Genomic DNA, 576716 nt, shown 5'->3' with positions numbered 1-576716 from the left:
TTGAGCTAAAAGAAGTGAAATTTTGGGGTGACAGTATGAATGTATTGTAGTGGATTCGAGGTCATGGTAGAGATTTTAAGCTGTTTATTGCTAATCGAATTGCTGAAAATCAAAGTCAAACAAACCCCTGTCAATGGAGATATATACCCACTCAATTAAACCCAGTGGATGTGGCGCCAAGAGGGTGTTACGTTAAAGAGTTGCAGCAGATTCTTGAGTGATTGTGAGATTGAATGCCCGGGGGGGTCACTTGTATATAAACCAAACGGGGAAGTGCAGCAGCCACTTCAAGACATGAGGCACTTGCGCTACCTGTTTTACTGAAAAATATACGGACTTGAACTACCATTTACCAAAATCCAGTGTTCTATAAAAAGACGGCAGAAACAAGGCCACGCCAGAGAGGGCGCAAAATTTGTACTGGTTCCCAGCATGATCTGCGCATGGCCAAAGAGACCGTTCATGGAAAAATCACGAACGTGTTTTGAAAGTTTATCGCGCATTGCGGGGTGTGCATGACGACGATCATCAAGAGTGGTCAATTGTCCTAGGCTGGATGTTTCGTGTTCTTCTGCTGATGCGAAACCTCTAGGTCTATTCAAAGGTATTTAGCGATAGGCCCCGCGATGGGCTTATAGCATCCAGTATGCTAAAATACCTGCAAAATTTGGCGATAATTCGTGACATTTTGACACGGGTGGGCAGGCTAGGGACTTAAACTACTAATTTCACCCTGTCATTTCCCACACTTGTGTTACCAACTCTTCATATTTTCCCACACTTGTGCTACCAGGCCCTCGAAAATATACCCGTAAATGCGGCACCTCCCCGTATGGAAATATTTAAGAGTGACCCCCCCGGGATTGAATGGCAAGAAAATAAGATTGAGAAGGTGTGATGGGTTTGTCACACAGAAGTGAGCCCTCTAGAGAGAAAGCCCAAGAGGTATTTTTCTGCATTGGCTGATGATCAATGTGAAGCTATGATGCAGTTAAAACTGCTGTTTTGTCAGCTTATGAGTTAGTTCCAGAGGCGTATTGTAAGAAAAACTTAGGTAACCATTCTGATCAAACTTTTATGGAATTTGCACGTAAGAAGCAGATTCTTTTTGATAGATGGTGTAGTTCGGAAGGAGTAAAGGGTGAATTTGGAAAGCTTTGCAAGCTTTTAGTTGAGTAGTTTAAGTCTTGTTCCCCTACCGAAGTTCGTACACATCTAGAGGAGCAGAAAGTTGATAATTTAATGAAAGCGGCTTCTGTTGCCGATAATTATGTGCTCACGCACAAGGTGGTGGATACTAAATCGATTTCAAAATCCGTTGATGATTCTAAGGTCCAAAGTCAGAAAACTGCAGTTAATAGTAGTAGTAAATTTGGAAGAACTTGTTCTTATTACAAGAAAAAGGGTCATAAAAAGGCAGATCTGGCTGTTTCAAAACAAAGCTAAAGGGGATAATAAGAAACCCCAATCACTTCCAAACACGTTGGTTAATACAGTTCCATTGAAAGTGACAAAGAGTCATGATGTTGATGAAAGTGAGAAGTTGATCCAATCTTCAGATCCGGAAAAAGTGCGAAAGCTATTTAAGCCTTTCCTCTCTACTGGTTCTGTAACATTGATCAATGATGTGAATCTGAGTAAAGTTAGAGTCTTAAGAGACACAGGGGCGTCAAAAACTTTATGTCTTAGAGCAGTTAGGTGTTACCCATATAAGTTCAAGTGCTTACCATCCACAGTCTCAAGGGGCACTTCATCAAACACTTATAAATATGCTTCAAACCTATTGTTTTGAATGTGAAAAGGAATGGGATGAGGGGGTTCCCTTATCCCATTATCCCAGAGTCCTTAGGGTTTAGCCCATTTGAGTTGGTGTATGGTCATTCGGTCCCAGGTACTCTTAAAATAGTCAAAGAAAGGCTGTTAGGTAATGCAGAAGAGTCTGTATCAATACTTCATTTTTTTAAATGAATTTTAGTGTTAGTTATGTTGCCTCTTCCCAGTCAACAATTATCTGCAAGATTTGCTGGTCCTTACAAAGTATTAGAAAGAGTAGGAGAAGTTGACTCCAGATAGACGTAAGAAGAAGCGCCTGTGTCATATAAACATGTTGAAACCATACACAGCGAGAAATAATAGAGTTTGGGCTGATACATGTGTTAAGTTCAGTAATTCAGATGTCCTTGCAAATATTGAAGAAAAAGTTGGTCATTCATCTCGTGATCGTAAGGTTAAAATTGTTAATTTGATATTTGGAAATCTGCAGTTGTTTTCGGATGTTCCAGGTCGAACGAACTTAGTGGAGCATAACGTTAAGACCAATAAAACAAAATTCATATAGAGCAAATCCGTTCAAGATGAAGTTATTAAAAAATGAGATTGATTACATGATTAAGAATGATATCATCGAGCCTAGTTGCAGTGCTTGGAGTTCTCCATGTATATATTATTAGTTCCGAAGTCAGATAAATCTTATTGTTTTTGTACTGATTATCGGAAGGTTAATGCCAAATCTACTACAGATTCATATCCCATACCGAGGATAGATGAATGTATTGATCGTGTGGGTAGTGCTAAATTTGTCAGTAAATTTGATCTTCTAAAGGGTTACTGGAAAATTCCTTTAACAGAGCATGCGAAAGAAGTGTCTTTCGTAACTCCCATGGGTCTTTATCAGTATAAGGTCATGTCTTCCACGTTCCAGAGATTGGTTAATGGTATAATTTCAGGGTTGGAGGGCTGTGAAGCTTATATAGACGATTTGGTTGTTTATAGTGATACATGGGATGTTCATGTGCAGAGAATTAAAGTCTTGTTATTTATTTATTTATCCTCAATGTTTAAATTTAATGACTCCCTCCACCCAAAATGCACCGGTAGCCAAAGTTGTAAAACATTAATAACACCAAATTGGAAAAATGCTCAAGGTAAAAGAACCTTCAAATACAGAGCAACAAAAGAATGTAATCTTTTACCAACTGAAACTAGAACAAAAGTAACTGGGGAAAATATTTATAAACTAAAAAATATAGCTCTAACTCTAATGTCATCTAAAGTGATCCTACATTTTATATTTTTTTATTTGTTTTTAAAGACCCCTTCCCTGCAATTTTGGACGTTTTTTGGAAAATTATACATATATATCACTTTAAAAACATTAAACCATGTCATTTCTTGTCTTAAATGTACGTTTTATGGTAAATTATGATAAAAAGTGAGAAACAATGCACTACCTAAGTAGCTCGCGGCGATCGACCTCTCGTGGACGGTCTTAGGCCTAGCCTAGCTAGGCTTAGTTTTGTAGGCCTAGCTGGTAAACATCGGTAACGTACGAACATCGTACGCGAGCTATATACCTAGCCTGACGTTGTATAGTTGCTGCATTAATTGTCTTTCTATTTTTGCCAGACTCTGTTGATACAAATTGGGGAAAACCCGGTATTTTCGCTGAAAAGTTAGGAGTCTTCCATTTGTTTTGGCCTCACGATCGATCGAAAAGTGGGCGAATTACAGGTGAAAAACAAAAATATCAATCCGCGCGCAATGCATTTTGGTATTTATAGCGGGCCGCTATAATTATTAGAATCGACTTATTTTTCACATTTTTAACCGTTTAAAGACGAAAAAAGTTATCGCAATAGGACCATATAGTATTATTTTTACATTAAATATAGTTTGTGATCTTAAATTAGATCTAAAAAACATAGGGAATGGGGCTTTAATTTAAATAGGCCTGCTATGTATTTATATATGTTATAATTTTTATTTACTTTGAAACTTGTAACTGGACCATTTTGGAAAGCACTACTGCTTTACTGAAAATGCAATCCAGTCAAAAGAAAGAATAAATAAATAAATACATTGTTTGACAGGTTGTCAGCTGCAAAAATTGTGCTCTAAGGTCATAAAGTTGGTTGCGGAAAAGTGAAACCATTAAGCTAAGATTAAGGCAGTCTGATTTCCCAGTTCCAAAGAGTAAGCTGGAGTTAATGTGTTTCCTGGGAATGGCTTGGATTTATCGATATTTTTGCAGAAGTTTCTCCATTAACGAATCTGTTGAAAAAGAAGCAGTTGAAGTAAAATCATATCAACGACCTGTTAAAATAACTATAAGAAAAGATTTAAGATGTTATACTAAACAGTTATAAGTTTAATCATATCAAACTTTCTTTAAGTTTCTGTGTGATGGGTTTGTCACACATAAGTGAGCCCTCTAGAGAGAAAGAGAGAAGATGAATAAAGATGGACGACAACTACAACATGTTTTGTTATATTATTATTGTTGTTTTCAGCCTAACGAACGAGCCCGTAACAAAAGCGATAGAAGAGACAGAGGTTAAGTAAAGAACGAAAACGTTATTGGGTAAAGTGGTACAAAGGGTAAACAATGATAATTTGAGATAAATCCAATAAGGTACTCTAGTAGGGCCGTGCACTTGGAAATAGCATACGGTTTCGACACAGATACGTTTCTAACTGCTTTTCATAGATTTTTCAATAGGAAGGGTAAGCCCAAGGTAATGATGTCGGATAAATTTTGTAGGGGCTGATAGAGAATTAAGGGGAGTATTAAAATTGTTTGATAAAGAAAAAATTCAAAGTGCGATAGTGGTCCCAGGGATAAAGTGTCCACCCATGACTCCACATTTTGGTGAATGTCTGGAAATTACTATATATGGGGTATTAAGTAAAGCCGATATCAGAGTTACATTCTGCATTTGTAGGAGCAGGGTATATTAAATTCACATCCATCAACATACTGTAATGATTTTGGGGGAGAAAAGATAGAGGGCGGCAGATGAGCAGGGAGTTGAAAAGGAGGAGAAGCAGAGAGCAGACGTGTAGTAAATAAAAGTAGAGACATTAGAGACATTGAAAAACAAAGTGTTAAAGAGCCGGAGGTTACGCTTATTGGTTGTGTTACTGTTTGGGATACAGTAGAGCCAGAGGTTACGCCGGGTGTCACAAAACCTAAGACCACGAAAGCTAAGACCCCCTAAGACCTAAGATCACGAAAGCTAAGACACAAGACCTAAGATTACAAATTCTAAGATATACTACAGCTTAAAAACAATACTTGTTTATCCATACATAATTTTAAACATAGTAGGTTTCATTTATTACCATAAATATAATTAAATACTACCTCAAAACATAGATAAACTCACATTATTTTCGCCCGTTGAGTAAATGTATATTTTTTCTTTACAACAAACAAACTTGATGGGTTGTGTGTTGGTATATATTTACTCCATTGTGTTGGTTGGTTTTGACTACAAATTTGTTAACTAACTTTATCCTGAATACCACAATTTAAAATTAGGACTTATAAGTACTTTAAGAAGGAGAAACACATAAAAACAAATAAATAAATCCTTTAAATTGATTATTTTACAGACGTGTTTCTTTGTATACTGTAACTCCTCCCCATGCTCAATATTTTTGTTTTTATGGAGTGCCAAAAGAGCAACAAGTACAAGTATAAAAACAGAAAGAAAACGAAACAAAAAACTTATTATCATGATTTTTGAATTAAAATTTATTTTCGAGTATTTATTCATCATCATTATCTATATATAAATTTACGTAAGGGCAAAATTCGATAAATCGCGGTTTATTTCTAGAATTTTTACTCGATGGTATATAAAGTTGGTTCATACTTTCGGTACGGATTTTAACCATCTGATGTAACCCTGTTAAGGTTCAACGATTTGCCCCAAATAGGGGTGTTTTCCAATCGTGGTATACACTACCTAATGAATGTCCATGGAAAAATACCCGCACACAATAATACGAGTATGCTTCCTATTTTCCTATCTCCTCCTACGATAATTGTTTTTAATAGCTGAAAACTGGTTGAACAGCTTGAGTACAGCATCATAATGTTGAAGACAAGGCCGATTTTCTTTAAAAAATACTATTTTGATAGATTTAATATACATTTATACAACTGTTTTGATCTGTGATAAATGGAACATTCCAATCTCTGTTCCACAAGTGTCTATTCCTTCAGGCGTCGTAAAGACAAGTACTGTACAGTCATAACAGAAATTCGATACATTTTATCCAATCTGTGCTGCAGAGGTTGGATATAGGTATTTTTTTTAACGGATAATGAGCTAGCCTTTCCAGTCGCCGTCTATTAAATAATCATCTTTATTATTGCAGTTAAACCGCCACCCACACCACTACTGGCATGAGTAGCGTTGTAAAGCCATTAGAGGACAGGCTTACAGTACAAAGGATAACATGCCCTAAACGCAGAACAACTTTGGTGGTTAGGAAGCAACTTAAGTATGAATTGGCTCCTTAGGTTTCGTGACACCCATTGGTTGTGTTACTGTTTGAGATAAAGTAGAGCCGGAGGTTACGCCTACTGGTTGTGTTACGCTGCTGTTGGTGGTTACGCCGTTGTTGGTGGTTACGCCATTACTGGTGGTTACGCTGCTGTTGGTGGTTACACCGCGCCGTTACTGGTGGAATTACGCTGCTGTTTTTTTAAGTCCGGCGTAAGATCAACACTAATCCGAATTAATTATTTGGTTGTTACTTATAATTTGGAATCATAGAAAGAATAAAGGAGGCCACTCCTGAAGTTGTAATTCATTTATCTCTTTTGTTTGAGTGTATAACAGTAACCGCACACTTCCCCACAGGGGACGAACACAGGACGCAATTCCAATTCGCTTCAGTAAAAGATGGTCTAATTACCGAAAACAACCGAAACAACCATAAACAACTGAAAACAAAATAAAGAAATCTAAATGCCAACAAATTATTTTAATGTCACCCTCTACTGATGGGTGATTCTAGAACATGACAGAGAGAAGACTACGTCCGCACAAGCCAAGGAAGACCCTACGAAATGGTAGTGTGCCCAAAATACAACAAAACATTTTACAAACTCAATGATAACACCATACATTTACTTACAGAATCTATAAACATATTTTGATTTTAGTCTTTCGATTTTTGATCCAGAAACCAATGCATGTTCTTCTCACATTAATTGTGAATAAGTTAATCATGATAAATTTAATTATAGATTTTCAAAAGATAATAATACAGCAAGAAATATTTCTTACAAAAAAACGCTGGTTGAAATATTTTTTATTTCAAATTAAAACTGCGAGAGCATATGGATAAGCATACGTGTTCTTTATATCTAAATACCGAAAAAAAAAATTGTATAATATTGTTTTTAATGTTGCCCTCTATTGATGGGTGTTTCTAAAGCTAAGACCATGCAGAGAGAAAACCACGCACACATGCAAATACCAAGGACCCTACGAAATGGTAGTGTGCACAAAATACAACTAAAAATTATACAAATTCAATGATATACACCGTAGGTTACACTTACTTACAAAATATATAAACACATTTCGTTTTTAGTCTTTAAATTTTCAAAAACAAAGCATAAGTTTACATTTACATTTATTATATATAATAGGAGATACTGTATGTGTGAGGATCTTCTAGTAAGAGTTAGAATGCGTGCAGCAGTGTTCTGGAGACGTTGAAGTCGATTCATAACACAAACAATAACAAATAATAACAACACAATTTCATCAAATTCATCAAACAACGGACGGATGTTTATTTTTACATTAAATATAGTTTGTGATCTTAAAATAGATCTAAAAAACGTAGGGAAGGTGTCTTTAATTATTGGGATAATGATTCTGCTTATAATTGTTTTCAAGAAGTTGTCAGTGTTACAAAGGCATTCAATTCCAAAATTCAGTTGTATATTGAGGGCCAAGAAATAAGTTTTTTGATTGATACTGGTGCCAACATTTCTTTGATTTCCAATCAGTTTTGTAAAAGTCATAAGTTTTTAAAATCAAGATGATTAGATAACGTAATAACACAGGCTAAGGCTGTTGATGGCAGCCCTCTTGATATTCTAGGTCATGTCAGTATTAATTTAAAGATTGGAGAAGTAACAGTACCTCTTGATTTTCATGTAACAAATAGTATTGAAAGACCAATGATACTAGGTTAGGATTTCCTTGTTGTTCATGGGGCACACATTGATTTACGAAATGGAGTTATTGAGATTGATAATGCTGTGATACCATTTAGAAGTGTTAGGCAGGCTGCATTGCAAATATTCAGGTATAATTATTCATAAAAAAGAAATCAATAATACAACGGCAGCCAAAAGGCTGAAAAATAGTATTTTACAATATTTGATAAAAAGAATATATAATTATAATGCATAATTGTAATGTTGTTGTATCTCATTCATTTGTTGTTCCTGCAGGTGTAGAAATTAATCTAGATGCTAAGGTATTATCTCCAGGTTATGCTCCCATTACCTCATGAATATGATGGTGTTTTTGAACCAGATAAAAGTATTTCTATTGTGTGTGGTAGAACAGTGGCAACTGTAGAATTTTGATAATCAATCCCACTCATGAAGATAGGTCAGTTTTACTCTACATGTGACAGAAATGAGGATGAGCTTAGTATTTGTACTTCACTTGAACAACGAGAGCAGCTAATTCAGGAACAGAATAGCGATCCAGAATTGAGTGATTTCAAATTATGCGTTCAACAGGGCATGAAACAATACATGACGGGAAAATCACGAACTTTCACGACAATTTCATAGATATAAGGTAATTAATGATGTTTTGGTGTGTACTATCCATGAGAGATAGAAAGATGAAAGTAACCAATCCGTTATTCCCAGTTCACTTCAAAACAAGGTGATGATGTCATGTCACAGCTCTGCATCAGGACATTTTAATGCAGATAAGACTTTAACCCTTATTTCACAAAACTGTTACTGGCCATGATACATGTCACGTGATGTGAGACAATTCTGTTTGAAGTGCGAGGCATGTCAATATTGTCGCCAGCCGGTGCCACGATTACATGCTCCTATGGGTACAGTATCTGCACTGCAAATTATCTATTTGAGAGAATTTCCGCCGATATTACAGAGTTACCAATTTCAAATCGAGGCAACCAATACATCTTAGTAATTGGTCATTATTTCACTAAATATGTGTCATTATATGCCATTCTCAACCAAACTGCAACCACTGTTGCTAAATGTTCATGTGATGATTTTATTAAACGGCATGGTGTACCAGTTTCTATTCACACAGACCAAGGTGCTCAATTTGAGTCAAATTTAATGAAAGAAATTTGCAAGTACTTGGGTATCACAAAAACAAAAACCACACCATACCATCCCTAGTCTGATGGCATGATCAAAAGATTTGACAGAACCATGAAGGATCAATAGGCAAAACAGTTATATAAAGAAGGTCATGATTGGGATAATACTCAGCCAGATCATGGAGTAAACAATACTCCATGGATCAAATTGCAGTACAATGCAATTGTTCACGAAACGATAGGATATAAATACGTTGAATAATTAAGGCCTCATATCGAGAACAAAAACGGGTTTTTGGCACTTATAATAAATATATCTTAAAGAAGGCACATGGCATGTGGAACTATATATTCTTAGCATAGTAAGACATACAAATCCCAGGTCATGAGAGGCGCAACTCCAAAAACAAGGTTGAATAGGGTAAGGTCACTGGACCGTTCAAAGACTTTTTGAGTAAACAATCTAACAGTGAGTACCCGGCTAGATGATAGGTCACTGCAAGTTTAAATATGTTGATATTAGAGGACTCCTTAATTTACATGGTATAGTTCAACAATCCACAGTTATGTTTATAAGACATATATTCAGTTTTCAGAGCACTATTACAGTAGATTTCTTATGTAATTTGTTATCATATGCCATTCCTATTTTACTGTTAGATTTAGTACTGTACGCCTCTGTAGGCTGTTCTTGGATGATTGCCCTACATTCTTTTGTGTTATGTACTGTACGCCATTCGTACACTACATTGTTTTGTGTTATGTACTGTATGCCATTCGTACACTACATTGTTTTGTGTTATGTACTGTATGCCATTCGTACACTACATTGTTTTGTGTTATGTACTGTATGCCATTCGTACACTACATTGTTTTATGTTATGTACTGTACGCCATTCATACACTACATTATTTTATGTTATGTACTGTACGCCATTCGTACACTACATTGTTTTATGTTATGTACTGTACGCCATTCGTACACTACATTGTTTTGTGTTATGTACTGTACGCCATTCGTACACTACATTGTTTTATGTTATGTACTGTACGCCATTCGTACACTACATTGTTTTGTGTTATGTACTGTACGCCATTCGTACACTACATTGTTTTGTGTTATGTACTGTACGCCATTCGTACACTACATTGTTTTGTGTTATGTACTGTACGCCATTCGTACACTACATTGTTTTATGTTAGGTACTGTACGCCATTCGTACACTACATTGTTTTGTGTTAGGTACTGTACGCCATTCGTACACTACATTGTTTTATGTTATGTACTGTATGCCATTCGTACACTACATTGTTTTGTGTTATGTACTGTATGCCATTCGTAACCTACATTGTTTTGTGTTATGTACTGTACGCCATTCGTACACTACGTTGTTTTATGTTATGTACTGTACGCCATTCGTACACTACATTGTTTTATGTTATGTACTGTATGCCATTCGTGCACTACATTGTTTTGTGTTATGTACTGTACGCCATTCGTACACTACATTGTTTTATGTTATGTACTGTACGCCATTCGTACACTACATTGTTTTATGTTATGTACTGTATGCCATTCGTGCACTACATTGTTTTGTGTTATGTACTGTACGCCATTCGTACACTACATTGTTTTATGTTATGTACTGTACGCCATTCGTACACTACATTGTTTTATGTTATGTACTGTACGCCATTCGTACACTACATTGTTTTGTGTTATGTACTGTATGCCATTCGTACACTACATTGTTTTATGTTATGTACTGTATGCCATTCGTGCACTACATTGTTTTATGTTATGTACTGTACGCCATTCGTACACTACATTGTTTTATGTTATGTACTGTACGCCATTCGTACACTACATTGTTTTGTGTTATGTACTGTATGCCATTCGTACACTACATTGTTTTATGTTATGTACTGTACGCCATTCGTACACTACATTGTTTTATGTTATGTACTGTACGCCATTCATACACTACATTGTTTTATGTTAGGTACTGTATGCCATTCATACACTACATTGTTTTATGTTAGGTACTGTACGCCATTCATACACTACATTCTTTTATGTTAGGTACTGTACGCCATTCGTACACTACATTGTTTTGTGTTATGTACTGTATGCCATTCGTACACTACATTGTTTTATGTTATGTACTGTATGCCATTCGTGCACTACATTGTTTTATGTTAGGTACTGTACGCCATTCGTACACTACATTCTTTTATGTTATGTACTGTATGCCATTCGTAACCTACATTGTTTTGTGTTATGTACTGTATGCCATTCGTGCACTACATTGTTTTGTGTTATGTACTGTATGCCATTCGTACACTACATTGTTTTGTGTTATGTACTGTATGCCATTCGTGCACTACATTGTTTTGTGTTATGTACTGTATGCCATTCGTACACTACATTGTTTTATGTTATGTACTGTATGCCATTCGTGCACTACATTGTTTTGTGTTATGTACTGTATGCCATTCGTACACTACATTGTTTTATGTTATGTACTGTATGCCATTCGTACACTACATTGTTTTATGTTATGTACTGTACGCCATTCGTACACTACATTGTTTTATGTTATGTACTGTACGCCATTCGTACACTACATTGTTTTATGTTATGTACTGTACGCCATTCGTACACTACATTGTTTTATGTTATGTACTGTATGCCATTCGTGCACTACATTGTTTTGTGTTATGTACTGTACGCCATTCGTACACTACATTGTTTTATGTTATGTACTGTACGCCATTCGTACACTACATTGTTTTATGTTATGTACTGTATGCCATTCGTGCACTACATTGTTTTGTGTTATGTACTGTACGCCATTCGTACACTACATTGTTTTATGTTATGTACTGTACGCCATTCGTACACTACATTGTTTTATGTTATGTACTGTACGCCATTCGTACACTACATTGTTTTGTGTTATGTACTGTATGCCATTCGTACACTACATTGTTTTATGTTATGTACTGTATGCCATTCGTGCACTACATTGTTTTATGTTATGTACTGTACGCCATTCGTACACTACATTGTTTTATGTTATGTACTGTACGCCATTCGTACACTACATTGTTTTGTGTTATGTACTGTACGCCATTCGTACACTACATTGTTTTATGTTATGTACTGTACGCCATTCGTACACTACATTGTTTTATGTTATGTACTGTACGCCATTCGTACACTACATTGTTTTATGTTATGTACTGTACGCCATTCGTACACTACATTGTTTTATGTTATGTACTGTACGCCATTCGTACACTACATTGTTTTATGTTATGTACTGTACGCCATTCGTACACTACATTGTTTTATGTTATGTACTGTACGCCATTCGTACACTACATTGTTTTATGTTATGTACTGTACGCCATTCGTACACTACATTGTTTTATGTTATGTACTGTACGCCATTCGTACACTACATTGTTTTATGTTATGTACTGTACGCCATTCGTACACTACATTGTTTTATGTTATGTACTGTATGCCATTCGTACACTACATTGTTTTATGTTATGTACTGTACGCCATTCGTACACTACATTGTTTTATGTTATGTACTGTACGCCATTCGTGCACTACATTGTTTTATGTTATGTACTGTACGCCATTCGTACACTACATTGTTTTATGTTATGTACTGTACGCCATTCGTGCACTACATTGTTTTATGTTATGTACTGTACGCCATTCGTACACTACATTGTTTTATGTTATGTACTGTATGCCATTCGTACACTACATTGTTTTATGTTATGTACTGTACGCCATTCGTACACTACATTGTTTTATGTTATGTACTGTATGCCATTCGTACACTACATTGTTTTGTGTTATGTACTGTACGCCATTCGTGCACTACATTGTTTTATGTTATGTACTGTACGCCATTCGTACACTACATTGTTTTATGTTATGTACTGTATGCCATTCGTAACCTACATTGTTTTGTGTTATGTACTGTATGCCATTCGTGCACTACATTGTTTTGTGTTATGTACTGTACGCCATTCGTACACTACATTGTTTTGTGTTAGGTACTGTACGCCATTCGTACACTACATTGTTTTGTGTTAGGTACTGTACGCCATTCGTACACTACATTGTTTTATGTTATGTACTGTACGCCATTCGTACACTACATTGTTTTATGTTATGTACTGTACGCCATTCGTACACTACATTGTTTTATGTTATGTACTGTACGCCATTCGTGCATTACATTGTTTATATGTAATGTATGTCATTTATGCGCTACATGTTTGTTTTGTCTTTTTTTGTAGAGTGATCATAATTTACAGATTTAAATCAGAATAGCCATTCCAATTAGTGATATCATTTCTCAGATTTGTTTAATATAGAACAAATATTAATATTATTGCTATCATTAACTAAAGATGAATATATTTAAAATATTATTACAAAAGAAGCATTGCATATGTATAAATGCGTTTCACAAAAGTACTTTAAATAGAGGTCGTTCAGAGTGAGACCCTGTGTGTTCAGGATGAAAGAGACTTATGTTTTCAGACTGATGTTATGTTGGAACAACCCAATAAATATTGCACTTATATAGCTGGATTTCAAGACTCTGTGTGATTGATTCTACCACTATACGATCATAGTTTACACTAACTATAACTGTACATGAAACAATCTCATGATATTGAGAATTCTGTAACATACAAATTGAAATAGTCCAAAGATACAGTAATTATTTTCAATATCATATTGCTTTGTGTCTTATCTCTAGAGAACAATATAACAAAAATGTATTAATGGAAAGGTTTTGAGTATGAAAACCAACCGATTCAGTTACATGCAATCCAATTAAATCATGCACTTATTTAATTACAAACAGTTATATTCAACTGAAATTATATTGGGATTCTTTCATCTTTTCTTCTAGTAAAATACTCATCACTTAATGCCTGTTTTCCAGTCAATGTTGAGTTGCCGCGAGTTGCGTTGAATAACCGGGTTCAACAATTTTACAGGAGAAGGAAGAAAAAATCAACGCTAAAAATAAAATGGTTCAACACTCTAAAGAATTAAGAAAACCTTTGTTTTTAACTGTAACGATTATAAATTGTTTTCAATTTGATCTCAATTTGTGATAAATTTTCCCTAAAAATGAAAACTTTCCATCAGGTAATTTATGGCTTGACAATTTCTCCAACTCTCCAACTCACACAACAAATGAATAAAGAATATAGATATATAAATTAGAATGCAATTACATTTATTGAAAGCGAAACAGAGAGTGAAACTCAATGGCGGTTTTTCAAGCTGGCAAGGAATAACTTGCGGAGTTTCTTTTTCAAGTAATTGTTAACAAATAGCTTAGAGACTTCCCAAATCGGTGGAAGTATGTGGATGATTTGTCAATATGTGAAGTTCACAACAAGAAAACCCGCCTAATGTTCAAGAACAATTAAATGAACTATCACTAAGGACCAAAGACAATAATATGATAATTAATATTGAAAAAAACTAACTTTATGAACATTTCTTTTGCCAAACTGAATCCGGTATGGCACTCTGCTTTAACCATAGCACAATCCATGGAGCTTGAATCTTTACAGAAACGCGCATGTAGAATAAAATTTGCATCTTATGATCAAGCAATTAATCTACTTAATCTTAAATTTTTAGATCAAAGAAGAGAAGATATTCTTCTTGATTTTGCTAAAAATCGTCCCTAACGCACTTCCTAAAATGAGGCGAAACGTGTTACAGGATACTTAGGAATGCTAAGAAGCAAAGTGAAATATATGGCAATACTAAAAGGTTCAACAACTCATGTTTTCCAGCCCTGTGTAGACTGATTAATAAACCAAAATAAACACATTTCAGTAACGACAATAATTACAATAGTTCTGTCAAAACGTGTATAATAATATTTTGTATAAAGTACTTTCATCAGTTTTTTCCATGTGTAATATCTCCTTTTTAAAATAATTATTTAACTTTCAAATGTTGTGAACTTTGATGTTTGGAAGCTTGTACCATTTTATATGTAAATCTCTTGCAATTCAGTTTTATTTTATATATACTACAAAGAGAAATATTGAATAAAAGCAGAATGAATAAATTTAATTAACATTTATAAATAATTCTTTGAGTTGTTATATCAATATAATTATTATAATATTACTGATTTAAGTTAAATGACAAATTAGACCAAAATGATAACAGAGATTTGTTCAGTTTGATTCATTATGAAATGCATGCCTTAATCTTTAATTAATATGCAAGACATAAATAATTGTAGACAATTCTTTTGGTTCTACAGTTCAGTGTGTGATTGTGGAATATCAGAACATTCGGAGGTTAGAAACTAAGGGACCAATGAGGATATTAGATGGCTTATATGTCTGTTTTTCAGCTAATGAAAGTGATCAAGAGAGTTGTTAATCCTGGTCAATTCTTGGAACACCTGTAGGTTAGGATGAAATTGTTATTGAACCTATAAATGGTATTCTGGGAGTGACCAAGGGATAGGAGTTTGGACCTCAAGTTGAACCCATGAAAGATCCAAGTGCAGTAAACAGAGATGAGTGTGAGAGAGAAGGTTCCAAGTTGATTTGATTTGATTTGATTTATTTCGGCATCAGAACATAAAAAATCACAGACAAACAATTAAAAATAGCAAATATAAAAAACCATGAATAAAACAAGAAAGGATGCCAAGGATAACTCATAAAAGTCCTCTACGGACTTGTTTTAGTGATTGATGGCCTCAAGTTGTTGTTACTGGTGAGACTATTGTGATAACTGCTGCATTACCCTGTGCCAAACTATCGGTAGGTAGGCCTTGTGTCTTTTTTTTTATCAATGTAACTTATTTAATTTTAATATCACATATTATAATCTTGAAATATTTACTATAAGTAGTAAAAATATGGAAATTTATAATATATTATTTTGTAATTATTATACCGAATCTCAATTTTTAACATTGTGACATTATAATACAACGTTATTATTTGATTATTTGTGGTTCCCAACTAAACAGTTGTTGTGATACTGTATGTTAAGACAAGATTGCTAAGCACCCTCCGACTGTCAACCACTTGATAAATTATGCTTTTATTCTTGGTGTAGCACCATTTGTGAATGTTTTAGTGATTGATGGCCTCAATCGACGTTTTCCTTACCTTTAAAGACGTTTTATGTAACAGTTTTCTTATTTAAAAAAATGTAATTCTTATTTTCTATACATTATTAACTGACATGAGACGTACATAATTAATTAATTAATCTACTGTACATGCATTTCATATTTAGGCCTATACATTTTGAATTTAATATGTTGAAACATGCATAACTCACAGTCAAATGCATTGGTGCCACCTGGGCTTTTTCCAGAGGCGTTGCATGTTTCTGAGAACTGTTCAGGTACACCCACTAGAAAGTGCACAAGCGAAACAAGAGAACTCTCTAGTATCATTTAAATATTCATTGTTTATCACATGTGCAATAAAAGTGGGATTTCCCCACACAAAAAAAAATGTATAATGTAAAAACATTGTGCTTTTTAATAAAAGAAAGGTTAAGTGAATTCAGTTCAAGCACAAAGTTATATAAGATATCACCAAACAGACTCAATGACAACAATGCAGGCTAAAGTATACATGTAAAAATATTTATCCACAATAATATGACAAAACACAAATCAGTATTTAAAAACATTATTTAGAGCAATCTCCATGTTCTGAAAATCACTTATAAAAACAGTTGTTAAAAGCAAGACATAAGAAAACAACACTAATTAGGTGAAAATATAGAGAAATTACATTGAGCAGAACAACAACAAAGGAGATACGGCTAGGCTTTATAAATGTTTTTAGATAAAATAATGGGTTTGTAATTATAGATCTGAAAAAGACGTGAAACGAGCAAAGCAAAGCATCTCTCTTTTCTTGTTGCTTGATTGCTTATAACAGGCGGCAAAACGTAAGATTGATTGTGAAAATTATCGGAAGAAGTTATCCTATTTAGAATCTCTAAACTTATGACGGAGACCTTAATGAAAGCCTGATAATGGATTTAAATGACCAACTTTTCCTTTGATTAAGTTTGGCCACATTGAAAATTGTATGTGTTACTCTGCAGTACCTCATGAGTATATCAATATTTCCTTCCATTTTAGTACAATATTAAGTATAAAATGTATCTTTTGCATTCAAATTTTACTCTTCTAGCCATCATCAATACTCAAGGATTCTGTGACAGATGTAATATTCTCTATTCACAGACTACCATGTATCCATATTTACATGTCTTTGCTTGCTATACATTAACACCTTTTTATTCTAAATTAAGAATCACCCTTCAAATCATTACTAATAATACATGGCCTAAATGACATAGGCCATATCCTATTACAGTATCAATTATATAATACAACCAGACATATTTTTTAAATAATATTTTTTAAGTAATTGTAGATTTTTCAGATAATGAAGAAATTGAGAGTGAGGTGGAGAAAAAGATGACATTATTTTTCACCCAAACCATACTTACATACATACCCCTTCTTTAATCATAATCGTAATATCATGTTAGATGTCATCTTGTTTTTCTGTCTGTATTATTAATTATATTTTTTATCTAAAATAGTTTTTATTAAGATTTTAATCAGCCTGTTATTATTATTGTTATTATTATTCGCTGTTGGCATGGAGTGAAAAAAATCAAATGAATTACAATACAAATGTTTTATGTTGAATACTCTGTAAATTATGTTATAATTGTCATGTGGTAGACCTTAAAAATTGAATATTTATTATTATTATATTGTACACGTACTGTATTTAAAAAAAAATGAATAAAACATTTGTGATTCAAATTAATTACTTGTTTGTTCATCAATAAAAAAAAATTGCAAGCAAGTGTATTACACCAGTTTCAGGTCATATTATTAATATTATTAGCTAGGCCCAACGCGCTCGATCACAATGTAACTAGGGGACTTTGCGTGCCTCGTATACAAGTTGTTATAATATTTATGATGAATATTCCTCAACTAAAATGTATATATCATAGAAAACAAATGATATTATACGTTGTAATGGAATATATTTTTTTATATTACATAGTCTATGTAAATACATGAACATGATTGGTTGAAACTGCATCACATGATTACCACTATGAGGATCTTAAATCGTGAATATAATATTTCCCTCAGCTTGTGCTTCGGTAAATATATATATAGATGATGTAAAATCTTATATTTCACCTCTAAGCAGGCAATATCTGTATAATATGAATATTTTATAAAAATACAATATAAACATCACGTATATCTTTCACTATAAATAAATTCATACACACGATGATGATTTGTTTACAAAATGGCGGTTTCAATAGATAGTTTCGATGGAACAAAATATTGGTACCTTTGGTTTGAATAGTCGGAGCTGCATCACACCAAATTTTGTATCTTAATACTTTTGTACTTTATTCAAAATTCAGGACTGTAAATATTTTATTTTTACGATTTTCTAGAGTACAATATCGTAAAAAAACATTGGTTGATTTTTCCATTAAATTACAGATTAATTTTACATGAAAATATATTAAAACCATTTATAAACATATTTCACTAATAATGTTTTTCCGATAATCAGCTAAATTTACAAAAAATGTATTTTTCTAACACCCCCTACAATTTGTCGACTAGCTTTCTCAATGTCAATTAAACAATAATGTAGATTGAGCAAGAGTTGAAATGTAAACAAGAACTATACAACTATAAATTGTTCCAAAATTTCATAATTAATTTAATGTGGGAGAATTATTGATTGGTAAAAATATTTTCATGAACCACACCTACTCTTTTAAATCAAACTTTAAGAAAACTTTTATTAAATTCATTAATTTACTGCTTCAAATTGTATGCTCAATTTTTAACTTTATATTTTCAGTCAACATTAATTTAGTTTTTGATAAACATTAACAGTTAACTTGTATGTAGGAATATTTAATATGAAGAAAATAAATGAGAAGAAGTATCTCGGTAGTAACTTAGATAGAGAAAAGGAAAAAATCACTAGCTGCTATGGCATATAATAATAAATTAAAATCATCACGAAACAATGTAAAGACAGTCAAATGCCGATAGCATTTTTTTATATAATAGTCAAAACTCAACAAAAGGTAGCATTATGAAAAATATTTGTAAGAAGAGTTACTCTATGTGGATGTTTAATGAAATTATGTCAATAATGTTTACATACTAGGCATATTAATAGTAATGTTTGTAATAATTTTGAGTTAATAAGGAATAAGGAAGAAAAGCAAAGAGACTATGGAGCGGTAATTCCTGAATATACAATACTAAGTATCGTAGTTTTAAATTATAAATTTTAGGCGATCTTGTCAAAGGTCAAGCGCCTATAGCCTGCCACGTTTCGATATTCAATATTGAACTTGACCTGATGTGGTTCCACGGTATCTTTATATGAAAATGGCAGAGTGCATGGAAATTAATTAAATAAAACTTTACCTTAAAATGGTTTGAACTGAACTGGTGGATGTCTTGTCGTTGTATGGTTTTAGTTTAAAAAACTGTATGTTTGAAATTAGTAAGTGTGCATAATAGAATGATTTAATGCTTGCCTACCATGTTTGTAATGTAGAGTTTTGTACTGTGTAATAGTGTATTCTTTTAGTGTATCGTACATAGTAGTAGAAGACCGAAAATATAACATAACAACACCATTTCTCTGTTAAGTACTATAATATCTGTATTATGAAACTAAAAAGAAAGTTAAAAGATCACCAAAAGATAACTAAATAAATCAAATAACAAAAAAAAATTAATTAAAAAAGGAAAAAAGCACAATAACAGACAAATATGGAAACAAATCATATAAGTGTAATGTCTGAATTACGAAAAACGTTTTAAGAGAGAGATAATACAAATGCATTTATAGTGAATATAATTATGAGTAAATATAATTTAATCCTAAATTACTTGTATGTGGCTACATAAGGTATACTATTACAGTCAGAAACCTTTAGTTGTTAACTAGGTGCCTTAAGGCTAGAGTGGGAGACAATATCCCAATAAAAGATAGTCAATAAGCTTTCACCATTGAGTTATAATAATAATATGGTCTTTCGGATATACAATAACAATTTTGTTTGAATCTATTTGCCATGTCAATCATTTCATTGCTAATATAGCGGCCAGTTTACACACAATGTGTCAATACAATACAAATTATAGTAGGGATTTCAGGTGAAAAATTGATTGACACCCTATGAACTTGGAAATGATACCATATGAAGCAGAATTGAAAGACAATGACAATGCTTTTTAAATTTTTTAAATCGGACAAGGCGTTCAAAAGTTACATTAAAAAACAATACGAAAAAATAGATAGGAAGTCGAAGACATTGGTTTCTATGTTTTCTATTATTTTATTAAAAGCTAAAAGTGGTCCAAAACAGTCAACAAAATCATTGATATTTTGTACATAATTGGGTATATCTTTTTAACCATAAAGTGTACCGGCCTAATTTTTTCAACAGTTATTGATGTAATGTAAATACATAATGTTCAATAAAAATGTTGCCAAAAAAATCATAAATTATTGTTTTATTATTAATACATAATGAAACTATGTAATATTTGAATGTAATAAAATACATAAAATCTAACATAGCTCTTTAATTATTACTCACATTATGCCTATTTTTTTACCAGTTAATTGTATAATATAATTACACAATTTTTAATAAAAATTCTATTAAAAATATGTTTTTGTTGCCATGGAAACGTGTAATAAAATAAACATATGACATTTAATCGCAAAAATACATAAAATCTAACATAGCTCTTTAATTATTACTCACATTATGCCTATTTTTTTACCAGTTAATTGTATAATATAAATACACAATTTGTAATAAAAATTCTATTAAAAATGTTTTTGTTACCATGGAAACGTGTAATAAAATGAAAATATGATGTTTAATCGCAAAAATACATAAAATCAAAGATAGCCATTCGTAATTGTAATGTTGATAAGTTTATCAGCAAGCAGTAAGTTTATGTTGTAGATCTAAAGCTGAAATACCAACAGCTTTAAGAAAATCACCAGGAATATCTTCTTCCATGACTGTAGTAGAGATTAAATGCCTGTTGATAAATATTAATTACAATAAGTTCACTTTTATTTTTATATGAAAATAATCGGTATTATTTAAAAAAAATAAATATTAACTGGAAAAAACACATAGATTTTTATAGCAGTTTTTAAATTAATCAATTAAAACTAAAAACCTACAAAATATGATGTATTCCTTTCATTTTTTATAAAAAAACATAATCCTCAATTAATTTAACCAAATAATACCCCTTGAAAATAAGTGGACCTGTCCATAATGTATTTAACTTTCATTGTACGGACGATTCCATTTACATTAATAGGGATGTTAAGCATTTCAAACTAATATGTTTTAAAACACTTAAAAATAATAAAGTACCTATTATTATTTCTTCGGAACGTTAGGAATAGGAAATATATTAATCATAATTATAATCAATGTTGGTTAAACTATAATTTATATAAGACTTAACCTCCGTTTAGTAAAAATTCTACTGGCAGTCCTGTGCAGGCAGGCACAGGCTAGCCTCAGCCTAAGACAATGGAACAAGTGGACTGTGGCTTGAGAAAGGAAAAACATGTGCCTACTCTTTTCTTTTTCCGTTCATCAATTCTCAACCAATTACTCTAAGATTTTAACAATAGCTACTTTAAACATTATATTTTCATATTATATGTGTCTTTGATTTAAAATATTCCATCAACCTACCGAAAAAACGAAGATTATTTTTGAAAGTCCACCAATTCTGTTCTAGACATCGTATAAACCTGGGACATGCTTTGTTTACAAGCTAAAGCCCATGCCTTTCACTTAGGAAACCAATTTAATTGTCAATCACCTCAGGTTGTCACGGAAACTCCAATCAAAAAGCATCATATTTTTAGATCTCCAAAAATGGGCGGTCATAAACTGCAAGCAGGAATTTCCCTCATCATGTTCATGAGGTGACCAGCTGGATAGGGTGTTAGTAATCTTGTTGTATTTCATTGAATAATTGATATTTCCGCGAATTGTCTGCAGCACTTGAAAGTAGACATGTGTACCTTTCCAAAAATGTATTATTTGCCCAAAAAATATTAATCTAATAATTAAAAAATGGCACTTCAAAATGGTCAATTTTTTACTTTAATGTGCTGTCTGTGTGTGTGTGACCTCAAGGTGTAGCCATGCAACTGAATACCCTAATTATAGGTGCTTGAAACAAAATTCATTTAAAAGTTATTTTGAATCACTATTATAATGTACTATAATATTAAAAAACTCACATTATGTCTATGTACCGTACCTCTTTTTTCTCTTTGAATATTGATGTATGTATTGCTATTGTGTCGAATTATAAAAAATAAATAAATAAATATTATTAAAGATAAAACATATTGCTTTGATGGTGTTTCTTTAATTCTATTAGCTAAGAATGAAAATACAATCATGTTATTGTTAAATGTTCATCCTCCGTACTTGTGCTATAATATTATGATATGAGTAGGAAGACGGACAATTTAAAATATATTGCGTCATCAATTTTATTTAAAATCGGTGGTGGTGCCAGTGGGGGGGGGGGGGGCCTTGTCGGGGGACTTATCGTCAAAAAACATAATACAGTAAAAATCGTTCAGTGCCTAGAAAACTGCAACGTTCCATTTACCGTGAGTACGTCAGAGGGCTATTATACACTTTATTTGCATTCACTAACTACTAAACAATAGGTACGCACTTGTCTGGCGATTTCTCTTTGTACAAATTGTTTGGGTCTAGACGCGTATATCATGTTCCATCCAGGGACCAAAATGAAGTTACTTTCCAGGCGAAGTTTACCGACGTGTTACTCTACAGCAAAAACGATTTATGTTAATTGTTCGTATGTTTACCAATTTTTTAATTTACGAGTAACCCTCTGTACCGTGGGCCACCTAAAATAGACATTTTATTGTAGACCTACATTACTAAACAAACAACATGCCATCTTTGCTTAGTCAGCATCTTATAGTTAAGTTATTAAATTTTCGATGTCCTGTATGTCATGTCATGAACTTCTCACCAGACTCAGATGTCCAGATGGTAGGTACGCATACACTAGGAGGTAACTGATTTCCCCGACAGAAAAATGCTTGTGGATTTTCAAAATTCAAACATGTAGGTATGATATTTTTTAAAGATACATTCAAATATGTGCCTAGAATTTGGTTTTGAGATGAAAATGTTTCTAGCTGAGGTACTGTGTTAGGCTACTTTGTTTATTTATGGATTATCTTTCACTGCCCTACTGTCAGGCCTACTTTAGGCCCTGTTCAGACCCATGGCGTTAGACCGTTTTAGCGTACAACGTTACTATCAAGGTCACGTTACAAACCGCAGAGAAAAAAACGAGGTGTTCAGACCCATAGCGTACGATTATCGTTACAACGGAAGTACGTCATCCAGGTTGTTTCTAGTTGCATATTCATGTGCTCTTACCCACGTGTTTTCATCATTATTTCCACTGTATATAGGCCTAGATCTCAGCCCTACAATTATGACAAAATTTGTCGTAAATAAAACATACCTCAGCATTTATTTAAGAAAAAAATATAGTAAAGCCAAATTTCTGTTTCTATTGTTTTTATTTTGTAGTAAAAAACATTTTCCCCAGGCTCTTGTGTTACGAAAATAAAGCAGGCCTCGTAATGATGAAGAAAACAATGATTGTGATTAGTCTATCCAGTCCAGTCAAAATTCTTTAGTTCAGTCGGTTGAAAATAACCCTTAACTTGCTAATAAAAGGGACACAGCTCCCCTTGTTTGTTTACTGATTTTTTTAGGAGTTAGTGGGTTTTCAGCATTAAACTTGTCCAGTCTAGTCTGCCTTGATGAATGAGTGACTTGATGTCCCACGCTAGTTTTTAGCTTGAATGAAATGCGTGAATGGCTCTAGGCCTAGCTAGGCCTAAAAGCGGATGGGATCGTAGTCCCTATGTTTAAATACAAGGTGCATGTATTTATGTCATTTGTTAGAAAATATAATGGTAATCAGTTGATAATAGTTTGTAGCCTTTGTAACAGTTGTATTTGTAGTGTAGTTAGGCCTTATTTATTCTGGCCTTTTTGTTATTGAAATCCATCTCACACATTGACGATACAAGATGTCAGCCTAGGTCAAACCTTGTTTCGCGTCATAACAGGAAACGTTCTGATTGGATACAACGTTGACTTACAGTAGCGTCGTACGCTAAAACGGTACTATCAACCGTTTTCCACTACAACGCTACAACCGTTGTACGACGCGTTGTACGCTAATCCCCAACTGTTCAGACACACATTCTTTTAGCGTCGTACGCTAAAACGGTCTAACGCCATGGGTCTGAACAGGGCCTTAGTTGTGACATCCTTGGAAAACTCCTGTAAATCTCATCAATTCCTTTTAAATGAGTAGTTTTGACAGTTAAGCATCAATGCAAAGGGAGGTTCAAAACCCATTTGGGCAAGACTGTAAAGGAGATGGTAACAGCATGTCTGCGATTAACAATATACCTCTTTGTTAGGACATCTGCATATATGTGGTCTAATGGTTAGGACATCTGCATATCAAGCAGGCGGTCCGAGTTCGAGTCTCAGTTGGGGGGACTTTTTCTCATTCTCTCAGATTTCCTCATCTTTATCGTTTCAAATTAATTAATTAAATTTCAGTATATCCCCGGGCGGTTTCGAATTAATGTTCATTGCCTAATGTGTTTATATATATAAAAGTATCTCTTCAGAGATCCCGTCTCGTGAATAAAAATACTGAAAGATGAGGGCGTATCAATTTGATCTCTGGTGCGCGTGCGTACAACTGAGGACTAGTGCTGTTCCGCCGTACCACGCCGAGAGTATTAAAGAGTCGCTATCCAATCGAGTTTGAACAATACCATGAAAGCCCCAGTGGTCTAATGGTTAGGACATCTGCATATCAAGCAGGCGGTCCGAGTTCGAGTCTCGGTTGGGGCGACTTTTTCTCATTCTCAGATTTTCTCATCTTTATCGTTTCAAATTAATTAATTAAATTTCAGTATGTCACCGGGCGGTTTAGAATTAATGTTCTTAGCCTGATGAGTTTATATATATATAAAGCAGGCAGCACTTGCCAGCTTTATACTATGACGTTATCCAAATTCCTTCACTTGCACTGATGAAGGGCTAGTGTTGCCCGAAAGCTCTGCTAACTTTCTGGCTGTTTTACTTCTCGTTTTGATTTAGCTTTTCGCTTTTATTTTGTATCTCCATTGAGATCCAGCCACTGATACCCACAGCATTGTCATTTTTTCAGTAATTTGCCTTTGGATTTATATATATATATATAAACAAATCAGGCAAAGAACATTAATTATTATCGAGTTTGGATAATACCATGAAAGCCCCAGTGGTCTAATGGTTAGGACATCTGCATATCAAGCAGACGGTCCGAGTTCGAGTCTCGGTTGGGGCAACTCTTTCTCATTCTCACAGATTTCCTCATCTTTATCATCTTTAGATTTTAGTATTTCACCGGGTGGTTTAGAATTAATGTTCTTTGCCTGATTTGTTTATACACATTGTACAGTACATTTTTGTAGTACATCACTTTATATTTTCTGACTTTCTCATTGTGTTCTTAAATATGTTTACATACAAATGTTGGCAATATGCCAGGCAAGCGGGCTGGCGGCCGGCCAGTCATTGCGCTGTTTTCTGGATTTTAGTAAATGCATGTTTGGTCTGCCGTGTCGCGACTCACAGCCAGACTCTAATTTGAGTTGGTTTGAACTTTGGCATGCAAAACAGTATGCATAAAGAAATAACATTTATTTTTAATTAATAACTGTAGCCTAGTAATCACCGATATTATTATGTGTATCTAATGAACATTATAAACGTTTTGTGTGTATCATCACACATTCTTTTAAATGATCATTTTTGTATGCCCTTGGAAAACATCAGATAATTAATTGGCCAAAATCGAGAGAAAACCATGTGCTTGCTGCATGACGTCAAATCTTCCAAATTTTCCTTGATTCTCTGCATGATGACGGGATGCATGATGCACAGTACTCATGGTACTCATCAAAGCTAGCACTCGGCAGACACATATAATACAGTGTTTCATGCGAGAGAATGACAAAGGTCCAATAATCTGTACTGCTGTTTTAATTACCGACTAAGAATTAACAAAATGGCATATAACATACAACATATGGCATATAACATACAACATATGGCATATAACATACAACATATTGCATATAACTAAATGGACAGTAATTTAAAAATTAATTTAAAAAATTAAAGCATTTCGGGTCATTTGCAAACATGCATAATTTTTAAATACACTGCATGGATTTTCAGTACTTATTTTGAAAAGAATTTTAACTTAAAATCAATCACCACATATATCACATATAATTTTAACTCACAAATTAATATCTAAGCATAAATTAAGGTCTATGATCTAAGTTATACCTGGTTTTCACTTAATGTGTTTGGTGAATTAGTAGGTTTATGAGAATACACTTTGACTAATAAACTGAAATTATCACCTGCCTAGACCTTAATTAGCCAGCATTGCACGATACATTTGCAAGATAAGCTGAAAAGAATGAGAAACATTGGTTTTGAGCGATATGGCCATAATGGATTACAGTGCTTGAGTCAATTGAGTCATTAGACAAAGTGAATTGGATTACTTTCTGATTGTAGAGAAGATGGAGCCCTGCTAATGTGTCCGCTCATTCTCCAAGAACAATTGGCTACTAACTTATTATTGTGCAAATGCCGCTCAGATTAATCTACAGCTCTGTCAGTGATACTAGTCAAGCTTGAATAGTATTGCAATAGAATAGCATATAGCGCATGTGGTATGTTCAGAAGGCTGTTTATTTCAAAATATATTTCCTGTGTGGAAAAAACCAACATTCCAGTCTGTCAGTATTACTGACAATAACATTTAAAACTAATTATTGCCTACAGATACCAATTGCACTTGTGTTTGCTGAACACTTTCATTTTGCTTGATTGCATGCAAGTATTTTACAATTGCCAGTAATTACTGATGTGAAGGATAACGCATTTTTGGATAATTACTTTTCATTTAATGTCGCTGTAACCGTGTCAGTTTATATATGATACACATTCAAAAGCTGGATTAAACTTGCAAATTTATCATATATTCAAAATAGCCATTACTTAAAGACAAAATCTCATGAAATTAGTACCTGCATCAATGCTTACAACATCTTAATTGGCGGATGTCATATAAACGAACAATCGCAACTCAAATAATTCTCAATTGCTGTTATTGCGAGGAATTAATATTATAGCAAAAAGGAATCTTTACGAGTGAAGTGAGCTAAATTAAAGATACAACAACAATTTTAAATCAAAGTCTATATTATTTTCAGGAATCTGCATTTCATTCAAGGTATGTATAAACAGTTAATTTGAAAATTTATTTTGATTGAAATTTCATGAACACATTTCAAGAAGTGTTTTCTGAAATTTTAAATCAATTTAAATGCTCAAATTTATTTAGACACTATAATTAATCAATAAAAAATTTGATTTCCTACCGAATATCTGACAGCCAGACATAAAATTCAATTCACATTACAAACATATTTTTGGGCCAACAAACAGCTAAACTTGCTGAAAATCGCTGTGTGTTTTTGGCATTCTTCCCTTTGTATGGTCAAAACTATTGGTCGGTTTACTTTCAGGCACATGTTAAACTCTTTGTAATTTCATTTCATTTCTTTAATTTAGTCATAGTTTGAGATCATAATACTTGGATGTTTCAGACACATGCTGTAAAGATGAAACCAATGTTTTTTTACTCAATTAATAAATTGTGTTTTAATCATTGTTTGCTAATATAACTAAGTTAGTATATTATAGAGAAGACAGTTACTATACTTTTTAGTGTAATTTGACCATATCCTTACAGTTTGGCAGTTTACATTACTAATTACTAATTTTCGAACATGATATTGTTGAACAATACCATACTCATTATCTTTTATTTATAAATGGGTTGTGCCCACATATGGTTCTCGAATACACAGTAATTTCAGCATTAAAAAACTGACGATTTCAAATGTACGTAAATAATACATCGTCATTTATAGCAATGAATAAATAGACACGATGATTTATGTAGTCAACTAAAATTATCACCCTGGGAATTACTTCAGGAAGAGAAACTTGTCACAAAATGAGTTCAAATTTTTTATTTGGACTCATTTAACCAAACCCAATTTGTGTTTTGTATGTAACATTATGGTTGAGGGATGCGGAAGAGGATTTTTAAATATATTCTTTGTCCACTCAGTAACAAAATATTTGTTGTAATTATTAATTAACAAACATTGAGAAGCAACTGTCAGTAACAAATTTATTTATTATATGTTTATATATCTAACAATAGGGCCTACCCACACTCACAGTAATACAGTTTATTAGTATATGTGTTCAAATATCTAACTTTACCCACATTCAAAATTTACTGATTCAAATGGCGACCAAAAATGGTTAAAACGTATTTACAGTATTGTCAAAGTATTGCAATGCTATATTGTTTTAAGTTTATCCCCTAAGGGCCCATAAATTTACCTACTTGTGTAAAACAAAATAATTATACTGAAGACTGAGAAATTGGAATGTTCCATTCGTCGCAAATCAATACATTTGTATAAACATATATTAAATTTATCAAAATTTAGAAAATTGGCCTGTCTTCAACATTATAATGCTGTACTCGAGCTGTTCAAACGGTTTTCAGCTATTAAAAACAATTATCGTAGAAGAAGATAGGTAAATGCGAAGCATCCTTGTATTATTGTGTGCAGGTATTTTAAAGATGGACATCCATACAGTGTACAGTCGGCAAATTGGGGCAAATTATTGAACGTAAATTTAAAAATTTAATTAATAGTAAACAGGGTTATTAAAATCAGTACCAAAAGTATATGAACCAACTTTATATACCATCAAGTAAACATTCTAGTTTTTATCGTTCTAAATCTAATTTATCAAATTTTGCCCTTGTGAAAATTTATATATATATGCGTTATTTATGAAATAATTAAACAGTGTTAATAAAAGGAAACTTTGTTATATTATTGTTTAAAATGCCCCTGTACAATGATCTAATAGTCTTCACGCTTCGATGAACACGCGGCTGAATAGCGGACTCTGTAAATACTGTAGTGGGCTATGCCAACAAGGTATTTTTATTGGCAGCAGAACAGGGTACACATATTACGGTATAAATTTATTTTATTTATTTTATTTGGTGGTTTAAGAAGGTTCATAGTGTCAAAAGTGAGATAATAACAATAACATCTTTGGCATTTTTATTCTTTAACATGTAAGTTAGCTACGTATGGTACAGTATTTTAATGAACTATTAAATAAGTTGATTTAAAATTGTTAGTTTAGGTGAAAAGTTTGTTAATTATTCATTATTTTCTCTGAAAGTAACATTTGAATAAAATAACATACCTCCTGAACACACATAAATGTTTGATATTATTATCAAGAAACAATTCCTTTCATAAGCTTTAGAGTATCAAGAATACATATGTATTTATTCTTCATCTGGCACAGAAATGAATTTTTCATGGAGAAGCGCGTGCTTTTGCATCAGTATATTTAAAAAGTCACCTAGCTTGCATATTTACAACACCAATGTTTGAATATATACATATATTTAAACATAACATTCATAATCAATTTCAGGGCAAATATTGAAAAACAATATTTAGAATATATTATATCTTGTGTGTAAAAACCATGACCACCCATATTCAATCAGTTTTTTTATTTAATACTGGGAGATACCATTTATTAAAAAGGGGTGTTTTCTGCGTTTTGCGCCGCGGTTTTAGCCAGCTATATCCTCATTCAGCAGTTATATCAAGCGGAAAGCTTATTATCTACGGCTGACATTTTTGGTATTTTGTAAACTCAACTAATTTATAGGTCCAAGCTGCTGGAAAATAGAAAAATAGAGTCTATGAGGGCTCACGGTTGAACGATTTTGGATTCTCGCCTTTTGATTGGTTAACTTGACACTATTAACTTTTAACATCGTTATCCCTAGCTAGGTAGTAGGCCTATCATATGTGGGCCGGGTCAAATTAAGGAGTAATGCTCCTACCATGGACCTATAAATTAGATAGGTCCATGCTCTTACCCTGGAATATGTAGACCTATACTGTAGTTTAGTTTATGATTAGTTATCCGTACCTTGGCGGATAGCTCCTTGTGATTGTATAAGATCATCATTAACTTTTTTTTGGTTATCCGCAACTTTTGTTGCGTATAACCCTTGTGATTGCAATATCTTTTTTTTCCATATTTAATCTTCTTTCAAGGATTTTTGTGCGCGCAGCATATCCCCTATTGCTTGTGAACCTAATTTTGTATAACTTGGTCAAAAGATTAGCTTTGAAGTGTAGATGTACAGGAAACTTTATTATATGATGTTAGAGTCGTCCAGCATAAGTTATGACATGATAAAAAGAGCATGCTACGCAAAAAATTATGTGATTAAGCGTATTTGAAATTTCAAATTGCGCAAAATTAATTTCTAATTACTTTCGCGTACATTTTAGGTCATTTTTTTTTTGTGTTTTGCGCCGTTCGTACAAAGTGTCGAAAAATGGTTTTTGCAATTGATTTTGGTTTTTCATACCTTCTGTAGTAGATTTCATTCATTTTGAAGAAATTTAATTTGTATGAGGTCATCATCTCAAAATTTTGCCAATTTGATGTTGTGACATCATCATATGGCCAGTATGACATCTTTTGCGTTATAGTTCATCACATTTAAAAGAGCGCACATCTACATTAATATTTGTATTTGAGTCTCTTCAACATGTTCATATGTTGTTGATCAGACTTCTTCTGAAATTGCTATCATCGTGTTTCAATTTGATAACGTCATCATCATACTAAACATTGGAATAAAAGGAGGGTCCCGTAATTTCATCTATTCTACACTGTATAGTGTAGTGTGTATACACTATATACTGTGTATACTGGATAACTAACTCATCAAAGTGACGAGTTCATATCTAGTTCTTCTTTCTTTCTTCCTTTTTTGTGAAACGCTTTTATCTAAAACGTGTAAACATAACATTTCATAACTTTGACAACATGTGGACGTGAAGTTGTACACCTCCTATTTTTGAAAGATCTTGGAGTTGCGCAATATGACTTGCGCGCAATTTTATGAATTTCAATGATTGATCATAGATTAAAGTCATTTTGTATTGACACTTGGTGAAAATTTAAGTCATATCAAGGGCAAACTTTCTATGAATTAAAAATTGCATGTTTCACAAGAAGTTACGTGCGCATGCACATTTAAAATTTGAAAATGCGCAAAATTAATTTCTAATCAACTTTTTACACGCTTGAAATTTTGCGCATATAAAAATTCCCATGCGCGCGAAATTATTAACGCGTAAGGTGCGCCTTTCCTAGTAATTTTTAAAACAAATTATACCTTTTCCACTTTTAATAACACCATACGAACACGTTGAATTAGACAATTCACCTATGCTACACTGCATGTATAGTATGTATACAGTGTATACGGTATATAGACACAAAAAACAGGGGGCACACTAACAACATTTTATTTTCTTTAGGCATATTTTTTTGTTTTTTTGCGCATAAAGAAAGAATAAAGAATAAATAAATAAATAAATAAGAGTTTACCAGCTAGGACTACAAAACAAAGCCTAGATAGGATAGGCCTAAAGACCTGTTTTCAATTTTTTTCAATTCTAAATTTTACACTCCATCCAACTTATATTGTTTTTCAGTAAAATGATCTTTTTGATTTTGCATCACTAAATCATTCAAAAAGTCTTTTAATACTTCGTATTAATTTCTAAAGTAATGTTCACTGTATTTAATATGAAAAACGCAAATTGAGTATCCATCTGAATGTAATAAAACATGTCCATGAGTATGGAATTGCAACACTTAATATTCAAGAGTAAATGGAACAATCTGGTAACAAAATAATATCTAAACATCAATTTTTCTTGAAACATTCTGGTAACATTATTATAACAATAATATGGACAATAATAAACTCTCTGATGTGGAAACGCGCCTTGATGAAGGTGACATATTCACCGAAAAATGTAAAATATTTAATGATAAAGGTTTAAACATAGCAGGTCTAAACATTGCAACTCTCCCTGGTAAGTTCGATGAATTGAAATTTTTTTTAGAAAACAACAAAATTTATATTTTTTTACTAAATGAAACACGACTTAATAATCAAATTAATAATTATGACATTGCAATCAATGGGTATGATATCTTTAGGAAGGACCGTAATCGTGAAGGTGGTGGTGTTGCATTATATGTTAATAAAAATGGTGGCTTCACATATAAACTTAAAGAAAATTTAATGAAATCTGAACTAGAATTATTTGCTATTGAAATTACACAACCAAAAATAAAGCCAATAATCTTGTTAGCCTGGTATCGCCCGCCTAATTCAAGTATAAATTTATTTGAAACATTTGAAAATGTTCTTAATGATATAGAAAGTACATACACAAACAAAGAACTAATTGTAATTGGTGATTTGAATTGTGATAGTAACGCAAGCAATCTATGTTACACAAATAGATTAAATGAGATAACTACAAATCACCATTTAAAAATGATAATTACTGAACCTACACGAATTACAAGCAGTACATCCACTTTGATAGATCACATATATGTCTCTAATACAGAAAAAGTAAGCAATGCTGGTGTATTGCATAGTGGTATAAGTGACCATTCTATTATTTATGCTGTAATTGGTAAACAAAAAAAAAGTGTTAATAACCACAGGTATAAAACAAATAGAAATTACAAAAACATTGACGAAACTAATTTCAAACTAGATCTGCTAAATGTAAATTGGATGGAAATCTCAAAACATGATAACATTGATAAGGCCCTTGAAGATTTTTAAAATAAGTTTATAAAAGTGGCTAATAAACATGCACCCCTAAGAAAAAGAAGAGTCAGGCATAATCAAAGCCCTTGGTTAACAAAGGATTTGCTAAAAAGTATGCAAGAAAGAGACGCATTAAAACGGAAAGCCATAAAGAAGAACAATGCACCCTTATGGGATGAATATCGAGCAAAAAGAAATGAAGTTAATTCAAAAATTAAACAATGCAAACAGGATTACTTCTCAGATCAACTTAATACTAAAAACCCCAAAAAGATCTGGGAAAACATAAGTAAGACTCATTGTTCCTGGCAAAAGTAAAAATACTGATATAACAAATCTCAAAAGTGAGAGTGGTACACAGTCTAATTCTAGTGATATAGCTAATGCTTAAATAAGTATTTTTCAAATGTGGGTCCAAACCTTGCTAAAACAATTGCTAATGTAAATAATGATGATTTTGTACAAAACACAAATGTTGAAAATCCAGAAAAATTAAACTTTGAAAATATTGACTGTGAATATGTATATAAACTATTAACTTCTATCTCAATTAAAAAGGCGACTGGAAATGATATGCTTCCAGCCTACCTTATAAATGTAGCAAAAGATTCTATTGTGTATCCACTACTTAATAAATTTATCCCTCTCAACATCAACATTCCCTGCCAAATGGAAAAGTGCTAAAATCTGTCCCATATATAAAGGTAGTGATAAAACTGAAAGAAGCAACTACAGACCTATTTCGGTTCTGCCTGTTCTCTCTAAAATTCTTGAAAGAGTAGTCTTTGACCAAATGTATTCCTATCTACATTCCTAATGATATATGATATATGAACATCAGGCAGGTCTTAGACCAGGATACTCAACCACTTTTGCTCTCCTTAATTTAACTGAAGAGTGGCTTGAATCCATTGATAAAGGAAAGTATATAGGCATTGCAATGATTGATTTAAAAAAAAGCATTTGACACTGTAAACCATGAGCTCCTACTTAAAAAACTAAAATCATTAAATCTCCAAGATAATGTAATAAACTGGAAAAAACACTACCTGCTAGATAGAAATCATATTACAAGTGTAAATGGTGTCTCGTCAAGCACATGTAAAAGTACCTGTGGGATTCCACAGGGGTCTATTCTAGGCCCATTACTATTCCTACTTTATATTAATGATCTGCCTCAAAATATACAAAATAGTAACGTTTCCATGTATGCAGATGATACAGCTATTCATTACTCATCTGACGATATTTAAATGAAGTAATTGAAGCTCTAAATGTTGACTTCAATAGTATTAAAAACTGGCTCATTAAAAATAAACTTAGTTTAAATGTACAGAAAACTGAATATATGATTATAAGTACTTCACAAAAAACTTAAAAAATTAATGATTTAAATGTAAATATTGATGGTCAAAAGCTAAATCGTGTCAAACATTGTAAACACCTTGGTGTGATTGATGATAATCTTTCTTGGAATAAACATACTGACTATGTAAAAGGTAAGGCACTGCAAGGACTTTACTACCTCAAAAAGCAAATTCTATTTTACCAAAAATACTCAATGTACAATGTACAAATCGTTAATTGCTCCCTATTTTGAATACTGCCATGTTGTCTGGGGACACTCAAACCAACTACAAAGTCACAAACTTCCAAGTTATGCAAAACAGAGCTGCCAAAATAATAACTAAGAAGAGCAGAAGTGATTCTAGTAGTGAAGCCTTGCACAGCCTTAACTTTGATAATCTTGAGAAACGTTTGTATATAAATGAAGCCATCACTATGAGGGAAAAATCGACGACACGTTTCAGCAACAAAGCAATTGATTGACTAAATGGTTGAAATTCTTGAAGAGAAAATACAAAAGAACTACTAGCTACTAATTTTCTTTTTAAAAATGTATTTTATATACAGTATTAATGTGATGTATTGCTATAATGTAGGCATCCCTTTTACACCACACTGACTCATCATCTTATAGTGACCACAAGTACCACAATGTCAATTATGAACATTTTTACCCATATTATATTACATATTTGTATAGGTATTGGCTTAACCCTTCATATTAAACCATTACTCATTTTGTATGGCTACTATGGTCAAAAATGTTAAAGTTAAGGTTACATATTTTTTAAGTGATCTGTTGCTTTTGCTAGTCGAGGGTATTTACAACAGTGTAAACTTAGACTTGTGTATTTGTTTTATAACATGGGTGTATGAATTAGACCCTAGAAGCTAGGCCTACTGCAGCAAGCACCACACTGCTCAGTGACCACATCACCGACAAACTTAAGCCCAGCTAAACAGTCATGTACCAGAAATGACAAAATGTACAAGTATTGTGTGTTTGTTTTGTTTTGTTTTTTTCAATGGGGCCACAGTGCAGACAACTCATAAATCGTGCAGCGTCAAACGTGATCGGTAATCTGCCATACGATTTACACAATGCTGATTTTTTGCTGTGCACTTTTTGCACTCCAGTGCATGATAGTGACTCATTTCAGCCCGTCTTATTGGCTACATCCATGAACCCATGTTATACAATAAATGCTTAGAATGCATGTAAACATGACTCTTTTTTTTAAAATTTTATATATTAGTAGCTTGTATCTTCATTATAATTACAAAACGTCAACAATTGTGGGGAATATAGCTTAAGCATATTATTTTAAAATAAAGAAACAGAGATGACCGCGTTAAAGGATAAAAAAGAAATGTATTAGGCATGTTAGAGAGCTCACATCACAAATTTATTTCTAATCTAAAAATTTAAAGTTTTATTTTGATACACCAAATCACCAATTACATTTTATTGTTTAAGTTTATATTGTGTTTAGAGACTTAAATGACTAGCTATTTTCTAGTTCCTATTATCCATTTAATTTACTTTATTTTCATATAAATATGTAGTTTTAATTTGATTTAAAATGAATGAGGTAATAAAAATGAATACTGCATTAAACCATATATGTTCAATATTTTCATTGATTTTATACTATTGATTTTATACTATTGATTTATTTATTTAAAATGATATATTGTAGTTGTGCATATAGTTGGCATATTGTACAGTGACATTCATCCATTATAAATATTTAGGCTATTAACTTATAATTTGTGGTAGGACAAACAGAAATAACATCAAATATATCAATCCAGTTGATCAACTTGAAAAAATATTGAATGATATCATTAATTACTTTCAATTTCCGTTTAGTTGAGTTTGATCAAGTAAATCGCATTAGATTTAATGCACGGAAATCTCTTGATAAGCAGGGCCCAACATAACAGCTTTAAAAGCCTTTAGCAAAATATTCATCATATAATTTATATTCAAGTATAATTATATGACCATGATGTTTGATATATTCAAGTCTAAGGGCGGTGTACAACTTCATAGGTTTGAACCAGGAAAAGATTAATGGAAGCCACCTCTCTGATCTTTCATTAGTTACAACAGCTCAAGGTACAAGATTATTAGTCCTGCATACCTACCTGATGTTCGCCCAAATTGGTGACACTACAGTTTCTAACGAAAGCGTTAGTTAAGCAAGTTACTTTGCTGTTACGCCAATTATAATGACATTGCTTGCAATGCAAAGTTACAACTCCCTAGATCTGAACATACCCTAAAACATATTTTTAAAAGAATCTTACAATTTACATAATTTAAAACTGCATGACATTTCCACTCTCATAAAGTAGGAAAAAAAACTATAATACCCATATTTCAACCAAAAATGATATTACTGTAATCAAATGTGGTTTTATTTTAAAAGTATAAACAACTAGAAAAATGGCACTCCGCGAGTGCCATTAATGTAGAAAAATCCACAGCTAATGTAGTAAAACCTCCAGCTAATGTAGAAACACCAACAGCTTATGTAGTAAATAAAAATCAACACCAGATAATGTAGAAACGGTCACACATCGCTTGTGTCGAGTTTTTACACATCGCACGCGTGTCGAATATTTACACATCGCACACGTCGAGTGACAATATATAAACAACATTGTTAGCCGAAAACGGTTTCGGCTAACAACTAAATAGAACTTTAACATATATTAATAGCAACACAAATAAACCTAGAATATTGGAAAGTGTTAACACTAACCATTGCATCATATTATAATGATTTTGAGGTTTTGGGAATCAAAAAGATAGTATTGTGATATAGTACAATGCAGTATACACAAATCTATAAATGGATGACAGTACCCAGATTGGGACATATACAGCATTTATATTAGAAAATAACTTTTATAGGCATACTGTATTCTTATTTATATTTCTATTGTGTCTATTAGTGTCTATTTTGTTTTCATTGAAAATTTGCAGTCATCGCAAATAATATTAGTGCTCACTGTAAAATTAATGTTTGAAATATGCAGTCACAAATGAAAAAAAAACAGAATCTCAGAAATATATCAACTTTTAATATACATCTGTATCTTTATTCTTGTTTTGCAAATATATTAAAATAATAGATGTTATTGATTAATATTATTTTTATAATAATATAATAATTTGTTATTTTCCGTCCTCATGTTTGGGTATAATACTGCATTTCATAGTCGTCGGGTAAATTTTCATATTTTGTGAAAGCTTCCAAAGTATCTTAATATTAATTCCGACTGGAGAACAGTGACTTAGTTGTATATTCTTGCAGTCTCCTGTTGTTCAGGTGAATGTCTTGATTTGTGGTAGTAAGAATGTTTGGTGGTTTGTCTGAAGAACAACAATTTCTGTTTTCTGATGGTGTATAGAAAAAAATATATTTATATTTATTTCATATGGTGCAAGTATCAAATAAAAAATCAAACTTTCTAACTTTCACTTATGGAACTTCTTCTTACAGTATTAGAGTATAATTGAGCAAAACATTTTTGCCTTTTGCATTTTTAAATTTGCTCAAAATTGCCTAAGCTATGTGTATTTAATGATATATATATAATACTTTTAAATAGTCCTTCTGAACAAACAGGTAAGTACTTTATCAATACTCATAATGCTGATAATGATGTAATTAAGAGGCAAGTGCTTTTTCATTGATTTATGTATACTTAAAGCATATCCATAATACAAGCGGAAATCTGATGAGTAAAGATTCAATATGCACTTATGCATAAACCAGTTTATTACAGTACAGTATGTAAATTATCTATACAAAAGAAGTGAATAATACAATTGAATAACAACTAAACTACGGTGCAGTTGAACACAATGTAAAATTTTTTTTTTTACATAAAATACTAAATATATTTTTGTATTAATAAAGTAATATGTTGAATAGTCATCTAATCCAGTGGGGGAGCCGGGAGGCCGGGCCCCCCTGATTTGGAGTCTGTCGGCACATCACGGTCCATCGGCAAAACAAGGGTGCCAGAAAAAAAAATAAGTTAGGTAAATAAGAATAAACTGCAGAAAAATTGTTGATAGCCATCATGAAATTAAAATTTAAATAAAATTACACCTAAACACAACTTTCAAACCATTTTGCCACGGTCTGTAAAATTGATTATTGTACTAAACATAACCAAACGTACCATATGAATCAAGAGAAAGAAATTTATCGAATGTAAGGTAGCAAATTCGTCCGTTCGAATTAGCAGCTAGAAATCACCCAAAAGGTTCAACCTCAACTGCGCCATCGGCAGCTAGTGCGAATGCTTCGCCCCCTAACCCCCGCCAACTGGCCGAGCCAGCAATACTTCCAGGAGTCATTACAACAGTAGATACATGCAGCTACAGAAGGTAAAATAAAATTAACCAACTGGTTTTGGAAGAATTTCATCTGGTTGTGGAATAAGTATTAAATAAAATTATATTATTTTTTGGTTGTTAACAACTGGTTTTGCGACCAAATATTACTGTTATTAGCGTAGTTGTTGTTATACTATAAAATTAAGTGCTTGTCGGGGTAATGTTCACATTTGTGTTTAAATAAATTAAATTAGGTCTATATGAAATAGGAAGTAGGCATTTGAATTACTACTAACACAATAGAATTTATAATCATCCTATGCAAAGTACATGTATATATAAGTATTTGTACAATTCATTTATTTTATAATAAGTTTTAAAAACCTAAATAAATTATATATCTTAAAGCTTATGAAACTACTATTTCAGAAATACCCTTAAACTTAAAGTTAGAACATTATAATTCTCAGCACATGATTTATTGTGTATAGTCTACAATAAATCTACGTAATTTTATGGTACATATTTGTCAAGTTAATATATATTTGCAATTAAATTCATACAATAAAGATAACCAAGTTGAAGTTTATCATTATTTAACATAATTATTGAAAAGATACCGCTTCCTTGTTATCAGTTTTTGTTTTATGTTGCAGAAGTTAGAACTTCGCAATATTCTGTGAATGTTGAACATGAGCTCGGCAGTGAGAGTACACAAGAAAGCATGCAGCTTTCATCATCTTCTGAATCTGACACAATTGAAACTGAAGACATGTCTATTGATATGTCTAAGCTAGCTGAATCCCAGTCTTCACAGCCTGATGTACAAGTAGCAGAAAGTGTACAAAGTTCAATAAATTGGACAGAAATTCAACCTAATGATCCTGCACATTGGACCAATTTAGGGTATGAAACAGAAACATCAAAGCTGCAAATGTGTTACATGGGTCCGCATCAATATAAGCTTCCTACTTATCAAACGAAAAAACAACATAATAGAATGCGTTCCTTCCAGAATACATGGCGTCAACTACCATTAGGAAAGGTCATCAGAGATTGGCTAGAATACTCTCCAGCAAAGGATGCTATGTTTTGTTTTGCATGATCTGTGTTTGGAGGAACCAAATTGAGTAGTGCAGAAAATAATTGGACAACAGATGGTGTGTCCAACTGGAAGAAGGGAATAGAAAAAATTGCAAAGCACGAACACTCAAAGCCTCATCTTGCAGCTGCCATTGCTTGGAAGGTATTTGTAGCAAAAGGAAATATTTCTGAACAACTAGATGAACAAGCCAAGTTGCAGAAACAAAAGGAAATTCAGCAAAACCGTGCAATTCTCACTAGATTGCTAGATATTGTTTTTTTTCTGGCAAAGCAAAATCTGCCTTCCGCGGACATGACAAAAGCGAAGAATCATTAAACAGAGGGAAATTTCTTGAATTAGTTGAATTACTAGCGAAATATGACCCTGTACTGCAAAATCACGTCAAGGAAGCGAAAAGAAATGAGCAATACTTTTCTCCTATAATACAGAACGACTTCATTGCAGCACTGTCAACTACTGTACGGAAGCACATATATAATATAATATATCTTATAATTAAGGTCGACTGTTACAGCATAATCATGAATGAAACTTCCGACTGTGCACGTGTTGAGCAAGTCTCGTTTGTTCTTAGGTATGCCCTTGAAGGAGAAACATACAAATCGTTTCTCAAGTTCCAAAATGTCAAATCTATGACTGCTTAAGCGTTATTAAAATGTCTATGTGAGACGTTTAAGAAACTAAGAGGTCAGGGGTATGATGGAGCTAGTAACATGTCAGGCAGGTATAATGGCTTGAAAACCAAAGTCTTGAATGGAAATCCTAAAGCTTTGTATGTACATACTCTGATAAGAAAAGCAAAGAATATTAAGACATTAATGAGCGACGCAAAGAAACTTGCATCAAAGTGCGAAATTCCAACATAGTTCAAACAACATTGTCAAAGACGACGAAAGCAACAAAGCATTGAACTTGCAGGAGATGACAATGAAACAGCCACCAAGGAGCTGGAAGACCTCTCCAAAGTATCCAGCAGTAAGATCCGAGTATGATGCATGGAAACAACATATTGTGAATGCACCTACAACCGAAATACCACAAAAAAATGTATCGGCACAAGATATGTTTAAATACAGTCGAATCTACAGATTGTAATGCCCAATTTGTACAGGCTATATGCAATATTTTGTACCTTACCCGCTACTTCGGTAGAGACAGAACGGAGCTTTTCAAAGCTAAAGCTCATCAAACATTACAGGCGATCTACTATGGGACAGGACCGGCTTTCTGGACTAGCTATTCTATCAATAGAGAGAAAAATCGCAAAATCTATCAGCTTTGACCACGCTATACAAACTTATGCAGAGATGCGACCACGCAAGATTAAATTAAACTAAAGAGTGGTTCAATATGTCACATAAAGCATATAGGTTTTTGTTACTGTATTTTATTTGTGCTGTATACAAAATCCGAGTTTTATTTTAAAAAGTTAACCATTATTATTGTACTCGGCAGCAGTTGATTTTTTTCCAAATTGTTTAATACAACCTGTGGGTACAATTTTGAAGTGAAGTGTAAATAAAGGTAGTAGGTATAATCATGTCTATATTATGTCTACTAAATATATTACTAAATTTTCAAACTAGTGAATTCCACTACTAAGTAGGAAAACATGAACTATACAACCTATAACATATATTGATCACCAGCATGAATTTTGTCGGCAAATTGGCAATTCAATTATACTGTTCAATAAACACCCCTTCCCCTAAACACCCCTCTGAACAATAAATGCTTGGGCGTTTATTCGGATAAATACGGTAAGTAACTTTTAGCATTCTGAAAAGAACTGTTGAGTTCTATTTTCTAGCATCACTATAAGCAAAAATACAATTACAAACAGTAAAGGATTTGTTGTAAATTCTTATAATGAAACTAGCTGCTAGAGTTATCAGATATTCTATATAATATTCTAAAAAAATTGAACAGAAAGTATTAAATGTGAGATTCGTTCTATTCAGTTTAGGCAGGGAGATCTCCCTGGTTTAGGTTGGGAATTAGAAGAAGTTTTGATTGATTGTTTGATTTACTACACAATAACAAACAATTAAAAAAATCAGATTCAGTTAACAGACTCTGTTAAAAGGATATCCCATTGGGGTCCAGAACTCAGAGAAACAAATTGCACAGAATCCTTACACTAATAAAAGAAGAAATTAAAAATGTAAAAAAGATTCAAAATGTTTAAAATTTGTATAAAAATGGCTTAACAAAATTTTAAAATACAATGATTTTGCTGAGTCTGCTTAAAAGTGGTTATGTTGGACGATTTCTTGATATGAAGAGAAATATTGTTCCAGGCTTTCATAGTGTTAAAATAAAACGTTTTGCTAGCACATCCTTTAATTATAGGGATACAGAAATTACACATAGTGCTACTTCTAAGTAATGATTAGATTTTGATCAGGAATAATTTCAGTTATCTGATAAGCTATTTCAACTGTGTATCATAAAGTATTCTTGCCGTTCTGAGTTTAAACTACATTCTGCTGATTTTCGGATCCTTTTTTGCCATCTCTTGCAATTTCTTTTCACAAAGTGGCCCAAATGGTTCATCATTTCAAGAACCTTCCGGCAGCCAACAAATAGTTGTTTGGTCTTTTTAAGTATCAATTTATTCACCAGTTCAAAATTCATAATAAAGAGTTATTTTAGTGTGGATGACCATAAGACAAAGCTAGGTGTTGCTGGAAAAACAGTATAATTGCAAATATGTTTAATTCTCCGTTGCCTGCTTCCATGGTTTCATCTCATTTGATCTGTCTTGAAATAAGATGTTTGAAAATGTACCTGTATAGGCCTATATCTTGTAGTGTTAGGTTTAGTAGAGTATTAAAAATTGATTGAAGTATAACTAAACTAACTCTTATTGTATTTCTTTTAAATCATAGGTACAGTCTCAATGAGATGTGTAACAAGTGAATAATACACACAAATGTGTAAATTAAGTTTGAGAAAGAATTGTATTATATATATCATTTAGTGTGTTCCATGCTATGGTCAGAAATATTTTACAATGTTTGTCGAAAATATTACTTGCTAATTCGTATTCATCATGGGTCAATTGAGTTGGTGTAATTTTAAATTCAATATGGATTTCAAGGTCATTAAAGAATAAGTGGTATTATAGTTAGTACAGTAGTAAACAATTCCCAGAACATGGATAGATTATTGTTGTTTAGTTCATCTTTGGTTGTCTTACATACTCAAGTTGTTTGCATTCAAATACGAAATGATATATACTGTAGTTTCCTTTTCATTACAATTACACAATAAACATATACCTACATTTTGAGGTGATCATGCTTCTTTTCTACCTTCAAGCGGTAGTGAATTAGAGCGAATTTTAAATTTTTCGTTTGAAGCATGGTAGTTACACTTTATTAAGTATTTTTCTAGTTTTGGTTCATTTTTATACCTTATATAATTGCTTGCATTCTCAAGCCATTTCATCTTTTCTCTTATAGTGTTTTTTTCTTTGAAACCTTTAAGCCAATTATTAGAATATTCTAAGTTAAAATATTTTTGTATATCACAGTTGGTTAAAATAGATTTTATATTATTTAGCCAATTCCAATTTAAAGTGTTTTCAAGTGCAAAGAGCGCTCTTAGCAGAACTTTTGGTAAACGACCTTCGTCCATGTTTTTCAATCTCTTAAAGTAAGATATTCCTCTATCCGATAGTATGGATTCAATTGATTGCCATTCAAGTTCACCATAAAGAGCACATGAAAGATATTTAGCCATTTGATATTGCATATTTTCAATTTTGTGGATAGATGTTTTGCTTTCACAAAACCAAATACTGCATGCATAGGTTATACTTGGTATTCCAATGCCTTTCCAAAGTATATTACCATACATAATTATGTTGAAATCATTTCGTTCATTTATGATTGATTTTATATATGCAATAATTCTGTTCCCTTTTTTAATCGTTTCATCTATATGGCATGTATCTTTTAAATGTCTTGCTATGTGCATTCTATTTATACGTCTTCGTCTATAAATTTATTACCGATTGGCCATTTTCTATGTTTGTTAATGCGTTGGTTGGTTACAATTACATATGATTTTTCAAAATTAAATACCCTTTTAAAATTTGTTGCAAAATCGTTTGCTGCTTTCAATAATGATTCTAGATCATTTTCACTATCTCCAATTAGTATTATATCGTCGGCCCAGAATAAGTTACAAATCTTTTTATCAAATAACATTTCCCTGTTTGGTTTTATCAACTTCAATACTACACTACTGTGGGACTACACTACTGTATAGTAGTTTTAGCTAGAGTTTCATGTACAGACTCAATATTTTCTAAAATATTCTCTCCTGGTATTGTTACTGCTTTTTCACATTGTTTGTCATCTTGCTGTAAAAAATCTGGTTGATGGTTGACTCTTGAGTCTGACTTTGACTGTCTTGTGCAGAGAAAGGGCACACATGAGGACTGGATATTTCAGTTTTAGTTTGTCAGATTAAACATTTTAATTTTGAGTTTAGTTTTGGTTTAGGACTACAACAAAATATTGATAATAATTTGTTCAAACAAACAAAAGTTCATTGAAGACACCATAGATGATACTTTTTTTTATCTTTCGTGGTTAACCACCACCTTTATTCATCATTAAATCTGTCATAAATGTATTAAAATTGTTGTATATACTCTCACTTCATATAATATATATTACATTTCCGTTTTCTCAGTAGTTTTACAATTTATTTTTCTATTAAAACATTTTATTTTCCATAAATCCATCCAACTTAACATCTAATATTCTATTAACAATGTTTGTTTTTTCCATCTGATATCACTGGATATGAATGCATTCCTAGATAAAATAGAACTCAAACTGTTTTCTTACTAGGTGATTTTAACATTGATATTTTAAAATACGAATCAAGTAATCATTCTTTCAATTTTATAAATACCATGTTTAGCAACTTTTATCTTCCCCTTATTCACCACCCCACTAGAATTACTGCTCCTACTGCCTCATTGTTGGACAATATAATTACTAATCAAACTGAATTTCCCAACCACAATGGAATAATTTTTTTAGGCTTCAAACTGGTGGAGTACAGCCTACTTGGTCTGAATGGTTCACTGTTGGTAAGCCCTCTTGGCCCTCTCAACCTAATTTTACTTGTTTACTTACTTGTATCCGGAGCTCAGCAGTGCTGGGTCCAGGGTCGAGGCTAGGCTATGCCTATAAGCCCCTCTTGATAATTACATCAACTCTTGAATATGGCGCAAATTTTAGAGGGTGGCAATGGACCATGCCCATTCAAGACCTGACTTAAATTGATTGGTTGATCTTGCAGATACTACCTCCAATAACAAATTCCATAGTATAATAGCTTTTCGACTAAACGAGTCCCTCATCCAATTTGTGCGTGAGAACTTAAATTTTAAATTAAAAGAATGACCACGTGTTCTGACATCTTCATCAAGCTGAAATACTATTCACTCCATGTAAAAAAAAAAATCTGTATCAAATGAGCTCTTTGCCTTCTGTATGCGAGAGTAGGTAGGTTGAGAATTTTCAGCCTTTCTGAAGGTAAATGACGAATGGAAAAAATAAGCTTGGTGGCACGTTCTTGGACTTTTTTCAGTAGGTCTTCCTCCTTACAATGAAGTGAGTTAAAAACAACGTTGCAGTATTCCAGGTTCGGACGAATAATAGCTTTATATAAACGAAGAAAACCATTCATATTTAAAAACTTGAAAGCTCGATATACCATGGCCAATTTCCGATTTGCTCTCATTGCTGCATCTGCCACATGTACATTAATAACAAGTTTAGAGTCAATAGTAACACCGAGGTCTTTTTCATGATCAACTTCATTCAGTAAGAAACCACGCATGGCATACAAATGCTTGTTGTTTTTCTTCCCAAAGTGCATTACTTTGCACTTACCCTTGTTAAAAGGTAATTGCCATTTGTCAGACCAGTCACATGCTCTCTCTAAATCTTCTTGTAAAACTTGAGCATCATTCACAGTGTTAACTACTCTATACAATATCATCTGCAAACATGCGTACAGAAGAAGAAATAACAGAAGGTAAATCATTGATAAACATAATGAAAAGAACAGGTCCAACAACTCTTCCTTGCGGGATACCACTACGAACATCAGCCCAATCTGAAACACATCCGTTGACACTAACCCGTTGTTGTCTATCGTTAAGAAATTGTTGAAACCAGTTTAGAAGTTGACCTCTAATACCCAATGCACTCATTTTCAGAAGGAGTCTATGATGTGGTACACTATCCTTAAAAAAATCCTCTGAAAAGTCATCAACAGCCGGTACATTAGAAAAACTTTCATCAACAAATACACTACTAAAAAACGTGTTTAGCAAATCAGCCTTATCTTTGTCATCAGACACATGCCTTCCATTGCTATCGGTTAAGTTGGGTATACCAGACTTTATGTTGATCTGAGAACTGAGATACCTCCAAAAAGACTTTTCATTAGATTTGATCTCATTTGCTATTTTATTTTCGAAGTCAGATTTATTACATCAAATCAGATCTACTGTTTGATTTCTTACTTGGACAAACTTCGACAATTTTGCTGAAACACATACTTTTTGTTTTCTCTTGGCCTTTACATACTGTTTCCAACATTTATTTTTTTTTGCAATCTGTTTTTAAATTTTTTTTTTCATCCAAAGGGGTTTTCTTTCATGACAAACCTTCCTCATTGGGATACACTCATCAATATTCTTCACAAGTATATGCTCGAACTCGTCCCATGATTGAATACCTGATTTATCATTGAAAACCACATCCCAATCTACCAAACCAATTTTTTCACGCAACAAATCATAATTACCATGCCTGTAACTTCGAATATTTGGTTCAATTCTGTCATCCCTTACAAGATCCAATGAAAATTGTAACATCATATGGTCGCTTTTAGCCAGTGGTGGAGACCGCATAACGCCATTTATAGTATTCTCTTTGTCAGTAAAAACCAGATCTAAAACATTGGGTGTTTCGCCTTCTCTGTATCTAGTAGGTTCCATAACGTGTTGAATTAAATATAGATGGTTGATGGTGTCAAGGAAACTTCTGCTGGAACATTAGGTCTAGCCCTGTGCTATGCTGGCCTAGCTAGCCCCATTAGTTCCTTTGGTGTCTGTCTGTCTCTCTATACTGGGCCTAGCCCTGTATCTACCTTTGACTTGCATGTGTATAGTAGGGGTACGCTACTACACCTTTGGAACTGTCGTAGACAATGGATTTCTCCCTCTACATATCAGGTCTTGAATGAATGCAGTATTCTCAGATCATACCGTGGTTGTAGGGCTGGTAAAAGAGTTACTATTCGGAAACCTATACCTGTTCTTTCCACCCAGCAATCTTTACCTAAAGTAGGTCGTGGTGTCAACTTTACCAACTTACCCTACTACCTACACAAGACAACATATACACAAGATGCTCTACATAAACAAAGTCTTATTACAAGTCTTTGGGAGTGGAGTAATTTGGTCCTTAGAAAAAATCCTGACATGTGACGGGACTTGAACCCAGGACCCTTGGAGTGGTAGCCAAGCATCAAAACCACCAAGCCACAACTCCACTAAGATTAACTTAACCACTTGGAATGCCAGATCTATTGGGGCCAAGAACAAATCAACTGCGTTCTGTGATTTTATCATTGATAATCATCTTGATATACTGGCTGTTGTAGAGACATGGCTGACGGTAGAGATGATCATACCATTGCTGATAAAAACAACACTGCCTAACTATAATGTTGTTATACCCCTCGGACTCATGGCTGGGGTGGTGGCATTGCAGTCATTGTGATGGTATTCAGATACATTGTTGCGAAATCTATGGAATGTTCAAAGATTACTTTGGCTTCTTTTTCTTCCTCTTTTCAGCTTGTGGTTGTCTATAGGGTTCCTCCAAATGCCCAAAACAAATTAACCTCATCTATGTTCATTAATGAATTTTCTTCTTTACTAGAATCATTATTAGTGTGAACTCCTCCAAGTTAGTTATTTTAGGCGATTTTAACTTTCATATTGATAATTCTAACAACAGGGATGCTGCATTGTTTCTCAACACTCTTGAGACATTTGATTATATCAGCACATCCATGACCCAACTCACATTGCCAACCATACATTAGATTTACTTATCTCCCGCAAAGAATCTGACCTGCTTAGCAAAATATCCATCCAACATGTATGCCTTTTGGACCACCATGCCATTAAGTGTCAGGTTGACGTAAATCGTCCTGGGCCCAGAAGAACACAAGTAGTTTCACGAAATGTCAAAAACATAGACATCGTCAAATTCCGTGATTCTCTCTCCCAATGTTCCCTGGCTTCTGACATCGATTCTATGGTGAAGGGATATAATGTGTCGAAAAATATTGGATTCTCATTCTCCACCTGTGCATCGCCCTCATGCCATGCACCCTGGTATACAGGTGAACATCATTCAATGAAGCAGGAGCGTCGACGTCTGGCGCGCAAGTGGCTGATATCTTGTCTTATGGTAGGCAAACAACTGTACTATAATCAGTGCACTAACTACAATGAACATTTTTTCAAGGCCAAGACGGAGTATCACAAAGATGAGGTATTAGGATGTGATCAACGCAAGTTATTCCGGATTGTTGACAAGTTAACATCTACTGCCGTCCTCTTCCCGCTCATGATGATGCTAAAACTCTTCCAAATCTATTCTCTGACTTTTAAGAACAAGATTGAGAAATATTGCATCAATATTTCATCAACCTCCCCTCATTCATGTAAAAGTAATTTCAATACCTTTGACCCCGTCTCTGCTGATGATTTACTTAATGTCATTAGGCCAGCCTCCATTACTTCTTGCTCCCTGGATCCGCTTCCTCTTAAATTATTTAAGACTTGTCTTCCTTACTCTTCTTCCCTTCTTTACCAAAGTTGTCAACACCTCACTGAGCTCAGGTATCTTTCCATCTTCACTCAAACATGCCAGCATAACACCATTGTTAAAGAAGCCATCTCTGGATACTGAGGAATTTGCAAGTTACAGACCCATTTCCAATCTTCCATGTCTTGGAAAAATTATTGAAAGGGTTGTGTCCAGTCAGCTGCAATCATATCTGAATAGAAATGGCTTATTTGCCACTAGACAATCCGCCTATTGTCCAAACCATAGTGCAGAATCTGCACTTCTTCTTATGCATAATGGTATTAGCATTGCACTTGACAACCATAATGAGGTTCTTATGGTCCTTTTGGACGTCAGTACTGCTTTTGACACCATCAACCATAAGCAGTTATTAAATCGTATATCATCACGTTACGGTATCTCTGGAATCGGTCATAATTGGTTTGCATCATGTCTAAATGATAGGTCCCAGTCAATTGTCATCAAGGATGTTTTGCCGAACCCGACTCTGCTTACAGTTGGTGTTCCACAAGGGTCTGTGGTTGGTCCTCTTCTGTTTATTTTATTTACCACCCCACTACTTGACCTCATTGAATCTCACAATGTGAAGTGATTGGCGTATGCTGATGACACTCAGCTTTATGTCACTTTTAACCCTAATCAGCGTGATTCTGCTGTCAGTAAACTTGAATCCTGTATTGCCAAAGTCTGAGCATGGTGTCAATCTAAAAACCTGGTCATGAATGATGCTAAAACAGAACTTTATATTCATTTTTCTTCTCGTTTTAAGCCTGCCTATTGGACTGTATCTGTTTGGTAATTCTTTCATTCAACCTTTGTCATCCTGTAGAAACCTTGGAGTTGTTATGGATTCAACGCTTAGTATGTCCAATCAGGTACATAACATCTGCAAAGCTGGGCTTCACGCTATTCGTAAAATTGGAAGCATTCGGAAGTACCTGGATTCAAGATCAACTGAGATTCACGCCTTTGTTACCTCGAGTAAAAAGGAAAAGCTATATGTGTATTGGATAGCCATACTATGATTAAGAATGATCAAAAGGATGAAAGTAGGGTTAAAATTGAAAGCCTTCAGCTTATCTATGAGGAAATGCATTTGAATACAATTAAATGCCAAACTAAAATTGAAAAAAACATAGTTCAAACTTACCTATTTTCTTTATTGGTTTTATCCAAATTTGATTGTACAAAATGGAACATTCTAATCTCCTTCCAAGTGTCAATTACTTCAGGTGGCATAATAACATAACCGGTACTCATGACAAAAATTGTTTTAGTTCATTAACTTTAGTCTATTAGTTTTTATGGACATTTCATTCAGCAAAATAAGAGGTAGACTGTAGGTAATTAAAAATACAAACTTTATTACTGCATTTCCATCACAACCCCCAACAATTCCTAACATTCAATTTTAAATTCTTCTTAATTACTTGAGAGTCCAGATCAATTATTGTTTATTTTGGTCTACAATATTCATTTTTTAAGTTAATGTCCACTCCTATCTATGGGCATATTAAAGGCGTAGTCTAAATAAGTAACTTTATATGAATTTACCAATTATACGTATGATAAAGTGTACAAATGCTTTTTCTTTAAAAAAGGAGCAATTCATAGTATTTAAACATTGTGTGATAGCACTATGGTCAATAATATAATTAAAATTCTTTTTTTTGCAAAAAATAACTTGAATAATAAACATTCATAAATAACTAATAAAATTCAGAGAATGTAAACAAAATCTGTACAAATTATTGTTTCTTATCTTTATGTGATAAATATTAAATGTTGAAACTTATGCTTTCTTTTTTTTCTCTTTACAGCTGCATTTTTTACAATAATCTGCCCAAGGCAAGGAACACAATCAGCTGAATTTGATTTTGAAAATCATAAAAACTATTCATATTCTTAAACACGTAAAATGTGCAAGTTATAGCCTGACCTGTCAACAAGTCAATCTCAAAAAAGGGATCAGTGAATTGATTGTGATTAATTCATGGGTAAAATAACAAAAAACATTAGTAGTGGTTTATAAGTACACTACTTACATTTTAAAAAAAGGTACTTCATATTCAAACTTATATTTGAGCAACAATAACAAAAAATATAAAGATGATAAAAAATATAAATATTCTTCAAACATTAATATTATTTGAAATGATAACCTTTTGTAGTTCTGTGGAAATTGATGTAAGACCTCAGGACACCACATGTCTCAAAGGTTCAAGAGCACAATTCATGTGTGTTGTTAAGGGTCTAACAGACAATCAAAAGGTAAAATGGTTCCGTAACGATAGAATCATTACTGAAGGAACCAATGTTGTCCAAGGATTGCCATCATCAATTAAAATTGATATAGATGATGAACTTGGTCATTATAACCTTGTTATAGAAGCTGTCAAAAAGGGGGATAATGGTACAAAGTACCATTGTTCTGTTTATGATGGAAATGTTCAAAGAGCAACTTCAGATGCAGCACTTCTACTGGTAACTGAAATACCCAGTCCTGAATATAATCCAAGTTGCAAACAGAGTGAAAAGGAATTTGAAGAAAACACCAAGGCTCATTTGATGTGTACTTCAGAAAAGGGTTATCCAACTGTGAAATTAAAATGGTACTATAACGGGCAAGCTCTTAAAACACGCAATGAACAAAACAATGACATAGTGAAGGCAGAAACAATAGTAACAATAAATAAGCAACACAAGGAAGCATTTTTTGTTTGTTCTCTAACAACAGATGCTAATGTGGAAATAAATGAAAATTGTACTGTTGGACCAATTCATGTTCTTTACCAACCATCAATTGACATTCAAGGCCAGGAAGTTATATATGAAGGAAGCGATGGTGTTTATGTATGCTACTCAGATGCAAGTCCTGAGGTGAAAGACTATACTTGGATCTTACCAGATACCCTGCCACCTGAAAAATATGGTTATGAAAATAATATGCAAGTCCTAAGATTAATCAAACTTACAAAAAATGATAACGGTACAAATATTGAATGTCATGCAAAAAATTCACAAGGGACAGGAATTGGAAAATTTATGGTACAAGTAAGTGGACACGAATTGATTACTAATAATCTGAATCAGCCAACTGGATCAAACAGTTTTAATCTTGACAAAAAAACTAGCAATTCCACAGCAGCGATGCTTTCAGTTGTTGGTGGCTGTTTGCTTTTTCTAGCATCAATAATGGCATTTTTATTGTGTAGTATCATATTGTACACAAGGCGACAGGCTAGCCTTTACACTAGTAATCAAATACCACAGCCTGATGTGTATTATGTGCCTAAAGATAGTATTGATACAACTTCTGGTAGTACGTATCAAACAGGAAAATGGAAACGATCTATTGCTACACAGGTGCCCAATGATTTGGAACTAGAATCGATAACATATGCTGAAATTGAAGAGGGCAAGAAGTTAATCAACAGCTATCGCACTCTCAAAAGTACTAATTTAAAAGAGGATTCCAAGTAGATTACTAAAATATAGCATACATCATAACATAATTAAATCTGTTTTAGACTGGGTTATTTGAATTTGAAATAAGATTTAATATGGGTAGAAGTATTTCTTCTATATAACTCATAAACTAAGTTGGATATAACTAGATTTAAATCATTGAATAACTGTTAGACACACCCTATAAAGTAATAATCACATTTGCATGTTAGAAATTGTCAAATCAATAGCAAAGACAAATTAGAAACTATTATAGTTTTGAATTTGAATACAAAAAGAAAAAAGAATTACACAATTTTATAAATTATTTGTGTTTACGTTCACGGATGAATTAATTTTGATAAGAAATTATATTGAATTATTCATGGCATTACAAAATACAACAAAAATGAATAGAAATCAATTAATAAATGTTTAATTTATAAGAAAATTCATCATCATCATGGAATTATTCTCAGTTTAGAAATTCAAATGTTAAAAACTAATGTATTATTAATGTCAAAATTATATCATCAGTATGCACTGAAGTCTTTTTATTCAAATGTATATATACAGGCGCTTTCATTTCATTAATCATGTTGTCTTAGGTTATGTAGACAAATACTGATGATTGTTTCTAGTAAAAAGTAGAACATGTTTTTCATCAGGAAGTTACATTGATAAATCGTATGTTTTGGGCAACAAAGGTTTTTAGTCAATCTAGCAAAAAAAACAGCCCAAAGTGAAACAAATTGCAAACAGAGATTTTTCTTTTTTAAATGGTCATATATGATGAGGAGATCAAAATTTGAGCATCACACCTCTGTCACTCATCCCGATGATATGCAAATTAGCTTAAATATGCAAATTAGGGTGAAATTACAGGGTTACCATATCTCAAAAACTACTAGTCCGAGAGAGTTGATTTTTTTCACTGATCTATTCAAAATGTATATATTTATATTTACTCTAATGAAACATTTTACGAAAAAATGACAGGAAGTACAACATTTGACCCTCGACCCCATTTCTCAATATTGCATATATAAATGAAACTAAAATGTCTGTAGAGACTTTGTTTTGCCCTCAAATGACTCCGATACAGGTTTCTAATAGCCAACATAGGACTGTTTAGTAGATCTCAAAATCACACCTGTATCACTCACCTCCAAAGTATGCAAATTATTAGTACAAGTTACATGAAATATGCAAATTAGAGGGTGAAATTAATGGTTCCTATATATCGAAAACCACTAAGGTTAGAGAGTTGATTTTTTCAATAACTTGTTCAGAATGTACATATTCATATTTATTCTAATGAAACATTTTATGAAAAAATGACCGGAAATACAACAATTGACCCTCGATCCCATTTATCAATGTTTGCATACATAATGCGACTAAAATTTCTGTAGAGACTTTGTTTTGGACTCAAATAACTCATATACATGTTTCCTATAGTCAGCATAGGACCGCTTTGTAATTCCCAAAATCACACCTTCGTTTTGGCATGGTTGGAATTCCCTTTTTTCGTATTAGTTTATGTACAGCGCTTAGAGGTTTCACAACATTAGGCGCTATATAAATCCAGGATATTATTATTATTATTTCTCAATATTTGCATATAATGCAACTAAAATGTATGTACAGACTTTGTTTTGGCCTCAAATGACTCGGATACAGGTTTTATATAGCCAGTATAAGTCAAGCACCTTGAAAGTATGCAAATTAGTAGTACAAGCTATATGAAATATGAAAATTACAGTGAATTGCCTTATGTATCTCGAAAACGCTAATGACCGAGAGAGAGATATGGCAACTTTCTTGTACTACTGATTTGCATACTTTCAAGCGAAGTAACAGAGGTGTGATTTTGAGAATTACTAAACAGTTCTATACTGGCTATAGAAAACCTGTATCTGGGTCATTATAAAAAAAAAAATTATCAAAAGTATGACATTTGACCCTCGAACCTATTTCTCAATATTTGCATATAATGCAACTAAAATGTATGTACAGACTTTGTTTTGGCCTCAAATGACTTGGATACAGGTTTTATATAGCCAGTATAGGATCGTTTAGTAATTCCAAAAGTCAAGCAACTCGAAAGTATGCAAATTATTAGTACAAGTTATATGAAATATGCAAATTACAGCCTTATGTATCTCGAAAAACGCTAATGACCGATAGAGATATGGCAACTTTCACCTCTTGTACCGTACTATTAATTTGCATATTTTCTAGGGAAGTAACAAAGGTGTGATTTTGAGAATTACTAACAGTTCTATGCTGGCTATAGAAAACCTGTATCTGAGTCATTTGAGGCCAAAACAGTCTGTACAGATATTTTAGTTGAATTATATGAAAATATTGAGAAATAGGGTCAAGGGTCAAATGTCATAATTCAATCAAGACAATTTTTGCGTAAAATGTTTCATTAAAGCGAATATAAATAAGTACATTCTGAATCAACTCTGAATTCAAATCAACTCTCTAGCATTAATGGTTTTCGAGATATGGGAAGACTGTAATTTCACCCCTAATTTGCATATTTCATGTAACTTGTACTAATAATTTGCATACCGGTACTTTCAAGGTATGTGACAAAGATGTGATTTTGGGAATTACAAAGAGGTCATATGCTGACGATAGGAAAACTGTATCCGAGTCATTTGAGTCCAAAAAAATTATCTACAGACATTTTAGTCGCATTATGTATGCAAACATTGATAAATAGGGTCAAGGGTCAATTGTTGTATTTCCGGTCCTTTTTTCGTAAAATGTTTCATTAGAGCAAATATAAATATGTACATTCTGAACAAGTTTTTGAAAAAATCAACTCTCTACCTTAGCGGTTTTCGATACATATAGGAACCTGTAATTTCACCCACTAATTTGCATATTTCATGTACTAATAATTTGCATACTTTGAAGGTGAGTGATACAGGTGTGATTTTGAGATTTACTAAACATTCCTATGTTGGCTATTGGAAACCTGTATCCGAGTCATTTGAGGGCAAAACAAAGTCTCTACAGACATTTTGGTTTTCATTATATATGCAATATTGAGAAATGGGGTTGAGGGTCAAATGTCATAGTTCCGGGCATTTTTTTGTAAAATGTCTCATTACAGCAAATATAAATATATACATTTTAAATATTTTAGTGAAAAAATCAACACTCTAGCATTAGCGGTTTTCGAGATATGGCAATGCTGTAATTTCACTCCCTAATTTGCATATTTAATATTACTTGTACTACTAATTTGCATACTTTCGAGGTGCGTGACGAAGTTGTGATTTTAGGAATTATAATACAGTTCTATGGTAGGTATTGAAAAGCAATATCCAAGTCATTGAGTCCAAAATAAAGTCTCTACAGACATTTTAATCACATATTTATGTAAATATTGAGAAATGGGGTCAAGGGTCAAAATTTGGTACTTCCGGACATTTTTATGTAAAATGTCTCATTAGAGCAAATATAAATATATATATTCTGAACCAGACTGTGCAAAAATGAACTCTCTACGATTAGTAGTTTTTAAGATATGGTAACTCTGTAATTTCACCCTAATTTGCATATTTAAGCTAATTTGCATACCTTCGGGATGAGTGTCAGAGGTGTGATGCTAAAAAAATAATCACCTTATCATATGTAACCATTTAACAAAAAAAAATCTCTGTTTGCAATTTGTTTCACTCAAAATGCTAGATTTACTCGATTTCTGCACTCTAATACATGTTTACAGGGGCTGGTGGGTGGTGTTTTTTTTTTCTGATTTTTATTTCTTCCAAATTTTTATAAAAGCATGTATAACATAATCCAATGCTAAATGTTAAAAGTCCACATAGGTTAAAATACATGTACAGATAAAATCCAGACAGAAAATTTAATGAAACAATTTTTAGGGTTATGATTTATTTCGGAAGTTGTATAATTTTTGTGAAAAATGTTGAATTTGATTCTTCATTAAAGAGATGAATGGATTTGTGAATTTATTATTTCTATTACTTCCACTAATAATATTTGCATTGTAAATTTTCAGTATTGAAATGATTCCTTTAAACTGGTAATTTCAAATTTTGTCACAAAAGTGATCGATAATCATGACCATTTGATGCTACTGATGGCATATGCTTGAATGTTGAAAGTTTCTTTTTTTCCCCCAAAAATTAGCATTCAGCTATGGGCTCATGGGATTTATGCTAATAAATGTATAAATTAGAGAATGGTATAGTTTTACATGTTTTTGTCTGTTTGTATATTAGACAATGCTTTGGGCACTTGCATGACAAGATGATAGATTAATACTTGAAGGAAGGCCAGGTTTCTCATCAGCATTTCCCAGCAAAATATCAAATTTCACACAAACAAGTATAAATAAATTACAAGCAAGGGATGTCATTGCATTCATGTAAACTATAGGGTAGCAAAAAAGAATTTAAAACTGTTTATATATTTTCTATTATTTATTAATATTCATAATTTGCTATATCTGTGAATATATTTTTTAATGACAATCGCAAAACCCCACACGAATGAAAGAATAATTCGTCTTTAACTAAATGAAATTATTTATCAAATAAAGCAAGATATGAGGAGCCGATAGTTTCAAAAGATTAATAGGATGGCAGTTTGAGTTAATGCCAGTTAAAATTCTAGGCTCCATTCTCTGGTCTGAAGCTGATCAAGAATTAACTCATTTGTAACAGCATGAAAAGAAAAAGAGGATGTAGGTGAGTCAAACTGAGAACAAGGGTTAAAACTAATAGAATCAAGTGCATGTCTAATTTCAAAAGGGCCTACAGACCTACAGAGTTATGCTTTCGTATCGTACGCGGCATACAACTCTATAGGTCTGAACCAGGAAAAGATTAGTGGAAGCCACCTTGTACGAAACTGATATTTTGTACGCTACGAAAGCTCAAGGTATGAGTTTAGTGGACGTCGCTTACAATACGAAAGTCACACATCGTTGAATATGACCTAGGTTAGATATCTAGCCAATCAAATTACAATATTCGCTATGTCACATTGTGACATTTGCTCCTCATCGTATAGCCAAGCTGATCCATTTGTTGTGATCAGTGAAAGCGCGAAAAAATCAAACCTTTTATTGTTATATACAGTATTATTATTATATTAATTAAAAATGTCATCGAAGTGTGCGCATTGGCAAGAAACCAAGGTAAAAGACCTTATTTCATTGTGGGGATGCTAAAAACTTGCGTACAAGCACCGGCAACAAGATGGATGTGTTCAACGAGATGGCGGACAAGTTAACAGAGATGAGCCATCCTCATAAAGAAGGATTTCATATCCAAACAAAATTGAAGGGGTTGCGGTCGTCGTATAAAGCGGGAAAAGACCAAGTAAATAAATCTGGAGCCAGTGAAAGTACAGGATTCGAACATTTTTCTGCCATAAATGATATTTTAGGTCATAGACCAAATATAAACCCAAACCCCAAAATGATCGGCGATTCATTCACGGTCAGTGCTGGTTGGCATGCCCGGCAACCAATCGGTAATGCCGAGCCCAAGTGTTCGGTCTAGGCCTGTAACTCCTAAACCAACCACACTGTTAATAACAACAAAGGTAGGTCTATGTTTTATTTATACATTTTTCGGGGTATATATTTCTCATACGCTACTACTAGTCCTACTATTAATAATAAACACTATATTATTACAACTTTATATATATATATATAACTTATTTAACCTTGCCAAAAACATTTATGTATTTTTACTGTTTTTACGTACCGGTATATATTTTTTAGATTTTAGAAGTGTTTTGTTTATAAACTACATGCATGTTGATTGTTTTAATCCGAGTTACAATAACACATTTTTTTTTAACATACGAGCATCGTGTACGCTTTCTGGCAAGCCAAAAAAAAGTGTTCATAAATTTGCCATCTGCATCAAATAGTCCCTGCAACAGCACTGAATATGACCATTTATGATTAAAGTAGTCTTGGGCATTTTCAGTTGGTGCAGTTATTTTGATGTGTGTGCCATCAATAGCCACAGCGACCTGCAGAATCCTTGCTTCATCCTGAATTTTTCAACCATGTCCTGTAATAAAACATAATTAATTTATTTTATACTGTATAATCCAAAATTGTAACATCATCACCAATTACTTTATATACTTACCAGTAACTCTTGTCCTTCCTGAACACGTACAAACTTTGGCATCAACACCCTTTCAATTTGCCGACATACTTCATGAAAAATCTCACACGAAGTGGACCTCGCGACACCAACTGATTAAAAACGCACCCAAAAGAAACCTCCAGGTTGGGCTAACCGAATTTCTACAGAGCCTTGTTCATTCTGAAAAAAAAATTAATATTAATATGCCTAAAGTATTAGTATTACTGTAGTCGGTACTGTATTAGTATTACTTACTTATTTAGTACTGCATTATTTAAAATAACCTGCATCAATTATATAGGCTTATACTACAGTATAGACAATATTACATAATAATAATAATAAAGCATAATAAATAGTAACAGTAACTATGCCTGTCTGTATGTATTTTCAGGATTCTCTGCTTTTTTAGCGTTCAGATAGGATAGAGCTGGCGGTAGGCCTACTACTGCTATCTAGATAGATAGGGCCTCCTGCTAGGGCCTAATCCTAGATAGGTCAATAATACGACAATATATTTACAGTTTTACAAGGTCATTATATGATTTTCCCACCAGAACATACTTCTATGCCTGGCTTTACCCACCATCTACGATAAATCGGTTCATTTTCCACTTGAAAATGAGATGAAAAGATGGACTCTAAACCGGCTTGTTCATCTAGCATTATCCAGAGAAGCCTTCTCCTCAATTCTTCGCAACAAAGCTGACGTCGTCGTTTTGCTCGAATAAAGTTTATCAAAAACATACACACATATTACACATTCTTTGTCCATATCAGCTGTAAATTGGTTATTACTATCATCATCAATTAATTGAAGTAAAATAGCAAATAAATTTAATGGCAACATTGTTGAAAAAATTACAGCGTGTAGCGGAAAAAGCATGCAATAACAAAAAGGTCACACATAGCGACCGCGCGCATGCGTTAGTTTGGTTAATCGCCATTGAGTGACATTATATCCGTTTGTAACGCAACTTTATTGAAATGAATCTGAACACTTTGCTCTTACGACACATATAAAAATATGACCTTGGTTGTGATACGAAAGCATAACTCCGTAGGTCTGAACATACCCTAAAAGCATTGCTTATTTCCTGTTAGTTAATATGCTATCCTTGACTTTGATTGATGAAGGTAAAACCTTTGTATTTAAGAGATCTTTAAGACCACGTAACATTAGTTTACGATCATTGGTTAGTTCTTTAGTAATCTTTTTTTGCTTTGTTGCAAAGTTTAGTAACAATATGTTTTTACACTGTCATGTTTCAAGCAACAGTTCATCATAACCTGTTGTAGGTTTGTGCACTATGGATTCATGGATCATTTTTGTATTTAAAGCCCCCTTCCCTACGTTTTTTAGATCTAATTTAAGATCACAAACTATATTTAATGTAAAAATAATATTATATGGTCCTATTGCGATAACTTTTTTCGTCTTTAAACGGTTAAAAATGTGAAAAATAAGTCGATTCTAATAATTATAGCGGCCCGCTATAAATCCCAAAATGCATTGCGCGCGGATTGATATTTTTGTTTTTCACCTGTAATTCGCCCACTTTTCGATCGATCGTGAGGCCAAAACAAATGGAAAACTCCTAACTTTTCAGCGAAAATACCGGGTTTTCCCCAATTTGTATCAACAGAGTCTGGCAAAAATAGAAAGACAATTAATGCAGCAACTATACAACGTCAGGCTAGGTATATAGCTAGCGTACGATGTTCGTACGTTACCGATGTTTACCAGCTAGGCCTACAAAACTAAGCCTAGCTAGGCTAGGCCTAAGACCGTCCACAAGAGGTCGATGGCCGCAAGCTACTTAGGTAGTGCATTGTTTCTCACTTTTTATCATAATTTACCATAAAACGTATATTTAAGACAAGGAATGACATGGTTTAATGTTTTTAAAGTGATATATATGTTTTATTTTCCAAAAAACGTCCAAATTTGCAGGGAAGGGGTCTTTAATATATATGTACTTCGGGCTGCTGGCCTATGTACTGTGTATATAAATGCCCTAGACCAGGTGGTTAGGGAAGAAGTAATCAAGGTAGTTTGTTTTAGAAGCTGTGATTAATTCGGAATAATTAAATGCATCACTACTGCATATAATCCATCTGGTAATAATGGACAGAATGAAAGAAATACTACAGTGGCCTGATACGATCAAAGGAGCGACGAAAATAGAATTATTAAAGCCGATATCTCCACATACTATCTATTTCTGAAATATCATAGGAATATTTGGTAATACAGTATCACATGCGGTGCCTGTAAGGTTAAGTTAAGGGTTAGGTTACTCTAGATACATGTGAAACACATGTGATGTTGTATACCAAATATTTCTATGTTGGAAATAGATACAGTACTGAGAATTGACTCCTCATAACAGGGGTGATTACGTATATATTGATCATTTGTTTCACCAATTATGTGACAGTTTGAACATACGCAATATGATATACAGTATATCTTATTTTTATTATTTTTTTAAATACTCATTTTGTGTAATCGGTAATTATCACTTTTACACATGTTTATTTTGCTTTGTGCTTATTACCATATTTATTTAAATGGATTTAAAAAACTTTGTGTAACCCACATTTTTGGTGTAAGAGGTTTCGTAGTGTAGTGGTTTATCATGTCTGCTTAACACGCAGAAGGTCCCCGGTTCGAGCCCTGGCGAAACCTATTTTTCTTAAACTTTATTAAATATACTGTATACGTAATATGATTAGAGTATATCTCGTTTTATTACTCGGGGTAAAAAAAATAAAAGAACAGTCAATTTTCAGCTAAAATACCAGGTCTTCCCTAATTTCTATTAACAGATTCTGCCAAAAAAAGGAAAGACAATTAATTTAGCAAAGCGACAACGACAGGCTAGACCTAGAGCTAACGTACAATGTTTGTATGTTACCGCTCTTTACCAGCTAGGCCTAAACTAAGCCTAACTAAGCTAGGCCTAGAAACGTCTACGGGATAACTTTTTATGCGAGCTACTCATTTTATCATAATTAACCGTAGAACGCACATTTAAGACAAATAATGACCTAGTTTAATGTTTTTAAAGTTAAATTTATTATATGCATTCTTTTTACAGAATAACAAATATTGCAAGTCTGGACTGTCTTTATAAATTAGCTATTTTTGTCAGAAAAACCCCATGGGATTAACCTAGACAATATTAAAAACTGTGGGAAAATGGTATACGAATAAGCTAGATGCATTCTATTAAATTCGATGAGCTCATTAGATTTCAAAATAAGTTGACAAAATGGTGGGTCAATGGTCTTCCTGAAGCGCTATAGTAGATTTAAAATAGGCAGATTTTTTCATAAATTTGCATTGAATTTGCAATTTTTAAGCACACAGTTTTCAACGTTTATCGTGCACATGCATCAGTAGTATGCAATTAAAATTGCAAATAAAAATTAATGAAATCTATCACAGAAGGTATGAAGAACAAAAATCTATTGCAAATACAATGCTATGTACGAGATGTGCGCATGGCAAATTTTGAAATGCTAAAAATGTCCTGAAATATATAGAAAATTGATTAGAAATTAATTTTGTGTACGTAACTTTGTGGGAAACATGCCATTTTTAATCCATAGAAAGTTGACTCTTGATATAAACATTTTGTTTTTAATCTATGATCAATCATTAAAATTCATAAAATCGCGCGCAAGTCATGATGCGCAACTCTGACGTCATTCAAAAATAGGAGGCGCACAACTTCACGTGAATGTCGAATGTTGACAAAATTTTCTTATATTAAATGTGGATAAGACCAAAGAATTAATTTTTGATTTCAGAAAGAAGAAAAGTGTTATTGATAATGTTCTAAAAGATAGAAACTAAAAAAGAACATAAATATTTAGGAACAACGGTAGATTGTGAATTAAACTGGAATTCAAATACTGTAAATATTGTTAAAAAATCTAATCAACGGCTGTACCTTCTCAGAAAGCTGAAAATAAATAATGACATACTTTTTTTGTTTCACCAGATTGTTATTCTTAGTGTTGTAACTTTCAACTGTGTTGTTTGGTACAATAGTCTGAGTGCTAATGATAAAAAGTAGTAGTAAAATAATAGGAAGGAATGTCAATGTTATTGACGCAGTTTACAGGCACGATCCCAACAGGGATCAGACAATCGCATGTTTATTCACACAACACGGAATTGATACAAGGCGTCTGGTTCATGAAGACCTTTCGAGTTGTTAGAACTGTTCATCAAGTTGAGGGAGGATGTCAATAAACAACGATAAACACGCTGTTTCTGTTGTGAAGGACAACGAAGAACGCTGCATCGTCGGCCATTTGCCACAAGAGCAATCCAAGATTTTTAATTTTTTTTTTAAACATAAAGGCGAATAAAAGTAAAAATTACAGCTGAACGCAGGGTTTGGAGGTACCCTGTGAACTTATTTGTTGCACACCCAAAAAAACATTGATTGACCGTCTGAAGCAACTTGTTTAGGGTAGGCCTAGGCAGGCCTCATATAGGCCTAGGCTCTATTTATGATTTTTACATTTCACCCCTAACAAACGCCCCCCCCCCCCCCACTTTTTAAAAAATGCAACGCCCCAGGGGCGTTTATTAGGAACAATATGGTAAATAATGGAAGATAACTCACACCAATTGAATGATACATATGTTGTTAAACCGTCCTTTAATGTGCAATACCACTCGATGTAGGAAATCATTTTTTGTCCACAACTCTATTCCAACTCAACATTTCAAAGATAGTTTGTTTTTTTATTCCTTCTGTAAATATAACTTGTTTACTAATACAGTTTTAATGTATTGTATTGATATTTTGTAATGTTTTATATATTGTATGTGTTTTTAAAGACCCCTTCCCTGCAATTTTGGACGTTTTTTGGAAAATAATACATATATATCACTTTAAAAACATTAAACCATGTCATTCCTTGTCTTAAATGTACGTTTTATGGTAAATTATGATAAAAAGTGAGAAACAATGCACTACCTAAGTAGCTCGCGGCGATCGACCTCTCGTGGACGGTCTTAGGCCTAGCCTAGCTAGGCTTAGTTTTGTAGGCCTAGCTGGTAAACATCGATAACGTACGAACATCGTACGCTAGCTATATACCTAGCCTGACGTTGTATAGTTGCTGCATTAATTGTCTTTCTATTTTTGCCAGACTCCGTTGATACAAATTGGGGAAAACCCGGTATTTTCGCTGAAAAGTTAGGAGTCTTCCATTTGTTTTGGCTTCACGATCGATCGAAAAGTGGGCGAATTACAGGTCAAAAACAAAACTATCAATCCGCGCGCAATGCATTTTGGGATTTATAGCGGGCCGCTATAATTATTTAAATCGATTTATTTTTCACATTTTTAACCATTTAAAGACGGAAAAAGTTATCGCAATAGGACCATATAGTATTATTTTTACATTAAATATAGTTTGTGATCTTAAATTAGATCTAAAAAACGTAGGGAATGGGGCTTTAAGCATCAAGGAAAACCAATTTCATGTTCGCCTTGTTGTATTCATGACAATAAAGATTTATCTTATCTTATCTTACATTAATGAAAATTTGAAGAAATTTGGGCACGTAAAAGTGAGATGCGTTCTTTTAAACGTGATGACCTTTTACGAAAGAGATGAAAATCTGACTTTTTTAAGTCAACTGGCCAAATGATAACATCATGACATCAGATAGACAAAATTTGTATATGAATTCATATCTACAATTCAGCAACTTCCATAATAAGTTTTAATCATGTGGGTCACTTTTCATTCCAATGAGCTATAACAAAAATATAAAATATACTGTAAGGATGAAATTAAGTAACTCACTTTATTCTAATATTTTTATATGATGACGTAACAAAAATTAAATCTTTGTAATTCATGTGAAAGAGAATTGATTGAGAAAAAACGTATTAAAATCTAGGAGAAAATGCGCTCTATTAAGTTGTATTAACTAGTACAAAAGTGAAAAAAATTCTATTCTAAAAATTTAAGTGGCCATGATGACGTCAAAACAACCGGTAGGTACAAATTTTACATGAATTGATATCTACAACTCATCAGCTTCCATAATAAATTTTTCAAAATGGGGTAACCAGCCATCCTGATAAGCTATAACTGAATAAAAATAGGTATATTTTTTTACAAATTTGCATTATATTACCTATTCTTTAACACACAATTTCTAAAGTTTAATGTGCACGTGCATCGTTAATTTGAAATAAATGATCATCAAAGTGAATGAAATCTACTACAGAACGTATGAAAAACAAAAGTCAATTGCAAAAAATATTTTTCTACGCTTTGTATGAGGTATGCAAGCCATTTTTATCATGTCAAAATTTGCTCTATATTATGAAATACATTTTAGTAGGAGGCCATTATGTAGGCATTTTAACCGACCAATCACAACAAGGTTGACATATCTTTTCTTGAACTTTGAACTTTGATTGGTAGCATTTCAGAGCATCCCAATGCTTCCGAAGACGTTGCTTCTGAAATAATGCCGAAGATGACGTTCTTTATGATGTCACAGGTCTTTTAAATAAAATCATAAAATTCACTTTTTGGCTCAGATATATACTGTTTCGTATCTTTTTCAGCGTTTCCAACCCTCTTGAAACCATTCTAAGGTATTCCATGCAATACAATGTCAAAATGTTGGCTACAACATACATATCTGGGTTTACCTGATTTTCCACTACGAAAGTAATGAAGTGTGTTCCGTAAAAGCTTTAGTTGTGTACAACGCCACCTACCGGTGGTTCCGGAAACATTGCGTCTAGGTATCACATTACATACTACATTACTGTGGGAACATGGAGCAAAAAAATCCATGTTGTGCTTAAACATCCAGTATGGCATTGCAAACTACATACAAACAGTTGATGTTAGTTGGCCACCAACAATGCAGTGTTTAAACAATGCAATAATTTGGAACATTTGGAATAAACTTTTAATTGATTTTACCCCAAATTTTAATCAAACCATTTAGTTAGTATATTAGACCTGAAATTTTAAAAGTTGTATACTTGTCTTTTTAGGTAAGGTTATACACGCCAAGTGATTTACATAAAGATTTGGGTCGTGTACATCCTGTGTGATGTTTTTTTATATTTTTTTTAGGTAAGGTTATTTACGTCAGGCAGTTGACATCTCAAGTTTTTTTAAGTTTACAGGTCAGGCGATTTACATTAAGGTGGTTAGTTATATTTTATTGCTGTTACGCAATAAATTTGGTAGTAGTTGCTGTTTCTAAAACGCAGTAGACAAACAACAATTCAACAGTACAAACATCGGTATATTCCTTTTATTTTAGCTGTCTTAACACAATACCACTGCTTACCGGCGAGCTGGCTTAACAACACCACTGCTTGTACCGGTTATAACCTTCTATCTATCTACGTTAACACTGTTTTTATACACTGTAACACTTGTAAACAGTAACTTACTAACATAGATTCTGTATCTTCGTTTCCTTTTATAAGCGGACACATTTGTTATGCAAATTAACAACTTTACGGCTGACTAAGCCAAAAACACTGCATGGTGTTTAACAATACAGTACTAACTTGACTGTAGCAACAATATCTTAGTGGTTTACATCTGGAGTAATGTTTTTTTTTAAGCCTATACACGTCAGGCATTTTACATGAGGGTGGTTATGTTTTTTTAAAGTCATACATATCTCCTCTCTATTTACAACTAGATGGCACGCTCGCTTCGCTCGCGTACCATCTAGGGGTGCTCACAGATGGTTCTCGAATACAGTAGAATCCACGGACGGGGACTTTTTTGGGACACTAAACAAAAACGGAAGTGTCCCCCTAATTGGGGTATTCAGAAATAGAGACAACAAAACCAATACTGGATTCCATAAAGGACAATTAATTTATGTGGATTAAAGAAATTAGGGAGAAATGGAAATGTATGTACGGGAATTGGGCGGCGGCACGTGGTGGTGGTGATGGAACCGCAGTAATAAAGTTGATTGTATTTATATATTATAAGAACCAAACTAAATAAATAGACCTAGACATTCTGCGAAATGGAAATCGGAAATTCAAGCTCCTATTCAGTGAAAAATTAAACTGTAGTCTACCTAAATATTTAGGGCAAATCATCGGTTGTGGTGTTGAACTTCCTGTAAACATTTGTGTGAACCAAACTGGGTCGAATTTCTGTCATGAGTACTGATTTGTTGGCCTGTGATTTATGACGCCTAGGGATCTATCTAGACTTATTTTTTAGAATAATGTACGTACCTGTCAGATACAATTGTCTTGTGTCGTATAATAAATAAGTACTGTAATAGTTACTGAAGTTACTATTACAATCTCGTCAATGAAAACACGAAAATGTATATGCACTTACTTATGAAAACGTATACAGTATTATACTCAGTTATTGAAACAGTAGGTTTAAAAAACTTTCGTTTGTCTGTAAAATGATGTAATCAAGCTGTTTACATGAGTCTTAATTTATAAGCACATCAATAATAAAATAGTTTATCTATCCTGTAATTGGCGAGATTATGGTCGCTGTTGAATGAAATAAAGCCAATCGGTATCATATTTGTACAGAAACGTTTTCGCGGCCGAAGGGTGTAACCTAAATTCGTTGTATTATCGTCAAGAACTAACTGTAACTAAACTTACATAGAAAGTAGGGTATCATAAATTTGGCCTTAGCACTCGGGGGAGTGGCTAAAAGATGAAGTCCGTGGGACTACTAAATATAAATTGTAATGAACCTCGAGGGACATAAATAGGAATATTTCATGTTTCATTATCAATGTATAATAAATGGAAACTGTTTACCGATTCAAATAATAGAAATTGGTTTTTAACATTTTCCGAACCTATTGCAAGTTTATTCTCAAAGGGCCCATATATTTACCTACCGTTTGTGTTAAACCAAGGGCTCATAAATTTACCTACAGTACTTGTGTTAAACCAAACTGGATGTTCCATTCATCGCAAATCAATACATTTGTATAATCGTATATTAAATCTATCAAAATAGTATTTTTTAAAGAAAATCGGCCTGTCTTCAACATTATGATGGTGTACTCTAGCTGTTCAACCGGTTTTCAGCTATTAAAAACAATTATCGTAGGAGGAGATAGGAAAATGCGAAGCCTCCTCGCTATGTAACATTAGGGTTGAGGGATGGGAAAGCGGATAGGTACAAAGAGGAACAATTTTTAAATATATTCTTTATCCACTGAGTAACGAAATATTTTGTTCATGTTTTATAGGCCTATAAATAATATACCTCTAAATACAGTAGGCCTAAAACATTTGCGATTTAATACTTTGTTAAAACTGTCACTGTCATAATCGATTGAAATATTAAAGTACATGTCACGATACACCACTATGACGTTTATATTTTTGGTAATTATTAATTAATACAAACGTTGAGAAGGAACTGTCAGTATAAAGTTTATTTGTATATCTAACAGTAGAGCCTATCCACAGTCTCAGTAATAAAGTTTATTTGTATATATTTTTATATTAAATCTAACAGTACGAACATTCACAGTAAGAAATGTTCGATTCAAATGAAAAATAGTTAATAGGTATTTACAGTATTGTCAAAGTATTGCAAGTTTATTCTCAAAGGGCCCATATATTTACCTACTGTATGTGTTAAACCAAGGGCTCATAAATTTACCTACAGTACTTGTGTTAAACCAAACTCTGGCAGACTGAGAGATTGGGATGTTCCATTCATCGCAAATCAATACATTTGTATAATCGTATATTAAATCTATCAAAATAGTATTTTTTAAAGAAAATCGGCCTGTCTTCAACATTATGATGGTGTACTCTAGCTGTTCAACCGGTTTTCAGCTATTAAAAACAATTATCGTAGGAGGAGATAGAAAAATGCGAAGCCTCCTCGCATTTTTTTGGCGGGTATTTTTCAAGATGGACATCCATTAGACAGTGTATACCACGATCGGAAAACACCCCTATTTGGGGCAAATCTTTGAACCTAAATTCGTTTTAATCGTCAATAACTAATTATCTAACTCAATTTAATTAGTAAACAGGGTTACATCAGGCGGTTAAAATCAGTACCGAAAGTACGAATCAACTTTACATACCATCGAGTGAAAATTCTAGAAGTAAGGCGCGATTTACCGAATTTTGCCCTTACGTAAATTTATATATAGATGAAATACTATCTCTTCTATAAAAAAATAGGTATAGGTGTAATTGTGAACAAGTGTATAAGTCTACTGCATGTAATGAATGTTACAAGTACAATTAGAATGTACTGTTACTGAGAGGACTCGGTTACAGGAAGGTGACTAGAATGAAGTATAGTACAATATGTATAGTACTGTGTAGTAGCCTCGTCTGTATCTCTAACATTACACATACATTTCAATCGATATGAGTAAATTTAGTTACAATTATAGAAATTGGTATTTCAAACTTTACAACATATCAAAACAACTTGAATCAATCAAATCTACAATGATGGATAGAGAGTTTGCTAACATCCCAGAGGGCGCTATTTAGAAAAGTAGCATAAACTACTGCAATTACAGGCAAGACATGTGCAGTGAGGCAATGGTGATTGTGGATCATTGATAAAAGATACTATTTAGTGTTTATTTTTTCAAAAGTTCTGTTTCCTCTTTTTACAATTAATTACAATGAAAATTTAATACTATTTCTTCTAGAAAAATAATAAACACATAGGTGTAATTGTGGACAAGGGTATACTATTACACGCATATTCAACACGCCTACGAGAAGTGTGTTGTATAACATCGAAGAGATTTCGTGTAATGAGATTTTAATTGCAAAAAAGGCTACTTGGCTGAATCCTAAAATTTTTTGGATTCCCGGTTGCTGTTGGCATGTTGGAAGTGTCCTCAGGGTATTGCTTTGACCTCTCGTTAAATAAAAATATAAAATGTTGACCAAATCTAGTAGATAATTGTGCTTTTTTTGCATATTTTAATCGATTTAGCACTTAACATTAACGCTAATCAAATGTTGGCATAATTTGGCAAAATGTAGCATAGTTTTATTCTAATTCTAAAACATTTTTTTTTCTAATTTCAAAAGCAGATTTAAAAAATCAATAATTGAATAAACTAAATTTTAAACGAAATCATCCTTTATTAAAATCCTTAATATAAACTCATATTAATTCATAATGCATGCAAGTATATATACAACTTAGGATTATGAACTACGGTAAACACGGTATTACGATTTCATGTATAACTGACCTCGGCCCGTGCAACACGCTAAAAATTAAAGACGTGTTCAAATTTAGGGTGTTGTATAAACACAGCCTAAGTCTACTACAAGTAATGGATGTTACAAGTACAATTAAAATGTACCGTTACCTGTGGGAATAATGTAGAGGACTCAGGTTACAGATTGAAGGTGAATAGAATAGTACAGTAGAGTATAATGTATAGTACTGTAGTAGCCTCTCTAACAATCTAAATAATGCAATTTACCAATAAAAACACATACACAGTGGCGTATCCAGTGGGGGGCCGGGGGGGGGGGGCCAGGCCCTGCCTGATTTGGTGTCCGTCGGCAAACAAAGGTGCCGGAAAAAAAAATAAAGTAAGGCAAATAAGAATAAACTATTATTCTGACAATAATTGAACTGTAAACTTAATTCTTTTGAGTGTTTGTTTATTTACATATCATATCATTCCCTTCAGATCAACTATTTGTTATTTTCATTACATCTAATACACGTAAAAAATGTGGTTAAAATATCTTATCATCTAGCACGTACGGCCGTACACGCTAGATTGTTTACTCATAAGTCTTTGAACAGTCCGGTGATCAACCTTGTTTTTGCAGTTGAGCCTCTCATGACCTGGGATTTGTATGTCTTCCTATGCTAAGATTTAAATATAGTTCCACATGCCATGTGCTTTTTTCCACTAAGGAGCAAGATTGGTCATAGCAATAAATAGCAAACAAAAAGGTGTGTAAATGCTATACTTGATACAGCAGTAATAGCAATTAATAGCAAACAAATACCTGTGTAATTGCTATACCTGATACAGCAGTAATAGCAATTAATAGCAAACAAATAGCTGTGTAATTGCTATACCTGATACAGCAGTAATAGCAATTAATAGCAAACAAATACCTGTGTAATTGCTATACCTGATACAGCAGTAATAGCAATTAATAGCAAACAAATACCTGTGTAATTGCTATACCTGATACAGCAGTAATAGCAATTAATAGCAAACAAATAGCTGTGTAATTGCTATACCTGATACAGCAGTAATAGCAATTAATAGCAAACAAATAGCTGTGTAATTGCTATACCTGATACAGCAGTAATAGCAATTAATAGCAAACAAATAGCTGTGTAATTGCTATACCTGATACAGCAGTAATAGCAATTAATAGCAAACAAATACCTGTGTAATTGCTATACCTGATACAGCAGTAATAGCAATTAATAGCAAACAAATACCTGTGTAATTGCTATACCTGATACAGCAGTAATAGCAATTAATAGCAAACAAATAGCTGTGTAATTGCTATACCTGATACAGCAGTAATAGCAATTAATAGCAAACAAATAGCTGTGTAATTGCTATACCTGATACAGCAGTAATAGCAATTAATAGCAAACAAATAGCTGTGTAATTGCTATACCTGATACAGCAGTAATAGCAATTAATAGCAAACAAATAGCTGTGTAATTGCTATACCTGATACAGCAGTAATAGCAATTAATAGCAAACAAATAGCTGTGTAATTGCTATACCTGATACAGCAGTAATAGCAATTAATAGCAAACAAATAGCTGTGTAATTGCTATACCTGATACAGCAGTAATAGCAATTAATAGCAAACAAATACCTGTGTAATTGCTATACTTGATACAGCAGTAATAGCAATTAATAGCAAACAAATAGCTGTGTAATTGCTATACCTGATACAGCAATAATAGCAATTAATAGCAAACAAATAGCTGTGTAATTGCTATACTTGATACAGCAATAATAGCAAATAATAGTAAACAAATAGCACCTGTATGCTACAACACAAGTATAAGCTCTGAAAACTCCAAAATGACCAATCCTGCGCTTTACTCCTTTTTTCTCTAAGATATATTTATTATAAGTGCCAAAAACTCGGTTTTTTCCCCTCGATATGAGGCCTTTATTATTAAAATTTTTTAAAGAAAAAGCACACATTTTTGGAACAGAATATTCTGTGAGGCTCAACTACAAAACCACCATTTTGTGATATGATGTCATCGTAAGCCAATTAAAGCTGAGCTTTCTCGTGATTGGCATTGCTCACGGTTGAATGATTTTGGATTCTGGCTGATTTGATTGGTGGATGCGAATCACTCGCAGCGGAATGTTTTCTCTCGCGCGTGTACCATGAAGTCATATGGTCTCTATGGTCGTTACTACACAAAGTTAGAGCAATGAATTTGTCCGAATTTCGTAAGTAAACAACAAGCATTTAATAACATGTTTTATTGATATTTCCAATGGTGGTATATAAAACAAATTACTAAAAAATGTAATATGTAATTATTTTAACCAAAAATGGCGTAGTTAAAGCCGCAATTTGTTTTACTTCTTTCGTGGCTAAAAATGATCATTTTCGTCGATGTTTTTGACCCTATATTTCGAAAACTACAATACAGATTTTCGTAAATCTTTCTATATTGTAATATTAATACAACATACTAACAGATAATGTTTAATTTGGTTTTAATTTTGCATCGTTATCCCATATAAGACAATATGACTATGCAATCCTAGAACATATATTGATCAGATGTACAGGTAGGCCTAATGACACTAATTTTGTCGGCAAACTTCAAAATCCTGGATATGCCACTGCACATACACAAGGTCATTAGTGATCTGTTAATATTGATCGTAATTCATAAAAACATTAGAAAGGGTAGCCGGTAATCTGAACAAAAATTTACAGAAAAAACAACAAAAACCTACAATTTTGTCCCAGTTCACCATATTTTTAAGCTAGATTCAGTACATTAGACGCAGAAGCCCCGGTTACCGTTACGAAGTCGTTAACCAACTAATGTTTTTTTCCAAAGACAATTTATGAATAACTAAACTTTGTCACCACCCATAAGTGTGTCTGTTCAATTCCCATTGACCAATAAACACCAATGTAACTGGACCCGAGTTTCTTCGACCTTGGTCAGCTAACAATTTTATGCTAAAAAAACATACTGGTTTGGTTTTGAATAAATGTTTTCAAAACGTGAATTTGTGGAGTTTTGCGAACATTGAAATAACATATTTTTGTAACGTTTTAAAAATGTTTTTTGAAAGGATTTATAAAATAATATTTCTAGATAAAATAATCAACATTAAAAATCGTTAAAATCTTCAATTTTTTTAAAAAGTTGAACCAAGTTCAACTTCAACGTTACACGATCGGTAAAACTGACCAATCAAATAGTTAAAAAATGTAATGTTTGTCTTTAGTGTAAAGACTAGATTAAGATATCCGCGAAAACATGTCCTAGGCCGGCTGGGTTGAAGCATCAACCCGTAACTTTTTCAATTTTCACACGGGCCCGGCTGCTGCGCGTGACCGGCCTTGGCTTTGCAAAACTTCAATTCCATGTGTCCCAGCAACGTCGAAAGAACCAAGAAACCATAAACGATCGCGTAAAAAATGTGTAAAAATTCGTGACGGGAAAACAGGCTCTAGGCGCAAAAAAACCAGTTCTGTATATTTTAATATATTTAAAAATATGGTCTATAAAACCCACTATATTCAGATAATTATATGACAAGAATCGACTGGTCAAAACGCCTCAGATGCTATCTCCGGGCATCTAGACCCCCTAGATGATTATTTTTCCCATATCGGCCCCCTCTTTATCAAAATCCTAGATCCGCCCCTGGCTGTTGATCATTAATCTGGGGAAACAATAAAATGAGAACACCTCAAAATAAGTTCCTTGTATTTGTTTATTTTGGTGAGAGTGAGGATTGGTACAAGCAGCAGACTTCCCTGCAGGGGACCAACCCAGAAGAACGCAATTTCGTTACAGTATATATAATGAAATAATGATATTTAAATGAAGTTAAAGTAATGTTTTTTGACGTATTGTTTTGGTTTTAAAAACGCCATTTTTTGTATTAAAAACGTTATACAAGCGTTTTATTGCAACTTTCAAACGCAGATTTTACACGTAAATATAACCTAAAATGTCAGTTTTAAAAACATATTTTGCTTTTTGTGGAGTTTTGTTTTGACGTATTGTTTTGGTTTTAAAAACGCTATTTTTGTATTAAAAACGTTATTTCTGGAGTTTTAAAAACGCTATTTTTGTATTAAAAACGTTATTTCTGGAGTTTTAAAAATGTTATATAAGCAGTTTTAGAAGACTAGATATACAGTGTAATGTTGTCACCTATATCTCCTACATGAACTTGAACAGGTTTCTGACAAATATGAACGAGTAATTAACAGAGTAATGGGAAAGTCATCATCCAGATCAAGTTCGGAACAAACGTAATCACAACATTTAATGAATGTACATCATTTGTCTCAAGGGTCAATTCTATTGATGTGTGGCTCAGGTCATGATTTTGTTCCACTGTAATTTGAATAAACAATAATATTATTCAAATAATTAGTGTAACCAATAACGTGTTTAATTTGTACTACCCAGGCATTTTTAGAATTACCGTGATAATGATGTAGTCTAAACTTGCTTTTTATACTCGAAATATAGGCGGTTTTCTCTTTATTAAGAGCGACCAGATGGCGAGTTCCTCGCCTCAACTAAACAAAACTAAAAGAAAAATACAATTTAACAAAAATAGTCATGATCTATAAAACAAAAACAAAAACAAACAAGATATTTGATTTTAAATACACATATTATCTTTGATACAAATAAAATGTAGAGCCTACTAAACCATGGTTTCTTGTCTTGACCTTGTCAGATATAGTTGAATGCAATACAGTACAGTATGAAAAGATATAACTTACCTCTCCTTTGCAAATGTTAAAATACATAAGTGATCTCAGTATAACAAATGTTGTAGAGCATGGTATATTTGACAGTCTCTGATGATTTTTAGTTAACGAACACTTTTAAAAATGTTGACGTCATCAAAACGTCATCGTCACATGGGCACTGCATTCACATTATAACGTTAAAAAATTATTTTTGATACGTTTCATATTAATATTATCATTATCATATTATTTGATTTCGCTTTATGCATACCTTGTGTTTAGTTTTGTACATACATTTTTATAACGTTTTTGTTACGTTTTGCTGCAAATAAAAATGCAATGTTAATAAAGTCATTTTAAAAACGCTTACATTTTATCTAAAGATTAGTAAAAATTTAGTTTTCAAATAATGTTTTTTCAAGGTTTTGATTTCGCTTTATCAATACCCTTGTGTTTAGTTTTTTTACATACGTTTCTATAACATTTTTTCTATGTCTTTGTGTAACGTAATTTCCTATAAACTGCAATGTTAAAACGTTTAAAATTGTTTTTAAAACTTTTCGAAAAGACGATCACAATTGTTCTGAAAATTGGTAATTATTTCATTATATTATAACGTTCTGTAAACGTTTTGATTTCATTTTTCTGTTTGACAGACTTTTTTAGTGTTTTGCATTAGTTATTATAAAGTTTTTTCTATGTCTTCGTGTAACGTAATTTCCCATAAACTGCAATGTTAAAAAAACAATGTTTTAAAATCGTTTTTAAAATGTTTTGATTTCGTTCTTCTGTTTGACAGACCTTTTTTAGTCTTTTGCATTCGTTATTACAATGTTCTTATATTAACGTTTTGATGCAAACATTGTTCGATTATAAAATTTATTTCTACACAGAAACGTTGAAAAAACGTGTTTAATACGTTTTAGAAAAACCAAACCTTAAAAAAACAAAATTACAAACATTCTGTATTTGCTGGGTTGGTGAAAATTAAACAATTCATTGATGTTAAGGTCACTGGTTACTCTTTTCTGTATAGAACACTGGATTGACTTAATTAAGAAAACCCTACAATAATTTCTAATCCTTTCTACTACTACTACTTGATATGGTATTATACATTAAACAAGAAATAATTAAAATAATTGAATGTGTGAAGAATGAAAAAATTTAACTTTATACGTAAAACATCACACATTACTTAAGATATCATTTTCTAAACATTGTTTCATTAGTTATATTATTAAATATAATATATATTATTAAATTTTAAAATGACTAATTCAATAAGCCTATTTCAAACCATTGGTGACCTTGGAGTCACTCGGACAGGTTGAACGCATTTTTGGTTGCGCTAGCAACCACGCAACGCCATCTACCGACGTGACGTCAGCACCGTGATACTCTATAGTGTGTACTGTATAATCATATACTTAGAAACAAAATAGAGAGCAGACTAACAACATTTTATTTTCTTCAGGTCATAAATTGCATAATCTTTTTATTATTGCATAATAAAAATTCTATTGGCAGCCGTAAACGATGATGTTTACTGTTGGGCCTACAAAAATGAAACAAATCCTCAGTTGAACAAGTTTCGGGGGTTAAGCGACAATGCAAACAGCCTGCCAGAATCGTCTTGATTTCTGCCCCTACACTTTGTGCAGTGAAAGGAATTTCTAATTAGTTCAATCACGTCCCTAAGATATGAGGTACCCGGTCTTCCCAATGGCCAACCATCCCACATCTTTCCAATATATCTCTGTATTGCCAAGTAACAAACATGAAAAGAACAAACCAAAAACAGTTACGCCTATTTCGGAAACAAAAGAAGAGTGAAATGAAGTCCAATGATAATGTGAACTCTAGAAATTATCGGATGTTAAATAATTGGACCATGTCGCTTGGGGTTCCAATGCATGTGCATGAATCTACTAGAATATCTAAGGATTGTAGATCTACTATCGACTTCATTTTTTCCAAAAAAACAGATCGATTATGTGATATTCGGGTTTCTGAGCCATTTTCAACCTCTGACCACTGCAAAAAACCTAGAGTTGCAGCGTTACCTCCTAAAGTTTATACCATAAATAAATATCAATGGAATCTATTTTTCAGGTACCGTTAATGACACGTGGAATAAGTTTTTAACAACGTTCATGACGTGTATTAATGATTGTATACCGCATAAAACAAAACGCAAGTGGTCAAAACCGTGGATATCCATTGAGGATAAGAAACTCATTCACATTAAACGCAGATTGTTTAAGCGGTTCAAACAATCAGGCAACGTTGATGATTGGAATAAATTTAAGAAAGTTAGAAACCATGTGAAATATTCAATTCAACGCTCGTATAGTTGTGTTTTGAACAATCTGATCAGCGAACATGACAACGTCCCATATTAAATCAAAGAAAAAAACAGTAGATACTGGCTGTTTTAATGTAAATATATCACTGTGCAACGACCCATCTAAAATTGCTCAATCATTTAATAATCTATTCTCATCATATTTCACTGCTGATACAGATGACCTTTTTGCAAGGTTCCAAAATTGACCAACATGTATATTCATCCTGATCGGATCCTGAAAATAATTATGAAAACGACTCAAAAGGCCGCAGGTCCCGACGGTGTAACATGTATGATGCTGCGACTGTGTGCGTATACGATCTGTCCTGTACTTGCTGATTTTTATAATTATAGTCTGGCGAGCTTCCAATAGCATGGAAGCAGACCAACATTGTTCCTATTTATAAAAAGGACGATAAGTCGCAATTGAAAAATTACAGACCGGTCACATTGACGTCACTGTTTTGTAAAACCCTTGAAAATCTTGTGATGAGGATCTAACTGAACACCTTAATGAATTCGGCCTTATGTACTACTGGCAACACAGGTTTACATAAAGGAAATCTTGCGATACGCTACTTGACGAATCAACTACTTCGTGGACCCTTGGTCTTGATAGAGATGCTGTGCGTATCAATGTGGTCTCTTTTGATTATTCCCGTGCATTTGATTCGATATCCCATAACATCCTTACAACCAAGCTGGAGCGAACGTATAGTATCGGTGGCAAGCTTCTCAGTTGGTTGGAATCTTTTGTTTGTGGTAGGCAACAACGTGTTGTCTATCAAGGTAACTGCTCTTCTTGGACTAATGTTTTATCTTACTTACTTACATCTAAATTGACAACAAGGCCATTTCAATATGCAGATGACACCTTTATTTCAAGATGCATCGACTTTGAAAATGATATACAAATTTTACAAGACTACTACTGTATCCAGAGATGGTCAGAACTAAACTTATTGTCACTTAATAAATGTCAGGTTTTGTCAATTACTCAACAACATAAACCAAAGGTCCCTTAATATGTATTGAATGGTCAACATCTTAATAATGTCAAACATATGAATATCCTTGGTGTCATGATTTCCCACAACTTGTCATGGAGCAATCACGTCGAGAAAGTGACCTCTAAATCATATAAAATGATTGGGTTTATTCATTCTGTAGCTAATAACTGTTCATCTAAAGTTCTTTTAAAATTGTATTCATCTCTTATTTTGCCACATATTCAATATTTCTGTAACATCTGGCATCCATACCGTAAAGAAAATATAAAACAAATTGAATTAATCCAACGTCGTGCCACCCATTTCCTTTTAAATCAGAAAAGGCAAGAAGACTCGTATGAGAACAGGCTCATCGTCCTTAAAATGTGTACTACTGCTGCAAAGCGGGATTATTTTACTACTTTATATGTTTGTCGTTTATTATTTTCCATGTGTTCCAATAGTTCAATTATACTTGACAATATTCAACAGAGCTCTCGCCGTGTTGAAAAAATGTTCTTTATTTCTTTAAGAACAAGTACGGATTCGGGTAAATTTAGCATTACTGCTAGATTTGTGAGGATCTGGAATTCCTTGCCTTTTGATGTCAAAGATACATTTGTCTGTATCTCTTGGACCTATTTTAAGAGAAAGCTTAGTAATCACCTTAATCAAATTCATGATTGTAGTAACTTAATCTAAAGTGATTTGATTAATTAATAGTGGGTAATTTTAAATGCTGTATATTATAATCTTAATCCTGTATTCATCTTTATACATATATATATATATATTATTTTTTTTTTTATAGTGCAATTTTATATAATACAATAATTAGTTTTTAGTGCATATCTGTATGAATGTTGGAGTTGGAGAGGCACGCCCTTTAGCGATAGTAGTCTTTGACAGCTTTTGTCTCTCCTCACTGCTCCACTTTCACGTTTTATGTTATGTTTGTGCAATAAAATGAAAAAAAATAAATGTACTATAATCCATTTTAAACACTGTAGGCCTACTTGGGGTACCTGAGTCTAGGACTCTCTCATCTTTTCCTCTTCTTCTTCCATCCGGACACTACTGAGTAAAAAGTGCGACTTATAAAGTACTACTCCTCCCTTATTCGTTGTAGTATTGAGCTGGGATTTGGCATGAATATACTACAGGGGCATTTCCTCAAATCTATAGATTTTTTAATTTCAAACCGGATGCAGCCATATCACGGCTCGAAGATGGTATTTGGTAGCGAGGTTATTGATGTGTATGTGTGTCTTACGACGTTATTACAGCTTCTTTTGCTGTACCCCGAGTATTGCACATTCGTGGTTGTTTCATAAACTTGTTACTATGTCACTTTATGTTATGTTTCAGGCTTGCCCAACACAAGTTCTTCTTCATTGGGATCAAGCCTTCTTTCAATGTTACTTTGTCATTTTATGTACCGTATTTTCCGGAGTATAGGTCGAGACTTTGTGGGAAAATTTTAATTGCAAAATCGGGGGGTCGACTTATACTCCGACCATGCGATTTTTGAAAAAAATCAAGCCGAAAAAATTCGTTCAAAAGCCGTCAGCTGTCAAGGCCTAGCAAGGTCAGTGGCCTATCATCAATCACTCACAGGAGTTTTCAATTTAATAATACCTACATTGTACAAAATAATACAACTCCAACAAGTACTGGTACAAGTAACAATGATTAATTTTGATGTTTATATTACGCTTTTATTAAAATAATTAAGAATAAATAGTTTTCGTTTGTGTTTCATATGCTTCGTATTCACTCGCGAAAACATCGGAACACACACCACAAACGAACTACACGATGTTGGAATGTCCATGCAGCATGTTTGTTATTGCGCGATATTTTCTTCTATACACATGCGCAGTTTGTTTGTTTGTTCGTAATTACAATTACTGCGCATGTCTATTCATAAAATAAATTCTCCTCAGTCCGGCGCGTGTACATTTACAGATAACGCGATTTACAACTACTCGCCTGTACAATTTAATAAGCCTCCTAACGAAAAACTCGTTTTAATTTATTTGAGTGACGCGAAAAAACATCGCTGATGGCAAGTACTGTAACGCTACATCGCTGTCATTTATTATAGGCTGGCGAAGACGGCGGCGAAGCCGTTGTGATTACGTCCGTCCGATATTGATTAGGCCTACACTTTAATAATTGTATAAACAAACAACAACATTTCATACGTTTCTAGCCTTCTTTGAACTTTAAAGTTGTGTTATTAGCCGATTTTGGGGGGTCGACTTATATTCAGGTCATACCAAAATCAACGATATTCTAGGTCAAAGTTGGGGGTCGACTTATACTTGGGGTCGACCTATACTCCGGAAAATACGGTATCACCTTTTATTTTGTTACCATGACATTGAAAGTAAATAAATGTTTAAATGCAAAAAAAAAAACAACATGAAAACACAAAATATTCATTCATAACTTTTAAATATTTCCATGGCATAATAAAAAAATAAATTCCAGGCTCGGACTTTCAATGAAGAACAAGAATGGCCTTAAAAAAAGTTACCAATACGTATGAAACTGGCAATATGTGCACATGGGTGTCCTGTTGTCGCTGCTGTAAATGTCGACCAACTTAGTTTTATCTTAAATTATACAAATTTATAAATTACTATTTACTATATTTAAATATTTATTATAATGTTATTAACTTTTTCATTTATCACTGTGCAATTTGGGATTGGACCGTTCTAGAGGTGTTACCACCTGTTGGTCCCATCCTTCACTCAATGTACTTGTGATTGGACCGTTCTAGAGGTGTTTACCACCTGTTGGTCCCATCCTTCACTCAATGTACTTGTGATTGGACCGTCCTAGAGGTGTTTACCACCTGTTGGTCCCATCCTTCACTCAATGTACTTGGGATTGGACCGTTCTAGAGGTGTTACCACCTGTTGGTCCCATCCTTCACTCAATGTACTTGGGATTGGACCGTTCTAGAGGTGTTACCACCTGTTGGTCCCATCCTTCACTCAATGTACTTGGGATTGGACCGTCCTAGAGGTGTTTACCACCTGTTGGTCCCATCCTTCACTCAATGTACTTGGGATTGGACCGTTCTAGAGGTGTTACCACCTGTTGGTCCCATCCTTCACTCAATGTACTTGGGATTGGACCGTTCTAGAGGTGTTACCACCTGTTGGTCCCATCCTTCACTCAATGTACTTGGGATTGGACCGTTCTAGAGTTGTTTACCACCTGTTGGTCCCATCCTTCACTCAATGTACTTGGGGATTGGACCGTCCTAGAGGTGTTTACCACCTGTTGGTCCCATCCTTCACTCAATGTACTTGGGATTGGACCGTTCTAGAGGTGTTACCACCTGTTGGTCCCATCCTTCACTCAATGTACTTGGGATTGGACCGTTCTAGAGGTGTTACCACCTGTTGGTCCCATCCTTCACTCAATGTACTTGTGATTGGACCGTTCTAGAGGTGTTACCACCTGTTGGTCCCATCTTTCACTCAATGTACTTGGGATTGGACCGTTCTAGAGTTGTTTACCACCTGTTGGTCCCATCCTTCACTCAATGTACTTGTGATTGGACCGTTCTAGAGGTGTTACCACCTGTTGGTCCCATCCTTCACTCAATGTACTTGGGATTGGACCGTTCTAGAGGTGTTTACCACCTGTTGGTCCCATCCTTCACTCAATGTACTTGGGATTGGACCGTCCTAGAGGTGTTTACCACCTGTTGGTCCCATCCTTCACTCAATGTACTTGGGATTGGACCGTTCTAGAGGTGTTACCACCTGTTGGTCCCATCCTTCACTCAATGTACTTGTGATTGGACCGTTCTAGAGGTGTTACCACCTGTTGGTCCCATCCTTCACTCAATGTACTTGGGATTGGACCGTTCTAGAGGTGTTACCACCTGTTGGTCCCATCCTTCACTCAATGTACTCTGTTCTTTTTATATGTTATGTCTCTTTCTTGCTTTGTATGTACATTTTTGTGAGAATTTGAATAAATAAAAAAAAATAAATAAATAAAAACAGACCATTTATTTTTACTGTAGACCCTTTTTTTCTATTTGTAAATACCAAGGCACTTTTCAATTAAAAATTCTGGCCTAGTCTTCTTGCAAGGTAGTCACAGCTCCAGTTACAAAGTGTTAATCAATTTGCCAGTGAATGGTAGGATAGTCCTTGAAACCGTCCATAAAACACAATAATCACACTCATCAGTCATTCCACTAATAGTTGAAAACCTCACTCACGCATAATGAGCCACTTATTGTGTTTGGATATGTTTCAGCATCGATAACCATTAGACAGTGAAAACTTCCCTTTTTGGGCCATGCAAACTTAAATTTAGTTACAATTATACAAAATGTTATTTCAAACTTTATAACATCTCAAAACAACTTGAATCGATCAAATCTACTATGCTGGATAGCTCAAGAGTTTGCTAATTACAGAAAATACATAAAGACGTGTATAGTGAGGCAATGGTGGTTGTATATCATTGATAATAAAAGATACTATTTAGTTCAGTTTAAATCCTGTTTAAACAAATAATTATGCTTGTTTAGAGCAGTTAAAAGCAAATTATTTAGATGTGCTTGTTTATACATGAACATGTTTAAAAATTACTTGATAAATTAGAGTTTGACAGCATTTTAAAGACACCTTCCCTACGTTTTTTAGATCTAACTTAAGATCACAAACTATATTTACCGTAATGTAAAAATTAATACTATATGGTCCTTTTGCGATAAATTTGTTCGTCTTTAAATGGTTAAAAATGTGAAATATAAGTTGATTCTAATATTTAAAGCAGCCCGCTATAAATCCCAAAATGCATTGCGCGCGGATTGATATTTTTTGTTTTTCTTCTGTAATTCACCCACTTTTCGATCGATCGTGAGGAAGACTCCTAACTTTTCAGCGAAAATACCGGGTTTTCCCCAATTTGTATCAACGGAGTCTGGAAAAAATAGAAAGACAATTAATGCAGCAACTATACAACGTCAGGCTAGGTATATAGCTAGCGTACGATGTTCGTACGTTATCGATGTTTACCAGCTAGGCCTACAAAACTAAGCCTAGCTAGGCTAGGCCTTAAGACTGTCTACGAGAGGTCATTCGCTGCGACCTACTTAGGTAGTGCATTGTTTCTCACTTTTTATCATAATTTACCATAAAACGTACATTTAAGACAAGGAATGACCTGGTTTAATGTTTTTAAAGTAATATATTATTTTTACAAAACGTCACAAATTGTAGGGAAGGTATCTTTAAATAAAAATCTCTTGATGTTTATAATTGACAATACTGCCCTCTCTTGGTAGCCTATGCAAAAGCAATTTAATTCAAACACAGGTAGCTGATAATTATTATTTAGATTGCTTTGCAAAAACTTATCTTGACTGTAGTTAAGCCCAGCCATTCTCTAGAGAGCACTCAACTTTCAGCCTCCTTTACAAAATATCTTAATTTTGAATCACAGTCTCATGGGTTTAAATGAAAATTGGTTATCCTATATTTAATATTCGCAAATTATTCAAGTCTCAAAGGTGCTAATTTCTTCAAAAGCTATACATTAATAACTCAAATTTTATTTAAATGCTATTTTCATGCGATCACAAAATTAGTGGGGTCTGTACTGACATACAGAACATTTTGAAACATTTATTGCCCGAAATTAAATATGAACACTGTTATATACCCCCAGTACCATCCGTATGCGCCATATTTTTAAAATCTGAACGACATTCGATAAACAATAATTGTTATAGCGACACCCATCAAATGGCGGCCATGTTTATTGGCATTTCGAGCATGTTCACTTTACAATTAATTTAACATGTCTCTCGAACATAGCAGAGTGAAAATAATATTTTGGCACACCCTGCGCTTGGATCTGGTAGAACCGAGAGATGGAAAATCCCTCTTTACTATTTAGCAGGTAGCGGAATGATTCGGCCTTGTGGCGATTCCCCTCCTATAGCATGTGGTTTCAGCAGCAACGCTGTTTTTGACATTCCATTCTCTAGGAAATCAACATGTGTACCTCTCTCGCAAATAAAGTGAACAGCGATGACCAGGACAAGTTCAATAACTGGCGGTGAATAAAAGGTAACTGATATGCCATTCAAATAACATGCCGCAAAGAAAAAAAATTGCGAGAGAAGCACATGTGAAAAAGACTTGCTTCCGAAAATCGTAATACTTGGCCTAAAATTTAACTTTAGCTAATACAGTAGAGCCTGTGTTTTACGTACCCTGATTTTACGTTCCCTCGATTTTACGTACGCTTAAAATAATCTATGACGTCATCATTTTCTTACATTGAGGGCGCAATTTAACAACAACAAAGCACACAAAGCCACAATCATGGCTGTGTGATGAGGAATTCTGCTGTGGGTGGACAAGCTACGCACGTGCATTCTCCCTAAAGCAGCGACTGTTTTTATTGATAGAAAACAATTATATTTTACACTTTATTTAAACATCGCACAGCCTGTATATACTGTACTTTTCTAGTTAGGCCTCACATCTTGCTAGGCCTGCTAGCCTAGCCTGAATAGTCTAGGCCTAGCTAGTGACCACCTCAGCCTGCATACTGTACAGGAGTAGGCAAATACGGCTAGCTACGATCTCTACGTATTTGGGGTCAATTTAAGGTCAACCTTGATTTTACGAATCCCTTGTTTTATGTACGCCTTTCGGTCCCGTACCGTACGTAAAATGAAGGTTCTACTGTAATATGCTTAGCCCTAACCTAGAGGCCTATGTAGAAAATAATTTAATAAATTTTGATATAATAATAATTGGTGTAATATTAATAATGATACACTATTCCTGTTTTAGTAGGCTAGGTATTAAGAACGATTTTTATTTATTGTATTTTGACTCCAAATTTGATAATTAACTTTATTGTGTGAATACCACACCTTAGAAGTATACCTCATAAGTACTTTAATGAAGAAGAATCCCATAAAAAGTAACAAATAAATCCTTAAATTAATGATTTTACAAGCGTGTTTCTCACACACTGTTCGCGAATTTCGCTTATTCAATGTTCAATATTTTTTGTTCTATGAAGCGCCTAAGGAGTAACGGTAATAGAGGACTAAAACTCAGTGGAATGCGTCAATTTCTCATGCATTTATTGGTGAAAAACACGTTCAATTTAAACATATTTATTAATTTGTTTGTTTAATAAAAATGCTGTAATATATGTTACTGCTGATACTGTTCTATTTTCAAAGAATAATAATCGATTCTAAATCAACATCACTACCAAGCTTAGTAGACCTAGGACATCCTACTAAGGATATTATGATTAATTTTTCTATTTTAGTCTTTAAAAGGTTAACTAAACCGTATATAGTATCAACAGTAACATTTTTCCTTACTGACAAGTAAATCTATTGAAATTGTACATGATTTTCACCAAATAATGTGTTAAATATATGGATTCCACAGAGTTTTTAGCCCTCTAATTAATTTTGCTCTTTTGGCGTTCCATAGAAACCAAAATATTGAACATTGAGTGTGCGAAATTGTATGCGAGGAAAACGTCTGTAAAATCACAAATTTAACAGATTTATTGTTACTTTTGTGTGAATTTTGTTCATTAAAGTAGGCCTACCAATTCTAAGGTGTGGTATTCAGGATAAAGTTGGTTAACAAATTTCAAGTTAAAATACAAGGCAGGTGCAAAAAGGAACTAGTGGGCCTAGGGTGTCACGAAACCTAAGACCATGAAAGCTAAGACCCCCTAAGACCTAAGATCACGAAAGGTAAGACCCAAGACCTAAGATTACAAATATTTATCTTTCGCACCTGCCTTGTATTTTAACTCCCAACATTTATTCTGAATACCACACCTTAGAATTGACACTTTCATGAAAAAGAATCACATTAAAAGTAACAAATACATTTTTAAATTGATGATTTTACAGACGTTTTTCTCGCACACAAAATGACTAGCCTACAGTACACTAGTAGCAGTATACTGTAATGTAACTCCTCGAGCTCCCCATGCTCAATGTTTTTGTTTCTATGGAACGTCAAAAGAGCAAAAATTATATAGAGGGCTGAAAACTCTGTTGGAGTCCATCTACAGTGTGGATGGAACAATGTAAAATTAAAATTGTAATGATAATAGTATAATCATGCAAGTACGAAGAAATAAATACTGGCAAATAAATTTTAACTTAAAAATCATGATAAGTTTTTTTGTTTCGTTTTCTTTCTGTTTTTATACTTTAGTTAGTCAACAAATTTGGAGTCAAAATACAAGAAAGGCAGGTGCGTAAGAAAAACATCCTCTGAACCAACACATTGGAGTAAATATATACCAACAAACAACCCGTCAAGTTTGTTTGTTGTAAAGAAAAAATATACATTTACTCAACGGGCGAAAATAATGTGAGTTTATCTATGTTTTGCGGTAGTTTAAATTATATTTATGGTAATAAATGAAACCTACTGTGTTTAAAATTATGTATGGATAAACAAGTATTGTTTTTAAGCTGTAGTATATCTTAGAATTTGTAATCTTAGGTCTTAGGGGGTCTTAGCTTTCGTGGTCTTAGGTCTTAGGGGGTCTTAGCTTTCGTGGTCTTAGGTTTCGTGACACCCAGTGGGCCTAGGCTACTTTAATTTCCTTTGATTTCCTGCCTCACAATTTTAGGAAAATAATAATAAAACGATGCCTTGCATAAATGTCTGACTTGCCTCGTGTGCCTCGCACCATCTTTCTGTTTCTGTGTGATTAGATTTGTTAGGTATTTAGCATTCCAGATTTGTCCATCTGGTCGAGAAAATGTAGATGTAATATCATTGGTAAAAGAAACTTCTGGCCATTTACTGAAATAGTCAACGAGCACAATAGCATTACTACACTTTCTAGGTCCCTTTTCAAATGGGCCTAATTGTATCGATAACAAGTTTTTGCCATGCATGTTCTGGTAACGCAATCATGGTTGTAATGGCGCATTATAAGTTTTAGCTGTCTTATCACTATTTTGGCATGGTTCATAATGGTTTTTTCATTCCAAATATAGTTTACGCCACACTTGCACGTCCTCGTGTGTTGTTGTTGCAGTGCATTGGTTCTAGTAGGCCTAGGCCTAGTGTCGATTGATAGTACTTTCGTTTATTTATTAAAAGCATATCTTCGTGAAGTTGATTAGTCTATATTGCCGTGGTGGCAGCGCATTACCCACTACTGCGAAATCGCTTCAATAAACAGAAGATAGAGACTTTTCATACTTTACAAATCACTGAACATTTTTTCTAGGCTACCGGACTCGATCCTGAAGTCTAGCTCGCATAGATAAATCGAACGCCCTCTCAGCCGACATGTGAGTAAAGGCTAGCCTTGTTATGTTACCGTCAGCATCTACTGCTTACAACATGGCTACTGCGAGAGCCCCAAAACAATGGCAACTTACCGAAAATGAAACAGTTAACTCCTTTGAAAACTGGCGACAGAATTTATTGGTTATCCGCACTTGGCGGATAACCCCTTGTTATTGTCACAATCTTTTTTTTTTTCTTCTATATTCTTCTTTCTTTCCCAGAATTTTGTGTCACGTGTATCTCAAATTCTCATCAACATTACATCGTAAAACTTTGTCAGAAGATTGACCTCTATATGTAGAAGTGCAGGAAACTTCGTTTTATGATTTTAGAGTCGCGCAGCGTAAGTTACGCGCAATTTTATGAATTTCAATGATGGATCATAGATTAAAAACCAAAAGTCATTATATATTGACACTTGGTGAAAATTTAAGTCATATCAAGGGCAAACTTTCTATGGATTAAAAATGGCATGTTTCACAGAAAGTTACGCGCGCACGCGCATTTAAAAGTTCACTTTGCGAAAAGTCAATTTCTGTGGATTTGGGAAGGGGTTAGAGCAACTGTTTCCATCACATTTAATAACAAATGTTACATAATGTAAATTTAAATAAATCTTTTTCGACAAACTAATAATAAACTTTGATCGAAAAAAAATGAACATTTGGTAATGTGGTACTACATTTGGTGGTCTGTTTACCTTAGATATATATATCCTACAGCCGGGTGAATAACTCAATGTAATTTAGTATACATTGATTGCAGTAATCGCCATGTCTATAACACAAATCAATAAAACGCCAAATACGCCACACACTTTTTTTCGGCCGTGTTCATAAAAGACATTTCATGTTTCTTGTTTATTTTTAATGTTTATACTGCATACCATTATTATTTAAAAAACCTTCATATGCGAGAAAAAAATTACGATATTACATTCAAGGGTGTAAATGTACCACGCTAATGCTTGCACACATGGACCAGGGTGGTAATTAACTGAAATGGAAAATGGTGTATTACACGAGGAGCGAGCTAGACAATGTGATGCTGGTAGTAGGAGTGTGTGTGTTTTGAAAATAACTCAATTGTGGGTATTTTCCGAAGATTTTTAATCTGTAATACTGTAGTCATTAAACTCCTAGCTCTTTCACTATGTAGGCCTATTTACACAACTATACTGCTAGCTCTGGCCCACTCTTCTTAATTAAAAGAATCAGGTCCATGTTAAGTAATTTCCCGTAGTTTCTGTGTTATTATTTCTGCGCCACCTGTTGTCTTGCCTCTGTTTTCTTTGTAAACACCAGCAGCACATTTTTGTGTACGATTTGGAGAGATATATGTACTAATTTCATTCAAAAAGGCATTTAAATTAACTTTAGATCGTTATTAGGATTTTGATTAATTAATGGAACATTTCTACAAGACGTGGAATCGTTGGAAAAAATATAATTAGTCTAGATGAGTTTTAGTTGCCTGTCAAAGTTTGGTATTGCTGTCTTTCAGCCTAGTGTTGGTCGTTTGTTGACATAATTAACACTGACAGGTGCATTTATAAAATCCATATAAATAATAATATCTAATATAATTATTAAAAACCAAATGTTAATTACTGTTTTACTCAATGTGAATCATAATCAAATAGAGCCTACCTTTTATTTGATTCAAATGCGAGGAATCTATTTAGATGTTATATAAAACCATGGAGTAAAGCTTACTCCATGATAAAACAAATAATGAATAAGTTAAACTTGCCAAATTTTAAACTGGCACTGACAAATTTGACTCGCCAACTGTCTATACTGTAGGCCACATGCCTAAAATGCTGTGTTCTGGGCCTTCAAATGCCTGGTCATACTGTTGACAATATTGGAGCCATGCATTTTAAAGGACATTTATAATCCCTCTATTGTACATTGACTTCTCCCTGCTGCAGTTCCACTGCTGATATTTCTTGGCAACATCTGCATTCTCGGTTGCTTGCTAGAATTTGGCAGTGATGGCCACATTTACACCTAAAAAAGTTGACAGTTAATTAAATAAGTATATAATAAATAAATAATATACTTCTTGTAGTGGGTAAAATCTGAAAATGGCTAGGCCTAGGCTAGAGATGGCTGGTAGGTACAGCAGTTGTGGTAGTCTTATCTTTTATTCAATTGATTCAAGTCATAATAACTCATATAAAGATTGCAAAATTCTATGATGTTTATTTTAGGCATTAATTACGAACATTGATACTTCAATAAAAATACACGTTGGCTGAAAAAGTCAATAGGCTTAGCCTTATGAATGTATGTGTATAACTGACGGAACTAACCATTCTAAAATTTGGGTCCGTAATTGAAAATTTTGACCTAGGAGGACTATGTTGGCCTGGTCAATTTCTTCTTCGCCTTTGCATTGGCCGTCCTCACCTTCAGAATCGATGCAATCTGGGTCATACATATACGGTTGAATTGTAACACTTTCTTGCGTATCCATAACATCTCCTCCTTCATCTTCAACAATTCGAAATTCACAATAGATTGTTTCCTCTTTGACATCTTGCCGATAGTATGTACTGTATTTTATTAACAGCGCTTGTGTCGTGATCAAGTGTGTTCATCTTATGACGTCACGATTTATCGCCCTTGGATTTTTGGCTTCCAAATTTCGACTTCAGAGAAAAATTCAGTTGCATGAAAGTCATCAGAAAAATCATAATATACGCTTTATAGAATTTATTTTACCAAAACGTACTAATAAAATCAACATATTAAGACCCAATTTAGCCAAAAAACGTTATACATCGATACCATTTTCTTATATCTTTAATGAGATTTTAGCATTAATAGTGTCTTGATTAAAAATTACCTTTTATAATGTAATAAAATATATTAAAGAACAGTGTTTGTCCTTGTTTTTAACAAGACTCCTCTAAACTCATACTGAAAAAACATTGAAACACTGCTTGAATAATGTCAGAAAATTGAACAAAGACTTGGTCTTTAAAATGCTGTTAGGAATATTAGATAGATTACTCTGAAATAATTAGCTCTAAGACGCTGCAAATGAGATGTACAGTACAGCCACTGGGGAACCGTATACATTACTGTTTCCATGGTTCAATGATAAAAGAGCTGGTCTAGCAGAAATGCTTATTTAAATAACTACAATTGATCAAACAGATCTCAATAGGATAATCAAAACTGAATTATATTAGGAGGGTTACAAATATAATGTTCACAAACTAGTTGTTGATATAATATTATTTTGATATTAGAATGATTCTAAAAAGAAATTGAAAAAAAAACACCTTAAAAACAAAAAGTTTTGTAAAAAACTGTTTTAATACAATAGTATACAGTGGAATTACCAATATGGTGAAATGTTTGTTTGGGCATTAGGAGGTGTATATCCTAATAGCCATCACTAGGTAATTGAGAAATAATAGTGCAAAGTTTTATTTAATGTCACTTTATTATACCACCAAAGAATTTACATTAAAATGCGTGCTCAAATAATCAATATTTATAATTTATACCACTACTGTTACTGATGGAACATTATATTACGACAGTGCACTTTTGAAATAATTGCGAACATTGATGGTATGTGTGTAGTAATCAGACTTTGTAACCATGAATATATATTTATTATTATCAACGCATCTTCTTAGGTTAAAATGAATTATCACTCTGTTTTGCTAGAGTAATATAATGACAACAAAATTAAAAATGTTACTTGTATGAAATTGTTTCAAGAATAACATTTTATCTAAACAGATTCATGAACATTAACCATTTCACTGGGGAGTGTTAGTCCCACCTCTGTACGTAACATTTATTTATGAAAAATGGGTGGTTTTTTAATATATTGCAAAAAAAAAACTAAATGAGATAATGTTGTTATTATTATTATTTTTGTGGTGTGTGGTGGGTAAAAGGTTGGGAGTAAAAAAAATAATAATTTGCATATAATGACGTCATTAAAGTTATTTTGATTACCTATCAATGATAACAACTATTTTTTTCTGTAAGAAATTCTTGTAGAATAAAGTTTTTCCACTTGATATGGATGAAGATATGTATAACAAATAATATCAACAAATTTGAATTATTATCGTTTTATAAAAAATTAAAGGGCAAAATCGTAGAATAATTTTTCCAAAAAATTATTTTGCATGTTGGGATAAACACGATGTTGCCCTAAGGCGGTGGGTAAAATTTGGTAATTAGCATATTATGTGACAGCATGGGAGGCATATTGAATCTCATTTTATACCAAATCAAGGATAAAAACTGCTTTTATGAAAGAAATTCATTACAGAATGATTTTTCACCACTGTATAATGATGCAGTACGTTTAATAAATGAAAATATCATCAGTTTATAAAAAAGTACACACAAATCAAGTTTTTTAGGCAAAATCATACAAATAACAGCATTTTACTTTGAGAAAACTATATAGAGGGCACAAATTGAAATCAAAATTTCCTTACGGAATGATTTTTTACCACTGTATAATGATGATAAAATAAATAAAATATCAACGGTTTAAAAAAGTACACACAAATCAAGTTTTTTAAGCAAAATCGTAGAAATAACAACATTTTATTGTGATAGATAACTTACTATAAAGGATGCAAATTGAAATCAAAATTTCAAGATGAAATTGAAAACTATAGAGGGCGCATGTTGTTATTGAAACTATTTTTAATGCACTGCAAATATATTCAAGTTTATCGTAAACATATTGTTTACTGTATGTAAATACTGTGCTGTATATTATAGGAAAATATGATTAAATAACTCGGTTTTACCGTGTATTTGCGGTTCAATGACATTTGATTGTACTCGGTATTACCACAGTGAAAGGGTTAGCTTGGATTTCAATAAATATTTTTAAATCAATTATCCTTTAAATCATTACCAAATTTTCACAAATTTAAATCAAACCTTAAAAAAATCTGTGGTTTCAGTATACAGCAGGTAAGGTATTAGGTATCTCGCTCCTTTTATTTAAGAAAAAATTTTGCTCAATTCAAACCTCACATGATAAACAAAAAAGAGAAACCCAACGATCGCGTTCAAATGTGTAAAGATTAGCGGTCCTGCTCGATCATCGTTATCATTATTCATTTTCAACAGTGTAATGATTTGAAAATTCAACGCAACTTGTCGTAACGTTATGTCGACAGGAACACAGGCTTTAATCATTTATCTTTCAAAGAATATGTAGATGAAAAAGAAGAGTTTGAATGAATGATTATTAGTATTTCTAAATATTGATTTTATGATTTCTCTTAAGAATCCTTAATTAAAATTACCATAGCATTAAAGAAGACAATTTTGAATAGTCAAACAAATTATGTATGCATTAAACTTTAATAAATGCACAAAGCACAAGTATTCACATTAAGTAATTACATCTACAATAAACCTGGGCTCTAGAAAAACAACCTAAATGATATTTTGTGATAGTTCTTTATTTGTGCTTCAATAATTACATTTCCTCTCTTAAATCATAATTGAATTGTTTTCTTTAATAAGAGATCTGAAATAAAAAATGAAAATGAGCTCTAAAAATGAGTACACACATATAATAATATTTAAATTACATACACATTAACTCATATCATTTTTTGCAAACACTTACTTAAAAGTGTAATTGAATATAGGGTAAACAAATATACAAAAGGATACTAGTGGCACTCTGCATATAAAAAGTAGAATAAATAAAATTATAACTATATCTATCCAATGACATCAATTTTGTAACTTCAAATTATTCATATATATTGTATCTGTCTATTTGAAATGGCAATAAATTGAAAACCAGTAAAATTTGATTTCATATATAATTTTCTGCACACATTTTTTAGACAAAAACTATTTTTAAAATTCTAAAATCTTTCTCCACTGCACACATCAAAAACCATACAAAAAGAATTTTCTGCTAAGAATGTGAAAAAAATGTTATAAGCTGTTGCATACAGTATTATACTGAAAACATATATCAAAGCATGCATTTATTTGCAGTCAATTAGCATGCATGACAAAATAGCAATCAGTAAGATGCATATGTAATTTTCTTTCTAATAGTTCTCTCATAATTGTCTTTAGCTGTTGCAATTAAAGTTGGCACTACAATTTTTAATCAATAATGGACATGAAAAGAAATTATTATGAGAATGCAGTTTTTACATTTGTATTAAAACACATATGATATTGAACCCTATATTCATCTACCCAGCCTGGGTTTATGCAAAACGCATTGGGATCAGATTATGTATGTTTAATTCTAGTGGATTAAACTATATTTTGTTGCTCTATGGTTGGATGATAAAACACAAATACACTGTACAATGATATTTATTTTTAAAGTAAACAAATTAGTTATGGTAATTGAAAAATAATTAAACACATGCTCCTGTTAATTGTTACAACTCGGGTGACAGGAGCACATGGTTTGTTGCCTGTGTAGCATACATTGTATTCAATGTCTGTACATTGTTCACTTTAGCGAGTCAAATTGCCCAGCGGTTAAGGCATACCAAAAGTGACAACAATATCATCATGGGTCTGGTGGTAGAAACAAGTCTTCTTGGCTATAGTAGACAGTTTTCCTATTGTGCAGTTCATCATTCAAGACAAGTAGGGGGTCACTCTGGTAAACTGGTTCACAAAATAGTCCCTGTGTCAGGGGATTACCACCTATCTCATTCGACAGCGATTGTTATCCAGTCATTTGATAGTAAGCAATATTACATAGTCTATGTAAATACGTGAACATGATAGGTTGAAACTGCATCACATGACTACCGCTGCGAGGGGATGATGATATTGACTGGAGTAATTTTCGTGTGGCAACACTCGCGTTTGGCGATAAATAAACAAAAGTCATCTACTGGGACCTGAACTCGCGATAAATTGTCACACCATTACAAGACCGTTTGTGATTGGTTAATACTCACAGTAGTAACCTGTTACGTGCGATGCGGCGAACATCCGGTGATTCGACTCCTCAAAGAAGAACAACTATTCGGCCTACCCGATTATAATTATTATTATTAATGTAGGCTTATTGATGGAAATTCTTCTGTTAATTTAAACGACCTAGACCTAAGTGAATATTTTATTGCCAAGGAATCATTAATTAGTATTAATTATCTGTATATTATTCTTTGCAAGGTAAGGTGAATGCAACGACTAACTAGGCAGACTTATTACAAAAGAGGCCTAGCTACACCCGACCCAGCAGTAGATATTCAACTTGTTGTTGGCTATGTAATATAACAGATATCGCCTTTTATATCAGTAAAATATAAGATTTGACAACCCCTTGGGAATGATACATTGTTCGATGGAAATATATTCCCTCAAACAAAATATCATTCCCTCGGGGATGTCAAATCTTATATTTAACCTCTGGGCAGTCAATATCTGTTTTGTGTTATTTAGCAGACAAGTATGATTGGGTGATAGAACCAGATAGGGGGTGCTTTATTTGCCAAGTCATGCATAACATATCGCTGGAGGGGCTTTATAAGCGGAGGTGCATGTGGTTTAATCCTTCCCTTTGTTTTAATTAAGACTAAACCTACGTCCTACGTCAAACTCAATGTCCCGTTTTGATTTGGTATGACACCAGACTCATATCTTATCTACAGCCAATTTCATAGTTTATTGTATTTTAATTATAACTCAAGTAGATTTATAGATGTATAGATTTGATGCTTAAGTCAAATTTGTTAACTTAATATTAAGTATGTTTAGTAATTAGAGTTTAATACTTTGATTTATACTTTGTTTAAATATTCTGATTACTAATATCCATGCAGTATTTTATTTATGGTTTCAGATGACATAACGTATAGGGCGTAACCCATTTTTTATTATGTAATATAATTAAGTTTTATAAGTGATTTGTGTTAATATATGTCATTTATGTTTTACCAATATACACGTTTAAATATTCATCATTATAATAAATGACATTTCCATCCAATGATCTGTGTTTGTTTGTTGTCCTGTCCGGTCTCAGAAGCACAGATTCAAACAGTAGTATTGGTAGGTAAGTATTGAATTTCAAATAATTCATTTCGATAAATATAGTAGCAACTACCCGTTGAATGTTGTAGACGGTCTTAGTAGCTTAGCTATGCTTAGTTTTGTAGGCCTAGCTGGCGAAGAGCAGTAACGTACGGACATCGTAGGCTGGCTATGGCCTAGCCTGTAAATAAAAATGCTGTTATCAGGATTGGTTTACTTACAGTACTCTAGTATTTTCACTACCATTTTAACATTAAAAGAATTGACTATTTTTCTTCTTTATTTTACATTGACAAAGAAATGGCTTTCAATTGGTGAGTATACAAAGCATTTTATTTGCACGCCTAACATCCAACTAAATTATAAATGTTACAGCAAAATTTTGAATAATTGTCTTTATAAAATGAATCAATGCCAAAAAGTGTATTGAAAAACATATAAAAAGGTAATTAATGACTACTTTCTTATCAACTTGCTCTAGGTGCCATGTATAGAGTATTAAGAAGCAGTGACTTAGCGGCCCCTTTTAATTTGTGTGTAATGTACTAAATGTAATTGATTACTAAAGCCACTACGTGCTACAGTCACACAGTTTACATCATTTTGAACATCACCCTAGGCTTCATCTGCTCTAAGGCATGTTTTACAATTGCAATTTATCTTGTGAAAATTAGCACATGTGAGTCGGAGATTCAATGTATTTCAGTGCTGTTAACAGTCTATTGATCTACACGATTTGTTGCTCAAGTTTGCTAATAGATTTGGCCTATTCAAAATAAAATCATGGTACTAACAAAAATATAAAGTGCACACAATCACAGAAAATTTCATATATATATATATATAAACAAATCAGGCAAAGAACAGTAATTCTAAACCGCCCGGTGATATACTGAAATTTAATTAATTAATTTGAAACGATAAAGATGAGGAAATCTGTGAGAATGAGAAAAAGTCGCCCCAACCGAGACTCGAACTCGGACCGTCTGCTTGATATGCAGTTGTCCTAACCATTAGACCACTGGGGCTTTCATGGTATTGTTCAAACTCGATTGGATATATATATCAATTACCAAATTTTTTTCTATAATAAAGGTAGCTCTATACATATAGTTTCTATATTATAAATATATGAGTGTTATCTAAACAAGTTGAATCCTATAAAAAAATATAAATAGGTATGAATTAAAAAAAAGTAAATACATTGATTGAAAAGTTAATGACAGACCATCAGCCACCAAATGAGAATCATTGCAAATGCAATGTCTCCTCAAGAAGATTAGCGTCATAGATGATAATTATAAACAATAATTGAACTCTAGTTTTAGACAGAATTCTTTGCTTTATTATATACGGTATGTGAAAAGATGAGAGAATTGAGACTTAAGTTGTGAAACTTTTGCTTTTTGCATACAATATCCATTAGAGAATGTAACTGTATTATATAAAAATATTTTAATATATCATTTTTAATATTCAATATGCTTTGCACCACATGGTATTTTATTCTGGTGAATTAAGACAATAGTACATTTTTCAAATTTTAGGTCAAATATAGATGACATAAAAGTACTATTACTGTAGTGATTATTTCTTTAACTGTTAAACTATACTTTTGACATTTAATGTAAATAATAAATGTAATTAGTATTTTTTCTCTTTACATTCAATGTTGATTAGACAATAAATGAACAAAATACAAAATGCTGATAAGAAATAATTATATTTTATATGAGAAACACAGTTTTGAATGTGTATAGTCACATGTCTAAGCAGACAGAAGTGCTCTCTATGCTCAATATGCTTTTATAAAATAACTTCTCTGTTCATTAAAAAGCTATTATAAAGTATCACACATCAGTGATCGAGGCACAAATTATGAATAGACGTGAAGGTGTACACTGCCTTAGAGTTGTGAATCTTGCTAAGGTAGCAAGACAGCATACACAATTGACAAAAGAAAATATGCATATAGTTGTTGCTTAAAAATTCAACTTTATTTTGAAACAAGTTAAAATAAATAAACAAGTGGAAATCAATATAAACTTCAGTTTTCTTTCATATTGATTTAGATTAATAAGGTACAGGAAATTATCACCAAGAGCTGTGGAAATGATCATAATCAACTATAAGGAGTTTTGAAGCTACTGAAGGAAATTATATTTTAATGATTAAAACCAATGAATCTGAGGAGAGTTTTCAATAAATCATCAGTGTTTTATTGACAAAGGAACATACAGGTACTGATATTAATTTTTATTTTTTGTAATTGTATACCGTTACTAAGCCTGAACATGGATGCACTCCAGACTTTGTTCATGTGTGTAATGTTTTGTTTTAAAATTAAACATAGTCTAGAAGTAACTTTCCAAACAAAACCACCTTCAGTAGTGGCTGGTGAAGAAGGTTCATCAACAATTCTTGTTTGTATTGTGTCTGATGTAGCGAACAATCAAAATGTTACTTGGAAAGTTAATGGCATTCTTATCACCAATGGATCGCATGTTATAAAAGAGGATAACAAAAATAAATATGATGTAACAGCCACGAGTGATGACCGCCATCAAACAAGAAACCTTATTGTTAAAAATATTCAAAGAAGAGATGGTTCAAATAATTACGAATGTGCTGTGACTAGAAATGACCAGAAGGAAATTATAATATCAGAACGTGTTACAATTAAAGTTTCTGAGGTACCAGCAGAACATTACCCAAGATGTATCTATTTAAAATCCAAGAAAAAGTTCAAAGAAGGAGATAACCTGAATATAGCATGCAAAAGTGAAAGATCACAACCAAATCCACGTCTTACTTGGTATCGAGAAAATACACTCCTGACAACATTAACTGGCAAACCAACTGATGAGATAACAATTATCTTTAGTAAGAACCTGACAAAAAATGACAATGGTGCCATTTATTGGTGTCAACTGAAGATACCAGACAATTTAAATTTCCAAAGAAACTGTTCACTTGGTCCAATTCAAGTTGATTACAAGCCTATTGTCAATCTTAGCTCTCCCAAATACAAAATTAATGAGGAGGTAGTCTTTGTTTGTTTTAGTGTGGCTAGTCCTGCCACTGTTTCATACAACTGGACTATAATTCCACCAATTACAAAATATGAAATTGAAAACAAGGGTCAAGTTCTAAGATTGCTAAATGTGTACAGGGACTATGGAGGAATGATTATCCAGTGTAATGTTTATAATGAAATTGGGTTTGGAAGTGACAAAACAATCATTACATTTGAGGGTGAAGATGTAATTGTGCCAAACCTTTTTCCTGACCCACCACCAGATCGTGAAAGCATAAACACAGAGTACACAGAGCTTCCGGCTGCAACAATTCTATCAGTTGCTGGTGCAAGTTTACTTCTTCTATCACTAATAATGGCAATTTTACTTTGCTACTTTCAAGTTTACACACGCAGTCATGCTATAGATTACACAGGGCAACGTATTCCACAGCCAGATGTTTACTTTGAACCAAAAGACAGTCTTCATTCTCCTTATGCAGGTGAAACTACACCATGGAAGCGCTCAGTAGGTGTACAAGTATCTGGTGACAGCTCCGAATCATCATATACATATGCAGAGATTGAAGAACGTATGAAACAAAGACTCTCAGCTTAATGGTATGTGTATATATTTTCAGATGGAAAGAATCAGAACATCACAATTTGGAATTTTTGTCCATAATTTATAATTTTCTCAAATCTACATGAGCTTAGAATTTGCATTTCTCTTTTCTATACATACTGTATTAATTTTTTGTTTAAAGGGGACCTAAAGTGAAAATAAACCTAATCTGAATATTTACTTATCATGTTGGACAGATTGACTACCGTTACATGACAACATTTTTATTTTATTTTTACTAGTTAACAAAGAAATTGACTGATAGAGGCTACAACTACCTAGCTACAACATGTGACATAATCAAAGGTCGTGTTTATACAACACCCTAAATTTGAACACGGCTTTAATTTTTAGCGTGTGGTTCGGACCGAGGTCAACCCACCTTAACGTTTGCTGTTATACTAGAAATCACGATACCGTGTTGTACCGGAAGTTTCATCAACACGCAGTGCATGCTAGGATAAAAGGTCAAATTGTTGATCGCTTGAATTGGCTGGGTTGTCAACAATCATCGTCGCCTCCTCGCTGTCCGATGTATTCGCGCGGTTTTTACCATTTTTATTATTGTATTCGTTCACGTTTGCATTGTTGTTTATTTTGTTCTCGGTTCATTTAAATTAATAAAAGTTATTTTAAGGGTTTCATTGTTTCATCTATACACTATGGAAGAAGATGCCATTTTTGCGATGTTATTTTTTATTCTGTTTGGAGTGGGAAACGATAGAGGCCTACTACCACTACGAGTTGGCCCCACTAGGCTAGGCGTAAGCTTGGTTCCCACTAGAACGTAAAGCAAGGACGTAAACGCAACGCAAGCGTTTTAACCAATGACGAGCGAAGTTATATAGCCAGTTAGCAATCACAAGCGAATAAGCCATCGATTGTGATTGGTCAATTCACTTGCGTTGCGTTACGTCCTTGTGTTGCGTCGCTAGTGGGAACCACGCTTAAGATGTGGTAGGAGGATGATTGCTGGCAGCGAAGCAGCAATAAATGGGCCCAATCTTGTTAGCAACGTCGCATGACATGATTGATATTACGACCTGTTTTAACGAGAGGTCAAAATATACCCTGAGGACACTTCCAACACGGTAACGGCGACCGGGAGTCCACCTAATTTTAGGATTCAGCCAAGTAGCCTTTTTTGCAATTAAAATCTCATTACACGGAATCTCTTTGTTGTTATACAACACACTTCTCGTAGGCGTGTAGAATATGCGTGTAATAGCGTGTTGTATAAACGCGCCCAAAGGTCCACAGCAAGGTTTACATGCTGAAGGTTGCAATGATGACTGCAGACCTGCCATAATTAGGGTTCTTATTTGAACCTTAACAAACATTTCTAAGTGATTAAGAGGATAAAATTGACGATGATAGTAGCCTAATTGATAATGTTTGATTTTGGAAGATAAAGACAGGAGATAGTGAATGGTGTAAATGCGGAAACTGCTCCTATACTAATGCCAAACAACATCAAGTGTGCATGCTGCATTGAAAATTTCACGGTGTGTTGGAAGTTGGGACGTTTTACTGCTAATTAATAGTATTAGTAATAACAATTACAATTTTTTTAATTAATTTACAATTTAATGAATATATATAATAAAAAATAATATAATTATTAACAATATCACATCACAACAAACAGTAGGCCTACTTCAACAACAACATTTATTTAGAAAACAGTTCATGAAATAGATCTATAAATTATATGAGTGGTTTATTTTTTTCTTTTAACAAAAATAAAAAATCTAATTACGGCACATTATTTGTATTTGGAAACAAATGATTTTTCATTGGTTTTGGTAAATATTTTAAGGTTTTTACAGCAAGTCATTTTAATAGTAGTAGTAAGTGTTTATAAATCAACAAGTAAATCAGCTGGCGAACAGTCATAACCAGCCAAGCGTAAAAAAACAAAAATAATATAGCGTTTTCAAGGGATTTCAGGACACCATGTTAATTTTAAAATCGTCCTGAATGGAGGGTCGTATGAGAAAAAACATTACTCTGTAAAACGTTCTTAAAAGATTGGCCTACATCACTGTATGATTGATTGATTTTTTCACCGCTTAAAATTGAAAAAAAAAACCACCACAGTGTATAGGGATGGGCGCCAGAAAAAACAATGATAACAAACGCCAATGCTGTACTGTTACGTCTGGTCACAATAATAGCAAGATGGATTCTGTAGCACGATAATCGTTATTCTGGATAATAGACCTAATAATATTTGAAAACACGAAGACAGATAGGGGACTAGGCTTTAAAGTGTAGCATTTTTCTCTCTAGCCTTTATAATTGTAATACGCCATCGCTGACACTCCATGTCGTCGGATACTCTGTCAGGGTAGGTCTAGCATTTATTGTTGCTTTTTTATAGCTTAAAAATCAAACAATATAGGGACAGCATCATCTTTTAAAATGCAGCAGGGTGTTATTTTTAAAAGCTATGCTTTCAAGTCTTTCATAGAAATTCCTTATTTTGTAGTGGCAAAGAATAAAAATGTAACCTTTTTTTTCTTTGTATACGGTAACCTTTATTTGTGCTCCCTGGTGTCATACAGCATTATTAATGTGTATTAAAGCAATTTACTAAAGATAGACAATTCTATTTCTCGATTACATGCCAGGATACTGCGTGTGTATTGTCACGATTAAGATTGTGTGAACCTTTTGTGGCGTCATAAAGTCTTTGTGCAATCAGATGTCAGCTAATTACCTGATAACTGTTTAATTAAATTAATGAAAGCTCATATTGTAACGAAAACAAGTTGTAATCTTTAATTGTATACAGTATGTAACATTTATCAATTTAGGTCCCCTTTAAAACCACAAATTCAAGTATAATTTTTTAGAATGTACAGGAATCTCTGTAATTGTACAGTATTAAGTATGGTATAAATTAAAAAAATATAAATTAAATATAATGAGTTTATTAATTAAATTCAATTATAAATTTTCACATTTTTTCATTTATATTAGATGTTTGTTAGATGTTTTTCATTATTTGTAATGTAACGTAGATAATACCTAATTCTTTAAAAAGTAATGTAACTTCATTCATGTATATTCATAGTCTCTAAATAAAAATGCTACAAATATAAGTGAAATGTATCTATATAATACAAGACCTACATAACTTTAACTAGCAATAGTATATGTTGTAAAAGCCCTGGTGGCCATAACATGAATCATTTACCTGTTTCAAATTGTCATAGTTACCATTATAAATTCCAGAATTACTTCTACTCATGCACATCACATATGCATTACAGAAATATCATGACAACTATCTTTCAGCAAGTCAATTTAATTGAAAACTAGTTGTAATTTATTATTTTCAAGGTACCACTTAAATATCACCTAGAACACAATTTATGCATTTCAAGTACAAAATAAATATGATTTTATTTATATGTTTCCATGTTTTCCATTTGTACTCTACAAAAGAAAAATTCATTAAGTTGGTAAAATATTATCACTATTAAGTATTAGTTCAATAATTCAAATACTGCTTCCAGGGGTGGATCTAGGATGCTGTAAATGTAGCTTTCTAGAGTATTTTGGGTAATTTCAATCAGTTAACTGGCACATAAATATGGTCAATCATTTTAAATAAGAATTGCATAGGTGACTGAAAAAGAGAGAGATTGTGTGTTTCAATTGTTCAATTGACAACTAAAACTAAAAGTTTGGAAAAATAATAATGTGATAGAGAAATCCTTAAAAATTCAAACCAAACTTAAACCATTTTGTTCTCCAATTTACGGAGTAGAAAAATGTTACCATACACAGGGCCGTAGCCAGGATCTCTCAAGGGACAATAAGTATTTGGGTCACTGCCCCCCTCCCCCTAATTTAGTTAAATGACACCCTAGACACACTAGATGGCTGGAAATGGTACTTTCACACATAAAATTTATGATAAATGGCACTTAATTGGCCGGAAAAGACACTTTCATGCAGCATGCTACCAATGAGCGATCATACTTTTTTCCTCCTCCTCAAACAGATGGACTATTTGAAGGACGATAACATTTTTACAATTCATTAGCAACTCTTAGAAATTTACAGACACATATCGCTTGACGCTCATACAGGGTAGAAGGTATGAGTTATTCACAAACGAGTTTACAAATTTGTCAATTTATGAATAACCTTTTGTACCATGTGCCACGTAGTTGGAGTATTTTCAGAGACGAGGGTGAGGTATTGGACATGTCATGTGGGGGGGGGGGGGGGTTGTTAGAGGGTTCGCTGTAAAATGGGAGGGGGGCTCGTCTGAACAATAAAAAAACCTGATTACGGGCCTGACACTACAGGTCTAGGCCTAGCAATTGATTTATTGATTGATGATATTAAATATTAATAAAAATGCTTATCATTTACAGTTCGTTGTAGAGCTTTTCTCTAGAAACCTTGATTTAAATAATTATTGTTACAATATAACAAAATAATACGATATTGCATAAAAAGTAAATCTAAATATGGCCCTATACAAACGACAATCAGCCAAAACCACTTATCAAAGTATATACATTGAATATAAATCCAATAAGGTACGATCTACAAATAATTTCAAATGGCAGAAACGTGAAAAAACAAACAGCATAGAATGACCTTCCAAATGAAAATTTAACTCAATATTCGTCCTTAATATACAAGATATTGATATTGATCACGATCATGACAACCAGCCTTAGTGGCGATGGTTTGCTGTTGGTCTGGAATGAAATAGAAAAAAAAGGGTATGTGAAAATTGATTTACACTAGGCTACTCTAATTCTGTACTAATTTGCATACAGTCTAATTTGCATATTGCTAATATTACATAGAGAGAAACTCAACAGAGAAACTCAACAGTTCTTTTCAGAACTAATACATGAAATAAATGTCTTTTGAAGATGAAAAAAAAAGTAGACGTGGTATACTGCAAACTTTATATCATCATTTGATTTCACCATGCAAACCTTTAAACAAAATATTACATAACCTGTAATGTAAATATGTGAACAGGATTGGTTAAAACTGTATCACAACCGCTGAGGGTCATAATTTGTATTGATGATATTGGCTGAGTAATTTTCGCGTGATTATCATTTCCCTGTCATTAAAGACACTATTATGGACATTCTGAGATATTTTTTTTCATCTTAAGGATTAAAAATGTGAAAAATAAGTCAATTCAAATAATTTTAGTGGCCCACTATAAATCCCAACATGCATTGCGTGCAGATTGATATCTTCATATTGTAATATAATGCCCTGTGCACCCAATTGCGTGAAAGGGTAAACAAATAAAAGAACTGTAACCAGGTCTACCCACTTGGACCAATTGCGTGAAAGGGTAAACAAATAAAAGAACTGTAACCAGGTCTACCCACTTGGACCAATTGCGTGAAAGGGTAAACAAATAAAAGAACTGTAACCAGGTCTACCCACTTGGACCAATTGCGTGAAAGGGTAAACAAATAAAAGAACTGTAACCAGGTCTACCCACTTGGACCAATTGCGTGAAAGGGTAAACAAATAAAAGAACTGTAACCAGGTCTACCCACTTGGACCAATTGCGTGAAAGGGTAAACAAATAAAAGAACTGTAACCAGGTCTTAGACCGCAATTTATATTTACAGATTCTGCCAAAAAAGGAAAGAAAATTAATTCAGCAACGAGACAACGTCAGGCTAGGAAATAGAAAGTAAGACTTCTATCGACATATCATATCTAATTTCAGAAAATACAGTATCTAAGAATAGATTTTGCGTGAATATAACCGCATCAGGACCAGTGCCTAAAAAGTGCGTCACCCAAAATAATTGTATTCTTCTGGACATAATTTTTATTTGCTCAGAAATCGATTGAAACAACCTATAAATTATTCAAAGAGTCCGAGAGCTCTTTGCGGCCCCAGCCTAAGGTTGCTTGCTTCCCTCTTAAAGTATTTTTTTTACGTTCATTTATTACGTCCCCCCCCCCTCCCACTATTTAAAACTGATCTGCACCGTTGGGTTTTGTTGTTTAGAGTTCGCACGCTATTATTGTATTCATTAGAAGTGTGAGGCGTGCAGTGAGAAGTGTACAGACTAAGGTTTAAATAGAGAGCTACCTTAAAACATGTTTATCTTTATATCTTTATAGGTCAATTAATAGCCTAATAATAGTTATATTATAAAATGATGTTTACTTGTATTTTTCTAACCGCAAGTCAAATATTTCAATTAAAATACCTGAGCTAGTGTTTTAGGCCAAGTACAGTATTCGGTGTATTCGCTCAAATAACTTTCGTGACTGTTAATGGGTTTTCCGCCCCGGTGTAGAAATTGTGATTGACCATTCAGACAGGCATAAAAAGTCTTAAAAATGTTTGTTTTTTTAGTTGACATCATTATACATATGTCTGTGGGATATTTGAGAAGGTAAAAAGTCAGTTCTACTTAACTATGTTACAATAAAATATTATTTTTTCACACAAATAAGAACACACATACAGATGTAGGCTGTGGAAATAATGCATATGATTCAGTTACAGTAACTTAAGGTGAATCAAGTATGTATGTATGTAATACCGTGAAACCTTCAAAATGGGCTTCTTTTTTTAGTACTCTTGGGTGCTTCTTTTCAAGATGGCTTTCTTTTTGAGATTACTTTTGCGAATTAAAAGGGGGCTTCTTCAAAAAGAAAATGCTGTAATTATTAATAACTGCCAATTTTACTTATTTGTGATCAAAATACCATTTTAAACTACAAAATAAATGTATGATAAAAGTTTCTCGATCATTCATTATATCTGAATCACAAGTTTATCTGAAAATAAATCTTGTTTCTTTGATATCCATACTATTTTGAAAACTCTATTGGAGTGGAACTGTAGCTTGGTGGTTAACGTGCTTGCCTTCTAATCCAAATTCATTCTGACCTAGTGCCAGCGTTGTAACTCATGACTCTTTCAACAATTCGGCAAGTGACTCGCTGTTGGATGTATAAAGTACATGTGACCAACAGCTTTAAATCACATTCAAAGGACGAGGGAATGAGAATAAAGCATCTTGCCTAAGGATGCAATTAGTATGGTACAGATAAGCACGAACTCATGCATATCACATGCTAATCCGATATTATCATTACACCATCACTCTCGGTATATACAGCAGCAACCACCATTTCCCGACGGTCTCCCATCCAGAACGCAGCCGGGCCCAATGCAGTATGGCCGAAATAAAAACAAATAAATAAAAAAGAAGCCCAGTGGCCTTGATTTCAAGATGGGCTTCTTTTCAAGATTACTTTTCCAGAGGCCTTCTTTTTGAGGGATGCCTTCTTTTCAAGGTTTTACGGTATACATAGTATTGTACTATGTTTATTTATTTCATTACTAAATCCAACAGCGAATCATCGTCACTAACACGGAGTCTGTATCTCTAACTCACTCCTTTAAATTTCAGTCAATATGATGTAATTTTCAAATGAAATCACACACACAAGGTCATTAGTGATCTGTTAATATTGTTCGTGGTTCATAAAAACAATAGAAAGGGTAGCCATTTATATAGAAAGAAAATTTCCCAAAAAAGGTGATTTTTTATACAAAAATCACTCAAGCATGATTAAAATTGCATTATATACATATAGTATTTGACCACTGAAAATGCTTTCAATGGGCCTGTTTCTGCTGAGCAGAAATAATCAATTATTAACCGTTTATTTTTTTAATCGATTATTTTTGGGCAGCAGAAACGGCGCAAAATAAAATAACCAATTAAAAATAACCGATTAAAAACACTCAATCCATTGAGTGTTTTAATCGATTATTTCTTGTTTTAACCGATTCTTGCGGAGCAGTTTTGAGCTGCAACACCAATAGCGATTACTGACCACACTTTGACCTCTGGAGTATGGCAACCCTCATTCACAAAGCATGCTGTTTATTTGCGTGATCGACGACGACGATCCGCGATGTGGACCGAATAACAACAACAAATGTTTATTTTGTGGGGGAGAATTATATCAAGAGACTCCAAGATTCTGCGTTACAAGTACACCGTTACATCCCACCAGTCCAGGCTAACGATGTTTTGCATGTCCTTTTTTAGACCTGTTGTTTCGGTAGAAATATAGCCGAAATATATAGCCTAGCTAGGCCCTAGAGTAAAGTAAAACCAACGCCGAACGGCTAAACAAACTTTTCTCGCCCTTATTAATATAACATTATTCTGTTGTATGTGGTACGGTTTTAGGCAGCGATAGGATGTAAACAAACCAACTCGGCCTTCCATAACTTGAACTGCTCTGTGCGTATGGATGATGTGATTTTTAAAAAGCAATTACCAGATAACCGATTAACGTCAGAGAATATTTTCAGTTGCAACGCGATCATTTCTGTGGTTTGTGGTACTTAGAAAAAATTGATTTTTATTTTTTCAGCAGAAACAGACCCAATGTGTTATGAAAACATAGGGTTTGCCACAAAAATTATTAGTTTAGGAGTGAAAATATAGGTTTTATAGCTAATTTGCATATTTAGGCGGTGAATGAGGGTTGATTTGTTATACGTGATCAGGACAACATATACATTCATTCAAAACTGAAAAACCTTTGCTACAATTTTGTCCCGCTAATATGCTAGATTGAGTAGACTATAAACAGATTTTTTAATATTGGCGGTTCTGATAAATGGGTTACAAATTTAGCCTCCAAGGGTGACTATAATATAAATTTCATGAAAATCCAGATTTAACAGCTTGTTTGTCTTTTAGTTATAGATGTCAAGTATGTCATCTAAGTGATTATCTCCCTCCATATCTGATAATAGAGAATCTATTGAGCACAAACTCAACCAGATAAAATACAATAAGGTCCCTGGGCTGACCATGATTCCTCTATGGATTCCTCTATACTGAAAGAAAATGCTGGTGTAATTGCAGAGTGTCAACTGTTGATGCCCTTAATAAACTTAAAAGTGTACGATTTGATAGACCATGGCATCATTATTGAGAAAATACAAAAACTTTGGGTTGATTCCTACCTTCTTTCGTGCATGCGTAAATATTATGCCTTTTCCCCATGGAAGCAAGTTAGTGGTTGTCTCGAAAACCTGAAATATACAATAATTCAGAGCTAATAAAGATTAGGGTGCTGTAAAAAAACCAGCAATTATCTATACAAAAAGCATGATTGAAGTTCCATTCTTGTGTACTCCAAGATGTAGTATATGGCAGGTCATATTGTATGGCTACAGAGAGCGTTTTGGCTAGTGTGGGCATGTTGTTATTGACGGTATTGTACTACGATGGCCAAATCGGCCAGGGTCTTGCAAGATGCTGTAGTGGTTACGGGATGAAGCATTTGTCAGGGGCAGATCTAGGATTTTGTAAAAGGGAAGGGGGGGGGGGCGCCTTACTGTATAGTCCACACCAACTCAGCTCGACATTGCTTGGGCCGAGTTGAGGCGATTTTGAAATATAACACCTCTATAGATAGTCGGGAATGGCACTCTCATGTTAAATGTATTAAAAATTGATATTTTATATATATATAAAAACTGAGGTACTAGCCTATTAAATGGTGACATTTTCCCCATAGGCCCATTTTGAGTAAAAGTGTCACAACAGGGCGCTTCCCGCAGGTCAGCGTTTGCACATGGCGGAAAAAGGTGCTGGTCCAGGGCCATTGACAGGACCTGTGGTAAATCGAATTTTGCTAAATGACGCCCCAGATGGTCGGAAATGGTACTCTCGCACATAAAATTCATGATAAATGGCACCTCTAATTTGCAGGAAAAGACACTCTTATATGTAGCATGCTACCAATGAAAAAAACGATCATCATTTTTCCACCCAATAAACACGCGTGACTAATTGAAGGACGATATAACATTTTGTTGCCGATTTCACTCAGTATTTAGTTTTGATTTATTGCGTTGCGTTCAAGTTCCATGCGAACGTACATCTAGGGGAAGTCCTGAAAAAAGCGCAAAATGTAATGCTTTTTTTTTTTTTACATCTATCAATTTGTTGAGGAAAGTAAATATATAAATATAAATGGTATTGATACATTTGGGTGGGTGGCCAAAAAAAAAAAAACTATATACTACAGTACACAGTTACCACAGTGTATTATATTATTATTAACATATCTTCTACTATGATGATGATACACTATTAAAGGGGGATTCTGGGTTTAAAATTGCTTTTAAATATCGTTTATTTATTAAATAACAAATATTATAACAATATAGACATTCAATTTGTCTTGGTGCAGGCAACCATGCAATATCCCAAAATCTCTTCTCTTCCTCTTCTCCATTGCATCATACTCCATTTTCATCTGGAATTGTTGTAGGATGGACAGGTTGAACAGCAGGTACATATACCATCTTTTCTCAATTCTGAATTTTGAATGAGCAGACCCTCTGGATCGCTAAGGTTTATATAGAAACATGTACAATCAATAACGGGGCTTGGCCATAACTCTGTCTTCCCCATCGTATATTGGGGTTATTACCCCGGTGTACTAGTATGCACACATCCACTGTAACTCATCAAGAGGGCCACTTGATTGTCAGCATACGCTGTTTAGGGTCACCCTCTATAAATAAGGTGTAATATAATAAAAATAAATTCTGGGCTCTGTCTTCTTTAGCAGGACTCTATCGTTTTAGATCGGCTTGGAAATGCAGTACTATTGCCGTACACACGTAACACAAGTGCTTCTCTATCGGCTGTAGCTCAGTACCCGAAGTAGAGTGCTTCCAGGGGTCTAAAAATAGAAATTGAAGCCAATTCTGAATGATTTGCAGATCGGGATGGATCGCCATGATCTCCCCAGATCGGATTCTAGTGAGATGGGGGTTTAGTTGTTAGATAACAGTGGCTTTCTCCATTGAGAGTATACTCCACTCCTTTAGCCATTAAGATAATTATAATGCACTAGCAGTAACCTTGCTTTAAAATCTGGTTATGTACTAATTTGCATGGGATACAGTAAGTAAGTATAATAAAAACACACTCTTTCCAGATAAACATATTCTTCGACAAATTATTTAAAAAAAAAAACAAATCGTCAAGAATAAAAATCGGAGATATTTATGGCCATTGATTTTGTTATACATGAAGTATTCCTTTAATTTGAAAAATCTGTAGCTAAAAAATGAAAGCAATACCAGACTGGGACTTTACGAAAATAAGGACACTAAAGAAAATCGTGCTGTGTGAATATTAATTTAGGGCGCGCATCAGAAAGTGACAACGTGCATGATAAGGACATGCACGTTGTCAATCAGTCGGCAGTTTAAAATATTTCAATGATAAAATATGAATTGGGAGAATTAAGATAATAACAATAACGGACTTGAAAACACAAAAAAAGTGCACATGGTTTGTAAGCTGAAATTAGATGATGCGCACGAACACTAACGATAACTATATATTTTGGTTGTTTTTCGACATGTACGTTGAACTCTGTCAATCAGTCGACAGTTTAAAATATTTCAATGATAAAATATGGCGGACACTAACGATAACTAAATATTTTTGGTGTTTTTCGTGGTGTATTATTTGATATTTTGTTTATTTTTTGTGTGAGACCTTTGTTTTTAATTTTGCTCAGAAATAGTGATGTGTATGCAATTTAGTCACATTTACCTATAGATAGAATAAAAAAGGGGACATAAATTGACGAAAAATACATTGCTGCAGAAACACGATCTATAGACACAATTAATGTTAATTGTGTCTAGGTCGTGTTTCTGCACCAATGCAGTTTTCTACATAGTGGCTACGTAGTGGCTGATTTCCGCGAAAGAAAAAAATTATTTTATAATACGGCGTTATAACGCCCTAATTTAGGAAGTTATAACGCCGTAATTAGGCCGTTATAACGCCCTAATTTAGGGTGTTATAACACCGTAATTTAGGGCGTTATAACACCGTAATACGGCGTTATAACGCCGTATTAGGGCGTTACAACGCCGTATTAGGGCGTTACAACGCCGTATTAGGGCGTTACAACGCTGTATTAGGGCGCCCTAAATACGGTGTTATAACGCCCTAAATATACAATCTGTTCACACGTACATGCGCATGCGTAGTACATCAACAAACCTCTCGAAGCATTCACAGATTTTAAAAAGTCACGTAGTACATTACTGGCCATCTTTGTGTCCAACTATGCCTATGTAGTGTATGGAGTAGAGTCATGTGCTTAAAAAATGTATACCATTCACAGGATTTTAAATATCTAATTTAATAATCTGTTTAAAGGTTTTTGCTAAGATAACACAATCATAAAGTTACTGCGAAGATGATTTTAAACAACAAAATGCAAAAACAATGCATTACTATAGAGAATCGCTGTAAAAAATAAAGGGATTAAAGTTTTTTTTTTTGTCATAATCATCAAAATAATGTTATTATTATTTTTAAAAAAACCTTTAAATAAATTGATTCAATCCATTCAAAGTCGCAACTCTTTATGGCTCTGAGTTTGTTGATGTACTATGCATGCGCATGTACGTGTGAACGGATTGTATAATTAGGCCGTTATAACACCGTATTTAGGTCATTGTATTTAGGCCGTAATTATGGCGTTATAACGCCATATTATTATAAAATAAATTTTTTCTTTGGCGGAAATCAGCCCCCGTAGTTTTCATATATCATCAAAGCATTTGGATTTGTTTTGTTACATTTTTTTATTTCATTAGTTTTTGATATTTTGCAATTTATTTTGGGAGCTTTTTTCCTACTTTTGTAATAAAATTTTTATTTTTTGCTTTAAAGGTGCATTGTCCCCCAAAAACACTTTGAATATTATTTTAGTTTTATTTTGTAGTTTTAATAAAGTTTATCACTTCCGTAGAAAAAAAAAACGAAAACAAATAATGTTTTCACTTATAAAATAACGTAATAAATGGTTAAATTCATTTTGTTTGGATCCAATTTTTGGTCAAAGTGGATAAACTAATATGCAACATTAAAATGGCATATTCCAGTTTTACTCACTGTTCCAAGGATAGGTGTAAATAATTAAAACTTAAAACGACGCGATCAGTCAATGCGGTTGGCCAAGACTAAACACTGTTTTAATTTGGTGACTTGGCATGGCATTTGTAGATCCGGCCATTGCGGTACACTACAGAGGAGGTTGCATAGTTGATAACTCGCGAAACATGGCCACGAGACATCAAATTACTGTCATTTTTTGCCCTTTTTTTGCCAAGCATGACATTTTAGTCTCTTCTAATGCCCAAACTACATGATTCATTTATTTTCAAATCTTAATCTCATCAAACTTAATGATATCAATTTAATTCAACAAACCATTTTTGTCTACTCTGCCTTAAACAACATCCTTCCTCACCATCTTTGTTATCTTTTTTTTTTTTTTTTTTTTTTTTTTTTTTTAAACGTTGTTTTATATTATCTTTGTATATAATGTCTAAAGATGTATATAAATGGTATGAATTAAAAGGGTATGAAACAATACGGTATGTATATTGTCTGTGTACAATGTGAATAAATATAACAAACCATGAAAGCAGGAGGATAATATTGGAAACAATATGTGAAAAACTAAAATTTACAAAAATTACTGATATTTTTTTTTGAGCAGAAAAATATAAAGAAAAATGTAGAATATTAACGGAAAACAATATAATTAAAGAAAGAACATATGAAGACAGATATTACTGATTTATTTGTAATGTATTTAATTATGATATGAAAGAATAAAGGTGGTGGTTCACGCCACAAAAGAGAAAAAAAAAAATCTTTGTTATCTTTTTACTTCCAATTCCTTCTATCATTCCCATCACACACGTACTAAAAATAAATTATCTATACCCTCCCATAGAACAAATTCTTTCCAACATAACATTCAATACTCTGGACCCACCCTTTGGAACAACCTACCACCCTCCATTTTAAAATCTGCTTCCCCTAAGATACTTCTCTCAAAATTAAAAAAATACACCTTTTCTACTTATTAAATATTTATTAATCGGTCATGTCTCGATCTGCAGTACCAACATATTTTTTTTTTCTGTTATTCATATTTTAGATTATGAAATTTATTATGATTTTCTTCAATGCATTTCTTTTCTTTTTTATTTGTGTTAAGGCTCGCTCAACACAAGATGTTACAAACATCTTTCAGGGCTTTTGCCTTCATTTTCTGATATACTTTATAATTCTGTACAATCCTGTTTCTTGTTTTCCTACTGTATGTATTCAGATTTTGTAAATAAATGTCTATTGAGTTGAGTTGAGTATTGAGTTGATGCATCCCTCAAGGAACTAAATAAGGCCCCATACTTTTCCTTCATCCTGATTAATGATGCTTGTTTAGAAAGCCGGTGAAAATACAAGAGATAATGTACCATCACTTCAATTGCTAATTTGACGTGTATTAGGCTTAAATTTGGGCCAAAATGTTTAGTCTGGTAGTTTGAAGAAAAACTTCATTATCCAGATAGGCAAAAGAAACAAGAAAAAATTCAACATTTATATTTTGTTATGTTTACTAGAGATGGTCGCACTTTGCCAGACCTGTCTATTGACCAGAAAGAGTAGCTAGACACATAGCTGGAATCATTCAACCATATCGCACTAAACATTTTTTAATATGTTTCGATGATTTTCGGTGAATAAAGAAGATGGGAGTTTATAGTAGTAATCCCCCAGCCTAACCCTTGTACTCAAAGACGATGGTGAGTAAATTATAAAAGTTCATGAATTTAGGCGTTCAAAATGGCGACCTAGGCCTAGGAGGCATATGAGCCCTAGTAGGCATATCAATAGGCTGCAGAATCACCACCACACACCGACACGATTGAATGATTCCATCGTGTCATCACATACGTCATACTTTTAGCTACCTCGTGGGTCATAGACAAGTATCGCAAAGCGCGAACATTTCTACAAACAAAATATAAATGTTGAATTTGCCTATCTAGATATAGAAATGTTTCTCCAAAATACCAGACTAAACATTTTGGCAAATTAGCAATTAAAAATGATGGTACAAAACAATTTTCTAACACTTTCCTGTTGAAATGAACATGATATTCAAAGTCATACATCAAAAAGAAGTTTAATTAGCATAAATTCAGAATAGCCGCTATATAAATGTGGTATTAAACTTTTCAATTAGTATTTAAATTGCCATATAACGTATCTATGACGTCATAAGATATTTATATAAGTATGATGTCAAAATAATTCGCAATTGGCATATTCTAAGAGAAAATATAGAAACCGCAGGAAAAGATGTTTTAAATCTCATGAAAATGGTAAAACATTTAACACATCCAGGTGCCTATAGCCCAAGCGGGTAGCAATATCGAGACAGGATGCAGCACATGTGTGATCAGCGTAGTACTGTCATTCGACGATACACCATTTCAATTGAATCTCAAGGGTGATAAGTACAATACTAAAATACTGTATTCTTGCTCATGTTTCTAACTCATGCATGCCGCTTCTGCTAAACATTAGATTGAGCACCATTTTTCCAAACACCAAATGCAATGGTAACTCTTTGCTAGGTTATTTTTCTTACTAATTGCTATTCCTAAGATGCTATAATAATAGGCAATAATTGATGAATGCGGGACGATTCGGCCCAGGTGTGACGGGACGATTTGGCCCACTCATAGGCCGATATAATGTCTAAGAAGAGAGATTAGCTCTCGGAAGGGTTTTCAGATATGAAATATTGTGAAGTACATTATTATGATAAAATTATGTTTTGTAATTTTTTGGGGATTTTTAATTGTTCGTTTTATGTACTGAAAATTATTTTCAAAGGGTGTAGCCTACAAGGAGGGAGGTACAAACAAGGAGGATAAAGTTGCTGTCTTATTTACTACTTGTAGTAGAACTTTTTTTCCTGCATACTGTTCGCGAATTTAGCATACTCAATGTTCAACATTAATAGAGGGCTAAAAACTATGTGGAATCCATATAGTGAATGCCTTTTTTTGGTGAAAATCATGTTCAATTTCAATATATTTTGTAACTGTCAATAAAAATAAAATGATACTGTTGAAAATAAAATTGAAAAATTCATAATAATATCCTCAGTAGGATGCCCTTAAGCCTAGGCTTAGGCTAGATAGTGATGCTGATTTAAATCGATTATTATCCTTGAAAACAGAACAGTATCTGCAGTAACTTATCTTAAAATTAAATGTGTATTTTACCAATAAATGCATTAGAAGTTGACGCATTCCACTACGTTTTAGTCCTCTATTATTGTTGCTCTTTTGATGCTCTATAGAAATAAAAATATTGAACATTGAATAGTGCGAGAAACAAGTCTGTAAAATCATCAATATAATGATTTATTTGTTACTTTGTATGTGATTCTTCTTCTTAAAAGTACTTTTGATGCATAATTCTAAGGTGTGGTATTCACGCGATAAAGTTAGTAATTTGGAGTAAAAATACAAGCGAAAGGGAACTAGCGCCGCTAGAGCCCAATAACTAGTAGGCCTACTGTACGCACGTACTGTACGTGGACAACAATGAAATTCGTTCGTAATACCTAGCTTAGTAAAACAGGAATATTGTATGATTATTACACTAATTATTACATTAAAATTGATTAAATTATTTTCTACATAGGCCCTGTAGGTTAAGGTTAAGAATATTAGGTTAATTAATTTTAAGTCTATAGTATTGTCGGACGATCAGTAAATCTTTTTCACACGCACTCTAGAATTCTCTCGCAATTTTATTGATCGGCATCAGTTACCTTTTATTCACTGACAGTCATTGAACTTTCCCTGTCATCGAGAGGTACAAAGAGAGGTACACATGTTGATTTTCTAGAGAATGGAATGTAAAAAATGTCTCAGCGGTGGCGCCAGGACCTTCCCGACGCGGGGGCTACATTTCCCGACAAGGGGCTATGCGAGCGTAGCAAGCATCGCTAGGCTGAGGGCCAGGGCCGCCAAGGAAGCAACGCCTTCTAGCGTCATTTGAGGTTGTTTTAGAGATCAGATTTAGGGTAGCCACTTTTTCCGCTTTTTATAATGCATAAATAAAATACTGCGTGGAAAAATACGATGCGCAATGACTGTTTCAATCCATATTTTTCATTTAAAAAAATAAAATTTCAAAATATGCCTATATTTATTGGGTAAATTGTAGCATAGAAAAATTAATATACGCGAACGTAAAACTTACCCACAGGCGAAGAGGTAGGCCTATATTGTTTATCGCAGAGGCGTAGGCTGGTTGCTGTCTGGGGATGCCAAAATTGTAAATGCGTGCCTTGGGCTGATCTGTAAGAAATTTTTGAAAAATAGAGCTGTTAGGTCCGAGGAAAATGCACTTATTGTAAGTGCCCCACGGTACAGAAGGTTACTTGAAAATTAAAAAATTGGTAAACATACGAACAATTAACATAATTCGTTTTTGCTGTAGTGTAGCGTAGCGTCGACACACAGTACACGACGTAACCGTCGGTAAACTTCGCCTGGAAAGTAACTACAGTACACATTTTGGTCCCTGGATGGAACATGATATAACGCGTCTAGACACAACGTTGAACGATTCGTACAAAGGGATACCGCAAAACAAGTGCGTACTTAGCTATTGTTTATAAAGTAGTTAGATCGCTGGCAATAATGAATGCATTTAAATATATATAGGTAGATTTTCGAATGTACTCATTAAAGGAAGGGACACCATGTTCAATAAACATTGCACTGGCACTACTACTTCTAGAGAATCTACATAAATAACTACGTAAACACTACAATTAAGTATACAGCGCAGAGCATTATTGTAGCATACATTACGAGATCCAATAGTCTTCATACGATAGTTACACCAGGGCTGCACAATACATACTAATACAGTAACATTTAACATTGGTAGAGCATTTCATAAATTTGCGATTGAGTGAGTTGCTTCTAATACACAAAGATCTGTACTGACTTTGAATGTCGGCCTAATCACTGCAATCACACATAAGAATATGACCGAGAGGTACCAGCTATCTCAACATAAGCAAGTTCTTTACAAAAAAGTTTAGTAATAGAATTATTCAAGTTTGCAAGTACGAGGACAGAAATTTATTTTTTAACTAGGCTACAAACTATTAACTAATACCATTATTGTTTTTAACAAATAAAATAAACATGCACCTTGTATTTATTAGATCAGATACTAGAGATACTTTATTTATCACCTCTTACCAAAGTAATTTTACCTTTGAAATATATAGTGCGGTTCAGAATTAATAAGTTGAGTCAATACTGAATTCCAGTAATCTATGACCATTTGTGTTAAATGTAGGGTCACCATTATGTATTGCATTGCCTATGCTAGTGTTAAAGTCTCCCAATAACAAAATTAATGGATTTTCTTTTGTTAAACATATTTTCAATTTGATAACAAATGATTATACAATTCATCTCTTGTTTCAATGTCAACATCCTCGACCGGAATATACATAGGTTTACCTCCATTAACTTGTACCTTAGCCCACATTTTTTCACAATTTACAATTGAACATTGTTATTTTGAATCATTATCCAACATCTAGTAAAATAATACTCATTTTACCAGCTGATAAAGGGAAAGCTACAGTCATTATGGATAAAGAGGAATACGACACACACACTTTAACATCTATGCTTACGGATGAGTGAATAAACATATGAAGTTTTGAAATAAAATCCTATCCGTCGCTACAAAAGTGAGTTAGTATCCATTCTTAGTGATTTAAAGAAACAACAAAGAATTACTAGAAGTCAATATGACTTACTCTTCCCTACTGTAGAAAACATTCCACATATTTATGCTTGCTACTCCAAAAATGCATAAAGAAGGCAGAAAACTTAGTCCCATAGTAGAATACATAGGATCCATTGCACATGAAACATATAAGGATGTTGCTGACATCCTTTCCCCATTAGTAGGAAGCACACAACACCACATTAAAAATTCTAAACATTTAGCCCAACAATTAGCAGAAAACATAATAGAAGAAGATGAAATCTTCAACTCACATGACCAACATCCCATCCTCACTATCTGTCATAACATCTAGACTTACCGTAAAGATGTATTGTCCCCCAAAAAACATGAAAAATGAAAATTAATTAAAGCAGACTTTATATGTTATTTTGCAGTTTTAATAAAGTTAATCACTTCCAATGAAATAAAAACGACAAAAAATTTTGTTTTCACTTATAAAATGACAACATAAATGGTTAAATTCAACCAAAAATCCATTGGCTGGCAGCCAATTTGACCACTTTTTTCAGGTAAATACATTTTTTTTTCGATCCAATTTTTGGTCAAAGTGGATAACTATTTTGTTACATTTATCTGGAATATTAAAAAAAAAATTTGAAGAATTATCCTTTCAGGGGGACAATACAACTTTAAAGAAGATAGTGATTTAAAAAATAGAACAATATTGAACATCGATGACATCATACGGTTATTAAAGTTCATCTTAACTACCACTTATTCCACATTCAAAGATATTATCTACAAACAAAAATTCGGAGAAGCCATGGGAAGCCCAGTCTCCCCGATTGTAGCGAACCTATTGTAATGTAATGATATAGAATTATAATTATAATTGAAGAATCGACCTTTATAAAACAAAATTTACCAGATGTCTTCTAATGACCATCATTGTAATAACTCAGATACAATCAATCAATCCCTCAGCATCATTATTTGATGGCAGTGAATTTTATAATTTTACTAATTATTATTGTGTATAAATAATTTCATAGTTATGCAATTTTATTTAATACACAGTAGGCCTATGCTGAAGTTCAAAGGTTAATAACCATACTATCGGCCATTTTTGTACAAAATGTGCCATTAGACTGGATAGAAACACACATGTTTTAAACAATTTAAAAAGAAAAAAAATGTCATAAGACCAACATTTTCAGAGTTAAATTATTATATTTTACTAATAGTTCAAAGGTCAATAGTTGTAGAATCAGCCGTTTTAGAGCCCTATTTTGTGTCTCTCCGATTATTGGTTATTGAGATACGATAAATCAAGGTCAAAGGTCAAAATGTCAGAAATAAGACTTGCATCCATTTTTTGACAAAATGTGTTAAGTTAATATAAAAGCATATATTTAAAACACTTTGACACCAAAATTAATTATCTGTGACTAGTAGTTCTCGAGATATAGAGAAATTATAAAAAATGGCCGCCATTTTTAATTATGCAAATTAAGGGCTTAGATCAAAGAACTTATTACACAAGAATCTCCTGTTCGTCCGAAGCGCGTAACAATTTCGAAAGGCATTGTGGGATAGAATAGAGCTAATGGGTGGCGCCATTGTGAGCCATGGAGTAGGGCGCCCGCATCAAATTAGAAAGTCAAAATCATAGAGGGGATCTGCTAATACTCTTGGGGGGATAGAGTAATTGACTGAGGAGTAGGGCGCCCGCATCAAATTAGAAAGTCAAAATCATAGAGGGAATCTGCTAATACTCTAGGGGGATAGAGTAATTGACTTCCTAGTTTGGAGGGGGCGCTGCTCCATGCTGTGAAATGGCGTCACCCAGTTTGACCTTTTAACCCTGTACTTCCGATACTGTGTTTTGAATGCAAATTGAAGAACAGGAGATTCTTGTGTTATAAGTTCTTTGGCTTAGATGGCCAAATTTCGCTTGGGATCCGCCATATTTGTAATCAGCGAGGTCGAAATATCCTAAATCAAGTGGATCCCAGCTTCTACCCAAAAATGCTTCTTGCACCATATTTCAGGGGAAAGCTGGTCATATTTAGAATAAAATGATCACCTATTGTTATTGTACAAAATCTTTATTATTGGTTATCCGCAACTTGTAAAGTTATTGTAAAAATCTTTTTTTTCATCTTTATTCTTCTTTCTTTCCCCGATTTTTGTGTGTCGCATATCTCTCATCCTTGTCAACATAAGATCATATAACTTTGTCATTATATGGAAATTTACCTGAAGTTGTGCACCTCTATATTTAGCATGACGTCAGAGTTGCACAACGTGACTGACGTGCGATTTTATGAATTTCAATGATTGATCATAGATTATAAACCAAAAGTCATTTTCTATTGACACTTGGTGAAAATTCAAGTCATATCATGGGTCAACTTTCTATGGATTGAAAATGGCATGTTTTACAAGAAGTTACGCGCGCACACGCGCATAAAACAGAATAGGCCCTCTAGAGGTCAGTCTGTTTGATGATAGATCGCCATTATTTCTGAAGAAGCTGTCCGATCAGGACAGCGAAACTGTCAAGGTTAGTTTTTACTAATTATTGGTTTGGAAAAAAGAATATTTTCAAGATACATATAACAGTGTATTCTGTAATATGCTGTATGCTACAAAATAGGTACAATTCAGCACTGTAAACATGTTTAATTCATGTCATAGGATGGCATAATATTTGTCGAAGTTCATATAGTTTAAAGTATGTGCATGTTGCCTTTGCGCGGATAACCCGAACTCGTCAAAGTGACGAGTTCAAATCTAGTTTTTCATCTTTATTCTTCTTTCTTTTCCGGATTTTTGTGCGCAGCATATGCCCTATTGCTTGTAACTATATCATATATATAACTTTGTCATCATATGGACATTTACCTGAAGTTGTGCACCTCCATATTTTGAATGACGTCAGAGTTGCGCAACGTGACTTACGCGCGATTTTATGAATTTCAATGATTGGTCATAGATTATAAACCAAAATTCCAATTTATCTCTGTATATTTTAGCTTATGGTTTGTTGGTCAAATAACTGAATGAACAAGGCCATTACATGGCTGCAATCATGTGCTCAAGTTAGTGTTTATTGACCTACTGACCAACCGACCAACATAGTGAGCTGTAGAGTCGCACGCGACTAAAAATGAAATGAAATAAGTATCTACTTCTTTTAAAAGCATAACTTAGAATCTTTATTTTTATGGGTTGTTAATGCTAAAATAGTATATATCATAAGTTCATAGCTGTAGTTATGCTCATTAATTTGCTAATTAGCAGCTTCCTTGAGTAAAATAAGTTGACAGAAGTTGCTTCTTTGTTAGACACTGAAAATAAACATTTCTGACTAATTTCTTTTGTTTTATTTAAGAAAGTGCAGGCTTATCTATTTATCGTTGATCATTATTGTCCTAGTGTAAATGGGCATGTAGAGGACAATATCATTGTAACAATAAGGCTTACGCTCTGTATCTGATTTTTTTCTTTGCTGTTTATAATTTGACTTTTTTTATTAACGTTGTACACAACGCCATGGGTCTGGATATACTAAGCCTTAATTTCCATCAAAAATCACAAATTAAGATGGTAGATGTACAACACCTTTACAAACACATACACAATAAAAAAAAATTTGCTTCCATTCTGTATATGCAAAGCCAAGGTAAACAAATAGATATATCAAGTTTAACCTACCCTTAAGTAAATACTTTAATATAATCTGATTTTCTTGATAAATTGTTCTCATTGGGTATCTTAGGAAATCCTATGTATTACTTCCTGAATTGCCACTTTATAAGGATGATAGAATTTGTTAACCATGAAGGATGTGTAATTCAAACACATTGTTTTCATGTACCCTAGAAACACATTGTAAGTATTGCTGTGAATGCCAACAACAGTATATAAAGTTTGTCATGAGAAAACATGATTTTAAAAATGCAGATGAACATACTATAAGATATTGTTACATGTCTACAGTGGTTATACATTTATTCTAAAATGATCAATATCAAATTTTATTTTTTATTTTTTGATACTTTCATTTCATAAAATGTAAACAATGTTGCCAGGGATAGGTGAGGTGTTTATTGGTAGTTTGTTTTTGCGTTGTCAAATTAAGTAGTTTGTTGCAAGTGTTTATCAAATAAAATTTTACTCATTTAAATAAAATAAATTCAAGAAATGACGTTGAATAATATTAGTAACATACGAAGGAACAATACAAGGTAAATATATAACATTAATATTAGCATTGAAGTGTTCTGGCTCTGAGAGTGTTTCCTGTCCCCCAATTGAAGCTTCCCCTGTAGACATTTGTATTGAATGCAACGTAACACAAATAAAAACAAAATAGTGAATTGGCAGTTACACCGAACAAGCACATTTAACATATACAGAAAATTGTATCATCCTATAGTTAGCCATGATTGCTATCGTGTTACATGGTAGTTTCGGTCAACTATGGTGATGGTGACATCTGGATATTTTACTTGGATTCCTGAAAACACCAAGCCCGAAAGAAGATTGCGTACATTCAACAAGTACAGTGTACCTAGATGTGGGACTAACTGTTATGCGAATTCAACTCTACCTAGTCCAATAAGACTTGAATAAATAAATTAAACCAAAATAATTGTACTTTAATTGGAATTATTGTTGCTTTATTATAATAATCTATTTTAAACCTATATATATATATCGTTTCAAATGAATTAATTAAATTTCAGTATATCACCGGGCGGTTTAGAATTAATGTTCTTTGCCTACTGTGTTTATATATATAAAAGTATCTCTTCGGATATCCCGCCTCGTGAATAAAAATACTGTAAAATGAGGGCGTATCAATTTGATCTCTGTTGCGCGTGTGTACAACTGAGGACTAGTGCTGTTCCGCCGTACCACGCCGAGAATGTTAAAGAGTCGCTATCCAATCGAGTTTGAACAATACCATGAAAGCCCCAGTGGTCTAATGGTTAGGGCAACTGCATATCAAGCAGACGGTCCGAGTTCGAGTCTCGGTTGGGGCGACTTTTTCTCATTCTCACAGATTTCCTCATCTTTATCGTTTCAAATTAATTAATTAAATTTCAGTATATCACCGGACGGTTTAGAATTAATGTTCTTTGCCTACTGTGTTTATATATATAAAAGTATCTCTTCGGAGATCCCGCCTCGTGAATAAAAATACTGTAAGATGAGGGCGTATCAATTTGATCTCTGTTGTGCGTGTGTACAACTGAGGACTAGTGCTGTTCCGCCGTATCACGCCGAGAATGTTAAAGAGTCGCTATCCAATCGAGTTTGAACAATACCATGAAAGCCCCAGTGGTCTAATGGTTAGGGCAACTGCATATCAAGCAGACGGTCCGAGTTCGAGTCTCGGTTGAGGCGACTTTTTCTCATTCTCACAGATTTCCTCATCTTTATCGTTTCAAATTAATTAATTAAATTTCAGTATATCACCGGGCGGTTTAGAATTAATGTTCTTTGCCTACTGTGTTTATGTATCTCTTCGGAGATCCCGCCTCGTGAATAAAAATACTGTAAGATGAGGGCGTATCAATTTGATCTCTGTTGTACGTGTGTACAACTGAGGACTAGTGCTGTTCCGCCGTATCACGCCGAGAATGTTAAAGAGTCGCTATCCAATCGAGTTTGAACAATACCATGAAAGCCCCAGTGGTCTAATGGTTAGGGCAACTGCATATCAAGCAGACGGTCCGAGTTCGAGTCTCGGTTGGGGCGACTTTTTCTCATTCTGACAGATTTCCTCATCTTTATCGTTTCAAATTAATTAATTAAATTTCAGTATATCACCGGGCGGTTTAGAATTAATGTTCTTTGCCTACTGTGTTTATATATATATATATATATTATATTATTATATTTTAAGATTAAATAATAATGACTAACGTTAACACTGTATAAATTTATCATATATATATATATATTTAAATAATGAATATTTCTGATTTAAGATTTATTTTACTATAATGATTGATTATAACTTTGTGCAATTTTTATATAGATGATGGTTCTTTTTAGTTTTTTCGTACAACACTGGTACTGGTTCAAATAACCGTCTCACAGAGACATCTGGTAGCCATTGACTTAAAGTTGGCATTTGGATGTGTTACTTTTAAATGTACAGTATTAGTGACTACTACCAAATTGCACAGTCACAAAACAACTTATAAAACAGTTCATATATACAGTTCAAACATTGCTGGGAATTATAAATTTAAAAAAAGTTCCTATTCCTAGATGCTATACAGGGGCGGATCCAGGATTTAGAAATAGGGGGGGCGTAGCTTTGTGAGCGAAGGCAACTGGAAATTTTGGCGTTCTAGCGCATTGTAAGTCGTTTAAAACGATTTACAAACAATTCATAATGTCATTTACCAAACACTCTAAAGCTCGCAAATTACGACATGTGGAACATGCAGCTGATACTTACCTAGGGTACCAAAGCAAGATAACAACTTGCCTGTACTTTACATCTAAATTTTTACAACGCGACGATGTTTTTCAGCTTTTATATAAGCATAAACTTGTCCTAGCCTAGGCCGGTATTATTTTCTTACACGCGCGCCGGGTCGCGATTTTTTTTTTCGTACATAAGTTGGGGACCCCCTCATGAAACGTCACAAAATAAACATGAATAATTCATCAGTTAAATTTTCTTGTTCCACCCAAACGTATAGCAACAAGAAGTGATTACACAAGTGCGGTACGATTCTAGGCCTAATCTCCGCTGTGGTTGCCGCGTGGGATTTCATAAAAAAATAGCGGCGTTTTGTGTGGATTGTCGAAATAATCAGCCTTTAGTTTATGGTGTTATTAATATAATTTATTACAAAAGAATTACGTGTTAAAATTATATTTTCTATTGATACTATTAGGCCTAATTATTAGTCTCTAAACCCATGTCTATTCTAGTAGTAGCTGTGTTCTAAGCTCGCTGTGTGGGTGTGTGTGTGACGTGTGTGTTAGGTATGACACAGTCCGAGTAATAAGTCAGCAAAATTAAACAATAAACATTACACAAAAATACATTTTTTATTCTCGTGGGTCTAATCTTCCCATCTCATGTGTTCATATACGCGCATTTTTAAAGTTCCTTTGAGTACATGCATATTGTTTGATAATAAAATAGCAGAATTAAAAAATTACAGTACACAAATTATACACATTTTTTATTCTTGTGGGGCTAAGCTTTCTTTGGGCTATGTCCAATTACTACTTAGTTTAATGTCTTGCCTAGCTGTCGATTAGCCTCGACACATTTTGCATAGTGGTGTGTGTGTGAAGAAGAGTGCGCGAAGGCAATCACGTGAATTGACCTAGAATCCTAGGCCTACTGTAGAAAGAATCGTATCGCAGTTTAGTTGTGCGTGTAATCACTTCTTGTTGCTATATGCTTGGGTGCACACGGAACAACAAATTAACTGATGAATTATTCATGATTATTTTGTGACGTTTCATGAGGGGTCCCCAACTTATGTACGAAAAAAAAAATCGCCGCCGGGTCGATCGCGGTGACTACTTCTTCGCATCCAAGCAGCTAAAGTAAAATGACGTCACGTTAAAGCGGGTCGTCACAGAGTCTCATTCATATTAATGAAGCAAACTTGCTGAGAGTGTTTTCCACCACCACGCAACAATGCGACGCGAGATTTATCGAAACTCCGAGCCATCGACTGACGATCATGTTTTTGACAATTAAAATCACGGCATATTCAACGACCTGGTTTAGACGATCGTTTAAAAATTAGCGGTCCGGCTCGATCATCATTACATTATATTTAGTGATTTGAAAAAAACAAAACACCCCTTTTGTCATCGCGATTTGTTTATGAGAATCATCGACGGAAAAGCAAATAAAACACTACAAGGGTCATGAAATTCTGCATGCAGCATTGTTAATATTTTAATAGTAATATGTTTTAATAAAATATAGGCCTAACGTAACGGGATAATTTTCATAGGCACTACAGTCCTAGCCTTTGTTTTTATTGTATTTAATAAATGGGCGCGTAGTGTAGCACTGACCATGTGACTTCATAAACTCTATTGATCGTCGGAGGTACGTACCGCTACTCTACAATACGGGAGTGACGATCACAAAGGATGCCGAACTGCTTAGTAAAACGCGACCAAGCTCACCACGTGGCTTTTATCAACTTGCTCCTTTTAGTTTTACACTTAACTGTGAATGATCGTTGGTAACGCTAGAGATTGATAGTACACAAAGGATGTCGACGTACATGCTTGGTGAAATGCGATCAAGCTGACGATGTGCTCCGACGTACTATTTTCACTATGAAAATGATACGTGTTTTTAAAATCTATATAATTTAAAAAAAAAAAAAAAAAAATCTTTAAAACATAGGGGGGGCGTACGCCCCACACGCCCCCCGCTAGATCCGCCACTGCTATATACCAGTTCACTTTGGTAATCTTGCTTGTACCCAGTTGTGTTAGTTACCCAAGACAGTCAGTAAATGTTTCTGTTTCGCTGTAACTGTATTTTGTCTTTATGTCTTTTATGTGTAAACTGACTTTGGGGTTGGGTCAACCGGCTCAGCTACAGTGATTACTTAATTACAGTTCACTTAGGTTGACCCTGGTCTCTCTAATTTCAGTTTTTTTGTTTTGTATATACTTAAATAGACCAAATAAATAATGAAATGAAATGACAGGCAAGAATACGTTCACAATACCAAAAATGGAATAGAGAGAAATGGCGAACCGACGTCTAAAATCCGAGTGGGTATAAAATCATAACAAACCGTTGAGGGCGGCACATTTCCTATGTTTATACACGTGAATCATGGCGTCGTCTAACCAATGTTGTTGCTGTGTATCGCTCATAATTCTTTTTCTATTTGTGTATTTAGTCATCCATCATTCACAATCATATTCCTAAAAATATCTCATATCTATCTGTAGGTCTACACTAGACTAGGCCTATAGTATTATAGTAGAATGGTCTTATCGAGTATTCATTACTGGCGGTAGCCCCCCGGCAGGAAGCATCACTAGCCACATAACAAAATGGCAGTTGTCAAGCTGAAACTAAATGCTAGGCCTACGTGTCTACTAGAGATGCTCTATTTAGTCTTACTACCTAGCTAGGAGAGGCCTAGCAGCACCCTAGCTAAAGTAGTAGAAAGTAGTACAGTATGCAATAAAGAATTTCCAATATTATTATTATTATTATAATAACCGATAATCCGTGCTAGGCTCGCTCGAGTAGGCTTGCTCGAGTATGCCTACTCGAGGTCAACACAGCATCAGCGAAACTATCTAGGGCCTAGAGCTGGGTGGTACAGTATATAACAAAAACGCGTCTTAATTCAATCCAAATTGAAATAAAATATGTTAAGATTTGCCCATATAACATTAAAATTGTTAAGGGTGTTGCAAAAAAAAAAGATACTGCTATTACGTGTGTTTTAAACGTTCTTTTCTAACTACCTTTTTAACTCAACCCATCGGAATTTCCCATACAAAAACATGTGGCGAGAAATGGTTTGTTTACAATCTATACCCACTCGGTGAAATTTGAGTGACGTCATCGCGGTTCACCATTTCTCTCTATTGACGGCAGCAACTATGGCTGTGAAAGTAAATTTGCTGTACAAAATGAGCTAACGTCTTAATGTAAAACAATCTTGTTTGTTCTATTGGACCGATAGCACCGCCATTCCTTCTTACATCGCTAATGATAAAGCAAGGTACCACACATTTGTAGCCAACAGAATAAAAGTAATACGAGAAGCGACTGAAACACAAAACAATGGAAGTTTGTAGAATTGATATTTTGAAATTTCTTAATTGCTTTATAGTTAAATCGGAACCTACAGACAAGAACTAAACTGTACCTGTACCATCATTAATAGTTGACGTCAAAGGGAGTAGACGTACTTGACTCGGCAGCGCTAATTTAGCGGCTCTCCGACCAGCATATACGTACATATGTGGTTTTTGTACTGTATATAACTTTTGTTTCATCGTTTTTTAACATTTCTGTTTCATTTTGATGTCGTTTTGAGGGTATTTTTGGTGTTGTTTGGTGTTTTTGGTGCTACAGTATTACTGTATGAAATGTTTAGCCGTACCAATCAGGCAGTGTTACGCAAACAAGTCTTGTATGCAAGGAATGCATTCAAGCTCAACACAGGTGCACCGCCGCATACCAAGTTCCCATTTGTTGAACAACGTAAGCGTTGGAGACGGAGGGGAGTTCGCGGTGGAACAAAAAGGCGAATACGTGTAATGACGACTTCTAATTGTTATACATGAAACTGTAGGCCTATTACCGGTATCGAAAAGAGGACGCGGAACCTATACAACTTACGAACGTTACAAAAAGCATCCACCACTTATAGCGTAATAGATGAACAGCGGAAATGTAAGCCTAGTCAGTTTCCAATAGTTATGCTTACAAATCCATGGTCGGTCTATAATGAATAAGATTGATGAAATTTCTATGCATTTGGAAGATAAACATATTGACATTGGCCTGTTTAGTGAATCATGGACTAATAAAGAAAACGAACACAAAATTAATATCGACGGATACTCTTGTTTTAGTAGTGGACGGAGTGATCGTATAGGGGGTGGCGTAGCTGCACTAATTAAGGATACTATCAAAGCTCGCACAATCAATCCTATTCCTATTCCAGATGTTCTGGAAGGTATGTGGATTAAAGTATCGCTACCAAAAACGCCACGGATCATGTCATCCTTACATTTGTGTATTATTTATTACAGCCCTGGACAACCAGTTAGTACACAAACAACACTTCTTCGTTATTTAAGAGAATCCGTTGACAGCATTAGAACATCATCACCGTCAGCGGCGATTCTCATTGGTGATTTTAACGAAGCCCGCGCGAAAGTTAAACAATTTTGCTCGTCAACTGGTCTTCGACAAGTTGTCAAAACATCAACTAGGGACAACAGTGGTAATATTCTGGACTTGCTTATAACTAACTTTTATCAACATTACGAAGAACCGGTTGTTCATGCACCCTTTGGTCGTAGTGACCATAATTCGATTTTATGGAAACCAAAACCTGGATTCGTCTGCATTAAGGGCCACAATGATATTAAGGCGTCATGTCAAAATGTTTCAAAACGATAATTATGCGTGAAACGCGGTTCAGATTTCTTTGACCGTTTAACGCGTTAAACGTCTTAATCAAGCTCATTAATTGTACTCATTAAATATTCAAAGCTTAGGACCGCCTACTATTACGTCGGTAAAAAGACGCGATTAACGCGAACATCGCGGTTCAATGTAATACTATTTTGAAATCGATTTTGCGTCGAACACAACGATAAAAATGCGTTTTTAGGGTCAGGTCCTATGACAACAAAGAAATCGGCTGATAATGTAGACCTATTCCCCGGTCTATACATATACTGTCGTGTACGTATACATACATAAAATAAATGGGGAAACCCCGTAGGCTTCATTTAGCCTATACTGTACCGTATACGGGTTTTTTTGTATAGCCGAATATAATACTAAATAGCTTGATTTGAATGTTTAGGAAGATTCAGTATTTTAGTTCTTTGAAATGTATGCATTGTTTATATGTTAAGTGTGTCCTTATTTTATGATTATCATCATAAAATACTTCATTAATTTATATTATCAATTCAGTCAATGTCACATGGTTGTGCGCATATTAAGAAACGACATTGTTTTGGCCATGTGCTCCGACGATCCAAAGGATCGGCAGAGGACCGTTTCCTTAAACGTTCTTCCACCCTATGCATATTGTGTACACGTGCTCTGCCGTGGATACAAAGGACTGTTTTGTTTTACGCGCATACCTAGCAATAACAGGCTCTTTCTTTAAATGTTCTTCCACCCTATGCATATTATGTACATGTGCTCTGCTGTTTATGAAAATCAGATTTATAAAAGATTTATTTAATTATACTATACTATACTGAAGTTGTTTTTCAGTTATGACCATTATGAGAGTTTGATAAGTAGGGTGTTTCGTAGTTATTACATTTTAGAGAACAAAGCTAGAATAGTAATAGGCCTAATAAACAACAAATAAACTTGAAATGTTACTGGTAGGTCTATGCTATATAGGCTATTCATAATAAAACAATTGAAAAAACTAAAATCCACCAATGTTCCTCGTTTATTTTCCCAGGGTCAAAGTGGTCAAAATAAATACAATATTTACAATAAATATATATATTCCTTCATATGGTAACTAAAACATACTCCACGCACGGAGGACCCGAGATGTAATCCGTAATTTCGAATAACTTTTGTAACTTAGACCTCCCAACTCATGGACGTACTATATTCAGTTCCGAAACAAAAGCCACACGCAAATGCCATTGTTCTTAAAAGATAAATAAAACAAAGCATATTCGAATAAAACAATAGTAGGCTACTGTCTTTGCTTTGTTGACTAATTTAATACGCCTAGGTGGGTCGCCTAAACGAACAACATGGTAGGTGTAGGCCAGCAGCATTCAGCAAGCTTTTTGACCCCTTAAAAAGACATTCTTAAGCTTATTGGCCACGTTGGCCCTAAAAAAAAAAAATTACTTATCAACTGATCGCCATCCAAGTTAAAATAATATTACAATTTAAAATAAATAAACGAATTAAACTAGACTTGAACTCGTTAGGCCTACTTTGACGAGTTTAGTTATCTGCACAGCAAAATCCACTTGCTTGCACGTCATTACGTTACTTACTTTAGAATATTGCGCACAGAAAATTATTATTAGAATTATTATAGAATAAAATCATATAATATTTTGTTTTTATATGGTGAATTCTGTATATTTTGGGTCATTGTACAGTATACACATTCATGGGTATCACTTTTTATTCGGAGGAGCTATAACAGATTAAAATTGATTGATTGATAAAATACTGCAAAGATAAAAATAGGTGACCCACATCATTCAAATTTTTTGACGTGATGACGTTTTCTTCCGGAAAGATAATGGTCTAGCACACTGACATCGCGAGATTCGCGTAAATGAATGTGAAACGTATAATGACGTCATCGCAAAAAAAAACATTTTTTTGTGATTTTATAAGGGGACAATATTTTGTTTACAAAAAAATAACAATTATAATATTATTAAACGATGCAACCTACGGTATGTCTACAAAAAAATAGTAAGTTGACATTTCACTTAACCAAAGAAATGAATTAATCAGCATAATGCAGAATAGAAGGACAATAGACACAAAAGACTACTAGCCAAATGAACAATATGTGGATGCTTGCATAAATTAACTACATAAACAGTCTCTTCCTGTGCACTATTAAGTATTATTACATTGTGAAAATTAAATGTTCAACATTTTAACTCAGCAAATTAAAATAACGGTCTTTTTTTATTGGCGCAGAAAAGGGTACTCAAAATACAGTATAAATTTATGAATACTGAATTTTATCCACAAATGTGGTTGGGAAAATACGGTATATCTTTTGGAGCGCCGTTTCCGCTGCCAAAAATATACAGTAACGTAAATACGGTTTATATAATACAGTTAAAACATGTTGCTCTGGTTTTGTATCATGCCTTCTGTATTTCAAATCAGGGAGATGTAAAATCTCCCTGATCAAATCACGCTGATTATTATTACCTTTGATTCTTTATTGGTATTATTATAGAGTAAGTTCATCGTCAAGTTTCTGTTAATAATTTTCTTTACTCATTTTTGTATAGGACTATGTACAACAGTACAATGATGGTACAATCATTGTTTAAAAGTGAAAAAAACATCGGTTCATTTTTTTTGTATATTATGATGCTATGCGTTTTAGTTTTATTTCCTGAATGTAAAAGCTGTGCTATTTTACGAATTCCTATTTTAACCACCACATATTATTCATGGATCAATAAATAACAAAAGCTTCAACAAAACAATGCTTTGCAAAATAACAACATTTATTTCTATAGGATCATGCTCTGGATCATTTAGTTTAACATACTATATAATAATAATAATAATAATAATAATAATAATAATAATAATAATAATAATAATCGAAAGAAAACAAAAATAATTATATATTATTATAGATACTAAAAATGTTTAATAAAAGTTTTGTTTAATTTCAATTGGTGGTTTTTGTCATCTTGTCTTTAGTTTGTTTGGGAAAAAATAATTAATAAAAAATGTTCTTTATTTGAATAAATCGTTCGGTATGGAATATTTTTAAAATACATTAGGCCTCTAGTTATAAGTCATTGTGTCCCGTTTTATTTTATGATTGAAAAATCGTCACGATAAGTTATAGTCCTCCCCACCCTAAATCCAAAAATAATATAAATATTTTTCTTAACAAAACTGAAGTAGCCTATACACATTAAGCGCCTCGTTTAATGCAGTTTTCGTAGACGTTCGCATTGAAAACGAAATTCTTAAAGCCTGTTTTCCACTAGGCGAATTTAGTCGTGTGAATCAAACATTTCACGTATTCGCACGCGCAGTTTTCCATTGCACAAGAAAAATGTTAGGCTTTACGCAGCCCTTAAACAAAAGTACGTCGGCAAAAAAAAGATGTTAAAAATGGCGGCGTGAAAAATAAAAATAATATAGTCCAGTATCTAGTATCAGAACGTTCAATCGGTCGCTCAAAAAGACTGCCGACAGAAGACCGTAATTAAAAGTACAGACCTAGTTTTTTTTTGGTCACATGGCATGAAACACGATACTCTTTGCTGTTTACCGCAACCTCTCAGAGTCACATGTTTTCTTCCCTCCATCCAAATTCCTGTCGGGCATTTTCTTTACCCATGTAATGATTATTTAAAAAGCCTATCTTAAATCTTAACATGGAATATATATTTATTTTGCATATATTTTGTTGGTGTCCTAGCCTAGATGTCTTTTTTTTGGTTATAATTCGCTAACCCAACTCTGCGTGAGCTAAAGGCCCCTTTCCCAACGGGCCCGATGTCGTCTCGTCGGCGGATGACCGGCCAAATTAGGTTCACCTAACAGCATAGGGCGGCTACAAAAATTGACGTCTTCTAGCTTTAGATAGGATTTTAAATAGCGAACAAAACATTGTTTGTTTGCAATGTCCATGCTTCTAAAGGCGATAACAATGGTGTTTACTAACCCTACGCACCACCCTACGATCGACGCGTAGATAATTTATTAATTAGGATTATTAAAGACTGTATACAAAAGCATTACAAAAAAATGTTATAACAGTAGAAATTGAACTGTGGTAGCAGTAGAAATTCATTTTCTTGGTTAAGTTTTGACAGTAGTTTTAGTATAAAAACGTGGGCAGTGGAGTATCAATCATAAAAACGACTCAATACTCCACCTATCAACATCGCACTATAATGGCGCTGCGGCGAGAATGATGGGCTGCCAAGAAGAGTGATCGGCTTTTGTTGTTTACTGAGCAAACTTTAAATAGGTATTTTATTTGTATTACAGTTGCATTTTACAGTTATTACACATTCGGCTATCTGCGATTTCATTGTTTTTTAGGTTAATAATTGTTATGTATTATGAGATCGCAACGCACCTTAAATCAAGGATAGGTTGGACCTAGGCTACTACGTACCTAGGTTCAGCGTATGTACGGCCTAGCGGCGATCGATTGACAACGTACCAACTTACTTTTACGATTTAGTTTTTTGTTTTTTTAAACGAAATATACGCGTGTAACGAAAAAAACGATTTATTATTGTTATGTTTAACGCGTTTATGCAAATATTTAGTCAAGCATACAGTGGGGGCGGGACTAATATTGAGCTGTGCATATTAGCGTTTTTCACGTTGTTTCACAATTGGAAGTACGGTCAAGTTTAAAGAACAAAAGAATACGCGTTTCACGCATAGTCATCGTTTTTAAACATTTTGACATGACGCCTAAGTCTTTCCGGCCTTTTAGCGAATCTGCTTGCAATAGATTTGGTCAATGGATAACATCACAAGATTGACATGAAATACTGGAAACCAACGACCTTGATGAAAAAGTAAATATTTTCGAATCAACATTATGTCTGGCATACGAACGTTGTTTTCCAAAGCGCAGTATTAAAGTTCATTCAAATGACAAACCATGGATCACACCAAAAATAAAAAGACTTTGTAAGGAGAGACAAATTAGCTTTCATAAATATGGAAAATTGTCCCGCCAGTTCCGTACACTTAGAAACCAAGATTAAATACTACAAATACGAAGTTAACAATCTGCAAAACACTAACGCAAAGCAGTGGTTCCAAAAAGTTAACCAAATATGCGGTACGAATAAAAAGAAATCGGTGTTGAATCTAGAAACTGAAGAAACCGATCCGCTTAAAATTTGCCAACTAATAAATAACCACCTAGCGAATATATGCCAGAAGATTGAACCCCTACAAACTAATAGTCTACCATCATACCTTCCTTGTGGCTATGCACCGACACTCAACTTCTGGCAGGTGTATCATCAGCTTCAGAAAATAAACTGCAACAAATCAGCCCCGAGTGATCTACCGCCTCGCGTCATCAAAGAATTTGCATTTGAAATTGCATCACCGTTAGTTGACATCTACAACGCATCACTCTCGCAAGGCATAGTCCCGCGCAAGTGGAAAGAGGCGACCATAACCCCACTTCTTAAAGTGAAAGGACCGGTTAACTTAAATCAAATCAGACCCATATCCATTACACCAATTTTTGTACGCATGCTAGAACACTTTGTCTCGTACGCTACTCTACAGCAAAAACGAATTATGTTAATTGTTCGTATGTTCACCAATTTTTTAATTTACAAGTAACCTTCTGTACCGTGGGGCACCTAAAATAAATTTTTCATGCATTACTAAACAAAAAAACATGCCATTTTCGCTTAGCCAACATCTTATTATAGCTAAGTTATTACATTTTCAATGTCCTGTATGTCATGAATTTCTCACCACTCGGAAGTCCAGATGGTACGCACGCATACCCTTGGGAGGAATAAACTTATTTCCCCGACTGAAAAAGGTCTACGCTTGCGTTTTTTAAGCCTCTAGGCCTGATGTTTCCAACCAAAGTATAAAATGCAATTTTTTGAAGACCTGCAGCTCTAGTTTTAAACAGTTTCTTAGCTCAGCCTCAACAATAAAGCTGGTCATATTTCGAAGTACAAGAAGTGCATTTTCCGGGACCTAACATCTCTATTTTTCAAACATTTCTTAGCTCAGTCACAACCCTGATAGGGACTTATATATTTTGTTTCATGTTTTGAAGTATAATAAGTCCAATTTCCGGGACCTCCAACTCTATTTTTCTAAATTTTCTTTGAACTTTTATTTTTTAAATTGAAAAATATGGATTGAAACGCATCGTTTTTTTGCACGCAGTATTTTATTTATGAATTATAAAAAAATGGAAAAAATGGCTACCCTAAATCTGATTAAAATGACCTCAAATGACGCGTTGCTTCCGGGGGCTTCGCCCCCCACCGGGGGCCCTTGGCGGCCCCCTGGCCCCCAGCCTAGTGATGCTCGCATAGCCCTCTCGTCGGGGAATGTAGCCCCCGCGTCGGGAAGATCCTGGCGCCACCCCTGTATTGGAGTTCAACCTGAATTGATGCTGTGGATTTGTGATTTTCTGAGCGAACGTAAACAGAGAGTGAAACTCAATGGCGGTTTTTCAAACTGGCAAGGAATAACTTGCGGAGTTCCTCAGGGGAACGAAACTGGGTCCCTTAATTTTCCAAGTAATGGTTAACAATTCGCTTAGAGACTTCCCAAATCGGTGGAAGTATATAGATGATTTGTCAATATGTGAAGTTCACAACAAGAAAACCCCGCCTAATGTTCAAGATCAATTAAATGAACTATCACAATGGACCAAAGACAATAATTTGATAATTAATATTGAAAAAAGTAACTTTATGAACATTTCTTTTGCCAAATCTCAACCCATTGTTAAATCATTTACGATAAATAATATAAAAATAACCAATGTTGAATGCTTAAAGTTACTTGGGGTTCAGATCACTAATGATCTGAAATGGAATATGCATGTCCACGATGTTGTTAATAGAGCCAGTAAGAGATTACATATGTTGACATGTTTAAAAAGATTTGGAATGCCTTGTAACCATCTGCGTCAAATGTATATTTCAATCCATGGAGCTTGAATCTATACAGAAACGCGCATGTAGAATAATTCTCGGACAAAAATATGCATCTTATGATCAAGCAATTAAACTACTTAATCTTAAATTTTTAGATCAAAGAAGAGAAGATATTCTTCTTGATTTTGCTAAAAATCTTAACAAAATCGTCCCTAACGCACTTCCTAAATTGAGAGGCGAAACGTGTGGCAGGATACTTAGGAATGCTAAGAAGCAAAGTGAAATATATGGCAATATTAAAGATTCAACAACTCATGTTTCCCAGCACTGTGTAGACTAATTAATAAACCAAAATAAACACATTTCGGGCATAAGAACAACAATAATAATAATAATAAGTAATAAGTACTTTCATCAGTTTTTTCCATGTGTAATATCTCCTTTTTAAAAATATTTTTGTTTTAACTTTTTAACTTTTTAATGTTGTAAATTTTGATGTTTGAAAGCTTGTACCAATTTTATATGTAAATCTCTCGCAATTCAGTTTTATTTTATATATACTGCAAAGAGAAATATTGAATAAAAGCAGAATGAATGAATGAACCTGTATTAGCATAGCTTCATTGACAAAGTACAGTATATTTTCTATACCTTTTTGTATTTTCATCAGTAATAACAATTTGAATTGATTACTTTCATTCTCATAGCAAACAAAGGAATGGTCCATGTTAAGTGCCTCTAGTCAACAATTATTTTGGAGTAAACATTTTTCCTGTTTGGTAATTGTTCAAAACCTACTGGTAAATGGTCCATGATTGATACTATCTCTACAGGTATAAAAAGTAATGAACAATTAAGTTGATAAAGCTACTTTAATTACCTTTCATATGGTAGAATAATTATAGTGGTAGAATAAATAGAACTACGCTAAGTAGAATATTAAAATTTGATTCAAAATAATAGTCACAAGACATTAACACACACTTAATAATGTCTGTATCAATTGGTTATCCGTACTTGGCGGATAACACCTTGTTATTGTCAGGATCTTGTTTTGTTTTTTTCTATCTTATTGGTTATCTACACTTGGCTTGTTATTGTCAGGTTATTTTTTTTTAATCTTATTCTTATTTCTTTCCCAGAATATTGTTGCACATTTTTAAAAGCATTTTTAAATTTTGTTACACAAACTGTGATTCTCTTTTAAACAAGAAGAATGAGTTATGAGTATGAGTTGAGAATAGATTAACAGAAGAAAATTTTGAAATATTTCCGAAGTTTACACTAACCCAACTTATGTCAGTTGAATTTAGTTTAAATGGATATCAAATGTTTCTTTCTTCGGAAAATTTAACTGGAGGTCGTGGAGTAGTAATATATGTGAGGAAGGGGATTTCAGCTAGCTTGGTTGATTTAGATAGTGGAACATTTCAGGAATCTGTTTGGGTTGAAGTATTGACACAGAGTTCTAAAATTCTAGTTGGTGGCATTTACAGAAGTCCATCTGGCACGGATACAAATAATAGCAATTTATGTACATTACTGAAATTGGCATTAGGTCGAAATTATTCAGATGTTGTAATTGCAGGAGATTTTAACTATAGAGGAATTAATTGGGAACTGGGCCATCTTGGTAATAAAGTTAGCAGTGCGGGTCAGCACTTTTTTGATTGTGTTAATGATCTTTTTCTTCACCAACAAAAGAACATATCAGATTTCATGAGTGCCAAAGTTCTAGTTTATTAGATTTGATATTTACGTATGAAGATTTTATTGATAATGTGAAATTCTGCTCTCCTCTGGGTAATAGCGATCATGTCATTTTGACATTTGAAATGCCTGTCTTCAGAGTAGCTAAAGATGCACAATTTGTTAGATCACACATGGTGATTATGACAAAATGATAAATATATTTAACACTGTTGATTGGGCTGATAAACTAAGTCATCGTTCCGGAATTGAGTCATGGTCTTATATGGAGGACTTACTAAATAAATCTATTGAGAATCATATACCCTTGAGAAAGAAAAGAGATAATTCTAATCCTTTGTGGATGAATAAGGACTGTTTGAAAGCCATAAATAAGAAAAATAAAAGTTGGAAGAAGTATACCAAAAGCAAGAAGCGGATGAGGAGGTAAAATGGAGGAAATTTGTAAGATAGAAATTTTGCAACTAAAAGTCGATCTAAAAGCAAAGAAGGGATCCCAAACTTAATTTCTGATAATGGTGATTCTGTGCAAGATGATATTGGAAAGGCTCAACTGTTTAATGGTGATTCTGTGCAAGATGATATTGGAAAGGCTCAACTGTTTAATGGTGATTCTGTGCAAGATGATATTGGAAAGGCTCAACTGTTTAATGGTGATTCTGTGCAAGATGATATTGGAAAGGCTCAACTGTTTAATGGTGATTCTGTGCAAGATGATATTGGAAAGGCTCAACTGTTTAATGGTGATTCTGTGCAAGATGATATTGGAAAGGCTCAACTGTTTAATGGTGATTCTGTGCAAGATGATATTGGAAAGGCTCAACTGTTTAATGGTGATTCTGTGCAAGATGATATTGGAAAGGCTCAACTGTTTAATGGTGATTCTGTGCAAGATGATATTGGAAAGGCTCAACTGTTTAATGGTGATTCTGTGCAAGATGATATTGGAAAGGCTCAACTGTTTAATGGTGATTCTGTGCAAGATGATATTGGAAAGGCTCAACTGTTTAATGGTGATTCTGTGCAAGATGATATTGGAAAGGCTCAACTGATAATGGTGATTCTGTGCAAGATGATATTGGAAAGGCTCAACTGTTTAATGGTGATTCTGTGCAAGATGATATTGGAAAGGCTCAACTGTTTAATGGTGATTCTGTGCAAGATGATATTGGAAAGGCTCAACTGTTTAATGGTGATTCTGTGCAAGATGATATTGGAAAGGCTCAACTGTTTAATGGTGATTCTGTGCAAGATGATATTGGAAAGGCTCAACTGTTTTATGGTGATTCTGTGGAAGATGATATTGGAAAGGCTCAACTGTTTAATGGTGATTCTGTGCAAGATGATATTGGAAAGGCTCAACTGTTTAATGGTGATTCTGTGCAAGATGATATTGGAAAGGCTCAACTGTTTAATGGTGATTCTGTGCAAGATGATATTGGAAAGGCTCAACTGTTTAATGGTGATTCTGTGCAAGATGATATTGGAAAGGCTCAACTGTTTAATGGTGATTCTGTGCAAGATGATATTGGAAAGGCTCAACTGTTTAATGGTGATTCTGTGCAAGATGATATTGGAAAGGCTCAACTGTTTAATGGTGATTCTGTGCAAGATGATATTGGAAAGGCTCAACTGTTTAATGGTGATTCTGTGCAAGATGATATTGGAAAGGCTCAACTGTTTAATGGTGATTCTGTGCAAGATGATATTGGAAAGGCTCAACTGTTTAATGGTGATTCTGTGCAAGATGATATTGGAAAGGCTTAACTGATAATGGTGATTCTGTGCAAGATGATATTGGAAAGGCTCAACTGTTTAATGGTGATTCTGTGCAAGATGATATTGGAAAGGCTCAACTGTTTAATGGTGATTCTGTGCAAGATGATATTGGAAAGGCTCAACTGTTTAATGGTGATTCTGTGGAAGATGATATTGGAAAGGCTCAACTGTTTAATGGTGATTCTGTGGAAGATGATATTGGAAAGGCTGAACTGTTTAATAATTTTTTTAGTAGTGTTTTTTACGGTTGAGGACTGAGGCTGAGTTTCCCCCCAGTAACAGATTCTTGTTTATCTAGCGTTTTGTTTAGCGAGGAGGAATTATTAACCATTTTGAATAACATGAACACAAACAAATCTGCAGGTCCTGATGGCATTCATGCTAGAGTGTTGTATGTATCCGACATGAAATTTCTTTTCCTTTATCAATGATTTTTAATAAACTTATAAATGAAGGTACTTTTCAAGAAAGGAAAGAAGAATAGTCCATCTAATTATAGACCAGTTAGCCTCACATCAAATTTGTAAATTGTTCGAACGTATCATCAGCACCAAAATTATGGAGTATTTGGAAGGAAATAATTTATTAATTACTGAACAGCATGGTTTTAGGAAAGGTCAATCTTGCGCAACTCAATTATTGGAGTATGTATCTGGATGATTCTCATAAAGTTTGACTGTATATATTTAGATTTTAAAAGCATTTGATTCCGTTCCTCATAAACGCTTGTTAAAGAAATTATTTACTTTTGGTATCAGTGGAGATTTATTCATATGGAAGACATATCTTTCAGAACGCACCCAAAAAGTTTCCATCAATGGCTGTTTTTCTAGTTATTCACAAGTTATCCTGCAAGGAAGTGTACTCGGACCAATACTTTTTATTATTTTTATCAACGACTTGCCTTCCGTGTCAATTTCTGATGTTAAACTTTTTGCTGATGATACCAAGTTATACAGGATTGTTGATACACAGGAGGATAGTGTAAGATTGCAGTCGGATATAGATGCACTGGGTGAATGGTCAATGAAATGGCAGATGCCATTTAATGAAGATAAGTGTATTAGTGATGCATTTTGGTATGCATAATCCCTGTCATTCTTATTTTATGAATAACGTTGTGCTTAAATCTGTTGACAGGGAGAAGGATCTAGGTGTCACATTTGATCCAACTCTAAATTTTGCTGTTCATGTTGCTGATTAATCCTCAGCTCTTATGAATTTATATAAGGCTATTGTTAGACCTACTTTAGAGTATTGTAATGTGGTTTATTCTCCACATCTCAAGAAAGAAGAAGATCTACTTGAAAAAGTGCAACAGCGTGCCACGAGGATGTTCAGGGAAATTCGTCATCTTCCTTACAATGAAAGACTAAAAGAATTAAACCTGCCAACTCTAAGCTATCGAAGGCAGCGAGCCGATCTGTTGCAAATGTTCAAGATTGTTAGAGGTTTTGATAATGTCTCTAAAGACCTATTTTTCAATTTTAATGTTGACAGTATTACACGAGGTCATTCTTATAAATTACTATATAATCATTATGTACGAACAAATTCAAGGAGAAACGCTTTTTCAAGAAGAGTAACCAGATCATGGAATTCGCTGTCTGAGGACGATGTAAATTCAAAATCGTTAAATTCTTTCAAGGCTGCAATTAAGAAATGTTGGGCTGACCACCAACTAAAATTTGCGCCATATGTCAAAACAATATTTTCATCGAGGGGCCTATAAGCACTGTATGCGTGGCTTCTATACCTAGGATATCCTGGGAATCAAGTAAACAAGTAAGTAAGTAGGATTGTATAACTTTGTCATTGACCTGTAGCTGTGCAAGAAACTTTGTTATATGAAGTCAGAGTCGCGCAGCGCAAGCTACGGGCGATTTTATGAAATTTTATGGTTGCTCATAAATTCTGAACACAAATTTATTTATTGTAAGTGTATTTCATAATATGGAGCAACTTTTGACATGATAAAAATGGCATGCCAAGCAAAAAATTATGCAAGTACGCGTATTTGAAATTTCAATCAATTTCGTGTACATTATAGGCAATTTTGAGCATGAAAAAATTTTCTACCCCTTTTTTGCGTTTTGCGCACTTGTGCGCGCAGCTCGTAAAAAGCGTAGAAAAATGGTTTTTGCAATTGATTTTTGTTTTTCATACCTTCTGTAGTAAGATTACATTCATTTTGATGAACTTTGATTTCAAAATAACAAGGCATATGTTCACGTTTAACTTCAAGAATCGTGTGCTAAAAAATGGGTAATTTAATGCAAACTTGTGCAAAATTATACCTATTTTTAATCATTTATAGCTCCTCAGGATGGCTGGTGACCCACATTTTTAAAATTTTATTATGGAAGCTGATGAGTTGTAGTTATCAATTAATGTAAAATTTATATCTCCCGGATGTTCTGACGTCACCATATGGCCACTCAAATTTTTACAATAACGCTTTAGTGCTAATTAATCCCATTTCATAGAGCGCATCACGCTAATGCGTTTCCCATTTCGCCCTAGATTTTAATATGTTCTTTTTCAATCAGTTCTCTTTCACATGAGTTACAAAAATTTGAATAACGTGACTTGCTTAATTTCATCTACACAGTATATTTCAATCTGTCATAGCTCATCGGAGTGAAAAGTGACCCGCATGATTAAAACTTATTATGGAAGCTGTTGAATTATAGATATGAATTCATATACACATTTTGTCTATCTGATGTCATGACGTCATCATATGGCCAGATGAATTCAAAAAGTGAGATTTTCATCTCTTTCGTAAATGTCTGTCATGTTTAAAAGCGAGCGCATCTCACTTTTACATACCCAAAATACTTCAAATTTGTATTAATGTAATTATTTAAATAATTTTCTTCTAAAATTGTTATTTTACATGTCACTTTGATGATGTCATCATTGGATTAAATGACGGCTCTTGTAATTTCATCTATGCTACACTGTATATAACATATACAGTGTATTCTGAAAATACTGTAATATGTATGCTGTATGATACAAAATAGGTACAATTCAGCACTGTAAACATATTTAATTCATGTCATAGGATGGCATAATAATTGTCAACATTCATATAATTATTTTAACGCATGTGCATGTTGCATTTCCGAGTTTTACGAGTTCAAATCTAGTTATTCTTTCTTTCCACGAATTTTTTCCGCAGCGTATCTCTAATTCTTGTTAACATAAGATTGTATAACTTTGTGATTATGCAATTATATGAATTTCGCGTATTTAACATAGTTTAAAAATTCATCTTTCTACGCGTTTCATTTCATTTTAAACATGTAAAAATTTCCACGAGCGCGTTGTGACCATAGCGCTAAAAACAGCTTTTTTATGACGTCATCATGTGCAAAACCGTGAATATCTTTGGTCACTTATTTTCATCATTCCAATAAATTTCAATATGTATAGCTCCTCAGAATGAAAAGTGATACTCGTTTTTGTGATTAAAACTTTTTCTAGAAGCTGTTGAATTGTAGATACGAATTCATGTACAAATTTATGCGCATCGGATGTTGTGACATCATCATATGGCCAGTTCAATTATAAAAGTCGTATTTTTATATTTTGCGTCATAGTTCATGACATTTAAAAGAGCGCTCTTTCATATTCTACGTATCCAAATTTCTTCAACATGTTAATATGTTGTTGCTCAGATAATTTCCTTCCAAAATTGCGTGTTTTTGATGACATCATGTTAAAAATTTGATAAAAAGGCGGGGCCCGTTAATTTTCACCTATTCTGCACTGTATGTAGTAAATACACAGTAAATAGTGTATATTGTATATACTTAGAATGACACAAAATAAAGGGAAGACTAACATTTTATTTTCTTCAGGTCACAATGGCATAATTTTTTCTGTGCGCAATATTCTAACGTATGACGTGTTTGTGGCGTTTGCACGGCGGGTAATCTAAGCCGTCCATAGAAACAAGTTCAAACCTAGTTAAATCATTGGAGTATGAAGAAGCCTATAAAACAATATAACAGTTGTAGGATACAGTGCCTTCTCTTTGGAGCCATCAATTTGGGATACAAGTCAACCCGTACCCATGCCAACTTGTACCCACCAGCTCAAATTTTGGCTTATTGTACCAAAAATTTTGGCTCGCTCGAACCTATCATGGGCTGGCTCGTACCAATCATGGGCTGGCATACGTACCCATTATTATTAAAGTATATTTATATTACATTTAAACCCAGTTTTATTAGATTTTTAGATACCCATCATAATGTTTGATACTATAATGTCAAAAACTACTGACCTAAAAAGTATAATATATGTACATACTTGTACGGAAAAAGCAAAGCTTCCACCGTATTTGGGTATACTAGCCAAAATTGAGGGCACTGTTTTACATGGAAGATGTCAGTGGCTGCTAAGTCCTGTGAGATGAAGACTTAAATTATTATAAGAGGCCCATGCATGAAGACTGTATTGATTGCTACATCCTATATTTTATGAATAAGTTATTAATCTATTTATTAAAATTTAATTGCCTTAAACAAACATTTATTTATCATTTCACTGAATTATTTAATAAAAAATAAATAGAAAATGATCATACGTCATTGTTGCATTGTCTATTTGACAACTATAAATGCATGTTTTTTTTTTATAAAAGGGAAATCCCTGGTCAGTAAAAACATGTAGCTGTTATAGAAAAAACATCTGCCAAAAGGTTTATCGCTTTAAACAAACTTTATTTAATTATTTAAAGAAATATTATATGGAAAACGATCATACATCATTACTGTGCATTGTCTATTTGACACCTTTAATAATAATAATAATTCATTCTCATATAGCGCATATAAGCAAGCTCTCAATGCGCTGAACATTATTATCCCAGTCATTTTTTTGGATCAAACACGTATGGAAACATACTCCCATAATGCAACTAGTAATCAGCGCAAAGTTGTGTGACCAGCACCCATCAATTTGTGCTACATAGGTTAAGTTAGGCTAAACTGCTGCTAAGATGGGGCTTTAAAGGGGGGTTCCGGGTTTAAAATGAATAGTAAAAAATGTAAAATATATTTGTTTGTCTCTTGAACGGTAAAAGTTTCAATTTATATAAGCGCCCAGTGAAGCAGAACGAAGGCTGTGAAATCAGGCCAGATTACAAGTGCAGCTACGGCAAAATCACACTGTGGTTACAAAATAGGAAATTCGTGAAATGGTCCATCTTTCGACGACTCGTTATCAAAAACCATATCAATTACTTTTGTAAAATTATACTTATCTGATGTAATTTTAGTCGGTCTTCCCATTTATAAAGTCAATTTTTTATGAAAATTCATCAAAACAGTGAAAAATTAGATATGTTTGCACTTTACGTTTGCCGATTTTCGCACCGACTTAGGGAAAAATCAAAATCAATGAAGCGTAACGTATACTGTACATTCCTGCTGAGGATCGAGCGAGACGAAAATACACGTGCTCTCTCTGCTGCCCATGCCTGGCATCGTCACGTGATAAGCAGATACAACAATACCAAACTGGTCGGGTCGAGTATACCCCGTCTATAATCACAACATGAACGATGTACAGTATTTGATTAAAGGTCGACTTGACCTACCGGATTGGTATAGATAATATAGCTCGAATGAGAGAGTTGGAATATTTGTGTAGTGCAGCCTATAGTAAAAGGCCTGGTAGTATCAATTCGCATAGGGTCTACTACACTAGCTAGCTCAATTTTTAACTGGGCCGGATCGGCTAGGTCTCCTTCCTACTACCTGGTCTACTTGCTTGATGCATGAGTCTCCGCTTTTTTGGAGAGTAAACTAAGCCTATTTTATACGTGTGGACGGCGATCGGACCTTGTTTTGCTTCAATATTTACAGTCGATTTTGTAGAACGTTTTAGGTTTAGATTGTTTAGGAGTTTGGTTGATAGGATGGGTTTTGTTATTTATGGGCCAATCGTCTAGTAGTAGGCTAGCTAGGCCCATGGGCCCCATTGTTTTAACGTAGCCATCGTGGCATGGAATCCCTAGTCAGAATGGCTCTCGCCCATATTATTATTAGGCTAGGCCTAGAGTAGTATTGTACGTGAAGCCGATAATACGATCTGTACTATAGCGGTATAAAAATAGTATAATTTATTCCGTATCTGTACTAAATTTTGTATTTCATTAAATGTCAAATAAATATATGCTACTACTGTTATTATTACACTTTAGGCCTAGCTTAGAAAATCTACAAAAAATGTATTTCACAATGATCGGGTGGTCGTCGTTTGACAGGGGAGAGAGATGTAAATTAGTTGACAAACACAACGTACATGACGTCGCGAGTTTGGAATCCACTGGTGACGTGATTTTGTGAATATCTCATGAATATTAATGAGCTTCCCTAAGCTGCTGAAAAACAGACTTTCCATGAATTTACCCTAAAATGTATATGAAATTTAATTTTTTTAATTTCTCGTTATTACTTCTTCATTCTGACATGTCTATATTGTTATAATATTTTTTATTTAATAAATAAACGATATTTAAAACCAATTTTAAACCCAGAATCCCCCTTTAAAGTGCATTTCAAGTTTGAAGCTGCTGCTGGATAGAAAGATTTCTGAGCAAGGGCTAAAAGAAAACACAGGCATTCAAATATGTTGTAAAGTTTCTATCCAATCTATATTCATATTTTGCGTTTTAGTTCATCACATTTAAAAGAGCGCGCATCTATAGTTTACGTAATTTCAATTTAACATATGTCGTGCATGTGGCGTTTGTTGTACGGAGAGGCAATGCTATATATACTGTGTATATGGGATATCAAAATTTGTACTGCATTTTTATATGATAGAGGGGGGAAAACAATAATTTGCTCCTATCAGAGCCATTTCACCTATGTTAGAAATCTGCTAACCTATAACATGTTATAGGTTAGCATATCAATTATAGTAGCACAAAAATCTTTTTTGGGTGTTTTTTAAAGACAGGCTGAACGTACGTGCGCGTGGCGTTTGTGGTGCGGATAACTAACTCGTCAAAGTGACGAGTTTCATGTCCAGTTCTTCTTTCTTTCCCAAAAATTCGTCCGCAGCGTATCTCTAATACAATATAAGATTATATAACTTTGTCATAAGATTGACCTGTAGGTGTAGATGTGCAAGAAGTTGCGTAGCATAAGTTACGCGCGATTTTATGAATTTCAATGATTGGTCATAGATTACAAACCAAAAGTTATATTGACACTCAAGGGCAAACTTTCTATGGATTAAAAATGGAATGTTTCACAAGAAACACAAATTATAATAAATGGCGGGTCCCGTAATTTCACCTATACTGTATGTAGTATGTATACAGTATGGTAAACTGTATATAATTACACATATACAACACATATTCTATTCTTTGGGTCACACTACAATCATGTAGTACTGGGTATTACCATGTAAAAATATTAAATTTCTTTCTTAAATTGAGTTAGAAAATTAGTTATTAACAATTAAAACGAATTTAGGTTTAACGATTTGCCCAAATATGGTGTTTTCGATTGTGGTATACACTGTCTAATGGATGTTCATCTTGAAAAATACCTGCACACAATAATACGAGGATGCTTCGGATTTACCTATGATAATTTTTTTTAATAGCTGAAAACCAGTTGAAAAGCTTGAGTACAGCATCATAGGCTATGTTCAGACCCATGGCGTTACAACGTTACGAGCAAGGTCACCGCAGACAAATGAGGTGTTCAGACTCATAGCGTACTGTTATCGTTACTACGGAAGTGCATCATTCATTAATCATCAGATCTCAGCCCTACAAAATTAGGACAAAATTTACCGTAAACAAAACATACCTCAGTATTCATTTTTTTTTAATTTAGTACAGTCCAATTTCTGTTTTTACTGTTTTTATTTTGTAGTAAAAACATTTCCCCCAGGCTCTTGTATTGTTACGAAAATTAAAGCAGGCCTCTTGATGGAGATGAAGGCATTTTGTGTGTTAACCATATGGAAGAAAAAATGTATTGCCATCAGTCGGTTATAAATAACCCTAACCATGCTAGTAAAAAAAACACAGCTCCCCTTGTTTACTGAATTTGTTTGGAGTTAGGGGGTTTTCAGCATTAAACTTGTCCTGTCTATAGTCTGCCTTGTATATAACTAGATGGCACGCTCGCTTCGCTCGCGTACCATCTAGGTCGTGCCCACAGATGGTTCTCGAATACACAGTATTTCCAGCGAGAAAAAAATGGAGATTTCAAATGTACGTACCGCAGGACTATAATACATTGTCGTTTACAGAAACGAATAAATATACACAATGATTTATGTAGTCAACCAAAATTAGCACCCTGGGAATTACTTCCGAGAGAGAAACAAAATGAGTCAAAATTTTTTATTTGGACTCATTTAAACAAACCCAATTTGTGTTTTGTATGTAACATTAAGGGTTGAGGGATGGGGGAAGAAGATAGGTACAAAGAGGAAACATTTTAAAATATATTCTTATCCACTCAGTAACGAAATATTGTTTTTAATGTGTTATAGGCCTATAAATAATATACCACTAAATACAGTAAAACATTTACGATTTAATACGGTACTTTGTTAAAACTCTCACTGTCATAGTCGATTGAAATAGTAAAGTACATGTAACGATACACCACTACGACGTTTATATATTTTTAAATTATTAATTAATACAAACGTTGAGAAGCAACTGTCAGTAATAACGTTTATTTATTTGTATATTATATGTTTATAATCTAACAGTAGGGCCTACCCACACTCACAGTAATAAAGTTTATTTGTATATATTTTTATATTACATCTAACAGTACCAACACTCACAGTAAGAAATTTGCGATTCAAATTGCGATCAAAAGTGGTTAATACCTTAACAGTATTGTACAGCATTGCAATACTATTTATGTTTATTCTCCAAGGGGGCCCATAAATCTAAATCTATACCTCTATGGTTAAACCAAATAATTTGGAATGTTCCATTCATCACAAATCAATACATTTGTAAAAACGTATATTAAATGTATCAAAATAGTATTTTTTAAAGAAAATCGGCCTGTCTTCAACATTATGATGCTGTACTCGAACTGTTCAACCGGTTTTCAGCTATTAAAAACAATTATCGTAGGAGGAGATAGGAAAATGCGAAGCCTCCTCGCATTTTTGTGGCGGGTATTTTTCAAGATGGACATCCATTAGACAGTGTATACCACGATCGGAAAACACCCCTATTTGGGGCAAATCGTTGAACCTAAATTTGTTTTAATCGTCAATAACTAATTATCTAACTTAATTTAATTAGTAAACAGGGTTACATCAGGTGGTTAAAATCAGTACCGAAAGTACGAACCAACTTTATATACCATCGAGTAAAAATTCTAGAAGTAAGGCGCGATTTACCGAATTTTGCCCTTACGTAAATTTATATATAGATAATATGAATGAGTGACTTGATGTCCCATGCTAGTTTTTAGCTTGAATGAATGCATGAATGGCTCTAGCTAGGCCTAAAAGGAGACGGGATCGTAGTCCCTATGTATATAAGGTGCATTTATTTATTTCATTTGTTAGAAAAAATAATGGTAATCAGTTAATACATGTAGTTTGTAGCCTAGTTTTTTTAAACAGTTGTATTTGTAGTCTAGTTATTATTTATTTTGGCCTTTTCTTTTGTTGAAATCCATCTCACACATTGATGATACACGTTGTCAATCTAGGTCAAACTTTGTTTTTGCGTCATAACAGGAAACGTTGTGATGAGATACAACGTTGAATTACAGTAGTGTTGTATGCTAAAACGGTACTATCAACCGTTTTCCACTAACACGCTACAAGCGTCGTACAACACGTACACTTTAATCCCCACATTCTTTTAGCGTCGTACGCTAAAACGGTCTAATAGCATAATTATAATAATAATATCCTGGATTTATATAGTGCCTAATGTTGTGAAACCTCTAAGCGCTCTACATAAACAAATACAATAAAAGGGATTCCAAACATGCCAAAAAAAAACGAAACCGAAGTAAGGAGATATGCCTTCGTCGCTAACCAGGGATCTGAACAGGGCCATAATGTTGAAGACAGGCCGATTTTCTTAAGAAAATATTATTTTGATAGATTTAATATACGTTTATACATATGTATTGATTTGCGATGAATGGAACATGCCAATCTCTCAGGCTATGTTCAGACTTATGGCGTTAGATCGTTTTAGCGTACAACGTTACTAGCAAGGTCACATTACAAACCGCAGAGAAGGTGTTCAGACCCATGATGTACGATTATCGTTACAACGGAAGTGCGTCATTCAGGCTATTACTAGTTGCATATTCATGTGCTCTCATCATTATTTCCACTGTATATAGGCCTAGATCTCAGCCCTACAATTATGACAAAATGACAAAATTGGCCGTAAATAAAACAGACCTCAGATTTATTTTTTTAAATATAGTAAAGCAAAATTTCTGCTTCTGTTGTTTTTATTTTGTAGTAAAAAACATTTTCCCCAGGCCTTGTGTTGTTATGACAATAAAGCAGGCCTCCTAATGAAGATGGAGATTGTGTTAATCATTGATTGTGATTAGTCCAGTTCAGTTGAAAATAACCCTTAACTTGCTAATCAAAAATACACCAGCTTCCCTCTTGTTTGTGTAACCCAGGTTTGTTTCCGCAACTTTATAATTAATCTTAACGAATAAATATAGCGCAAACGTAACTCAAATACAAAAACATCAGAACATAAATTTAAATGGAACAAAACACGGTTTATTCGACCAAACTAGAATAAAATAAAAGTAAAACAGAAGAGAACGGAAAGTATGACTTATCTAAGGCGCCGATAAGGTTATTAAAGATAAGGTAGCTACCGCTTCCAACGGCGACCTTGACCTCCGTCTTGCGTTTTTGCCTTACGGTAGATGAATACAGTTGATTTATATAGCAGTCTATACAGATAATTTCGGTGTCCGAGAACCAGTGGTTCTTCGGTAGCCTATACAAAGAGCCAAAATACATTATAATAATACAGTATAATAATACAGTATACTGTCCAAAATAGTTTAACATTGAATGTACCTTACATGGCAATAGTCATAAAACGACTTCATAATGGCAATTGTTGTCTCAAAAATAACATAATGAAAAGGAAAATGAAAACATTGTCTTAAAGAACAATAAATATAAAAAGAGGAAAATAACAATTTGCTGATCTATACAATGCCTATATGATATACAGTAATAGGTCTATCTTGAGCCTGCTTACCCTAATAGTAACAGACCAATCATGGAAACATTCCATTTATAAAAATAGGTTTAAACATAATTAATAATAATGTCACGTTAAGTTATGTACTATACTGTAATGACTTCCATTAAAACAGTTAACTGTAAATACGGTAATAACAACAGTAATATACTTATACAATAATTAACTTTAAATATAGAACAAAGTAAATTGGTGTTCAAACACTCACCTATACAAAGAGCCAATATTCAAAATAAAACGAACAGTCTATCAAATATAGTTTTTTTAGTGCAATATGCCAAACTAGCACAAACTTCCAATCAACGCGAACTTAAAACTTAGTTCAGTAATGTAAACTTCCAATCAACGCGAACTTTAAACTTAGTTCGGTAATGTAATTATACTGTAGTACAGTAAAGCGTAAGTTAGCTTTAAATAAAGTCATATATTTTAATATGTAGCACTACAGATGGCATAATCAGGAAAAGAGAATGAAACATGGGAACATACCCTAATATTGGCCAAGGCTAATCCCATTGGTCAATCCATGTTGCTGGGGAAAAAAAGCAAAGGATATTATTGGTCAGTGTCTATAGAAAAAACAGAAAGCTCTCATGCATTACCACATAGTTTATGACATAATGACATAAACAGCAAAGGAAGTTCTAACAAAAAGATAAACAACTAATTAAAACTTGGGCTTAACAACAAAGAAAAGATTAAAAGATTAAAAAATCTAATAAGGAAAACATGGTAAACCATGGCAGGGTTACATTTGTTTACTGAATTTTTTAGGAGTTAGGAGGTTTTCAGCATTAAACTTGTCCAGTCTAGTCTGCCTTGTATGAATGAGTGACTTGATGTTTCCACGCTAGTTTTTAGTTTGAATGAAATGCGTGAATGGCTCTAGCTAGGCCTAAAAGAAGACGGCATCGTAGTCCCTATGTTTAAATACAAGGAACATTTATTTATGTCATTTGTTAGAAAATTTATATCATTTGTTAGAAATATAATGGTAATCAGTTGATACATGTAGTTTGTAGCCTAGTATTTTTTAACAGTTGTATTTGTAGCCTAGTTAAGCCTTCTTTATTCTGGCCTTTTTGTTGTTGAAATCGATCTCACACATTGACGATACAAGATGTCAGCCTAGGTCAAACCTTGTTTCGCGTCATAACAGAAAACGTTCTGATTGGATACATTGTTGAATTACAGTAGCGTCGTACGCTAAAACGGTACTATCAACTGTTTTCCACTACAACGCTACAAGCGTCGTACAACGCGTTGTACGCTAATTCCCAACTGTTCAGACACACATTCTTTTAGCGTCGTACGCTAAAACGGTCTAACGCCATGGGTCTGAACAGGGCCTCAGTCTCCCAGTTTGGTTTAACACAAGTAGGTAAATTTATGAGCCCTTGGGGATAAGCTTAAAACCTTATTGCAATAGGGCCTAATTGAAAATACTGTAAATAAGTATTAACCACTTTTGGTTGCCATTTTAATCGAAAATTTCTTACTATGAGTGTGGGTACTGTTAGATATATAAACATATGAGGCATGGCATCACAAAATCGGCGTAGTGTCGGACATTTTTTAGATTTTTATATAATTCATAATCTATATTTAATAAGCTTTAAAATGAGGCGTTGTTTATTAAAATTGGTGTACAATATTATATAATAGTATCGGAGAACTAGTTGAAAATATATCACTGTGTGGTACTTATATTTTTTGTTACTGTTTTAAAATATATGGATAAAAATAAATTCCTAAATATTCACAAAATGTTGAAACGTTCATTCGAAAAACTACGGTGGAAGCCATGCTGTTTCATCGTAAACAAAAGTGTCAGCCAATCAGAGAGCTTAATTTATCTCTATAGCCAATCAAATGATTCACAAATTCTTGTTAGAAATTTTAAAAACCTAACACCTTAATAAAACCAATTTCCATTACCTTGATTAAAAAAAAATCCCAAAGGTTGTTACAAATTATAGTAGCTGATATATTTTAGAACAGATAGGTACCAAACAAGACGTTATTTGGGTTAGCGGTTTGTTTACAAAAGCGCCGTAAAGAAAGTTGATTTTTTAGTAAACAAAAATACAATTTCCTAATAGATTTTCAATTGAAACGACTTAAAGGACAACTTGACCGAGGGATGTACATATGAGAGCAGGGACTACCTAGCTTATTACACGCTACACGAATTAGATGGGACAACTGGGATATTCAGGTACAGCTTAATAAATATAATAAAAATATACATTAATAATATATGTTCTAAATTAAAAAGACAAATGAAAAATGAATGTTACTTTCCTCTAGGTAGGACATGTGAATGTCAGGAATTGTATACAAGTATACAAGAAAATCAATTTTGAAGAAAATGTAAAAACCAAAACTTCTGAACCCTTCCCAAAAAGATTACGTCGATTGAGTTCATCATTTGATTTTTCAAGAACATTGTTTTTTTTGTAAAACATTCATTGAAGTCGATTCAAAGAAAGGCATAGATTATTCAACATGTGAGACATTGAATAAAAAAAAAATTGTTCTAGAAAAGTGCAAGGAGAGAGGAGAATCTGAACCATGGGCTCATGATGTTATCACCAGAGTGGAAGGAGCTATTGACTTTCCTGCTGTTGAGACAAGATATCACCGTATTTATTACAGTAACTTCTTTACTGGTAAAAGTATTCCGTTCAAATACAGTACAAAGACAAATACATTATCATTAGAAAGGCCAACAAACAACATAAGGAAAGAGGAATTTGAAGTAGTAGTAGAACATATACTCAGAGAACGGGATGTCACTCCGCTAGGAGATCTACCGGAAATGATAGAGACCTTTCTTACATCAAATGGGAGTGATGAAGGTTTGTTGAACCCACCAATGTGGAAACGCATCACCCACAAATGTGAAAACGCATCAACCACAAATGTGAAAATGCATCACCCACAAATGTAATAAACAGCGCCCACAAATGTGATAACGCCCACAAATGTAAAAAAAATTGAGAATTTTTCGCCCACAAATGTAAAAAAAAAATCAAATCAAATTTATTGCTAGACACAAACCATTTTGATCGAGTTAATACATTATATCATGATTGTATTGAGTTGTTTCAATAATTGTTTGTTCACGATACGTATGTTAGGGTCGTCGTTACGCGTTGGATTATTATCATTTGCTGCTCATGCGCGCGATATTTGCACGTTAACTCGTATGTTTAATGTACGTAATAGTTCAAGACGATGTTTGTTATTTGCTGCGCGCGTGCACGATACTTCAAGATCAAGGCCATGTTATATCATTGTTGCTTGTAGTGTGTGGTTGTTGGCTTACTATTATTATACGTATAGTTATAAGTCGATGTTCGATGTTTTCTTGCGCGCGCACACGATACAACAAGGTCAAGGTCAAATTGCTACTTGTATGTAGTGTGTGGTTGTTAACTTGTTGGTTTACTGTTATAGTTCCAAGTCGATGCTCGATTCAATGTTTTTGTGCGCGTGCACGATACCACAAGGTCAAGTTCATAATATACTATTGCTACTTGTTGTTGTTAACTAATTGGCTTATTGTTATGTACGTATAGTTCCAAGTCGATGTTCGATTTGATTTTTTTTGTGCGCGTGCACGATACTACAAAGGTCATGACTTGTATACCATTGTTACTTGTGGTGTGTGGTTGTTAACTCGTTGGCTTACTGATATAGGTATAGTTTCAAGTCGAAGTCCGATGTTTTTGCGCGCGTGCACATTACTACAAGGTCAAGGTTATACAGTGTCGGTGGATGATGTATAAGGAAAGTTCTGGGAAATTAGACATTTTGTTGTTAGACAATAATGTTGGAGTTTGTGGTTTTTTTTATTATATTGTGTGCAGTATTAAATTTAAAAGAAGAAGAAGCTGTAAAACCCACAAATTATATAATTTATAATGTTTAAGTTCTATAGATTAGGTTCTATAGATTAGGTTATAATAATAACAAAATATTGACGATGCATACGCGCTTTCTATTGTCTATAATCTGATGTCTGTACACACACAGTAGGGATTTCCCAGCAAGATGTCTAAGGCAAGACATCCCGACATTCCCACCCCTTGATGTTTTATGCTTGAAACATAAATTGACACCATTATCAATTCAATGCTTTTGTGTGTTTAATTATTTTATATCAGAACTACCTTTTAATTTCACATAAACATAAAGATTTAAATAAATTATTTAAAAAAATTAAAGATATACTGTATGTGGTGTGTAAATATAAATAACAAGGCACAAAATAAATTCAAATTTATTTTAATGTATTTAGGTGACTAATTGGGTCACGCTCTGGTCTTGCTTGGTCTTCCTTTCATTCACTTTTACCTTTGTTATAAAAAATACATGGACAAACTAAGGTATTTATATCAATTGTGTATGCATTTTTTTGGTTTAACATAAAGTAATAATTTTCCAGTTGATAAATAAATCTTTCTTGTTTAAACCTAAATCTAAACAAATTATGGTGTTTTATAACATAAATTAACATACATTTTAAAACTGTAGTGATTACCGACGAAACTGTAAACACGAAACTGTGTTGGAAGTTTATAGAAACGTGAGGATGTGATTACAAAAAAAATACATTATTATTAAACTATCAGATAGGAGTAAACAGAAATTAAGGTACAGTAGCTACTATTCGTGTTTAAATCCGCCTATTGTTCAACATATTTGTGTTGAAAAAAATTATTTAAAAGATATACAGAGTACAAATCTATCATTATCATAAAGTAGTATTATTCTGCTTAATTGTTTATTCTTCATCATTTTAAGAAATAGAACATTTTTAATATTTATTATCTACATAACTTGCAAGTTATATCTATTATTTATAAATATGGGACTAATATTATTACCAATCTCCGTGTCAAATATTGAGATAGTTAAGTTGGAGCAGGTGTGTATTGGCCTTCCAACATCGCGCGCGGCCGCCTTTGATCTTGTTGAGTTTCCAGACCAGTAACTTTCTATTGTCTATAATCGGATGTTTGTACAAACACAGTAGGGATTCCCCAGCAAGATGTCTAAGGCAAGACATCCTGACATTCCCACCCCTGGATGTTTCATGCTTGACACGAACTACACCAATGTCATTGGTTTTCGTTTTCGATGAAAACTTCGGGAAATCCTCTTCTAAAACACAAAATGCCTACATTTTTATTATAATGTACTTGAAAATAAGGAAAATTATTTTAGTGTGTTCAGTATTAAATTTAAAAGAAGAACTGCATACCCTATACTCATACCCTAGCTAGTATGTGTAGCCTATACTATGTATCGACGACGCATATGCGATTTTTTAATTACGGTTTGCCAACATGCATTATAATCATAACAATAATTAATGTAGCCTATATAAAGCTGATCAAGTCTGTAGATCACTGCATCAATGCTTTCCAAAATAATTCTTGCTAAGAACATGTTTGTAAAGATGCTTTTACGTGATTTTTATGTAAAATAACAAATATAGTCATGGTTCTTTATCTACAGATTAGCATAACATTACACAATCAATTATCTTAATGACTTAAACACATGTAATCTTCCTAATCCCTGTTTTTCCACACCGGAGTGCATCTCAGTGTATCACATGTGCATAGGACCTAGAGTACGTAGTTGCGTTTAGTCGATTTTGATACCTTTGGGAAATCTATCAATAATATTTCATAATATCATCCAGGATGAAGTTATTCATCATTTTGTTATATTTGCTTACGATAACAATTGTTTCAAGTCGTGGTGCCCGAAAACACTCGTCCATGAGTGACACGCAATACGAGGTAATTGTTAAATTATTCCAAGGTACGTACCAGGTACCCTGTGCCAAACGATCCCGTGTGGAAAAAACTGCAATTACCCATTATTATCGGAACAGAGACCGGTTTACGGTGAAAGGCAATCCACCAGCATTGTTTTTCGATGGAAAGGAAGTGGTAAAAAGTTCCCAACTGCAAAACTTGGTAATAAATAACTTTTATTGGAAAGGGATGCGGAGCTAGACGTTTGAACTACCGTTTAAATGAAAAGTTTTCTGGAATTTCCGAACCATCGATACACAATGTGCTTTCAAAAAGCCAAATTCACCGCCGTTTGTAAGTTAAGTTTACAAATAAAGCTCCAAATCGACCAATAGTAGCAAACTCCGTGATGGATTGTATACAGATTGATCTAGTTGACATGCAGAAATCTATTAAATATAAGGAGAAAAACTATAGATATATATTGAGCACACTCGATGTATTTAGTAGGTACGTATGGTTAAACCTTTAAAGAGAAAATCTAGCAGTATGGTGGCAAAGCAACTGAATGAATTATTTAACATTTTCGGTAATGCCAGAATTGTACAGAGCGACCAGGGAACAGAATTTCGTGGAAAATTATCTTCCATGTTAGACCAGAGAGGAATAAAAGTTATCAGAAGTTCACCATACCATCCTCAATCGCAAGGCAAGATTGAACGCTTTTATAGAAATCTAAAATCGAAAATATCATTTGACTTGCTTACATGCAAAAAAAGAGGTTTGAATTGGGTACGTCAACTACCGTCATACGCTAAACTTATTAACGAAGAACCTAAAGAAGTTCATGCTTGGCAATCACCTTTCGAAGTATTTTATGGTAGAAAGACCGACTGTAAGCATAATGGCACATCGGATGTAGGTGGGAATATTAACAAATGGATGAAAAACCTGAAATCCATCCGCTCGAAAGCTCATACTGCTAAATAAACGGACTGCTAAATATCAAGAGCGGAAACTTAAAGTACAAATTAACAAAGTTGGGGACACTATTCTTTTACTATTAAAAACAAAAAAGTCTAGAGTAACACACAAATTGACCGTATGTCCAGGAAAGATTATCGAAAGGAAACTGAAAGCGTACATGTACAAGGTGGAGTTCTGTCATCCTGTTACGGAAGCTAATGTTAAAAAATGTGTATCCGTGTCCAATATAACTGCAGATACACTGTGCACTCAAAGGCAACGAGAGAGAGAACGTACGGTCAATTTAAAAAAAAAACGGAAATTGCTACAAAAGAAATTTTATCAGACAATCACCCACAACAATAAAATTGATGACATTCACAACAAATTTGGGTTAAATGTTGACTACGACCCAGCGGGAGATGGAAATGGCCAATTCAATGCTATATGCTATCAATTAAAAAACCTGGGATTATTTAGATCTCACGAAACACTCAGAAGTGAGGTAGTGCATTACTTAGAAAGCAGTCCACATCTTGGAAATTCCAATAGTTTAACACCATAGTCGAATTTTTTTAATGAAATACCCGACAATTATCTTGCTTGCATGTCACGAAATGGTACATTTGGCGATCATTTAACCCTTTCACTGCGGAGCATTATTCCCACCTCTGTGCGTAATGTATATTTAAGAAAAACATATGGTATTTTAATAAATTGCAAAAAAATACTAATTGAGATAATTGCGTAATTGTTTTTGTGGTGTGTGATGGGCAAAGGGTTAGTCTACAGTTAGGTATAAAAAAAAAAGTAATTTGCATATTGATGACGTCATGTGACGTCATTACAGGTATTTTGGATTTCGTGTTTTTTATCGAATCAATGATAAAAACTATATTTTCTATAATAAATTCTTATGGAATACGTTTTTCCAACTGGATATTGATGAAGATACGTATAAAAAATAAAAATATAAAAAAAAATTGAATTATTTTTATTATTTTATAAAAATTATGCACAAATCAAAGTTTTGGGGCAAAATCGTGAAAATAATGACATTTTCCAAAAATTCACTATAGTACAAAACTAACTATTGTTTCAGAATTTTTTTTTTTTTGCGTGTTGTGATAAACACAATGTTGCCCTATTGGGGCTGTTAAATTTTGGTTACTTTAAAAATGGCCGCCATTACGCTACTCAAAACAACTTTCCAAGATAGAATACTATTATATACACTATACTATATATAATATAACTATAGAGGGCGCATGATTTTCAAGACAATAATACAGCTATAGAGGGCCGTTTTTTTTGCTGGAAAAATTTTTTAATGACTTGCAAAAATATTCAAGTTCATCGAACAAATATAGAGGGTGCTATATATTATAGGCAAATACGATTAAATCATTGTTTTGCCCATACCCGGTATTACCAGGTATACGCACTTCAACGACGTTTGTTTATACCCGGTAGTACCGGGTATACGCAGTGAAAGTGTTAACACTACAAGTTGTTTCTGAATTATTTTACATTCAAATAATTGTTGTATCAACATTAAACGGAGCAACAAATATTATTCGTCCAGATGGCAGTAATACATTTATATTGGACATGCCTTACATCGTTCTGGGACATTTCGCAGAAAACGAAGGAGATCATTACGTTCATTAAGGCCAAACCCTTGATATTGTTAGAAGAAGTTTTCAAATCTCCTATAATCCACGTGACGACAACAACAATAACACTGATATATGTGACGGTGACGTCGAGCGATCTGTTTCCAACAAGGAACAGTCAGTTATTGGTGAATTAAACGAGCAGTCCGAGATTCATTGAAGTGTCATAATTTTGACTTTAGATATGCTTTCCTAGGCCAACTGTCTACGATGTTTGCAGTAGCATAGGGGGCCTAAGCCTAAAACTGTAGGTCTCGGATCACAGATAAATCTCGTGACGGGCTTGGCGTGTCCATCCCAACAATGAATAACGTCTGCAATTAGTGCAGTACGCAATCTAATTACTGCTTGTGCTCCGATGGCTTACGAATGGCTCAGAGCACTAGGATGTCTGGCCAGCTTCGCCGCCTTAGTTCCGTATTGCCGGCTGTGTATGAGACCAGGACAGTTTTAGGCGTCATGTCCAAATGTTTTCAAACGTACAAACCGCGTCAAACGGTCACCGTTGATAGCTTGATCGTTTGCCGCGTGTAACGATCGTAAAAGAGCTAATTAAATTATGCATTTAGTATTGTACCGCCCACCGCCCATTGTTTAGTCGTTAGACGCGCGTTAGCGTTAAACGTCGTTGGTTTTATTATGCCTACGTACTGCTGCTGCCGTAGATCGTGTAAACAATGTCTAGGCCATGCTGCCTTTCGCCTACTGTTTTATCGTCAACATTCAAAAACCGTAGAAAAGTTAATGTTATAAAACACAGAATTTTTTAATAAATATTCTTCGACGTAGAAAATGAACTTCGAGAAGAAAATGTAAACAAATGTGGACGAATACTTCCGAAACGTATAATCGGTTATGTTGTCGTTGGTGTATTTGAATCATTAGAAATAGAGAAAGTAGGCCTAGTACATATATTTCAGGACTGAATAAACAACGAAAAGAGACGAGTTAATTATTTTTATATATAAGAAATATTAATTTGAGCATTTTAAATTTTTAACGCGCGATTTCACACGCATGACCCTACGTGCGCGTGCGTTTTTATTTGCTAATATTTTTACCCTTGACCTGAAGTTTACGTGTAGTGAATTTCATTAATATGTTATAATGAATTATGGAGATATGATTGATAATGTGATTTCGCAAAATGGCGTATAAATGACGTCACGGACGAGTGATCACGCTGGAAAGCTTATTAGGATTAAGTTTTATTATTTGAAAGATATTCTGAAATTTTGGTAATCATTGACATTAAACTTTTTGAGATAATTGTTACACAAAATAGTGTACAGAAACAATAAAAAGAAAAAAAATAATAAAGATTTTATACAATAACAATAGGTGATCATAGGTGATCATTTTATTCTAAATGATCACCTAATAAATATAATTTCTAAACAAAATAAAATGCACAAAACATAGAATCAAACATTACATGAATTAAATTAAACGACCAGTCATCTTAACGATCTAAATAAGGTTACCGACCGGCAGCATTTGGAGTAAAACTCATGTGAGCGCTGTGAAAAGGAGGAGAAAGAGGATATCGCGTGACCAACATCTAGGTACTTGTTTACCCTATAATTATCGGCCCGCAATCTATGAGCGCGCAAACACCGATGGGCAGCCGATCATTCGCTGCTGCTATTTTTAGAAGGCTACTCTGTAGACGTTTGCTAATGCATTTAGAAGTGAGTTGTGATAGTTAACCGGTGGCTTGGCACATCGTGTTGCTATTGTCTGAACTTCCTATTGATATTTTCAGTCGACTACCGTATTTTCCGGAGTATAGGTCGACCCCAAGTATAAGTCGACCCCCAACTTTGACCTAGAATATCGTTGATTTTGGTATGACCTGAATATAAGTCGACCCCCAAAATCGGCTAATAACACAACTTAATACTTTGAAGTTCAAAGAGGGCTAGAAATGTATGAAATGTGGTTGTTTGTTTATATTATTAAAGTGTAATCAATAATATTTATAAGACAATCTATTATTATTATTATTTATGTAAACCACAACGACTTCGCCGCCGTCTTCACCAGCCTATAATAAATGACAGCGATGTTTAGCGGTACTTGCCATCAGCGATGTTTTTCGCGTCACTCGAATAAATTAAAACGAGTTTTCCGTTAGAAGGCTTATTAATATTGTACAGGCGAGTAGTTGTAAATCGCGTTATCTGTAAATGTACACGCGCCCGACTAAGGAGAATTTATCTTATGAATAGACATGCTCAGTAATTGTAATTACGAACAAACAAACAAACTGCGCATGTGTATAGATGAAAATATCGCACAATAACAAGCATGCTGCATGGACATTCCGATTCGACGTCGTAGTTCGTTTGTGCAGGAAAATAACTCCCTGGTGTTATGATGTTTTCGCGAGCGAATAAGAAGCATATAAAACACAAACTATTTATTCTTAATTATCTTATTTGTTTCAAATACTTAAACGTGAATTTCATTGCAAAAACAATCAAGTGTTATTGTAAAATTCAATAGCGTAGGCACACACATCCGCACGGTCTTGTAGCGTGATCAGTTGTACGCGCATACGCTGGCGTATTTCATTTTTGACTGGGGAGTACACACATTACGAATAGTTATTAGTAATAACACTTAAATATCCTAACTTGTTGAATTTTAAAAAAAAAGTGTTTGTAGTTCTGACGTACATCTGTTTTGAATTTTTATTTTATACTGAACTGTCATAACTATCCATTATACACAATAAATTACCCCATGATATAATGGAAGCGTACAACTCTTCCTGCAATTGCAGGAAAAATTGCGCAAAAAAGCAACCACCGAATTAAATTGCACTAAAAATAATACGATAAAATTGATTTATGCCTAGGCCTTATCTTCAGTGTAATATATCAATACTAAATAGTTTGGGGTTTAGTCATCACTTGCATTCGTGCTCTTACTTCGTTAAAATCTATTATCATTATTGTATACACTTTTGAAATATCATAATAATAATTTACTTGATCATCATGGTTAAGAGGAACCGATATGAAGCCGCTTTCAAGTTGAAAGTAGTGGAGGCAGCCAAGACTTCTAACAACTGTGCAGCGGCACGTCAGTTTGATGTATCGGAAAAGTTGGTGAGAGACTGGAGAAAAGCAGAAGACACGCTAAGAAAGATGCCGAAAAAGAAATGTGCTTTGAGGGGATTGAGCTGCAAGTGGCCTCAATTGGAGGATGAATTATATCAATGGGTGACGGACAAGCGAGCGAGTGGACACATCGTGACCAGGACAATGGTCCGTTTGCAGGCACTGAGCTGGGCAGGCAGAAATCGGAACGTCTGTGAAAACTTTAAAGCAACAAATAGTTGGTGTACCCGGTTCATGAAAAGACAACATTTGGTCATCCGACAAAAAACGAAAATCGCGCAAAAATTGCCCGCAGAACTAGATGAGAAAATAACCTCCTTCCAGTCATTTATAATCAAGCAACGAAAACGCCATGATTATGCATTAACCCAGATCGGAAACATGGACGAGACACCGATGTTTTTTGATTTGGTCGGAAATACCACAGTCAACGAGAAAGGGAAAAAGACTGTGTTGGTGAAGACAACTGGCCACGAAAAACAACATTTTACCGTGGTATTGTGCTGTATGGCTGATGGCACAAAACTAAAGCCAATGGTGATTTTCAAGCGTAAAACAATGCCCAAACTAGTTTTTCCCCGAGGAATAATTGTTCATGTTCAGGAAAAGGGATGGATGGACGAGGAAGGCTGCAAAAAGTGGATACGTTTGGTGTGGGGACGGAGGCCAAATCGCGCTATTGGCGACCGATCTTTATTGGTGTGGGATATGTTTAAGACCCACTTGATGGACAGTATTAAAATGAAACTCAAAGAAGACGAAGACACAGATATTGCCGTAATACCTGGTGGACTCACGTCAATTTTACAGCCACTAGACGTTTCACTTAACAAACCATTTAAAGATGCCATGAGGAGGATGTGGAACGACTGGATGGTGAATGGGGAAAAGTCATACACAGCCGCCGGTAACATGCGTGCAGCATCATTGCCGACTGTGTGTTCATGGGTAGTGGATGCCTGGAATGATTTAAAGCCAGACATTATAATCAACTCTTTTAAAAAATGTAGTATAAGTAATGCACTGGATGGGACGGAAGATGACATACTTTGGGACGATGACGATAATGAAATTGAAGCCGACATTTCTGACGATGACGATATTGTTGATCCATACGACGATGGGGTAACTGAAGCGGACTGGTATGCGTTATTTGGCGATTCAGACGATGACGAGGACTTTGAAGGATTTTAGTTTTTTGATGGATTATCATTTATAATTATATACATCTTTTTTTTTAATCTTTTGTATTTATGTTTATGTCTGGCAGATTTTGTATGTCGGGCGGCTTTAGTATTATAATTAATTATCAGTTTTTAATGAGTCTTCAGTACCTAAATTATGATTTATAGGCCTACACAATTATTGTACATTTCATTTATTTACGACTTTATTTTATCAGCATTTATCAACAATTTAACAAAACAGAACATAAAAAGTACTGTAACGACGCGTGCAGTATCATTAAAAAAACAGAAGGAAAAAATCACATCTGAGGGTCGAGTCTACGCACAGGAAATCCCCTTTACTTTGTTTAGCTTTTACTCTGCTGCTGTGTGATGCGGTGATATTGCGCATTCTTCTACCTCGTGGTCTCTCCAATGCTGTGTCAAGCGCGACCTGTGTCAGCCAGCAGCAACCAAGCGATGATTATCAACAAGGACTATATTCTACCCAATTACTAATTTTACATTGAACGAAACAACTGTAATAAATATAACAAACAATAATACTGTTTAATTAATGTACAGTAGAGGTGCTTCCATTATTTGTATTTGCACTCTTTTTTTTAGAGTTCAGATGCAGCAGAGGTGCAACATCATGAAAAACATGTGCTGTCATATGACCGCATCGCAGCTGTACGCTAGCCCTATCCCACTCCGCGCCCAACTTGGTTCTCACAACACAAAATGACAGCGGTGTGCTGACGGAAGAAAGTTGTTGGAATAACGGTTTCTTAATTATCTTAAAAGCGTAATATTAACATCAAAATGAGTCTTTGTGTGTGATATATTAATATTTTATTGACCAGAGTATTTGTTGGAGTTGTACAATGTAGGTATTAAATTGAAAACTTCTGTGAGTGATTGATGATAGGCCACTGACCTTGCTAGGCCTTGCTTGACAGCTGACGGCTTTTGAACATATTTTTTCGGCCTGATTTTTTTCAAAAATCGCATGGTCGGAGTATAAGTCGACCCCCCGATTTTGCAATTAAAATTGTCGCACAAAGTCTCGACCTATACTCCGGAAAATACGGTATGTAAAAGAAGGCGACTAAAACACATTCCAGGCCCCTGTTTATTATTAATATTAAATTATTTATTGAGGTTAAGAACTTATAAACATTTTAGAATGATGCTTGAGATCAGCATCCCCGGAATACAATTCAGCTACAAACTCTCTTACAAGGCAACCTGAAACAAATTGTTTGGGCCTTGTTTGTGATGACTCATCGTTAACGCAGTGTCAAACGACGTTACAAGAAGCGATTCGCAACGACGTTAAACGATTCGTAAAAATCAGTCAAGCATGTTAGTGGGCGGAACTATATACAAGCTTATGCATATTGTCCATTTTCAAAACGGTCTGACGATTTTAGAATTTTCACGCTAAAGCTAAAACAAAAGAAAACGCGATTAACGCGCTTTGTCAGTTTGAAAACATTTGGACATGACGCCTTATCTGCTGGCTTATTACCGACCGCACTTAGACTCATTACTCATAGTGTTTCGATGAATGCCTTCATCTCAAATGGTGGCTGGTAGAAGGCAGGCTGAATGTGGGAGTGCCAATTCAAAATCAATGCCGGACATCCTTATAGAGACGGATGACTCCGAGATAGGCTGGGGCGGTTGCTCTAAGGCAATACGCACCTCCAGTGTTTGAACGGCAAAGGAAGCGCACCCACATCAACCTTCTAGAACTTTGAGCAGTCGAAAGGACTCTACAGGCTTTCTTGCCCCACGTGTCCGATCGTCACATCCTAATTCATTCCGACAACACAACTGTGGTAGCATACATAAATCGTCAAGGAGGCACGAGGTCTCCGACGTTGTGCTCCTTTGGACACTGATGTTGTGGTGCATAGGCAACAACATCACAGCCTCAATGTAGTTGCGGACGCCTTGTTTTCCGACAAACATTATGTCCTAAGGAATGGCGGCTTCTACTCTGCATTGCCACATTTATATTCGACCACTTTGGGTGGCCTCACATAGATCTGTTTGCGACGTCAGACAACATGCAGCTCACGGTTCGGGGATGCTCGTGCGTGGGCAGTGGATGCCTTGTCCATACCTTGGCGTGGACTATGGGCTTATGCATTTCCACCGATCTCACTAATAACAACTGTTCTGACGCACATTCAGCGCCATCCTTGCCGGGTCCTTATGATCGTCCCGGGCTGGGCTCGACAAGCGTGGTATCCACTGCTTCACGACCAGCTCTACGATTTTCCCCTGCGTCTTCCAGTTCGAGAGGATCTGCTGACGCAGGGCCGAGCTCTGTTCTCACTACAGAACCTACAATCCTTGCGCCTGACTGTATAGCCATTGTCAGGGATCAGCTCCGAGACTCAGGCATTCCGGATGGCCCTGCCGCCCTCGCGGCGAAATCTCTTTGGGAATCTACTCTTACCGTCTACAATAGCCGATTAAAGTATTTATTTACATGGTGCAGGCGCTAACAAATAGAGCCAGGGTCAGTTACTCTCGGTCAAGTATGCGCCTTCCTGCATTACCTATTTGAGTCAGGTCTTCAGGTCCGCACCATTTCAGGCTATGTCCGCCATTGGGTGACACCAACACTTAAAGACGGTTTCACTATCTCGTCATCATCCGTTATCACGCAGTTGATTCGGGGTATGCTCAGAGAACGACCTTCAGTCAAGGTCTTGATTCCTCAATGGGATGTTAACGTCGTCCTAGCCACTCTCTCACACACCCACCCTTATAGCCTGCTTATAATAGCATTTGGTCTGCCAATGGCGCCAGGTAAATGCTGAGGCAAGTTGTTCGCTCTTACCTTAGAACCAAGTCAGAGGTAATTGTGGAGGGTGCAGCTAGTACTTAATGAAGTTTTCTAGCATGAGGGAAACTGCATCAAATCAGAGCCCCCGGTGAGCGAGGTGCTCTTTTGAAAAGGATACCGTCAGAGCCACTAAAGAGTTGTGGATTCCTGTACGGCCTCAAGGTCTTGCTTCAAGATCTTGCTTAAAAAAAATAAATAAATAAAGAAATCGATGCACGGACTTGGGAAACCAAATGTTACCTGTGCCGCTGTTGTGCACCATCTGTCCATGATGGTGAACACATTACCTTGGACAGCTCCGCTTACCACATCAGTGATGGGCACACAAAGCTCATTGGTAGCTTGTCTCCCACCGGTGCTACACTGGCATTTATCGGTTTATCCAGGTAAGCTAGGCACGTAATAGACTACACAAACCAGAAATGGTGTTGGTAGTCTATAAGTGCTAGCTTACCTGGATAAACACCCTCCCGCCATCTCCTCAGACAAGAGGTCTTGAGAAATGATGATGGTGAATTGTAGGGATGTTCCCACTTGAGGTTTGTGGACTGTACCATTTAGACAGAGGGGTGTTCAATGAATTTTCTACTTTTCGTGTATATCTCGCTCTTCGAGGAGAAATATGCCGGATTTCGACGAGCAACCTATTTCTTATGGCGACCACCAGACGCTTCTAGATAATTTTGATGAGCGACATATTTCTGACGCCGACCAGTCAGTTTTGGATAATTTCGAAGCGGAGGGACATTTTTCTGAAAACGACCATCCAGTTCCTAATGTTTTTATTGAAAAACCTACAACTGGCGATGTATGTTATTTTGACTATTTGCCTTTTGAGTAGATTCTGAAAATAGTCGAATACGCTATCAGGAGAGATGTATGTTGGGCTGTGTGAACTGGCAGTTTAATGCTGCTGTCAACCAGGCTGTAATGTCGATAGGAGAGCCAAGACTTCACATTACTTCCTACATATTGAAAGCACTCAAATTGCCAAATGCGACAGATTATGAACATGTTATCAGTGTCAGAAAATTAATAAGGAACGCAGGAAAATCCAGTGGACTGTCAATGATACTTCGGATATTCCTACCTGTTAAAAAATGGCATAGTGGTTGGTTGGTGTTATGTAAAACAACACTACCTGGTTGGTTCGTGATTAATACCAGCAAATATGACTTCTAATGCTCATACAGTTAGTGTTATAGGCATCTCCAATCAAGTGTAGGCCTACTATTAGTAGATAACATTATTTAATCGCATTGCAACTCCTCCTTAAATATTTTGTTAGGTAATTCATGAAGCCAGTTTGTTCCTCATTAATAATACCGTTGTACCTTGTACGTTGACTTATTTACTTATAATTATATTATACATAATTCTATTTCTTTGAATTGTCGAGTATACGTTTGGTTCCCACATCCTTTGATAGTAGATTTATAAATCAGTTATTTATTTTAATGCATTCAATAGGTAATATTATTCTCCGTATATCTTTATAATTATCCGCTAAAAATAGATATAAAAATTAAACCACGAATGTAAATAGTAGTATAGTATTAGGAAGTTTTGTCCATTAGTATAATTGTTATAGATTTCATAGTATGTTTTATAGAATACATGTTCGTGACAAGTTTGATAATATCGTATCGTGTATTATGTTTGGTTGGATACTGGTGTTACGGTATTATTCTATGTTACAATTTGTTTATCGCTCTAAAATTAATTTATTAGTTGTTCTTGCTCTTGTGGTTATATTTTTGTAAAAAAATTGAACATTAGGAACTACTGCAATAACTGGACGAGTATAGCATTGATCTTGTAAGTATCGTGTACACCGTGCATCGACTTGGAGCTATAATACGTACATAATACTAATATAGTAAGCCCAAACTGCACTTCAAGCAGTAATGATATATGACCTTGTAGTATCGTGCATGCGCACAAAAAAACATCGAATCGAGCATCGACTTGGAACTATACGTACATAAAAGTAAGCCAACGAGTTAACAACCACACATTACATACAAGTAGCAATTTAACCTTGACCTTGTTGTATCGTGTGCGCGCGCAAGAAAACATCGAACATCGACTTATAACTGTACGTATAATAATAGTAAGCCAACAACCCCACACTACAAGCAACAATGATATAACATGGCCTTGATCTTGAACTATTGCGTTCATTAAACAAACGAGTTAACATGCAAATATCGCCCACACGAGCAGCAAATGATAATAATCCAACGCGTAACGACGACCCTAACATACGTATCGTGAACAAACAATTATTGAAACAACTCAATGCAATCATGATATAATGTATTAACTCGATCAAAATTGTTTGAGTCTAGCACTGAATTTGATTTGATTTTTTTTTACATTTGTGGGCGAAAAAGTCACTCTATTTTTTACATTTGTGGGCGTTATCACATTTGTGGGCGTTATCACATTTGTGGGCGATGATCGTTTTCACATTTGTGGGCGCTGTTTTCACATTTGTGGTTGATGCGTTTTCACATTTGTGGTTGTTTTCACATTTGTGGGCGTTTTCCCATTTGTGGGTTCAACAAGGTTCATATTCTAACCCATACATGAAACAACAGTTGAAAGAAAGATTTAATGATAACTTGATTTTTACAGGTGGAAACAAGGAGGTACTGGTTTCGTTAAAATCACAAACCGACACAATTATACGAAAGTTTCATAAAGAGGACACAGATAAACAATCACTGAAGAATCAAATTATCGATACTGCAGCAAAACTTTTACTTGAGGATGCAATATTAAAATCATGTGACAAAATGCTATATATCCTTCACCTGAAGATATTCAAGATATAGATGTGTGTTGGGATTTTCTTCCTGAAAGCTGGCAAATATTTTATAGTAGATTAATACAGTCCAAGTGTAGACAAAAAAAATGTTTCATTGCACAAGCCACAATCCAAGCAGCTAAACCAAGAATGCTTACCTCTCCCATGTTGTTTGGTCTTGGTGTATGAGCAGGTATTTGATTGATACATTATATCAATTTGGAATGTCAGCTGCATACCAGGATGTCATCGACTATGAAGAGGCTTCAGCGGTTAACAGCGACACACATTTGCAGGTTGATCATTCTGAATCAACAGTTCTTAACTATGTAGCCGATAACATTGACCACAATGTGTGTACCCTTGATGGACTTGATACGCTCCATGCAATGGGTCTTATTGCTGCCGGGGGGCATATAAATTTCCAGCCAGTACAAAATGTGATAAGACGAAAGGTTACAGAGGATGAAATCAAGCAGATTGCTAAAACAAACATTATCAACTATGATGATGTTAAGTGGGCATCTAAACTTATATATTACAACAAGTATGACTTTCTCTGGGCAACGGATTGGGATAGTGTAACGTTAGATGCATCCTTTCAGATGTTTTTGGAAGTGTTCCCTATTATTCAGAGAAAGATGCCCATCATGGAGTGGAATGATGCAGGGTTTGCACTATGAGCAAAACTACACTGATAAAGCAAATATACTCTTTTTGCCGATTATCGATTTAGAACCTAATGATCCAAGTTGCATAATCTCAACATTATATTTATATGTGAGCATGCCAAAAGATATCAAGTGACACCTGTTGTAACATTTTACCTCCCTTTATACCATAAGGCGCGATTGATGGTTGAAACAATACCAGCAAAAGAAAGTCTTGGTGAGCTCGTACTTCAATTAGGCGGTTTTCATATCTTAATGTCTTACCTAGGAAGCATTGGGATGTTAATGGAGGGTAGCGGGATCCGAGATGTGATAGCTGAAGTGTATGCCCGAAATTCAATTGATGCAATGATCAGTGGCAAGTCATATTCACATGCTTTACAAGCACATTTTCTGATTGTGCGTGCCATCTATGCAATTATATTAAACGAGATAGAGGAAAAAATCAAGGTACAAGAAATTGAAGATATCTATCTAAGACTTGCATCAACAAAACTAACCGATTACGAGAAATCAGTAAATTACAGTATGCAGAGGAGTGTCTGGAAAATCACATAGAGCATGTAACCAAGTCTAAAACAGCCAAGTTGTGGTTATTATACATATCACAGCGGAGCGAACGGGTAACTGGTTATTATTAGAATGAAAGCATGTAGAGATATGTTGCCAGTATTTGCCGCTTCAGGTCATAATTTATATGCTAGAATAGCTCGAATATATCTCCAAAATATGGCTTGTCTTTCAGATGAACACCCCAATGCTTTCTTGAAAGGATATCATGTTATCCGACGTAGCCAAAAAATTTGGCCTGGTCTATCTTCGGACCTTATTATTGAGCAAACCTTGATGAGAAGTTTAAGAGCAGTGGTGGAATGATAAGAGACAGAGGGCTTGTCTCCTGGAGCCAGCGAACAGTATGGCTTCTTAGCATGCCAACTAGAGCTTACTGGTCAATTCAAATGGAAAGCTTATCTGGTAAAAATCACCAAACATCGGAACAACAGAAGACCTAACAACTGGAAGAATAACTAGAGATCACACATACACAGATAAATTAAAGTCATTTCTTCATGATAACAACCCTTTTAATACAGTATGACGCAACATAAGTAACGGTCAAGTAGCTAATGACAATGTCCTTGACACAAAAAGCATTAGAGTATCCATTCTTGAATCAATGGATGGGAAGAACATAGCAGAATTTCAAGAAAAATAATACAGTAGTCAACATGTCTAATAGGCCTAAAATCAAGATTGCAGATGACGATGGTTATATCTTTGAGGAATTATGACGGTCTTAAGGATGCATTAACAACTGAAATGAGTGTATTTCCACCAGCTTTATTTAAAACATCAACACTGATGCTACAAGCAAGCAAATACCTCTTAGGAAAGACTTTATGGAGCATATACACTTGATGAAAGTTTAGATGAATCTGAAGAGGAAGACAAAAACATAATAGAAGAACTTGAGAGAAATCAAGAACAAGAAACATTTGAAAAATGCAATTACATTTTATTTATAGTAATTGTGATAATGGCTTGTCAATTTGTTTGTTTTACTTAAATCTGTGCAACAATTATGGTATTATCTTAATTGTTGCAACAATTCATTAGAAAAGTTCATATTCATTTTGATTCGCTGTAACTGTATTTTGTCTTTATGTCTTTTATGTGTAAACTGACTTTGGGGTTGGGTCAACCGGCTCAGCTACAGTGATTAAGTTCACTTAGGTTGACCCTGGTCTCCCCAATTTCAGTTTTTTTGTTTTGTATATACTTAAATAGACCAAATAAATAATGAAATGAATGAATGAATCAGTGAGTTATGTACTGGATGGAGGGGCATTATTGCATCAGATCAAATGGCCCAAGTCCCCTGCACCACAGGAACTTTTAGCTGTCACAAGGTAAATTGAAAGTCATAGTTGTAATCATGTAGTTAAAAAAATATTTAGTACGAGAGATTGACAAAATCAGAAGTTTTTTTGCAGATGCAACTGTACACGTGGATGTGAAAGTTGGTCGTGTTCCTGCAGACGGCATGCAGTAACTGTAGAGGAATAATTTGTAGTAATTCTGAATGCACTGATGAGCTTGAGGATTAGCTAATATACACACATTTCAATATAAACAATTTTAGCCTGTTTTTTAAATAGGAAAGTGTAATAAATTGGAGCTTAACCATATGACTACAACGATGGTAAGAAAAATATGTTATTATTCATGTTCATATTAGAAAAAACCTGGTAATAAGATGTCAAAAGTGGTACTTACAAATAATTAAAACAAATACAAATAGATGTGTTGAGTAGTTCAGTGAATAAATCAACATTCTAGCATTATCAGTTTTCGAGATATGGCAACGCTGTAATTCCACTGCCTAATTTGCATATTATCTAACTTGTACTACTAATCTGCATATTTTCGAGGTGCGTTATGAAGGTGTGATTTTTTAGAATTACAAAACAATCCTATGCTTATTATTGAAAACCTGTATCCAAGTCATTTGAGGATGAAATAAAGTCTCTACAGACATTTTAGTCACATTTATATTGAGATATTGATAAATGGGGTCAAAGGTCAAATTTTGGTACTTCCGGACATTTTTTTGTAACATGTCTCATTACAGCAAATATAAATATACATATTTTAAATATTTTAGTGAAAAAATCAACGCTCTAGCATTAGCGGTTTTCGAGATATGGCAACGCTGTAATTTCACTTTCTAATTTGCATATTTAATGTTACTTGTACTACTAATTTGTATACTTTCGAGGTGCGTGACAAAGGTGTGATTTTATGAATTATAATACAGTTCTATGGTGGGTATTGAAAAACAATATCCAAGTCATTGAGTCCAAAATAAAGTCTCTACAGACATTTTAATCACATATTTATGCAAATATTTAAAAATGGGGTCAAGGGTCAAAATTTGGTACTTCCGGACATTTTTTTATAAAATGTCTCATTAGAGCAAATATAAATATATATATTCTGAACCAGACTGTGCAAAAATGAACTCTCTACGATTAGTAGTTTTTAAGATATGGTAACCCTGTAATTTCACCCTAATTTTCATATTTAAGCTAATTTGCATACCTTCGGATATAATCACCTTATCATATGAAACCATTTAAAAAAAAAAATCTCTGTTTGCAATTTGTTTCACTCAAAATGCTAGATTGACTAGCCTATTTGTACACATCCTCTTCCCCGCCCCTCCCTAATGTTACATACAAAACACAAATTGGGTTTGTTCAAATGAGTCCAAAATCAAAAATTTGGACTCATTTTGTGACAAGTTATTTGTTCTTTACTTGAAAATTTTAAAGACGAAATTATAGCCTATATAATAATGTAACATATAATATAATTATAATATCTTATGACGGCAAGTTTTCATTCTCATAGTTTCCTTGTTTCAAAATTAATTTTTAAACAAGTTTAAAATGTATTAATGTATATAATAAGAAAGAAATAAATTCAGAAATAAATAACATTAAAATTGACGTTTAAAAATATACTGACGCAATCTACAACCTTGTTGATGATAAAAACACTGATATTGATAAGAATTTTGAAGAAATGGTTAAGCGAAAGTTTGAGGATATGTCGGAAAAGTTGGGTAGAAGGAATAATGTTATTGATTATAGGCTGAAAGAAGCTGATTCTACTGATGGGAAAGAAGGAAAAACCCTTTGAAAAAAATGACGATGTCACACTAGGTTGTTCTACCTCGTTAAAAAACTAAGTAGATCTACCTAGTAACTTACAAAACTACCAATTGGGCTGTGTTTATACAACACCCTAAATTTGAACACGTCTTTAATTTTTAGCGTGTTGCACGGGCTGAGGTCAACCCCACAAAAACCTTGCAGTTATACATTAAATCGTAATACCGTGTTATACCGTAGTTCATAATCCTAAGTTGTATATAATTATACTTGCATGCATTATGAATTAATTTAATTGAATTAAGGATTTTAATAAAGGATGATTTCGTTTAAAATTTAGTTTATTCAGTTATTGATTTTTTAAATCTGCTTTTGAAATTATAAAAAAAAAATGGTTTAGAATTAGGACTTAGAAATCCGCCGTGGACGCATATGTAATAAATCTCAGTATATTTAACACTGAATTTAACCTAAAGAAAAAATCTGATTTAGAAACTTTTTTGTGCCTTTATACCAACTGTGATTCTTTATATAATAAGAAAGATGAATTAATTGTAAGAATCGATCAAGAGAAACCAGATTTTATTTTCTTGACTGAAATGTTTCCAACAATTTTTTTATTTGAGATTGACTATAGTAGTTTTTGTTTGGAAGGGTATCAATTGCTTTATCCCAAGTATTCAATCAGAGGAATTGACATTTTCGTTAAACAAAGTATTTCGGTATCTGAAGCTTTTACAAATGAACAGTTCAAAGAATCTGTTTGGTTAAATTTAAAGCTTGCAAATAATCAGACGGTTTTAATTGGTTGTGTGTATAGAAGTCCCAACAGTACATCTTCGAACAATGAGTTGCTTTTAGAGTTATTAAGGAGAGCAGACAATTTTTATTCCGATCATATTCTTGATTTTAATTATAAATCCATAGATTGGTCTTTGATGAATATTCCAGGTGAAAGACTTGCACGTAATTTTTTAGAATGTGTTGAGGATTTGTTTTGGGTTCAACACTGCATTTTGCCTACTAGAATTCGTGAAGGAGATGAACCAAGTGTTCTGGATTTGATTTTTTTCTCGAGATGAGTTCTTATTAAAGATTTAAGTTATAAGCCAGCTCTTGGTCTCAGTAATCATGTTGTTTTGTCTTTTAAAATGGAATGTTTTACTGAAACGGAAGAGGTACCGATAGTGAGAAATTATTACAAGGGTGATTATCAAGCTATGCGGAATCATTTAAAAGACCTCAATTTGGAACAAGCTGCTGTACACTTATCTCCAAATGATTTAGCTTTGTTGGTTGAAGATTCTCTTCAGGATTGTATCTCTAAGTTCATACCCCTTTCAAAAAAATGTAATGGTAAACGGAAACAGTGGATGAATAAGTTAATAATTAAACAAAAGCACAAGGCATGGAATGTTTACCAAAATAAAAGAAATGATGCATCTTGGAAGGAGTTTGTGAGATTTAGAAACAAATCTACTACGGAGATTTGCAAAGAGAATTAGGCATCTTTTGAGCGTAAACTGGCATCAGAAGTAAAAGAGAATCCAAAGCATTTTGGACGTATTTTAAAGCTAAGTCAAAGAAATAGCATGGTATTCAAAATTTGGTAGATCAAAGTGGAGTGTCTGTGTCTTCAAGTAAAATGAAAGCAGAAGTTTTTAATGAGGCATTTGTTAAAGTGTACACCAAAGGGGATTCTACCCAACCCCAACATTTTGATTCAGAGAAACGCAAGACAGATATTAGAGTTGATTCAGTTTTCTTTGAGGTGGAAGAAGTTGTGAAGCATTTGAAGTAAATCTCCTGGCCCTGATATGATAAATTCAAGAGTACTTAAAGATGTATTGTCCCTTTGACTAATTCCCAAAAAATAAAAAATAACAGATTTCGAAAAAAGGTGGGTCATTTTGAAGTATCATAATAGTTATTAACTATCACCAAAAATTTTTCAAAAAAAAAAAAAATTTAACTGAAATACAGACGTTTTTTTGTTAAAAAAATAACTTTGACTTCCAGTCAAAGTTTTCAATCAAAACATATCCCATAATGAAACGCGCTTGTTTGGCTACTCTGTTTGGCTACTCTGTTTGGCTACTCTGTATGCATAATCATAAAACTTCCTCATGATCTGTGTGAAAATACCTTCTTAACCGTGACGACTTGTAAACAATCCTAATTTAGCATATGCATAATGCATACTCATGGTTTGAAATCTTTGTTTACTTTCGCTCGTGACGATTTTCCAGATGAAATGTAATCAAACTAATTTACCTGTTAATTACGTAAACTTGTTGTTTTTGGCTCAAATTTTCGACTAAAAGTGAATAACTTTAATATTACTTTGATATGGCCACTTTAAATTTAGAATATTTTGACCTTCATTTTTTTGTGTTTAAAGGGACAATACATCTTTAAGGAAACTGCTGATGTTATTGGGGGAGTAATTACTTTATTATTTAACAAATTAATGACTGTAGGAGAAGTTCCTACTCTTGGATGAGAGCTGATATAGTACCTCTGTTTAAAAATGGTAATAAAAGTGAACCTTTGAATTATAGACATGTAAGCCTAACTTCCATACTATGCAAAACCATGTAGAAATTTGCGAAATCTATAATCATTTAAAAACTTGTAACTTGCTTAAAGAACAACAGCATGGCTTCAGTTAATTGAAGTTATAGATTTGTGGACATTATGGTTGGATAAAGGTCTTTCATTTGATTGCATTTATTTTGATTTTCAGAAGGCAGTTGATAAAGTTCCGCATGGAAGATTGTTGTTAAAGATGAGGGGTACTCAGGGCTTTTCCTTCTGTTATTTAATTCAGTATATTAATATTAGTAGGTACAAACATAAAAAATCATATCAAAATAAGCAGTTTCTGAGAAATCAGAAAAATAAAAAAAATTTTTTAAAATATCGAAAACTCGCTGTATATTTTTTTCAGCAGTTAGGTAATGACCTTAGTTGTAAAGGTCACGTTACCATGTTATGTTACGTCACGTCTCCTCATCTCTCAGATCGCTTGAGCTGACAAGACGCGCTAACTACCATTTTCATCTCCCTGCTCATAATAATAGACATCCATCCACATCCGATTGAACGAACACAATTTATTATTGTCTTGCCTTTTGTTATTACTTTTTGCTTCAAAATGAAGCACTGTATGGTATACAAGTGCCATAACAAGTCACATAGAGATATCAATCAAGTGAGGTTAATCTCCATTCGTCGCTCTGTTGCTTGGGCCTAGGCCTAGTCTGATTTACATCTTCGCCGTCGGCAGTTTGTGATGATTGTATGGGCCTAGGTTCTGGTTCAAACGCATAAGTTAACCAAGTCTTTCTGGTCTAGGCCAACGATTAAACCATGGAGTTATTATACCTCCATGATTAAACATTGCAGTTTGATCCGATTTTTTTAAATAACCATGCAAAAGAATCTTAATCTTAAGACTTATTATTCGTATGTATTTTATATCCTAGTTTATCGAGTCGAGCGCAAGGAAGATCGGAGGATGAGAGTCGATCGCGAGAGAGTCGAGTAAAGTAAGCCAAAAGGCCGCGCATGCGCAAATTGATTGACTCGCTAGAAAGTAAAAATTACCCACTTGGCTCAAGTGGGTAGTTTTTTTAATTACGTTAATTACGCAAAAATGAATTGGAGCCCTTAAAAACACATCGGGAATGAAAAATTCGGCTTCCGAAGAATCTGAAAACATATATGTATAATATTTCGGGAACTTGCATATATTTTTAAAGATTTTTTGAAAAAGCATAGGTTTTTTTTCAATTTACAGGCAAATAAATAGGGAAAAAGGTTTGTAATTTGAACTATCCCCCCAGATGGCATTTTTTTAAATGTTTTTCAGAATAACCATGCAGCATACAACAAATTAAAAAAATACCTTAATTTAGATGAAAGTTATGTAAAATAACAATTTTTTGAGAGCACCTCCACATTAAAATCTTACAAAGTTTCTGGAAATTTATTAGGATGGATCAAAGCTTTTTTTAGTGATCGTAAGCAGAGGGTGGTTGTCAATGGGAAAAAGTCTGAATGACGTGATGATAATTAGTGGAGTGCCTTAAGGCAGTGTCCTGGGACCATTATTATTTGTTATATTTATAAATGACCTTCCAGATGTTATTTCTCATTCTGAAGTCAAGCTTTTGCCAAGGATAAAAAATTGTTTAGAGTTATCCAATCTGATTCTGATGTGGATGCAATGTATAGATGGTCTACAGACTGGCAGTTGCCATTTAATTTAACAAAATGCAAAGTAATCCATTTTGGATATAGAAATGGTATGTCTCAGTATTTTATTGGAGAGGGTCCTTCGAAAGTGAGTATTGAGAGTGTAACACAACAAACCGATTTGGGGATTTTAATAGATTTTAATAGATCATAAATCAAATTTTTCGGCTCATACTACCAAAGTTGCTAGATCTGCAAATATGATGCTGGGGTTGATATGTAGGTCTTTTAAATATCTTGAAAGCTCTAGTTATATGTATTTGTATAAAACTATGGTTAGACCCAAAATGGAATACGGAGGTAGCTCATGGATCCCACTCTATCTATCACTTGGAAAATGAAAACCGCAGGAAACCCCACAAGGGGAATACTTGACGATGAGGACACTGTCTCAGCCACATCGAGAAAAACCTCGCACCAAAAAAATATTCAACTGGAATATATGTTGAGCCAAATCGCCAACTTTTGCCCAGTTATATCCAGGAATACTATTATAAAGCGATCGACATCTCTTTCTGATATTTGGCAAAAAATTGGCCAGCATTTTGGTTTCCAGTCTTTGTGAGCGCACAACTTGGATCTCCCAAACATCACAACGCTACCAGCCAAAAAACCTCAGGCCGACTCCAAAGCATGTCCCACAGCTATTTTCAACAAAGCACACTGGCCACAGTATAACAATTTCTCCAAACAAATGGCTCCTAACCAAGCCTTTAGTAAATCGTGCATTATGTGCCAATCTTCTTAACGACCACACACTTCACACTCAGCAAGTCAGAGCAGATTTCTTCGAGCAGCTGATACAAATAGTCTCGGCAATTCACATTTCGTACACGCAGAAAATGACTATACAACACTCCCTAACGAAGAACTCTGTATCGAAGACCTCACTCCAGGTCCACAATATGATCTGCCCACCGACCTATTCGACAAACCAGCTTCAGCCAGCCGAGTCAATGTTATTCAAGCACCATCTCTGAACACATCCTATCATCCTTTCCCAGTGAAGGTGACACTTGACATTGGTGCCACAACCAATCTCATTCAAGCATCACTTTTTTTTTATTGATATGCCTATGACACTAGCAACTCAGATTGCCCTATACTGTATACCATTGTACTTTTATTTCTATATTCGCACACCAGAAGATGTTTCGAACTTATCATCACTCGGATCGTCGTCAGCAAGATATGCTTTCGTTGAGCTGTACAGTGATTGTATAATGTCAATTATAGTAGTAGACTGGTTTAAGTGAAACCTATTATGAACGCTTAGGAAAAGAAGATTACGATTCACATGGTCGAATGCTGCTGTTAAATCAATGAAGCATGTATAGAGTTTGCGATTTGAGCGATATGCAATTTCCTGGATCTGCTTGATTACATATATAGCATCATTGCACCCTCTGTTGGACCTGAATCCAAACTGTGTGCGTAGAACTTGACTTTCATAAAAAATGGAAAAACGTGAAAGAATGATAACCATAAGTATCTTTGAAAATGTAGACCCAATCGATATTCCTCTATACATTGATGGATCAAGTGGACTGCCTTTTTTTTTCCAAATGGTTGTTAATTTGGACAGTCCCCAATCACTTGGTACTTCTTTGGTTCTCCAAATTTCCTCAAACAGTCTATGTACATGGTCGACGAATACTGGGTTCTCTGTGGCGACTTGCAACATTTCAGAAGCGACATCTAGGGTAGCTTTGCGACCTTTTAGATGTCCGATTGCATCAATAATTTCTTTCTTGGACGGAGGTTCATCGTCTCAAATTCTGGTTGTCTCAGGTTGATTATATATTCTGGAGGTGTGCTAATTTCATCTGGGATTTTAAGGCTAGATTGGTCTGGATTAAAGTGATCTTTAAAGTGTTCACTTAATCCAGGACATTTTATAGGCTTTGGTGCTTTTCTTATAACATCAACGTGCTCCTTAGCTTTTCTCCATAAATCAAATATTTTTCTATTTTGGTGGGCTTCATTTAACTTCTTGCTTCTTCATACAAATATTCATTCCGTAGTTCTTTCACCCTTATCTTAATTGCTTTCTGCATAGCCTTGATCTCCTCTTTTGTTAATTCTTTCTTTCTTTTATAAGCTGTTGTAGTCTTTCATCACCATCCCAGGGATGAGCATTTTGGTTTCTTGTTTTCTTCGAGAATTCTTCAACTGCCTTATTTAGCACTGTCATAAGTGTTGTATAGCGCTCAGTTGATGTAGTGGTTGTTGTCTTTTCAGGAGAAGTAATTTTATTAATTTGTTCTTCTATCTTTGTTTTAACATTACTTCCTACTTCTCGATCTTTAAGTTTACTCATGTTGGCTCTCTTGCTCTGTTTTTTCTTTTTATGCTTCTTCCACCTGGCTGCTTTGTTGGCTGGTGTTGTCATATTACCCACAAGGATTCTATGATCCGACGAAAGATAATAGTTGTTATAGACTCTTGTGTCAGTAACATACTTCCTCAACCAGTGATCACATATGTTGTGATCACTGCTAACTAAGGCATTAGTTATTTTATACAAATCTTTAGTTAGGTCGTCTCTTGAATTCTGCAGTGTTATTTTCAACTCTATTTCTCTTGCCCAGTCTTCTAGATTACAAAGTGTACAGAACAAGTTTTGTCGATTTTACGTGCGTAAATTTGGTTCTATTAGCAAAGACGTTCTAATTAATTTAGCGGATAGGCGCAAGTTATTTGATTTAATTTTTTTTAAGGCTATGAACTCAATTTTCATGGCAATTTTGAAGTGTACTTTCCTATTCTGTTCCACAATATCAATTGTGTAATCTTGGTTTATTTTCTATATCAAGAGGGAGGGTAAATATTACTAAAAATGTTAATCGTTTAAAGTTATACCACTCACTATGTAAAGTTGATGGATCTGTTGATATTTTTTTTTATTCACTTGCTTGTTTCCCTTACAAGGTTTTGTCTAATGTCAGTAATATTTAAAATTGTCTTGTTATCTGTTGATTTTTGCTTGTATATATTATATTATATTTTATGACTTTCAACCCTGGTGACGTTTGGTCACTGTAGGGTGATGATGAAATAAAATCAAATAAAAAAATATGCGTTTTTTAGATTTCCGTCCAATTTGAACTGTACGTTTTTCATATTTATATTTATATTCTATATAGAAGTTATGGCCTAAAATTCGTTCTTCGTTGCTTTGTCTAATTCTAACCTCTTCTTTTCAATTTGCAACCTCTCCTTTTCAATAATATAAATCATTTTGTTTGACAAATCCAGTAAAGAAATTTACTCACATTCTTTAGCTTTTTCCTTTTCAATTTGCAACCTCTGCTTTTCAATTTGCAAACGCTCCTGTCTAGCTCGTGTATCACGAAATTGATTTCGTAGTAGATGCTTGCTGACATGTATTGGTATGCATCCCATCATGTCTTCCCATGAAATTTCGCCAGTCCCATTTTCTGTTAATCAAAATATTTAATCAATGATAGACGTTCGGGATGGACGGTATTATTATTATTATTTTATTTATATAGCGCTTTTCCAAATTACTATAAAATGATCAAAGCGCTTTACATCAGCACACCCAACAATGAGTCACTTCTTAGGAAATAGATGTGTTTTGAGGGCTTTTTAAAATTTTAAAACCATGGTTTGTTCCCGGATCAGACGGGAGTTCGTTACACATCACCGGTCCAAATTTTGAGAAAGTATTATTTCCAGAGGTCCGCTTTTCGAGACAGTGATCCAATCTAGTGTGATCTATCTCGGACATCAGGCCTCTCTTAGCACATCTATACACCCGTAAGAGATTGCTCAGATAACAGGGCGCATTATTATTTATACAATTGTAGACATGAAGTAACACTTTAAAAGTGATTCTACTTTCAACAGGTAGCCAATGCAATTCATAAAGCAGAGGTCTAGAACTAACAAACATAGGTACTTGGTGAATTAACCTGGCAGCCCGGTTCTGAAGCTTTTGTAATCTCGAAATGTTATGTTTGGACATTCCAACAAATAGTGAGTTACAATAATCTAACCTGGATAGAATTAGTGACCTCAAAGCCTCGGTACACGTTTTTTTGTCTAAACAATTTCGTATTCTACGCAATGCCCTTAAGAAAAAATTTACAGTACGGCAGACATTATCAATGTGGGGTGTCATATGAAGAAAAACATCAAACACCACACCAAGATTTCTAACTGTGTTGGAGGGTTTAACAATAAATTCACCAATATTCAGTTGAATATTTCTATTACTAATGTCGACTTTTGGTGGAGTTAAAACTAATAACTCTGTTTTTGATTCATTAAGTTTAAGATGATTTTTGTACATCCAAATACTAAGATCATTAATACATATTAGTAATTCTATAAATGGCAACTTCGAGATCCCCTGGCACTTTAGGGTTAAAGCTGGTATACAATTGAGTGTCGTCTGCATATACGGTAGATGAAAAAGTATCCCATGAGACTTAATGTCAGCAATAGGTTTAATGTAAGTGGTAAAAAGTGGGGGACTAATTGTGGACCCTTGTGGGACACCGGAGCTAAGATGGAATTTACTTGATTCAGATCCATTTAAAGTGACTTTACAATATCTGTCTTCGACGTATGTTTTAATCCAGTTACTAGCATTTCCTATTACCCCATAGTTATCTTTAAGTCTGTTTACAAGTATATGGTGATCTACCGTGTCGAAGGCTGCGGATAAATCTAGAAGTACCAGTATCACCACACGACCCTTAGAGAATTCCTGCAGGATATCAGTTTTAAGCTTTAACAGTGCTGTCTCTGTACTAAATTTGGGTTTGTAAGCAGATTGTAACGGCTCCATGAGGTCGTTTTCAATACAATAATTATTAAAAGCACTCAAGACTGGCCTTTCAATTAGTTTTCCAAGAGTTGGCAAATTTGAGACAGGTTGGAAATTTGCCAAAACATTTTGGTCAAGTGAGGGTTTTTTAATGATAGGTGTAACAGCACCTATTCTTAGACTTTGTGGAAAAACACCCGATGTGTATGAACTATTTGCAATGTGCGTAAAAACAGGGGAGATCACCTGAGTACATTTCTTAAGCAGCCATGTAGGCATAGGGTCTAATTGACTGGACTTGTTAGGAATTTTATTAATTATTTCAAACATGTCATCAGTCTTCAGGAATAAATATCTGCTCCACAGGCAAGGTGACTATACCACTACTGTTAGTTTCAACTAGACGATCATCAATAAAAGCCTTTATATTTACAACTTTGTCTCTAAAATAATGAGCAAAATCTTGACATAAAACCTTGTTTGAATGGCACGTAGGAATACTACTCTTAGATTTACCTAACAGTTTATACAGTGCATTATACATTTCTTTGGGTCTAGAGTTTACAAAAATAGATTTAAAATATGTAGTTTTTTCCTTAATTACAAGATTGCATACAAGTTTTTGTTGCGCATCAAAAATAGCCTTATCTATGTCGCTCTAGTCCTTCTCCATCTACGTTCAAGTCCTCGTCTGATACGTCGCTCGCTGTCAATCTTATCTGTGTACCAGCTTGGCTTGCTAACAAATTTGCGCACACATGTTTTCACTGGGCAGATATCGTCAAGAATCGATCTAACAGCATTATCGTACATTATGGCTTGCTTGTCAGGGTCGTCTAATTGGAAGATTACAGCAAGTTTGTCTTTAAGTAAAAGTTGAAATGAGAAATGAAATTATTATTTTATACGTATAGTAATAGGACATTAATAAAACATTACCTTCATCATAAGTTGTTATGATGGATACGTATGTGCTCTTGATGCCACCATCGATGCCATAAATGGCGGTATCACAAATTATAGTGGCCAACACTTTCTGACACTCTTCATCGAGAGGTGCAGGTACATCCCTTCCACCTGTCTTTCCATTCTGTGTAAAGCACCACGTTTTTTGCTGGTAACTTTAACGTTTGACCATTTTTTCTTAAGTTTCTTGATACTTCGACGAACTTTAAATACGGCTGCAACATCCATTGGCACACCCTTCCAAGCCTTAGGTTGCTCAAACTGCCGTTTATTACATTTTTTCTTTTACTGACTTGTCAATCAATGCTGATATTTCTGACCCTGTGAAATTAACATTTCTTTTTTATTTTTCTGCCTTTTCCATCCTTGTAAGTATAATATTATGATGACACGTTATTATCAGTACTAATGTGACGAACTGTTTTAACATTATAAATCAATCAATCAAACTTAAAACGTTCTCACGCACGCGCATAATTATTCTTTGCTGAAAGTATTTCTAGTACGCTTTGCCCATCGATAATTTACTAATTATCACTGTCAAATTTGCAATTAAATTTTTTAAAATATAAGAAAATGTTGAAAATATTATGTTGATCCTATACTTTACATGCATTTATAGAGACAAATTTAATGTTGTACTTTATTTTTTAGTAACTAGAGTGTGCCCTCTATTATTTGGATATTAAAATATATTGTTATAGCGCCGCCAACGAAAATCTTGATCGATTGTCGTCGAGACATGTGTAATACGCACACGTTAGTAAATATTGTTTATCTTAAGACCAAAATTGCTGCCCTCTATTGTTGGAGTGTAGTTAACGTTGCGCATGCACCAAGTAATATTTGCCTAAGACATTGCTAAGATGGTTTGATTAAAATAAGCTTAAGTTATTTACTTAAGCACTTCTTAAATATTTCATCTTAAGCAAAAATATAAGTAAATATTGATAAATGCCAACCCTGGCCTTATCCAGCTTTATAAGTTACTTTTACTGGACTATTAAAATAGTCCAGTAAAAATATGGTTGAACCTAGAACGAATTGCAACAGAATTTTTTTTTTTTTTGTCTGGTAAATATGGTTCAAATGAATATCATATTCAAAGTTTACCAAAATGGGACATCGGAAAGTGGGTTAATTAGCATAAATTCAAAACGGCTTCCATTTGCTCTTTTGAATCCTTAACGGTTGGATTTAAACCACCTAAGTGCATTACGAGTAGATATAAATGTGATGTTAAACAATCTAATTAGCATATTTAAATACCTATGATGTCATATGGTAGTTGTGACGTCATATATTATGTTATAACTGTTTAAATGACATTATACTATGCGAGCAATTTAGGAACTGCAAGAAAACATGTTTCTTAACATTCTCCTTGATGAAATGAACATTATTTCCAAAGTTTACCAAATCGGACGTCAGGAAGTGGGTTAATTAGCATATATTCAAAATGGCCGCTATTTACTATACCATTTTGAAGCTCCATATCTCGGTTTTAGACCACCTAAGTGCATTGCGAGTAGATATAAATGTGATATTAAACATCCATATGACATACCTATGACGTCATATGGTAGTTGTGACGTCATATATTATGTTATAACTGTTTATTATGACATTTTATATAACACCTAAATAAATTCCTGTCATTTGACTGGACGATTGTGGGTCACATGGCATGCAATAGTACGCACTATTAAACGATCGTTTAATCGTACTTTTTGAAACATTTTTGTGTACGAAAAAAAAAACGTCTCGAGGATGAAAAAAAATCTAGTACACAAATTATCCTATGATATGGCTCTGTACTGTGAAATACAACAGCGCCACCTGTCGTCTGGCCTCAGTTTCGTTTTTTTTTTAAACATTTGTGTACGAAAAAAAAACGTTTCGCGGATGAAAAAAAATCTAGTACACAAATTACCCTATGATATGGCTCTGTACTGTGAAATACAACAGCGCCACCTGTCGTCTGGTCTCAGTTTCATTTGTAAACACCACCGCGAGATATGCAACAGCAGCAGATATTTGTGTACGATTTGGACATTATGTACTAATTTCATTCAAAAAGGCATTTAAATTAGCTTTAGATCGTTTTTAGGATTTTGATTAATTAATGGGGACATCCCTACAAGAATTGTTGGAAAAACCATAATTAGCTTAGATAAGTTCCAATTGTCTGTCAAAGTTTTGCCTTTCAGCCAAGCTAGTACTAGCCTAGGCCATGCTAGTATTAGGCTAGGCCTAGCCTAGGCGTTTTAGCCTTGCTAGGCCTAGGATTGTTTGGTCGTTTGTTGACATAATTAACACAAAAGTAGGTGTGTTTACGAAATCCATATAAATATAACATATAAAATTATTAAAAACGAAATGTTACTGTTTTTAATCAATGTGTGTGAATGAAATGTAGTAAGCTTTGGCTAGGGCTACCTTTTATTTGATTCAAATAACTAGAATTTATTTAGATGTTATATAAAACAAATAATGAATGTTTTGTATTCGTGGAGCTTCAAAATGGTATAGTAAATAGCGGCCATTTTGAATGTATGCTAACTAACCCAAGGAGAATGTTAAGAAACAAGTTTTCTTGCAGTTCCTAAATCTTTCGCATAGTATTATACAAATAATGAATGTTTATGAGTGTAATGGTACAAATAATGGCACTTGGTGAATGATGAAAGGTTATATTTCAACTCGGCTCATTGCATCGCCTCGTTGAAATATAACCTTTCATCATTCACCTCGTGCCATTATTTGTACCATTACACTCATAAACATTCATTATTTGTATAATACTATGCGAAAGATTTAGGAACTGCAAGAAAACTTGTTTCTTAACATTCTCCTTGGGTTAGTTAGCATACATTCAAAATGGCCGCTATTTACTATACCATTTTGAAGCTCCATATCTCCTTAACGGTTAGTTTTAGACCACCTAAGTGGATTGCGAGTAGATATAAATGTGATATTAAACTTTCCAATTAGCATATTTAAATTACCATATAACGTAACTATGATGTCATAAGACATATGAGGTATATTATGTCACAATAATGCTTAATTGGCATAATTCTAAGGGAAAAATATAGAAACCGTAGGAAAAGATGTTTTTAATCTCATGAAAATAGTAGAACATTTAACACATCTAGGTTAAGATCATGGGTATCAGAAGTTATTCGGCCACCCTTCACAAAATGCAATAGAACATTCCAGTTAATTTTCTGCAACTGCAACTTTTTATAACTGCATATATATCTCATATATATTTAAAGAAAAGAGATTCTTAATTCTGTAATGAGTCTGGGATTTAATAATTCGACCCCATCCTAAATATGGAGTTGGATCACAGTAAGTTTCCCATCCAAAGTACATACATAGAAAATGTAATGTTGGCGCCGCCAAAATACTTCCACCATACATGTAGGCACAGAAGTCTACTTCATTGACTTTTCTGGTCTTTTTTAATTTTGGACTGAACAGTTCTTGCTTTGAATATAATTCATCCCTCTGTTTCTTTGCAAGTGCAGAGCGTTACAAAGATGTTGCAAATTTGTTCCTTAAGATGTTTTCTTTAAGTACTAATTATTCCAATATTTTTTGCTTCTTCTGTCTTTTTTCTCGCTTTTTTTAATGATGGCAAAGTAATATTTTAGTAGATCTTCATCTGCATTCAAAGTTTCTATTCCATTTTTCTGACATTTTCTGTCAAGGAAGTTGAATACTGTCAGTTGTCGAAAAATTAAATACTGTAATTAGTAGTGGCAAGTTTGAAAATGACTTTATTACCTTAACAACCCCTTTTGGATTCCGTTGATGTGTATCTTTACCTGATGGTCCTTGTTGACACATTATTTAATGTCCCTGTTATATGCTCATTGAATCTTGAAAACAACATTCAAAAGATAAACATTATATGTCATAAAAAGTTGTTGTCTAATAAATGATCGACACCAAACAGATGCAATTTCTGGCATTGAAATAGCAACTTTGAAGGAGCAGAATAGAGATGCTGACTATACCGAAAACTATAGTATGACATTTATCATTTTATCTATCATCTCAATTCCCAATATTTTTTTATTTTTCTTTACCAATTTAATTTTATTTAATCATAATTTTAATTTATTAATGCTTGTTACCCTAAATATCATTAGATATTGTACCCACAACAGAATAAATTTAACTCGCAATATTTTTATCTGTGAAGCATAATACTTTGTTTCCCGACATTTAGGGGAAGGTTTATTCTCGCGACTGGTTATTATTAGCTTGCAAGAAGTGATGGTTTTTACTAGGGAGGTTAGGAGGTGCCCGAGTCCGGGATGACCAAAGCACAATGATGCTGACCAGTGTTTAATTTAGACCACCAAACCCATGGTTGTTAGTGATGAGGGTATATCATGTTTAGGTTTTTTTTTTTTTATGTGAAAATATAGTTTCCTTCAAAATCATCACTAATGTAATATAATGTTTGGGTTGTTGAGGTACTAATGAAAGACTCTAACTCGCTTGACTGTCGTAACACATATATTGTTTATTCAGTATAATACTTCAGTACAATATACAACTATAAGTATAGATAAGGAACGCGGAGGATCAATGATGCTGTCGGTGAGGTGTGGTGTGTGTAGGTCTGCTTCTGGAGAAGTGGTTGTAAGGTGTGTCTGGGCCCTTCTGAAACTTGGGGGTATATTGGCTCAGTTCATTTGCATAATGTCATTACATCATCTGTGAGGGTAACGATTGGTCCTAAGTTGATCCAGGGGTGTTTAAGTGGGAGTGATTAACGGTATAATAAGGTATTTCTGTGATGGATGACACTGTCAAATCTGTACTTAAATAGTGTCGATCACTCGATGGGAAAGTCACAAAATTAAGCTAAGTGTTTTCTTTAGGGACTCTATCATAAACTAAATGGCCATTAAAACATCTGGACAAACTCTCCTTTGGACTTTCTGGGTCAAGTTTGTGAACCTATTTGAATTCCGATACAAAGGTCAATTTCTTAAATATAAAGGTATATCAATATATTACATCCCTCTGTTTCCCCTTTTTTTTTTTTTAATCTATTTAACATATATAATGGTTATAATAGTGGCATGCAAAATTAAAGTTATATAAAAGAAAAAAAACATTATACATATAAGCAAAAATTGAGTTAGCCAAAACCATTGACTCTGAAATGTAACCTTATCACTTTCACTCTCTCTCTTCTCTCTCTTAAAAAAATGAAATTAAAAATGAATTTGGTATAAAAATTCGCGTAAATCAAACATAAATCAGTTAAAATAAAAATACAAAACTTAAAAATAGTATGTTACATTGAACATACATCAAATCGTGCGACAACTCATCGCGTTCTAATGGTCTTCAAACATAAATCATCAAATTAAAACATAAAACTCAAGAAACTGTGGCTGATTAGCCTAAAATCAAATATCAAACTTAATCACTTAAAACTTTAAAGAAACAAATGTGTGTGTCCCGTTGACACAAACTTATCCACAATATATCATTATCGTCACAACTTTATCGATTTAAGCATTTATATTCACAGGTAATTACGATTTCAATCGGTCGACAAATTCGACTTTTGTACTCAATGTCTACAAAATTACGATTAAAAGTACTAAGAAAATCTCCTGTTATTGTATATCAATTAATTAATGCTTGAGATTAACGACTCAAAGGTTCAACAAAATATTTGTTACAAAATGATTGTCGTTCTTTTTCAATATCTCAATATATCGATCATCAAAATTCAAAATTAATCATTATCAAACTCGTTACAAAATCAATACTTACACATAAATTCAATTCTCTTTTAACTGAAATCACATTATTATTTAACAAATCTCATCAAATACGTAGACTATGCTATCATTAATTTAGCAAATGTCGTAATTTAAAAATAATCTTGCAAAAAAAATTAAATCAGTAACTTGTTGCATTATACAAACGTTTTATGAATCGTTTTGGCGATCCACTTATCGGTATCTGTTTATCATTAATGATCTCTTTAATTAATTTATCTGTATCGTTATATCTGTCAATATTCCACCAAAATTTGCGATCATTAGATTCGTGTTTTGTTTTATCGGTGTTGCGTTTGGCTGAAGTCGGTTTAGAATACGAAACTAAAACTTGGAAATGTCCTGCTTTAAATCTACCTCGGTTTAATGTCATACTTGAATCATTAGGTGCCGTCATAATTAAATTAGTTTGTTCCTTAATTTGTTCTTCTTTCATTTGGAATGGGGCTGCTAATCCCATGTTATTCTCTACACAGTCAATGTAAGGTTGCAAGTTAAGGGGTTCTATCTTAGTTGGATGTGTAAGGGTATCTGATTGCAATTGGGCTGGTGTCCTATCATGTTCGTCTACAAATTCAACATTGATTTCGTCATTTACTACATTAATGGTGTTTTGGATTTTCTCGTTATTATCATCAGTGGGTTCATTCAACAATTGTTTAAGTTTTTGGAGATGTGTAAAATTTTTGCGTTCTTTGGGTGTTCTCATAAAACAGGGTTTCAGTCTGTTATAATTGAATACGTCGCGAAGTATTTCTCCTTTAATCGTCGCTAGGATGTAGTGTGTTCTGTCTAGTACTTCATGAATCACTAATGGTCCGACCCATTCTGCGGCGATTTTCTTTGAATTTGCTGTTAGTGATGATGATGTTGGCTTGTATAAATATACGAGTTGTCCTACTGAGTAAATTGGACTTTTTTCTAAGCGTTGGAAAATCTTTGAGTTTTGGACGTTTTGTTGTGTTCGCTGTAATTGTAGCATTGTCTGTGAAATGTTTTGAAATTTCTTCTTGAGGTGTTCAAAGTATTCTTCATAGGAATGAGACAATCCTGAAATAGGGTTAAATGCTAATGAGGTCAAACTTGGAGGTTGGCGGCCAAAAACTAATTCGTAAGGGGAGTGGTTTCCTAGATGTGGGGATGAGAAAGAATTATAAGCATAACATGTTGTTGATACAAATCTAACCCAATCTGTTCCGAATTGGTTAAGGTTGACCTTTAACAGGTCCGATACGGTGCGGATATGACGTTCAACTTGTAAACTACCGTGATTGTGGACGCTGATGATTTTCCTATCAATATTAAGGGTGTTACATAATAGTGTTAATAATTTTCCTGTAAGGGAGGTTGCTGCATCTGAAATAAGACGAGATGGGGGTCCAAAAATACTGATGACCTTTTGAATTAGTGCTTCACAAATTGTTTCGGCATCAATGGATTTCAAAGGTACACAAATCAAAAATCTAGTTATCTCATCACATACTACCATAATATGTTTAAAACCTGAAGGTGAAGTTGGCATACTCTTAAAATCTAGACTGAGTGTATGAAAGGGACGGTAAGTTGCTGGTACTCGATCGTGTAAAGGACGTAATTTATCTGTTTTGGGACGAAATTGTTGACATCTAAGACACGCTTGGGTATAATTGTTGACTTTCTCGAACATAAGAGGCATGTAAAATAATTTCCTAATAGTAAGGTAAGTACGCATCGTACCTTGGTGGCTACTTAACAAATTGTCGTGATACTGAGAAATAACAGTCTCTGCTAAGTTTTCAGGAACAGCTAATTGCAATACAAATTCTCCACCTTTATCTTGGAAAAATAAACGGAATAGTAAACCGTTGCACAATATGTACTGCTCTGACTTATTCTGAACTGCACGAGCTGCTTTCTTATCAGCTGGAAGGATATCATGAACTAAATAATCGTAAACTGGCTTAAAAAATGGTGAAGTTTCTTGTTCAACACGTAATTGTTTAACATCTACTGGGAGGTTATAATCTCTAATTATCTTTCTTTGAATAACATCCATTAATCTATCTAAGTCTTGTTGTTTTGGGATGTGTGCTGACTTAAATTCAGTTATGTTTGGTACTAGTGGTTTGGGCGATGTATACAATTCAACTGGTACGTTTCGATGTGTAGTATCTTTGCTTTTCTTATTTTTGTCTACTAGTCGTTCCTCTGGAGGTTGTCGAATGTTTACATTACGTATTGGGGGTGGTGTTACGATAGGTGGCGTTATGATAGGCGGTGATCGATGTGCGTTTGTTTGTTGTCTCGTGGTTATCTGTGTTGTAGCGGTAGGTTGAGGTGTAGGTCGCGTGTTTGTTGTCACTGGATTTTGATTAATGACGGGCGTTTGTACTGGTTTGGGTTTATGTAGGTCAGGTATATTTATTCCCATTTTCTTGGCGTATGACCTTGTTACTGGTCTGCTAGTAGATGTGTTTGTAATCGGGTTAAGAGATTCAGTCTCTGTAATATTAAATGCAATGGGTACAACTTGATCAATTTCGGAATCGTCATCACGAGGGGCTCGGGAGAGGAAATCTGCTAAAACTAATTCAGTTCCTTTCTTATAACCAATTTGGAAAATGTATCCGGACAATCGTAATATTAGTTTCTGTAAACGGGGTGTACATGGCTGATCTTTTGAATTCCAAATTTGTACAATTGCTGAGTGGTCTACGAATGCATCAAATTCGCAACCCTTTAGTAAGTGTCGAAATGCTGAAACGTTAATGTAAAGTCCAAATAACTCTAGTTCTGTGACGCTATATCGTTGACAGGCTTGTGGTAAGATTTTGGAATAATAACCTATTATGTGTTCTTTACCGTTTACTGTTTGTGTTAAATATGAACCTGTTGCGGTTCTTGAAGTGTCGCTATATAGCGTAAATCTACCTTCTTTTCTAGGCATTTGAAGAGTTGGTGGTTTAACCATTAATTGTTTAATTTCGTCAAATGCTTTCTGGTGTTCAGTAGACCAACAAAATTTTCGGCGTTTGCTTGCGAGTGTGTGTAACGGACGTAAAATTGATTGTATTTGAGGGAAAAAATGGGATACATAATTTACTGCACCAATAAATCGTTTAGTTTCTTTATGGGTTCGTGGGACTGGCAAATTTCGGATAGCTGCACACCTGTCGCCTAATGGTGTGATACATGCGTGTCCTGAAGAATTAATCAGGATGGTGTGTCCCATATATTGCACTTTATTCTTGAATAACTTACATTTCTTTGGACAAATTCTAAAACCATTTAATTGTAGGGCTTGTAAAACGGAAACGAGGTGCTGCTTATGAGCAAATTTGTCTTGGCTAAATAAAATAATATCATCATGATGGGCGATACAGAATTCTCTAGAATTTGGGATTTCATTTAAAATTTCGTCAATCTTTGCTTGAAATATACCTGGCGAAACGTTTAATCCTTGTGCTAATCTCTTATAATAATAATGTTTTCCACCATGATATGAAGCTATACCTGTATATTGTTGGGCATGTTCGGCTAATGGTACACAGTGGAACGCTGATTTCAAATCAATTACGCTAAGAATCTGTGCATTAGCGTTACCTATTGTTTTTAAAGTTTCGGCTAATAATGGGAATGGGTGATTAATACGTTTTATCCTGGAATTGAGATAGCGGAAGTCTGTGACAACTCTTTTATCTTTTGAATTTTTCTTTGAAACAAGAAGGACAGGGGAAGTATACGATTGGTGTCCTACTGCTAAGATTCCTAATTTGACTAATTTGTTCAATTCGGCCTCAATAACATTTTTGTCTTTGTCTGTCGCGAAGTATGGGCGAATAAAAAATGGTTCATCGTTAGAGAGGTGTATGTCGGCTTTGAAGTTTGGGCAGCTAGATAGTTCACCATAAAGTGAAAATGCGTTTCTGTTTTGTTGTAAGGTTTTATACAAATCTTCTTTTTCTCTATGTGTTAAAACGCTGTCTGTTAAATCAACTTGTTTTCTAATTATTTCTTCCTCGGTTAAAGTTAGCAATGGGTCTGTACGTTCTAAATGTGGGTACTTGTTTGCGTTGTCATTGGTCAACTTTATTCTGTCAATTGGTAGGTCGTTAGTAACTGTTACAAGGTTGGTTAAGTGAAGGCTCGCGATAGGTTGATGTGTATTTAGAGATACGTTTCTGTTTGTGTTGTTAGTGATATCAATGTTGGTTTCTCCTCTATGTAATTTTACTAACATATCTGATGGACAAAGTTTTGAAATATGGGTGGTTGCATGTAGAACAACATCAGAATTGCGTACAAAGGCGGGAACCCTTCCTTTTAATTTAACTGTTTTAGTATCACCGGGTTTAAGAAAAATCTTGTGTACTGGACGAAAGCTAAAAACCTTTGGTCTAATGCGAAATGTGTTTTCCTTAAAATTTAAAGTACCGTCGAGTTCAGACAATGTTTCGGTTCCAAGTATCAGGTCAATACCTGTCAAATTTTTAACGATTAATGCTGAAATTTTAAATTTGTGTCCTTGGATAAATAATTCGAATTGCACTAAGTGGTTGGCATATAAGAAGTCACCGTTACCTAATCTAAATTTAGTTGTGTTCACTTTAACTGGCTTTAAACGCGATAAATAAAGTGAGGAATTAACGTACGATTGTGAGATTATAGTTCTAGTTGAACCACTGTCAAATAAAGTTAAAACATTTCTACCATCTGGTAAATTTCCTTTAACGTAATTTCTGTCGTTAAGTAACAAATCAATATTATCTGAATTCCCTAAGTATTTTGCCTTAAAATTGTCGTATTTAGTATGGGGGGCCAGATTATAGGCGGCATCTAGTCCCCTTTTTAAAAATCCTGCTGGTGGCTAGGGTAGTAATTGTTTGACTGTTGGTATGGGTATGGCGGGGGATAGTTTCCGTAAGAGCGGTTTTGTTGTCGGCAGTGCCTTGCTATGTGGCCTGGTTTCCCGCAGTAATAACAGGTTGGGGGAGGTTGTCTATATCTTGGGGTCGGTGGGGTCTGGAATCGGGGTTTGTATGGGCTTGGGCTTCGGTTTCGTCTTGGGATATAATTTCGGGTGGGGGAACGTGAGCGTCGAGTATCATCATTAAGGGATCGTTTTGTTGTGGCCATGTCTAACTTGAGAGAATTTATCTCATGTTGGAGCGATTCGAGACTATTAGGCCTATCTGTTTCCTTATTGATATTGAATGAAACTTCCCGTGTGGCATCATCTACGGAAAGGTCAAGGTAATTTTGTGTGCTATTTACAATATTTTCAATAGTGGCATCGATTGGGGTGGACATGGCTACAGCTGCTCTACATTTTGGTGGAAGGGTCGAAATAAATTTATTCTTTATCTGCTGGTCAGCGTATCCAATTCTGTCTGCGGCTTGTTTGATTTTGGTTAAGTGCTTTTCGGCGTTGTCGCCAGTGGTGTATGTAATTGAATCGTATTCTCTTAAGTGCGCATAGATTGATTTGTTTTTACTAAACCTGTTGATGAATTGGGTTTTTAAGGATTCTAGTGAATCGAACTGCTTTCCCTCAATCCAGAGTCTAGCTTGGCCCTGAAGGCTACGTTTAAAAATACTTATTACATTAATTAATTGGGCATTGTTTACAGGGTTTTCTAACGTGTGGGCCTCAAGGTAGTCTGTAAACGATAAGTAATGTGCACTACATTGGTCGTGATCGGTTATGGAACCGTCATATCTTTTGGGAAGGAAATCGGTTTGTCTTAGGTGGGGCACGGGGTGAGGATTGACGGGCTCATTTAAAATTACTTCGTTATCAACAACGTCGACCATACTTTATAATATTAATTATTAATCAAATATCAAAAACAATTTAGTGTATATATATGTATGTAAACTCTCACTTTTCAATCAAGGTTACAAATCAAAATCAAAATGGTTTTGACTTACCCCAAATGCTTCGGATCCAATTAAAAATGAATTAAAGGAATGCAAAAAGTGTTCAAAAATGTCTAAATGTTCAAACAACGAATTAAAGAAATGTTAAAGGTGCTCATCAATGTTCAAATTTTCAAACAACGAATTAAAAAAATGCGAAGGGTGTTCATCAATGTTAAAAAAAAGTAAATGTTAAAAAAAACGATCGAAAAAAAACGGCGTGAAGTTGAAAGTCTCTAAACGAAACAGTTCTTGTCCGCTTGCTTCTGTTTTGATTCTTCTTGGGTCTTCCTCGATTATCTTCTTTGTCTTTATCCAATGGTTATAATTTCATAAAATTTCTGCTTGTCTCGATTTCATTCAAATATAATTTCAGCTTGTCTTTTGTGTCTTCTTCGATTATCTTCTTTGTCTTCATCCAATGGTAATAATTTGATAAAATTTCTGCTTGTCTCGATCTCATTCAAATATAATTTCAGCTTGTCTTTTGAGTCAAAGTAAATTTCTCTCCTTTCAAACAAATATGGTTATTTTTGTCTTCGTCTTCGTCTTCGTGTCTTGTTAAGTGTTTATTTCTTGTTTTCTCACTCCGTTCCTTATGAAATTTGGGTCTTCCACCATGTAATATAATGTTTGGGTTGTTGAGGTACTAATGAAAGACTCTAACTCGCTTGACTGTCGTAACACATATATTGTTTATTCAGTATAATACTTCAGTACAATATACAACTATAAGTATAGATAAGGAACGCGGAGGATCAATGATGCTGTCGGTGAGGTGTGGTGTGTGTAGGTCTGCTTCTGGAGAAGTGGTTGTAAGGTGTGTCTGGGCCCTTCTGAAACTTGGGGGTATATTGGCTCAGTTCATTTGCATAATGTCATTACATCATCTGTGAGGGTAACGATTGGTCCTAAGTTGATCCAGGGGTGTTTAAGTGGGAGTGATTAACGGTATAATAAGGTATTTCTGTGATGGATGACACTGTCAAATCTGTACTTAAATAGTGTCGATCACTCGATGGGAAAGTCACAAAATTAAGCTAAGTGTTTTCTTTAGGGACTCTATCATAAACTAAATGGCCATTAAAACATCTGGACAAACTCTCCTTTGGACTTTCTGGGTCAAGTTTGTGAACCTATTTGAATTCCGATACAAAGGTCAATTTCTTAAATATAAAGGTATATCAATATATTACACTAAGTACACTTGTGTGGATGAAACAATGTAAAATTAAAATTGTAATGATAATAGTATAATGATGCTAGTACGAAAGAATAAATACTCGAAAATAAATTATAATTTAAAAATCATGATAATAAGTTTTTTGGTCCGTTTTCTTTCTGTTTTTGTTACTTTTACTATTATTGTTGCTCTTTTGGCGCTCCATAGAAACAAAAATATTGAGCATGGGGAGGAGTTACAATATACAAAGAAACACGTCTGTAAAATCATCAATTTAAAGGATTTATTTATTTGTTTCTATGTGTTTCTCCTTCTTAAAGTACTTATAAGTCCTAATTTTAAAGTGTGGTATTCAGGATAAAGTTAGTTAACAAATTTGGAGTCAAAACACAAGGCAGGTGCGGAAGAAAAACATCCTCCGAACCAACACAATGGAGTAAATATATACCAACAAACAACCCGTCAAGTTTGTTTGTTGTAAAGAAAAAATATACATTTACTCAACGGGCGAAAATAATGTGAGTTTATCTATGTTTTGCGGCAGTATTTAATTATATTTATGGTAATAAATGAAACCTACTATGTTTAAAATTATGTAAGGATAAACAAGTATTGTTTTTAAGCTGTAGTATATCTTAGAATTTGTAATCTAGGTCTTGGGTCTTAGCTTTCGTGATCTTAGGTCTTAGGGGGTCTTAGCTTTCGTGGTCTTAGGTTTCGTGACACCCCCTAAAAGGGAAACAGACCAAGGCTATCAAGTTGTTTGATAGCTTTGCACACTAGACTAATGAAAGTGGTCTATTCTGTTGGCCAGAGGAAGATTAACAAAATCACACTAAGGCATCAAATAGCATAACCATAGATAGCAAGGAAATAGCTGTGCAATTGCTATACTTAATATAGCCATAAATAGCAAATAAATAGCTGTGCAATTGCTATACTTGATACAGCATAAATAGCAAATAAATAGCTGTGCAATTGCTATACTTGATATAGCATAAACAGCAAATAAATAGCTGTGTAATTTCTGCACTTGATATAGCATAAATAGCAAATAAATAGCTGTGCAATTGCTATACTTGATATAGCATAAATAGTAAATAAATAGCTGTGCAATTGCTATACTTGATATAGCATAAATAGCAAATAAAATAGCTGTGCAATTGCTATACTTGATATAGCATAAACAGCAAATAAATAGCTCTGTAATTGCTATACTTGATATAGCATAAATAGCAAATAAATAGCTGTGCAATTGCTATACTTGATATAGCATAAATAGTAAATAAATAGCTGTGCAATTGCTATACTTGATATAGCATAAATAGCAAATAAAATAGCTGTGCAATTGCTATACTTGATATAGCATAAACAGCAAATAAATAGCTCTGTAATTGCTATACTTGATATAGCATAAATAGCAAATAAATAGCTGTGCAATTGCTATACTTAATATAGCCATAAATAGCAAATAAATAGCTGTGCAATTGCTATACTTGATACAGCATAAATAGCAAATAAATAGCTGTGCAATTGCTATACTTGATATAGCATAAACAGCAAATAAATAGCTGTGTAATTTCTGCACTTGATATAGCATAAATAGCAAATAAATAGCTGTGCAATTGCTATACTTGATATAGCATAAATAGTAAATAAATAGCTGTGCAATTGCTATACTTGATATAGCATAAATAGCAAATAAAATAGCTGTGCAATTGCTATACTTGATATAGCATAAACAGCAAATAAATAGCTCTGTAATTGCTATACTTGATATAGCATAAATAGCAAATAAATAGCTGTGCAATTGCTATACTTGATATAGCATAAATAGTAAATAAATAGCTGTGCAATTGCTATACTTGATATAGCATAAATAGCAAATAAAATAGCTGTGCAATTGCTATACTTGATATAGCATAAACAGCAAATAAATAGCTCTGTAATTGCTATACTTGATATAGCATAAATAGCAAATAAATAGCTGTGCAATTGCTATACTTGATATAGTATAAACAGCAAATAAATAGCTGTGCAATTGCTATACTTGATATAGCATAAACAGCAAATAAATAGCTCTGTAATTGCTATACTTGATATAGCATAAACAGCAAATAAATAGCTGTGTAATTGCTATACTTGATATAGCATAAATAGCAAATAAATAGCTGTGCAATTGCTATACTTGATATAGCATAAATAGCAAATAAATAGCTGTGCAATTGCTATACTTGATATAGTATAAACAGCAAATAAATAGCTGTGCAATTGCTATACTTGATATAGTATAAACAGCAAATAAATAGCTGTGCAATTGCTATACTTGATATAGCATAAACAGCAAATAAATAGCTCTGTAATTGCTATACTTGATATAGCATAAATAGCAAATAAATAGCTGTGCAATTGCTATACTTGATATAGCATAAATAGCAAATAAAATAGCTGTGCAATTGCTATACTTGATATAGCATAAACAGCAAATAAATAGCTCTGTAATTGCTATACTTGATATAGCATAAATAGCAAATAAATAGCTGTGCAATTGCTATACTTGATATAGCATAAATAGTAAATAAATAGCTGTGCAATTGCTATACTTGATATAGCATAAACAGCAAATAAATAGCTCTGTAATTGCTATACTTGATATAGCATAAATAGCAAATAAATAGCTGTGCAATTGCTATACTTGATATAGCATAAACAGCAAATAAATAGCTGTGTAATTGCTATACTTGATATAGCATAAATAGCAAATAAATAGCTGTGCAATTGCTATACTTGATATAGCATAAATAGCAAATAAATAGCTGTGCAATTGCTATACTTGATATAGCATAAACAGCAAATAAATAGCTGTGCAATTGCTATACTTGATATAGTATAAACAGCAAATAAATAGCTGTGCAATTGCTATACTTGATATAGCATAAATAGCAAATAAATAGCTGTGCAATTGCTATACTTGATATAGCATAAACAGCAAATAAATAGCTGTGTAATTGCTATACTTGATATAGCATAAATAGCAAATAAATAGCTGTGCAATTGCTATACTTGATATAGCATAAATAGCAAATAAATAGCTGTGCAATTGCTATACTTGATATAGTATAAACAGCAAATAAATAGCTGTGCAATTGCTATACTTGATATAGCATAAATAGCAAATAAAATAGCTGTGCAATTGCTATACTTGATATAGCATAAACAGCAAATAAATAGCTCTGTAATTGCTATACTTGATATAGCATAAATAGCAAATAAATAGCTGTGCAATTGCTATACTTGATATAGCATAAATAGTAAATAAATAGCTGTGCAATTGCTATACTTGATATAGCATAAACAGCAAATAAATAGCTCTGTAATTGCTATACTTGATATAGCATAAATAGCAAATAAATAGCTGTGCAATTGCTATACTTGATATAGCATAAACAGCAAATAAATAGCTGTGTAATTGCTATACTTGATATAGCATAAATAGCAAATAAATAGCTGTGCAATTGCTATACTTGATATAGCATAAATAGCAAATAAATAGCTGTGCAATTGCTATACTTGATATAGTATAAACAGCAAATAAATAGCTGTGCAATTGCTATACTTGATATAGCATAAATAGCAAATAAATAGCTGTGCAATTGCTATACTTGATATAGTATAAACAGCAAATAAATAGCTGTGCAATTGCTATACTTGATATAGCATAAACAGCAAATAAATAGCTCTGTAATTGCTATACTTGATAAAGCATAAATAGCAAATAAATAGCTGTGCAATTGCTATACTTGATATAGCATAAACAGCAAATAAATAGCTGTGCAATTGCTATACTTGATATAGCATAAATAGCAAATAAAATAGCTGTGCAATTGCTATACTTGATATAGCATAAACAGCAAATAAATAGCTCTGTAATTGCTATACTTGATATAGCATAAATAGCAAATAAATAGCTGTGCAATTGCTATACTTGATATAGCATAAATAGCAAATAAATAGCTGTGCAATTGCTATACTTGATATAGCATAAACAGCAAATAAATAAAAAATATGGAGGTGCACAACTTCACGTAAATGTCCATATGTTGACAAAGTTATGAAATGTTATATTTACAAGAATAACAGATATGCGTGACACAAAATTCTGGGAAAGAAAGAAGAATAACAAAGAAGATATAAAAAAGATCGTGACAATAACAAGGGTTATTCGCAACTTTACAAGTTGCGGATAACCAAAAATATTGATCCCATACAATAACAAGGAGTTATCCGCTCTACCAAGCGGATAACTAATAATTAACGTTCTATATTTTATTATTAATCATTATTGAATACGCCCAAGACGTATTCAGTTTGTATAATATCTAAGATCTTAGACATAATATAAAATTACTATTACTAATTAGTTTTAAACGAACTGAACAATAGAATATCCCAAAAGCCGATTAATTAATTAGTGTCTTGATTATTTCTTTTCGTTTGTATGGTAATATTTAGTATATTTACTTTAAGCATAGTTTTAATACTTTAACCATTTGAACTGTTTGCAGGCTTCTTAACACATTTTAAAGAATAAATAAGCGATTTTAAAGGCCGGATCAGTTTTGGCCTATAGCCGGACCTGTTTTAGAGGCTGTTTCAATGCCAAAATTTATCCGACCGGACCAGTTTTGGCGCTTGATTACGACCAAAATCGATCCGGCCCATCCGATCCGGATGGGCCGGACCAATTTTGGCGTGACAGGACAATATAACTTTAAGATAAGAGGTCTTAAAAGGTAGATCAAGGTAGGTAGGTAGGTAGGTAGAAATCTTTTTTCAAAAAGCAAACTCTTACCCTTTATTTTAGCTTGTGCCTTTTTTTCAAACGTTTGCAGATGTCCAGCTCGGCATGTGGTAAAATAATAACAAGGGCCTACTACTAACTGTCTGTAGCCTAGGCCTAGCTAGTACCATCGAGTTGATATTTCTCTTCATGCAGCACGAAAATAACACTTGGAAATGACTTCAATAGATAGTTCGTAGATTTGTATTTACTTATACTACTTTCATCCCTTTATCTTAAAAAACAATAATTCACATGCATTCCCGACATGTCAATTCTTTTGACAATGTTTACACCGCGCACACGGTCTTTAAACAACTTGTGAAATAAGTAGTACAGCGCCCTCGCAATTCAGCGTCCACTGAAGAAAGATGAATAAAATCAAAGATAAATATAATAATAGTCAAAGATAGTGTAGAAATCTACTACACTATCTTTGATAAAATTGAACTTTTATTAAGCCATTTTGTAGCTTCAATAAAGTTATTCACTTCCGCGGAAAAAAGAATAAAAGATAATAAATTCACTTATGAAAGACAACTTTAATTGATGACTTCTGTGGTTTTAAAATTTAAATTGGGTAAACATTTCGGCGCTGGGAACTAGTAGAGCCAACATTTCTTTTTTTTCTCGATACAATTGTTGGTGTAACGTGAATAACTGGTGACACTATTTAAATGTCTATATAGAGGGGAGTTTATTCGAGTGAGGCGCTTATTATTATTGTCAAAAATTTTTATTTTTTCTGCTCATTTTTTGTTCGCAGGTCTCGAAAACGGCGATAGCAGTTATGTTATAACTTGGCCAGCAGATGCACGTAATGTAGTTGTGCAATAAACTTTAATGAAAATATGGTCACGTAGCGTAACTACGCGCGATTTTCTGAAATTCTTAAATTGACTATAAATTCAAAACTAACAGCCTTTTTCAAATGAAACTTGGACACACGGATGCTTCATGTCAAGCGTCATCTTCCTGTATCATCACCAAAAGCGTACGTGCGCTTTGGAAGTTAAAAATGCTGAAAATTAATTTCTAATCAACTATTTTCAGATAGAAAAGATAGGAGACAATTTTCAAAAGCCGGCAGGGAATCTTAAAGTAACAAGTGTACTGAAATTGCATTTTCTCGAGAACTACTTGTCCAAAAAACATCATTTTTGTACAAGAGGCAAGAGTTATAAATTGTGATTTCAAAACATAATTTGATTTAATGTACACGTTTTTTGATACGAGTAGTTTTAAAAAACTTATTTCTTTTCAAAATTCACCCGTTTTTTGCGTTGCTGTTCTATTATTATTCAAATTAATCTATTGTTAGTTGATAATTAGTTTTTTAGTACCAGCGTGTGTCCTTCCTTATTTCATTCTGTACACAGGTATACTTACAGAACATGCCTATTAGTTTGGGAGCCAAAAAGGGTTTACATGCACCCTCTAGCAAACTATGTTAACAATGTTTTTTCTCAATTGTATCTCCATAATAGCACAGCAGGATTAGCAAATCAGTAGCGTCACCAACAAGAACTGTGTTAACCCTTGCTGACTCAACTGCTATCTTAGGATATCTGCATCTCCTTTGGCATGAATTGTACAACCTGCCTTTTCAAGATGTAAACTGAGAAAATGAAGAAATCGTTGCTTGTTTACTTTGTTGGTCATAATTAGCGAAGTCTCTCCCGTAAACAAAACATTTGGTCCATTGGAACTGCCTGTACGTCTGCAGTGTGTGCAATCTTTGATTGCAGGTCCATCTTCATAACCATCAAATACAATAGTTGGAATTCCATACCGACTTGTCACATATGATACATACTTATGACAAATACTATCAAATGTTTGACCTCTTGACCATGGTAAACGTTGCAAGAGGGCACCATTATCAAGCACATAATGTGGATCATTAGGGGGGGGGGGGTCTGTCTGATCCTCCTGCTTTACAATCTCCCAAAGGGCATCGGCTAGTGTCGCCTTATTTGCCTCCCTGGGAAGCCCTACATTAACGAATAATGCAGTTGGATGACTGCAAAGTTTATATTTAAATAAATTTGCGGGATCTTTCTCCTCTTCACGTGTGGCGATAACGCTTAATCGCTGAAAGAGTAATTGTGGATCAACTTGGACTGGATCTCCGCAAATGACAACAGCTGTTTTGGATCCAAGTGTGACTCATCAAGGTTTTTTCCAACCATCGATTCAAGTATACGCTGGCCCACATACCTTGCCTGGTCAATATTTACATTGTCAGTAGCAGCAACACCACTTACTATGCTACTGTACGCAGTGATGACTCACTACCAAATGGATCCCACTCCTTGAACGCTTCGATTAGTTTATAAGTATCTTCTGTGTCTCTTTTTTGACTAGATTGTGATGTGTCTTTGTGTTGCTCACTAGTGTTGTAGTTAACACTGGTGAGCTCTTGCATTGCAAAGTTTACCTCGGCACAAGAAAGCATTTCCAGTACCCAGGTCAACCGTTGAACTTCTGTCATGCCTCTACCTCTCGTTAACCCACCACTTGTTTTGACACTTCTCATTAGGACTTGCTCAATAATAAGATTGATAGTCCTGCCCAGTACCGATCACTTTTTCTAATCACATGAAAACCATTTATGAAGTTGGTGTAGACATCTGGGTGGGTCTTTTCGAGTTGGCACATTTTTTCAAGTACAGATACGCAGATTTTGTGTACAGGTTATGCCCAGCCGCAGCAAAAAAAGGTAACATATCCTTTACTGCTGAAAGATGTAAAGCTCAATTCCCTATACGTTCAGCTTTTATGATTTTGTTTAAAACAGCAACCATGTCCAAATATTGCAACCAGAGTTGGCAGTCCTTTTATCACTAAGTAAGTTCCGCTCTTCTTTCAATCTATGAGTAATTCTTGTAAGGACATCTGAAGAGGAAAGGTCAATATGCGCGTCGGGATCATTTATTAGATTATCCAAAATCTTACTGGCTTCGAGCAAATCTGGTCGTGTGTTTGGAATAATGTCAGCATCAACTTCTATTTCCATTGCTTCTGAATGTTCTGTTGTTTGATCGTTCTCACAGGTTGTTTCCGTGTCTCGATTGTGTTGTAGTTGATCAGGTTGAAAAGTGGATATAGTAAGATTATATGCTTTATATCTAGTAATATGGTATGCATGGCAACATCAACCAAGAGATGTACTCGGACTGCTGAAAATTGCTTTTCCACTCAGCATATGCATGACGGCATTTCCTGCATATGCCACTTCAAGGATCTCTTGTAGACCACTTCCTGCCATAATTTACCCAATGCAGCCCAAGAAGCTCATTTCCATATGTAAGCCCTCTAGTCTCAGGACAATGGACATGATCAAGTGGTAGATCAAATGTAATAACGGGTGTCACATTGTATGCCTTAGCTTATACGAGAGTGTGGAGAAGATACATGACATGTCAGATGGATTTAAATCTATCATGGGCAGGAATTGCATCGAATATTTACCAGGATAATTACCATGATGTACGGCCTGCATTAGACCTGACTACTCAGGTCTTTTGGGGCGAAGAGCAAATACCACGTCCCACAGAAGATCAACATGATACGTTGAATCATACACTTCCATTGATTGAAGTTCTTTGTATGTTAATGGACTGCGTCCTGTGTGCTGGGATTTGAAAGTTTTGATGTTAATCCTGCCTACTTTGATGATGTCATCTGTTGTAACTGACATTCTAGGTACAGGTTTATGTAGACATTTTTCTGGTGTAAAAGTGGCAATGATCCCCATTCCATGAAATGACTCTCCACAAATGTTAAAGGTATTTCTTTTCAACAGTCTTAGCTCTTTTCGCTCAATAATACAAACATGCAAGTCAAAAAACAGCCTTTACGATAGGCTAATCTAGAACATTTTAATCCAAAAAGTATGTTCATTTGACTGTCCGTTAATGAGTTATGAATGTTTTAGTAACTTGGCCTTTGGACGTTGGACGTTATTTTGCTACGCTTTGCTCGTATTTTATCATTCATCGAAGAAGATGTCTTATCGTGGAACTATTCTCAACTCCGGGTGGTTACCGTACGTTCCTGGCCTTCATAATATGTGCTTTACATCTCATTAATTAACCCAATTCCGCAACCTGTGTGTAGCATATTGCTTGGGTCACAAGAAACAAAGGATAATGGTTCAGGACATTCTATTCGGAATAATTATTGAAATTTGATGATCATCTAAACGCAGTAACTTGTTTTTGTAGGCATCATAAAACTTGTTGTAATCATTTTTCATAGCATATCCAGCAGTACACTATAAAAGAACATCAGTTTACGCATTTAAAAGGTGTATACGGTAAGCAATCTTTAAAAATACAAATCTCAATTAGGCATATAATTAATTATTAGTAGTTCCAATTGAATAATCATAAAAAAAAAATTGTTTGATGATCTAATCGGTGAATGAATGAACTGTGCCTGTATATAAAAAGTGCAATAAAGAAGAGGTCAGCAATTACAGACCGATATCTATCTTACCATGTCTATCTAAGATCTATGAGAGGGTAGTGTACGATCAGACAATGTCATTTTTACTTAAATATAATGTACTTTTGAGTCGCAATATGGGTTCTGGGAGTGACACTCAACCAAACAAGTACTTCTCCAAACGATAGATACATTGACCAAAGCAAGTGATAACAATCGTTTGTAATAGATCTGTCAAAAGCATTTGACTCTATGAATCATGAAATATTGCTTGATTTATACATTATAATAATCATTCGGTTTTGTTGTCACTGAATTTATGAATGCGCTCTAATAATGATAGTGAATGACCAAGTTTACTTCGTATGTCTTATGTGAGTATGCCATGTTAATTTGTTATCGAAAATATGGAGCTATATTGTGTAGTCGTTTTTTGATAACTGAGAACTGAAATATGTCGAATTTTAAAGAAAAAATGTTCATGAACATAAATGCCAACACCGCCACCACGCTTCAGTTCTCTGTTTTTTAGACAAAAACATAATTTGGAATTGGAACAACTGGATTATGTTTTAAGCCATGTTTCACTACTTGCAATGATATCAAAAGAAAAGTTAGTGGATTTAAGAAACTTACATAATCAATGTTACGTTGTAAGCTTCTGGAGTTAAAGTTTATCATCGATAAAACATTTGTTCCTATCAATATTCTTGCTGGCATTTATAAAATCATCTGAGTGGTAGTATTTAGAGATAATGTTATCAGTATAAAATTGTTTGTCGGGATCTCTTTCAGAATTTGAATTTTCAGGGTGCGAGAAAGGGTTAAATACAATATCATCGTGCGTGCCCCTGGAGGGATGCATATAACGAGACGACATAGAACAATTAAACGGAGCATTAAACATTGACAAAATATAAAACTAGCGAATGTAAGAGCAGCCGAAGTACGATTTGGGACATGTTTGAGAGACGAGGCAAAAAAAAAACATCATTAAATATGCAAAGATAAGACAAAAGTAAAATGCAAATATGGATTCAATTGATACAGGTGAGAGTTAAGATATGCAAACGTTCTCACAAGGGAAAGAAAAACAGTTATTTAAAAGAGAGAACAAAATCGGGCCAATTTTATCGATAATAAGGGGCTGCTCCAGTCCCAGTCCCACTCTCACAACTTACCTCTAGTCCAACTGCTATGCCCCTGGACAACTACCCCTCTAGAACAACAGCACTCTCTGAACAACCACATCTATACCTTAGATTATAATTACGATCTTATAAAACTTACTGAACTTCAAAATGTCACACAAGAATAAAATAAGCCACCCCTTTATTTTTCAAGATTGGAATACGTTTTAATAATTTGATCGATTCTCGTTTAATGTAAAATAACTGCTGACGATACGCATATTAAAATATGTAAAAGCTTCCATATAAGATCAATTTCTCTCCCTATGTTTTGAAGTTCAGTAAGTTTTACAAGATCGTAATTATAACCTATAAGGTGTAGGTGTCATGATATAGGTGTGGTTGTTCAGAGGGTGTTGTTGTCCTATATACACCACTACAACGTTTATATTTTTGTAATTATTAATGAATACAAACGTTGAGAAGCAACTGTTAGTAATAAAGTTTATTTGTATATTGTGCGCTTATAATATCTAACAGTAGGGCCTCTCACACTCACAGTAATAAGTTTATTTGTACATGTGTTTATACAGTATATCTAACAGTACCCACAATCACAGTAAAAAAATTGCAATTCAAATGGCGACCAACAATGGTTAATACGTATTTACAGTGTTATGTCCAAGTATTGCAATACTATATCTATATAAGTTTTAGGTTAATTCCCCAAGGGCCAATACATTTACCTACAGCTGGTGGTAATTGTGTTAAACCAAATAGTTATATTGGAATGTTCCATTCATCGGAAATCAATACATTTGTATAAACGTATATTAAATCTATCAAAATAGTATTTTTTAAAGAAAATCGGCATGTCTTCAACATTATGATGCTGTAGGCCTACTCGAGCTGTTCAAACGGTTTTCAGCTATTAAAACAACAATTATCGTAGGAAGAGATAGGAAAATGCGAAGCATCATCATCGTATTATTGTGTGCGGGTATTTTTCAAGATAGACATCCATTAGACAGTGTATAACCACGATCGGAAAACACCCCTATTTGGGGCAAATGGAACATAAATTCGTTTAATTGTCAATAACTAATTATCTAACTCAATTTAATTAGTAAACAGGGTTACATCAGGTGGTTAAAATCAGTACCAAAAGTACGAACCAACTTTATATAGGCCTACCATCGACTAAACATTCTAGAAGTAACACGCGATTTACCGAATTTTACCCTTACGTAAATTTATATAAAGATGCCGATGACACTGCCATAACAGGTTTTATGTCAGATAAACCAAATGACTATTTTGATGAATTAACTAAAGAAGTTTTAATTGATTATAGGAAAGACTGTGAACCTTTGATTCCAGTAGTTATATATGGAGAAGAAATTAATATGGTAGAAGAATACACATATTTAGGATGTATCATAACTTAACTGGAAGGCAAACACAGATAAATTAGTTGGTAAAGCATGTCAAAGAATGTATATATTGCAAAATATGAAAACGCTCAATATTGATATCAATTCAATTTAATTTGAATTATGAAGTTGTTTTATACGACAATGATCCAAAGTGTGTATATTATCTTACTGTCTGATTTGTAACTATGGTAATTCATCTAAAAAGATAAAAAAAAGACTAAATCAAATTGTGAAAAGAGCTGGTAAACTTATTAGTCAGGGTCCTCGTGTATTTCCGTAAGATTTGAATGCCCAAAGTGAGATTTCACTTGATTTCACTTTATTATGGTGGTAGGATACCAAAAATGCTAGGTAACAAATTTCCACGACCCCGTAACCATGGTAACAGCCCAAGTTCAAAATGGCGACCAAATGGCCATATCTCCATAACCCTTTAGTCTATTAACAAGATATTGGTATCAAAATATTCGGAATATATATATTTATATTCGTTGTAATAGAACATTTTTACTAAATGCAACCAGAAATGCTATTTTTCTGTACTATTGACCCTTGACCTTGACTCGTACTGTATCTTAAAAACGGCTGGTCATAGAAATTGTAATGCAATATTTTGTTAAAAAATGTCTGGAAGCAAAGTTATTGACCTTTGACATAGAGAATAGCTTACAAGAATTTTTATTCAGTAGTCTCTGGTCATATCTCCATAACCCTTTGGTCTATTGACAAGATATTGGTATCAAAATACTCGGAATAAATATATTTATAATCGTTGTAATAGAACATTTTTACTAAATGTAACCGGAAATGCTATTTTTCTGCACTATTGACCCTTGACCTTGACTCGAACTGTATCTAAACAAGGCCAACAGCCATTAAGTCGCGTGCTACAATGCATAGTGATACCGGACCGACAGACAGACCGACAGACAGACCGACAGACAGACAGACCGACCGACATAGTGAACTATACTGACCGAAATTACTGAACATGTTTAAAAATGTTGAAATGTTTAAAAACATTTATATTTTTTTAATTTACACGTGCGTAGCCTGTCACTTTTGACGTGCTCGTATAATGTAATTTCGAGTTGAAAAGTAAGTCAAGAAAACAGAAATCGGGCAAAAAGACTGCGCAATAACATTTAACGCGCAGTGCGCGCGCAAAAATATGTGCACTCATGGCAATTTTGTAAACGCTTAAAATTGCCTGAAACGTACTCTTATTTCATTGAAAATAAATTTTGAAAATTTTAAGCGCGCATACGCATGCGTTACATGCGCTACGCACGTAATTGTATTGCCATATGATGATTTATGCCCTGAAATTTATGAGTACCAAATTTTATTTAATTGTGATTCATGGTTGTGAAGATATGATTACAAACGTGATTTCGTTAAATCGTGCGTAGACTGCGTAATTTTTTATTGCGGACCGTGAAAACATAACCACATTGATTCCTGGCCATAAGGAATATACTGTGAAAAATTGAGCTAGCTAGATTAAACTGATATCAAGATAAGGTCAGAAAGCGATAAAACGCATAGTGATACCGGACCGACAGACAGACCGACAGACAGACAGACCGACCAACCGACCGACATAGTGAACTATAGAGTCGCTTCCACGCGACTAAAAACGGCTGATTATAGAAATGTGTAAGTAAGCACATTTATCTATGTAAACAACTTTGGAGAATAGTAAAAATTACAGCAGAAATTCATTGCACTGTATTCATTTTCCTCTCATCTCATCCACAATAAAATGCTGCTGCTGCCGGCCATACATTATTACGTGGTTAGATGTTCCTTGGTTTTCTTTCTTAGATGTTTCGAGATATGAGAAGCAATCTTTCAATGCTAACATTGACTGCCATTTTGTGAGTCATATCAAGCATCACAATGCCACTCAGGAGTTGTGACTTGCCCACGAAAATCAAGAAGGTATCCAGCGAAAGTCTTAAATAATTTAGACTTTGCAGATGACATCGCCCTGCTTGAGTCTTCAATACCTCGTGCCCAATCACAGCTAACCAGAACTGCCAATGCCGCTGACCTAGGGCTTATCATTAGTGCCTCTAAAACGGAGTATATGGTATTCAACTGCTGTTCACAGCCCCCACTTGAAGTTTATGGAAATGCAATCAATCAACCATGCAACCAACTTCAAATACCTCGGATCCATGGCATCTAGCAGTGGGGATTTTAAAAGAAGAAAGGGTCTTGCCTGGACAGCATTTTGGAAGCTAGAACGTTTGTGGAGATGTTTTAACATCCCAATCTCCACCAAAGTAAAGCTCTACAATACAACCTGTGTTAATGTCCTTGTGTATGGCTGCGAGTTTTGGGTCCTCTCTAAGGGGTTCAGGGACGATTCGGCCCTGAGACGATTCGGCCCGGGACTATTTGGCCCACTTTTGGTGGGACGATTCGGCCCACTTATGGGCCGAAACATCCCACTTTGTGGGCCGAAACGTCTCACTTTAGACCAAATTCATAATCATTTTTTTGGGTATTAAGTTTTTAAAGGTGTTTAACAATCCGTATTTATTGATATTGACAATTTTGATATAATATATATAATAAATTACTAAAAAAACGTAATTTTATTTTTATATTCAATTTATTACTTCGAAAACCTTGTTTATTTCGTGCATTCGCCAAGCGGCCAACAGAGGGCGTAACTTGTTTACATCGTTCGCGTGACTAAAAATTGATCATTTTCGACAATGTTTTCAAAATGTTTGCTTTATTGCATCTTTATCCCTAGTAGTACTACCCCATAGTCTCTCTGGAAATAAAGTTTGGGGAAAAAGCTTATTTTATGCTTATAAAATGCATATCAAAGCCGATAAATTTAAGTGTGCCGAATCGTCCCAGGGCCGAATCGTCCCGTTGCCGAATCGTCTCAGGGCCGAATCGTCCCGTTACCCTCTCTAAGGCGATGGAAAGTGAAATCAACGCCTTCATGCTATAGAATCATGCTAAATATCAAGAGAACAGATAGGGTGCCAAATGCTTCTATCTATGACCTAACCAAGACCAGACCGCTAGTGGAAAATATTATATCCCGTCAATTAAAGTTCCTGGCCCACGTGCTTCGAATACCTGATGACGAACCATGCAAAGAGTACGCTCTGTATGTTCCTCAACATGGGAAAAGAAAACGAGGAAGGCAGAGAACCAACTTTCTGAGATACATCCAACAGCTTTTAGGGGATGAAGAAGGTAATGCCAACAAGATCACCAACCCATTTTAACTGTTTTCCTTCTGTTCTAGAGCCTGATCCGAGAAAAGAGCACTATTAAAATACAAATTTTTTTCTTTACATTCAAATTAATTACAATCTTTTATTCACTGTTATTGTGTCATCTACATCAAGTCAAGCTGGTTCATTTGTGTTAGATTAGATGGCAATGTATCAGAAAAGCATATAAATGAAAACCAGTCATGGGCAAAACAAATCTGCAAGATACCTTCCTAATAATATAGGTTATAATTACCATCAAATCTCACTAGAGGTTCAAAATGGCAATTGAAAATAATATTTGAAAATGTGAGTTTAGAAAAGAACTGAATGCATAACATAATTATTCTAGTGAACGCCAGGCTATTTATCAGGAGGTTGTTGCGAGTCCCACATTACTTAAGTATTAGGGATGTATTCTTAGTAAAAGTGAAAATTACATCAGACTAGGGCCAAAACATCTGACTAATATTTATCCATCCTTGTAATGTAAATAGCTATTCTCTATGTCAATGGTGAATAACTTTATTTCCGGTCATTTTCTTACAAAATATTGCATTACAATAAATATAAATATGTATAGTCTGAGCAATTTGAGACCGTTTTTAAATTTCCATGACCAGCCGATTTTTAGATACAGTGCGAGTCAAGGTCAAGGGTCAATAGTACAGAAAAATAGCATTTCCGGTTGCATTTAGTAAAAATGTTCTATTACAACGAATATAAATATATATATATTCTGAGTATTTTGATACCAATATCTTGTCAATAGACCAAGTTATATGGAGATATGGCCATTTGGTCGCCATTTTGAATTTGGGGCTGTTACCATGGTTACGTGAAAATTTGTTACCTACCATTTTTGGTATTCTAGCACCATAATAAAGTAAAATCAAGTGAAATCTCACTTTGGGCATTAAAATCCTACGGACCCCTATTTCCATACATGGGGAACCTGACTATATAGGTGATATGCCAATCTGCCTGGATGAGTTATATAATATGATAGATCAATACAGGCTGCTTTGCGTACAGTATAATGGGTGATGTCAGTCATCCCCTAAATGATCAGTTTATTCAATCCCGAAGTGCTAAGGATACAAATATGTAGTTTGCGGATGTTATACCATATTTTGTTCCAATATTTTCTTTAAGTTTTTTTAAATTAATATTTTAATTGTTATTATATGCCCTTTTTATTAGGCCCATATTTAATTGAATTAAGTGTTTTCAAATAAAACAATTATGCAAAACTACTTTGATTAACTAGTTTATTTTTGTAGTTGATCATCATAGAGAAATAATAATAATTTTAGTTTTGAAAAGACAAAATTTTACTATATTTTGTATTAATAATGTAATATTCATGTACAGAGACCTGAGCCCTCTATAGTAATTTAAATAGTTTTTACCAAGTTTTGACTTCCTATTTGACCTTTTAACCCTGTACTTCCGATCCTGTGTTTTGAATGGGCATTGGACGAACAGGAGATTCTTGTGTTATAAGTTTGTTGGTTTAGTTGATTAATTTCAAGTTCCGTGGCGCAGTGGGTGAAGCGTTGTCTTGTGATGGAGTGACAATTTCATCGCGAGTTCAAGCCCCGGTAGATGACTTTTGTCGCCAAACGCGAGTGTTGCCACACGAAAATTACACAGTCAATATCATCGTACTCGAGAATTTTCTGGATTTTATATGTTTAATGACAGGGACACGATAATTATGCGAAAAAATTACTCGGTCAATATCATCGTACTTGAGGAAATATACGATTTACGATCCTCGCAGCGGTAGTCATGTGATACAGTTTCAACCAATCACGTTCACGTATTTACATAGGCTATGTAATATTATACAAATAATGAATGTTTATGAGTGTAATAGTACAAATAATGGCATTTGGTGAATGATGAAAGGTTAAATATCAACTCGGCATTGCCTCGTTATATAAAGAATTAATTTTTTTTTTTATATAACATCTAAATAGATTCCTGTCATTTGAATCAAATAAAACTTAAGGTAGCCCTAGTCAACAAGAGGCCTACATTTCATTCACATTGATTAAGTAACATTTGGTCTTTAATATTATTATATTAAATGTTATATTTAAAAAATAGCATAAACATATTTTGCTTAATTTCAATACATTGAGTGTACCTCTCTGCCATATTATACAGATATTGCCTGCTTAGAGGTGAAATATAAGATTTGACATCCTCGAGGGAATGACATTATGTTCGAGGGAATATATATAATTCCCCGAGAACATAATATCATCCCGAGGGGATGTTAAATCTTATATTTTACCGATATAAAAGGCGATATCTGTTATATTACATAGCCAAGAACAAGTCTGCTGGGTCGGGTGAAGCTAGGCTAGGCCTCCATTTGTATCGTATGTAAACAAGCTGCCCAGTATATAGACACCTTACCTTGCAAAGAATAATATACAGATAATTACTAATTAATGATTCCTTGGCAATTAAATATTCACTAGCCTATGTCGTTTAAATAATCAATAAGCCTACATTAATAATAATAATATTATCAGGTAGGCCGAATAAATAATAATAATTCGTCTTCTCTTTGAGCCGAATCACTGGATGTTCAGTGCGTCGCACGCGTACCGGTTACTACTGTGAGAATAAACCAGTCACAAACGGTGTTTCATCACATCTAGGGAGGACTAATAATAAATGAGGGCGCTATGTATGCATAGTTAAAATAGTTTAGTTGAGTAATTTCTTCAAGCAAGTTCCGTGCCGCAGCGCATGAAGCGTTGTCTTGTGATGGAGTGACAATTTCAGCGCGAGTTCAAGCCCCGGTAGATGACTTTTGTCGCCAAACGCAAGTGTTGCCACACGAAAATTACGCAGTCAATATTATCGTACTCGAGAATTTTCTGGATTTTATATGTTTAATGACAGGGACACGATAATTATGCGAAAAAATTACTCGGTCAATATCATCGTACTTGAGGAAATATACGATTTACGATCCTCGCAGCAGTAGTCATGTGATGCAGTTTCAACCAATCACGTTCACGTATTTACATAGGCTATGTAATATTATACAAATAATGAATGTTTATGAGTGTAATAGTACAAATAATGGCATTTGGTGAATGATGAAAGGTTAAATATCAACTCGGCATTGCCTCGTTGCCACGAATATAAAACATTAATAATTTTTTTTATATAACATCTAAATAGATTCCTGTCATTTGAATCAAATAAAACTTAAGGTAGCCCTAGTCAACAAGAGGCCTACATTTCATTCACATTGATTAAAACAGTAACATTTGGTCTTTAATATTATTATATTAAATGTTATATGTATATGGATTTATAAACACACCTACTTTAGTGTTAATTATGTCAACAAACGACCAAACAATGCTAGGCCTGACAAGGCTAAAACGCCTAGTACACCAGAATTTCTTTTCATCCGCGAAACGTTTTTTTTCCGTACACAAAAATGTTTAAAAAGTACTATTAAACGATCGTTTAATAGTGCCTACTATTGCACGCCATGTGACCCACAATCGTCCAATCAAATGACAGGAATTTATTTAGGTGTTATATAAAATAAAATAACACAGTATTCAAGCGAACATTTAAAAAAAAAAAAAATTACGGAATTGAATAAACTTCGCTTTGCTCGCGTACCATCTAGACCGTGCACACAGATGGTTCTCAATACACTGTAATTTAAAAAAGGAAGGAAATATTTTTTACAAAAATGCAGTTTTAAGCATTGTTATTTCTTCAATTATTTTGGTTTCACAAGTAGTAAACATTTTGTGTATATATAGTCTGGCCAACTGTACAGAACAAACACATAATCATAAACTATAGTTTGTGATATGTACATATTCCAGGGTTCAGCATTAATTACTCCCTAATGACCCGGCCCACATACTAGTCTATATAGGCCTACTACATAGGGATAATGATGCAACATTAAAAGTTAATAGCACACATTGCCTGGTAATATTTTGTATCTATATTAAAATAAAGAAAGAATTATGAAAATCTGACTTGTAGTTTTCAAAATATACTGTAGGGTCCAAAACATCGGCAAAAATAATCGAACTAAGTAAATAAATTGTGCCCTCAGTAGACAATTGTATGAACTGATTTAGGTTTTTAGTAATATATTTTGTATATCAACATTGTAAATTCAATCAAATATGATATTAAATAAAAAGAGTGTTTATTCAACCTGATTCAAAGAATTTCAATACATTATTTTCCCGACGTGTGTTGGACATGCAGTCTTCAGAGCCAACATGACTTCACGGCACACACAAAATTCTTTCGCAGCAGTGTGTTGATTTGCATCAACCAATCAAAGGGCGAGAATCCAAAATTGTTCAACCGTGAGCCCTCATAAACTCTCTTTTCCCAGACGTTTTTTGGGTCCAGCAGCTTGGACCTATATTAGTCAAGTTTACAAAATTCCAATAATGTCAGTAGATATAGCTTTTGTGTTAGTAAATCTTCTTATCTGATTATGTCCTCTGGAAATATAGCTGCCTAGAGGCATGGCGCGAAAAACTGGTGATTTTCAAATGCAGGACATTATAATAATAATATAAATAAACACAGTGATTTTCAGTCAACTAAAATTAACACCCTGGGAATTAATTCCGAAAGAGAAACTTTTTAAGTAAAATTTAAACAATGACATTTTACAATGAGTTTACAATTTAAAAAAGTGTGAGGCATATATTTACATGCTATACTAAGTTATAATATTATAAATTATAAATCAATTATTTATATTTTATAATAGCTAACACATCATGTTTTTATTTATAGAAATAATTATGTCTTCCGATAAACAATTGCTATAGCGAACAACATCAAATAACTCAGTGCATCCTTGATTGTCATTTTGAGGGTGTCCCTCCAAACCTGGATGGAAAAGCCCTATTTAGCAGGTAACGAGATGATTCGGCCTGGGATGATTCGCTCGGTCCGCATTATTCGGCCATTGGATGATTCGGCTTTTTTCCCCAGACTTTCTTTTTAGAGAGACTATACTAAGGATAATGATTTAATATTTTTTAAATATAGGGCCTAAAACCTTTGCCGAAAATGATCATTTTTTAGCCATGATCATTCGACAATTGCACTTTTGAGAAATGATAAAATGATGCCTTGCATAATTTTTTGATCGTAAAATGATAATAATAATAATAATAATAATAATTTACGTATTTGTATAGCGCCAGAATCAACTAAACCGAAGTAAAAATCAAAGGCGCTTATATTGGATGTTAAAAAGATGCGTTTTAAGTTCTTAAAAAAAAATAGCAATAGAAGTTGAATGAGTAAAATGAAGAGGGAGAGAATTCCAAAGAGAAGCAGCAGAGAACATAAAAGACCTTTGTCCATAAGATTTGGTGTTAATTCTAGGAACAAGTAATAGGTTTTGATCAGCCGAACGAAGACAAGCAAGAGGGGTGTAGGTGGGAAGAAGATCAAGGATATAAGTAGGTTGTTTAAGAAGTAGCGCTTTAAATGTTAGTAAAAGGATCTTATATTTTATACGGGAGTCAATAGGTAGCCAATGGAGGTTATATAAAATAGGAGATATGAGTGAGGATCTTCTAGTAAGAGTTAGAATGCGTGCAGCAGTGTTCTGGAGATGTTGAAGTCGATTCATTGAAGATTTCGGTAGGGCAAAAAAAATCAAGGCGAGAAGTGACAGGCATTTAATAATGTAGAGGCAGTACGCTTTGACAGATACTTTCGAATGCAAGCAATGTTACGTAGATGGAAATTAGTAGTTTTTGTAAAATGACTTATATGTTTGTTGAAGGATAATAATTCATCAAAATAAACCCCTCACCATCCCACTTTCTTATTACCCCATCCTTATCTTGGTCATGAGTTTATGATTGAAGGTCTGGAAGGGGGCTAAATTGGATGTTTTGTACCTGGGGAAATTTTTTTTGGAAATCCAGGGTTTATTCAGATACTAGGGGTCTTTTAACTTGGTGGGTAGGTTCAACTCTGTTTTAAAAAAAAAACTAGTTAGGTCGTCAAGATCAAGGTCAAATTTTTAAAATTGCTCTGATCAAGCAAAAACTTGGTGAAAACCATCTTGAGGATAGGGCGCGTATGAATCCGATATCCTCCGTTAAGAGTTACGATTTTGAAATTAACATGGTGTCCTGAAATCCCCTGAAAACGTTATGTTGTTCCTGTTGGTTACGCTTCCCTGCACAGTTTCGTGAAAAAGGCTTATCTGATATCAAGGAGTGCACCACCTAAGGTCGTGTGATGTCAAAGGTAAAATAAATTTATTTCAATTGCTCCGATCGAGCTGAAACTCTTGTGTTGAAAGTGTAGAGCCAAAGGTCACGCGATTCATATGACTGGATTTATGTTCTATGGAACATATCTCTATATGTGAGTTTGTTTTACACAAAAAAATACAATACGGTACCAGTATATAAAATACACACGGTTTCATCGCTGTTAGTTGTGAACTGAATAAGATTTAAATACCGTAATAAAATATGTATTTTTGCCGAATTGAAAAAACTTGTTCACTAGAAAGGTGTTTTCATTGTACATTATAAAACAGAGTATTGTAAATCAATTTTAAAAAGCAGAGAAATAAAGTTAGTTAAATTAGAAAAACAATAACACACACATATTTGTTGTGTTACTCATGACAAATTAGTAAGCCTAAACAAATTGTTCTTAAAAGAACATTACTATATCTTTTCGGAGTATAATTAAGTTGTTTAATTATATTCAACAATTTACATTTATGAGTTGCAATTAAAGCAAAACAAAGCTGGTAATTCAACAAGCGAGTGCAATTGACAATTGAATGAATGGAATTGGTCTCAATTTGTCAGTTGTGCTCACAAATTTGGCATCCATAATATGTAATTAGATCTTACAATATGATCTACCAATTGATATCATTTGAATGAACAGCGACACTATTCCTTTTAAAAAATCATGGACTGTAAAGACCTTATAGCACAAGCTATGCTTAATCGGTGAGTAATTCAAAGCAATTTCAATGGCCAACACGAAAAATCAATTTAGTTCCATTCTGTTGCCTTGCTCTTACGAGTATTCTGCAATTTAATCACTTTACACATGCTCCTATTACAGTATGATTTGCACAATTTATGATTTGATTATAATGCACTAAACATGTTTAGAAATAGTATATGAATACAGACTTGAAAGAATCCCTGAATATCTAAGTCATCATGATTGCATCTCTTCAGGCAATGAGACGCATTTAAATAAAAATTCCCACAACAGTCTATACATCTTCTGCTAATAGCCAGTAATGAGAGTGGGCAAGTAGACCTGAAGAATATATATAGATAAGATGAAGAAATCTGTGAGAATATATATATGCTACCCACAGCATTGTCATTTTTTTTTCATTAATTTGCCTTTGGATTTATATATATATATATATATCCAATCTGCAGACAGTACTGTTTCGATCTTATTAGATCTCGTCAGTGCAGCTCAGGTTCAGAGCTTTCGGGCAACACTAGCCCTTCATCAGTGCATATATATATATTCTCACAGATTTCCTCATCTTATCATCAAATTAATTAATTAAATATTCTGTGCCTGTGATGTTTATATATATATATATATATATAGAGACCAAACTGTAGTTTTTACTTCTTTTCCAGACTTAACGTATATATTGATTTATATAAACACATCAGGCAAAGAACATTAATTCTAAACCGCCCTGTGATATACTGAAATTTAATTAATTAATTTGAAACAATAAAGATGAGGAAATCTGTGAGAATGAGAAAAAGTCGCCCCAACCGAGACTCAAACTCGGACCGCCTGCTTGATATGCAGATGTCCTAACCATTAGACCACTGGGGCTTTCATGGTATTGTTCAAACTCGATTGGATAGCAACTCTTTAACATTCTCGGCGTGGTACGGCGGAACGGCACTAGTCCTCAGTTGTACGCACGCGCACCAGACATCAAATTGATACGCCCTCATCTTTCAGTATTTTTATTCACGAGGCGGGATCTCCGAAGAGATACTTTTATATATATATAAACACATCAGGCAAAGAACATTAATTCTAAACCACCCGGTGATATACTGAAATTTAATTAATTAATTTGAAACGATAAAGATGAGAAAATCTGTGAGAATGAGAAAAAGTCGCCCCAACCGAGACTCGAACTCGGACCGCCTGCTTGATATGCAGATGTCCTAACCATTAGACCACTGGGGCTTTCATGGTATTGTTCAAACTCGATTGGATAGCGACTCTTTAACATTCTCGGCGTGGTACGGCGGAACGGCACTAGTCCTCAGTTGTATTAATTAATTAATTTGATACGATATATATATATATATATATCACTTGCACTGATGAAGGGCTAGTGTTGCCTGAAAGCTCTGCTAACTTTTCTGGCTGTTTTACTTTATCGTTTTGATTTAGCTTTTCGCTTTTTTTTTGTATCTCCAATGAGATCCAGCCACTGATACCCACAGCATTGTCATTTTTTCAGTAATTTTCCTTTGGATTTATATATATATATATATAACTTTTCTGGCTGTTTTACTTTATCGGTTTGATTTAGCTTTTCGCTTTTTTTTCAATCTCCATTAAGATCCAGCCTCTGATACCCACAGCATTGTCATTTTTTCAGTCATTTACCTCATACCTTTATTTGTACCATTACACTCATAAACATTCATTATTTGTATAATATCACACAGCATATGATTTTCCTAGTTTTCCTCAGTATACTGAATCAATTCCCTCAACTACTGGTCCGGGTATTGGTAACCTTGATAGGCCATCAGCATTTGCATGCTGCTTGGTTCCTCTGTATTCAATATTGTATTTTAAACCAGCCAATATAATGGCACATCTCTGTAATTTTGATGCACTTAGGCTTGGAATGCTTTTCTGGATGAAAAAATGATATCGAAGGCTTGTGATCAGTTTGTAGATTAAATGTTCGACCACAAAGGTGGATGGAATTTACGTACCAATTGACTATAGTTTTTTTCCGTTTTATTTAGTGTCCTAGAACTGAAAGCAATGGATCTTTCCTTATTGTTGGGTAGCATGCGACTAATAACTGCTCCCAGTCCGTATGCTGATGCATCTGTTGCTAAACGAATAGGCAATTTTGGGTCGAAGTGCATGAGGACCTTGACTGATGCAGTTAATCCTTTACTTTGCTCAAAAGCATCGTTGCAACGTCATGACCATTTCCATTTATGGTCTTTTTGTTGTTCCTCCAGTGGTGTTAGGGTGTGCGATAACCCTTTGCAAAATTTCCCATAGTAATGAATCATTCCAAGGAATGACTTCAACTGACTGATGTCCTTAGGTATCAGAGCATCCAGGATAGCACTAACTTTGCATCTATCCTGTGGCCCAAATATATTACATAGAGCATGAACATTTCTCCTTTTTAACCGTGAGACCCACTTCACTCAACCGTTGTAGCACTGTATCAATTCTTTTTATTTGCATCTTTCTCTTTGCTGTGATCATTGTGTCCTCCAGGAAACAATGAACACCATCCATGTCAACCTCAAGTTGGAAGTATGCTTCTCTCATGGCAATTTTTGAGTATTTTGTATTCGGGCTAGTTTCTGCACTCAGTTTAGCAAAAACTTCCTGAACTGTTGGTAATGGGTACACATCGTCCTGGTCTGGGTGTCCTCCGCCGCCTACGCTATATGAGCAAAAGGAACTACTATGGCTTAGATCTGCTATCGGCGATCCGAAGCCTAGCTGGTTGGAATCAATTATAATCTGTACTCTGAAATAAACAAAGGAAAATGTTACATTTAATAAATGATATTGAAGCTAGACCTATTACACTTAACGAACGTAATGTTAGGAATTGTTTAAATAAGGTTAAAAGCAACAAAGCTACAGGGCCAGATGGTCTATCGGCCAAACTATCAAAAATTGTGCAAATAATGTTATATTTTTAGCGAGTTATTTACCTGGTCACTGGATACTCATACCATCCACGATTGTAGAAAATGTCTAATTGATTGATTGATTTTATTCGATATTCATAAAAATAGTTAAAATATACAATGTAAATATCAAAAAAGAATACCAGGATAACCCATTAAGTCGACAAATAAAAAGTTACTTATTTCCAATGGGGTCCAATCCGTATTAACTGAAAAAGTGAGTGGTTGGACCTAGTAAAAAATGGAAAAACAAGAAAATACATATAAAACAAGATATACATAAAAAAACAATAATATAAAAAAATAACTTAATTAAACTGATATTCCAAGCTGTTCATTATTAAAATATTCTTTAAGTTTTATTTTGAAGGTTTCATTATTTTGTATTGATTTAAGTGAATTGGGGAGCCTGTTCCAGTCAGGGATACCTAAAAAATAAAAAGTCGAATAATTAACGCCAGTAGCCTTAAGGAAAGAAGCTGGCGTATTAAAATTATAGTGAATTTTGTGAACATAATTTAATCTTAAAAACTTATTTCTGAGGCTGACATTAAGAAACCCAAGATCGGAAAGCTCCGACAACATTTAAAATAAAACATGCCATCTTGTTTTGGGCAGTTTATAACTAATGTTTAAGATTCTTATTGACACCGCCGTACCATGCTGAGGCAGAATAGTCAAATGTACATTGTATTAAAGCAGTGCTTAATAGTTTACGACATTTTTTATTCAAGCACGAACTTTGCCTATGTAAAAACTTTAACCTTGACTTAACTTTACTGATAACACTAGTTGCCATAATATCACATGATACATATTGGTCTAAATCAATACCCAAATATTTAACTTGCTTAGTACTTTTGATTCTACGGCCCATTAATTCCACAGAAAACTCTTTAACTTTGTTAAGCTTCGCTCTGCTACCAAAGATAATACTTTCGGTTTTGCTAACATGTAAAGATAATTTGTTTTCAGTTAACCATTCCTGGCACTTAGCTAGGACAATACTTAATTTATGAGCGATTTTGGTGGCATCGTGATCATCAGCATATAGCAATAATTGAACATCAGAATCAATACAAGAAGCAATATCATTTAAATAACATAAAAAAAGAATAGGGCCTAAGATGCTACCTTGCGGTACACCATGAGTAACTATAAGAGGTTCAGAGCAGGTACCATTCACACTGACAACTTGTGTACGGTTAGCGAGATAACATTGAAACCAGTCAGTACACTTAAAACCCATGCATTTTAGCTTGTTAATTAAAATCACATGATCGACGGTATCGAAAGCTTTTTGTAGGTCAATTAGAACCATTCAAGTAAGAAGGCCTTTGGACTTATTGTTTTTTAAACCGTCGATGAGATTTATGAGGTTGCTTTCAGTTGAATGGGCCTGCCGAAAACCGGATTGATAGGCATAAAGTATATTATTTTTGGAAAGATACCTTTCAACTTGTATTGCTACAGATTTTTCAAGAATCTTTGATACCGTAGGCAGAATAGTATAACACCTCTGCCAAAAAAGAACATGCCTGTTACAGCTAACGACTTGAGACCCATTGCGCACTTACATCAATTCCGATGAAGTTCCTTGAGTCATTTAGTTAAGTGTATTCTGCGTAAGATTTGTAGCCTGCATTCCATTTAGATGGGTTCCAGTTTGCTTATAAACCCAGAATGGGCATCCCTGACACATTAATTACCTTCACCCATTTTGTACAGTCAAATTTGGATAAAATCAGTAAAGAAAATAGTTATGTATTCAAGTAATTTTTCTTTTGGATGATCCAAAAAGCGCTATACCAAATACGAGATCTAATGGTAACAAGTCCAAGTCACAGAGACTCACTCATGATTAAGCTGCGTCGTTGACCAGCTAGAGTAAAAAACGTAAGTTTTACGATTTTTATTTGACTTTGGATCATCCAAAAGAAAAATGAACCTTTTTACTAAATAGGTATGTTCAAACTATGTTTTTTTATTTTAGTTCGGCGTTTAACTGTATACAAACACATCTCCTCATAGATAAGCTGAGGGCTCTCAATGTAAACCCTAAAGTCTCATCCTATGGATCAGTAATTTGTTATCAGATCGCCCTCAAAAGGTTGTTATTGGAAACATTGTATCTGATGCGTCCTTTCTCCTGTATTGTTTTAAAAATTAAATTTGATGACTGCTGTTTAATTAAGTATGCCGATGATAGTGTTATGACTGGATCTATTAAAGATTATAATGAATTAAACTATAGACAATCAATAAATGATTTTGCCACATGGTGTGGGAATGATGATAGCGGTCTTCTACATATCAGGGGAGGAATAATTATATTGTTATATTACATAGCCTATGTAAATACGTGAACGTGATTGGTTAAAACTGCATCACATGACTACCGCTGCGAGGATCGTAAATCGTATATATCCTCGAGAATGATGATATTGACTGAGTAATTTTCGTGTCCCTGTCATTAATCATATAAATTATCGAGTACGATGATATTGACTGTGTAATTTTCGTGTGGCAACACTCGCGTTTGCCGATAAATAAACAAAAGTCATCTACTGGGTCTTGAACTCCCGATGAAATTGTCACTCCATCACAAGACAACGCTACATGCGCTGCGCCACGGAACTAGCTTGAAGAAATTACTCAACTAAACTATTTAAACTATGCATACACAGCGCCCTCATTTATTATTAGTCCTCCCTAGATGTGATGAAACACCGTTTGTGACTGGTTTATTCTCACAATAGTAACCGGTACGCGCGCGACGCACTGAACATCCGGTGATTCGGCTCAAAGAGAAGACGAATTATTATTATTTATTTGGCCTACCTGATAATATTATTATTATTAATGTAGGCTTATTGATTATTTAAACGACATAGGCTAGTGAATATTTAATTGCCAAGGAATCATTAATTAGTAATTATCTGTATATTATTCTTTGCAAGGTAAGGTGTCTATATACTGGGCAGCTTGTTTACATACGATACAAATAGGAGGCCTAGCCTAGCTTCACCCGACCCAGCAGACTTGTTCTTGGCTATGTAATATAACAGATATCGCCTTTTATATCGGTAAAATATAAGATTTAACATACCTTCGGGATGATATTATGTTCTCGGTGAATTATATATATTCCCTCGAACATAATATCATTCCCTCGGGAATGTCAAATCTTATATTTCACCTCTAAGCAGGCAATATCTGTATAATATGGCAGAGAGGTACCTCAATGTATTGAAATTAAACAAAATATGTTTATGCTATTTTTTAGTTCTTTGACACATTTCTGGTAGCAAATTTGTTTTCTTTTTAACTGTAATATATCTAAAAGATAAAGCTGCAAATTATTATTCAATTAATTTGAGATAAAAACTTATCATAAAATAGCATTACAAGTATCATATAATTTTTATAATAAAAACTTAGATTTGTTTTTCAAATAAACTGTTATTTGACATTATTCATCTCAACCCAATCTAAATTGCACCTGAAACCTGGCTAATGATAATGTATGATCTACTCAATTAATGGTATTTTCTGAATTTTTGTCCTTTAAAATTATCTCTTTATCTCTCATTGAATATCTTTCTGTGAATATTTAAAAAATATATTTACATTTCTAAAGACTGAACTGAAAAACTAAATTGTATGTGCCTGTCAATTATTGTCATTTTGACACTATATTCATAGTCAATGACTAACAAATCAGAAAATCTTCATGGCACTAAATATTTTCCCAATCTATCTTTATATTTTTCATGTGTTAAATCGAGTCAAGAAGCTTGTAATACTTATGATGACATGAACATGATTAAAATTTATGATCAGTCCACACATTCAGATGTTATCAATTCTTATCTTTATGAATTTAGATTTATGGCGAAAGAATTACTCACATTGGTGTGGCAAAAAAATCTCATATACAGTATATTTAGTCAAAATAAAAAAGGTAATTATTTGAACATTGAACAAGCAATGAGTTGCAATTTGCCAGGGTTTTTTGTTTTATAATGCACAAAAGTATACATTTTTGTCGGTAAGAAATTCCTATTTTTGTAGTTATATGGATCCTTTTAAACCAATGCAGTATGCCATATATATGTGGGGAAAAAACATAATTATGTAGAATTTTATCTATTATTTTCGAAAATGTAAACAATACCTTTAATATAAAATAACATCTGGTTTCAAGTACAATATATATGTAATGTAATAAATGAATTAGTTCAGTAAACTATCACCTTTACTATTACATATTACTAGCAGGTACCCGTCCAATGGACCGGCATCATGATATATTAAGTGCATACAATATGTTCTAGAAATAGATATGTGTAGGCCTATATGGCATGTCATTCTTTTAAATACGCAGAGTATTTATATATAATATCCTGGATTTAGAAAGCAATTTATGTTGTGAAACCTCTGTAAATGGTGATCATACAGTAGAAACTGAAGAAAAAAACTAAACCCAAACCGAAGTATATACAACATAAAAAATTAAAAATTAAATATTAAAATTAATAAGAAAAAAAAATAAAGAAAAGAAATATAAAACTATTTACAATTGTAAAGGTAAAAAGGTTAATACATATATGTTTCCTAGAGTGAAGATTAAACGTTGCAAGAGACATATTATGAAGTTCTGATTTTTGTTATTTGGTATAGAATTCCATAGTTTTGTTGATCTATAGACAAAAGTCCTTTTACCTTGAGAGTTATTGCAAAATGGAATATATAAATCATTATTACCTTGAGAGCGAGTGCATTTATTATGGTTATCTACAGTAAATTGAAATAATATTGTTAAATATGTTGAAGTGATTCCTTTTAAACATATAAATAGCATTATAAGAATATTTTCATTCCATTTTTCTGTAAGACTACTCCAACCAAGAGTATTTAAGATATCATTAATAGGGGTATACATGTCTACAGATAACAATATTCTACCTAATCTATTTAATAAAACCTGAAGAGAATCTCCAAAATTTATGTTACAATTGGACCAAACACAGTAACAAATAATGGAATAATTAGGACATTTTCAAAGTATACATAGGAAGATACATCTTAATACGACGATTCAAACTGATATGTTTAGCTATTTTACAAGTCATTTTGTCTATATGTTTTCTCCAATTAAGTTGAGGATCAAAAATGACACCTAAATACTTAAAAGAATCAACACTTTCAATAGTGTGTTGTTATGAAGTAAAGATATATTCTTAAATATGTGCTGAAAATCATAAGGAATTGTCTTATTAAGATTTAGTGTGAGTTGATTATGGGCAAACCATTCTATAATTTTGTTTATTGATATTAAGTTGATTCTTATAGGGTCAGATGAATTACATAAGAGTGTTGTATCATCTACATACATCACACATTTACATATGAAATAAATAATAAAGGTCCCAGTATTGATCCCTGTGGGACACCATATTAACATTCATGGATTCAGATTTTGTTGAATTTTTACAACTTGAGATCTTCCACTTACATATGATTTAAACCAGTAAAGTGCAATATCATTTAAGCCATAATTCCTTAATTTGGTAAGTATGGTTGACTGTATCAAACGCTTTCTTCAAGTCAAAAAATAAAGCAGCAGTTGAAATACCTTTATCAAAATTATCTAAAATATAATCAGTAACATCTAAAAGAGTAATTTCTGTAGTGACTAATTTTTCTAAAGCCTGATTGGGAGGTATAAGGTTGTTAGTTCTTAAATACAAGTATAATTGATCATGCACAGCACGTTCTAAGAGTTTTGAAAGTATGGGTAAACAATAATTGGGCGGTAATTATAAGGATCTGACATATCCCCATCTTTATATACAGGTGTTGTTACCTTAGCGAGTTTCCATTCATTTGGAAATCTAGAACTGAACATAGATAGATTACAAATATATGAGAGTGAGTCACAAATTATTGGTGCAGCTAATTTAAGAAGTTTGCAATCAAAGTTATCAATACCCATAGCTTTATTAGTTGACAATTTACATAACTGGTTGTTATTTAATCAGGGGTAAGAAAATGAAATTCAAATTTTTCACCCGCAAAAATATTTTCTGATGTGTTGCTGTTAGTAGAATTATAGGAGTTAGTAAATTGATATGCTAAAGAACTTCCAATTGAAGTAAAATGAGCATTGAAAACATTGGCTGTGTCCTTATCATTGGATGTATAGTTTTTATTGTTAGCTTTATATACATTATTTATACTGGGTTTTGTTTTAGGTATTAATTTATTTAATTACATAATTTACAGGATTTTTAGTATTTTCATTAATAGTATTTGTATAGTATTTCCTTTTCAAATTCCTATTTAAATTATTAACTTTATTTCTTATAATAGTAGTCTCTATCTTTTGTTAATCTTATATAATCAGTTGTTATCCATTCAGGAACTGATCCTTTTAGTCTCTTTGTCTTTAAAGGGGCATGACGATTACATAACTCACCAAATAGGCATTTCCACAGCAACCAGACAGAGTTAACATCAGAGTGAAGCTTGACTTGATCCCAGATTTAAATCTTCTATACAGTTTTGGTCAAAAAGACAGAGAAGTAACAAACTTTGGAGGAATATGAGTTTTTTTAGTTTTGCGATATATTAAGGAGTGTATTCCATGGCTTGATACTCCTGCTGTTGAAATATTACAATTAGTGACAAAAATCAAATCTATAATTGATTTACTAGTGTCAGTTATTCTTGTAAATTTTTAGCTATTTTATTAATTTTACTTGCATTTGTCTTATTACTTTTATATCTAAGTTAAAGTCTCTCAAGATCACAGCATTATATAATGAAGTACTTTGTTGGAACATGTTTTCAAGTTCTTTTAATTATTCAACTTTTGCATTAGGTGGTCTATAAATATTACCTATATGTAAAGGTTTAGAATGTGGCAAAGCCTGGGTGCAAAACAGTTAATATACACATTTGCGGGAAAAAAGTATAGGAAAATTTTTTTTGCGGTTTTTCTGATAGAGTATACCATATAGAATGTCAGAAAAAAAATCCTCATCCCCAATTTTTTACAGCACTTTTAAATTTTGGCCTATAACACACACAAATTCCTATTAACACACACAAATACCTATAGGGGATAGGGAAAATCAATTAACGGTTTTTGTTACTTGCAGTTGTTTTAATGATTAAAATTAGTAGAGGCTTTCTTTAATAACTACTTCTCATAGTAGTTAATGAATCAAGTCGATACAATGACATCATCATGCCAGAATCCAATTTGGCGGGAAAAACAGGATATTGTTAAACCTAGCAATACCCTTTTTTTCCCGCCAAATTGGATGCCATATAGGATTCTGGCATGATGATGTCATTGTTATCGACTCGATTTATTAACTACTATGAGAATTAGTAGTTAAAGTAAGCCTCAGCTAATTTTAATCATCATAACACAACTCCAAGTAAAAACTAGAATTTAATTCGTCACTTTGACGAATTATAGGTGATCATTTTTATAATTTTATTGACATTAATATTTTTTAAACATGCACGTATGTTAACATACAATTGGAAAATGTTGATGTATGCCATCCTATTATACGCTTAGTGCTGAGTTGTGCCTATGCCATATGCATTATGTACAGTATATACTGTATATCTATATACAGTGTAGCATTGGTGAAATTACCGACACTCATCATGTTCAAATTTTTTGGCCTTGATGATATTATCGAAATAAACTTGTGGAAAACAATATCGAAAGATAATCAATTGAGCAACAAAATATAAGATTTGGAAGAAAATTTGGCCTGTAGATGCGCAATGTGCGCTCTTTGAAATTTTTATAAATTTGACGAAATAAATGAAAAAACTACTTTTTAAATTCAACTGGCCATATCATAAGGTCACAACATCCGAAAAGCTTCATTTTTATATTAATTTTTATCTACATTTCATCAGCTTTCAGTTATAATCAATAAGGTCACCTTTAATTCTGAAAAGATGTGAGATATTTAAATATACGCTGAAGGTCAAATTACACAACCTACGTTATTCAAGTTTTTACACGTGATAACGTCATCGAAATTAAAATAGTGGCAAGTCATGATAAAGATAATTAATTTAGCAAGCACATACTGAAATGTGTGCGAAAATCGGGCTCAAATAACGGAGATGCGTTCTATTGAATGTGATAACCTACAAAAAAAGATGAAAAATCCTAATTTTTAAATTGAAGTGGCCATTTGATGACGTCACAACATTTTGTCCGCCAAATGTGTGAATGAATTCATATCTACAACTCAATGGCTTTCAGTATAAGTTTAAAAAATTAGGGGTCATCGTGCATTCTGAAGAAATTTTATTCTAAATGATCACCTAAAAAACGTGAATTGGTTTTCCCTATCCCCTATATATAGGTATTTGTGTGTTAATAGGCATTTGTGTGTGTTATATAGGCCAAACTTTAAAAGTGCCGTAAAAAATTTCCCCCAAGACCTTGGGATGGGGATTTTTTTCTGACATTCTTTATGTTATACTCTATCAGAAAAAATTTTTTTCCTATAATTTTTTCACGCAAAATTTGTACTGCACCCAGGCTATTTCAATCCAAAGAGCTTCAACATTTTCAGATCTCAATTTTTTGATTTCTTTAAAGGCATTTTGTCTATCAAGCCTACTAATCTTGTATCCTTCTACTAAAATCTCATTGATATCAATATTTTTGTTTAGCCATGTTTTAGTTATACAAAATATATCATAATTAAATTCATGGAGAGGTGTTTGACATTGCCTAATTTGTTGCCTAAAATTGAGTATATTTAAGTAAGAAATTTAGTTTTTACTACTTATTCATAATTACAATTGTTAAAGTAATTGCGGTAGAACTACACCTGAACACTTGTTCTCCCAACAGAATATGGACTACCTCATGGAACACCTATACAGAAATCCTTTCTTCAAAAATGTAAAGAGTACACAGAAGTGCAACACGCATGTGTCTACACCAGAAGAAACAGGAAATGCTATATGTGGACCGATTAAATTATTTAAATACGACAACTCTTGATAATAGAAGAAAACAAAACATAGTACTTCTTACAGTAAAATGCTTGGCTGGCAAAATTGAATGTAGCTCTATTGTATCAAACACTGATATAAATCCACGAAACCCAGATGTTCTAGCATTTAAACACCGCTATGCCCGTACTGATGTACTAAAACACTCTGTAAATAAGTTTTCACGCTTATGGTAAAATCTACAAAATGAAATTAAGGACTCTGTAGTTCTTGACAATTCATCACTAATATATTTGCAATGAAATTGAAAGAACATTGGGTACTGCAATTTTATTATTATAATTATATGTTTTTCAACTTTTATATTACAGTAAGCATAGTTACTGTAGTTTAAATAGTTTATTAAGACTACTACTACTTTTTCTGTTTTCCTGATTGGTTTGATTTTTAGTACTTAATTGGGATCTTTACAATTTTGCTAAATGAAAAATAATTTGCTACTGTAGTAATATTTTTATAATCATCGTTTACCATATAGTAATTTGTTTCATATTTTTTTATTTTAATGTTTTTTAAATATATACGTACACTGTAGGCTATACTTTGACACTTAATGAGAATTTATTTATATTTGGATAGTAAATGTATATTTTATGTATCTATGTACTGGATGTCTAAGGATGGATTAAGCAAGCCTGCGAGCTACAGCGATTTGATTTTCTTTTGCTTATTATTATTCTTGCCTCCTTAGATTTCCGTCTGTCTTGTTTTTGTTACCTATGTTTAAATGTATTTCGATTTTGAAGGCTAAATAAAGAATGAATGAAAAGTTCCATTAAAGCATTTTGTATAAAACAATTGTCGCGTCACAACTTATTAAGTCTAATTGAAGGATTAGGAAAAGTCATAAGATAATGAACAAATTTTGCAAGTATTACAAATTAAATTAAGAGTTTACATACATTTAGAAGTGGTATTGTTATAATTATGTATACTATTAAAACTATTTTTATCAGGTTTAACATATTCATAATCCTTAGTTAATGGAATAGAAGTATTAAAAATGGTTACGTTAGTATTTGCACTTTGTACAGCTGTTCCAGCTTCAACTTTTTCGCCTACTTCTCATTGATCTTTAACATGTTTTGCTTTAAACAATTTCATTTTGTGTCCAAGTTGTTTACAGATCCATCAAAACATAGGTTGACCATGATGGCAATTACTACTAATATGTCCGGTTTCGCTGCAAAAATGACATCTAGGTGATTTCATTCTTTGCTGTTTCTTGCTGTTCTTTTGAAGGATTTGAATACTGTAGATGAGAGTTGATGTGCCACGTTTGTTCAAGTGTAGGTCATGAGATGTGAAGTTGGTCCTAATACTTTCTTTCAAACCAATGGTATGGGAATGATCAATGATGTATTTTCCATACATTTGCTGTAATGATTTATTGAGTCTATCCACATGTAGTAGTCGGCATTGCCAAAATGAGGGCATACTGCCGATACATACACATTTCCACCAGAAACCTTTGTCCACAACTCTGTTACAAGGTCAGGAAAGTCATTCTCTAGGCTTATAAGATTAATGTCTGGAACAGCACAATCATTAGTAGTACCTACATGTATTATGAAATTTTCGATACCATTAAAGTTTACCTCATCCAACCTTTCATAAACCTGCCTAGTTGTAGCTCCTCTCATTGTTTTGACAGAAGTTTGATGGGGGCCTTTAGTTTTAATATGCTTTAGCATTGAGTCTCCGATGATTAAATTCTTGTTTGTATTTGATGGTGTTCTATAATGGCTTTTGATAGTAACAGTTTCATTCATGATATCTGTCTTAGGTTGTTTAGTTTCGTTAGATCTATCCAGCTCACATTTTGCATCGTCTGATATTGACAGTTATTTTCATTGGACTCAGAATGACGAAATGATTTGTAGGTTGTAAAATTGCATGTTTAGTAGTGGTTGGTGCACTAACATTGGCAACTACATGTTTTGGTTCAACAAATTCCTTGTCTGATCTTTCCTGAGAGCTTCTCAGTTGTATTTCAAGACATGAGTTTTGTTCGCACAGTTCATTAAATGCTGACAGCTGTACAAAGTTTAATTGTTTGTACTTTTTTTAGTTCATAAATTTGTTTTTTAAGGTTAGCAATTTTGTCTTCTTGACCTCTAAGTTTTGATTTTAGTGCAGGTGATTCTTCCCATTGACCAGGGGTTTGAGAGGCAGCATTAACTTGTTTAGTTCCAGTTAAGAAATTGATAGTAGTAGGTGAATTTGATTTAAGTTCTCTAACCATAAGAATAGGGGTGGATGTGACAAAGGGGCTAATTATAGAAGCTTACAAACACGTGCAACTTTGAAATAGAGTAATTCCTTCTTTAACTGGATGCTTTAATCGGTAAAACTATAAAAATGGCTGGCAATCCCTACTGAGGCTTGTCTGAGTCATTGATCATTTTAAACAATTGAATGTGAAGCAAGCAGGAAAGACAAATAAACAGTGATAAAAACCTTTGTATTAAGGCTTTACCAATTGCACATTGGTCCTAGAAAATATATTAATAAGATGTTTAAAAAATATATAATAATAAACTCCATAACATCAGCAATAGTGTGTAAAATCAAAGCAACTCCTCTTCCAAAAAAGTAAAATTTGATGTTTAGGACATGACTTGCTTGTTGAAGTGTACTGATTGATTGCGTTGCATTTAAGTGAGAACCAAGTTAGAAATTTCCATAAGTTGGAAGTTGTATTCTTAAGTTAGGGAAGACAGAAAGTTTGTTTCCCTGTTCATACTTATAAATATTTTACTTTGATTGATGTATTATATTTTATTTAGGTATTTTTTAATAAATAATGTCATTACTATACCCATAGAGATATTATAGTTGTTTCTCCAGTTCACTATAATATCTCTATGCTATACCTCCATCCGGTTCGGGATTTATGTTCAAAATAATTCAGTACAGCATGGTAGCCAAATGCATGCTTGACCTGCTGCCTGTGGCAATCTTTTACTAGCGGGAAATGGCCGAGGATTGCCGAACGCTGAGTTCGGCAGTTGCAAAGAAATTGGTCTAAAAAACACATTTTTTGTACAAATTTGCTGTTCTCACATAGGGGAATTAAAAGGTGCTCGTCGCTAGTATTGTACTTGCGGTTTTGGAGGAGATAGAGGAAAACATTTTGGCTTAGTTCTATTATATCATAGATACCCCTCAATCAAATTGAAACAGTCTAAAGTGAGACGTTTCGGCCCACAAAGTAGGAGAAGTTTTTGTCCCAAAAGTGGGCTGAATCGTCCCACCAAAAGTGAACCGAATTGTCCTGGGCTGAATCGTCTCAGGGCCGAATCGTCCCGGATTCATCTTATGTGGGTAAATATTTCAGGAATATCATGACAAGTACAAGAATTTATTAGGTGCCAGAATTAACAGTCTTTATGATTTTCCTGAATAATGGCCACCAAAATAAAAACCAAAACGTTTTATAGACTGTTGTAGTAAAAGTCCATGATGACAGGATGCTATGGCTGTAGATGCAAGTCAAACCAAATATAGTTTAAAATTATCTTTAAAATAAATCTAGAAAGTAAATAACGATAAAAAACCGTTTTTACACATTTACACAATCATTCAAGGCTCTATCGAGCGTTGCTAGAACACCCTCACGTGAAGTGTTGCAAACCGAAAATCGGTCACATGCAGCCGGGCTCACATGAAAATTGAAAAAGTCCTGACTTGTTGATGCTGCAACCCAGCCTAGGACCTTTATGCTGAATCTATACTTACACTAAGAATAACAAGGCCATATAGATGGCTGCAGTCGCGTGCTCATTAGTGTTTACCGACCGACCGACCAACCTACCAACTGACCGAAATTACTGAACATGTTTAAAAATGTTGAAATGTTTAAAAACAATTATATTTTTTTAATTTACACGTGCGTAGCCTGTCACTTTTGACGTGCTCGTATAACGTAATTTCGAGTCGAAAAGTAAGTAAAAAAAAACAGAAATCGGGCAAAAAGAGTGCGCAATAACATTTAACGCGCAGTGCGCGCGCAAAAATCTGCGCACTCATGGCAATTTTGTAAACGCTTAAAATTGCCTGAAACGTACTCTTATTTCATCGAAAATAAATTTTGAAAATTTTAAGCGCGTGCACGCATGCGTTACATGCGCTACGCACGTAATTGTATTGCCATATGATGATTTATGCCCTGAAATTTATGAGTACCAAATTGTGTTTAATTGTGATTCATGGTTGTGAAGATATGATTACAAACGTGATTTCGTTAAATCGTACGTAGACCGCGTAATTTTTTTATTGCGCACCGTGAAAACATAACCACATCGATTCCTGGCCATAAGGAATATACTGTGAAAAATTGACTTAGCTAGATTAAACTGATATCAAGATAAGGTCAGAAAGCGATAAAACGCATAGTGATACCGGACCGACCGACAGACCGACCGACCGACATAGTGAACTATAGAGTCGCGTCCACGCGACTAAAAATTAAATTAAGTTCTATTTGTATTATAGTTTAGACTTAATATCAAACCTTAAAATTGTACAAAAAATGAAAAACATCATCACGTTGTACAATTCAAAAATTATCAGAACATACGTATTATGTTCGCAAACTATGATGATGTAATTTGTAAACCATTTGATTGGTCAGTTTAAACTCTGTTCAACTTCAAAGCAGGCTTTAAATGGTAGAATCTGTAATTGGAAGTCTTATTGATTAGGAACAATTTTAAAATGTTTCCAAAAAGTAGGCAACTTATTAAAAAAGAAAAGAATAGAAAAAGAATTAGTATGAGAACAAACTTTAAAGGGTAGTTCCTGGTTTAAAATTTGTATTTATTATTATTGTTTTTTATAATGACCTGAAATATGTACAAGGAGAACAATTATCAATGCCTTTGGATTAAATAAAGATTCTAAAAAACAAGACAATTTGATTTGTAATGCATTGACAAAAAATAATAATAATAGCCTTGTAATTGTGACTTCGGTGCCATGTGACATGAATAGAATAATTGATTCTCAAGTATGTGGTATGTTGCTGGTTTAAACGTTAAGGCAAAAAACTTTTTGTCATTTCACATTTTTCACTATGAGTGGATGAATTGATTTGATTTCTAACATGACAAATTTAATTTAGACCTGCATAACATTTAGAATATTCTGAAGAGTATCAAAAACTGGATCAGCTCATTTGACACACCAACTAATAACTGTAAGGACCAAATGACACAAATATCACACAAATTAAACAAAAATAAGTAGTGCACATAAATAAAGATGTGGCATAGTAGATGATTTTTAAGTCAATTAAGTAGTCAAGCACCACCGCCTCTTCATTTATAAATAATGTAACTCTAAATAACCTTCTTACCACTATATGAATTATTAAAAATTGAAAAGACTGTTTTAAATTTATAGTCAATTTAAGAATTTCAAAAAATCGTGCATACGGTAGTTCTCATGATGCACAGTGACCCCCTATTTTTTAAACATAATATAAAAGCTGATGAGATGTAGATATGAATTCATGTGAAATTTGGACCGTATAAGTATGTTATGACGTCCTCATATGGCCATCTGAAATTTTTAAATTTGATTTTTTTCTCTTTTGAAACAGTTTGTCACATTCAATAGAGAGCATATTGCGTAAAGGTTATCAATTTTCAAGTGTTATTACTCAAACAATTCTCCTTCAGACATATCAACTTTTTTTTAATTTGAAAGGTTATCATATTAAAAAAATTGAAAAAACGTGAGTGGTGTAAATCAAAATTAACCGTCAACTATACCGTTTACAATGTCAATACCTTCGACTATTTTGATCAATGCTATGCTGTTCGTACAACCTACTGTAGACTAATAAACAGCATGTGCATATGATGCATTGAGCGATAGCCTAACTCGTCACCATGACGAGTTCAAATCTAGTTCTATATCATGAACTTCTCATTATGATGATGTAGTTATTCTTGGAGATTTTAACCTTGATCTTACTAAACAAACTAATCTAAATAAAATTAATAAACTTGCCAACAGTAGCAACTTAAATTAATTAAGGACTACACAAGAGTCACTGATACCAGGAAAACTATTATAGACCTAATATTTGTAACAAGTACTGATAAAATTCCTTCCTCCGGAGTTCTCAGTCTTGGTATAAGTGACCATTCACTTATATACTTATAAAAATGTGAAAAATAATGTAAAAAAAAGAAAATAGCACCAAAGACAATTAAGTCTAGCTCATATCAAAATTTTAATAACCATGATTTTATTAACACAATTAAAAGTATCGATTGGAACGAGGTAATGAATTGCAGTGACGTTAACAATGCGTGGGGAATTTGTAAACAGTTGTTTAATAATGCATGTCACAAACGTGCTCCTATAAAAACAAAACGTGTTAAGGGTTCTCTTCAGGTAATGGATAAATTGTGACTATTTAAAACTAACAAAAGATAGGGATTATTATTTTTCAAAAGCACAAAAGACAAATGATCCTAAAGACTGGGAATATGCAAAACACCTAAAAAATAAAACTAACAATTTAAATAGATAATTAAAAGGAAAGACTGTATTAATGCTGTAAATGAAAACACAAATAATTCCAACAAATTATGGAATACCATAAACAAATTAATTCCTAAAAATAAAACCTTTATCCAGTCTGTTAAAACTGGAAGTGGTTTCACAATTTCTGACAAAGACACAGCCAATCAATTTAATAGTTATTTTACATCTATTGGCAATTCTCTTGCCAACAATTTTACTAACACTAACTCCAAAACTAACTCTAAGATATGTTGACTATGATAATAGATAAATATAACTGATGACTATGTATTTGACCAGATTAACAATTTCACAAATAATAAATTGCCACTTTCTAGTCACTTTCTTGATGTTTCTGATCATATCTTAAATAATATAAATGATCGATGGTATAGTAATTGTAGCCATTTTTTGGGATTTGAAAAAGGCATATTATACTATCAATCATGAACTGTTAATTAGTATATTTATTCAATTAGGAATTAGGGACAATGCTTTATGTTGGTTTATTTCTTACCTTGGCAATAGATCGCAAGTTGTAAAGATCAAATCCTCTTTATCTGTACCCAAATCAATAAATGTTGGGGTTCCTCAAGGCTCCATACTTGGGCATCTCCTCTTTATTATATAATGTTAATCATTACCAGATAGTTTAACTTGTAAATGTGCTATGTATGCTGATACTACACTTTTATTTTCTTCATCTGACTCTGTTAGCCTTCAAAGAGACATTGATGTTATTGTTAATGTAAATATGGTTTGAATTTAACAAACTAACCCTTAACACTAAAAAGAATAAATTTATGGTCTTCGGAACAAAGTTTTGCCTAAACAATTTTTACTCGGGGTACCCGAGTCTAGTACTTACTCATTTTCTCCTTCTCTTCCTCCATCTGGACACTATTGAGTAAAAAGTGCGATTTTTAAAGTACTACTCCACCCTTATTCGTTATAGTATTGAGCTGGGATTTGGCATGAACATACTACAGGGACATGTCCTCAAAGCTATAGAGCCGGATTTTTAATTTTTTGTTAATTAATTTGTTTAATTAAGAAGCCACAATGTGTGACACACACCACAGCGTTATGTAGTTATATGGTTATATGCGGATTCTTGGCGTAGTGGTTATCACGTTTGCTTAACACGCAGAAGGTACCTGGTTCGAGCCCGGACGAAACCTTTTTTTTTAACTTTATGGTGAAAAGTACTGTATACGCAATATGATAATTATACAGAGTATATCTTATTTTTATTATTTTTTAAAATACTTATTTTGTGTAATCGGTAATTATCACTTTTACACATGTTTATTTTGCTTTGTGCTTATTACCATTTATTTGTAATTTAAATGGATTAAAAAACTTTCTGTAACCCACATTTTTAATGTAAGAGGTTTCGTAGTGTAGTGGTTGTCAAGTCTGCTTAACACGCAGAAGGTCCCGGTTCGAGCCCTGGCGAAACCTATTTTCTTTACTTTCTAACTGTATACGTCTGTATACAGCTTCTTTCGCTGTACCCCGAGTATTGCACATTCGTGCTTGTTAATATTAATGTTTATGTTAAATTTAATGGGGATAACATTGAAAAGGTTGATCAATACAAATATTTAGGAATTCATTTTGACTATGTCCTGGGACAAACACATTTAGAAAGTTTCTTCAAAAATTAGGCATCATTCGCAGAATTCGATATTGCCTACCTAACTCAATTCTTTGTCTACTTACAAATGTAATCGTAATTCTTGTGTGACATTACCACTCCGGTAAATTAATTAAATTTTATCAATTAAATGGAAGAAACTTACAGTCAAATGGGATGAGCAATTGTTGATGCTAGTTTTTAAATTTTTCAAAGATATTGCTCCTTCATATCTATCAACCCAGTTTCAATTTATGCACACCATTCATCATAAAAGTAGTCAATCATCAAATACCCTAGTTACTCCAACATGGACAAATTTACAAGGTAAAATGACCTTCCTCTACCGATCTTCTAAACTCTGGAATAACCTCCCAATTGATTTACGGCAAAATTACCAATTAATGAATTTAGACATATTTAAAGATGTATTGTCCCTTTGACTAATTCCAAAAAAATAAAAAATAATAGATTTCGAAAAAAGGTGGGTCATTTTGAAGTATCATAATAGTTATTAACTATCACCAAAAATTTTTCGAAAAAAAAAAAAATTCAACTGAAATACAGACGTTTTTCTGTTAAAAAAATAACTTTGACTTCCAGTCAAAGTTTTCAATCAAAACATATCCCATAATGAAACGCGCTTGTTTGGCTACTCTGTATGCATAATCATAAAACTTCCTCATGATCTGTGTGAAAATACCTTCTTAACCGTGACGAGTTGTAAACAATCCTAATTTAGCATATGCATGCGTACTCATGGTTTGAAATCTTTGTTTACTTTCGCTCGTGACGATTTTCCAGATGAAATTTATTCAAACTAATTTACCTGTTAATTAATTAATTTTCGACTTAAAGTGAATAACTTTAATATTACTTTGATATGGCCACTTTAAATTTAGAATATTTTGACCTTCATTTTTTTGTGTTTCAAGGGACAAAACATCTTTAAATCAATTTTAGTATTTAAAGTAATACTCTTCTTTTTTTGTACATATGTATATATTATACTTTAATTTTGTAGTTAAGTCACTAATCTGGACCTCATGGGAGACCAGTACTTATGTATTGAAAAGGTTTTCCAGAATAAAGAAAGATATGAAATCAAATGAAAATGCTTCTTTCATGCTATCATTTTTGTGCGTCATATTTCTCTAAAACGTGTAAACAGAACATATCGTAACTTTGTCAACATATCGACATTTACATGAAGTTGTGCACCTCCATTTTTTTATGATGTCAGAGTTGTGCAACATGACTTACGCGCGATTTTATGATTTTTTTATGATTGATCATAGATTAAAAACCAAATGTAACTTTGTTATATCAAGGGCAAACTGTCTGTGGATTAAAAATGGCATGTTTTACAACAAGTTACACGCGTACACGCATTTAAACTTTTAAAATTAATTTCTAATAAAATTTCTACGCATATCATGACATTTTGCTAATTTAAAAATGTCCACGCGCGCGAACTATTTTGCGCGTACAAATACAATGAAAATCACATTTTCTTCTCTTAAATTTTGATTTTCCAGTCTTTACTAGTCATTTTAAAAAAGATTGAGATCATTTAAATTTTTAATTACGCCATACGAACACGTTGAATCTTAGTTGAAAAAAGTTACAAAATACTGTCAAAATCATGCCTGTTTTGAATCTATTACAGCTCCTCAGGATCAACCAATTTTTTTTTCATAGTATGAAAGTGGATAAGCTATTGATGTGAATTCATGTAAAAATGTTACATCTTGGATGTTGTGACATCATCGTATGGCCACCCGAATACAACATATTGGATTTTTGTCTCTTTCATTATACCTCATCACACTTAGTAGAGCGCATCTTGCTTATTCATATACCGCAATTTCTTACCAGATTTTACTATTTTTTTGCTCAATTAAGTATCTTTCGCAAGAGTTAAAAACATTTTAATTTTGATGACGTCATAATGTCAAAAAATTTGAATAACGCGGGTCACTTATTTTCATCTTTACAGTAAATTTCAATCTGTTATAGCTCGTCAGAATAAAAAGTAATAATTAATTAAAAGCTAATGGATTTTATATACGAATTCATGTGAACATTTTGCCAATCAGATGTTGTGACGTCATCAAATGGCCAGTTGAATAAATAAAAAGATTTTTATCTTTTGCGTCATTGTTCATCACATTTAAAAGAGTGCGCATCATAATTGTGTTTCATTTTGATGACGTCATCATGGTAAAAATTGGAATAAAAGGCGGGTCCAGTAATTTTATCTAAGCTACACTGTATGTAATATGTATACAGTATTTAGTGTATACTATATACTTAGAAACAAAATAGAGAACACACTAACATTATATTTTCTTCAGGTCATAATGGCATAAATATTTTTTATTGTGCGCAATATTCTACTCTATGATGTACATATGGTTTGTCGTGCGGATAACTAACTCGTGACGAGTTCAGATCTAGTTTATATATTCTTTCCTTAGCACTATTTTGTCCGTCAATTATCTTGATATCAATTTCATCTAGCTATGTCAATTTTACAGAGTGTATTCATTATGGCCAGGAATAAAGCATATATCATAATTAAACCAAATTTGGTACTCATAAATCTCAGTTCATATTTTATCATCATGACAATACAATTACGTGCGTAGCGCATATAACCCTTGTGTACGCGCGCTTAAATTTGTTTAAATTGTCACAATTTATTTTTGATGAAATAAGAGTATGTTTCAGGCAATAAAAGTTAAAAAAATTGCCATGAGTGTGCGCAGATTTTTGCATTCATACTGCGCGTTAAACGTTAATACACACTATTTTTGCCCGATTTCTGTTTTACAACCTTTTTTTTGTAATTTCATCATATTTATTCACTTTCAACCTCGAAATTGCGTTATACAAGCACGTTGAAAGTGATAGACTCATTCATTCATTTATTTGATCAAAATCACATAAAACAAGTAAAAAGGTTCATGAATAAAACAGTATTAAATCAACATATAAAACAATGATAATAATATTTTAAAACACTAAAACCGTATAAAAACAATGTTTAAAATATTTTTTAAATCTTTAAAAACCATTAAAAATTCATAAAAAAAGATAAAAAGGGTAAGAAAAAGTGATTTGATCAGGATCGTCCAAGAAAACAAATAACTCAGATTTATTTCCATTGGAATCCTTGAGGTAAAAGAAGTTTAAAAAGAAGTTTAAAAAGAAGTTAAAAATAAGTTTAGATACTATGCCGTTTCGATGCGAGACTGCTTTCCTAAGTACATTTACACTCTCAGTACTTTTTATCGTACTTGGTAATTTGTTCCAATTTTTAATTGGTGAACCATAAAATGTGCCATCTATAACATTTAGAAGAGATTGGTGGAACAAAATAAAAATAACTGTGTCGGGTACCATGTGCATGTTGGTTCCCAGCCTTTATAAAATTATTACTACTAGATGGTACGCTCGCTTCACTCGCGTACCATCTAGGTCGTGCCCACAGATGGTTTTTGAATACATAGTAATTTCAGCGTAAAAAAACTGGCGATTTCAAATGTACGTACCGCAGTACTATAAAACATTGTTGTTTACAGAAACAAATAAATAGACACAATGATTTATGTAGTCAACCAAAATTAGCACCCTGCGAATTACTTCCAAAAGAGAAACTTGTCACAAAATGAGTCCAAATGTTTGATTTGGACTCATTTAAACAAACCCAATTTGTGTTTTGTATCTAACATGAGGGTTGGCGATGAGGATAGATATACAAAGAGGAACAATTTTGTAATATATTCTTTATATTAAATTATTCTTTATATTTCTTATTATGTCCACTAAGTAACGAAATATTTTTTTATAGGCCTATCAATAATATACCACTAAATAGAGTAAAACATTTAAAGAATTAATAACTGTTAAAATTGTCACTGTCATAGTCGATTGAAATAGTAAAGTACATGTAACGATACACCACTACGACGTTTATATTTTTTGTAATTATTAATTAATACAAACGTTGAGAAGCAACTGTAAGTAATAAAGTATTATATTATTATGTGTTTACAATCTAAAAGTAGGGGCTACCCACACACAGTAATAAAGTTTATTAGTATATTTGTTTATATTATATCTAACAGTACCAACACACACAATAAGAAATTTGCGATTCAAATGGGGATCAAAAGTGGTTAATACCTATTTATATTGTATGTTTATTCTCCAAGGGCCCATAAATTTACCTACTTGTGTTAAACCATGGAGGTATGCAAGCATGGTTAAACCAAATAATTTGGAATGTTCCATTCATTGCAAATCAATACATTTGTATAAACGTATATTAAATCTATCAAAATAGTATTTTTTAAAGAAAATCGGCGTCTTCAACATTATGATACTGTACTCGAGCTGTTCAACCAGTTTTCAGCCATTAAAAACAATTATCGTAGGAGGAGATAGGAAAATGCAAATCATCCACATTATTGTATCAAGATGGACATGCATTAGACAGTGTATACCAAGATCGGAAAACACCCCTATTTGGGGCAAATCAAATGAATTAAAATTCATTTTAATTGTCAATAACTAATTATCGAACTCAATTTAATTAGTAAACAGGGTTACATCAGGTGGTTAAAATCAGTATCGAAAGTACAAACCAACTTTATATACCATCGAGTAAACATTCTAGAAATAATGCGTGATTTACCGAATTTTGCCCTTACGTAAATTTATATATAGAAGATATGATGCTACATTTCTATACTGCATTAATTTAATTAATTTTGTTTAATTTGATTTGAGTCACCCTATCCTCAACACACAATAGCCGTAAGCTATCTAGTTCTTTTGTTCTACAAGGCTATGCACGAAAGTTAACACAATGGTGAACAATTTTAAAATTAGTATAGATTGTTAAAGTGTATGTATCATATGTATGATTTATTGCATATTAAATTTTAAAAAAATAATTTCAACAATCAAACAAACATTTTCTTGGACCGAAATAACAAATTTTACATTAACCTACTTCTTTAAAATGTTCATATATTAAAATTTAAAGTATATATTTTGACAGTGCTTTATTTTTTTAAATGTTTAAAGATGTCATCATAGTAAAAAACTATTATTCATTGCAGTATGTAATATTCTATCTGCACCAAAGTGGTTACTTCTAAATACACAGAGGAATCTTTCTTCAACTTTTAGTAGGTTGTGGATGGCTCAGTGGTATGTGCTTGCGTCTATAGCATTCAAGCTACCGAGATTGATAGATTATATGCATGATCTATAATGAAATCCATAGAAAAAGGAACTTATATACATAAATAAATAAATAAATAATATGTCTTTATTATTATGTAACAAGGGTAGTTTTATGACATTATAGTTATACGCAGAGGGATCTTTGATCGGATTGTGATATTGGCTATTGTATTTGCATTATTATAAATAACTTTCATATATTATAAATAATTAAAGATTCTTACAAAATCAATCAATATATTATATATCAATTATCTTTATTTAAATCAATGCATATAACCTATAATTTGTCATAGTGACAAATTAAATCTAGTTTTATTTAGAATTAACTGTGGTGGTCCTACAGTGTCACCCCACAACAGAATATGTATCATGTATTAAAAATGTACTACAACAGCTGTCGCTTTTTCACACACTAAAATTGGAAAATAATATTGACTTTGCTTAGACCTACTCATAATTCCTACGCATAACTTCATCATCAACATGATTGTATTTTTTTATATAAGTTAAAATTCATTGCTAATTTTAAAAACATCAGCTTATAACATCTAATAACTATTTTTCAAAAGACTATTTTATATATGTATCATAAAGGAGATCATAAAACAGTGTTTAACAATTATTAAATATTTTTACTTTGGCATAATCTATTGACTTAAAATATCATTAAGGTTTGGTGTACATAATAAATTTCATTCTTGTCCTTTATTAATTTATTTTTTAATACAAGTCACAGGCTGATCTTGTATTTCACAAGTGTCTGAGGGTCTTTTTCTGCTGACAAAATAAATTTTTCCTTTGTACTTACCACAAACCACAGAATTGACCATGTTGCAACAAAAAATTTTCTTTGACGTTAATTGGTTATCTGGTAATCGCTTTCTAAAAATCATAATTATCCATACCCACAACACAGTTCAAGTTATGGAAGGCCGATGAGAGTTGGTTTGTTTACATCCTATCGCTGCCTAAAACTCTCACATACCATTGGTCCATATCATTGTTTTGCTGATCGTCGTCGATCATGCAAATAGACAGCATGCTTTGTGATTGAGGGTTGCCATACTCTAGAGGTCAAAGTGTGGTCAATAATCGCTATTTTGTGTTGCAGCTAAAAACTGCTCCGCAAAACAGTAATCTGTTAAAACAAGAAATAATGTTTTTAAAAGGTTATTTTTTAATCGGTTATTTCATTTTGCGCAGTTTCTGCTGTTCAAAAATAATTGATTAAAAAAATAAACGGGTAATAACTGATTAATAAGTTTTTATCAAATAAAATATAAATCCATATCTTTTAAATGAGGAACCGACACGCATGGTCATGAAGATATAGTTACAATACATAAAGAATGTTGTTGATAATTCATTATAACAGTGATAAATAACATAAATGACCGTAACATCATACAGTCTTCTTCTGAAATAACCATCTTTTTAAGACATTAGAGGGATTCTGTTGTAGCTGGAAATGATTACGCAAAAAAGGTAATTTAAATATCATCATCAGAGAATTTCCTACCTTTAATTAGGTGATAATTTAGAATAAAATGATCACCTATTGTTGTATGAAATCTTTATTTCTTTCTTTCTGTACAGATTTTGTGTGTCAATTATCTCAAGTTAAATGTCAATAATCACAAAAATAACATAATATCTTCAAAATAATTTAGTTTAATCCTATTTAGCTTTTCAGCGTGATCACTCATCCGTGACGTCATTTGTACGCCATTTTGTGAAATCACAATATTAATCATCTACTGTATATATTAATGCTACTAAATTTTTCGTGTAATTTTACGTATCTCCTCCAAAACCACTGAAAGGTACGTGCTCACATTTGGCACACTGATGTTTATTGAGGGGCCGCACACTATAGGCTATGTCTCTTTTCTGAATTTTAAGGATAAACACTAAAAAAAGGCAAAAATAGCAGTAATTTGACGTCACAGCGACCATGTTACGTCACTGTATAAAATACGCAACCACCTCTGTTGTGTACCGCCATGGCCGGATCTACAAATACCATGCCGGGCCGCGAAATAAACAGTCTTTAGTCAACCGTATCGAATGATCACGCCGTTGAAGTTTTAATTAAATTACACCTATCCTTGGAACAGAATGTATTTTGTAAATCACGGTTTGGCTCAGTGAGCAAATGATATCAATGCTTAGGAGGTTCGAGTTCAATCCGCGACATGTGTAATAATTAAGTATCACTGTAATTTAATTACAAAACTAGCAAAAAAGATACGGAAAAATACACACACAAAAAATTGGAAAAAAAAAACACGTGAAAAAAAATGTATATGAACAAACAAAAAAAAAACAAAAAAAAATAAAAAAACGATTCCAAATTAGTGTTGTGTTTCCGTTTAATTATCAATGAAAAATACACCCAAATTTCGACTACATTTTTATTATTCCAAAATAAAGTTTTAATAATTAATGTCAAAGTATTTCAAAGTATGTATAACAAAATCAATGTCCGTAAGTAGTTCCGAATTGTATTGTTTGTTTGTCGGGGCCGGGAAGCGATTTTTTATTTCGTACACAAGTTGGGGCCCCTTATGTGAAAGATACTTAAGTTCCTAAACCTAATCCTCTAAATAATCTCTCTCTCACTATAAAGTACTTGCTCATCGGATTCGAACCCGATACATCGACATGTAAAGTCGACCATAGCTTAATCCACTCGACTACACAGACGGCTCAACAGAAAACCTTTGTATTAGCGAATTGTTAGTTCATTTCTAACATATCTTATGGACTTGATTTATGAATATTCATTCATATTTTGTGACGTCTACTCTCATGAGGGGTCCCCAACTTATGTACAAAAAGAAATATCGTGGCCGGGAAAAGTACGCTTTTATTATACTTAATAATCATGCCATGTGAATTATTATTAAGGTAGACAAACCGTGTGGAGCACGGGTTTCTGCTAGACCACACTTTAATTACAAAAGTAGCAAGTACGTAACAAATCTCCCATACAAAAAAAATTGCAAAATATCAAAACCAGTGAAATAAAAATAAAATATAAATGAATAAACTTAATTCGTGTTACCGCAGCAATGTGTTTTCATTCGATTTTTGTCCACTTTTTTTTTTCTACGTATCAAATAATTAATACACCACGAAAAACACCCAAAATAATATAATTTGGCATTTTTATACTTTCGTTATGTATTTCCGCGCATCATCTAATTTACACAGCACAATTTTATTAGCGTCTTTTATTTTCCCGTCAAAAGTAAAGCCTTACGTTTCATATCCACTGTACTATTCCTTTAATTTTTAGCCTACATATATTGAAGTGAAGGAATATAGTATAACAAACCAATGGCCGTAAATACAGTAGTTCCGAATTTTATTTAAAAGTACTTTTATTAAAGTGCGCTGTTATTATACTTGCCCATGTAAAGTATATAACAACATATTAAGGCAGAAAAAGACCGTGCGGAGCACGGGTTAAGCCTGGTATCTCCATAATTCATTATCACATAATAATGAAATTCACTACACGTAAAGTTCAGGTCAAGGGTAAAAATATTAGAAAATAAAAACTTACATGTTTCAAGGTTATGCCTTTAATTTTAAAATTTAAAAAGCTCCAAATTAAGTTTTGATCAATTTAGAGCATGAATTAGGCCATTTGCATTGCTGCCCAAAAACACTTTTTTGCCCGCGTGCTGAAAATTGTGAAAACTAAGGCATTTTTAAAATGAAAATAATTCTTCAGAATGCACAATAACGCCCAATTTTTTTTAACTTATTCTGGAAGCCATTGAGTTGTAGATATGAATTCATGTACACATCTCGCGTACAAAATGTTGTAACGTCATCAAATGGCCACTTGCATTTAAAAATAAGTTTTTTTTCTCTTTCATCATAGATTATCACATTGACATAGGTCATGTAAGTTCACGTACACCGTATATTTGAATATCTTACAGCTATTCAGACTTGAAGGTTACTGATGATTAGAATTTATTATAAAGGATTAAAATTTAGATATGAATTCATGTAAAAATTAAGCCTATCGGATGATGTGACGTTATCATATGGCCAGTTGAATTTAAAAAGTAGTTTTTCATCTCTTTCGTCAAAGTTATACAAATTTCAAAGAGCGCGCATCATGCTTCTACGTGCTTCTTCCAAATCTTATATTTATTTGCTTAATTCATTATCTTCTAAAATGGTCATCCTAAAGTTTTTTTAAATAATGTCAACATACCAAAAAATTAGAACATGATGTGGATCCTGTAATTTCACCTATATGCTACATTGTATATAGATATACAGCTCAAGAATATGAGCATAACAGGCATCAGGTCATAGGATGAACATGTTTGCGATCGTATTTAACGTATGTGGATGTTTTAAAAAAAATGAATGTCAGTTAAATTATAAAAATGATCACCTATAATTCGTCAAAGTGACAAATTAAATTCTAGTTTACCTTTATATTTATTTCACTGTATTGTGTTTTCAGTTCAAATCAAATACAGAAGACACATTTCTTTAAGTACAGTGATTATAAAATCTCCATTTCCATCTCTCTAACATGATTTAAATGTTACACTTCAACAACACCACTTTTCACATTAAGATACAGAGAAGCACAACTGAGCATGCCCATACTTATGGCATCAATGATTAAGAATGCTTTAACATTCTGCTTTCATTGGACTACCTCGATCCACAGTTCACAAATAAGAGCTGAACAAGTCACAGTGAGGTGTTTTTAATCAGTGTACAGTATAGGTCTACTCACAAGGTAATATCAATAAGAACAAATAACAAATAGAATCAAGTGGACCAGACATTCTAACCTACTGTGTTTTATGTAAGGATTTTCCAAGGAGTTGAATAGTGCTTTAGATGTTCCAATATCCTAAGAGAGATATAAATGGTGAGTTTGTAAAGTTTTGTTGAATGAATTACATACACAAGTTTGAATAAAAAATATTAATATGACCTAAAGTAAGTAAATACAATATAGTTAAGTCAGGTAATGTGTATCGTAATACCTACAGCATACATGGTGAAATGCAGGTTTTGTTGAATGAATATACACAAGTTTGAATAAAAAATATTAATATGCAGTAAACTTATACATGCAATTAGGATAAATAAATTAAAGATGTTTTTGTTGAATATGCTATTTTAATGTCACATAATAATTATTCACATTGACAAAAAATTAGATCGAAAAATACAAAATATTTACCTTGAAAAAACTGTAATTTAAAGCAAAAATAGTCAAGTTGACTGGAAGTCAATGGGTTTTTGGTTGAATTTAACCGTTTATTTTCTCTTTTTATAAGTAAAAACATAAATTTCATGTTCATAGATCTATAATAATAATTCATAAAAACTAAATAACTGAAAACAAATAATTAAATGAAGCTATTTCTAACTATCGGGTAATATATAAAATGCAGTTTTTGCTTGAATACAAATACTTTCTCTGCATTCATGTACATGGTCTTTATGTTAACAACATGTTTGCTCAACTTACTATTCTTATCCATTTGTAAAAGTTGATGACAATTTGAAGATCTATGAATATGCAATAGATACCTGAGGGTGTAAATGTCAGCCCTATTCTCTGGGGGAAAATAGCTGACAGTCCCGTCTCATTAAAATGGAAATTAGTCAAAGTTAATGGCGATATAGTTAAGATGCTTCCTCCCATAAAAAGTACTTAAATCAAGCATATTTCACAGTCGTCATTAATTCTCTGTTTTAAATATATATTTTTATAGTTTTCTAAATTAAAATCAATTTTAATGATTTCTTATTTCATGACATATCAAAGGAGTTAATTCACAAATCACTGAATATGAACAGCAAACCCATGTTTCCTACTTGCCTAGATAAAGCATGGCACTGTAAAATAACCTCAAGAAGCTTCAAGGTACACAGTTCCAAAAAAGTAAAATTTAAAAGTTTTAATGTCACTAATTTAGTTCATAATGTAAAGATTTTATAATGTATTTCTTTATATATATATATATATATGATATAAAATAATCTGTGCTTCTATATTAAAAAAAATCTGTAAAATATTACTTATTATTATAATACAATACCAACACACTGTGTATGAAATATGCTAATACATAATTCTTAATTTAATTATATTCAGCTTCAGTTATTAATTTATTGTTAGGATGTGTGACAGCCCTATAGTTTTAACATGAACCATATACACATTAACAGACTGAAATATTAATTTCAATTTTATAAATCAAGCTTAACAAATTTGTATTATTGATGTTTTTTCTTTATAATATTTTTTTTGTTATCATTAATTATCACTATTAAATTATTATTACCGTACCTCTCAATTATTACTATAATCGTTTAATTATTTAGTATTACTTATTACATTATCACTGTCACTATTAAATAATTGTACTGTTATTGGTATCTCTAAAATCATTCCTATTGTTTCATTCATTATTATTCCTTTTGTTTTCATACTATTATCAATACCTTTAGTCAATAGCCTTGAGAATTACTTTTAATTCAATAACTCTATTATCAAACAGATATTATAAAAAATAAGTAATAAGTAAAAAAACAAAAACCTAGATGCTTCAGTGCCTTAAAAAACAATTTTAGAGTGTTTTGTGCGATTATGCAATATTATTCCTAATTATTATTTATTATAAAACAGTTGAACATTGATCATACTATAAATTAGTCTAATCTCCAAACATTTTTTTTTATTAATGATTACGACTATAATAATGAAATAATAAATGCGGTAAATATACTATAAGTGATTCATTTAACAAAAATTCTGATCTCAGTATACTTCATAAACTCCTGAAGCCTTATAACAAATTTTAATTCCATTACAAATTATCTCCTTACTCTAAATCATAACGTCTCTATTATATTATAGGTTTTAGTGAAACCTGGTTGGATGACATTAAAAATTTACCATCTCTACTCACTCATATCAAAGGAAACACAATGATAAAATCTAACCGTACAAGTAGAAGAGGTGAGGGAGTTGTCCTTTACATCTCAGATGAACTAAATCTCAAAATAAGAAGCAACATAAATTTACTAACAAACCAAAATTATGATTTCCCAAGTTGAAAAAATGAAATTTAAACAATAGAGGGCGTGTTACAATAATTAACAATTATATATAGAGGGTGCTATATAAGCTAATATTAAGTTATACACAAAATCGCGAGCGTACATTATCCAAATTTACTAGGCCTACCTACCACCTTCCCCCGCACCTGCATATGTTCAATAATAAATAGGTAATGTCCGACTGTCTGTGGTGACTTTAACCTGGACCCAACCCATAACTACATGAATACAAAAACACCACAAACACACTACCTTATTATTTTACAGAAAATGGTACCAAAATTATTGATCCATCTCAAATTGCCACTAAATTCAAGCACTACTTATACACTACTACTAAATTATTTCTAATATAAAAGGTTAGCTTAATAATTAGAACAATGATGATGCTAAGTATTAAAGGCCTGTTCCATACAATTTTTGATGTGTAAGGGAGGAGAGAGTGAAACAATGCACTACCTAAAATAGGAGAAGATTATGACCACAGATGGTCGTACAAATATCAAAAATGTGCTTGTGTATAAGGCTTTTTGTTACATTTTAATGCAAAAACAACATGTACACATAAACATTCAGTTTTCTTTGTAATCTGGGAGAAAATTTAGAAAACCGAGAGCACAATATTAGGCTGGGAGATGAGTCTAAAATATGGGAGTCTCTCTGCCAAAACGGGAGTGTGGCATGTATCGATCGAAAGAAACGACATTATCAATACATGCGCAATGCATGTGGGGATTTATAGCGGGTCACATCCTATTTTTCACATTTTTAACTGTTAAAAGACCATAGGACAATATAGTATTTATTTTAACATTAAATGTAGTTTGTGACCTTAAATTAGATCTAAAAAAACATAGAGAATGGTACTTTAATTACAGAAATCTTTATGGCTTAATTGGGCTAAAACCCCAAAGGCTTAAACATCTACATTTCTTATCAAAACATTTTATTTTTGTATTAATTTGTATGATCGATGAGTATCTCAAAATATTGCAACACTAACATTAATTTGTATTCACAATTACTTTGCTTTTTGTAATGAATGTACAGAATACCGGTTTTAGCAATTTGAAAATATTTGTGCATCTTATCTAAATAAAAAACGCAATATCTGTTAATTTAATTTGAAATAAATCTTTTGCCAAAATATAGTAAAAAAGCTAAGATAGTAAAATCTCATTTTGAGTTGAAGCTAGTAATACATTTTCATAGCGCTTTTAATACAGACCTATCAAATTGATAATCTAAATCAGGTGATATTACGAGTAAAAGTAATTTAGCCCAATAGCTTTAGCTAGTGTGATATCTAATGTACTAGAATTTGTATTAATTCAATTGTCCAGAGATAGCATTACGCCAACTGACCATCAGTCTGCGTTTAAATCGGCTCATTCTACAGATACATGTACAGTATATTTGTCTTAGAACAGGTTATTGAATTTTATACTCGGCAAAATAGCCCTGTATATGTATGCTTTCCTAACGCTTCAAGGCAAATGAGAGCGTAAATCACTGGACTCTTTAAAAAAAAATGTTAAACAGAAAGATGCCAACCTCAAAATATTCATGTTGGTACTCACAGCAACATTTTATTATTGAATGAAATTGAATAAAAGTGGTGCATGCCACAAAAAGAAAAATAAATGTTTGTATTGAATGGGGAATGGTTCTATGCCACGAACGGAGTGCAGCAGAGTGGAATCCATATTGTTTATGTGATGCACCCATTGACCGATCGTAAAGGGGAAAAAAAATAATAATAATTATTATTTTCAGAGAAAATACCAGGGTTCTCCCAATTTTGAAAGGGGAAAGACAATTAATTCAGCAACGAGACAACGTCAGGCTAGACCTAGCCTACGTTACCACTCTTTACCACCTAGGCCTACAAAACTAAGCCTAGGTAATATTTACTCGGGTAGTGCATGTTTTTCTTAACAATTAACCTTAGAACATACATTTAAGATAAGGAATGACCTGGTTTAATGTTTTTAAAGTTAAATATATTCATTATTTAAATTGTAGATAAATGTTTATAAATTATTGATGGGATTTATAAAATAATGAACCATACTCTGTATGGTAATTAAATTAAAATACTGAATAAAGGGGATAATCTGTATTTAAAATTAAACAATGCAGTGTACATCAGAGATGTATATTTTTCAAATTTGAATGCATCTATTAATCTATTATTAATTAGCTGGTCTGTAAAAATCTCAACAAGATGATGAAATCAAGATTACCAAGATAGACCAATATTGGTTATAAACACATGTTTCCTGTACCAAAATAATCATCACTAGGAATTAACACAGTTTTTTACCTTTATAAGAAACATATTCTTTCTTAAAGAATTTGTCCCCAATAAAGTACCCAATTATCCCTCAAATAAAAACTTAATGGCAGCGTATCCAAAGAAAATTTGCACAGTACGCTGGCACGTGTTGAGAAGCACATTAGCATATGACCAATACACCTACGTCATACAAATAAATGTTGGTGTATGTTAGACAGTCTATCTTGACATTGATCACAATGTAAATTAAAACTTAACATACTGTAAGTAAAACAAAAACAATGCTTTTTGGAATAAACATTAGATTAAAACACGCTGATTAACATCATGTATTGAGAACACTGCCATTGAAAATGTCACGAAATATAAGCATTTAGGAATTAGAAGATTTTTTAATGTTAAAACACTGCATTTTATTTATAGGGGATTAGTAATGCTGATGTTTGATTATGCAGATGTTGTTTGGGGAAATTCCGGGGATAGGGTTACTAAACAATTTACAAGCAGAGCTTCAACATTGATCCTCAGAGTTAATCGTAGGACATGGAAAGTTGATATGCACACAATACTAAGTTGGCAGTACCTGATAGCTAAAACATAGAGCACATCTACTGATATTAGTAAACTATTATATATAATCTAAGTCAAATTACATAATTCAGTAGTATTACTGATATATTGTGATCATAAAGGTGTTCATGTACAAACCTAAATTTATGTACAAACCTAAATAATTATAACAACTAGAGGGTGAGCTCGCTTCGCTCGCTCCCCCTCTAGGAAGTGTAGACGATGGTTCTCGGAATGATAATGACTCGGGACACAAACAGTTTTAGAAGGACATTCTGGCCTGGACAATTTCGGTCGGTTACCATTATTTAAATGCTTTTGATATTCGTAAAACTAAACGTACTCACTAACCTAAGATGATTAATAGCGTTTTAGGCGTATAGTGTTTATTGTAGATATGAAAAGTGGTAAAAAAGAATATCAAATGCTTGGTAAATTGTAAAACAGTCCGAAGAAATCTACTAAAAATAGTATAATTGTGTTATAAATATAATGCAATATTGTGTGTATAAATGTGGATGGGCGTTTATTAGATGAATTTGGGGTGAGGGGGGGGGGGGGGGGGTGGGGGTTGAGTAGCGAGATAATTATTTTAATTGATGTTTTATTGGGGAGGTGTTCCGGGCGTTTTCAAATAAATACCATCCTAATTGGTATAATTAATACATTATTCCGCGACACAGTGGCCTAAGAAGGAAGACATTTAGACGGCTTGCAACATGGGCAGAAGTATCCCAGGGTCCTGACGGGACACAGATATCGCACAGTATACATAAAGTCCTGGCAGCTTACTCAACAACTCGGCTATTGGGGTTTCATTCGATTTCAAATCTACAATGCTGGATAGCTGGAGAATTTGCAAACAGCCCAAAGGGTGCTATTTAGAAAATTAGCTTAAACTTCTGCAATTACACTTACTAATAGTTGGGGAGGCAGAAAGGGGTTACCTGCACCCTCTAGCAAACTATGTTAACAATGTGTTTTTGCTTCCATATATCAAAACAAATCATTGCTGTTGGCTGAAAAAAAATTGGTAACTACAGTACTCGGTTTATTGGAATATTTTTTGTACCAAACTACTCAGAAGACCCATATTTCTATTCACTCTAATTGGTAACTTTTGCCAAAAGTGGACAGAAACCCCTTTTCTGACCCAGCCCTGGTCAAGAAATTCGCTATATGAATATCAAATTACTCGCAAAATATATGTTTATATTTGTTCTAATGTAATAAAAATCATAAAACACTTTTCATCAATTGTTGAGCGGATATGGCCGCAGTTGGTGTCACAATACTCAGAAGATACATATTGCTATTCACTTTAATGGACAAGTTTTGCCAAAAATGACCATGAAACTTTTTACCATTGGTCAAGACAATGGCCATATCAATATTTCAGAAATACACAGAATGTTAAAAAACACTTTATTTTTACATTTTAACCTTAGCTAGTACAAAATGTTTGCATGGAGCACACTTACATTTTTAATAACTAGCGAATACTGTCAATATCAACATATCAGTGACTGTTGTGTGAGTATGGTACATACTATGGATACTTTGTATCGGAAGTCCTACTAAGTGGATACATAATTCTATTCATTCTAATGAATAACATTACAGTTAAATCTCGAAGATCATTATTAATATTTAGTATTATAATTACAATCTAACCTAATCACTGTTTAACAATTTTAAAGAACTCCGGTAAATGAATGACAATTGCTATATAGTATACTGAAAAAATAAAAACAAATCATTATAAAGAAGATTTTTTATTTACTTGTCCTCCTTTTTTCCTTATAATAATTTATAACTAATACTAATTAAGAAGCTTACCATGTTTGTTATGAAATTGCACAGTAAACCTTAAACACGATACTACTCAGTATATGTGATTTTAATGAAAACTAAAACTAAATATTAATAATTTTACAATGTAGACACCAACTACAACCATATCCGCCCAGCAATTTCTGGGATATGAAAAGTGTGCTCTAAGCCAAAAATGTTTGTGCCAGATATATGTCAAAGGTCAAAATTAAGGGTTTATTGACAGTTTTATGATTTTTATTACATTAGAATAAATGTAAACATATACTTTGTGAGTAATATAAGACCATAATTATCATTTTCTGACCAGTAGTGGCTAGTATAGCACATAAAATATTCCAATGTACCATACAGAAATGTATGGTCTACTTACGAGCCCGACAAGACAGGTGAGACAGGTGATTACAGTAGTTACCAAGTTACGCAAAGTCATATTTTTGACAATATTGACCGTTTGGCCCCTGTACTGATCAAGCATCCCAGCTTTTTTGGACCAACAGCAAAACAAGTTGATTTGTATTGATATAAGAAAACAAAAAAACGTTGTTAAAATAGTTTGCTAGGAGGGTGCAGGTAATACCTTTTTGGCTCCCCAACTATAACTTATGATGTATGTCCCGTGGATGCGAAACATATAGTCAAAGGTAATATTAAATATAACAACTTAATACCATCCTATCTTACTGAACATTTTTCCCATTAAAACACGAAATAATCCGAAGGTCGAAAGATATACTAAATGTTGTTCATCTAAACACAGAGTATAAAATAAAAGTCTACTTATCATGGTACAATGTTGTGGAAATCCACCTACTGTTAAAATATTTAACATTTTATAAAGTAATGGTTTTTGCTTCATTTTGATATTTATTTGTTGTAATTCTTTGCAAAATTTATATTTATTTATTGATAGGTGTTTTACCCATATGTACTGTATATATTCTTAGTAGTTCCTTTTTTCTAATAACAATTATGTCAAAATGGCCTTGTAGAATAATACCAAGTTATGGTGAAACATCTTTAAAATCATAATAATATTATTAGTCCAATGAAAAATTACCCTCACCATGGCATAAGTTTGTACCTTAATAAACTTATATAGTAGGTTTATAGTATATTGAATTGCAGTTGGAAAATTGCCAACATAATAATAATAATAATTTAAATATTGCAAAATTAATCTTGTATATTATCAATAAATGAATCCTACCATTACTGATATTATGACATTATTGTCGTTTTAATTTTATCAACAATATAAAAATAAAGAAAAAGGCAATGAAATATCATACAACACCTAGATGCAAAGGAAAATTGTTGAACTTTATTAAACCAATAAATGAATGATTTATTATTAACTAATTATATATTCATAGTGTTTTCATCTTTTCATTTCTATAGTGTGACTTGTTCCCAGAGGATATAAGCTGATTTACTTTGAAAGTTAATTGATTATCCAACTGTGATTATTAAATGAAGTATTGTGGTTACAATTGTCACTCGCTATCAAGTATCTAACGAGCCATGCTTACTGATCACTGAAACGTTACTTGGATATCAGTACTCCAAAAGACTACTACAGATATGTGAATCAACTTTTTGTTGCTTATATCATACAAATACCAACAAAAGTTGTTTTACAAATTAAAACTTGAAAAATTATTTCTCCTCTTGCTAAAGGTACATTAATTAATCAATTTCTAATAAAACTGTAACAAATGAAAATGATTTTAATTAATTTATTGGTTGTGGTTATGATGACACGTGTATCTTGTGTAGACAAAATTAGAATAATATCAAATATGCTTGAACCAATAATAGAAGGAGAAGAAGAATTATTTTATTGTACAACAAATTTAGAAAAAAGTAGTATTTGGAACTGGAAAAAGGATGGCAAAATTATTGAAATAGGGGTAGATAGCAACTATCAAGTTGAATTTTTTGAAGATGCTAGTTTGCTAACATTAAAAATTAAAAAAATTAAAATTGAAGATGCCAATTATAATTTTCAATGTTGTTATGGAGAGGGTGGAAACGAAAGATGCAAAAAATTGACATTACCAACGATTCTTGAGGTACCTCATGATACTTATCCTACATGTGAATTAGATAAGAATCCAGCTACTGTTGGTGAAGAAGTTACAGTGGAATGTTGCTGTGAAGTAATCAAACCAATGCCATTATTAACTTGGGTTGGAATAGAATCGGAAAGATATTCTCGTGATCAACTACAGTGTATTAAACATACATTCCAAGTGGAAAGACGTCATGAAGAAGGAACAATAACCTGTCAAATGACAATGAACTTAACAAGGATAATGCAGCGAACCTGTACAAGTGGAAAAATACAAGTTTTGTACAAGCCTGTAGTCAAACTACAAGCAGATTTGCCTTTTCAAATTGATACTGAAGTAGTTCTTATCTGCTTTGCTGAAGCTGATCCAGATGATAAAAAATATCGTTGGTCTTTTGACAGACCACTTTATCATGAAATCTTGAAAGAAAATGAAATGGTAATTCACTTAATATTTTCTAAATCTGATGAAGGAATTCTTATAACGTGTGAAGTAGAAAATAGTATTGGACGAGGAAAAGCAAATTTAACAGTGGAGATTGCAAGTACAAGTCCAACAGCTAGAGCTATACCTAAAAAGCTTGGATCAATGGAACCGCCTACAAAAAATCAAGATTCGACTATACTGGCAATTGTTGGTGTTAGCTTACTTTTTGTATCATTCTTAATTGCTGCAGCGCTTTGCTACTTTGTGATGTTAACGCCAACTCCACGTCACCCATTAGATTACACAGGGGGTGTTATTCCCCAACCAGACATCTATTTTGAACCAAAGGATAACATAATGGGTAGTTCTACTAGTACAGGAAAACGTCACGTAGGCATACAAGTACCTGGTGGACCTGATTCCGAACCATTCTATATGGAAGTTCCAGGCTCGGATAAAGGAAGCCAATCACATTATGCAACTAGTCGATCTGTGTATGTATGATGAATCAAAATCAGTATAAATAATGTAAATACAATTCCAGAATCTTCAATGAACATTGAATGAATGAATAATATGTGAACAATATCTAAAAAAAATATGGTATGAAAATATCATGATGCAAACTCAATAACGATCAATTTGCATCTTTATATTATAAAAAAAATCAATATTTCTAATGTAGTCCATGTTTTTTATTTACAAGTGTCCATGCTGAGAATTATAATTCTTGTAATCTGAAAAGTTTTCATAGTGTTTCAAACTAGATGGAATGTCTAAGACAATCAACATTTTAAGAAAGATTGTATTTATTTAAATTAAACCCTAAATGATGATCAAGGTTTATTTAAAAATAACTTGTATTGTATATGTTCAGTTTCATTTACAAAATTAGTAATTTCACTACATACTAGCAAAATATAATTGAATAGGAACTTGACAAATAAGAAAATCGTGTAAATTTCTAACACTTTAGTCTCATAATATAGGAGGCCTAAGTGTTTACAAAAACAGTAGAATTCTTATCCATTATTTTGAAGCAATTTGACCTAAAATGCAAAAACTACAGGAGTTCTTAATTACGGAATAGGATTTGTTAGAAGCACATTTCAAAGCTTTTAACGTTTTATTGTATTTACCGAAATGTGCGACTGATCTGGACTATGATTGTTTAACCTTTCTTTAGGAGAAACAATTCAACATTTAAATCTAAATGTTTGACAAAATGTAAGCATGCATTTATTGTACATTCATTTTTTAATTTTTGAAAATTTATTTTAAAACATAGGCATTCTATTTGCATCCAATTTTTAACTGTTTTAGGCACACAAATCACAGAGCTGTTTGTAGTAGTGGGATAGGTGGGTTACCCCATCTTTATAATCAAGAACTTATACAAAACAACTTGCTATATAAGTGTATATAAAAAAAAATTTGTTTTGATACTTACATATTTATAGAATAAAACAGTTCACAAGTTTAGAAATGGCAATGGACTAGAACTTTTAACACATTTTGTTAATGATAATCAATCATTGGTTGCTATAGGATTTAAGGAAACCACACAAATGTAGAAGATTATAAGTGCATACTCATACTGCTATCATGCAGAAAACCACTTAGAGCAGGTTTTGTTTGCAGAGTAGCTCACAAGCAAAATGCTCATTAGTAGAAGTAATGTAAACAGATCATTTATGTAATTGCACTATTGATTGCAAATACTTATTGAATAACTCTTTGTGTGCTATTTTTACAATGTAGACAATTCCACATTTAGCACTGTAAAGATATTTACTGAAGTTATGGTCACAGATTAAAACAAAGCATTAAAGTTGTTAGAACAACTCTCATTGTGCAAACTTCAATATTGATTGATTGCCTATATGTTAGCCATTACCATTTGCTTCATTGTAGGTTTTATCAAACCATCTATCCACCACTTCATTTTTTTAAATATATTTTGTGTACAGACAAAGCATAGAAATTGTAAGGTTTTCAGTAAAAAATGTAATTATAATAAATTAATTGAGTAAATCATGATTTTTTTCTTTAAGTTTTTTTTTTAAATTTGATCTTTCATTTGTGAGTTGTAAATTTCTAGATTGCAAATAATGAATTTGATGGTATATATTCTAACCAGAATGTCTACTACTACTATATCTCTATTAGTTATCTGCAATATGCGGATAACTCCTTGTTATTGCATTGGGTTTTTTTTTCTGAATTATTCGTCTTTCTTTCTTCCTTTTTGTGCATCACGTTTCTCTAAAACGTCTAAACAGAAAATATCACAACATATCGACATTTACATGAAGTTGTGCACCTCCTATTTTCTTTTAAACCTCAGATTTGTGCAACCTGACTTACGAGCGATTTTATGAATTTTAATGATTGATGATAGACTAAAATTGAATTCATATTAAGAATCAACTTTCTGTGGATTTCATCCTTACAGTAAATTTCAATACTATAGTTCCTCAGAATGAAAAGTGACTCCCATGATTAAAATGTTTTCTGGAAGCTGTTGAATTCTAGATACAAATTCAAGTAAGAATGTTGCGTATCAATTGTGACATCATCATATGGCCAGTTGAATTATAAAAGAGGAGAACAATGAACAACAGCAGATTGTTATCATTTTGTGTTACTCTTACTTATAATCTTTTTAATATAAAACTGTTGACCAAAAACAAAGGTTTATCATGGCCTTTGATATATTAAATAATAATGTGAATGAATATAGTATATCCAACAATTACACCCCCAAATTGTGTTAGTGTACATGGTCTGGGCCAATTTAGTGGGAAATATTTATAACCTTGTTGACTCAATGTACTTTGGAATGAAAAATTACTTAATGACCTGAAATTTTTGTAAAGGCAAACAGACTTTTACTTATCGTTGATCTAAAAGTTGGAACGAACTTCCACATGAATTAAAAATAACTATGTCAATAACTTCATTCCAAAATAAAATTGATACGCAACATTTTAAATTAAGTATTTTCTTTTAAAATTGATTTCTATTTTTAGTTTATATTTTCTCTTTTAGTAATTTTAATTACTCTTTGTCTTTACTTTATTATGTTTGTTAATGATATTTCCAATTACTGTACCAAAATCAGTGCACTAATACTGAAAATGCCTGCAGAATAAAGAAAAAATAAATAAATAAATAATAAAGTTTAAATAATATTTTTAAAACAAATGGAAAAATCGGCCAGGGTAAAGTTATTATTTTTTTTAATTCATGAATTATACTTGATAAAAAAGTTATGTATCAAAATATTTATTCACTTTCTATATACACTAGTAACAATAGTATTATTCTTCGTCTGGACTATAATATAGTTTAGTGTTTGATTTCGAGTTTACTTTCAGTTGCGTGCAACGCGACTCTACAGCTCACTATGGTTGGTCAGTAAACACTAACTAACAAAACTAACTAACAATCAAATCGCACACATGGAACTTAATTGACTACTATACGGTTTAAACGTTTAAAAACTGGAACATATCGACAATTCTCATATAAAAACATAATCATCCGAATTTACACACAATTTATTTAATTTTGAATATAGTCCAGTTTTAAAGTTTCTTGCTATTAAAATTATCATTTATTATTACATTTCCGCCTTATAGACTGTACATACATTAAATAAGCCTTAAATTGTTAGGTTGGCGTAAAAATAGGGTAGGTACGGTAGGTATTTAAAAGAAAAAATGTATTTGTCAATTAGCATAACAATCAATGAAGGAAAATTGATTATTGTATGGTACCGTACTTTTTTAGTTACTAAAAAAGATATCATTTTCATCCATTGAGATGTCAGTATTATATATATATTTTTTTCTTTTTTAATAATTAGGCCTACATAGAATCGGCCAGGGTAGAGTTACACCAATATTACATTATGCATGCACACAAACAATTTAAATATTTTCAGCAGAAAAGAAAAATCACAAATGTTTTTGTACCTTTAACAGAAAATAACGAACAGCACAATATATCGTACATTTATTATTTTAAGCAAAAAAACTAAAAATTTGTAGCAAAAAAACCTATTTTGTTTGCATAATATATTGTATTTCTGTGACAACATGTTACATTTTCACGTCAATGAGCTGTAAAAGCTTCGACTACACTGGAGAAGGTACACCGGAAAACATTCAGCTTCGTTTCACCCCGGAGAGAATACACCAGGGTGGTTGGATTTTCCCATTTACACCAGTCAATAAAAACCATAACACCAGCGTTTAACGCCCAGTGTACTATCAACTGCAGGGTTACACCGCTGTTACGTTGATAGTGTAAAAAGGGGTATATGAGGCACTTGGTTAGGGTTTATTATGAATAACACATTTATTTACCATATTGATCGATGGAACGAATAAATAGTTTATGAAAATGAAATGAAATGCGTTGGTGACTTTTTAACCATTATTTACCACATAATTCAGAGATTGGTGTGATTTATACGATTGTGTATTATGATGCTATAGTATTTTCAATTAATACAATTATTGTACAGACGCGGTTATAAGCCCATCCCCCTTGAACATGAAATCACGTCAAGTTTAGGGGGTGGGCTTATACCTGAGGATCCAAAAATGCAGCACGGGTATAAGCTCAGTCCCCTTGAACATGAAATCCCGTCACGACCAGAATTTGGAGGGAAAACACATGCGAGTCAATCACGTGGGAACAGTTTAGAGATAGGGTTACGTTTCATGTCATGTTACACAAAATTGAGGTACATGATCTTAAGTACGGTACTATTTTATCACCAGACAGCAGCCTCTCGTAACCAAGTTATTTCACAAAATCTGAAAATTTATCAAATTACTGATTCATAAAACAACACCAAGATGGTGATGGGGCCAAGTTCATTTATTAATAAACTTGTATTTAATAGTAAAAAATAACTTTTCTGCACTTAATATTATAATTATTAGAAAATATTTTACGTACGTATTTTATCATGACATCATCAATTTGCATTTGTAAAATTGAGATTTTGTTAAATTGAGGTTCGTAATTGAGGGTTTTTACTATATAAAGAAATTCAGTTCCAACAAATTTCCGAGCCGGATGTGACCCATCTTAATTTCCTCCTGTCTATATTGTCCAACACCTGCCGAACTCATTCCCAAGAGTGCTCCCGTCGGACCTATTCCCGGGCACAAGTTTGGGATGATGATCGGAGTTACCTACTGAAAGATGAATATCCCAGAGACCGGCTCATCTTCCCATACGTGTCTTGTTAGTGAGTTTTTACTCGAACGTCGGGAAGGGATACAAATTGGACGTTTTGTATGCCTATCACGCCTCTGGGTATTATAGTCTTTTGTGTAAAATTTGAATCATATATATTTTTTCTAGTCTAGGGTGCAACTCGGTATTAGAAAAATAAATGAGTTCATCTCAAAATCTGTAATTTTCTCCGATTGAGCGGAAACTTGGGGAAAACAATCCTGAGAATAAGGCAAGTGTAAATCCAATATCAAGGAGGGTACCACTCAAGGTCATACAATGCAAAAAGTAATGGCAAAATTTAACAATTGCTCGATCAAGCCAAGTCTTCAAAATTGGTAGGTTGGTATAAGAAAAAAGGTTAGGTCGTCAAGGACGTAGGTCAAGTCTCAACATTTTCAAATTGCTCTGATCAAGCTGAAACCTGGGGAAAACAATCCTGAGGATTGGGTGAGTAAAACTTTCTTAGATTGAGCTAAAACTTTATAGTATGTGATTGCAGATCGGTATAAAAAGGAGTTAGGTAGTCACGGTCATTGGTCATGGTCAAATCTTGAAATTTTCAAATTGCTCCAATAATCGAATTGAACCTTGAAAATTACCCTCCAATTTTAATGTATGGTAACTAAAACGTTTATGACCCTAATAAAACTATTATCATGGTATTACTCTGACCATAGAGATATAGTGAACTACTGTATTCTATGCTCTGACCATAGAGATATAGTGAACTACTGTATTCTATGCTCTGACCATAGAGATATAGTGAACTACTGTATTCTATGCTCTGACCATAGAGATATAGTGAACTACTGTATTCTATGCTCTGACCATAGAGATATAGTGAACTACTGTATTCTATGCTCTGACCATAGAGATATAGTGAACTACTGTATTCTATGCTCTGACCATAGAGATATAGTGAACTACTGTATTCTATGCTCTGACCATAGAGATATAGTGAACTACTGTATTCTATGCTCTGACCATAGAGATATAGTGAACTACTGTATTCTATGCTCTGACCATAGAGATATAGTGAACTACTGTATTCTATGCTCTGACCATAGAGATATAGTGAACTACTGTATTCTATGCTCTGACCATAGAGATATAGTGAACTACTGTATTCTATGCTCTGACCATAGAGATATAGTGAACTACTGTATTCTATGCTCTGACCATAGAGATATAGTGAACTACTGTATTCTATGCTCTGACCATAGAGATATAGTGAACTACTGTATTCTATGCTCTGACCATAGAGATATAGTGAACTACTGTATTCTATGCTCTGACCATAGAGATATAGTGAACTACTGTATTCTATGCTCTGACCATAGAGATATAGTGAACTACTGTATTCTATGCTCTGACCATAGAGATATAGTGAACTACTGTATTCTATGCTCTGACCATAGAGATATAGTGAACTACTGTATTCTATGCTCTGACCATAGAGATATAGTGAACTACTGTATTCTATGCTCTGACCATAGAGATATAGTGAACTACTGTATTCTATGCTCTGACCATAGAGATATAGTGAACTACTGTATTCTATGCTCTGACCATAGAGATATAGTGAACTACTGTATTCTATGCTCTGACCATAGAGATATAGTGAACTACTGTATTCTATGCTCTGACCATAGAGATATAGTGAACTACTGTATTCTATGCTCTGACCATAGAGATATAGTGAACTACTGTATTCTATGCTCTGACCATAGAGATATAGTGAACTACTGTATTCTATGCTCTGACCATAGAGATATAGTGAACTACTGTATTCTATGCTCTCACTGGGTTTATGTTCTATTGAACATAGTATCTCTAGGTTATATATATTTTAAATTTATAGTTTTCTTTTTTATTACCTATTTTTCTTTTACAAGGTTGCACATTATCTTAAATATCTGTGCATAGCATAAATCCTAAAAATGCATCCTCCATTGAAAAAAACAAAACCAATCTGTCTGTACTGCCAGCTAAAGTCCCTGATGGGAAGTGAGCTCTAGCATTCAAGCAAATGTTGATGCCATTTAGTTTGATACATATTCTGTTGAAAAGGTCAATTTATAAACTCCAAAAAAGAGAAGGCAATTTATTGTTGTTAAAAAATCCAATAAATATGCTACCCACTTGCCCTTCCAACCCTCAAACCCTCGTCTTGCGCCACCACTGCTATACTCATGTATTCTGTTGCTAATCGTTTACAAGATGAGTTAGGATATCCACACCACACACCAGACAACAATCACCAGATTTGCATGGCACAAAATTATCAACATGTTTGAATGTTTTTAACAAATTTTGCCCTTTCAAGATGTAATTAATGTACAAAATATCAGTAGTTTTTAAAATGATATCTTCAAAAGCATTAATGTTTTCTTTAAAGGGTATTACTAGAAAAAACAAATTGTAAAAATAACATAACTTAATGCAATAATAACAATATATTTTGCATAATATGCTACATTTCTGCAATGTTAAATGTGTTACAGTGAATATGTTTACAATGTAAATATCAGTTTGTTATTCCATTTTTTTTTTATTATCAACCAATGTCGTCAGTATTGTTTGTGAAGCATGCACATATCTATCTTACCACAACAATTAAATTAAAATGTTCTGTAGGCTTATTTTATGTTGCTAAGATTTATACAGTTTAGTATTATACAGATATTGCTTGCTTAGAGGTTAAATATAAGATTTGACATTCCCGAGGGAATGATATTTTGTTCGAGGGAAAATATTTCCCGACCCTCGAACAAAATATCATTCCCAAGGGTTGTCAAATCTTATATTTTACCGATATAAAAGTTGATATCTGTTTTATTGTATAGCCAACAACAAGTAGAATATATCTCTGCTAGTTCGGGTAGCTAGGCAGGCCTCTTTTTCTTTATTGTATGTAAATAAGCCTGCCTAACTAGACACCTATACCTTGCGATGCTAAATATACAGATAATTACTAATTAATGATTCCTTGGCAATAAAATATTCACTTAGGCCTACAGTAGGTCGTTTAAATTAACAGAAGAATTTCCATCAATAAGCCTATAGGCTACATTAATAATAATCAGGTAGGCCTAGGCCGAATAAATAATAATTCGTCTTCTTCGATAAGCCGAATCACCGGATGTTCAGCGCGCCGCACATACCAGGTGACTCCTTGAGTATTGACCACAATAATATATTATTATATTACATAGCCTATGTAAATATGTGAACGTGTATGGTTGAAACTGCATCACATGACTACTGTTGCGAGGATTGTACGATGATATTGATTTTTATGGTAATTATCGTGTCCCTGTCATTAAACATATAATATCCAGTAAATTTTCGAGTATGATGATATTGACTGTGTCATTTTCGTGTGGCAAAACACTCGCGTTTGGCGATAAATAAACAAAAGTCATCTACTGAGACTTGAACTTGCGAAGATTAGTCCTCACGAGACAACATTTTAACCTCTGAGCCACACAACTTTCTTGAAAAAATTGATCAACTAAACTATTTAAACTGTGCATACATAGCGCCATCATTTGTTATTAGCCCTCTCTACACACGATCAATCACCGGATGTTCAGCGCGCCGCGCATACCAGGTTACTACCGTGAGTATTGACCAATCACAAACGGTAGTAACCTGGTATGCGTGGCGCGCTGAACATCGGGTGATTCGACTCGAAGAAGACAAATTATTCATTCGGCCTACCTGTTAACAATAATATTATTATTATTATTGTAGGCTTATGTTGGAAATTCTTTTGTTATTATTTAAACGACCTAGGCCAAAGTGAATATTTTATTGCCAAGGAATCATTAATTATAGTAATTATCTGTACATTATTCTTCGCAAGGTAAGGTGAATGCAACGCCGAATTATATGCAGGCTTATTACATAAAGCCTGTTTTCCTGTTGACGTTATTCGACGCTATTGTTAAAAATAATCGGCGATCTCATACGTAAACATTGAAATTTTAATGATTTACATGAAAAGGTACATTTTTAACCAACGACGACGGTACAAATCGTCGGCGTCTGTGATATACAGGAAAAGGTGTAATAATTGACGGTAAACAATGCTACTAGTCGCAATCGTTGACAATCGCAAGAGTTGAATGCAGTTCAACTAGCGATATCGCAACGTAAAATGTAAGAACTGACCAATCATATTGGCGATACAGCACATGACGTCACAAATTTATGGAAAATTCTGCTGACTACATTTATTTTTGTTGCATCGTGGCGCGGTCAAAGGTAGGCCAAGCCTTGTCAAAGTGACTATAAAATGATGTTTCAGAAAGTAGGCGTGGGGATATTAGGTAGGTCTAAGTCTTCAGTCTAGTCTAGCATTTTGGACTAGGGTAAGGCCTATTGAGAACAAAGAACCATCATTATTACAGAGATAGTAGTATGCCTAGGCCTACGTCTCCTACACTTTGAGAGGCATGGGAGTCCTCTATTCATTTTTAGCGTTACGACGAAGTTGCAAAAGAAGACAGGAGTTTCAACTCGAACAATTAACGATGATTGCGTCGACTAACATCGACAGGAAAAGAGGCTTGAAGGTCGAGGCGTACCTACCCGACCCAGTAGATATTCTACTTGATGTTGGCTATATAATATAACAGATATTATGCTCTCGAGAATTATATTTCCCTCAGCTAGCGCTTTGGGAAATATATATTCTCTCAAGCAAAATACCATTCCCTTGAGGATGTCAAATCTTATATTTTACCTCAAAGCAGGCAATATCTGTATAATATTTACAGAATAAAAAAAACACAAATATTCTAAAATTTCTATTGAAAAAATTGGATTTTATAAGATATATCTACTTTGTTCAAATCAATTTGTGACTTATTAGTATAATACTGTACACAACATTCTTTTTAGAATTCAAGAATGAAGAATGCTTTTTGTTAAAGTGTAATTGACTTTAACAGATAGTGCTTCTTCTAAAAACATTTTATTGATATTTCATGGATATGGGTTGTTACGCAAATTTCACATCTCAAACTAAAAATGATCTTTGATTTCATAAAAACTTCATTCCTTTATGTGAGTTTTTTCTTATTGTAATGGATGACTATAAATCATATGAATATGAATGTATTAAGTTAACTAATGAATTAACATATCACACAGTGTTTTAGCGCTGATTCATGAAAAATTTAAAAAAGTGTTTCGGTGGTATAATTTCTGAGAAGTGATTCAAGATTTGATTGTAAGTGGTGTTGTAGAGAGTAGTATTTCTTTATTTAACAATTTCAAAGTGAAACACTGAATTGTTTAAAAACATTCTCAAATAATAAAGTATAATCATAAGCAGCACTATACAAAACTAAACTATACATCAATTGGTATTAAATAGATGAGTAACAGTACAATATTATAATATTTTGTAAATAAATTAGATTATCTGTGCTTATAATACTTTATTTCAAATTTCTACAATAGTTTTTTTCATATTAATAAATTATGACAGAAGTAGGTAGTCTACTAACTTATTTATTATTTTTTTTATTAATCTTTATGAAAGTACAAAGTAGTGTTATTTCACACTGGATTAAATCGGCATATCAAAGAAATACAAGGATACAGTAAATGCACACCTAAAGGACACAGAAATTAACACTTAGGAGGAGCTGGCTAAAAACAGAAGCAGTCAGAAAAAGAGTCAATATATTTGGAACAAACCTGGCTCATATGCGATAAAGGAGGAAGGCTGTTGAGGAAGAACCACAAAAAATGGCTCCGTCTTTTCCCTATCCAAACTGTGTAAATCGAGGATAGGTCTAATTACCCATGAAACAAGAAAAAAACAAAGCAAAAATTAATTAAACAATAATTGTGGAGACTAAACATCTTGCTATTTGTTCTTGTTTAATGCCAAATAAAAGAATAGAGAATCTCTGGATCAAAGCTACGTTCTCTACATTTTTTCGATCTAATTTAAGGTCACAAACTGCATTTTAAGTAAAGTTAAATATTGTATGGGCAGATTGTGATAATTTTTACCAGCTAGGCCTAAAAAACTAAGCCTAGAAGGACCGTCCACGAGGTGTTTAACGCGAGCTACTTAGGTAGTGCATTGTTTTTCTCTTTTTATCATAATTTACCATAAAACGTACATTTAAGACAAGAAATTCCCTGGTTTTATGTTTTTAAAGTAATAATATTATTTTTTTTGTAGGGATTGTAGGGATAGTGTCTTCAAATTATTGTACTTTATTACAAGAGAAATACATGTTACTTTTTATTTGTCTTTTGACCTAATACTTACTATATAATAACTTACTATATAAGAGGCAAATATTCTGTAACAGATAAACAAATGAAAAACAAATTAAAAAAATAAGAATTTAATTTTCAAATAATCTGATCTTTTTGTGATTATTGATTTAATGAGAAAGGTTCACAAAATATGTAATTATAGTCTAATTGTTAAACAAAAAGTTAGAAACTCCATTAGGAAACAGTTACAAAGGGAAGCTTATAGTTTAATAAGGCTGACAAAATTGGAATTTGTAAACCCTGGGCATAGGCACACTACAAAAATGTCTGGGAAGAGAGTCTAAATGGGAATTTGTAAACTCGGACTGGGCATGCGTACACCCCAAAGCTTCATTCGCACTCCACTACATTAAAATTTTTTCTAGACGTAAATAACTTTATTAAAATTGCAATATGGCCTATTCAAAATATGTTTTATTATTATTTTTCATGTTTACTGATTAGTAAACAAAAATAAAATAATAATAATAATAATAATAATAAATCATTGCTTCTTAATATATCAAATAGAATATCAAATAAAAGGATTATTTAATAAAGAAAGAACAATAATTAAAACTGTTATGTGAAAAAGGCGAGCAGCAATACTATAGTATAACATGATCATAGCTTAAAATAAATTAGAAATTTATTTGTTTACTTGTAACATGCAATCAAAATATTAGAAATGAATGTACGTAAATTAAATGGCAAGAACTTTCAAGCATTTAAAAAGCCAATCTAAATCTTGTTGACATTTTCTTTCAATAATAAAACAGACTTGTTTCTATGATGTGTTTAGGGATTCGCCTTCCCGGTTTTGAAGTTTACGGAATTGTTCTTGAGACGATATACACTGGAGACCAACAGAATGCCATTAATGTCAGTGTGAAATATAGCGCACATTAGTGTGTCTTACCCTGAGATTTTCAAAGCCTTAGCCAGTGTGATTTAATGGTCTGTGATTAAAAAGGTTTTGAAGAGCATAGTAATGTCTAATGGATAGTTAAGTGCTAAATACTTCAAGCCAGTAAGCTAAACAGATTTTCAAATAGCGAATAAACAAAATCTAGCTGACTAGCTTTGCTTTAAACCTCTTTATACTCATAATTAATGTTATACAGACTTGATTAGTTAATTAAACAGAGCTAAATAAATACAATCAATTGTTTACAATATTGATTAACTTGAATAAAAATCTTATTATTAAACATGACTTAATGTATATACCTATTGAATCACTCGCATTCGTATATAGTCCCGGATTGGGGGGGGGGGGGGACGTGTCGCATTTATGGGGTATATTTTAGTGTGCCTGGTAAGTGTTGGAAAATAAGGTTAGGTGCAACATTTATGGGGTATATTTCCTAGGATTTGGTAGCACAAGCGTGGGAAATGACGGGGTGAAATTAGTAGTTTAATTCCCTGGGCCGTCCAGTGTCAAAATGACGGGGTGAAATTAGTAGTTTAATTCCCTGGGCCGTCCAGTGTCAAAATGTCATGTTAACTTTGCTCTAAATTATCTAATTACATACTAAAGACTTATGATCAGGGTGACATATATTTTATATCTGTGTAAGATGAATTTATACTGAACAGGAGTATGTCAGTTATTTTGCATATGGTACTTTAGTGTGGTTTTTCATAGTTTATGATACTTTTCTTAGGCCAGCACAGTAGCTGTTTATTTATAAAAAAACATTTTATAGAAAAGTTTTGTAAACGCCATTAAAAATCATTAAAAACAGACTTTTAAAAACTAAACCAAAACGTCTCATAGAAAACGTTCATAAAACATCATTCAACAAATTATCTTAAGACGTATCAAAATATCTTTAAAACGTGTTATTAACGTTTGTAAAATTTTTTGAAATACAAACAACCAGACCTTTAAAAACCAAACAAAAACATTTTTCCATAAAACATCTAGAAGAAATGAGTTAACAAAAAAACAAATATAGTGATTTTGATACTTGAAATAATGTAATTGATTCTTATATATTCTTTTTACGTTGTTATTAGAATTTGACTTTTATAATACAAGTTACAACTGCTGCAATGGAACAAAATAAAATTACTGTACAAAAACACAATATAACTATATTTAATTCATCACTACGACGAATTATAGGTTATATGCATTGATTTAAATAACGATAAATGATTTTTAAAAGATATATTGATTGATTGATTTTCTCAGAACCTTTAATTATTTATAATATATGATAGGATCTTGCTAACGCAAATACAATAGCCGGTATCTCAATCCGATCAAAGATCCCTTTGCGTATAATGTCATAAACCACATTTGGTACATAATATTGAATGAAGACATAGTTACTTTTTATTTGAACAAACAATACGGATAATAACAAAAATCTAGGTGAGACTCAATCTCGGTACCTATGCCATAGACACGAGCACAGACCACCGAGAATGACTAAAAGTTGTTGAAAGATTCCTCCGTGAATTCATCATTGTTTTTATTAATGATGAATATAATCAACTTTTGTTCTCTTAATTTCATAATAAATCATACATATGATACATACACTTCAAGAAAATAAAATGAAAAATAAGTGTTCCGAGCATTGTGTCGATCTATATTAATTTTAAAATTTAGCATATTTTCACCATTTTGTTAACTTACATGTGTGTAGCCTGTCACGTTTGACATGCTCGTATAACGCAATTTCGAGTTGAAAAGTGATTCAGTTTATGATATTATTAAAGAAAGGTTGTAAAACAGAAATCTGGCAAAAAGAGTGCGTATTAACATTTAACGCGCAAAAATCTGTACACTTATGGAAATTTTTTCTTAAACGTACTCTTGAAAATAAATGTTTATAATTTTGAAAATTGTAAGCATCCGTATGCATGCGATATATGCGCTACACTTGTAATTGTATTGCCATATTATGAAATATGACCGGAAATTTATGAGTACCAAATTTGGTTTAATTATAATACATGATTGTGAAGATATGATTACAAACGTGATTTCGTTAAATCGTGGGCAGACCGCTTAATTTTTGATTGCGCACGGTGAAAAGATAACCACATCGATTTCTGGCAATAAGGAATAATATATACTAATATATGATAATGCATAACCCAATAATTATAATGTTCAAATAGATTTACTTTATGGTATGAATAAAAATACAGTAGGCCTACAAAAAAACAACAAATAGAAATGGCTACGTTATGAATTCCTGTAGTTAAAGTGGAACAACCAAAATGCCACCAGTCTGTTCTGGGTCAACCAAATTGGTCAAACACTATACACCAATTTGATACACAATACACCCCTATTTTTGGGGCAGGGAAGGTACTTAAACTGCCTGTGATCCGCCAAAATACAGCGATTCTGTAACTCAGACTACAAAAACTACAACATTTAATATTGGTATACAGTGAGACACCGATTAGTTGGGATCAAATCACTGAAGAACAAGATTAAAAGCTGTGAGGTCAAAATTGCTGAATCTAAAGAAGTTGCAAGAGTACCAAGATGTTAACTCAAATTTCGTTCAGCTTGCATCATTATTTAAGGAGCACTACACAACTCTTTTAATACTTTGCATACAAAAATGAGTTATTTAAGTCTCCAGCTTAGCTTCTGAAAAAACTCATGCAGCTGAAAACCTTCAGTCTGATATCACCATACATAATAAAAGAAATCTAATAATGGGTGACTCAATGTTGAAATTAGTCCAGACTAAGGTCTGACGTGTGACACAACAGTGAAGACACTACGTATTTGCCCACGTTGGATGATCCAGAAATAAATATGAGAGTGCAAATAAGATGCTGAAATCAGTTTATGGAAATTGTTTTATAGAACACACTCTGTCAAGAAACAAGTTGGCACAAAATCAGTGAATGTTTGATGTCACTTACTATAGGGAAAGTGTGCATACACATAGAGTGTGTCGACATGGAGGTCCAGTTACTTGCTGGAAATGCAAGGAGAGTGGACATAAACTAAAGCTATGCGAAGCTCAAAACATTCGAAAGTGGCAAAGAAGATATAGCCGACACAAACTTAATGGTGGTAAATGAGCACGAATGAAATGACATTATATCTATGATAGAAACATGGTTTGACAATTCCAATTATGATAGTCAACTAACTTAACGATTGTTTAGTTTTTTGGATAAATGATAGAAACTCACATGGTCGGAGAGTACTGATTGCTGTAAAAACACCATTACAGCCATCTGAGTGTCATGAACTAAATCATAATATACTTGAGGTATTGTGGTTAGAGTGGTTTAGCACTTCTTAGATTTAGTATTTGTTTCTAATCCACTACTGATTGAACAATGTCATATTTATGATTTTTGTTAAAGTGTAATATAAATGTGCTAATGATATAACTAAAACTGTATATGGGCAATTCCACAATGCAGAGGCATTTTTTTCAAATCAAATTAAAATAATTAAATTTGGTCTCAAATTAAAGATTAATTTTAGGACATATAAGAAATATTTTTTTATCTTCAATGAAAAATTGACTACCAAAAATCTAACAAAAATTATAAATAGCTAATAGTGTAAGTTAAAATCCATGATATTTCAAATTAGTATATTGCATTTTAAACACAAGACCAACAAAATATAATTTCTAAAAAATGTTATCAATTTTCTAATGTATCAGATTTTTCATATTTTATTATTGTCGGCAATGTGGTTGTGGGTTTTTTGTGTGCCAAATAGCTAGGCTATGTGATACATCATTTACATAGCCCGTACCCAAATCAACTCGTACCCATGCAAACTCGTACCTCCTAAGTACTTGGCTTATACTTGAACCCATTATTTGGCTTACTCGTACCCATTATTTGATTTAATAGTACCCATTTTTTGGCTTACTCGTACTCATTGGCTTACTTACCGATTTGATGGTGCAAAGGTATGCTTTTGCTGTGTGAATATTTTTATATTTAAACTGTTTTTTTATTTATTTTACAGGTCTCGGAGAAATGTGTGCCAATAAAAATGACTATTGATTGGAAACATCATTTAATTAGGCATATGTATTTGTTTGTTCATTAAAATGTAATATATTTTTATAGAGAAAACATACGTTTGTGTCTTTTATTTACGTAAGAGAACATATAAATTAAGAAAAATTCATTTTACTGTTAGTATAGTATTACAATTCAATTAAGCCCAGGTAATTAAGTACTAACAATGTATCATTTTTATACTTATCACCTAAATTAATCTTCCCTGATTACATTTGATCAAGTAAATATTTCAATTTAGATTCAATAAAAAGTTATGTACATTGTATTGGTATATAAGATTGTTTGAATTAAAGAACTCCCTGTTTTAAGCAAAAAGCCTGCAGGAGGGCTGGCGTCGAATTACACATTGTGCTACATGTTTTTGCTCACCTAGATTCACCTTTTATATAAAAAAAAACACGCATTTATAAGGTGTCAAACAGTGGCGTATCCGGGGGGGCCAGGCCCCTCCTGACAGGGGTGGCGCCAGGATCTTGCCGACGCGGGGGCTACATTCCCCGACGAGGGGGCTATGCGAGCGAAGCGAGCATCACTAGGCTAGGGGCCAGGGGGCCGCCAAGGGCCCCCGGTGGGGGTCCAGGGGGCGAAGCCCCCGGAAGCAACGCGTTCTAGCGTCATTTGAGGTCATTTTAATCAGATTTAGGGTAGCCATTTTTTCCATTTTTTATAATGCATAAATAAAATACTGCGTGCAAAAAAACGATGCGCGATGACTGTTTCAATCCATATTTTTCAATTAAAAAAATAAATGTTCAAAGAAAATTTAGAAAAATAGAGGTGGAGGTCCCGGAAATTGGACTTATTATACTTCAAAACATGAAACAAAATATATAAGTCCCTATCATGGTTGTGACTGAGCTAAGAAATGTTTGAAAAATAGAGATGTTAGGTCCCGGAAAATGCACTTCTTGTACTTCGAAATATGACCAGCTTTATTGTTGGGGCTGAGATAAGAAAATGTTTAAAACTAGAACTGCAGGTCTTCAAAAAATTGCATTTTATACTTTGGAAACATCAGGCATAGAGGCTTAAAAAACGCAAGTAGACCTTTTTCAGTCGCGAAAATAAGTTTATTCCTCCCAAGTGTATGCGTGCGTACCATCTGGACTTCCGAGTGGTGAGAAATTCATGACATACAGGACATTGAAAATGTAATAACTTAGCAATAATAAGATGTTGGCTAAGCGAAAATGGCACGTTTGTTTTGTTTAGTAATTGATGAAAAATTTATTTTAGGTGCCCCACGGTACAGAAGGTTACTTATAAATTAAAAAATTGGTGAACATACGAACAATTAACTTAATTCGTTTTTGCTGTAGTGTAGCGTACGTCGACACAGTACACGACGTAACCGTCGGTAAACTTCGCCTGGAAAGTAACTACATACAGTACACATTTTGGTCCCCTGATGGAACATGATATCACGCGTCTCGACCCAACGTTGAACGATTCGTACAAAGGGATACCGCCAGACAAGTGCGTACCTAACTATTGTTTAGTAGTAAGTTAGATCGCTGGCAATAATAAATGCATACAAAGTACATAATATCACTCTGACGTACTCTCACGGTCAATGAAACGTCGCGGTTTTCTAGGCGCTGAAGCTAGCTACGAAGTGAACGCGAACGCGCGCTTTTTACTGTATATTATATTCCCCGACAAAAATTACCCGTGTTCCCTTCGGTAACCGTCGGTAAACTTCGCCTGGAAAATAACTACATTACACATTTTGGTCCCTGGATGGAACTTGATATCACGCGTCTCGACCCAACGTTGAACGATTCGTACAAAGGGATACCGCCAGACAAGTGCGTACCTAGCTAATGTTTAGTAGTAAGTTAGATCGCTGGCAATAATGAATGCATAAAAGTGCATAATAGCCCTCTGACGTACTCTCACGGTCAATGGAACGTCGTGGTTTTCTAGGCGCTGAAGCTGTATGAAGTGAACGCGAACGTTTTTTACTGTATATTATATTCCCCGACAAAAAGTACCCGTGTTCCCCGACGGGGGGGCTAGGCTCCCCGACGAGGGGGCTAGAGCCCCCGTAGCCCCCCCGCTGGCGCCACCACTGCCTCCTGATTTTGTGTCCGTCGGCACATCATCGTGTCCGTCGGCAAACAAAGGTGCCGGGGGGGGAGAGGAATAAGATAACACTTTTAATAAATAAATGAAAGTAATAATATATCAATCGACACTAGGCCTACTAGAACCAACTACAGTAACACATGGTGACAACAATGCAAGGTGGCGCACTGCAACAACAACACATCTTCCTTCCACCTTTCCTTCAAAAAGTGAAAAAATAAAAAACACAATAAAAGCAAAATAATTGTTTGCATAATGAAAGACACAGACGTATATTCTCTATATAATATATTAATAGTAAATAAATAGAGGTACAATTATCATATACCTAATATAATATTATATGCCTAATTAGTAATATAATATTTAAACATGTTTAGAAATTGCCATTAAAGCTATTAAACATTAATAAATTAATATGCAATGTAGTTGTCCATCAGGGACATTCAACTGTACGGTAAATATCTGTACCACTTTGATTCAGTTTACATGTTTTGCTATGTTTGTGTTTATGCTAGCCTAAGGCTATCTAGGCCTAGTTCTGGTTTAGCCCCTTTATCTTATGTATGTTTGATTACTATTGCAGTTAATCGTTGAAGATCATATCAGGTCAACGCATTAAAATGAAACAGTAACCAAGTTGTCTCTGTGTTTGTATTGCGGCGTCTACAATGCTTACACCTTTTTAAACCTTATAATACAGTAAGGAAGATAAACATTAGCTTTGCACAAGAGAAATAATAATTGTGAATGGTAAAACAGAGTAAATTACATTTAGCTAATAGATAGTTTTATAATCAATGTAAAAATGAAAGTTTACTTTTAATTATTTTAATATTCATGTAGTGAAATGAATTAAAGAAATATTGATCTTCTTAAAGTCAATCTTTAAATAAATGCATAACATTTAATATCATTGAATAATATTTCTATGAATTACAATAAATTTATTGTAGGCTTTTCTAGTAGGCACTTTTACAAAATAGATTATGCTACAAGGGAATGTGGAAATGTGTGAAATATTGTTGTTTAATCCACCTGTGATGCACATCCTAAAACAAAATATTTCTGTGATCTATTTAACCAGTGCCACTGGCTTCACTTTCCATGAATGATACACAGTTTCCGATATAAAAAGGTTGAATTTTCATCTTTTGCATCATAGTTCATCACATTTAAAAGAGCCCGCATCTTTATTCTATGTATTCAAATGACTATCGTCGGTCATCAGCATTAAAATTTGTCTCAAGTTGAGGTCGCTGGTACCTTTCTGATGAGCAGAGCTGTATGCATCTAGCCTACAATGTTGTTCTTGGTGCAGTGAAAGTGAGCAGGGCTGTTAATGTCTAGTCTGTGACATTTTGTTTTTATTAAACAATTTGATTTATTAATGAACAAAACTGTGTAATTCCAAACAAAATTGTAAGATTCCTCCAATCAAATTAAATGATGATGTCCTAACTTTAAATAGTGAGAAAGTTCAAGCTTTTAACAATTATTTTAAATCTCAATTATTTATTCCTAAATCATGATGATTTCCCTTCAAATGTTATGTATAGAACTGCATCGCTACTCTCAACTCTACTTGAAAATAAACTTCTTACTCAATACCAATCTGGTTTTATACCATGTGACTCAACAACGTATCAACTTCTCTATCTTATAGATACATTTATTAGAGCTTTAGATTTAAAGAAAGAAGTAATTGCAGTTTTTTTTAAATATTTCCAAAGCCTTCGATAAAGTTTGACATAATTGGATTATATACAAATTAAATCAACATGGCATTAATGGCACTCATCTAAAATGGTTCCAAAGTTACTTAAACTCATGTGAACAACATGTTATTATTGAAGGAACTACCAGTCCTTGGGTGACCATTACCAGGACCGTAGCCAGGGGGGTTTTTATGGTTCAGGCAAACCCTCCCTTTACAGCGAACCCCCTTAATCGACTGCGATCCCTAATCCCTGACATGCCCAATACCTTACCCTCATCTCTGAAAATCCTCAAAATACATGCCCCACAGAACAAAAGTTCCCTTCCCTGTATGAGCATACTTTCGAGCGGTACGTGTCTGTAAATTTCTAAGAGTTGCAAATGAATTGCCGATTTTCACTTGAAAAATAAATTGGTCCCATGATATTGACGCGTGTATTGTGAGCTGGGGCACGAACGATATACGTACAAAGGACACCACCAGACAACTGCGTACCTATTGTTTAGATCACTGGAAGTCAGCATGCATTAAGTATATAGCCTTCCGACATACCGTACATCAATATTTATCATCATAGAGAATATAATGCACTATCAGGGGCTGACACAGGGGTGTTGCCCAAGTTGCCCGGGCAACACCCTTAATTTCAAACTAAATGTTTTTTTTGCCAATAAATTAAAATTGAGATCCCACTTCATCATATACACTGTAAGAGTCTATATGTAAATTGACAGACCGCAGCATACAATTAAACAGCAGTCAACAATACCGCACACAGATATATATGTAGATAATTATGTTTCTGAACATGCTCAGAATGAATTTCTGACTGTTTAGATTGTTTGTGCATCATGCAAAGGGTATATCTCCATTTCCCATGTTTGTAATATTGGGCCAAAATTCTGTAATAATTACGAACGTTCCGAACTTTGAAATAACAGTGTTAAAATTGCTTCTTTCTGCAAATTTCGATATTTTCTTTTCTGGAGTGTGGTTTAAGCAACACTGTTGTACAGTTTATAATGGATAAAATACAATCGGTATTGCTGTTTGCTACTGTAGCCCAATATAGAGTGTCATTTCCGGCGGTGAACATTGTGCCATTTATCATGAATTTTACGTGCAAGAGTACCATTTCCGGCCATCTAGGGGTGTCATTTAACAAAATTTTCTCATGCTCATTACCGACAGCCCTAGATTCTTGGGAAACCCCATTATAATGGTTCTGCGACCGCCCCTGACTATAATATCTATGGTATAACGTACTGTAATTGTAGCATCCGATTAGTTTTTTCTAGACCACCAGCCGATACGTACTCAACTGTATCAATATCCCCTATTTACATTGGTATATTTAATTTCCTCAACAAATTACTGTAAATAAAGATAGAGTTAGAATTTTCGGCCATCTAGGGGTGTCATTTAACAAAATTCGCTTTGGGTCAGTGACATTAGGGTCATTATATTTCTACAGATCATAATATTTCAGAACAAAAATTAAATGGTGATCTTAATGTTTGTAATTGGGCAAAAAAATTGAAAGTAACATTTAATGCTAACAAAACAAAAGCCATACTTTTTACACATGAACATTTAGTAAACTGTGTTGGTTTAAATTTTAATAATGTAAATTTACAAAATTAAAAGGATCATAGGCATCTTGGTAACATTTAATGCAAAACTCAAGTGGGATTCCCATATCCAATCTGTGTTTAACAAAGTGTCTCTATCTTCGTGAGGTCATTTCCCGAATGATCGTAACATCAAACGGTACTGGGTATGACCAACTAGTCATCCATTCTTAGAAGTACAGTATACTGATGTAGTAGCCTATCTGTACGGTGACCATAGAATGTGACCCGAGACATGACTAACTACGACTTTTAGTTGATAGAAGATTTTAAAAAATTTTTTTAAGAAGAGTTGTACTGTATGTGGATGTGAAATGATGTCAATAATGTTTACACACTAGGCATATTAATAAGAATGTTTGTTAGTATAAACAATTTTGAGTTAATAAGATATAAGGAAGAAAAGAGACTATGAAGCGGCTATTCATGAATATACAATGCTAAGTATCGTAGTTTTAAATTAAAAATTTTAGGCGATCTTGTCAAAGGTCAAGCGCCTATAGCCTGCCACGTTTCGATATTCAATATTGAACTTGATCTGACGTGGTTCCATGTTATGTTTGATATTAGTGCGTGTGCGTAATAGAATGAAATGCTTGCGTACAATGTGCGTGATGCACAGTTGTGTACTGTGTAATAGTGTATGCTGTGTATCATACATAGTAGTAGAAGATATAAATATAAACATAGGTATAATGGTAGAATATGAAAACGTAGTATAGAATGTAGAAATAGGAAATGTTTGTAAATAAAAAAGGATAGATTTTGAATGTGAGGAATGACTTATGATGGTTAAATCCCACTAGAGATCTATGTCGGCTCCTAGGCCTGTGTATAATGTCGGCTCCTAGGCCTGTATAACGTCGTTAGATGGTTTTCCGAATAATCGTAAAATAAAACGGTATTGGGTATGACCAACTAGCGTTCTTGTCACCAACTAGTCATCCATTCATAGAATTACTGATGTAGTAGCCTATCTGTACGGTGACCATAGACCCATTCTGATACACCTGTGGTTAACCAAATTCACACTAGAATCCGACTTGGTTTCAGTTGTCTCAATTTGCATTTATTTTTACATGGACTATGGGACACTTCAACTTGTACTTGTGACTGTTGTTGTGAATCTGCTTCATTTCTTATGTTACTGCCCTAATTATAATACACAAAGAGATGTTCTACTTGTAAACAATAACTCAATTATTGACAATATATTAGAATTTTTTATTTTTATTTTTTGATCTGATTTTCCTTCTTTATTGTTTATTATGTACAACGATTTCTTGTTAATTGTGGAAGATTTGATTGATGTTTCTGTTAGTTTCTTTGCTGTTTTAAAATGTTGTATTTGTTATCTGAAGCGCCTTTGAAGTTATTGAATAAAAAAAGGTGGATATGTTATAAGTTATGAAATTAAAACTAATCTTAAGGAGTGAGCAAAGCAATGATGGATTGCTTTGTGGTCTGGGGACAGTTAAGGTATAATTATCATCTATTTCTTAGAACAGGAACTTTCACTTATCATCTATAGGTGAATGACCAGTAGGCTATTGGAAACATTTATTGTACAATGAGAGCACATTTTAACACTTATATCAACGTTTTACATAATGTAAGTGATTCAGAAAGTGACAATGAGCTTCAGTAAAAAAATGGATGTGCTCGGAACAGCAATGTTATAAGGAGTTGAAAGACCAAAGAATAAAAGAGAACCATTCAACAATAGTTATAGAAAATCATTTTCAGTTTGTTAAAAATGTTATTCAATGTTAGACTTAATGATGGAATGATGGACTTAAATGTTTCATATTCACATTTCATTTTTATATAGTAAATGATAGTGATGATAGATCATTTATCAACTTTTGTAATTTAAAAGTGAGCCCTCTATATATTATTATTGAATAAATAGATTTCGAGACAACTAGTTATAATCGTTATTCATTATACACACACACTTGTTACGACATTTAGACCTGAAGCCTTAAAAATGTATATTATCAGTGGCGGTTCTAGGGGGTGGGGGGGAGTGGTGAATAAGGTGCTAGCCACCCCCCTTAATTCTAAAAAAAAAGGATGCAACCAACCTGCAACCGCCGCTAGACATGGATTGCGACGCATCTGACTCTTTTAATTAAGAAGAGTAGGCTAGAGCTAATGGTTAGCATTATAGTTGTGTAAATAGGCCTACATAGTGAAAGAGCTAAGAGTTTAATTACTATATCAATTCAAGAGTTTAAAAAGAATTAACGCGATTTAAAATCTTCGGAAAATACTCACAACTGAGTTATTTTCAAAACACACGCACTCCTCCTACTAACAGCATTGTCTAGCTCGCTCCTCGTGTGATGCTGCCGTCATCACTCTCCAAAAATACACCATTTTCCGTTTCAGCTAATTACCGCCCTGGTCCGTGTGTGCAAACGTTATCGTGGTATATTTACACCCCTCTACAGAGTGGAGTGTAATATCTGTAGAACTATATACCATCCAGCGAGATGTAATAAGAACACTAGCGGGCGTACTACAGACTGAAAAGTGATTCCAACAGGAGGATAACCAACAAGATGGCGGTTGTAAATGTGTTAAAAAACACTATTTAGTATAAAAAATAATAATCTAATATAATACATTAAGACTACATAAATCCTTGTCAAAGCACAGTGAAGTTTTTAAAAAATTAAATATAATTATTGTTCGCAATAGAATGAATAATTTCTTGGTAATCTAGCATTTTTATACGAGGATCATACAGAATGCGTTCACGTTTATACGCTTAACGCGCTGCATTGCTTATCGTTCTCACGCAGATAGGCTCAACACAGGCGTAGTAGTGCGTACTGCGTAAGGCATATCTGATTGGTCGATTGCAGCCGCCATCCTGTTGGTTCCCTCTCCATAGAGAACCACTTTTTGAACTGCTATAACATTGTTTATTTATTTATTTATTTATTTATTACCATCTTTACTAAGGGTAGTCTATCCAGTTCCAAATAGAACTGATCATTTAGGGCCCTCGATAAAGGGTGTCACGAAAGCTCAGACCACGAAAGCTCAGACCCCCTAAGACCTAAGATCACGAAAGCTAAGACCCAACACCTAAGATTACAAATATTTATCTTTCGCACCTGCCTTGTATTTTAACTCCCAACATTTATTCTGAATACCACACCTTAGAATTGGCACTTTCATGAAAAAGAATCACATAAAAAGTAACAAATACATTTTTAAATTGATGATTTTACAGACGTTTTTCTCGCACACAAAATGACTAGCCTACAGTACAGTAGGCCTACCCCATGGGCCATGTTCAATGTTTTTGTTTCTATGGAACGTCAAAAGAGCAAAAATTATATAGAGGGCTGAAAACTCTGTGGAGTCCATCTACAGTGTGGATGGAACAATGTAAAATTAAAATTGTAATGATAATAGTATAATCATGCAAGTACGAAGAAATAAATACTGGCAAATAAATTTTAATTTAAAAATCATGATAAGTTTTTTTGTTTCGTTTTCTTTCTGTTTTTATACTTGTACTATTATTGTTGCTCTTTTGGCGCTCCATAGAAACAAAAACATTGAGCATGGGGAGCTCGAGGAGTTACATTGTCATTACAGTATACAAAGAAACACATCTGTAAAATCATCAATTTAAAGGATTTATTTATTTGTTATTATGTGTTTCTCCTTCTGAAAGTACTTATAAGTCCTAATTTTAAAGTGTGGTGTTCAGGATAAAGTTAGTCAACAAATTTGGAGTCAAAATACAAGAAAGGCAGGTGCGTAAGAAAAACATCCTCTGAAGCAACACAATGGAGTAAATATATACCAACAAACAACCCGTCAAGTTTGTTTGTTGTAAAGAAAAAATATACATTTACTCAACGGGCGAAAATAATGTGAGTTTATCTATGTTTTGCGGTAGTATTAAATTATATTTATGGTAATAAATGAAACCTACTGTGTTTAAAATTATGTATGGATAAACAAGTATTGTTTTTAAGCTGTAGTATATCTTAGTATTTGTAATCTTAGGTGTTGGGTCTTAGCTTTCGTGATCTTAGGTCTTAGGGGGTCTGAGCTTTCGTGGTCTGAGCTTTCGTGACACCCCCTCGATAAAACATACATACAGTATATCAACACATAAAATATTAAATATTCAAATGACATAATAATATATATTAAAGGCCTATAAATTTACAATGATTATATAAAATTCATATAGAAGTTAAAATCGTTGACAGATAAAAAATATATATACATACTGTAGTACGAACAATATTAACTGGAAATAAATTCTTTAAGTTCACGTTTAAAGGAAATAATATTTTCAGATTGTCGAATGATTTTCGGAATCATATTAAAATACATAGGCGCTTTATAACTGAAACATTGTTTCGGGCGAGGATGGAGATAGAGGAACTTAATATATCAACGTGTGGAATAAAAGTAAGATGATGGTCAAGAATGATGCCAAGATGCTTATGTTGGGTGACCTGTTCATTGCGATCTAGCCTTCGGCTATATAAAATCTTTGATAGCATCTCATATCTGATCATACCTAATTATAGTAGTGAGCCCTCTATAGTTTAATCAATATGAGTATTACTGATGTATACCAAATACCCCTGTATGACCATGCTCTCTGCATGTGGATTCAATGTGTACACAAGTGAAGAATAAAACTACAATCATCTAATCAGTTTATAATGTAGCCCAACTAGTTTATTTATGAGCAAGAGCTTACATGGTGTCAATGGGATATAGAAACAAATTCCAGCCATGACTATACATTCGGAAGTCACAAAGTTTCACGATAAACAGGAAACTTGGCAATCGTACATAGATATAGCCAGAATGAATGAGTATTTCATCGCCAACAACATAACAAATGCCACGACGAAACGAGCGATACTGAATTCTGTAATCGGCACCAACACATTCAAGCTTTTGGGGGGACTTAAGCTCCCAGAAAAGCAAAGGAAGCAATGTTTGACGAACCTGCTAGCCGAACATTTCAAGCCACACAGAAACATGATCGTTGCAAGATATAAATTTAATAGTCGGTCACGTCAAAACAAGAGTCAATTGCAGCTCTCAGAGACATCGCCAAGGACTGTAAGTATGAACAGTCATTAGAAGTAATGCTTAGGGACCATCTCGTTTGTGGTATAAACAATGATAAAATCCAAAAAGCCTTACTAGCTCAAGGTGAGAAACTGATCTACAAAAAAGTCATAGAAGTAGCTCAGTCAGAAATTGCGGATGAACAGTATAGCATCATAAAAGCAAGTGTTCAGTCCCAGGTAGATTCATTCCAAATGAGCTATAATAATAAACAACACAGGGGTGGTCGCAGGACTATTTTAAGGGGGTTTCCCAAGAGTCCTCACAGGGCCGTAGATACTAAGTATTTGCGCCACAGGCACCCAAAGTGGGCCTAGATGGCCGGAAATGGTACTCTCGCACGTAAAATTCACGCTAAATAGAAATGACACTCTATATCGGGCTACAGTAGCAAACAGATCGTATCACGCCTCCTGTTTTTTTCCGCCGGTAAAACACAATCGACAAACAATAGGATAACATTTTTTGCGTTCAATGCGAATGTCAGAGGAGGTGCCCGACGAAGGTACTTCCGGTCATGTAATAAATTCTAGCAATTAAAATCAATTAATACAAATTATTTATTATCAATTAATAATTAAAACAATTTAGAAAAAAATGTAAAGATGCTGCTAGATATTAAGCAAAACGTTAAACTGTATTATTTTTAAATAAATGCTAAATAAATCAGTAAACCCACAATTTCCAAAATTTATTTTCATTTATCCACTATAAACTGTACAACCACACTCCAGAAAGAAAATAAGATCAAAATTTGCAGAAAGAAGCAATTAAACGCTGTTATTTCAAAGTTCAGAACGTCGGTAATTATTACGGAAATTCGCCAAAATATTACAGCCGTATGGAAATGAAGATAAATATGGTACTACGGAAATATTTAAATGATTGGGAATCCCCGGCAAAATGCAATGATTATGGAGAAATCAACGACCCATATGACGGGGTTTACCACATAGCGGCCTTTCGTACCTTCATGCACACAAGCAATCCAAAGAGTCAACAAACACACAAACGCTGACCGCCGGTAAATAAATACACGGTATCTTTGATGGCTAATTGGTTAATTTTACGCTGCAGTCTGTCAATTTACATAGGCCTATAGTCTTTTCCAACCCTGGACTTCTATAACGTTATTAACGTTATTGTAATGATGAAATGGGATCTAAATTTTAATTTAGTGCCAGAAAAAAACATTTAGTATGAAATTAAGGGTGTTGCTCGGGCAACTGGGGCAACACCCCTGCGTCCGCCCCTGCAACATAACTTTACCATGAGGAAACCCAGGCCCGGTCGAAGCACCAATAGACAAGGTCAATACAAAAGCCCATCTAGACCCATGTACAAATTGTTGAAATTGTGATACAAAACACCCAACGAGAAGTTGCCCAGCCTACGGTAAAGAATGTAGAGCCTGTCACCAACATAATAATTGCGCCCAGTTCTGTCGGTCTTAGTCCCAACTGATACACACACAAACTGAGCAATACGATTATTATGACGACAATTATTATCATGATGATGATGATGAACAAGTAGAAACTGTAATTGGAAACTTTGTTATCGACAATGTTGACGCTCCAAATACGAACAAGATAAGCTCGAAAATAAGTGTCATCAACAAGCCAGTGCAGACACTGCTAGGCCTACGCGATTGTTTACGCATGGGTTTGATATCGTTAGGTCCAGATCAGTCATACAGACATGAACCCATTCGATGAATACCCAGATTTATTTGATAGTGCGCTAGGCAAGCTGCCAGTCACATATTTCTATAGATCCACATGATTTAAATAAAGCGCTCAAACGACCAAAACACCGTCCGACGAAGAAGTAGCAGCCAACATGAAAGGTGCTACCATCTCCATATTAGATGCCAAATCATCGTTCTGGCAGATACCACTAGACTACGAGTCATCTATTCTCACAACGTTTAGCACACCTCATGGTCGTTATTAATAGAGTATTAATAAGAATGCCAAATTCATCATCGGACGTCTACCAAAGTGCTATGAACCAACTATTCGCTGATCAACCATGTTCTATCATAGTTGACGACATTTTGATTGGAGGAAGAACCAAGCAGGAACACGACGCAAATCTCAAGAGTGTCTTTGATTGCGCACGAAACTCAATTTAAAGCTTACCGTAACCCTAACAAATGTAATTTGGTGTTCAGAATGTTTACTATGTTGGACACACGTTTATTTTGGAAGGTTTGAAACCAGACCCCACAAAATCAGTGCCATCAAGAAAATGAACATTCCAGACTCCACTCAATCACTTCAGCGATACCTCGGTATGTTAAACTACCTAGCGAAATTCATACCAAACTTGAGCATATAACAATGTCCAGTGGTGTTGGTATAATAAACACTAGAAAGCGTATGAACAACTCCAAAGCATGATATGTAACTTACCCCTGCTGAAATATTATGATGTATGCAAAGCTATTACACTCACATGTGTTACAATTTGGTCTAGGCGCTGCATGCTTACAGAATGGTGAACTCATAGCATATGCATCTCGTACTATGACCCCATGTGAACAGAACTATGCACAAATAGAGAAAGAACTCCCCGCAGTTGTCTTTGCTTGTAACAAATTCTTTGATTACATATATGGTAAACCAACAACAGTGGAAACTGATCACAAACCACTGATCGCAATCATGAACAAACCGATGTTCATGATCCCAGCACGTCTACAGCGTATGATAATGCAACTCCAGAGATATGAGATATCACTTGTATACAAGAAAGGTGTAGACATGTTTGTCGCTGACACATTGTCTCGTGCAGCAAGTAGCAATACCAAAGTGACGACGAAAAAGCGAAGTTTAAAGTTATGGCCATACTACCCATAACACCATCAACGCTGAAGGAACTCTCTATCTCTACCGCAAATGACCAGACACTCCAGCAGCTCAGTCATTTCAACAAAACAAAAAAATGTATCAGCAGAGCTTCGCCAACCCGTTTAAGAAAAATTAACGATCGATAACATTATAATGAAAGGGATGAAAGCTATCATACTCAAATCATTACAAGCCAATTATGCCAAAAGACTTCATGATGGCCATATCGGAGCAGAAGCAACGAAACGTAGAGCACGTGACTTTAAAGAACTATCCCTACAAATAAACAATTGTTAAAACCAATCATGACATCAGGCATACAAAAACTCAAGGAAGAAACAACAACAAAACAAATCAACATACAAATTCCGACCCGGTCAAGTTGTAAGACTACAAACACCAAAAGGTTTCGACCAACTCAGAACAATTTTAAAATCCTCAACCAATCCACGATCATACATTATAAATACTAATGGTACAGAGTTACGCAGAAATCACAGACACATCATCCCGTTGTCCGAACCTAACCCAGTATTCACGAAAGTCAACAGCGACACACAACCATCGCACACCAAAGTACACCAACCACTGTCGACCACTCGATATGGAAGAGTTATACGTCCAAATCCTCGTTATAATTTGTGAACTTTGATCATTGTAAAGTTAAGCTGTTGAACCAATATAATTGAACTTTTGACTGTTTACAAAAGAACTCTATATATAGTATGCAGTAATACTGAATCATAGATATACAACTCATTAACTAACAAAGGGAGATGTAGAACAGCATCTCAGGGAGTTGATTACTGTAAGCGGTCTATAAACGGTCTTAGCGCTTAGGCAGCTATAATTCGTGACGTAGCAAGTAGTCTTTATTATAGACCATTGCTATACCGCGGTCTAACCTGTAAGCGGTCTTTAATATTAAAGCCTACTCGAAGGCATCTTAAAACTGTCTTAAAACCTCTCTTTTTGTTGCTTCTACGTATTATTTATCGTGAAACACAACCAATTTAACAAGTTTTAAGTGTTAAATCAAATAATAACATAATTTTATTCTTATATTATTATGTAGGCCTAGAATAGATTTTCTTGTGTGTAAATGTATATCTGTTATGATTGTGAAATGAACAAGCGTGACGAACATTTATTTGGTATTCCACGCGCAAAGTACGCTCTCAATTTGTTACTTTACACGGTCTTATAGCTAAGACTGTTTTATAGCAATGGTCTAAACAGGCGTGGCTTTAGTAAGACTGTCTATCTGATAAAGTTAATTAATCAGGGAGTTAAGACCATCAGTTAAGACTGTTCATACCTAACTATAGTAGTGAGCCTTCTATAGTTTAATCAGTATGAGTAACCTTGATGTATGACCATTGCTTTCTTTGCAGTTTATTTATGGACAAAACTTTTTTCTCGCGTATGAAGTGTAATGTAATGATATACATTTATAATTGAGAAATCAACCCTTGTATTAGGATTCAATTGAGTTCACAAACTTGCCCCAGAAGTCCAGATCATCCAGATGTTTTAATGTAGGCCTACATTTAGTCCATTTAGTCCATAATTAAATCCCAAAAGTAAACACAGTTGATTTGACCTCTCTCTCTTTCTCTCACTTCTATCCAAGGGTCCCTGGATCAACTTAGGACCAATCATTAGCCTCACAGATGATGTTATATGCTAATGAACAGGAGCCAATATACCCCCAAGTTTGAGGAGCCTCCACACACACACCTTACCGACACTTCCTCAGAAGCAGATCTACACTCACACCTCACTTACAGCATTACTTTATCGTCTGTTCCTTAGTTGCATTATCCTGAATACTATCCTGAGTTATATTCTGAATTATTTACCTCCGCCAAGGAGGTATATGTAATCGGTAGCGTGTGTTTGTTTGTTTGTTAGCAGGATTACTCAAAAAGTAATTACAAGATCTTTACCAAAATGAATAAACAGATAGATATGTGAAGGACCATTCCATTAAATTCCATGGTCCCAATTCTGGACTACTTTTTAGTATACTTTTCAAACCTGCTAGATAGGACAGAATTTTTCAAAAGCCGACGAGCAGTCTTAAAGTAACAAGTAAACTGAAATTGCATTTTCTCAAAAACTAATTTTCCAAAAAACTTCATTTTTGTACAATAGGCAAGAGTTATAATTTGTGATTTGTAATTTTAAAATATAATTTGATGTAATGTGCACGTTTTTTTATGCGATTATTTTAAAAAACCTATTTCTTTTCAAATTCACTCGTTTGATTTTCGCGTTGCTGTTCTATTGTTAGTCAACTGAAGCTATTGTTAATTGAAAGGCTTGTTACATAACCATTACACCAAACTCGCATACACATGCTTGTAGTGAAATTAGCCTAAATCACCAACATCATTAGGACACACACAAATATATATATACATTTTTTTTTTACCGGAGAAATCTTATGTAGGAGAATTTTACAGTAGGCGGAGGTATGCACTCTCGGAGTGGCTTTCTAGTTATTATTGTATCAAGTATTATTAGAATATATGTGTTACTGCAGTCAAGCGAGTAGAGTCCTCATTACAAGTCAGAAAACCTCAACACACTATATTACAGAAGGTTTTTTTATATAATAATGGTATTTAGTGTTTTATTGATTTGTGTTATAGACACGACGATTACTGCAATCATTGTATACTAAATTACATTGAGTTATCAGTTAACTTGGCATGACCATGTGAAATCTGTATTCAAGAAGGTATTTGCAATTCTTTCCATCCTTAAACGTGTAAAACCTTTTATTAATCAGTCAACTTTAAATCAACTTTATCTTTCTCTTGTTCAACTGCATTTTGAATACTGCTTTAAGCCGTCCCTTAAAAGAGACGGTGGTCGTTCAGTAGAAGTGGTCACTTACGAGAGGTCGTTGTGACGGGAGATAGTCAATTCTTTCTATTGATTATGGCTAAACATGCTCAGAATAAATTTCTGACTGATTGGATTGCTTGTGTGTGTCATGAGAAGGTACGAAAGGCCACTACACACTGTGTTCGTGTAAACCTCCGTCATATGGGTCGTTTATTTGTCCATAATTAGTAGTGTAGTTTAAGCAACACTTTATAGTGGATAAATGAAAATGAATTTTGCTAATTGTGGTTTTACTGACTTATTGATCAAAGTAATACAATTAATACAAATACAAATAATGTTTTGCTTAATATATTTATATCAGCAGCTTTATATTTTTTTTCTATTTTTTAATTATATTAATTGATAATAATAATTAATTTGTATTTTATTGATTATAATTGCCAGAATTTATTAGCTTACCGGTGTCGTTTATCGTGAATTGTATGTGTGAGAGTACCATTTTCGGCCATCTAGGGGTGTCATTTAATAAATTCGCTTTTCCAAAGGTTACAGGTTATCTACGGTTCTGGACACAGAGGCAACCCCCTTAAAATAATTCTGCAACCGCCCCTGACATGTGACCTCAACGATTGATGACATTATTCATGACTTGAGATATTCTCAAAGCTTGATTTAAAATCGGGATACCTGAACTACATCCAGATAGCAGGCAAATCACAACATTTGCAACACATGTTGGTCTAAGAAGATATAAAAGACTGCGAGATCTTCCAAAATGTGATTGAACAAGTCCTACAAGGCATACCATTAGCACGAAACATGAGTAATGATATACTTAGTATTTGGTGCAACACAGAAATAACATGATCAAAGCCTACGAGATGTACTCAAAAGATTAAATGAAAAGGGCTTAAAACTCAATATTTATAAATGCATCTTCAATAAAACCAACTTATACTTCTATGGTGACATCTTCTCGAACAAAGACATCTCCCGATCCCAGGAAAACTCAAGCCATCGAGGAGGTGAAGAACCAAAGGATGCAGACAAAGTTCGAAGTTTGTTAGGCATGGCGTATTCCGCACGATTTGTGCCGGATTTTGCAACCATAATTAACAATTAATGGCATACTTTCACCCTACAAAGCTTACAGAAATTTACACAGATCAGCAACCACAGATAGTTGCATATGGATTACAACTTTGAGATCAAATACAGACCAGGAAGCCAGAATCCTGCAGATTGTCTATCTCGTCACTCAATAAAAAAAAAAAATGGACACAACACAAAAAGTGCAAAAGTGGTCGACAAATACGTCAACTTTATAATCAACCACACAATACCAAAAGCTATGACCAAAGAAGAAATCCAACGAGAAACTGAAACTGATCCAACACTACAGTGGGTCAGTAAACGAATATAAGATGGAAAATAGGTTTTCATCAATGTATTGACAAAGAAAGCTTATTATCAAGTTTGTAAAGAACTAACTCTAAGCCCAGAAAATAAAGTCATACTTTGTGGAACAAGAATAAATCGCTACAAAAGAAATCAATTTCTATAGCTCATAAAGGACACATAAGAGTAGTGAAAACAAAGAGCTTATTGAGAGAGAAGATATAGTTTCCAAGAATAGATAAACAATTAGAAGAGATGAATAAAGAGTGCACAGCATATGAAATGACCACACCAGCACAAAAAGTTGAAACGTTAAAGATGTCCAAATTGGTTGCAGGTCAACTCGGCCCTAAACCGTCTCGGCCAAAGTCAAGTCGGCCTCAAGTCAACTCGGCCTCACGTCATCTCGGCCTCAAACCAACTCGGCCTCACGTCAACTTGGCCAAATACTAATCGCTCAACTCGGCCACATTAAAATATGGAACACAAAAAGTGCTAGGCCTAATAGTTAAGGTGTAGTTAATATTATAATGGCAGGATTTACTAATCTATACTAATAGGTTAGGCTTATAGCCTATAGTCCTAGACAAAATAAAACGGAAAATTCAATATTCAAATTATAACACACTCTGTCGTTTTTCGTTTAATTGATAGTAAATATCTATATTAATAGTTGTGATGTAGGCCTATAGTTTCAGTAGCCTACGTGTTTGTTAGATAGGCCTAGCCTATATATTTTGATACATTACAAGGATGTTCCCAGAATAAATCGAAATGTTCTTACAGTAGATATCTAGATAGATATTATTAAGATAACAGTAAAATAAAAATGTTTATAAAAAATAATATGTTTTATTTTATTCTTTTATCAATTCGCCTCGCTTTTTGCGTTCCATACTTTATTGGGGCCGAGTTGACCGATTAGTTTTTGGCCGAGTTGTAATGAGGCCGAGATGACTCGAGGCCGAGTTGACTTTGGGCCGACTTGACTAGGGGCCGACTTGACTAGGGCCGACCAAGTGATGGACCATGAACAGAACTGAGCATAGACTTTTGTGGTCCTTTCCCAAATGGATACTACCTCATGGTCGTAACAGATGATTAAACCAGATATCAAGTGATTGAAACATTAACATCCACTTCTTCCAAAATATTAATTCCCAAACTAGCTAATATCCTATCATTGTTCGGTATACCCAACGTCATAAAGGAGTGATAATAGCCCACCATTTAATTAATTACCACATAAGTCACATGACTACAAGGCATCTGATCTTATTACATGGTAGCAGCGGTATATAAGCGAATGTAACGCAATAACACAAAGCCAGGTCAGTACACTACTACTAGTATTAACTATTTTACCACTCTACACAGCGTGTAAAACAGCCGAATAGCAAAGCATGAACGTACCTAGCATAGGCCTACAAAACAGTTACGGTGACAACATGGCTCACAAACCATCTTCTTTGTCTAGTTACTTCCTTTTCTGAGAGGCCGATTTAATTTAATTTATTTAATTTTTGATTCTAAATTGTTTGTGCTTTATTTTATTTTTATAAATTATATTTATTTTAATCAAATTGTTATTGTTACATGTTTATGTCTTCTCATGATGTATTTCTGTGAGGGTCCCTAATGATCAGCTTTGGCTGGATGGACCACCCTTGTAAAATATTGTTGAAATAAATAAAAAATAAATAAAAACCTAACACAGCCAGGACTAACAGGAAATGTTCTGAAAACTGGAAAAAATTTAAACAAAGATTTTTACTCTAAAATACCGCTTCTGGCACCGCAAAAAAAGACGACTCAACACAAACATCTATGTTGCTCCCCATTACTGGGAAAAACGCACTAGATGTTTATAATACGTTTAAATTCGACACTGAAGAAGATCTTTGAAGCTAAAAAAAGTCCTTGAATAGTTCGAAAAGTATTGTTCACCAAAAAATTTGAAAGACACAATTTTTTCACTAGATGTCAACATGCATCTGTGTTGAAACAATTGACCAGTACGTGACAGAATTAAGGACAAAAGTGAAATCTTGCTAGTTCAGAGACTTAACTGACTCCTTATTATGAGACAGGATGGATTGTCTGTGTTATTCTAGATAATCAACTCTGTGAACGTCTACTAAGGGAAGATGACTTAACCTTAGATAAAGCCCTAGAACTATGCAGAGCAGCGTTCAATCATAAGAAAGAGACGTATGCCCTAGTTCACACACTAAGACAACAAGTCAGAAATTGTGGAAACAACCATAGACCTAAACAATGTCCAGCCTTCGGTACAGTTTGCCAAGCTTGTGGGAAAAAAGGACACTGGAAAAAAATGTGCAGAGGCAGAATGCGCAAGGCAACGAGCGATGAAAGAACCAAAGGATCATACTCATACTGATCCAGAAACAAAAGTCCATTTAGGAGACAGATGAACGCTGTTGACATAGATGAAAACAATGTAGATGAAAACAATGTAGATGAAAACAATGTAGATGAAAACAATGTAGATGAAAACAATGTAGATGAAAACAAAGTAGATGAAAACAATGTAGATGAAAACAAAGTAGATGAAAACAATGTAGATGAAAACAATGTAGATGAAAACAATGTCGTGGAACAGTTTGAGGAACTATTGTTTGATTTAGTTGGAATGAACAATGATGGCGATGAACTCTTTGCTAAACCTAAATGTCCAAATACCACAAAGGAATGGCATACGCACCCTTTCTGGGAAAGTGGACACAAGCGCCCAGGAGAACTTTCTGCCCCTACCCGTGTACAAACAAATGATACCTCACAGTATCAATACAGATGGGCTCCCAAGCCAGGGAAAACAAAGCAAAGCCAAGTCAAACTGACAGCATACATAATGGAACAACAATTCCACAACATGGTACAGTCCAGATCCAAGCCAAGTTTAATGACAACAAGTGTTCATGGTTAACCTTCTAAGTATAAAATATGTTAAAGGACCAGTAATCTTAGGACTCCCCGACGCAAGAGCTTTGAAACTTGTGACAATCAACTGTGCAGTAAATACTACTGTGCACACCAATCAAAGATCAAAATCAAAATTATCTACAAAACCAATACCCAAACAGATTCGAAGGTATATCAGAAGATTTCCAGGTGAATTCAACATACATTGGTTGAAGATGCCTGTAATCCACCCTCCAAGGAAGTACCCAATTCACCTGAAAAATGAGCTGGAAGCAGAGCTGACAAGAATGAAAAATAATGGAATAATAACAAAAGTAACTGAACCACCTGATTGGGTATCGTCAATAACCTACATTTGCAAAAGTCCTTTAGAAAAGTTGATGCGAGACACTGTTATTGGAGCATTGTGCCAACAGATGAATCCAGCTTCCTAACTACATTCAACTCGCCTTTTGGAAGATTTAGGTTTAATCGCTTACCATTCGGACTCAAAGTGTCACAAGATATATTACAACAGAAGATGGACATAATTTTGGAGCAGTGCCCCGTCACAATTGGAATTGCTGACGATGTGATTGTTTTCGGACATGATGAGAAAGAACATGATCAGAACCTGCATAAAATTATGAAAGTTGCAGAAAAATATGGCCTTGTATTTAACATTGACAAATGTGCCATCAAAACACATTGTGTAAAATTGGAAGTCTCTATGATGCAGATGGCATACATCCTGATCTACAAAAATACAAGCTATACACTCGCTCCCAAGTCCTACATCTGTCACCGAGTTTCATTTCATTTTCATTTCTTTATTCGACAACAAGCGGTCCAGGGGTTGCGACAGCAACAGAGCGCCATAACACATTTGTGTCCGCAACCCCTGTAACATACAACTTAATACAAGTTAAAAATGAATATAAAATATACAGAATATATAAAAAATTTAATTAATTTGTATTACTGTGTTACACAATTTAAAATACACCTATACAATTAAAATAAATTTAGTGTTGATCAAGCAGATATTTTTTCAATTTCGACAGGAAATTTTTCAAAGGAAGAGTAACTGCTTGATCTTTGATTATGGAGGGTAGTGATGACCATATAACAGGAAAATTGTTGATAGACGAATATTTTAAAGTATCGGTACGTGCAAAAGGGTGGACAAATGTAAGTAATTCAGGATGGCGTTGATTGATATGGATATTGTTATTTACAGTACTACAAAAAGTTACATTATAAAAACAACGAAATATAAAGGAAATTAAAATCATTAAACGTCTATCACGTAAGGATAACCAACCCAAAGTTATTAAACGTTCGTCGTATGATATAGGTCCGCAGTGGGGTCCCAGAATACGTCTAGAGGCCCGTCGCTGAACCTGTTTGAGGCGTTTTATGTGTCCTCCATTTCTGGGGCCCCACGCCGGCAAACCATACTCTAGAATAGGTAGCACCAAAGTTTTGTACAGACACGAAATCGCGTCTGGAGAACAATTTCCGGCTACAGAAAAAATAAAGCCTAACATTCGATTAGCTTTAGATATTAGATTATTGATTTGAACATTCCAATTCAGTTTAGAATCGATATGTACTCCTAAATGTTTATGGCTATCAACCACCGCAATTGTCTCACCATTAAGAAAGTACAACGGCTTTAATAACAAAGTTACGCTTTCTGGGGATATGCATTAATTTAGTTTTGTTGACATTAAATTTCATTTGATTCTTATCAGCCCAATTAGATAAAATATTTATATCATTTTGCAAATTAACAATATCGTTGGCATTTTGTCTGTGTCTATATAGTATTATATCATCTGCAAAAAGAAAACATTCAGAAGAAACATTATGATTAACATCGTTCACAAACATATTGAATAAAATTGGACCAAGACAACTGCCCTGAGGTATACCCGATGTGACTGGAAGTACGGAAGAAGTAGCCCCCTGTAATATTGTTTACGATGACTTTAATGACGATTCGGTAGACACTATAAATTGCAGTTCTATCTTTTTATTACATGCTGTTTGGTACCACAGCGTGTCCTGCACGCATGCGTATTCTACACGAGTTTGGCGTTGCCAGGATATGTTTACTAAATAACCCATTTATAAACTGTACGACACTACATCTCCCTTCAACTGGATTTAAAATGCACACTGTGATATTGAAATAAGAGTTATTGTTTTAACATTTTTTTACAAACTGCCAACTACTATATACAAACAACTTAACGCTTTCACTTTCTGAACTAATGCATAGCCTTATTCCTCAACTAGCCTTTGAGGCCGTCTTGCTTGTCTACAAGATCTGCGTGTCTGTTGTGGGATCGGATCTTGTCCCACTACAACAGTATCATCATTATAAACCGGTTTTGGATTTACATGTGCCCTATTTGGCAGATTCACCTTTTTAAAATGTGACCAGTTTCTGGTTATCTTATTACCATCTGGGTGTTTAGCTGTAATTAGATCATGATTTCTATGTACAATGATTAAAGGTGTTTTACAGAAAGGTGTGGTGAACTTGTTCTTTTTTTCTTGCTTTACTAACACAGTGTCACCTACGTTGAGATTACATTCTGATATGCATCTCCTTTTTTCAGCATCATGCTTCATCTTAATTTTGTTTCGATTGTCAGTTTGTCGTAGTGACTCATCATTACTACTCTCCTCCCTTTTAAGAGATTGAAACCGAATATTAAGGTCCATACCCAAGAGGGCCTTTGCTGGTGAAACACCCGTTGTACAATGTGGGGTCGCCCTATAATTTCTTAAAAAGACGTACATGTCTTGTTTCCAGTGTTCAGAGGTATATAATACTTTCTTGAACGTGCGCATAAAGCGCTCGACTTCACCATTGGCCTCGGGCCACAATGGAGTTACTTTCCTGTGATGGAAACCAAGATATTTTGAAAATTTATCAAATGCATCACTGTTGAAGGGTGGGCCATTATCTGACCGGACAACCTTGGGAACCCCTAGCATGCTGAAAATTTTGTCAATTTTCGGAATCACAGCATTTGCTGAAGTTGAAGTTAGGAGCTCGACAACAGGGAACCGTGAGTAATCATCGATTACAACCATTACATATTCATTGTTAACATGACAAAAATCTATGCTAACCTGCTCCCATCTGTTTTGTGGTAAACCAGACATTTTGAGTGGGGCTCATACTGACTGAGGAGTTGCAGCCTGACACAACATACACTCCTTTACAACTATTTCACTAAGTTTGTCTAACTTAAGCCCCTTTCTCACAGAGTTGTGTGCCAGGAATATTGCGGGAATATAACATTACCATGCCGGTATGGTTTTCTGTGAGAACGGGTCGTCTTGGCATCATGCCGGCACCATGCCGGCATCGACATGACCTGCTTTAGACCTAGTAATATTCTAGGGATATTCCCCGCAATGCCAGACGGGCATTCTGTGAGAACGTATCGCCGTTATATTCTGGGGTTCCCCGTCGAGGCTTTGACAGCTTGCGCGGTCAAGTGTATCACTTTGGCGCCTATTCAATTCAATTAACAATAATAATGTCGAACTGGAGGGATAATGAGATAAGAGAGCTGCTTAAAATAAGGGGACAAGAAGAAATTTGTAGCATAATCTATGGGTGTCACGAAAGCTCAGACCACGAAAGCTCAGACCCCCTAAGACCTAAGATCACGAAAGCTAAGACCCAACACCTAAGATTACAAATATTTATCTTTCGCACCTGCCTTGTATTTTAACTCCCAACATTTATTCTGAATACCACACCTTAGAATTGGCACTTTCATGAAAAAGAATCACATAAAAAGTAACAAATACATTTTTAAATTGATGATTTTACAGACGTTTTTCTCGCACACAAAATGACTAGCCTACAGTACAGTAGGCCTACCCCATGGGCCATGTTCAATGTTTTTGTTTCTATGGAACGTCAAAAGAGCAAAAATTATATAGAGGGCTGAAAACTCTGTGGAGTCCATCTACAGTGTGGATGGAACAATGTAAAATTAAAATTGTAATGATAATAGTATAATCATGCAAGTACGAAGAAATAAATACTGGCAAATAAATTTTAATTTAAAAATCATGATAAGTTTTTTTGTTTCGTTTTCTTTCTGTTTTTATACTTGTACTATTATTGTTGCTCTTTTGGCGCTCCATAGAAACAAAAACATTGAGCATGGGGAGGAGTTACAGTAGGCCTATACAAAGAAACACATCTGTAAAATCATCAATTTAAAGGATTTATTTATTTGTTATTATGTGTTTCTCCTTCTGAAAGTACTTATAAGTCCTAATTTTAAAGTGTGGTGTTCAGGATAAAGTTAGTCAACAAATTTGGAGTCAAAATACAAGAAAGGCAGGTGCGTAAGAAAAACTTCCTCTGAACCAACACAATGGAGTAAATATATACCAACAAACAACCCGTCAAGTTTGTTTGTTGTAAAGAAAAAATATACATTACTCAACAGGCGAAAATAATGTGAGTTTATCTATGTTTTGCGGTAGTATTAAATTATATTTATGGTAATAAATGAAACCTACTGTGTTTAAAATTATGTATGGATAAACAAGTATTGTTTTTAAGCTGTAGTATATCTTAGTATTTGTAATCTTAGGTGTTGGGTCTTAGCTTTCGTGATCTTAGGTCTTAGGGGGTCTGAGCTTTCGTGGTCTGAGGTTTCGTGACACCCCATAATTTATAGGCCGCTAGGCTAGGCCATTAGCTCTTTGGTTTGTTTGTTGGTGCCTGACCTTTCGTCGCCTTGTAAATTGTAGGCCTACAGCCTTCTAAGGTGTTTTACAGATTGCCGATGACGGCAAATTAATTGCTATACCTGTATAATATATGCACAATATACTGTACATAGCATGTATTGCATAAATATGCTATAAAGGAAGATAATAATCTGTAACTTAACGTTCGCCGCCATATCATCGCTAGACAAAAATAATAACAATAAAGGACGCCCTCAATAATTATTTTGTCAGAGACTTTTTATTGGCCGAATATGCCCGACTCCTTTCTCACAGAAAGCCGGTATATACCGGTTATATTTCCGGCACGATAGTCCGATGAGAATGGGTATATGCCGGTAACGATACCGGCACGACGCCAGCACTGTACCGGTATATTGCAGGCACATCTGTGAGAAAGGGGCTTTAGGGAACCAGACCTTAGAACGCAATAAATTCTTTGTCTTAACTATCCCCTGGTGCCCTTCGTGAGCGAGGTCAACAACTTTACGTCTTAAGCTAAGGGGGATAATGATATTTTTGCCTCTTAATAATATTTTGCCATCATCAGAACAAATTATTTCATCTTTTACATTCATATATGATTTGAGGTCTTCTAGATCAACATCAGTTAGGTCTTCTGGCTTCAACTTGGCCATATCCCAATTATCATTTAGCATAAACTTAAGAACACATTGAATCGTTTTATCAGACTCTGTTGCTAACTGAATGTCGGCAATAGTCATTGCATTAGGTTTAGCTTGTTCAATACACCTATTTACATATGCAGTGGCACTGTCAGTCACACAGTTATTTACTTCATTACACTTATCTAATGTGTACCGTGACATATAGTCGGCAGGATTAGTCGAACCTTTTTGGAAACATACTTCAAACTGAAACATTTGCAACCTTAGTATCCAATTTTCTATTCTGAGAGAGGGTTTGGACCGTGGGTTGTTAAACAGTGAAAGTAGCGGTTTGTGGTCAGTAAAGACTCTAAATGGTTTGCCAACTAGAAACAGTCGAAAATAATGGCACGCCCATGCGATGGCCAATGCCTCCCGTTCAATTTGGGAATACCTTTTTTCAGTGGCTGTTAATGACCTATTACCACAGAAAACGACTTTGTCATCTTGCATTAAGATTCCAGCTAGACCCACTGGACTAGCGTCTACATAAACATCGGTGGTTTGTGTGGGGTCGAAATATGCCATAACACAATCAGAATTGAGCTTATCCTTGAGCATTTCTAGAGCTTTGTTTTGCTCTTCACCCCATTCAAATTTGGTGTCACTTTGTAGCAACTTACGCATAGGTGCTGTAATAGTGGCATAATTTGGAATGAACCGACTGAGAAAATTAACCATACCAAAAAGGGAACGCAATTCTGTAATGCATTCTGGGGCCTTTAATGCTTTGATCGCAGTAACTTTCCTAGGATCTGGGGAAATTCCCTCCTTGGAAAAAACCATGCCAAAAAACGTGATATTTGACTTGTAAAATTCACATTTATCTTTGTTTACTGTAACATTAGAATCACGCAAACATTCAAATACAGCATTTAAAGCTTCATCATGTTCCTTAGTGTCTTTACCAAAAATTATAATGTCATCACTTATGTTGAGTTGGTTCTGTACTCCGCTCAGCATGTTTTTGACTTTTTCATTGAAGATCTCGTGCGCAGCGTTGACACCGTAAAATAATCGCTTGTAACGATACAGTCCTTTGTGCGTAGAGAATGTACTTATGTTGCGAGAATCAGGATGCAGAAGTAGTTGTTGGTACCCGCTGTTCATGTCGATTTTGCTAAACACGGTAGCGCCTGTTAGCTTGCAAATTATATCATCTAGCGTTGGCGTTAAGTACCTCTCGCGTCCTATCGCTTTGTTTGCCTCACGCATGTCCACAACCATTCGCGTTTTACCATTGCTTTTGGGTACAAGTACGATCGGATTGATCCAGGTGTGTGGTCCAGGTGCTGGCTCTATAACTTCATCTTGCAGCATTCTGTCAAGGCATTCTTCCACTACGGCGCGTTGGTGGAATGGTATTCTGCGGTGAATTTGATTAACAGGCTTGGCGTCGGGGTTGATGTGCAATTTGATTGTTGCATCTTTCATCTTACCCAGTCCTTTGAACACATTCTCGTATTTTGCGGTTATGTCCGTCATGGGTTGTTGTGGGATGCTACATGTTATGTCAATGATTCCAAGCTCTACCCCTGTGCTGTATCCGATAATTGGAGTGGGGCCACGTTTTACAACAACAAAATCCGCGAGGACAACCTTTTTGCTCGATTCCACCATCGCGTTGAATCCACCCAAAACTTTAAGGGGGGTGTCGGCAGCATAAGGATATATCTTAAGCTTTTTGGCTACGTCTTCAGTCACGATGTTGACTGTCGATCCGCTGTCGATTAGCAATTGTAAACTAACATTGTTTACCTTCAGTGTTGCTTTTGGTAGCTTCGCTTTGGTTTCATTTTTCAACGAGAAAGAATACTCATCCTCTGATGATTCAGCTTTTCGATCATCGCTATTCATAGCATTAACTGCCCTTTTGGAAGGGGGTCTGCTTGACTTGGCTGCTACATTACTACCACTAGATCTACATACGCTTGCAAAATGATTAGGTTTGCTGCACAAATTACAAGACTTGCCCATGGCTGGACAGGAACCAGTGTGTGGGTAGTTACCTCCACATCTACGACAGATATTGTTAGTTTTGGTTTGCTTGGAAGTGTAGCTATGCCTACTACTACTACCAGTATGCTTAGCCTGTGTCCACTGCTTGCTGGTCGTCGTCGCTGCTGCAGAATAATTGACGTACTGGGGATTTCCCTTTTTGCTTTCAATCCCAGACGCTTGTTTTTGCGATGCCTCGAGTGCGCGCGCGTACTCCAAGATCTTGTCTAGCGTTAGCGTAGGATCTCGTAGAGCCGCACGTCTAAGCTTTGGCGAGCAACAGTGAGATATTATTTGCATTTTTATTTCACCATCAACGTCCGCAAACGAGCATGTCCTAGCAGCCTGACGTAAGCGTGTGACGTAGTCGTCAATCGACTCGCTGGCATTTTGGCTTGACTGACGGAAGGTGTAGATGGCGAATGAAATATTCTTCTTGGGCTCAAAGTAGTTTTTCATTGCTAGTTTGGCCTCATCATAAGTATTGCCTGTATTTTGCAAAGTTCCAAAAATATCGTATACCTTCTCACCTGCATAGTGAAGCAACAGTGCTCTCTTCCACTTGTCGTCCCGGATGTTCATAGCCGTGACAAAATTTTCGAGTCGGCCTGCGTATTTTTCGAATTCTTGCGCATCGTCGCCGGAATTTCGTATTTTGAAGTTCGGGAAGTTTGCCAGTGTGGATTCCATTTTTACTTGATCCTACTCGTCGCCAATGTAATATTGTTTACGATGACTTTAATGACGATTCGGTAGACACTATAAATTGCAGTTCTATCTTTTTATTACATGCTGTTTGGTACCACAGCGTGTCCTGCACGCATGCGTATTCTACACGAGTTTGGCGTTGCCAGGATGTGTTTACTAAATAACCCATTTATAAACTGTACGACACTACACCCCCCTGAAACAAACTTTCTGATTCCTGTCAGTCAAGTATGAAGATATCCATTTCCAGATATTACCTTGAATATTAAAATTTAGAGCAATTTTTGTTAATAAGATGTCGAAGGGCATTTGATAAAATGCTTTGCTCATGTCTAAAAACAGAGTATCAATAATTGCTGGCTCACGTTTGTCAAGAATTTTTGACCAGTGATAGGTAACATTATTGAGTTGAGTTACGCAAGATTTATGTTTGACAAAACCATGTTGATTAGGGTTAAGTAAACCGTTGTCATACGTAAAGTTATTAATGTTATTTACGATAATCTTCTCTAAAATTTTACACACCAATGAGGAAAGGGCCACTGGTCTATAATTAGTTATCGCTGCCTTATCGCCAGATTTATGAACTGGAATAGTATTTACACATTTCCAATCATTGGGCACAGTACCAGTATTAAGGGAAGTACGATACAGCAACCAAAGGGGATAGGCAATTGAATGCGATATCGGCTTGAGTAATTTGACTGATATTAAGTCTGGTCCAGGAGCGGAATTAGACCGAAATGTAGATATGGTGTTAATTATATCATTCGGACTAAATGAAATATCAGCAAGTACAGGGATTTTAAGAGAACCGGGGGGAGGTTCGTTAAAATTAAAATGAACGTTAACATCATTACAAATAGAAGTAAAACAACGATTAAAACCGTTTACAATGTCTTCAATGTTGGAGTAATGAGAGTTATTCGTTGGATTAATAAATTTACTGGGTAAAGAAGATGAACGTTTTTCTTTCACAAACGCAAAAAAAAACGTTTTTTATTGTCAGCGGATCTGAATAGATTGTTTACGTAATCCTTATATGATTTCCTGATGGCATAGTGAACTTTGTTCCAACAGTTCCTAGGGATTTACAATATATGTCTCCATTCATAATACGAAAATTGGCAGACCATACGGACACACTCAGAGCTTCAACCAGAAAAGACTCAGAATGGCAATGGACAGCATAACACCAAACTTAATTCGAAAAAGTAAAAGCACTCATTACAGAAAGCTGCACCCTGACATACTTCCAACCACACAAGTAGCCTGTAGTCATACATGTAGACGCCTCACTGAAGGGTCTAGGAGCAGTTCTAACTCAAAGTGGAAAGCCTATCGCTTTCGCCAGCACAACTTTAACACAAACGGAAAAGAAGCATGCCAATATTGAGCGTGAACTTTTGGCACTCGTATTTGGTTGTACAAGATTCCACACTAGTACCACAGACCACTAAGGTGTAACCAAAACTCAGCATAAAATACCTGAAGGACCATGGCAAGTTGTCGCAGCAGACCTGTTTTATTTCCAAGGAGAAGAATACATCGCCTTAGCTGACTACTATTAAAAATTTCCCCTTTGTTAAGAAGATGGGAAAACACTGCAGTCATCAAAATGACCAAATCAATGTTCAGCGAACATGGTATTCCGGACAAAATCGTCAGCAACAACGGCCCCCACTTCAGCAGTTCAGAGTTCAGTCAATTTGTGAATGAGTGGGGAATACAACACGTAACATCCAGCCCACATTACCCACAAAGTAACAGATTTATTAAAAGAACAATACAGACAGTTAAAAATGTAATACAGAAGTCAAAAGACAGAAATATTATACAAGAGGGATGTGAGAAGCAACCTACCCGTAAAAACCCAAAACGATGACAGACAAGCTATCAACAGGCTTTCCACAGACAAAACTTAAAAAAACAATATCACTTGAAACCAAATTTTTGTTTATAATGAAGGACAGGATAATTTTGTCCTTCACTATAAATTTTTAGAAGGATATGAATTTTTTCAATTTTATCCAAACACAATATCACTACCAACATGGAACACAACATCTCACCGCTGTGAAAGAAGGAAAAAAGGTTACTGTACAAGACTCCAAAAACAAGAGATGGACAGAAGGAACCGTACTTGGTAGAAACCATGCGAGGAGGTATACTCAGGCGAAACAGGAAACATCTCCACAAACACCACCCACAGCAAGTAAGATTTGCGGACCATGTTTTAGATGACACAAGAGTAACAACACCACCTACCCAACATCCCAGTCGGGACACACGAAAGCCAAAAGACTGATAGAACACATATAAATAAAAATACTCTTTCATATCTAATATCTTGTATAACTGTAAAATAAACACTATATTTAAAGCCCCATTCCCTACGTTTTTTAGATCTAATTTAAGATCACAAACTATATTTAATGTAAAAATAATACTATATGGTCCTATTGCGATAACTTTTTTCGTCTTTAAACGGTTAAAAATGTGAAAAATAAGTCGATTTTAATAATTATAGCGGCCCGCTATAAATCCCAAAATGCATTGCGCGCGGATTGATATTTTTATTTTTCACCTGTAATTCGCCCACTTTTCGATCGATCGTGAGGCCAAAACAAATGGAAGACTCCTAACTTTTCAGCGAAAATACTGGGTTTTCCCCAATTTGTATCAACGGAGTCTGGCAAAAATAGAAAGACAATTAATGCAGCAACTATACAACGTCAGGCTAGGTATATAGCTAGCGTACGATGTTCGCACGTTACCGATGTTTACCAGCTAGGCCTACAAAACTAAGCCTAGCCAGGCTAGGCCTAAGACCGTCCACGAGAGGTCGATCGCCGCGAGCTACTTAGGTAGTGCATTGTTTCTCACTTTTTATCATAATTTACCATAAAACGTACATTTAAGACAAGGAATGACATGGTTTAATGTTTTTAAAGTGATATATATGTATTATTTTCCAAAAAACGTCCAAAATTGCAGGGAAGGGGTCTTTAACCAATTACCGGTACCTCTGATAAAAATACTGTTATTAAAGACCCATTCCCTACATTTTTTAGATCTAATTTAAGGTCACAAACTACATTAATGTAAAAATTAAAATAAATATGCTTAAACCTTTGGGGTTTTAGCCCAATTAAGCCATAAAGATTTCTGTAATTAAAGTACCATTCTCTATGTTTTTTTAGATCTAATTTAAGGTCACAAACTACATTAATGTAAAAATCAAAATAAATACTATATGGTCTTATTGAGATAACTTTTTTCGTCTTTAAATGGTTAAACATTTTAAAAATAAGGCGATTCTCATAATTTTAGCGGCCCGCTATAAATCCAAACATGCAATGCGCGCGGATTGATATTTTTGTTTTTCTTCTGTAATTCACTCACCTTTTCGATCGATCGTGAGGCCACAACAAATAGAAGACTCCTAACTTTTCAGCAAAAATACTGGATTTCCCCTAATTTGTCAATCTGTCAAAAACAGAAAGATAATTAATGCAGCAACTATACAACGTCAGGCTAGGCCTATAGCTTGCGTACGATGTTTGTATGTTACCAATGTTTACCAGCTAGGCATACAAAACTAAAGACGGCAAACGAGAGGACATTGACAGCGAGCTACTAGGTAGTGCATTGTTTCTGTCTTTTTATCATAATTTACCATAAAACGTACATTTAAGACAAGGAATGACCTGGTTTAATGTTTTTGAAGTAATACAGTATATATGACATTATTTTTACAAAACGTCACAAATTGTTGGGTTTTTAATTGGATGGGTCTTTAATTGGATGGGTCTTTAATCTTAGTAAATCAATAATGTATAGCAACCTGTACTAATCATAATCAAGATATTAGAGAAACCGATTTTTATTACAACTATAATTTTTCCCACTAATTATTGATAACCAATTTTATATAACACCTAAATAAATTCCTATCATTTGATTGGACAATTGTGGGTCACATGGCGTGCAATAGTATGTACTATTAAATGATCGTTTAATAATACCTTTTTTCGTGTACGAAAAAAAAATCTGTTATTTTTTTTATACTTTGAAATACAACAGCGCCACCTATTTTGTACTTCCGTGGCAAATGTTATTGTTTTGACTTGTTTGGCGATGGAAGTACATTTTTGGAGAGATATATATGTACTAATTTAGATCAAAAAGGCATTTAAATTAGCTTTAGATCGTTTTTAGGATTTTGATTAATTAACGGGAACATCTACAAGACGTGGAATCGTTGGAAAAAACATAATTAGCCTAGACGATTTACAGTTGCCTGTCGAAATTTCGTATTGTTGTCTTTTAGGCTAGGCCTAGGCATTTTAGCTGTCGCCTTGTTGATATTTAACTTTTTCATCATTCACCTCATGCCATTATTTGTACCATTACGCTCATAAAAATTCATTATTTGTATAATATTATGCCCTTAATCAAGGTGGAGGATGTAATGAGACGCAATTTGCGTTCCATACTTGCATTTTGTTGGCTGATGCAATCTGTTGATTTTGAACTTGTGTTATTATTGTTGCTATTAAAGTTGTTTTATAACTTGTTGATTATACTATGAGAACTAGCATTCCTTATCACATTCCAAGTCACATGACTACAATACATCTGATCTTATTACAGAAATAGGGCAGAATACACCCTTGCATTGCTGCAAGGTAGTCCACTCTTAGCCTTTGTGTAGATTAGAATTTGTTTTGTTATTAAGGTATACTTTGTTAAACTTTAAAAAAAATTAATAATCACGATAACGATAATTCTAATGATGATTAGATGACAATGATTACTGGAAATACAATTTACTGAAATAAATAATTGTTTGTGTTTAAAGATAACTAAAGAAACCCACAGACAAGAATTTAGTCTAGTTGCAATGTCCGATATTATGTTTAATATGTGTGATTCACTAACGAAAAGAAATACAATGGACACCTCGTTTTGCCGTGTGTGCTAGAGTGCTTTATTCACTAACAAATACATCGATCCACATCGGATAGAGGGCGCTGTATCATTATTCTACATGATCATGAATACAATACATTACATAGTGAACAATTTTAATAATCTATGTAAATGTACAGACATAATTTCATTCAAATAAAGGAGAGATGTAATATTGTAATAGTGCCACCTAGAGTTGAATAAACAGGTTATCTATGAACCTGAGTCTGTGTAGTAACTTCATTTCAATTGATACACAAATAATGTTATCCCATACTAGTCATGTATGTTTACCAGATAAGGTGAAGTGTAGTATACTTTTGCATGTGATAGGTGAGGACATATTTAACTCATTTGTGTTCAAAGCTGACAAAGATTCTGAAGATGTAGATATTCTTCAGAAATTTAAATCACATTTTAAGCCCAAAGAAATATAACATATGATCAGCATAAAATCACATTTTGAGCCCAAAGAAATATAACATATGATCAGCATAAAATCAAATTTTGAGCCCAAAGAAATATAACATATGATCGGCATAAAATCACATTTTAAGCCCAAAGAAATATAACATATGATCAGCATAAAATCACATTTTGAGCCCAAAGAAATATAACATATGATCAGCATAAAATCACATTTTGAGCCCAAAGAAATATAACATATGATCAGCATAAAATCACATTTTAAGCCAAAAGAAATATAACATATGATCAGCATAAAATCACATTTTAAGCCCAAAGAAATATAACATATGATCAGCATAAAATCACATTTGAGCCCAAAGAAATATAACATATGATCGGCATAAAATCACATTTTAAGCCCAAAGAAATATAACATATTGTAACAAAAATCCACTCTCGAGTTCGTTCCCTTGGGGGGGGGGGGGGGGGGGAGGGGTCTGCGGTACCGCGGCACACACGAATGAAACAAACAAATCAATTACAATTACTGGAGTGACCTCCTTTATTCTTCTATGATTCCAAATTATTGGTAACAACCGATTATAATAATTAATTAGATTAGTTCTGCTATTACGCCGGACTTGAAACAACAGCGTAACCACCAGTAATGACGTAACCTCCAATAGTAGCGTAACCACCAACAACGGCGTAACCTCCAAATAGCAACGTAACCACCGATAAATGACGTAACCTCCAATAGTAGCGTAACCACCAACAGCACGTAACCACCAACAATGGTGTAACCTCCACAGCAACGTAACCACCAACAATGGTGTAACCTCCACAGCAACGTAACCACCAACAATGGCGTAACCTCCACAGCAACGTAACCACCAACAATGGCGTAATTAACCTCCACAGCAACGTAACCACCAACAATGGCGTAACCTCCACAGCAACGTAACCACCAACAATGGCGTAACCTCCACAGCAACGTAACCACCAACAATGGTGTAACCTCCACAGCATGTAACCACCAACAATGGTGTAACCTCCACAGCAACGTACCACCAACGATGGTGTAACCTGCACAGCAACGTAACCACCAACAATGGCGTAACCTCCACAGCAACGTAACCACCAACAATGGTATAACCTCCACAGCAACGTAACCACCAACGATGGTGTAACCTCCACAGCAACGTAACCTCCAATAATGGTGTAACCTCCACAGCAACGTAACCTCCAATAATGGTGTAACCTCCAACAGCACGTAACCACCAACAATGGTGTAACCTCCAACAGCAACGTTACCTCCAATAATGTGTAACCTTCACAGCAACGTAACCACCAACAATGGTGTAACCTCGTACCGGCTAACAGGGTAACCACCAGCAGTTTTAACCACTGGCTAATAGGTGTACCCACCAGCAAAGCAGTATCACAACCACAGGGTGTACAACGGGCTAACTGTATCTCAAACAGTAACACAACCAGTAGGTGCAACCTCCGGCTCAGCTATGTCTCAAATAGTGATACAACCAGTACAGTAGGCGCAACCTCCGGCTCACTATGTCACAAAAAGGGATACAACCAGTACAGTAGGCGCAACCTCCGGCTCACTATGTCTCAAATAGTGATACAACCAGTACAGTAGGCGCAACCTCCGGCTCACTATGTCTCCTACAGCAGCACAAGCGGTAGGCTGTACCCTCCGGCTAACTTACTTGCTGGGTCTTAACTCTCCTTTTATTATTCAGCTCTAATTTTCTCTTTCTTTTCTGTAATCTTCCCTACACTTTGTTTTCCAATTTCTCTAATGTCTCTACTTATTTTACACGTCTTCTCCCTGCTTCTCCGCTTTTCCAGCTCCAATCTCTCCCTCCTTTTTAACGCAGCTCGAGGTAACCCTCCATTGCCTTCCTTCTCCAATCCCTCTCTGCCCTTTTTCTCACGTCCGTTCTCTGCTACTCTTCCTGCCTACTCTGCCTCCATCTGCCGCCCTCTATCTATTTCTTCAACCCCAAAATCATTACAATATGATCAGCATAAAATCACATTTTGTGCCCAAAAAAATATAACATATGATCAGCATAAAATCACATTTTGAGCCCAAAGAAATATAACATATGATCAGCATAAAATCACATTTTAAGCCAAAAGAAATATAACATATGATCAGCATAAAATCACATTTTAAGCCCAAAGAAATATAACATATGATCAGCATAAAATCACATTTTGAGCCCAAAGAAATATAACATATGAACGGCATAAGTTGGGTGAGATAGTAATTTATTGTTTATTCAAATATTTATAGCAGTTGTCTAAAAATATCAACCTTTAGGTGGCCAAGTCAAAAAAATAGATTTTCTTTAAAATTTGCACAATGAAAGAGATTTTTGGTTGAAACATGCACAGATAAAATTATTTTTGATATCTGTATCTCGTTGCCATAGTAACTGCCTTTTTTAAATTACAGCATTTTCTTGTAAAAAAAGTTAAACATTGATTTCAACTCTTACACGGATTGTTAAAATTTAATTTAATTAAAAGACTTATAAACAAACTGAAAGCAAAAAAATGTTGGTCAGGCATGGGAATGGACTGTACCATTTATTTTCAATAAGGGTGTTTTTACTTTGTGGTAAAACATCAAATTTTTGCCAAAGTCTATGGTAACACTTGAATTGCGTTGTTCTTAATTATATATATTCTATGGACCTTGTGTGAATGGATTAAAGGCAACAAACTTTGGGGAATACATTTATACTGATGTCACAAAAGTTTGTATTTTTCTGATTTCAGAATATCTTATTTTTTAAGTAATGGCATAAAAAATATAAAAAGTGAAATGTAGAGCAGACATTACTTTATACATTGATATAACGAATTAAATGTTTGAGCAAGAAAAACTGTAATGTGGCCATTTTTTATTAAACCATATCCAAAAATATAATTTATTTATTTTTATTATTTATAAACTTATTTTACATGGATGACATTTTCATTAATAATCTAGAACTCTGTGTTTTGTGTACGTACATTATTCATAGCTATATACATGTGCATAACGATGCTTAAATAAATCAGAGTATATGCCTATCATATATTTATATATGAGTATTTTAGATATATTAGTCGTATCTGAAAAATGTAAATATTATTGTTCATATTGTAATGTTCATTATTTAAAGATCTATTGTCCCCCTGAAAATGTTTTTCAATTTTGTTGTTGAATATGCCATTTTATACAGATATTGACTGCTTAGAGGTTAAATATAGGATTTGACATCCCCGAGGGAATCTTATATTTTACCGATATAAAAGGCGATTATCTCTTATATTACATAGCCAACAACAAGTCGGGTGTAGCTAGGGCTAGGTAGGCCTTTTGTAATAAGCCTGCCTAGAATAGGCATAGCTTTCACCTTAAGCCTGGTTTCCTGTCGACGTAAGAACATCATTTTTGTTGCGAATACGTTGATTTGTCGTAAGAAATGCGGATTTTACAGGAAACCGATTACGATCGAAAATTTATAAAATCGACGCAACGTAAGAAAAATGGTAACGACAAACGATTTTACAGGAAACCGATGACCTAACAGTTGTTGCGTTACGACGTTTTCTTCCGATTTTATAGGAAACCGAAATTTTTTATCTTACGCTTGACTTGAAGTCAACTTTCGCAAGAGACGTAAGCACAATCGTAACAAGCAACCAATGAGCGACAAGAGTTATGACGTAATGTGTATGACCTTATAGTGAAATAAAGCCGGATAAAACATTTGTATGTATTTACTACTAATTTTAGACCACTTTACGATGTTGTAGGCCTACATACTATACAAATGCACAGTAGTTTCAATATAATAATGTTCTAATCAGGGAGTTTACAACTCATATCAAAATATAATACTCTTATTTATGGACGTGCAATAAACAATCAGCATTTCAAAGAAACCGACATTCTTCTGTTCTATTTGTCGGTAGAAACGTCGCGAAAACTTAACATTTGTAACAAGATAAGATATAGAAAGCCCCTTTATAAGCAATATAATATTATTATGTAACTTTAAAAAAAATGTTTGCTTGATTTTGTATAATTTATATTGTTTTGTTAAATTTATTCTTATTATAGGCCTGTAAATAATGGGTATCTTACTGCGGTAGTACTATCTCATGCTCGATTAGATATGCCTGGGCCCATGGCCTAGCCTAGGGCCTAGCATGGAACTATAATATAATATAATAGTTCCATGGGTAGGTCTAATAATAATAGGAATCCCGAAATGATTTGCTTTTTTTAATTTTGAAAACTATTTAAGGCTAGACCTAGAGGGCCAGGATAATTAATTCATATTTTTATTCATACAGTAGTACATAGGCCTACTAGCCTAGGCTCCTAGGCTAGTTTGATTAGATTTTGGTCAAATCAATTAATATTAGTACAGTATCAATTAAGTATTATTACTAATACTAGGGCCTAGCCTATCTACTGAAAATAATATGTTGGTGTGCTGCACTGACCTGAGTAGCTACAGGTACAATAACAACATTCAACATTTCGCGCGAAAAAGGATAAAACCCGCTCTAAAAAGAAACACCAATCACAGATGTTGTTTCAAATACGTCATAAATCTGACCGACGTAAGAAAAAAATTTCAACTTTCGTAACAACACTAAAATCGGCGTAAGCATACGACGTGTGTTTCACAGCCAAAATTTCAACTTTCGGGAGCAGCATAACTACAGATGTTTCTCTGCGGCCCGACACGATCTTGACTAACGTCAACGACGTCAATTTTTTCTCAACTTTCGTAAGAGACGTAAGAAACGTATGAAACGCAAGAATCGTTGCAAAATTCGACTTCTTACGTCGACAGGAAACCAGCCTTAATACCTTGCGAAGAATAATATACAGATAATTACTAATTAATGATTCCTTGGCAATAAAATATTCACTTAGGCCTAGGTCGTTTAAATTAACCATTAAGTAGGCAGAATAATTTGTTTTCTTCGAGGAGAGCCGAAACTACCGTGAGTATTAACCAATCACAAACGGTCTTTCATCACAGCTAGGGAGGACTAATAACAAATGAGGGTGTTATGTATGCATAGTTTAAACAGTTTAGTTCGCGCAGCGGATGAAATGTTGTTGTAATGGTGTGACAAATCATTGTGAGTTCAAGTCCAAGTAGATGACTTTTGTTTATTTATCGCCAAACGCGAGTGTTGCCACACAAAAATTACAGTCAGTATCATTGTACTCAAGGATACGATTTACGATCCTTGCAGCGGTAGTCATGTGATGCAGTTTCAACCAATCACGTTCATGTATTTACATAGGCTATGTAATATCTTATAAAAGTTATCCACTTTCACCAAAACTTGGATATAAAAAAAAAAAATTATTTACCTAAAAAAAACGGTAAAACAGCCAGTGGATTTTTGGTTGAATTTAACCATTTATTTGGTCATTTTAGGGAAAGCATAATTTAAAAAAAAATATGTTTTCTACTTAAACTACAAAATAACCTATTCAAAGTCATGTAATTAATCTTTATTTTTGGGGGACAATACATCTTAAAAAAACATAAGACATGTCCTTCTGTGACGTCATTAATTATCTAATTACAATCAACTTAAATCAAAATAAAGAGACATTGCTTTATACATTGATACCAAAAATTATGTGTTCCCTACCTCAAAATTGTCCAAAACTGTAGAACTGAATGGTATAATTAGAAATGCGATAAAATCCCACCTTAGGGATGAGAATATTAATGTTAACATCGATGTTTGTGTTTACTTTGAATGGATCCATTTAGTAGGGGGAAAAGCTAACATGGAGAGGTCCGGTACGCGGTCAAGCTACCAAGAGAGTGCGGTGGGAATGACATATGCCGCCAATAGTTTGACTTTTTAAAGCATTCAATTCATTCTAAACATTTCATTCAAAACATTTAAATTCAAAACATTTCATTCAAAACAAAACATTCAAAACAAAACATTCAAAGCATTTCATTCATATCTCGTCCTTCAATTCATATCGATGCATTTCATTCACATATCGCGTCATAAAATTCATTCATTGCATCGAAATGTTGCATAAACTGCGTTCCATACGATGGCCTATATCTAATATTAAATTTAGTACTTTAGTAATTTAAGTGTACTTGGTAAACATTTTAAATATCATTTAGATATTATATATATATATATTTCTAAATACAATGGTTATACATAGAACAGAATTTTAAAAATAACTAAGTCTACCCCTTAAATATTAAAATGGTATAACCAATAACCAATTAGAGAACAAAGAGTCATGCAAAATAGGCATCCTCCTTGAATAAAACTCACACCCCTACATGCAAAATAGAATGTGCTGATGAATTACACATTATGTCACAATGCTATCTAGTATTCAGCCACCAAATGCATAAATTATCGTGGAAGCTGTGAAAGCAGGCTAAGCTAGGAGCCACACCATTACTTGTCTTATTTATTATTGATTAGTAAAATCTTGCAGCATATGCCTGAATAAGCAACCACACCTTTTTGCACAGAGGCCAATCAAGTACAGTACATAATAATTTACATTCATGTAGTATACATTATCAAAATAAAGTCATCACACAAAATTTATTTTATTTAAAATTAGTATAATATATAGGCCTAGTATAATACTAATAGATAGAATGTAATGTGTTTATTGTTACTGTATTTTGAATGCTGCTGCTGCTGCTGGACATTAAAAGCCTTTTTCAGACCGAGGAAAGCTTTCATGTGTTAAAAAATATATATATATTGCACTATAGGCCTTTTCACACAGAACTTCGGCAATATTGCGGTAAGCAAGTCGGCGTTATTGCCGGTCTAAACCCATTCACACAGAAGGTAATATTACGGTAATTTTACCGTCTTCTGTGTGAAAGGCCACAGTGAAAAGGCGCAATATTTAAAGATTACTGTCTTCATAAAATAGAGGTCGCACTTTTTGAGAAAAAAAAATGGCGGGCACCTCACCCGCCGCCGGCGACAAAACATGCCATGCACGCACATGTTTGCTGATGTTGTTTTGTGTGTCCGTCGTTTAGTTTTTTTATTTACGATGCATAAAATCTATATTTTTGCCCAACACCACTCCGTGCTAATAACTGCCCGATCGTGATGGCCATTCTACAGAAACAAAATCTATTAGGCCTACAAATAGACGCGAATTTAATTATCAGAAGCTGTTATGAGCTAGCACCGGGAGCGCGCACCGGAGGATGTTCCTGCTAGAACTATGCTAACTAGGGCCTAGGCTTACGTACGTTACAGCAAGTTAAATAATCTTTTGACCAACATCTGTTATATTTGTTATTATTATTGGCCGTATTCTTCCATTGTATTATTTACAAACTTACCTAAAAATATATATATATATGGATATAATCTAATAATTTGGCCTAAAGTAATTGCCACAGTCTTTCTCAATCAAGAAAAATGTCCCGAATTTATCCTTGCTTCACTGCGTAAGCAGGCGTTATATCGTTGACTCTTTCACACAGATCAGGCTTACGACCGTGACGGTAATATTACCGCAATTTTACTAGGTCCAGAGGCGGTCTAACGGAAGCCGGGGTTTTTACCCTTTCACACATAAGCCGGCGTTCGCGAATCACCGCAATATTACCGTCTTACAGCTCTGTGTGAAAGGGGCTTAAGTTGTTATTGTATATCTACACTACCATCAAATCGTAAATATTTGTCGCACTAAAATTAGAATAAAACTATTTAAATATTTTTTTTTTCTTATTATTTATTCATTTATATAACAGTGTCAATTGTCAAATTTGTTACCAGGTATTCTTTCAGGTGTTCCGCAGGGTTCAGGTCCTTTATTATTTAACACTATTTTACCACAATTCCTCAATTTTCCAAATTTCTTTTATTTTCATGTTGATGTTTAATTATATCGTATTATATCTTCTAACAACGATTTAGTATTACTTCAGGAGGATTTGGATGGTCTAGTGCAGTGGTCTAATCTTGGTTAGTATTACTACAGGAGGATTTGGATGGTCTAGTGCAGTGGTCTAATCTTGGTTAGTATTACTACAGGAGGATTTGGATGGTCTAGTGCAGTGGTCTAATCTTGGTTAGTATTACTTCAGGAGGATTTGGATGGTCTAGTGCAGTGGTCTAATCTTGGTTAGTATTACTACAGGAGGATTTGGATGGTCTAGTGCATGTGGTCTAATCTTGGTTAGTATTACTACAGGAGGATTTGGATGGTCTAGTGCAGTGGTCTAATCTTGGTTAGTATTACTACAGGAGGATTTGGATGGTCTAGTGCAGTGGTCTAATCTTGGTTAGTATTACTACAGGAGGATTTGGATGGTCTAGTGCAGTGGTCTAATCTTGGTTAGTATTACTACAGGAGGATTTGGATGGTCTAGTGCAGTGGTCTAATCTTGGTTATTACTACAGGAGGATTTGGATGGTCTAGTGCAGTGGTCTAATCTTGGTTAGTATTACTACAGGAGGATTTGGATGGTCTAGTGCAGTGGTCTAATCTTGGTTAGTATTACTACAGGAGGATTTGGATGGTCTAGTGCAGTGGTCTAATCTTGGTTAGTATTACTACAGGAGGATTTGGATGGTCTAGTGCAGTGGTCTAATCTTGGTTAGTATTACTACAGGAGGATTTGGATGGTCTAGTGCAGTGGTCTAATCTTGGTTAGTATTACTACAGGAGGATTTGGATGGTCTAGTGCAGTGGTCTAATCTTGGTTAGTATTACTACAGGAGGATTTGGATGGTCTAGTGCAGTGGTCTAATCTTGGTTAGTATTACTACAGGAGGATTTGGATGGTCTAGTGCAGTTGTCTAATCTTGGGGTATGAAACTCAATGCCTCCAAATGTAAGTCAATGAATATTACTCTTAAATCAAAACCCATTTTGTTTAATTATCAAATTAATAATCAGAACTTAGACAAAGTCCAATACCATAAGGATCTTGGAATATTCTTCGATTCCAAACTGTTATTTTCCAAGCATATTATTGACCACATTGTTAGTAGGAGTAATAGAATGGTTGGCTTCATTTGGAGGCACTGTAAGGGTAGCTACCAAAAACCCATGTTAATTTGTTTAAAACGCTTGATAGACCTAATCTAGAATTATCCTCTGTTATTTTTAATTCAATTTCTGATATTCATGTCACAAGGCTACAACGTGTTCAAAATAAGTTTGTTAGGTTTCTTTTTCAACGTTTTGATGTTGTTAATTGTCTTGAAACTTATAAGTTTAGAAGAAGTGTGTCTGATTTAATTTTACAAGAGTAAATTGTTTGTTTAGTTGTGACTGCTGTTCTCTTTTCAGTTTACATGCTCCTTCTTGTAAAACTAAAGTTAAGTCCACTTTTTATGTTCCATTTCAGACACGCTTGCCTTCTTTGTATTTCAACTATAAGTGAGTCCAATACAAATGTTTTTTTTTCAATAGTTATTCGTCATTCAAGACTCATTATTCTTTTTTTTTTAAACTGTACTCAATAGGCTAATTTTTACAATTTAACATATATTTATATAAGTTTGCTTCATACATAGAGTATTTATTGTATCTGTTTTCTGTGTCATACCTTTAAGTGGCAACTTTCGTTGGTGTTAGTTTTGATAAAATAAATAAAATATAAATTAAAAAAAATAATAAATATTTTAATTTATAGGCCAAAAACAACCTGCCATATATTACTATAGGTTATTGTTGTTATTCCCAGCATTTTAGATGGTATGCAAATTATAATAATAAACAGAAAATATGTGTTCAGTGTTTTTTTTTAACCTCTAAGTTTTCTTAGACATTCAAATCATTGAGCGTTAAATGCAACTCAACACAATTCAAAACAAAACACCGAGATGAACACTAAGGCACTTCTCATACACAAAAATGATGATGCTGTGCTTCAGTCGGACTCTAAATCTAAATCATGGAAATTCTCGCAACCCTAAATCAAATGGATTACACAGGTTGCATGTATTGTGTTGGTTGTCAGAATATCGGAAACACGGATGACAGACCCAGCCAATCAAACTCAGTTCAGAGTGATCAAGCCAACAAGGTTCTATCAAGAATGGAACCACAATAGACGATTAAGCCAAGATAATCGGGCCGGGCCCAATAAATGATTTTACCCCATCTGTGGTACAGTTTTGACTCTTTAACAATGCTATTGTTATTATTTTATAAAGCTAGGCTATGCGCAGAGTTTCTCCAAATTCATAAAGGAAGGCAAATTAACAAACCAAAAATTTGAGCTATATTTTCAAAGGGAATGGTGAGTGAATCTACAAAAATAAGGTAGATTATTTTTTTTGTTGAACAACCATATTATTACATGTGGTGGCCAAATTGCAAATTAACATAATTAAATGTTGAAAATAAATAGTGTATATAAAATTCACAAGGTTTACAGACCAATTCAAATAGCAGTTTGAGCATGTCACTAAAGTATTTATACTCATTGAATTTGATTTTTGGTTTAATAATACTAAAATATATATATGAAATTAAGTTGAACAAAAAAGTAAATGTTTCAGTTTGCACAATAAAATTCAGTTGAAATATACATATTATACACTATAGATACAAATTTTTTTTTTTGCAAATGCAAAGAGCACATGCATACAAATTCTTGTGCAAGTAACTTTTTTCATACCCGTCAATTGCTGGTGTTTTTAGCAATTTCCAGCAAGGGCGATCGATTGGTACCGGTGAGTTTTTGACTTACCATAAGCTGTTGACCAGTATAGAAAATATTTATATTGAGATTTTTAAAGATGCATAAGAAAAACCATGCAATCTGGCTAAAATCTGGTCTTCAACATTAAAACATAATTTGTTATGTCCTGATCAGTTTCATTTTTGTTTATTGTTGATATGTAGTATAAAAAAAATGTACTGTATGTTATACTTTTAATATTTCCTTCATCTTTACATTAGACCGTCACCATTGACACACTATGCATTATTTTAGATGGGGAATCTGCAGGGCAGATCCTGCATTGTGTTCATAAAGAATAATATAATTATCTATCGGCTCAGTCATTGTATAATAATAATGTCAGACAATTTATATAAAAATTCTTCTTTCTATTGATTTGGATGAAATTAACTTCATAAATGTTATTTATGTATAAGAAACCATTGATGTGTTTTTGCCAATTAGCAGAAGGATTAAATTATTCATTTTCAAATCACATGAGTATATGAGGATATGCGTCACACTTCATGTAAACCAAGAAGTTCATCTATATAATAGGTAAGATAAATTGACTGTGTGTAAAGCAAATTTTTTCCTTGAGAATAAAATATTCATATTAATTGCAGACAGACAGAAAACACACTGCATGTGCATTAATATTAATTATTTCAATGATAAACGAAACTACAGTATGTTGAATAATTTTCTTTCGAAGTGAATGAAATGCTTTGAATAAAAAAAATTAAACTATTGCCGGCGTATGTCATTTTTCCCCCTCTCTCTGACTCCTAAGGGGCCTTCCAAAGCTGATTAGTTGCTCTGGACCATTACGCTCTTACGGCAAGCCGTTTTACCATTCACCTATACATTCAACTTAAGTGCAATACATTCAACTTAAGTGCAATACATTCAACTTAAGTTTAAATTATTTGCACTGAAGTACAATTGTAATTACACTTTTAAGTTAAATGCAGATTTTAATCAAACTTAAGTTAAATACAATAGCACTGAAGTGTAAATGGATCGTCAGTATGCCTAATTTGTGCAATTGTATTTAACTTCAGTGGAGGGGTGCAGAAATTCTGGAGACTTATATATTTTGTTTCATATAGTATAATCCAATTTGTGGGGACCTAGTCAGCTCTATTTTTCAAAATTTTCTGAGCTCCATCCCAATCATTGTTGGCTAGCTGTAGATTTATAATTTTGTTTTATTTATCCAGGCGGGGGATAAACAGGATTTAGACACCCCCATCAAAAAATTTATCATATTGATTTAGCTTTTCGCACTTTTTTTTGTATCTCCATTGAGATCCAGCCACTGATACCCACAGCATTGTCAATTTTTCAGTATTTTGTCTTTGGATTTATATATATATATTATTTTTATACGATAAAGATGAGGAAATCTGTGAGAATGAGAAAAAGTCGCCCCAACCGAGACTCAAATACACTTTTGTAAATTTTCATTGAAAAATGAATTTTTATTCATAATTTATGATCAACCATAAGATTTCATAAAATCGTGCGACTCTACGTCATATAACGAAGTTTCTTGCACATCTACAGTTACAGGTCAATCTTCTGACAAATTTATAAAATCTTCTGTTGACAAGCATTAGAGATACACTGCAAAGAATTTGGGGAAAAGAAAAAAAAACATACTGAAAAAAAAAAAAGATCCTGAAAATAACAAGGGTTATCCGCCAAGTGCGGATAAACAATTATATGTATTACATATCTAAATATCTATGTTGTATATTATTAATTTGTACCTTGCCACACTTCTTTACATTAAAAAATATAACTCAAGATATTAATTAGTAAGATGTAGTAAATCTGTGATAATACCATATATGGCTCTGTGGTCTAGTGGTATGATACTCGCCCTGTAAGCGAGAGGTTGCAGGTTTGAATCCCGCCAGAGGCATTTTTTCATACAACTAAAAAATATGGAACTTTCGCCAATGAGCTACGCTCGACGCGATTATGAGATCATGTTCAGAATATGAGCATTGTTTCTACCATTTACAGTATGATTTATATACTACTGTATGCTATATATATATATTCCTTAAATTGTAAGGCGTGGTTGTAAGGATAAATCCTATATGACACGAATGTTATAATTCTGAAGATACCACACTTCATCATGCACTAAGACAGGAATTTAGCAGACCAATACCATCCACACAATTTATTATGTGATCATTTAGAATAAAATGATCAACTATTGTTATTGTATGAACTATTCAATTTTTTATTTCTCTCTGTGCACTATAAGTTTGTCTAACAATTATCTCAAAAAGTTAATGATCACCAAAATTTCAAAATTGTATTTGTAAAAGCTTTTCATCGTGATAACACATACGTGACGTTATTTATATGCCATTTTGTGAAATCGCACTTGGTCATATCTGTATAACTCGTCATTACATCAATCAAACTAAATATACATAAACTTCAGGTCAAGGCTATATAAGCAAATAAAAACGTATGCATACACAAGGTCATGCGTGTCGGGCGTTAACAATTTAAATGATAAGCTTGATTTTTAAAAAATTACTGCACTAAAACATGTTTTGCATGCACTTTACTTAGGAAAATACAATTTTTTTTAAACAAATCTCATTCTATTCACGATGACCCCCATATTTTTAAAACTTAATCTGGAAGCCATTGAGTTGTAGATATTATTTCATGTACATATTTTGACTTAAAATGTTGTGAAGTCATCTATGGCCAGTTGAAGTTAAAAAGTAGTTTTCTCATCTCTGTCGTCAAAGGTACACACATTTCAAAGACCACGCAGCGAGCTTCTAAATTTTTAATTTTCTACAACTCAACAGCACTATAAGCGTATAGGCATCAAGTTTTGCTCTCACATTTTAACGTATTTTTAGAATTAAATTTCAGTAAAGCTATCTTCCATCACAATTATCACTTAGAATTCGTCAAAGTGACGAATTGAATTTTGTAAACATTTTATTTGCACTCATTTTTAAATTTCCATAGTGACAATTATATTTGGATACACAATTCCATGATCGTGCTTGTATTTATTTGCTCTGTGTACATTTTGATTATTTCTTGTTATTTACATCAAAATTTCTGCATTCGAGAACCACCTGGGCAATAAAAGAGAGTATGTACATTTACGTAATGTAGGTTTTTATAGGACATAAAGGATGTAACTCGTATTCGACAGTAAATTAAGTTGAATTTTTAGAAAATGAGTTATTGATGATTATGAATTTGGGTGTCACACACTGTTTTACATTACAAATAGGAACATTGGTAATGTTTATGACAACATTGCAACGGCTGCAGGTCAACTCGGCCCTAAACCATCTCGGCCCCATGTCAAGTCGGCCTAAAGTCAACTCAGCCCCAGGTTAACAGCGCCTGCTGTGACTAAGAAGTCCAATTTTTGAGCGACATAATTTTTAACATTTTGGGCAGATGTACATCGGCTCCTGGTCGGTTGGAGCAGAGGATGCTCTCTCCTTTCGCGTCCACTCTCGCTTGTTTGGACATACATCTTGATAGTGGATCTCCACATACTGTGATCGGAGGCAACAGCCTCCCAGTTTGTGACGTTTGTGTTTCCCAACTTCAGATGACGCTTGCATACGTCTTTAAAGCGTAACATGGGCTTTCCTTTGGGTCTAGTTCCAGTGACAAGCTCACCATAGAGTAAGTCCTTGGGCATTCTACCGTCATCCATGCGTCTCACATGGCCCAGCCATCAAAGCCGTCTCTGGGTAAGCAGTGAGTACATACTGGGCAAGCATGCCTGAGTTAGAACGGTCTTGTTTGAGACATGATCCTGCCATTTGATGAAGATTAAATGAATTTAATCTGCGCTCTTGGCGGGTGTAAAGAGACTATGATTCACTGCTGTACAATAGGGTGCTTAGGACACAAGCCTGGTAGATCTTCATCTTGGTGTTAATGGTCAGCATGCGGTTTTCCAAACCTTATCTGTTAGGTGAGATGTCACTTTTCCGATCCTGATGTTGAGTTCGGCGTCCAATGAGAGGTTACTGGAAACAGTGGAACCAAGGTAAGTGAACTTGTCCACCACCTCAAGGGTATAATCGCCAATTTTGATTTCAGGAGCATTGGCGGCATCGTGACTTAGAACGTTCGTTTTCTTAAGGCCAAACTCCTCGCATGCATGTGAATGAGGCGCTGGAGTGCTTCTACACTGTTGGCTGTGATGGCAGCGTCATCAGCGTAGAGCAACTCTGTAGACGTCGCACATTGGTCTTTGCACGAAGGCGGGCAAGGTTGAAGAGATTTCCGTCACTTCGAGTATGTAGGTAGGTTTGACTGACGAAAGGCATATGATAGTAACAGGGAAAAGAATATGCGGAAGAGTGTAGGCGCGAGAACGCACCCCTGCTTCACTCCACTCTTGATGGGAAAAGGATCTGAAGATGAGCCATCATACTGAACAACACTGTGCATGTCATTGTGAAAGGAGGTGATCATCCCCAGAAGCTTTGGAGGACATCCGATCCTTTGTAATAGGGAGAAGAGACCTTTTCTGCTGACATAGATCTATGAAGGTCATGTTCAGTGGCTGCCTCTGCTCACGGCACTTTTCTTGCAGTTGTCTCACTGAGAATATTATGTTGATGGTTGATCTTCCAGCTCTGAAGCCGCACTGGGCTTCAGGATAGACACGTGATTGTAATCTAGTTAGTACAACATGTGTGAAGACTTTACCTACTATGCTAAGAAGGGATATTCCACGATAGTTGTTTCAGTCGCTGCGATCGCCTTTGTTCTTATACAGTGTGATGATGTTTGCTTCATGCATATCCTGGGGTACTGAACCTTCTTCCCAGCATTGTAGCAGAAGCTCGTGTAGGTTTTGTAGTAGTGTGGAGCGTTTACCAGCCTTGAGGATCTCTGGGGGGATCCGTCCTTGCCTGGGCTTTACCGCAAGCCAAGACTTCAATAGCCTTGTTTAGTTCCACCAGAGTTTGTTTCTCAATTATTATCTGCTGAGTTACGTCTTTTGTAAAATACATTATTAAATTTGATAGATAAAAAACATTTTTCAGTGCTTTTACTGTAATAGGACAAAAGAAACATTTACTTTATGCAAGAAAATTAGTTTTAGTGCTCTATATTTAAAGCTTTAGTTTTTTCCCGTCCATCCTAAATCACCCAATTTGTTCGTCGCCTTCTTCTTCTTTAAAAAATCATTGGTATCTGCTGCCTGTTTCCGCACTAAGACTTACGATGGACGCTTCTTTTGTAAAACTTTCGCCCACTTTTTACTCATTTAAGATAAATTATTATTTAGCAAATTTTTGGATACAATGCGCCTTTGATCATCTTTTTGAAATTGGTGCTATATGAATTATTATTATATTTACATGAGACAATAAATGGATATAACAAGCATAAGACAAACAATTAATTAAACTTATATTTGTTTATTTTATTTTTTCACAATCTGAAATTTTTCAAAAATAAAAAACCATGATTAATTTATTATTATGATTTATTTACATCAGATCTACAACTTTAATTTCTTTTGCAATCCAATTAACTATTTCATAAATCTTTTGTTGTGATAAAAGTCCTAAAAATAAACTTGTAATGAAGCTTTATGTAACTGTAGGTGCAACTAGCAACTTTTCATGAAGAATTATACTTCTGCTGATATATTATTGTCATTTGTTAAAAAATAGATCACATATTTATCACAAAAGATTTAATCCAACCTATATAGTTGGAAAGACGAATTTTAGACAAATTACAGATGGCATTCAGCTATAAAGGTACCTACTAAACTATTAATATGTACATCATCCTCATCAATATCATTCATTTTACTGTATGAAATTATAATTATAATAAATATATAATGAGCAATGTGCTTTATTCTGTAAAATATTAATTACATAGAGTGCCACTATTAATATTTGATTGACCTTTTGTAGCATCTTTTCTCTATTTCTATTTTCAAAACCTCTTTACTCTTTGCTTATAGTGTAATGTGTCGAATGAATAAAATAAAAAACATGATTTTGTAAACAACTACTTCTATTTATTGCTTGATTACTAACAATTAACTATGGTGTGCCAAACGAGACACTACATAGAATGGATTTGATAAAATTGTTGAAAAATATATTTTAAAGCACTCCTACATTCAGGCTGGTGAGAACAGGAATAATACCCGAAAATAATGGAACTCTTTATTGAACACGAGAGTGTGAATGTTATTTCTACCCACTCTCCACTTTAGTCTAGTGAGAATAAATAAAAAAACATTAGAGGGTGGGTGGGGAGATGAGGGAGGTGCATGATAAACCTTCAGGTAGATAGACTGTAGTATGTCATCCTGTATGATATATAGTATACCCTAATTAAATCTCGAGCCATGAGGCGAGAACATATTTAGGAATAATGCCCGAAAATAATGGCACTATATTGAACACGGGAGTGTTAATGTTATTTTTACCTACTTTCCACTTCAGCTCCACCATTAGTCTAGTTTCACTAAATAAAAAAATATTTGGGGGAGTGGGACAAAAGAAATGCATGATAACCCTTCTGGCAGATATACTAGTATGTCATCCTGTATATTAATATAGTATACCTTAATTAAATCTAGAGCCACTATTTTGTACTAATGTATTATTCTTCAAACAAGATCTAATAATGTTGAAATGATCTGTTTTTTAATTCTAAATTCAAGCAGCTTGAGTCGGTATAATAAACAGCAAAAATAAACAGAGAATTATAACCTATGCTAATTACATCTAATATACACTTCACATTAGTAAAGGTTTCTCATGCGATGGTCATCACAAACTTATATTTTGAGGAAACCATTGATTAACAAAGCGTATCATACAAATAGTCTCTAATTTATATGGAACGCCTCCTCTGCCTTCAGTTCACATTTATCATGCAGTACACACCCGATCGTCATGCATGCAGTACACACCAATCGTCATGCAGTACACACCAATCGTCATGCAGTACACACCAATCGTCATGCAGTACACACCAATCGTCATGCAGTACACACCAAACGTCATGCAGTACACACCAATTGTCATGCAGTACACACCAATCGTCATGCAGTACACACCAAACATCATGCAGTACACACCAATGGTCATGCAGTCGTGCATACAGTACACACCAATGGTCATGCAGTATACACCAATGGTCATGCAGTACACACCATCGTCATGCAGTACACACCAATCGTCATGCAGTGAAATACTGCGTAATTTATACTGGTAACTATCGATAAAATCAAATACCACGTGATGTTTATGACCATTGGTGTGTACTGCATGATGTTTGGTGTGTACTGCATTACGATTGGTGTGTACAGCATGACAATTGGTGTGTACTGCATGACGTTTGGTGTGTACTGCATGACGATTGGTGTGTACTGCATGATGTTTGGTGTGTACTGCATGACGATTGGTGTTTACTGCATGACCATTGGTGTGTACTGCATGCATGACGATTGGTGTGTACTGCATGATAAATGTGAACTGAAGGCAGAGGAGGCGTTCCATAAATTTAAAGATGATGATAACAAATCCAACAGCAAGTTAGGTTCACTTCATTAGGCCTAATTAAGAAATTCCAAACTCAACAATAATCTTAAATAGATGGAAATCATTTGATAAAAAGTAAAACTATTACTAAAATACAAATATTAGTAATTTATTAGTAATTTCATCAAGGTATGTAAAACAAAACAAAAAACGCCATGATGTTTTTTTTATTGATGTTCTATTTAATATAAAAAATAATGATTTATTATCATTTAATTTTGTTTAATATCAGTACTGTAGTAAATATCTTTATCTGAATATAAACGAAGTCCTAAAAGTCCTAAACTAAACTATAGTACTGTACATATTCCAGGGTAGAGGCGTTACTCCCTAAGGTCGTAGTGACTCCCATACCCCAACATTCCATCCAGTAAACACAATTTCTAATTTCCCAGTCGCTGACAAACATACTAGAGGAAGGATTGTTTTAGCAATATTGACAGCCAAATGGAAGACATTGAACAGGTCTCACAGACTACTGTCTGCATACATTTCATTTCATAGACTGTCTTCTCCCAGACGTGCTTTGGGGTTTGCGAATGTCCAGTCTGAGTTTCTAAATACCCATTTTTTCAGCCATAGTAAGTATAAGCTTCTGCGTGATACAGTATCCTAATGTTTCCGTCCTCCGTGAATATAACTGCCTAAAGGTGCGGCGCGGAAATATTAGAATATGAATTAGCCACTCAGCTAATGGCTTACAATTGACTCTGACTCTGTTACATCAATTATTTCAAGTAATCCCCATTTAGTAATGAATGTGAAAGGACAACCTTGAATGGACTAAATTAATCTATGCATTTCCATAATATGTGCAAGATTAGTTTTCATGAAAGATTTGCTAGCCTACATTTATAATACAAAAAATATATTTTCTTCATTAATTAACTTTCAGTATATCACTGGGTCGTTCAGAATTTGTTCTTGTCTGTCAAATTATATACAGAATAGCAAACAAATGTATAAACCCTTTCTATTTTTCTTTTTTCATTCAAAACCAACAGCAATAATTACCACTATATGATACATAACAAAATTCAAAATAAAAAACAAGTAACAATATAATATACTTATGTATACATATATAAATAACCACTTTGCTGGCCATATAAAACAAGCTTGTAGTGAATAAATAGGTATGTATCGTTTTATATATTTAACTCTACCTCTGTGTATTGAGCACTCTATCCAGGTGATCTAAATATATTTATATATATTATATAAACACAACAGCCAAATATTAGATATGATATACTGAAAATGTATTAATCAATTTGAAACTATACAGATAAGGATCTGTGAAAATGAGAAAATTTAAGATGATGACCATAATAGTGAAGATTATAATAATAACAATAATAAATACTGTAGATTAATCAAACAGGTTCTTTGAAATGACCATCAGTAAAAATATTAAAATGATTACAGTTTAAATTATTAAATGTATATGGTAGTCTATAAAAAAATTCCCCTTTTGGTACAGTCTACATGGCTAAAATATGCTAAAGCTAAATAGCGAAATTACAGTCATATTCAGAATATAAAATATCATATAAAAAAACCATATCAAACGACGATTGCTAACAGAATCAATGCGTAATTGTGGTCAAAGGTCACAAAATTCATGTGACTGGATTATATGACAAGAATAGACCGGCCAAACACCTCAGATGCTATCTCCGGGCATCTAAAAAGAAAATTTCCCCAAGACGATTTTTTTCCCCCAACCGGCCCCCGGCTCCTAGAGCTATATTACGATTGGCATACGAATGTCAAAGCTGGCCAATCAAAGAGCATCGTGAGGTGACATCATGATCTCTAGTTAAACTTCTAAAAATAGATCATTTCACATACTACAGAGGCCGCATATCAAACTTTTTACGCATTATTTTCGACATCGATTCTCCTCAAGAGAAAGGAGAAAGGAAGAAAACGCAAACAAAAAGATTTGGCACAAGTCAAACGTATCACATTAGATGGCTGGTTTCATAATAATAACAATGTATGTACAAAAAGTCAATTCAAATAAAGATATATATAAATAAATATAATCAACAATCTGCGTTTGAGTGTTTGTGGCTGTTCAATAAACATTTTAAGAATTGAGGTTTTTTCATATATAATTAAACTGTATTATTATATTTGAGATACACAAAAAAAAACAATTTTTCTATCTGAGAGTGGCACTACTTTAATTGTACACCTAGATAATATCTAGGTGTACAAATTTGAATTTGTAACTTTCTATAAACCCATAGCCAGGCGTTTTTACAACAAACCCCATTAATCTACAGCGAACCCTCCACATGTCCATTACCTCTCTGACAATCTACATAGTTAAAGTTCTTATATATCGATGTACATGAATTTTACATGCGAGTGTACCATTTCCGGGTATCTAGGGGTGTCCTTTAACAAAATTATTCGACATGAAGTTTTATAAAACCAAGGCTGACCACACGCAGCCAGGCCCACATGAAAATTGAAAAAGTTATGTAAAAATTCAAGAATTGTCAGTAAAATCGTTGATAAAATTGTATGTAAATGGGTGAAAAATTTGTCTAGAACAGGAACCTAGACTAATCTAAGACTTTAACCCTTTAAAGTGGAGGTGTACTCAGGGCTTTTCCTTCTGTTATTTACTTCAGTATATTAATAGGTACTAACATAAAAAATCATATCAAAATAAGCAGTTTCTTTAAAATCACAAAAATAAAAAAATGTTTAAAAATATCGAAAAATCGCTGTATATTTTTTTCAGCAGTTAGGTAATGACCTTAGTTGTAAAGGTCACGTTACCATGATATGTTACGTCACGTCTCCTCATCTCTTGGCGATTCGCTCGAGCTGAAGAGACGCGCTAACTACACGTGTATAATTTCGTCTCCCTGCTCGCTCGTTAATAGACATTCACCCACATCCATCGAACGAACACAATTTATTATTGTCTTGCCTTTTGTTATTACTTTTTGTGTCTACTCTTAGCTTCAAAATGAAGCACTGTATGGTATATAAGTGCCATAACAAGTCACATAGAGATATCAATCAAGTTAGTGAGGTTAATCTCCATTCGTCTCTCTGTTGCTGGGGCCTGGCCTAGTCTGATTTATATCTTCGCCGTCGGCAGTTTGTGATGATTGCATGGGCCTAGGTTCTGGTTCAAACGCATAACCATGTCTTTCTGGTCTAGGCCTACAATTAAACCATAGAGGTAATTTATACCTCCATGAATAAACATTGCAGTTTGATCCGTCTATCTTTTCAAATAACCACACAAAACCAGTGGCATATCCAGTGAGAGGGGGGGGGGGGAGGGCGCGCGCCCGGGCAAACAAAGGTGCTGGGGAAAAAAATAAAGTTAGGCAAATAAGAATAAACTATTATTATTACAATAATTGAACTGTAAACATAATTCTTTTGAGTGTTTGTTATTTACATATCATATTGATCGCGCTAGATTGTTTACTCAAAAGTCTTTAACTTACCCTATTTAACCTTGTTTTTGCAGTTGAGCCTCTCATGACCTGGGATTTGTATGGTTCCTACACTAAGATTACATAGTTCCACATGCCATGTGCTTTTTTCTCTAAGATATATTTATTATAAGTGCCAAAAACCTGTGTTTTTCTCGATATGAGGCCTTTATTATTCAAATTTTTTAAAGAAAAAGCACACATACCATAAAAAAATATCCATGTGTTTCACTTTTGGAACAGAATATTCTGTGAGGCTACAAAACCACCATTTTGTGATATGATGTCATCGTAAGCCACTCAAAGCTGAGCTTTCTCGTGATTGGCATTGCTCACGGTTGAATGATTTAGGATTCTGGCTGATTTGATTGGTGGATGCGAATCACCTGCAGCGGAATGTTTTCTCTCGCGCGTGTACCATGAATCTCTCTGATCGTTGCTACACAAAGTTAGAGCAATGAATTTGTCCGAATTCCGTTAAGTAAACAACTTTATAATATTTTATAAGCATTTAATAACATGTTTTATTGATATTTCCAATGGTGATATATAAAATAAATTACTAAAAAAACGTAATTATTTGTAATTATTTTAATCAAAAATGGCGTAGTTAATAGAATTGTCGACTGAGGCCTCAATTTGTTTTACTTAATTCTTTCGTGGTTAAAACGATCATTTTCGGCGATGTCTTAGACCCTATAATTCGAAAACTACAAGTCAGATTTTCCTAATTCTTTCTTTATTGTAATATGAATACAACATACTAACAGATAATGTTGGTTTGGTTTTAATTTTGCATCGTTATCCCATATAAGACAATATGATTATGCAATCCTAGAACATATATTGATCAGGTGTATGTACAGATAATGACACTAATTTTGTCGGCAAATTGGCAATTCCTGGCCCCACCCCAACTTCAAAATCCTGGATACGCCACTGCGCAAAACAATCTTTATTCTTAATCTTAATTACCGTAGACTTATTATTCGTATGTATTTTATATCCTAGTTTATCGAGTCGAGGAGATCGATCAAGTCGAGCGCGAGGAGGATCGAGAGTCCGGAGAGGCAGCTGAGTAAAGAAAGCCGAAAGGTCGCGCATGCGTAAATTGATTGACTCCCTAGAAAGTAAAAATTACCCACTTGGCTCAAGTAAGTAGTTTTTTTAATTACGTTAATTACGCAAAAATAAATTGGTCAAGCCCTTAAAAACACATCGGGAATCCGAAGAATCTGAAAACATATACGCATAATATTTCTGGAACTTTTTTTTAAAACGCATCATTTTTTTTCAATTTACAGGCAAATGAATAGGGAAAAAGGTTTGTAATTTGAACTATCCCCCCAGATGGCATTTTTTGATGTTTTTCAGAATAACCATGCAGCATACAACAAATTAAAAAAATACCTTAATTTAGATGAAAGTAATGTTTATTACGAACTGAATAAAATAAAAATGTGAAATTTTTTTAGAGCACCTCCACTTTAAAGACGGGAGGTTTCTACCCCAAGTGACTTAGGCTGTGTTTATACAACACCCTAAATTTAAACACATCTTTAATTTTTAGCGTGTTGCACGGGCCGAGGTCAACCCCACAAAAACCTTGCAGTTATACATTAAATCGTAATACCGTGTTATACCGCAGTTCATAATCCTAAGTTGTATATACTTACATGCATTATGAATTAATATGAGTTTATTAAGGATTTTAATAAAGGATGATTTCGTTTAAAATTTAGTTTATTCAGTTATTGGTTTTTTGAATCTGCTTTTGAAATTAAAAAAAATTGTTTTAGAATTAGGATAAAACTATGCTACATTTTTCCAAATTATGCCAACATTTGATTAGCGTTAATGTTGAGTGCTAAATCGGTTAAAATACCCCAAAAAAGCACAATTATCTACTAGATTTGGTCAACATTTTCACAGCACATATGATACTTTTATTTAACGAGAGGTCAAAACAATACCTGAGGACACTTCCAACACGGCAACAGCAACCGGGAATCCACAAAATTTTAGGATTCAGCCAAGTAGCCTTTTTTGCAATTAAAATCTCATTACAAAGAATCTCTTTGATGTTATACAACACACTTCTCGTAGGCGTGTTGAATATGCGTGTAATAGCGTGTTGTATAAACGCACCCTAAGGCTAAACAAGAATACGGGCCAAGTCTTCAAAGGGTTAATCTGAATATTTTGACTTTATTTCCATGTAGTAGGAGGAGCAGTAGTAGTAGAAGACAGAAAACAGTATTTATAAATATAATTTCACAACATAGACCTAATATAATACAATGTTCTGCCATTTCAGAAAATAATAATAATGTGATGATATAGTACTATTATTGAATAGAATTCAGTCTGTAACAAATACAAATTATTACCGTAAAAACAAATTCCAAACTCAAATTATTTTAATAGATAAAAATTTACATGTAGAATAGCTGATAACATTTCTGATTAGGCTATCAATATTTGAAATGTAGGGAAAATATGGTACAATTAAATATTAAAAGGTTAATTACAAATGGAATAGTAAAGCTGCATTACTATCATCTTTTCAGTAAATTTGTCCTCTAGTGATTTGAAATGGACAACATGGATGGCATGATAACTTGTTGCCAGGCCATCTATCAAATTTTGGTTAAATATTATTCTTACTAATTTTTTAAAGAAAATTTCTAACCTTGGGACTCAACTGCAGTATTAATACTGATCATCCCTTTGCCAATACAACACATGATATCACGTGTATGTTCATATTATTATTACATTTATTCATATACACAAAATGTAAAGACCTAATAATGGCAATGTAGATAGATCGTAATGTCAGTATGCAAATTAACAGATTTCTTTTTTATTTTGCATCTGGCTGATCTAGAAATTTATTTAGGATGTCTGAATAAATACACTGCCACTATCATTTAGGATGTATATGAGCTGTATGATCTATATAAATGTGTCATTAGGTCAGAAACTTTGTAAAGAGAATCCAGAGGTGGGCGAATTCTCGCACACTCCTCCCTATATTCTTGAACTTGAAAATGAACACGTCACCATCAAGGGGTACTCCAATGGTTGTCTCACAGGGTACCTAATGAACTAACTACACATTACCATCAAGTGGTATGATGAGGGTTGTCTCACAGGGTACTCAATGAACTAACTACACATCACTATCAAGTGGTATCTCAAGGGTTGTCTCACAGGGTACTCAATGAACTAACTACACATCACCATCAAGGGGTATCCCAAGGGTTGTCTTACAGGGTACTCAATGAACTAACTACACATCACCATCAAGGGGTATCCCAAGGGTTGTCTTACAGGGTACTCAATGAACTAACTACACATCACCATCAAGAGGTATCCCAAGGGTTGTCTTACAGGGTACTCAATGAACTAACTACACATCACCATCAAGAGGTATCCCAAGGGTTGTCTTACAGGGTACTCAATGAACTAACTACACATCACCATCAAGGGGTATCCCAAGGGTTGTCTTACAGGGTACTCAATGAACTAACTACACATCACCATCAAGGGGTATCCCAAGGGTTGTCTTACAGGGTACTCAATGAACTAACTACACATCACCATCAAGAGGTATCCCAAGGGTTGTCTTACAGGGTACTCAATGAACTAACTACACATCACCATCAAGTGGTATCCCAAGGGTTGTCTTACAGGGTACTCAATGAACTAACTACACATCACCATCAAGGGGTATATGATGAGGGTTGTCTTACAGGGTACTCAATGAACTAACTACACATCACCATCAAGGGGTATCCCAAGGGTTGTCTTACAGGGTACTCAATGAACTAACTACACATCACCATCAAGTGGTATATGATGAGGGTTGTCTTACAGGGTACTCAATGAACTAACTACACATCACCATCAAGGGGTATCCCAAGGGTTGTCTCACAGGGTACTCAATGAACTAACTACACATCACCATCAAGTGGTATCCCAAGGGTTGTCTTACAGGGTACTCAATGAACTAACTACACATCACCATCAAGGGGTATGATGAGGGTTGTCTTACAGGGTACTCAATGAACTAACTACACATCACCATCAAGGGGTATCCAAAGGGTTGTCTCACAGGGTACTCAATGAACTAACTACACATCACCATCAAGGGGTATCCCAAGGGTTGTCTTACAGGGTACTCAAAGAACTAACTACACATCACCATCAAGGGGTATGATGAGGGTTGTCTTACAGGGTACTCAATGAACTAACTACACATCACCATCAAGGGGTATCCCAAGGGTTGTCTCACAGGGTACTCAATGAACTAACTACACATCACCATCAAGAGGTATCCCAAGGGTTGTCTTACAGGGTACTCAATGAACTAACTACACATCACCATCAAGAGGTATCCCAAGGGTTGTCTTACAGGGTACTCAATGAACTAACTACACATCACCATCAAGGGGTATCCCAAGGGTTGTCTTACAGGGTACTCAATGAACTAACTACACATCACCATCAAGGGGTATCCCAAGGGTTGTCTTACAGGGTACTCAATGAACTAACTACACATCACCATCAAGAGGTATCCCAAGGGTTGTCTTACAGGGTACTCAATGAACTAACTACACATCACCATCAAGAGGTATCCCAAGGGTTGTCTTACAGGGTACTCAATGAACTAACTACACATCACCATCAAGGGGTATCCCAAGGGTTGTCTTACAGGGTACTCAATGAACTAACTACACATCACCATCAAGGGGTATCCCAAGGGTTGTCTTACAGGGTACTCAATGAACTAACTACACATCACCATCAAGAGGTATCCCAAGGGTTGTCTTACAGGGTACTCAATGAACTAACTACACATCACCATCAAGTGGTATCCCAAGGGTTGTCTTACAGGGTACTCAATGAACTAACTACACATCACCATCAAGGGGTATATGATGAGGGTTGTCTTACAGGGTACTCAATGAACTAACTACACATCACCATCAAGGGGTATCCCAAGGGTTGTCTTACAGGGTACTCAATGAACTAACTACACATCACCATCAAGTGGTATATGATGAGGGTTGTCTTACAGGGTACTCAATGAACTAACTACACATCACCATCAAGGGGTATCCCAAGGGTTGTCTCACAGGGTACTCAATGAACTAACTACACATCACCATCAAGTGGTATCCCAAGGGTTGTCTTACAGGGTACTCAATGAACTAACTACACATCACCATCAAGGGGTATGATGAGGGTTGTCTTACAGGGTACTCAATGAACTAACTACACATCACCATCAAGGGGTATCCAAAGGGTTGTCTCACAGGGTACTCAATGAACTAACTACACATCACCATCAAGGGGTATCCCAAGGGTTGTCTTACAGGGTACTCAAAGAACTAACTACACATCACCATCAAGGGGTATGATGAGGGTTGTCTTACAGGGTACTCAATGAACTAACTACACATCACCATTAAGGGGTATCCCAAGGGTTGTCTCACAGGGTACTCAATGAACTAACTACACATCACTATCAAGTGGTATCCCAAGGGTTGTCCCACAGGGTACTCAATGAACTAACTACACATCACCATCAAGTGGTATCCCAAGGGTTGTCTTACAGGGTACTCAATGAACTAACTACACATCACCATCAAGGGGTATCCCAAGGGTTGTCTCACAGGGTACTCAATGAACTAACTACACATCACCATCAAGGGGTATCCCAAGGGTTGTCCCACAGGGTACTCAATGAACTAATTATGCATCACTAGCATAAAATGTTTGTACGTTACCAATGTTTACCAGGCCTATTTATTTATTCTATCTTTACACTGGGTAGTGCATTGTTTTTCTCTTTTTATCGTAATTAAACATACATACATTTAAGACAAGAAATGACCTGATTTAATGTTTTTAAAGTAATATATATATTTACAAAATGTCGACAATTAGGGAATGTGGCTTTAAGATAACTTGATGATATGCAATTGCATATCATCAGTCATTTCCGGTGGTTAATAATAATGATTTATATTTACAACATACATTAAATTAGTATTAACTGACCACTCTGAGGCTCAACTAAGTAAATTTCTATAGTTAATATTATATATCTATATATAAATTTACGTAAGGGCAAAATTCGGTAAATCGCGCGTTACTTCTAGAATGTTTACTCGATGGTATATAAAGTGGATTTGTACTTTCGGTACTGATTTTAACCACCTGATGTAACCCTGTTTACTAATTAAATTGAGTCAGATAATTAGTTATTGACAATTAAAACGGATTTAGGTTCAACGATTTGCCCCAAATAGGGGTGTTTTCCGATCGTGGTATACTGTACACTGTCTAATACATGTCCATCGTGAAAAATACCCGCATACAATAATACGAGGATGCTTCGCATTTTCCTATCTCCTCCTACGATAACTGTTTTTAATGGCTGAAAACCGGTTGAACAGTTCGAGTACAGCATCATAATCTTGAAGACAGGCCGATTTTCTTTAAAAAATACTATTTTGATACCATGTGACGTCTCGAAGATGGTACCGTATAGCCGTATAAACTATTTGGTAGCGAGGTTATTGATGTGTATGTGACGTCACATCCCGTCTTATGACGTCATTACAGCTTCTTTTGTGTTACCCCGAGTATCGCACATTCGTGCTTGTTTAGATTGAATTATCTTTAGTCAATTGTGTTACTCGACGATCATACTTAGTTTTTTGCTAATTAAATGTCCATATTCTCCGTTTTCTTCCCTAGCCCCAACCATGATGGTGTAATGGAGACCTCGCTTGCCACCCCTTTTATTGAAATCCTGCATCTGCTCGCCCTAGTGTATTTCATTATTGTGGTTTAATTATTTACCATAATTGGTTGCTTAACTAGGCCCAATTTTTCAAAATTCAAACCCTTTCCTAAACATCCTGGCTATGGGCCTGTCTACCACCAATCACGTTCACTGATAAATTTATGCCTAGATGAAGCCCTGTTGAAGAATTTTGCACCAAGGAATCATGCATGGCAGGATAATGCGTGAAATTCACATTCAAAATTTGTATATAATTTTCCTGGTTTCTCAGCTGTGCAGAATTTTTCATGTACCATCCAATTGGTTCAGCATCATTTTTTTATAAAAAATACAGACTCACCTTGTGACTCCACAGTTCTGTATGCTCTGCCAACTCAAAAGCTCTACTTCGCTGTCAACAACATTTTTCCAATCCATGTCTCTGTGAAACAAATTAGTGAAGATTCTCTACAGTACATTTTCTGTAAGATATTACAAATAAAAAAAAAGGTCAAGACCCAGGTTTTAAACATTAAGAACATTTTACAGAAGTCCTGGTTTTGGGTGTGGCTGCATTACGCATATATTGAGAACATGCCCCTAGTTTTTGTTAAACAGGGATCATTTTCTAAAATGCTTCTGAATGCTACTTAAAATGTTATCAACAAATAAAAAAGAGAAAGGATTTATCATATATTGCCATGTGTTTGTGCAAAAGGCCAGATCAATTACCTGCTCTAAATCAACTATGATGTAAAAAATATACTCATATAAGTTATGTAAGTAGATTGGTTCTTTTTAATAATCTAAATCTTTCAGTCTTTTTCAATGGTAACTATAATCAATATTATTCCATTTAGGAGTTTCTCTGTGCCTGTCATATTTATATGTTATATTTATTAAGCAAGCATATTTAATTTAAATAATCTAGGTTCAAATTATGTTGGGGCAGCTTGTTTTAGTTCTCACAGATTTCCTCATTTTCAATGTTTTAATTAATTTCAAGTATATCACCAGGTGGTATGGAATTTTTCTGTGCCACACATTTACAGTTACGTATGTCAACTAATTATAATAAACATATTAACTAATTATAATAAACATTAATTGTTATTTTAAACAAAGAAGTTTACATAATTTACAACATTTCTGTTATATTAATAGCTAAGCCAGTGAAACTCAATATTATTAGAAATATAGTAGAAAAAGCCTAACAGCATCCGGAAGTGCAATGATGAGCTTTCAAAGAATTATTCTGCAATTTTCTCCCTGAAACCTTATCTGAACTTAAATCATTCACAGAAGCAAGTAATCCTTTTTACTGGATAAACCGATAAACTAAACATGTATAGTTTGTACACTCGGGCCTTCACCTCGATGCTTTAACTGTATCTGATTAAATAGTCAAATCCTAAATAATTTATAGAAATCACACGCAATGCAAATTACTGCTGCATCAACAGACAACACTTAGAAGACGATTTGATAATTTAATAATTTGTCAAGACACACTACTCTCCCAATTGTAGCCACATTTCTAATAACCTCTGATTTAAAATTTTCGCCCTCAATGCAATATGAAGTACAATTATTACTTGAGTTTAAGAAATCTTTTAAGAAATCTTTATGAAAATAGCAACAAAAAATAATATTTAAGAGCTATGGGGGGGGGGGGGGGGCGTGAAGGATATTTGTTTCATTCTTTTCATATCCTTTAATTATTTCTTCCAAATCCCTTTCAATACATTCATTCTGATTTACATCACAGTCAGGGAATGCAAGTACTTTTCGTTGGGGGGGGGGGGGGAATATAATGTAAAACCTATATTTATAGACTATTTCAACAATTTGTAATAAATAAATAAATAAATAAAAAATGTAATGTTCGCTTAGGCATGATAGCTATACAATGTTATGTCTGTCATAAAAACCTCATCAATCGTGATAAAAGAAAGTTCCTCCAGAGCAATGAGGAAACTGTGGATGGATAATATCTTTAGCAAAAATACATTAAAAAAATATACATAATACATAAAAAGTGTAATGTTACACATGTTTTTTGTTGTGTCTACTCTTGATCATCTCACACCGAGAGATTGTTTTTGCGGATAACTGGTGCCATTTATATGAATTTTATGTGTAAAAGTATAATTTCCAGGCATATAACAATATTTGCTTCACCACAGCAACACAACCTTTTGACCCCCCACCCCCCTTATGGCTTTTTACCATGAGGCTGTAAAATGTACAACTTCAGCATTTAACATTTCAATGGTCCTGTAACATTTATTATATAGCAAAATACATTTTCAAGATGTTGGATATAGAACATATTGTTGTATTTTTACTTGTATAGACATATACTTGCCAGGACAGCTCAATCATAAGACTGTTCTTATATTAATGTTCTATTAAATGATGTTAACAAAATAATAATAAACATAAAACAGGTATTGCATTTTTAGTATTATTGATATTATTATAATTAATACATATTCCATAAAAATGTCTCAATTATTAAATAAGATATTAATAAATAATTTATATATTATTATCGGTTAACTATTGATTCTTATATACAAGTATGAAAACAAATAATCTGCATGCTAATAATACTACTACAAATATAATAAAAACTTAAATATAATGTAGATCAAGTTTATAAAATGAATTATTTAAAAAATGCATTTTTATGCTTATCATAAGGGACTGAAGAAAAATTAATTACTAGAGCAACAAAAGAGTTCATTGTTGATTACTGTATATATTAATATTTAAACGGCAGTAAAACATGGCCTGTAAATATTCATTACCAGTAAATGTAGGTAATGTATGCATGAAAAGAATTGAATATTTATATTTTCATATGATCAATAATGCATGACTAAGCTTCAGATAAATAAAATGGTAAGTATTATAAGATATGATGGTATATGGTCTTTAATTTAATTGGGTGTTTGCTGACAATTCTGCATATGCACTCAAAGTAACAACACATGTATTTTGATACTGATCTGATGAAGCATGCAATGCACCAACTAGGCTCACGTTGCATGAATTAATCCCAATAGATTCATGTTAGGTGTAAAGGGGAAGTTGTCAGTTTGCTAGTCAATTTGCTAAATGAAGCCACTAACACTGTGCTCACAACCAATGCCAGCACTTTAGAAGTCCACTAAATGGAAATTGCAACTTATAATAGCAGTCTACTACACTGCTATTAGTTAAGGCAATATCCGTAACGGTAAACACACACAGCGATTTGGTTGGTTCTCACAGTCATAACTACTAAATATTAGATTACTTTTCATCATTTAGTTCGGCATTGCAGATGTTTGGGTCACAGTGTAGTTCATGGATGCAGATTGCTTAGAAGTGCTTGGAGAGTGGACAAGGACATATGTTAAACTTTCTTTTGAACAAAGTTTTGGATGTTTATCTTGAAACTAGTTGAGTGACAATTGATACACATAGGACAAAATGTTTTTAGGATGTAATAACAGAAGTCAAAAAGATAATTATCAACTTTGGATTTTTACTAATATGCACATTTTTTTCACTGGAAACAGATTGCAATCAGTCAGCACTGCAAGTATTTTGATATTCTATACAACTTTTTCTTTTGCTTTATCAAATATTATCATCCAAGGACCAGCTGATATAAATGCAGTAGAAGGATCTAATGGTTACTTAACCTGCTACATAGAACGAGACAGTACTGAATACATCATCAAATGGTTAAGGGGTGAAGAAATTATTAGCAATGAGGATGTAGAGATTGATAAATTCAAGGAAAATTTTAGTGCTAAACTTGGAGATATTGATGATCATGAAAGTTACTCTCTTAGCATAGCCAATGTTCAACGAAAAGATGGACATTATTTATATACATGTGCAGTGTACAAAAGAGAAAAGCAAATAGAAAAGTCAACTCCTGCTCAGATAAATGTGATAGAAATTCCATCTTTACGATACCCAGAATGTACACCTATAATGGGACAAATGACAGATGGAATCAAATCATTTATAATATGTCGTTCTGAGAGAACAAATCCTTTGCCCACTCTACGTTTAGTGCGCAATGATGATGAAACTCTTACTTACGAAACAAGAAATGAAAGTAATTATATTGTTATTCAACACAGTTTTACACCATCTGTCAAAGATGAAAACGACAAAACAACGTTTATGTGTATATTGGAAACCCCTGCCAAAAAAGAATACAAGCGTAACTGTTCATTTGGACCTTTCAATGTCATGCATAGACCAGAAATGACAATTAAGGGCGAAGAAATTGTGGTAGAGAATAAAGAAGTTATTTATATTTGCCAAGGTAAAGGAAATCCTTCTCAGATAGATTATCAGTGGAAATTTATTCCACAACTTCCAGAAGATGCTTATAAACTTGAAAGTTATAATTCCATTCTGCGTCTAACTCCCACATTAGAAATGACATCTACAAAAATATTATGTGAAGGTTCTAATTCAATAGGAATGTCAAGTACATTTTTTATATTAAACATTACATCTAGGGAAGATCAGGGGACATTTCTGCCAGCATCAGCTAGGCCATATACTGGCAAAGATTCTAAAAACCTAACAATGGCCACCATTCTATCTATAGCTGGAACTTGTTTATTAGTGATCTCAGTCTTAGCTTCATCTACTATTTGTTACATTTATTTGTGCTTTCGCAAAAACTTCCATCCACTTGGGTATAAAATTGCCCAACCAGATGTGTACTCAGAACCTCGTGATAGCTTACCACCACCTGTGTTATCGACAGACCGTGTAGCTCGTTGGCAGAAACGCAATGTTGGGATACAAGTTTCCTTGGATTATATCAATGAAGAACCACTTTATAGTGAAACACCAACAGCTAAAGTCACAGAAATAGAAACAACAATTGAGGAAACCCCACAGAATAGGAGTGCAACGTATGTGTAGTAATTAAACAGGCAAACTGCTGTGCTGTTATTGAGAATGAAGACGTAAGTGAAAATTACTGTAATGGTTGAAACTTACGAACATAGCATTCTTTTCTTATAATTTTTATATTAAAATTGGTTATTGTGGTTTCTGATTTTTCAATAACAATTTTGTAAACCCTCTTGTAGATTTTTATTTTATATCCAAATTTGTATTTATTATTTATTTTATCGATTTTGCTATTTTTATTTAAAAAAAAACAGTTTATAATTTCATTTCATACTATATACTGTATTATGAATAATAAAAGTAGAAATGGTAATTTATGAACAAAAACAAATATTATTTGCCATCAATAAATATTTTTAATAAGAAACCTATATAATGTATATTAAACTGTCACTATTATGTTTTATAACATTCATCAACCTGTAACATTATAATCATTTGTAACATTATTCATAAACTTTTGTTATATATTATATTACTCTTGATGTTCATATCTTTTCATAAAAGTTAATAATATTATAGAACTGTATCAAAATTGAATTTATTTTCTGTGAAGTATCAACATCGTATAAGGTTTTCTGAAATGCTATTTTAACAACCGAATAACAGATCATAAAATATACTTAAAAAGGATGTTAGTTAATGACACTTAGATGCTGTTGTAATACTCAAAGGCCACTTGCTGTAGCCATACTATAGTTAAATTCTTAATCATTAAATTTTAGACAATTTTGAATGTGAATAAAAACAAACATCTAAACAATAGTTTCAAAACTGAAAGTTAAATTTTTAGTGACGGATCCATAAATTTAAACGGCCGTAGTTTTAAAAGTATATGTTAATGGAGTTTCAGGACAAAACAGTTTGCGTAGGAGAATTAACAGTTTATTGAAAAAAAATCGCCACATACAGTACATACTGTTAAACAAAATGGGTACCTTAATACATTGTTTTACGCGTTTAAAGAACTTTAGGTGGACTATTTTTTTTCAACTTATTTTCACACATGTTACAAATAGACAGTTTTACAGTTATTTTATGAATATGTATCATAATTTCTCTATATTGTATGTAAAAAATTATGCTTTTAGTTATCATCACAACTGGTAATTATAAATACACTATGTTTAGGGCTCATACACTTTGTATGATGTATAAAAATATGTGTACCGCATATATAACATGGGTGTATGCACGCTTACGATTTTTAAAACGGACAAAATTAACTTTTGACTAAATTAGAATGAGTTTCAGGCTCCATTTAATTTGAGAGAAGATTCGGACCCGATTCTTGATCCATTTTCTCTGTCATGCCTAGTGTAGGTTGCAACTTTGTGATTGCTTTTGTTTGAATAAAAATTAGATTTATGGGAATAAATGTAAATTCAATTTACCTTAGCAGCTGCATCTCAATAAAGAAAAAAACAAGCAAAAGCTACATTTTTATCAATTCACATTGTTTTTTGTTTTAGCATTATATATCGCTGCGTGGTTAAGAATTTGTTTTTTTCCAGGTTAAATATCTATATCCATTTTGAATAGAAGGGAAGTGTCTGGTTTCTAATATTCAATTATTTCATAACTTATATATTGATACAACTTTGTCATCAAATCATATCATTACTTTCGTTTGCATTCTCTCTCATCAACTTCTGCCACTTAAAATATCTAAACAGCAATGCAACCAAATGTATTCCCATGTGTAAATACCTTAAAGATTAATGATGTATGTAACAGTTTAGAAGTAGGAATTAGACAATATCACTTCAAACAGCTTTAAAGCTTTCCACATACTACCAGATTACATACATTTACATAACTAATTATAATACAATTTTAACTTTATTGAAATAAATGCGGCCTAAATTGTTATAATCAAAATATTATTTAGTTTAAACATCTTGAAAAACTTGGTAAAATACCACAAACTGACATCCGCCACAACACAGTGGGCTGTTTCGGCCTACGGCTTGCAACATGGGCTACAGCATCTCGGGTCTCGCTGGTACACAGATAGCGTGCAATATGTTACAAACCTGCTAGCTAACTCAACAAATCAATTTAACCTGACCCAATTTCAATCATCAGTTCTCCTGATGTATAGGCCTAAAAATGTAATTTTTACCTGATTCTGACATTTTAGTAATTTTATATACTGATTTTCCAATTTCCTGGCAATATACACCGATGATTTATGAATGTATTATTTTGCAGTAAATTTTAATTTTTTTAACTTCATGTGTGGCCTGTGAAAAAAGCAATGAATTAATGAATGTCGCTGCCAAGAGCCAACACGTTGGTAGCTGGAGAGGGCAAAAAAAACCTGGAAGTCACAAAGTGATTACACTAACACGGAAATTACTTCTACCGCGGTTGAAAATCTATTGATGAAATCAGAAATTTTCTTAAAAAATATGGAACAATATCATAATGGTAATGGTGAACAATAATGTTACCAAATCTATGTTTCGCGAAACATCTGAGATAGAGAGGGTAGGTATTCTTCAAGAAGATTGGTAATAATTTTTTTATTGTGCTCGCCTATCTCAGATTTAAGTATAATTTATGGAAAAAAGGGTACAAATAAATTGCTTATCAATTTGACAGAAAAATCATTCTCTTCATTCTATATGTCATCAACTTCCTTAAATGATGTCGATCGATACAGAAATATCTGTTTCAAAAAAATAGTTTTCTAATCATAAATATAGAGAATAACAAACCTTTAAAGTTATAATTTAAACAATTTATTATAAAATATATTTTTATTACATGTGTTTTTTTAAAAATAAACTTTCTCCGTTTACATCCTACTCCTATTTAATAGTACATATAATGAGAATTCTCTATATGTTATATGTAGCTTGAATTCATTTGTTAGATATTGTGGAAGATAACTGAAAGCGACACTACACATTTGTGGCTAGAATACCGAAAGTTGCACTCAATGTAACTTTACTACACAAATATATAATATAATATTATACAGATATTGACTGCTTAGAGGTTAAATATAAGATTTGACATCCCTGAGGGAATGATATTATGTTCGAGGGAATATATATTTCCCGAAGCGCCAGCTGAGGGAAATATATAATTCCCTCGAACTTAATATCATTCCCGAGGGGATGTCTAATCTTATATTTTACCGATAAAAAGGCGATATCTGTTATATTACATAGCCAACAACAAGTAGAATATCTTCTGGGTCAAACACCTTACCTTTCGAAGAATAATATACAGATAATTACTAATTAATGGCAATAAAATATTCACTAGCCGAGGTCGTTTAAATAATAACAGAAGAATTTCTATCAATAAGCCTACATTAATAATAATAATATTATTATCAGGTAGGCCGAATAAATAATAATTCATCTTCTTCGATCGAGCCGAATCACCCGATGTTCAGTGCGTCGCGGACGTATCAGTTACTACTGTGAGTATTAACCAATCACAAACGGTCTTTCATCACATCTATGGAGGACTAATAACAAATGAGGGCGCTATGTATGCATAGTTTAAATAGTTTAGATTAATTTCTTCAAGCAAGTTCCGTGGCGTATGAAGCGTTGTCTTGTGATGGAGTGACAATTTCATCGCGAGTTCAAGACCCAGTGATGACTTTTGTTTATTTATCGGCAAAAGCAAGTGTTGCCACACGAAAATTACAGTCAACATCATCGTACTCGAGAATTTGCTGGATTTTATATGTTTAATGACAGGGGACACGATAATTACGTGAAAATTACTCAGTCAATATCATCGTACTTGAGGATATATACGATTTACGATCCTCGCAGCGGTAGTCATGTGATGCAGTTTCAACCAATCACGTTCACGTATTTACATAGGCTATGTAATCTATATATAAATTTACGTAAGGGCAAAATTCGGTAAATCGCGCGTTATTTCTAGAATTTTTACTCGATGGTATATAAAGTTGGTTCGTACTTTTGGTACTGATTTTAACCACCTGATGTAACCCTGTTTACTAATTAAATTGAGTTCGATAATTAGTTATTGACAATTAAAATGAATTTAGGTTCAACGATTTGCCCCAAATAGGGGTGTTTTTCGAACGTGGTAAACACTGTCTAATGGATGTCCGTCTTGAAAAATACCCGCAGACAATAAAACGAGGATGCTTCGCATTTTCCTATCTCCTCCTACGATAATTGTTTTTAATGGCTGAAAACCGGTTGAAAACCTCGAGTATAGCATCATAATGTTGAAGACAGGCCGATTTTCTTCAAAAAATACTATTTTGATAGATTTAATATACGTTTATACAAATGTATTGATTTGCGATGAATGGAACATTCCAAATTATTTGGTTTAATAACCATGGAGGCATACCACCTCCATGGTTTAACACAAGTAGGTAAATTTATGTGCCCTTGGAGAATAAACATAAATAGTACAGTATTGCAATGCTGTACAATACTGTAAATAGGTATTTAACCACTTTTGATCGCCATTTGAATCGCAAATTTCTTATTGTGAGTATTGGTACTGTTAGATATAATATAAACAAATATACAAATAAACTTTATTACTGTGAGTGTGGGTAGACCCTACTTTTAGATTATAAACACATAATAATATAATACTTTATTGACAGTTGCTTCTCAACGTTTGTATTAATTAATAATTACAAAAAATATAAACGTCGTAGTGGTGTATCGTTACATGTACTTTACTATTTCAATCGACTATGACAGCGTGACAGTTTTAACAAAGCATTAAATCGGAAATGTTTTACTCTATTTAGTGGTATATTATTTATAGGCCTATAAAACATGAAAAAATATTTCGTTACTGAGTGGATAAAGAATATATGAAAAAATTGTTCCTCTTTGTACCTATCCTCATCCCCAACCCTAATGTTAGATACAAAACACAAATTGGGTTTGTTTAAATGAGTAAAAAAAAAAAATTGGATTCATTTTGTGACAAGTTTCTCCTTTTGAAGTAATTCCCAGGGTGCTAATTTTGATTGACTATATAAATCATTGTGTCTATTTATTTGTTTCTGTAAACGACGATGTATTATAGTGCTGCGGAACGTACAATTGAAATCGCCAGTTTTTTTACGCTGAAATTACTGTGTATTCGAGAACCATCTGTGGGCACGACCTAGATGGTACGCAAGCGAAGCGAGCGTACCATCTAGTATATATAAATATTCAATCATTTTAAACATTTCAAATTTGATTAAAACATATGATTTTGATTTGATTTGAATTTATTTGGAAAATCATCATAAAAAATACATACAAAGTGATAACATAAATTACGGACATTACAAATAATACATTTATAAAAGATTTTCCAGGATAACCCAAAAAGCTTATCAGCTTATTTCCATTGAGATCCTTTAACAATCAATAAAAAATATAAACATTACAAAGTATTGCATTAAACACGTAAATATAACAAAGACAATAATATAAAAAACAAGTTAAATTAAAAGACTATGATTGACTTATATAGTTATTTGGTTTTCAAATAATCAAGGGAATAATATTTAGTTGGTTAAAAAATATTTGTTTTCAAAATTGACATTGTTTTATTAAATTAATATTGTTATACTGTAGTAATAAAAATGCAATATTATAGTTATTAAATTTAAATATTCATGATTTAGGTGTCAGATATTTCACAACTAGATAATAGTGTTTTAACTGACATTACATTTTAGTTGTATTTTCTTTAACAAAATGATGTTTTATTCATCATTATATTATCCATAATTTAATATACTAATGTCATTTAAGGAACCCATTTATATAATAACTGTGTATTGTATCATAATCACTGTGCTTCAAACTGAATATTGAAACAAAAATTGTTACATAAACATAAAGTAATGTTTTGTATACAGTTTAAAAAAATGAATATTAATGTACTTTTAAAGTGATTAGGTTTTTGATCTGTTAAAATTCTAAAAATTAACTATATTATGTCAAGCTCAATTAGTTGAATGTTTCCTGCAGTTAAATCAAAGTAGCACAGGTAGCAATATGTAATCAGAAGCTTCATCATGTCAGATATATTAATTCCATCCCATAAATAAATAAATTTCCACTGTATGCAGTGAAAAAAAAAAATCTGCATAAAATTTAGATGGCTGTAATAAGAGAAAATGGGTAATATATGGTGTGTTAAGAATCTGTTGTGTGTGTACAAATAGTGTAGATCCAAGTATACAAAGTAGAAATGACATCCTTTCTAAATCAATACTCATTTCTTTTTGATCTTACTAAGTGTGTTTGATTTTGAAAAATGCCCCAAGCTATCAAAAGAGAAACTAGTTAATATGATTAATGGGACAATGTTCTTTGCAGCTTCAACACGCTTACAAGCCAATTATATGTTGCACGTTATGAAATACCAGCAAACTGTGTCTAATACCACTTAAGTTTGCTGCTGGTAAGTGCCTATGTAAACAAGTCTTGGCTTTCACAGCTTTACTGTGCTTACTTTAGCATTTTATAATTCTGCATAATGGTGAAGACAACATGTTTATCATCTAAAATCAATAACCATTCTTTCCTTCAGCTTAATTATTTACTGTTTTTGGAATGGATATACATACAATCCAGGAGTATTAAAAAAAAAAGTCCAAAGGTAGATATAAATATTCAATTGAATGGAAAAGTTAAACAAAAAATGACTGGAAATGCCTGTTTTGACCTTTGACAATAAATTTGGATTTCTCAATATCTCATTAATGACTGGTCATTAAGTCTTCAAAATTGTCCTGTCCATTTAATACTAATTGTGACAATATGGTATATAATTGTGTTAAAACATTGTTGTTTTTTTTAAAAACATATTTAGGAATCCGAAAACAAGACAAGTGGCCCGGGGGGGGGGGGGGGGGGGTGGGGGGGGGGGGGGGTGGGGGGGGGGGGGGTCACTTGTATATAAACCAAACGGGGGGGGGGGGGGGTGCAGCAGCCACTTCAAGACATGAGGCACTTGTGCTACCTGTTTTACTGAAAAATACTACGGACTTGAACTACCATTTACCAAATAAAAATCCAGTGTTCTCTAAAAAGACGGCAGAAACAAGGCCACGCCAGAGAGGGCGCAATATTTGTACTGGTTCCCGGCATGATCTGCGCATGGCCAAAGAGACCGTTCATGGCAAAATCATGAACGTGTTTTCGCTCGTCCGCGGTGCATGACGACGATGATCAAGAGTCAAGAGTGGTCACAGTTGAATGATTTTGTCGTAGGCTATGTTTCGTGTTCTTCTGCTGATGCGAAAACTCTAGGCCTATTCAAAGGTGTTTAGCGATGGGCTTATAGCCGGGCTTATAGCATCCATTATGCTAAAATACCTGCAAAATTTGGCGATAAATCGTGACATTTTGACACGGGTGGGCGGGCCAGGCACTTAAACTACTAATTTCACCCTGTCATTTCCCACACTTGTGCTACCAACTCTCCATAATTTCCCACACTTGTGCTACCAGGCCCTCGAAAATATACCCGTAAATGCGGCACCTCCCCGTATGGAAATATTTAAGAGTGACCCCCCCGGGACAAGTGGCAACAAAACAACCACAAAAACACATTGGTAAAGAAATCAAGAAGTAACAAATAATAGAGCCTTTAGTTAATTATGTAGTTGCTATATTAAATAATAATTCTTTGATGCACGACTCATCAATATAACATAAATAGTCACAAAGGGATGTCAATCATTTTACAAAAATTAAATAATTACATGTTGCTGTAGTTCGCGTCTATAAATTTATATATATTTAAAAATAGCATAAAACGAACAATTAAATATAAAAATAACATTTCAGCAAGTAGTTAGTAACATTTTATCATAAAAACTCTACTGGAGGGTACCGTTCATAGATTTATAATATGACCGCCACAAAAAGTTATTTACATTCCAGGGCCCTACCCCAAAAGAAACCAGAGCCATGATCTTAGAGAAACATTATTGTTTCAGTAAAAACCATGGATTGCTCATTCTTCGAGATATATATATATATATATATGTTGGTAGAACATTACGATTGTTTTCCTGCGTATCCGGACAACTACCCCCTGGACAATTACCCCCTGGGACAACTACCCTCTAGGACAACTACCCCCTTAGGACAACTCCCACCCGGACAACTACCCCCTAGGACAACTACCCCCTAGGACAACTATCCCCTAGGACAACTATCCCCTAGGACAACTATCCCCTAGGACAACTATCCCTTAGGACAACTATCCCCTAGGACAACTATCCCCTAGGACAACTATCCCCTAGGACAACTATCCCCTAGGACAACTACCCCCTAGGACAACTACCCCCTAGGACAACTACGCTCTAGGACAACTATCCCTTAGGACAACTATCCCCTAGGACAACTATCCCCTAGGACAACTATCCCCTAGGACAACTATCCCCTAGGACAACTACCCCCTAGGACAACTACCCCCTAGGACAACTACCCCCTAGGACAACTACGCTCTAGGACAACTACCCTCTAGGACAACTACCCTCCTAGGACAACTACCCTCTAGTCCAACTGCTATGCCCCTAGGACAACAACACCCTCTGAACAACCACACCTATATCATGACACCCCATGACACCTACACCTTAGGTTATAATTACGATCTTGTAAAACTTACTGAACTTTAAAACATAGGGAGAGTGATTGATCTTATATGAAAGCTTTTGATTTTTTTAATATGCGTATCGTCGGCAGTTATTTTACATTAAACGAGAATTGATCAAATTATTAAAACGTATTCTTGAAAAATAAAGGGGTGGCTTATTTTATTCTTGTGTGACATGAAGATGCCGTATATAAATCTAGGAACATAGCCTACAGTTTACCTACAGTAGCTGCACCAGTCAATTAAACAGTCATTCATTTAAGATCAATCTCTCTCCCTATGTTTTGAAGTTCAGTAAGTTTTACAAGATCGTAATTACGTTATATGACCTTATATTGATATCAGTCAATTTTTCACAGTATATTCCTTATGGCCAGGAATCGATGTGGTTATGTTTTCACGGTGTGCAATAAAAAAATACGCAGTCTACGCACGATTTAATGAAATCACGTTTGTAATCATATCTTCACAACCATGAATTAAAATAAAATAAAATTTGGTACTTATAAATTTCATAAATAAAATCATCATATGGCAATACAATTACGTGCGTAGCGCATGTAACGCATGCGTACGTGCGCTTAGAATTTTCAAAATTTATTACGTTTCAGGCAATTTTAAGCGTTTAAAAAATTGCCATTGCCGCGTGCTGCCGCGTGCAGATTTTTGCACGCGCAGTGCAGTGCAGTTTTTGATGCAAAGTTCATGTGTGAATGCTTGATCAATTAAAGGTAATCTGTGATGGCGCTAGTAACACTCTGTTATGCATGGGTAATTTGTGAATGACGAAGTACATAAACAAGCCTAAATAGAGAGATCTGTACATCTGTTCATTGCGAGTAGGGGGGAGTCCAATAATGTGTCATGATAATGTAACAAGCCAGAGATGTTGTAAATAAAATCAAGAATAAATTTAGCTGATTGTCGTTGTTTTGTACTACGTCGTCAGACATCACATAACTATTTCTCATGTTTAGTAGAGCGTTCTTTGATTGAATCTTTTTGTTTGTACTATTAACATAATAAAGATACATTCTAGTCTGATTATTAAGTATCCAGGCAGTGATGAAGCGGATGAGTATTTTTGTAGCATTCCACATAAAATTATTTTTTTTTTACAAAGAAATATTTTGGTTGCGAAAATCGTTCAATTCATTGGCGCCAGCATTCCTTTTACCAACAATTATGGTAACAACAATTATCCAACAATGATAAAATGCTGTGCAAGTAAAATACAGGGCAGAGAGCATAATTAGCTTTTTACGACTATAGGCCTTATAACTGACCCATAAATACCTAGTAGTTACAAATGACATACACAGGTTTTTAGAAATGAAATAAAAATTTGTTTACATCATTTTAAAACATCTTAATTTTCAACATCATCTGGTACGCTATTTCGTTTTGGGTAGACAATACGTTCGCTAATCGTTTCCATGATTTTCTTTCGGTTGCCCAATGGTCATCTTCATTAACATTTTGATTGATGTATTTACCATTTCATGTTTGCTATCCAGGTAGTTTTTAGTATGCCAACTGGTCTTTAAACTTTCCGTAAAAATTCCTGTTAAAGCTAGTTTGACCGGAGTATCCATCGGATATTTGTATGTCCATTTGTATTTCTCTTCCTTATTAGATTTGACCATTTCTGTTTGCGCACTGTAGAGTTCTATTATTTCTAATTGTGTACGCCCAAAAAATACAAAGTGATATCTGAAGAGGAACAGGAAAGAATGTAAAGAAATAAATAAAATGGATTATAAGAAATATGTAGATCTTAGAACCTTCCAACTTTTTTCTCAGATAATGTAAAAGTAATAGGGCCTACATTTTAAGCAGTTCTACTAAACACCACACAATGCCATACGGAATTGTAGCACACACACACACACACCTGTTCTATAAAGGCCAATTTATACAGACGAGCAGTAACAGTAAGCGAAAAAAACCGCGTAGCTTGTCCTATGTAGAATCTGTATCTTTTCCTGAGCGTAAACTGCCTGTTCACTCCGCGTTGTTTGTATGGTCATAAGAATAACAGATTCTATTTGTATTAACGTTACCACTTGTCTGTGTAAATTGGCATTTATATAGCGTTGAACTTGTTGTATATATAATAATTATAATAATTATTATAATTATTATAATCATAATTGAGGTTGGGGAGGATCATGTGTGTCATATTTAAAACATATTTTTCTTTCTCAAAAAATGATTGTCAGATGTATTTCTTTTTCTCATTTCAGAGATCATACACCGCCATTGTTTTATAAACTTAAAATTCTTGATATTTATAAATTACATATATTACATGATATTTATCACAACCGAACACCACATTCTATTACTGATTACTTTCAAACTATTGGTCATTCGTTTAATACCAGAATAATAAAACTGTTCATTTTGCCTTACCCAAACCTCGTACTAATTTAAGTCAAGATAGAATTTCATTTTATGGGCCAAATTATGGAACGAACTCTCTCCTTTAAGAAGAGATATCCTGTTTAGAAAAAAAAATTGTTGAAATTGTTAAAAGAAATTTTTTAAATAAATATATTTAAAGTACTGTTTCGTTATTTACGGTGTATTAAAAGGTTCAGTTTATAGCATTTGTATTATTTGCTATTTATTTATAGTTATTATACTATTTCTTATGCAACTTGGTGTTAAGCTTTGATTAGTTTCTTTTAACTAAATCTTATCACTTTTTGTCAATGTTATGTTATGTTATGTTTATGTTGTTTTTTTAAAAATCAGTTATTACAATCATGTTCTATAATTAAGGTAGTTTGTGCTATATACTGTTTTTATTGTTCTTGTTTTGATTTTCTGATCGTTAACTTTGTACATTTTGATGAGTAAGTTGTTATATATATTTTAATCTTTTGTATTTGAGTCTTTAAGGCATCCTGTAATTGGCGATATCGCTGTTGGATGTATGTGAAATAAAATAACAAAATAAAATAAAATAAATATAATTATTATTATAATTATTATTATTATTATAATAATAATTGTAATTATAATAATGATTAGTCTAAATAAACAAAAACATCTCCTATAAATCCTATTTGTATTTTTTTTTTTTTTTAAGTATTACTATCAGGTTACTATTATTGTTTTTGAAAGCAAGAAAAAAAAAATTAGAATTTGTACATTACAAATGTTCAGAATTTAAATAAAACTGTTAATGTTTTTTTTAAAAATTAATTATATTCATAAATGATTCTCTCTTAATTAAAACAGCCTTTTATTTTGATAGAATTAGACAACTATCACTTTTCAAACAAAATATGCATACCCTATACAATAATGGAACAGACATGATTAAGGATAATTTTGTGTGCAATAAGCTCACTTCCTTCATAAAAAGCAAAGATAAATTTACCTCGAGATAAAATAGAACAATCCTATAAGATTTGTTTTACCTGAATGTGAAAGCATCAGAATACTATTAGTAGTGCATCTATGAATTAACATTGAACTTTAATATCCACTTCTGGTTATATTTTTTTCTGTTAATTATAATTTATATCACATTTATAATTGCCTCTGCTATAGATTTGCAAATGTTTCTTTTTTTTGACTATTTATTTGTTGTCATTCAATACGAATGTGAAATACAACAGGCCCATAGCCAGGATTTTTATGGAGGGGTTCAAATTTCTTTCTTTTTCAGTAGGGTTACCAACCAACCAATTACCATTGTAATAACGTTAAAAAGATAATCGTAAATATAGTAAGGCATGTCTATCAGGGAATGGGGGTTACGGTGATTATGAATTTTGCCACCAACCAAACTAGTCTCCCCACCATGGTTGGGATTGAGATGAGCAAAATTGCACTTTCACAAAACAGTTTTTTTGGAAATGTGCAATGTTATTTTTACCTCTCCAGGTAACAGTAGGAATATGGTGCCCGGTGCTCGGAAGTCACACTCTTTAAAAACCTTTTGGTCTGGATAAAAGTGAAGCCTACATCCACCTCAGACCCACCATAGTTGGCGCTGAGTTAAGAAAAATTTTAGAAATATGGACATATAGATGGCCGGAAATGGCACTCTCATAGAACGTTTTTTGGGAGTGTGCAATGTTATGAAATGATTTTAGGAATATGGAGATCTAGGTGCCCAAATATTACACTACTTTAAAAATGGTATAGGTGTGCCTACTGTTCCAAAAAAAAAATTTAATTGTTTCAAGAAATAAACAGAAATGAATACCCTTCATGTTAGAATGAGGACTCGGCATCCCGATTACTTGGATTGGTTCCGTTTGTTAAAGGAAAAATCATTTTTCATTTTGGTTCATTCATTTTCGGCTGTCAAAGAAACTACCTAAATTTTAGAAATATAATTTGATTTACTTTAGGGTGCAAAAAAGGCAAATTTAGACAAACACTACTGCGCAAGAAAATATACTCGGCCCTCTAGACAAGAAGGTTCTCAATTCTCCCCTCTACTTTATACTCCTCTGTATTTTCTTACATTTTATTTCGATCATACAAAAAATGTATATATTTTTTCAACTTGAGCACCTCTAGCTGCCGGTCTTGACCAATGTTGGGGCTGAGGCAAGATAATTTTTAGAATATTAACAATTTAGATCATCAAAGTTATTATACATGTTGTATTAAATGTTTTAAACAGACCTAATTTTAATTTTAAGCAGAGCTAGTGTACAATTTGTGTACGTTATCGCTGTTTATCAGCAGGCCTATAAAAACTATAAAGCCTAGTAGGCTAGGCCTCGACCATCCACAAGAGGACATTTGACGCAAGCTACATTATTTTTCTCTTTTATCATAATTAACCATAAAAGCTACATTTAAGACAAGAAATGACCTGGTTTATTGCATTATTTTCACAAATCATCAAAAATTGCAGGGAAAGTGTCTTTAATATGGCTTGAATTTATTAATAAAACAAAACAAACAATGAAATATATTCAAAAACAATACAATGATAGATATTCATTTAATTTATACAGTAAGTTCTAAACATTTACAATACAATACACAAATAGTATATAAATTACTTTGTATACTACTACTACTACTACTGATCGTGAGAACGTGGGATTCAAATACAACGCTCATCGCATTACTTGTATCTAGGCAAGACAATTTATTTATGTTTGCCTCTTTCCACCAAGGTTCCACCAAGGTGTACACATGGGTACCTGGTATGATCAAGACACAACTTTGTGCTGATTATTAGCTGTATTGTGGGAGTATGTTTCCATACATACGGGTAATAATATGTACAGTGCTTAGAGGTTTCACAATGTAAGCACTTTATATATATAGGATTTAATTCTTATTATTTACATTAAAGTTTTACATTGTAAATTTTCAGAAATAAAGTTATGAAAGTTAATTGTCAGCTGTACAAAAGTTTTAACGTATCAAACTAATCGATTGTTTCAATCCCATGTAATTACATTACTAATTACATTTTTAATTATGTTTTAACTGAATAATTTTTAAAACTACAATTGAAATGGTATTTTAAAATGAGGACATGCTTAGACCTATCCTGTGCTAGGTTTAGTTTTGTAGGCCTAGCTGGTAAACAGCGGTAACGTACAAATACCATACGCTACAGTAGCTAGGCCTTGCCTTGTTAATAAAAAGTTTGGGAAGACCAGGTATTTTCTCTGAGAAGTTACGGTTCTTGCATTGTTTTCTTATGAAAAAAAACCAGCCCAATTAAATGATTAGAATTGACTTATTTTTCACACTTTTATTTATTTAATGATGAAAAGAATGATCACAACAGGCCCACAGTATTTATTTTTAAATAAAAGGCAGAATTTGTTACTTTAACTTAGACAGAATAAATGTAGGGATGTCTTTAGACGTCTACATAGACGACCAATATGTACTGGTTCATGATTATGTTGTTTTAAAAGATGTTACCATATTAATGTTGTGTTTTAATAATAATAATAATAATAATAATAACAGTAACAATATTAGTAATAATAAATATTGATAACTATGAAAGAAAAATCATAACAATTCTTCTGTGTGAAGAATATTTCTAAATGGCGCCACCTACTGGCAGACCTACCATTGCTGATTAAGATTATAAAAAAACGAAGAGTATTGATGGTTTGAGAGAAAAGAACAAGAATATGAGAAATTTTAAAACAAGAGTATTGTAAAAGAGGGAAGATTATACTGCAAACAACAAGGAGATACCTCTTAATATCCTGGCTTGCGTGTAAAAAAGTGGAAAATCTGGAATTAGGCGATGTATATAATCCTTTGTTATAGCTGACTGATCAGCATGCATAATGAGGTTGCTGCAAATGTTGACAAGCTACTAGCAGCAGATACAGGCTGAACTATCTAATCCAGGTAAGATGTACATAATATCAAATATTACAATATTTATCAAGTAGGGCCTACCATGTCAACATTATAATTTAAAAAAAAAAGAATTAAATAGGTAAAGAAAATAGTTTAAAACAAAATATAGTTGATAAAATTGCATTGAACTTCTAATGTATGTATAGTTTAATTTTCAATATAAATATCAAATTGGATGTATAAATTTATTTTTTAATTTACATAATCTGAACATGGAATAACTAGTGGTCTAATGATAGAATGTTTACATACCAAGCAAAAGATTCCAGGTTCAAATCTCAGTTTGGACTGCTTTTTCTCATTCTCACAGATATCCTCATCTTCACCATTTAAAAATTAACAAATTAACTTTAAAATTACAATATCGCTAAACACTTGTTACTATCACTATCACTATCATTATTATTGATAGTATTTAATGCAGGTTTAACATTTAAATGTTAAATGACTACAAAATATATAAGCCTAAATAATTTTTTAAATGATTTTAAAATTGAGAAGGTCAGTCATGTGATGTTTGATCATCGTATGTGTCATAAACCAGTACAAATAATCTAAATTTTTACATGGACCACATTTGAGGTTTTTTCTCCCAAAATAGGCCTAATAATAAAAAAAAAACCAGTTTAAATGTGTTGGTCTAATCAAAATGTCAAGATGTAATTATAACCACTGCAGTTAAAACATAAATTGTTATATGGGGTGCCATCATGCGATTTATTGGGTTTGTTTAATTATTATTTTGAGAATGCCATATAACTTGTTAATTTAAATTTGTCCTGTTTCTGCAGCCAAGAAAATGGTAATTTATTCATACTATTTAACCGGTCATTTTCGAAAGCAGAAACAGGCTTCAAGCTATAGGTGTTACACTTAAAACTGTTATCATGCTTTTCTAAAATAATTATTAGAGATAACATTTATAATATTCCGTGTATTTCAAACATTTATAATGATGCTAAAGGCGATCACTGGGAACTGTCAAAGAAAGAAATAAAGATAAACAGAAATAATGCAAAGAAGATTCAGAGAAATACATTAGTTAATAACCTACAGATAAAAACCACCCGATTTTCAGTACTAGATTTCTCCAGTATTATAGGAATATTTTGTAATACAGTATTAGTATGTGTTTCACATCTATCTCCTAGTATCATAACCATAACCTAACCTTACATGATACAGGCACCACATGCGAACATATGACATGCTGTATTACAAAAATGTCCAATGATACTGGGCAAATAAAAACAAATTTTAAACATGGACAGGGCCTTAGCCAGGATCTGACAAGGGGAGTTCGGACACCATGTATTTGAGCCACAGACAAGCGTAAACGTACATCTAGAAGCCAGTGCACTTATAGTGTTAAGAAGGAAAATTCAATGCTTTATACAGCTCTTTATTTATTTATATCAATTTGCTGAGGAAATTAAATATATTAATGTAAAGATATTATGGATTTTAATAATAAATTTATACGTATCGGCGGGCGACCTAAAAAAAATGTTAACTACACAGGCCTTCTAGGGAAATAAAAGTAAAACCAAATAAGTTGAAACTTATTAGAATAGTAATTTATAATTATTAAATACTATTATAATAATAATAATTGCTGCTGCTTTGAATCTGGAAACCAGAGAATAGAGAGGATCAATTAAATCATAGAGAATATGAATGATTAAATTAAGCAGCATGTAAGGAGTCATAGAGATGAGGATTGAAAGGTAGGTTTTGGATACATTATTAAATTAAAAATCTAAACATAACAATATCTATTTAATTTCCCTACAATTGTTGATGTTGTGTAAAAATAATGCATATGATAAAAAGAGAAAAAATGCACTACCTATTAGCTCACATCGAATGTCCTCTCGTTGATGGTGTTAGGCCTAGCCTAGCTAGCCTTAGTTTTGTAAGCCTAGCTGGTAAAAAGCGATAACGTACAAACATCGTACGCTAGCTATAGTCCTGGCCTGGCATTTTCTAGTTGTTGTATTAATTTCCTTCATTTTTGCGGTCAAAGCCCGGTATTTTCGCTTTGTTTTACCTTCATGAACGAAAGATGGGAGCATCACAGAAGCAAAACCATAATATCAATCCATGCGCAGTGCATTTATAGCGGGCCGCATAAATTATCAATCAATTATTATTATTATCAATTATTATCAACTTATTTTTCACATTTTTATGTTCTGCTTAAAGGAAATAAAATAAAAAAGCAAAAATAAATATATATTAGAAAAGAAGCTGTAAACAACAAAGTATGAACAAATTATCACAAGCATTAATGTACAATCTTTACAAATAATTTAAATTACTTTTCCATTTACAATACAATAACTATCAGAAAAAAATTGTGGAAACTGATAAATGAAACCTATAACCAGTGAAAAAGAAAAGGCTATCAGTGGTTATGAATATTCATGAACTACCAAGGTCACATAATTTTATAACATATGGCGTATTATTATGTCTCCTGTAGCAAAATGAGTAAACTACGCTTTATTAATATTACCTTCTTGTTGATAGAAAAAAACAGTTATTTGAAAATGCACAACAAAATAATTAAATTAATTTAGCTGCAGATTGCATATATTATTAGGTAAATTTATAATTAAAAAAATTGAACATTACATGGAAACGTTTATTTTTTTAATGAAATGATAATATGAAAACCCTCTATTAGGGCTGATCAATAAATAATTTCAACTATTTTAATCAGCATAAAATATATCAAGTAGAATTTAATAAAAAGAAAAGATAACACATTTTAAAAACTAAAACACAAAATCATCATGTATATATGAGTTTACATAAAAGCAGACCAAAAGTCTGATTATTGTAGTACAATCGATAAGACAAATATTTAAAGACACAGCAAAGAAAATTACTAAATATAATTAACATTTATTAATCTAATAAAATTCCAATTTTTTTAGAAAATTCATAAAGCATAAAATATATATATTATATCATATTTAAAGAAAACAATATTAGTTCAGAAGTTGGGATATTGTCTTTACAAGCTGCATCAAGATAGTACTACTAGTTTGTTTAACTAAGACAAATTTTAAAGACACTTTCCCTGCAATTTTTGATGTTTTGTAAAAAAATGCATATTACTTAAACAAAATTAAACAAGGTCATTTATTGTCTTAAATGTATTATTACAAAAAGAGAAAAACAATGCACTACCTTGAGCTGTCCTGTCATAGATGGTCTTAGGCCTAGCCTAGCTATGCTTAATTTTGTAGGCCTATAGCTGGTAAACAGTGGTAACATACAAACAGTCTAGCCTGGCATTGTCTCGTTTTTTGGCAAAATCCAATAATACAAATTAGGGAAAACTTTGAATTTTCACTGAAAAGTTACAGTTCTTCCATTTTTTTCTGTTTATGATCGATCGATAGTGGATGCATCACATAAGCAAAATGAAAATATAAATTTATAACAATAGAATCGACTTATTTTTCACATTTGTACAAGACGAAAAAAAATGATTGAGCCATATATTATTTATTTTTACATAAAATGCAGTTTGTGACCTTAAATTAGATTGAAAAAACGTGGGGAAAGTGTCTTGATGAGATAAAATACCAATAAAAATAAAATTCTAAAAAATGATGGAAAATTGATAATGTATTTCCATAATATTTACATAACAAAGATTTGTAAAAATTGAAAATATTTTTATTTTGTATATATATCCATATATACTGTACACCAATAAATTAATCATTATGTCTAAATATGCAAATTTAATAAGTGTAATATGCCTATTAATAATCATATGAAACATAAATTTATTTTCTGATGGCCAGAATGCTATTACAATCTTCTACTAGTAAATTTCATTAACTTTACATTTTAGCTTGACATGCATGGATGACATGAACGAAGCAGTACAGTCAAGGTTATTTGCAAGATCAACAGGAAAGTATAGTCAAATACACTGATGAAAATCCAAATTGCGATACTAAGCAAAGGGTGAGCTGTTTACCCTTAGAACAGCAATCAGAAACAATATTCGGTTAACTGCGAAAATAAGCTGAAATACCGATGCAATCTGCAATAGCAGATCAACAGCTTTAAAAATGAAGGCTAAAAATGGTTTGTATATTGTCCAGTTAATCAGTGCAATTTATCCGCTTGCTTTTTTTATACTTACAAATAAGATTAGTAACTGCTTAGGATCTTCAATCGTAACACCACCAAGTTCAAAAACCGCTACTGAAGGTTTCCCTGTCGAACTAAGTTGCGTAGTGACTGGGGTGCCACTTGGCGTTAATGTCTCCTGGATGCAGAACAATCAGGAAATAACTAATCAAAATACAATATCTGAAGCATTTAAAGACCGTTTTGAAATTGATATCAAACACCAACAAGATAGAGGAGCTGCCACTTATACATTAAGCATTAAGAAAGTGATACGTGATGACAATAGCTTTTCTTATTCATGTCAAATCAATGATCATAAAACAATAAAATCTAAACCTGTTAAAATTGAAGTTCGACAAGTTCCTGGTAAAGAATATCCAAGGTGTATTCAGCCAGTAGACACTATTAAAGAGGGTGACACTGTGGAACTTGAATGTCAATCTGAATATGTTAAACCACTACCAGATTTGGAATGGTTATATAATGGAAAAAGGATTTCTTGGGATAAATCAAATAATTCTGATTCCATTAGCATTAAGCATTCTTTTACAGTCACTAAGGATCAAGTTTATAATAACACTTTTTGTTGTGTTTTAAAAACAGTAGTAATTGGATCAGAGCGTACTTGTATGATTGGTCCTCTTCGAATCTTATATAAGCCTGAAGTTGAAATAATAGGTGAAGATGTAGTAGAAGTCAATAAAGAGCATGTATTTATTTGTAACAGTCCAACATATCCATCACCTATGCAGTATGTGTGGGAATTTGAGCCGCCATTAATGCCCTATCAATATAGGACAGAGAGCCAAGCCATGGTCTTAAGAGTATCCCGCCTAACAGGTAGAAATGATGGTACAACTATTACTTGTCGTGTGCAAAACACGGCAGGATGGGGATCTAAAAACAAACAGATTAAAGTAATAGGTGATCCAAATACATTAACTCCAACCATTCCAAGCAACCGACCTATTCCTGAAAAACCAAAATCAGGTAAATCATCGTCGGATAACACATACAGTGATATGACCACTGCCATGATCTTATCCATTGCAGGATGTAGTTTACTTGTTTTATCGCTTCTTGCTGCTACTTTACTTTGCTACTTCTATATGTGTGTGAGAAAGCGTTATCTGCATGGATCTGGTTACAAAATTGCCCAACCTGATGTGTATTCTGAGCCTCGAGATAACCTTCCTGCACCAGTTCATACAATGGAGCGTGTTCCTCCATGGATGCAAAGGACTGTGGGAATACAAGTTCGTGCTGATTTACCTTTAGAGATGGGGGAAATTTACACGGAAATTCCTAAAAGTATTGAGCAAAAAAAGGAAGAATATATAAAACCAGCAAGTAGATCTGTATAACATTAACTTGGACCATATCTGGAGTTGTAGATTTAGAAATTTGATGACCAAAACCATCCATCAATGAATTACAATGAATTTTGGTAAGGGTACAGCATAGTTACAAGTATGAAAGAACAATGCACATACTTTGTGTTGAGAATTTCAGGAACATAGTCTAAACAAATGTCTTGTAATTCAGTGTGAATACTATCAATGATTTTATATGGATATTCATAAGAACAAAATATATTAGTCTTCTAATATATCACTGCCTTATCTACCGTTTTTGTATTGTTACATTACAATAAAAAAAAAGTCACATAAAAGAAGTGCAACTCAACACAGATTTATTTCACAAACATGTTTCACACATTTTGTTTACACATTCATTTTTTTGAATGGTAAGCTATGTCTGGTTCAGTGCCATGTTGCAGCATCTGTCTTGATTTTCAACAAATTACTTCTTTTGACTGTGAAAGTCCGGATACTTGAATGAGTGTCACCACATATTCAAAAACATATAAACAATTATTCTTTTGATTTGAATACTGAAATACTTTATATGTTCATCATCATAAAGTAACAACAGAAAATCCTTTTTGAGGATTAGCAAATATTAGTACAATAACAAACAGTTACACTATGTTGATAATTGTATTGATCTTTCTTTAAAGATCATTTGTTTCATTTTCGGTTCATTATATAAAAGCCAGTTTATACTAGAAACAATAAACATCAATTATAGATAGATAAATACATTTTTTTTTACATAAAACAAAAAACAAGAAAGTTTTCATTCTAGATAGGATAACCATTTATGCTGGTTTTGATAAAAATACTTTTTTAACAGCTGCCCCCCCCCCCCCCCCCAGATGGCCGGAAATGACACTCCATTGAGTTGGCCAGCAAACAACGAAACGATTGTAGTCTATTTTTCCCGCCGGCAGTAAACACACACGACTAACCATAGATAACCTTTTTTTTTGCCTTCAACAATGCGAACGTCAGGGGGAAAGTCCCTGATGACGGTACTTCTGATACGGTTAAATAAACGCTATTATTAATAAGGCCCAAAATGCGCCCTCTGTAGTATCTGAAATGATCTATTTTACTAGTGCCTCAGGCTCACACTGCTCCTGATCGGCTGCCGGAAATTTCTATTTATATATTTGTTTTTGCCGTTATGTATACTAACATACCGGTACACACAAATGTGTCATATGATTAAAATATTGAACCTCTAAAAAAGAGCACCTTTAAAATTTAGGTTGGTCTGGACCCTGTGGACAACCCTTGGATCCGCCCTTGCAGATGAGTGATCACGGTGAAAAGCTTATTAGGAATAAATAAAATAATTGTGAAATTAGAGTGATCAGTGACATTTAACTTTTTGAGATAATTTTTTCACAAAATAGAAATAAGTAATCATAAAAATATATTCATCAAAGGCAGTAAATAGTTATCCTATAATTCTAGGATGAATGAACCCCTTTCAAATTTTTTAATAGTTTTATGTAAGAAAATGTATTTATCATGGTTCATTATCATCTTAGTATAAATAGGCATTTAGTGTAGGCTAACACCTAACAAAATTGTGAAGATGGAAAGCTTAGTTTATAATTCAGTATTATCTTATTTATTTAATCTAATTTCAATGTAAATGTAAATTAAATTCAGATAATTTTGGGAAATAGCAGTTTTGAATGTATTAAACAAACAAATAATATGGAATACTTAGGTTGGTCAATATAAGTTATCTACATACCTTTGTTAACAGCATACAATCATTTTTTACTTAACTTTACATTTTTTCCTCGATCTAGACACTTATACATCTGTACATTTTTTAACATAATTTTTATTCTAATCAAAATATATATTTCAAAACTATAACTTTAGCTTAATATGAAGAGAATAAGTATATTGTTAATTTGAAACTTGCTGATTTTGCCCTGGTTGAACATACAGTAGGTTTATATTCATTTACTTTACATACTACCATAGAACAGTACTTGCTTCCTTACCATTGTCATATTCTAAAAACATAAATTAGCATAATGTAATTCAGCCACAACAAATGGCTTCTCTATTTATGTTATTCTATTAATTTAGTCTATTTGATTTGTAATTCCAAATTGGTTAATACAATATTAAAGACTTTTGAATTCTTATTCAAATCTTATATCTCTAGGAAGAGTAATAATATTTTTATTTGCATCAATCTATTTTCTTTAAAAAAATGCATACTTTTAAAATGATTTACAGTTTTGTATCGTATAAATTTAACTATGTCCTAAATTATTTTACAATAATGGTTAAATGCAATATATTTTGCACTAACAAACTTTATTTATACACCATATAAATATAGTTCTACATAAAAAAAAAATTCATATAATATATTATTGTTAACACCAATAAACAAAAACAACCTTATTTGAATATTTTAATATTATTATTTATTTTATTATATATTTGTTATGGTCATTATGGTATTTTCTCTGAACAAATATTATTTAGATATTTGTCATTAAAATGACAACCCATGCAACCTAAAATTTACTTATAACATTTGAAATAGTGAATGTTATCATTACTGATATCAAAGCCCTCCAAGGTTGAAACCAGGATGAAAAAAATTAAAATATTTAGAAGCGAGCAAAGTAATTAGCGTATCAGTGATGCATTTAAAATCAATATGGTTGAGCCATCAGAGAACCATATTGACCTTTGTCCTCAACACCTTGCTCATAATTTTAGCTTTATAAATCTACTTTGGATGAACAGTGAGTAATAATAATAATAATGAGTAGCTATAACAAACAAACATTTGGAAAAATGTATTATTATTATTATTAAATATTTCACATTGAGATTTAAATTTGACAGTTATAGCTACATATCCATCCACATTTTGTATAAAATATTAAAATAACAGAATATGTAAATTATTTCTACTTCCCAAAAATAAATTTTAAAATCATAACATTCGTTCAACATATATTTTACAGATTATCAACAGAATCTTGCAGTTAAACAATTAGGACTTATAGTACTGTAGTACATTGATTAGATGTGTCATATTTAACCAAAGCAAAAATCACATGATTCCTTGGCAAAGAGATGGTAAAAATAAAGAAAATGGTAGATCAACTCATGTGATCCTAAAATATTAGCTGACAGACCGTGCCATCTTTTTTGAGGAAAGAATAACATCATCTGTAGTGCAACTGCTCCTAATAAACAGAGCATTTATAGAATGTATAAAGTGTAGTACTCTTGAAAATTTTGACTAAAATAACTACAAATACAGGTGCACATATCAACCAATAATTCATCAAGTATTGATCAGAATCTTAGTGTGTATGCATGCTTACTAATATAGGTCTCAAATATTAAAGCAAACTGACCCAGTGTTAAAATTCATCAAAAGCTTTTCATTGCTGGCTACATGGAGAACAAAGGCTTTGTGAAAAAAGTGACAAAATAGAGCAAATGTTTCCGATTTGTGAGGCTAAGCTAGGAGGTCATTTGACTTTTCTCACACAGTTATGTGATAATTGAACAATATATTGTGCGATATGATAATTAGGCATAATTCATGTCTGTATACATCGTTTGGACTGTATGTGAAAATGGGCAGCATTGTTAAGGTTATATTTCTAGTTTTTGTATTTATAGCATATACAGTTATCTCATTCAGAATACAGCATCACAAAAAGATAATTTCAAATTGAATTTATAATTAATATATGCATTATTATTAATTATGTGGTTTACCATAAAATAAATATATAGGTATGGCAATTATCATAACAATTACAATATTTATACAATATTTATAATACTATTTCTTTTCTTACTATTTTTATTTAATATTTTTCATACAATCTTTATAATCTACTGTAACATACATACATCAAACCATTATCCTCCCATCATCAATCAATAAATTTATGTAAACAATATGCATTTTGGAAATAACAAAAACTGTTATATTGAAAAGTAGGCCTATGTGAAAAAAAGTTGTTCAATTAAAAAAAAAAAGAAAAAAAGAATGGTGAAACAGACTAATTTATAAAACATATATAATCTTTTTTATTGATTAGATTATTGTAGTATTTAGATATCGTTAAATAAAAACCAAACTTAATCATAAAAACCTTTGTTTATGACAAAACAATTAAAAGGAAAGTAGATGATGTACCACTATTATATCATTTTGTTATTTTATAACATAAATTAAAATAATATTTTAATAATAATGTTTTAATAAAATAAATGAACATGAAAGTTACACATTAATGAATAAATTAAATTGATTGAACCGGAGCTCCACCCAAACATGCCATAATTAAAGAATTTTAATATTTAAAGACCACAGGGTCCAAAGAAACAATTAATTATTATTACAGGTTTATGATAGTAAAACTACAGGGTCAATGAAATCTAAATAAGAGTCATCTTGATGGCCACAAGCATTGTTTAAAGACCCCTTCCCTGCAATTTTGGACGTTTTTTGGAAAATAATACATATATATCACTTTAAAAACATTAAACCATGTCATTCCTTGTCTTAAATGTACGTTTTATGGTAAATTATGATAAAAAGTGAGAAACAATGCACTACCTAAGTAGCTCGCGGCGATCGACCTCTCGTGGACGGTCTTAGGCCTAGCCTAGCTAGGCTTAGTTTTGTAGGCCTAGCTGGTAAACATCGGTAACGTACGAACATCGTACGCTAGCTATATACCTAGCCTGACGTTGTATAGTTGCTGCATTAATTGTCTTTCTATTTTTGCCAGACTCCGTTGATACAAATTGGGGAAAACCCCGTATTTTCGCTGAAAAGTTAGGAGTCTTCCATTTGTTTTGGCCTCACGATCGATCGAAACGTGGGCGAATTACAGGTGAAAAACAAAAATATAAATCCGCGCGCAATGCATTTTGGGATTTATAGCGGGCCGCTATAATTATTAGAATCGACTTATTTTTCACATTTTTAACCATTTAAAGACAAAAAAAGTTATTGCAATAGGACCATATAGTATTATTTTTACATTAAATATAGTTTGTGATCTTAAATTAGATCTAAAAAACGTAGGGAAGGGGGCTTTAAATATGTGGATAAGCATGTTGTACAAAAAGTCTCACATATTTGGCAAGAGGCTCATGGTTTTTTACCCTAGTTTTCATGACACACAAAACTCAATCTTTATTTTATTAAACTAAAAAAACAAACCAGCGAGACATGCAAAGTGCATCGAAAATGTGTGTGAGGCATCATTTTATCATTTATAAAAGTGCAATCATGCGAGGAATATAGTTTATAATTTAAAAAAAGTGTGAGGCATATCTTAACATGTTATAATATGTTATATAAATCAATTTATATTTTATAATATATCTAAATAGATATTAATAGTTTCCCCACATGGCTATTACAGGGTAACCCCGTTTTAGAAATGCTTAGTTTTAACATAGTATAAATAACATTCTTAGTGGTTTGCTTTATATTTCAAATATGACAGCACAGTAACTGTAATTTATGGAACGCTGTTTACGCAATATTTTGATGATATGAATTTTATGACGCGATATGTGAATGAAATGCATCGATATAAATTGAATGGCGCGATATATGAATGAAATGTTTTGAATTGAATGTTTTGAATGAAATGTTTTGAATGAAATGTTTTGAATTTAATGTTTTGAACAAAATGTTTTGAATAAAATGTGTTTGAATGAAATGTTTTGAATGAAATGTTTGAATTTAATTGAAAAGTCAAACATTCAATTCAAAGCATTTCATTCAAAGCATTTCATTCAAAACATTCAAATCAAAGCTTTCAATTCAAAACATTTCATTCATATATCGCGCCATTCAATTCATATCGATGCATTTCATTCATATATCGTGTCATAAAATTTATATCATCGAAATGTTGCATAAACGGCGTTCCTATTTTTATTTCATACTCAATCCAACAGCGAGTAACCCGCCAATTACAGGATGGATAAACTATTTAATAATTTCACAAGACAAACATATACACAAGATGCTCTACATAAACAAAGACTTATTATTAAGTCTTTGGGAATGGAGTTGTAAATTGTCATGAGAAAAAAACCCTGACATATGACAGGACTTGAACCCAGGACCCTTAGATTGGTAGCCAAGCATCATAACCACCAAGCTGGCTTGGTGGTACTGTGAATATGCTGACAGTCAATGGGAAATGCATATGCCTACATAGTCTGGGCTCCAGACGGAGTTTTTTTCTTAATATTAGTAAAAATATAAACATTTTTGCACATATGGCGTTTCATACGTGTATTACTTGAGTTTTGATACTCCGTCTGGGGAAACACGCAAAAGTCACGTGGTTTGACACCAAGAATTCTTGGTGCATAGATTATCCGGTTGACTAGTTTCAGCTGCATGCGATTGGCTACTCACTCGTACACTGTTTTAATATTCATATTTCAGAATTTCAAAGACTCAACAACTAAGATGGTACGCATGCGCTATGTTACGTGGGTACATTGATGAAAGTTTCTGAAGGCTAGAAATGATTTTATATGCCTAGTAGTAGTCTGGTAAACATTTGATGGGATTTTCCCCAAGAACATGAAAACTTGTCTTGCTTCTGCGCAAATCAAACATTGAATGAATCATTTAATATTACGCGGAGATAATTTGATTTAAATCCCACCTAGACCCTGTCCTGTTCTGTGTAGTGGTGTCGTAGCCCTGTCGGTTGTGTGTGAATCCTGTTGTGTGCCGGTGGTGGTATGTAGGCCTACCTCTTATTGGCGTTTTATTTGGCAGATCATACGTGCGAGGCCTAGGCTAAGGACTAAACAATTAATAAACAAAACAACTTGGCAACACGATTTCATTATTTCAACAGTCTCGATCGTACATTCAGCACTGTACGTACTCGATCTTTTTCATTTTGAAACAAAATGATCATTGGTTGATTTGAAATCCATATTTACATACCGCCCGCCCCATATAGCCAAATACGGTATGATAACCTACGTCATTCTTATCAGTTGTTTGCGGTCTGCAAATCGATTTCTATACGTGTTTCACAAGTCTGTATTTTCAGACAAAAATCGCGGTCGAAATAAAAACAAATAAATTATTAAAAAAAAACAGTACAGACTTGGAGCAAGTCTAATGCCTACAAGACATCTGTATTTTGTATTGTAATTCCATTTCGTGTAATAAATCATTTTATTTATTTTCATGTAATGATTGTTTTTAATTAAAAGTCATATCCTATCAAATTATTTGTGTTCCCTTTTAAAAGTTCCCTAAATTGTTCACAAGTTGTGGATTCACTAGCTTTCATTTTGTATGTGCCTTTTTCTTTTAACTCACCAACAGTCTCTTCTAGCTATGGCCACATCAACATCCAATGACTCAGTGCTTAATTGGTATGAGGTCTTTTATCTTTTTATCATACGGACACATGCTTTTTTTCTCAAACCGCATACTTCTTACGTGCAAAGTGTTGTAAAGTAATCTAATGCATAAACTCTTTTGTTAATTGCTAATCAAATTGCTTATTAAATTAGACTCACAAACTACTGATTTTGATTATTTCATTACTTATAATTTAAACCTTGATATAATTAATAATAATAATTATTAATTAGAATTACAAAACACTAACTTCATATAATCACGCAATGAAGTCATTGGGACCGGTCATCATAGAAAGTTTGTAAATGGAAAAGTTAACTGTATTTTTTTAATCAACTCGGCCTATTTGTGCTGCTCCCAGTTTTTCACAAGTTCAAATGTTTTGATATTTATTTTTCTAAACTTGTAATTATGTTTCAATTACACATGGTGCTAGTCTTAAAAAACAGTGCATGTAACACACTGAGATACAAGATATGGTAAATACCCTCCCAAACCCATACGGTCCTAGTATCCATTGAATAGGGTTGTCTATGGGGGTTCGGCGACAGAGTCAGCCGCATTACAGAGGCCTTGGGTCAGTGGGTGCAAAGATATGTCCCCGAAAAAATTGTACTTATACTTTGAATTAGACGAAATTTGTGTGATGGTTGAAGCTGAGGTAAGAACATTTTGAAAAATAGAGCAGCTGCTAGTTCCTTGGAAATTACACATATACTGGCTAAATGTCTGGCTATATTGGGAAGGAAAATAGGCCTCATTTTAGATACACCGAAATCAACTAGGGTAGTAAACATTGCTGTCGGACTACGTACGCTACTGAGTATTTGCATGTTTTCACTGATAGCTTCCGGGAATTTCCCTTTTAAAATTCCATTGAAAGCGGGACACTTGGAATACTAAATGTATGCAACCGTTGTCATACAGTAGCTAGAAAGTAGTACTATCAATACATACAAGAATTGATAGTACTCTTTTTTTATTTCCTAAATTCTTTGTCCTCTCTTTGTCTTTCCCATGCGCTCTTTTTCTTTTTTCTTCTTTATACCAAGCCTGGTGCGAATTTGCTATTCTCCCTGCCTCCTCGCCTATTACACAACATGGGTGAGGCCTCCGGAAACCGCAGCAATAAACATTAATTTAAGGGTAGTTTTAGTCGCTTAGTAAAATTGAAAATCCTTGATTTGAAACACTCATTAGGGTATTGTTTTATTTTTGTGGGGAATATCATATTTTTCTCCCCGACAAACAGGGTCAACTCTCCCCGCTAGCTTTCCTTAACACCCCCCCCCCCCCTCACCTCCTGGAGTCAAACCTGATATGTCTATCAAAGAACCGCAACAAAGATTACATAATAATATTTATTTGACCTTACACATTTATATTGGCGGCACTCAATGATAATTGGAGCGTTCGTGTAAACAAAACAAAATAATTAATACAATAACATACTTAAAATAAATCTATAAAATATACACACGTAAAAGTGGAAATATTACTCAAAAGAAAGAAAGAAAGAAAGAAAGGGAAAAAAATATTAACAATACAATAAGATAACCAACAATGCTTACAAAACAGTACTAACAATACAAAAATCTATAATTATACTGTAAATAAATATACACTGTACACACATACTTAAGATGTGGGAGAATTAAAAGAACATTAATTACTAAAGTACAATAAAACTATAAATAAAAGTGTACATACAGACAGAATACATAAGAGCATTTACTCAGTACTATTTAAATTATACTAGCAGGTACCCGTCCAATGGATGGGCATTATACTAGCAGGTACCCGTCCAATGGATGGGCATTATACTAGCAGGTACCCGTCCAATGGATGGGCATCATACTAGCAGGTACCCGTCCAATGGATGGGCATCATCATAATGTAATTAGAAGCCTCTCTTAGTCAGACAGTATATCAGCCTAAAAGTTGGCCAAATCTGCCTGTCACACCTGTCCCAAACCATCCCGCATTCAGCTATTGCCTATAGCAGCTTAGAAATAGTAATTTACTAAGAAACATAAACCTAGCCTAGTGTTATCACTGCATTTGGTGTTTGCAAAAATTGTAAAAGGGTGCTCAATGTTTGGCAGCAGGAGCGAGAAACATGATCAAGAATACAGTTTTGTACTTACCGCCCGTTTCATTTCAAATGGCGCACGGCAGCACTTCTGGTATACTATTATAACTGCAGCTGCGCTGATCACATGTTCTGCTGTCACATCTCGATATTACTAATTATCTGAGTGACCTAATTGTGATGTAGGAAAATGGCCGAGAATTACGGAACTCGGAGTTCGGCAGTTGCAAATAAATTGGTCTAAACAACACATTTTTTTGAACAAATTTGCAATTCTAATATAGACTAATTGAGAAAGGGGAATTAATAGGTGGCCCAGCTCGACTGGTGCGAGTATCTGACTTGCAGCTTAGGAGAAGATAGAGGAACAAATTTTGGCTTAGTACTATTATATTATAGATAGATGGATTGAAAATGTGTAATTCCCATTGTGTTTTCCAAGCCCTCTTAGTGCAAGTTTACAAAATCGTTGATGACCCTAAAACATAACATGTTTTTTTTTGTGTATAGATAAACAATTATTGTTTTTAAGCTGTCTTATATCTGTATATGACTGAAGGAATGGCAAGTGTTCTCCAAAGTATATTGGTATCCTACTTTTGTTCCATTCTTCAGGTATTTATTTAAGTTGGATGCATTTATCAAACAGAGCAAGTAAATATAAAATAATGGTATGACCCTCGTTTTTAAATAATTCATTAGTAATTCCATCCAAAGCAGGGGCTTTATTTTTTTTGGCCAAATTAATTGCCTCTTCCACAATATCAAAATCAATCACAATATCATATAAATAGTTTTGTTCAATACCTTCAAGATAAGATTGTTCTTTTGAGAAATCATTTCTAATTTCTTTAACATAATTATTTGTAAGAAAGATATTTAAAATTTAAAATTAATCTCATCTTTATCTGTTATACACCCATCAGAACCTGGTATTTTAATGCAATAAATTTCTTTTTCTTTTTGTTAATACCCATTTGTTTGCAATGTCAACATATTTTTGTACATGCTGTTGTGATATACTTTCTTTAATAAATCTTCGACCATTATTGCAATTTTCCCGGTAAGACCGCCAAAGGACATGACCAATATTATTGCCATTGTTGCCAACATTATTTATGTTAGTACCGACGTCAGATATGTCTTTAGAATCATTCTATCTATTATTATAGTTATTGTTAATATGTCCTACTTGTAAATCATTATTGCCGTATTCAGTTTTTAACCCAATGCCTGTGGTGACACGATGCCTCTTTAATAAAACAGGGTTTTTGTTTTTGCTTTATGGTTTTAACTCATACCCTCCAATACCATCAGTGGCATGCACGAATCACAATAGACTTCCATGTGCTCTACATTAAATCAACATTATTGAAATTATTTGTACTCCAATTTATAAATTTCTCTTGTAGAATTTCCTGGTAGGCAGTATAACCTTGATTATGTTTAATGTCCTATATTTAATTTATGCTTATTTACATTTTGCTTATTCATATTTAAAGAGACAACCATAAAACATTATGGTCACTTCCTAAACCAAATTATCTTTCTTCATCAATGAAGAGTGATTTAATTTGGTTAACAGTAGATTTAGAGCAGAGAAAATAATCTATTTTACTCTGTTGGTTTGCTCTAGACCAAGCTATTTTTTCTTCATAGAAAATTGTGCAAATTATATTAGTTAAATTTGCATTATTTTGAAAATCTAAATGTCTTTCCCCATTTTGAGTTAATAGTGTTGTCCCCATTAGGAATTATATTGCCAATTCTAGCATTAAAATCACCCATAAGTAATTTACATGGATTATCCTTGTTGTTCTCTATTCTTATTATTTTCGATAGTAACTGATTATACAATTCATTTGTTAAGTTTGGATTGACGCCTTCTATTAAAATACAGCTACATATAGATGTTTCTCATTATTTATACTGATTTTAATCCATAACCTTTTATAATTATCAACCATTGAGTTAAGATAGTTATTAGATTATTAACTGAATTTTTTCTGAGATAAAAATTCCAATCCACTGCCCCCATTTTCTGTTCTACTTTTTACCAATGATATTTACTACTGGTTCATTCATTCTTTAAAAAGGTTTCTGAAACTCCAAGCATATCAATTTTGTTATCATATAGTAGTCTTTCAATATCATATTATAATTTAGGTCTTATCCTATTAACATTATTGAAAACAATATTCAGATATAGAATTGCATTGACTTGCCTTTTCCTTTGCTTATCTCCTCACCTGTGACGATTAGTTTTATATTGATTATTGCTTTTTTTCTTTTCGTTACTTATATTTAATTCATGGATAATTTTAAAGTTTGATAGGTTCAGTTCTGTATTACTGGCAGTTTCCTAGTTGCTATGGTTGTATCTACTGGATGCAACAGACATATTTATAACAACGTGTTATTTTACGATTGGCTAATAAAATTCTGGAGCTTCTGTAAAAAAGAATGCCATTTCGGAATATGTTGCGATTACCAATGGTCTGGACACCCGATCGTCCTACAATCGACATGACCAGGCATAAAATCACACTTTAGCAATGTAGAAAATAATTTAATCGCAATTTTGATAATATAATAATTGATGTAATCATACAATATATTCCTGTTTATAGTAGACTTGGTACGATTTTCGTAGTAGTCCAGCTAGACTATATAATTTTCGTTGACTTCTTGTTTCGCACCATTGATGCCTCACATTTTTTGTTGATCGTAAATGATGCCTCGCATACATTTTTGACATTCCTCGTATGTCTCGCATGCCTTTCACTTTGTTATTACCCATCATTGATCCTGGGCCACAGCGAGAAAACTGAGCAAGGAAAGCTGTGGGGATATAATGAATCAGGGACGTTTTGGCCAGAGATGTCACAATTGCTAAATTCCAAGCCAGCAGAAAGCTCAAATTAGACATTATGAAGAAATAAAAAACCTAAAAAATGTGTATTAGATGAAGAAAGAGTGAGACAAATTTTGAATCTTTACATTATTGCCCTTTATCTATTTTTCTTTCTTGTTAAAAACATAGCAACCACTAAGATGCAATATTTATACAAGTTGTAAATGAAGTGGACAACCCTGCATATGGAGTAATTAAAGATTAAGGGCGTAAAAGAACTGCTAATGGGGTGCAAGATAATGATCATGCAATTCAATTTTCTGCAATTTCCTGAGAGCAAAAATTATCAAATTCATAGAATAGCAATTCTCATAAAAAATGACTGTTTATTCAAATATATTTTAATGAACATGAGTTAAATCTTGATTATTCATGCAGGCTTAACAAGAATTTCAGTAATTCATATAAAATTTGATTTGATTGACATTTGAGCCAAAAATTTAATTTCTATTGACTAAACAAGGAAAACTAAGGATAAAAAGATAATTATACAGAACCGCACCCTAATAAGTGTATTGCCTAAATATTAAAATTTGTTCACAAACAAATATATAATACTTCATTCAAATGAGGTACTGGAATCGTTATATAAATAAAAAGTAAATGTACATAGGTCAAAGGTCAAATTGAAAATTTCTTCCTTCTTTGTATGATAATTAGGTAAAGTCAATCAACAGTGATGAGTAAAATAAAGACCAACAGCGTCAAATAATAAAAACAGTATACAATAAGTATGTAAGTATACAAACTAATACTTTATTCTGATGCGATTGTTGTTTATAGAAATTTTATGTGATATTTTGAACATTGAAATCTATATCTACTGTAGATACTTTTGTTCAGTTTATTATTTTACTGTGCATGTACATTATTTGTTGTTCATATTACATTCATTAATAATAGCTTGGATGTTTATTATATTTTATTCTTCAAATATGTATTATAGTGTCAGTATACTAATATTATATTATAACTTAGAATCTTTCTTCAATTACAGTAACATCTAATAAATATATTCAAATCTATTCATTTGTGGTAATTATTACCTAATTACCAATATAATGATTTAATTTTCTTTCAGTTTTTTTTAAAAAGTGAACAATTATCATGGTAAAAAATCTAAATAATAGAAATAATATTCCTACTGTAGGTTTTAACTTAAAAGATTTACAGTAGGTACTAAAGAAATTCAATTTTTGTTAATTTCAATAATTTATAAAACCATTTACGCATCAAAGTTACATTTAATCAAGCCACATACGCATAATAACAAGAGGAAAAATAACAAAGGTTCTTCATATGTAAATCATAATGTTCATAAACAATGATACAATTGAAAAAAAAATGCATTGAGATGTATTCACAACATAACCACAGTCAATTTGTGTTTGCCAATGGAGAATAAATCTGCTTTTTTTTTTTTTATCCATTTGCTATGTACGTACATCAATTCATTCAATAAAAAGCAATTCTGTTGTGGTGACACAATGTAAGATACATTATTATATGAAATAGCTATATTATGTATGCATTACAAATGATATGTAACTTACTACATCCTAGTATTTATTTGTCAATGTTTCACAAATATTTCATTATTTATTTTCATGAGAACATTCAAATTTAGATAAATTTATATAATATATGAAACAAGTTCAGGGGTCTCGAGTGTAAATAAATCCATGAAAAGTCATTCTAGCATAATTTAGCCTAAATAAACAGTCATTTTGTTTTATAAGAATCATGTTCCGAAATACAATCGAATGATAGTACTGTTCAGCCCTAGATAAAGGTAGACCAAAATCTATTACAAATGCGTGGAATAGTAATATGGTCGTTATTATTAGTTATTTTTCTTGCCCAAAAAGAGCTTAAAATGTAGGCCTAGTCATTTAATTAGAATTTGACAGAAGAAAAGACCAACTAATACTGAAGCGGTAAACATAATTATTTGAAGTTTTATCAGTAAAAATGCATTTGATATTTCAAATTGAACAGAATAGAATTAAACCAAATTCAAATAAATAAACTGAACTTTAAAGTTGAAACCAAATCAAACTACAGTAGTAAGTCTGCTGACAATTATGACAATTAATTACTAATGTTAAATGTATCAATACATTCTTGTTTACCGTAAATCTTCTAATTGTAACCCTGGGTTATTATTCTTTGATTGTTTTTTATAGTGGGTTACTATTAGAAGTAGTGGGTTATTATTATTAATCTTAAATTAGGCACCTGAAAATAGTAACCCACCCCCAACTGTTCCAGTCAGCAACTAATAGCAAAATAATAAAACAGTAAGCATAAACAAATTTGGTTGAACTCTAACTTTATTTTATAAACTTAAAAACACTAAATCCTCCCCCACTCTCGAGATCAACATGCATTATCTCCTTATTTTCAAAATATGACTGCATCATAAACGACCAGTCTTCATAATAAAAAGTTTTTGCGAGTGGGTTATTATTATAGATTGAGTTATAAGGTGGGTTACTATTAGAAGGGGGGTTACTATTAGAAGGGGGGTTACTATTAGAAGGGGGCTTACTATTAGAGTGTGGGTTACTATTAGAAGGGGGGTTACTATTAGAAGGGGGATTACTATTAGAGTGTGGGTTACTATTAGAAGGTGGGTTACTATTAGAAGGTGGGTTACTATTAGAAGGGGGGTTACTATTAGAAGGGGGGTTACTATTAGAGTGTGGGTTACTATTAGAAGGGGGGTTACTATTAGAAGGGGGATTACTATTAGAGTGTGGGTTACTATTAGAGTGTGGGTTACTATTAGAGTGTTGGTTACTATTAGAGTGTTGGTTACTATTAGAGTGTGGGTTACTATTAGAGTGTGGGTTACTATTAGAGTGTGGGTTACTATTAGAGTGTGGGTTACTATTAGAGTGTGGGTTACTATTAGAGTGTGGGTTACTATTAGAGTGTGGGTTACTATTAGAGTGTGGGTTACTATTAGAGTGTGGGTTACTATTAGAGTGTGGGTTACTATTAGAGTGGGGGTTACTATTAGAGTGGGGGTTACTATTAGAGTGTGTGTTACTATTAGAGTGTGTGTTACTATTAGAGTGTGTGTTACTATTAGAGTGTGGGTTACTATTAGAGTGTGGGTTACTATTAGAGTGTGGGTTACTATTAGAGTGTGGGTTACTATTAGAGTGTGGGTTACTATTAGAGTGTGGGTTACTATTAGAGTGTGGGTTACTATTAGAGTGTGGGTTACTATTAGAGTGTGGGTTACTATTAGAAGGGGGGTTACTATTAGAGTGTGGGTTACTATTAGAGTGTGGGTTACTATTAGAGTGTGGGTTACTATTAGAGTGTGGGTTACTATTAGAGTGTGGGTTACTATTAGAGTGTGGGTTACTATTAGAGTGTGGGTTACTATTAGAGTGTGGGTTACTATTAGAGTGTGGGTTACTATTAGAGTGTGGGTTACTATTAGAGTGTGGGTTACTATTAGAAGGGGGGTTACTATTAGAGTGTGGGTTACTATTAGAGTGTGGGTTACTATTAGAGTGTGGGTTACTATTAGAGTGTGGGTTACTATTAGAGTGTGGGTTACTATTAGAGTGTGGGTTACTATTAGAGTGTGGGTTACTATTAGAGTGTGGGTTACTATTAGAGTGTGGGTTACTATTAGAGTGTGGGTTACTATTAGAGTGTGGGTTACTATTAGAGTGTGGGTTACTATTAGAGTGTGGGTTACTATTAGAGTGTGGGTTACTATTAGAGTGGGGGTTACTATTAGAGTGGGGGTTACTATTAGAGTGTGGGTTACTATTAGAGTGTGGGTTACTATTAGAGTGTGGGTTACTATTAGAAGATTTACGGTATGCATTATATTTATAATTTTTTCATCTTTATAGGTAGAACCACAGTCCATCCAAAATGTGTAAAAATTTAATACAAAGAACAGTTTTTTAGGCCCTGCGCCCCTTCTTTCAAAATCCTGGATTCACCACTGAAAATAATGACAAATATGAACAAACAAAAGTATGTATCCTTTATCCATCAACATCTAATAAACATTATTGCATATACTGATTGTTATTACTACTTGTGTATAAAGAAATACAAACGCATAGGCCTACAAACAGAACAAGCATACTTCATTTAATTTGCATTAAACCTGAATTCCAAGACAGATTGCATAGATTGCATAGAGTTTGCTAGTTGAACACCTGCAGTAGAACAGAAGTCCCACAAATGTTTGTGTTTGGACTTTTTAAAGTATGAAATGTTTTTGTGATTATTTATAATGAATACGACTACAAATAAAAATGTCGTTCTGCATGCCCACAAAATCGGACCCATTTAGTCTTCTTTTGTAATCTGTAGAAGCTCCCAAAATTCTGTGTTATCAAATTAGTTTTGTCCTGAAATATGAGGTAAAATACAGCAAATTGAACTAATGTCATTAAATAACATCCACTTTCAAAATGTACTTAAGAGAAATTAAAATGTAATTGTGCCATTAAATTATAAATCCTGAATGTTTGTGAAAATGTTAATGTGGTAGGCTATGATGGTGGTGTTGGTTCGAAGATGTATAAATATATGTTTTCAAGATTAAATTTTTTTATCAAATATTTTTCTCTGAATATTATTATGTCAAATAATTGTTCTATTTATTACAAAAATCAATTTTAATATGTAACAATGTAGCATTTTTATCATAAATGAAATATATAAGATAATTTCATATATTACCAATGTAAACATGTATACTTGTAAATATTTGTATAACAATTATTATCTACTAAAGTTTGTATAAAATCACTGCCAGGCACACAAAAAAACTAAAAAACAAAATAAAAAAATAAGATTCAACAAAAAAATGTATTAGACAAACTGTTGACACTGGACAAGAAATGGCAAGTGTTTTATGCATTAAAAAATTACAAAATAATACAAGGAGAATAAATATAGTCATCATTGATGACTACAGTATTATTGTAAAAAACTCAACTATCCCCAGTTGTCAAATATTTGTATGCTCTCATATTCAGTCTTTTGTTCACTTGGTTGGTTGAACCTCAGCAGTATGTTATGAATGCATTTGGATAGCAAAATAACAAATAAAGAGAAAAAACATAAAATTATCCTTAAAATCCTTTTGATTGGACAACACTGCCATTTTTGTTTAAATGCAGCAACAATATTCTCTATTTTGTTATATATTCTCTACATTTTTAATAATACAATTAATATATCATTATAATATATTAATACCCATTAAAATGATAGCAGCACTCTCTTTATCTCCATCAATGATTTCACATTGCTATGAAAAGTATGTTATATGTTGTTTATATTTAAATGTTGTCATCAGATATAACCACAGAATGCCACAGACTGTGTGGATTTATATGGTGTTTATCAGATATAACCACAGAGTGCTATAGACTGTGGGGAAGGGGATTTATATGTTGTTTATCAGATATAACAGCCGAGTGCTATAGACTGTATGGATTGATATGGTGTTTATCAGATATAACCACAGAGTGCTATAGACTGTGTTGATTTATATGGTGTTTATCAGATATAACCACAGAGTGCTATAGACTGTGTGGATTTATATGGTGTTTATCAGATATAACCACAGAATGCCACAGACTGCCACAGACTGTGTGGATTTATATGGTGTTTATCAGATATAACCACAGAGTGCTATAGACTGTGGGGAAGGGGATTTATATGTTGTTTATCAGATATAACAGCCGAGTGCTATAGACTGTATGGATTGATATGGTGTTTATCAGATATAACCACAAAGTGCTATAGACTGTGTTGATTTATATGGTGTTTATCAGATATAACCACAGAGTGCTATAGACTGTGTGGATTTATATGGTGTTTATCAGATATAACCACAGAGGGCTATAGCGTGTTATTTGTGTTTTGAAATATAACTACAAAGTAGGCCTACAGAAATAAATTATGGGGTTTACTGCCATGAGAATGGGCAGTCAGGTACAACCACAGAGTTCAGCAGTATGGGTAGTGTGGATTTATGTTATATTATTTATGTCCACATAAACTATTGTCAATTGTCTCCAGAGACTGTGGATTTACATGATGTTTTTGTATCAATATAAAAACCACATAGTACTACAGAAATGTGTTAATTTCACTGAAAAGCAGAGTTGTATTATACACATGTAGTATAATTTTATAGAGTTTTATAGAAATTCAGATTCATTGCCTGTTTTCCTAATAAAACTTTGAATTGTTAACCAGTGCCTTGGTTATAGCGGGATGGCATACAAAAGTTGAAGACAAATTACAATTAAGTAATAACCAATAAGTAATTTCACTGCCATTGTGACAAAATAGGATTTATATTCTTATTTTTCATATAATTGTCAAAATCTTCCCAAGTTTAATTTAAATAACTGAGGGCGTTGAAACTGAATACTAAAGAACTTGTGTCTTTTTTTTAGATTGTCTTAAGTAAAGTTGTAATGTTTTAATTTAAGATGAACAATTAAACATTATCAACTTCTGCTAGAATGTTATTAATAAAGTAAATTGTTACCGCTGTAAAAAAAATGCTATATGTTATTTATAAATAATGTTATCTGCTGTTAAAAATAAAATGTCAATATTCTTACACAGAAAGAAAAACAAGAAAAAAGTGTTTTTCATATGGTTTATGGTGATTATCTGTAAATGGACTTTGCTATGCAAAAATCCATGGTACATGCTTCAATCTAATGTTTTTTTAAGTAGAAAACAATTGTAATATATATGTAGATATTTTATTATTATTCCAAGCTTATAATATGAAGGCAATGTTATAAGAAATTAATGTGATTTATATATGTTGGTACTTAGGAATCAGCAAACATTTCAGAACACAAATATATGTAAAATTACATTTAAATTGTAATAAACAGTGATGGACCAATTAAAATTGTGTTTTCACAAAACTGTATATGGTATTAGTTAATATAATCATGATCTTGCCAAAACAATAATTTGAAGGAATCTGTCTCTGAAAGTAAAGAAATGTATATCAGATAAAAAAAAATATATTGAAATTTTATTTTAATTTTCTTCTTGGCAATTTGTAAATAAACATATAGAAAGATTTAATAATTGGTTAAGCAGCAAAGTTTAATAAAAGTAAACAATACTGAAAAGCAAGCTGCATAGTACTAAACAAGCTAGCCTATTTCCTGTCAATATACATGCTGCAATATCAGCTGTATGTATTAGATAATTAATTAAGATTAGAAGTACTTGTAAGTGCAAAAACATGTGCAAATTTACAAAAAACCTGAATAGATTTTTTTATAGTAATGATATGCCTAGTAGACACACATCTATAGGCTTTCTTAATTCCGTTTTACATTCTGAAATATACCTGTATATTTACAGTAGGTGAGCAAACGCATGCAAATACATTATTTCAAATGTTTCCACATTAGACAACAAAAAATAGAAATAGGCACAGACAATGTGTGAATGCTATTCTTAATGTAATACAAATTGATATAGAATTGCAAATAAAAATACAACAGATATGCTTTAAAGGGATTAATGCTGCTGTAGTCTAAATGTTTAGAGTTGTCTATAATAAAACTTCAAACAGATCTGTGATTCAAAACTTGGTAGATGTTATACTGCAGTTTATATGTAACAGTTGTAGCCATATTATCGATACAAAGCGCTATACAAGTCTTCCGTAAATGTACGTGAAAAAATGGTCAAGCCTTTTTGTTTAAAAACAAGAAATGAACTACACTATAAAATTATTACACATTTACTGTTTACTGCATCACTGTTGATGAGACCTAATGTAGGTTTTTATTTCCAGAAAATAGATAAAAAGATAGCATCATTTATGTATTGATCAAATGCAGGTATAAGATTGGTCAATTTAAATTTTGCTGTTTTAGTTCAATGATACTACTGGAGCTGTTAATAAAACCTTTTATTGTAATTACAGTACTTGTAGCATCATTTATTTATTTAAAATGCCTTTTAATAAATGTTTACCTACCTAATTAGCAGATCACGCTAAAAAGTGGCATTACACCCTACCCAAAATATAAATGCAGAATCTGGTGTGAAAAATGTCGAGATGATGAATGGTTTAGTTAGTTTGATCTTGCCAAAACCATTGTTTCGAAAGTATGCATTACTAGTGATTGTAGATGTAATGTAAAATCATGGATGGGTGAACTGTGAAGCAACACACGTGTGTGCGTTATAAAGATAAAATCTTGGGCTGAAATTTTTCTTTTATGGCCGGTGGAGCAGCACAATTTTTAACCTTTAAAAAAATAGTAATTTTCAGGGACCTAGAGGTACGTCTTATTGTACTAAAATTGTCTTTTTATATTAGCATTATTTCGTTGATCTAACTGGGTGCTTGATCCTGAGAATTTTAGGCCGCAAAATAAAAAGTTTGTGGAATGTTGTTCTAGGCCTAGGTAGTCTGGTTACCATTTGATGGGATTTCACAAAGGAAAATAAAAACTCTTTACGACTGATTCTCTGCAAACAACAAACAAAAAATAATTTGAATTAATAGCCTGCTAGTGACTGGTTTGTATGTGCCTTTGTTGGCATTTTATTGGCACTTACTTCACTCATATGAGCCTATTACTAGGCTTAGGCCTACTGTAGACTTGATAATGTTCACACAAAAACTCAGGAACAGTCATATGCAACCCTGCCACAAATTATATTTCATTTAGGTCATAGTCATTTAGTTTGGTCGCATTTATTTAAGGGAGTGGTTTATTTTTTGGGTGTAATAAAGTAACATGTACATATTATAATCAATTAAATTCTCCCTAAATAAGATAAAATATAAAAAAGTAAAAAATAAAAATCAGTTTGGTCATTTGTAGATTCTACTATAAATAGAAAATGAACCTAATCTGAATATGTACTTTTATCATGTTGGACATATTGACTATCGTTATGCAACCACATTTTAATTTTATTTTCACTAATTAACAAAGAAATTAAAAATTTGACTGATAGAGGCTGCTACAACATGTGACGTAATCAAAGGTCAACAGTAATGTTTATATGCCACAAGTAGAGTTCTTATTTGAGCCTGAACGAACATTTCTAAGTGATTAAGAGGATAAGAGTGACGATGATAGTAGCTTATTGATAATGAATTTGATTTTTGGATAAGACAGGAGATAATGAATGGTGCAAATGCGGAAACTGCTCCTAATGCCAAGCAACATCGAGTGTGCATGTTGCACTGAAAAAGTCGCGGTGTGTTGAAAGTTAGATGATTTTACAGCTAATTATTAGTATTATATAGTAATAACAATTTTCATTAATTTACTATTTCATGAAAACATCCTAAACACAGTAGGCCTACATCAACAAGGTGTATGTCAGCTTCTCATTTGGCACCATTTTCATTAAAAAATTATATGAGAAAAATATTTCTGTAAAATGTTCTTAAAAAAAGAATGGCCTACATCACTCTATGATTGAACAAATTAGAATGTATTTTCACCGCTTAAAATCTAGCGAAAAAAACCCCATCACATGCCAGTTCCGTAGAATTTCCTTATTTTGTAGTGGCAAAGAATAAAAATGTATCCCCTTTGTATAACCTTTATTAGTGCACCCTTGTGCCATACAGCATTATTAGATACTTAGTCTGGTCTCCAGACGGAGTTTTTTCTTAATATTCGTAAAAATATCAATATTTTTGCACATATGGCGTTTCATACGTGTATTACTTTAGTTTGGATACTCCGTCTGGGGAAACACGCAAAAGTCACGTGGTTTGACACCAAGAATTCTTGGTGCATAGATTATCCGGTTGACTAGTTTCAGCTGCATGCGATTGGCTACTCACTCGTACACCGTTTTAATATTCATATTTCAGAATTTTAAAGACTCAAAAACTGGTATGGTATGCATGCGCTATGTTACGTTTAGACAATGTGTACTACTTGGGTACATTGATGAAAGTTTCTGAAGGCTTGAAATGATTTTATATGCCTAGTAGTAGTCTGGTAAACATTTGATGGGATTTTTCCCAAGAACATGAAAACTCGTCTTGCTTCTCTGCAAATCAAACATTGAATGGATCATTTAATATTAGGCGGAGATAATTCGATTTAATTCCCACCCAGACCCTGTCCTGTGTAGTGGTGTAGTCCTGTCTGTTGTGTGTGAATCCTGTTGTGTGCCGATGGTGGTATGTAGGCCTACCTTATTGGCGTTTTATTTGGCAGGTCATACGTGCGAGTTGAGTAGGACTTACGAAGGAGGCCTAGGCTAAGGACTAAACAATTAATAAACAAAACAACTTGGCAACACGATTTCATATTTCAACAGGCTCGATCGATCGTACATTCAGCACTGTACATACTCGATCTTTTTCATTTTGAAACAAAATGATCATTGGTTGATTCGAAATCCATATTTACATACCGCCCGCCCCATATAGTCAAATACGGTATGATAACCTACGTCATTCTTATCGGATGTTTGCGGTCTGCAAATCGATTTCTATACGTTCACAGGTCTGTATTTTCAGACAAAAATCGCGGTCGAAATAAAAACAAATAAAAAAAACAAAAAACAATACAGACTTGGGGCAAGTCTATTAGATAATGTAAAGCGTTTTACTAACAAGACAATTAAGACAATTTTCTATTTCTTGATTATATGCCAGAATACTGCATCTGTATCGTCGCAATTAAGATTGTGTTGAATTATAAGGACCTTTCGTGTACTTGTCCAATCAGATGTCTTCTTTGCTAATTACCTGATAACTGTTTAATTAATTAATGAAAGCTCATTTTGTAACGAAAACGAGTTGTAATTTTTAATTTACCTCCGCCAAGGAGGTATATGTAGTCGATAGTGTGTCTGTTTGTCTGTCTGTTTTACTTGGCAAGATTTTGCCAAGTATAGTATAGCCCCTACAGTTTTTAAGTTATCATTCTGAATTTGTTGATGTAGATAGGTATATACTTTCAGACCATGCCTATTGAAAATTTAAAAAAATTGTTTATTAATAACTTCACAAATAACAAAAATGATATTTATTATGATAATTATCAGACCTGCTAGTGTTTAAAGATAGGAGAAAATGATCAAAAGCCGGTGATCAGTCATTTAAAACTGCTTAAAATTACCTGTGTACAAGCTCGGCCACTAACCAGCAGGGAAACATTTTGGCTCACAACTCTAAATTGAGATGTCTATCCCCTAACAAAAAAACCTGGTGATGCCTCTGTTTACCAAAGCATTTCTACTGTAGCATACTGACATTTTCTTTGAATGTTTCACATAATGTTTTATTTTTCGATATATCTCACTAGAGTCAAAGACTCTAGGTCTGAGTTTACAAAAGAGTTTGAGGCACATCGGATGCAATAGGCGGCATCATCAATAACTGCTGTTTTGGAGAGAGTACTACCCAGGTACTGAACATCATTTTACAACTTTGAGATGGGTGTTGTCTTGATGACTGGGATTTGGATTTGTTCCTTGGAATAATTTGAAAAAAGATCTTTGAGATGTTCACCATTTTATTTTTGCTTGTAATCGTATAGATAATAGTTTTTCATCCAGCTGATATTGAATGCACACTGGCATTTCTTTCATTGGCATGGTGGTAGAACGCACCAAAGTAAAATGAGAAAAGGGTATATGCTAAAACATAAGCACTGTTCCACTTAATTTGTTATTATAAAAGATTCTGAAATATTTCCATTATGGTAAACGCTGCCTTCTGTGTTTTCCACCATGCTTGTAAATTTCAGAACGGTATTCAAGATTCAAGAAATTTGATTGGTCCACTTTCAAATAGAAATTTGTTTTGCTTGGCATAAAAGACAATAAAACAACAAAGCAAAAATACATCAAATTGCAAATTGCAATGTTAAAATACTATTAAAATGTTAAAATACTGTTAAAAAACTATTAAAAGCGCCATAGGCTCTATTTAAAACTAGAATAAATAAATGGAATAATACCACACAGCCAAATACTGTAGAGTTAGCAAAACAGAGTTGGAGGAGCAGAGTCTTCACATCTGAAGTTGGCTCCTATTCTGAAGAAGAAGAAGTCTTTACGATGAAGAGTTAGGCTATCGCGCAACAAACGCATCGTAACATACAGATGCTATTTATTAGGCTTAGCCTACAGTAAGCTGCACCACAAAGATTGTACAAACAGCATAACATCGATCAAACAGTTGACTGTATTGGCATTGTAAACAGTTTAGTTGATGGTTAGTTTTTGTTTTACATCACCCACGTTTATTTAATTGTTTGAATATGATGACATTTTTAAATTAAAAATAAATTGTGTCTAAAAGTGTCTGAAGGAGAATGTTTTAAGTAGTAACATTATTGAAAATTGAAAGAAAATTGATAATGTTTACGCGATATACGCTCTATTGAATGTGACGAAATGTGCTAAAAGAGATAAAATTCCAATTTTTAAAATTCAGATGGCCATATGATGACGTCATAAACATACTTACGATTCAAATTGGTGATGTTCAGACGCTCCAACATACAGATACTTGAAAATCTGAATATTCCCCCTTAAATGGCCTGTCTATCGGGCCGTCTTTGTGAAAGGATATCTGTTAGTTTACCAAATCTGACGAGTTTCACCTACTCGTAGCGTTATTTTGTGACTAACAGGGTTGGCACGAGAAGCCAGACAGCAGGATTTTATTTTTTTTTTTTTATTTATTTAAAAACATATTTATACAGGATAAAAACATATTAGATATAGATATTGCACCTGATATTGCATATAGTCTTGTTTTTTAAAGCAATAGATTTTTAAAAATTCATAAAAAGACATTAACAAAACAATAAAAGTGTAAAAATCACAATATAAAGACAAGACTATATTATGAATGAGTGATGAAAATAAAATGAATGCAAAAATGGTAAAATTGTGAGGATTTACTTTAAAAAGAATATTTTTTTTATAATTTGATTTGAAATTAAAATTATTTGAAGATTCTTTAATTTCTTGCAGCAGCATAAGCACCAGCACATTTCAGAGAGCTCCTGATTATTTTTACATTTAATATTTCATTACATAGTCTTGATGGTGCAGTGTCATTAAAACATTTGAACATTAAATGATATAGCATATAATTTCTTCTAATTTGAAATATTTTCCATGATAGATGTATGTTGTAACCATGTGTTGTTTTATAATTAAAATTATTTGTAACAATGCGTGCATCTCTTTTTTTATAATTTGTGTTTTTTAATTTGATTCATGCTTGCGTTACACCAAACTGAGATACCATAGTACATACATGGTTGTAATGTTACCGTTAAATTGTATGAAAGCTTTTGATAGTAAATTTAAATTGTTCCAAGATTGCTTGTCGTCAATTTCAAGTCCTAAAGTACATAATGTGTGAAAAATTTTCAATATACTGGTTTCCTAGATGATCTTCAAGTTTACAATATGGGCTATTTTAACATGCTTTTATTTATCTGTATTTATTTTTAGTTTATTCTTTGTGTACCATATTTGAACATCCGCAATTGTCCTTTGAAGGTTATAGTTAATTTTGTCAATTGTTTTTTCTGAAACATATATATAACAACATAACATAAAACGGAGTACTTACTCTGAATATTTCGACCAGACTGCTTGGTGATAAACATGTATCAATGATCACATTGAAGATGTTAAAACAAACTGTGGGGAGTAATGACCGGATCATTTCACTATTACCGATCATGCCATAGCATGCAATCACATACCAAACTGGGAGGTGAACATCCTAACAAAGGAATCAATACTGAAAAGATAGACAGATCATAGAGTCAATAAACATCAGAAGGAAGAAAGATGAAAACATGAACTGTGACAATTAGGTGAACATGAATTCTCCAATTGATAAAATTACATACTTCCATCCTCACCTGGCTTTGTTTCGCACAACATGTAACCAGATGAGGTACACGTCATCATTAATAGCAGATGACCAGGCAGTTGATAAAGATCTCTGTTAGAAATCGAAACGTTTTCAGTAGTTTTATTATACATTAATTTAGCACCCTAGGAATTCCTTCGAAAGAGAAACTGAAATAGAATTAGTGGAAGTACATGGCATGGACTTTATTATACAGCTGTGCTTTGTAAAATATATTTTCCAACTGCAGTAAGTAAAATTATGATGTGTATGTACATAGAGATATTATAGTATCTATAATATCTCTATGGTATGTACAATACTAAATACAAACAGTAACAAAGTACCTAGCCAGGGCCTAGTTCTTATTTTTTTATATTAATGTTTAGGATAAATAAAAGCAACCATTTGTTGTGTTCCAGTCACAGATATTTAATAGCCTAATCAGTCACATTGGTACGTTTAAGCAACTATTTGTTAATACCAACTGCAGTCAGAGATCCTTACAAAAAAAATCTTTCAAACACCCAATATACATTTTTGGATAGAATTTCTGTTCGCATACAGAATATCCTGGGGGAATTGAAGCTTGTTCCATTCATTGCCATCAAGAAATACATTTGAATAAGAAAATCAACTCTTGGTTTGTTGCCAATCACACATTCTTTATTTCTCTTCAAACATACAATACTGTAACTTTTGTAAACTTTACAGTAACATCATATAGGGTATGTTCAGATCTATGGAGTTATGCTTTCGTATCGCAAGCAATGTCATATTATAATTAGCGTTGTAACAGAAAAATGTTCAGATTTGCCTAACTAACGCTTTCGTTTCAAACTAAAGTGTCACCGATTTGGGCGAACATGTGGTATGCAGGAGTAATTTTGATTGGTTAGAGGTAAAAATCGTTGATGCATGACTTTCGTATCGTAATCGGCGTCCACCAATCTTGTACCTTGAGCTGTCGTAACGAACGAAAGATCAGTGTGTGGCTTCCACTAATCTTTTCCTGGTTCAGACCTATGGAGTTGTACGCCGCGTACAATACGAAAGCATAACTCCGTAGGTCTGAACAGGCCCTTAGTAAGTAAAAGAAAATAACCTATAAAAACCAATCCATATTTTTTCAACAACATTGTAACCCAAATCTCTAGCAAGAAACTAACAATTCCAAGAAGTATTAAATAATCAAATCAAGGAAAACTCATACTTTAAATTAAAATGTAGATTTATTCCTTTGACATCAACTTGTCGGAATTTATATAAAAACCAATATTATTTGTTCACAAAAAAGAGTTCATATTATAATCGAGACTTCGGTTCAACAATTCTAACTTAAAAGGTTCCCAAGTAATGTAAATGTTATCAATGAAATGTTTCAACCAATGGTATAATAATAGCAATATTAATGAAATTAGTGTTTCTCATCTAAGAAAAGAGAAAATATATACTAATATAACTACATTGCAACGCAATGGATAATAGCAATAGCTATTCCATCGTGTGTCTATCAACATATTAACCTGACTATTATAAACTCAGGATGGTTAATGCATCAATTCAATTAACTAAATTATAAACTAAAAGGTAATTAAATGTATAAAACTAAATGTCGCATAAAGCGAAAATCAAAAAATAAATGTTTAATACAATAGTCTCAATTATACAATCACACTCCAATTGTCTCTAGGTCAATCAATACCAAGAGTGTACTGCCATCTAGTAAATGACCCACATTTAACAGAATCGTCCTTATACATTCTTAAAATTAAAAGAAATAGCAAAAGAAAGTAAATCACTTTTAGACCTTTTACCTTAAAAAGGGAGAGAACACTGTATGATTGCATCCTTACTTTACAGTAATAATATAATTTATCAAGCGCAATTGCAAATAGTATTACAAAAGTTATAAAACAAAATCAAAATATAACATAACTAATGTAAAGCATCGCGTTAATGCAAACATAATGCATAAACCTAATCTTCAATACGTTTTAAACTCAAATTAAGTTATTATTACCAAATTTGGTATCTATATATAGGGCAAAATTCAGTAAATCGCGCGTTATTTCTAGAATATTAGAAATATTATATGGTATATAAAGTTGGTTCGTACTTTCGGTACTGATTTTAACCACCTGATGTAATTCTGTTTACTGATTAAATTGAGTTTGATAATTAGTTATTGACAATTAAAACGAATTTAGGTTCAACGATTTGCCCCAAATAAGAGGTGTTTACCAATCGTGGTATACACTGTCTAATAGATGTCCATCTTGAAAATCCGCACACAATAATATGAGGATGTTTCGCATTTTCCTATCTCCTCCTACGATAATTGTTTTTAATGACTGAAAACCGGTGGAACAGCTTGAGTACAGCAATTTTCTTTAAAAAATACTATTTTGATAGATTTAATATACGTTTATACAAATGTATTGATTTGCAATGAATGAAACATTCCAAATTAATTGGTTTAACCATGAAGGTATACCTCCATGGTTTAACACAAGTAGGTAAATTTATGGGCCCTCGGAGAATAAACATAAATAGTATTGCAATGCTATACAATACTGTAAATAGATATTAACCACCTTTGATCGCCATTTGAATCGCAAATTTCTTATTGTGAGTGTTGGTACTGTTAGATATAACAAATATACAAATAAACTTTATTACTGTGAGTGTGGGTATAGCCTCTACTTTTAGATTATAAACACATAATATACAAACAAACTTTATTACTGTGAGTGTGGGTATAGCCTCTACTTTTAGATTATAAACACATAATATACAAACAAACTTTATTACTGTAATAATATAATTGATAGTTCTTACTGTACCTAAGAAAAGAGCCAAAATGTGAAAAAAGTGACTTCCTTTAAAGTTGTTAAAAAATGTAAGATGTATAGTTACCAACCTAAGAGATTTGAAATTTGAGATTTGCATGTGGGGCTGTTTTCTAAATTGTTTTAATTATTAATTAATAATAATAATTCATTTGTATTAATTGATTTTAATTGCTAGAATTTATTACATTACCGGAAGTACCTTTGCATTGAACGCAAAAATGTTATCCTATTGTTTGTCGCACGTGCTATTGTGCTATTATAGCCCGATATAGAGTATCATTTCTATTTATCATGAATTTTACGTGCAAGAGTACCATTTCCGGCCATCTAGGGGTGTCATTTAACAAAAATTTGCTTGCCACAGGCCCAAATACTCATTATCTACAGCCCTTTGAGAACTCTTGGGCAACCCTGTTTAATAGGTAAATTTTGATTTTTTCTTATCTAGGCGCCTTAGCACTGCTCAACCTACATGCCGTGGGGAACCAATCTTGGCAGTATTTCTGATATAGCCTATCATTCCTAATTCCCTTAGTTAAATTTTATTAATATAAATTCAGTTTTATGAATATGTTCTGAATTTGATTGAATATTACTTTTGCTGCATGCTGTAATTCCACACTACTTGCTTTATCAGGATTCCAAGATGGCGGCATTCAAATTTTTTTAATTAATAATAATTTGCGAGGTCATCCACTTTGCTGCCCGACTGGGTAAGAGTACAGTATTTACCATTCTGTGCTGGTCAAGAAGCTACACACTATTTAACAAACAATTGGCTATAAATACTGATAGGATACAAAATGAAGTACTGTAAGTTGTATATATTTATTTAAAATTACTATAAAGAATAAGAACACTAATGTATGTTCGGAAATGTACCGGACAGTAATAAAATAAGGATATTTAGAATAAAAATTGTACATATTATTATAAAGTATGTCCCAAATTAAGTTAAATTATGTACGTATACAAAACAATTAAAAAAAAAAACAACTAAAATAGTCATATATAACAAGGCATTTAATAACGATACAAACAGTCTTTGATTTGATTGACCATTTCTCATTTATCAGTACAATAATAAGTAGCCTACAGTCCTTCTTAACAACTGTATGTAAATGTGACAATAGCATAATATTAATAAAGAAAGAAGCACACAAACAACTTAACAATCAAATAGCAAGCATGATACCTTGGTTGAAAGTTTGTTTGTTTAGAGATAGTTTTTCCCATGTGATATAAAGGGCTCCTTAACTTTAACCAAAACAGTGAAGCACTCAGCAATTGGTCTTGAATTGAGATTAAAATTTCACTTATCTGGTTAAAATGAAAATAATTATACAGTATAAACATCATTTTCTGTATTTTGTTTAAAACATTATTTTATGTCGTAGGAACACAAATTTGTTACATGTTTTCAATTAAGACCTATTTCTATTTACAAATAATAATAGATCAAAAATGATTAAAAAATAGCTTAATATTATTTTAATCGAGAAATCTATATATATAAAAGGCAAACACAAAAAGTTTGTCCTCTATGCATGCCGCTGAACAACCTCTGATTGGTGTGAATTTTGCACCCAACATGCAATGGAGATGGTCATGGTCATGGTTCATAAACCAAATATTTATTAAATTATGCCTTATTATTTTAAAAATTACAACTGGATAAAAAGGCTATGAAATGTGGAATTTCCAGAGGGCATAATTAAGACTATAAAAGCAGAAACCCAAAAAAAAAAACCACAGCATTACCGTTCAGAGAGGCGAGGCGAGTAGAGTAGGCACAATTTTTAAGTTAAAAAGAAGCCGCATGGTCGTGGATTACTTCAGTTCACTTCCATTTGTAATAATAAACATTTATAGGATGACTTATGTAGGTTATGTAACTATTATACCCCTTTCACACCAAAACTCCGGAGTGTCTCCGGAGACACCCCGGGGTTTATGATCATTCAAAACGTCGAGAAACTCCGGAGATACCCCTTTCACACCAACCTAGCAACTCCGGAGTTTATAAAATAAAATTGTAAATGTCGCCCTCTATTTTGTTTGTTTACATAGCGACGATCATTAGAATCATTTTAATTAATAATATGTTTAATTTAATAATTACTTTCAAAAGTCTCAGAAGTAATATAATGTTTTATTGATACTACTTATTATTTTTGAACCCGCTATATATGTTGTACAAATATTTAAAGTATTTTGAAATAAAACTAAAGCAATGAGTGATCGTGTGAGGATGACCTTTTGACCCGAAACACTCCGGAGTTTGATGTTGGTACCTTTCACACCAAAACACCGGGGTGTCCCCGCAGTTCGCTCTCCGGAGAATGTTCAGCTGTTCAACCCCGCAGTTTTAAACTCCGGAGTTGCTTGATTTTACCTTTCACACCAAACAGCGGGACGTCAACTCCGGGGTGTCTCCGGAGTGTCTCCGGAGTTTTGCTTTTGGTGTGAAAGGGGTATTATTGTTATAGTTCTGAAATTTGAAGTATAGGCTCTACGTTTATTCGATTTCATTCGTGCAAAATCGTACATCGGCTATGCCACCTGAATTGTAACAATGGGAATGCGAATTATTCGTTTATTAAGGTGATCATTTAATATAACCTTATTCTATGTTATTATTCTAGGCATACTTTAACCCTGACCGTCACAATCGCATGTTATACCTGAGGTTTGAATGTAGTATTCTTCATTATTCTACTAATCCGCCGAATAATTACCTTATCGTTGGTACAGAATCTTAATTATAATTACGGCTACCTTTTAATTTGTTTACTCTGGATTTCCTAAAAAGTATGTAATGCATTTTAATTTTACTTTGCAGTGGTTATATCAGTTACATGAAGGATACTGTACCTACAAGTCTCATTGTATCATCGTATTCGGATTGTCAACATTGGACCACCCAAGTCTGCTTATTTCGAGTTTATTGATCCGTATAGTAGTAATGTAATTGTTAAAACGTTACACGCCTTTTAAATCTTCATGTTGTTTTAAATGTTGTAATTTTGTATTTTATTTTTGGATTATTATGTTTTGCTTTGGATTGAACCCACAAATGTGAAAACGCTCACAAATGTGAAAACGCTCACTAATGTGAAAACGCTCACAAATGTGAAAACGCTCACAAATGTGAAAACGCTTACAAATGTGAAAACGCATCACCCACAAATGTGAAAACGCATCACCCACAAATGTGAAAACGCATCACTCACAAATGTGAAAACAACCACAAATGTGAAAACGCATCACCCACAAATGTGAAAACACATCACCCACAAATGTGAAAACAACCACAAATGTGAAAACGCATCACCCACAAATGTGAAAACACATCACCCACAAATGTGAAAATGCATCACCCACAAATGTAATAAACAGCGCCCACAAATGTGAAAACAACCACAAATGTGAAAACGACCATCGGCCACAAATGTAAAAAAAAAAAATCAAATTAAATTTAGTGCTAGACTCAAACAATTTTGATCATGTTTAATACATTAGATCATGGTTGCATTGAGTTGTTTCAATAATTGTTTATTCACGATACGTATGTTAGGGTCGTCGTTAACGTGTTGAATTATTACCATTTTCTGCTCGTGCGCGCTATATTTGCATGTTAACTCGTTGGTTTAATGTACGTAATAGTTCAAGACGATATTTGTTATTTGCTTTGAGCGTGCACGATACTTCAAGATCAAGGCCATGTTATATCATTGTTGCTTGTAGTGTGTGGTTGTTGGCTTACTATTATTATACGTATAGTTCCAAGTCAATGTTCGATGTTTTTTGCATCTACTTGGAACTATACGTACATAATAGTAAGCCAACGAGTTAACAACTACACACTACAAGCAACAATGATATAACATGGCCTTGACCTTGAAGTATCGTTCATGCGCAAATAACAAATATCGTCTTGAACTATACGTACATTAAACCAATTAGTTAACATGCAAATATTGCGCGCAAAAACATATCGTAAACACATAATTATTGAAACAATACAATACAATGTATATAAATACATTAACTTGATCAAAATTGTTGGATTTTTTTTTACATTTGTGGGCGCTATTTTCACATTTGTGGGTGATGCGTTTTTACATTTGTGGTTGTTTTCACATTTGTGGGTGATACGTTTTCACATTTGTGGTTGTTTTCACATTTGTGGGCGTTTTCACATTTGTGGACGTTTTCACATTTGTGTGTTCAACAGACCCACTTGATAGTTTGATTTAGTTCGCTTTTGGGAATCCTGTCTCTCTCTATTGTTTGTTATTTTTTGTTATACTGTATGTAAGATGAAATAAATAAAATGAAATGAAACAGTTTGTCACCGTATAGCTTATATTAGTTTTCGATTTTTGTCTGTCCAATCCAAGTACACTTTTGTAATTAAAGGCCTACAATTAAATAAGTGTTAGGGTATGTTCAGACCTACGGAGTTATGCTTTCGTATCACAGCCAAGGTCATATTTTAATGAGCGTCGTAAGAGCAAAGTGTTCAGATTCATTGCAACGAAGTTGCGTTACAAACGGATATGATGTCACTCGCTGGCGATTAACCAAACTCTAACGCACGCATAGACCTACCTTCGTTGTTATTAAAAGTAGTAGTGGTTGGTTTAGGAGTTACAGGCCTAGACCGAACACTTGGGCTCGGCATTATCGATTGGTTGTCAGCCATACCAACCAGCCGATCGTTTTGGGGTTTGGGTTTATATTTGGTCTATGACCTAAAATATCATTTATGGCAGAACAATTTTCAAATCCCGTACTTGCACCGGCTCCAGATTTATTTACTCGGTCTTTCGCCGCTTTATACGACAACCCCTTCAATTTCGTTTGGATATTAATAATCCTTCTTTATGAGGATGGCCCATTCTGCTAACGTGTCCGCCATGTCGTTGAACACAGACATCTTGTTGCCGGTGCTTTTACGCCAGTTTTTCACTTCCAACCGATCTCTGAACTCAGGGCTTCCCCACAATGAAATAAGGTATTTTACTTCGGTTTCTCGCCAATGCGCACGCTTCGATGACATTTTAAATTAATTAATATAATATTAATAATACTGTATAGTGTAACAACAAAAGGTATGATTTTTTCGCACGTTCACTGATCACAACAAATGGATCAGCTTGGCTATACGATGAGGAGCACATGTCACGATGTGATGTGGCGAATATTGTAATTTGATTGGCTAGATATCTAACCTAGGTCATATTCATCGATGCGTGACTTTCGTATTGTAAGCGACGTCCACTAAACTCATACCTTGAGCTTTCGTAGCGTACGAAATATCAGTGTCGTACGAGGTGGCTTCCACTAATCTTTTCCTGGTTCAGACCTATGGACTTGTACGCCGCGTACAATACGAAAGCATAACTCCGTAGGTCTGAACAGGCCCTTAATGTATATAAGCCATGGAGTAATTTATAAATTCTTCCATAGCTTCCTTGTACATGTATACAGTAAAGGTAAAGGCGTCAAATTTTATATCTTATTTGTTTTGTGTATTTGCATTGTATTTCAGGAAAAAACGGCTACTACTGTAAGAAAATATTTTTTGTAATGTAAGGTAATCATTAATTTAAATAATATTAATATTTAATTATTTGCATATAAACAGACTGTACCACCATTTTCAAAATTCAAAATGTTATAGCAATATTTTCGAATTTGTAAATAACAGTAGACTTGCCTTTTGAACCATGGATGGTACCCAAAACTTGCAAGAATAAAATATAGTGTAAAATTGTCTGTATTTATTTTGTAAAAACGTCTTTTTTGTGGCGTGAATTAGGTATTTCCAGCCATTTCTAGTAATTTTACCAATTTCTAAACAATTTCGACTTAAAATCACGTCATACAAGCACAATTGGACAATTCGCGCATTTTTTATTTTTTTAAACAGTCATAGTTTCTAAACTAAATGGTAAAGTTTATTTTTATTACATATTCTGGAAGTTGAGGAGTTGTAGATATCGGTTCATGCATCAATATGGCTAACTGGACATTGTGACGTCATTGTATGGCCAAAAATATTGGATTTTTTTCTCTTTTGTCATAGCTCGTCACATTTAATAGAGCGCATCTCCACTTATCCGTATTCCATTTTCCCAAGATTTTGATATTGTCTAGGTCAATCAATTCGCATGAGTTACAATTTTAAACAATTTTGAAAACATCATCATATGCAAAAGTGTGAATAACTTGGGTCACATAATTTCATCATTCCAATAAATTTCAATATGTTATAGCTCCTCAGAATGAAAATTGATACTCATAATTCAACGTTTTCTGGACGCTGTTGAATTGTAGCTACAAATTTTTGCGAATCTGATATTGTGACGTCATCATATGGCCAGTTGAATTTTCATATTTTGCGTCAAAGTTCATGACATTTAAAAGAGCGCGCATCCATATTGTTCGTATACAAATTTCTTCCAACACGTTGATATGTTGTTGCACACTAAGATTTTATTTTCTTCAGGTCACAATGGCATAATTGTTTTCTGTGCGCAATATTCTAACATATGACATGCACGTGGCGTTTGCGAAGCGAATTACCTAACTTGTCCATAGTGTCAAGTTCAAATCTAAAATACTAAAATAAAATAAAAAAAATAAAATATACTTCCTAATATGGAGCAATTTTTTACATGATAAAAATAGCATGCTACGCAAAAAAATATGCGGGTACGCGTACTTGAAATTTCGAAATGCGGAAAATTAATTTCTAATCAATTTCGCAAACATTTCAGGTCATTTTGAGCATTTCAAAATGTTCAAAATTATTTGCGTTTTACGCACAGCTCATACAGAGCGTAGACAAATAGTTTTTGCAATTGATTTTTGTTTTTCATACATTCTGTAATAGATTTTATTTATTTTGATGAACTTTAATTGCGAAATAATGACGCACATGCACGTTAAGCTTTAGAAATCGCTTGCAAAATTGTGCAAAAATATATCTACTGTATATTTAATCAGTTATAGCTCCTCAGGATGGCTAGTAAGTTACCCTCATTTTTTAAAATGCTGATGAGTTGTAGATATCAATTCATGTAAAATGTATACCTACCAGATGAATGGACGTCACCATATGGCCACTCAAATTTTTAAAAGAGATTTTGTTTTCACTTTTGTACTAATTGAATAGAGCGCAGTGCTACGTTTCCGATTTCTCCTAGATTTTAATATGTTCTTCATCAATCAGTTCTCTTTCACATGAGTTACAAACATTTTTATTTTTATTACGTCATATAAAAAAATTTGAATAACATGAGTTACCTAATTTCATCTATACAGTATTATTACATTCATTACTATACAGTTTAATCTGCTCATCGGAATGAAAAGTGATCCACGTGATTAAAATTTATTATAGAAGTTGTTGAATTGTAGATATGAATTCATATACAAATTTTGTCTATCTGATATAATGATGTCATCATATGGCCAGTTAAATTTAAAAAGTCAGATCTTCATCTCTTTCGTAAAAGTTCATCGCGTTTAAAAGAGAGCGCATCTCACTCACATGCTACACTGATAACATATACAGTGTATTCTGTAAATACTGTAATATGCTGTATGATACAAATACGGTAAGCTACAATTCAGCACTGTAAACATATTAAATTCATGTCAATTCATAGGATGGCATAATAATTGTCGACGTTCATATAGTTTAACGTATGTGCATGTTGCATTTCCGTGGATAACCCAAACTCTTCAAATCTAGTTTCAATTCTTTTTTTATCAATGGATTTAAGGCATAGCAAATGAGACTTCAATATATTAAAATTTTGCATACATTTGACAAGTTTTCTCAGTGCTGTTTGAAAAATCTGTTAATCAGAGGGGCTCATACCCATCAAAGATGGGTACTAATGCTAGTTATATAAATCCAAGTAAGTTAAAGCCACTAGACCCACAAATGTTTACGGTTTTTAAAAATAATCCATTGTAGCGAAATTTGATACACCTATGTAAGAATTACACACCCCTTTTTTAGTTAATGGAACAATCCACTTGAGAGACTGCTGATTGGTGTGTAGATATGGTAACATTAGAAGGAAGAAACCAACATGGTAGTCAGTCAGTCAAGCTTCAACATCCAAAGGTTACATACCTACGGTATATTATTATTACTTCACTGAATTAGATAAAACTTGGAAATACATCATCTCTATTGAATTAAAAAGGTAGGCAATTATAAATCGTTATCACTCTGTAGTCTAGTGAAGTTGAAAGGATAATTAAAGATCAGAGAACCATGTAGCAGATCGTAGTGTGTTTAGTACTGCTGGTATGGAGGGGGGATTTAATTAGATTTAGAGATAGCCTAATACTAATATTATAGGGTAGTTTTCCTTAGAGGGTAATTGTCTGGGGGTAGTTGTAGTTGGGATGATTTATTGTGTGGGGGGGGGGGGGGGGGTAGTTGTCCTAGAAGGGTGATTGTTCAGTTGGTTATTGTCCGTGGGATAATTGTCCTAGAAGGGTGATTGTCCAGGGGGTTATTGTCCGGGTGGAAGTTGTACGGGTGGAAGTTGTACGGGTGGTAGTTGTCCAGAGGGTAGTTGTCCTAGACCCATTTTAAAGAAATGTTACTTTCCATTGATTTAAGGGCAAACTGATCATACACATCCACCATCGCATGAAAGTAAAAGCCGACAAAGTCAAAAGAGGCAATCAGTAATGAAAGACCACAGCAGATCTTAATAGCAACACTTCCACACTTCGAAGAAGGTAGGATAGCTGTGTTGCATCCATTTTTAAATAAAGTTATTATTATTATAGCTCTTCCAGAAGTAAATAACATGCAAAGACACATTCGAAGGCAAATGCAGATGAATAACCCAAAGAGCTATCCGTTTTTATTGCATGATTCAGGCATGGCTGGCCTATATCGTTTTCTTTCCATTTAATTTTCATTTCATTTATTTTGTCTCCCATAATTATAACAAAAAATAACAAACAATAGAGAGAGACAGGATTCCCAAAAGCGAACTAAATCAAACTATCAAGTGGGTCTCCAAAGCAAAACATAATCATCCAACAATAAAATAAAAAATTACACGGAAAGAAATCTTCAGGTATAAGCTTTTCCTAAATTCTTTAAAATCATAAATTTATTACACAAACACAACAATCAACAAATGCATAATGCATCTTAAGATTGATTATTTATTGTTGTTTGTATTCATTTATTATTACATATATTATTTTAGATGAAATAAAATTTGTTTTTGTTTGTACATACTGTATAAGTAACTGGGACTATTATCATCGGGAAATATGATATACAGTGTATAAACATTAATTGAGTGTATAGAATATTTTAGGTAGGCCTATGCATGGAGGTTACATAAGAAAAGTTAAATAAATTATAATTTAGTTGTGTCACAAAGTAATGGAATAGTCTAATAACTACAAATGCTTTGAGTAGACATATTTTTTTTTTATACAACGGGGAAAGAGTAAGGAGCATCTAGTTCACCTCACCGTAAAACAATTAAATGAATTAATCTGTGTACAGTAGAACCTTCATTTTACGTACTGTATGGGTCTGAAAGGTGTGTGTAAAACATGGGATTCGTAAAATCCAGGTTGACCTTAAATTGACCCCCATATACGTAGATCGTAGCTAAATAAAGTGTAAAATATCAATGTTCTTGCATTTTCTATCCATAAAAACAGTAGCTGCTGTAGGGGGAATGCACATGAGTTTCTCACACAGCCAAGGCTTTGTGCTTTGTTGTTGTTAAATTGCGCCCTCAATGTAGGAAAATGATGACGTAAGCGGTCATTTTAAGCGTACGTAAAATCAAGAGAACGTAAAATCAGGGTATGTAAAACAAACCATTTGCCGCTCGAGAGTGGAGAAGATCTAAGAAGACTAGACATCATCAGAAATCACCAAAGTAAATGATTACAGAGATGATGAAGTGAAACTACGGTTGTGCTATACATGTGAAAATTACTGTACTGTCAATGTAATACTGGAAACGGAGATAATTCACATATTAAAACTTGTATTATAGATCCCAGATTGGGTGCACCCATACAATTAAAAGATTCTGGATATTTATGATAGTGTTGTACATATATTTTGTTCTTGTCTTAAGTCCACCCACAACATGCCAAACCCACTGGCAACGTTGCCGTGATCGATTTTGATATGGCGACAAAAAATGCTTTTGTGTATATGCCTGGATGCAAATATTAAGGGATGCCGCTTCCTTTTCAAAACCATTTTACACCAAACAGTGCCAACGTAGATAATAATACGATTTGACGTTTACTGTTAGTGCATCTAACTAATAAACAAATATAATGTATAACCCAGTAAAAACAATTTTTTATTAACTTTTCAGGTTAAGCAAGAAGGCCTCAACAATGAGGATCAAGGGGTTCGTGTTCAGCCCAGAATGATAGAGACACTATTGCCTTTGCTCCTGTTGAAGACACCAAGCAGTGCTTACAGGCTCTGGTGAATATGGCGCAACCACAGCTTCTTCCTATCCTCAATTATTTTGAGGAAGATTTTTAAATGTTAACGCGCACACAAACACCTGTGTATGTACAATATCTGATAAGTGATTAAAACAGATGGATGCTGTTTTCGTTTTAGAGAAGATGTAAAGAACATGGATTATAATATAATAATAATACTTGAATCACCCTAGAGTGTTTTTCATCAAAGCCATGCAAGGCCATAAATAAGTACTAAAAATTAATAAAACAAATAAAAGAGAAACATAAACATAAAGGGTAAACTAAACCCCGCCGTAGACCAACTCGGTTTGTTTCAGGATAACAATTAAAATAAGATTTATGTAGTTAAACTTAATTTTTAAATATTTACATTAGAAATACGTTTTTAAGATTACCCGGAAGGTTATTCCAAAGCTTACTGCTATGAAATGACTATTTTTCTACCGTTATAAATTAATTGCTGTAAAACAAAAACAACAAACTTGAGTATGTTGTTTATATGACACTCATTGTGTCATGGATGTTACAGGTATTTGTTTTTAAGGTTTTATATGTATATAGTTCATGTTTAAAAAATCTAAAGTAAGTGCGGTAGGCCTGATGGGTTACCAAGCTTTGCTGGATTCAGAAAAGTACTCGCGTTCCCCGACTGGGGGGCGGGGTGGGGTTTGCGGTGGCTAGGCTCCCCGACGAGGGGGCTAGGCTCCTAAAGAGGTATTTGTCCTAAGGGGGTAGTTATCCTGGTGGTAGTTGTCCTAAGAGGGTAGTTGTCCTAAGAGGGTAGTTGTCCTAAGAGGGTAGTTGTCCTAAGGGGGTAGTTGTCCTATGAGGGTAGTTTTCCCAGTGGTTGTTGTCGGGGGTAGTTGTCCTAGGAGGGCAGTTGTCCAGGGGTAGAATTTTCTCTCGGGGACAGTTTTTAGGCTTGTTTTGTACGAACACGGTGCTGACGTCACGACAGTAGGTGGCGTTGTGTGGTTGCTACCGCAACCAAAAATGCCTGAGTGACTCCAAGATCCCGGCCGTTTACAATACAGATACAGAAAAGTTACGAATCTTCCATTTGTTTTGGCTTTCACGTGGGTAAAACGAAAATATAAATTAGGTCAAAAAACGTAGGTCTAGTAGCTTTAATTATATTTAGTTATTTATTGTTGGAGCCAAAATTGTTTAAAATATTTAACTTTCCGCAGTTCTAACTTTTCTGTATATTTATATATATTTTCTGTACATATATTTTATTTGTACCTAATTATTCTGATGCCCCACCAATTGTTAAACTTTATTGAGTTCATTTGCATATGTTCAGACAGGTGTGGTGGCTGGGCTCGCCTTTTGTTATTTTCTTTTATTGAAACTAGACTATGCTGTGTAGTGACACTTTACTTGCAAATTTTCTTAATGTATTTGTACATATTATGTCAGAGTAGGGAAAAAACATCTGACCAATATTTATCCTTGTAATGCTATTCTCTATGTCAAAAGTTTACTTACAGTAATTTTTTAATAAAATATTGCATTACAAATATGTATGGTCTGAGCAATTTTTTGACCATTTTAAAATTTCTTTGACCACCGTTTTTAAGATACAGTTACAGAAAATAGCATTTCCGGTTGCATCTATATATAAATTTACGTAAGGGCAAAATTCGGTAAATCGCGCCTTACTTCTAGAATTTTTACTCGATGGTATGTAAAGTTGGTTCGTACTTTCGGTACTGATTTTAACCGCCTGATGTAACCCTGTTTACTAATTAAATTGAGTTAGATAATAAGTTATTGACGGTTAAAACGAATTTAGGTTCCAAGATTTGCCCCAAATAGGGGTGTTTTCCGACCGTGGTATACACTGTATAATGGATGTCCGTCTTGAAAAATACCCGCCACAAAAATGCGAGGAGGCTTCGCATTTTCCTATCTCCTCCTACGATAATTGCTTTTAATAGCTGAAAACCGGTTGAACAGCTAGAGTACACCATCATAATGTTGAAGACAGGCCGATTTTCTTTAAAAAATACTATTTTGATAGATTTAATATACGATTATACAAATCTATTGATTTGCGATGAATGGAACATCCCAATCTCTCAGTCTGCCAGAGTTTGGTTTAACACAAGTACTGTAGGTAAATTTATGAGCCCTTGGTTTAACACATACGGTAGGTAAATATATGGGCCCTTAGAGAATAAACTTGCGAGATTGTGGATAGGCTCTACTGTTAGATATATAAACACATTATTATATACAAATAAACTTTATACTGACAGTTCTTTCTCAACGTTTGTATTAATTAATAATTACCAAATATAAACGTCGTAGTGGTGTATCGTGACATGGTACTTTAATATTTCAATCGATTATGACAGTGACAGTTTTAACTAAACTAAATAAAGAATGTTCTCTAATATAATTAGGAATCTCTTGCCATACACGGGGAAAATTAGTGTACAATGAATATTTAAAATAAATAAATAAATAAATAAAATAAAAAAAGTATTAAATCGCAAATGTTTTACTGTATTTAGAGGTATATTATTTATAGGCCTATAAAACATGAAAAAAATATTTCGTTACTGAGTGGATAAAGAATATATTTAAAAATTGTTCCTCTTTGTACCTATCCGCTTTCCCATCCCTCAACCCTAATGTTACATACAAAACACAAATTGGGTTTCTTTAAATGAGTTCAAATCAAAAACTTGGACTAATTTTGTGATAAGTTTCTCCTTCGGAAGTAATTCCCAGGGTGCTAATTTTAGTTGACTACATAAATCATCGTGTCTATTTATTCGTTTCTCTAAACGACAATGTATAGGCCTATAGTCCTGCGGTACGTACATTTGAAATCGCCAGTTTTGTTACGCTGAAATTACTGTGTATTCGAGAACCATCTGTGGGCACGACCTAGATGGTACGCGAGCGAAGCGAGCGTACCATCTAGTTTAGTAAAAATGATCTATACAGCGAATATATATATTCCAAGTATTTTGATACCAACAGGTTGTCATTATAGTCCAAATAAGGGTTATGGATCATTTTGAAATTATTTATTTATTTAATTTAAATGAGGCTGTTACCAGGGTTTTGGGTATTATGAACATTTTTACGTAGAATAATAAAGTAAAATTACGTCAAATCTCACTTTGCGCATTGAAATCCTATAGAACCCCTCTTTTCATACATAAGGAACTACTAGTCCTATATAAACACTTCAGGATTTGTGATCATTCAACATGTCGAGAAACTCCAGAAATACTCCATTCACACCAACCTAGCAACACCAGGGTTTATAAAATAACATTTTATATACCGCCCTCTATTTTGTTTGTTTAAATAGCGACTATCATTAAAGGATGTGAGGATGACCTTTTGACCATAAGACACCGGCGTTTGATGTTGGTACCTTTCACCCGAAAGTTCACCCTTCAGAGAACATTCCTGAGCTTTTCAACCATGGTGTCCTGAACTCCTGAGTTGTTTGATTTTACTTTTCACATCAAAACACTGGAGTGTCTTTGGAGTTTTGGTTTTCACGTGAAAGGGGTCCAACATATGAAGCAGAGACATGGATTATTAATCCATGGTAGAATGATAGACTAATGCTTTAAGCATACAGTATGATTTTATAGTACTAGTAAAATTGTACATTTTTGCAGGCTACTGTATTACCTCTCAATCACAAAGTTGTACAATGGCAACAGGATAATGATTTGGTACCTTGAAAGATAGCCTCATTCTCGATAGTATCGTGATAGAGATCAATAAACCTTAAACAATGCCTACTCTGTATGGAAAATTGAACACTAGACACAGCGATATCTAAAATATGTGCAGCATTCGAACAAGTTGAACCACATTAAACGAAGCGATGGGGGTGACGTTTCAGACTCAACTCATCAACACTCGACAACAGTGTGTTCACAACAAAAACAAACTTATCAAAACACAGCACATGCAAGGCGTTTGAGAAAACCACGCAAGATCTGCATATACTGTGGAGGTGAGTACCCCACAAAAGCAAAAAAACATGCCCAGCCTATGGCAAAAAATGCAACAATTGTGATAAAATGAACCCCTACGCTAAACTATGTAGACAAAAACACAAGGCACATGCTGTTGACGTGATGTCCAATGATGACAATGATTGCACAACAAGTGAAGATGAGTACTCATTCCATATTACAGGTGCTGGGTCTGAAAGACAACCCAAAGTTAACCGGACCATTCAATGTAGTACTGTTAATGCAATCATTGATACCGGCGCAACTATTAAAAATGAGCATGAAGACATATATCCGACTGCAAAACAAACCACGGCTACTAGTAGAGAGGCCAAATACTCAAAAAATGTTGTTGATAGCAGGCAACCATGAATGTATCCTTTGTGGGTTGACAAAAATGATAGGGGTGGATGCCATCCTCAGTTTTGGGTTTTAAGGTCAGTTTATAGGGTCAAACGGTCAAACAAGATAAAAATATAGAGGAATCTAAAAAGACTAAGACCCGGGCCCCTATAACATAATTATTGAGAAGTTGTTTTGTTCAATCTTTGAATGAACTCCTTAGGCCTGTTTTCCTGTCGATCGTTAAGTTGCGTTGAGTTGACAGATTCAACGATTTGACAGGAAAAGGGGGTAAAGATTAACGTTTAAAATCATTGAAATCTTAAATCGTTAAAGTTAAACGAGTTCAACTTTAACGATTTAAGATTTTAACGATTACGATCGTTACGATCGTTTAAACTGACCAGTCAAATGAAAGTAGGTATGCGCTGACATTTATTGAATTTTTACAACGCGACGATATTTTTCACCTTTTTTGTACACTTTTAAGGTATATTTAACAACAAACAAGTGTAAGTCAAATTAAATTATAATAATAAACCAATTAAATTTAATGTTTGTCTTTAGTGTAAGCCTAGATATCAACGAAAGCATGTCCTAAGCTGAGTTAAAGCATCAAAACCTGTAACTTTTTCAATTTTCATACGGACTCGGCTGTGCGTGGCCGGACTTAGTTTTGCAACACTTCACGTCCACGTGTCCCAGCAACGCTCGAGAGAACCAAGAAACGATCCCGTAAAAATGTGTAAATATTAGCGGTCCGACTCGATCATCGTCATTGCTATTTTATTTTCAACTTTAACAATTTTAAACTCAACGCAATTTAACGTCGACAGGAAAACAGGCTTTAAGCAATCAGCACCAAATATTTTAAAACTGAGTGGATGAACCGATCATCAATGATTCAAAATAGAATTATAATTATGGTACAACAAGAAACAGTTCATTCAGTGATAGGTTCTACATGACATGGTACATAAACATAATAATATATCTTTTCAACGGATGATGAGGAAGAGCTCAAATTTAAAGTAACAACTTACTGAAAGAGAAAAAAGAAGAATTTATGAGACACTGAGAAAGCATCGCTCTAAACCTTTGCGGATTTCTATAAGGCAACCATTTTTAATAGTGCATATCAAAACAAAATTTACGAAAAAAAAGCTGACAGAAAATCTGCTAACCAATCATTGAAGTTGGTGAATATCATAAAGTAGAGCATGATCATAGACCAATTTCAATTTCTTCAGCCAAATCTGACTTCATACATATCTTAATGGATGGCATTAACATACTCACAGATGTTCCAAAAGCTAAAAACATGATGGTCATTCACTACCAGTTCAAGGATTCAGTAAACATGGCTGTCAGGCATTTTATTATATGAGTTGGTAACAGTGGGTAGATTTTGAAGATGCAAGGTAAACAAAGAGAAATGATCTGCTATGGCAATCACGAAGAAGCGGGTACCTCTCTCTATCCTACACCAATAGTACAAGTACAAATCCCGGTCATGTTGATATTCAATATTCAATGGTCACTTCCAACCCACAACCCCTCTGTGATGTTTTTAAAATGTAGTTATTAAACATTCCAGTAGCCTTAAATTTCGGTTATTTTGATACTTCATGACCCTGAACTTTCAAGTTTAAAATCTCCCCAGGACAATTCTGGTAATTTCACATCACTACCCATCAGCCCCAGCAGGTTATCCTCGTGAAAATAGTTATTTATTTATATTTATTTAAATTATTAATACTGATAATAGTTAACAGGTCTGTGCTCTATTTAACATTATGACCTTAAAAATTACCTTGTAACTTGTAAGTTTAAAAATGTATAAACATGATCATTTTCTGTAATATGTCAATAATTGATCTAATAATGGTTATATTTGTTTCAATTTGCTTATAAGTTGTTGAAAACAGCTAAAAAACCTGAATTTACCACATTTGACCTTATAACCTTTAAACTTTTAAGTTGATATATTGATGAACTTGATCATCTTCCACATGATGCCAATAATGACCTAATTATTGTTAAATTTGTTTAATTTGATTATAAATTGTTGAAAACACCTTCAGCTTTAACACAGCGAAAGCACTCGACCTCATCCAAGTAACGTATACCCTTATATAATGAACAGATACAAATGCACAAAGGAAAGACTAAATTTATGACCAACTTCTCGACAAGACAATAGACAATCACCAGATTGAGAAAGTTGACAAATACATATACCTGGGGCAGACCTTGAAAATGGTCAACACCACAGAGGAGGAGATATTAACACGTGTAAAAGCAGGTTGGAGAAGGTTCGGGATGCACAAGCATATCCTGACTGACCAAGACATTCCCATGTCACTAGAAAGCAGGGTGTACAATCAATGTGTTCTAACAACTATAGTTTATGGGGCAGAGACATGGGCAACAACGAAAGAGATGGAACAAAAATTGATAACACAAAGGAGCGATGGAAAGAAAAAATATCTATCAATATGAGACAGAGTAAAGCATAGTGAGATATGGAAAAAACAAAAGTCAAAGACATCATGGTAAAGATCAAAGAATTTAAATGGAGATGGGCAGGACACATAGCAAGAAGAGACGACAACAGATGGACGAAGAGATTGAATGGATGGCAGCCGAGGACAGGGAGAAGAAGAAGAAGACCGCAAAAAAGAAGATGGCGTGACGACATAACAACGTACATGGAAACGGCGACATGGGAAAGATCGGCAAGAAACAGAACTAAATGGAAACAGCTGGAGGAGGCCTTCACACAGCAGTGGGTGAAATAGGCTATGAGATGAGATGAGATGAGATGAGAATGAACAGATGGATACAACAGTATTAAATAAAAGCACAATTATTGACACATACAAAGACAGTTTTACTGGAATCGGTAAGCTGAACGACATTATGTGTAATTTACACATAAGCACTAAAATACAACCTGTGGCTCAGTCGCATCGCAAAATACCGTTCCATCTCAGAAAGAAGATTGAAAGCAAACTGAAATGATTACAGGAATTAGATATCATCAAACCAGTTGACAATGAACCTACTCCATGGATTTCACCAATAATCGTTGTAGCAAAGCCAAAGAAACCTGACGAAATACGCATCTGCGTGGACATGAGGGCCACGAACACAGCAATAAGCAGAGAAAGACATGTAACACCTACAATCGACGACATAATTAGCAAACTAAATGATGCCGTAATGTTTTCAAAGATTGATATGAACTGCAGGTTATCATCAGGTAATGCTAGCGCTGAAGTTGCGATATATTACCGTATTTTCCGGAGTATAGGTCGACCCCAAGTATAAGTCGACCCCCAACTTTGACCTAGAATATCGTTGATTTTGGTATGACCTGAATATAAGTCGACCCCCAAAATCGGCTAATAACACAACTTACTTTAAAGTTCAAAGAAGGCTAGAAATGTATGAAATGTGGTTGTTTGTTTATACAATTATTAAAGTGTAGGCCTAATCAATATCGGACGGACGTAATCACAACGGCTTCGCCGCCGTCTTCGCCAGCCTATAATAAATGACAGCGATGTAGCGTTACAGTACTTGCCATCAGCGATGTTTTTTCGCGTCACTCGAATAAATTAAAACGAGTTTTTCGTTAGGAGGCTTATTAATTGTACAGGCGAGTAGTTGTAAATCGCGTTATCTGTAAATGTACACGCGCCGGACTGAGGAGAATTTATTTTATGAATAGACATGCGCAGTAATTGTAATTACGAACAAACAAACAAACTGCGCATGTGTATAGATGAAAATATCGCGCAATAACAAACATGCTGCATGGACATTCCAACATCGTGTAGTTCGTTTTGTGGTGTGTGTTACGATGTTTTCGCGAGTGAATACGAAGCATATGAAACACAAACGAAAACTATTTATTCTTAATTATTTTAATAAAAGCGTAATATAAACATCAAAATTAATCTTTGTTATATATTAATAGTACTTGTACCAGTACTTGTTGGAGTTGTATTATTTTGTACAATGTAGGTATTATTAAATTGAAAACTCCTGTGAGTGATTGATGATAGGCCACTGACCTTGCTAGGCCTTGACAGCTGACGGCTTTTGAACGAATTTTTTCGGCTTGATTTTTTTCAAAAATCGCATGGTCGGAGTATAAGTCGACCCCCCGATTTTGCAATTAAAATTTTCCCACAAAGTCTCGACCTATACTCCGGAAAATACGGTACTGTCTTCTCGACACACGTTGGGCTCTTCAGGTATAAACGATTGCTTTGGAGTTTGCTCAGCAGCAGAAAAATTTCGAAACGTTATTCAATCTGCGCTAGGTGGACTAAAAGGGGTCATACATATAAGCGACATATTAGTGTTTGGTAACACAGAAGCTGAACATGCCAGTAATCTCAAAACGTGAAGTGTGAATTCTTCAAACGCAGCATTGAATTTTTAGTGATACCGAAGTATCACCAGATCCTAAAAAGATTGCCCCACTTCAAGAGGCAGCAGCACCGACCTCTAAAGAACAAATGCGATCACTCCTAGGCATGACAAAATACGTCGCTCTATTAATTCAAAACTACGCTACCATAACAACGCCGCTTAGAAAACTTACCCACAAAAACACACCATGGTCCTGGGGTAAAGAAGAATAAACAGCAATCGACACACTTAAAAAACGCTAATCAGCTTGCGCATCATGGCCTACTTCGATTCAGAAAAAAAATCAACAATCATAACTGACCCAAGCCCAAGCGGAGCTATACTAAGCCAAAGCGGTCAGCCGCTAGCATACGAGAGTCACACACTTTTTTATTTCAACAATATTTAATAAGGGTGATCCATCCAGATCATTACCGACCCTTAAACAATACAAACAGTAAATACAAAATAAACTATAAAAATACAAATTTAACAAATACTGTATATAAAAAATTAATATAAATATACAGTATAGGCCCACTATGTAAGAAGGATAATTAAGAAATAATATCAGAGAGACAGATGTTTTTTCAAAAGAGATTGAAAGGAGAAGAAATTGTAAGAGTTAGGAATGCTTAAAGGTAGAGAATTAAGCATGGATAATCACAAACTTTGATAAGAAACTGGACATTATGATATATAAGCATGGATAATCACAAACTTTGATAAGAAACTGGACATTATGATATATAAGCATGGATAATCACAAACTTCGATCAACTGAAATGACAACTCACAAAGTTAACTCATTTTAACAATTAATTGCAAGCAAGTCGTTTTTAAAGTTGCAACAGATGGAAGTGTTTTTAGTTGTTTACTGAGATGCATACCAGCACACTTCATTGTTAAATTAGCCGTTTAATAGAATACAAACTTTTCAATCTTCCCACCAAGCCATCCCCCGGCATCATCCAACACTTAACTTCAACACAGGCACTACTCTCATTTTATTTGCTCATTTGGCTAGTATAATTCTGGGGAATTATTTTTCCCCCAAATTCCATTATTTACCATGGGTGTCACTTACATCCTTAACTATATACTTTGATTCACTGCCTCCTGTGACAACACACTGGACTTTTAATACAGCGATGTCATTTGAGTGGTAGCCTCCAAAAGATGTAGTTTATTATTAAGCTTTAGTAGTATATAGCATTGCTAAACAGTACAGTAGAAATAAATATTATGTATTTTTAAATATGTATACTCTGAATAAACTGGGGGGAAGCTTAACTTATTTGTGTTGTGTGTAAATGGTATATTTTTAATAAAACATGAACAATATTTTGTTACTGAGTGGATAAAGAACATACAAAACTGAGTTTGTTTAAAGATGTATTGTCCCCCAAAAACATGAAAAATGAAGATTAATTAAATCAGACTTCAAATATTTATTTTGTAGTTTTAATAAAGTTAATCACTTCTATAGAAAAAAAACGAAAACAAATCATGTTTTTACTTATAAAATGACAAAATAAATGGTTAAATTCAACCAAAAATCCACCGTCTGGCAGCCAATTTACCATTTTTTTCTTTAAATTACATTTTTTTCAGGCAAATACATTTCTTTTCGATCCAATTTTTGGTCAAAGTGGATAACTATGTTACATTAAAATGGAATATTTAAAAAAAAATGTTTTAAGAATTATTTTTTCAGAGGTCAATACATCTTTAAATTTAACTTTAAAAATTTGGACTCATTTTGACAAGTTTCTCTTTGGGATGTAATTCTCATAATCTTAATTTCAGTTGACTACATGAATCACCATGTTTATTTATTCGTTCCTGTAAACGACATGTATTATAGTCCTGCGGTACGTACATTTGAAATCGCCAGTTGTTTTTACACTGAAATTATTATGTATTTGAGAACCATCTGTGTTGATGACCTAGATGGTACGATCGCTTCACTCGCGTACCATATTAGTACAAATGAAATTGTTATTATCAACTAATAATTAAAAAAAGTTTAAGATAAAAAATATGAAGCTGTTGGGACTATAAATATATTGAGCAAAACGTTAAATTGTATTATTTTGAAATAAATGCTAAATAAGGCAGTAAAACCATAATTTCCAAAACTCATTTTCTTTTATCCACTATAAATTGTACAACAGTGCTGCTTAAACCACACTACAGAAAAGAAAATATGATCAAAATTTGCATAAAGAAGCAATCATTCTGTTATTTCAAAGTTTTGAACGTCTGTAATTACTACGGAAATTTGGCCCAATATACGTATGTAGGGTAATTAAGATAAATAAGGTACTACGGGAATACCTAAATGACGGGGAATCCACAGCAAAATGCAATAATTATGGACAAATCTACCCATATGACAGGGTTTTCCACGAACACAGTATGTAGTGGTGTTTCGTACTTTCTCATGACGCAAGCAATCCAAACCGTCAGAAATCCATTCTGAGCATGTTCAGAAACATATCTACAAAAAAAAATATGACCGTCGGTAAATTGTGCGCGATATTTTGACTGCTGGTTAATTTTATGTTGCAGTCTGTCAATTTATATATAGACTCCAATCTATATATTATGATAAAATGGGATCTAAATTTTAATTTGGTGGCAGAAAAAACATTTAGTATGAAATTAAGGGTGTTGCCGGGCAACTCTCCTGCGTCTGCCCCTGTAACCTAACCTTTTATACCTTGCTTTGTTTGTTCGTTTGATAGCACGATAGCGCCTACAATTTTCAAGATATATTATACAAAATTTTCTAGTGTAGCAAACTAAAATCGGTTTTAAATAAAATTTCTTTTAGAACCAAAAAATAATATAAGCGAAATTACAGTACGTTTCAAAATCTATCAGGTTTCATTCTCAACTGGCGTTTCATCGTCTAACGTTGTTAATCCCATGACGACGATGAGTGGGTATAGCGCCACCAATAGGTCCAAACGGACGTGCCCCCTTCTCCTTCTTCAATAGTTGATCATATATGTGTGACAATTCGTGGGCTCCTTCATCTCTGTTCATGATTTTTCCATGCTTTCTGATGTTGATCGACTCTTTTATTTTCCTTTTTTGAGTGTTGCATTCTTTCTCAAGGATGGCAGTGTTCCAATCAATGAGGTGATTGTGTTGTAGTGCATGATCTGTTTTTGCAGATTTATGTATGATTGATGATGTAGACGATCTTTGAGCCCTGGTTAAAATCCCAGTAGAGAATGAAACCTGATAGGTTTCGAAACGTACTGTAAGTTCGCTTATATTATTTTTTGGTTTTTCTAATAGAAATTTTATTTAATACCTATTCCACAACCAGATGAAATTCGAATTTTATTAATAACTTCACAAACAACAAAAATGTTTTTTCAGACCTGCTAGTGTTAAAAGATAAGAAAGACAAAGGCCGGCAAGCAGTCTTAAAGTAACAAGTGTCGTATGTTAATGCTTGAGTAATGTAATTTTCTGCAAGAATAATTAGTTTTTGGCTTATATAATCCAAACCTACAGCTTTTTTTTATCTAACCCTATTGAAATATTGTATATTTTATTCTCACAGTTATGTTATGAAGAATTTAATGGCCTACTTGTTACCTGTGTTCATTTACATAATTTCCCGTACGTCTGTTGTTACAATCATGTGCTAGATTTTCTCCAATTAAAACAAAAAATTCATTAAAACTATTTACAATTGAGAATTGGTCAGATACTTTGTAGTTTCAATTTCTAAAGAATTAGGAAATTTCATTTTCTTTTTCCTCTACCAAAGATATCATTGATCGTTTCCCAAGTTTTATTCATGTTACCACTAAACATCTTTAAATTAGTGCTCAGAATAAAAATGTTGTTTAGCTTCTCTTAATGTATTAGTAAAGACATTTATACTTAATTAAAATTTCTGGATTATAATTGCTCTTTATCACTTTTTTCAATATAATTCTGTTTGTGTTTTATTGATTTTGTTATTGTAGAATTAACCCATGGTTTATTTGATTTACCGTAGTTAATTTTTTTGTTAGTAGTAAAGTGGGGCATTATTACATCTAAAAATAAATCAATAAATATGAAGAATATGCATTATTCACTTCATGATTACTATATATATCAGACAAATCAAATCACTGAATATTAAAATGTTTAACATTTCTAAATTTAATTTTATTTGTTTGTTGAAAAACATTAATAATATCTTCAAACATGCAAAATATAGCCAAGTCGTCAGATCTATCTCTATGGATCCTATATATTTGGAATTAACATTTGTGTAATATATGGTCTATTATGGTTTGGATCCACTTGTTATACCTGTAGATACAGTAATAAACCGGGTTAAGTTGAAACTTGATAAGGTGCTGACTAGTCTATTAGCATCAGTCGCATAAATATGATTCAAATTAATGTTAGTATTTTGCGCTTTTTGACATTTTTTTTTGCGTATTTGTCTTTGTTCATAATTATTTACTAATCTTACCCAATAACGGATAACATTGAGTACACATTCGATTGATAAAGAGAATCATCCACATTCTCCTCTAATTGCAACATTTGGAGCAGATTTTCCGACCGCTAAAAACTATCTACAAACATTATTTTGATATCGTCAATTTTTAAAAAAATGTTCCCCTTATTTTACTACCATACAGTATAAATACAAATAATAACATCCAAATATTCACTGGTAAACATCAATATTTCCAATAGTATTTTTGAGTGAGAAAAGTGCTTTATTAGCCTGTGTATTATTTTTGTTCTCTTGCCTTTTCCCAATTTCCTGAACAATCGAAAGTGACTCCAAGATATTTTAGAGATTTTACTATTGGATTTTGATTTCTTTACCTAGATAGTTCAAAGTTTTCCATTTTTAAAAAATAATATTATTTTACTTTTGTCAATGTTAATTGTCAATCCCCATCTATTACAATAATATGCTAACTTGTTCAAAAGATCCTGTAATGCATATACTGTATCACTAATTAGTACAAGATCATTTACATGTGATTAATATTTATGTTTTCAATTCTTATCCTATTATGACTTTCAGCAGAATGTAATATATATATCAGTTATTATCATTAATAAATCTATCCTAGTATCCACTTCGGTTTTAGTATTTTATTAAAATTAACTTGAAAAGTGAAAATAAGAAATCTTATCAATGGCGTAGATACTCTTGACTTGAGTTTACAGTTCTGGCAATGCATAGCTAGCGAAATCGAATCCTTTGTTCTTGGCTGTTTATTTTGTAAAATGGAATAGTCCATACAGGTGAGAGTATGTAACTTCAGGCCATGCATAGTTAGCAAAATAACATCTTTTGTTGTTGGCTGTTTATTTCGTAGAATGGAATATTCCATACAAGTCAGACCAATGTAGCTTTTGGCTGCCGGCCATGCATTGTTAACAATAGTGTCTTTTGTTATTGGCTGTTTTTAAAATGGAATAGTCCTTGCAGGTGAAATTATGTAATTTCAGTTGATTACGTAAAACATAATTTACATACCATTGCCATGACAATGGATTAATTGACAGGATTTACTACAGTAAAAAGATGGAATGCGCTTGGAACAAACATTTTTGTTGTAACAAAAGTTAAAGACCCATTCCCTATAATTTGTGATGTTTTGTGAAAATAATGCATATATTACTTTAAAATATTAAACTAGATCATTACTTGTCTTAAATGTACGTTTTATGGTAAATTATGATAAAAAGAGAGAAACAATGCACTACCAAAGTAGCTCGCGGTGAATGTCTTCTCGTTGGCCGACTTTAGGCGTAGCATAGGCTTAGTTTTGTAGGCCTACCTGGTAAACATTGGTAACGTACGAACATCGTACGCGAGCTATAGGTCTAGCCTGACGTTGTATAGTTGCTGCATTAATTACCTTTCTGTTTTTGCCAGACTCTGTTGATACCAATTGGAGGAAACCCAGCATTTTCGCTGAAAAGTTAGGAGTCTTCCATTTGTTTTGGCCTCACAATCGATCGAAAAGTGGGTGAATTACAGAAGAAAAACAAAAATATTAATCAGCTCGCAATGCATGTTGGGATTTATAGCGGGCCACTAAATATATTAGAATCGCCTCATTTTTAACCATTTAAAGACAACAAAAATTTATCTCAATAGGACCATATAGTATTTATTTTTACTTTAGAATAAAAGTACAGTCTGCGTATCTGAACAGCTTGCAATGAATGGGCCTAGGTTTCTTACCTGGTGCAGTGATGCGGCTGGGTGTCCATTCTGACAAGCTACAACATATTCAAACTTACTGTAAAGATGAAATTAAGTGACCAACGTTATTCAAATATTTTGACATGGTGACATCATCAAAATTAAAATGTTTGTAAAATTTACGAAAAATAATTGATTGAGCAAGCTTAGAAAAAATGTAACATAAAGAAAGGAATTTAGAAGATTATTATCTATATATAAATTTAAGAATTATGAGAATTTTTGGCACATAGAAGCAAGATGCGTGCTCTTTTAAACGCGATGAAGTTTTACAAAAGAGATGAAAATCCGACTTTTAAAATTCAACTGGCCATATGATGACGTCACGACATCCGATAAACAGAAGTTTTACATGAATTACAATTCAACAGCTTCTGAAAAAGTTGTAAACATCAACATTTCATTTCATTCTGAGTAGTTAATAACAGATTCAAATATATGTGTACCGCCAAACCAAAACCAGGCGTTTGTCGGCAGCAAGGGATTTCTGTAAAATGCTTCTGAATGTGTAAAACCTATATCTTGACCATTTTTAGTTTTTTAAATAATCTTACAGAAAATTTACCGTAGATTCCAAAAATCTATGTATTTTAAAGAAATTATAAGTATAAATCAATGAAAATAACATTTTAATGAGACCCCCTTTTTCGTCTTTGGTGAAAAAATCAAGTTATATTCTGTAATTTGTGTCTATTTCTAACCAACTTTTACCTCTTTGATTATGAGAAGACCCCTTAATGTGTGGTATTTTTAGAAAGCTCGTGAAAAAATCTTTCCAAAGATAAAGGTTGTAGGTCATGTAAAATAATAGTATAGCCAATCAAACACATTCTTTAATAACCTTTTGGTATAAGCAAACCAGTCTTGTTGCTACGGAATCCTGAAACAGGCAATTTGATTGGCTAACAGAGTGGCTCAAGTCATTGAAGCGTTAAATTTGCCTTTAACAGCTATTCAAAGTACACTGAGGAAGCGGTAAGGTTTTAACAAAACATTCTTACTGTAAAAAACATTCAATATTAATTTATACTTGCTATTTATGCATCCTAGATAATAATAAAACAACATAGAATAGTTTAATGATTTATATAATATGAAAAGTAGAAATATTGGCTTCGCTAGCGAATCATAAACAACAAGAGGTTAGAAAGTACGAAATGACTTTCTAGCGCGACACACTCAGTTTGGTGAACACAGAAACACTTTTGATCAAAATATTAGGCCTAGCCTAGGCATAAGATAAGAGATGAACTGTATGCCAGCTTAGTACTTCAAGTTAGCCTAGTAAAACCACCTAGCATACCTTGGTCTAGGCCTAGCCCCAAAAAAAAAGATTTTTAAATGTGTTTAAAAAAGTTTAATTTATTTTTTCATTCTGTTTTCAGATCTTGATTGGTAATACTGTAATGTATACCAATAGTTTTGACAGTGGTGGTGATGCTGTTGCTACTTTCTCTTCTCAAACAACTCCAATAATGGTGATACGGTGCTTAATATAACTTTACAAAAATGACTTTGATTCTGATGATACATGACACATGTATTCTATTATGCAACGTAACCCTGAATAAAACCGTGAAATAATTGTATCGAAAAATATGTATGTATTTAAAAGACCCGGCACAAAAGATGATAATACTGTTGTAACACGCAGCCTGAAATGACCAAAATGTTATAATTTAAAGTGTACCAATTGTAAATAAATTTAAACACATCAAACACAATCAACTGTCTGTGTATCATTAATTTTGGTTCATTTCTATGTGTTGTATTTTTATTGTCACTTTATTAATAGTACTTATTTATAGTTATTACAAGCCTCACACATAACATAAGTTTAGTAAAAAAAAGTTTACTAACGTATGTTGTTATTTGAAGTCTCATTTGACAATGTTAATGTTACTGGATTTCTTTGAAAATTTCAATGATTATAGAAAAATGTATTAGTTACATTTGTGCTAAATTTCAAAGTCATAGGTATACTAGAAGATAGCGTTGTCAAGGTGAACATGTGTCGCTGTCTGCCAGCACATTTAAACTTCCTGTTTGAACTATTGTTGATCTTTGAATGCATTTTTCACTGCTAAATAAAAATGAATTCTTACTTGTATTTCTTTACTTATTGTATCATAACTCTAAAAATACTTGACCAAATTGAATAATTTTTTCAGTATTTTAAAGCAAATTATGTGCTCTGTACAAATATCTTTAAAACTCAAAATTTCACATTTACGACAAATGCCTGGTTTTGATTTGGCTGTACACATATTGTATGATTGTATAGTTGAAATTTAGGTCACCCACATTATTCAAATTTATTTATTGAAACATGTTTCATGGTTATTTTGCAATGAAAATTAATAAAAGTAATGAAATTCAACAGGTATGAAGAACCAAAATCAATTGCAAAAATAGTCTTTCTATGCTGTATACACATGCGTAAATGTGCACGCTACACCAACAAGAAAATTTTGAAATATTCAAAATTACCTGAAACGAAATAAATTTTCCCACATTAGAAATTTTAAACACACGTGTACGCATAATTTTGTGTGCACACACCATTTTTACTCCATAGAAATTTGACCCTTGATATGAATTTTCTTAAAGGACAACTTGACCGAGGACCATATTTTAACAACGTATTAAGGATGTACATATGATTTCAGAACAATAGCGAGATTAAGGAAATCGCCGCCGCGCTCGGCGTACAGTCGTCGCCGGCAATTGCTGTGACGTGAATGGTGCATTGAAAATCTACTTAATGAGTTTTCACTGTTGTTAACATACAAGAGATAGGTACCGTCACTTCAATTGCTAATTTGACCTGTATTAGTCTTAAATTTGCCAAAATGTTTAGTCTGGTATTTTGAAGAAACACTTCAATATCCAGATAGGCAAAAGAAATGAGAACAAAATTGAACATTTATATTTTTGATGATTTATTTACAAAGTATCTTATCTCCAATATTCTTCGCAAACATTTGAATGAAAAGTTTCTTGTTGTCCTCTTTTGTTATTTTCCGTGTCTCACAGCCATAAAGTAACACTGATATAACAAGTGAACTAAAAAGTCTTAGTTCGGATGTCAAGGAATAGATGTTGGAGCTCCATATCTTTTTCAGTTTCATAAATGCCCCCATTGGTTTGTGAAGCCTGTTATTCATATCTTCTCCCCTTCCTCCTTGACAGTAGCACCTAAGTAAGTATATTTGTTCACCTCATTGAGTTGTTTCCCATCTATTGTTATCATGGTGTTCGATCGACTGTTTATCCTCAACACTGTTTTCTTTGTGTTTATCCTTAAACCAGACATTGCTGCATATTTATGTAATTTGGTCATTTTGGTTTGCATTTGATGTACAGTTGATGACAAACAAGCTATGTCATTGGAAAAGTCTAGATCCTCTAAAAAACTTGCTGGTAAGTTTCCATCTTATTCCCGTGTTGTTTCCTTCTGTTACGTGCTTCATGATCCAATCCACAACCATTAGAAAAATAAACCTGACATTACATCTCCTTGCTTAACTTCAGTTTTGACTTTAAACCATCCCAACTCCTCCCCATCATCCAACACTTCACACTCGCTATCTTCATACAAGATCTTTATCATTCTGATTAATTTTTGCAGTATGCCATAATTAGAAAAATGATTTTCCAAAGGCTGTCTCTGTGCACGGAATCAAACGCTTTTTCAAAGTCCACAAACGTGATGTATAAGGTTGACTGCCACACTACCACTTGCTCAATAATATTTCTCAATACAAAAATCTGGTCTACCATACTCCTTCCTTTTCTAAATCCAGCCTGCTCATCCCTCAACTTGATATCAACTCCTTTCCTTATCCTGTCAATAAGCACCCTTCCAAATACCTTGCTTAGGACTGATGTCAGCGTAATTTCTATCCAATTTCCACATTCTGTTAGATCACCTTTCTTTGCTAACTTTACAATAAGCCCCTGTTTCTATGTTTTTGGCACTTCCTCTTGATCCCATATTGTAGTGAAAATATCAGCAAGCCAGTCTGTTGTTGTGTCTATGTCTGTCTTCAACAATTCCGCTGTTATTTCATCCTTTCCTCCTGACTTCAGACTGTGTGAAGGTCTAAATCGACACCTGAACACAGTAGTTATTTAACAACCCTTCACATATTGAAAAACATGAAGTGAGCCCTCAAGAGTTCCATTTTCTAGATTTCTAACCTATCTGGCACTTTATGCACTCTCTGAAGATAGCTTACACTACAATATTCTCACATACCGGATTCTTTTCAACTAAATATCTGCTCTCTGAGTGACATTTCTTACATCTGTAGATGGTACATCAATAGAAATACAGTATTACTATTTGTATATTTACATCTGGTATATCTCTTGTTTTCTAAAACTTAAAGACATTAGACCTGCAATCGTTGACGTTTTATACAAATAATGCATACCTATATACTATTTTTAAAACATTAAACCAGGTCATTAGGGAGGTTTCACAACGCTACGAATACGATAACGAAAACGGACACGTCACGCACACGTATTCGTTTTCGTAAGCCAGTAAAAATCTGTTTCGCATGGCAACGAAATATTGAGGGTGCCGTAAAAAATATGACTGCCGTAAATTTGAGCGAAGCGCAGATACGTGTTGCTTGGTGCTTGGCTGCCTAGGCCTAGCGTAACATAAAAGCGAGTGAGGACTTTAAAAACTGCTATTTATCAAAATTGTCCTGGCATTTTAGTAAATTACTTTAGTAAATTACTTTCAATAAAAGTATAATTATATTATAATCATGAATCATTACTGATTCAAATGCAAAATGTGCAAAATGTGCAAAATAGATCAAAAACTATACTCGTTTTGTAGTTAAAAATATGACTGATGATATTCGTCAACACGAAAACGCTTTACGAATATGAAATGGGGATCAGCTCAAAAGTTTCACAAATGTGTGACGTATACGTTTTCGTTATCATATTCGTAGCGTTGCGAAACCTCCCTATTCTTCATCTTAAAAGTTGGGGGTGGGTTACTATTTTCAGGTGCCTAATTTAAGATAAGTAATAGTAGCCCACTACTCTAATAGTAACCACCCTTCTAATAGTAACCCATCCTAAAAAACAATTAAATCAAAGAATAATAACCCAGGGTTACAATATGAAGATTTACAGTAAATGCTAACCCTCTAATTCAGCATAGTCAATGTGTATTCTTTGCCACACTCAACTTGGCCAATTCCATGTTTGTCAATGTGCTAACAGAGGTCTGTTTGCACCGCAAGACATGCTTTATAACACTCATACTCTAGTAGCTAGATCAACTTTTGTATGTGTAGTATATGCACGCGCACATTGTGTACCCCGCTTGATGCGCGTACTGCGCATATGCTCTTGCTTTAGGTTATCCTACGAACGATCCATACTTGTTGTTTATTACTAATACTAATTTTTTCATTAAACCTATTGTTATATTATACTCTTCTCTACGGGTGTTATGTCACGAACCTACGGTACGACGATACACGACACTGGCGACGAGGATACAGGACACATTTACATAGAGAAACGGAAGTATAATAATATTATAGAACTAGGCCTAGGCTAGCAGTTTTTGATTTTACAGCAACGGCAACCGTAACCAAGGAACCGCACAGGCTAATAACGATTCCGAGCGCCCTGAACGTACAGAGCGAAGCGCGGTAATGGCAGCGGCTAATACCAGAATTCTATTCGAGGAATTTAACATCCGGGATGGAGACATAGATACGTATGTGGACAGGCTGGAACAATATTTTGTGGCATTAGATATCAATGACGGAGGTAAGAAAAGAGAGATATTATTGAGTAGTTTAGGAGAGGCTGGATACACAACGATACGAGATTTGTGTTTTCCTGATAAACCAAGTACAAAATTGTACGATATGGTCACAACCAAGCTCAAAGAGCATTACAAACCTACTCGAATAACGATCTCTGAACGATTTATATTCAGAAATGTAAAACAGACACCGTGACAGACTATTTCTCAATTTGTATCACATCTAAAGAAAAAGGCGAGGCATTGTGGTTTTGAAGGAGAGGCATTGGAAAACACACCGCGTGATCAGTTCGTATGTGGACTAATAAGTCAGAGCATCCAAAAGAAATTATTGACAAAGAACCATACGTTCAAGTAAGCAACAGACATAGTCATAGCCTCGGAGGCAGCAACAGCGAATATGAAAAGTATGTCGCACGATGTTGACAAGCCAATCAACCACGTTACGTCTAACAGCAGGAAGTCTACAAAAACTTATCAAGCGTCAAAACTAACACGAACGCAGAAATGTGACCGCTGTGGTATGAACAATCATACAAGAGATACGTGTAAATACAAAAACGCTACGTGCTTTAAATGCAATAAGCAGGGACACCTAAAATCAGAATGCAGGCAGTCGAGTAAATCAACAAAACAACATAAACCTAAATCCATCAAGCAAGTAGAAGCACCGGATTACGACGAAGGTAATGACGATTTTGTAGATACAATGTTTTGCGTAGGCATTAAGCAGGACATTTCGGTACCACCAATAATGGTACAGATGCGAGTTGATGATATAGATATTGATTTTGAAGTAGATACGGGCGCAGCAGTATCGATAATTAGCTTTGACAATTACGAAAGCAAGCCATCTACCATTAAAGTCAGTAAAACGTACACTTCACGCATACACAGGTACTTATCACGCCGCAAGCAACGAAGCAGCAGAACGAATGGTTCAATCTGTCAAAAGATCGTTAGCGGCAAGCCGAGCGAATGGGAAGGATTTCCAACAATGTTTGGGCAGATTTCTTTTATCGTATCGCACAACAAAACACGCAACTACGGGACAGCGAAGTTATTCATGGGCCGTGAGTTGAGAACGTGAGTATCACTTTTACATCCCAGTACAGAAAACAAGGTACTACAAGCAGAGTGATCAGAAGCTTCATCACGACAAAACGAAAGATCTACGAGAATTTTACCCAGGTGAAATGGTATTAGTGAAAGATTTCCGACAAGAGGGAAAGTGGTGGCCAGGTACCGTGATAGAACGTACCGCTCCAAAATCATACGTAATTAGTGTTGAGGATGGCCGAGTGTGGAAAATACACATTGACCAGTTGAAAGCGACAGACGCGGACGCTTACGCGAGTAAAACCCCTGCTTCACATAGCGAGTTGGAACACAAGATTAAACAGACAGTACCAATAACGATTGCGAGCGAAACGCAATATATATAGAGTCAGGGTCAAGGGTTATATAAACAAATATAAATAGCTACTTGTATCTCGGCAACCACTGGTCGCAGCAAGTCAATGTTGGTCTCAAAATGTTCAGAAGGCATGCATTCATATTCAGTCTATTGGGGCATTTTAGTCAAAAATGATCAGAAATGCCCTTTCTGACCTTTTACCCACATACCAGGGCATCTTTATATCTCTGGTCGTAGAAAATTAAATTTGGTATCAAATTGTACAAAATATACATATTTACATTTATTCTAATAGAAAATTTGGTTAAAAGATGACCAGAAATACTATTAGTTACTAATTTTATTGTTTCTCTACACAACTTATCCTTGGACACAGTAATGTTATGCAATAACTGATGCTTTAAATTGTTTCATTATAGGATTTAAAACAAATCCTTTACTGTTTGTAATTGTATTTTTGCTTATAATAATGCTAGAAAGTATTGTTATTAACCCCCGAGGACGATCAAGCCCAACAGAATTCTTTTCAAAATGCTAAAAGGTTATTTAGGGGAGCATTTATTTTTTTTTTTTTTTGTGCAATATGGTAACATGTATAATCAAATAAATACTACCTACAGCAGATATAAAAAAAATACAGCACAATTTATATCAAAAAGTGATAAAAAATGCTTGGTAAATTGTAGATTATGGTAGTCATTGAAATGTGTTGTGATACTATTAATAGTCACGTGCAACGCAACTCTACAGCTCAATATGTCGGTCGGTTGGTCGTAAACACTAACTCAAATTTGAGAACGCGACTGCAGTCATATTGGCGTTGTTGTGTATATGCATGTGGCGGGTGTTTAAACCGAAGGGAGGGCCGAGCGTTTATTAGAGGAAGGCCTATATTCAAAGCGGGTTATTTGAATAAATACTCTAATTTTAATAATGATATATAATTTGTTTCTCACTGATAAATGATGCATTTTCCTCTTTATGCTTTTGTAACAAAATTTTTTTGTTTTTGTCTTTTAGAATAAAAGTGACACTGTCACAGGCTCCATTTAACGAATCCTCTCCAGGTGCCAGTATAATGATATAAAACAACGTAATTATCGTGTCCCTGTCATTAATCATATAAATTCTCGAGTACGATGATATTGACTGTGTAATTTTCGTGTGGCAATAAATAAACAAAAGTCATCTGTGGGTCTTGAACTCGCGATGAAATTGTCACTCCATCACAAGACAACGCTTCATGCGCTGCGCCACGGAACTTGCTTGAAGAAATTAATCAACTAAACTATTTAAGCTATGCATACATAGCGCCTTCATTTGTTATTAGTCCTCCCTAGATGTGATGAAAGACCGTTTGTGATTGGTTAATACTCACAGTAGTAACCGGTACGCGCGCGACGCACTGAACATCCGGTGATTCGGCTCGAAAGAAGAAGACGAACTGATGATGATAATATTATTATTATTATTAATGTAGGCTTATTGGTGGAAACTCTTCTGTTATTGTTTACATGACCTAGGCTATAATGAATATTTTATTGCCAAGGAATCATTAATTAGTAATTATCTGTATATTATTCTTCGCAAGGTAAGATGTCTAGGCAGGCTTGTTTACAAACAATACAAAAAGGAGGCCTAGCCTAGCTACCCGACCCAGCAGATGTTGGCTATGTAATATAACAGATATTGCCTTTTATATCGGTAAAATATAAGATTTGACATCCATCGGGAATGATATGATGTTCGAGGGGAATTATATATTTCCTCGAACATAATATCATTCCCTCGAGGATGTCAAATCTTATATTTAACCTCAAGCAGGCAATATCTGTATAATAGTACACTGGGAACAGACATGTATCTATATATAAATTTACGGAAGGGCAAAATTCGGTAAATCGCGCGTTACTTCTGGAATGTTTACTCGATGGTATATAAAGTTGGTTCTTACTTTCGGTACGGATTTTAACCACCTGATATAACCCTGTTCAATTAAATTGAGATAGATAATTAGTTATTGACAATTAAAACGAATTTAGGTTCAACAATTTGCCCCAAATAGGGGTGTTTTTCGATCGTGGTATACACTGTCTAATGGATGTCGATCTTAAAAAATACCCACACACAATAATGCGAGGATGCTTCGCATTTTCCTATTTCCTACGATAATTGTTTTTAATGGCTGAAAACCGGTTGAACAGCTCGAGTACAGCATCATCATGTTGAAGACAGGCCAATTTTCTTTAAAAAATACTATTTTGATAGATTTAATATACGTTTACACAAGTGTATTTATTTTCGATGAATGGAACATTCCAAATTATTTAGCTTAACCATGGAGGTAAATTTATGGGCCCTTAGAGAATAAACATAAATAGTATTGCAATGCTATACAGTACAATAATGTAAATATGTAAATATTCCTTATTGTGAGTGTTGGTAGCCGCTACTGTTAGATTATAAACACATAATATACAAATAAACTTTATTACTGACAGTTGCTTCTCAACGTTTGTAACTTTGTATTAATTAATAATTACAACAAATATAAACGTCTTAGTGGTGTATCGTTACATGTACTATTTGAATCGACTATGACAGTGACAGTTTTAACAAAGTATTAAATCGCAAATGTATTACTGTATTTAGTGGTATATTATTTATAGGCCTATAAAACATGGAAACAATATTTTGTTACTGATTGGATAAGGAATATATTAAAAATTGTTCCTCTTTGTACCTATCCTCTTTCCCATCCCCCCACCCTAATGTTACATACAAAACACAAATTGGGTTTGTTAAAATGAGTCCAAATCCAAAATGTTGACACATTTTGTGACAAGTTTCTCTTTCGGAAGTAATTTCCAGGGTGCTAATTTTGGTTGACTACATAAATCATTGTGTCTAGGCCTATTCGTTTCTGTAAACAACAATGTATTAGTATACGGTAGTCATTTGAAATTGGCATGTTTTTTTACGCTGAAATTACTGTGTATTCAAGAACCATCTATTTCTCTCGCGTACCATCTAGTATGTATAATTTGTCTGTGACATTCAATCAACCCGAATGAAGGAGGTTTAATCCAGTTATATTACGATATTAATTGTGTTGTAATTTTTTATATCTAGGCTCTAGGGTGTATTTATTTGATTATGCATGTTACCATATTACACCAAATAAATAATAAATGCCTCCACCAAATAAACACTCCTCCCCCTAAACACCCTTCTGAACAATAAATGCCCGGGGCGTTTATTCGGGCATTTATTCAGATAAATATAGTAAGTTACTTCTAGCATTCTGAAAATAACAGTTGAGTTTGACATTTCTATCAATGTTTGATCATCCTCAACAATATTTTCTAGCATTTATTATAAGCAAAAGTATAATTACAAACAGTAAAGGATTTGTAGTAATTCCTATATATAATGAAACCATTTAAAGCATCAGTTATTGCATAACATTTGTATAAGAATAAGTTGTGTACGGTGTCTAGAAAACTCAGATCTAGAAAACTCAAATATCTGAGTTTTCTAGATCTAGAAAACTCAGATCATCATATGATTGGTTGGTAGTTCAATTGGATCATTCCATTATTAATCAGAAGGTAGGTCATTTGAAATACTAGAGTATTATTAAAACTGATTAGGCCTACTGTGTACGTTTTCTTACTAATATTGTAACATGTGCTGATGTAGAAGCGGCTTAAATCATAACAAAAATACAGTGCATGTTACCATTAAAATGTAGGCTTAAAAATTGGGTATGTACGAGTTGGTGTGGGTACGAGTTGGTTGAGGTACGAGTTAGCCAAGTTGGGAATAGGTACAAGTTATTTTAGGTACGAGTTGACCACTTTTAGACTAGTACCCGGACCAGAGCTACTATTCGCGATACATCGGGATAGCGCCCACACATAGAGCCTTGAATTGAGTTTGCTAGGCTAGGCCTAAATGCTAAGCCTACATTTTAAACGGTGTATACTGTATTTCTTTATGAATTTAACATAGGCCGCTACTACAAGTTACAATAATTATTATTATTAGTAAGAAAACGTATAATACTGTAGTATTTCAAACAAGCTACCCTCTGATAATAATGGAACGATCCATTTGATTCACGAAGTGGGATTGTCACACCAAAATCAGTCCGGGCCAAAATCGGTCCGGCGGACCAGTTTTGGCTGCCAAAATCAGTCCGGGGGACCATTTATGGCTGCCAAAACCTGTCCGGCCGGACCAATTTTGGCCACCAAAACTGGTCCGGCCTGGATAAAATCGGTCCGGGCAGTAGGACTGTTTTTGGCCGCCAAATATGGTCCGGTCTTACAAATATTTGGTGCGCAAAATGAGTCATAATGTATATATCATTAAAAAAAGGCCATGATTAGTCATTATATTGAAAACTACGGGGTTTTATTTGTTATTTTAATATTATAAATTAAGCCTGTTTTTTTATTATCATTATTAGTAGTAACTCATCAATAATTAGTACTAATTGTTAGGCTTTTTGTATACAATATGTATCTCTGCCTGTTTTTAATCCATTTTGTTCTTTTTTAACATCTTCGTTTCCCCATGATGTTAAAAACAATTTAATTTATTAATTATTTATGGTTAATCAATCAATATATCAATTCAATACAATTATTATAAAACAATATCCAATATTGATTAGGCTGAGGAATGAAAAAGGCCTCAATCATAAATAAAATCTAGCTGGCAATATCAGCGTCTCATACCCGTTCATGTGAGTGTGTGGCAGGCCGAAATATGAGTGAACAGCTAAGTCATGTTTTTAGATAAATTACATTTATTTATAGTATTTATCCGACAAGATAACATACTAATATATATCATGGGATATTTTTCTAGCCATAAACAATTTAAAACAGCATCATAGGCCTAGTATTAAGTAATTCAATTAAAATCGACAGAAGAAAAGCCCGGATCGATTTTGGCAGTGGCGGACTGCTTTTGGCCACAATTTTAGAGCCAAAACTGGTCCGGCCGGACCAATTTTGGCCCCGGACCATATTTATCGTGACAGGATATCATATATTTCAGTGTACAAGTCGCACCTGTGTATAAGACATAACGGAGACTGAAATATTAGTATTTTTTATGTAATCGATGTATAAGACGTACGCACTTATATCTAGGCAGAAATTTAAACATTTTACCATCAAAACAATGGCATTTCAGGCCCGTATCCAGGGGGGGGGGTGCGTTGGGTGCAGACGCACCCCCCTCCCCCAAGTCCCAAAAGGTCCCCTATTTCCTCGGTTGGTATTTTTTCTTGTCTTGTTTAACTAAAGACAATATCTTTATATATATATACAAAATTTACATCATCAATGGTATACAAACAAAAATATATTAATATAAAATGAAAAAATACCGGTAATTAAATTACGGAATCTGAACTGACTACAAACTCGATGTAAAACATGCGCAGTCGATCATGCGACGACAAGCAATAGCTTAGCGCTTCATGTACGCGGTACGCGGTAAAGTGTTCGCTGGAAATACAGACACTATCGAATACGGCGCCTAAACATGGGAAGGAAGATCAACTCAGACAGCGTCGTACGACGCTGTCTGAGTTGGCCTTTAAACATCAAGAAAGCGTTAAGTTCTGGTGTCCATCGTTCAAAGCTCAAGCCACAACAAAGAGTCTTAAATCAGTCTTTAGAACGTCAAATAACGCAAATTTTGCCAGGGCCTTCGGCCTCTGGACCCTCACCGGGGGCCCTTGGCGGCCCCCTGGCCCCCAGCCATTGTTGCTCGCTTCGCTCGCACCCCACCATTACAAATGCTGCATACGGGCCTGTATTTTAATAATAAAACAATGAAATTTGAGAAATATTTATTGAATCAAATGATATAATTTTGTTTGATTGCCTTTATATTATTATTACATCCTAATCCGTCTCTACTTCAACTGAAAGTTCAATGAAAAGGGAAATCCCCATATTTTTTCAGTTACGATGCACTGTGTGGTAGGGCTAGCCTATGTCTATTTTAAAGTAACTTTAATTCCATATTATTTAAATATATACCTTCTTATTGTGTGTATGATCATTATATAAAATCAATCCAAATGATGTTCAGTTTTTTGGGCTGATAATGAACCAGGAATATCACATACGGTATATGAAAATGATCTTGCATGCTTTACACATCGGAAGATTGGAGAGGAGAACACTATCCATGTGCTCCTTGCCTGGCCGCGATTTTTTTTTTCGTACATAAGTTGGGGACCCCTCATGAAACCTCACAAAATAAACATGAATAATTCATCAGTTAAATTTGTTGTTCCGTGTGCACCCAAGCGTATAGCAACAAGAAGTGATTACACCGTAACTGCGATACGATTCTTTCAGTAGGCCTAGGATTCTAGGTCAATTCACGTGATTGCCTTCGCGCACTCGTCTTCACACACACGTCCACTATGCAAAATGTGTCGAGGCTAATCGACAGCTAGGCAAGACATTAAACTAAGTAGTAATTGGACATAGCCCAAAGAAAGCTTAGACCCACGTCAAGAATAAAGAATGTGTATAATTTGTGTACTGTAATTTTTTAATTCTGCTATTTTATTATCAAACAATATGCATGTACTCAAAGGAACTTTAAAAATGCGCGTATATGAACACATGAGATGGGAAGATTAGACCCACGAGAATAAAAAATGTATTTTTGTGTAATGTTTATTGTTTAATTTTGCTGACTTATTTTACTTGGACTGTGTCATACCTAACTAACACACACGTCACACACACCAACACAGCTACTACTAGAATAGACATATGGGTTTAGAGCATGGAGTAAAGAATTACTCCATGGTTTAGAGACTAATAATTAGGCCTAATAGTATCAATAGAAACGTAATTCTTTAGTAATAAATTATATTAAAAACACCATAAACTAAAGGCTGATTATTTCGACAATCCACAAAAAACGCCGCTATTCTATTATGAAATCGCACGCGGCAACCACAGCGGAGATAGGCCTAAAATCGTACCGCACTGTGTAAACTGTAATCACTTCTTGTTGCTATACGCTTGGGTGCACACGGAACAAGAAAATTTAACTGATGAATTATTCATGTTTATTTTGTGACGTTTCATGAGGGGGTCCCCAACTTATGTACGAAAAAAGAAATCGCTGCCTGGCCAGCACTGTTGGCCATATACATTATGAGATTAGGGGAAGCTACTTAACACAATAAAAACACACTCTTTTAGATATCGCACTTGACATACAAACTATTGCCTACATGATTATAAAATTATGTTATTGTTGACATAGAGATGTAATAAAATAAACCACCGTGATCAAGGGAAATAGTTATTGTGTAATTAAAATGTGACACCTGTCACGAACTCCTCTCACGTATGTTTCCGAGCGGTTGAAAATACTTTAGGAACTCCCTTGTGACATAAAAAGTATACACACAAAATCCACAAAGTTGTAAAATAACTCAAAAACAAAGCTTTAATTTCAATCAACTTCAACTTTTAACAATCCAGTAAGCACTTTAAACAACAGCTTCACAATGACTTTACAATATAACATCCAACCTCTAATCCAACCTCTAATCCAACAACCTTCTTCAAAATAAATGCTTCAATCAAAATCCTTCTCCCACTTACAATTGTCATACTTCCCCTTATATACAATATGTTCATAACCTTCTAGATCATTCCTTATACTTCTCATTATTACATGATTACAGTTTCTATTAATAGCACTTCTGGAATGTTCTTGATTGTTCTTATTAATTATACATGGTTTCTTAAATCAAAACATCTAATTCTAGAATGTTCATGTAAATACTATGTTACTCTATATGTTAGGGAATGGTAATTTATTACACACCACCGTAATTAATGGACTCTTCCATAAATGTGTTGTGCTGTGATGCTGCATGCTAGAATCCGCGAGTTAAGAGTACTATATGCCTGGTTAGAATATCTCATGCAATTACTGTAAATATTAATTAATACAGTCAAGGAAGACAATTTACCTTAATTAAAAATTCAATAAACTTTTTACCACAATGTGGTGATCAACTTTGATTATACAGGAGTAACTACTAGGCCTACATTGCAGAGTAGTACACTATTCTTAATAGGCTAGGTAGGCTAGGCCTCCTACTAGCTAGTTATTGAGGCTACTGTACAACCGGTTAACTAGCTTTTTAAGGGTGCGTGAGGAAGTTACCTGTGTATAAGACGCACCCAAAATTTATAGGTCAAATTTGCGTGTCAAAAGTGCGTCTTATACACCGAAATATACGGTATTTGAATAATTGTCATCTTAAAAAGTATAACTGATGCCTAAAAACAGAGTTTACGTTAAAATAAATCCATTATGATAAGGTAAGAAAAAAAAGGAATCAATAAAATAATTACATTATTACCATCAAGTCTTTTGATAGTTTTAATAGTTTATCTTTTAAATTATTCGTTCATTTCTTCTGAGTCTTATCATTACTCCATCCATGGTCTTATGTAAATTATGCATAAATTCATTTGTTAATAAATGCTTTAATTCATAACAAAATAATCTCCAAATTATTTTTGATTCCTGATTTTGTTTCTTTTCTTTTCACGATTTATAAATGCAAAAAGTAAATATTGAAGTAAGTTCATTTACTGTTTTTGTTTCCGATCCTTTAACATTTTACGCCATGTTATATCAATCTTTTCTACAAAACAGTTCAAGATCAAAAACTTAAATACAATCCATATGGGTTTAATCTTATTACATGAAAATAACAAATGTTTTTCATTTTCAATTTCACTATAACATCTTTCACATGTCATTTATAGAAAGATTCCACTTTGAATATTGTTATCTTAACCATGGCCACCATGGTAGCTTCTAGCCAGACTCTTGACTCAGCAGATACCCAGATATTGATCGTGAAGTTCTTTCAACAACCTTGTGTGTTTCAAGAATTATAACCTGAAAACCCCACAAGTATGCATCCTTTATATACAGATTTATTTCTACGTAAAAATAGGGTTGTATACCATACCAACCATTTACAATATAATACACCTTGGCTAACAATGGATCCTTAAAGGGTTGCTTTACGAATGTCATGCTGTTATTGGAAACTCATCTACATAATGAAAAATAATTTATATATAACTTTTCATCCTACAGTAGTCTGTTTTACAGGCCCGTAGACAAGATTTTAACAGGGGGGTTCTTTTCTTCTTAAAAGGGGCACTTCGTGATTGCCTTTTTAGCAAATATTAATATTAATCAAGAATTAGACAAACACCACTGTTTTTCGCATCCCCCAACCCCCAAAAGAACATTTTGAAAAATAGAGCGCATACTAAGATGCTTAGAAATTGGTCTTATATGGCCAACATTGAAAACATCAGCCTATGTTTGGTAGAAAATAGGCCTGATTTGCAAGTTTCACTTTTGACTTTTTTAAATCATCAAATACATGTCTTGTTACTTGGCGTTTCCGGTGATATTTTTCAGCAGAACATATGGCTTCAGTCCTATGACCATTATGAAAATATCACTGCTCGTTCAGCTGTGATAGTGTTGCCATGAAAAATTGTTATAACCTTTCCAGGTACTGTAATATTAAAATTGTTCATCTTCTTTTCTGTACTCACTGATTTTGCCTATCTCCAGTGGGTTAATAAACACATGGAGACACAATGGCCAACACACCTTTATTTAACAACAGAGGGCTCTCTCTATTAACGCAACTAAATAATGTTTACTACTAGGTCAAACGTCAAATTTCATTTTTTTTTAAGTTGCAAATTTCCGATAGGAGTTGCTATACAAAATTGCATGCTTCTAACCCTTTTTCACATTGCTGCTTCAGCCAGCTATGTCCCAAGAGGTCTACTCATTCAGAAGCTAATCAAGCAGCAGTTATAGTTCTAGAGGTTTATTAGTACGTACATGGACAACAATAAACAACAAAAATCGTTTGTATATACCTAACCTACTAAAACAGGAATAGTGTATCATTATAAATATTACACTAATTATTATTATATCAAAATTGATTAAATTATGCCTCTAGGTTAGGGCTCTAGGTTAGGGCTCTAGGTTAGGGCTCTAGGTTAGGGCTCTAGGTTAGGCCTCTAGGTTAGGCCTCTAGGTTAGGCCTCTAGGTTAGGCCTCTAGGTTAGGCCTCTAGGTTAGGGCTAAGCATATTAACTATTTGTCGGACGTTAGTCTTTTTTACAAAAACTCTAGAATTCTCTTGAAATTTTTTTCTTTGCGGCATGTTATTTGATCGGCATATCAGTAACCTTTTATTCACCGCCAGATCGAACTTCTGAGAGAAGTCTGTCCATTGCTGATGAAACCATGTGTTATTGAGACCGAATCACCACAAGGCCGAATCCTCTCAGGGCAGAATCGTCCCCCTACTTGCTAACAGTAAAGAGGGAGTTTCCATCTCTCAGGTCTACCGGATCGAGGCGCGGGGTTGTGATAAAATATTATTTTCCCTCTGCTATGTTTGAGAGACATGTTAAATTAATTGGAAAGTGAACACGCTCGAAATGCCAATCAAGCATGCTGTCATTTGATGTGTGTCGCTATATCAATTATTGTTTATCGAAAGTTGTCAACTATCGATTCATTCAGATTTTAAAATATGGCGCATATGGATGAAAACTATAACCACAGACAACTTGTAAACAGTTTTTCTTTTGTAAAAGTAAAAATTTGACACGATATGTCTACTTGAATGAAAAAAGCAATTGTTACATTCGAAACAGGAACAAAGTATAAGTGATGCTGCAAGTGAGGTGTGGCTGTAGATGTGCTTCTGAGGAAGTGTCGGTAAGATGTGTCTTCAAAAAAGTGTCTGTTAAGGTGTGTGTGCTCTAAGAAGTGTCTGTGAGGTGTGTTCGGGCTATTCTCAAACTTGGCCTCTGTTGATTAGCATATTTTATTACATCTTCTGTGAGTTTAATGATTGGTCCTAAGTCTGTCCAGGCATGTTTGGGTGGGAGTGATTGATTTTATCTGGGGGTTACAATGATGGATTGGCCCTGTCGAATCTCTGCTTAAAACTGTCAATATCTAAAATGTGCTCTCATTGTACAATAGATGTTTCCAATAGCCTGCTGGTCATTCACCTATAGATGATAAGTTAAAGTTCCTGTTCTAAGAAATAGATGATATACCAGAACTGTCCCCAGACCACAAAGCAATCCATCATTGCTTTGCTCACTCCTTAAGATAGATAACATTCTTCTATGTGAATCACTCTTCCATATTTATTCCTACTGTGTAGATGTGTACTTTGTATAGTTTATTACAATAAAGTTATTATAGTTCTAGATAGAACATTTTGTATCTGCGTCAAATACTGTTATCGATATGGCTCACAATCCTACAACCTTAACAAATCTATATCATTACATTACACTAAGTGACCGATTTTCACACAACAGACCTGTTTGGAAATGGTATGGATATTATCATCAGTTTACTAGTCTAGTGTACTAGGCTAGGCCTAGGTGCAAAACGATTCTGGACCAACTTCAGGCCGGGTTGACAAGGCCTGGTGTCTTTACTATGTGGATTTTGGCGAAATTTTGACGTAAAATTTATGATTTATAAAATTTAATACATTTTTAGATAGTAACAACTTGTTTATCAATGCCGTGTAAGTAACATTTACTTTGTTTGTTGATCTCACCGGGCGATATTTTCATATTGTATGTCTTGCACAAAACGCAAATATCTCAACTTTTTTGCGCGAAACTACGAAACACTAAAAAAGTGGGTTACTTTTATTTTACTATTACAATTTACATATTTACATTTTATTTGAAAATCGTTCTTGGTACCATTGTAAAGCTAAAATATCTTAGGATTATTTTAGTCTAAATTAAATAGCAATCAGATCACATACATAGTTTCAATCAGCTTTAATAAAAACGTCGAAATTGGCTAAAAATGCTGGCGGTGGCAGTTTCTAACTAGAAAAACCTCTGGCAGCGGAGATATGGGGCTTCAAATAGCAAATGGCTGCCATTTTGAATTTATGCTAATTGACCCACTTCCCTATGTCGGAATTTGGTAAACTTTGGATACGATGTTCATTTGAACAATATTTACCAGACAAAAAACTGTTTCAATTCTTCCAGGTTCACCCTATTTTTGACTGATCTTTACAGGACTATATGCATTAAACCAGGTCATTCCTCGTACATTTTATGTTGATAAAAAAAGAAAAACAATGCACTACCTAAGTAGCTCTTGTCGAATGTCCTCTTGTGGATGGTAGGCCTAATATTCACTAGTTTTATAGACCTAGCTGTAAACAGCGGTAACAACAAATCTGCTGCATTTCCTTTTTTTAACCGAACAACATAGTACAGTCCAGGGGTGGCGCCAGGATCTTCCCGACGCGGGGGCTACATTCCCCGACGAGGGGGCTATGCGAGCGAAGCTAGCATTACTAGGCTGGGGGCCAGAGGGCCGCCAAGGGCCCCCGGTGGGTGTCCAGGGGGCGAAGCCCCCCGGAAGCAACGCGTTCTAGCGTCATTTGAGGTCATTTTAATCAGATTTAGGGTAGCCATTTTTTCCATTTTTTATAATGCATAAATAAAATACTGTGTGCAAAAAAACGATGCGCGATGACTGTTTCAATCCATATTTTTCAATTTAAAAAATAAAAGTTCAAAGAAAATTTAGAAAAATAGAGTTGGAGGTCCCGGAAATTGGACTTATTATACTTCAAAACATGAAACAAAATATATAAGTCCCTATCATGATTGTGACTGAGCTAAGAAATGTTTTAAAAATAGAGATGTTAGGTCCCGGAAAATGCACTTCTCGTACTTCGAAAATGACCAGCTTTATTGTTGGGGCTGAGCTAAGAAACTGTTTAAAACTAGAGCTGCAGGTCTTCAAAAAATTGCATTTTATACTTTGGAAACATCAGGCCTAGAGGCTTAAAAACCGCAAGCGTAGACCTTTTTCAGTCGGGGAAATAAGTTTATTCCTCCCAAGTGTATGCGTGCGTACCATCTGGACTTCCGAGTGGTGAGAAATTCATGACATACAGGACATTGATGTAATAACTTAGCTATAATAAGATGTTGGCTAAGCGAAAATGGCATGTTTTTTTGTTTAGTAATGGATGAAAAATTTATTTTAGGTTCCCCACGGTACAGAAGGTTACTTGTAAATTAAAAAATTGGTGAACATACGAACAATTAACATAATTCGTTTTTGCTGTAAGTGTAGCGTACGTCGACGCAGTACACGACGTAACCGTCAGTAACTTCGCCTGGAAAATAACTACAGTACACATTTTTGGTCCCTGGATGGAACATGATATCACGCGTCTCGACCCAACGTTGAACGATTCGTACAAAGGGATACCGCCAGACAAGTGCGAACCTAGCTATTGTTTAGTAGTAAGTTAGATCGCTGGCAAATAATGGATGCATATAAAGTGCATAATATCACTCTGACGTACTCTCACAGTCAATGTAACGTCGCGGTTTTCTAGGCGCTGAAGCTAGCTACGAAGTGAACGCGAACGCTTTTTACTGTATATTATATTCCCCGACAAAAAGTACCCGTGTTCCCTTCGGTAACCGTCGGTAAACTTCGCCTGGAAAATAACTACATTACACATTTTGGTCCCTGGATGGAACTTGATATTACGCGTCTCGACCCAACGTTTAACGATTCGTACAAAGGGATACCGCCAGACAAGTGCGAACCTAACTATTGTTTAGTAGTAAGTTAGATCGCTGGCAATAATGAATGCATATAAAGTGCATAATATCACTCTGACGTACTCTCACGGTCAATGAAACGTCTTGGTTTTCTAGGCGCTGAATGAAGCTAGCTACGAAGTGAACGCGAACGCTTTTTACTGTATATTATATTCCCCGACAAAAAGTACCCGTGTTCCCCGACGGGGGGGGGCTAGGCTCCCCGACGAGGGGGCTAGAGCCCCCGGAGCCCCCGTAGCCCCCCCCCCCCTCCCCGCTGGCGCCACCACTGGTACAGTCTTATAGAACCAACGCAATTCAACGCAACTACTTACTACAGTACTACTAGTACACTACAGTAACAGCCATCTACTAATCGCTGCAATTCAATGTCAACTGGACAACAGGCTTTAGAGTGTTTTGGAGAATGACAATATGAGATTTTGTACATCGACTTACAATGTTCTGGAATGTCAAACCGAGGGCTCTTGGTGGCCCCTGACCCCCAGCCAAGGTTTGCTCGCTTCTCTAGCAAAAGATATACGCCCCCTTCCCCCCACCTATTTTAAGATGCTTGATCCGCCCCCTGTACTATGGTTACAGTATAAGGTAATATATATGTAGTGGAGCTGTAGCTTGGTGGTTAATATTTCTTACCTTTCAATCCCAAAGTCATGGGTTCAATCTTGACCTAATGCCATGGTTGTAACTCACGACTCTTCCAACTCTACTTCCTAAGCATCAAATGAGTCGTAGTTTATAAGCACGATAAATTATTAAATAGTTTATTTATCTGTAATTGGCAAGTTACTCAATGTTGGATGCATATGAAATAACAAATTAATTAAAATATTCTCACAGATTTCTTCATCTTATCGTTTCAAATTAATTAATTAAAATTTCAGTATTTCACCTGGCGGTTTAGAATTATTGTTCTTTGCCTGATGTGTTTTTATATATGACACTATCTCTTCGGATATCGCGCTTCATCAATGTCCTAACATTTAGACCACTGGGGCTTCCATGGTATAGTTCAAACCCACTGCCTGGTGATATACTGAAATTTAATTAATTAATTTGAAACGATAAGATGAGGAAATCTGTGAGAATGAGAAAAAGTCGCCCAACCGAGATTCGAACCCAGACCTTCTGCTTGATATGAAGTTGTCCATTAGACCACTGGGCTTTCATGGTATAGTTAGGTAAGGCGGAACAGCACTAGTCCCTCAATTGTACGCACACGCACCAGAAATCAATTGATATGCCCTCATCTATCTATATATATTTATATATATTAACAGTATAAATAGCATTTGTTCAATTCTTTAAACTCATGGTATAAAACAAAAATTAATAATTAAAAGCTTTTATTTATGATCAAGCTTTTACCACCATATTTTTTAAGCTAATCCATAGGTTTTGTACTGGTTTGAATCCCATCGCAAATCTTCATGTATTTCAGATAATATGTTAATTATGTTCTGTTTAAGAGACTAATCCTGCTGCGCAGAGTTATTTTTGAACGGTCCTGTATAATAATAGCCTGTGTTTTAATTGAAGAACAGTAGGTGTAAGATCCAATATGAAACGAAAGAAAACAAATTTATCAAACGAAACACAATCAATTGTTTTGGAATTTACAGTTGAATGCATTTGCATATTACAGTATTGGAGTTAATAATTTAGGTTAATACCTAAGAAGCTAATGGAAGAGTCCACTCAGAATATTCACAACTGATTATGTGAAAAGCTAGTAGATTTAGTTGACATAGTACACAACCTAGTATTGACTGTATTCTGTACATGGAAAATGGCAAGGATTACTGAATACATTTTTGAAATTACATCTATGGTATACTGCTTTCTGCTACTGCACATCTTCTCAATATGTTTGATATTTTTCAAAATCAAAATTGTGCACTTCTAACAACATGTATGTGCAAGGCTCATCAACAATTTTTCTGTATTTTCTAGTTTTAATTCATCTAGGAAAATCGATGAAAGTTGGTTTCTTAGGTGGGTTCGTACCAGAGGTTGATGCAAATGAGAATGGAAGAGCTTATATTACGTGTTCCTTTAAGAACCGTGATAAAGTGTTACAGACGCCTGCTTGGCAAAGAGATGGAAAAACAATTGTGCTTGGTAAAAATAATAACGATCGTTTTTATACTGTTTTGCAAGACGGAGTCATTGATTCCTATAATTTAATAATAGAAAATGTGGAACGTACAGATGGTGAATACAAATATACATGCGTCTTGTTAGATAATGAAGGCAACATTATTATCGAATCTCTGCCTACAACATTGAAAATTAAACAATTACCAGGGTTGCAATATCCTGCATTTGAACCTTTGAAAGAAAAATATCAGGCAGGGAGTCAAATTGAAATTACGTGTTTTACAGAAAAAACTGAAAATTCTGTAAGTACATTGACATTATACCAAGATGGAGAAAAGCTCAATGCTTATGATGCAGATGACAGTTACCAAAAAATAAAATACAAATTTATTGCCCAAGTGGAGGACAATTCAAAATCATTTCGTTGTCATTTAAGTAATTCAATACTATCAGAAGGACGAAACAAAACAACAGGTTTATTAAACATTCAATTTAAGCCAAATGTAAGTATTTTTAAGCCTGATGAGGTTTATGAAAATAAAGAAGCTATATTTATATGTCGTCATGTATCAAATCCAAATCGAGTAACATACATTTGGAAATTTTCCCCAAAGCTAAGAAAGGATGAATATAAAGTTGAACCTGATAGTGAGCAGATTTTACGCATCAAGAAACCGAGTAAGGCAAACAATGGATCAAGTTTGACATGTATTGTCACAAATGATGTTGGAAGTGGAAGCAGTACAGCAGTATTAAGAGTATTGAAGCAATCACCACCACCAACCATTCTACCACCTGCAACCGAACACCCTAAATCACCTATAGATGAACTAACACTAGCAATCATTATTGCTGCTGCTGGTGGATGTTCTGTGCTTATCATTCTTATAATTATTCTACCAATGTATTATAGATACTTAAGAAATTGTTTATTTCAACCAAATATAGATATAACTGGAACACAAATAGCACAACCCGATATATATTTTGAGCCAAAAGATAGCATACGTCCGCCTTTACCTACACCGGACCATGTAGAGCAATGGCGTATTTCTGTTGGTATACAGGTATCTCCAGAGTCAAATGAACATAGCTATACTGAGGTTGGTGGAAATAGTAGTAAAGGAAGTGATATTATATATGGTGGAAGTATAAATGATGCAGCGACTGCTACTTATCGCAGTAAATCTGTTTATGTTTAAAGAATAAAAGAAAACATTGTTTATTGTAAGTATTAATAATTTCCCTGCTTTTATGAATATTGAACACTTCAGTCTCTGATAAATTATATTGAAATATAAATAATTATATTAATTCTATGTTTTTATGTGCAATCTATTTATTAAATATTTTTTTTTTAAATTTAAAGTATTGTAATAATAATAAAACCTATCTATACCAACACAGCTGCGAAAAATAACTGATTAATATCTGTGTGAATAAACTGTTAAATAGAAGCGTGAAAATAACAGTCAAAACATAGGGGTTAGAACACCATTTAACAACTAGTATCTGATCTGATTGTATTTTTAATATTTTTAACGTTTTTTGTCAATGACCAACAATTAAACGGTTATTTGGGAGAAGAAATGCAGTCGGTCTAAAATTATATTTTTGAAATAAAAGGTTTATTCAGCGCTATATGCAGAAGAAACCGGTTCTAACATAGTAAGTAATAACCTGAATTTTATTCAAACAAATTCTTAAGCTTTACTTAAGCTATGTATATAAATAAATACATGTGAAATAAATCTATGTGGACCCTAAACTATTTACCTATTATAATTATATGTTAAAAGTCATTGTGTGTAGCATGTGTGTAAAGGAATATTGACATTTAACAGAAACAAACTGTTCAATTTAGGTAGCATTCAGCATGAACCTTTACAATAAAGGGATTTGTTTTATAATGTATAGCTGTTTATAACACACATCCAGAGAACCAATTTTCTATGAGCATAATTTTGTTAATGTTTACTACTAGGGTTGGCATATTTTGTTTGTATGCCAGTATGTTAATACTCTGTAGCTATATGATTATGCATTCCAGCAGTGTTAATTAAGCACTACTGTCTAATGTACATTGACATTTACTTTTGGATAATAATGCACATCTCTACACCAATTTTGATTGGCAGTATGTACTAGTACATGTATAAATGTACTACTACTACTACTACTACTACTACATATATATGTACAAATTATACCTAAATGTATATACTGTAATGTATTTGTATGAGATCGTGTATGATGGCAATTTTTAAATAGACTATAAAGTATAGAATTTAAGATCTTTTTGAAAATCGACCAGTATGTTTTGGATTTGGCAATGAAATTACAACTATTAAATGGACCATTTTTCTAATTATTGTTGAGAGACCATGATTCGTATTTGGAAGGAAAGTATGCATTCAATAGAATATTGACTACATTGTGATTGTTGTGTGATACATACACATATCAAATCTTTAATTTGATCCAACAAAATTGTCCACATCATTATTTTTTCTATAATCTGTAATTACCAAATATAAATATATTTCAAATGTTTAAATGAAATTCACTCATTTTGTAACATTTTTTTTTTTAATTTAAAGCGCTACTTTTTGTATTTTGTATTATTCTATGTTGTTATTTTGTGAACATTCAACATGGTACAAAGATATAGTATATTCAATGTTTATTCAAATAAAATTGATGATTGATGACAAGAGTTGTATGAATTTTATTTTCTATATATATTTTAGTGCAAAAATGAGTATTTGACTAGAACACAAAGATCATAAGTTAATATGACAGAATATAACATTATTTTACTATAAATACATGGAAATCATTAATTAAAGTAAATCTAATTATATGATGATAATAATGTATAATCATTTTTACAGTAATTTTCTTATATTCTCCTTGTGTTCTTAAATTTCTTTTATGCTATAACAGATGTTTTTTATATTATAGTAAAATGATAATGAATCAATTTTCAATAGAAATGATCTTATTACTGCAATATTACAATAATATCAAAGAGTTATAAAACCTTGTAACAATAAGTGAAAAAAACAGTAAAACCAAATATTGAATACTAATATAAATTCTTACAAGGTTCTTGCAGAAAGAAACACAAAGCAATATATTTCAAGAGCTGTAAAGTACAACACTACAGTATACACAAGTAGAATAACATATTTTAAATGATGGATTTCTTGTACAATAGTGAACACAAAAGACAGCGTACAGTTGACAAGAAGCACTTTATTTCCTGTATTCATGTTTTAGGCAAAACAATAAGAGACAAGGTAGTACACTCACATTATAATAAATCGTTACCATAATGTACTTTGAAATTAGTAAACCTTCTCTTTTTTAAATTAAAAATTCAAACATTCTTAATTATATTTAATTTTCCAAATTTATTACAGAGCACCCTATTCATTGAAAATATTATAGATATCATTACATTTAAGTTTTCAAATTTGTTATTTTAAGTAGTCTACGGTATTATTAATGTAATTAAGAAATAAATATATTAGAAATAGGGACAAATTGAGAATTGAATACGAGAAGATAAAATACTCATTTTCCTTGACTATGTCAAGCAGTACAAGTAACAATCATCTTTGCTTATTTTTCCTGTTTCCATGAATTTTACACATAAATTTATCATAGTAATTCAGAATCATAGGTGTAAGTTGTAAATTGAATTTAAATAATTAGAATGTCAGATAAAATTCATATAACAAGGATTATGTACGGTATATAAATATTGTTTTCTGTTTAAAAAATATTGCCATACAGTAAATACAAATGAATACACTCAATACTACTTGCGCTAGAACAAACTAGACTTCATTGTTTGTTGATCATTCAAATTTGTTTTTCATCATCATTTTAAACATTAAAACCTTAGTTATACATCACAGAATGCATTGTCCATCTATAAACTATTGATTTACTACAGTTTAACAAGATAAAAGTGAGCTTTAGAATTGAACTAGTGCTTTAATAACTCTATTGTGCGACATCAATGTACCTTTAAAAAATTGATTTTTAACAACAATGCTTGTTACAAGGAAATCTCAATGGTCTGTCGGAATAATACCAGTGATTCATTAAATACAAAATTGACCTCTTTGTAGTTTGCGCTTTAAAGTTTCAATAATATTTATTTTGATGTAATTTAACAGAATCTGGGATAACCAATGTCTGTGAAGTTGGTTAAACTAGTTCCTAGTTCCTTGTTCCTTATTCAAATTCAATTAAAGGGACAGTCACAAATATTTTTAAAAAAAAACAGATTTTAATATGTAATAACTGTCTAATTGAGTTGTTATTGCATCAAATGTTAGTTAGCCTTGACCTCCTCTACTTCTTCCGAATAAGTAACTAGCTTTTACAAATGTTATAACACTTGACCTACTTAATATTTTTAAAATATTTTGTTACAGATCGATGACCCTTGGCCTACTTTACCATTTGCCACCCCAGTTCCGCAAACTTGTTTGCATCTTCGTCCTCTACGGCGAATAAGTAACTGGCTTTTACTATCGTTATAACACTTGACCTACTTAATTAGTTGTTATTATAATATCTGTCATTAGTGTACATGAATTCTGTAATCTGATTGGTCAATTTATACGAAAGATAATTCTATTACTTGTTCAAACAGATCAGACAGGTAATATTGAACATGTTATTGTATTTTTATCATTCCACGAAATATAAGGCTGTATATTCCTTGGGAACAGTCGCGATAGCTAGACCCAGCAAAAGGGTTTTGCTGGAATATACAAGCAATAAACATCTAGCACATAGAAAAACACAATGAGAAAAATGATGATTCTTCTGATGTGTTCTCTATAACATTTTCACTCAGCTGAAAAACTCAATGAAGCTCTCAAAGGATTCTGGGTAGGTTCTCGGAAGTACACGAAAAACAAACTGTACCAACAATAAATAGATAATGTATAATGAAATTTATACATTATTTCAGTTAATACAGTATATAGTAACAGTCACATTTTGTTCAATTAAATCATCAAAACAAAAGGAAATTTATAATAATAAATAGGCTAAAAAAATAGGTTACAACTTTTCCTTAGTAATTAATATCCCCCTTAATAATCAACTCATACAATACGCATTATTATTATAATCATAGACTATTGATATCAAATCAATTTCTTGTATCCAAATATCTATATAAAAATAATTGTGTGTGAGTTAATATATCAGAGTTCCTCCATGGTTGAATGAATGTATAGATTATAAACAGGCACAAGCTAAAGGCAAACATTAGACTTGATCTTATTTAATAAATGATAATGATGACAATAATAGGCTTATAATGGTACTTGGGCCAAAGAATTACTTACATTAATTGCACAATAATTTATTCAACAGCCATAAGGTATTTAATAAATAGAAAAACATAGAATAGAGGAGGTATTCAGAATTTCCTGGAAATGTATTCATTAATATTTCTGAAAATCGGTTTCATAAATTAATTTCTGGTTAATGAATATTGAAAATGAAAAAGTAAAATCTAAATTTTTAACAGAAAACATGTCTTTTTATTGTTCACAATTGCAAAACAAGACTCTGTATAACTGATAAGATATAGAATTGTGAGGTCGATGACAATGTCAAATGCAGCTGATTGGAGGGAAGAAAATTATCAATTGGATTGCAGCACGTCCAGGCATGCAACACAACGTTGATAGTCAATTTCCTGATAATTTCATTAGTATTTTCGAATATGTCTCCATATTTTGTGAAAATTTACTATACTGTAATTTGCCTCCCATAGGAGTTTGTTAGAATGAACATCTTGTTGCGTTTATTTTTTTCCTCGAATAAATGGCAATGGTAGGTTATGATTATGATAGTCCTTATTAAAATAAAAAAAATACATAACAATAAAAATATATATTGTCATTTATCATTGTTTTGTCATTGCAGATATGTAATCAGATTGCATAAAAGATTACAAGCAAAGTAAGGGCACAAACACAATATAATTTTTATGGAAATTAGAGTCACATTACAGAAAAAACCTAGTTTGCCTTAGATTAGGTAGGGGATGCAAAAACAAAAAAATCAAGGTGTGTGGAAAAAAGGTTAGGAACTAAAAACGGTATCACCGAAATAAACTAAACTTCATGTCTTCAGCTTACAGAATTTAATTAGCAATGCTTATGTCAAAATGTATGCATCTGGTGCTATAATGCATGTGTTGTGCAAGGGATATCCCAGGCTTGATCTTTGAAAACATGTAACTGCTAAAGTTTAGGTGTAGACATTTTTAGGGTACATTGATCACCTGCATAACTTAATTAGCCCTATATTTTTCTTCCCAACAAACAATTACTAAATCATACCTATATTTTAAAGGTATAAATGCAATTAGCAGTCCAAGACCATCTTGGGGCTGGTCTTGGAGACTATCTGTTCTGTACTATGTGTTTGATAGTTTCACATCATTCATATAACATTCCTACCCTCACTTTTTTGAACTTGAGATTTAGATTTGAGATTTTGAACGGGTAGTAACAAAGTGCGAGGCAGCGAGGCACGCGAGGCAGGGAAGGCATGCGAGGCAAGTCAGAAATTTATGCGAGGCATCGTTTTACCATCATCAAAAAATGCGAGGCATCATTTTATCATTTCTCAAAATTGCAAGGCAGGAAATCACCGAAATTGAAGTAGCCTAGGCCTAGGCCCGCTAGGCTAGTTTCCTTTTGCACCTGCCTTGTATTTTAACCAACTTTATCCTGAATACCACAGCTTAGAATTAGTAGGCCTACTTTAATGAAGAAAAATCACATAAAAGTAACAATAAATCCATTAAATTGGTGATTTTACAGATGTTGTTTTTCTCGCATTTCGCACACTCAATGTTCAATATTTTGGTTTCTATGGAACGCCAAAAGAGCAAAATTAATTAGAGGGCTAAAAACTCTGTGGAATCCATTTATATTTAACGCATTATTTGGTGAAAATCAAGTACAATTTCAATAGATTTTGTCACTGTCAGTAAGGAAAAATGTTACTGTTCACCGGTGTACTGTTGATAATGTACACGGTTTCGGTAACCTTCTAAAGAATAAAATAGAAAAATTTATCATTATATCCTTAGTAGGATGTCCTAGGTCTAGACTAGGTAGTGATGTTGATTTAGGATCGATTATTATTCTTTGAAAACAGAACAGTATCAGCAGTAACATATTACAGCATTTTTATTGACAAATTAACAAATATATTGAAATAAAACGTGTTTTTCACCAATAAATGCATGAGAAATTGACGCATTCCACTGAGTTTTAGTCCTCTATTATCGTTGCTCTTTTGGCGCTCCATAGAAACAAAAATATTGAACATTGAATAAGTGAAATTCGCGAACAGTGTGCGAGAAACACGCCTGTAAAATCATTAATTTAAGGATTTATTTGTTACTTTTTATGTGATTCTTTCATTAAAGTACTCATGAGGTATACTTCTAAGGTGTGGTATTCACACGATAAAGTTAGTTATTATCAAATTTGGAGTAAAAATACAAGCGAAGGAAACTAGCGCCAGGTTTATTAGTACGTACATGGACAACAATAAATAAAAATCGTTCGTAATATACCTAGCTTACTAAAACAGGAATAGTGTATCATTATTAAATATTACACCAATTATTATTATATCAAAATTGATTAAATTATTTTCTACATAGGCCTCTTATCTAGGTTAGGGCTAAGCATATTAGGCCATGTTCAGACCCATGGCGTTAGACCGTTTTAGCGTACAACGTTACTATCAAGGTCACGTTACAAACCGCAGAGAAAAAAACAAAGTGTTCAGACCCATAGCGTACGATTATCGTTACAACGGAAGTACGTCATCCAGGTTGTTTCTAGTTGCATATTCATGTGCTCTTACCCACGTGTTTTCATCATTATTTCTACTGTATATAGGCCTAGATCTCAGCCCTACAATTATGACAAAATTTGCCGTAAATAAAACATACCTCAACATTTATTTAAGAAAAATATAGTAAAGCCAAATTTCTGTTTCTATTGTTTTTATTTTGTAGTAAAAAACATTTTCCCCAGGCTCTTGTGTTACGAAAATAAAGCAGGCCTCGTAATGATGAAGAAAAAAATGATTGTGATTAGTCTATCCAGTCCAGTCAAAGATATATATTCTTTGGTCCAGTCGGTTGAAAATAACCCTTAACTTGCTAATAAAAGGGACACAGCTCCCCTTGTTTGTTTACTGATTTTTTTAGGAGTTAGGGGGTTTTCAGCATTAAACTTGTCCAGTCTAGTCTACCTTGTATGAATGAGTGACTTGATGTCCCACGCTAGTTTTTAGCTTGAATGAAATGCGTGAATTGCTCTAGGAGGCCTAGCTAGGCCTAAAAGCGGATGGGATCGTAGTCCCTATGTTTAAATACAAGGTGCATGTATTTATGTCATTTGTTAGAAAATATAATGGTAATCAGTTGATAATAGTTTGTAGCCTTTGTAACAGTTGTATTTGTAGTGTAGTTAGGCCTTATTTATTCTGGCCTTTTTGTTATTGAAATCCATCTCACACATTGACGATACAAGATGTCAGCCTAGGTCAAACCTTGTTTGGCGTCATAACAGGAAACGTTCTGATTGGATACAACGTTGACTTACAGTAGCGTCGTACGCTAAAACGGTACTATCAACCGTTTTCCACTACAACGCTACAACCGTTGTACGACGCGTTGTACGCTAATCCCCAACTGTTCAGACACACATTCTTTTAGCTAAAACGGTCTAACGCCATGGGTCTGAACAGGGCCTTAGCTAAAGTTTAATTTTAGGCCTAGTATTACAATTGTCGGACGTAAGACTTTTTTCACACGCGCTCCACGCTCAATTTTTTTCTTTGCGGCATGTTATTGGATCGCCATATCAGTTACCTTTTATTCACCGCCAGTTATTGAACTTGTCCTGGCAATCGCTGTTCACCTTATTTGCGAAAGAGGTACACGTGTTGTTCCTAGAGAATGGAATGTCAAAAATGTCTTTGGCACGCCGCTCAGAGAGAAGTCTGTGCGTTGCTGCTGAAACCACGTGCTATAGGAGGGGAATGCACCACAATCCTCTGAGCTGAGGGCTGAATCATTCCGCTACCTGCTAAATAGTAAAGAGGGATTTTCCATCTCTTGGGTCTACCGGATCTAGGCGCAGGGGTGTGACAAAATATTATTTTTACTCTGCTATGTTCGAGAGACATGTGAGTGAACACGCTCGAAATGCCAACAAACATTGCAGTCATTTGATGTGTGTCGCTATAACAATTATTGTTTATCGAAAGTTGAAGACTGTCGTTCAGATTTTTTAACTGTAGTTTGGGCACTTTTGTAAAAGTAACATTTGACACGATATGACTTGATTGAAAAAACAATCGTTACCTAAAAATAAACAACATGATGAGTGTATACACGAATCTATTTAGATACGCTTGTATCGATTGATTATTAGGCCTATAATATAGCATAATAGCATGTTAAGATATGCCTCGCACCTTTTTGAAATTGTAAACTATATGCCTCGCACTTTTGGAAATGATAAAATGATGCCTCGCACAAATATTTGGCATGCCTCGCATGCCTCGCTGCCTCGCACTTTGTCAACACTCATTTTGAACTTGAGATTTCACAGGATCATATGAATGATGGGAACAAGAGAAATACGGGGAAATTTCCCAGTCGTTATCTCACAATATATAACATTTACGATCCTCAAAATGGTCATGTGATGTGTGAAGTATCAAGCGGACATACCAATTTGCTTATTGTTCCGAAGTGTAGAGGATACTACTTTGGATACTCTCTTACAACCAATTTATGAGCACTTAGATAAGACAAAGTGTTATGTAAGATCATTGTTTATTGACTACAGTTCCGCTTTCAATACTATTTGGCCAAGTGTACTATTGAGGAAGCTGATGACATTAATGAATGTAAATCCTTATTTATGTTCATGGATAAGCAATTTTGTTACTGTAGAAGTTATCCCCACTTTTATTTTCAATATATGTTAGTGAAAGTGGTGGCGCCAGTGGGGGGGCTACGGGGGCTTTAGGCCTACTGTAGGCCTACATTACTAAAAACATGCCATTTTCGTTTAGCCAACATCTTATTATAGCTAAGTTATTACATTTCCAATGTCCTGTATGTCATGAACTTCTCATCGTACATCGAAGTCCAGATAGTACGCACGCATTTTATACATCTTGGAAATAAACTGATTTCCCCAACGGAAAATGGTCTACGCTTGTGGTCGCATTCCCCTCCAAATAAAAGGCAAAAAGGGCCACTTTTTTAGGCCTCTTTAGGCGACTGTATTCCTTATAGAAGTTGAAACAATATAATATAGGCCGTGATTCTTTATTTCTTTTTTATCAAAGTGTTATTCAATCTGTTTTAAGCTTTTGCTGTGTTAACTTGAGTAAATGGTCTAACAAAAAATTTGAGTAATTGTTAAACAAAATAGTTAGGAATGCAAGCAAAATTACTGGTGTCGAAATTAAAGGTATCACATTAATGTGTAATGATGGAATGATATCTAAATTAAATAGTATTTAAGCTGATGAATCTCATATTCTCAACAATATCAGTTGTTGTTGTTGTTAGTTCCAAGTTGAATGTAAATATTATGTGTGTATTGTTTTGCTTGTGTTTTTCTGCCAAGAAAACAATTATCATTAAACTATGTATGAAATGACTTAATAAATCGAATCTGAATCTGAATTTCAAACAATTACATTCACATATTTACTGTAATAAAGAGGTGGATTCAGGATCCCTATGACCCTTTTCCTTCGAAACTAAAGAATGTATGAAAGTATCATAGGGCCTGTTTCTGCTGAGTAGAAATAATCGGTTATTAGCCGATTATTTTTGCGCAGCAAAAACTGCAGAAAATGACTGAACAGATTAAAAAATAACCGATTAAAACAGTCAATTGATTGCATGTTTTAACGCCAAATAACCGATTATCGCGGAGCAGTTTTTAGCTACAACACAAATAGCAATTACTATGACAACATTTTGAGCTTGGTCAACTCGTGAGAATATGAGCAACCCTCAAAGCATGTTGTTTATTTGCGTGATCGATCAGCTGGGGGGGGGGGGGGGGAAGTGGGCCCAGATAAGATATATTTATTATAAGTGCCAAAAAGCCCGGTTTTCTCTCGATATGAGGCCTTTATTATTCAAATTTTTTAAAGAAAAAGCACACATACCATAACAAATATCCATGTATTTCATTTTTGGAACAGAATATTCCGTGAGGCTCAACTACAAAACCACCATTTTGTGATATGATGTCATCGTAAGCCAATCAAAGCTGAGCTTTCCCGTGATTTGGATTCTGGCTGATTTGATTGGTCGATGCGAATCACTCACAGCGGAATGTTTTCTCTCATACGTGTACAATAAATTCACATGGTCTCTCTGATCGTTACTACACAAAGTTATAGCAATGAACATGTTTTATTAATATTTCCAATGGTGATAAATAAAATAAATTACTAAAAAAATAAAAAACGTAATTATATGTAATTATTTTAAACCAAAAATGGCATAGTTAATAGAATTGTCGACTGTGACCGCAAATTGTTTTACTTCTTTCGTGGCTAAAAACAATCATTTTCGGCGATGTTTTAGACCCTATATTTAGAAAACTACAAGTCAGATTTTCGTAATTCTTTCTTTATTGTAATATTAATGCAACATACTAACAGATAATGTTTAATTTGGTTTTAATTTTGCATCGTTATCCCTATAAGACAACATGACTATGCAATCCTAGAACATATATTGATCAGGTGTAGGCCTAGGCCTATGTACAGGTAATGACATTAATTTTGTCGGCAAATTGGCAATTTCCGGCCTCCCTAACTTCAAAATCCTGGATACGCCACTGACCCAACCTACCCATTTATGTGATTTACCCAAAACGTGGCCAACAAAATATATATATTTTTGTTTGGCCTACTGTTAAGCTCTAAATATCTCCACCATTTTATAATCGCGTCGAGCATATCTCACTGGCGAAAGCTCCGTATTTTTAGTTGTATGAAAAAAATGTCTCTGGCGGGATTCGAACTGACGACCTCTCGCTTATAGGGCGAGTACCATACAACTAGACCACAGAGCCATACATATATGGTATTGGATCACAGATTTTCACCCAACATATACATTCTCTCAATTTTCGCCAATGAGCTATGCTCGACGCTATCAAGAGATCATGTTCCGAGTATGAGCAATGTTTCTATAATTTTACAGTATGATTTATATATAATTTACAGGTGGCTTGAATTGTTTAAAGTATTGCCTGTATATTGGCATCATGCATATTGTGTTATTATGATCCAAAGCACCTAAAGCAGCACCGGATTTTACATTATATTCACATTAACAAAGCATTGTCCAGAACAAGATATATGCTTCCAGCCTATCTTAGTAAAAGATTATATTGTATATCCACTTACTCACTTCCTTACAAATAGCTCAGCCCCAACCATAGAGCTGCTCATGGGTACTTATAAATTTCATTTCATATTTCAAAGTCCCGGGGGGGTCACTCTTAAATATTTCCATACGGGGAGGTGCCGCATTTACGGGTATATTTTCGAGGGCCTGGTAGCACAAGTGTGGGAAAATATGAAGAGTTGGTAGCACAAGTGTGGGAAATGACAGGGTGAAATTAGTAGTTTAAGTCCATAGCCTGCCCACCCGTGTCAAAATGTCACGATTTATTGCCAAATTTTGCAGGTATTTTAGCATACTGGATGCTATAAGCCCATCGCGGGGCCTATCGCTAAATACCTTTGAATAGGCCTAGAGTTTTCACATCAGCAGAAGAACATGAAACATCCAGCCTAGGACAAAATCATTCAACTGTATGCACCCCGCGGCCGATGCGCGATAAACTTTCAAAACACGTTTGTGATTTTTCCATGAACGGTCTCTTTGGCCATGCGCAGATCATGCTGTGGGAACCAGTACAAATATTGCGCCCTCTCTGGCGTGGCCTTGTTTCTGCCGTCTTTTTAGAGAACACTGGATTTTGGTAATAAATAAATGGTAGTTCAAGTCCGTAGTATTTTTCAGTAAAACAGGTAGCGCAAGTGCCTCATGTCTTGAAGTGGCTGCTGCCACCCCCCGTTTGGTTTATATACAAGTGACCCCCCCCCCCCCCGGGTTCAAAGTACAATAAGTGCATTTTCCGGGGACCTAGCAGGTCTATTTTTCAAAAATGTTCAGTCAAAAGCGCGCATTTACAATTTTTGCAGCCCCAGACACCAGCCTACGCCTCTGCGACTAACAATGTTTTTTTTTTTTTTTTTTCAAAAACTTTTATTTTCTCCTTTTATCAAAAACATTACACTCAACAGAACGAAACAAAAAGACTAACAATGTACTTCTTGGCCCGTGGGTACGTTTTACGTTCGCATATATTTTCTATGCTACAATTTACCCGATAAATATATAGGCCTAGGCATATTTTGAACTTTAAAGGTTACTCCATTTTTAAAATTGAAAGAATTGAATTGACACAGTCATCGCATCAGACATAGTGCAATGTGTTTTTCATGCAGTATTTTAATTTTCTATTATAAAAAATGGAAAAAGTTGCTACCCTAAATCTGATTAAAATGGCCTCAAATGACGCTAGAACGCGTTGCTTCCGGGGGTTTCAATTCGAGGAATTTAGCCCCCGCTGAGCACTAGTCCCTCAATTATATGCACACGCACCAGAGATCATATTTTCTTTTTCCTTCTTTCTGTTTTTAATTACTTAATCATTTTTGTAATTTGTTGTAGATTGGTTTAACCTGTATATAGTATGTTAAAATTTAGATTAAATTATAAAACAAGTGTTTATCACTCATATCATATCATTATTCATGTTTGAAATTCCAATTTTATTGATGATATTCCGTGATTAAATAAAGTTTTATTATTAGTATTAATATTATGACGTGGTGTTCAATGGATTGTTATTGAATATCATGTGACTCACAATCCTCCAATCAAATGACAAGAATCTATTTTGTAATAATACTGACTATTTGTATGCATTTATGCATGGGATATAGTGAGTATCTGAATGTGATAAATCTGTATTGGTAATGAATGTATGCATATGATTGATTATAACACACCTCAGGTACAGGTGCCATTCAAATTATAAACATTCAAAATTTCAACATTATTTAGTTTGAATTTGTTTAATATGTGTATGGGATAATTAAGGTCTACAAATAATGCCATGCCAAACAGTGGTGCACTCTACACTTTGGTTTGTGGTGTCACATTGTTTATATGAGATTTTTGCAATGAATTCAACCTATTGAATAGAACATCTTTTATGAGATTAATCAATCAAATGGCAAGTACTGTAATACCAAGATCAAGATGCTAATGGCGCAGATACTTGGGGGGGGGGGAGTGGTTGCTGAGGACAAGAGGGACATATCCCCTGCCTAGTCTATCTTTTTTTTAGGGCGGATGGTCCACTCACTTTTTTAACGGAAAACTCCAGAATTTGTTATATGTATATTTGTTGCCATCGAGGTGTAATTTTCTAAAATTTTCTTATTGTATCTAAACGTAGATTTGATAACATTAATTCTCGCTATGACGATATTGTTCCATTTTTGTGCTGATGCTGTTTTCATGATATATACAAATGTTGAAAGCACTGCTCACTGTCACCCACTATGTCACGTCAGTTGATAAACTATGCTTTTGGTCTCTTGGTACAGTCACTTTTAGAAACTGTTTCAGTGATTGATGACCTCATATTGATGGTTTCCTTGGGTCTGTTTCTGCTGCATAACGCAATTTAACCGGTTATTTTAAAATAGATTAAAAATAGATAACAATAACAAGACCGCGTTTCTGCTCAATTTGTGCTCCGAAATAACCGGTTAAATCTATGGGTGGTCGTCGAGCAAAACGTCATCATTACCCAAAATGCAATACACTCAGACGGAAGTAGTAAGTTGGCTGTTTGTTTACATCGACGTCGGTCGTCAATACACACGTGTGTATATCGCCGAACATCTCAAACATGTTAAAATAATAAAATGTTGTCTACAGGTCTACAAGTTTTGTTTTTTGTAAAGCCTACTTACTGATCGCTAATAAAATTAATTCTCATGGCGCCTTCAATAACATGGGGAGGGTCGTGCAGCGCCCGATCGCCTAGGATAATTTTTATCTAGCCTAAAATTCCTCAACAAAGGCGATGATGATACGGCCCTTCCCACGTGAACGACTGTTGTCTTGCGAGCGCGGTCCTACAAAAAACCAAACGGAAACAAAAACGAGACTTAGAATACCTACCAAACGAGAGTAGATAATTGTTAATTAATTATGAAACCCTAACTTTTATAGCAAAAATCGTCCGAATTTATGTTAAAAACAACGAGTTTAGCCACAAAAACTTAAATCAAACGAGTATCCAAGTCATAGAATATCGCACGCACATAGTGCCTTTAATAGAATAATGAGTATTAAACATTGTTTCGTATATTTATGTACTAACATAAATAATAACACATTTCTATGCTTAATAAAATCATATTTAATATATTATCAAAGGCTCTCATAACCTTTGTTTTCGGTCGATGTGATGTTTTTCTAAAAAAATTATATAAAACGATCAAATTAAGATTGTTCATTGTTCTCCTATTAAAGGCACTAAGGGCGTGCCATAAATACGCTCGTTTGGATTAAGTTTTTGTTGCTAAATTCATCGTTTATAACATAAATTCGGATGATTTTTGCTATAAAATTTGGGTTTTCATAATTAATTAACCATTATCTACTATCGTTTGGTAGGTATTTGCAACATTCTGAGTCCCTTTTGTTTCCGTTTTGGTTTTAATATAGGACCATCCATACCCTTCGCGAGCGTGTACTAACGCCTCAAATTGCTTAGCTTGGGTAGTCCCCGGAACTCCACCCCAAATTCCTCTTTTACTTTCGCAAAAATGCTCTTATTTATTATCTGTGATTCTTTTCTATTGCCTGCCATCCTTCCCCGTACTTTCTCTCCCCCCACAACTGAATAACATATCTTGTGATTTCATTCATCCACATACATGTTCACTTCTTCGTTCGACTGTCAAAACCACGAGGAAAACACGCACCGTATGCGACGGTATCTGACCCGGGGTCACAACTGTCAATCAAATAACCGTTATTTCGTGTTGCAGCTAAGAATTGCTCAGCGATAACCGGTTAAACGGCGTTCTAACACCGATTTAAATTGGTGTTTTTAACCGGTTATTTTGCGCTGCCTTTTAACCGGTTACCACAAATGTGTCCTGTTTCTGCTGCCAAGAAAATGGAGTTAATTTATTCACACCGATTTTAATTTATTCACACCGATTTTAACCGGTTATTTTGTATGCAGCAGAAACAGGCCCCTTGTGTGTGTAACACGGGGTGTAACATTTATATATCTATATTTATGTACTGTATACTGTATATAGGATTCATGTATAGTACTGTTCTTTAACAATTATATTACTTGCATCTTAAGTTCTTATGATTAGTACCAATTGTTGTAAACTGTTTACATCATTATAGGAGTAACTAAAGGTATATACATTTCGTTTACAAATTATCAATTCTATTGAGTATCTTTTTTCTTATGACCACCAATTTCTGTCAAGTGTCCATACTCTGACTGGGGAAATTATCATAATTGGCATATATTTCACATCTTACCAGACTTATTTTGAGTACAGTGTACAGTACACTGTCTGCTATAAGAACAAGAAAAAGATCGTCATCAGATCAGATTCTGACCTCAACCATCTTTGAGTTTCCGCCCAAATCAAGAATGATCAACAAACAGCTAAGTACTCCTTACTTAACACAAACTCATAACTGAAAACAACATTCATAAAAGACGCTCTTCTTTTTCCTTCATATTATTCATCATATTAATTTCATTTATCAATCATTATTTTGATAATCATAATTATTACTTCTATTTTCATCATTAACTTTTGTTTGACAATGTTTTTATTATTAAACTGGTGAGAGTGGCTGGATCACGAATGAGAGGCATGAAGAAGATGAAGTGGACAGAAGAGAAGAGGAAGTGGACAGAAGAGAAGAGGAAGTGGTCAGCCAGGGAAACAATGCCAAGCATCAAGATAACTTATATACTTTTTGAATGGAAAATAATAACAATTTTTTTGTTGTTTTCATTCATCATATCATATTTTTTATCAATATCAGTTGACTTAATTTTAACCAAATGTTAAATTGCAATTTTGATTCTTTTTTTTTCTCTCTTTTTTAAGTACGTTAAGTCGATCCTGATAATTACTAACTAATTACAACTAATATTGATCCTGATACACATTTTTTCTCTAACGACCAAAACTTATCTCAATACTAGGGAAAACCTCGCTCTACTTGGCAAAGAGTTATTTTCATTCCTCTGAAAAACGGCCTAAAATTAGTCCGAGAGTAGGAACTCACTTGAGCCAGCCTTGCGGTCCCCTGAGCTCTGCCAAGAAGACTGTGATTTCCTTTATTATGTACACAGTATATAGTGTGTAAACTAAAATGGTTTTTTTGTTTGTCACTCTCAACATTTGAATCGGATCTGCGCCGTTGCAACAGTAGTTAAAAGTGTACAAAGTAAGGTAAATTTGCAGTATGCCATGTTTTTCAAAGAAGGAAATATAGTTTTTGTAAAGATACATTAAAGCATAATGTGCAAAATTGTATTTTTTGATAGATTTTGTAAACTTTATGCTAAGAGAGCTTGGAAAAAAAGTTTAGAAATTAAACATATTCAATCTTTATATTAGATTAAGATCTGTATACTAAACATAAGTTAATATTTGTTTTTTCCCTTGTAATTTAAGTTTGAAATTGTTATTTTGTTGGAGCCATACATTTTACAAAGAGCAATCTGCTCTATAATTTCAGTGATTTTTAATTGTATTTAAGAGTTCATGTGTGTTAATGCATATTTTTCTTGTTTTACATATTTGTTTAGTTAAGTTTGTGAGTTTGTAACTTTTTATTTACGAACGCAACGATTGTCAGTTCAAATATATAAATAGTCAACTGTAACACATTATTTAATAGCTTCCATAATAAGTAAAAATATAAGTAGATTGTATTTTATTGTGATGATCTGAATTAAAAGTTGGCATAATTTTACACAAATTTGCATTACTTTGTTAAACATGTACAGTGTGTCATCATTTAACATTCAGAGATCATGAAAATGAATGATAATCATATTGAGAATAAAAGTCAGTGGAAAATAACAAAAAACAAATGGACAAATACGCAATTGGCTGTACTGAAGCCATACTACAACATATTTTGTGATGATGCCATGTATGAAAAATCAAAAGCTTTCAACAATAACCTTAAAAAGAAAAAAAAAATCAAACATTCATCATGTGACCATGAGACCTCTTGATTGACCTCTTGATTAAGTTGCCAGTTGACGAAATGGAATTGTTTACTTTAAAAATAACTACATGCTAAATGAAAACTTCATTTACCATTGCATCAATGATTCAAGTTTGATTTCATCATGTGTAGTAAAACTGCATTTTCGTCAATATCAATAAATCAATGGTTCTCTTTCTACTTTCATAAACTTAAAACATTGTTAAATTTACCATTACGACAGCCAACCATGTCTGATATGCCATCACAACAAACACTTCATGAGCATGCAGAGCTAGCATCCTTTTTTCAATACAATTAATACATGTATACTATTGTTTAAAAGTTTTTTTCCCGATTTTTAGGTGGTGTAGAACTTTTAGATATTATTACTGTTATTATTACCTATATTATGCTATTATTACCGTTTTAGCGTACAATGTTACTAGCAAGGTCACATTACAATCCGCAGAGAAAAATATGAGTTCAGACCCATAGATAATAAATATGATTATTGTTACAACGAAAATGCGTTGTTCAGGTTGTTTCTCGTTGCATATTCATGTGCTCTTACCCACGTGTTTTCATAACTATTTCCGATCTCAACCCTACAAAATTATGACAAAATTTGCTGTAAATAAAACATACCTCAGCATTCATTTTTTTTTAAATATAGTATAGCCAAATTCTGTTTCTATTGTTTTTATTTTGTAGTAAAAAACATTTTCCCCAGAGCCTGAGCCCTTGTGTTGTTACGAAAATAAAGCAGACCTCCTGATGGAGATGATTATTGAGTGTTGTATTGTATAGATAGGATGTTGAAAATAACCCTAACTTGCTAACTTGTTAACACCCTTAATTTCATACTAAATGTTTTTTTTCTGCCACTAAATTAAAATTTAGATCCCATTTCATCTTATATATTAACCATTAACGTTATAGTCCACGGTTGGAAGAGTCTATACTGTATGCAAATTGACTGACTGCAGCGTAAAATGAACCGCGCACAATATTTAACGGCGGCGGTTAGCGTATTTTAAAAATTGTTTATACATGTTTCTGAACATGCCCAGAATAAATTTCTGACTGTTTAGATTGCTTGTGTGCGTCATGAGAAGGTACGTGGAAACCCTGTCATATGGGTTGTTGATTTGTCCGTACTATATTGCATGTTGCCGTGGATTCCCCATCATTTAAGTATTTCCGTAGTACCATATATTTATCTTCATTTCCCTACGTCCATAATATTGGGCAGAATTTCCGCAGACGTTTTGAACTTTGAAATAACAGTGTTTAATTGCTTCTTTCTGCAAATTTCGATCATATTTTCTTTTCTGGAGTGTGGTTTAAGCAACACTGTTGTAGAGTATAGTGGATAAATGAAAATGAATTTTGGAAAGTGTGGTTTAATTACCGACGTATTTAGCACTTATTTCAAAATAATACAATTTATAGCAGCAGCTTCACATTTTTTGTCTAACTTTTTAAAAGTATCAATTGATAATAGGCCTAGTAATTAATTTGTACTAATTGATTATAGCCTAATTGCTAGAATAATATTAGCTTTAATATTGAAAGTACCTTCGTTGGGGACTTCCTCTGACGTTCGCATTGAAAGAAAATGTTATTCTTAGTTACCGGCGGAAAAAATAGGCGGGATAAATACTGCTGTTTACTACTGTAGGCAGATAGATATAGAGTGTCATTTCCAGGTGCCATTTATCATAAATTTTACGTGCGAGAGTACTAATTAATTAATTTAATTAGTAAATTATGTAATGAAACAAATTGCAAAGAATTTTTCATTATTTTTTTTTCTCTATGGGATGCTAGTGTTTATAGAGTAGTCCTAGTGTAGACATTTGGCTGCATATACGTCATATGGTAATTTAAATATGCTAAGTTGGAAGTTTAATTTTCTTACATTTGTATCTACTCGTAATGCACTTCACCAAGAATGGGGTGTGTTGGGAAGGGGAAGGGTGGAGATAATAGAAATACAAACATAATTGGAATTGTACTGGGAAAAGTTACTACATTTAAACTGCCTATGGAGGAGTTAAGGTTTGGTGATTGTAGTGGGATGGGGAGAGGAGAAAGAATATAGACTGGGGAAGAGGTAATTCAGATTATCCAAATTAGATATTTTATTCATCAGCCAATATGACACCTATTCATTTACACAGTTTGCAAAGTACTTAAACCATGCCTATGGTTGGTATGGTGAGTATAGGGAGATACTGGCATCGGACTGCGGGTTTGTTCGTTATACACATTTTTTTTACTGCACATAACCTCACATAGGGGTTGTATATCAAAACTAGAAAGCCACTCCGAGAGGGCATACCTCCGCCTACTGTAAAATTCTCCTACATAAAATTTCTCTGGTAAAAAAAATATATATATTTGTGTGTGTCTTAATGCTGTTTGTGATTTAGGCTAATTTCATTACAAGCATGTGTATGCGAGTTTGGTGTAATGGTTATGTAACAAGCCTTTCAATTAACAATAGCTTCAGTTGACTAACAATAGAACAGCAACGCGAAAATCAAACGAGTGAATTTGAAAAGAAATAGGTTTTTTAAACTACTCGCATCAAAAAACGTGCACATTAAATCAAATTATGTTTTAAAATTACAAATCACAAATTATAACGCTTTCCTCTTGTTCAAAAATGAAGTTTTTTGGAAAAGTAGTTCTCGAGAAAATGCAATTTCAGTTTACTTGTTACTTTAAGACTGCTCGCCGGCTTTTGAAAAATTCTGTCCTATCTTTTAACAGTAGCAGGTCTAAACAAGTATACTAAAAAGTGGTCCAGAATTGGGACTGTGGTCCCAAATGGTCCCAAAATTTAATGGAACGGTCCTTGTCTATTCATTTTGGTAAAGATCTTGTAATTACTTTTTGAGTAATCCTGCTAACAAACAAACAAACAAACAAACAAACAAACAAACAAACAAACAAACAAACACACGCTACCGATTACATATACCTCCTTGGCGGAGGTAAATGACCACAATTGTACCGATAAAGTTCTAAACTATATTTGAACATCATCTGCCTGGGTGTGAGAGCTGGATAGTGAGGATTTTGCTTAGGCTAGGGGTAAATTGATCAGAATTGTTGTTTAATTATCCCTTGGAAGGGGCTGGGAATTTGGGGTGGGGATGCAGGCCTATCACCATGACCGAAACTGTACTGGGAATGTATTAAACTACATTTGAAAACTGCCACTGAGGAATTATGGGTTGGAAGTGATGGCTAACATAATTTGTACTGGAACTGTGTTTAACACATCACCCAGTATCTGGGGTGTGTTGGGAGGGAGAAGGAGGAGCGGAAATACTGGCGTAATGAAGTACAGTATGTGAATTGTACTAGGAAAAGTTACAAAATTTGAACTGTCCAGGGGATGAGTTAAGGTTAGTTAATTGTGGATGGGATGGTGAGAGGAGTATCAAAATTACATATTTTAATTATCAGCCAATATGACACCTATGTATTTTACACAGTTTACAATGTACTTTTATTTTCACCTTAATGAAAAACAAAAATTTAATTTCAAAAATACTACCAGGCCTAACATTGAATTTGTCCTGGGAAGAATTTGTTTTTAAAAAAGAGTGTGGGGTGTTATTGAAGAGGGGTGGGGGTTAGTGACTATAGGGAGATACTGGCATTGGGTATTATGTACTGAGAAGGCTTTTCAAAACTAATTTTGAAAGCTGCCCTGGGGCGGGTAAATTGCTAGTTATCCAAATATGTGAAGGTGCAAATAATGATAACCAATTTTGTTATTGAAAGAAAACACATAATTTTTATTTAAAAAACACATTGTATAGTTATAACATATTGTAATATAAAACATTTCTACAAGAATCTAAAATATCATCTAAACATGCACAAAAGAATGGAAAAAAACAAGAGAATAGAATCAGTTGAAAATGTGCAAAATGCTTGATATTGCTACATACAATATACTCTTTCTTAATACATCTGATTCTTAACCTTACCATAAAATACAATAATTAAATAGCTAAAAAATTAGTATAGCAATACACTACTCTATAATATTATGGTAAATAATAAGAAAGCTCATTTAAATTCCAAGGCAATTGGAGTATTCTGTTGAATACTGACTGTATTGATTATGCATTTGTAAGCAAGGTTAACTGTTTACACACGTACCTTGCATCGCACTGGCTTCTAACATAAACACAACATTTCATACATTACTCTATTTCTAAACAAATACGGAAATTCATAGATATCCTACAGAAATATTAGACTGGCTGGGTGTTCTGGTATACAGACTTACTAATATGATAAGGCAATTAATTTAATTTACAAATACAAGGAATTCAATATCATGTGTTTTACAGCAAATATAATACAAAATCTAATTTGTAATAAATTAATACAACGTCATTAGTAGTATACTTACAGTATAGTGACAATCCTTGAGTGGTTATTACGTATAGACAAAAAAATGTTATAATTTTTAAAAGGAGTAAATGTAGACATGATTTCATGATTTGCAAAGCCTTGTATTTAGCAGGGGGCGGATTTAGGGGGGGGGGGGAAGCCAGGCCGGCCCCCCCCCCCCCTTTTGTAATATATATATTATGCACCCATTTACATACGATTTTATCAACGATTTTACAGGAAAAGGGGCTACAAATCAACATTAAAAATCGTTAAAATCTTCAATTTTTTTAAAAGTTGAACAGAGTTCAATTTCAACGTTACGATCGGTAAAACTGACTGACCAATCAAATAGTTCATAAATTACGTCATCATTGTTTGTGACAATTCTTGATTTTTTACAACGCGACAATGTTTTTTTTACTCTTTTAAAGTCTGATATTTCAAAATAACAAGTGTAAAACTAAATTTTAATATAAAAACAATTAAATTTAATGTTTTGTCTTTAGTGTACAAACTAGATTAAGATATCAGCGAAAACATGTCCTAGGCCGGCTGGGTTAAAGCATCAAAACTCATAACATTTTCAATTTTCACACGAGCCCGTCTGCGCGTGACCGGCCTTGGCTTTGCAAAACTTCACATCCATGTGTCCCAGAAACGTCGAAAGAACCAAGAAACCATTAACGATCGCGTAAAAAATGTGTAAAAATTCGTGACGGGAAAACAGGCTTAGGCGAAAAATAAAAACAGTTCCGTATAGGCTATTAAATATGGTCTATAAAACCCACTATATTCAGATAATTATATGACAAGAATCGACTGGCAAAAACGCCTCAGATGCTATCTCCGGGTGTCTAGAAAAAAAATTTTCCGGACCTCCCCAGACGATTGTTTTTCTCATATTGGCTCCCTCTTTATCAAAATCCTAGATCCGCCCCTGTTAAGTATGCTACAAAATGATTGATTAGTTGAGTTACTTCATTATTAAAAACCCATTCCCTACAATTTGTGACGTTTTGTAAAAATAATGTATATATATCAAAACATTAAACCTGGTCATGCCTGCTCTTAAATGTACGTTTTATGGTAAATTATGATAAAAAGAGAGAAACAATGCACTACCTAAAGTAGCCAGTGGCAGATCTAGGGGGTGAATAGAGTGACTAGCCAACCCACTTAATTCTAAAAACAAAAGAGATTCAACATACCCGCGACCGTCGCTAGACGTGGATTCGACGCACCTGTTTTTTTAATTAAGAAGAGTAGGCCTAGAGCTAGGGTTAGCATTATAGTTGTGTATGCCTACATAGTGAAAGAGCTAAGAGTTTAATTACTATTTATGAATTCAAGAGTTTAAAAGAAAACGCGATTTAAAATCTTGGGAAAATACCCACAAATATCAATTTTTTCCCAAAACACACACACTCCTCCTACTAACAGCATCACATTGTCTAGCTCACTCCTTGTGTGAATGCTGACATAATCACTGTCCAATAATATACCCTTTTCCATTTCAGTTAATTACCACCCTGGTCCATGTGTGCAAGCGTTAGCAGGGTATATTTACATCCCTGAGTGGAGTGTAATATCGTGAACTTTTTTTTTTGCCGTATGAATGTTTATTATAATGGTATGCAGTATAAACGAGAAACATGGTGTTCTTTTATTATTTCACAGGTATTAAATAAACATGAAATGTCTTGTATGTACAAGGCCGAAATTTGGCGTATTTGACGTTATATTGATTTGTGTTATAGACACGGCGATTACTGCAATCATTGTATACTAAATTACATTGAGTTATAGGGTATCTAGAGGTTAGCAGACCACCAAAACACAGTACACAACACATGCACTATCGAGGCATTTTCGGAGTACCGCATTACCAAATGTTCATTTCGTTTTTCGATCAAAGTTTACTATTAGTTACTTAGTTAGTCGAAAAAGATCCATACAGATTTATTTAAATTTACATTATGTAACATTTGTTATTAAATGTGATGGAAACAGTTGCTCTAGCCTATTAAACAGTGTGTAACCATCCCTTTTTTTGAAAAATTGTCTGAGGCTAAGGAGGGGGACATTTAGATTTAGCTGTATCTAACAAAAAAAGTGATAACTAATGGTGCTCTAATGCACGTTCAGCCAGTGGTGGCGCCAGTATTCTCGCGAAATGCGAAACAAACAGTCTTTGGTTGGGGCCAACAAAGGGTATGAGGGCAAAGCCCCTGCAAATTTTGACAGTTTAGACATTTAAGGATAATTTTATTTTACTTTTAAAATCAGTATAGTGGCTCAACCGTGAGATTTGAGAATGTACGTCGATGCGTAGTTGCAAATGACTTTCCGATCTTCGCCTGGAATCTGGAAAATACACATTTTGGTCTGAGGATGTACTATGATATAGCCCAGATATGTCGACGCGTATACCACAGTGAGCCGAACGTGGGCCATGAATGATTCGTACAAAGAGACACCGGCAGACAAATGCGTACCACATACTGTTTACTTCGCTGTCAATCAGCATGCATAACATAGCTTTCCCCGACGAGGGTGCCCTGCCCTCACCATGCACAAATTTGCATTAAATTACCTAGTTTTTAGCACATGATTATTAAAGTTTAAAGGGGGAGTTCCAGGTTTAAAATGAATATATGCTACTACTGTTATTATTACACTTTAGGCCTAGCTTAGAAAATCTACAAAAAATGTATTTCACAATGATCGGGTAGTCGTCGTTTGACAGGAGAGAGAGATGTAAATTAGTTGACAAACACAACGTATATGACGTCGCGAGTTTGAAATCCACTGATGACATAATTTTGTGAATATCTCATGAATATTAATAAGCTTCCCTAAGCTGCTGAAAAACAGACTTTCCATGAATTTACCCTAAAATGTATATGGAATTTAATTTTTTTAATTTCTCGTTATTACTTCTTCATTCTGACATGTCTATATTGTTATATAGTATTTTTTATTTAATAAATAAACAATATTTAAAACAATTTTAAACCCAGAATCCCCCTTACATGCACATGCGTCGTTAATTTGCAATCAAAGTTTATCAAAATAAATGAAATCTACTACAGATCGTATGAAAAACCAAAATTGAACATTTTTTTACAATAACGGCAAAAATTTTAAAATGCTCAAAATGGCCTGATTTGAAATTAATTTTGAAAATGCATACTCTCATAATTTCTTGCATAGCATACCAATTTTATCATGTCAAAAGTTGCTCCATATTATGAAATACATTTTCCTAAAGTTTGATTGAAAAATACATTTTTGTTCAGAGTTTCTGAGCAACCAACAAATTTCATAAAATCGCGCATAAGTTACGCCACATTACTCTAACGTCATATAATGAAGTTTCTTGCACATCTACAGTTACAGTTTCATCTTCTTGCACATCTACAGTTACAGTTCCATCTTCTTGCACATCTACAGTTACAGTTCCATCTTCTTGCACATCTACAGTTACAGTTCCATCTTCTTGCACATCTACAGTTACAGTTCCATCTTCTTGCACATCTACAGTTACAGTTCCATCTTCTTGCACATCTACAGTTACAGTTCCATCTTCTTGCACATCTACAGTTACAGTTCCATCTTCTTGCACATCTACAGTTACAGTTCCATCTTCTTGCACATCTACAGTTACAGTTCCATCTTCTTGCACATCTACAGTTACAGTTCCATCTTCTTGCACATCTACAGTTACAGTTCCATCTTCTTGCACATCTACAGTTACAGTTCCATCTTCTTGCACATCTACAGTTACAGTTCCATCTTCTTGCACATCTACAGTTACAGTTCCATCTTCTGACAAAGTTATACATTTTTATGAACAAAATTTATAGAAAGAAAGAAGAATAAGATAAGAAAAAAATACTGACAATATTACAAGGGGTTATCCGCCAAGTGCGGATAACCAATGAAAGAAAATTAAACTGAAAAGCTTTTATAAATAGTAATATATATTAAAATGATGATGAAGGGCTAGTGTTGCCCGAAAGCTCTGCTAACCTTTCTGGCTGTTTTACTTCTCGTTTTGATTTAGCTTTTCGCTTTTATTTTGTATCTCCATTGAGATCCAGCCACTGATACCCACAGCATTGTCATTTTTTCAGTAATTTGCCTTTGGATTTATATATATATATATATATATATAAACAAATCAGGCAAAGAACATTAATTCTAAACCGCCCGGTGAAATTTAATTAATTAATTTGAAACGATAAAGATGAGGAAATCTGGGAGAATGAGAAAAAGTCGCCCCAACCGAGACTCGAACTCGGACCGTCTGCTTGATATGCAGTTGCCCTAACCATTAGACCACTGGGGCTTTCATGGTATTGTTCTTTTAACTCGATATATATATATACTGTATTTGAATTTGTTAGATTAGATTTTCTCATCTTTATCGTATTTAAATTAATTAATTAATATTCTGTATCAATAGGCAGTTTAGAATTTATTCTCTGCCTAATTTATAATATAAAAGTATCTCTGTTGCATGTGCCCAATTGATAATTAGTGCTGTTCCGTTGCATATCAAGTAGTAGGTTCTGGGTTGAAAACCTTGGTTGGGCTGCTTTTGCTCATCTGAGTTTTCCATCTTTATCATTTCAAATAATTTTATTGATATTTAGTATATCACCAGAGATTTAGAACTTATTCTATGTCTATTGATTTATATATAAATAAAACAGTAAAATTAAACTTGTGACTAGTGTAATGTCAAACTGTATTTGGTTTGAGGGCAGTCTACAAATTAGATATCTTAATGGCTGTCTTTGGTTTGAGGGCAGTCTACAAATTAGATATCTTAATGGCTGTCTACTGAAAACGTCATGGCTTGTGTGTTTAGCATTTATACAGCACAAGCTTCTTTTATGGAGATGAAATAGGAAGTGTTCTGTTTTTTAGGATAAATGTACTTATACAAATAAATGAATTAATTGAAGAGAAAAACTGTATTGTCAACATACTGCTTCTAAATATAGTTTTAGAATCCACTACATGCAAAAGAAATGAATACAGATGTGTATGATTCTCTATGATGTGTGTAATTGTACTCTACAGTCTATTTCTACTATATATATATATATATAAATATGTAAGAAGATTTTCAAGTAGAAATTCCGAAGTTTATGATTACATGCAATTATATGCACAATCAAACTAATTTTAGAAGATGATTGTTGTTTAGTTTATCATACATAATGAGTGAAAAGCTGTTATAGAGTTAGCAATATCATTTTATTGCCTACAATAAAAGAAGAATCCTCCTTTAGGGAATATGTTTGCGTTGATGTGATTGCTTTAAAAAATAATGATGTCAATATGCTGTTTAAATTCTTGCATACAAAAATATTCAATGAACCAAATTGGAGAATGTATTTCGCCTTGTGATGAACGTCAAACAACAATTGAATAGCATCAAGTAAAATTACAGAATACGCGATTGTAAATTTAGGGATGTAAATAAATAAATGTTTTGGCTACACAGTGGGTGAGGCACGTGTTTAATAGGCTCTTAGATAATGAACACACTCATAATGAACACACTCATAATGAACACACTCATAATGAACACACTCATAATGAACACACTCATAATGAACACACTCATAATGAACACACTCATAATGAACACACTCATAATGAACACACTCATAATGAACACACTCATAATGAACACACTCATAATGAACACACTCATAATGAACACACTCATAATGAACACACTCATAATGAACACACTCATAATGAACACACTCATAATGAACACACTCATAATGAACACACTCATAATGAACACACTCATAATGAACACACTCATAATGAACACACTCATAATGAACACACTCATAATGAACACACTCATAATGAACACACTCATAATGAACACACTCATAATGAACACACTCATAATGAACACACTCATAATGAACACACTCATAATGAACACACTCATAATGAACACACTCATAATGAACACACTCATAATGAACACACTCATAATGAACACACTCATAATGAACACACTCATAATTAACACACTCATAATTAACACACTCATAATTAACACACTCATAATTAACACACTCATAATTAACACACTCATAATTAACACACTCATAATTAACACACTCATAATTAACACACTCATAATTAATGTACCATACTATACCAAATTATTGTTGTTTCTCAAAACAACGCATGATTTTTTAACCAAGATCATTTAACCTGTCAAAATTGTAAGGAGGTATTCTGTTGTGAATTGTTTACACAAACACACACAACAAAAACAGCAGGGTCCTAAACACAAATCTGCTTTATTAGGACTGCTATACACTTTACAATAGTACAGTTTCTAGGTGGCCTTGTACCACTGGACACCAGTAATTAGGAAGTCATAAATCATCAGAATTGGTGATTAAGAGCTTTTTCTACACCCAAGTGAGGCTCTCCTCATCAGGGTATGACTGAAAATTGATCTAAGGGGCTTGTGGTGGTGTGGAGAGCATGGCGATGGTATTTTTGCGGTTTGCTTACACACCACAAGAGGCTACGCACGTAGAATAATTATACTTTATGGACACATTACAACTTGCAACATAAATTATATGATTTATTTTATTTATTTATTTATTTTATTCAGTTGTCAACCAACAGCGATGAAACCGCCACTAACACTAACAGGTTGAATAAATGGACAAAGGATTCGTCAAGCAAGTACACTATACATTTCATAAAAAAATTACTAAAGAAAAGCCAATTGAAACATTATTTTAGCGATCATTCCTCCACAGACGCCACGCATGTCGGTGAGGAGGAATTTAATTATTGCTTTAAGCGAGGCAGCGCAGGCTGAGTAGGGCCGGCCTAGCTATTCATTTCATATTTCAGTAAATTTCAATATGTTATAGCCCCTCAGAATAAAAAGTGATACTCATAATTAAAACATTTTCTGGAAGCTGTTGAATTGTAGATACGAATTCATGTACAAATTTTGCGTATCAGATGTTGTGATGTCATCATATGGCCAGTTGAATTATAAAAGTCGTATTTTCGTATTTTGTGTCATAGTTAATGACATTTAAAAGTGTGCGCATCCATATTCTACATATCCAACATTCTTAAATATGTTAATATGTTGTTGCTCATATAATTCCCTTCCAAAATTGCTATCAACGCGTTTTATTATGATGACGTTATCATGTTAAAAATTGAAATAATTGAGCGGGTTCTGTTATTTCCACCTATTCTGCACTGCATGTAGTATGTATACAGCATATAGTGTATACTGAATATACTTAGACACAAAATAGAGGGCACACTAACATTTTATTTCTTCAGGTCACAATGGCATAATCGTTTTTCTATGCGCAATATTCTAACGTATGACAGGCACGTGGCGTTTGCTAATTGTGACGAGTTAAATCTAGTGCTTATTTCCTTCTTTCATTTTTGTGCGTTGCGTTCCTCTAAAACATGTAAACAGAACATATCGTAACTTCGCTGAACACGGCACCCCAGATGAAATTGTTAGTGACAACGGTCCGAAATTTAACTCTGACTAGTTCGAGCAATTCACAGAAAATTGGTGTATCACTCTTTTCAAAAGACCTAAAGGAAGGGGAAAGTTTTAGGATAATCAAGAACAAGGGGAATCAATGATAATGAGAACCTGGAGCAGTGAGCCAAGATCATAATGACATCGAAATGTCCGATGAATTGATCCTACGAAGAAGTAGTTGTCATATTAGGAAGCCCACAAGATTCGCAAATGACTGATAATCGTAAACAAATTTGAACGTTACATTTGTTCTACAAATAGTTTTTATTCAATTTCCTTATATTCATATAAGTTATCCAGTGCGTAATGAATTTAATATAACCATGCCTCAGCAAAGCACACTTTGATATGTTTTTCCATTTTTTTAATAAAGGGGATGTAATGATATGTAATGCTAAACCTGAGCATAGCTATAATGCGTATAGCGCCCCCATTGTTTAGGCAATGTTAGATAGTATTGAGAACCAGACCGCGCACAGTTCATGCACATGATTCTGTTAGCCATCTTGAGTTTTGAGTATTTTCATTAAAGTTTGAAGTTTACGCAGTTGTCGTTCATTCTATTATTAAAGTCATTCTCCACACGTATAACCATTATTACATGATATGATGTGCATGTGGTTTGTCAACATATCAACATTTACGTGACAGTTGTGCACCTCCTATTTTTGAAAAACGTCAAGAGTTGTGCAACGTGACTTACGCATGATTATATGAATTTCAATGATTGATCATAGATTAAAACCAAAAGTCATATTTGTATTTGGTGAAAATTAATTCATATCAAGTGTCAACTTTTTGTGGATTAAAAATGGCACAGTTATGTGCGCATGCACATTTAAAATTTAAAAATACACAAAACTAATTTCTACTCAACTTTCTATGCGAAACATGGCATTTTGCGCATCTAAAAAATTCCCACTTGCGTGTACTTAAAATAAATTAGACCATTTTTAACTTGATGCTTGAAGTTAAATTATTATTACAGCTGACAACGGTCATAACTTCGCTATTAAGTATATTCAGAAACTTCAAAACTAAATACAAAGTTTGAAACTAATCCCAATTGATATGTTTAAAGCTTCTTTTGATTTTAATTAGTAAGTTGTCCAGTATTTATTTAGTGAATGTGCACTGGTATTTAAATTCCTAATTATCCTTACTGACAGCAGAAAAAACTTTTGTATAGGTCCAAGCTTTAACATTCAAAAACTTCAAAACTAAATACAAGCATGATGAATTGTTTTCTTTTCTCAATATCGATGTGCAAAGCTTCTTTAATTCAATTTGTAGTGTAGGAGTGTATTTGCAAACTTCAGATTTAGGCCATCGGGTAAAAATCCTATCATTCAATCGTTCCGATGTTTGGGAAATAAAAGAACATCTTCTAGTAATTATTATAATAATTTTTTTTAAAGTAATAACAACAAGTTTGAAATAAAAGCGTATCATATAAAGAAAAAAATACATTTAAACGTCCGTAGTTAATCAATATAAAAAATAAAATAATTAATAAAAAGCAAAATATTGAATAAAATAGTTTTAGTGCGACGTATATATTTACGATTTGATGGAAAGCCTGTACACAATAACAACATGGCGTCGATTACGGAACACACGTTTCTGTCTCTGAAGGTCCAATAAAATATTGTTTCCACAGTGATTAGGACGCTAATGATATAGCAAAGATATTAAGACGTAAATAAAATGACAGACTCCATAAATTCTGATTTCATCTCAATTGGTATAATTTTTATACACCATATCACTGTAAACAGTAAAGGTTGTTTGAGATTACAGACGTAAATAACTATTACTATATATAAATAACTATTACTATACTGTACCAAATATGGTACATTTATTACTATACTGTATAGTAATAAATTACTGTACCAAATATGGTACATTTATGGTAACATAAATACTGTAAATGTCAAATGGCTATAGTCTTTATTTATACCAAATGGTAACTAATGTATTTAACCCTTTCACTGCGGAGCATTATTCCCACCTCTGTGCGTAATATATATTTAGGAAAAACATATGATATTTTAATTAATTGTAAGAAAATACTAATTGAGATAATTGTGTAATTATTTTTGTGGTGTGTGATCGGCAAAGTGTTAGTCTACAGTTAGGTATAAAAAAAAAATTAATTTGCCTTTGATGACGTCATGTGACATCATTACAGGTATTTTGGATTTCGTGTTTTTTATTGAATCAATTATAAAAACTATATTTTCTATAAGAAGTTCTTATGGAATACATTTTTCCAACTGGATATTGATGAAGATACGTATAATAAATAAAAATATTTAAAAAAATTGAATTATTTTTATTGTTTTATAAAATTATGCACAAATCAAAGTCTAACTATTGTTTCAGAATTTTTTTTTTGCGTGTTGTGATAAACACCATATTGCCCTATTGGGGCTTGTAAATTTGTGTTACTTTCAAAATGGCCGCCATTACGCTACTCAAAACAACTTTCCAAGATAGAAATACTATTATATATACTACAGTATACTATATATAATATAACTATAGAGGGCGCATTATTTTCAAGACGATAATACAACTATAGAGGGCCGTTGTTTTTCCTGGGAAAAAATTTTAATGACTTGCAAAAATATTCAAGTTCATCGAAAAAATACAGAGGGTGCTATATATTATAGGCAAATACGATTAAATCATTGTTTTGCCCATACCCGGTATTACCGGGTATACGTATTTCAACAACGTCTGTTTATACCCGGTAGTACCGGGTATACGCAGTGAAAGGGTTAAGTTGGGCAATGAAAGAAAAAATGAAAAGTTTCAAAACATAAATATTTTTTTATGTTTAATGCTGTTTCCTTTAATTTAACATCTACCGTACTGACGCGGGTATAAGCCCACCTCCCTCGAACATGAAATCACGTCAAGTTTGGGGGGTGGGCTTATACCCGAGGATCCAAAAATGCAGATCGTCAAAAACAGCACATGTACACTGTGTATTTCCACCATGCGAGCGAGCGCCCTCACGTGTAAGACGTTGCCTCTAAATACACGAGGTGTAGAGTGTCGGAAAATTAAGCTTATAGCCTAGTTCGTGTAATTTATCGTAGAATATCTTATTTTAAACATCAACTGAACAAGAATTTATCAAGCAGAAAAGCAAGTATACAATGTTCGTTAAATAGAAATGTACCAAAGAAATTTAATAAGCTTGTTTATGGCAGCCGATACCAAATAGTGGTTTTCCGTTTTGGCGACTTGTATGTAGCGTCGTGTGTGAAGCGATCTTTGACCGCGATGGAGTGTAAACAAAACAGGACCGCTAGGCCTCATATGGCCTAGCGTATATTAGCCTAGCTTGGTTATGATCAAAGGTAGGTGTATTCGGTGTATGGACGTCGCCAAATACAAAAATATGTATTACGACACACACTGTAGATCTTCGAATTAATGGGTGGGCTTATACCCGAGTGCCTCATTTTTCATGAAAATTAGTCAAAAGTCGGGGGTGGGCTTATACCCGAGTATGGGCTTATACCCGCGTCAGTACGGTAATATTACCTATTATTTAGTATTATCAATTTATTAGCATTTATTTCTTTTTAAACTGTAATCCAATATATTTTGTTTTTTTATTACATTGGGCCTGTTAATCGATTATTAACCGTTTATTTTTTTAATCGATTATTTTTGGGCAGCAGAAACGGCGCAAAATAAAATAACTGATTAAAAATAACCGATTAAAAACACTCAATCCATTGCGTGTTTTAATCGATTATTTCTTGTTTTAACCGATTATTGCGGAGCAGTTTTGAGCTGCAACACAAATAGCGATTATTGACCTCACTTTGACCTCTAGAGTATGACAAACTTCGTCACAAAGCATGCTGTTTATTGCGCGATATCGACGACGATCAGCAAAACCACGATCGCGATGTAGACCGAATATTAAACAATCAAATGTTAAACATTTGATTTTTATTATTTTGTGGGGAAGAATTATACCGAGAGACTCCAGGATTCTGTGTTACAATACACCCGTTACATACCACCAGTCCAGGCTAACGATGTTTTACATGTCATTTTTTAGGCCTGTTTGTTGACTTGTTTCGGTAGAAATATATAGCATAGCCTAGGCCTAGCAGGCCGAAGGTAGAACCAACGAACAGCGAAACGAACTTTTTTCGCCGACGTGTCCTTATTAATATAACATCATTATTCTGTTGTATGTGGTACGGTAGTAGGCCTAGATGTTTATTTAAAAAATAATATAGCTTTACGTAAGAGTAATTTTTAATCCTACATGTGAGAGTTTTAGGCAGCGATAGGGTATAAACAAACCAACTCTCATCGGCCTTTCATAACTTGAACTGCGCTGTGGGAGAATGATGACGTGATTTTAAAAACCGATTCCTGAATAACCGATTAAAGTCGTAGCAATTTTCAATTGCAACGCGATTATTTTTGTGGTTTGCGGTGACTGGAAAAAATCGATTATTTTCATTTTTTCAGCAGAAACAGACCCATTGATTGTGACATTCAATGAATAAAAAACATCATGTATCAAGATAAGTAATATCAACTATTTAGTATTATGTATACTAGTGTACTGTATATTTATATATAAAAATAATAAAGTCTATCCTAACATTTTAGTTGAATTATTGTGTCAAATTATTAATTGTGATCTTCGCATGGTTTATACTATAATATTCATTTAATCATATAAATAATCCAGATATGTTTATAATAAATAAATATCTGACATAAATACTGAGTAGTTTTCGTCTGATGGTAAAAGAGAATCATTAAACGAATAGCAAGTTGACGCAATTTTACTTAAAATGATGCAATTTAACTTGTACTGACGCGATTTGATTTAATACCAGTGCAAGTTCACTAAATAAGTACTGGACAAGATACTACATTACTTGAATCAAAAGAAGCTTTAAACATCAATTGGGAAATATATTAATATCATTTTGGTATTTAGTTTTGAAGTTTTGAATATGTTTATAGCAAAGTTACGCCCGTTGTCAGTATGTAATAATGATTACAAATATTGCATCACTGAATTTAGGTACTGGTGCAAGGTCGTTATAAATAAATGCATCTAATTAGAAAACATCACAGTGAAGATGGAAAACAATGTACGATTTGTATAAGAAATAAACATGAGAGTACTTTTCTACTACTAGACTACAGTAATAAACATGAGAGTACTATTCTACTACTAGACAATAAACATGAGAGTACTATTCTACTACTAGACAATAAACATGAGAGTACTATTCTACTACTAGACAATAAACATGAGAGAACTATTCTACTACTAGACAATAAACATGAGAGTACTATTCTACTACTAGACAATAAACATGAGAGAACTATTCTACTACTAGACAATAAACATGAGAGTACTATTCTACTACTAGACAATAAACATGAGAGTACTATTCTACTACTAGACAATAAACATGAGAGTACTATTCTACTACTAGACAATAAACATGAGAGAACTATTCTACTACTAGACAATAAACATGAGAGTACTATTCTACTACTAGACAATAAACATGAGAGTACTATTCTACTACTAGACAATAAACATGAGAGTACTATTCTACTACTAGACAATAAACATGAGAGTACTATTCTACTACTAGACAATAAACATGAGAGTACTATTCTACTACTAGACAATAAACACGAGAGTACTATTCTACTACTAGACAATAAACACGAGAGTACTATTCTACTACTAGACAATAAACACGAGAGTACTATTCTACTACTAGACAATAAACATGAGAGAACTATTCTACTACTAGACAATAAACATGAGAGTACTATTCTACTACTAGACAATAAACATGAGAGTACTATTCTACTACTAGACAATAAACATGAGAGTACTATTCTACTACTAGACAATAAACATGAGAGTACTATTCTACTAATAGACAATAAACATGAGAGTACTATTCTACTACTAGATGAGAGTACTATTCTACTACTAGACAATAAACATGAGAGTACTATTCTACTACTAGACAATAAACATGAGAGTACTATTCTACTACTAGACAATAAACATGAGAGTACTATTCTACTACTAGACAATAAACATGAGAGTACTATTCTACTACTAGACAATAAACATGAGAGTAATATTCTACTACTACTAGACAATAAACATGAGAGTACTATTCTACTACTAGACAATAAACATGAGAGTACTATTCTACTACTAGACAATAAACATGAGAGTACTATTCTACTACTAGACAATAAACATGAGAGTACTATTCTACTACTAGACTACAGTAAATGTTTTCTATGACAACAACCTTCATTACAATGAATATTAACATTGTCAGTCACTAGCTTTCATTTAATGTATGATTTGGCATTTTTAAGTAGTTTTAAATTTTAACCAAAATTCGTATTTATAATGCGCCAAATTTTTTCCAAAAAGATAAGTTCTAAGGCACAACGCCAGAACCGCTAGCACTTGTAAATTTGTTGGAATAAATATGATTTCAGATGCCTTTTAAAAAAGATTGTAGATTTTGATTTCCTGATGTTTAATCGGAAGAGTGTTCCATATATGGAAGGAGCGCAGACACTAAACGCACGATCACCGTATGTATTAGGCGTGATCTAGGCACATGTAATCTTAGGTTATCATTAGATGATTGTAAATACAATTGCGGTGTTGGTAGCTTAGCAATTCGCTAATGTACTCCGGTGCCAGACCATTAAGGCATTTATATGTCAGTAGGAGAATTTTGTACTCTATGCGTTTCTTTATTTGTAACCAGTGCAGTTTGATGGAGTAACATGGTCATACTTCCTGCGCATATTATATATGTGATGCTTAATCTTGAACCAGTTGTAACTTTCAGACTTTTAGTCTCAGGCTGGCCATAAAGAAGCCCATTACAGTAATCTAGCCTCGATAACACCAATGATATTACTGCCTGCATGCCGAAACTTTCCCTCTTACCACTCTACCCGTCAAATGATGCTTTAGACGGGTACTGAAACCAGGTTTTGCCTGAGTCTAATCGATCTAATCGCATTACACATCAAAAGACTAGGCCGCGCGACCTTACGAAGTGTCAATAAATCACTGGGAAAATGTGTCCGATCAAATTACTCTCTCATGGTCAAATGAAGTGACTGAATGTTTGAAAATGTGTTTTTCTATAAAATAATAGTAATATCATTTGTTTAACCATGAATAAAAAGAAAAAGTGATATATCAGCAATTTCAAATCGTAAAAATTGATTAATTCTACGCGAAGTTAGAATTCGTTGAAAAATCACGATTTCCAGGCTGTGGAGAAAATCGAGCCGGCCAGAGAGACGACACACGAGGTCTTGGCGTATGAATATTTTACAAGCGTGGTACAGTGATTTGTTTTTGAATTATCATGTATTAATATTAATAATAAAATGTCTTTAAAAACAATACTGTATGTAGTTTTTAATACCTTTGCCTTTATTTAAGATGTATTAAAATATAAAATCGAACAATTAATTTTGTTTACAGTATATACATTACTACTTTATTGTAGCGTAGGTACAAAAAACAAAAACAAAACAATTGTCGCGACAAAACACGTGTGATGTGGGCTTTCCATCAAACATGTGTACAGTATTTTGAAAATAATGCCGAAGAAAGCCAAGATGAGGCGAAGCATTCATATAAAAAAAATGAATATTTTAGGCCGGGCCTAGGCCTAGTAGTGGTATTATGTCATGGAAGTCACTCGCTCGAGTATGTAAATAAAACCTTATTTAACACATTTTGTTACAGTTAATCCGATATTTAGCCTAGGAGTTCCACGTATGGACTGCCATGTATCTTCGTTAGATTTTCGTAGGCTACGATATGATGGATTGAGTACTTAATTACAATCGACCTTAGCCTAGCAATAAGGCCGGCCAAGCCTATACCGATCGTGAGAAGTCGTTTCGTCCTATATATATATATTATAAATATGTTGTTATATAAATGAATAAATATTTGGATTTTGTTACTTTATATTCGTTTCAGTTCTATTTTGTTGAGTGTTTTGGTTGCTGCCTTTTTTTTAATGTTCAGTAAAAAAGTTCACAGGAAATACCTAGATAGCTTACATGCTTTAATCCATTTAGCATTTAATGGGGTCACATGCTGAGTAAAGTCATTAAGGCTGTCACTATCAAGGTCAGGCAAAACCTGGTTCAAAAGTTGGAAATTTGGTAAGAGGGAAAGTTTCCTCATGTTTCGTCACTTTGACAGTAAGAAACGGTCTGATTTTTGCTATATTTTGAGATGAAACATTGACATTTTTACGATATTAGACACTTGAGGTTTCATCGATATGTTACGATAAAAAATAACCCCAAGATTTTTAACCGGGAGGTTTGTAATCACTATCTCCAATACGAATGGATTGAATATTGATTTTGGACAAAGAGATATCGGATCCGATGATTACAATTTCGGTCTTGTCAGAATTACGTTTGAACTTATTTCGAGACATCCAAATAGATATGTCACTCAGACATGCCTATTTTCTAAAGTTATGATAACTTATGGTAGGTTTATGACAAAAACCTCCATTACAATTAATATAAAGATTATCATTGGCTTTCATTTAGTGTATGATTTAGCATTCTATGGCAAGTAGTTCACGAGATAGCATTTGTTGCAATTTTTAACCAAAAACAAATGAAAATCAGTATTTTCTAAATTTATGACTTATGATAGGTTTATGACAAAAACTATTACTATTACAATGAACACACACATTATCATTATGATTTATCATTCTACTATAAGTAGTTTACGAGATAACATTTTTTTTTAATTTTTACCCAAAAATAAGTAAAATCAGTATTTTACATATACAAGCTCTAATTGCAATGCAAATTTAAAATGTCTTTTTGATATTCACTTCCATATAGTTAGGCCTTTTTTAAAAAGTTGTTTGAAAAAAATTCAAGCATACGTTACAAAAAAATACTTGTTATTTATTAAATAAAAAAAAGAAATTTGACCCATATATTTTGTAAAATATGACTCAAAGAGAATAGATTCATTTTGATCAAATACTGTGCCATAAATAAAGATATTGGTAAAATTGTGTGAAAAAAAAAAGGTCATTGACCTCTGACCTGAAAGTTCATCACCAAAATCATGTACCAAGTATTTTTACCTTTCGGATGTTGTGACGTCATCGTATGGCCACATAAATGTAAAATATAGGATTTTTGCCTCTTTCGTCATAGATCATAACATTTGATAGAGCGCATTTCCGCTTATACGTACCTCAATTTCCTCAAGATTTTAATATCTTTTAGCTCAATCACTTATCTTTCGCATGAGTTACAAATAATTTAATTTTGATGACATCATCATGTTTAAAAATTTGAATAACCTGGGTCATTTATTTTCATCCTTACAGTAAATTTCAATATGTCATAGTTTGTCAAAATGAAAAGTGACCCTCCTGGTTAAAATGTATTATCGAAGCTGTTTAATTGAAGATATGGATCCTTGTAACATTTTTGCTTATTGGATGTTGTGAGGTCATCATATGGCCAATTAAACTGAAAAAGTCTGATTTTCATCTTTACATCATAGTTCACCACATGAAGATCTGTATTATTCTTCTTTCTTATTTTTGTGCATCGCATTTCTCTAAAACATAACAGTTCCTAACCAGGGAGTTGTAATTTAACTTTGTCAACATATCAACATTTACGTGAACTTGTGCACCTCCTATTTGTGACTTGCAAGTGATTTTATGAATTTCAATGTTTGATCAAAGATTTAAAAAAAAAGTCATTTTGACCTAGTTTAATGTTTTTAAAATTATATATATGCATTATCAAAAATCGCAGGTCTAGTGTCTTTAATAAGGATTTACAATATGTCAAATTCTACGGACTTATTAACAACAAAATATATAAAAATAAAGTCATAAGGGGTGGAATTGTTTTATAATGTTTCTGTCCTACTATGCGCAGTAGCTTTAATTAAAAATGATACAATTACTGTAAAAAAAATTGAGAACAATTATTTTATCTTGGTAAAAATCATAGTGATTAAGTGATGTTTCAATTCTGTTGATCCATTAATACAAATATTCTTATAGTATTCATATTGAATATTGAACACAAGTCTGTCTTTTCAACTTATTAAAACAAGTTCTTACTGAGGATAAACTTTCACTACCAAATAAGAAATGATCAATTGTGTCTATTGAGTTAGTGTTACAAATGGCCTGTGTGGGAATCTGGTCATTTTCTGCCTTCTGAATCTAAGTAATTGGTTCTTGCATTTTAATTTTTATGTTTGCCCCTTTAAGATTATATCTAATAGATAATATTATATACATGGTACAGTATATTTTTATATTTAAATATGTATTGTCCCTTTGAGTAATTCCCCAAACAAATGGGTTATTTTGAAGTATCATGATAGTTGATTAACTTTCACCAAAAATTAGTTGAAAAAAAAAAAATTTTGACTTTCAGTCAAAGTTTTCAATCAAAACATATTCATAATGCAACGCGCTTGTTTGGCTACTCTGTATGCATAATCATAAAACTTCCTCGCGATCTGTGTGAAAACACCTTCTCAACCGCGACGAGTTGTAAACAATCCAAATTAGCATCATGCATAATGCATACTCGTGGTTTGAAATCTTTGTTTACTTTCGCTCCTGACGATTTTCCAGATGAAATGTAATCAAATTAATTTACCTGTTAATTACGTAAACTTGTTGTTTTTGCCTCAAATTTTCGACTTAAAGTGAATAACTTTAATATTACTTTGATATGGCCAATTTAAATTTAGAATTTTTTTTTTTTCATTTTTTGTGTTTTAAGGGACAATACATCTTTAACATAGTCGTTTAATGTTACATTTTTGAACATTTTAAAATCCTTTCATATCCATTTAAGGCATCCTTTAACTGGTCATTTTAGATCAAATAAACTAAAAATAGCTTATTCAAAAATACTTTTCATTAAACTATATATTGAATTTGCATTACTAAAAACACAAAATATAAATAAAATCACATAGCAGTGCACATTATATCATCTAAATTAATGTGATTCAATGACCAATAAGGAAGCAAGCTGAAGGCACAATCTCATCAAATTAGCATTACAATGCGTTATACAGTAACATTCCCATAACTGTTAATATCCTGATGTATGAAAATAAATGTCTCTAACACACCACAATGTATTCTTACAATCAGATTTATAATTAAATTATATTTTTAATTGTTCCGGGTAAAAGTTCTATTTTAAGGTTCTAAAATGGTTCACACATTCAGATTTTTGAGAATTGCACAGGCTAGCCTTCGACATTGATTTAAAATAGAAGCAGCCGAATAATTGAATTCTAAATAGGACAGTCAATCTCTGGTCAACTCATAAAATATTCTCCCAATTCAAATTTCTGCAATAATGAATGTTTTCGCGCCGCGGCTCTAGCCGGCTATTTCCCTAGAGGACATAATCAATAGGAAGACGTTTCATCGCGATAGCTATACAGTAGTTCTAAGGCTGACAGAATGCAACTTTGGAAACTCGACTATAATTTATAGATTACAGCTGCTTAACCCAAAAAAATGTCTGGGAAAAGAGTCTATGGTCTCACGGTTGAACGATTTTGGATTCTCGCCCTTTGATTGGTTTGCAGTTTATCACCGTCCATTTTTTGAGATCATCTAAAAGTATGATGCTTTTTGATTGGAGTTTCCGTGACAACCTGAGGTGATTGACAATTAGATTGGTTTCAAAAGTGAAATGCAAGGGTAGCTTGTCAACAATAACAAACAACGATGTCTAGAACAGAATTGATGAACTTTCAAAAATTGTCTTCGTTTTTTCGGTAGGTTGATGCAATATTTTAAATCAAAGACACAAATAATATGAAATATAATGTTTGAAGTACCTATTATTGAAATATTAAAATGATTGGTTGAGAACGGAAAAAGAAAATAGTAGGCACATGTTTTTATAATAATAAATACTTGGTATTATTTATAAATAAAAATTGGTGATTTTACAGACGTGTTTCTCGCACACTCTTACGAATACTCAACTTTCAATATTTTCATTTCTATGGAGGGCCAAAAGAACAACAATAATAGATGGCTAAAAACTCGATGGAATACGTCTATATTTAATGCATTCATTAGTGAAATGCACGTTTAATTTCAATATGTTTTGTTAATAAAAATGCTGTAATATATTACTGCTGATACTTTTCTATTTTCAAAGAATATTAATAGATCTTGAAATCAGCATCACTACTTACCCTAGGCCTAGTCATAAGGGCGACCTATAAGTGTAGGCTGGTATGTCGTTTATATGAATATCGTGTATATTTTTTGTTAAAAGCAAACTTTGACTTTATTTCATATCTTGATAATATAAGGAATGAAAAAAAATATGTTGCCATTTTTTCAAAAGACATTTAAAGAACCAAATTCAAGATGGCCGCCAACATTCAAATAACCCTATTAAAAATCAGAATATCACCAATAATACAAATTATGAATGGAACAAGTCCGTTTTGATGGTATTACTGTACCCATTATACAATCCTAACTATGTAAATCGATAATCTGTCGGCCATCTTGGATTTCAAAATGGCCGCCACTCAAAATTAAATTCTTTAAATATTTTTTTTAAATATGTGTACATAAATTGTTGTTTAAATACACAATGTTCTAAAATTGTCACTTCTCACAGGATTGTAAATTGTAAATATAAGGCTATCTAAATTTGTCAATGTCCTCTATATAACAGATATATAATACCCCACTATGACTATTAAATTAAATAATCGTTCAAAGTTGGAGTTGCAAAAGTATGGAACAACTTAACAATTTATATCAAATATTCAACAACAATTACATCTAACTAGAGGGTTAGGTTTCTAGTTCGCTCGCTTAAGGCCTTAAGGATAAACCTTGCCATTTGTAATTGTAATCTTTCAATTCTTTCACAATAACTTTTGCTACCAACCCAAAGTACCAAACTACCATAATTTATTGATGGAAGTGCAATTGTTCGCCATAGGGTAATTACCAATTATGGCTTTTATATAGCCCGAGTTGGTTACATTTTTGTATAACATCTTCTACATGGCTGGTCATTTGCACCTCTTGATATCATTACACCTAGATATATTTATATGTTTCACACTCAGTTAATATCGACTGGTCTCCTAATTTCCAAATTTGTGTTTAACTATTTTATTTATTTAATCTTTTTTTTATTCTGAAATACACTTTCAATACAATGGGCCTGTTTCTGTTGCATAAAAAATAACCGGTTAAAACCGGTGTGAATAAATTAAAATTGGTGTGAATAAATTGACTCAATTTTCTTGGCAGCAGAAACAGGACAAATTTGGTAAAAATGGTAACCGGTTAAAAGGCAGCGCAAAATCACCAGTTAAAAACACCAATTTAAATCGGTGTTAGAACGCCGTTTAACCGGTTATCGTTGAGCAATTCTTAGCTGCAACACGAAATAATGGTTATTTGATTGACAGTTGTGACCCCGGGTCAGATACCGTCGCGTACGATGTGTGTTTTCCTCGTGGTTTTGACAGTCGAACAAGTTATGTTATTCAGTTGTGGGGGAAGAGAAAGTACGGGGAAGGATGGCAGGCAAAGGAGAATAGATAATGGTTAACTAGATTTGAACTCGTCACTACGTACGAGTTAGGTTATCCGCAGCGCAAAAGCCACGCGCACGATATAAGTTATAAAATTGGCCGCAGAAAAACGATTATGCTATTGAAAAAATGTTAGTGTGCCCTCTATTTTGTGTCACGTCTAAGTATATTATACGGTATACACTATATACTGTATACGTACTACATACAGTGCAGAATAGGTGAAAATAAGTGACCAAAGTTATTGACGCTTTTGAACATGATGACGTCATAACAATTTTTAAAATGGTGAATCATGCGAAAGATAATTGATTGACCTAGACAACATAAAAAAATGGGGGGAAATGGAATACAAATAAGTGGAGATACGCTATATTAAATGTGACGAGCTACGAGGAAAGAGACAAAAATCCTATATTTTATATTCGAGTGGCCATACGATGACGTCACAATGTCCAGTTAGCCATATTGATGCATGATTTGACATCTGCAACTCATCTACTACCAGAATATGTAATTATAAAAAAGTTCACCACGTAGTTTAGAATCTATGACTGTTTAAAAAAAGGCATAATTTTGACAAATTTTTGAACTTTTTCATCAAAAATGCGCGTAAATTGTTTAATTCTACGTGCTCGTATGACGTGATTTTAAGTTGAAATTGTTTGAAAGTTGGTAAATTTACTAAAAAAGACAGGAAAAACAAAAATCAAGCAAAAAAATTATGTTTTTGCGCTACGTGGGCATGCGCGCGTAAAAAAATTGCGCACGCGTGGGAATTTTTGAAATGCTCAAAATGATATGAAACGCGTAGAAAGTTGATTAGAAATTGATTTTTCGCATTTTGAAATTTCAAATGCGCGTATGCGCGTAACTTTTTGTGAATCATGCCATTTTTAATCCATAGAAAATTTGCGCATTATATGACTTAAATGTTCACCAAGTTTCAATACAAAACGACTTTTAGTTTTTATTCTATGATCAATCATTGAAATTCACAAAATCGCGCGTAACTTACGCTGCGCGACTCGAAATTTGAAAAAAAAAGTTTCTTGCACATCTACAGCTACAGGGCAATCTTTTGACAAAGTTATACAATCATTTGTTAGCCAGAATTAGAGATATGCTTTCAACAAAATTCATGGAAAGAAAGAAGAATATCGAAAAAAAAAAAAAAAAAAAGATCCTGACAATAACAAGGGGTTATCCGCCAAGTGCGGATAATCAATTAATGATGAAAACCCAAATCGGATAGCAAAAATCATCCGAATTTATGTTATAAGCAATGAATTTAGCAACAAAAACTGAATCCAAACGAGCGTATTTATGGCCCGCCCTTAGTGCCTTTAATAGGAGAACAATGAACAATCTTACTTTGATCGTTTTACATAATATCATTTTTTAGAAAAACATCACATCGACCGAAAACAAAGGTTATCAGAGCCTTTGATAATATATTAAATATGATTTTATTAAGCATAGAAATGTGTTATTATTTATGTTAGTACATAAATTCACGAAATATGTTCAATACTCATTATTCTATTAAAGGCACTATGTACGTGCGATATTCTATGACTTGGATACTCTCATTTGATTTAAGTTTTTGTGGCTAAACTCGTCGTTTTTAACATAAATTCGGAGGATTTTTGCTATAAAAGTTGGGTTTTCATAATTAATTAACAATTATCTACTCTCGTTTGGTAGGTATTGCAACATTCTGAGTCTCGTTTTTGTTTCCGGTTGGTGTTTTGTAGGACCGCGCTCGCGAAAGACAACAGTCGTTCACATGGGAAGGGCCGTATGTCATCGCATTTGTTGAGGAATTAGGCTAGATACAAATTATCCTAGGCGATTGGGCGCTGCACAACCCTCCCCATGTTATTGAAGGCGCCATGAGAATTAATTTTATTAGCGATGGTAAGTAAGCTTTACAAAAAATAAAACTTGTAGAAATGGAGACAACATTTTATTATTTTAACATTTTTGAGCTGTTCGGCGATATACACATGTGTGTACTGACGACGTCGATGTAAACAAACAGCCAACTTACTACTTCCGTCTGAGTGTATTGCATTTTGGGTAATGATGACGTTTTGCTGGACGACCACCCATAGATTTAACCGGTTATTTCGGAGCACAAATTGAGCAGAAACGCGGTCTGGTTATTGTTATCTATTTTAAAATAACCGGTTAAATTGCGTTATGCAGCAGAAACAGACCCAATGTAATTTTCTTATCTGCAACAAGTACATTTGATTTTGTTGCTCATTTTCAGATAATAGCACAATATCATTTGCCCAGAAAAGGTCTCCTAAGTGCCATATATTATTAATATGTACTCCTATATCATTTCATAAAACAGAATAGGAGATAACAGACATCCTTTTCCAACTCCTTGTTCAATTGAAAATTCATCAGTTACATTATCACCAAATGTTACTTTCCCTTTGACATTTGCATACTGTACATGTTATCAATAATTCTCCACAAATGCCTTCTCATTCCTCCATATGGCTTTCAGGAGCCTATCTCTCTAAATGGAATCAAATCCCTTTTGGAAGTCCAGGAAAGCCATGTAGGTGTTTTTTTTCCTCCTTTTTTTTAAAGTAGTTATACTTTTGATTACTAAAAACATGGTCTTCACACCTACAGTATGACCCTTCCTGAAACCACCCTAGACTTCAGTCAGTGCAGTATCACTCTGTAGTTTGATACATTCATTGCAATTAAACACAAGATGTAAGAGAGATTCCACGGTAATTGTTCAAATCTGTTTAAAGCGTAGCACCGAGCGGTGGTGGGATTGTGTGTCCCCTCCCGAGCCTCAGAAAATGTTTGAAAAAATAGATGCTTACATACTGTTTAACAGGCTAGAGCATCACATCACATTTAATAACAAATGTTACATAATATAAATTTAAATAAATCCTTCCTAAATACTGTACAAATCTTTTTCGACTAACTAATAATAAACTTTGATCGAAAAACACTTCAAACAAAATGAACATTTGGTATTGCGGTACTCCGGAAATGACTCGATAGTGTTGTGTTGTGTACTGTGATTTGTTGGTGGTCTGTTAACCTTAGATATACCCTACAGCCAGGTTAATAACTCAATGTAATTTAGTATACAATGATTACAGTAATAACTGTGTCTATAACACAAATCAATAAAACGCCAAATACACTTTTTTTCGGCTGTGCACATACAAGACATTTCATGTTTATTTTATGCTTATAAAATAATAAAAGAACACCATGTTTCTCATTTATTTTTAATGTTTATACTGCATACCATTATTATATAAAAAACCTTCATAAGCAAGAAAAAAGTTCAAGTATAATGCACTTTTTATACTGGAGAAACTTAAATAAGCCCAGAGGGCTTTAAGGCTAAAGTTCCACCAGAAAAAAATAAAGTTTCAAAAGTATTCAATAAATAACTAAATAAAAAAATAAAAAATAATATTAGTAAATAAATAAATAACGAGAAAGAAAGAAAAATTTAAGCTACACTTAAGCACAACAAGACACAAAAACATGTGACAAAACGTTTTTATTTATATGTTACCTTCAAAATATACTTGTTTTTACTACTTGCAGAATTGCATTCTAATTCAAAATAATTTCAAACATAATTAGCACACAATTATCTGATTAATACAGTATTGTATTTAATTTTTGAAAATATCATATCGCTGACGCGAACTGTACTTTAAAATTGAAAACCTGATAGTTTGACGTTCAGCTATCTCGCTGTACAGGTATGCATGCTAACCGTGTTCGTTATTAAACAAACAAGTTCTTCTTTCCTACCTGGGTGGGTTGTATCATGTCGCACTGGTCGCACATACGAGCAAAAATGCAGATCATATTTAATGATTAATTGTGTCATCATATCACATGCTCAAGAAATTTGCAAAAACCATTTTGTTCGAACATCCACAATACTAACCCACATAATTTTGTTTAGATTCAGATTCAGATTTGATTCATATTCAAATTCTAAATATGTTTAGTTTAAGTAATAAACTAACTGAACCAACTAGGATATGCCCTACAGTTGCTTCATGCCTCGATCATATATTATGTAATAATGAGAATAAGATAAGCCAATCGGGTACAATTGCAACAGGTCTAAGCGATCACTTAATGACATTTTGTACACGGAAAACTATTAAACTTAAGTTCAATGGACATAAAAATGTATATATCAGATCACTAAACTATCAATTTAGTTGATCAATTTAGAAACATACTAATAGATATCGATTGGTCAGTAGTTACCTCTATCGGAGATGTAAATGAAGCTCTGTATAAATTTAATGCATTACTTTTGGCTGCTATTGATTCCATTGCCCCCCTTAAAAACATTAGGATGAAACAAAGAACGGAACCATGGATAACTAGAGAAATATTACAAGACATTGAAACCAGAGATAAATTATTAAATATGTATAATAAAAACAAGAATAATACCGACTTATTAATACAATTTCGCAAACTAAGAAATAAAATACAGCGTGATATAAATAAAGCTAAATCAAATCATTTGTTAAACAAGGCTGAAGAAAATAAAAATAACCCTAAAAAATTATTAGGCTATAGTAATAAATCTAAGGATAGTGCTAAAACGGTTATTGACCTGCCCAAAGGTACTAAATGTTTCGACCCAGCCAAAATTGCTTCTTGCTTCAACGAATATTTACTACTATTGCAGCCAATTTGGTCAGTAAACTTCCATCCCCTAAGAATGTGTATGACTGTACGTCGTCCAAACTTAAGGATAGATATAGAACCGTTAGTGGCAATAACTTTATGCTCAACTCAGTGGACGAAGACTTTATATATAGTGAATTAAACAAACTTAATGCGTCAAAAGGCACGGGTGTTGATAAGATACCTCCCCGCTTCATAAAAGATGGGGGTGAAATTCTAAAAGTTCCCATTACCTACATAATTAATTTATCAATTAGTACCAGTACTGTCCCAGAAGACATGAAAAAGGCCAAGGTCATACCTCTTTATAAAAAAGGTAGAACCCTATAAGCCCTATAAGTATACTCAGTACAATGTCTACAATTTTAGAGAAGGCTGTTTTTATTCAAATCGAAAAATACCTTACTGAAAACAATGTATTGTATAAATATCAATCTGGATTTTGAGCTGCCTTCTCTACTGACACATGTTTGATAGACTTGGTTGATTCCCTCAAAACCCAAACTTCTAAGGGAAATTTCTTGGGTATGGTGTTGGTCGATTTAAAGAAGGCTTTTGACACTGTGGATCATGACATTTTATGTAATAAGCTTAAATTAATGGGTATTGGATCTATTGAATGGTTCAAATCTTACTTTTCAATAAGAAAACAAATAGTAACTGTTGATGATCATTGCTCTCAATCGTGTACTGTTACATGCGGGGTTCCTCAAGGAAGTATCCTTGGACCCCTTTTGTTCTTATGTTTTGTTAATGACATGGTAACATTTGTATTGTATTGATCCTGATTGTAAACTCCTTCTATACGCTGATGACAGTGCAATTGTTTATTCACACAAAAATCTAGATATTATTTCTAAGAAGCTAGGGTCAACACTAGACTCCTTGTGTGATTGGCTTGTAGACAATAAATTAACAATTAACCTGGATAAAACTGAATGTATACTATTTGGTTCTTAATCTAAGAGAAAAACTAAAAATGTTAAAAATTTTAATGTCTCAACAAACGGTAACAATATCAACACTAGTAATTGTGTCAAGTATCTGGGTATTGAAATAGATCAAAATTTAACGTGTTCTGAATATGCATGTAAAACCATTAAGAAAATAAATAATAGGCTTAAGTTTATGTACCGCCAACGTAAGGTACTAAGTTGTAAGAATCGTAAACTATTATGCTCTGCTCTCATCCAATGTGATTTTGATTATGCTGCATCTTCTTGGTTCTGTGGAACCAGTAAAGCTATCCAAAGAAAACTACAAATTGCTCAAAACGAAATGGTTAGACTCATAAAAGGAGTTGAACCCAGAAGACATATAGGTCAATTAGACGATTATGGATTGTTAAATGTAAAATATCGAGTAAAGTTCTTGCAAATTAGCCAAGTTCATAAGATATTTATGGGCAGAAGTGCTTCATACCTAAATGAAAACTTTCGTAGAGTTAATAACTTACATGGTCACTTCACTCGTGGTAGTAAACTCAATTTCGTTGTACCTAAAGTCCAAGGCATAGAATGCAATACATTCTATTTTAATGCAATCAGAGAATGGAATAACCTTCCTGACTATATTAAACAAATTTCCAACACATCTAAATTTAAAACTGAATTGAAACAATATTTCAAAATTAAACATAGATAAATTATTATTGTGCCATTATATCAGATGTTTTGCTTATATATTTATGAACCCCGTCTCATAATGTTTGTTTTGTTAAAATTATAATTACTATCTTTTTAGGGACCACATTGGAATTAAGTTGTTTTACTTTAAACGACTTTATGTGTTTTCCCGTGCATCGTCAGACTTCATTAATCCCGCCATTTTTATTTGCTTTTTTGATGTATTTTAATATTTAAGGTGATAATTTATATTATTGATGTATTTTTAATGTTATGTATTGAGATGCCAAATAAATGAAAGAAAGAAAGAAAGATTTATTTAATCATTCATACAAAGTACAATGGCAGAAAAACACAAGCAATAACAAATACACACATAATATTTACATTCGTGATCAACATGGAACTAACAAGTGATCAAGCAAATATAAAATAGTAGTCTAATAGGTAGGACTGGTGTCATTTTCCAACCCGCAACTCGCATTTTCCAACCCAAAACTCGGATTTTCCGACTTGCAACTCACATTTTCCAACTCACACTTTGCGACCCGTAACTCTCATTTTCCGACTTGCAACTCGCATTTTCCGACCCGTAACTTGCATTTTCCAACCCGTAACTCGCGTTTTCCGACTCGCAACTCGCACTTTCCAACTCACACTTTGCGACCCGTAACTCTCATTTTCCGACTTGCAACTCGCATTTTCCGACCCGTAACTTGCATTTTCCAACCCGTAACTCGCATTTTCCGACTCGCAACTCGCACTTTCCAAATGGCAACTCGCACTTTTTCGACTCGCATTTTCTGACTCGCAATTCACACATTCCGACTCGCAACTCTCACTTTCCAACTCGCAACTCTCACTTTCCGACTCGCAAGTCTCACTTTCCGACTCGCACACTTTTAGATAGTGATACCATTGTAAAGCTAATTATTTTAGTCTAAATTGCATGTCAATCAGATCACAAATGTAGTTTCAATCAGCTTTTGAGTGATATATATTAAGCCTATGGCTTATTTAAATTTTTAAAAATATACCGTACACAGTCTAGTTGTCTGTCAATACTTTATTATTGGGTTCAATGAGAACCATTACACAAATTACCATTAAAAATTAGGCTTTGTTTTACTAGCTAAGCAAACTCAATTCAAGGTTCAGCGTGTGGGCTGTGATCATGTATAGCGAAATAGACCTACTACTAGCCGTAGCCGTAGCAAGGCTTGTGTAGGCCAAGGCAATCTAACAACAGGACGCTAAGATCACGAAACCTAAGCCCCAAGAACTTAGATTGCCAATAGTTCCCTTTCGCACCTGTCTTGTATTTTAACTCTAAACGTGTTAATCAATTTATCCTGAATACCACACATTAGAATTATTACTTTTATGAAGAATAATACAAAAATAACAAATAATAAATAAATAAGATTTTACAGAAGTTTTTTTATGTTTGACAATATTTGCATTTCTATGGAACGCCAAAAGAGCAACATTATTAGAGGGCTAAAAACTATGTGGAATCCATCTATTTAAAATCATGAAAATCATGTTCAATTTCAATATATTTTGTCACTGTCAATACAAATAAAATGTTACTGTTGATACTTTACATGGTTTCGCTATATTTAAGAATAATATCGACAAATTCATCATATCCCCATTAGGTCGCACTTAGTGATGTGTCTGATTTGTTTTACGAAATATGAAGTTTAAATAGGCATCTAACATTTTTAATTGATTTGTTCAAAGTAGACACAATATTTCAGATTTCAGAACAGTTATTTTAAACTTTTACTTTTTCCTGTGAATTAAAATTTTGCTAGGTACCGTTAACCTTCATTTTGACAATGTTGACATTAAAATACATAAAATCATGATGTTTAAATACTCACTTTATTGTAATGTTTACCTAAAAAAGTGCCTTTTATACATAATTGTATAACATTAATTTATATTGAAAATGGGAAGGGTTTTTTGATTAAAGCATGCTATCAATAAGTGTACGAATTATGAAAATGGTACCATTTTGGTACTGGTCCACTGGTGTCTGTTACTAAACATTTTGAGGAAGGAAGTGGCCAAGCGTTTAAGGGCAGAGACTAATCGTTTTGAAAAAAAAAGTAAACTCTCTGGCCGAGCTCAGCGTCCTGATGTTAGATTGCCTAAGCCTAGTAGTCAAAGTTCAGATTTGACTGTATTATATGTTTAAAGCGCCTTTGCTCAACAAGTAGACTAGGCCTACAATGATCCAATGGAATATTTGATTGGCTGATAGTCTTCACACCTTGATCAAAAGTGTAAATAGCGGCCTAACTGTCTAAATGTACAATTTTACTTTTTTGCAAAATATGTTTTATCATAAATTAGGATATTTTTTTTTAAATAAAAAATTGGGAGAAATTGAACTGAGATGATAATAAATTATATTTCAATTTTACCATTCTGATTAGTAACCTAAATAAAACATTGATCCATGGAGGTGTCACGACAAATATGGTATGGTTTTTTAAAATGCTATATACATTATGACTCATTTTGCGCACCATATATTTGTAAGACCAGACCATATTTGGCGGCCAAAAACAGTCCTACAGTACTGCCCAGACCGAGTTTTGGCGGCCAAAATTGGTCCGGCCGGACAGGTTTTGGCAGCCATAAATGGTCCCCCGGACTGATTTTGGCAGCCAAAACTGGTCTGTCGGACCGATTTTGGCCCGGACTGATTTTGGTGTGACAGACAGAGCCTCAGGGGTATTACTATTAAATTGGATGTAATTTTATACCTCCATGATTGATCAGTATCAAAGTAAACAAAGTAATAAAGTTAACACAAAATATCAAGAAACTCCCACGTTCGTTTATCAAGAAATTGGGAGGTCTTGTAATCTGTCAGACAAGAAATAATACCAGGCATTTATTCAGAAACCAAGACCCTCATTATCAAATTTGACAGTAGAGGTCTCCCGTGCATGGTGTGCATACCTGGATCTACCTGGTTTCTAACTAAAATACTGTACTAGAGTTGAAAGTGGGAACTTTAAATTACAACATAATTCAATCTACTTAAGCCTACACTGAAAATGGTTAGTTTACCTTATTTTGCGATATACAATCCTTTCTTGATGAATTTTTCGAAAAGTGTATGTTATCACAGTTTGATAGTAGAAAAGTAAAACAACAAACTATTAATGTTGTAGAAACTTCCATTTTATCAAACAAAAATACTGCATTAAGAACAAGGAAAATGAGGGCAGTAGACAACAAATCACGCTAACACCAGGCATATTCAACACGCCTACGAAATTTTAATTGCGAAAAAAGTACTTGGCGGAATCCTAATTGGTGGATTCCCTGTTGCTGTTGGCGTGTTGGAAATGTCCCTAGGGTATTTTTTGACCTCCCGTTAAATATCTGTGCTGTTAAAATTTGGGCCAAATTGAGTATGTGCCTTTTTTATATATTTTAACCGATTTAGAACCCTAAATGAAATGTTGACATAATTTGGCTAAAGTTAACATAGTTTTTATTAGTTATCAGTAGGCAACACAACTTGGAATTATTATTATCTATTATATGTTATATTAAAAATTAAAAAAAAAAATTCAAAATATGATAAAACTATGCTTCATTTTGCCAAATGTCAATATTTAATTAGCGTTAATGTTATTGTTAAACGCTAAATCGGTTAAAATATGCAAACAAAATCACAATATACTAGATTAACGAGAGGTCAAAGCCCTGGGGACACGTCCAACATTTTAGGGTTCAGTCAAGTAGCCTTTTTCGCAATTAAAATCTCATTACATAGACGTGTTGAATATATTCATGTTAACTTATTTTGCTGATGAACAACTCTAAAATGTATATAGGAAATGTTTTTTTATTTTGCATCTATTAGGCTATGTTGTGTTTATTGTTTTATGTTTTTTATGTAAAAGGGTCCTGCGAAAACAGAAGTGTAAACTTCTCTATGCAGGATCCTTGCCATCATTTATGCTATAAAACTGTATTAAGGATGAGTAAATAAATGTGAATTGAATAGCGTCGGTCGCGTTTGAAATCAGTCACGTTTTATTGCAGTCGTGCTATTTTGTATGGACTCAGCGGCATGTATGCGAGCGGGATATACATTTTCTTCGTTTTTTTATGGATTAAATTTATGTTTTTGGGAACTAGATTATTTAATTTATGTGGATATTTTTTATTTGGGTAATAAATATTTATTATCAATAATTGAATTGTTTATTTTTATCTTAAAAGTCTCGGAGAAGGATATGTTTCTTTCAAATATGTCATTTCGAAACACGTTTAAATATTATTTAGGCATATAATATGTTAACCTTATGTGTACTGTGTAATTAATATTGAGAACATTACGCCTGTATCTTGTATTATGCAAACAATTACCGTAGGCCTAAATCTTATAATAGTAACCCCCCTTATAGGCCTAAGTCAATCTATAATAATAACTAATAGTAACCCATGGGGGTTACTATTAAAGTCACAAAAACTGGTCGTTTATGACAGTCGTATTTTGAAAATAAGGAGATAATGTCTCGGGAGTGGGGGAGGATTGAGTGTTATTGAGTTCAAACTAATTTGTTTATTCGATCGTACGGTCGTACTGTTTTATTATTTTGCTATGAGTTGCTGACCGGAAAAGTTGGTGTGGATTACTATTTCCAGGTGCCTAATTTAAGATTAGTAATAGTAATCTACTACTCTAATAGCAACATTCCTCCCCTTTTAATAGTAACCCACCCTAAAAAACAATCAAAGAATAATAACACAGGGTTACAATTAGAAGATTTACGTACGTTCAAGAGAACAATTTATGTAATATCCGTAATATAACAATAATGTTTACAATGTAGGCCTATAGCCCGTAAAGCCAGCGTATTCATTTATAATGTTTACAATGTAGGCCTATAGCCCGTAAAGCCAGCGTATTCATTTATAATGTTTACAATGTAGGCCTATAGCCCGTAAAGCCAGCGTATTCATTTATAATGTTTACAATGTAGGCCTATAGCCCGTAAAGCCAGCGTATTCATTTATAATGTTTACAATGTAGGCCTATAGCCCGTAAAGCCAGCGTATTCATTTATAATGTTTACAATGTAGGCCTATAGCCCGTAAAGCCAGCGTATTCATTTATAATGTTTACAATGTATAGGCCTATAGCCCGTAAAGCCAGCGTATTCATTTTTATCACCGATACTGTGGCAGATAGGCCTATAACCATGTCGTTAACAACATATTATTCGATCACCTTATTTTTATTTCTATATGTCTGTTAGGTGTATAATAATTATTGTTGAGGCAAATAACGCGATTTTTTTTTAATGTCTATATTGTTTAAACTAGTTTTTAGTAAAATGATCATATTATGCGGATGGTTAAAAGGCGAGTTACTGAAATAAACCATCGGCGTTGCGTACTCAAGTAGTATACGTATCAAACGCCATGTGCCAAAATATTTATCTTTTTACTAATAGGGCCTATTAACACAAAGCTCCGCCTGGAACCCAAACTAGAGTTGCTGTAGTATAAAGTTTGAATAGCCTTAGTTTTACAGCCGTCTAATAAACTTCACGTGATAATCGATTTTGTCGAAAGGTACGCAATTTGACGATTGGTGTGTACTGCATGATGTTTGGTGTGCACTGCGCCTTCTATGACCGTGCAGCAGTTTCCTCTAACAGTACGTTTTTCTGACGGAGATTACCCTGTTTAAGAAACACGCAAGTGTTATGTGTGTCAATAAAACGGACAAAACACATACGATCGTTGTCCATGGCCAGGAAAGCAGACGTATATTAAGTAATAACCATCTTTTCTGAAACGTCTATAGGCCTCTTACACGTGTTTTTGTGAACTCGAGTTTCCCCCATTTACACTACACCGATCACCCCGGTGCGGTCAATCAAATCACTATTGCAAGCGCACACATGGAACTTAACTCTCTATGGTTTAAAACGTTTAAACACTGGAACATATCGACAAATCTCATATAAAAACATAATAATCCGAATTTACACACAATTGATTTAATTTTGAATGTAGTCCAGTGTTATATTTTCTTTGTGGCTATTAAGATTATCATTTATTATTTTAAAAATTAGGGCCTAACAATTATTGTTCTTTTTAAAATGACTGCATTTCCGCCTTGTACACTGTACGTACGGTACATTAAATCATGGAATAAAGAATAGAAGGATATGCATCGACGGTGACATCAAACGATTTTACAACGCGCTTGCCTATACTAAAGCACTGCTGCCAATCAAACAAACACGTTCATTGAACTCCGTGTCTCTAACCGCGGCCCTCTGTAAAACGCTGCGAATCAACTGTTACATTTTTTGAGACCAAAACGTAACCATGTAGAAATCGTATGCGCAGTCTGAATGTTCTATTGACATGTCTGCGTCGATGATTAATTGATAACAAACATATATTGCTGAATAATTCTGTTTTAGTTTCATCACAATCGGACTACGAAAAGTTCACTTTCTTACGACTGGTAATTTTAGGTAGTTGGTAATATTAATAAAATATGCCATTTTTATATTTGAATTATCATTATTTGCCTGCCATCTTCTGTCATTAAAAATTGCGTTAATCTATAGAATATTAAATTATGCATTTGACCATGTATGTTGTTAGCGTGGCCGGTGTTCAGACATACAACAATCGTGTTTTTTAATATATGGCTAAGCAGTGGTTTCTTCATAAATCTCCTTAATTATCGATGTGATTATATTTAAACTGTAGTGCCTGGTGATTGGCTAGTGGTTATGTCATCCACATCACATCCAATCACCGGGCCTAATTGAATGAAAACAGCGATCCCTGATCCGGGATTGGCTGGCTATGTATAGTTGCGATTCGTTACCTAGCGGTCGTTTTGAAAAGTACACGCAGGGCAAACTTGATCACGAACAAACGAAGTAGGCCTACCTATTATTATTATTCACACAAGAAGTAAGACAACGGTGAGTATTTAAGATTAGCCTAGGCCTACCTAGGCAGTATCAATGTCGGCAAATCATAGGGTTTACTAGCCCAGTTTAGCCTAGTTAGTACAAGGCCTGGGCCTAGCTAGGCTAGCATTCTTGCTGATTTTGTAATTTTACAACAAATGAGACAACTAATAGTTATTGTCTCAGATGTAGGGCTACTACAGGTCATAAAATGCTACTTTAATCATCATAAAAAAATCATTAGCGTAGATCAATCGCGGCAGAAACCAACATAGTCAATAGTTGACCATCTACAAACATCATGCCACCAAAGAACGCGCGAAAGAAGCGTAGTAGCCAACAAGGTTAAATGTCGTTGCACATGTGCAGTAAACAATATATTAGGCACGCGACCGTTTCGTTGTTACCATGCGGTTAATTAAACTGTAACATTGTGGGCGGTCCGCGGTCTGTCGGCGAGAGTCAAGGAACCCTTGATCTCACGTCGATGCATATCCTTCTATTCTTTAATCCATGATTAAATAGGCCTTAAATTGTTAGGTTGGCGTAAAAATAGGGTAGGTACGGTAAGTATTTAAAATATAAAATTTATTTGTTAATTAGCATAACAATGTATCAATGAAGGAAAATTATTATATGGTACTTTTTCAGTTCCTAAAAAAGATATCATTTTCATCCATTGAGACGTCAGTATTATATATATTTTTCCCTTTTTCAATAATTAGGCCTACACAGAATCGGCCAGGGTAGAGTTACACAAATATTACATTATTTTAGGCTTTCTGGTAATGCACACGAACAATTTAAATATTTTCAGCAGAAAAGAAAAATCACAAATTTGTTTTTGCCTTTAAATATAAATAAATAATATAATAAAATAACGAACAGCACAATATATCGTACAATTATTATTTTAAGCAAAAAAGGTGTATTTTAAGCAAAAAAACATATTTTGTTTGCATAATATTATTGTATTTCTGTGACAAAATGTTAGGGGGTAGGGGGTAGGCCTACTATATATCATGTTGAATAGACAGATAGGCAACGTATCTCGATCGTTTATATTTCTGAAGATTCTTAAATTGTATTGGTCCACAAAAACAATACTTAAAACTATAAATGCAATGTAAGATCATTATTTGTTGCATAAGCCTGGTTACAACCGCAATGTAGAACAAGCATATAACTTTTAAACGAAAATGCAATACTTTGATTAAAACAGGTATTTTTTTACAATTACATTTTACTCTCTGAGAAAACTATATTTTTTAGGAAATGAATATGTTTAAGAAATTAATATTAATTAATTAATTAAATATGTTAAGATATGAATGTGTTAAAATATGAATATAAAAAGTATATGTTAAGATATGAATACGTTAAAAATATGAAGGTGTTAAGATATGAATACTTTAAGATATGAATGTGAAATGAACATGTTTAAATATGAATGTGAAATGAATACGTTAAGATATGAATGTGAAATGAATGTTAAGATATGAATGTGAAATGAATGTTAAGATATGAATGTGAAATGAATGTTAAGATATGAATACATTAAGATACGAATGTGAAATGAATGTTAAGATATGAATACATTAAGATACGAATGTGAAATGAATGTTAAGATATGAATAAGTTAAAATATGAATGTGAAATAAATATGTTAAAATGTGAATGCCCATGTGCCCTTTCTTCATATTTCTATTTATATATTATATATACTGTTTTGTAACAGGGGGTTTTTACTTATTAGCTGTGCTTCTGGATTCCCTCTTTCCATTCTTTCATTTTTGTAATGATTATTTATGTATGTTTATGTTTTTTTGTTGTGAATGGAAATAAAGAAATAAACAATCCACCGCTAATGTAGTAAAACCTCCAGCTAATGTAGTAAATAAAAATCAACACCAGCTAATATAGAACGGTCAACAGATAATGTACTGTAGTAACGAAAATTGCCTCCCAGCTTATGTAGTTACTATCGCCAGCTAATGTAGAAAATATTTTATTTTACAAAGTACCTATGTCTAAATCATTTGCAAATGCATCTCTTTTCTTGAGACGCAATGCAAGGACGTAACGCGACGCAACGTAAGTGAGTTGACCAATCACAAGCTATGGATTATAAACTGTCGCTTGTCATTGGTCAACACGCTTGCGTTAAGTTTACGTTCTTACGGTGCGTCGTAGTGGGAAACAAATTTAGCTATCTCATAAACGATCGACTTTCAAAACGCGGCCTTCTCGTAAGCGACCATACATCGTGAGCAACCGCCCTCGTTAGAGACCACCTCTATTGAACGACCACCATCTCTATTAAAGGACCGCTTCTCATAATCGAGCACCTTTCTTAACGACCACCTCTATTAACGACCACACCTCTCATCGGGGAGAGAGAGAGAGGTTGTTGTCCCTTAAAAGAGGTGGTCACTTACGAGATGTCCCCTTTTTGATAGTCGATCGCTTACGAGAGGTGAATAGACTGATAGTAGCTAATTAAAGAGATGCATTTGCACATGATTTAGACAAATATATAATATTTTCTACATCAGCTGGCGATAGTAACTACATAAGCTGGGAGGCAATTTTCGTTACTACATTAGCTGGTGTTGATTTTTTATTTACTATAACATAAGCTGTTGGTGTTTCTACATTAGCTAGAGGTTTTACTACATTAGCGGTGGATTGTTCTACATTAGCGTTTGTTTCGACATTAGCTATTACAGCCTTAAACATAATGTAGACACTTTTTTGTAATGTTTTTTTTTTTAATTCGTTTTGTGTCCGTTGGATATTTTGCTCTGCCAACAGAGCAAACATAATTTCTATTTTTTTTTTCTTAAAACAAATGATAATAAATGATACTTGACTTGACTTGACTTGAGCTGGCGTTTTCTACATTAGCGGTTGTAACAGGCCTATCTTACATTATTTTTGTTTTAAGTGGACCAATGCAATTATCTTCAGATAAACCCTTAGTTGATTGCCGAAGCTCAGCATCATGTTGTTAGATTGCTTCGTTATATGAGCATGGATTCATGTTATGAGCTAACTAAATTGCAGTGTGTGCGTTATAGAGAAAACTGCATCTTCTTTTTTTGTCATTAAATTGTATACAATCCTCTTAGTTAAACAATGAGTGAGTTTTATATACTGTATTCAATTATTTTATTTATATTGTACTCAAATATAGAATGTAAAATCTGTAAATATATTTATTGAAAAAACTATGAACAATCAGCCGATTGTTATGAAATACGATTACAATAAAACAATATATATAGAATACTAGAAGTTTTATTATCGGTAGTTTTTGTCTGAATAAATGATGGTATACCATAATTTTTCACTTCTGATTGTCAGAGTGAATAGTGTATAGGCATATATATATATATTTAAAAGAAATGTTATTGTTCGATTGAATTTACTGAATGTAATCAAATCTTCCACATTAAGTCTACATTCGCCCTCTAACATTACATAACAGTCGCATACGGTGATTCAAATCCCAAATTCTCGTAAATTGGAACGTTTATTTCCACTGATTCTGTGTTATCTTGGCACACGATCGGTTTCTGGTGTGAAACAAGCATTCGTAAACAATAGATAGTCCACATACTGGCTTGAGAAATCACAACAGCAATTAACAAACATAACACTGAAATAATGGCCGTGAGAAAATCTTCATCATAGTCTGTGAGATCATAAATATAATGTTCACCATGTTCATTAGTTCCACCAGTCAACCAGTAAACAACATTGAAAAATACGTATAAAAGTCCAAACCACCACGTGTAATGAAAGTGTACAAAGTGCACAGGCGTTGCAAAAAGTACTAGTTCGATCAAAGAAAGAACCGATGGAATAACGGTTATGTGGATAATGTCGACAAAGTCAAATGAAGTATTTGGTTTATCATACAAGTTCAAAACATACACTGACGTCCAATAAACTGTAGAAATTATAAACGATGTGTTACATGAAATATTAAAAAGAAGCCATTGTGTTTTTTTGTTTGTTGACATTTTGTACTGTATACGGCGTTTTACGACCATCCGTTGAAATGCGTTTGACTGATTGAATATTCCTGGAAAACAAATATAGGCCTACATTTTCATACATATAAAAAAAATGCCTATAGAATAGAACTCAAAACTGTGTTTACTATCTATATTTGACGAGGAGTAGTATACGTTGGGGTTGTGATATTGAGACGAATTTGTTATCAATTTAATATAATATAATATGTCATGTCAAGTATAAAACAAACTTTGTATTGTATTGTATAAACATAAAATTATTAGATCTTGGAAAATTTGGACTGCTGTTAGGTTTATAGATAGATAATTGAATGAACAACTTACTCTCATTCACCTGTCGACCAATAGTACCTGGTCCGTTAGAACTTATAGCTCTATCCCTCGTCATAGCGTTTTCCTTTGAACTATCTTCCTCTTCTGTGTTAGATCTTGTAAAAATGATACTATTTAACATAGCGATGACGTTGTATATGGAAAATACAATTACCGACCAACTAGTTACGTATATAAATAGACGGAAGCCAATTTCTTGCATAAATCTTACTAGATACAATATCAAGAAGACAATGTAAGAGAAAGCAACAACTATGCGATAAATGACGTATGTCAATCGATTGCAACAAAAAGGGCACTGAAAAGATAAAATAATGAATAAAGTGAATTTCTTTAAGTTAAAATAAAACTACTCGGCCTATGAATAAAATACATTATTGATTAAAACCGAAGCAATGTACAGTACTACTGCAAGTCTATTAGGCCAGGGAAGAGTATTCCTTGATTAGGCTATACTTCTGTACGCTTTGAACGTTGAATTATAGTTAGTATTTTGTTTGTCAACGTTCAATTGTTAAGCTTACCTTTGTTAGACATATGGAAATTGATTTGACAATTATTCTCATCTATATAATTTGTTGATTTTTTTTAACCTTTTGTAGTTTTTTCTTTGTTTTAAAATTTTACATTACCTTTCTTTCTTTGTTTTCATTCACATAATCATAAATAATCATATCACAAAACAAATGAATGGAAAGGGAGAACTGTACTTTCGATATATTTCGAAAGTACAGTATACGAAATAAAACATATACCTAAATAGTTTGGGCGTTTGATGACAATTCCGTAAAACACCGTACGCCGACACAGAGAGAGTATCTTCCCACTGGTTTCGCGTTATCTCTTTGTACTCACACAATTCGATCCTCAATAAAAAATGGAGGATTTAAATATGGGATTTCTGTGAGTTTTTGCTATTGGATGAAGAAGGGTGGAATCCAGGTGATGAGAGTTTCTTGTTCTTCTACTACTCTTTTTTCCTATTTTACCGACTAAGGTTTACTGTATTTATTCCATGGATTTAAACGAACGTATGATACCGATTAAGTTTTGTTATACAGTAGTTATGCCTAACAGGTAGGCCTAGTAGTAGTACGACCATTAGGCCTAGAATAGAATTACCTGCCCTTTTGTAAACGTGTCATTCTCCTTTGTAGATAAGCCCAGATCTTCGCAAGAAACATGGCAACAACTCATGTTCTAAACTTGTGTGTGATATAATATTAATAATAATTATTATTGTTATAAAGCCGAAAAATTCTTGATTTAGTTTTTCACGTCGTCGTCCACACATCGACTATTTCAAGACAAAGACTGCCGTTCCTACAATCGTGAAATAACAATACACCTTATTCTTTTGTTCGTTCTTCAACCGTGATAAGTTTTCCCTTTATGCGAAGTAAAGGAATGATTCACTATTCTTTCTACCATTATTATTAAATAACCAGTGAATATAGGCCTACTTATAAATAAATTGTGTACAATGGCGGATATAAAGGAGCATGCCCAACTCCCACACTTTTAATTTCTATATTAATATCCATAAACTGATTTTCGATATCATAATTTATGTAAAAAATGGCTTTCACTCAGGTGGATTCTGGCTTGAAACTGAACCTTAATAAATAAAAAACAACATTATTCTATTTTTATTACTAATATACATAATACGTAACCGCTAATATTACATAGCCTATGCAAATACGTGAACGTGATTGGTTGAAACTGCATTTCTCATGACAACTCTGCGATGATCGTAAATCGTATATTGTTATTCGTGCTCTCTAAAGATGTGATGAGACCGTTGGTGATTGGTCAATGCTCACGGTAGTAACCTGGTACGCGCGGCGCGCTCAACATCCAGTGATTCGGTTAAAGAAGACGAATTATTATTTATTCGGCATACCTGATATTATTATTATTATTAATGTAGGCTTATTGATGAAAATTCTTCTGTTTATTTAAACGACCTAGGTCTAAGTGAATATATTATTGCCAAAGAATCATTAATTAGTAATTATCTGTATATTATTCTTCGCAAGGTAAGGTGAATGCAACGCTTTAACTAGGCCTAGGCAGGCTTATTACTACAAAGAAGGCTTAGCCTAGCCTATACCACCTACACCCGACCCAGCAGTAGATATTCAACTTGTTGTTGGCTATGTAATATAACAGATATCGCCTTTTATCGGTAAAAATATAAGATTTCTCAAGAAATATATTTCCCTCAGCAAGCGCTTCGGGAAATATATATTCCCTCGAACAAAATATCATTCCCTCGGTGATGTCAAAACTTATATTTAACCTCTAAGCAGTCAATATCTGTATAATTTATGCAGAGACGAAATTCAACCAATCAGCCCTTGGTTATTTACTGCGTCATCGGCTACCCGTCCCATCCCCAACCTTAGTCACCATTGTTGTTTTGATTTCGTTGACCACCAGCTTCAACAAGTTTTTGTTTTGATAGTTAAATTGCTTAAGTTTAAACCCACTTGTTTCGGACATCACACATCAAGTTAATTAGACGATTAAAGAATAAAATATCGAAATCAGGAGAACGAACCAGAAATTAATGTGAAATAGCCAGGACTACTTCGAAAGCTGGACCGTCCAACCCACTCGATCCACCACAAAGGCATGCACGACCTTACAAAAAGGCCGACACTGCTATTTACACGCACGCCGCAACGTTCCTTTACATTAAAGTTCCCTTTTTAGTCGCGTGGACGCGACTCTATAGTTCACTATGTCGGTCGGTCTGGCTGTCTGCGCGTTAAATTTTATTGCGCACTCTTTTTGCCCGATTTCTGTTTTCTTGACTTACTTTTCAACTCGAAATTACGTTATACGACCACGTCAAAAGTGACAGGCTACGCACGTGTAAATTAAAAAAATATAACTGTTTTTAAACATGTTTAGTAATTTCGGTCAGTTGGTAGGTTGGTCGGTCGGTAAACATTAATGAGCACGCGACTGCAGCCATCTATATGACCTTGTTTTATTCAACTGTTCATTTTGTGTTAGACGGACATGCATCAGATAAGCATATTCAAAACAAGTCATGGGGGGTAAAAATGGGGATTTTTGTCTAAATCTGCACGTATTACGTTTCGATCAATATGCTTTATCGTCCTCACGTGTGGCGTACCACAAACTTTATATCAACATTTGATTTTGCCATGCAAACCTTCAAACAATAAACATGGGACATAACATAATTGTAAACATAATAACCCTATATTCAGTAGGTCAAATGTCAATAACTTACTTCCGGTCATTTCACATTACATTTAGTCAAATGTTCTATTACAATACAATATATAAAAGAGATGAAACCGTACAACTTTAGCATGAGGGCGGTTTTTTTTAATGGCTGCTAAAACATAACATTTTGGATATTTAGTGACGAGAGTAAATCATTAAGGACATTGAATAGTTAATGTGGTAACATATATGAGAGCGCCTTTCAAAATCACCGCCAATATTAAAAAACAGTTCAACAGCCTTATAGTCAAATAAAATTTGTTTAAAGCTGGTGGCTTATTAGAATATATATATAACTTTGCCTGATGTGTTTATAATATATATTTTGTATATGTTTGCATTATGTGAATAAATTTGAACTTGAACATAAAATTGTGTATTTTTTTTTGTTATAAGGACTGCAAAAAAATGCACCCTAGATATTTGACGTCACAGGTGCATTTTTATATTTAACCGAAAATAACCCCCGAAAAAACTAAAAACATTGAAATATTAATTTATTCACTACATACATTTTATTTAGGCGTACACAATCTTTAGTGAATATTTTTTAATCTGCCACCGACTTAATTATTTTAATTTTGTTCCACCAATTTGTTCAAATGTTCAGATGATGGCATTTTAACTTCATTCTAAACTTGTTTTAAATATTTTAAAATTATTAGTTTTTTTTACTGATTTTGATCAAATAAATGATTACAAAATAGAGTTGATGATTGTGGATCTGGCAGACATGAATGATAATGGAAAGCAGACGCGAATTAACAATTCTTGTAGCTTTTACAATTGGATGAAACAATTTCAGTCAATACAGACATTTTAATCCTTTGGAGCTCTATAGTGGAAAAACAAAGAGCGTTGTTTTGTTGATTATGATGATTTTGGATTTGACATAGAAACAGAATGACATTAGGAAGCTACTACATAAAACAAAAGAAACACAGGATACTGCGAGAGTGACCATTACAATAGTTGAAAAAGTTTTAGTTAATACAGCATGTCATTTTTAATAACAGTACTTAGTAATACTAGGGCCAGACTTGCACGCTGAATCAAACCTAACCCCAAATGTTCATATTGCAAATGTTGAATGAAATAAACCTTTTGCAGAGTATACTTCATATTCAAAATATTAATCTCAATGTTATAAATACTGGATGTGGTATTTCAATCTCTCAATGTCAAAGATAAAGCACAAACTAATTTTATTAACATCTACTAAGATTTATTTAACTTTTTTTTTAAATCACAACTCTAAACTGCAACAAATATCAATTGAACATGTGAAGAAGTTCAGGCATGATCAGACATTTTTTTTATAGATTAACATTAAAAAAGGCTTACATACTAATTTTTCACATTATGACGAGTCATACACAATAGTAAAATTGTTTGCAACAATAGCATCAAGTACCACAACTTATTTTACAAAAAAAGTAACCGCAAGATTAATAGGGGCGATCTCGTCGCTCTCTTCTGTGATCATCACGCCCACCACCCATTTTGAATCCACCACCCCCTTGGCCCCCTCGGAATCCTCCACGACCACCTCCGCGTCCACCTCCACGACTAAATCCACCACGACCACCACCACGGAAATCTCGTCCTCCTACAAGAAAAACATTTTTAACATTATTTGTATGCAGCTTACATTGGGTTTTATAACACAGCTACATATATGTTATTTGTTATGTACACACTACAAAATAAATAAATAAAAATCAAAAACATGTAAACAATAATCAATTCAGGACAAATATATATTATAACTGTTAGTTCCATCAATCTAACTCAAACATTCTTTGTATATTATACCGTATCAAATTTGTATGCGTGGCTATAATTACTGAATTTCCAAGTACTTGATAGATTTGCAGTACTAAAACGACATAATTATTAAATTAAATTATTATTATAATTATTTATTTGTTGTTATAGTTTTTACATATTCTTACCATCTCCTCTTCCTCCACCCCCACCTCCACCTCCTGGTCTTGCTGTCTTACACCTATTACAGGTATCCCTCCATGCAAAGTTGTTGTTACCGCAAGTGCTAAAATGAAATGAAAATTGTTTAGTGTTCAATACAGTTGCAATTCTAATTTAAATCCAATTAAGACTGACCAATTGTTAATAATAATATAAAAATAATGAATGTTTAATGGAATAGTACAAATGATGGCATGAGGCAAAACCGACAACTTTGACATACTACTGTATTTTCGATGTTGATGCTTTATTTGTATTTATAGTAATATGTTTCGAGGACCCCTATGGAAACAAGCTTTCGAGCTTATAGGGTCATCCTCCTGCTCTCGTATTTTTTTGTAACTATTATACATTTTTGAAATAGTGAGCTAATAATTAAAAAAAAAAACAAATATAAACAAACAGTAAGATTCTGTGTTTTGCAATGTATGTTGAATAGTGTATTGTAGATGGAGAAGAATTCTATACAGTATAAGCTTACAGTTTGCACATTTGTTTTTGGTTGGGATGAAATATTTCCGAAACAAAAAAAAATTGAATTGAATACCTTTCTGGACATGTCCAATCACCATCTCTTGAAGGTCCACCACCTTGACCACCACCACCACCACCTCCTCCACCACCACCACCGCGTCCTCGTCCACCACGGAATCCACCTCCTCTTCCTCCTCTATCTCCACCACGTCCAAATCCTCCTCCTCCACCACCACCGCCTCTACCACCTCCTCTACCTACATTATGAAGAAAAAACTGGTTAGTATTAACGAGAAACTAATTATTATTTTTTATTAATGTTCAGAAAGCATATTTGCATCAGATATATATCGTGAATAGAATCATTTCATTACATCATACAAGAGGTGTCCGAGTATCATCATATACAAAAGCTAATTAACATCGCTTACATCACAACCAGAAGGCAACACAATTCATTTCCATTCTGGTTATTGCCATGACAGTATGTATTTGAATACAAACTTACCATAGTTTGACGTTGCTGGACGTTTTGCTAGTTCTACTTTCATGATGTTTCCATGGAAATCTTTACCTGAAATGACAATATTACCTAATTTAGCACGGTTGAAGAATTATTTAATAAAATCAAGAAACATCCTGCAAATACAATAGTACAGCACAAACATGCCTTCAAAAGCATAACGCAACAGAAGTACAGTTGTATGCAAATTAAGAAGCTCTAGATTAATTTACAGATTTTTAGAATTCCTAACACAAAAACAAACAAAAAACCAAAAAACATTTGCAAAAATGACTTACCATTGAACCAATCGATGGCTGCTTTGGCTGTTGGAGGGTCATCATACGTTACAGTCACTTCTCCTTTAGGTACATTCTGATTGTGCTTATCTCTGTACACCCAAACTTTGGGTTTATTAGTTCGTTTGTCCATCTAAATTAAAAATAATAGTAAAGTATTTAATAAATGGGTTTCTTCAAAATTCCCTTATTTAAAGACCCATTCCGTACAGTTTGTAACGATTTGTAAAAATAATGCACATATATTACTTTAAAAACATTAACATTGTCTTAAATGTACATTTTATGGTAAATTATGATAAACAGAAAGAAACAACTACCTAAGTAGCTCACGGTAAATGTCCTTAACGGACGGTATTTAGGACTAGCCTAGTTAGTTATGCTCACGCTAACCATTTTTTTTCGCAAATGGCGATTGGAGTGGTCAATTTGCGAAAAATTGATATCATTTGCAAAACTTGCGAAAATAATTTTTCTTTAAAATCTCAAACGACTTCGATACCGTTGCCAGCCTATAACTATAAGCGATAGCAATGTAGAGATATTGCATTACTTGCCTATCAACAACGTTTTTTTCCGCGTTACTCGAGTATGTTAATTAAAACAAGATTTCCGTTCAGAGGTCTACTTAATTGTTCAGGCGAGTAGTTGGAAATCGTGTTATCTGTAAATAAATGTACACGCGCCCGACTAAGCTGCTGATCCGTCGTGCGTCGTAAATATCACGCAACATGCTGCATGAAAATGTTCGTTTATGGCGTGTGTTAAGATGTTTTTGTGACGGAGAAAATCAAAACATTCAACATGTGGGTGAATAAGAAGCAAATAAAACACAAACATTATTATTATTTCATATTGTTTGTGTTGATAAAGGCCTGACGCCGACCATACATTACATGACTTGGCCGTGGCGACTGGTATCGCGTCAGGCCAGTGAGGCTGCAGTAGATAGGCCTAACATTTTTGCATGCGGTCATGTTTTTATTTGTATTTTCAATCACAAACTTGAATGAATAAAATATAAAAACAATACAAGACAACAACTAACACATTTATTTGATATCCATTTGATGTATCTACCCTGGGCTCGCACTGGCCGATCGCCAAGTCGCCATGGGCGAAACGTTTCCAGATTGGCGAAAAATAAAACGGCTACATTAGCCATTTTGGCGATGACATATGATAAAATAGATAAACAAATAATCATTTTGGCGAAAGCATAAAGTCCAACTAAAAGGTCCATTTGTCGATCTTCAAGCATTTATTTTGTTCGTTATAATGTTGTTTACTTCAAGCTCCATTTTCGTAAACTTGTTTCGTTGTACCAGGCGTCTCTTTGTTATTTCAATATGATTGAGGTATACTGCACAGAGAGAGACAGACATTACACGACACATGGATGATGGAGTCTACCCAAACTATCACATGTTGCGCTGCACAAACGATCGACGACAGCCCCGTCGGTCGGCTATTTACCGGGATTGTCTATTTTTCGATAGGGGTGTACTTTTCAGATTCAAAAGAAACATAGTATCTTCAATGAATGATCTTATCGAAATCAATATTTATGCGTTATGCATTTTAGGCTCCAATAATGTAGTTTCATATTTTACCCTTAATAAAGTTTCCTCGTGCGTGCAGTGCGTCAGTAGAGTAAACAAAATAACATTCGGGAAATGGTAAAGTCTAACAGGCGTGCATTTTTTTGCGGACTATATAAACAGCAAGGCCGGCCGCCAACTTTTGTGTTGTTGGTTAATAAATAATCGGGCCGGGGTGGTATAAATTTCTCCCCCAAAAGAAACGCTTTTTCCCTGTGCTTTGGCCTATTATCTGCACATTCAACAACGATATGAGTGTTCGTTTGCTAGAAATATTTTTTTAATTTTGGCTGATGACCGATTCATTTGGCTAAATAAAAAAATTGGACTTTAGCCATTTTGGCTATAGATAAACTGATTTGACTAAAAAAAATATTTTGACTTTCGCCAAATGGCTAAACAAAATGAAATGTTAGTGCTACCCCAGCCACCGACAAATTTAGTCATTTTTGTGGTTTTTAAAATTTGCTAAAGAATTGACGATTTTGCGAGAAAAAAAAAAATCGGCGACCTTTCGCAAATTTTGCGAAAGCAGATTTGACCTTAGCGTGGTGTATTCTTAGTTTTGTAGGCCTGGCTGGTAAACACTGGTAACGTACGAACACCATACGCTAGCTATAGACTTGGCCTGACATATAGTTGCTCTATTAATTGTCTTTCTGTTTTTGCCAGACTCTGTTATACAAATTGGGGGAAACTCTGTATTTTTGCTGAAATGTTCGATTTGTTTTGGCCTTGTGAACGAAAAGTGGGTAAATTACACAATAAAAAATAAAATATCAATCTGCGCGCAATGCATGTTGGGATTATAGCGGGCCGCTAAAATTATTAGAATCGTCTTATTCACATTTTAACAAAAAAAAGGACCTCAATATGACCATACAGTATTTATTTTTACATTATATGTAGTTTGTTACCTTAAATTAGATCTAAAACATAAGGAATCGGAATAATGGTAGTCTTATATAGTGCCTAATACAATGATTTTAAGCACTGAAAAATGATCCATAAAATATCCAAAATAGAAGAAAAGCAGAGAAACCATTTACACCACTCCGTTACCTTAATAACACCAATGTTGCCAAAAAACTCGGCAACTGCTTCTTCTGTTACATTAGTACCAAGGCCACTGACAAATATTGTATCATGCATCTCGATCATTTCTGTATCTGTAACAGAAAATGCAAACACTTCAAATAATTCATACTACGAATAACGACATTGTACAACATATTAATTACCGTAATCCTTGAGCACTTTAGTGGATATGTGCATTGTATAAATCTTATTATTATTATTAATTGTTAGCATCATTGACTTACCTCCACCATATCGGCCTGAATTTCCTCCACCACCTCCACCAGTACCGGCTCCTGGTCCACTTCCCCTGCTGCTTCCACCTATGAAAGTAATTTTCATAAATTAACAAACTTGAACTTTTTCACCTATGTTTTAAATAATAAAAAAAAATTACCCTCCTTTAACCCTTCATTGCCAAAGTGACATTAGACCTACAATATTTCCCTGTTTAGCAGTAGTAGTTTAATTACTACCCAACAAATTTGAATTAAAAAGTATAAAATTATAGGTATATTTACACTATCTTTGTATTGTAACATTTATTGGAACAGCACCATCTTTCTACCCTTTTTAATTTTACAACCATTATCAGCGAGCCTAATCCATTCAACTTGATACCAGACTTAATACCTCATTTGTGTTTTAAAACAATTATTTGACCTTTTCGGAAATATATACACTGTATTATATATATTTTAGACCAAGACCATTTGATATTAATGAATTTTATTTGTTCAGAAAATGTGTCACCATTAAAAATGTAGTTGATTAGATTCACTGTTTACATTTAGAGTACCCATTCTTTCCCGGAAGATTTATTTAGCGTTAATGCAGACCTGTATACAGTTGGATCACAAATGATTCTATTCACACAATATTCTAATTAAATAATGAAAATAAAACAACTTTATACTGTATAAAATAAATAAAAAACCAGGAGTTGGATATTGTCAGTATACAACAGTACACTCTTGATACATGAAACTTAATTTTAGTAACACGCTGCATTAAAATCTGTATGAAAGGTTTAAAAAAACTCTTTATTGATATATTTGTGAATTGTTATAGGAGCAGATTTATTAGCTTGTTATACACAAGGCCCACTAAATTTCATAAGATGAACTCTGAATTGAGTATTTTGACCACAGTACGAGATCATAATTATTCTCAAACTGCTTGTCAAAACAATGTAAAACTAGCTGTTCAGTGATGACAAGAAAAGGTTTTAAAACTTTTAGTAGCGGACGCTTGCCAAATATTGACTAACTTACCGTCCCTATTGAAGCCGCCACCGCGTCCCCCACGGCTACGATCACTGTAATTAAGAGAGGAATGCTTAGGTGACGGGATAAGAAAGCGTAGTTTGATACCTCCAAAGTTTGGGGTCGTCAAACTATACACCCTTAATTCCCAATCACACAATAAGCTCCTCATTTTCTTTTTTTTTTCTCAGTCCGCTGTTTATGAAGAAATTCTTGGAGGCTGAAAATTGGCATGTACAATCTATACAATTTACCTATCTAAACTACCAATATACAATATGTAACACAACTTATATACTTTCAACATACTAAACTTCTTAAATAGATAACTAGAAGTTAATCTTGGTATGGTTTCTTTTGAAAGCCAACATTCTGTAAGCTAAGGGTAAATTTATGTTACTGTACTTCTGAAACCCAAAAATGTCGAATGTGAAACATGAAATGGAAGATATGTATTAGTGTTTATTTGTTTAAAAGTAACGATTATGTTTTCCCTACTCTGATGTAATTGTACTTTATACTAAGTATATATTGAAAACATAACATTGTAATAATTTCATTTCATGTTACTTGAATCTCTTGTTACCATCCAGCATAGAGTTATTATGTAATAATTTCATTTCATGTTACTTGAATCTCTTGTTACCATCCAGCATAGAGTTATTTGTATATTCCCAGAACCTACTCACAACAACCTAATGATTTTGATGTTTGCAATATTATTGTGATCGGTCTAGCAAAGTATTTTTGCCTGAAACAATCTACTGTTTTTTAAAAATAAGAAACTTTTCCATAAATGACACAAATCTAAAATTACTTAAGCTACTAAATTTATACACTATAATAAAATATTATCAAGTTCAATTCATTGTACATAGTTTAAATTTAGAACCTAACAAAATAATGCAAGTAATATAATTTTCACAAATTTTTATAAATCATAAAATATAAAAGTATTTATACCAGTTATGAAGCCAATATATCAGAAAATATTCTAATTAAAAAAAGATAAAATCCCAATATACAATAATTTATACTTAATTTGGTTATTACCTAGGAACAAAGCTGTTTCGACTTATGTTAACACATGTAGAAAAACAGAGTACTTGCGTACATTATATATTATAATAACCAAAACAAGCTGTACCAACTTCTTGGAAAATCTCTCATTGTAAAAACAAGGCAAATCCGCCACAAGCCACAAATCGATTAGTTGTAAACCCACTAGATATACAAATTATTGCAGTTTCAACATTTTTAGTAGCCATTTATTTCGCATTGGAGATGTATTGGTATAGCAAAATGTAATTTTAAAACCATATTTTTAACATCTCTTGTTACCGAAAATGGGTGTTACAAGTTAGACAAATTGTTATGGTTATTGATCTTTTTGTGACAAGTGGCTGCCTCTTGTTTTCATAAATAACTGGAAGATTTATAATATTGCATTTCATTGATAAATTTCCAACAAACTGAATTTTAATTTTGTTTAAAGGGCACAAACACTGAAATGTTATTCTACTTTATTATTATTATTATTCTATTATTTCTTGATTATATTTGTGCTCTGTCTACCTGTGGACTAGAAAAAAACTTGGGAAGAAAACATTGGCAATAAAGGCATTGTGGTTTCCACGACTTCAACCATTCACTTCCATTATATATTTACAATGTATATAACAATAATTTAAATAATTGTATATTCTAACCAGCTTTTAAAAAGTGTCCCATATTTACTTGCCCTTTACTAAAACTATACTTACCTTACGCATTTTAAAATTTGTACATACCTTTATTATTTTTTATGTAAAATATTTTTAATTTGAGGCACAAAATATAACCACAATCTGGTATGTAAACTCTTTTACTAATTTAAACCCTTTTAGGCCCACTTTAAAATAGAGAGCCTACATTTTTACAATATCACTGTATGTCAAAATTGGTTATCTGCTATAATTTCAGTCATAATTTTACCAAAACTTGGAATGAAAATAGGAGGAGTTTTCGGCCACACTTATTAGCAAATAACAATATCAATGACAGCATTTTTAGTTATGTAATCCTTCTTGGATATTTATCAATTAAACAGGGAAAAACTTACCCAAAACCTCGGCCGCCTCCACGATCTGATCCTCTTCCCCTTCCATAACCTAAAAATTAAATATTGTCCTATATATTTGCTTTCAAGTTGGACGCAATCTTAATTAATTTGAATGTTATTCTTTTGCCTTGTTTGTTTCAACAAGTACTTGAATGAAAAAATGAATGTTACCTCCTCCATCGTTACCATAACTACTTCCACCATAACCACCGCCTTGACCACCACCATAGTTGGTTGATCCACCTTAAAAAAACAAAAATAGGGACACAAAATAAACTACAGCATTTAAACTTTCTCTACAAGTAACTGAAAGGAAAAAAAAAAAAAAGGAAAAAGCAGAGAAAAAGATTCAGTTTTATGTTAAAAGTTTGGTACCCCATAATACATTTTAATTTCATTAATTCTTTTTAATTTTTTATACAAATTGCATCAATATTTTGTTTTTGCCTAACTCAATAAGTATAAATTAGTACGACCAATGTGCAAAAGAAAAATGGCCCCAATAAACCCTTACGTGTCCACCTTTTTAATGATTACTGACCAAGCGAAAGATACTGTGGGAATAGAAAGCAGTTAAGAAACCTGTTTTGGAACTATAGGCAAATTGACAAAATCGTGGGAAGTTTTTCATTAATAATACATAATTTGTAAGTTTATTCTACATTTTTTTAAATTTCAAAGCCCATTATTTGAAAGTCACAGTACAGGTATTGACGATACTTTTTTGGCATCACCTAAGGCAATCAAAGGGAGGAGATTAGAAGTCACATTAGTGCATATAAGCTGTTTTAATAAGATATACGAAGAATATTGTGATTGTATTGGTTTACTATGTTTTATGGTTTGTGAATGAATTGCTTTACCATCAAAAGTGTTTCCAGCTCCACTACTACCACCCCCAGATGATCCAACATAGCCAGACCCAGATGATGGGGGTGGATTAGGTTGTGGGTAATTAGGTGCTCCACCACTATAACTTGATGATCCATAATTTGACTGACCTCCAGTTGAGCTTTGTCCGTAACTTGATGGCTGACTACTATAGCCAGACGGTTGAGCATAACCACTGCTACTTGTATTGCTTGCAGTTGGTGGTTGCTGCTGGGACTGTTGGCCGTAAGAACTTGGAGGTTGACCGCCATAACTACTTTGTTGGCCTGTAATGTAAAAGTGAACTAGACATCAATCAACTATAGGATAACAAGATAAGACATTTTATTGGTCTACTACAAAGTGACACAACTTACCAGATTGACCATAACTTTGTGGTTGAGTTGAGCCTCCATAACTTGGCGTTCCATAAGATGAGCCTACCGAGCTGGCAGCCGGTTGTTGGCTGTATTGTGAATAGTTAGATTGTGCTGCAGGTTGTTGATAAGATTGCTGTGGTGGTGGAACTTGTCCTGGTTGATCATAGCCACTAGATGCTGCTCCTGGTTGACTACCATAACCCTGCTGTAAAAACATTTCATTCAATTTAACATTTAAACAAAACTCTTGTGGGCTATGAATGAACCTTCAACGAGGATATAGTTTAAATGGTAACAAAAAGAACAGGCAACATAATGCCAAATTCGTAATCTACAACAATGAAACATGTTCAAAACACCCGATTTATTTACCTGGTACGAAGGCTGTTGGCCATATGATTGTGTAGAACCTTGTTGAGGATAACCACCATAACTACAAAAATAAAAATAACTAGATTTGAATTCGTCACTTTGACAGAAAGAAAATACTGCAACTTTTCCTACGAAGTAGCTTCGTAAACGTAGGCTCCCTTCGTAGGTTCCATTGTTTGGCTTCATAAACTCAATAAACAACTTTCAATGAGCTACGTTCTGAACTTCGTAGGGAGTTCAGAACCTTAATAAACAACCCTACAATGTTCTTAGCGAAGTAACAAGGTGTGAAAATTAATGCGTTAATTTTGACTGGCGGAGGACCAAGTATTGTAAATTACTAGGAAATATATAATATCATAATCGTTTCCTTCGTGGATGTTTTACTCAACGGCGAATATAAATATTAATTTCCCACGATGTAAACATAGAGACTTGATCAAACACAATGAGCTAAGCCAACTAATAAAAATAATATAGCGAACGTCCAGTCAATCCAGAAACGATGCCGACTAAAAGATCGTACAAAATTCATTCTAAATATAGTATCAGAACGTTCAGTCGGTCGCTCAAAAGGATACAGAACTAGTTTTTGATGTTTTACCCCAAAAATAAGTAGTTAACAGTAGAAATTTAATGTTTTTTTTACATGGATATACCCAGTGGGTCATACACTACACAATTCAATTACTTTTATGTTGGTTTGGTAGGCTTTCATTCTAAATATAGTATCAGAACGTTCAATTAACTAATACAGAACTAGTTTTTGATGATGTTTTACCCCAAAAATACAGTACAGGACAGAATTATTGCAAAAATCCCAACGCATTCAACACGTTGTCGTTGCGTTGTGTTTGCGTTGCGTTGAACGGCTTTCAACGTTTAGTTGTTTATTCAACGAAAGTCATTATCAGCATGTCAAGTAAACAATTAGTTATTTCAACGCTAGCTGCTGCAGCACTAGACTGGCCGATTGCACGCCTGAACGATCAGTAACAACAACAGGCAAAATACCCATCGGCAGTCACTACCAGATATTTTAATATAAATAAAATATATTTGAAGCTTAGATATATTTTTAAGTAATAGTATTGAACGGACAGTTACCAAATAAAACACACAGTGATATTTCCCAGTGTTTAGTGAAGGAAAACATCGAATAATAAGGTCGATGCCAAGTCTAACAGTTAATACTGTACTGTAGGCCTTCCGGGGGAAAACACGATCTCACGTCGTAAAATCAAACAACGTGGAAATTACTGACATCAACACACGAGGCCGCCACCCTGGTTTCCTCGAGAAAAACACCACGTGTGTTATGACGTATTTAACGATCGTTAATGACGACGAAGTAATTAATTTTATTTAGGCCTACATTTTTTAGCTGTTCGAGATTCAAGAGATAAAGTTAAAATATTGTTTCTCTATTTTGGTTTTTATTTTATAATTGTCCCATTGTTTGTTGTAATGTAATTTGAAAGAACTAAAAAATTTGACGTGTCCGACACCCATCCATGAACCAATTTAAATCTTTATAAATCGAACAACATTACATTTTTAAGTACAACAAGCGTTTTGAATACGTTAACAATAGAGCGTGTTGAATGTGTTGAACCCGTTGACCGTTCATTGACGACGTTAAACAATTGAATCCCATAGCGTTGAACGCGTTGAAAACGTTGCGCGTTTTGAAAAGCATCACACTGTAAACTGATTAAAATGTTGGCTGTTCGCTCGCATATTCTCGCAACTCCCATCCCATTCATACAGTTTCAGGAGGAGGCCAATATAATTATATTAAGAAACAATAGTATGTTAAAGAGAAAACGCCTAAACCTCGCGCCTGTAATAATATATTGTCTTGCATCAGAATAAAGTGGTTCTTTATTCTGAATTGTTTGGTTATTCAAATATTTGTGGGTTACACCTTGGCGTGAATAATATGGTATGGCACAGGTTTTGATTTTAAAGAAAACGCCTAACATTGCCTATTGTCATCAAATTGGTCATTCCTATTTCTTGGTTATTATATTTAACGCTTTTCTCTGCATGGGGTTACGTTAGGCACCACAATAATTAATTTATAATATAATACATGATAATGATATATTTATGGATAATAATAAAACTAAACGATTTTTTCCCTTTTAATTATTACGCGTAATATTTCATAATGAATGAACTCTTCACCTTTCGATCAGTTCGTCCCTCACGTCACGAAAAGCATGCGTGAAAAGGACGACGTCCGACGACCATGCTGGATCGTTATGTTGGTGGTGTATTGTTGCCTTCCATGGCGGCGGGTGTAGGCTACGTTGTTTTTATAAATAAAAATGTAGTACAGTACTGCGAAGTTTTTAGTTTGGAAATAATTAATTACGATGTGACCTAGCCTCCAAGATTCACCGCCGCCTTAACTTTGGTATTTAATACTCCAGTTAATATAGGCACACAGTAATTGAGGACATGACCACTACTTTTAACTGCGATGGCAGACGCGGCTCATATACACACGGGGCCTACTCGTTAGTAGTAGGCCTAGCCTAGTGTAATATATTAAGCTAGGTTTCCGCGGAAAAATACACATTATGTTTGTTTTCTTAAATATTTGTAATACTGTATTTTATACTATTACTACTACTACTAATACACACTGGCAATCTGTAAATACCATACGAATCCGATTGTTCGTTATTTCAACGCAAACTCAACGCAACACATTGTGTTGGTTGAATAAACAGTTCAACGAACTCAACACTTTCAACGCCAACGGACAACGCAGTTTCAACGCGTTGTCAACACTTTAACAATGCGTTGAATGCGTTCAAAATCTGCAATAATTCTGTCCGGTACTGTAAGTAGTTAACAGTAGAAATTTAATGTTTTTTTTACATGGATATACCCAGTGGGTCATACACTACACAATTTAATTACTTTTATGTTGGTTTGGTAGGCTTTGCTATGTTTTTGTTTAGGTTTGCGGGGGTTTATCAATACCCCAAAAAACATGTATTATTCATTACTTACCTCTGCTGCTGGGCTTGTGCATTGTAACCACCATACTCTAAAAATTGGAAAATAAACCAAACGTTCATAGTATAGCTTGTGCTTGTTGCTTTTGTGTTTCATAACAATACAATCATATAATTCAATGCTTAAACTATTACAGATTTAGTTTAGCATTTTGTATTGCTAGTAGGTTCTTGATAATTGCTAGTTAAAAATTTCAAAACTAGCAAATGTTTTCTAGTGTAATTTTTGAAAAAAATACATACTTTTTAGCTTAACTACGCCAGCTGCCGATCGCTATGTCGACAACGGCTAATAGGAACCAATTTGGTGAAAACAATTGTTTCATTTACACGCCGCCGATTTACGTCGGGAAACACGAATAGCAGCACCGTGAATCATGTGGTAGCATAGTTGTTAACAATGTGCATTATAAACAGCAAGCTTTTTCCTAACACATTAAAGCATGTGTATTTTGTTCGTCGCTGAGGATTACATCTTCAGTCACGTGATTACAGAATACGCGATTATCAATTTAGGAATTTAACAAAATAAATATTTTGCCTACACAGTGGTCGAAGCGCGTGCTGAATAGGTTCGTAAATAGTAAACACCCCCCATACTTAATGGACTCTACCCATTTTGTTACGACGATCTCACGCTTGAGGAAGAACGTCTCCTCGGCACACCACAAGGTCCTGTTGTGCGATGGGTTTTCTTATGCTTATTGTTTTTATCTGTGGAATTAAATTACACACACTTTTCGCATCACAACTTTAATTACTGGCAAGGGATTCATCAATGAAGAATAGGTTGAATAAAAATTCACTTAAAAAATGCCATAAGTTGTTTTTAAACTATTAATCAGCCCACTATTATTGAGACCAACATCATGCTTCTCGCAATAGGGAATTTCCTGGATAGATGAGTCGAGCGAGAGACGGCGGACCATGGCCGATGAGTTAGACGGGCGTAAATTTGGACGGATTAGTTAGGGACTATAATTTCGCTCGGTGTCAATTAAATTTACGCCGTGGTTAGGATTCCGGCACCGGAACTCAACTGCCCACCGTTAGGGAATCCGACACGCTATTGCGCATGCCCAGAGCGAAGTAATTATAGCTTGCTGCACTAGTGCCACAGACCGCACACCACACCGAGAGTCGGAGTGTTAACTGGGGATTTACTGTAGCCTAGTTAGTCGTCGAGCGAGCGATGGATAAAACTTGGCGGCCTAGGCCATATATGAATTAATAATTAAAATACGACTACGCCACGCGTTAAAATAATTATTATGATATTTATAAGAATCAGTATTTATCTAAGAATCGTAATGCTGTAATTTTATTAGACAGAGAAAGTATGAAGTTCGGAACCGGAGAAAAACACAGGCCTGCCCTAGTGTCATAACGTTTGCGTATTTTAAGAAATGTACTAAAGTGGAATAGCGTAGCGTTGCGACCCCGACTTCCTGAAAAACAGTTCTTTTTTTTTTTTCACATCTGCGCGGCGGCTGCTGTCTTCAACAAATAAATCAACTTGTATACGATTGCATGTTATGTACAGTATAATGTGTTATATGAAATCTTTATTTTGTACTTGAAAAATCATAAAACTAGTCATGTAATTACTGTATATTTATTCATAATTATATAAAACACTTTTTTTCATTACAAAATTAATAGGCCCACTGGTCGCATCTAGCTGGTAGACTTACTAGTATTATTTAGTAGCAAAGAGTGATATATATTCTTTGTTAGTAGTAGACATCTAGGCTAGTTCGCCGCGTGGCGCAATGATCCATCGCTGTTAGTATGGAGTCGCCGATTACCTCGCTCTGGGTATGCGCAATAGTGTGTCGGATTCCCTAACGCTGGGCAGTTGAGTTCCGGTGCCGGAATATAAAACTCAGTTTTGTCATCGGCAATACTATTTACACTAGTACAGAAAGAAAATACTGCAACTTTACCTACGAAGTAGCTTCGTAGATAGAACGTCTATTAAATACAAGGAGCTAAATTATGGAATTCAATCCATGTAGATATTAAAAATGCATCTACAACTTCTAAATTTAAATTAGGATACAAGAACTATTTACTTTTAAGATATGATGAATGTTAAATATATATAATATTATTATTATAAGACAAGTTAAGAAAAGATAATATGGTTTAACTTTAAATAGAAATTGTAGCTTTGTTTTCTTTTATTTTTTATTAGTTTACGTTTTTTTTTTCTTTTTCGTATATAATGTTATCTTGGTGTGGGTCAAACTCAAAGTCTTATAATTATATGACTCTCCCCTCCACCCCCACATAATCAATTTATTGCATTTATTATGTATTTTATTATATTGTGGAAATAAATTGAAATGAACACTGAAAGATAAATAAAAAAATATTCCTGACTTGGTAGCTACAATTATCAAAAACTAATAATTGGATGATCTTTAATAAAAAAAACATCTAGTCCTAGGCCCACCGGCGTGGCGGTAAACAGTCCAACCAAGCGGTAAACGCCCAACAAACATGCGAGTCGCACTGGAAAATTTAAGATTACAATCACTTTAAATCTTTTCAATCCTATAATATTATTTAAGATATTTCAGAAAAATAAAAACCAATTAACATAAGAAGAAGTTTACGTGAAATACTATGACTAGTTTTGGTGGGTTTGCCATTATGGTAGCTTAGACGGATGGCTTTGCTTAGACATACTACTACTAGGCTAGGCCTAGGCTAGAGGATCCAGCTAGAGCTGCTACGCTAGCATAATATCCTTCTCAAAATAAAATTAACATTTACACATAATAATTTATAATTTTTTTTTTATTACAAAACATAGTAAACTTACGAGAGTCGGTAGCCATTTTCACAATTCAGCTTCTTACACTGATAATTACAGCAGTTTATAACAAGAATAAGTTAGCAGGACGCAAATTAATTTCTGAACGGCCAACAAATACGCTATCTTCTTTGGTGGATTTGGGACAACCGACCGACGCACGCACTAAATCAACAGCAGCATCACGTGATTAGGTATTATATTATTATTTGAGGGCGCCCTATCACACTTTGCTGCAGCATGCAGAGAGCCAAAAAAGAGTTGCGACTTTGAAAGTTTGAATGGATTAGAAGCCATGTTTGTGTCCAACTATATTAATGTAGGGTATGGAGTTGAGTCCTTTGTTTTAAAAATGTAAAACATTCAAAAGGCTTTAACTATCGAATTTAATATCAAAACAATCGGATCAATACAAAGCCCCATTAGGGACATCCGTTAAAAAAATTGCCGCCTAACTTGTACGTACGACTTAAACTTGTACGTACGACTTATTATCTCGTACGCACGACTTATTATATTGTTAGGTACGTGTTACGACAAACTAAGTTTCTAAAACGACCATCCATCCACATGATGTCAATTCCAAAAGATTTAAGTGACGTTCACATCGAACTATGCATGGCTAGTTAATTAACTTTATCATTTATCTATATCATCTCGCCATAATTTGGATAATTTTTCTGGAAAATTATTGCTGCTTGGATTTAGAAGTAAATCCAAGGATAGCCAGTTATTTTATGAGGGTAATCCAATTAACAACCCAGCAGGTGGCCTTCAGCCTCATTTGCACCAATGAGATTGAAGAATTTTGGAACCCAATTGACAATTATTATGGTCCTTTTAATATTTAACATTTAAATTGCAAAGAATATGCTTATTCTTCTTTATTGTGTACCCCATAAAATGACCTAAAAATTAAATGAACTATATCTGATGAGGACAGAGGGCTAATAGAAGAGAAGAATAGAGTAGAATACAAAAAAAAGACCAATTATTAGTAATCACAAGTTAAAAGTAAACAACATACATGATAAATTTAAAAAAAAATGATTTTATACATAAAATAGTATTTAAAATCTCCAATACTAGGGTTTTTATGAAATTGAATTAACTAGACATAATTGTACCAAAGAACGGGATTTGTCAAGGTTAGTCCAGTTAGTAGAAAATTGTTAAATCCACTTCTTCTAGACATAGTTCCATGTGAACCCCACTTTAAAACAATTACAGACAGGCATCAGTATATTAATGCAGCTAAGATTTTATAGTTATAGTGAAAAATAAAAGCATATACATATAAGATGGTTCTGATTTATATGTGTGAAAAAACATTTGACTGTATTCATCTTGACATGTAAGCTAAACTAAACATAATTGATTTTGAATTGTCAAGAAGAGTAGTGGTTGAAATAAATGGGGGTAACATCACAATCATGAAAGAGATCTTCTTGGGATTTATTTATAAATTATTTTATATCTATCTATTATGTCTAATTGTTTTTCGCATCTTTTGTATGTATTATTTGAATAATGTTTACAAATCTAAATGTATATTGTAACGGAACTAGATTGGGTGCGATTCGCAGTAATAACCGTATACCATACTACTACTTTTTTTGTATAGTGACAACAACAAAATTATAACTTAACTTTAGTTTATAGCCGGTCCACCAGATAGTCTGATGACTTTCGCGCCTCGGCTACTTTGCTTTTATCTCGGATTGCTTTCCTCCAGTCCTGTCTGTTTTTTTCTCCGAATCGTTTCTATATCTTTAATGCTTTTGTAGGAGGGGGCCCTAGTGCAGTTGATGATTGTTTATGCTTGGTTCCCACTAGAACGTAACGCAAGGACGTAAACGCAACGCAAGCGTTTTAACCAATGACAAGCGAAGTTATAGACAGTTAGCAATCACAAGCGAATAAGCCATCGCTTGTGATTGGTCAATTCACTTGCGTCCTTGCGTTGCGTCGCTAGTGGGAACCACGCTTTATGAAGGGTGATCACGTCGTTCGATAGAGTAACCGGTAGTGTGGATCGTGGTCGTCCTCTATACTTTTGTTGCTTACAGTTTTCAAAATAATACTTAGCCTAATTATAGCTTATTGCTTTATTGGCTGGGACTTTCTTTTGCAATCTGATGATGTGTCCGAATAGCCGCCATCTCGATTCTAAAATGTCCAAAATTATATGGTTCACATTAATATCAAAATTTGAAAAACAATTATTACGATGATGAATGACTTATAATATAATAGAAAATAATAACAAAACAACATAAAACCCGGTGAATTTCTGTAAATCATATCTGTATGCCGATATTTTTGTATAGGACAATTACTTTCTCTCATTCTAATCAAACGTTAAACAAAAACTTCAAAATAATCTTATAACCTGTAGCAATAAAATGCTACCATTACTTAATACTGTAATAGGCATACATTGATCAAGATATAGTATGCAGGTATTAAACCACTGGTGCCGTGATGTTAAAGGTTGGACAGAATACGTTGTGCCTTTAAAGATTAAAGAACACCATTTCATAACAGAGGTTTTAATTAATAGAAAAAGTGTCAAAGATGTTATCACTATTCGTTTTGATTTCCAAAGTTGTGAAGATATCAGTATGTGTAAGTGTCAAAATTCAGTAAATCAAAAATAAGTTTTATAATGATTTTGTTTTATTTGAAAAATCCTAAATTGACACTCCTTAATATTATTTACAATGTCCTAATTTTTGCCTCAAACGATGGTAGATATTTAGTGTCTACTTTTATTTTAAACCGTATACTGTAGCTTACCGTATATTTCACTACATACTTTAAAATCACTTTAATCAGGGAAGAGTGAAATTGAAATTGTATGTATATGGTCTTGTTTCTTAATTGGTTAACCTAACTTTAAAACAACACAAAAAACATAAAACAAAAACACTGTGTCTTCATAAACTCTTTAGCCTACAGGGCCATCTTTTGGAGCAAGGGGAGAAGTTTCAGAAGATGTCCAGCAGGTGGTCGATTCTGTGGATAGCTCAAAACAGCTTGTGATGAATGTAAAGGTGAATGTTCCCCCAACACTGGAGGAGTTTGTTTATCCTCATGCAGTTCTTGATAAATGGCAAGGATCATCGTCCTGTTCTTGTGATTCCAATGATCTCTTTGAGAAAACCACTCGATGAACGTGATGCCGAGAGACCAGATGTCAGAAGATGACGTATTTTTTTCAATGTTTAGTGACATTTCTAGGCACATGTATTCTGGGGTACAAAGCAACATGGATCCCACAATAGTTGTTGACGCAGCCCCACATGACTTCATCCTAGCACAACCGAGGTCACACAGTTTTGGTCTAAAAGAATGTTGGCGGGCTGTTAGACCGGCAGCCCAGAGACATTTGGTTAGATGAGCTAGGTACCAACATCTGACTATTTGAGTGTGTTGGGGGTCACTTGAAGTGAATGAAAATGGAAGTCTGCCGGGTACCCCCTGCTGCGTCTAGACCGGGGGGACCCCGAAACGTGCTAAAAAATCGGCACAGGTTAGATGAGAGAGATACCACCTAATTTTACCACCATGGGATGCCCATTTATTTTATTTTTTATTTTATTTAATTTTCAGGCAAACATACATGACAACACAGCGGTGCAGCACCCTGAGGATTGCCATGAGTGCAAAGCACTATCGAGATGGCTCTCCATATACTGCACTAGAACATATAAGACAAACATATACACAAGATGCTCTACATAGACAAAGACTTATTATTAAGTCTTTGGGAGTGGAGTTGTAAATTGTCATGAGAAAAAAACCCTGACATATGACAGGACTTGAACCCAGGACCCTTAGATTGGTAGCCAAGCATCATAACCACCAAGCCACAGCTCCACTCCTTATAACAGTATCACAAACGACAGACTTTTTCTCTGCTGCAAAAGGCCCGCCAGACCCCCCGAGGGAGGGCCTAAAATGGGGTTAGCATAGATGAGTGAGGTACCACTCAAAATCAATTCCAAACGAACAAGTTGTGTTCATACAATACAAAATGGATAACAACAGACTAATTGTCTGCTGCACCGCCAGTGCCAGACACCCTAAAGTTAGACTAGAGGCCCCCCTTCCCCCAACTAACCCAGCTTAGATATTGTAGATACCACCAGCAACCAATGTTATATGATTTAGCACATTGTAAGCAATACCAAATGACCTATTACAGACTATCTGAACACTGCCCTGGCCCTGGCAGACCCCTCTAAAGTTAGACTAGAGACCCCTATTTCCCCAACTAGCCCAGCTTAGATATTGTAGATACCACCAGCAACCAATGTTATATGATTTAGCACATTGTAAGCAATCACCAAATGACCTATTACAAACTATCTGTACACTGCCTTGGCCCTGGCAGACCCCTCTAAAGTTCGACTAGAGACTCCATTCCCCCAACTGGCCTAGCTTAGATATTGTAGATACCACCAGCAACCAATGTTATAATTATGATTTAGCACATTTGTAAGCAATACCAAATGACCTATAACAGACTATCTGTACACTGCCTTGGCACTGGCAGACCCCTCTAAAGTTCCCCCATTTACCCCAAGTATATAGCCTACCTTAGATATTGTAGATACCACCAGCAGCAAAAAAAAACACCCAAAACAACATGTTTAATTGAATAAAGTTTAACTTTAATCGAACTAACACAAAACAATTGAAAATATATCACATCAATGACGATAAAATGACCATTACCATTCTAAAGGGAAAAATAGTTTAAGAGTTTCAATTAAAACTTATATATTATAAGCCAAATATATATAACAAGTATGGATTCGGGTAAATTTAGCATTCCTTGCCTTTGGATGTCAAAGATACAGTGGTTAACGCCACAAAAGAGAAAAAAAAAAAGATACATCCGTCTGTAACTTTTGGACATAGCTTAGTAATCACCCTAATCAAATTCAGGATTGTAGTAACTTAATCTAAAGTGATTTGATTAATTAATAGTGGGTAATTTTAAATGCTGTATATTATAATCTTAATCCTGTATTCATATATATATATATATATATATATATATTTATAAATCCAAAGGCAAATTACTGAAAAAATGACAATGCTGTGGGTATCAGTGGCTGGATCTCAATGGAGATACAAAAAAAAAAAGCGAAAAGCTAAATCAAAACGATAAAGTAAACAGCCAGAAAAGTTAGCAGAGCTTTCGGGCAACACTAGCCCTTCATCAGTGCAAGTCTTATATAGATGCGTTGAGGCTGCAAACGTGCTCAATTGGAATCAAGAGCGAATATATATTTTTATAAAGTAGATGGAACACGGACGTCTATTACACGGTGTTTCACGTTAAACGATCTTCAGATAGACTGAACAATACCGTATCTCGATCGAAAAAAATATTTAAAAAAAAAATTATAAATATATATAATTTTTTTTTATGTACTTTATTTATGTAGATATGTAGTACTGTATCTATTAAAAAAGGTATTTGAACAAAATTAGAGATCTCAATGAGATCCAAATTGACAATTGCCGCAAAATCCTCACTGAGTTTGACGTTGAAATTCACTCTAGAACTAAGAAGTTGAAAAGAGAACTTCCTGCATCCTAGTTTCAAAACAAACTCAGGATTATCGCCAATGACTGCCGTAAACAATCAACGGTAATGGCCCGAAGGGAACATCACAAATTTGGTCTACCTGCAGACTTGGTCATTTCAACACAAATGACTCTACCTTCGGATGACTTCAGGGCTTTTAGGAAACCCTGCAGAAGGTTCGTTGGGACATATAACAAGAATCAGAGCAACACCTCTGATTCAGTTGTTGAAATTAATTGTCGACTTTCCGAAGGAGAGAAAAAACTTCTTTCCCGAGGACTTAAATTCTGCCCAAAACCAAGGCAGGTCGGCGCACAACAACTATCTTTGGATATAGAGTCTTTTTCTAGAAGATTACGATTACATGAATATTTTGCTGATTCAGACAGCAGCACCACGCAAAACGAAGGCAACGTTAACAAATTTAAACCAAAAAGTTCCTAGAATCCACCTAAAATTCGTTGTCCAGCTTTAGAAACATTTATCCAGGCTATTGAGGAGGATGTACAAAACTACGTCCCGAGTCCAGATAAACGTGACAATCTCAAAACAAGAGAGGCAGGCCATTGCCAAATTGCGTCAGAGTAATGATATCATCATTAAACCCGCTGATAAAGGTTCTGCCACTGTTGCTATGGACATCAAATTTTATTAAGAGGAATCCTTAAGACAGCTTCATTATATATCGTAAACTCACAACGGAACCCACCCCGGAAATTGCGGATAAGGTGGCAAAATCTGTTTCTGTGATGGTAAAAAAAAACACTCCATCGATCCTAAGATTTACAGTTACCAAATCCACTAGTTACGTTGATTTTGTGGACACTATAGTGACCATAGAAAATGGTACTCTCAAAAACTGACTTATTCCGTAAACCCACTGATAAAAATATGTACCTGCTCCTTAGCAGTTGTCATCCCCAACACTGTACTAAAAACATACCGAACAGTAAAGCATTACCTATCAGACGTATCTGTTCTTCAGATTTAGATTTTCAGAATCGTACCGAAGAACTAACCGGACATCTCCGGAATAGAAATTACAAACCTATCACCCTAGGTTGCCTCCATTACGGGGCTATTAATTTATTGAGAAACATATGCCCATTCTACAGTCCACAGAACGTCTCAGGACTGTTTTTCCGGAACCACCCATTATTGCATTTCGTAGACCTCCCAACATTCGTGATATATTAGTCAGATCCAAATGTAAGAGTGAAATTAACTCTCATGATGACAGTCAAAATTTGGGCAGTCACCTTTGCGGCAAATCTTGCAAAACTTGTTCATTGGTTGATTTTACTGAAAAATTTAAGAGTAACTAAACTGGCCGCATTTTTCGGATAAGACAATCAATTAATTGTCTAACCAAAAACGTCATTTATCTCATATACTGTAATATTTGTGGCAAACAGTACGTCGGAGAAACAAAAAAACACTCTCCGTATGAGAATGACACAATACAGATCAGCTATCAACACATTAAAGCTTGTTCAACCTGTAGCCGAACATTTTAATTCAGCTGGTCACTCGATAACAAATTTCAGAGTTATTGCAATATTCCATGTGTCAAATGGAGCGACAAAACTCGCAAAGACAAGGAAAACCACTGGGAATTACAACTTAAAACCACAAAACCTTTTGTACTTAACATTAGAAACATACTCCCAGGTTGGTAAAATTATTCCATTGTCTACCAAAATTTAAGTTTTAATATTAACCACCATTTAAGCTGTTTTTAGTTTTATTCTAAAGCTTTATCTATGTTAAGTACGTCCTTAAAACAGCTTCCACTTAGATAGTTATTTTTAGTACCTATCCTTTCCTGGCGCGACTCTATAGTTCACTATGTCGGTCGGTCTGTCGGTCGGTCCGGTATCTCTATGCGTTTTAGCACGCGACTTATGGCTGTTGGCCTTGTTTAGTTTCATTCCAAAATTGTTTATACTGTATCTCTACCAAGCTACCTTCTTTTTTTTCTACTCTTTTTCAGACTCCACCCTGTCTTCGTTTGTTGTATTTCTTTTATTCCTGTCCACCCAGGCAGCACTTGCCAGCTCTTATCCTTCACTTGCAATGATGAAGGGCTAGTGTTGCCCGAAAGCTCTGCTAACGTTTCTGGCTGTTTTACTTTATCCTTTTGATTTAGCTTTTCACTTTTTTTTTTGTATCTCCATTGAGATTCAGCCAGATACCCACAGCATTGTCATTTTTTCAGTTATTTGCCTTTGGATTTATATATATAAATATATATAGAGGATTAAGATTATAATATACAGCATTTAAAATTACCAACTATAATAAAATCACTTTTGATGAAGTTACTACAATCCTGAATTTGATTAAGGTGATTACTAAGCTTTCTCTTAAAATAGGTTGCAAGAGTTACAGACGAATGTATCTTTGACATTCAAAGGCAAGGAATTCCAGATCCTCACAATTCTAGCAGGAATGCTAAATTTACTCGAATCCGTACTTGTTTATATTTGGCTTATATAAGTTTGAAGTGAAACTCTTAAACTATTTTTCCCTTTAAAATGGTAATGGTCATTTTATCGTCATTGATGTGATATATTTTCAATTGTTTTGTGTTAGTTCGATTAAAGTTAAAATGTATTGGTATCTACAATATCTAAGGTACATGTAGGCTATATACTTGGGGTAAATGGGGGAACTTTAGAGGGGTCTGCCAGTGCCAAGGCAGTGTACAGATAGTCTGTTATAGGTCATTTGGTATTGCTTACAATGTGCTAAATCATAATTATAACATTGGTTGCTGGTGGTATCTACAATATCTAAGCTAGGCCAGTTGGGGGAATGGAGTCTCTAGTCGAACTTTAGAGGGGTCTGCCAGGGCCAAGGCAGTGTACAGATAGTTTGTAATAGGTCATTTGGTGATTGCTTACAATGTGCTAAATCATATAACATTGGTTGCTGGTGGTATCTACAATATCTAAGCTGGGCTAGTTGGGGAAAGAGGGGTCTCTAGTCTAACTTTAGAGGGGTCTGCCAGGGCCAGGGCAGTGTTCAGATAGTCTGTAATAGGTCATTTGGTATTGCTTACAATGTGCTAAATCATATAACATTGGTTGCTGGTGGTATCTACAATATCTAAGCTGGGTTAGTTGGGGGAAGGGGGCCTCTAGTCTAACTTCAGGGTGTCTGGCACTTGCGGTGCAGCAGACAATTAGTCTGTTGTTATCCATTTAGTATTGTATGAACACAACTTGATCGTTTGGAATTGATTTTGAGTGGTACCTCACTCATCTATGCTAACCCCATTTTAGGCCCTCCCTCGGGGGGTCTGGCGGGCCTTTTGCAGCAGAGAAAAAGTCTGTCGTTTGTGATACTGTTATAAGGATGCCAATGGGCATCCCATGGTGGTAAAATTAGGTGGTATCTCTCTCATCTAACCTGTGCCGATCTTTTAGCACGTTTCGGGGTCCCCCCGGTCTAGACGCAGCAGGGGGTACCCGGCAGACTCCCATTTTCATTCACTTCAAGTGACCCCCAACACACTCAAATAGTCAGATATTGGTACCTAGCTCATCTAACCAAATGTCTCTGGGCTGCCGGTCTATGTATATCATGGTGGATTATCTGAGGACTGTGCTTGTGTAAATACAACTCTCCTACAACACCAGTTGCAACTGCCACTTTCCTGTCCCAGTCTATAAAGTGTTGATCCTCCGTATTGTAGATTTCGTTTCCTTCATGTTTTGCCCATAGATGAATTCAGTAATGATAGACATAAATATGCTCCAGGCAAATGCCGATGAACTTTACAATATTCTTGTGTGCGGGTTGTTGGTGTATTGGAGCCTCCCTTATAATCTGCTTCTCCGGACGCTTTCCCTTTCTCGACTTCAACTCACTTTATTTACGGCAACATGATATTGGTACATTCCCTTGAACACTTCTCCAAATGAGCCCTGTGCAATAGTCTTAAATCACAATCAAGCTCAGATGACTTTATGGTTAGGGTGAAGCATTCTAGGTTGTTTTTAACGGGAACTGTTGTAATTAATTTAACAAACTTGCACCTGGTTTAAAATCTCTATAACTTTTCTCACTTCACATTCGCTGTCAGCTTACAGTGGTAAAAGCCAGGTTTGCCAACCACATAAATTATATACATCCTCCTGAATACACAGACTGGCCATCTCATTTGATAGATAGAGTGAGTAGTAGGCTACTATAGACTATAGAGCCAGTCTAGCTCATCAGGTTGTCAACAAGCAGGCCACATGTAAATGTGCGCACACGTGGTTCATGGTTCAATTACATACAAGATACGTGTTATACGTGCCGTACGTGTTACGTACGTGTTATTATCTCGTACGTACGAGATAAAAACACGTACGTACGAGAAAATAACACGTACGTACGAGATAATAAGTTGTACGTACGAGATAATAAGTCGTACGTACGTGATAATAACGCGTACAGTACAGCGTGGTTCCCACTAGCGACGCAACACAAGGACGTAACGCAACGCAAGTGAATTGACCAATCACAAGCGATGGCTTATTCGCTTGTGATTGCTAACTGTCTATAACTTCGCTTGTCATTGGTTGAAACGCTTGCGTTGCGTTTACGTCCTTGCGTTACGTTCTAGTGGGAACCAAGCTTAAGAGATATCGAAATTGTACGTACGAGTTGTGGAGGCTTTGTATTGAATATAGGACTATTCCATTATTTTGTTATAGGGTCTTAGCCAATGTGTTGGGTTGGGTGTACTGTACCAGGCTTGTTGAGGCTTCTATTGTTCGCGTTATTGTGCCAATTGTTTTGTATTTCACTGTGTGTGAGAAACAAACAACTGCTGCTGTAGTTTTATTATGTGTCTGTAAATTATATTATATTATTTTACATTATCATGTTTTATTTTACATTTTATGTAATATTATTATATGTTTTTTTTTCTCGACAGCTGAATCAAGTTTATATAGCCTCTACAAATAACAAGAAAATTGTGTAACGTATTTTAATGTAGGCCAACATGTTTTACTTCATCGAACCAGATTTTTTGTTAGTAGTGTCATGTTTGGTTTAACTTATTTCAATGAGTTAGCAATATTGTTCGTGAGGTTTTCCCTCCTGCTGATACTGACACAAACTAAAACAGCCAGAAATAAAATTGCAGAGCTTTGTCTCACGCAACACACGCTAACTCTTCCTCAGTACAAGATATATAAAAGGGCCTACTACTCTATATAATTAATAAGACAACAAATATATTCACGAATTTTGAATATGCTTTTGAATGACATTCAGTATCCCTCCCGTTACTTACTTTATTTATTTATTTGGAATTACACCTTTAGATCGGTGGCACACTTAGCACAAAGGTGCATCCTTCACAATATAAAATATAACAATTAACAGAAAAGTAAAAAAAGGCAAAAGCAACTATCAACCCCTATCCTCCCCTCCCCCCCCCCAATTTACATCGATACATACAGTAGATCATTACTTTACACAATGAATACAAAACAAGATATAGTAAAAGTGTATAAAATAAAATCAACTGATAAACACAGCTTATTACAAACCCCCCCCCCCCTCCTCCTCCCCCCCCCCCACTTTTTTTTTCAATTTACTTAATGTAGCAATGTAGATAACATAGTTATTGAGTCATGGAATTCAGTGAATCATTTCGAAATTTCCATGCTTGTTTTAGGTATCTTTTACAAAAACTATCCAAAATATTTTCACACTCTTCATCAATTAAATTATCTGAGTATCCCAAAATATATTTGAGTTTGTCATTTTCATGAGAAGTATAAAAAGTATCACTTATTACCTCTAATTTGATGCCAGTATGATTGTTCATACAACTAAAAAATACGGAACTTTCGCCGATGAGCTATGCTCGACGCGATTATAAGATCATGTTCCGAATATGAGCACTGTTTCAATGGTTCAATAAATTGATGATTTATATATAGTTTAACTTAACCACAGTACTGTATATTATAAATTATAAATTTCTTTTAAATACAAAATTATGATGTGCAGCTATTGTACTGTAATAATGATTATGTGATGTTTGACTCTGGTAGTTGCAAATCTGTGTAGACTTTTTTTATGTTAGAAATAAGACTGCCTTCATAATTATCTCTCCAGATTAACACCTCTGTTAACAAGTGGTGCACATTAATTAATGTGTGGTGGGTAAATATTGTCTATGAAGAAAAAGGCCATGTTGATGCTTTTTCACCATTTTCTGCCTTTAACCAACTTTAGAGCCATGTCAGACACAGTTCAAAAAAGTAAAAGGTCTATTATTTCTTTTAGGCAACCACAAGTGCCTCAACAACAATACATAATAATTATGTACAATATAGGCTAAAGCTTTTCTGATTGTTATTAATTACCCTTTAAGGGGTCTAAAACTGAAGATTAATTATTAGGTTGGTAAAAATTCGGTATAAATTGACATTTTCATGGGTTTTCAGTATCAATTAAATAGAAAAGTATATGACATACACTTATTTTGGCGTCAGCTTTGGATTATTTGGTGAAATTTTATTCTCGGGCATCTAGGGGATAGTTGCAATATGCTTACTGTAGGGGTTACGCCACAACGAAATGACCTATAGATTAAAATGGCAAAAATGTCAGAATTTCAAAATGCTGTCACACACCATGAAGGAGATGATTCTTCATAACAGAATTTTGTCCAGAGGTACACCAGATAAGTGGTAATAATTTCATGTGGGTGAATATGTTGCCTATAAGTTCAGTGTAAATATCAACGTTTTTTGCCAATTTTCAGTTTGTAACCAACTTTAAAGCCATGCCAGACACAGTTGAAAAGAGTAAATGGTCTAATATTTAATTGATAGGCAACCATTGTGCCTCATCAATACATTTGTTTGTGATTGTAATAAATTGGGGGTTTCAGTAGTAATAGAAAAGATACACTTATTTTGAGGCCAGATTTGTATTAGATACCAATTTACAGATATTTTTGCTATATGTCAACGACATGGAATCGGCCGTTGGTTGTGAGTTGTTGTTATATGCAGACGATGCAGCTCTTTTGGTCACGAATAAAGACCTAGATTATATTGAAAACAGACTAAGTAATGAATTGCCAGCGTTGAATCTTTGGCTTACTGACAATAGATTATCCCTTCATTTAGGTAAGACGGAGTCAATTTTATTTGGTTCAAAAATCATGTGTAGAAAACAGTCAGAAATGAAAATTATCTGTAATAATAAAAACATAACTGCTAAATCTTCAATCACATACCTTGGAATTGATCTTGACCAGAATCTGACTGGTACAGCTACAGGTATGAAAGTAATCAATAAAATTCATTGTATACTTAAATTTCTTAATAGAAATAAAAAATATATTACTAAATATGCTCTTAAATTAATTGCCTCTTTTCTGACACAATGTCATTATGACTATAAGTGCTGTGTATGGTACTCATGTGCAAATAATTATACTAAAAATAGGCTACAGACGTCTCAAAATTATAAGGTGCATTTTGAACCTAGGACCACGTACGATCTCATATACATATATATATACATGAGTTTGTCAACCTAAATTGGTTGCCAGTTGACCTAAGAGTGCAAGAGAGGAAACTATGTATTATGTATAAAATAATTAATACAAGTGCTCCAACTTACGTGGATATAATTACCCTGACGAGACACATCGACACAATCACAATACCAGATTTGCCAGAGACAGCATTTCGATCAAAATTCCAGTCATTGGAACTCACAACAGGTTCAGTTATGGAATTCACTCCCCTATACTATTTTGTTCAAAGCTCCTCTTCAATACAATTATTTAAACAGAGATCTAAAGGCTACTTTAGTGAAATTCTTAGATTGAGCATAGAGAGCATAATATCTCTATGGATTGAGAGAAATTTAATTTGCTATATGTATGTTTATCATGTTTAATTAAGTGTGGTTTTCTTGTTTATTCTGTAATATTTGTTTAGGACCACAATAGAAATAAGTTTGCCGTATCGGTACTTTATTGTGTTTTATCCTATGATTTTATGTCAGAATAAAGAAATAAAAATAAAAATCTTAATTTTAAAGTGTCATAAATCACATTACAAAACGCAAAATATTCAATTACTCAAATTATGTGAATTCTGACGATCATAGTACCCCGTCTTCAATAGGCCATATTTTCAAAAAGATTTGGAGTTAAGCGCTAAAACTTTGCATGTGTTCATTATATATAGAGGTAGGCCTACCCTAAAACAAATTTCAGCCAAATCCGTGACGTGACCTGTACCAATTTTCAGAATATTCGTTGATTCGACACGGAATGAAAGTAATTTAAAAATGCATGTTCCTTGTGCATGCCTCAAGCCTATATTACATAATGTTAAAGTTCTTGTGCCTTATAATAAAGTTTTAAGAATGTCTCTTTTTCTCGATCTTTTCTTGTTATTTGTAGAGGCTATTTGATTCAACTGTTGAGAAAACATGGATGTAGTTATATAAATTAAAACATAAATTAAATAACATAAAAATGTATATGAATCTTTTCTTGTTATTTGTAGAGGATACATGATTCAAAAACTGTTGAGAAGTTATATAATGTAAAAAACGATATAATTAACAGACACATAATAAAAGCTATAGGCTAACTACAGCAGCATTTTTTTTTCTCAAACACAGTGAAATACAAAACAATTGGCACAATGAATGACGCGAACAATAGAAGCCTCAACAAGCCTGGTACACCCAACCCAACACATTCGCTAACACCCTATAAAATAATGGAATAGTCCTATATTCAATACATGTCGAAAAGCGCTTAGTTTGTAAAACGCATTGTTTTTACATTTTGTTGTTTAAAATCATGTTCGCAGTAACTTTATAATTTCGTTATTATCTTAACAAAAACCTTTAAACAAATTGCTGGTTTTGATATTAAATTCGATATTTAAAGCCATTGGAACGTTATACATTTTTAATGCAAAGCCTAAAGGAATTACTGTAGGCCTACATAGGCCTACTATAGGCCACTCAGGCGCAGGATTGGTTAAAGCAAAAAATAGCATAATATAGCAAATGATTAGCTATATTTGAAAATGCTTGAATAGCATTAATAAAAAGCATCAAATAAGCATACAATAGCATGTACACTTGCTTTAGCTCATGATTCAGCTACATGTGCTATTTCCGCTTAGGCATTTCATCAGCTATTGGCAAGAAGCACTGCATACTATAGCAATTCGAAGGAATACATCGAAACTGCTATAAAATAAAGCAAAAGATGTCAAACACTGACGTACAAACCACGTCAGCCAATGACCAGAGTGCCATTGGTCACAATTACCTATCACCCTAGTTTGCCTCCATTACGGGCTATTAATTTATTGAGAAACATATGCCCATTTCTACAGTCCACAGAACGACTCAGGACTGTTTTTCCGGAACCGTACCCATTATTACATTTCGTTTTGCGGCAAATCTTGCAAAACTTGTTCATTGGTTGATTCTACTGAAAAATTTAAGACTAAGAGTAACCAAACTGGCCGCATTTTCCGGATAAGACAATTGTCTAACCAAAAACATCATTTATCTCATATACTATAATATTTGTGGCAAACAGTACGTCGGGGACCCGGTCGGGGAAACAAAAAACACTCTCCGTATGAGAATGACACAACACAGATCAGCTATCAAAACATTAAAGGCCAGGTGCGGGCAAAAACATTCTATTGATCATACATTCCAATAATTATCGATCTATAGTTTCCCCTATCTTTCATAATTTTTTAGATTTTATTTGTGTTACAGGAGCTTGTTGAAAATAAGCACTTTCTTATTAGTGAGGGGATAGTTCAAATTACACAGTAAAATATCTATTCTTTTGTACACACATTTTGTAAATAGAGAGGCATTTTAAAAATCTATGAAAAATAAACGGTGTGGTAAAAAATGTTATCAGATGAATGAATAGGCCTATAGGTAATATAACTTGAATATTACATTTCTGATATTTTTATTCAACTTCAGATTTTTATTTTCATGCTATAGCAAAAATTATCCACCGTATATCCACCCTCTTTTTTCACCATCTAGGGAGTCACCAAACATGTTATTACATTAGGTTAACTACCTAACTACTGAAAAAAGTCTTCCTGGTTTTTATAAAATTTTGCCATATTAAGGGAAATTCATGTTTTTTCGTCTTGATTTCTGTTACAAATATTTGATTTATGTACAACTAACCAAATATTATATTTAAAATTCATGCCTGTACCTGAGCTTAGCTTGGTCAACATGTAGCCGAACATAATTCAGCTGGTCACTCAATTGCAAATTTCAGAGTTATTTTGCAATAGACCACGATGTCAAATGGAGCAACAAAACTCGCAAAGACAAAGAAAACCACTGACAACTTAAAACAACAAAACCTTTTGGACTTAACATTAGGAACATACTCTCAGATACTGTAGGTAAAATTATTCCATTTACTACCAAAATTTAAGTTTCAATATTAACCACTATTTAAGCTTTTTTTATTTCCATTCCAAAATTGTTTATATCTCTACCAATTGTAGCTATCTTCTCTGTTTTCTACTCTTATTCAGTCTCCATCCACCATTCACCACCCTGTCTCCTTGGTTGTATTTCTTTTATTCCTGTCCACCCATGCAGCACTTTACTTTATCAAAATTTCTTCACTTGCACTGATGAAAGGCTACAGTAATGTTATATTGCCCGAAAGCTCTGCTAACTTTTCTGGCTGTTTTACTTTATCGTTTTGATATAGCTTTTTTTTGTATCTCATATTGAGATCCAGCCACTGATACCCACAGCATTGTCCTTTTTTCAGTAATTTGCCTTTGGATTTATATATACATAATAATATATATTAATTAAATTAATAAATAAATAAATAAATTATTCAATCAAATTTCAGTGTATCACCGGGCGGTTTAGAATTTATTTTGTGCCTGTGATGTTTATACAGTATATATAAAAGTATGTCTTCTGAGATCCTGCCTCGTGAATAAAATACTGAAAGATGAGGGCGTATCAATTTGATCTCTGGTGCACGTGCGTACAATTGAGGGACTAGTGCTGTTCCGCCGTACCACGCCGAGAATGTTAAAGAGTCGCTATCCAATCAGGTTTGAACAATAACATGAAAGCCCCAGTTGTCTAATGGTTAGGACATCTGCCTATCAAGCAGAATGTTCCGGGTTCGAATCTCGGTTGGGGTAATTGTCCTCATTCTCACAGATTTCCTTAACTTTATCGTTTCAAATTAATTAATTAAATTTCAGTATATCACCGGGCGGTTTAATTTATTCTGTGCCTGTGATGTTTATATTACGCATACAACCTTCCTTTATCGTTTTGATTTTGCCTTTTTTTGTATCTCCATTGAGATCTAGCCACTGATACCCACAGCATTGTCATTTTTTCGGTATTTTGCCTTTGGATTAATATATACAAAACGAAACACTATAATTACAAGGGCTTATCCGCTTGAGGTGAATAACCAATAAATAAAGATTCTGACAAAATCAATAAGGTCATATCCATGATAATAAAGGATTCAGAGCCATTATTATATTGAAAGCAAAGATAGTATAGCACCGTGTAAATGTTATTAGGTTATATACATTATCATGCATATAACCTTATTGATTTTGTCAGAATCTTTATTTAATTTTTTTATTTGTTACCCGCCTCAAGCGGATAAGCCCTTGTAATTGTAGTGTTTCTTTTACTTATTGGTTATCCACCTCAAGCGGATAAGCCCTGTTTCTTTTTATTATTAGTTATCCGCCTCATTTTATGTTTACTGCCTAATATGGTTAATAACAGATAAAAATTCCATGCAGTATCAAATCCATTGCTTTTTTCTACAATAAATAACATCTAATTTATCAAAACTGTTGTTTTTGCTCATTTTAAGTGAAATTTCATGGTTTCTCCCAGTTTCTATGGTTACAAGACTATTAAAATTTACCAAATATAAAATTATTAATGCGTAGCCTGTCACTTTTAACATGCTCGTATAACATGCAAAATTCTGCGCACTCATGTACTCTAATTTCAGTTAAAAAAAAAATGTTATGATTTAAAAAATTGTAAGCGCGCGTATGCATTCCATGCGCTAGGTACATATTTGTATTGTTATATAATATTAATAACATATGACTTGAAATCTATGAGTACCAAATTTATTATAATACAAACATGAATTTGATAAATCGCGTGTACACTGCATACATTTTGATTGCTCACCATGAAAAGATAACCACATCGATTCCTGGCCATAAGGAATATACTCTGAAAAATTTACGTAGCTAGATGAAATTGATCTCAAGATAATTGACGGACAAAATAGTGCTAAGGAAAGAATAAATAAAGAAAGATTCTGACAGAACCAATTAGGTTATACGAATGATAATGCATATAAAACCTAATTTATGCTTGCATGCTGATCCCAGGTTGGAAACTCTTTTGGGTTAAAATAGTCAGATATCAAAATTTTTGCTCAGTGTAGTTTTTATGTAGAATTTTTTTTTTAATAAGCGCAACTTTTCAAACTTTTAAAATGTTATGTTTTCTGAATGATTATATAATTTTTTTTAATGCAGTTTGTGATATATTTTTTACTATGGGCAATGAATAGTATATCATCAGTATTTAACATGTTTTAATTAAATTATGTTTAAATGATTTGTTTACTTGTTTTGGCTAGTACACGTGGATGGTATGTTCTTGTTTTTAAGTAATCTGTAAACTTCCAAGTAAATTTTTTTTTTTCAGAGGGACAATATTTAAAAGATGCAAGACTAAATATATTTAAATATTTTATTGAAATTATGTACAAAAACTTTTTAAAACTATCTTAGAATTAGGAAATGTTAAAAAAATATGTATGTATTAAAAAACACATATTTACAGTTAAATTTCTTGAAATACCTTGAGATTGGAGAACACTGTCTTTGGTAGCAGGACTAATTACTTATTCTATGGAACATAATATTTCAATTTTTAAAAAAAGTATCAATGTTTCAGGATCATCAAAATCAAAATAATTTTTAATTGAAAATGGATCCATGGTGGTCCTGAAATGTTGATTCTTTTTGTCATAATATGTATGTATTAAAAAACACATATTTACAGTTAAATTTCTTGAAATACCTTGAGATTGGAGAACACTGTCTTTGGTAGCAGGACTAATTACTTATTCTATGGAACATAATATTTCAATTTAAAAAAAAAGTATCAATGTTTCAGGATCATCAAAATTAAAATAATTTTTAATTGAAAATGGATCCATGGTGGTCCTGAAATGTTGATTCTTTTTGTCATTAAATTTGATCTACAATGCTGTTTCACAATCAACTTTGTAGATCAAACCAAATTATAAATATGCCTTGCTACCAAAAGTAGAATTACTACTCAAACACACAATATCATTTTAGCTAAATGTACAATTAAAACAGAATGCTTTCTCGCATAGACCAGGACCTAAGCAAGAAAATGAAGCTGATAAATTCTTAGAAGAAATGTTTGAAGAATTTCCCTGTTTTATGGATTTTGAATTCCCCTGGGAGCTCTTCTTCTCTTTGCTAGTTTCGGAAATAGATGTAATTGAATTTAAATTAGATTTGCTGTTGGGTATTTTCTTTGCGATATGAAACGACTTTGGTTTTGATTTCCTTGGGGTTGATGTCCGAACACTTGGTAAAGTTGATGTCTTGAGAGTGGAATTGGAAGGAGTCTGTTTTCTTGGAGATGTTCTTGATGGGATACGAATTGATTTTGGTGATTGAAGTACATCATTCTTATAAGAAACTGGGTCAACTGATAAACTTTGACATCGTTCAGGACTGATTTTATGAATGACAGACAGCATACTTACATTACTGACATCAATGCTGGATTCATCTGGGTGCTTGTTTACGAACCATGAATATGTGTTGTTTGCATAAATATCTTCTGTCTTAATGTTATTACTGGTAGTACTTCTGGCAGCCGTTTTAATCACCCTGGTTTCTTCCATTGGCAAAGAAGGTTTCTTCACCCACCAAACATCCTTCTCATTTGAATTATTATTTAGCTGATTGCTTTTGACACTAGTACTGCCATCATTATGTTCTTTTGTTTCTACAATTATCTTTTGAGTGGCCTGGTGGTGAACATGTTTAGGCTTATGTGTGGTTAAAATTGTATTTTTCTGTGCACTAATGCTAAAAGCTTTAGCATCTGAACTGTCATCATCTGATATAACAATTGAATTTATTCGATCATCTGAATCCTTAAACTTCCTTTCAATCATATTCTTACATGTTGCTTTAAAATCTTTACTGTTATCAATCTTTCTCTTACAATTTCTTGGTGACTTCACAATTAAATTGTTACAAGGTGAGATAAGTAATCTTGGAGACCGTTTAGCACATTGATTACGAGGAAGTCGATTTGGTGTTTTAATACCAACTTCCTGGTCTTCGATTGAAGAAACAAGAGTGGCAAAAGCTGTTTCTACATCTACTGATTCAGTATCCAGAGATTCAGCTGTTGCAGGTTCTGGGGAAAAAGAGAAGTGCTTTCTAGAAGACTTTTCAAGAGCAGCTCTTGCATTATTCTGTTCCATAAGAACTTCAAGTGGTGAGTTCATAAACTGTATAATCTCTTCAGTAGTGCAACCTGGGGTTGCTGGAGCTGTTAGCTGTAAATTTAGGTGAATTTTACTTTTTGGCGTTAAAAGGGAATTCGGCATATCTTTTAATCTTTCAGGTTTGGAAACATTTATGGATGATTTCCCACACTTTGTAGAATCATGCTTCCCAAAATATTGAAATGGTTTAGTTTGTTGTTTTTGAACAATTTCACTATTTTTAAAGGCTACATCTAATTTAAAATCAGGCTTTGGAAACATATTTTTTAATTTGTTTTCATGGCAAAAGTCAGGTTTACTTAAAATAGATTTATTTACGGGTCTCTGAGGAACATTAGGAAATTGATTTGATACTTTGGAAATTGATCCACATTCCATACCAGTATAACTGGATGTTTTACTTTGCATAAACTTTGGTTGATTAAAAACAGAGTTACATTTCATATCTGAGCCATCAACTGTGTATGTTGTGTTCATTATACTTTGTTTGGAGACTCCTGTACCAGAATGGCTTCCACAGATTTCAGATGCTAATGGAAAATTTAGACTACCGAGTCTGAAAGTACTGCACTCAATGACATCATCATTAATAAGCTCCATTTCTTCCTCATCTGAAGAAAAAGATGAGTGTGGACCTTCCAAAATGAAGGATTGAACAGTTTCAACAAATTGCCTTGTTTCTACACGAATCGATGGTATTTTTCTAGACAGTGTATCGCTATCTTTAAAAGCTTCTCCCTTATTGAAATGCCTGCTATAAACATATTTGTCTTCAGACTCATTAGTATAATACTGGACATCTTCTAATGAGTCACTTCCGACATGCAGTGTTGTTTCATGTGGGTGTATGAGATTACTTTTATCGTTTTGACTTTTCTTTTTCCAGTATCTCTTTCTTTTTGGCGTCTGATGTGCTGGGCCACTACCATCAGAATCTTTACCAGAACTACTATTTTCTAATGAATAGTTTTCATCAGAAGTATTCTAAAAAAGAAAACATTTTATTTTTTAAAAATGAGATGAATTTCATTATGTAATAACGTATTTTACATTACGATTAATTCTCTATCGGAATAAGGTATAAAATTCCCCTCTGTCAATAAATTCAAGACTGAAATCTGGGACAATTTGGGAGATGATTCGACCCGGACCAAACTTTGTGGGCCGAAACATTTCACTTTAGTTCAACTAGCCACACTAGCTAGTGAGATTTCTATTATACGTCACATGGCATTTATGCAAATCAACCCAAGTGAGCATATGTTCAACAATGATTACGTAATCATTAGCTCAGTTACTGAACGCATATTGCCGTTTCATTTTTCACAAAGTTATGTAATAATATATTTATATAATGGGTGTGGCTTAAGTAATGGCATCATTATATTGTTCAAATTATATTTCATATAGTTCCGTGGCTTTAATTTAATACCAAACATGCCATATTAATTTAATTTCTTAAATTTTCCCACAAAGTTATGTAATATATAATGGGTGTGGCTTTGATAACGTCATTATATTGTAAATTATATTTTTCTCATGTTAGTGATATTGTACAGAAGCTATGATTTAAAACCAAACTTGACATATTTATGTAATTTATATTTTTAAAATATTTTTACATAGCTAATAAGATATTAAAAATTGGCATGGTCAAAATGACATCATTAAATTGTTCGAATTTTTGGGCACCCCTTCTAGAATTGTTAGTTAGGTCCTAAAGAAGGTTTCTGCCAAGTTTGGTGCTTTTGTCACAAAATACACAAAAAAAGTGATAAGCGACCTGACTAAGTAGTACTACCCCGTAGTCCCTCTGAAAGAAATTTGGGAAAAAAAAAAGCTTATTTATGCTTATAAAATGTATATCATTCTCTCACTATCCTTAACTTATGATAAAAGAACTTTAATTTTCATTAATGGAGTATATTTTTTATTTACCTCCGCCAATTTACCTCGATTTTGATAACTATAATGGTCTTGATAACGTGCAATTTTTCTCATTACTTGTTTGCTTTCTTTTTTAATTTTTCTGTTTTACTGGGCTTTATTTTTATGTATATTTATATATTTATAGTTTTATAAATGTTGTATTTTCTCTTGTTTGTTATGTGCAATTTGGACCCCATTGGAAATGGGCTGGTTTTTCCGGCCTAATGGGTGTTCCTGATGCTCGTTATTTTGTCTTTTGTCTGTTCGTTATTTTAATGTTGAGCATCAAATAAATTCAATCAATCAATCAAAGGAGGTATGAAATCGATTGCATGTGTCTGTTTGTTTGTCTATTTGTTAGCAGGATTACTCAAAAAGTTATTGCAAGATCTTTACCAATACAAAATGAAAATACACAGTTATGTGGTCGAGGACCACTCCATTAAATGTTGGAGGCAATCCGGACCAGGGTCCCAATTCTGGACCACTTTTTAGTATTATTTTCAGACATGCTAAAAGACATGTTAAAAGATAGGAGACAATTTTCAAAATTCGGCGAGCAGGCTGTATTTCTGTTTCTACATGTCCATTTTTGTACAAGAGGCAAGAGTTATAATGTGTGATTTGTAATTTTAAAACATAATTTGATTAACAGGTTTTTCGATACCTATTTCTTTTCAAATTCACCCGTTTGTTTTTGACGTTGCTGTTCTATTGTAAGTCAACTGAAACTATTGTATACATAACCATTACACCAAATTTGCATATACGTGGTTGTAGTGAAATTAGCCTAATCACACACAGCATTAACGCCCGAATTCTTAAAACGGACTTTAGTCGTAGTTCGAGCTAAAACTAAAAAAATGACGTCATTTTAATTCATAAACCGAACTTCAACTAAATCACCGACTAAATCAGGCCAACCTCGACCAAATCGAGACGGATTTTGATCGATTTTTTAGTCCTGGAGGGGGCAGGCTAAATGGTCGACTAAATGGTTTTTAAACGATGTTTATCAAAAACGTAACAGTCATTGAGTTGTTATATTGGCCAGATATTGAAGAATGAAATATCTATATTTATATTAGCTTAATTAAATATACATTGGTATAAGTTATAATAATGAAAATCATCTTTATTTACAACTGTATACAAATTACATTATTTTCTTCACGCAAGTCCGACTTCAGCTACGTCACGCCATAGCGACAATGGGAGATGCAGCAATTCACCACGCGATGGAATGTTTAGGGGGCCTAGCGCTTTCTTGTCACGCTATGAAGTGCTTGGTTCGTCGCGATTATACTTTGTTGGGGGCCTAGAAAATATAAAAGTTACCGTACCGCCATGGTTCCTAAATATATTTTGAAGATTTTATTTGTTGTTAATCAAATATACTTCACTGTTAAATTAATACTGATATTGTTCTAATAATTAACGATTAAAATTATTTTTCATGTATATAGTCCTGATGCGTAAAAAGTGTTGTAAGAAATGGAAAGTGATATCAATGCGCAAAATTTCCTCTGCTCCTCAAATACTCTCTTGTCATTGGCCAAATGTATAGCTTTTGTTACCCAGACGTGTGCAACTCGACTAAAAGCTCGACTTCATTAAGTCGAACTGCAAACTTTGACTACTTCGCTTTTGAATCGAATTTGAAGTAATAGCTCGAACTACGACTTTTTCAAGTCGAACTTCGAACTACGACTAAAGTCCGGTTTAAGAATACGGGCGTAAGACACAAATTTAATATGTATATTTTTTCCTCTGTGAAATCTTACAATTTTACAGTAGGCGGAGGTATGCACTCTCGGAGTGTCATTCTTATTAAAAATATATTTCAGATAGCAGTCTGAGTTTTATTGTCGCAGATTTCTAAACTACAGCAATAACTTGATAATAATGACAGTCTTACATCATTGTTGTCCGAGTAGTTTGTACTACCAAGAGCCGAGTCTGTACTTTCTTTTGTAGAATCACAACCTGGAAGAATTAAGATTGTTGTATGTTAATCTGTCAACTTTATGTTCAATAATTTAAATTGTGAGTACCGTTATTAAAGCATGGTTCCTACTAGTAACAAAATGGACGTAGACCCAACAAAAGTAAAATAGTAAAAGGTAATTATCTTAGTCCTCCTCAAGCTTAACTGGAAACTGAGGAGATTCAGATAGGCCCTCTACGGACCCACGGCAGCCAGCAGTGCAGCGTCTATCAGATCAGCACACCGTGAGTGAGTGAGCAACGACAAGCAACAGTTAACAATAGAGTTCTGCGGTGCGACGTCACAACGATAGAGGGCACTGCATGGTTGCTAGCCAACCAAAAAATGCGTTCAACGCTACTATGTTGATAAACTGTATAGATCTGTATTTCTATCAAATTATGTATCTTGGCTTGATTTTTGTTAACTTAAACTATAGTTGAAGAATCAATAGATCATTAAAAACAAATATTTAGTGATCTTTTGAAATTTTAGTTTGTTTTTTTAAAAAATTATTAAGTTTTAAAATGACTACTTCAATAAGCCTATTCCAAACTATTGGTGACAAGAGTCAGGTTGAACGCATTTCTTGGTTGGCTAGCAACCATGCAGCGCCACCTACCGTCATGACTTCAGCACCGCAAAACTCTATAACAATCCATTATGATTGGTTACCTATGTTGCGCTTATGTCCTTGTGTTGCATCCTAGTTAGAACCAAGTTTTAGTGATTTACATAATATCAAAAACATCAATACTAATAGTAGTAATTTACTATAAAAGGTTGAATACCTGATTGAAAAGTAAAAGATCCAAAGCCCATATTTATTTGTATTTTCGCCAGATGACCTGTGTTATAAACAAATGTAATTCCATCATACAGTAAAACATAAATAAACAGTGCGATTACAAATAATAGGGAGTTTTATGATGCTGTATGTTGTATTATTATATTGCAGATTCTGTCATGTCCTCAACCCAACAGAAATAGCGATATTTTTTGCATTAAAATGTTCTTACAAAACTAGTTTAGATCAATGTATGACTGAGGAGATGGTTGCGTTTCATATCGAAGATGTCGTCTCCCATCCTTATTAAAGTTGTATATAAGGCCTGCCCTAGGTTAAGTTAACCCCAGTCAGGGCCTAGCCCTAACAACAGCAGCCAGCTGCTGACGTTTTATTATATGCATTATTACAGCAATTAGTATGTTATTTTTGCTAGTATAGTAGGTCAAGATTAGCTTGTTGCAAAGATTTTCAAATCATTATTCATTGTCTAGTCGTGCTATCTTTGTGTTGCATGCTTTTGATTCTGTGAGCTTTGTTATACCAAATGATCACAAACAAATCATCATTCCTATTGGATAGCCATGATATGATGTAATGCCATTTACCGTACCTTTAGCAGCCAGAAGGTAAGATACAGTACCGTATCTCTAGGATATCAATTATAATTATTCATTTAACTAAAACTTTGACCTAAAAAAATTTTTTTTAGTGTAATATGGTAATGTTTAATGTAATGTGTAATGTTTAATTTAATACGGCTTTACCACGTTGAAACACCGGTTCTCGTCAGATCACCGAAGTTAAGCAACGTTGGGCCTGGTTAGAGCTTGGATGGGAGACCATCTGGGAATAGCGGGTGCTGTATACGGAGCTGGGGTCCCGTTAGGCATTTGAAATCAGCACTGCTGACTCTTATGGCAGCCCCTGCATCTAGTATCTGCCTCAGACCTCTGGTCAAGGTGGGCACTGGACGAGAGAAGCCCTTGATCAATGTCAGGACCAATCAAGGTGCTTTAAACTCTCCTGGCTTTGTTTGTATCAAACCTGTTAGTGGCGGTAATTATCGCTGTTGGTTTCGATTGAATAAAATAAAAATAAAAAAATAAAATAAAAATAAAAATGTTATAATAATTACTCCCTAGTAGATGTGAACAAATATAACATAATTAGATTGTAGATCATGTCAATCAATGGATTCTAAAATAGAAATGATGAAGGATGATAAATAGAAATGGTGAATGATGAAAGGTTATATAATATAACCTTTCATCATTCACTAAGTGCCATTATTTGTACCATTACACGAATACAAAACATTCATTATTTATTTTATATAACATCTAAATAAATTCCTGTCATTTAAATCAAATAAGGTAGCCCTAGCCAAGGCCTACATTTCATTCACATTGATTAAAAACATTTCGTTTTTAATAATTTTATATTAAATGTTATATTTATATGGATTTTATAAACACTACTAGTACTACACTACTTTTGTGTTAATTATGTCAACAAACGACCAACCTAGTAATAGCCTAGTACTAGCTTGGCTGAAAGGCAAAACTTCGACAGACAATTGGAACTTATCTAGGCTAATTATGGTTTTTCCAACAATTCCACGTCTTGTAGGGATGTCCCCATTAATTAACCAAAATCCTAAAAACAATCTAAAGCTGCCCGCGGTACAAGATACCAGACGACAGGTGGCGCTGTTGTATTTCACAGCACAGAGCCATTACAGCTGCAGTATATCTAACATTTAATTTGTATATAGTACTAGATTTTTTTTCATCTGCGAAACGTTTTTTTTTTTCGTACACAAAATAAAAATGTTTAAAAGAGAAAGGAAATTGAGGCCACCAGGCGACAGGTGCCGTTGTTGTATTTCACAGTACAGAGCCATATTACAGTACTGTATATCTAAAATTTAGGTAATTATTCTCATCCACGAAACTTTTTTTTTTTTTCGTACACAAAAATGTTTCAAAAAGTACTATTGCACGCCATGTGACCCTCAATCGTCCAATCAAATGACAGCAATTTATTTAGGTGTTATATAAAATACAATATTGTGTATACTATGCATGTGGCAGGGCGTTTATTTGATGAAAGTGTTTATTCGAATAAATATGGTAAATTAGTTAGCACTCACCTTTGTTACCTACCGTAACATCGAGTGTATTCAGGTCAATTTCATCATCATCTGGGAATGGCTGATTATACTTTAAAAAACAATTAAAAGCATATGAATGTAGTTAATTTATTTTATTCTGGTATAAACACAAAACGTAGCCAAAGGCTAAAATTATTGCATTTACAAAAATATAGAAGTTGTATTGCATACATATTTAAACTTTACTCTACTGATAGTGATACTTTTTCAGCCGTTTTTTTAGCCGTGGCTAAAGATATGGTAGTGTATCCTAACTTCCGTTTGCAAAAGGTACGGTAAAATTGCATTACTTCATAATCGGCCAATGAGGTGCTGGTACGTGTTTGACGTCATTGTATAAGGACTTTGGATTGGTTTTTATCGCGAATCAGTGATCAACCGCTTAACATTTTCTTTATGCTTTATTTATCGCTACTTCGTGTTTGACAAAAACTAAATGTAGCCTACGTCTGCTATTATTGAAAAGCCAAATACAGAAAACCGTTTCAAAAGAGGCCTACTACGCACTACATATAACCTATAGCCTCATTATATGAGTTTGTTTGTGTAGGGAAAGCGGTGCTAGGCTGTGGCCAGCTGCATGTGTGCACTGATTTCTGTGACCCAGCCCTGGGGCTAAATCATAGTATTTAATATATTTAATGTCCGCATTTGCTTGTTGTTTATGGTCACCATCTGTAAACAAAGTTTAATAAAAAAAAATATAGGCCTAAATAGGCCATTTGGAATAAAAATAAAACTCCTTATTAATAGTAACTATGGACAAATGAACTAGACGCAACACAATTTTCAACATTGAATTATAATTTCTTTGTAGTTTTTCTAATTTGGCTATCAACATATCGGATTTAATTATAATACTACTACTATATGATGTATAATGAATGAAATAATATTTGAGATTGAGTGCATGTTTTGTAACGTCCACCAACCACATGAACTTGCTTTATTAAGTCTACAGAATCAATGTTGTCTCCCGTTATCAAACTTCTGGATTGAAGTCACAGAATCAGCTCACACATCACAACCTGGCGCTGCTGATAGGCATTCTCTACAGACGAGATATGAAAAAAGTCCTTATCGATGACAACACACGTACCAGCACCCCATTGGCTGATTATGACGTAATACAATTTTACCATACCTTTAGCAGACGGAAGTTAGGATACGGTACCGAATTTAGCCACCCACGGCGGTAATTTAACTCTTCCCTGGTACAACGTCAACTATAAGCCAAATAATTAGGTACGACTTTGCATTACATGCGGGTTAGCATGTGTACGGGTTGGTTTAGGGGCGCTAATGCAGTTTAGCATGTGTACGGGTTAGCATGTGTACGGGTTGGTTTAGGGGCGCTAATGCAGTTTAGCATGTGTACGGGTTAGCATGTGTACGGGTTGGTTTAGGGGCGCTAATGCAGTTTAGCATGTGTACGGGTTAGCATGTGTACGGGTTGGTTTAGGGGCGCTAATGCAGTTTAGCATGTGTACGGGTTAGCATGTGTACGACTTTGCATTACATGCGGGTTAGCATGTGTACGGGTTGGTTTAGGGGCGCTAATGCAGTTTAGCATGTGTACGGGTTAGCATGTGTACGACTTTGCATTACATGCGGGTTAGCATGTGTACGGGTTGGTTTAGGGGCGCTAATGCAGTTTAGCATGTGTACGGGTTAGCATGTGTACGGGTTGGTTTAGGGGCGCTAATGCAGTTTAGCATGTGTACGGGTTAGCATGTGTACGACTTTGCATTACATGCGGGTTAGCATGTGTACGGGTTGGTTTAGGGGCGCTAATGCAGTTTAGCTTGTGTACGGGTTAGCATGTGTACGACTTTGCATTACATGCGGGTTAGCATGTGTACGGGTTGGTTTAGGGGCGCTAATGCAGTTTAGCATGTGTACGGGTTAGCATGTGTACGACTTTGCATTACATGCGGGTTAGCATGTGTACGGGTTGGTTTAGGGGCGCTAATGCAGTTTAGCATGTGTACGGGTTAGCATGTGTACGACTTTGCATTACATGCGGGTTAGCATGTGTACGGGTTGGTTTAGGGGGGCTAATGCAGTTTCGTACCCACCCCTTAAAATTACTCAAAATCTTCATCCAACCTACTCACGAGTTGTCTACAACATCCTGCAATCATAAAATTGTAAAAAATCGATATTTTTTAAAATTTATAATTAATTCTAATCAATTAATATTGAGCACCCTACAGAAATACATCGCCAGCTTAGATTCACGAAAATCATCGCTAGGCCTGCCGATAAAGTATGGAGGCCTCATAGGGCATTAACTCTTGATAGAGTAAACTGTTGCGTTCAATAAAAGGCGTAGAACTTAATGTTTAAAGCACGTACTAAATAATAATTTGCATTCCGACATGAGTTTTGTATTTTTAATAAAGAAATAATATACAATTGCTGTATTCATCATTGTGGGTATCACCATATGTTATGTTTTTAATTTGTTCTTGTTCTTCTTTCATTTTAATAGTAGAATTTCACACAGAAAAGAAGATAAATATAGAACTGCTGACTCTTGAAGACTGATATAAGTACTGACCAATTTTTCTCTGTTTCAGTTTATTTTACATTATGGTTTGTAGGTCAAATAAATAAATGAAATTAAAAGAATGGCAGTACTTCCTTCAGTCATAAGCTACAATGTTATAACACAATAAACAAGCTTATGACAAATTAATTGTTTTAGTAATGTTAAAACGCCAATGGTTTCCCTGATTTTATAGAAGTATATATTAACATTTTTTATTCACCCATGGAAATAAGAAATGCAACAAAACAGAAAGATATGATTTATTGAAATGTAATGTACAGTAATACAATGATAATTATAATAAAAATGTTTTCCATCAATTACTAGAATTTATTTTACTTCTGCTGACACTGAATACATCATTTCATGTCTTTCATTTCTTCTTTTTTATCTTCTTTCCATAAAAATATAACATTAAATAATGAATCAACTATTCATTATTTATTTTTAACAATATTTTACGACTCGAGGATGATCCGTCCAGCGAAGCTGATCATTAGGGACCCTCACAAAAATATAATTTGACAAGACAATAACACACAACACTTAAAATATATAATATATTAAATTGTTTGCAGACGATACCAAGCTATATAGAGTAGTAAGTAATGAGTTGGATAGAGATACTCTTTAGCAGAATGTAGATATTTTATACAAGTGGTCACTGGATTGACAATTACCCTTTAATTTATCTAAATGCAAAATAATGCATTTCGGTCGAGGGAATAATATGTTTAAATATTATATAGGAGGAGTTGAAATTGCAGAGGTTAATGTAGAATCGGACCTTGGTATTTAGTTTGATCGGAAACTGGATTTCTCAGCTCATTCTGTTAAAGTTGCGAGAGCAGCTAAAATAGAAGATTGAGTCTGATTAAAAGATCATTTAAAAATCTTGATAGTGCAGGATATACGTTTATCTAAGTCTATGATTCGACCGGTTAATGGAATATGGTAGCTGTGTTTGGAACCGGCCCTAGATATAAGACTCAGATTACTAGAGAAAGTTCAGCAGAGAAGGACTAAAATAAATTGATTAAGGATTTGAAAGATAAAGATTATGTAGATACTAGGCTGAGGACTTTAAATTTACTCACATTATTATTCAGGAAAAAAAGAGCAGATGTTATTCAGATTCTATAAGATTTTTCATGGTATTATTCTTTGGATCCTGATAGATTATTTACAGTAAGAGATCTGAATATTCTAGGACTAGAGGCCTTCCATTCAAAGTATATAAATCTAAAACAAATTTGATTGTAAGGAAGAAGTCCTTTGCTTCTCGCGTCGTGAATGATTGGAACTCCCTTCTTTCAATAAGTTCATAGCGGGTATTGGGAAGTTCTGGTCTGGCCACCATTTAAAGTTCTGCCCGCATAAGTTGGAAGAGGATGCTGTAATGTTTGAGGGACAAATAAGCACAGTTCTCTAAGTCTCGAAGATTCAAGGTAAATTCAAGGTAAAATAAAAAGAATTTCTAAAAATTAACAGCGTAATTAAACACAAAATATTTCTTTATGAAAAGACTTAAAATTCGTTTCATGAGGAACATGTAAAAAATATTTGTTATACCTAACAGCGTCCTCTATAGATCGATGCCCTATGATACCTCCATACTTTTTCGGCATGCCTGGCGATGATTTTCGCGAAGCTAAGCTGCCGATGGATTTCTGAAGGGTGCTCAATTATTAATTGATTAAAAATATTTATAAATAAAAAATTATCGATATTTTACAATTTTATGCTTGCAGAATGTTGTAGACAACTCGTGAGTAGCCTAGCCTAACTGGTTTACGATGAAACCGGTAGCGTCTGAAATCGGTCGTGATAAAATCAACTTCCGGTATTTTGTATGGCGCGCCGCTAGAGCTATACGTTTGATGATATCTGTCGCGTTTGAAATCGGTCGCGTTTGAAATCGCGCTATTTTGTATGGAGCGAGATGCATGCTAGCGGGATATACATTTTCTTCGTTTAAATAGATTTAATTGATATTTTTTAGGAACTAGAATATTTATGTGGATATTTTTTATTTGGTTAATAAATATTTATTATCAATCATTATTTTTTTTCATTTCACAGGTCTCGGAGGATCTGTATCTTTTCAAAATGGCATTTCTAAACACGTTCAGAATAATATGCATATAATAATTTTATTATGTATTGTAATTAATATATTATATAGAGAATATATGTCTGTGTCTTTTATTATGAAAACAATTTCGTAGGCGAGTTACTGAAATAAACCCCCAAATAAGCCATATCAGATGCGCCTTCTATTATCGTGCAGCCGTTAACTGTACGTTATTTCGCTGACGGGATTCCCCTTTAAAAAAAACATGCACTAGTGTTTCAAATCATGGACAAAACACGTACGATTGTTTCCCATGGCTAGGTAAAATGACGTATAGCCCTATTACTAAAAACCATACATTTGAAACATCTATGGGCCTCCTACACGTGATTTTGTGAAACATAGTTCCATGGTTAAAATGGACCTGAAATGGATTTTCGATTTTTTTCATTTTAGAATGATGTTTTGGGGGCTATTAGGTGTTGCTAGAATGTATATTGTTACAAAATATAAATTGGCCCTTTTGGGGAAAGCCCCATTTGAAAATCAAAAAAATTTGCGGGTGACGTCACTTTGCGAATATATTCCTATCCCTCCAATGGACAATTTGCAGTTTTTTGGCTATAACTCTTGAAATCTATGAAGTATTTTCTAAAAAATGCTTGTGCATTTGCAGAAACGTATTTAGAATTTTTTTAGATAAAATTATTACCGTATAAACGGTTATTCAGCGAGTAAATGACGATTTAATATCTTAAAATCAACGTTTTTTTTCTGGCAATACCGAAGTTGGCCTGGCAACATTGTCCGGGATACAGCTCCGTGCGCAATGATGCGTATCCATATTTTCCGTTCGTGTATTTTGTATATCGTTCGTAATTTATACTGCTAAAATGTGTTACCATACATACCCTTACAAATTAGCGCGACCAAAATAAAACACGACCGATATCAAACGTAACTATATGATAAAAAGCATATCTAATGGCACTCCATACAATATACCGGATGTTGATTTTATCGCGACCGATTTCAAGCGCAACCGATTTCATCTGACATTGCCTAACTAGGTTAAGGCCCTAGGCCTAGATGAAGTATTGAAAACATTTCGAGTAATTTTAAGGGGTGGGTACGAAGGGCGCAGGTCAACTCGGCCCTAAACCGTCTCGGCCAAAGTCAAGTCGGCCCCAAGTCAAGTCGGCCTCAAGTCAACTCGGCCTCACGTCAACTCGGCCTCACGTCAACTCGGCCTCAAGTCAACTCGGCCAAAAACTAATCCGTCAACTCGGCCTCTAAAAAGTATGGAACACAAAAAGTGCTAAAATATAGTAGTAATAGTAGGCCTACATAATAGACGAAATAAAACGGAAATTTCAATGTAAATTATAACCCACTGGGCCTGATCGTTTTTTAGTATTTATTTATATTGTTGGTTGGTTAGTCTCAGTAAGAACCCTCAGTAATGTGTTTGTTAGATCTATTTTTTGATACAAGGATGTTCCCATCGAAATATTTTTAGAAGGCTAGGCCTATACAGTAGAACCTGTGTTTTACGTACCCTGATTTTACGTTCCCTCGATTTTACGTACGCTTAAAATAACCGATGACGTCATCATTTTCTTACATTGAGGGCGCAATTTAACAACAACAAAGCACACAAAGCCACAATCATGGCTGTGTGAGGAATTCTGCTGTGTGTGGGACAAGCTACGCACGTGCATTCCCCCTAAAGCAGCGACTGTTTTTAATATTGATAGAAAACAATTATATTTTACACTTTATTTTAAACATCGCACAGCCTGTATACTGTACTTTTCTAGTTAGGCCTCACATCTTGCTAGGCCTGCTAGCTTGGCCTGAATAGTCTAGGCAAGGCCTAGCTAGTGACCACCTGCATACTGTACAGAAGTAGGCAAACACGGCTAGCTACGATCTCTACGTATTTGGGGTCAATTTAAGGTCAACCTTGATTTTACGAATCCCTTGTTTTACGTACGTCTTTCGGTCCCGTACCGTACGTAAAATGGAGGTTCTACTGTATATTATATAGATATTATTAGATTAATAATACAGTAAAATAAAAATGGGGTTTTTTTTGTATATATTTTCTCTCAAATTATTAGCAATATGTTACGGTCAAAGTGAATAACTATATAATTGTGACATTAAAACGGTATATTACAGTAACAATATCTTTCACACATTTATTTTTTCGGGGGTACAATGACAATGTCAATCAAACTACCGAAGAGATTATGGAAACAAATTCGGAATGTTCTGTCATGTTAATGTTCTATTGCAATTGTGCGCTATTCAAATTGTTTTTATTACTTTTGTGATTTGATTATAAAATAATGGAGAATCCAATGAATACCCCTTTTACACTATCACCGTAACAGCGGTGTAACCCCGCAGTTGTTAGTACACCGGGCCGTTAAACTCCGGTGTTGTGGTTTTTATTGACTGGTGTAAATGGGAAAATCCAACCACCCCGGTGTGCTCTTCCCGGGGTGAAATGAAGCTGAATGTTTTCCGGTGTACCTTCTCAGAGACACGAAGTTTTTGTGGTTCAACACCGAGCTGTTAAAGGTCATTGACGTGAAAATTTAACATGTTGTCACAGAAATACAATATATTATGCAAACAAAATAGTTTTTTTTGCTTAAAACAATTGTACGATATGTTGTGCTGTTCGTTATTTTCTTTTAAAGGCACAAACAAATTTATGACTCATTCTTTTCTGCTGAAAATATTGAAATGTTCGTGTGCATTCTACCTTACCAGAAAGCCTAAAATAATGTAATATTGGTGTAACTCTACCCTGGCCGATTCTATGTAGGCCTAATTATTGAAAAAGGGAAAAATATATATAATACTGACGTCTCAATGGATGAAAATGATATCTTTTTTAGGAACTGAAAAAGTACCATATAATAATTTTCCTTCATTGATACATTGTTATGCTAATTAACTAACAAATACATTTTTTATTTTAAATACTTACCGTACCTACCCTATTTTTACGGCAACCTAACAATTTAGGGCCTATTTAATGTACGTACAGTCTACAAGGCGGAAATGCAGTCATTTTAAAAAGAAAAATATTTTTGGCTAGTGTAAATGGAAATTGCCTCCGAGTTCAACTCGTGTTCCTCTCTCCGTCGATAGTGTAAAAAGGGTAGAATACATGTATGGGAAATTAATCTAAAACACACTGAAGAAATCATCATGAAAAAATGGCGTATTTTTATTTTGTCAAGCAAAAACTAAAACATATATTGTTTGAGTCCAAAACAACGGAATTCCTAAACAACATAATATTGCCTAAGTAGCATTCTTATCTGTTTTTTTTAACACCCACCGCGCCCTGATATTGTTCAATGAAAGTGATCACCTAAAGGGGCATTCCCACCGTACTTGTTCCGTTTCGCGGAACGGAAGACGGCGCCGTTTTTTTCAACGCGACACGCGCCCGTTCACCGTTCCGTTTTAAGCATTCACACTCATTCGATCAGATGTCTCTCCAATTCCCGCCGCACTTTTTTAACTTCATGACCCTTGACATAATAAACTACGAAACGAGTTATGATTGGTCAAATTAGACCGTGTTTCGTTTCCGTTCCGTTTCTATCAAGTTATGAGCGATCTGTCCGTTCCGTTGTTTTTCACCGGCCGTTCATTTTTCACGGAACAGATTTGGTGTAAACGCTGCTATTGTTTTAACGCTTTTCGAACAAAACGGTGCCGTTTTACGTTCCGTGAAACGGAACAGATGTGAATGCCCCTTTAGTCATGAGAATATACAGTAGCCAAATAACAGTTATATACAAACGTCAGTCATCATGTGATACTTTGTTTGAAAAAGAACAATACCTTAAAATTAAGAGAAATAACAACATGGACTGTCATGGAAGCAAATTTCTTTCTTCCCATGGTGTACTGTATTAATTATGAATAATTATGAAGTAGAAACGAAATGAAAATAACAATTTCATACAAAAAAAACGGTAAGGCCTATTTGAAAATAATGCACATTCATATCTGGGTGTGTGTGCATGTAACCTATCCCCATAATGCTTATGCAATTTGTATTCTTGCCTATTGATTTGTTATGATTTTAATGTTATTTTATTCTTTTTATATTGAGGTATATAGAGTTGTAGACAGTTGTCTTCTTCGACAGTTATTCCTGTATACAAAATGTGAAGAAATATTTATTTATTTCAAACAATATAAATAAATAGCCTACTACTTATCAAAACAAAAAACGATCAGGACCAGTGTGTTACAATTTATATTGAATTTTCCGTTTTATTTCGTCTATTATGTAGGCCTAACCGTACTATATCCTGCCATTATAATATTAACTACTAATTAGCCAAGGCTGAGACACAAAATTGGCTTAGTGATAGATTTCAAAGGGTTGTTGTGAATGGTAGGAAATCTGAGTGGGCCCCTGTTCATAGTGGTGTGCCTCAGGGTTCGGTCCTCGGACCGGTGCTTTTTCTCATTTTTATTGATGACATAGATTTTTCCATTGATTCTTCATTGTTGAAATTTGCTGATGACATTAAATTGTTTGGAAGTGTGCATTCCGAGGTCGATCCTGGAGTACTACAAAATGATATTGACAAGTTATCACTTTGGTGTCGTGAATCCCTAATGAGCTTTAATAGTAGTAAATGCAATGTCATGCACCTAGGATTTAATAATCCGAATCATTCTTATGAACTTGATGGGGTTATCCTAGATGAAGTAACAGAACAAAAAGACTTGGGAGTGATTATTGATAAATCTCTTAAGACTAGTAAACAATGTGTAGCAGCAGCCAAAACAGCAAATCGAGTTTTAGGTACTATTAAAAGATCCATTAAATATAAATCAGTTGATATGATTAAATCGCTTTATATTGGATTAGTCAGGCCTCATCTCGAATTTTCAGTCCAGGCATGGTCTCCTCAACTAAGGAAAGACATTCATTATTAGAAAAAGTTCAGAGGAGAGCAACTAGGCTACCACCTAGTTTGCATGGCATGCCCTATGCAGATAGGTTAAAAGTTTTTAATTTAACAACCTTAGAAGAAAGACGACATAGAGGGGACATGATTCAAACATACAATTTTCTTTCTAACAAAGAGGCTATTGATAGTGATTTACTTTTTAAAAAGTCTGAATATACCACCACTAGGGGTCATAAACATAAATTGAAAAAGAATAATGCTAGATTAAATTGCCGTAGTCATTTTTTTACCCGAGTCGTAAATTCATGGAATGCTCTCCCTGCCAGTACAGTAGAAGTTGAAACAACCATACTATTTAAAAGACAATTTCAGAAGACGAGGGAGGCTAATATAGAGGGCCACGACTGGCTCACCAGCCTCTTGCACCACTCATTTAGAGTGGTGTACGGTGAGTTACTATATTAGCACTTTTTGCGTTCCATAGTTTTTAGAGGCCGAGTTGACGGATTAGTTTTTGGCCGAGTTGACGTGAGGCCCAGTTGACTTGAGGCCGAGTTGACTTGAGCCGAGTTGACGTGGGGCCGACTTGACTTGGGGCCGACTTGACGTGGGGTCGACTTGACTTTGGCCGAGATGGTTTAGGGCCGAGTTGGATCGAATTCGGTACGAAACTGCATTTCATTAGCGCCGTTTGGGTATGGGTTCTAGCACCCGTTCGTTCCCCCACCACACTACACTGATGACAGGAGAGTCACAACGTACAACAGCCTGACCCAGGCCGGCCTATATTAGTAATAATAATAATACTTAAGCCTAGCCTAGCCTAGGCTAGTTAGGCCCTAGGACTCAGGAGGCTACTATTAGAGGCCTAGGCCTTAGAGAATAGCCTAGCCGGCGTGTGACCGAAACGGCCGCCGACTGAAACGGCCTTTACTTCGTAAGTAGTCAAATCGTATTTAAACATGTTACATAATATTATGTTGTGAGTGTGAAAAAGGAAAGTTTAGGTGAGGTGTGGTGCGAAACTGCAGTAATAGCGCCTAGGGCCTATATCTTATATAATTTAATATTGTCTAAATTCATTTCAATCTGAAAAAAAGTAAAACAATAGACACGTTTCGCGCTCGCGACCAATCAGAAATAGTGGGTATAGATTTGTAAACAAACCGAACACAGCTATATTGCGTGTTGAAGCATAGCGAAATGGCGACTGCCGAGTGCTTTTGTTACAAGGTGCATCATAAATGTTGTATATGTTGGATAAATCGTGAATTTAACTACACAAAATCACTGAATAATATTCCTGTAATTAATTTTCAAACACTTGCTGAGTGGTTTGCGTCGGCTCCGAAGTATAGTGGCGCAAAATCTTGGAAATTTTTCAAGGAAAGGTACGTCCACGATGTGCCCGCCCGGTGGCGTTGCCTGATGATGCGGTACTTGGTCTACTAGGCCTAGGAGGCTTGGGTGTCTGTTTAAGCGCCGAAGAACATCACATAATACATGGAAGATGCAATAGGAACATGAAGAAGAATGAAAGATAATAATTAATATATTTACGCAACATTTGTAAATAAAATCAACAGTTAACATGTAATGCACCGTAATTATATATGTCAAACCAAAAATGACAATACATAAATAAAGTCGATGATTCCGAACCAAATGCCCAAATAATTCTACAGTGAATATAAAACATAAGTTTAGAAAATAAATAACATCCTTACCATGCCATTCCATCAAAAGGCTAGTTTTGACGATTGCTTTTTAAGATGATCATCTCTCAGTTCTCCCCACGTACGTTCCCGAATGAAATTGGTTCTGCGCATGTGCGACCACGCACCGTTTAAAAGCCACACGCGCAGTTGTTTATTTTCGCGTAACGGTCGATTACATTTTGATCAACAAATGACCTGGCATTTTACATAACCTTTCTATAAAGTTATGACCTTCAAACAAGTTATTTTATTTTCCTTTAAACTTTATTATTCAATATATCTAAAAATACAATAAAAATATAAAACACAGTATAGCTATTATTTATGTTAACTTTCACTCAAATTTCACTCAAATTTTACGCCAAAAATCATGTAATTTTCAAACATCTATAAAAAAAATTCAAAAGTTTTTTGAGAGGTCAGATATTCTCATACATATTCATGAGAGATTGACCTTGTTATGTATTTTGAAAGCATTATGGAGGTAATTGATGGGGCGACGAGATAAAGGTGGAGAAAGTGATAAAAAATCACTATTTTCCCCCTAAAATACGGTTGTTTTGAATATGCTAGTGATCAACCAAACACACTAAAGTTGGTTAAATGCTATTTAAGGTAATGTGAATTACATTATCTTATTTTAAATTAGTTTATATCGAGTTGAGGCTAGCTACCACGTGTAATATTTTGGAAAAACATGTACGTAGGCCTAGTCTAGGCTAGGCCTCTCTTTGTCTGATTAACACTTTTCGTTATTGAATATACTTGGATTCTTCACTAGCTTTAGAAATTTTAAAGAACTAATGTTTCGCAATAATTTTAACGTTAATATTAGTATTTTTATATTGTTATTAATTAATTATACAATAATACGATTTTAGCTCCTTAAAATCATTACAGTGACCTACCCGTCTTTGATAATAGTATAATCTGTATTTTGTTATACAACATTAGGTTTGGGTTATTCCATTATAGTTAGAGGTAACACATATTTTATTCTATTCTTTTTGTTTGCATACAATTAAAATACAATGGAAAATTTATAACTAATGAGTAACAAACAACAATTCTTTTATTGTTTAAGGATATTTCTAGAGTTAACAGAAATGCAATAAGTACTATTGGATGAAGTACTTTTCCTGGTGAATATGATAAAAAAAATGACCGGCCTGGATATGATCGTCAACTAGTTTTTATGCTGCCAGATACTCCTCATACATACATCAAATTGATGATCAGATGGTTACTTTGGAATGGATTTGGAATCTGAGACAACTTTGACTTGTTGATAGAAAATTATGCTCATTTACTGTCTTTTTAATCACAATTATGTTCTACATAGTGTGAATCACATACAGTACTTGTGTTTTGCTAGTATATTTATCCATTCTGAAATAATAACTACTAGGCCTAATAAATATAAAAGTTAAAATAATGACTTTTAAACATACTACTGTACTGTAATTTAATTTTACCAAAATGTTTTTATAATAAAAAAAAATGTGATTATAAATAATAAATATAAGGCCTGTTGTGTCAATTTATTATAATCATGAAATACCTAGGCCTCGTATTGTACTACACAGTATTCATATACTGTATTTAAAATAAATGCAAAAATGAAAATAATAGAAAGTAACAATATATACAATGCCCGTCTGGCATAATTTCATAAAGTCATACAGCTTTATGTCTTTAAATTACAAATAAAAGTATGTAAAGCCTACAAAATTAGGTATATTCAAGCCTCTATAAATAGCCTTAAGACGCGCCACGCGCGACGCGCCTATGCTTTAACATAGGCACGTCTATTCTGATGTGTCAAAATAGCCGAAATTCAGTTAAATGATGCTCTAATATAGTAATTACCTCCTAATAATTTTAATTGGAATTAAATTAAATGATATCTAAATAAAATGATATGACACACTGCATATCTGGGAAAACTTCAGATTAATTACAATTTAACATTTTAAACGACTCGTTTTACTTCCGAAATTCTCGTAGCGTTGTTGTGTTATTGTTGTCATTTGCATTGATATGTTTGAAGTTTGATAGTATTTTAAATATTGTATCAATATTTTTAAAATCTTCACATTTCTAAAGAATATAATTTCAAAAATGAAAAAAGCTAAATGCTTAATATCATAGAGCAGTTTGTGTACATATTTTAGGTCTTTTAAATGTATGAATGATCGTCAAGTTACCGCGCGTCGTCCAAAAAGTTTCGTGCGAAAATTTTCTAATTACACGCTTGGTTGCTTCGACGCCCTCTATAGTTTTACCTTCTCAGCAATTACCTATAATTTGCATTGCGGCGAACATACGTGTCCCATGCTTTAACATACCTCTCGCTGTGTTTGTTTACCATTGTATACCCACTAAAAGGTCAAACTGACGTTGACCTCGCGAGCGCGAAACGTGTCTATTGTTTTAAACCATACGTCGTTTTGATTACATGTTGTATGACAAACGGCACACGCGGCGTTTCATACATTCAATTGTGTTTTAATTGGCGGCCGTTTCAGTCGGCGGCCGTTTCGGCTGTATGTAAACCGCCTAGCCTAGGCCAGGTTGAAGAATTCGTCACTGTTTTACGGTTAATATGATTAGTCTATATGCCTAGACGGGCGCCTAGAATACCTAAAACATTAAATCATACCTTGGCAAAAATACTTTTAAATTTTGACTCTAAGTTGTAAAGTGAGGAATTCATTATTTTTTGCACTTCCACACACACTATTATAGGCCTATGTCGACTCCTAATAAAACCAAATAACTTATAACACAAGAATCTCCTGTTCTTCAATTTGCATTCAAAACACAGTATCGGAAGTACAGGGTTAAAAGGTCAAACTGGGCGACGCCATGCATTTCACAGCAGAGCCATTATATATATAAAGAGTTACGACATTGGATTATAGTCACGTGATATGCAGATCAAAATGTGTCAAACTTGTCTGCATTAATGCATGTAAAGTATAGGAGCAACAAAATACTTTCAATTTTTTCTTGTATTAAAAAAAATGTAATTGCACATTTTACGATGAAATATCGATGTGCACAGCGTACAGAAGTACTTGCGCCAAAGAATATTGCGCGCGCGTGCGCTAGTACATTATAACGTTCGATTGATTGATTTTGGAACAAAACATCCCATAACTACGTCCTATTAATAACAATTATGTAATATTTTCAATTCATAATGCATGCTTTGATGACTAAATAAAATAATAAAGTGTCGTGGATATATTTGTTAATATATTGAATAGGGTATGAACAATATTAAAATAATAAAGGCAAATTATTACAAATGAAATGATGAACGAGTCTCTGAAAGCTTGTGTCAAAAACACATAGAGAGCCATATACTGTATAAAAAGAGGGGTGAATTTGTGTGTTTTTTGTATTGGTTCATGCTTTGATGTATCCTGATTTGCATGTAGGCCCTAGCATTTATTCTTTTGTTATTATAGACACAATATATATATATGTTACCAAATTAATACCATTAATAACTTTATTTACTAAAATAAAAACGGAATCTAAGCGTTATTTCATTGACAACAAAATCTAAAAATAATGCATGGAACTACAGGAAAACGCTATACAAAAGAGACGCGCGCGCCCTCAGCGTGCGAATTCTTTGACACAAAAATGGCTTCTAATTTTCAATGTCGTAACTCTTTATATATATGGCTCTGTTTCACAGCATGGAGCAGCGCCCCCTCCAAACTAGGAAGTCAATTACTCTACCCCCTAGAGAGTATTAGCAGAACCCCTCTATGATTTTGACTTTCTAATTTGATGCGGGCGCCCTACTCCTCAGTCAATTACTCTATCCCCCCTAGAGCATTTGCAGATCCCCTCTATGATTTTGACTTTCTAATTTGATGCGGGCGCCCTACTCCTCAGTCAATTACTCTATCCCCCTAGAGCATTAGCAGATCCCCTCTATGATTTTGACTTTCTAATTTGATGCGGGCGCCCTACTCCATGGCTCACAATGGCTCCACCCATAGCTTTATTCTATCCCACAATGCCTTTCGAAATTGTTACGCGCTTCGGACGAACAGGAGATTCTTGTGTGTTGTAAGTTCTTTGATAAAACCAAATACTGATATAGCTCGCCTAGTAGTGTATGGAACGCCATCGCTGCCTCCGGCAGCAAACTTTAATTCTATTTGGCTCTTTTACCATACGTTCGGCTCTTTTAGCATTCGGCGCATTTCTATTCGGCCCATTTACCATTACGTTCGGCTCTTTCAGCATTCGGCGCATTTCTATTTGGCCCATTTACCATTATTTTATTTTTATTTTATTTTATTCATTTCGGCAATAAACATAAAATAATAATTACAAAAAAAAAACATAAAAATATATATATATATATAGAAGACAAGGAAAAGAAATATCATCTGGTTCAACCCGCCTTACAGTGCCAACGTGAAAACCAAAATAGGGCACGAGTTCTTAAAGACTGTAGATGAATGTTTTCCACATAACCATGAGCTAAGAAAAATATTTAATAGAAACACCATTAAAATCAGCTATAGTTGTATGCCTAATATAGGGTCTGTAATATCGGCCCACAACAAAAATGTATTACGTAATGATATGCCCTGTGATAACATCAAGCAATGCAACTGTCGAAATGAATGCCCATTAGATGGGAAATGCCTAACCAGTGGTGTTGTTTATCAGGCTACAGTAACAACAAATGATGATGATAAAGTTGAAACATATGTCTGACTAACCGAAAACACATTTAAATGCAGATATAACGCACACAATAGTTCATTCCGTAATGTTAAATACAAAAACAGCACAACGCTTAGCCAGTACATCTGGAAGCTAAAAGATGATAACATAAAGTATAACATTAAATGGCGAATAATAAAGAAGTGTAAACCATATTCCAATGTTAACAAACGGTGTAATCTATGCTTACAAGAGAAGTATTATATTATATGCAAGCCTGAAACCAGCTCACTTAACCATAGGAACGAATTAGTCAGTGCATGTAGACATAGGAGAAAGTTTCTACTAAAGTATCAGTAATTTAGATAATAAGAATTTGGTTAACAATAGACTGTCCAGGAAATAGAGATGTGGTGTACTTGCTAATTAGCATACTATTGTTCACATAAACAGTTTGCCTTAAGACTTCATTATAGCTTTTTGTATTCACTTGTGACTATCATTCAGAGCCAAGCACCTGAAGATTGAGTTCATACTCATGAAACAGCCTGTAGTGCAATAATGTTCAGTTGGTAATTTACTAGCGTCTTTCATTTATTTATATATATATATATATATGAAAAACAAGACACGAGGCCGAGGAAAGACAAAAGCATTAAACAAACGCTGTCACCGGTAAGGTGTGTCTCTCCAACACATAAATAACAAATAACAAGAATATATACCAATATAGTAGACATATCATTTCATTTAAAAATTTAATTACATTAATTAATTACATTACGTTCGGCTCTTTCAGCATCCGGCTCTTTTTTATTCGGTCCATTTACCATTACGTTCGGCTCTTTCAGCATTCGACTCTTTTTTATTCGGCCCATTTACCATTACGTTCGGCTCTTTTTGATTCGACCCTTTTTGATTCGGCTCTTTCTGCATTACGTTGGGCTCTTTTTAAATCGGCATTTTTTTATATCGCGCAATTAAAATGTAACCTTTGACATGGGGTCAAATGGAAGAAAATCAACGACTGGAAATGAGTAGATGTCATGGCGCCAACCATGAGTAGCCAACCGATTAAAGATGTGTTGAATAACCTAAAATTAATTCATCTTTTAACAAATTTTGAGAGAGAAAGGGTAAATTATTATTATTAAATGTTAGGCTGACACTAGGCCTAGCTAGCCTAGGCCATAAATCAAACCATTTCTCTCTCAAAATGGTCAATAAGGTGGGACAATTGCAAGTTCTCTAACACATTAATCATGTCAATAAAATGATTACTCCTATTGAAATAGCCTTCAAATTCATTTAATTCAACCAACCAAACACTCTACATGCTGCATCTATATGTTTTGTAAACATTTCATAGACTCATTTCCAGCCGTTGATTTTCTTCCATTTGACCTCATGTAAAAGGTTAGAATTTAATTGCGCTGTATAAAAAAGGGCCAAATCAAAAAGAGCCGAACGTAATGCAGAAAGAGCCGAATAAAAAAGGGCCGAATTAAAAAGAGCCGAACGTAATGCTAAATGGGCCGAATAAAAAAGAGCCGAATGCTGAAAGAGCCGAATAGAATTAAAGTTTGCTGCCGGAGGCAGCGATAGCGTTCCATGGCTGCCTTCGGCTCTTTCATCATTCGGCGCTTTTTTATTCGGCTCTTTCTCTATTACGTTCGGCCCTTTTTTATACGTCGCAATTAAATTCTAACCTTCAATTCAATTCAATTCAATTCAATTCAATTCAATTCAACGTAAACATTTATTTTCTTTCTTTCAATCAATAATAAAACAAATGAATAAGGTATTAAAACAAAATTTTATTTCAAATAGAAATGTCTGGAAATGATTATGATACTTGGTGACTAGATCTGCTCCCAAGAATTTAGAATACGGAGTTCCACAGGGTTCTATCCTTGCTTTTTTCTCTGTATCTTCCCCTCTTAGGCCTACTGAAATTATTTTACAGGACTATTTTAAAAGGGTTGTCCAAGAGTCCTCAGAGGGCCGTATAGATACTATACTGAGTATTTGCGCCACAGCACCCTACAACCCCCCTCCCCCGTATCACGCCAGGTTTTTCTGCCGGTAAAACACAAGCGACAAACAATAGGATAACATTTTTTGCGTTCAATGCGAATGTCAGAGGAGGTGCCCGACGAAGGTACTTCCGTAATGTAATAATTTCTAGCAATTAAAATCAATTAATACAAATTATTTAGGCCTATTATCAATTAATAATTAAAACAATTTTGTAACAAAATGTGAAGCTGCTGCTATAAATATATTGAGCATGCAAACGTTATATTGTATTATATTGAAATAAATGCTAAATAAAACCCCAATATCCAAAATTCATTTTTTCATTTATCCACTATAAACTGTACAACCACAGTTTGAGAAAGCCAACTGTGGGCGAAACGTCAGGTAAATAATCGTTATTTACTATTATAACCTACTGTTGAGATATAATTAACTATTACATTTTATTTTGTTTGTACAACCACACTCGAGAAAAGAAAATATGACCAAAATTTTCAGAAAAATGCAATTAAACACTGTTTTTTTTTTTAGCGTCCGTCGTAATTATTACGGAAATTCGCCCAAATATTACGGACGTAGGGAAATGAAGATATTTGGTACTATGGAAATACTTAAATGATGGAGAATCCCTGGCAAAATGCAATGATTAATGGAGAATTGAACGACCCATATGACGGGATTTACCACGAACATATAGACAAAAGCAATCCAAACAGTCAACAAACAACAAAAACGCTGACCCCCGGTAAATTATGCACGGTATTGTTGACTGCTGGTTAATTTTACGCTTCAGTCTGTTAATTTACATAGGCCTATAGTCATTTCTAAACCTGGACTTCTATAACGTTAATAGTTAATTATATAATATGATTAAATGGGATCTAAATTTTAATTAGTGGCAGAAAAAAACATTTAGTATGAAATTTAGGGTGCTGCCCGGACAACTGGGTCAACAACACCCCTGCGTCCGCCCCTGTCCTTATATATGCTAATGACTTACAGCTATATATCGATTTTGATCCTTCTGAATCTCATGATATAACTAAACGACTTGAAAGCTGTCTCTCTAAAATATCATCCTGGCTATCATCCAACATGCTCTTGCTTATCCAGTACTAAAACCGAATTTATCATTTTTTCCACCAAACACAACGTTCTAAATTCGATTTCTTTCAATTCCTGTACAATTTTGCCATCACCTTTTGTTAACAATCTTGGGGTTTATTTTGATGAATTATTATCCTTTAACAACCATAAAGTAATGTTACGAAAACTACTAACTTTCATCTACGTAACATTGCTTGCAGCGCATTCGAAAGTATCGGTCAAAGCGTACTACCGCTACATTAATAAATGCCCCTAATCTTCTTCCCTCATACATCCCTCTTGCTTGTCTTGTCTTCGTTCGGCTGATTAAAACCTCCTGGTTGTTCCTAGAATAAACACCAAATCCTATGCATGGACAATAGTCTTTTATGTTCTCTGCTGCTTCTCTTTGGAATTATCTGTCTTGATATATTACTGAATCAATAATCTATTGCTATTTTTTTTAAAGAACTTAAAACGCATCTTTTAAACATCTAATACAAGCGCCTTTGATTTTTACTTTGGTTTAGTTGATACTGGCGCTATACAAATACCTAAATTATCATTATTATTTGTAGGCCGAAACGTCTCACTTTAGGCCAAATTCATATACATTTTTTTGGTATTTATCAAGGTGTTTAACAATCCTTATTTTATTGATATTGGCAATGTTGATATAAATTATATAATAATTTATTTGGAAGCTACACTTTTGAAACAGGGGCACACTTCTTAAATGCGTATTAAAGTTGGAATTTATTCTGACTTGTTAAGTCTCTACTGATTGTAAGGGCGAGAAAATGTATCTGGTGGGTGAAAATCTGTGAAAATACCATATATGGATCTGTGGTCTAGTGGTTTGATACTCGCCCTATAAGCAAGAGGTTGCAGGTTCGAATCCCGCCAGAGACATTTTTTCATACAACTAAAAAATACGGAACTTTCGCCAATGAGCTATGCTCGACGCGATAATGAGATCATGTACCGAATATGAGCACTGTTTCTATAATTTACAGATGATGTATATATATATATATATGTGTATATACATATAAATCCAAAGGTAAATTACTGAAAAATTACAATGCTGTGGGTATTAGTAGCTGGATCTCAATGCAGATACAAAAAAAAAACCGAAAAGCTAAATCAACACGATAAGTAAAACAGTCAGAAAAGTAAGCAGAGCTTTCGGGCAAAACTAGCCCTTCATCAGTGCAAGTCAAAGGAATTTGGATAACGTCATTGTATAAGAGCTGGCAAGTGCTGCCTGGGTGGACAGGAGTAAAAGAAATACAACAAAAGGAGGCAGGATGGAGTCTGAATAAGAGTAGAAAACAAAGAAGGTAGCTTGGTAGAGATATAAACAGTTTTGGAATGAAACTATAAAACAGCTTAAATGGTGGTTAATATTGAAACTTAGATTTTGGTAGTCAATGGAATAATTTTACCGATCTGGGAGTATGTTCCTAATGTTAAGTCCAAAAGGTTTTGTGGTTTTAAGTTGTTATTAAAATTAATTGCTCCTTTTTGTAGTTCTGACTTTTTGTTTTGTTTTATTTTTCATTGTTTTTATGTAAGGGCTCTGCATGTAAAAGCTTGCTTATTAGCAAAGTGCCTATTTCACCATTATTAAATGAATTGTTATAATATGTACACATTTATGTGAAATAAATATTACATACTTTCCAGTGGTTTGTCTTTGCGAGTTTTGTCGCTCCATTTGACATCGTGGTCTATTGCAATATCTCTGAAATTTGCAATCAAGTGACCAGCTGAATTAAAATGTTCGGCTACAGGTTGATCAAGCTTTAATGTTTTGATAGCTGATCTGTGTTGTGTCATTCCATAGAGATATTATAGTTCACTATAATATCTCTATGGTCATTCTCATACGGAGAGTGTTTTTTGTTTCTCCGACGTACTGTTTGCCACAAATATTACAGTATATGAGATAAATGACGTTTGTGGTTAGACAATTAATTGATTGTCTTATCCGAAAAATGCGGCCAGGTTGGTTACTCTTAAATTTTTCAGTAGAATCAACCAATGAACAAGTTTTGCAAGATTTGCCGCAAAGGTGACTGCCCAAATTTTGGCTGTCATGAGAGTTAATTTCACTCTTAAATTTCGATCCGACTAATATATCACGAAGGTTGGGAGGTCTACGAAATGCAATAATGGGTGGTTCCGGGAAAACAGTCCTGAGACGTTCTGTGGACTAGTATGGGCATAATTTTTCTTAATAATAGCCGGTAATGGAGGCAACCTAGGTTGATAGGTCGAATTTTTAACTGACGTGGTTTGTACGTCAGTGTTTGACATTGAGGAATATCTTTTGCTTTCTTTATAGCAGTTTCGATGTATTCCTTCTTGTAATTTTATTCCGGAGATGTCCGGTTAGTTCTTCAGTACGATTCTGAAAATCTAAATCTGAAGAACAGATACGTTTGATACGTAATGCTTGACTGTACGATATATTTTTATCCGCAGGTTTACGGAATAGGTCAGTTTTGAGTGTACCATTTTCTATGGTCACTATAGTGTCCAAAAAGTCAACGCTACTAGAGTGGATTTGGTAGCTGTAAATTTGATAGTTGGGTGGGCTGAATTAATATTGAAAGAAGAGATTCCAAATTATCTTCACCATGGGTCCCGATCATGAAGATAGGTTGGAGGGACAGAAAATTGGCCTCAAATTGTCCTATAAATAAATTTGCAAAAGATGGCGCCATTTTCGTGCCCATTGCTGTGCCATGAATTTGAAGGTAATAGTCATTTCCAAAAATAAAATTGTTGTTGGTTAAAATCAACATGACCAGTTCTCGTAAATGAGCTTTAGTAGGCGTTTTGCCTGTGTGTAGTATATATTGCTGTTTAGAATAAATCTAAATATATATATATATATATATAAACACATTAGGAAATGAACATTAATTCGAAACCGCCCGGTGATATACTGAAATTTAATTAATTAATTTGAAACGATAAAGATGAGGAAATCTGTGAGAATGAGAAAAAGTCGCCCTAACCGAGACTCGAACTCGGACCGCCTGCTTGATATGCAGATGTCCTAACCATTAGACCACTGGGGCTTTCATGGTATTGTTCAAACTCGATTGGATAGCGACTCTTTAACATTCTCGGCGTGTTACGGCGGAACAGCGCTAGTCCTCAGTTGTACGCACGCGCAACAGAGATCAAATTGATACGCCCTCATCTTTCAGTATTTTTATTCACGAGGCGGGATCTCCAAAGAGATACTTTTATATATATAAACACAAGAGGCAAAGAACATTAATTCTAAACCACCCGGTGATATACTGTAATTTAATAAATTAATTTGAAACGATAAAGATGAGGAAATCTGTGAGAATGAGAAAAAGTCGACCCAACCGAGACTCGAACAATATACATCAAATAGCTGCATAGGCAGGATATAGAAAAAAATCAAGATCAAATAAGTTAAAACTGCCTCAATATACGTTTATTTTTACGACATGTTTCGGGCATAGCCCATCATCAGGTGAAGAGAAATGTAACAAAGGATAACATATATAAGTCACAAAATTACATAATAACACAAATCAGCCAATCAAAAGTCATAGTTATAAAGACACGCCTCCAAAAGCTATGGGGTACAAAGCAGAAATGGTTGCTTATAAAAAGCTTCAAGTGAGAATAATTGTTAATATGTGAATGTCTCTGGCAAAATTAATGTTTAAAAGATCTAAATTGTACATTTATGCCGGTAGGGGCAAGAGTGCCAAGCTTTACAATTATTCTTTCTTCTATAATTTTACGAGATGTCTCAGAACCATTTACCTTAACACCAGAAATTGTAATATTCGAAAGGGAATGCTCATTATTACAAAAATGGGTGGCTACAGGTAATCCGGGAGTCTTTAGTTTAATAGACCTTAAATGTTCTACAAACCTATCACCTAACCTGCGTTTAGTTTCACCAATATAAAGCATATTACATTTAGTACATGAAATACAATAAACTACGGTAGATTTCTAGTGGTGCAAGTAATACGATCTGTGATAACATAATTACCAGAAGGTCCTACTATTTGGTTATGAAACGTAATTACATGTCGAACATCTATTTCTATTACATTTGAATGTTCCAGTTGATTCATTACCTTTGTTTTATAATTTAGATTTAACTAAAGTGTCTTTAATGCTTTCATCACGTCTGTAAGCTATCATGGGTGGTTCTTGAAAAATATCTTTTGTAGCGGATTTATCTTCAGTCAAAATTGAAAAGTTATCGCGGACAATGGTAATAACCTTCTTATTCATAGGATGATACGTGAGGACTAGAGGTATGCGGTCACAAGCATTTGTATTATGTGTAGGTTGCAATGTGTCCTCGTGCGTTAACTGGCAAACTTTTCTTATAGATTTCACAGTAATGTCAGATGGATATTCGCGTGCATTGAAAAAATCGATCATCTCAGATGCTTTGATGTTAAATTCATCATCATCGCTACATAAACGTCGAAGTCTAACAAGTTGCGAATACGGTATAGCATTCTTACAAGCTGGAGGATGCGAAGAGTTGTAATTTAGATAAGTGTGCGCGTCAGTATCTTTGTAGTGAACGGATGTAGAAAGACCAGGTTTATCAATAGATAAACTAATATCAAGGAAATTCACAAACTTGTCAGAAATTTCATGAGTAAACTTTATAGCAGGATGAAAATTGTTCACGAAGTTAATGAACTCATTAAGTTCATCTAAAGTTCCTGACATAACACCAACACAATCATCAATATACCGTTTGAATAAATCTGGTTTCTTTCCCTTAAAATCTCGTAACACATTCTGCTCAAAATACCCCATAAAGAGGCAAGCAAAGTTAGGTCCCATTTTTGGACGAGAAAAAAGAAGACATACAAGAGCAATGGAGAAACACGAAAAAAGTAGGATCGCTCCTTGGGGACAGACAAGACATAATTAGAAGAAAACAACTAGCGCGTGTAGCAATGACCAAACTAAACTCGATGTGGCTTCGAAACGATAAAATCAAATTGAAAATACTTATTAAGTTGTACAACTCACTAGTTAAAAGTATTTACTCTACAACTCCGAAACATGGGGACTCACAAAAGAAGAAGCACATAAACTTGACACATTTCACAGACAGCAACTTCGCAAAATTATAGGTATCAGGTTCCTCTGCAGACAGGATATCGAACATAAATGTATACAGAAGGACAGGAACAAAACCAATCGTTAGAAATATTTGACGCAAGATGGAGACAATTGGTCACATTCTCAGACAAGACCCATGTACACCAGCTAACACAGCAATAAGCAACACTACCAATATAACATTTCGAGGAAGACCGAGAATCACCCTACCAATAACTCTCAGCAACGACCTACTCACCCTTTATAAGCAGAACACAAACATCAAGATAATTGAAAACCAAGAAAGACATCAAACAACTTAAACAACTAGCCATGAAAGAAGACGAAACTGGTAAAAGAGATATACGGAGCAGCCCAAGCGGAAATGTCGGCAGACTTTTTAGCGGAGAGGCAATTTTGGTAATGCTAGATCGTTAAGAAACAAAATGGATGAATTACAAGCGTGTTGTAAATATCGAAATGAATACCGAAATGTGTGTGTGATATGCATATCAGAAACATGGTTTTGCAATACCGATCCGGATGAATTGTTAAGTATTGATGGGTTTTCCTTATTTCGTATGGATAGAAGCAGGGATGTCACCGGTAAAGCTAAAGGCGGGGGTGTATGTAACTACGTGAATAATAAATGGTGCAGAAATGTTTCGGTGAAGGAACAATATTGTTCTGTTGACATTGAATTGTTGACACTTTCGTTGAGACCGTATTATCTTCCGAGAGAATTTAACAGAATATATATTACTTGTGCGTATATCCACCCAAATGCTAACGACATGATCGCGGCACAGAAAGTCTCTGAGGTTATTCGCAGGATGGAGAAGATTGCACCAGATGCACCAAACTTTGTGATGGGCGATTTTAACAAGGGCTGCAAGATCAAGAAGTTCCTACCCGAGTATAGACAGCATGTTAAATATGCTACTAGAAAAGAAAATGTATTAGATAAGTGTTTTGGGAATATTAGTGAAGCCTATAAGGCTTATAAATTACTAGGTATAGGAAATTCTGATCATAATTGTATTAATCTTATTCCGAAATATAAACAGAAACTTAAACAGCAGAAACCTATTGTTATAGAAAGATTAGTGTGGTCTGCTGAGGATAAGGTTAATGAGTTAAAAGGGTGTTATGAAGCCACTGATTGGAATATGTTTATGGACTCTTCGGAAACTTTAAATGAGGCTACAGTAGCAATTGTTGAATATATAAAATTCTGTCAAAATCTGATCTTACCCAAAAAGAAAATTAGAATATTTAATAATAATAGGCCTAAGCCTTGGCTCACAAAAGATTTAAGAAAGGAATTATTTAAGAAATATATTGCATCCAAAAACAAATGCAACGAGATGGAAAAGAAAAAGATTAAAAAATGTGTAACTAAGAAAATCAAAGCATGTAAAAAAGAATATGGAGAAAAAATTGAGAACAAATTCAAGTGCCTGGAATGGAGTTAGGAAAATTACAGGTATAGGGAAGAAAAATAATGAAATTGAACACAGTTTTAAACCAAATGATTTTAATATTTTTTATTCTAGATTTGATGAAATAAATTTTAAATGTGAAATGACTGCATCTGCTGAAGGGTTTAAAAATGAAATGAATGATAAAAGTGCAATACAAATTGATGTAGATGATGTTAAGAAATATATGGAAAGGGTAAATGTTAGTAACAAAGGGTCCGGACGGTGTATCAGGGCGTTTGATTAGATCATGTGCCTCTCAGCTTTCACCAATAATAAGCCAGCTTTTCCAGTGTTCACTGAACACGGGGGTGGTACCTGATCTATGGAAGGTCTCTGAGATTATACCTGTTCCGAAAATGTGTACCGGTAACCCTAAAATCATTAACGACTTCAGACCAGTGGCATTAACATCTATTCTAATGAAGATCCTTGAGAAAATTGTTAGAAGTCAACTAATGTCTGAATGTAGTGATTTTATGGATAATAACCAATTTGCATATCAATGTAATAGAGGGGTCGATGATGCTATTATAACCTTGTTAGACCTGGTGGTTTCACATTTAGATAAGAAGGGGACCTATGCTCGAGGGCTATTCATAGACTTTTCATCTGCATTTAATTTGATGCAGCCTCATATTTTAATGAATAAAATGTCTGAATGGAAGGTTAATCCTTACCTTGCTCTATGGGTTGGTGATTTTCTTACAAATCGGTTAAAGTTGGTAAATCTATCTCAGAGATTAGAAGGATCAACACTGGTGCACCCCAGGGGTGTTGTCTGTCACCAAGTTTATTTACAATATATACTAGTGAATGTCGATCTTCATGTAGCATGTGTCATATAATCAAATACGCAGATGACATGGTACTGATTGGTCTATTGAAAAATGCTGACGATCATGTGTATAAGGCTGAATATGTTAAATTAATGTCATGGTGCAATGACAATTACCTTAAGATTAATTTTAATAAAACTAAAGAAATTATATGGGATTTTAGGAAAAAGAAAAATGAAAAAA

At 33.8% G+C, this 576716-nt stretch overlaps 8 protein-coding genes, 4 long non-coding RNA genes, 4 other non-coding genes and 1 pseudogene across 20 annotated transcripts; 10 read left to right on the top strand and 7 right to left on the bottom strand.

The window, feature by feature from the left end:
* The first annotated feature begins 25195 nt into the window (after positions 1-25195).
* Positions 25196-25267, top strand: Trnad-auc (transfer RNA aspartic acid (anticodon AUC)). The gene has a single exon. It is a non-coding gene; the product is annotated as a tRNA-Asp (tRNA).
* Positions 25268-25673: 406 nt separating this feature from the next.
* Positions 25674-25745, top strand: Trnad-auc (transfer RNA aspartic acid (anticodon AUC)). The gene has a single exon. It is a non-coding gene; the product is annotated as a tRNA-Asp (tRNA).
* A 25411-nt stretch (positions 25746-51156) lies between these two features.
* Positions 51157-53677, top strand: LOC140044076 (uncharacterized). Its single transcript, XM_072088557.1, has one exon. The coding sequence runs from the start codon at positions 51157-51159 to the stop codon at positions 52483-52485; it is 1329 nt and encodes a 442-aa protein (XP_071944658.1). The 3' UTR covers positions 52486-53677.
* A 7554-nt stretch (positions 53678-61231) lies between these two features.
* Trnav-aac (transfer RNA valine (anticodon AAC)) lies at positions 61232-61305 on the top strand. Its single transcript has one exon. It is a non-coding gene; the product is annotated as a tRNA-Val (tRNA).
* Positions 61306-92244: 30939 nt separating this feature from the next.
* LOC140043658 (uncharacterized) lies at positions 92245-183930 on the bottom strand. The gene is made up of 4 exons (XR_011844333.1): positions 183314-183930; positions 180852-181016; positions 108006-108074; positions 92245-92841 (listed from the first exon to the last, which is right to left on the bottom strand). It is a non-coding gene; the product is annotated as an uncharacterized lncRNA (long non-coding RNA).
* Positions 98317-100301, top strand: LOC140043657 (uncharacterized). Its single transcript, XM_072088170.1, has 2 exons — positions 98317-98976; positions 99223-100301. The coding sequence occupies exon 1, from the start codon at positions 98525-98527 to the stop codon at positions 98972-98974; it is 450 nt and encodes a 149-aa protein (XP_071944271.1). The 5' UTR covers positions 98317-98524; the 3' UTR covers positions 98975-98976; positions 99223-100301.
* A 35609-nt stretch (positions 183931-219539) lies between the features above and the next one.
* Positions 219540-219611, bottom strand: Trnad-auc (transfer RNA aspartic acid (anticodon AUC)). Its single transcript has one exon. It is a non-coding gene; the product is annotated as a tRNA-Asp (tRNA).
* A 29102-nt stretch (positions 219612-248713) lies between these two features.
* Positions 248714-494682, bottom strand: LOC140043656 (uncharacterized). Of its 3 annotated transcripts, XR_011844331.1 has the most exons (7): positions 494491-494682; positions 417730-417787; positions 389355-389437; positions 389057-389230; positions 337884-337964; positions 306907-306990; positions 248714-248736 (listed from the first exon to the last, which is right to left on the bottom strand). It is a non-coding gene; the product is annotated as an uncharacterized lncRNA (long non-coding RNA). The 3 variants fall into 3 exon arrangements; XR_011844330.1 differs by lacking the exon at positions 389355-389437; XR_011844332.1 differs by lacking the exons at positions 248714-248736; positions 306907-306990; positions 337884-337964; positions 389355-389437 and adding an exon at positions 374232-375356.
* On the bottom strand, positions 308485-324682 carry LOC140043273 (uncharacterized). Its single transcript, XM_072087775.1, has 5 exons — positions 324546-324682; positions 323620-323857; positions 309688-310401; positions 309390-309596; positions 308485-308550 (listed from the first exon to the last, which is right to left on the bottom strand). Exons 1-5 carry the CDS (start codon positions 324680-324682, stop codon positions 308485-308487), a joined length of 1362 nt encoding a protein of 453 aa, XP_071943876.1.
* Positions 357233-363828, top strand: LOC140043654 (uncharacterized). Its single transcript, XM_072088168.1, has 2 exons — positions 357233-357469; positions 361356-363828. The coding sequence occupies exon 2, from the start codon at positions 361579-361581 to the stop codon at positions 363004-363006; it is 1428 nt and encodes a 475-aa protein (XP_071944269.1). The 5' UTR covers positions 357233-357469; positions 361356-361578; the 3' UTR covers positions 363007-363828.
* Positions 400282-404340, top strand: LOC140043652 (uncharacterized). The gene is made up of 3 exons (XR_011844329.1): positions 400282-400430; positions 400856-400977; positions 402606-404340. It is a non-coding gene; the product is annotated as an uncharacterized lncRNA (long non-coding RNA).
* Positions 418686-419474, top strand: LOC140043651 (uncharacterized). Its single transcript, XR_011844328.1, has 2 exons — positions 418686-418725; positions 419136-419474. It is a non-coding gene; the product is annotated as an uncharacterized lncRNA (long non-coding RNA).
* LOC140043649 (uncharacterized) lies at positions 440500-443495 on the top strand. Its single transcript, XM_072088165.1, has 2 exons — positions 440500-441348; positions 441460-443495. The coding sequence occupies exons 1-2, from the start codon at positions 440656-440658 to the stop codon at positions 442045-442047; spliced, it is 1281 nt and encodes a 426-aa protein (XP_071944266.1). The 5' UTR covers positions 440500-440655; the 3' UTR covers positions 442048-443495.
* A 6985-nt stretch (positions 494683-501667) lies between the features above and the next one.
* On the bottom strand, positions 501668-504065 carry LOC140043646 (uncharacterized). Its single transcript, XM_072088162.1, has 3 exons — positions 503882-504065; positions 502751-503057; positions 501668-502473 (listed from the first exon to the last, which is right to left on the bottom strand). Exons 1-3 carry the CDS (start codon positions 503954-503956, stop codon positions 501863-501865), a joined length of 993 nt encoding a protein of 330 aa, XP_071944263.1. The 5' UTR covers positions 503957-504065; the 3' UTR covers positions 501668-501862.
* Positions 504066-506518: 2453 nt separating this feature from the next.
* On the bottom strand, positions 506519-522973 carry LOC140044957 (uncharacterized). 2 transcript variants are annotated; one of them, XM_072089678.1, is made up of 15 exons: positions 522819-522973; positions 519984-520020; positions 516957-517017; positions 516582-516789; positions 516198-516491; positions 515506-515577; positions 515335-515383; positions 513243-513286; positions 512214-512291; positions 511954-512060; positions 509291-509423; positions 508998-509063; positions 508563-508746; positions 507982-508079; positions 506519-507635 (listed from the first exon to the last, which is right to left on the bottom strand). In XM_072089678.1, exons 1-15 carry the CDS (start codon positions 522832-522834, stop codon positions 507475-507477), a joined length of 1608 nt encoding a protein of 535 aa, XP_071945779.1. In that variant the 5' UTR covers positions 522835-522973; the 3' UTR covers positions 506519-507474. The 2 variants fall into 2 exon arrangements, with proteins under 2 accessions (XP_071945779.1, XP_071945780.1); XM_072089679.1 differs by having other exon boundaries at positions 516336-516491.
* An 18226-nt stretch (positions 522974-541199) lies between these two features.
* LOC140044956 (uncharacterized) lies at positions 541200-563996 on the bottom strand. Of its 2 annotated transcripts, XM_072089676.1 has the most exons (5): positions 563910-563996; positions 549920-549989; positions 547769-547825; positions 546909-546976; positions 541200-544045 (listed from the first exon to the last, which is right to left on the bottom strand). In XM_072089676.1, the coding sequence occupies exons 1-5, from the start codon at positions 563961-563963 to the stop codon at positions 541862-541864; spliced, it is 2433 nt and encodes an 810-aa protein (XP_071945777.1). In that variant the 5' UTR covers positions 563964-563996; the 3' UTR covers positions 541200-541861. The 2 variants fall into 2 exon arrangements, with proteins under 2 accessions (XP_071945777.1, XP_071945778.1); XM_072089677.1 differs by lacking the exon at positions 563910-563996 and having other exon boundaries at positions 549933-549973.
* On the top strand, positions 548518-548635 carry LOC140045733 (5S ribosomal RNA; annotated as a pseudogene).
* Positions 563997-576716: the final 12720 nt, after the last annotated feature.

This window comes from Antedon mediterranea, chromosome 3 (genome assembly GCF_964355755.1).
Source record: "Antedon mediterranea chromosome 3, ecAntMedi1.1, whole genome shotgun sequence".
NCBI classification, from domain to species: domain Eukaryota; kingdom Metazoa; phylum Echinodermata; class Crinoidea; order Comatulida; family Antedonidae; genus Antedon; species Antedon mediterranea.
The sequence above is the reverse complement of the archived record's forward strand: the minus strand, read 5'-3'. Positions and strand labels throughout refer to the sequence as shown.

What these genes read in the sequence shown, in the direction of transcription:
- LOC140044076 (XM_072088557.1), top strand. Translation starts at nt 51,157, where the DNA reads ATGATAACCTTTTGTAGTTCTGTGGAAATTGATGTAAGACCTCAGGAC.
- LOC140044956 (XM_072089676.1), bottom strand. Translation starts at nt 563,963, where the DNA reads ATGAATTCCTCACTTTACAACTTAGAGTCAAAATTTAAAAGTATTTTT. An exon ending in TGTTACGGTAGGTAACAAAG is followed by an intron (nt 547,826 to 549,919) that starts GTGAGTGCTAAC and finishes TTTATAACACAG; the next exon opens with GTCATCTGGCGAAAATACAA. An exon ending in ATCTTTTACTTTTCAATCAG is followed by an intron (nt 546,977 to 547,768) that starts GTATTCAACCTT and finishes TAATTCTTCCAG; the next exon opens with GTTGTGATTCTACAAAAGAA.
- LOC140043273 (XM_072087775.1), bottom strand. Translation starts at nt 324,682, where the DNA reads ATGTATTTTACAAAAGACGTAACTCAGCAGATAATAATTGAGAAACAA. An exon ending in CCCAGAGATCCTCAAGGCTG is followed by an intron (nt 323,858 to 324,545) that starts GTAAACGCTCCA and finishes CTGCCATCACAG; the next exon opens with CCAACAGTGTAGAAGCACTC. An exon ending in GTGGTTACGTTGCTGTGGAG is followed by an intron (nt 309,597 to 309,687) that starts GTTACACCATTG and finishes TGCTATTTGGAG; the next exon opens with GTTACGCCGTTGTTGGTGGT.
- LOC140043657 (XM_072088170.1), top strand. Translation starts at nt 98,525, where the DNA reads ATGATTATCCAGTGTAATGTTTATAATGAAATTGGGTTTGGAAGTGAC.
- LOC140043646 (XM_072088162.1), bottom strand. Translation starts at nt 503,956, where the DNA reads ATGAGTTGTTGCCATGTTTCTTGCGAAGATCTGGGCTTATCTACAAAG. An exon ending in ACACGTTTACAAAAGGGCAG is followed by an intron (nt 503,058 to 503,881) that starts GTAATTCTATTC and finishes TTATCTTTTCAG; the next exon opens with TGCCCTTTTTGTTGCAATCG. An exon ending in TGGTCGACAGGTGAATGAGA is followed by an intron (nt 502,474 to 502,750) that starts GTAAGTTGTTCA and finishes TTTGTTTTCCAG; the next exon opens with GAATATTCAATCAGTCAAAC.
- LOC140043649 (XM_072088165.1), top strand. Translation starts at nt 440,656, where the DNA reads ATGTATGTGCAAGGCTCATCAACAATTTTTCTGTATTTTCTAGTTTTA. An exon ending in ACATTCAATTTAAGCCAAAT is followed by an intron (nt 441,349 to 441,459) that starts GTAAGTATTTTT and finishes TTTTCCCCAAAG; the next exon opens with CTAAGAAAGGATGAATATAA.
- LOC140044957 (XM_072089678.1), bottom strand. An exon ending in AGCTGGAAACACTTTTGATG is followed by an intron (nt 515,578 to 516,197) that starts GTAAAGCAATTC and finishes TGTTTTTTTAAG; the next exon opens with GTGGATCAACCAACTATGGT. An exon ending in TCCAGCAACGTCAAACTATG is followed by an intron (nt 508,747 to 508,997) that starts GTAAGTTTGTAT and finishes TTCATAATGTAG; the next exon opens with GTAGAGGAGGTGGTAGAGGC.
- LOC140043654 (XM_072088168.1), top strand. Translation starts at nt 361,579, where the DNA reads ATGAAGGCTAAAAATGGTTTGTATATTGTCCAGTTAATCAGTGCAATT.